This window comes from Apus apus, chromosome 4 (genome assembly GCF_020740795.1).
Source record: "Apus apus isolate bApuApu2 chromosome 4, bApuApu2.pri.cur, whole genome shotgun sequence".
Classification (NCBI taxonomy): Eukaryota; Metazoa; Chordata; class Aves; order Apodiformes; family Apodidae; genus Apus; species Apus apus.
Window position 1 is genome coordinate 38,157,724 of NC_067285.1, and position 535,013 is coordinate 38,692,736.

At 45.2% G+C, this 535,013-nt stretch overlaps 15 protein-coding genes across 46 annotated transcripts; 7 read left to right on the forward strand and 8 right to left on the reverse strand.

The window, feature by feature from the left end:
* Positions 1–27,365: 27,365 nt before the first annotated feature.
* Positions 27,366–161,747, forward strand: GC (GC vitamin D binding protein). 3 transcript variants are annotated; one of them, XM_051617749.1, is made up of 13 exons: positions 27,366–27,474; positions 28,576–28,645; positions 29,098–29,230; positions 29,329–29,540; positions 29,938–30,070; positions 30,212–30,306; positions 30,615–30,744; positions 30,887–31,089; positions 31,308–31,440; positions 31,557–31,654; positions 32,383–32,515; positions 32,601–32,662; positions 161,737–161,747. In XM_051617749.1, exons 1-12 carry the CDS (start codon positions 27,366–27,368, stop codon positions 32,655–32,657), a joined length of 1,506 nt encoding a protein of 501 aa, XP_051473709.1. In that variant the 3' UTR covers positions 32,658–32,662; positions 161,737–161,747. The 3 variants fall into 3 exon arrangements, with proteins under 3 accessions (XP_051473709.1, XP_051473708.1, XP_051473707.1); XM_051617748.1 differs by lacking the exon at positions 161,737–161,747 and adding an exon at positions 34,248–34,356; XM_051617747.1 differs by lacking the exon at positions 161,737–161,747 and adding an exon at positions 32,784–32,943.
* On the reverse strand, positions 36,859–241,843 carry SLC4A4 (solute carrier family 4 member 4). 8 transcript variants are annotated; one of them, XM_051617728.1, is made up of 26 exons: positions 241,732–241,843; positions 231,591–231,717; positions 177,173–177,246; positions 159,811–159,990; positions 114,784–114,919; positions 109,776–109,936; positions 106,937–107,116; positions 95,550–95,626; positions 86,925–87,082; positions 78,659–78,746; positions 76,975–77,129; positions 76,439–76,552; positions 74,732–74,906; positions 70,335–70,468; positions 65,865–66,136; positions 63,396–63,466; positions 62,489–62,677; positions 60,245–60,358; positions 59,456–59,617; positions 56,439–56,617; positions 55,173–55,245; positions 51,498–51,566; positions 49,667–49,840; positions 47,018–47,179; positions 41,116–41,195; positions 36,859–40,436 (listed from the first exon to the last, which is right to left on the reverse strand). In XM_051617728.1, exons 2-26 carry the CDS (start codon positions 231,599–231,601, stop codon positions 40,331–40,333), a joined length of 3,294 nt encoding a protein of 1,097 aa, XP_051473688.1. In that variant the 5' UTR covers positions 231,602–231,717; positions 241,732–241,843; the 3' UTR covers positions 36,859–40,330. The 8 variants fall into 8 exon arrangements, with proteins under 8 accessions (XP_051473688.1, XP_051473691.1, XP_051473689.1 ...); XM_051617734.1 differs by lacking the exons at positions 231,591–231,717; positions 241,732–241,843 and adding exons at positions 43,313–43,409; positions 213,257–213,273 and having other exon boundaries at positions 40,338–40,436; positions 106,964–107,116; XM_051617732.1 differs by lacking the exons at positions 231,591–231,717; positions 241,732–241,843 and adding exons at positions 43,313–43,409; positions 213,257–213,273 and having other exon boundaries at positions 40,338–40,436.
* A 4,023-nt stretch (positions 241,844–245,866) lies between these two features.
* DCK (deoxycytidine kinase) lies at positions 245,867–254,601 on the reverse strand. 2 transcript variants are annotated; one of them, XM_051617753.1, is made up of 7 exons: positions 254,406–254,601; positions 253,096–253,214; positions 252,527–252,720; positions 252,051–252,198; positions 250,657–250,772; positions 250,109–250,208; positions 245,867–247,159 (listed from the first exon to the last, which is right to left on the reverse strand). In XM_051617753.1, the coding sequence occupies exons 1-7, from the start codon at positions 254,473–254,475 to the stop codon at positions 247,133–247,135; spliced, it is 774 nt and encodes a 257-aa protein (XP_051473713.1). In that variant the 5' UTR covers positions 254,476–254,601; the 3' UTR covers positions 245,867–247,132. The 2 variants fall into 2 exon arrangements, with proteins under 2 accessions (XP_051473713.1, XP_051473714.1); XM_051617754.1 differs by lacking the exon at positions 245,867–247,159 and having other exon boundaries at positions 250,117–250,203.
* Positions 254,602–255,648: 1,047 nt separating this feature from the next.
* MOB1B (MOB kinase activator 1B) lies at positions 255,649–298,255 on the reverse strand. Its single transcript, XM_051617755.1, has 6 exons — positions 298,192–298,255; positions 275,299–275,465; positions 272,510–272,603; positions 263,825–263,958; positions 261,411–261,574; positions 255,649–260,858 (listed from the first exon to the last, which is right to left on the reverse strand). Exons 1-6 carry the CDS (start codon positions 298,203–298,205, stop codon positions 260,781–260,783), a joined length of 651 nt encoding a protein of 216 aa, XP_051473715.1. The 5' UTR covers positions 298,206–298,255; the 3' UTR covers positions 255,649–260,780.
* Positions 298,256–304,614: 6,359 nt separating this feature from the next.
* GRSF1 (G-rich RNA sequence binding factor 1) lies at positions 304,615–314,854 on the forward strand. Its single transcript, XM_051617750.1, has 10 exons — positions 304,615–304,816; positions 305,761–305,905; positions 306,790–306,945; positions 307,227–307,367; positions 308,833–308,962; positions 311,610–311,770; positions 311,903–312,027; positions 312,490–312,625; positions 312,843–312,927; positions 314,765–314,854. The coding sequence occupies exons 1-9, from the start codon at positions 304,652–304,654 to the stop codon at positions 312,890–312,892; spliced, it is 1,209 nt and encodes a 402-aa protein (XP_051473710.1). The 5' UTR covers positions 304,615–304,651; the 3' UTR covers positions 312,893–312,927; positions 314,765–314,854.
* A 297-nt stretch (positions 314,855–315,151) lies between these two features.
* Positions 315,152–362,627, reverse strand: RUFY3 (RUN and FYVE domain containing 3). 15 transcript variants are annotated; one of them, XM_051617735.1, is made up of 19 exons: positions 362,366–362,627; positions 344,209–344,262; positions 337,737–337,910; positions 336,624–336,741; positions 334,775–334,876; positions 333,652–333,775; positions 332,926–332,987; positions 332,583–332,648; positions 332,411–332,480; positions 330,332–330,424; positions 329,526–329,606; positions 328,925–329,092; positions 328,180–328,277; positions 324,643–324,762; positions 322,485–322,587; positions 320,701–320,765; positions 319,355–319,382; positions 318,369–318,443; positions 315,152–317,567 (listed from the first exon to the last, which is right to left on the reverse strand). In XM_051617735.1, exons 1-19 carry the CDS (start codon positions 362,610–362,612, stop codon positions 317,424–317,426), a joined length of 1,992 nt encoding a protein of 663 aa, XP_051473695.1. In that variant the 5' UTR covers positions 362,613–362,627; the 3' UTR covers positions 315,152–317,423. The 15 variants fall into 15 exon arrangements, 11 of the variants coding, with proteins under 11 accessions (XP_051473695.1, XP_051473697.1, XP_051473696.1 ...); XM_051617737.1 differs by lacking the exon at positions 362,366–362,627 and adding an exon at positions 355,069–356,289; XR_007889341.1 differs by having other exon boundaries at positions 317,543–317,567; positions 318,369–318,765.
* A 4,871-nt stretch (positions 362,628–367,498) lies between these two features.
* UTP3 (UTP3 small subunit processome component) lies at positions 367,499–369,144 on the reverse strand. Its single transcript, XM_051619786.1, has one exon. It carries the CDS (start codon positions 369,139–369,141, stop codon positions 367,570–367,572), a length of 1,572 nt encoding a protein of 523 aa, XP_051475746.1. The 5' UTR covers positions 369,142–369,144; the 3' UTR covers positions 367,499–367,569.
* Positions 369,145–373,382: 4,238 nt separating this feature from the next.
* On the forward strand, positions 373,383–378,862 carry JCHAIN (joining chain of multimeric IgA and IgM). Its single transcript, XM_051619806.1, has 4 exons — positions 373,383–373,493; positions 375,911–376,046; positions 376,855–376,935; positions 377,427–378,862. Exons 1-4 carry the CDS (start codon positions 373,430–373,432, stop codon positions 377,626–377,628), a joined length of 483 nt encoding a protein of 160 aa, XP_051475766.1. The 5' UTR covers positions 373,383–373,429; the 3' UTR covers positions 377,629–378,862.
* A 5,901-nt stretch (positions 378,863–384,763) lies between these two features.
* Positions 384,764–400,858, forward strand: SDAD1 (SDA1 domain containing 1). 2 transcript variants are annotated; one of them, XM_051618520.1, is made up of 22 exons: positions 384,764–384,898; positions 384,997–385,101; positions 385,234–385,332; positions 385,456–385,566; positions 386,038–386,109; positions 386,199–386,299; positions 387,518–387,575; positions 388,446–388,520; positions 389,267–389,368; positions 389,808–389,877; positions 390,616–390,719; positions 391,428–391,485; positions 392,036–392,094; positions 392,436–392,512; positions 393,286–393,383; positions 393,745–393,821; positions 394,202–394,316; positions 395,789–395,886; positions 396,340–396,533; positions 397,018–397,102; positions 397,494–397,655; positions 399,747–400,858. In XM_051618520.1, exons 1-22 carry the CDS (start codon positions 384,809–384,811, stop codon positions 399,795–399,797), a joined length of 2,061 nt encoding a protein of 686 aa, XP_051474480.1. In that variant the 5' UTR covers positions 384,764–384,808; the 3' UTR covers positions 399,798–400,858. The 2 variants fall into 2 exon arrangements, with proteins under 2 accessions (XP_051474480.1, XP_051474479.1); XM_051618519.1 differs by having other exon boundaries at positions 384,997–385,332.
* A 933-nt stretch (positions 400,859–401,791) lies between these two features.
* NAAA (N-acylethanolamine acid amidase) lies at positions 401,792–414,234 on the forward strand. Of its 2 annotated transcripts, XM_051619823.1 has the most exons (11): positions 401,792–402,022; positions 403,130–403,294; positions 405,052–405,178; positions 405,605–405,695; positions 408,392–408,468; positions 409,793–409,965; positions 410,786–410,848; positions 411,423–411,489; positions 412,016–412,044; positions 412,975–413,056; positions 413,881–414,234. In XM_051619823.1, exons 1-10 carry the CDS (start codon positions 401,829–401,831, stop codon positions 413,048–413,050), a joined length of 1,062 nt encoding a protein of 353 aa, XP_051475783.1. In that variant the 5' UTR covers positions 401,792–401,828; the 3' UTR covers positions 413,051–413,056; positions 413,881–414,234. The 2 variants fall into 2 exon arrangements, with proteins under 2 accessions (XP_051475783.1, XP_051475784.1); XM_051619824.1 differs by lacking the exon at positions 408,392–408,468 and having other exon boundaries at positions 409,878–409,965.
* Positions 414,235–414,340: 106 nt separating this feature from the next.
* On the forward strand, positions 414,341–434,790 carry PPEF2 (protein phosphatase with EF-hand domain 2). 3 transcript variants are annotated; one of them, XM_051619814.1, is made up of 17 exons: positions 414,341–414,806; positions 419,980–420,170; positions 423,463–423,590; positions 424,121–424,178; positions 425,219–425,394; positions 426,223–426,337; positions 427,293–427,339; positions 427,769–427,935; positions 428,018–428,054; positions 428,146–428,295; positions 429,032–429,367; positions 430,040–430,225; positions 430,912–431,054; positions 431,566–431,672; positions 432,738–432,901; positions 433,479–433,566; positions 434,166–434,790. In XM_051619814.1, exons 2-17 carry the CDS (start codon positions 420,110–420,112, stop codon positions 434,342–434,344), a joined length of 2,142 nt encoding a protein of 713 aa, XP_051475774.1. In that variant the 5' UTR covers positions 414,341–414,806; positions 419,980–420,109; the 3' UTR covers positions 434,345–434,790. The 3 variants fall into 3 exon arrangements, with proteins under 3 accessions (XP_051475774.1, XP_051475775.1, XP_051475776.1); XM_051619815.1 differs by lacking the exon at positions 423,463–423,590; XM_051619816.1 differs by lacking the exons at positions 425,219–425,394; positions 426,223–426,337.
* NUP54 (nucleoporin 54) lies at positions 434,785–449,473 on the reverse strand. Of its 3 annotated transcripts, none has more exons than XM_051619818.1 (13): positions 449,167–449,288; positions 447,367–447,528; positions 444,950–445,033; positions 444,685–444,819; positions 443,749–443,978; positions 440,725–440,912; positions 439,644–439,840; positions 438,083–438,137; positions 437,421–437,514; positions 436,800–436,907; positions 436,334–436,453; positions 435,922–436,032; positions 434,785–435,598 (listed from the first exon to the last, which is right to left on the reverse strand). In XM_051619818.1, exons 1-13 carry the CDS (start codon positions 449,213–449,215, stop codon positions 435,470–435,472), a joined length of 1,662 nt encoding a protein of 553 aa, XP_051475778.1. In that variant the 5' UTR covers positions 449,216–449,288; the 3' UTR covers positions 434,785–435,469. The 3 variants fall into 3 exon arrangements, with proteins under 3 accessions (XP_051475778.1, XP_051475777.1, XP_051475780.1); XM_051619817.1 differs by lacking the exon at positions 449,167–449,288 and adding an exon at positions 448,042–448,885; XM_051619820.1 differs by lacking the exon at positions 447,367–447,528 and having other exon boundaries at positions 449,167–449,473.
* A 672-nt stretch (positions 449,474–450,145) lies between these two features.
* Positions 450,146–470,821, reverse strand: SCARB2 (scavenger receptor class B member 2). 2 transcript variants are annotated; one of them, XM_051619822.1, is made up of 13 exons: positions 470,599–470,821; positions 463,853–464,010; positions 461,086–461,233; positions 459,346–459,534; positions 458,624–458,715; positions 457,877–457,996; positions 456,783–456,961; positions 456,134–456,252; positions 454,559–454,632; positions 453,533–453,584; positions 452,729–452,887; positions 452,522–452,592; positions 450,146–451,218 (listed from the first exon to the last, which is right to left on the reverse strand). In XM_051619822.1, exons 1-12 carry the CDS (start codon positions 470,713–470,715, stop codon positions 452,563–452,565), a joined length of 1,437 nt encoding a protein of 478 aa, XP_051475782.1. In that variant the 5' UTR covers positions 470,716–470,821; the 3' UTR covers positions 450,146–451,218; positions 452,522–452,562. The 2 variants fall into 2 exon arrangements, with proteins under 2 accessions (XP_051475782.1, XP_051475781.1); XM_051619821.1 differs by lacking the exon at positions 452,522–452,592.
* Positions 470,822–493,035: 22,214 nt separating this feature from the next.
* STBD1 (starch binding domain 1) lies at positions 493,036–494,705 on the forward strand. The gene is made up of 2 exons (XM_051619664.1): positions 493,036–493,325; positions 493,426–494,705. The coding sequence occupies exons 1-2, from the start codon at positions 493,115–493,117 to the stop codon at positions 494,232–494,234; spliced, it is 1,020 nt and encodes a 339-aa protein (XP_051475624.1). The 5' UTR covers positions 493,036–493,114; the 3' UTR covers positions 494,235–494,705.
* A 4,295-nt stretch (positions 494,706–499,000) lies between these two features.
* On the reverse strand, positions 499,001–528,665 carry CCDC158 (coiled-coil domain containing 158). Its single transcript, XM_051618258.1, is given in 23 exon segments — positions 499,001–500,023; positions 500,111–500,219; positions 501,380–501,481; positions 503,635–503,847; positions 505,319–505,386; positions 506,446–506,609; positions 506,919–506,923; positions 508,370–508,688; positions 510,038–510,130; positions 510,999–511,157; positions 511,930–512,042; positions 512,493–512,645; positions 513,429–513,618; positions 514,358–514,837; positions 515,419–515,616; positions 517,085–517,204; positions 519,325–519,439; positions 520,523–520,549; positions 520,551–520,631; positions 521,199–521,275; positions 521,608–521,932; positions 522,181–522,290; positions 528,594–528,665. Coding segments are annotated over 21 exon segments (3,120 nt in total). The 5' UTR covers positions 522,222–522,290; positions 528,594–528,665; the 3' UTR covers positions 499,001–500,023; positions 500,111–500,142.
* Positions 528,666–535,013: the final 6,348 nt, after the last annotated feature.

Here is a 535,013-nt window from a genome sequence, read left to right on the forward strand (position 1 = left end):
AATCTCTGCAATCTTCTTTAAGAGGGCATGCCCAGAAGGCATCCTTCAGATCTACTACACTATACCATTGATTATCGGGCCCTATTTGACTCAGGAGGGTGTGTGGATTCGCCACCACCGGGAATCTAGCTATTGTTCTCTGGTTAATTTCTCGTAAGTCATGTACTAACCTATATTTTCCATCCGGCTTTTTTACAGGTAGGATGGGAGTATTAAAAGGAGACATACACGGTTCTAGCAACCCCCTTTCAAGTAATCTTTGGATCTCAGGTTTCAAACCTAACCTCCCTTCTCTAGGAAGGGGGTATTGTTTTATCCTGACCGGTATTTCTGGGTTCCTTATTGTTACTGAAAAGGGTTCAATATCTAACTTACCCACTGTTTCCGGGGTGTACCAGACTTCAGGATTTATTTTCTCTTCATCTATTACTCGTAAGGGACACAGTTTAATTTTTAGTGTTTCATTTTTAGCTTCCAAACCAATTCCTAATTCGATCATCAAATCTCGCCCCAATAAATTATAGTCTGCTTCCGGCATGAGCAGCAGGGACCCAATCCCTACCTTAGAATGGGTTTCAAAAAACACATCTTTTATTACAGGTACTTCAAAAGGTTCTCCTTTTGCTCCAATGACCTGTATAGTCGCCGAGGATATTTTACATCCTTGGGGCAATTTTTGAACGGTAGATCTTTCTGCTCCCGAGTCCACTAGGAACTCAATTTCTTGTTGCTGGGGACCCACTTTTAATTTTATCAAGGGCTCTATCTTTTCTCGGGTTCCCAGCAAATAGAGCCCCTGACACCCCTAATCTTCTTTAAACATTTTCTCATCCATCTTTCTCTTTCTGCAGTCTTTTTTAACATGCCCTTTTCCTCCACAATAAAAACAAATCACAGTTCCCCGTTCTCTACCTCTTAAAGGTTCTCGAGTCTCCTGCCTTGTATGGCGAGCTTCAAACCCTTTTCCAGGGGTTGACATCCTTTGCCCTTCTCTGACTGCAGCTACCAACATTCTGGCTTGTTTCTTATGTATTTCCTCCTCCCTGCGGACATACACTTTCTGGGCTTCCCTTAACAATTCATCCAAACCCCGATCCTGCCAATCCTCCATTTTCTCCAGCTTCTTTCTGATGTCCGTCCATGATTTAGCTACAAATTGGGTTTTTAACAAGGCTTGTCCTACCGGTGTACTAGGGTCCAGCCCTGAATACAATTGGAGGTTCTTTCTCAATCTCTCTAACCATTCTGTAGGGGTCTCATCTTTCCTTTGATGTTCACTAAAGGCTTTGTTTATATTCTGTCCCCTAGGGACAGATTCCCTTATCCCCTGGACAATTATTGTCCTCAGATCTTGCATATGGCCTCTGTCTATTTCGTTTTGGTTATTCCAATTAGGTCTCTGAAGAGGCCATTTAATATCTGCCGCCGGACCCTGTTGGTGTTGTTGGTCCCAGATCCTCATCCCAGCTCTCCTGATCATTTCCCTTTCTTCTGCAGTGAACAAAATGCCCAATACGGCCTGCAGTTCTTCCCAGGTATAAATGTTGGGTCCTAAGAACTGATCTACCCATTCTGAAACTCCTAGGGGATCCTCTAACAAGTTTCCCATTTCTTTCTTAAACTCTCTAACGTCCCCGGAGTGCAGAGGAACAGAAACATATCCCATGCCAGGTTGCGCTCCCCCCATAGCAACTTCTCTCAGCGGATATAAGTTACTTTTATCCTCCCTCCTCCTAGTTTGACTTCGAGTTACTCGTCTAGTTTCAGGAGAACCAGAGGGAGAATCTGTATTGATAAAGTCTGGCGCTGTTGGGGGAGGTGAAGGCTGTGGCGGTGGTGCTGATGGTACATAAGAGGGGGGTGAGGTAGGGATTTCATCCTCGTTCCGGGTCTTTTTCCTACCCCCCTGTTTCTTCTCTCTCAAGGGATAAAGATTTACTCTAGTCTCTGACTTTATTCTTAAGTGTGCATATTCACCCTCCTCCAGGCTAAAGGGTTCCTTGGAATAAACATAAATATGTAAAGCCTGGCATATCCAATATTCAAAGGACCCAAAAACGGGCCAATACAGGTGGTCACCTCTAATTTGTTTCCCACCCCAAACTTCCATGCAATAATGTATCATTTTTGCTTTATCTTTACCCTGCCTAGAAGGGTAATCATTCCAATATTTAATCATTATTCCTAACGGACTGTCTGGCGGTATCTGGGGTAACCTAACCTTAGGCACCGACCCACCCATGGGATCAGAAGGCTTGCTTTTCTTCTGTCCCATCTTCCGGAGTGCCTTCACACACACACACACACAATCGCTTCCCCCTGTTTGTGGCCCAGTCCCTCACGGGAGATGGGAACCGCACTACTGAGGGGTCCGCACTTGCTTCGTCCTCAAGGGGACGTCTCACACAGGCACACTCCAGGATACCCAACCCCAACCGAACAGATCACCAGCCTATACTTACTCACTCCTGAGTCTTCGTTCGGGTCTTCGTGCACAAAGTTTACGGGGTTACCGGTTTTTATTTGTTTGCTGTCGAATTTCGAGTTCATCGGTAGAGGTTTTGGGTGTAAAAAACCCTCAACAGGGGCCGCTTACTCAGCGGGGCGCCTCCCCCGTGAGGTTTACAGCCAAATTGTCTCTATCCGAGTCACGGCACCAAATTTGTTATAAATTGAGGCCCAATAATTGACAGGAACCAGTCCTATTAATCAAATTAGTTTATTAAGCAAGCGGCAGCAAACAAAACAGCGCTGGGCGGCCGGGGGAGTCTTTGCTCCGCCAGCGGCGCGCACCCACTTCCCGAAAGTAGCTGATTATATACTCTTCTGGTTCCCGTATATGTGTCATCCCTGGTATATTCTGTGTCTGAGCGACGTGTTGCTAGGGGGTTGGTCTTATCCCACCTCCTGGTGGTCATGAGGCCGAAGGTTCCTCATCTTCATCGGTGTCCTATGGGTGACCCTTTACAGCTTATCGCACAACTTAACTCTTCCCTTTGAAGTGTTAAAGCACACCAGATATCTGTGATTCAGATAACATTGTAAGTTTTTACAAGCCTTTAAGAAAACCTGATTTGATTAACAAACTGGATTTTATTTATTACACGAGGGATGATGTTTAGGAACAATGCAGGTGTGAATGGCTACCAGGGATATCAATATGTATGTGGTAAGAAAGTGTCCTTTAGGGAGGCAATGCAAAGGAGCTTTTAAGGGAGAGGATTAAGGACCAAAGGGAGGAGGGAAGGAAACCCGACGCCGGTCCTCCTTAAGAGGTCGCGCTGAGTGTGCAAGTGTGAGGAGAGGAGTGTGTGTGTGTGTGTGTGTGTGTGTGTGCGTGTGCGCGCGCCCCTCCAGCGGCTTGTCCAGCGTTGTCGGTGGCCGGAAGGCAGGACGGCAGGTCCGTGGTGTCGGAGGGGCAGCCTCTCGGCAGCGGGTGCAGCGGCCGTTGGTTTCCCCTCCAGCGGCAGCAACACGGGGAGGGGGCTCCGGCCCCGACCCCAGGGCTCGGGACCCCAGCACGCTCGGCGCTGAGGCTCAGGCTGGACCCGGGGCAGGCAGGCAGGCAGGGTCCCAGCACCAGTGTCCGCAGCAGGGGGTGTCCCAGGCAGAAAGCGTCCGAACGGGCCTCAGGGAGGAGGGAAGGGCCCACCTGCTGCCCTCGCCCCTTTGATACCCCCTGACCCACCGGTCCAGTCAGTGTCACTGTGAGAGCCAATGAGCATCCATGAGCCCCACGTTAGGGCGGTGACACCAGGGGCACAGGATGGCTTGTCGTCCATCCTTTCTGTCCCGGGCCACAGCTGTTGTTTTGGGTTCAGTTGTCCTTGAGAAGCAAGTCTGTTTTAGTTCGTTAGCTGGGGATAATCAGGAGAGGCCTTCGCTGGCTTAAAAGGCATTTTGTTTAGACTTATGTGGGGAAGAAAAGAACAGTTTCCCACATCTCACCCTGTGGCTTTTAAGGCAGGAAGGTGTAAAGTGAAGTTTTATGTGCATTAATATATATTATGTCTGGATTTCTGCTCAAATCCTTCTCCTCCACATTTGATCCTTACCCTCCTTGGGTGTTAGCTGGAATATATATGTATGAACAAGGGAACAATTCCCATACAGTATAAGTATATACAATCACATGTCTAACAATCTAACATATCTTCAAACACTCCATGATCACTAATTATTACTAGTTTTAACAAATAAGTTATACACAGTATTAATAAAACATTGTAAACACTCAAATTTACCAATCATCTAGTCTAAACCACATTCTTACCAACATGTCAGACTCTTGTTATTTTTGACAGTCATTAGATTGCTCAATTGTTATTATTGAACCAGAAGAGAGCATTTATATTATCATTCACCCTTGGATCCCAGCTGCAGTATCAGACTTGATCAGTGGGAATCTTCAGTGAAGTCGTCTTGCTCGAGCACAGTTCATTCAGGAAGGACATAACGCTGGCTACACACAGATATAAGATTAGGAATAGAATAATTGTAATTATTATAACACAAACTCAGTTTCAATTCTATTGGAAAAAGAAAAGAAAAAATAGATTATTTAGGGAATTCCCAAATTTGAATCAAGTTCTTGCACTTCAGTGAGTTTTGTAATAATGTTCTGAATTATTTCCATCCAAGATAATATATTGCAAACAACAACTCAAAGGCAAGTATAGGAGGAGACAATGTTACACAGCACCTTGTTTAGGCCATGGGGTGATCAGTCCCACAGCGGTCACAAATTAACTCCTCTGGAGTCCAGTAGCAGGTTGATCAGGCCTGGTACTGTCACCAGGATGTCTCTGGCTCTTTGAGCTGTCATGCTTTGCAATATATTGATTAACATCATTAGACATAAATACACAGAGATACAAACATACACACAAAACTGAAACACCAATTTACTCGACATGAATTATCCTCCTTGTACTGATTTTGTGTTGTTTGTCATTTAAATCAGATGCAACCCACATATTTGAATTCAGCGGTGTTTGTAAGGTGAGCTTGACCTTACCAATGTGTCGCAAGCCGGTACCGGGGGCTCCCGGCTGTCAGGATACTTTTGCGACTCCCCCTCTCAATGTGGAGGGGTTTGTGAATGAGCCCGAGGGTCACACGCGGCGCTGCCTCTCACGGAGCAACGGCCACCGCGGGGCCGTATTTCAGGGGGGTAGCTAGAAAGCACCCCCACCCCACCACGCTCAGAAATTGCCTCTAAAGCCAAGATTTACTCCACAAGCTAATAGGTTTATTAAGGGTTAACACAAACCGAGGGATGATGTTTAGGGACAATGCAGGTGTGAATGGCTACCAGGGATATCAATATGTATGTGGTGAGAAAGTGTCCTTTAGGGAGGCAATGCAAAGGAGCTTTTAAGGGAGAGGATTAAGGACCAAAGGGAGGAGGGAGGAGGGAAGGAAACCCGACGCCGGTCCTCCTTAAGAGGTCGCGCTGTGTGTGCAAGTATGAGGAAAGGAATGTGTGTGTGTGTGTGTGTCCAGCGTCGGTCGGTGGCCGGAAGGCAGGACGGCAGGTCCGTGGTGTCGGAGGGGCAGCCTCTCGGCAGCGGGTGCAGCGCCCGTTGGTTTCCCCTCCAGCGGCAGCAACACGGGGAGGGAGCTCCGGCCCCGACCCCAGGGCTCGGGACCCCAGCACGCTCGGCGCTGAGGCTCAGGCTGGACCCGGGGCAGGCAGGCAGGCAGGGTCCCAGCACCAGTGTCCGCAGCAGGGGGTGTCCCAGGCAGAAAGCGTCCGAACGGGCCTCAGGGAGGGAAGGGCCCACCTGCTGCCCTCGCCCCTTTGATACCCCCTGACCCACCGGTCCAGTCAGTGTCACTGTGAGAGCCAATGAGCATCCATGAGCCCCACGTTAGGGCGGTGACACCAGGGGCACAGGGTGGCTTGTCGTCCATCCTTTCTGTCCCGGGCCACAGCTGTTGTTTTGGGTTCAGTTGTCCTTGAGAAGCAAGTCTGTTTTAGTTCGTTAGCTGGGGATAATCAGGAGAGACCTTTGCTGGCTTAAAAGACATTTTGTTTAGACTTATGTGGGGAAGAAAAGAACAGTTTCCCACACAATGTGTGGCAAATTTGCCAGGACAATTTGTCTATGATGGAGTGGAGTTTTAGATTACTTAAAAGACCTTTTATTTTTTCTGTAATCTTGAGTGGGTAACTCAGGGAAAAAGGCATTCAGGTGGGGGCACCCGTTCACCCCCCACCTATTGTTTATAGTAGTGACTGCACACCTTCATCTTTCATCCCATTTCGAGTCCTGTGGGCGAATAAGACTTTTAATGAACCCATCAGTGCGTTCCACTATTCCATTAGCTTGTGGGTAGTATGGAACATGAAATGTCCATTGAATACCTTCCCTCTTAGCCCATTGTTGTATAAGGTGTGAGGTGAAGTGAGTTCCATTGTCAGATTGGATATTTGTGGGTTTAGGTAGAATTCCAAAGACCTTTTCTAAGAAGCAAACCGTGTTTTCACCATTTGCCTTAGAAACAGCTTCGGCACAGGTCAATCCTGACACCTCTTCCACAATCACAATGACATATTGTTTGTTTCCTGATCTTCAGAAGGGACCGATGTGTTCCACCTGCCACGTGGACCACAAGGGTTTTCCTTCCCTGATATGCAGAGTGTCAGTTGTTAGGGGATGTTCCCCAAGTCTGATTTTGCAAAGATCACATGAGGAAATGACTGTTTTGCATTGCTCACGGGTGACAGGCCACCCACGAGCTTGTGCCTCTTTGTATAGATCAAAGATTCCTGAATGGCCCCTCTTACAGTAAAGCCATTCGAGCAATCTTTTCCATTCCTGATTTTCTCCTTCCATGATAGCTAATCGGATTTCCTTCACATCAATCCTAGCTAGCTCATCAACACTTCTATATTCTGGGGCTTCTTTGATAGGACTGGGAACTTTCTTTATCAAATCCTTTTCATTTGTAGATTCAATTTGTTCCTGGATTTTCAATTGTTTATCTGGGCCTTCTTCAAGTTGGAATAGTCCAGAATAGTACTCAATTTGACTATACCATTTTCTGATTGTACCCTTTTGAGATATTCCTTCTGGAGGGGCCTTTCCAGATAGTACTTGGTTAACTACCTTGAAAAGGCCTCAAAGAATTACTTTTTGTTTTTTTAATGATCTTGCTGAATTCTTTTAGTGCTGTACACACTGTTAGCAATCCCTTTTCCAGAATAGAATATCATTTTTCTGAATCCTTCAATGACTGAGAGTAAAAGCCAATTGGTCAAGTACTCCCAGTAGGTCCTGTTGCCAAAAATGATATGATAAGGCACTGGCTGCAAAACCTCCACTCTATTATTATTGGATCCTCCGGGTGAAGGGGCCCCAGAGTTTGGTATGTCTGTGCCTCCAATAATAACAGTTCAAGGGCCTCATCATGAGATTGATCCCATTCCCAGTGACAATTTTTCTTTAATAGATCAAAAAGAGGACGTGCTATGATGGATAGGTCTGGGATATGCTTTCTCCAATACTGAAAGGTTCCTAGTATTCCTTGTAATTCTTTCTTATTGGTGGGTGCCTTTATCTCTCCTAAGTAAGATAAAGTATCAGAAGGAATATTCCAGGTCCCCCCTTTCCATCTTATTCCCAGAAAATTTGCCTCTTGGGATGGGGGTTGCCTTTTCTCTTCAGGGATTTCTATTTGCTTATCAGTTAGATGCTTGATGATAGCATCATAAACTGCTTTTACCTCCCCCTCGCTCTGGCCCCCTACCAGCACATCATCTATGTATTGACAGACTTTTACCTTGGAATTATTTCTGATTTCTGGAATGTTTTCCAGTTCACACGCAAGCGCGTGATGAGCTAGTGTGGGCGAGTGTTTATATCCCTGGGGCAACCTTGTGAAAGTGTACTGCACCCCATCCCAAGTGAAGGCAAAATACTTCTGGTCCTCAGGATCAACAGGGATTTGGAAGAACATATCCTTTATGTCCACGGAGGCCAGCACTGGGTGTGCTGCTTCCTGGATCTCTAACACCAGATCAGCAATGTTAGGTACAGCAGCTGTGAGTGCATCTGTATTGGCATTCAATTTCCTGTAGTCGACTGTCATCCTCCATTTACCATTGGGTTTTCTTACAGGCCAAATTGGGGAGTTAAATGGTGAATGACAGGGCACAATAATGCCCTTTTGTTTTAAATCAGAAATGACTTCTCTGATGCCTTCCTTAGCAGCAACAGGAATGGAATATTGTTTAATATTTGTGATCCTGCTTTGTGGCAGACGGGGAGCACGTTGTAGCAACCTCAGCTTTAGTGTGGGTGTGCCAAAATTCCAGTAGTGACCGTTCTCATCTCTCCACACTTGGCCCAAGAGAACATCCATTCCTAACAAATTGTAAGGAATGTCACAAATAATCATTCCAGTCTGAATCAGTTCTTCCTCTCCTGGTAGATTTAAAGTGACTTTAGCTGTTTTTTGTAAAGCAGAAAACTTACATATATTGGCTTTTTAGCTGGTTTAATACCGCATTGTTCAGCTACATCAGCTTTTAGTGTGGAAATCTGTGCTCCTGTGTCTACCACAAATGTTACAGGATAGCGTCTTGGCCCAACAGCACAAGTAAGCTCCAAGTCCCCATTTTTGTTTTGAACTAATCGTAGTACATTCTGCCAATCTTTTGGAGGGCTGGAAGCTTTAGGGCCTGATTGTTTGTCATTTTCCTGTTGATCATTCTCATTTCCTGTGTCAAAATTTTGGTTTTCCTCTCCCCCCCCCCGTCTCTTTGTCTTTCTTTTTGATTTCTTTTTCTTGGCAGAAGGAGGGCTATTTAGTTTCCTGACTTGTTGGGTTTTTCCCTGGATCTCTCTCTTGAATTAGACCTTGAGCTGGGCCATGTAGCCCAACTTTCTACTAGGTCTTTCAGAAGCTGGTAAGAAAGATCTCAAGACAAAAGCTTCGATGGGACACCTATACGCCTGGCTTCCTCCTTAAGCTTAGCGTAGGGCCCTTTGTCATCACCCCGAGATGAAGCACTTTTGTTTTGAGGGTACTGGCTTTTATGGGTGCTGTTTGGCTTTCGTTGTTTTTAGATCTATCCACAACTGTCCAGTCACCCCATGATTTCTCCCGCTGCTTAGGAGGATCCCAGGGTGACCTGGCAGCCACATCAGCATAGGAGGGTCGAGTGTTTTGTCTGGCTGCAGAAGGCTTGGGAACATCTTCAGAATCAGATGTATCCTCATATTCCTTGCTGTAATCTACCAATTCTTTGGCCAAACCAGACCATGTAAATCCTCGCAGATCTCCATTTTCAAGTTTAAGTTTGATTTGCATGGCTACCTCTTTAAATGACAGAGGGAGCCCCCTGATTAAGGCCTTCATTCTTTCTGGATTCACTCGAAGATTCATAGGACTTTCTTGATCTGGTACTAAATCATAGTCATAAATCATTTGAATTACAGCAGCCTTTTGAACATTGTCCAAAAGGTTAGAATAGCCCCCCCGCAGGGTCCTCGGCTCTCCTCTGCTAAGGGGATCAGTCGAGCCAACAAAAAAAGCTGCTCGCTGGGTTAGGGACCAGTGGTGTCCCCTATCTCCAGTCATTAGAATAATTCCAGATCCCCAGAACCCTCTAGCTTCTTGTTCACTTAACATGATCTCGTCTCCTCCTGTGAGGGACACTCTCATTACATATTCAACTTCCGTCTCAGATGGGAGCCTGCTGTATTGTTTTCTAATCTGTGCCAATTCTAATGGTGTGTAAGCTACTTCCTTGACTACCTTATCTTTCTTCCTACCAGTATTTTCATCAAGAGAAAAAGAAGTCCTCACAACCGGGCGCAGTTGTTTATGCTCTGTTCTCTCCTCATCATCCTCAGAACCGGTATAGTGAGAAGGTAAATTAGTTGGGACGTTGTCCCTATTTGTGGAAAGTCGGTGGACATATTTTTCCAATTCACCTATCTTTTGAATGCTATTGTGAATATCCATCTCTAAATCACTAACCCTATTGTCCATAATCGTGGAAATTTTATGGACATTTATCTCCAAATTGCTAATTCTTTGAGTATTATCTGTCATGAAGTCCTTAACTGCCTCGTGTAATATCCTAAAATCTGCCCTTAGTCCCTCCTCCTGTTCCTTGGAGAGGGGGGGCTGCAGCTGCGCGGGGGCTTGCTGTTCTTGCGGCTGTGGCCCACAGCCTAAACCTAGACACTAGACCCTAGACCCTCAGCTCTTTACCCTAGATTCTAAACCCTAGACCCTAGACACAGGACCTTGACCCTGAACCATAAATAGTATACCCTAGAACCTAGACTCTGGGCACTTAATTCCAGACCTTAGACACGTAACTCTAGACCCTTAAGCCCACAGCATAAACCGAGACACTAGACCCTAGATCCTTAGCTCTTAACCCGAGATTCTGAACCCTAGACCCTAGAAACTGGACCCTCTACACTTAACCATAGATACTAAACCATAGACACTAGAGCCTAGACCCATGGGCACTTAAATCTACACCCTAGACCCGTAACTCTAGACTCTTAAGCCCACAGCCTAAACCCTAGACATTAAACCTATACCCTCAACTCTTTACCCTACATTCTAAAGCCTAGACCCAAGACCCTTGACCCTGGGCACTTAACTCCAGACCCTAGACCCCTAGCTCTAGACCTTTAAGACCACAGCCTACACCCTAGACACTAGATCGTAGACACTGGACCCTCCACCCTTAAACCTAGATACTAAATGGTAGACCCTTAAGCCTTAGACCCGGTGACTTAAATCCCGACCCAAGACCTGAAACTGTAGACCCTGAAGCCTACAGCCTAAACACTAGACACTGCACCCTAAAAAATGGACCCTAGACCATTGAGCCTTGACCCTGGGAACTTAGCTCTAGACCCTAGACCCATAACTCTAGACCCATAACTCTAGACCCTTAAGCACACATCCTCAACCCTATACACTAGACCCTTAACCCTAGGTACTAAACCCTAGAGCCTTGACCCTGGGCATGTAACTCCAGACCCTAATGCCTAGACACTTAAGCCCACAGCCTAAACCCAAGACACTAGGCCCTATAACACTAAAGTCTTTACCCTAGATTTTAAACCCTAGACCCCTGACCCTGGGCACTTAACTCCAGACCCGTGACACTAGACTTTTAAGCCCACAGACTAAACCCTAGACACTAGACCCTAGACACTGGACCCTCTACCTTTAACCCTAGGTACTAAACCCTAGACCCTTGACCATGCACACTTAAGTCCAGACCCTCTACCCGTAACTCTAGGCCCTTAATCCCACAGCCTAAACCTAGACACTAAACCCTAGACCCTCAGCTCTTTACCCTAGATTCTAAACCCTAGACCGTAGACACTGTACCCTAGACCCTTAACCATAGATACTAAAGCCTAGACCCTTGACCCTGGGCACTTAACTCCAGACCCTAGACCCGTGTGTCTAGACCCTTAAGCACACAGCCTAAACCCTAGACACTAGACCCTAGACACTGGACCCTCTGCCCTTAAACCTAGATACTAAACACTAGAACCTTGAGCCTTGACCCTGGTGACTTAAATCCAGACCCTAGACCCATAACTCTAGACCCTGAAGCCTACAGCCTAAACCCAAGGCACTAAACCCTATAACCTAAAGTCTTGTCCTAGATTCTAAAACCTAGACCCTTGACCCTGGGCACTTAACTCCAGACCCTAGACCTGTAACTCTAGACCCTTAAGCCCACAGCATAAACCCTAGACACTAAACCCTATAACCTCAACTCTTTACCCTAGATTCTAAACCCTAGACCCTTGACCATGGACACTTAAGTCCAGACCCTAGACCCGTTACTCTAGACCCTTAAGCCCACAGCCTAAACCCTAGATACTAGACCCGATAACCTCCAGTCTTTAACCTAGATTCTAAACCTTAGACTATAGAACCTAGACCCTTGACCATGGTCACTTAACTTCAGACTCTAGACCCTTAAGCCCACAGCCTAAACCCTAGACACTAGACCTTATAACCTCCAGTCTTTAACCTAGATTCTAAACCTTAGACTATAGAACCTAGACCCTTGACCATGGTCACTTAACTTCAGACACTAGAACCTTGACTCTAGACCCTTAAGCCCACAGCCTAAACCCTAGACACGTGGCCCTACAACCTCAAATCTTTACCCTAGATTCTAAAGCCTAGACCCTTGGGCCTTGACCCTAGGCACTTAACTCCAGACCCTAGACTCGTGAGTCTAGACCCTTAAGCCCGCGGCCTAAACCCTAGACACTAGACCCTAGACACTGGACCCTCTAACCTTAGCCCTAGATACTAAATGCTAGAATCTTGAGCCTTGACCATGGTGACTTAAGTCCAGACCCTAGACCCGTAACTCTAGACCCTTAAGCCCGCAGCTTAAACCCTAGACACTAGACCCTAGACCCTCAGCTCTTTACCTTAGATTCTAAAGCCTAGACCCTAGACACTGGACCCTAGACCCTTAACCATATATGCTACACCCTAGACCAAAGAGCCTAGACCTTGGGCACTTAACACCAGACCCTAGACCCTTAAGCCCATAGCCTAAACCCTAGACACTAGACCCAAGACACTCGAACCTCTACCCTTAACCCTAGATAATAAAGGCTAGACCCTTGAGCCTATACCATTCAGACTTAAATCCAAATCCTAGACCTGTAACTGTAGACCCTGAAGCCTACAGCTTAAACCCAAGAAAATGCATGGTATAAACTGGACGCTAGACCCTAGAGCCTTGACCCTGGTCACTTAAATCCAGACCCTAGACCTGTAACTCTGCACTCTTAAGCCCAAAGCCTAAACCCTAGACACTAGCTCCTAGACCCTCAGCACTTTACCTTAGATTCTAAACCCTAGACCCCAGACCCTTAACCATACATAGTACACCCTAGAGCCTAGACCCTGGGCACTTAACACCCTAGACCCGTAACACTAGACCCTTAAGCCCACAGCCTAAACCTAGACACTAGACCCTAGACCTTCAGATCTTTACCCTAGATTCCAAACCCTAGCCCCTAGACACTAGACCCTAGATCCTCAACTCTTTACCCTAGATTCTAAACCCTAGACCCTACACACTGTACTCTAGAACCTTAACCATAGATACTACACCCTAGACCCTAGATCCTAGACCATGGGCACTTGAGTCCACACCCTAGACCTGTAACTCTAGACCCTTAAGCCCACAGCCTAAACCCTAGACACTGCACCCTATAAACTGGATGCTAGACCCTAGAGCCTTGACACTGGTGACTTAAATCCAGACACTAGACCTGTAACTCTAGACCCTGAAGCCCACAGCCTAAACCCGAGACATTAGACCCTAGACCATCAGCAGTTTACCTTAGATTTTAAACCCTAGATGCTAGACACTGCACCCCAGACTCTTAACCATAGATACTATGCCCTAGACCCTAGAGCCAAGATCCTGGGCACTTAACTCCAGACCCTAGACCGTGTTTCTAGACCATTAAGCCCACAGCCTAAACCCTAGACAATAGACCCAAGACACCGAACCCTCTACCCTTCATTCTAGATAATAAAGGCTAGACCCTTCAGCCTTCACACTTCTGACATAAATCCAGACCCTAGATCTGTAACTGTAGACCCTGAAGCCCACAGCCTAAACCCTAGACACTAAACCCTATAACCTCAAGTCTTACCTTAGTTTCTAAATCCTTGACCCTAGACCCTTGACCCTGGGCACTTAACTCCAGACCCTAGACCCGTGTGTCTAGACCCTTAAGCACACAGCCTAAACCCTAGACACTAGACCCTAGACACTGGACCCTCTGCCCTTAAACCTAGATACTAAACACTAGAACCTTGAGCCTTGACCCTGGTGACTTAAATCCAGACCCTAGACCCATAACTCTAGACCCTGAAGCCTACAGCCTAAACCCAAGGCACTAAACCCTATAACCTAAAGTCTTGTCCTAGATTCTAAAACCTAGACCCTTGACCCTGGGCACTTAACTCCAGACCCTAGACCTGTAACTCTAGACCCTTAAGCCCACAGCATAAACCCTAGACACTAAACCCTATAACCTCAACTCTTTACCCTAGATTCTAAACCCTAGACCCTTGACCATGGACACTTAAGTCCAGACCCTAGACCCGTTACTCTAGACCCTGAAGCCCACAGCCTAAACTCTAGACATTAGACCCTATAACCTCAAGTCTTTACCCTAGATTCTAAACCCTAGACCCTTGACCCTGGGCACTTAACTCCACATCCTAGGCCCATAAGTCTAGACACTTAAGCCCACAGCCAAAACCGTAGACACTACATCCGAGACACTGGACCCTCTACTGTTAAACCTAGATACTAAATGCTAGACCCTTGAGCCTTGACCCTGGTGACTTAAATCCAGACCCTATACCTGTAACTGAAGACCCCAAAGCCTACAGCCTAAACCCTAGAAAACAAACACTAGACACTGCAATCTATAAACTGGACGCTAGACCCTAGAACCTTGACCCTGGGAAATTATCTCTAGACCCTAGACCAGTAACTGTAGACTCTTAAGCTCACATCCTAAACCCCATACACTAGATCCTTAACCCTAGGTACTAAACCCTAGACCCTGGAGGCTAGACCCTGGGCACTTAACACCAGACCCTAGACCCGTAACTATAGACCCTTAAGCCCACAGCCTAAACACTAGACACTAGACCCTAGACCCTCAGCTCTTTACACTAGAATCTAAACCCTACACCCTACACACTGGAACCTAGACCCTTAACCGTAGATACTAAACCATAGACCCTAGAGATTAGACCCTGGGCACGTAAATCCAGACCCTAGACCCATAAATCTAGATTCTCAAGCCCACAGCCTAGACACTAAACCCTATAACCTCAAGTCTTTACCCTAGATTCTAAACCCTAGACCCTAGACCCTTGACCCTGGGCACTTAAATCCAGACCCTAGACCCGTGACTCTAGACCCATAAACTGACAGCCTAAACCCTTGACACTAGACCCTATAACCTCAAGTCTTTAACCTAGATTATGAACCCTAGACCCTTGACCTGGGCTCTTAAACACAGACCCTAGACCCGTAACTCTAGACCCTTAAGCCCACAGCGTAAACCCAAGACACTAGACCCTAGACACTGGACCTTCTACCCTTAACCCTGCATACTAAACCCTAGACCCTAGAGCTTTGACCATGCGCACTTAACTCCAGACCCTAGACCCATAACTCTAGACCCTGAAGCCTACAGCCTAAACCACAGACACCAGACTCTAGACACTGTACACTAGACACTAGACCCTTAAACCTAGATGCTAAACCCTAGATGCTAGAACCTTGACCCTGGGCCCTTAAGTCCAGACCCCAGATGCCTAACTCTAGACCCTTAAGCCTACGGTCTAAACCCTAGACACTACACCCTAGACACTGGACCATAGACACTGGACCGTTGACCCTGCTCACTTCACTCCAGACTCGAAACCCTTAACCCTAGACCCTGAAACCTACATCATAGACCGTAGACACTGGACACTGGACCATTAATCCTAGATACTAAACCCTAGATGCTAGACGGTTGACCCTGGGCACTTAACTCCAGACCCTATTCCCTTAAGCCTACATCATAAACGCTAGACACTGGACCTTCTACCCTTAACCCTGGATACTAAACCCTAGACACTAGAGCCTTGACCATGCGCACTTAAGTGGACACTGGACCGTTGACCCTGGGCATTGAACTGCAGACCCGAGACCCTTAAGTCAAGACCCTTAAGACTATAACCTAAAACCTGGACACTAGACTCTAGATACTGGACACTAGACACTGGACCCTAGACCCTTAATCCTAGCTACTAAACCCCAGAAGCTAGACCCTTAAGCCTACATCATAAATCTGAGACACTAGACCCTAGACCCTCAGCTCTTTACCCTAGATTCTAAACCCTAGTCCCTAGACCCTTGAGCCTGGGCACTTAACTCCAGACCCTAGACTCGTGAATCTAGACCCTTAAGCCCACAGACTAAACCCTAGACATTAGATGCTAGACACTGTACCATCTATACTTAGCCCTAGATACTAAATGCTAGACCCTTTAGCCTTGACCCTAGTGACTTAAATCCAGACCCTATACCTGTAACTGAAGACCCTGAAGCCTACAGCCTAAACCCTACACACTAGACCCTAGACACTGCACCCTATAAACTGGATGCTAGACCCTAGAACCTTGACCCTGGGAACTTATCTCTAGACCCTAGACCAGTAACTCTAGACCCTTAAGCCCACAGCCTAAACCCTAGACACTAGACCCTAGACCCTCAGCTCTTTACTCTAGATTCTAAACCCTAGACACTAGAGCCTTGACCCTGGGCACTTAACTCCAGACCCAAACCTGTGTGTCTAGACCCTTAAGCCCACAGCCTAAACCCTAGACACTAGACCCTAGACACTGGACCCTCTACCCTTAACCCCTGGTACTAAACCCTAGACCCCAGACCCTTGAACCTGGCCACTTAACTCCAGACCCTGAGGAGCAGCTTCTGTCCCTTCATGTCCTTCCAGCAGGGGCCAGGTGTAGGGGGGTGGTGGTTTTGGTCTGGATCCGGGGAGGGGTAGGGGGTGTTTTAGGGGGACGCAACGGGTATATATGGGAGGCGTGTGGGTTGAAATTGGAGCTTTGCTGGGGGTTAAATGGGGAAGGGGTTTTCCAAGGGGGGTCTTGGTGAGGCCTGGCTGGCTTTGGAGGGGGCCTGAGCTTTAACTCGGGGGCTCCTTACTGGGGGGAGGGGTCCTGCAGGGGGGTGGGAGGGGGTGGGCTTTAATTGGGGGTTTCTGGGCTTTAATGGGGGGGTATCTTTAATGGGGAGGTCCTGGCCTTTAATGGGGGGGGGGTATTTTCTGACAAACCTCTCCCTCTCTCTTCCCCCCCCATACACAGCTGCTGTGGTTTAATAAACATGGGATGGGGGGGTGCCCCCTCCCCCCACACCTTTTGTCCCAGTGTCACTTTATTTCCCCTGCCCCCCCACAGTGCCCATCCCCCCCTTTCCAATTTAACGCCCCCAGGACCCCCAAAATCACCCTCAAAAACTCCCCTGACCCCCCCACCTTCCCAGTCCCAGTGCCCCCCATCCGCCATAGCCATCCCCCTCTTTTTAGTTTAATCAAAGTGGGGATTCCCCCTCATTTGGTTCTGCAGATGTCCCTTTATGTCCCCTCCATTCCCCCATATTCTGCCCTATTTTCTGCTCTCCCCATTTTCTGCTCCCCAACCACCCTAGAACCAACCCCCACCCCCCAATTTCCTTTTACAGACCCCTCCAAAACCACCAACTGACCCTCCCCCACTCTCCATCCCCCTCCACATATTTTTTTTTTCCTCCCTCTGCCCTGGGAGGAGGGAGGGGGCAAGGGGGTGTGACCACACTGGGGGAGTGGGCGGGACCACGGGAAGACACACACCCCCACACTAAACCACGCCCACAGCCCCCCCAGCATAAGAACCTAATGGGGCATATGGGGGTAATAAAAGAGGCTGGGCCCACGGTAGGACATGCCCCCCCTCCTGACAAAGTCCTTTCCACTGGGTGGGGAAAGCCCCTCCCCCTTTAAGCTCCACCCCCAAGCCCCTCCCCCTCAAGCCCCTCCCCCTTAGGTCCCACCCCTTTGGGCCCTGCCCACACCACATGATGCCCCCTGATCCCCAAGGGGGGGAGGGGGGTTGTTTGTTATCACTTGGCCCTCCCATGCCTCCTACCCCCTCCCTCTTGAGGCCTCAACCCCTTTGACTACCCCTCCCCCTCTGCCCTCTCTAAGCCACACCCCATTTGACCACACCTCCCTAGACCCCTCCCCTTGAGGCACCACCCCCTTTAAGCCCCATCCTCTTTGACCACTGCTCCTTACACCCCTCCCACGGAGGCCACTCCCCCTTGAAGCTCCGCCCATCCCCCCCCATTCCAGTCCATCCTCCCATAAACACCCCTTGAACCCCGCCTCCCAAGGCCCCCCCAATTTACCACGCCACTCCATTTGCCCCACCCATCAACTTCTGCCCCACAGCTTTGCCCCCTGCCCCCCATACACACACATTTACTCCCCTCCATCTCTCCTGAGTTGCACACTCTCCCTCCCCCCACGCGTCAGCTTCACCCCCAGGGCCACCATTTGCCTCCTCAGCCCCTTGCTTTGCCTGTTCACTGCGCAGAGCATCCAGGCTGGGGAGGAGCTCACCTTCGAGTACAAGATGCATCATCTGACCCACACCTGCCCCTCATCTGCCTGCCCTGCCCCACACCTGCTCTTGCCTGCCCCTCACCTTTCTACCCTGCCCCACAGCTCCCTGCTACCCCACACCCCAAAGCTGCAGGGTTGGGAGGAGGGGGTTGTAGCAGGGGGGAGGGAACACCCACAAAGTTTTTCCAGCCCCTAACACAACCCCTCCCCACCCACATTCCCCCTTCCCAATTGACCCAGTTAACTTGGTGAACACCAAGAGCTAGAACCTGCTGGAAGTTCCTGTTCTGAGAACAATCCCCCTCCCCATGAGCCAGGGCACAAATGTTTATTGACACACACACATCCAGCCAAAAAAAAAAGTATATGGGGGTTGAGGGTCTGTTGGTGGTTCGGGGGCAGGGGGTGGTGGTGTGTGTGTGTGAAGGGAAACTGGGGAAGGGGGATGGTTCTGGTGTGAGACGAGGGGAGCAGAAAATGGGGGGGAAGAGGGGGCAGAAAAAAGCGGGGGGGGGGGGGGGGGGGACACGGACAAAATGGGAAGAAAATGGGGGGGCATAAAATGAGAAGAAAATGGGGAGACAGATGGAAAATGGAGGGGCAGAAATTGGCAGGAGCATAATATGGGGGAAAGGGGGGGGGACACAGATAAAGGGACATTTGGGGGGGCTAAGGGGTGGAACCTCCACTTTGATTAAGCTAAAAAGGGGGGGGTCGTAGGGTGAGGGGCAGTGATGAGGGGACACAGGGACTGTGAATGGTCAGGAGTTTGGGGGTGATTATGGGGGTCTTGGGGGGGTAAAATGGGAAGGGGGCTGGGTTGGGGAGAGGGCACTATGTGGGGTAACTTTGGAGGTCTGAATGTGGGGTAAATGGGAAAGGAGGGGGGCTGGGAGTGATTAGGGGGTGCTGGGGGGGAGTTAAATGGGAAAGGGGGGTGGGGGCATAATTATGGGGGGGTGTGGGCACTGGGGGGGAATAAAGTGACATGGGGACAAAGGGTTTGTGTGTGGGGGCACCCCCAAATCCCACGTTTATTAAACCACAGCAGCTGTCTATGGGGGAGGGGAAGGGGGGGGTTGTTTCTGTCGCAGCTCATGTCGCTACATCCAGGCTGGTGTCAGTACCAGACAATGACGACGCCCGCGCTTTCACCCCAGGCCAGCAGCGACTCCTCGCACTTCAATGTGAGCCCCAGCACCACCCCCCGTGACCCCTCAGCAATTTCAGCACCCTCCCCCCACTCCCCCCCCCCGTCAAAGAAATGGATGCAGGAATCCTCACTGCCTCTCATTGCGTGGGGGGTGGGTGTGTGGGTGTGTCATAAAACACCCCCACCTCTTACAGACCCCCCCCCATTAAAGTACAGGAGCCCCCTCATTAAAGGCACCCCCTCCATTAAACACACAAACCCCCCCATTAAAGCCAGGATCCCCGATTAGTGACACCACCCCCATTAACGGCCCCCCCCCCCTCTCTGCAGGACCCCCCCTCCATTAAAGATCATCCCCAATTAAAGCCCAGGACTCCCCCAAACATCCCCAACCTGCCCCCTCCCCCCCAACCAAGAAAACAACTCTGGAAACAGAAGTCTCAAGAACGGAGCTGTAAGCAGTGCCCAGCTTGCCACCACAAGAGATGACCGCTCAGGAACAGCCAAGATACGACACATGCCAAAGAGATCCGCACCTTAAGCTGTAATTGTGAGATGCAAAGGGCTCAATAGGCTCTGTGCCAGTGAAGGGATGCATTCTGGACTCTTGGGAGCACTACCAAGATGCCTGCTGATCACCAAGACCTATTGAGGCATCAAGACCCAAGGAACACACAGTCTAAGACACAGAAAACAAACAACACGAAGTACACACCAGACACACAGCTTGGAGCTGCCCTGCCCTGTACACGCTGACACTGTGCTGAAGAGCAACCCACTCCCTTTACCTGCTCCAAGGGGACTGTGCCCTGTCAACCCTCCTTTAAAACCCCTCCTTGCAATCCCCTTGTCCCCTCCTCCCTCCTCCCAGCCCTTCAACTTAGCTTTCAGATGGCCAGGGGTCTGCAGCCATCCTTGACACAGCCATCACAACAGCTCACTGGGATGTTCCTGCAATCACCAGATCATCTGAAATAAACAAATCCACAATCAGTGCTGACAAGAAGTATCCCATCAGCCACTGCCAACCCCTTCAACATCCCCTGCTCGGAATCCTCATAAGGTTCTGCTCACCTGCTCATTCCAGAATTAGACACTGAGACTGTCCTTGCTTTTGGAACCTAAGATCCAAAACACCCACCACATTTTAACAAGCTAAGCACATTCTTTGAAATGAAACCCAAGATTTCATCCACAGGCCTTAAGCATTCACAGCACCTGAGAGCCGGACTAAACACCACTACTGTCGTCACAAGCACGGCAGAGCAGCGGCACCAAAGACACGGGGCAGAACAACGCTTCACTGCAGCTTGCAAAGGCCACCACCACTTGTACAGGACACAGAGCTCACAAGCTGCACTGAGAACTCTCTCTGCACCTCCAAAGCACAACACAGCACTGAAGGAAGCCCTGGCAGCACTGAGCCAACTAACCTAAAACGACTAACTCCAGCCAGGCTTGGAGAGCCCCACAGAGCAAGTTAAGCAGAAAATCCTACTAATATAAGGTCTTAGCCCCCTAAAAAGCACCCCACCTAAGCTCAGCACCTCTCCTCCTAAGTACTGCACATTCTGCACCAGGCAATTAAACATGCTCTATCCAATTAGCAAGATACAGTTTAATGAAGTGTTCAGAAAACACTCTGCCATGAGAGCAGTTCTAAACAACGTTCAGTGTGCTGATAAGCACTTCATGTAAACAAAAACAAGCTTATGAATATGGCTATAAGACATTTCAAAATAGATTTTCGAACACTGAACATCTTTATGTATTTTTTTTCGACAGTTAGTATTTAAACCACCTTCAGCGCAGCACACAAATTCTATTCCCTGTTCTGCTGCCAGACCTGTGGAAAAGCTTGGATATGATAAACCTTAGGAATGGTAAGACATTCTAATTTGTGTGATTACTACCACAGGTGAAGAAAGTTAAGTAATTAACACAATGAAAGCAATTATAACCTCTACTTCCCAAAAAACCTCTCTACCCACCAAATAAATCCCAAATCCTCTTTGTGATTAGCGTCCCATTCTGAAGAAAGAAAACTGAAGGACTTGACACACTCAGTCTACAAAAAAACCTTATCAAAGACATCGTTTCCCCAAAAAAGCAACTACACACAGCCAACAGCCTTCCTGAAAGAAGGACAATAGCCACACCTAACACCAGAGCTTTAAGACACCCATACAGAACTTCCATGTCTGGTTAAGACTTGATAACGAATCGTAAGTGGGAAACGACCCCAGCTAGGCCCCAAAGGGCCAAAACCTTAAATAATGAAAAAGCAAACACTCCTGACCTCATAAGCCTGCACCATGCTGATCACCTTGAAGACGAAACGCTGGAGCCTTCCTCCTGCAGATCCCCAGAAAGCAAACAGCCCCTCAGGCAGACCCGGCCCAGCTCTCCCCGGAGCTACCGGACACCTGCTGGTGACCACGCTATGCGCTCTAACACGGTTCAGAGCACGAAACCAAACAGAAAAACCCACTACAAGCTCCCGAGAGAACACGCAGACCGCAGGGGCCCCTCAGACCGCGGGCACAAACCGCCCCAGCGCCACGAGGCGCCTCCCCCCGCCAACCGCGCCTTTCTGCTCCCGCCCGTCTCCCCATTGGCGGGCCCCGCGTGACGTCTGCTGCGCTGATTGGACACTTCTAACTGGGCCCCCGCCCCCCCGCCCGCAGGTGGGCGGTGGCCCCTCCGAGGACCCAAAAGGCCGCGGGAGGGGCAGACGCCGGTGCAGTTCCTCCCGCTGTCGGCAGGGCGCGCCGCCGCGGGACCCGCCGCAGCCGGACGCCAAGGCAGGAGCAGGGACGGCCGGGCCGGGGGGCGCTGGGGCCTCTCTCCCCAGTGCGGGGGGGACACCTGCTGTGCCTGAGGTCCTTAGAGCCTGACTCCGGCCGACCTGGGAGCCCCGACGTGCCCCTGCAGAACCTCGGGCCTCGCCGCGGTAATAGGCAATAAACAAATTTATTTGAGGTAAGTGAGCAAACAGCGCTGGGCACGCCGGGAGTCACCGCTCCACCAAGACGCGCACTCGGGTCCTCGCGGGGTCCTTTCTTATAGAGCTCTTTTTCCCGCCCGTGCAAGGCTCCGCCTCTCCTTGGAAAATTCCATCCTCTGCCCGGTGACTGCCGCTCTTCAGGACATGCGCAGTCACTCAAAATGTTACATAACTTATGGTTTGATACGTGACAGGGTATAGCTTCCAACATTAACCCTCACATAACCGTAACATTCAATACTTTACAAACATGAACATAACTTCTAACACTTAACAACCAGCATTTAACATAATTTCCAACATACAGCAAACATAAATTCCAACATTTTAACAAACATTGCATTTTAACATTCAACCATATACATTCACATTTGATCAGCAAATTGATTTCATGATTCACCTATAACACCGCGGTAAGGCGGGACTGGGCCCAGGCAGGGCCATGAGCAAGGTTGGGCCCCGCTGCAGCCTCAGGCGGTTGTCCGGGCCTGAGCGGGGTCTGACGGGGCGGCCGGGGTGAGGGGCGTTTGTCCCCCCGGGTTAGACTGGTGGGCGTGCCAGGGCAGTGGGTTTGTGTGGACGCTGAGTAAAGGCTGGAAAGGAAGGGTGGAGTGGGGCTTTCCACCATCTGCCCCAGTTATGGCCCCTGTATCCCCGGCTGGGCTGGGGCCAGGGCCGGGCTGCAGGCACTGATCCCCCGGCCCACAGCCGAGGCCGACCCGGTTCGGCGGGTGAGCCCAGAAACAGCTGCTGGGCCCCCTCGGTGTCCCCAGACACACAGGGCTGGGGCTCTGCTCCAGCCCCCAAACACAAGACTTTGTTTCTAAGCACAAAGCTGGCCGAAGGAGCCCAGGTTTCAAGCCCCCAGAAACCACAGGACTTGGTCTCCTCAGCTCTGGAACTGCCCCAGTGAGCCTGACTGCATTTCGTAGAATGCAGGACTTGGTGTCTGTTCCTGAGCCCGCCGGACAACTCTGCTGTCATGCCTGTAGAATGCAGGACTTGGTCTCTCTTTGTGAGCCCAAAGCACTGACCACGGGACTCTGCTTTCAAGCCCCCAACAAGCAGGACTTAGTCTCTGTTTCTCGATTCTAGCACTAGCAACATGAGCCCCGTTTTGATTCCCAACCACGCAGGACTTAGTCTCTTTTTCTGAGGGACAGATGAGCTGGGTTTCAGGACTGCAAAATGCAGCCCCAGAGAGAGCGGACGGGGGTCCCAGGCTCCGACCCTCGGGTTTTATTCCCCGGCAGCCTGGAGAGAGAGAGAGACACACAAAAGAGCCGACCGGCTCCGCTCCGCGCCCGCCCCCCGGCCCCACACTCACCCCTCCGGGGCCGCCACTGCGCATCGACCCGCCGGGCCCGGCCCCGCCTCGGGGTAATTACAGAGACTGGGGGTAATGACAGAGTCGGCCTCGCCTGCGCCATTTATAGACTCGGCCCCGCCCTGCCAGAAACCGGTCCCGATGGGTTTGGTAGGTGTTTGGTGCGGGCCCCAGTGTTACAGCTGGTGAACATCCCCGCGTCTGCACACAGAGCCCGAGGAAGCTCCTCTGCTCCCGGGAAGAGTCACGGACGTGCCCCATCTTCCCTGGGGAGGTGTCAGCCCCTTCCCAGCTCGTGTCCCCAGCCAACCATCCCCCATCCTCACGTGCAGATACACATCCATCCAAACACCCAGTGACCTCAGCGCAGGGCTGACCCTATCCTGCCCGCTGGCCTGCGTGTCATTCCCACAGGCTCCATGACAAGCTGGGACACCGCAGCACCCCTAGAGACCAACCTGGTCCCCTCCTGGGGCCGAGGATGCTCAGGCTTCCCCGTGCCGGTGAGAGGGTGGCTGTCACCCGAGCCCCAGCGGTTGCTGCTGCTCCGACGCTTCCCCCGGTGCTTCCCGTGTCTCCCACCGGAGGCATGCCCTCCTGAGGAGCCGGGCCAGCCCTGCCCAGGGTCCCCGCGGTGCCCCACGGAGGGACCGAGCATCTCAGAGCCCCCTGGCAGGGACCTTGTGCCACACGGACCCCCCTCCAGCAGAAACACCCTACCCAGGTGGACTATGCGCAGCATCCCCGGGGGCTGCACAGCCCGGCATAGCTGGGCCGGAGCTCCAGCCCCCAGCGCGCCGAGGGGGTCCCCACGGCCAGCAGGGCGACCCCCAAAGCAGTCACTGGGGACCTGCCGCCCCGGGGATGGGCGCAGGCTCTGGCCACGACATCAAAAGGCACCTTCCTCTGTGCCCCTTCCCCGTGGGTCGGGGGAGGTCTCATCCGTCAGACGCTCTGTCCCCAGTGGTGCTGCTGCCCCAGCTCAGCCTGCAGCTGGTTCGGTTCTGGCTGGTCCCTTCCTCGGGGCAGCACCAGCGCTTGGCACTATCTGTACAGGGCACTTAAACCCTTGGAATGAGGGTTTATTTCATCCCCCTTCCCGGTCATAATAAAACAAAAATACCCCATCAGAACCAGTAAAGAACCCTGGGCTGATGACCAGGCAAGACGGGAGCGGTTCCAGGAGTTTATTGCAGGGCGGGGCGCTGTCCCCGGGCTCCCAAGGGACGGCGAGTCACCTCCCAGGGCAGGCGGCGGCCCCCGGCCGGGGCACGGAAGGATGCTGGCGGTGGAATTACGGTGCCCTTGCTCATCCTCCTCATCCTCTGCATCGGAGATCGGCGACCTGGGGGGTAACGAAGCCCCTGTGAGTCCCCCCGCCCTTTTCCCTCCTGCCTCGCCACCCCGCCACCAGCATCCCCAGGGTGTCTGGGGATCGTCCCCCCGTTGCCCCCCACCTCGGGCCCGTGTGCTGGGGCCGCGGGGCGGCTGCCGCCCCCGCCGGGTGCCGCGCTGCCCGGGCCGGCTGGGGCCGCGTCCCCTGCGGCGGCTGCTGGGGTGGGCGCTGCGGCTGCGCTGGTCCCGGGCCATGGCTGCTGCCTTCGGGGGGCCTGGGCCTTCTGGGGTCTGCCTTCTGTTCACCCTGGATACAGAAGGCGGGTGCGTGTGACGTGTGGTGACGTCACAGTGCTGGTGGTGATGCGAGGGGGCAGCCAGCAGCTGGGGGGGAAGAACGAGGGGAGTGTGGTGCCCACAAATCCCATTCTCACGCAGTTCCCCTACCTTGAGTTCACAAAACTCTCCCCCCTCTTCCTCCTCCAGGCCGCCTGACCACCCCTCCTCCCAAAGCCTGAGGCCCAAACCTGGCAGCTTCAGGGGCAGGAATTGAAACCAATGTTGTACAAGTTGAGATGGAACCCCTGGAGCTGAGCTTCCCAGGGGCTCATCAATACTGCCAACAATCATGGGATGGTTCCTTCAAGAACGACCATCTTCCATGCAAATATATAGCCTTTCCTAGCATTAAGCAAGTGTTTCTTTTTATGCTTGGGTATTTTCTGATGTGTTTCTCAATCTCACTTGATTTCCCCCTCTCTAATTATTGATTTCACCTGCCAAAGAAAAGGGACTAGAGAGAGGGAAAAATCTTGTCTGTGGGGGGGTGTCATCTGTGCATACCTTGCCTATGTACATCTCGTGTAACTGAACATCACATATACACCCCTTACAGAAGCATCTGAGCATTGCTTTACAGGGAGGCACCTTGCAGAACCCAAATTCCAGGGGAGTTTGGGCACAGCAGGATGGTGACAGCAGTTGCCAGTCCCACAGAGGCTGAATTTTAGAGAGGGTGTACAGGCAGGCAGAGGGCTGGCTGCTTTCAGCCTAGCACACCACCATTTTTCAGAATTTTTACCCATCCCCCTGGCTTGCAGTGATTTTACAAGTGATTATCTTCCATCTGTTTTAACCCATACTCAGATTTTTGTTCCAACAGTCTAAATAGATGGTGATTCAAAAGCACCTTTATGTCCCAGTAAAAGCAAGAAAACCCACTTCCAACACATCTGGATGTGTACACAGTGGCCAGCACCTCTTATTTTAACCCAGGACCACCTCTAGACCACACCTCTTTGCAGGCTTGTCCCAAGAAACGATCCCACTGCTGCAAGATTTGGAGCGGTGGCCCAAGACTAGCAGCAGCCAGCTCAAATGCCACTTGACCCAAACAGCTACAAACTCTCTGCATCCATGCCTTGAGATTTGGCTGTTGTAGTTGTGACTGAGCTCTTAAAATAAAAGAGGTGCTCAGGGTGGCACTTATCTGTCATCCCACAGGAAGTCACCTCAAAGGAGCTGGTTGCTTCAAGCCACCAACCCAGGGCGGAATTTGCTGGATATTTATTTTGCAGCAGCCTCAGGCCATGATCTCCTCTGTCTGTCTTCCTGAGGCTGAATAAATAGGCTGCTCCTGACGCCGGTGGCTGCCATCCCCCTTTCCCAGAGCCCAGACACCAGCCCAGCACCTTGCCAGTGCCATGTACCGCACCCACTGTCCCTTCTGCTGCAGCATGGGGGGACTCCAGGGCTCCACCACCAGCCCCAGGAGGGATCAAAGCAATGTGTGCTCAGACAGCAACAAACCTTTGGGCAGGGGTGACACCTGCCATCAGTCCTTTTGGGTAGGAGTCACCCTGGCACAGCACCAGCGCACCACTGTCACAGCAGAGCAGTGCACTGCATCATGCCACTGTCATCGCCTCCTGGAGGAGTTGTCCCCACCTAAGTACTGCCCCAGGAGATTTTGGTGTGCTTGCACCCCAAAATCACAGGCTAGTTCCTTGCAGGAGGCTGGTGGGACCTTTTGTTGACCCATCTACTCGTGGCTTTGCACTCCCAGAATGCTCTCCTTGGCACAGCTCTTCGTGTTCCTATTGCACCCATCACCTGTCACAGGCAGGAGGCCCCTGAGGTCCCACAGCGAAGCATCCGTGTTTTGCCAAGCTAATGATTAAAATGGGTTGGATTTTGGAGGTGCTGATACCCAGGCTGTGGCAGGCAGGCCAAAGACACTCGCCCTCCCCCATCGCCGGGATTAATCATTCACCTAACAGGCACTGCCTCCATATAAACGCTGGGATGGGTTTCCCAGCACTGCATTTTGGCAGGAGGAGGGAAACCAGCTCTGACATGAGGGCAGTTCTGGCCCTGCTGCTGCTTTTAGCTCTTGCATGTGCTGAGCACCGAGGTAAGAGCTCTATCAGGTGCCTGCGACTTTGCTTTCTCATGAGGGATGAGGGGGATGAGGCTGGGGTCTGACAGCTCTGGTGGTTTTTGGTGGCCTCTCCCCCAGCCTGCTGCCAAATCGCTGGGCAGAAACATGAGAGAGGAAAGGGAAGGTGTGGGATAATGTTTTGGGCCCCAGGATGTCCCTTTGGGGTGATGCCAGAACTGAGAGGGGACAAGGCTGGACTGGGGTCAAGGTGGAGGAGAGGCCAGTGTTGAGGGTCCAGCTTCTTCCATTTGCAAGGGGAAAATGTGATTTTTCTGACCCCTTTACAAGCACCCTTTTGGTGTAAAACCCACCCTTGGGTGGACATGATGCTCTGTGTTGCCCTGTGGTGCCTTCACAGCTCCCCAGGGAATCATCTGCCTGCTAGAACAGCCCCTGGGAACCTCCTTCTCCCACACCTTGCATGAAGATAAAAAGTGCAACAAGTTGGCACTTGGAGCAGGACCAACAGCTGCTGTTCCTGTGAGGAAGGAGAGCTGCCTTTACCCATGGCTTCCCCTTCTTTGCCAGGGCCCCCTTAATCTTTCTTTCCCACTGAAGCAACATGACCTTCCGTGTAACAGCACATACACAACCCTTCGGTTTCGGGGACATGACCCCACTCTGCACTATAACACCAGTAAATACTGGTATCAGTATTTATCCTGCTGGTACCAAAGTCTAACCTGTGTTGTTCCTAGCAAAAATTTATAGTGATTTTCCAGGGATGAGAGAGCTGTTGGAGATGTCTTCACTGGTTGGGTGCTCCTCACCTCCATGCTCCTGTTTCCAGAGCTCCCAGCCTTCTCCCCACAGGCGACTCAATTAAGCACAGCCACGCTGCTTTGTTTTGTTAGTTTGTGGGGATTTTTTTCTACAAGGAGAAGGGTTGCTGGAGATGAGCTCTAGTGCTCCCCAAAGAGAGGGGCACAGGAGCAGTACTGCAGGGATTAGCAAAACTGGGGCTTTCCCAACCCCCAGCTGATGCAGGCTCAGCAGGTCCTGGCTCCCCGGGAGCTCCTCAGTGAGCCAAGGCACAAATCCTGCTCACAAATCCTCCTTTTTCTGCTCTTACAGGGAGACCTTATGTCCGGGACAAAGTCTGCCAGGAGTTCAAGACCCTGGGGAAGGAGGACTTCCGAACGCTGTAGGTACCTCCGGACATGTTTGCCCTCCCAGAACACTCAGCACCTAAGCCAAGACCCCCCTGACCCCACCCCACCCCCCCCCCAAAAAAAAAAAAAAAAAAAAAAAATCTTAAAATCTTTATTCAGTATATGCAACTGATTGCTCTAAACAGGAGAAAAGTTTGCTTTATTGCTGAATTCCTCAATTAGGTTCCTAAATAACTAGGAATTTTAACAGAGCTGACATATGATCCCCTGGAAAGGGCAGCCCCCAGCCCAACACCTGCTCTGGGTCTTTCCTAGCTGTTTTCCAAGGAATACGCTGCCATTCTTCACTGCAGTGCTGCAGCTGCTCCTCCCGGGCTGACCGTGTTAAATCCTGTTCTGGCAGAACGAAGTTGCAGTGTGACCTCTTTTTTATTTAAGAGAAACATGCCACCAGCTCATCCTGTCCTTTGCTCCTTGCTCCCAGGACCCTCATTGCCAACAGCAGGAAATATTCCAATGCCACCTTTGAGGAGATCAGCCACCTCGTCCGTGAAATCGTCTCCCTGGCTGAAACCTGCTGTGCCGCAGGTGCCGACCCCTCCTGCTACGATGCCGGGGTGAGGCTGAGAGAAACCAGTCCCAAACCTGGGGGCGGGGGGACGGGATGGGCTGGTGTCCTCCCTACATGGCACGTAACTTCCTCTCCCTCCTGTAGTCCTCAGCCCTGTCGGCCAAATCCTGCAGGAGCGACTCTCCCTTCCCTCCTCACCCCGACACACCCGGCTGCTGCACACAGGAGGGGCTGGAGCAGAAGCTGTGCCTAGCTGCCCTGAGGCACCCTCCCCAGCAGCTGCCCCGCTATCTCCAGCCCTCCAATGAAGAGCTCTGCCAGGCCTTCAAGAAGGACCCCAAGGACTTTGCAAACAGGTCAGCTGGGCTGGTGACACCACTTTGTCTCACCAACATCTGCGTGGCCACCAAGCAAACCTCTCCCGGTCTTGCCCTTCTGCCATCATTACCATGGTTCTTGGTGGCCGTGGGACTACTGATGGCCTCAGAGGAAAAGGTCACGGTGTCCTGCATATGCACAAGCCCAGGAACCTTTTACCTTTACCAAAGGGTTGAGGGGTGCCATCGCTAGTGCGAGTGGCTGGAGAGGGGCCACCAGCCTGTTTGATGTCTTGGTGAAATAAGCCGGCAGCATGGGGTGGTACCTGGAGAGGGCTCCCATCCCCAGGCAGCCCTAACTCCTCCCAAATCCCGTATCTCCTGCACCTGAGTGCCCGATCCTGGGGTGCCAGGTCTCCGCCTGCCTCTGCTGCAGGTTTCTGCATGAATACGCCAGCAGCTACGGTGAGGCTCCTTTGCCTGTGCTCCTGGGCTCCACCAGGCACTTCCTCTCCATGGTCTCCACCTGCTGCATCTCCCTGACACCCACCCCTTGCTTCCTGAAGGAGGTGAGGCCCTTCGGATGGCTGGGCTCTCCCCCATCCTCATTCCCTGAGGAGCTGGGCAAGCACTGTGTCCATGTCCTGAGGAGAGGTGGCTGGGAAAGGCTGACATCTCCCTCAGAGGACACCCCCATCTTTCTGTGGCAGAAACTGGAAAGGAGAACCCTCTCCCTCCTCACCCTGATGTCCAACCGGGTTTGCTCCCGCTTCATGGCATATGGAAAGGACATGGTCACCCTCAGGTAAAAGGAGGAAATGGCCTTTTCTCTCCCTGAACTCAGGTCAGGCTGGGAGCACATTCCTGTTTCAAGCTGTGGATCCTGTTCACAAGCAGTGTTCACAAAGGCACATTGTAATTCAGGTGTCAAACCAAGTGTGCTGCAGCATCCCATGGGATGCTCTGTGCACAGCGGAAGCACAGGGCGAGCCCCATGGCTGCCCATCTTCTCCCTCCCCCACCTCGACCTGGCAAAACCTCTGCTTGGAGCTGTTAAGAGGGGTGGGGGGAGCTGAGCTCCCTCAGCCCACTGTGTGCCTTGTGTCACCCCAGCTACCTCACCTCACTGGCTCAGAAGATGCCTGGTGCTTCCTTCGAGGACCTCTTCCCCCTGGCAGAAGGTGCCGCCGAGGTGTTTTCCCAGTGCTGCGACTCAGCAGCTGAGGACTGCATGCAGAGGAAGGTAGGGGAGCCAGGAGCCCACCCCAGAACCTGCTCCCCAGTCACAGCGGGGGCTTCAGGAGTGAACTCCCTCCTGGGGTGGGGGTGTGCTGTGCCAGCCCTGGCAGGACGCTCCACACACCCCTCTGCTCTCTGCTTGGCAGCTGTCAGAGCATGTGGCCAAAGCCTGTGGTGCGCTGTCAGCCCGAGACCAAAGATTTGCCAAGTGCTGCAAGGGCAAAAACTTAATGGAAAACTATTTCTGCATCTCGGCCCTGCCTCCGGTGCCTGCCCCCAAACTGCCCGAGGTGCAGAGGCCAACCAACAAGCAACTGTGTGGTGAGGAGGGGGCTCGTCATGCCAAGAGGTGAGAGGTACCCATTGCGGCCGAGTTGCTCCCACCTCCTTCTCTCCTGGTCTTCATTATGTTTTGATTATGATGAGGATAACTGGGGGCAGCATCCTCTCTCCCCTCAGGGGGTCTTGCCCCGAGGGCTGCACAAAGCTGGATGCAAAGAGCAGCCCCCATCCCACCCTGAGAAGCAGAGGTAAAACTCATCCTGCACCTTGTTCTCCCCGCTCCAGGTACCTGTTTGAGCTGGCACGGAGACACACCAGCCTCCCTGATGCCTTCCTCACCAAGCTCTACGACGCCTCCAAGAAGGTCCGGGAGGAGTGCTGCTCTGCCAAAGATACCTCTGCTTGCCTGGACAGCAAGGTGAGTGGCAGGGACGGCTCCCTTGGCCCACCCGACTCCCATCCCCCAGGTCTGCACCCCCTAAGCCCCTGCAGAGGCTTTTCCCAGCCTATTTACAGCCACCCTCTGACACCCAGCGCCAGCAGGTGGGAGAGCTGCTGCCCACCTTCCTGGAAAAGGCCAACCAGCTCTGTGGGCAGTACAACAACTTAAACTTCCTCGACTTCAAGAAGAGGTGAGGCTTTGCCCCTCCGCAGAACTGCAGCAGGGCCACAAGGGCAATCCAAGGGCTGGAGCACCTCTCCTATGAGGACAGGCTGAGAGAGTTTGGGCTGGAAAATAGAAGGCTCTGGGGAGACCTTAGAGTACCTTCCAGTGCCTGAAGGAGCTCCAGAAAAGCTGTGGAGGGGCTTTTGACAAGGGCTTGTAGTGAGAGGACAAGGGGTAATGCATGAAAACTGGATGAAGGGAGATTCAGGTTAGACATGAGGAAGAAATTCTTTAGTGTGAGGGTGGTGAGACACTGGCACAGGTTGGCCAGGGAGGTTGTGGAAGCCCCATCCCTGGAAGTGTTCAAGGTCAGGTTGGATGGGGCTTGGAGCAACCTGGTCTAGTGGGAAGTGTCCCTGCCCATGCAGGGAGTTGCAACGAGATGATATTTAAGGTCCCTTCCAATCCAAACGATTCTGTGATTCTATGATTCTAAGAATGCAATTCAAATTTTGGCCAAAATTTTGAGGATGCACAAATGAAGCCAGTGGTTGTAGCCTAAATAGCAGCAAAACGTGGGGGAAGCACATAACACACCCCTGGCAGGGCACCACCACACCCCCCCTCCCCCCCCAACCCCCCACTGCTCCCACTGCCATCTGCACGTGCCCCCCCCAAAAAAAAAAAAAAAGCCCCGTGGCCATTGAATGCCCCAGGGTCCCCCACCCAAGCCCACCGGTCCCCATGCTGCAGGCTGCGGGAGAGCTTGATGCAGAGGATGCCAGAGGCCAGCCCTGAGCTGCTGGGGCGGCTAGTGGAGCAGCAAGCTGACTTCGCCTCCACCTGCTGCCCCCACAACTCGCCTCCCCTCTACTGCGCCTCCAAGGTAAAGCCATGGCCCCCCCTGCCCCATGCCAGAAGCCAGCCCTCCTGCCCAGTGCTGACCCTTGGCTCTATCCTCCCTTTTGCAGGTGAGCTCGGAGTTGGGAGAGGTGTGCGATGGGGACTCGTGCCTGCTGGGCCAGTAGCAAAGGTGAGTGGGCACTGGGGACCACTTCTGGGATTGTGCATGGTTGGAGGGGAGAGTTATGGGGTTGGGAAAGAGGGTAAAGGCCATGCAGGAGGTAAAGGGCTGAGCTCTGCGGGACACACAGGAAAGCAGGACATGGAAAGGCAGCTGGACGGAACAGGCTGGAGGACACCTGGCTGTGCCTTGTTCTGGGAGAGGAAGGTGCCACCAAGCCTGCGGGTCCCTGCTGAGCCCTAGCACCGTCAGCGTTTTCCTGCAGCCCCAATAAAGACGTTAAAGAAGCACCATGGCTGCTGCTGGAAAGGCTTCCTGCACCCCAGCGCGGTGGGGAGGGCTGGGAAAGGGCCCGTCCTCCCCAGGAGTATGTCCCAGCTCCAGTCCTGGGAGCTAACGGTCTTAAAAATCAAGCATGAACACCAAAACAACTCATCCAGCGCCCCCGAAAGGTGGGAACTGGGAAATTCAGTTGGCTGAAGACATTCACCTATCACCCAGGGTAGTGCCTCTGGGCACCCCTGCAACTTTCCCACTCTGTACCCCAAACCCCTCCCCTGTCCCGCAGCCTCCTTGCCCGCCTGCCAAACACTGCCTGAGTTTTGGGGGTGCTGTGGGTGAAGCAGCCCCATTTGGGAGGCAAACCCAGCCAGGAAAACAAAGGGAAAAATCCCCTGAGCCCCAGTTTGGCAGTTTTTATGCAGAGCAACAAGGTGTAAATATACCAAAGAAAGCAGATCACGATACTTTGGTGCACAGAGCTGTGGCATGCAAAGATACACCAAGAAAATGAAACAGCCTGTGCTGGAGAAAGAAAACGGGGACGAGCTGAAGCAGTGGTGCAAAGAAAGTGATAAATGGAATAAAAGGATATAAAAGGAGCACAGGCCTTGTCCATGGGACAGAGGGACTGCAGAACAAAGGGAAAACTCTGCAAGGGTCAGAGGATTCATAGGCAGAATTGAGGGAAATCAATTTTAAGCTAATTGAGAGGCTAGAGTAATGTTTGTGGACACCAGACCCAATCTTAAGCAACAACAAGAAGCAACCCCCAATGGTGTTGGTTCCTCTCTGTTCTGGAGAGCATCAGCCCACCCTCGGACAGAGGGGGATTGTGCCTCGGGTCACAGCCAGGTAGCCCCCCACCCCGCTCTCCCCCCCTCCCACCCTCCAGCAGCCACAACCCTGATAAGCTCATCTGTGAGAGATGGGAGGATCAGCACAGCCCACTCCTTCCCACCCCGCAGCCTGGGCGGACGCTCCGGAGCTGCCATCATTGTTTGTATCATCTCCTAGCAAACAGATCATCTGGGCTCCCCCTCTGACCCTCACTGACCTCAGGACCATGCAGCCCCTCAATGCGGGGGTGGCTGAGACCCCAAAACCTTGCTAGGAAGAGGGTGTGGCCAGGCCAGGGTGCTGCGAGCCTTTTGAGCTGGGCAGGGTTGGCAGCTGAGGACAAGGGGGGAGCCTGACCCCAAAGACGCTGCATGGGGTGGCAAGACCACTATTTTGGGGACAGAACTAGACAGAAAGGATAACTACTTTTTTTTTTTTTTTTTTTTTTTTTTTTTTTGCAACATTGCTGGGCAAGATAAGCACCCTTTCTCTCACAATGAAGTAAGCCAAGACCATCTCTGCTCTGCACCTGTTTCTGGGAAATGTGCTGATACATAGATACATAAAATAAGAAACTACAACAACAGAGCTTGTTCTTGCTGCAGCTTTCTGGGTGGGAAGTGCACAGGGCCATTCCCCAGGGGCATTTCCTGAGGCTGAAAGCCTGGGCATGCTGGAGGGAGCAGGAAGCCAAGCCCAGGCTCTGTCCAGAGCAGTCTGCATCACTCACCCCTTCACACCCACAGCACAAAACTTCTGGTAAGGGGTTTGCTATACAGGACATTTCGGAGTAGACATCACTGGCTGCTGGGGTGTCCTCTCCTCTTGGCTACCTGGAGCTTAAAGCAGCAGAAGCCCTGCTGGCAAGTGGCAGGTGAAGCCCAAGAAATGCTGCATTTTGAGTCTGTAAGTATGTGAGGAAATGCCACCTATCATGGCAGGAAGCTTTGGGCAGCCTGAAACAAGCTCTGCTCTCTATTTACCAAGTGTGTTTATTAGCACTGGTGCTAATGGGTGCTACAGCTAACAGGCTTGAGCTACCCTTAGCTTTAATTATGGAGTTCCCAGGGACAGGATGAGAGGCAACAGGCACAAGTTGGAACATGGGAAGTGCCATTGAAATCTGAGGAAAAACTTCTTTACAGTGAGGGTGACAGAGTCCTGGGATAGGCTGCCCAGGGAGGCTGTGAAGTCCCCTTCTTTGGAACCATTGGGTCAGGGCCAGTTTATGTCAGTGGTCAGCACCTCGTAGCATTAGAGGAAGAACGAGAATCAGATGATGGGGAAGAAAAGAACAGTTTCCCACAACCCCCTGGCTGCAGCCCTGTGGGATGTCCTCCGGGGGATCCTGCTTTAGCACAGGAGTTGGACTAGATGATCCCTAGAGGTCCCTTCCAACCCTGACAATTCCAAGATTCCATGGATGGAAGTGCCCAATTCTGCCACATCCTCCTCCCCACCAAACGACCAGGCAAATGATCACACCGAGCCATAAAGAAGATGGCCTCCATTATTAAGGATTTAACTTCAGCAACAGGCCACTGCTCTGCAGCAGCTCTGGAGACCTCCCCACGCACCCACACCCCCAGCTGACAGCCCTCTTCATCCCTGCCTGGCACAAAAGCAGTGTCCTGTTTGTTTTGCACCAGAAGCTGCCCCTGATGGGGGAAGCGCCCACCTTTTCAGACAGAGGAGCTTCATGTTGCACCACAGCAGCAGAGAAAAAATGCCATCAAGAAAACCCCCAAGCCCTGTCCCATTTGCTGACAGTGGCCTCTGCAGCACCTGGTGAGGGTTCCTGAGAGCCACCCATATTGCACGATGCAGATGCACCCTGTGACACCCAAGCCTCTGCCATTGGCATGTCGTGGGGGAAAAAAAAAAAAAAAAACAAACAAAAAAAACACCACAAACCAAAAAAAACCCCCATCTTTGTGGCTCTGAGCAACCCTTCCTGGCCCCTCTGCTCATCACCCAAACACTGGAGTGCCCAACAAACCACAGGCCACCTCCAGCACCACCCTGCAAGTGGAGAGGCTAGCAGAGGTGCAAGAAGGATGGATTCAAAAACCCCAAACCAAACAGACCTCTGTGCCAGGCAGACTCCCTTCCCAACACTGCCATCCCGAGCTGCTACTCACACTAACTAAAGGGCTGAGCCAGCTACCATTAAAGCCCTAAGGCATTGCAGGCTGGGAGGAACTTCACCAGAAGCTTCCAAGCAGGGAAGAGTGGGGCTGTGATGGGAAAAGCGCAAAGGGAACTGCTTGAGGCCTGGGAACTGCTGGGACCCACCTGGCTCCCAGCACCTCCTGTGCAGGTGCTCACAGCCTATCCTGTAAGGATCAGGCTCCTGCAGAGGGAAAAATCAATTAAGTGTCCATTTATTGACATATAGATGGGTGGGTTTTCCTACAAATGGGAAGCGATTTGCTCCCACAGAGCAGGTTAACCCAGAAGTAAATAAGCTGAGCAAATAACTTCTTTTAAATCAATTCCTAGATCCACAGCAGCATTAAAAAAAAAAAAGGTGAAAAGTATTAGTTGGACCTGCCTCCGGGGTTCTTTGCTTTCCCAGTGACCCCGTTCCCCAGCCATTCGGGCCAGAATTCACTCTTTTGGGCCAGCAGCACCCCTGCCATCACCTTCAACCACACAAAAGACCAGCAGGCAAATAGGCTCTTCCCTCCCTTTGGTTTTATTCCATTTTCCTTCCAAGCTGCACAAGGCACTTTCCTAAAGGAGCAGCGTGTGCCTCCCTCTTGGCTGGACACCCCGAGGGTCAGCAAAGATGGGCTCAGCAGAGATGGGCTCAGCAAAGGTTTCTGGCCAGCTGGCAGGAGATAAACAGCAATTTATGAGGGAGGGGGCCGGCTCACAGGTGATGGAGCAGGAGATGCCCCAGCATGGCTTGTTAAAGAGGCTTTCCCTGGATTTTCAAGATCTATTTGTGGGACTTTTCCTAAGGCTCCTGTCCCTCCGTCTGGCATCTTCCCTTGGAGATGGTGAGCACAGCAACAGTGACACTGGAAGCTCAAGTCAATCAAACCAGAGTATAGAATGAGAAAAAACAGGCCAGACTCCAATAAATGCATAAAGTTACTTTATTTTCAGTATACATTTAATTTTGAAAAATATAAATGCTAAAATATCTCATCTTCTTTTGATTCCATAAAAGTCACAATAGAAAGCTTCATAAAACTGTAAAATACTATAATGTTATAAGGAATTTAATGTCTTATATTACTGGAAAAAAATAATTTTAATATCTTGAAATGCTTTCTGTTTTTTTCCTTTTCATTCCACCATTTCATCCACTCATTTTATACTAAGGTTTTATTCTTTCCTCCAAAGCAAGTACAGACTTAACAGAATTAAAAACAATAATAAAAGTATCTGAAAGTGCATGTTGATTAAAAATAATAAAAAAAAAATTACAAAGATGTATCAGCCACGATGACAAGTGAGTATGGGCTGAAGAGGCAGAGGGGCCACCACATTCCTGGGGCTGGGACAAAGCTGCCTGCAGCTCGGCAGCTGTCACAGGGTCACATCAGGAGAATCCCCCAAAATGCTCACCTAGGCTTTTCCCACAAGATGCCCAGTTCTGATGGAGAACAAGTTTTGTTTCCAAAGGTCTGTGAAGTGCACGGCAACTCCCCCTGGGCTGCCTGCAGGCTCTGTCTCCTGCCTGCTGACTCCAGAAGAGCTCTCACTTGCTCTCTCTCTGTGCTGAGTTTTGCTTTGTTTCTAAAGGAAAACCCAACAAGAGAGACACCAGCCCTAATGAGCACTGGGGACAAGTGCCAGGAAAGGGAACACCTCCAGCTCCTGTCATCAGAGGTGGTGTGTTTTCCATGGAAAGCTACCAAAGCTTTTGTCCTGTCCCTTCAGCAACGCCACCCTCTGTGCAACAGCTCCCTCAGGTTACAAGAAAAAAACAAAAAAGGAGAGAGATCTAGATCAGCAGTCGATGCATTTCAAGTACATTTAACAGAGTTGGAAAGTGGAAGACCTCATTTTTGTGGAGACACATCGCCAGGGCCAGCAGGTGGAAAGCTAAAATGTGCAATCCCCAGCCACAGGGCCAACTGGGAGCAGGAAAGCAGCTTCTCTCCGTCCACCCACTTCCATCTTTCCTCTGTCAGCCACTGGGATTGTGACAAATCCAAGTTGTGGCCAAAACCAAAAAAGCTCCCATGAACTTTGCAGGTGATGATGGAAGCTGTTTCCCCACCAGGAGCCAGGACTTGTGTTCACCAGGGGCTGGAAAGCATTGGTTGAAGCTGCCATTATGCTTCCCAGGTTCCCCATCCTCCAGCTGGTGGGGCCTGGCAGCAGAAGGGACCACAGAGCTGCTCCTTGTCTGGCAGCTTCTGGCATCTCCCCAGCCTTCCCAACGGGGGTTTGGGCTGGTTTCCAGGGATGCTGATCAGAGCCAACACATGGCTCATGGAAGCTGAAAGGGAGACCCCTTAGGAGTGTGCGAGGAATGTTTGGAGGGAGGTGTGTGCAGGTGTGTGCTGTGTAGGCACCTCTGCAGCTCCAGCCACCTTCTGCAGCCACCACCATGCACAGCAGATCTAGCTCAAACCAGCATGGTCCCCATCAACTCATCCCTTAACCAACGTGCCGTAGGGACAGTGGGGTGGCCAGCACCTTCAACGGCCTATCTGGGACAGCACAGGCCTCTTCTGCACCTCTCCTTGCTGATACAGATACTACGAGTGAGTAGATAATAAAATTTGGCATATAAGGTCTCAGCACCATCATGAAATCCTCTTTACTGAACCAATATGGACTTTGGTTTCGCAAGGACAGAAGCAGCAGCAACGCCCCTGTCCTCCAGGGTGGGGTTTTCCTCCACTGGAGAATTGGCCCTTTACAGATGGGCTTTCTTCTTGTCTATTTTTTTATTTTTTAGCTGAAGCCTTTAGTGTGGTCCAGGCGATCCCCACAAAAGCAATGCCTGGGTGGAGCCAAACTTCCCAAATGCATGACACACAAGTACACACTCGGCCATGCTAGAGAGAGAGAGAGAGAGAGAGAGAGAGAGAGAGAGAGAGAGAGAGAGAGAGAAATCATCCCTCCCAAGGCGGTATTTGCTCACTTGGTGTCAAACAACAAGCCTGAGTGTGTCCCCACCTAGCCTGCATGGGGTCCACACCTCACCAGGGACCCACAGATGGGTTTAGGGCCAAGGAGTCAAGAATTAGGGTCAATTCTGTAGACGATGGTACAAGAGCTGTGGGATGCTACAGGATGCAGAAGTTGGTGAGCCTGGTGAACACAAGCATTGGGATGGACATCCCAGCAAGCCATCTTCAGCTGGCTTTCTCCTCCATGGTGCTGTCAGCCTGCCTGAAGCACACCTAGGGGCTTCTCACCTACACACACACATGCACACACCCGTGTTCCAAAAGCCTGGAATTTGCACCACCACTGTGTAGGAAACCAGCAAGGTGAGGAGCACAATCACCATCTGTCCACTGAGGCTGGTGGCTGCTCAGGAGCTTGCTGACCACCGTGACACGTAAGACTCTTCCAAGATCACCACAGATTTCAGTTACATCCTGTCTCCTTCAGAGTGAAGTCAGATTATTTAGAAAAACCAAAATAAAATCACACAACCCTAAGTAAAACAGATGCTTCAGAGTAGAAGGTGTTAATCAAACTGATTCAGCCCAATGCCATGTCCTGAAGATTGCGGTGGTATGGATTTGTTGCTTGTTTGTTGTGGGGTTTTTTTTGTAAAAATCACATTATACATGGTACAAGACTTTTTTTTTTTTTTTACAGAAAGCCTGGCATCTAGAAATAAGAGGTAGAACTACTCATAACTATATGCTTCCTGCTGCAGGAAAAATTCATTTTTCTTTACAGTAATTAAAAAAAGGTTAAAAAAATTGACAAAAAAAAAAAAAGTTGTAGGTTAGGCCCCCATAATTTAAACAAAATAATCTAGGAAAATAACACTCTTCAATGTACCTGACAGATTAAGTCCATTAAAGTGTTTCTTAAAACAAACAAAAAAAATTGCATAGGAAAGGGACATTTCAAAACACATGCTACAACGATGGCAATGGTTTCTCTGTGCTGGGAGTCAAGTACCTTTGCCTTTTCCTTCCCGTGGTAACTACAAGCACAGGGTTGAAGAGCAAGTTTCTGTTAGCAGCACTTTCCAGCATCTTCCAGCAGTGGAAGCAAGACATCAAATTAGCCTGGAGGTCAGTTTTGTTCTGCCAGAGGACAAACAGGACACAGGAACAAACACTGGTGCCCAGCAACAGTCATGCCAGCTCCTCTGCCAGCTCCCACGGGGATGAGATGGGATCCTTACTGCTTCTGCTCTCTGCTTGCCCACCAGAGAGACACAGGTGTGTGGAAGCAACAGAGAAGGCCAAACCAGTCTTGGTCAGCGGGGGGACACGGGGTGAGGAAGGGTGGGAGGAGATCCGGGGGACGGTGCATTTTCCTTTGCGGGTGGGGAGCAGAGAGCATTTTAATATTTGGCTAGTGGCAAAATAAATTCCAGAAAAGATTTAACAGACAGACAAATTACAAAGTAGTTTCTGTTCCCTTGCTCCTCCAGAAATAACCATTGTCTTCAGGCTCAAGTTCTATTCTAATTTGAGGCACAACTTTTACTGGAGTTCGTGGAGGGCTGCAAAGAAAAAGACAAGGTAAGAGTGAGGATTCCTGTGCTCAGGACTTCTGGAACAAAAAATAACCTGCAACTTGCAAGACAAAACCAGCATTTGACAAATCATTTAAAATATCACTTAAAATAATTACAATGAGTTGGTCTAAACACTGCTCATGTCAGGAGGTAAAGGCACTGATGTCATTTACTGAGGAGCTCCAAATACTCAGTTGCGGCAACACTCATAAACTGCCTTTGAAATCATCAGGTTATGGCCATTGAGATTAATCTCACACACTCTCTAACACCTGGAAGTGCAAATAATTCCTCAGTGTTTCAGAGGACCACTGCTGCCTCCTGGACTCCTGGTGCTGGGAGGACCAAGGGGGCCCCAAGGGGCTGAGCCATGACTGAGAAATTGTTATTTAACTCCTCCTTGCTACAATGTAAGTTTATTATTTACTCCATTTTCCACCACAGACAGGAAAATTGATTACTTCTGCTTTACAACAACCTGTGACATGACTGAAGGAAAACAAGGGCAATTTTTTGGCGGTTTTTTAATATATTTTTTTAAGGCGAAACAGACCAAATTCATTTCATTTCCCCTCTGTAGATGTGTTTTCTAGACTCCTCCCCAGCTGCTCGACATCCTTCTCCTGGTTCAGACCCCAAACCAGCCCATTTTTCAGGTGCTTACCTTGGCATGGTGTGTGACTGAAGGAAAGGAATTGCATCAGCATGACGTATGGCGTTCAAGGAATGTTGGTGATTTTTCTCCTGTCAGGGAGGGAAGAAAGTCTCGTTTGTCATTCCCGGCGGCACTGATGGCTTCTCCAGCCCAGCCTCAGTTTCTCCAGCCTACTCTCATCTACTTGACAATGCTTTTGTCCTGCTGTCTGCCTGCCAGGTGGATTTCACAGCCTAGACATAAAAATACTCCATTTCTTTCTCTCTCCTCCATGAGAAAAACTGCCCACATGACCAAAAGACTCATTTCCCAAGACTTCCACCACCTTTGGGTCTTGACACTTACCTTTTAGCTACACCTCTTTAGTGACCCTGTGCTCCTCTCTCTCACACCCAACTCCTTGTGAGAAAATAGGTGGCCCCTTGCCTGCAATGCCTTTCCTCTGCTGGAAATAATCCTGCTCTTGCCAGTGCTGAAGGAAAGCTGACCTCAGTAGTATTCTTAGAAATATACTTTGAATCCTCGAGTACAGGTACATTCCAGGACAATATCATGGTCTATCACAGAATCATAAAATGGTTTGGGTTGGAAGGGACCTTCAAGATCATGTAGTTCCAACCCCCTTGCATGGGCAGGGACACCTCCTGCTTGATCAGGTTGCTCAAGGCCCCATTCAACCTGGTCTTGAAGACCTCCAGGGAGGGGCAGCCACAACCTCCCTGGGCAACCTGTGCCAGTGTCTCACCACCCTTACAAGAAAGAACTTTTTCCTAATGTCCAACCTGAATCTCCCCTCTTTAAGCTTCAGATCATTGCCCTTTGTCCTCTCACTACACACCTGTGTAAAAAGCCCTACCCCAGCTTTCTTGTAGGCCCCCTTCAGATATGGGAAAGTTTTTAAAAGTCTAGATGGATTCCAGGTACTTTTTCTAGTCAAATGGTCTCTGGGGGTTTTGGTTTGGGGTTGGTTTTTTTTGTTAGTTTCTAATTAAAAAGCAGCCAATCAAATACTGGATTATAAAAATGTGCAAATACACAAATACACATGGGTGATCTAGTCCATGTTGTCTCAGGTTTGTGGCAGAATTGACTCTTCCTGCGCTATTTCAGTCTTCAATACATTGAAAGAGCGCAACTGGTCACAAGATCCTGGGCATACCACTTAGGATTCAGTTTGGTTTTAGCACATCAGGGCATTCTCAAAGAAAAACTAAGAGGACCTGTTTGGTTGCCTGAGGCTGATTTAGCTCCTTTTGATTATCAGCAAAACACTGAGAATGTCTAAATTCTCAGAAAAACATCCATTTTCCTATGGCTTTGCTCTGTAATGCCAATCCCTAAGTGTCCCCATATCTAAAAACCCCAGAGCAGCGCTTAAGATTGCCTGAGGTATCCAAAGACCTCAAGAACTGTGGGTGCAGATCCTACTCCTAGAAGCCTCATGAGCAGCATTGCAGCAGCACTAATTGATTCCTCTCATTCCTCCTCCTCCCCTCCCCATCTCATGACAAAAGTCTGTAATATGGAAAGTGAAAATGACCGAAAATGAAGATCAGAATAATCAATTCCAGGTATTAACAAAGGAAATAAAAGAGGAACAGAGTGGCACAAAAGCCAACCACCTAAGAAGGGAAAGAGGTTAATGGTCAGCTGATCCCTGCCTTGTTAGCTCAACGCAATGTGGATCAATGAGGTGCTTAATTCCTCATTAAAGTGCTGATTTTTGCCCTGCTTGGCACCTAAGGAAACAAATGGGAATGGGACAGCCATGCGGTTTAGACATGCTGCAAATCCAGACCACTAAGCTCAGAGGGGAAGAAAACCAGTAAAGAAAGAAATCACATCAGCGTTACCACAAAAGGGGAAAGGTCAGGAAAGAGAGGAGGAGAGACTGAGTGATCAAGAGGCCTGTTGGGAGCTGGATAGAAGCGCTTAAGCTGGAGGCACCAGAGGTAACAACATCAACTTTTGTAACCAGCAAAGAAAAAAAAGCTCAGAAAACCAAAATTGGTCATAAATCAGAGGCCTGGAAATTAAACGGGGGGGAAGGAAGGGGGGGGACAGAATAAAGAACAAGAAAAAGTGCTTCTCAAGTAATAGGAAAGTTGTTTGTTGTTTTTTTAAAAAAAATCACTCTATATAGATATATAATTTTTGTACTGCAAGTCAGAGTCAAGCAGACATGGAAGAGGTTAGTTCTACTCACTGTCAGCAGGTTTGCTATCACTTAGGAAAGGTTCCTGCTCCATGATGTCCATTGGTATTTTAATACTTGGGACTTTTTCTGAGTAGGGGCAGTCAGACTGTGAAAGAAACGTGTAAAAGTCTTAGAATATTTTCACTGCTCACTCTCGTATCGTCTCCCACAAATTATCACTACTCTTTATGCAGTTTCTGGAGGAATGAGGAAAAGAAGAAAAAAAATACCAAAGCATCGCCCAGCCTAGTTTCCTGCTGGTTTCCACTGGTGTCGCAAGCTGGTACTGTGGGCTACAGAACTGGCTCCCCACTGCACCCCACTTTCCCTCTTCCTTCACACTACCAAATTAAAACAGATCTAAAGAATCTTCTGGTGTCCTTGTTGTCTTCCCCTTTCCCCACCTCACCAGCTCCTTACAAGACACCATCCAGTTCCTCTTGGAGCTGGCTGAAGGAAACACAGATGGAAAATGCACCCATAGGCAGAAATCGCAGGCAACTGCCTTCTCTGAAAGCTCATAAAAATGTTTTATCCTGCTGTAGTTTCTCTAAAACCCCTTTTTTTCTTCCCAATTGCTCTAGAAGGATGCTGGCCAGACATAATACGGTGGAGGTTCCTTCAGCTGGACTGTCTCAACTCCCCCTTTAAGTGGAGTCAAACCCTGTTGCAATGACACCTCTGTTTACAGTAAGATGCTTCCTCAAATCCAGGGCCCCTGTAGGAATTCAGTTCTCCCAGCCAGGCAAGATAAAGAAGAGGCACAAGCATAGAGAAAAGCTGTACCCAGGGTCCCCCAGCCTGTGGGTAACAGGATTTACACCCCACTGGCTCCTGGTTAATGGAAGGTACTTGGAATTGATTTTGCTTTGTTAAAAATAAAAGCATCTTCTTGTAAGCAAGGAAAGGCTGATATTGCAGAACTTGGCAAAAAAAATAAAGTAATAATTTGCCAGGAAGGTTAACACATCCTTTTTTCTGGAGAAAACCAGACACAGCACCAAGTGTGATGCTGGGGTGGAGGGAGGGAGACTTCAGGGCAGGGCAGGAAAACATCACAGAGGCCAAAGCAGCTCTATCCCTGGATTATTTTATTTTTTTTACATTATTTTTTACCACAGCTGATATCCAGTGAAGTATTTCATACTCCAATAGCAACATGTTTCCTCAGGAGCATTTTTAGGAGGCGGAGGGATGAAGCGTAGCTCAAATCACAATGATTCTGCAGAAAAGCACTGAGACAACAAAGACAACCCCAAACCCCCATCCCTTTGGGGCCGTGCTGTGAGCAGAGCAAGAGAGCTGGGAAACCTCACCACCTATCGCCATCCCAGTGCTCAGGAATCACAGAATATGCTGAGTTGGAAGGGACCCATCAGGATCATCAAGTCCAATTCCTGTCCCTGTGTAGGGCACCCCAAGAATCACATCATGTCTACCTTAGGGTCTACCTTAAACTTCACCATCTCAAATGAACGGAGAGACAGAGAAATTATCAGCAATGGGTAAAAACGCCCCAAAGGGGAGAAGAGACAGTTGCACACCACCTCTGACTCTGAAACTAAATACAGGAGTCCAAGGTTCGTTGTGTTTTTTTTTTAAATATAGTCTGGCCTTTCTTGGATCATGCATTTTTTTGACATAAAATCAGAGAGGAAATCAAGGTGTTCAGCAGGGAGATGGAGGGGACATATTTCTGGAAAGGAAAGGGTGAAAAGAATCAAACTAATAATGCCAACATTCAGGAAGCTGGTAAAAGCAAGTGCTGAAAAAAAAACAACAAACCAAAGAAGAGTTAAGAACCAACATTTTGCATAAATTGTCTTGCCCATTAAATCAATTACTGTACCTGCAACTCATGAAAAGCCTGGGAAGAGAGGCGATTGCTTTGAAGATACTGGAGATACGGGAGCCATGACTAGGGATACAACACTGCTGGATTCAAATCAGCCAAGAGAAGGGGATGGAGTCAAACCTTTGCTGACTATTCCCTAAGGATGCAGGGTGTTTTCTCTCCCTCCAGTTTGCACAAAGTTACCTGCTGAAGGAAACCCTCACCCTCAGCCTCCCAGGAACTGGAGGAATGTCAGGAAAGGGGAGCTTGCTGTCTGAAATAAGAGCCAATCTTCCCAGTCGGGATTCAGCTGGATCTACCAAGGTGTGGATCCAGGCTGCCTCCTACAACCCTGCAGCCTCACCTAACAAAATTCCTACATGTTCTGCTTTAGACACCATAGATGTAAGGCCTTTTCTCATCGGAACAGCCTGACTTAGCTGCCTCTAACTCAACTCTGCAGAGGTTCTCACACAGCTTTCACATGAAGGACTCAGGCTCCAGCTTGTTCTTCACCAGGGCTGAGGTTACCTTTTCTCTCATCCCAACCTTGAGCAAGACCATGCATTGGGATGGTCTGGGGGAGCTCCTGGAGCTGCTGTTTTCCTCTTGAAGACACCAGATGTTATCTGAGCCACAAGCAGAGCTTATCTCGTAGATCTGCTCAATGCCAAAATGAAGGCAGCAGAAAACCCCCAGCCAAAGAGTGAGGCACAAGACCCACAGCACTTGTAACCCTTTGGTTTGGGGGTGGCTGCAGGTCAGAGACCTGGGCAGGAGCACTCAAGAAAAGGCCAGCTGGGTTTTCCTGCTGCCTGCCTCCTCCCAGCCTGCAATCCCTTCTCATTTGTTTCTTCTGCCACATTAAAATGGGATTTTCTTCCAGCTTCAGGTGACCTTACCTCTGCCTCCATCACAGGAAAAGCCTTTCTTCATGAATCCTGGATGGTTCCATGAGCAGAAAAAGTGACACTCTGCTTAGTACTCCCCATGCAGCCTAAAATTCGAGCCCAGCTCCCTTTTCACATTGCAAAAGGTGCTGCTGACCAAGGCAACCAGCTCTCCAAAGGCAGCTCCCACTTGCTCTATAAAGGGCTATATAACCAGCATGTTTAGCACTTTGAATTTCTAGGATTTGAGCTCACACTAGCCCTGGGTAGGAGAACATTTAAAGGCATGAGGACTACATTTCTTCTTATTATATATACAGTAAAAAATAGAGCAGTCTAAGGCACATGGAACTGGTCACTGCACATAGTAATGACCTCAGTAGCTACGGGTCTATTTTAGAGCATGCTGCAACCTGAGGAAGGACCAGAGTACACTGCAGAAGGGCACGTATGTTTTCAAAATATTTGGGTAGTGAGAATTACCAACAGAAAGCAGTCTCTCCTGCAGCAGGACAAGCCACACCCTTTTTTTTGCCCTTTTAAAAGTAATTTTAAAATATCAAAAAGAAAAATGGAATATATTGAGAAGTAACAGAGCTGCTGCTGAAAACCATTCTCCTCCTACAATGTAAAGGTCCGTGATGGGAAGAAAGGCAAAGGAGGGAAAGACAAATAAGGCAGGGTGATGGCAGGCATTCTAGTACAGGGCATGGCATCTCTGCAGACACCTAGTGGCCTTGTGAAGTGTGATTTCACTCTTGGCAATGCAAGTCCCACCTACCCCAGGCTGGTGACATATGGGAAAGGGAAGGAGATGTAGGAAAGATGTTGTGTTTGGGGCTGATTTGCTGCAGCAGCAAAAGACTGAGCTGGTTGGATTCACCACAGGCTGGGAAATGCCCAGCCTCAGAGCTGTGAAGGGGCAGGGATTGTCCCCTGGGATTTGCTAGCTAGAAGTGAGTCATTTGACAAGAGCAGAAAGCTCCTTACATCATCATTGTCACTGTCCATACTGCCCTTCTTCTTCTTCTTCTTCTTCTCGTCCTCTTTCTTTTTCTTGTCCTTTTCTGGAATGACGTCATCAAGGAAGCTTAAGTCATGTTGGGAGAAGAGGTAGTCCATGGCTTTTCTGACTGCTACAAGGGCCAGGATCTGAAAAGGCAGAGAGGGACTTCTCAGTCATGTGTTACTTTTAATTGGGAACACTCTGTGCATCCCTCTTCATGCTGCTTCTCAAACCCATACACTTTAACTCTGGTTGTACACAAACATAGGGAGAACAAGATGAACACCTGGGCTACCTCCATCAACTTCCAATTCTGAACTGTGACTGCTTCACGTCTGAATAAACAGGAGCAATGTGCAGAAACGCATGTGGAATCACTTAAAGACTCCTGGAAAGATCAAGGTGGTCTTTAAATTCTGACTGACAGGCATTAGGCAAAAGAGACAAAAAATGAGCATTTTAATTTGGTTTTGGATTCAGATAGCATATGGAGGTTCACAGGGGCAGCCTGAGTGATAAGATGTCTTAACTTTTTTCTCAACACTTCCCCAGATGTAAGAGCTCTTTAGAAAGACAAAGGCCATGCTATGTCCTCTTCTTCTGTTTGCAGAAGAAAGTTTCCTAGGGTTGAGGCTGCAGGGAACTGGGGGAAAAGCTTGTTCTGAGCAAGACTGCAGTCAACAGCACTGGAAAAAAACAGAAGGGATGTGTCTGAAAAGGGTGCTTACATTGACACTGGGTTTAACGCCACCACCAGATGTCTACCAAGATCATATCTACACTTCACCAAAGGGTTCAGTGACAGGCTGAAAGCTCGTCTTGGCTGCTATAAAATATAACCCATTCCTGACAACTGCAGACTGCCTCAAAGAGCTTGTTCTGAGCAACGATCATCAATGGCACAAACTATTCCTAGGAAAAGATCTCAAGCTTTGACTTGTGTAACTTAAGACATGATCACTGAGGACAGAAATTACTCAGGGGGTGGAAAGATGCCACGTAAACACCCGTGATTATCCCATTATTAATTATTTCTGTATTAGAAGTGCTTTTCCTTCAAATAAACAGAGGCTATTGGCTGGATCTTCACAAATTGGAAGCTTTTTTGTTTATGAGTGCAAATAATGGAGGTTTGTCAACAGATCCAGTGCATCTAAGCTGTGACTCACCTTCACTGAGCCTGCCCCATTAGAGACAACTTGAGAAGACGTCAGAGTTGCTCAGGGCCTCTTCTATTCTGTGCAAAGTCTAGTCTGTCTGTCTATTCATGCGTCTGAGATCTGAGATTCAGTTTCCAACAGCTGTACAACTCAGCCATGAAAATACAATGGACCGGCGTGTCAGTGGGAGCTGCTGATTTTAAACACCTTTCCATATGAACATGAGTCCCAGCAGGAACATTTGGAGGATGTTTTCACTTCCATCATCTTTTCTCATTTCACCAGCATAAGAGAACAAATGCTTGTCCTTGCTGTGTTTTCTGCTTTTATTCCTTCTCCCCCTTAAATAAACACTGCAGTGCAAAACTGCAGCCACAACTGAAACTCTACTTGTCCATAAGCCTGAAATTAGGTGACACTGGGCCAAGATTTCTTGAGGGAGTTTCATAAAGCTTTGACTTTGCAGCAGTCTGACCCATCTCCAAGCCAGGAGCAAGACTCAGCAGAATCTCTCTGCATGCAGCTCTGATTCCACAGGATCCACACTTGATCCATTTGGCTCTCCAGCCACCTTCCTCCCAGCTGTTCCAGTCCAGCTTGAGGTCAGGCACAGAGGTGGAGAAGAAATTACTCCACACCCCTTGCTTTAGCATTCATGGTCACAGGTTTTGATGCCTGAGGCAAAGTGTAAACACCGCTTAACACTTGTTTGGTTTTTACTGGGTGTGTGTGAATGTGTCTGTAGCTCTAGTGATAACCTAAGTGCACAGAAAGCTGTTTCGCTATTCACCTTCCTTGATGTAGAAAACCTGCATCAGATGGACTGCACAGCGTGTATTTAAGAAACACTTCTGTCTGATGAACATTTGATCTCTCTACATCCAACCTAAGTTTTAACCTGGCTCTGATAGGTGTTACCAGAAACAGGACATGCATCCCACAAACTGCCATATCACCCTCTGATGTGAAACACAATAATCAACATCATTGTCTTGTTACCAAAGCTCAAGGAAAAATACATTCTTTTTTTGTTCTTGACTTAGCCAATCCTTTCCCTCCATTTGGCACACCTCTTAGCAGTCAGCCTCATTCTTTCTTTTCCCAGTTTGTGCTACTTAAAAGCAAGGGAGACATTTTCTGTATGGTAATCAGTGTGGACTAAAAAGGGAAAAACTATGCACCTCTCATTCCTTCCTTAACCTCAGGCGCAAAGCACAGCAAGTCTAACCTTGGCAGCCAGGAAAGGTCAAAACTAACTACACCTTTCTGGAAAAAAATTAACTTTGCAGGCTTGTTTTCCTCCAGCGGATTTATGTAAAGGCAGCCACAGCAACACTGCCCTTGTACAGTCCTACATTGCTGCCATGAGTGAAGGCAGAGCCCTGAGGGAGGGGTTGAACAGGGAGAGGTTGAATTTGCCTGTTTCTGAGTGTGTGTGGAAGGCGCAGGTGGCAGAAGGGGAATGGCACTTACCATGACAGGGAATATGATAGCAGCCACAGTGGACTTGAGGATCCAGAGGAGAGCCAGGCACACCACCTGCAGGAAGGTGAAGAGATGGACCCTGCGCAGCGGGACATGGCGCAGGTAGATGAAGTCAGGCTGGTGTTTCAGAGGCATCAAGAGCAGCTTCAGACGGTCCATGAACTGGGAAAGGAAATGGACATTTAAATGAAACCCAGGACATGCACAAGAGAGGTACGAAAGCATTCTTGCACCACAAAGGGCAAGCATCAACTTGCTTTCCTGCCATAAAAGAAACCACGTAGAAAACCCAACACAGCTCCTCCATTCTGACTGACTTATGCTTAATGCAGGGTGGGCCAAACACGTTAACTCAGTTGTCTCAACTGAAGGCCCCAGGTCTAACCTATATTTGGCAACTAAACAGAGACATGGGAACAAAGCTTCTCTCAAAGCCAGGTCTTGAGGTGCTCTTGTTTCAAGGAGCAGGACTCCATGTGCTCTGGTGATGAGCATGTCAACCAAGGAATGAATGTTGGTCAAAACTGCTCCGCTGGCTTCCAAAGAATGGGCCTGATCTGCTGCGGCTGGTGGACACTGGGAATTCTCTCTTGAAGAGCATTCTTCATTACCCACAACATAGAGAAAACAAGATGAATGCCCAAACCACAGTTGGCATCAAACTCTGGGTCACTTCTGCCACCCTCCCCTGCCCCACTCCTGCCAAGGAAAGACATTCAGCATTTAAAAACACTGCTGCTTTTTTTTTTTTTTTCCAATAAATGGGGAGCAGAGGTGAGGGCAGACACCACATCACCAGAGAACAGAGAGACACCCAAGCAGAGAGTGGGCAGCTTTTCCGGCAGCCTCCCCTGCTCCACGCTGGACTTGGAGTACAACCAAAACTGGGATTTCTCATCGAGTGAAAAAACATCCTTGAGGAGGGGAAAACAAGCTGCCCAGTCCCCTGACCACCTGGGCTGGGAAGAAAGGGAAATCCCCCCTCCAGAAGAACCAACCCTAGGGCAAAGATTATAATACCCTCCTTGTCCCCTGCCCCAAAGCAGGCCTGCTGCCCACTGCTGAGACCAGACTGATCTCCCCCCAGTGAACGAAAACTGGGGTGAGAATCACGCCAAAGAATACCCCAGGAAATTCCCATGGTGCTCACAGGGACAGCCAGTCTTTTTCCTGTTAAAGCACGACCAAGTGCTAAAAAGAAAAGCCATGATTAGCAGGGTGCCAGAAAGCAAAAAAACCACTTCCAGCTTCCTAGAGCCAATTACTGCACTGTGAGAAAGGCTCCTTTCGCAATATTTCCTCAGCAATGAAGAAAAGGGGCCTGGCTCACCTTCACCAGTGAATAACCATGTTCCTGCTCCTTGACAACACGGGCTATTTCCTCAGCGACCAAGAAAGGGGGCCTGGCTCCCCCTCCCCAGTGAACAACAACGTTCCTGCTCCTTGACAATGTGGAATAACCTTGCTGTCATGAACCACCTCCCTTGTTTTCCTTCAGTCTGGGACAGACGTCCTGTTGGAGGACCTGAACCACCCCAGGAGTGAGTCATGGGCCTCCACAAGTCATGGGCAGCCCTCAGCTGGGGGCTGGGGAGAAAATGGTCCCTGGGGCCTTCAGAAAGCGCACCCCACCACTGACAGAGCCCAGGCTTGGCTGGTCTCCATCTCAGGACAGCCAGCCAGCTCCAGTGTTTGTCAATAGTTCCTACCCTCCTGGGGGCTTCTCAAGAAGGGAAAGGAGAGGGTGGAGGAGCAGGGCAACGCTAGGGGGAGGTTGTGAGAGAAAGCCCAAAGCACCTCCCAGCTGGGAAGGACTCACCTGCACGCCGTTGAGGGATGCGACGCCCATGTAGAGGAAGACGCCGTAGAGCACAGGCATGGGGATGAACTGTGGAGGGAAAATGGGAAGAAAGGGGGTGAGCAACCTCCCCACGCACAACCCACCACAAACCTGAGGGGATCCCAGCCTAGGATCAACTCAAACTACATCCAGGAGGGGAAAAGGCAGAGATTAAAGCAAGCAATCCTTCCGCTGTTTTCTGAGGGCTGTGAGGATGTCCCTGTACTCCCTGGAGGGCTGAGGAGCAGGTAAGGGGTCAAGGGAGCCCTGGCTCTCCTGCTTCATCATGACTTGGACCTCCCTCCAAGAGAGAAGGGGGGAAGGAAGCGGACGGAGGGGAAGGAAGCTAGCCAGCCAGAAAATTAAAAAGGCAGCAGTGTAAACATGTTCCAGTGAGCTTCAAACTGCTTTTCACCTCTTCAAACTGCTTCACCTCTAACGAATTTGGGAATGTCAGTGTGCAATTTCACTTTTTCTGGTAAGACTTGAAGCAGAAGGTAGAGAAGGAAAGGCAGCATGATCCTGTGGTATGTCTGGCTCAGTAAATCATGGAAATCCAACCAGAAAGGCTCTTCTCAAGTCCCCCTTCAGCGATGATAGTCAGGCCAATGCCATCTCTGACCACTTCATCTTTCACTTACATTAATCCCTAACTACTCAAAAATAGAGCACCCTGAGTTGCTTCCTTCGCTGCCATAAAACAGTTTCTGCCCAACATCAGTTTCTGCTCCCTTAAGTGCTAAGCGCTACCTGTTCCTTCATCACTTGGTGTGGTTTATTTGCACCCAAGGAGGACAGAGGGAGCCCTGCCACTGTCACCTGCGTGCAGTGACGGGCAGCTGCCACCGAAGGGCAGCCACAGCACGGCCCAGCTCCCAGGCACCCTGGGGCCAGCCCTGCTGCTGGGGAACCAGCTCTGCTTCCCGGCTGCCGCGTGGAACTCATTACAGAGGCAAATAACACCACATGTACTGGGTCAGAAACGTGGGGTCATGCGCCTGTCCCTGGAGGCCTTGATCCACACGTTTCACTAGGACATGAGCAGCAAAGTCACCGGGCCACTCAGGGTTCCCTGCCTACATTTTTCCATTCCCTCCTCTGAGACTCGTTCCTGAGCTTCCTGATTTCTAATCCATCCTTCTCTTGGATTGATTTCCTTCCTTGAGTGAGCTGCATTGATCCTTCAGATGAGAAGCCCAATGTTCTTTCTGCAGCCTGGGTTCAGCTGTCTGCCATCACTGTGTGCCACCATGGGGCACAAAGAGCCAGTGTGTGGTCCACAGAGCTGGGGGTGTCCAAGGGACTCAAAGCCCTCTCTGGATCTGAGGGATTAGATGGGACAAGATAATGGCTCCTCTGGCAAGTTGGGAAGGAGGCTTTCAGAGTTTAGCTTTCCAGTTCACTTACACTGCTCTCTTCCCCCCCTCATCTCCCTCCTTCTATTTCTTTCTGTTTAAAAAAAAAAAAAAAGTTCAAATATTATTTCACCATTCTGTGACAATTAATCCTGTAAATCATCCCTAGGTGAAACTTCAATACATTATCCCGCAGAGTAGCAGACAGCACTTTGACTCTGGAAGACTTTCTTTTTGGCAAAGTATTCCTGAACTCCGGGGTTGCTGGCTCTCCGAGCAAAGCTGCTGCCAGCCAACAGAGCTAAAAACATATTCATGGGAAAGTGCCTGTCATTCTAGCAGGGCTGAGGACTTTTCTGTGGAGCTCTGCCATAATGGAGCAGAAACATCAGCAACGTTCAAAACCAGCAAAGCCCACAAGAAACAAAGATGAGATTATCCCACAGGTTGCCTGATTTCTTGAATTTGGGGTCATTAGTGGTCAATCTGCCGCCAGCACGAGGAGTCTTCAATGTCCTGCAAATGCAGTTAGCAAAGCAGTTCTCTAGAAGACCCCGCCACCAGAGTTTGTGAAAGGTCCTGAACTGCTGCCAGGTCCTTCTGGCTGGCACGTGGGCGAGGAGCGTGCCGATTCATCCTCAGGCGTCCCCCCACCAGGAGCCTCCCCAAACGTGTTCGTAGAGGAGGCACAGACAAATAAATAATGAATGAAGCAATAACAGGGGAAATAATAGGCCCCCATGGAACAGAGGAAGAAGGATCTTGCAGGGAAAGGTCACATGAACTAACAAACAGAATTATTACAACCAGGCATTAAATTAAGGGGCCAGAAATGCCTGTTTGTGCAGAGGAGGAAACTGTTACCAAGGCACAAAGATCTGCTGGTTTTAAAAACAATCTTACAATTCAAGAATAGGAACACACTGATTTTGTAAAGCAGCTTTCTCCACTTGGTGCACAGGCAGCATCATTGCTTTCTGTCTGCCTCCTCCTCTTCAGGCACACATCTAACCATGCTTCACAGCCCCCATGGCCTCCGACCTCCTAATGACCAGAAAATCATTTGCCTCCTCCAGAAATGCTTCTTCAGACACCCATCTGCTCTGTCACAGCATGGTACAACGGCCTCAGGATGTATTTTACTGCTTGGACAGCCTCTGCTCTTCAAGCGGTCTATAGTACAGATCCATGGAGACAGGATTCTGCAGCTGACATCTCCTGTTGTGTGGCTGCACTCGGTGCCGCTCACCTCATCATCCTCAGAGAAGATAGCATCTTCCACAAGACATGGAGAAGTAGGTGTTCCAGTTCCGTTCTACAACCTGATGATCCACTAAGGATACATTTCTCTGTGGCTCTGTGCCAACAGATTTCAGGCCTTGGAAAATAGCTGCCTACGTAGATTAAATGGTGCAGCAGCAGCAGGACATCTGTACAGAGCCTGGGCTCAACTCACAAGAAAAAAAATGCAGGAGATCAAGAAATCCCATTTAATTGCACTGCTTCCTCCAGAAACATGTTCTCCACACTGCTGAGCTGGGTATCTCTTCTGAGCAACAAGGGCTGAAGATTTTCTTCAGGTATATGTGTTAAGATGTCCTCACACTCAAATAAATGCAACTGTTCTTTTAAAACTCTGTATTATAGAACCACAGAATTATGGAATATCTCAAGTTGGAAGGGACCCATAAGGATCATCAAGTCCAACTCCCTGTTCCTTGCAGGTCTACCTAAAACTAAACCATGTGACTAAGAGCATTGCCCAGACACTCCCTGATCAGCACCTCCCCTTCTGCTGCACCCCTTGAGGAAGCTGTAGACCTGTTAGCCAAAACTACATATCTACCTGTTAACCTGTGTCTTCCATGCAGCAACTCTTCTGCCCACCACCCTCCCATAATGCCACCAGCAGGCTCTCAAGCTTTACCCACCATGTATTTTCCATAAAACACAGGCACAGCAGAAGTATGAGAATGCAAAATAAAAGGAAGCTGAGCTTCATGGAAGCATGAGAGAAAAATCCTGAAATGAAAGGTATCACAGCCCCAGCCCTACCAGCCCTTAACTCTACCACTATTACTATCTAGCAGATGACAAAAATGTTATTTTTTTTCCTTCCAAAAGGTTTATATAGAAGCTTCCAGAAAACTGTAAAACTCCATCAATAATTCTCACTAATCTCCTTTGCTTCACTCCAAAGATGAGCTGTTTTAGCAGCATAAAAATGGCCTGAGGGTGGCTGTGGCCTTGCTTTGGCTGTGTGAGCAGCAGGGAGCAGCAAAGGTGATGATGCCCTTACCTTGAGGATGGGAGCCATAAAGACAGACACACCAGTCAGAATGAAAACGATAATTCCAGTGACCCTCTGCTCCCTGAAACAAAACCACTGGGTCAGCAGAATGGCTTCGGCTTTCACCCTGGTTTCATTCCCTCTCAGAGCACCCAAACCAACACAAAGCTTGACAACTCCTTTTTGCAGCCACATTTGCAAGGCGGACAGGCAGCTATAAGCCAACAGCATCAGGCAGGTGTCTTCATCCTGACTGAGCCTCATCCACCTCTATTTTTTTCAAACATCAGACCCCTTTTTGTATGCTGCCTTAGCTCCACTGTTTGTGGATCAACAGAGTGTTGCTCCTGAGCCCTTGGAGTGTGTTTACATGTTAAACATTAGAACCTGTAACTAGCAATTCCAATTCCTGGCACGGCCGTATTTATAGCATGCAAATAGGTAATAAATCATTAGCTCTCCACTCTTAGATTGGTAGCAGATTTTGAGCCCTGGTCATTGAACTCCAGCAGCTGGATAAATGGTCCAGGCCTTCTTGGGGTCCTGAACATCCAAAAATGCTTTTGCCAGCAATATTTCAGAGTACTGGAAGTTAGGCCGTTACACTTCTATTTAGCCACCTACAAAGTGGCCTGATTTCCAGAAAGTCAAGAGCACTTCACAGCACTTAATTAGGGCAGCCAAATACAGGAAAAAATTCTTAGGCTGAGCTGACTGCTCTAGGCATGACAGGTTTACATTTTTTGCCATTACATTTACTAACGAATGCCTGCCTAATTCCCATAGATAAAGGAACGTGCAGCAAATGTATCTCCTTTCTCAAACTCTGGATCTGATCTGGCTGAGTAACCTTCCGAGGAGTTACTCTGCAGTGTCTCATAAGAGCGTGCTCTGTGAAGCTTTAGGTATTCTGGAATAACTTCAACATGCGTGCTCAAAGCAGACCAAAAAATGGTCTAAGTTCCAGCGTGAAGTTTCCTCCCTTTCCTGCCACATGTTTGCACCTCATCTACAGGTACACAGTTTTGTTCCTGTTCAAGAAAGAGCTTTTGCAGAAAAGCTACATCACATAAACTTCTAACTGAATATATCCTCTGTGGACAAAAAAAAAAAGAAAAGCTGTAAGGAAGCCCAGCTGAGCTGAAGATTTACAGCAAAACTAAGAGCTGATCCCCCTCAACCTCTGCATATGTCCCACTTGAAGCAAGACTGATATAGAGCATACTGATCTCTGCAGGCAAGAAAGGCAATTAAGGCCTTTCTGGTGGGACATACCTCACTCCCAAAAACTTGGGCTGCTCTCCAGGGGCTGAAGTTTCCGTCTCCATCTTCAAGCTGTCAATATGAGCAATGGAGATCACGGTAGCAGCAACGTACCAGGGCAGACCCATAAAGGAGCATACGATCATCAGGATGGCCACCCAGAACAAATCCAGATGATACCCAGCACCTTTCTGTGAAAGGAAACAGAAAACTTTCAGCTTAATTATTCTAAACACCTATGGAAGGGCCATGGCTCTGGCCTGGGGGCAGAAGCACACCAAACAAGCAGCTTTTCTTCCTACAGCATCTTCCAGCCAAGAGAAATTGTCAGAAGAAACAGCAGAGTAGGACACACTGCTCCTTAAACAATGAACCTCCTTTGTCACCTCATGTCTCTGTAAGTGACAGCTTGGTTATGCACAGAGCTTTAAACATCCAAACTACCCTTTAAACCCAGCCCAAAGCCTAATTTTAGTTTTAAGCAGCTGTTGTAAAATAACTCCCAGTGTAATGACTGAATGAAGCTGATGTGAAAGCAACCTGACAGAAACTGGGTGTCTGCCCCTGTGCAGTCTGGGAGTGAGCCCTGAGCCCCCCAAGTTCAGAACAGGAACCAACTGCAGGACCTCAAAGGCAGGACCTCACAACCAGCTTGAGCCCCCATGATCCTGCCTGGTGCTTGAGGCATTTTCCTCAACACCCAGCCCTGGGCTCTCTTGGGGAGAGCAACAAGAAGAGCTATGGGGCTCTTACCCTCACTCTTTACTCCTTTTCGAAAACCTCTGATCTTCTATTCTTTAAATACTTTAATGAACTGACAGAGGAACTCCACTGGTCACAGGTGCCAAGAGAAGCGAAGAAACAAAAGAGCCACCAAAGAAAGGGATCTTGAGAAAAACACCAGACAAATCTCCAAGGTTTGCTATTTTAAAGAAGACTAACCTTTTTAAAATCCTGCTCAATTTGATTTTATTGGAAAGAAAAAATGATCTGGACCTTATTGGTGACCCCAGAGGGAAAGCAACCCAGCTTATCTTGAATAGTCCTCACTGTTTCCTCACATGTGTGCTGCTTACCTTGGCTGGCCTGCAGCACTGAGACAGGCCCTCAGTGATACCCTGCCAATACTTAACAAGGCACTAGCAGAAAAAAAACACACCCACCCATTCTTCTTTTGGCCTACTGGAGATTTTGTGTCCAGAGGTGGTTTACGGTGCAGAGCAGCAGGATCAGACACAGGAACCCCCCAGTGAAACACAAGTATGTGTTTGCAACCATAACAAAGGAAGCAGGAAGTATTTTTTTTTATTATTAAACAGTACTTTGCTGGAGTGTTTATACTTTGTTGCTAAAAAAGTACACCTTGTGTTGCTAGCAACACGTGTTCAGTGCCTAGAAGCTGAGGAGATGAGAGGCCTCTTCTTCATGGGGGAAGAACAGATTATCTTCCTGTGATCATGAAAATGCTGTATCTGCTTAATGAGGTGCAGGAGATGGACCTAAAATGGAAACCCTGCCAATTGTTAGCTTCTCCCTTGAAAAAGATGTGGGTGTAGTATTTATTGACTGTATCTGCCCTTTAAGACCAGCAGCCAGCCCTCATCACTGCCCACAACACACCTTTCTCAGTCCCTGTTACTCCTTCCCCTCCAGGTCAGGCTCAGGACTGTTTTAAATCACACATCAGTTGTCTAATGCCCACAGTGACCATATGAATCAAAACATTCTCCTCGTTTTCAAGCAAAACATCCATTCACATTCCCAACAGCTCTCAGTATAACTGATGGAGCAGGTAGCTAAGTAATGACTCAGCATTACCCATGTTTTGAAGGAGTCTTTACTCTCACAGGTTAGACCACTTGAAACATGTCCAGTGAGCAGGAAGGCAGAGTTTTCTTTGACAGGAATTTAATATTTTTCAATAGAACTAATGGTGCAGGGAAAGGTAAAACCCTACAGGCATTAAAAAGTGCATAGCACTGGTCTGGAAAGTTTATTTTAAAAACATTACTACATTCTAGGCTATGTCAGCAGATATAAAGCTCTTCTTTAAATAACATCCAGTTGTAGCTGTGCCCTTGGTATGTCCCAAATCTCTTCAGCTTATTGCTACTACTGTACAGCACTGGACTGCCAACACAGCTGTCATACTTGGGCCCTCTCTAGCCATACCTTCTCCCCAAGGTGGGGTCCTGCCACCTCAAAGCCTCCTTGGGGAGCAGGGATGGCCACCACACAAAAAAGCCCTTGTTCTGTTGGCTGGGAATGTCTGCCAGCGATCTTCTTACACCATAAACACAGCATGAGGGGCCTATGAGACCCACAGGAACTCTGCCTGTGGTGATAAGGTGAGAGAGATTTTGGCTTGGATGCAGTCACACAGTGCTGTGCAAATGAAAATACAGGTCCTGGGTCACGTTAAAGTAGAGTTCCTGAGAGAGGAGGCCCTTCCAAGCTCACCACCTCTCTCCACCACAAGCCTAAGCTCCCAAAACCAGGCACTTTCTGAGGATACTTGCATGAGCTGGTGGACCCACCCACCCACTCTCACTTTCCTTTTCATTGAGTACCTGCTTACAGCCTAAGACAGAAGTGCAGGAAGAAAACTGACCACAATCACAAAGCAGCTTTCCCTAAAATCATCAGCAGATGATGGGGAATCACCCTCCATCTTTGTGGGAGGAAGGTGGGAGGAGGCAAATTAGATGCTAAGAATCAGTTGATGCTAGAGAGATTTGAGTTAGCTGGACTGGGGTTTGGGACTAGTTCCTCTAAAGAACTAGAGCCTGTGGAGTGAAAGGCTCTTTGGAAGACCCAGCACTGCCACACCAGTGGTGAGGTAACAAGTGATCAGAGCCTTCTGCTGGCCCCAGTCAACTTCCCAAAATAATACAAGATAAATACTGTTGTGGCTGAGGTGGTATGTACATCCAACACTGCCATGGGCCCTCCTCCACTTCTGGCCCACAAAAAACACAGGGCAGCTCTCTGGTGCAGCCAGACACGTGCAGGACACTAAGCGCACCCACCTTGAGCTTGTGCTCCTTCCTGTTGACAATGACAGCTGTGATCTGCTGGTCCATGAAGATGAGGATGGTCACCAGCAGTGCAGGGATGGCTGCAGCTAGGTAGACCCACCATGGATTCCCTCCAAAAGGTGGGATAAACCAACCCCTCTCGGGACTGGTTGGCTTTTAAGGGCAAGGAAAAGAAAGTTTGCATTAGAGTCACACGTAGGAATGATGACATCCTAAATACACTTGTACTTCCAGCAGCAAGGGGACTACAGGGAGACACTTGAGGTTTTTCACAATTCTCCCCATTAAGAATAACAAAAGGTTCAAAGTAGGACAACAGGAAATGGCCTCAAGTTGCTCCAAGGGAGGTTAAGATTGGACATGAGGAAAAATTTCTTGACTGAGAGAGTGGACAAGCACTGGAACAGGCCACTCAGGGAGGTGGTGGAGTTACCATCCCTGGAGGTGTTCAAAAAACATGTAGACGTGGCACTTTGGGATATGGTTTAGCGGGCATGATGATGTTGGGTTGATGGTTGGACTTGATGATCTTAGAGGTCTTTTCCAATCTTAATGATTCCATGATTCCATAACTCTCTGATTCTAAGCATGGAGGCTGGATTTAAGAGATAAATCAGCCAACCAAAATTATGCCAATAGAAAGGGTCTCATCTGTGTAAAATGGTCCTTTCCAGACAGCTGACTACTCTCCTGTTCTGAGGGCAAGTCATTTTACACAGGGCAGAAGGACAGAAAAGGGAAGCTCTTCCAAAGGCCACCAAACAAGAAATAACAACATACCTTGAATTCACTTGGCACAATTAGTTTTGGTGTGTCCACACCTACCAGGGCATCTATTCCACAGAAAATCAAAATGGACAAGATAATGGCAAAGTCACTGATGAGCTTCCGGGCCTGAAACAGAAGTTGACATCATGACTGTAGTTAGCACTATGAGCTCTGTCACCCAGGCTGTAGTTTCTATGTGATATCCCTGCATTTAGTGGCAACACAAGCTCATGGTTTCTCCCTTCATAGAAATAAAGGTGTGCATTGTCCTGCCTGGAGACATTTGCCTACATGTGCCTTGGGACTTTGTGGCACTGTCCAAAAGCCACACAAGGAAGCCTAAATGGAAGTATGAAAAGAAGCCCATGGGAAAAGAAAACTGCTTTTGTGAAAAACTCCCAGAGGAATTTGTCAAGGCAGCCTCACTGATGTGACATCCGACAGGAGCCAACCACCACGGGTATGGAGACCTTGTTCCTCTGCAGCATTGTCCAAAGAGACTTTTCAGGATCAACTTCCAATATTAATAGATGTTGAACATTTACAAATAAAGCAAAAAACATTGTGACTTTTTTTGACATGTCACATTCTGATCAATATTGTCACATTCTGATCTCCTATTTTTAGGGCGCACATAGTCATGCTTTTCTCTGCTCTTTGAATGCTTTTGAACATGATTCAGCTTCTTGTTTTATCACAGGGTTCCTAAGGTATGTGGCTTTAACAAAAAGTACTGTGTTTATCCCCAGATTCCATTCCTTTAATATGACTGATTGTGCAAAGCAGATTTGAAAAAAAAAAAAAAACAGGGGAGGGAAGAAATGGTATTTTAGACCAGACAATGGAACCAGTCACAAACTTCCCTTTAGAAGATGGGAAGACCCAAACATCCACAGGAGATGAGATGTTCTTCGGGACTGGCAGAGATAATGTTTTCTGTTCAAGGACTAAATCAACCTAAACAGACAGACAGACAAACAAACAAGGCTTCTCCACTAAATCCTCAACATGCCCTAAGAGTGCAACTCTCCTGAAGTCACTGAAATAAGACAAGTTAAAGCTGCCACTGGTCAGACCCTGAGATGTAATAATTTACTGAGCAGGACCCACTGTGCTTGTCTGCAACTCTGTGATCTTTCCCGAGCTGTTGTTCCCTCCAGGTTTCCTGGGTTCACATGGTTACAAATAAATTGAGCTGCATTCCAGTCCAGATGGAATTTGTTTCCTTTTTATTAAAAACAATAGAAGTTCAATTGTAACACAGCAGAACAGTAAACATCCACACAGGATAAATCCCTCCGTGTCAGATTGCCAAAAATGAGGGGGTTAGGTCTCGGAGAGAAATCTGGCTTTGGTGCACAGGGAAAGCAGCAGCTCTCATGTCTGTTGTGGTTAAGTTTAACTGGGCAGACCACACAAGCAGATGCACCTGAGAGGTGCAGAGAAGCTGGCTGGAAGTCTGAGAAAATTCTTGTTTAAATCAAGGCAGAGATTCTTCCAGGTCATCCTTATTTTTGCATCTAATCCTCAGAGTAGAGAGGGAATTTCTGCTGTAGGTCCCTACCCTAACAGGTGGAGTGGACAAGGACTGTAGTGGATTTCAACATTTTTGCATTAATTTCTGAGTACTTCCTGTGTTACATGGTCACATCAAAGATGGGTCTCTGATCTCCTGTTCTGTTTGGACTGGTCATTTACCCAGCTCTACCTGGTGAGAGAGCCCAGGGCTCCTTTTGTTCTCCCCAAATACTCCCTTTGGCTAGAAAAAGGGAAGACCTCTTGACCCGATGAACAGCTCCTTTGGGTTGTCTGAGCTCTGTAGAATGCCATGTGTCCTGTCCCAGAGGCAGTAGAGCACATGAAGCTCTGTATCTGAGCCTGGAAATGGCAGCTGAAACTACACATGCCTGAAGGACTCTTCTGATTTCTTAAGGCTGAGAAACTCCATCATTGTATCTCAGCTTGGAAGTGTCAGCATCAGTACCTCTAAAGTCACTGCCACATCCCCATGGCAGATTATGCCGCATTTTAGCTCTTCTGCTGCCTTACCTGTGCTCTCCAAAAACACTAAGGGTGACAGGTAAACAATCCCCGACATACCTTGGTTAACTAGTACCACTTTTCTCAACCAACACAACCTGTCCTCTCTGCAAAGCGTTTCCCCTGCGTGCATGACAGCTGTACCAAAAGCAAGGCTGATCTTTGCACTCTGAAAGAATAAAAGAACAGACTGCGAGGGTGAAAGGAGACACTTACAGTGGTTGGAAAATAGCGACTGGTCTTGAATTTCTTCAGGGCCATGGAGCAGGTGTAAGTGCCAAAAAAGAGGATGAAAGACATGAGGGTGATGTCAGGAACAAATCCGCAGTTGTTGCCCACAAGTCGCCCTCCGTATTTCAAGCACTCCTTCGTTGTCAGAGATGACCAGTCAATGGTGGAGTTGTGCTGCAGACAGAAAGAGAACATATGCTCATGCAAATGCTGTGCAGCTCTAACTCTCTGAAACTCTAAGGCTTCCAAAAAGGGGTCTGGAAACAGAGCTAAGCTCAGGGACTGCAGCCAGCTGGCAGAGATGGGGCAGTGAAGAAGGCAGATGGGTTGGGTCTGTATTCTTCAGCAGAAAACTGCTCTGCTGGGTCTCATCTCACTTCCTCACATCAAACACAGATGTACCTGACCTCAGCAAGCTCAGTTTCTTTCTCCTCATCACCCACAGCTCACCACTGGAGTGTAATGTGCAAAAGCCAGAAGAAAAAAATCAAAGCAGAGAATGGAAAAAGGACCTTTCAAAGGAAGGGCTGGCCATAACACTCCATCCACTACAGTCCCAGACACTAGGATCTGACTAATCCCTTGCAAGAATCAATTCCATCCTGCCAACACACAGCAGGCTGCAAGAAAGTGGCCCCCATTAGCAAGTAATGTCTATTACCAAACTATGCACACAGTATTCCACATCCAGAACCACAAGGAAGGACCCTCGGAGGGTCACATGAGTGTGCCCAAAGGAGCAGCGTCACATTTTCACTGTGTCATGGGCAACAGGGCAGTGTCAGCCTGAGAGCTTTCTTCAGGACACCAGTTCCTAGTCTCTGGGCACAGCCCAGCCAAAACACATGGTGCTGACACACTTCCAGGATCCCCACTTCCCAAGGGCACTCACCATTCCAGCAGAGGAAGAGAACAGCTCATCAGCTGACGGCACCATCGTCCCATTAAATAACGAGCTATTAACTGCAAGAGAGGACAGCAGAAGGAACGCTGTGAGCGTGGTGCTGAAACAGCTAGGAAGAAAAGCCATTTTCAACTATTAAATTACCTGTTAACTCCATCAAACTACGTGCAATCTCTTTGCTCAAGGAAAGTGAACCAAATGTATTGTTTCTGAGCAACTTAAAAGCAGCCAACACAAAAAAAGGGAAGGAAAGGCTGGGGGAAACACAATTCAAACCTAACTGGGTCTTTTTGGAGTTGACACTTAAAAAATACCAGAAAGACAGACAGCAGAATATTTCATGGTTTTGCAATTTTTTTCCAATTATTCCTGGATTACAACAAATATCCACAGAACTAATTATTAATTGAAAATTAATGCACAACCTGAAAAATATCCAGAAAAGCAAAAGGCATTTCAGAAACCAGCACAGACATGTATTTTGAATTAAAAAACCAGAAGGTAAAGAGCAGCTGAAATCAATAGGATGGAGATGATTTCTCTGCAAAAAGGGGCGGCCCCCTTCTTTCTCCGGCCCTGCCGACCCCGCCTCCTTCTTTCTCACGTCCTGCTGCCCTGAATCCCTTCTTTCTATGGCCCTGGCACTCCCGGAGCCCTTCTTTCTCGGGTCATGGCGGCAGGACACGGGAGAAGAAATCATGTCTTTGAAATTTCACTTAGAAATGCAATCCTTCCTGAAGTTAGGCTCATCAAGCAGTGTCCTCATGTTTTATTTAGCTTTCGCATCTGCTTGCATGCCTGATAATAACAGGTAAGTTGTTTTAAAACATTGCACAGCTTGCATTTGTTTGGCTGGAGAAAGTGCATTTGCCTTTTCTACTACTGAAGTCATACTAGGGGCTAAATAAGTAGTAGGATATCTTTATACAGAGGTAATCTTGCCCGGGCTCTTGAGAAGTAGGATCTCACGACTCTTGCCAAGACATGGATTTGCTGTGCCTCGAGTCATCATTGCAGGTTTTGCCTCTGGCATCTTCCTTGCATGGTCAGTCAGGACCCATGGGCTGCAGGGAGCAGCTGCAAGCTTCTAGACCTCTGGTCTCCCCAGTGTGGCCACCGAGCCACTTCGGCACATGCTGCCTGGTGCTTGGCTTTGGGCTCAGCAGTTGCTAGGTGGGTGTGATAGCTGCTCAAATGGGGTGGAGCAGGGGTCTGGCTGCTGGGTTTGCCTTTGAACTTCTTGACCTACATTATAAAGCACTGTGTGTTAGCTCAGAGACACTGACTGGAGGTGCAAGAAAGTCCACGTGACGCAGAAGCCTCAAATTGTTTTTTTGAGCTTGTCCTGGACTGAGTTTAAATATGGGATCACTGTTAGCTGCTCCATTCCTGGACAGTTTGCTGTTTCCCATCTTCTCCCTCAACTTTGGCAGCTCCTGAAGCTGTGATGTATCCAAAGTGCCACCAAGGGATGCAGATGTGTGTAGGAGAGCTTGAGGTGGCTGGAGCCAAGTTCCAGAGGACTAGCTGGACAGACTGCTGTCAGCAACTCCAGCCTTTCAATTCAGCATGGACCATATCAAGAAAGACAAGACCCTGCTGCTCAAATGGAAGCAGAATTAGACCAACACCCATGTGCTTGCAGAGATCCTACACATAGTAACTAAGGTAAGCACAGAACTCCTGGGAATGCAGCTTTCCAATCCAAATCCCAACACCTTTTCCACAGACGTGGCAGCCAGAAGCTCTTCCTGTTTGACAGGTATGTTGAGATAAGTTTAAGTTTACTTGAGCCCAAACCAAGTTTCTTACTCACTCCTCATTGTTTGAAGGAGCCCGAGGAGTGGTCACAGCTTCCCTAATGGGACTCCTGTTTGTATTTGGGTTTTGTGACCTCTTGTTCCCAGTTGTGTTGCCAGATCTATGCATATGCTGGCTCCACCTGCCTTGCAGCCCACACTCCAGTGATAGGCTGAACTTCCCTTCTGCTCTAGCAAGGAACTGTTTGTGTTTTTCCACTTGTACACACAGCCAGGAGGTGGGAAACCACCCACATTTGGGCAATGCTCTGAATACATCCAGCTCCTGCACCTGGCTGAATACGACAGCAGATACCAGGAGTGACCTGGCTACCACTTCTGCCCTTTCACCCACTTCCCAAAGGAATGCCCTTCAGAATTAACAGTCACGGGGATGCAAGAAGACAAAAGTACAGAGACAGTTTCTCCCTTGGTAATGATGCTCACAGGAGAAGCCCCGGGATGGCTGGCTATAAAGACATTCCAGTTGGCATTCTGGGTGAAATTCAGCTTCAAAATACAGCTAAGATAGGATATCGGAAGACAACTGATAAAGAAGGATCTACCTGTTTACTGTCTGGACTGCAGCACAACAGAAAAAGAAAGCAAACACAATTTCCTATCTGCAAACTGGTGAGCTAATTAAACATTCTCTTACCTGGATCTAATGGTTCACAGGCACAAGAGTAATGCGTGATATAATCCACCTTGAACTCGGAGTTGATGGGGTAATGATCTGCCAGCTTGATCATTTTCTTGAAAGCATCATAAATGAAGATGAAGCTAATAAGGGAGGAAAAGCCTTCTTCAGTGAAGCGGGTGAAGTACTTGACCAGGAAGCTGGCGTCAGTAGCGACAAGGACGAGACACTGGAAGGCTGACCACAGGCCGATCCAGAGACGAAACTCCAGGTAGTCAAAATCATTGTCTCTGCAACAAGACAGGTGTGGCAGGAAGGGAAAATACCAGAGTTAGATAAACCCAGGCAGGATTGGGACTTCCCAGAGAGCAGTGGTGAAGGCACAGACTCTGGGACCTGGGCTCATTTAGACTCAAGGAGTGCATTCCCAGGGGCTAACTTCCTCCTTTTCCTCAAGGGGTCTTACAAGAAAGCCAGGGAGAAACTTTTTACAAGGGCTTGTAGTGAGAGGACAAGGGGTAATGGATTTAAACTGGAAGAGGGGAAATTTAGGTGAGACATCAGGAGGAAATTCCTTAGTGTGAGGGTGGTCAGACACTGGCACAGGTTGCCCAGGTAAGTTGTGGATGCCTCATCCCTCAAAGTGTTCCAAGGGCAGGTTGGATGGGGCCCTGAGCAACCTGGTCTAGCGGGAGGTGTCCCTGCCCATGCAGGAGGGTTGGAACTAGATGGTCTTGAAGGTCCATTTCAACCCAAACCATTCTATGACTCTATGATTTTCAGCCAGTCCACTCAGTAAATGTGTGTGGTGCAGTTTAACAGTCGAGGTGGCAGAAAAGCATGAAGAAAGCATTGCTTAGGCCTAGTAAACTTTTCCAGTAAACTGAAGCTCTTTCTGGGCTTCAAGTAAAAATCCTCCCTTGGCAAACATGCCCAGAGCTGTAAAGACCCAAATATCCAGCTGTCCCCACCAAGAGCAGCTCAACACTGACAGCCTTCCACCAACTGAAGACATGATGCAGTTTACAAACCTCCTTCAAAAAAGCAATTTCCTGCCAAGCCTCACGCTCAGGAGCCTGCGCCTCCACCTTTATGGCCCTTGCACTATCTGCAGAAATCAAAGCATTGGCTGGAGAAGGTCAAGAAGTACAAAGCAGAAGACGACAAACCCTGGTGCCAGGACGTGGCAGTCTGTGGAGAACAATGGAATCAACTCCACTGTCCCTTCTTGGGAAGTTTGTTGGCCCCTTTGCTGCTGGAGGCTGCCGTGCCCTGACGGCTCAGAGCCCCAAGGCAGGATCTGGGGGCTGAACAAACATGAAAAATGAACACCAGAGCAGGTGAGGCCCTGCCAGGAGGTAACCGCCTTGGGAAGCTGGGAGAAGGGGATGGGGCCCAGGAGTGAATCCCCTCCTTCCAGCTACACCAAGTGCTGTAAGAAAAACTGTCTCTCCCTGTGAGCCTGCCTTTAAATAAAAAGCATGAGTGCAGCCTGGTTGCCTTCAGAGCTGGCTACAGGCTGGTCCCACCATTCACGCCAGTCCCCACCGCCCATGGACTCCCTCAAACCTGCGCAGAGTTAAAAAAAACAAGTGTAAAAAATGTCCTTGCATCTCCCGTGTACCTGTTTTTATTTACAGGTAGACAGAGTGTGCTGTTACACACCTCTGCCCTTTGTCAGCATTCCCCCATGGCGGCAAACTTCAGGCAGTTTTGTACAGTGCATCCCAAGAACCTGCCCCCCCCCCAGCAGAAATCTTGGCCAATGGAGGGGTGTGAAGGGGATTTTCTAGTGTGTGGTAGAGAATAAAAGGGTAGTAGAGGATAAAGGAGCAGCTCAACTAGGGAATTGCAGCCTGTGACTGTGAAATGGCAGAAAAGGCTGCAGACCAGGCAGGGTGCCAGGTAAGGATCCTGGGTCACATGTCAGGTCGCCTCAGGTAGGGTTGGGAATCTGCACTCAAACCAAGCCCTTCAAGTGAGGCTTTCTCCTTATTGTAGACCCATATCTCAGGGAAGCCTGCAGCCTTCTCCCACTGACAGTCTGACCTGGATGAGGAGCAAGGAGGAAACAAAGTGACGATTTAGAAAAAGAGAAGAGGGGGGAAATAATAAGAGACCCCAGTGACAGCTCTCTGAAGTATCTGGAGTCAAGGCCTCAGTGTGGATAGGACAGCTGGCAGAGACCCACCTTGACTACACACCACTGAATAATTTCAAAAGGTTTTCAACTACTTGTTGGGTTTTTTTACCCCTCAAAGCCCTGCAGCACTTGTGAAGCTCACAGTGTAAATGGAAAAGCACAGGACACTTCACACACACAACACACCAGCCTAAGTACTTTTGCTGTGATTAATCTTCCTTTCTAGGTCTCTGGAGAGGAACCTCTCCCAGAAGCCCACTTTTGTGGTTGGAAGGCAGGAGGGCTGGGGTCCTGCTTTGCCAAGGAGCCCAGCACCTCGCTGCTCACTGCTGCCAGCTTGCAGACCCAGACCCGGGCACAGGAGAGACTCTGGATGGGCTCACCAGGCAGGCTTCGAGCTGAGCTGGGTGTCATGCAGCATCACCCCCCGCTGCCACTAACACAACCAATGTGCTCCTGCGGGCACCTGAGGCTTTTTGAGGTAACTCTCCATACACACACACAAACACAGACTCGAACTTCAAATGAATCAGTACATGGGAAGTCTTTCTAATTTTGCTACCAGCAGGGGAACAAACTTGTTGTGAATATGAACAACTGCAAATGCATTATTGAAAAATCACAGTACTTGATTCCAATTTCCTTGTGAGAAAGACTCCCTCAGAATATCCTGCCATTCTGCTCCAGCTGGGTGGCAGGACAATAGCTTTTATAACCACCTTGGGTTAAAAATAACCACTTTCTCCCTCCCCAAACTAGATAAGGTGTTTTTCCATCTTCCTTTTTTCCTTCTGCATCCTGCAACTGGGCTTTTACCTGCCAGCCAGATGCAAACAGTTACAGCCTGTCTACTCCTGATTTTATTCAGTTATTCCAGTCCAAGAAAAGAATGAAAGGTGCCCCCCTTCTTGCTCTGCTGCAGAGCTCTCACCTGGCAGCAGCTTCCAGACTCCCATCCTGGACTGGTCTGATTTTCTGTCCATTTTTTGGAGGCTCTCCCTATGCAGACATGGCTCACACTGCCACAAGTATTCTTGAGTGAGTTAAGTAACCAAATTAAATCATCTCACTCCAAATGAGTCCTGTGTAGCCATGCTACATGGGATCACACGGAAGGATACTGTCTGCCTTAGCAGAAGCCCTGGACCTCAAAAGACCTCTCCAACATGGAGGGTGTTCACAGGAAAGACACGATGACATGCTCCCAATTATGTCTGAGTAACAACCCACAGAGATTAAATATAATGAGGAAGGAGATACAATTAAACAAGCACACATATGCCATGTCTCCTGCCTTACTGCAACCTGCAGCCAAGCTCAGCTTAATAATTCAATAGGCCTTTTCTAAAAATAACCCCCAAAGGCTGCTCCCCATCACAGGCAACTGCTATTGAAAGAAAGCCTAGTGATAGCTTAACTCCAAAAGCTCCTCATTTGTGTCCTGGAACAGAAGTCTCTCACAACTGGCAATGACGGGAATGCTCCCTGATGGGGGAAGGGAGGGCTGCAAGTGATTTGGGGCATTCTGTATGTAACCTAAAGTGATCTCCTTACAAAACACTGTCCAAAGTATCAGCAGTCATACATGGCAAATTGCTAGCGAATATGCTGATTCCTTTAGGGATTCTCATTGTATTTTGCCAGCACTGTAGAAGTGGGAATAGGAAAATAGAACCCCTAACAAAATGAGCTTGCTATAGCTCTGGGTGTCACCTCTCATTCCTGCATCAACCTTAACATGGTGTGGAGGGAGCAGAACTTCTTGATACCAGTTTAAAAAAAAAACCCAAGATCATTTAGTGCTGCACAGTTCCACCGAGGAATTCCGGGAACAAACACGGATGGATTGCTGTTGCTATCAGAGGAACTTTCACTTCGATAAGCAACAGCCATTATTTCCAGTGAGTAATGCTCTGAGGACTCATTTTTGGTAACTGTGAGACCTGCAGGGTTTTGTTAGTGAAATCACAGAGAGTTGGATCCCTTTCTTTGCTCCTATGGGAAACACACAGGGAAAAGCCATGCAGCAGCTGGGGAAGAAGTGCACACTGGCTGTAACTTCTGCAGACTCCTCATCCAGGACATACTTGGCCAAGAACTTCCAAGAGGCCCCAAGGAGAGATGCCCCCACACAGCAGGCAGTGCTCTGGGCCACGCGTGCCTTTGAAAATCCCTGGTATGATTGCACTGCAACCACCACAAGGAACAAAGAGACGCTTCATTTCAGACACTAAATCCTCTCCTTCCCCACTGCCAGCCATCTCATTCCCTAGCTAGTATTTCATTAGTGTGAAACATTCCTCCCCTCCTCCCTCCTCTCCCCCCCCCCCTCCCTGGGTACTTACTTGCTGAAATTAAAGAGGAGCCGTTCAAAGACGAGCACAGGTCCCGTGCTGCTCAGGATCGTGAGAGGTTGACCAGCAAAAAGGCAAAATATGGCACCGGTGACAGCTGTGCCCAGAAAGCTCTCCAAGACACCCTAGGATAGGCATAGGAGAGAAGTGAGTTGGGCTGAATAACCCTTTCTGTCAGCCCTCTGGCAAGATAATGAGCAGTTACAGCAGCGAGTGGTCACATGCTGTTTCTTGGTATGTCCAAGACTAAGGGAAGACCATCTTCTGGCCTCTCCTGCCACTGCAAACAAAGATGTGCTCATGTTTATTTCTGAGGCCCAGAGCTTAGTAACACTATTAAGTATTTTATACTGGGGGGGATGGTGTTTGCAAAGACCCCTTGAAGGATCTGAGAACTCCTTGAACATCTCACACTATTAAATATTTTATATTGGGGGGGAAGGTGTTTTCAAAGACCACCTGAAGGATCTGAGATCTCCCTGAGTATCTCCCACATCTTGGACAGCAATGACAGGAATTTGCATGGCTCTTCAAACAGACCTGGCAGAGCATGGCTAGGGGACAGTGCTGACACCCTCCCGGACAATGCAGGGTGGGGTTTTATCTTTCACAAATCTTTCTAGATAAACAAGCCGCCTCTCAAGTAACTGTTTTAGTGAGACACAAACCAAACAAGGCTACTTCACCCAGTAGTCATGTGTTGAGACCCAAGTTCATCAGATGTCACCAGCAAGCAAAAAATTCCATATTTAACAGGCTCTAAATTACCTCTGGCACATGGGGCAAAACAGTTTTGCTGGAGAAGGATAGAAGAGCACACTTGGTGCATTCTTGGGTTTTCATGTCCATCTATAGCTGGACAACATCTACTTTTAAAATGCAAAATATGGACAAAATGTAAGTGGACATAAAAAGTTATTAGTGACTGCGCATGCAGCCTTCTACAAAAAAAGCAGAACTGGCTGGACCTTGCCTCCTTGCTCTAATGGAAATGAATCTGCTTACACTTGTATAAGTCACTTTTGTGACTTATCAGTGGTAACATGAAGAATTTAAATTACGTTTTGTGACTGTCTTTCTCGGAAAGACCCGAGTTTCTGCTTACACTGAGGGAAGTATATTCATACTGTCATATGTCAAATGAGTATGTTACTATGGAGAGCAGAAGGTTTTGTAAAAAATTCTACTAACTTACTAGCAGAACTTTCTCTAAAGGAATCATAAACTATTTTTCTGGCCAGAAACACGATCTCCAAATCCCAATGGTCAAGCAGTGCTATTGCTGGGTCACAAAAGTAGCAGCACGATAGCTGTGCAGAGAAGAAAAAGGGAAGGAAGGTTGAGAAGCCACCCGTTCCTGACAAACATTCTCTCACTCATCCACCTAGCCAGGCTGCTGCAGCATGGACAGAAACAACCTTGCCTTGGCAGGAGGTGACATCCTTGGTGCTTCCATTTCTAAGTGCTGTTGGTGATGCTCATCACTACCAGCCCCCACAGGGCTCAGTGCAAGGAAGCTGGGCTGGCTGGAAGGCCCTTCATACCAGGAGTGTGGAGGTTGTTAGAGGTGATATGGCCAGGAGCCCATGAGCCTTCTCTTGCTGCCTTTGGGGGACTTGTGGAGACGAGAGGGATGCCCTGGGGGCCAGGAACAGCATCCGCATGGCTCATTCCCTCCCCTCCTCCTGCATTACTCATGGAGAAGGTCTTCGCGGCCAGAGCATCTGGAATCTCTTTTCCCTGGAGCTAAGAATAGTGTCTTTTCTCAGAAACATAAAACTCTGAAGTAAGCTTTTAAAGAAACGTTGGCTATATCAGACTCTCTGGGGAAGGCAGCACAGGACGGGTGATTTTTAGTGCCTGACCCAGTGGCAGTCATGTAATTGTTTACAAGAAACTAGAACCATGAACCGTGATGTGGTAGACCCCAAAATACTGTTTTCTATAAGGACAAAATGTCTGAAGGGAAAATTTCAAGGTGCTGTAGAAGCTGGTGTAACCATTTCTGAGTATAAAGGTTTCGTGCAGCTCATGCACTGAGGCGTCTTACAGAAAACCATGCTTCCCAACTCCTTCCTGCTGCGGGAATGTATAACAGTTGACACACATGTGGGCTCTGATCCCACTGGGCAGCTCCCTGCAGGAACTACTTGAACAAGGCTCCTTGGGACACTTCCCTGTGGCTCTGATGATACAGTGGCATGAGAGCATAAAGCACACAAAGTTCTGCTCTTCTGTTGAAAACCTGCACTCAGAACCTTTCCAGGTGCCCACAGCAACCAAGAGACCTGATGTCTTCTCTAACAGGGATGGTGAATAAAGGTTTGTTGAAGGGAGATGGAAAAAAAGACAAGCCAGTTGTGCCCAAACTCTTTAAACCTCTGATCCACCAGTGAACTGTTCAGCTGGCACTTCAATTTTAAATCAGCGCAGAGACAAAAACCAGCAAATTCAACTGATTGCTGTATGTGAGAAGCAAGTAAATATTGAAGTGCACAAACCAGAAAATAATACACATTATTTGCATGCATTGAGCCTTGGCCATGTTAGAAACTGACTGCAGGGACTCAGTTTTTCTAGTAACTCGGTGATTTTCCAGCACTTCGCTCGACTTCTGCACATTGACATTTCATGGCCAAAAAAGCAATGAGGGGCACACCCCCAGCTCCCTCCTGACCAAGCACAAGCCCTCGAGGAGCAAGGGACAAAGCACTTGGCAGGGCTTGTTGTGTTGGTTCCTGCTGCTGCTCCTGGAGTTTTTGTTGTTAGTGGCTATGCTGTTCTTGTATTTGCTGCCAAGCTGCCCCCTTACCCAAGCAGTAATCTGAACTGCAGAGAATCAGTGCCTTCCCTTTTCAGCAGGAGGATAAACCACTGAGCTCAAAAAAGACTGCTCCTGCAGGTTTTGTCTTCCTAGGTTGTTTGTTGTTTTTTTTTTCTCTGAGCAATAGGAAAACTCAGACTGGGTTTTACCTACTGCAGAGAAAACTACAGGCTAAAGGCAACCTATGTCTTTGTTTCCTTCTGTCTTTCCCCCCTGTTGTGTCTTCCCTCCTGTGCAGCTCAGTCTCAGACAAACTTTGGTGAAATGAGTCTGTCATGTTCAACCGGTGAGCACCATTTTATATCAGTGGAAGGCTGCACACTCAGAATCCCGTTGAGAAGGGTCATGAGGCTCTTGGCAGAACCACCTCAGCCCAGCCTGAGAGGTATTTCACGCTCACACATTTGTTTTGAGGATGGTGAGACACTGGCTCAAGTTGCCCGGGGAAGTTGTGGAAGTCCCATCCCTGGAAGTGTTGAAGGCCAGGTTGGATGGGGCTTGGAGCAGCCTGGGCTGGTGGGAGGTGTCCCTGCCCATGCAGGGGGGTTCAAACTAGACAATCTTCAACTTCCAACCCAAACTATTCTACGATTCTACGATTGTTTGCACGACTGCTGCAGAGTGGTGTTTCAGAAGAGACAACTACATTTGTGCTGGGGAGAGAAACGGCAGTTTGGCACTCCACCAGCTACTGAATCTTATTCGAGCCTGTAATTTATCACAGACAAGTGCAGTACTCCGGACAGGTGCCCCTCTATTCTATGTTTGGTTTAATTAAACCTGAGTAAATTAATATTTCAGTCACTGTCACTATGAGCTTAATTATTGTTAGGAGATTCAATGGGGCTGCAAGAGCCTACCTAAATACAACTTCTTTAAAAAGCCAAAGGAATACTGAAGTGCACTCCCAGAGACCAGGTCCAACACAAAGGACCTACAGCAGTGTTAATACAGAATCCCTTTCCTTTAGACTTCGTCTCAAACTAAGCCACCCTTTAAAGCCTCCAGTTCCTCTTCACTGCTGATCACCCTGTCTGTGGCTGTGCAACACAGTTCTCAGGACCTCATCTGCCACTACTGCAAAATGCTAAAGAACTCACATTTTCTCCCTTGTCACACTTCCTGGTTTACTTGCTTGCTTACGAATCTCTGGATTCTCTTTTCAACAGATGCAGAAGCCTAAGGATTGTAGAGTCATGGAGAGGACACAGGGCTATGCTCTGATGGCACAGAAAGTCAGAATCAGACCTAGTAAACTCCACTGGACTGAACGGTACAACAGACACAAACACAGAGAGTAGATCTGGGCAACTTTTCTCTATAGGAGGAGCAAAGACCTTCTCTGTCTTCTGGCCATCTTTCCAACACCATTTAAGGTAACCGCTTGTTCAAAAAACAGCCACCCAACAGCAGAGAAAGCAAGCCAGAGAAAGAAAGTGGAAGCACAGGAAACCTCTATCAACTGTACCCAGAGTTCAAGCTTTGTCTGTGGCCAGACACCCCTCTGGCTGTAGACAGCAAAAGACAAATGCCAGATTTGTTGCTTTCAAAGGCCCATGCTAACCTGCATGTTTTCCGTAGCATCCCCAAGCAGTCCTCCAAACGTGATGGCATTGGTCACTGTGGCCAGGTAGATGAAGAGAATGGCTGAGAGGGCCTGGATATTTAAAGCGTCGTAGAAGTCACTGGCGAAGAACGGTGCTTTCCTCTTGATGTCTTTGATTAAGCCACCACAGAATCTGAAAAGACAAGCAAGAGAAGACTCAAACAAAATGTTTTACAGGCAAAGTCACCGAGATAAGTAATCAGAAATATTGCCAGACATGAAGTGTCTGAAAGGACTGCGCTCATCACATTACATAATAGTCTTACTGCAGCTGTGACGGGCCAGGGATAACGTTGTGAAGAAAGATACCATCTTGAACCTGTCATGCAGCTGAAAAGAGACAAATTTCAGGAACACAAGTCCTACTTCTGCTGAAACAGACCACTACAGTTTTCAGTTCAATTGGTTGGTTGTTGTCTGTTGGTTTCTTTCCAACTTATATTGGTCGATGTAATAAAATATATTAACTCTAGTCTAAACTGCTGCCTCAGCTTCTCCACATGGCAAACACAATGGTTGGGTGAGCCAAACCATCTGCTACACGGAAAAATGCTTCAAACTGTTAACCAGACAAAGAACTAGAAGTGAAAAAGCAAGTACGTAAAACCACCTTGGAGAACAAGAGAGCTCTGCTTGCAGACATATTCTTTTTGCACAATTCCAAACAAGACAGTATTTCACTCTCACAAACTTCGCTCTGACACTGGCAGCATGAAAATATTCCTGTTTTACCTCTTGTCGCCGTGTATCCAGTTCACCACTGAGGCCGGGGCTGGTCAGACACTCTGCACTCAGAGTGGTCCATGGCAGACTGGCACACTTCACTTTCTGACCCAGACTCAGGACTTAGTGACTGCCTTGTACACACCAATGTGCCATTCCAGCCTGTCAGATTTTTCTCTTAGAATTCAGATACTCAAGTGGGAATTGAAAAAATCTAGAGTAGGAGGGAGGGCACAATGCCACCGTGGAAACCTGTGTATTGAACCCTGAGATCACAGACTAGTTTGGATTGGAAAAGACCTTCCAGATCATCTAGTTCCAACCCCCCTGCATGAGTAGGGACACCTCCCACTAGACTAGGTTGTTCAAGGCCCTATCTAACCTGGACCTCCAGGGAGGGGGCAGATGCTGAGCATGCTGTTTTATGGTCACCTGAACAGCATTCCCACTCCAGTGGACTTTTTATGTGGCATGCAAACCGAGTAAGAAAGCAGAGAGCAAGGCTTTGGGCTCTGTGACCTTCTGTGTTTCTATCTCATGAAAGCCCTCTGTGCAATTTAGCTACAACAGGAATGTCTAGGAAAGGGAATCTCTCTGCTTTTGGCTAAAGCACTTCCAGCCATCTGAACAGAAACTGTCACTGCATTTGCCATGTTTATATCCCTCACAGTTCACCTGACACTTCACAGACCTTCGATAGTCAACACCGACCTAGGACATCCTTCCTTTTTGAGAGTCTCATGTAAGAGACTTTGTGGTTTGCCAAGGCTGGATGTTCAGAACCCTTCAGAAAGCACTAAAAACCCCAGGACACGTTTTGGGGTCACTGCTCAACCTATAACCAACGGTGGGCTGGGATGGAAAGTGGAAAGGGTGAAACAGTTCTGCAAGGGAAACGTTGCCACCTTGCTTGGATCACCACGGGTCCAACAGGTTACTGACCTGCCTGTTCGCTGCAGTTCTTCGCAGTCCCCGTGGCCCCCGCCGCCATGGCCTCCATCATGAGGTGTGTCTCCATTCATCTGGAGGTTCTCTCCACCAGAGTACATGTTTTTCCTATGCAAGAAGGCAGGCAGAACTGAGGGTCATGGCAGTGCACAAGACAGTGCACACACAATTCCCCCAAACCAGCGCTACACAGCCCTTCCTGAAGCCACCTGGTACAAAGGAGGCTAGAAGGCTGGCCTGCTGGCAGCCAGCAGAATGTTAGCAGAACCCCAAAGAGTCTGAATAACCACTAGGCATGTTATTAGATGCCTACATCACAACCCTGAAGGTTACAGAATTGTAAGAACTTCCTCCCTCCAGCTCTTATAATAAAAAGACCTCCAGTACTTTAAAAGTTCAGATGCAGGCCACTCATCAGCTGCTCAGTAAACCTGGTGTACCCAAAGCAGTGGCTCTTCCCATCACCTTTCCACAAGGGATGCACAGTCTCCTTCATCACAGAGCTAAACTTGCAGGTCTCCTGCTATTACCTTTTATCTGAAGAAGGAAGAGACTTGGGGGGCTCTATCCTAATGGCTGGGTCCCATTCCCCAGGAGGGAGCACTATGACTTCATCCAGAAACTCATCAATGCCAGCAATCAGGTCCTGCCGGTCCTTGGCTTTATAGGCAATGTCATGAAAAACCTGCAAGGAAAAGAGAGACTCCATACGGGAAAGGTTTGCATTTTCTGTAGCTCACACTCCAGAAGCAGCTACTGAGTTTGATTCTACAAGATCAACTGATTCACTCTTAAAAACTCATAAAGTATCAGGACACTTCAATCCTGTGACACAGAAACAATGACAATATTTCCTCAAAATTAATAACAAGAAGCACAAACTAGCTTCACTGAAAGGCCTGGCATTGCTCATGAAGTGCACATGACAGAAGAGAGGAAAAAGAGCATTAATGCTGAATTTTACTCGATTCTTTTGGGGTCTTCGGAGTGAAGGTGGATAAGAACATGTGACAGACTTAGTAAGAACAGCTGGTGGTAGGAAGGAGAACCTTGAGGCTATGGGAACTAGACCTTTGCTCCAAGCAGTGGAAAGAGAGAAAACCTAAGAACTGAGAGCAGGTAATTAAAGGAGCTGTATGACAGAAAACAACAGAAGGAGAAAGCAAGAAACAACCCTCATGTACATCAGCCCCAGACACGGGCAGCCTGGAGGACGCTGGCAGAAAGAAGCCGTAAATGAAGACTGGAAACCCAGTTGTGTTGTTGAGGCTGACTAGTGAGTAATCAGTACCTCCTGATGGATAATGTACGACCACTGCCTGAATGAAGAAGTGCTCTGGGATACAGAGCAACACCCAATGGCATGTGTCGGGGTGGGTCCGTTTCTAGAGTGGAGCGGAGCTGTAGGGACTGGGATCCTGGAATGTAGCACAAGGCTGATTCCAAGGTTAATTCCTGGTCTGTTTGAAAGCAATTGCTAGCTGGGAAATGCAGATTATGGACAAAACCTATAGTCATGCTTGTATAAAAGCATGAAGCCAGGTGATATAATTATGTAAACAGAAGGAATTAGAAGGTGACATCTGCTCTTGTGAGACCACATCTGGAATACTGTGTAGAGTGCTGGAGCCCTCAGCACAGGAGAGACATGGAGCTGTTGGAAAGAGTCCTGAGAAGGGCCATGAAGATGATCAAAGGGATGGAGCAGCTCTGCTATGGAGACAGGCTGAGGGAGTTGGGGCTGTTCAGCCTGGAGAAGAGAAGGCTTCAGGGAGACCTTAGAGCACCTTCCAGTACCTGAAGGGGCTCCAGGAAAGCTGGGGAGGGGCTTTTCATCAGAGAGGGCAGTGATAGGACAAGGGGTGATGGTTTTAAACTGAAAGAGGGGAGATGTAGGTTAGACATTAGGAAGAAATTCTTCACCATGAGGGTAGAAAGGTGTTGGAATAGGTTGCCCAGGGAAGCTGTGGATGCCTCATCCCTGGAGGTGTCCAAAGCCAGGTTGGATGAGGCTTGTGCATCCTGGTCTGGTGGGAGATGTCCCTGCTCATAGCAGGGAGGTTGGATCCTGATGATCTTGAAGGTCCCTTCCAACCTTAACCATTCTACGATTCTATGACATTTGGATACTTCAGTGTGACAGCAACCACCCTGGAGGAAAGGCCATCATCACCAGCTAATGAAGTGAAACCTGGGAGGTCTCAAGACACCCACCTCATCCGACATCAGAGTGGCGATAGCTCGGCCAATCTCATGATAGGACTTTGCTTTGCCCTTTGGTCCCAGGAGAATGAAGAGAAACCTGCCAAAAGAAAGAGATTGCTCCAATTTAGGACAGCCAAAGGGATCACTTGTTACTGAAACAAGCAGAGTCAGCATAGCAGCAGGCACAGAGGGACAATGCTATGAGATATCCATGTTTCCCACTGGAAGCTACACTGCTCCATCAAGCTATCAGGTAGTGCTCCATGTGCTTCTGAATGCTCTGCTGGGGCTGAGAGCTCTGCTGCAGCTCAGCACCCACATGTGGAAGGAAACCACCCATCTAAAAGAGGCCTTTAGCCATAAATAATTCAACCCAATTTGTATGCCCTGAGCATCCACTCTGAGGACACAGTACAGACCTATAAAACCATCTGATGGCTTCACAGTCCAAGCTTAATTCTTAAGCAAGCACCTTAAGGTGTGAACTTATTCCTCTGGTGAGAGCAACATCTACAAGGCATTAGGAGTTAGTTCCTTATGTGATCTCTTTGGGCAACAACTGTATCCAACTCACAGCTAATAAGTTTGAAAAACACTAAGATATGAAACCTTTGGAGACAGGAAAGTACTGCTCTTGACCTCTCCTGCCCTTGCTTTCATCAGTGTGAGCACACAGTGAATCAGGACTTGCCTACATTTAAAAGGACTGCCCACACAGCTGCTCCTACCAGCCATGGTTCACATCACAATCTGTTCTAATGACATTCCTTAATGGAAAAGGCCAGACATGGAAAACACATATTCCTGCCAATAAAACTGTCTAGTAGTTGTGCCAGAATAATAGGAAAGGTGGCTGAGTTTTCTGATGTCCTCACTGACACTCATTAGAAAAAGTTGTAAGTACAGCCTCAAGGTTGGTTCTTCAAAGGTACCTAGATCCTACTGGCCTGAAATGAAAAATTACTGGGGGGGAAGAGATATCACCATTCAAATAATACTTAATTCAGGAAAGATCTAAACCTTATCTTAGACATTCCCAGTCTTAAATGAATTTCCTATGCAAGATCAAGGTATCCAAGCTGAAAGGACAAAAGCCATTACCTCCTGTAGATACACTCTTCCTTTACAGCTGGTTTCGTGCTGCAGGTGGGTGCCAAGCTAGCAGCTCTCTCCTCACACAGCACCTAGGGCTTTGGCCCTAGAGACACAAGGTTCCTACAAATCCCTTCTTCAGAATTATCCCAGATAAGAAGATTTGGTTCGTGGTTAAGGTATGAAAATACATCTGTCTTGGTGCTCAGCTCTTTGCCTTGCCAACTGGCTCGTTAAAAAAGCTCTGTTACTCCTGATGGCCACCTCACATGATGGCCACCATTTGCTGGCCGGTGGGATTTCATTGGAGACCATCCTGCTGCTCAGATGGTGTAACTTCAGTCTGAGCTGGACTCCAAGTAGTGACCAGATAAAAGTCTATCTTTCTCACACATCAACTCATCCTTGCAATTAGCAACAAAAGAAGTCACATGGCAGGAGACCAACTTCTCCATTTCACCTAATTTAGCGAAGACTGGGAATTACTGGGGCAATTTTCAGCAAGCTCCATATCAGCCTGTGTTTCAAACAGAAACACTAATAGCTGCTCAAAACTACTTGAAAGCTTCCTGAATTAAGCCTTTTTCCAATTACAGCCCTACCTCTCCCTCAGTAATATGAAATAAACACACTAGAACCTTTGGTAAGTTGTCTCATCTAAAACTTCTTGTATAATTTCCTATGTGACTTTGGGTTAGCTTCAAGTTCCACTCATCAATTTCAGTGGTCTCTCATAGCCAGACTGAACAAGGTGTGGACAAGCATCGGAAGTCTCAGGAAATGTGGGAGCATGATGGGAAGAACTGGGATTATTGCTATGTGGTGCGAAATGACATGGCATGTGCTTCTAGGAAACCAGGTTCCAGTGGTTCCCGCACTCTGCACTGATGGAATTATCTGAAATACCCATGGATGGCTCCAGACCTTGACCTGCAACATCACCCAGACAAAACTGGTGTTGAGAACATGGCTCCTCCACCTGGGCTCTGTGTCCTAGAGGGAGAAGATGACATGGGGCCAAGTTCAAGCCCAGATGATTTGATTGCTCTGCTTCTGTTATTTGACAACCTTTACTATGTTAACTATACATCATCTCAAAAGCAGCTGACAAAATGTGAAGCACTACAGGGCTGGAAGATCCCACCTCACCAGAAGCAGTTCTCCCCTTACAAGCACTGTATTAAATATTATATTACATTCCTAAATCAAAACATCATGAGGCACTAAGTCAAATGTCTTAGAAGGTATCCAAATACTTTCTATTTTAAAAAAAATCTAGAGTACTATAAAAAAAATGCATCAAGTTAGTAGGCCAGGGTCCATAAATAGGTATTAATTGGCATGACTAACAGTAACACTTCCTAATCAAGCTGTTCATGAGGCTTTCAAGTGTTTTACGTAAGGATCACATGGAAGTGACTAAGCTATACACACCTAGATCATATCCTCTGCTCTCCTCCTATCTCCTGGAACCAAGTTATTCTAAAACAAGATTAAAGACAAACTGTTCCTCTGCCAACTCTTTAAAAACTCTAAGATGCAAATTATCCAAATATATGAAACTTAAAAAAAAAAAAAAAAGTTCCTCAGAAGCTGCTGCTCAGCCTTCTTCTGATTTTCCAGGGGAATGAGACATTTTCATAAGCAACTTCTGAAATAATTACATTGGCTGACTCCCTTCCAGTACCTAACAGAAGTGCCTGAATGCATTCCCTAAAACATTCTTGGAAACAAGCAGTTTGTAACACTACATTCTTTGTCCTGACTCAGAAGTGCCTTCAGCATGTAGAACAAGACCTTTTAAAAGGGCCAAATGCTCTAAACACAAAAAACATTAATGCATGTTAGTGGTTTGGGCTTGATTCTGTTGACATGCATTTAACATCATTTATTTATGAATGCTTCCACCTAAGAAAGCCTGCAGTTCTAGTCATGACACAACCCTCTTCCCAGATGAAAGCCAGCACAGAATTCTTCTCTGCTGCACCCAGTGCACACTGAGCTATCACATCCCTTCCATAGAATCACAGAATGGTTTGGGTTGGAAGGGACCTTAAAGATCATCCAGTTCCAACCCCCCTGCGTGGGCAGGGACACCTCCCACCAGACCAGGTTGCTCCACGCCCCATCCAACCTGCCCTTCAACACTTCCAGGGATGAGGCTTCCACAACTTCCCTGGGCAACCTGGGCCAGTGTCTCACCATCCTCACACTGAAGAATTTCCTCCTAATGTCTCACCTAAATCTCCCCTCTTCCAGTTTAAATCCATTTCCCCCTTCTCCTCTCACTCCATGCCCTTGTCAACAGTTCCCCCCTAAAAGTCTCTCCTCCCCATTCTGATACTTGAACATTGCTATGGGTGCTTCAACCCCAAGAAGGTGAGGTTTCACATCCTATCACTTAGCTCAGAATCTCTCTGAAGCAGGAACAACCTCATATGTTTCTCCCCAGTGCTCTGGGGCTTACTGACAGCCCTCTCATACCCTTAGGGACCTGGGGTGGATTGACAGCAAAGCCAAAGCACTCAAAATCCTTTGCTTCCAGGCAAATGTGCCGGAAACTCAGTCATTTATCATTCTGTTTCACCCAAAGCACCATTTCTCCTGCCTTTTTTGCATGCTTTATGCTCTTAAGCAGGAGACAACCACCAACTACATACAATTCACCTTTTAATCATGTGGACTATGCCATCAAACCTAACAAGAATAGCTTTATTCTCACAGATGAATAATTCCAATTCAAAATGGAAAAAAATGCCCTGGTCACCCCAGCCAATGCACCTAGAAGGTCTAAACACAGCACCACAGCAATACTGTATACAAGCCTAGGAACCTGGGGCTACAGACCTGACAACCTGCAGAACACAACGCTCCTGGACCTTGGGTTACCCCCACTCCACAAATAAAATAAAAAAAGAGAAAAAACAACTAAAATAAGATTCAAGTCCAACCTGCTCATCAAATCTATTTCCCAGATCTGGAGCAAGCAAGAGCAGCAACTCCAGAAGGGTTAAAGGCGCCTACACCAAGGAAACTCAGCAAGATCCTGGATAAAACGCTTTTATTTTTGAGAGGAGTGAGGGGAGGAATGTTGAACACCATGTGAGATGCCTGCAAAGCATCCAGCACCTTTAATTAAGATACAAGTTGGTGGACTTGAGAGCTGAAAGAACAACCTCTTGTGGCATTTTTCCAGCAGAACCTGTGGCTTGGACCGCTGCTGAAAGGAGCACAATTTGAGAATGCAGTAACCAAAGGAGATGCTGAAATGTTTGGTCCATCTTCTATTTCACACAGGTAATCCTTTGAGTTTTGGGCAATGTACCAACATTGCAGGCTTCTCACATGGTGTCCACCACATGAACACAGACAAGGACAGTTCCTTGCTGCCAGAGCTCCTACTTCCCAGAGCAAGTCCTGCTGCTGGAAAGGCTGCTGAAGGACACAGCCCTGGAAACCACTTCAATCCTGTGATTAATAAACAAGACACACATTTCATCCTCACCTACAAAGAAGAAAAGATGCCTCTGCAGTTCAAAACTCAAGTTAGGAGGTAAGGGAAGAGAACCTGCCTTCTGGTTCTGTCACATGCCTCCTTAGTGACCTTTGGGCAAGTTACCTCATTTCATTTGAGACTCGTAGACACTCGCTATTTCCCAGCACCACGTATTAGACTGTGCAAGTCTGTACAGCTTATCTCCAAAAAATATCTTTCCCTTGCTCATTCTTCATCTTTTTTTTTTTCCCCATGAGACCTGACCATGTAATTGCATGTTTCTTTTATGAAAATAAAAAGCTAGATCCATTGCATGGTCCCGATCAGAAGCAGCCATACCCAAACCATGGTGCAAGCAGAGTAGTTCAGTGCTTGCCAAAATGAGGAGCTCTTAGCACTGTGGAATCCAATTTAACATGGTAAAACTTAAGTCCTTAAGATGGTGGTTTTTCTTCAATCTGATCAGGAAAAAGAAGGCTCAACACAGTGAGAAGGCTGGGATCTTCCATAACCTTGATTTTTATTGCTAGGGCTGTATGAAAACACCCTGCTGAGGAACTTTTCCTGGAGAGTTCATCAGATCTTGCTGGTTTCTTTGAAGTAGGAATTTACTTTTAAACAAATGAAATAATTAAAATACTTAGCAAGGAAGTGTGAACGAAAAAATACACAGAAGATTTAAGTATCCAAGGAAGAGTCATTTCTACACAGGAATTCTTGTTCCTACCAGGCATCCAAAATTCTGTCACTTTCAACAAAACTCCAAGCCAAAAAACATGTGAAGGAAGGAAGGAAAAACAATCAGCAGAAATAAGCCACACATTTAACTGGAAGTCTACATGTTGAATACTGTCTACCTTCTGCACACACTCATTTTTCACTCTACAGTACTAGGTCAACATGAGTCAGTCAGACCAGGGCAGGGACCAGAGATACCATGAGCCTTTCACCTCTGTGGGGCTCAGGAGCATATTTGCTTCCACGTCACAAGATGGTGGCAATGCCTTTAACGTCCTGCTATAGGCTGTGGCTGATAGGCTAGTTTCCAGTTGGGCTAATGCAAGTGATTGCTGCCCTTTCCATGCAAACCCTGACCCATCAGTGCTTTAAAAAGCTAATCATTAAGATGGCTTCATGCATTTCTGCAAGCTGTGTGATACCATGTTATGCTTTCTTCTCCCTTCTCCTCGGGAGGGCTTTCCCCACCTCTGTGCCGGTGATCCACCAAGCCCTGCTCCCATCACCTTTGGAGGGCAAGGACATATTCAGCCTAACAGCATTTGCTGAAGAGGATGAGATGTTTACCTAACAGCACAGCAGGAACATGATCTGGACGGCTGTGCAAAGGCACCTCCAGCAGAGTGTGTCCCCATGGGAACATATGGCTCTGTGAAGGCCACCTCCCCTCTACCTTACAGATCAACATGTCCACAGCCCTGTGCCAAAACCTGGCTGTTCAACATCCCCTGCCCCCAACCTGCTGCTTTCTAAGGAGAGGGGCAGAGGCAGGTCCTGCTGTGGTTACTGAGTAGTCCTGGGTCACCATCCTCCCACAGCCACCATAGGTGGCGCTGAAACGTTAGCTCCTGTTGCTTAAAAAACCCCAGGTGGTTTTGCACTGCCTCGCTTTGATGACATGAGTTTGCCAGTTTTACCAGCAACTTGGGAACTTAACAAAATAAAAGGAGAACCCTCGAGGGAGAGAAGGTGGGGGCACCCACAGGCTCCAGCTCCAGTCTCTCATGGAGCCTGTGGGCTGTTAAGTGCCCTTCCCAACAGGAATGCCAGCCGCGCAAGATGGCCAAGGAGATGCTCCAGCATAACCCATCTGGGCCCTGATGGGATTTCCTTGATTGAATTTCACAGGATGCAGCCTTTGCAAATGGCTTTTCAGTACTCACCAAAGCCACCTAATGAACCACCTTGCTTTGATTAGGGCCAGCATTTGCTTTGGAGGACAGCAAATGGATAATTCTATTTCCTGGAAAAAATGCTGGCATGGAAGGACATGTTGTCTTGATAAATGCTATTGAGTAATGAGGTTGTTCAGCAATCCAAGATCTAACTTCCTGGCTCCCACTACCAAAACAAACAATACCTAATTTTACATCTGCTGAAAAGCATTTGAAGACGTGCTTTTTTTAAAAAAAAAGGAAGTGGGATTAGACTTCCAAGCTGAATACTGAGGTAGACAGAGCTCAGTAATGCTGAGCAATTAAGAAGAACCTTTTATAAAATGAAGCCACTTTAATCTCCCCATACTCCTACCAGAATATCCAGCATGTGCAAACAGCTGTTGACATGGTTACTGTAAGGAGCCACTTAATGAAACTCCAAGAAATACAAAAACAGCTGCATTACTAGAAAGAAATTAAACAGAAGCACCAGATCATCCTTTCCCTTGTCTTGTGCATGGAAATAAGGTCCAGATTATAACAATGACACAACTTTCATCCCACACAAGGGCTGTGATTTGTTCCAGTACCAGTAATGCACCAGCCACAGGCTTTTGTCATGGTGCTTCATCTTCTCTCACAAAATACTACTTGATAGTGCCTCAACCCCTCTAGGCATGATTCAAGTCACCATTTTCACTCTGTATTAAAAGTCCTCGGAACTGCTCACAGAAAATATGGATTTGCACATTAGTGACGTGAAAAGTGGAGTTTAAAGCCCATCATTACAAGCAACAGGCAAAGTAAACCCTTAGTAAGCTGCTACACAAAGCACGGCAGGTCTCCCATGCACAGCAGTGCCGAGGAATATGGCGCCGAGCTGCAAGGGGCTTCTGCACATCAGGGACAGGCTGGCCGCCCTGCCTTTCTCCTCCTCCTTACTGAACTCTGCCCCAGCCTTAGTGCACTTCGTTGCCATTTCACACTCTTTAATTTTTCCAGATCTTACCCTAGTGGGGTGGCCATTGCAGAAAGGAAGCAGATACACAACTGCACAAAGCTCCCACACAGCAGATGTTCTGGACATCTATACCAATGGTTTTTCTCTACTCTGCTACATGATAAATAATATGCAGTTGTATAACTCAGGGTGATACTGCTCAGGATTTTAAGAGGACCTGAGCTTTGCTACTCTAGTAGACACACTCACTGCACAGTTTTGCATATTCAAGCAGTGAATTCAAATATTGAAGAGCATAATATAGATTCGTATTTGTAAGACTCAGATCAATCTGCAACATGAGGCATGATAAATATTTATGACCTTTTCCCCTGAACCATTATCCATCACCAAGCAAAATACAGTGTGAACACCCTGATAGAATTCTATACCCCAGTTTACCTGACTCCTCTTTTCACCACAGCCAAGTCAGAATTGAATCCTTCATCTAACATGAGTTTTTAAGAGGAAAAATACATACTACAAAAATGTGCAGAGTGAATCTGAGCTATGAACAGTGTGTGTTGGGGGGGCAACCCTGAGGGGCAGGAGAAAAGCTCCTGTAGTGAGATATCACCTCAACAGTGTCCTTTACAGCCAAGTTGTTAGATCAGTGTGGCTGTGGAATGTTGGTGTCGTTTACAGCTTGTATCTTCTAACCAAATTCAGGACCTGAAATTACTAAGCAGCAATGAGTGAGTTTTGTTACTTTAAACCACTAATCCTGACCTGATGATGGTGGAAAGGCAGTTTCCAATTCTTGTTCCCTGCCTAAGGGCTGAATCCTCTTACCGGGTAGGTACAGGGACTTCGGTCAGAGCACCCAACATGACGGCCTGCTGCAGCCGGACGAAGGCAATGAAAGGGCCCTCCAGGAAGTCCACCTCCCCCACCAGCACGTTGGAGGCCTCAGCATCACGGGGCAACTTCTTCATGAATTTATTCTTCAGCTACATCAGTGAAAGAGGAGGGAAAAATAAAATTTAAGTCTTGTTAGGCATGCAAATAGGAATGTGCAAGACAATTTACTCAGCTTTCACCCACATTTCCTCCTTGGTCAGAATGTATCATCCCCACAGAGTCTGCTGAGACACAAGTGCTCCAGAAGAACAATGCTCATTTTAGTGCTTGGAGCCAAACAGATGCTGAGAAGATGATGCCTCTTGGAGCTGCTGCTTCACTTTACAGACCTAAGATGGTATCATTTTGGGGAAGAAGAGGTGTGCAGCCCTGAGGAAGAGCAGCAGACCAGGGCTGGGTTTCCGTACCTCACCACCTCACTGCCTGGCCCCCCACACGACGAGGCAGGGCAGGGCAGGCACTTCTCACCAGCCAAGTGCAACTCCACATCCTGCAGTCACTGGCCAGAAGCAACTGGCCAGAGCAAAGCTGCCCCTGAAGGATGGAGGCTAGGAGCTGGGCACCTGCATTTCACGGTGTATGTGTCCCTTCAAGTTCCAAAGACCCCAGCAGAATCCTTGACTTGAAATACGTGCTGCCAACTGTTCACCACTTGGTAACATATCTCTTGGAAGAACAAATCACTGGGACACATGATTTTAGGGACACACTCAGTAAAACCTGTCAATGAAATCTGGTGCTTGTTGATAGAGAGCTTCTCTGTAACAAGACTTTGCTGAGGCAAAGATTGTCTGTGGGGGGTGAGAAAGCACTTCAGTGTCCTCCCTACATGAGGGAGCATTGTGGTGGAAGAGGATGTTAACTTGGCCACGCTGGTGGGGGTCACCATTGCCCCCACCTTACAAGAACCTCTCTGTCTGACTTAGCACTCCAGCTGTGTCCTCATTGCCAGGAAGGGATTTCTGAGTGTCCTCAGATCCAAGACAGCTTTGTTTTTAACTTCAGCAGCAGCAGAATTAATTTGAAGTTGAAGGCTTTTGAAAACTCCTGCCCTGAGTTGGTTCCCAACCTCCTCCCCTCACCCTGGGTGATCTCTGGGGATGTGTTTGTCTGGCTAAGGGTGAATGGTAAGGGAGGATGTACTGCCAGAAACCCCAGCAGGGTGGGGGGGAACACTCAGCTGGGCTATGAATCCACAAGGAGCTTTGCCAGGACACTCAAGGTCGTAGAAAAATGGAAGACTAGAAAAATGGAAGACGTCTCATGAAAAGGCCATGGATTATTGATTGTGCAGGAAGAAAACTGCTGGAACAATCCTACTAGTACACACTTCAGTCAGGATTACCACCAGAAAAAACATTAACTAAGCATTAAAGAATTCTGTGGAGGAAGCCTGGAGAAGCACTACCAGTTCTTCCACACATACTGCTTTGGTGGGAAGCAGAGATCAACGAATAACAGGAAGGTGGCAAATCCATAAATGTTCAACTTAGCTGAACAGGTTGCTCAGGCACTTCCATGCGTTGCTGAACAAGTACAGGGCTGGCCCAAGCCCAGGCACCTTTCTGATCCAGCACATCAAAGCAGCATGACTGATTTTGAAGAGCTATCATCAGAGTAATTTTTTTGCTCCAAATGAGTTTTTGCAGCACCACTTTCTTAAATCTTTTATCAGACAGGTGATGGGAAGGGTGCAGTCAGCACTTAAGAGTCTATTTTGAACCGTTCCCCAAAGAAGCTTCAGAAAGCTTCAAGTCCTCAGCAGCACCCTGGGAAGGAGAGTGGGAGCCCAGGCAGCTGGAAGCACTCTATGCACTTTCCCTGCACTCTGTTAAATTGAGCATCACACCAACCCAATCACTAATGCTATGTTCAAGGCCACAGATCTCCAAAGCTGCACTGGCAGCCTGAAAATCACTATTTCCCTAAATGTGTTTTAACACTCTGATCAGCAGCATCGCTCCAGATTTCTCAGAAATTAAAGCAATTCCTAAGCACACACACAGCTTTTATTGCCTCCCTTAGTTTGCTCTCAGGCACCTTCCCATGCTGCAGACTGGCTGGCTTTGTCCTCTCCCAGATACCACCTCCCTTGCAGAGGGAACCACTGCCAGGGCAGCTCCCAACCATTGTAGTTTCCAGCCTGAAGTGCATCTAGATGTCAAGGAAAGGCAAGAGAACAGCTTACTGGCCTGGGAAGCAGGAAGGAGCAACTGCCATGACCAGGGTCAAGAGAGCACCTGCCTGTGGTATGTGCACCTGAACCAGGAAAATGTTCCACTCCTTCTTTATGCCCTTCATTATTTAACACATTCCCCTACCCTTCTTCCCCAGGCCACACTTCTCCAAACTGAAGATCCCTACATTCTATTTAAGGTCTCCAAATATGAGTCCACTCCAACATGCCCTTGTTCACTGTACCCCACACCTTAAGTTCACAACATTCAGCAGCCTCTAGCATTGTTAAAACCAGCCAGTGCTTCATGCGGGGAGGAATCCATGTGTGGGTCAGGGTATGATTTGGCAGCAGGCTCCAGCTCCTCCTTCACCCACAGTGCAGCAAAACTCAGACCCATGAAGTACAGCAAAACCTGAGCATTCAGAATAAACACTGATCACAGAGACTATCACCATGAGCCTAATGGTATCCATGGTGCTCTGTGGAAACAAAGGAAAGCTTAATGGTCCCTATTCACAGGGCAAAGGGACCCAGCTCCCCAAATTCCTGTTACACCAAAGCCAAGCACAACACAAAGATCTTCCAGCCTGGCAGGAGACCAGCCACAAAGACTCAGGGGAAGAAACCCCTCTGCAATATGGGGGGAAGAAGAGGTGAGGGCTTCATTATTTATCAGAGGCCATTTAAAAATTCACTGTGTCTTCTGCTTGCTCTGTGTAGGGGTATGTGTTTTCCCACCTCATCACAGCATCATATTTCACACATTTGAACTCTGACACACAGAGCTTTTGTACTGAAGGAAGGTCAATCCCCCCCCAGGAATTTGACTCTGTCTCTCTGTTTTTCCATATCTGTTCACATACACATTTAAGATTACCTTCCCATAAATGATCCCATGAATGCTGACCTCAGGGGATACCTTCCATGCTCTGTTTTGCCTATGCTCAGAACTCCATTACCTGGGAATGACACACTGTGCGGAGAAAGGATGCAAGCAAAACTGCTCTGTACATCAAGGAAAAAGGCCAAAGTAAATGAAATTCCAGTTAACTAAACTTCCCAGAAACTTTTCCTTTCCTTCAGAGAGGTGGCAGGGATCTCTACTGGAAAACAGTCATTTTCATTTGAGCTCCATGGTATGAAAGTAGGTCATCCAGGCTGACAGACCTAAAAATTAGGAATGTCTGCTTGAGACTGCAGGGACAAGGAGATGTTCCAACAGGAAAAGCAGCAAATCACTCCCACCATTGATCCTTGGACTTCATTCCAAACAGTGGGATCCTACCAGCCCCCTCCCCATCCATCAGTGCCCCAGGAAAGGCAGGAAGGTTTCACTCAACAAGGCCAATTTCTTTTTTAACTTGAGAGCTGCCTTTGGCACAGATCCCCTGTTGATATGGAAACAACAGTTTGAATAAACAGTGCACACACCACAACAAATAAGAAGGGTTTTGTGCCTCTCTCTGACTGACCATGCTCATTCAGAGCTGGTTTCTGCCCCATATACAAGCCCTTCAAAAGTGGAGATAACTCCAGGTCAGCAAACTCCCCTTATATAAACATATACATATATTATTTTCTACAGGCTGTTGCATCAGCTCAGTAGTAAGAGGTCCATGATAAAACAGACTGTTTTAAAATGTCCCTTTTATTTGACATCTTGTGCATTAAAGTAGTCATGGTGATTCAGCCATTCAGGGCTGCCAAGGACATGTTCACAGAGCACGACCAAAGGATTTCTCACGGGAGGAAGGACAGAAGTGGGAACTTCCCCAGCTTCCTATGGCCCACTACAGTAGCAAAGGGACTGGTAAAGGCTGCACTTTGAGTCTCCCCAATCCCACTCATTCCCCAATCAAGCTGAAAAAATAATTTCCAATATTTCAAATTATTAAGACTATATGAATCAAGAGCTAACTCACTGTCCCAGCTCTTAACACCATAAATTACACACTTTCCCTTGGGCATTACAAAGAGGATTAAAACCTCTTCCTCCCCACAAGTCCACTCAAATGGAAATAGATGTGGCTGCAGGCAAGGGGTGGTTTCAGATGTCTTGCATGGGGCAGGCAGGGTGAAATTCCAAGGAGAACTCAGCCCAAATACAGCTTAAGTGATGCTAAGTATAAGCAAGACCATGAATATTTCCACAGATTAATAATTTGGAGGTGCTTTTATGAAAGTTCTCCTGAAGCATTCGTGACTCGAACCATGCAACTGCAGGCACGGTTGGGAATTTGCTAGAAAGCTGAAAACCACCCAGAAAATCCCATCTTGATGTGTAGCAAAAAGAAGAGAGAATGGAAAAGTAACACTAGCAAATGCCCAGGCAGCACCTGGTTATATAAACCAGATATAACAACTGTATCTGGTTGAACACTCTACATGTACATACACGTGTGCATCCTCTTTCCCCAGGCCTGCTGGACAGCCCACCAGAAGCACCTGCTTCTTCTAGACCCATCTCTGCTGTGGATGAGGGTAAATGACAAGCTTCTCTTATTTTTGGCAGCTCAAGAAACCTCCATTAGGTCTTTCAGCTTGATGTTACTCAACATGGTGTTAGAGAAAAAGCTGAACAAACAGCTCAACCTTCAAGAGCTGAAGGAATTCTCCTACCAGGGGAAGTCCTGGTCTTGGACTAGATGATCTTTCAAGGTCCCTTCCAACCCCTAGGATTCTGTGATTCTGTGATTCAGACACTGCTCTGGTGCCACTGATGCATCTGGCAACAGAGCTCAGAGCCCAGGAGAGAGAAGGAAGCCTAGTGTTGATTTACTAACTGGAAAACAGAAAAGAAAAATTAACTGCCCCAAAGTGCTGCTGCCTCTGCTTGTCTATCTAGCTGCAACTGACCAGTACATTAACTGCAGCCAAGACCTCATAAAATCAGACAAAAGCAAAGGCAAATCACTTCTCTGTACTGCTACCTCTGAAGCAGTGTTCTGCCAGCACAAATACAATTAAAGGGAAAACACCTCTTCCCTAATTATCCTTATAAACCGCCAGCACATCAACCAAGCCCAAAGCAAAAACATGATACAACAGAAAAATCAAGACTCACTGGACATTACTGAAGCTATTTATCATCAGAGGGGGCTGAGTCAAGGCCCTGGTGCTTTCTGACAGGCTGCTGAACCAGTCCCTGGAAATCTCATGGGAATCAGTGCAGTGAATGAAGGTGTCATTCCCATGGCAGAGAGGAGCTGCTTACGCAAATCATCTGTCTTCAATAGTCAGAAATAAGGTCCTCCTCACCGGGCAGTCTGGAGGGCTCGGCACTGCTGACAGATACAATAGTGGCAAGAGGAAGGAACCAAAAGCCTTGGTTAGGCAAGGGGAGCAGGGGCAGCAAGGGAAGGCTTCCTTTGGAGCTCCTCTTTTTGTTCCTCAGCTGTTCCACCACCTGCAAGGCAGCATGTGTATCAAGCGCAGCAGCAAGAATGGGAATAAAAGCTTTCTTCCTCATGTAGACATCATTAAATATCCTGCCATGGCTTTTTATCCCAGAGCTCAGCTGGGAACCTGACAGGCAAAAAGTTTTGTAACATTTTGATGCTGTCCCCAGATCCCAATGCCCTGAATTACCAGCGCAAGAGGACGTGACCCAGCAAACCTGCCTTGCTGCTGCCCACCAGTGCTCCCTGCAGCCTGTTCAATGTTGTATTGCCACTGGCTGTAACCAATCTGGCACTATGAAAATCACCAATCAATCACTCCTGCATTTATTTCCCTTTCCAGAGACCACCAGAGGTGACAACCAGCCTACCCAGAGCTACCAAGGCAGGTGGGCAGGGAGTTTTGTCTGCCACAGGCACACGGGAACAAAATCAATACTATTGACAGGATTGGTGCAATGAGTAACCTGCAGTTAAAGATCTGCAAACTCCACATTCTGGTCCTTCCTCTGGCAGCTCCAGCTTTACAATCTTTTGCATTCCATCAACTAAAGAGGAAAAAGAGTAACATGACATTTATAGTTTCGCAGGCATCCTAACCTGACAAGTAACCCAGGACTTTATTACTTTCAGATTTCCACATCAATCTGTAATTTCAGTTGGGCTTACTCTGATGGCAAAATTATTCCACCCAGTCTCAACTATTGCGAATAAAATAACAAAGCCAATGAACATGTTCTAGTTCCCCCACTCTCCACTCTATAAAGAGCAAAGAGTATGAGAAAAACACAACAAAAGCAAGATCAAAGAAAATCCTAACTAAGCACAAACCCACCCCTTCCATATGGGTACAGGAACCAACCTCCCAACGCTCACTACAGGTAAACCCAAGTGACTATGACTTCCATAAAACCACATCTCTGTTATTTCCACTGGCTGTATTCTTGTCTGTGTGTCTTGGGACCACTGTAAATATTGTACCTTAACCTCAGCACTCAGCCCTGCTCAACAACATTACCAGGTTTTGTCACAACTTCACAAACTTTCTCAAGACAAGAGTTTCACTCCACCAGTACCAAAACCTGAGATCTAAGGTAATTTCCCAGGACAGCTTGGACAGGCATCCAGTACAAGGGTTCTGCTATGTGAAGTTCATCAGCAGGACACAGGCTAATTAAGAAGCAGCTTTTTGGAATTAGTTCAAGTATCAGTTTTCACTACAAACAGTCAGGCATGATCTACATTGGAAGTGATGCATTTTGGAGAACTTCGGGAGTGTTCAGCCTGGATAAGAGAAGGCTCCAGGGAGATCTTAGAGTACCTTCCTGTGCCTGAAGGGGCTCCAGGAAACCTGGGGAGGGACTTGAGACAACGGGGCAGGGAGTGAGAGGACAAGGGGGAATGGATCAAAACTGGAAGAGGGGAGATTTAGGTGAGACATTAGGAAGACATTCTTTAGTGTGAGGGTGGTGAGACACTGGTACAGGTTGCCCAGGGAGGCTGTGGAAGCTCCATCCCTGGAAGTGTTCAAGGCCAGGTTGGATGGGGCTTGGAGGAATCTGGTCTACTGGGAGGTGTCCCTGCCCATGCAAGGGTGTGGATGATCTTTAAGGTCCCTTCCAACTCAAACCATTCTGTGAGTCTATGACAAGGGAGACCATTGGCACTACTGAGCTCGTTGAAGCTAGCTGCAACATTCAGATCACATCTTCTGCTAGCCTACCTACAAGATCCCAATTAGAATAGGATTAAAAATATAAAACATTGCAGTCTCTCCAATGAAAAAAAAAAGCTATTTTACAATCCTACTCTTTCCCCAGGTGGTGCTGCATATCTCAAAATAAAGAGATATTTTGCAAAACCAGCCAACTAATACAAATTTATGCTACAACTCTGAAAGACACCGAGGTCAATCCGAGACACACTGCCTCTCTCCCTCCTCTTCCCATGAAAGGGTATTTATTTATATAAAGATTGATTATATTTCTTTTTAATATTTAATTATTCTGAACTCACTTTTCTACATTGATTATGTTGCTGTGTCCCTTTAAGGCAGAGTTGCCCTCAAAGAAGATAACAACCAGCCATCATGTGAAGGACAAGGGCAATTTTCAGCTGGCCAGCTCTTCTGCCTTACTCAAATCTTTTTCCAAAGTAACTCTCATTTGCATTCAGAATAATCATGGGACTAGAGAAGGCTGAAAGGCATGAAAGGAAGAAACAGTCAAGCTTTGAGAATAACCCACTTTTGGAACCAAGACAAAGGTTTTTTGAAATGTGCACAGGGACCTTATTCAGACACCAGTTTTCTAAGAGCTGAACTAAACTCACTCTTACGTTGCAGACTGCTCAACTCTCAGAAAGGACAAGGACACAAAGCCAGCCCATACGATGGACCATGAACCCTAGTCTAAGAAACTGATCGAACTCATGGAGATTTGGCATTAAAGGCCAATTTTAAATTTAATACTTATCTTTTGAAGCTGCTCTTCCATGGTTACCTGCTAGCAAGGCTGCACAGAATGAGGTAGAATCTTCTATTCCACCAGCAGCTGTAGCAGGGACACTTTCTCCTGAATGCTCCACATCTACCCCACAACTCTCACGAACAGATGCCCTGGCCTGCTGCAGGACCTTAGATGCTGCACAGACCCTTGCTGTAACCCCTGAAGACTCTCTTCTTAGCAGCAAGAGGATCCAAAATATATCAAGATTTGGATATTCTCCCTCCTTCTTGTGGGTATTAGCAAGATGCCATGCACATGGTGCCTCCTGCTTCTGACCCAGCAAGAGTTTAGCCTGCTCTTTTCAAGGGCTTGTGCTTAAAAAGTGGAGGATCCAGTCACAGGTCTTGGAAATACTCTACTCACCTTGTTCACCTTCTTCTTCTGCTTCAGTTTCATGGCAGGGAGCCTCCTTCCCCAACACCAGGCTCCTAACCATACACATTGCCAAGCAAGGGGTGAATTTGAAGCTTACCTGATCTTTCTCAGGCTTGTCAGAGATGTCATTCAGACTGGTGGAAGTCAGGTTTCTGTGAGTCATGGCTGGGCTGCCTGGAAGGACAATGTTGACACCAATTAAAGCACAAGTTTTAATCTAGTCATAAGAACACAGAGGCTCAGGCTACAGCAACACCTTTCCTCACACAGGGGAGGATGATGTGGGGAATTCAGGACCCTAACAGGCTGCTTTCTGTCACTCTACGTGGCACATGCGATGTTAAGATGCTAACACTTTGTCATTTCTGACCCACAGTGTCACCCTGACTCTTAGGACAGCAAAAGAGTTTCAGGACTTTCCTTAATTCCTGCCTGTGGGAGAGAAAGCAAAGCAGCAACAGGCTGCTGAGAGTGCTGCTGCTGGGTCACCCAGGACCCAGAGACAAACCTGTCCTCAAACAGGTATGGGACCCTCATGGTCACTCTGACCTGCAAACCTTAGCTCTGCTACGTAGATGGCACCTACCCTCCTCAGCTTGGGTGTGCAGCTCATGGTCCTTCCAAACAGCCAATACTAAAAATTTACCTTTCTTCAAGCAAGCTCACTAACTAAGCATGTTGATGGGCCGAAAAGCCACCATCCCCTGACACCAGATATCCCAGAGAGATGAAGAAAACCCTCAGGGACAAAGAGCTGAAGCAGTTCACTTCCATTTCTTTTTGAAAGACCAACTGCTCATCTGTAGACCTCATACACCTGCTAGTAAGGAGCTGCTTGCTCCCTTATGGACCTTACCTACCCTACTTACTCCTGTGGTCTCAGAGACCATCAGAACAGAAGGAAATAGTTCTAAAGAACACGGAATAAAGCTCCAGAAAATCCTCAAAAAGAAATGGTACTGAGGCACTTCCCATCTCAGCCTCAGCATTTCAAGCCAATATTGATTACACTTACTGTTTGACATTCCTACCAAAATCAAAGTCCAAGTTTTCAAGTGTCCATCAGCTCCCAGCACAAACAAGGTCTACAATAAATTGGCATAGTAAGAAAAAAAAAGAGGCAAGAAAAAGATCTGGACTCCCAGATCTCTTTGCAACATATTCAATGTATGTGGAGATTAGACTGAAAACATTTTTCTTATGAGCCACTTGGAATCACAATATACCTGTGGTGTTCTTGCTACAACCAGGAACACCAACCCAGCACCAGCCAAGCACAATTAAATTAGATATTAGAAAAGGGGATCTCCATCTTTTCCTCTTCCTGCTGCAGTGGAGAGCCAGATGGAAGACCCTACCTATCTCTACAAAGTTTTTACACATACGGTTACTCAGAGAGCAAGAAATGCTACTTGGAAGACTGGTTTAAGCTACAGATATGAGAAACCATTCTCCTAATTAATTATTAGTAAGCCATGTCTGCAAATTTTGACTGAATGTTTGATATAAATCTGTAGGTTGGAGAGCAACAAAACAGGAAAAAAGAGATCAGACTTGCTCATGTACGCTGTCTCTCTTACATGGTGTAGGCAACACTGTGTTCATTACACCTTCTGTGATACAACTACTGAATTAGCTTTTCTATTAGGTAAAAAGCAAAGTTGGATCAAAAAAAACCCTCCAAAATAAACCCATGTTATTTTAATCCTGAAGCCCATTATTGAAACCCAGGGCTCCTTTTTCTTGTACAGTGCAATTAATTATCTTTTACAGGATGCACAGACACTGCCAATTCTGGGAATGCTTTGACAAGTATATAATGTACCCATAAATTAAAATGGAAGATGGAAGCCTGACGCAGAGATACCCATGACTGCTTTGCACATTTGAGCCAATAAAGCCAAATAAAGGATCAGGGAAGCACTTTCTTCCAAATACAGTTTGTTGACACTGATAATTGCTGTCAGGCAGCTCAGTGAGTCACAGCAAAGCTTCTCTCAGGGCCCATCACCGAGTGCCACCAAATGCGAGCAACAAAACAAGAAAGTCTTCAGAAGAGTTAAATGGATCTGGAGACTCCAGCTGAGAAGGAAGCAAGTACGGCTTCCAAAAAGCGTTGAGCAAGGGTAGGAAACAATCCTGATTTTGTCATACACAGTTCTTTAATGCTGTTTCAGGGAATTTGATTCCAAAGAGCTGCACTGGGTGGCTGCTGTGAAAGGCATCTGCTGAAGGCACTTTGGAAGTACCATTCTCTGCTTCGGTAGTCTTCCAAATTTCTAGGTCCAGTTCTGGGGTAAACAGAATAAAATCTGGGCCCAAAGCTTTAATCTTAGGGCAACAAAAATGGGGAACTGGAGCATGTCCCTGATGCAGAAAGGCTGAGAGAGCTAGAACTGTACAGCCTGAAGAGGAGAAGGCTGAGGGGAGACCTTATCAATGCCTGTTAGTATCTGCAGGGTGGGTGCAGGGAGGATGGAGCCAGACTCTGCTCAGTAGTTCCCAGGGACAGAACGAGGGGCAATGGGCACAAATTGGAACATGGGAAGTGCCATTTAAATCTGAGGAAAATCTTATTTACAGTGAGGGTGACAGAGCCCTGGGACAGGCTGCCCAGGGAGGGTGTTCTCCGGAACCATTCCAGACCCGCCTGGATGCTGTCCTGTGGGATGTGCTTTGGCAGGGAGTTAGACTAGATGATTCCTAGAGGTCCCTTCCAACCCTGACAGCTCTGTGATTTTTCCAGATCACATCATTTGTTTGCTTTCTTCACTAGATGTCCAAGGCTGAATGTTCCTCAGGAGAGCATTACCCTTCTTTCTAGATGAAGTGGCTAATGTCTCCTTCACCTCTTGCTCCCAACACGACCAAGAGAACCACAGCAAAGCCACAGCAGGTCTTCTCAAGGCATCTCATACGCATTCTAGACCTGGACAGACCCATGTACCAAAATGCTTACCTGCCTTCTCCAGTTTTAGAACTACCACACTTTCCTGCAAACATGACCTTGACTGTACTCAAAATCCATCCCAGCAGCAGCAGCCTCACCACTGCCAGGCTCAACAAGGACAAGTACATGGAGCCTAGGCAGGAAGGACATCGGTCAAAAACCTATACAATAAGATGCATGAACCTCTAAGCAAAGGGCTCTTTGGAAACTCCTTCAGTCACAGTTAGAGCACTTTGGATGAGGAACATTTATCCCCCTGTGTGACAACACCACGGTTTCAGCCAGTGCCAGAGCTCCTACCAGGCAGAAGGACCTGAGCCCCAGAAGAAAGCAAGCCTGTACGTGAGCACCAAAGCTTTACAAGACACTTGATGTTTCTTGGAGGTAGAAAGCATCTCATAATCCCAAACTGAAGAGGGCGCTCTCAGGCTAAAATGATTCATATCTCCACGTCCTTGCAGGAAATTTTACACCTAATGCTGACAGGCAAAACCTCTTAAGCACATAATATGACTGTTCTCCCCTGAAGTTGGATGTCTGTGCATATCATCTGTTGCAGATGCCTTACAAGGTCCTCAAGTTCAGACTAGTCCCACTCAGTACTGCTTCTGAACACAGACTGGAAACCACAGGCTGCACCTTTTACCAGCTTTGCTGACCTAAGGAACATGACAGTTTACCAGCCTGCATCTCGAAGATTTCCCCAAATCCCTGATTTTGTCTTGACTACCAAGCAAAGCCACTAACAGGAAAATGCTGCTAGAAATGCCAGGTGTGCAATGTTGGACAAAAGCGATTTGGCTTTGTGGACAATGTGGCCCAAACCTGTATAGCCTGAAGCCCTTCTGACTCAAGTTCCTAATGGCTGTGCACCTTTCATAGAATCATAGAATGGTTGGCGTTGGAAGGGACCTTAAATCTTTATATAAATAAATATCCTTTCATGGGAAGAGGAGGGAGAGAGGCAGTGTGTCTTGGATTGACCTCGGTGTCTTTCAGAGTTGTAGCATAAATTTGTATTAGTTGGCTGGTTTTGCAAAATATCTCTTTATTTTGAGATATGCAGCACCACCTGGGGAAAGAGTAGGATTGTAAAATAGCTTTTTTTTTCATTGGAGAGACTGCTATGTTTTATATTTTTAATCCCATTCTAATTGGGATCTTGTAGGTAGGCTAGCAGAAGATGTGATCTGAATGTTGCAGCTAGCTTCAACGAGCTCAGTAGTGCCAATGGTCTCCCTTGTCATAGACTCACAGAATGGTTTGAGTTGGAAGGGACCTTAAAGATCATCCACACCCTTGCATGGGCAGGGACACCTCCCAGTAGACCAGATTCCTCCAAGCCCCATCCAACCTGGCCTTGAACACTTCCAGGGATGGAGCTTCCACAGCCTCCCTGGGCAACCTGTACCAGTGTCTCACCACCCTCACACTAAAGAATGTCTTCCTAATGTCTCACCTAAATCTCCCCTCTTCCAGTTTTGATCCATTCCCCCTTGTCCTCTCACTCCCTGCCCCGTTGTCTCAAGTCCCTCCCCAGGTTTCCTGGAGCCCCTTCAGGCACAGGAAGGTGCTCTAAGATCTCCCTGGAGCCTTCTCTTATCCAGGCTGAACACCCCAACTCGCTCAGCCTGTCTCCAGAGCAGAGCTGCTCCAGCCCTTGCATCATCTTCGTGGCCTCCTCTGGTCTCTCTCCAGGAGCTCCATATCCTTCTTATGTTGCAGGCTCCAGAATGGAACACAGTACTTCACAGGCCCAAAGCCAGGACGGACGTCTCCAATGCTCATTTTATAATGTTTGTATAAATAGCCTGCTCATAAGAGCAACACCACAGATGACTCAATCATGTGGAGGTGACATGGACACAAGGCAGTCTGAGCCTCTTGGCTAATACCACTTCTGAGAAAGAGCTGAAAGAGGGAGAAAAAACCCAACTTGAAAAACCTGGGAGTCCTCAGCTTCTCCGAATTGAGAGGAAACATGAGAGCTGAAGGAAGCAACAAGCCTCTCAGCCTACATGCTCTCAGAGCCCTGAGCAAAGCAGAAGAGTAAGAAGTTTCTACTGCTGAGACCTCAGCCAAAGTCTTGGGCACACGACGTTCATCATCATGTAGTTTGCTAATGAAAGAGAATTTCCTGATGTGGGCCCAATTTACATCACAGTCTCTCTGGCAAAGGTGATGTGAGCCTCTTCTTGGCTGTGCTCAGCCAAGGACTGGTCCAAGTAGCTACGGCAGGCAGCCCAAACCCCTCCATGGTATCATCTCATCCTACTAACAGGCTCTGGAGTAATCTTTCACAGGGAGCATGCTGAAATTCAGAGTTCTCTAGATTGCTATGGCCTATACAGAATGTCTCTGTGCCTCCCTGGGGGAACTGCACACTCCTCTGTGACCAGCAAGGCCTCTGGTGAGCAGTGGTCTACAAAGGAAAATCAGAGAGAAGAGGGGCCTGAGAAAAGCCCAGTTCATCACTGAGAGATAAAGCTGGTGTGTGACAAAGGGAGCCTATTTTTGCATCTTATTTCTGTGGAAACTAAAATATCCAAGAAATTCTTCACTGTGAGGGGGGGGCAAGACACTGGCCCAGGTTGCCCAGAGAAGCTGTGGCTGCCCCATCCCTGAAAGTGTTCAAGGGCAGGTTGGATGGGGCTGGGAGCAGCCTGGTCTAGTGGGAGGTGTCCCAGGGGGTTGGAACAAGATGGTCTTTAAGGCCCTTTCCAACCCAACCTGTTCTACAGTTCTATGAGTGAAGCTTATTGCATTTATAGTACTGCCTTTGTGGTAAAAATAATGAAGCCCTTTCAAGAGACAAAGGATACTTTTCGATAGCTCAAAGAAATATCACTAGGTGGCTTGGGAGGGAGCCCAGCCCCTGGAGGGCGGACTGACCTACCTGCTTCATCCCAGAGGCAACACAAAAGCAAACCAGAGTGAAACAGAGCAGCTGGGAGGGTGAGTGGAGAGAACATGGGCAGCCAGAGCAGCAACCATTCCAGCAGGAAAGCGCCTGCACTCTTCCCTCTGTAAAAGCAGCAGCGAGCGCCAGAAGCCGGGCTGGTGGCATCTCCCCTTGCTCCTCCGGGCCTCTCCCCGCCCTGGGCTGGGGCTGCGCTGCACCCGGGGGCACGGCCCGGTGTGCGGGGGCCAGCAAGGGCACCGAGCTCTGCAGCTGCAGGGGCTGCGAGCTCGGCCGTGCAAACAGGAGGCAGCAGCAGCGGAGAGGAAGAGGAGAGCCAAGTTGGAAAGTCCAAGGAAAAGAAAAACAAAACAAACAGAAAAACATGCAAGGAAAACGTTCAAGGAATTACAGAAGGAAGCCAGGTGGGGGGACAGAGTGCTCCACACACAAGGCACCTTTCTGCATCCTGTGGTGAGCAGAGGGGTAAGCCCACTCATTTGGAGCACATCTCCTCCACAGTTTCACCTTCCAGTGTTCAGTTGGCAGGTCTGGAGCCAGCTTTCTGTCCCTGGTATCTAAAATTCAGGCATCTTAGAAGCAGATTTCAAGGCTCTGAGGAAAGCAGTGCTGTGCTGAGTAGCCCCAAGCTGCAGGGCAATCATTCAGAATGGCAGACATACAGACAACAAACCAGGGCACATCCCTGTAGGAGCCAGCTTGGAGGATCCTGACCATGTATGTACCCTGGAACACCAATCTGGGCTTGGAAACACACACCTGTGTCTGCAATGCTTCAAACCATGCAAGCAGCCGAAATCTTCAGTGGGGTTTTCCAAGCATCCCTTGAAAACATCTCATTTCTGACTTAACCTCCTGGGCTGCTATTATTCCACTGACAACATCATTCAACTCTCTAAAGGGACTGAGGATGTAATTGGTATGAAAGACACTTCACTGAATAAAGCTGAACTTCAGATAAAAATTCTAGAGGAGGAAAGTTTTGCCCTGTTGCTAGCTCTCCATCTCTCAGAGCATAAGCCAACATGTTGCCAACGTCAGTTTTACTTTAACTCAACTGTTTCCAAACTACACTGTCAGCAAATAATGTTCAGGAGGTGTCTGGGCAGGACAGACACCATCCACATTGGCGATGGGCAACGTGCCATTATTTATGGTTGTTGAACACTCACACCTGAACACATCACAGTTGTCTACAGCCTCTGCCAGCTTGGTTTTAGTACAAGTCACCCACTTCTCTTCAAGGCTTTTGCCCAACAGGCTCTCCCAGGGGTAAAATTACACAAAATGCTGGCAGACAGGAAGCTTTTCAATGAAAATGTCAAATCCACGTGGCAAATGTCACCCCAAAAGGACTGGTAACCACTGATGAGATGGTCCCCAGGCACTTGCAGAACAGTGACCACAGTTCTCATTTTATAGAGTGGCAGGTCCATGTGTGCCAGCTGGCAAGGGCTGTGGGAAGACCACTAACCTCTGTGTTAGTGATCACAGGGCTTCAGGTCAAGTGCTGCACCCTGTGCCAGGTGAGGACACAAAGAACTCCTGAGAGCCAGGCAACAAAACAAGGAGCACAAAAAGACTGTTAAAAACCCCTGCAGGAGCTCCAATGAAATATAAAATCACAATGTCCTTAGTGAACACTTTGTACAGCTCAACCTTCTCGCAGTATGAGAATCTATAAAGGGTGGTGTCTTCAAAAAGTAACTGAGTAATTGGTCCAGCTTTGTCTGCTCATCTTTCTGATAACAATCTTCTTCCTGTTGAAGGGACAGCAAAGGAGTGCTTTGATTTCTCCTCCTCCACCTGATGTCACCCAGGAAACTACCATCTTTTGCCTGATTTCTTTCCCAAGAGCAAAAGGATTTCTGAGGAAACCTCGTCCCACAAGTACGATCAAAACATGAAGCTGCGTGACACAGAACTGAACTGAAGGCATTCAGCACACACCTTTGCTGCTCAGTGCTGTGCTCCTGCCAATGTGATTGCTGTTGAGTCTTATCTTCAAAAGGAGCCATGAAATTAAAGGAGGGGGTAGAGGATGACTCTGCTACCAGGGACCATGGAGCCATGGTCAACCCAGGTGAGCTGTATAGAGAAATTCCCAATACTACACAACGGAGTGAAAATACACTCCTTTTCACAGGCAAAATCTTTGCAACTTCTGCTCATTTACCTTTTTTCCTGCTTTATACATAAAGAATATCTTAGGACACATTCAGAAGTTTCAATTATAATCACATATAATATCAGAATGGGAGTTTCTACAAGCTTATAACAAAACAAGGAAAGGCACAGAAAATTTTAGAGCCTCTAAGATTTAGTTATTTCAGCACTCTGAAGTAAGACAGGCACCTCTGTATCTTTGAGAACCATTGCCCAGGAGACATTTCCAGATTTCAGATCTAACAAACACTCTTGAAGACATTTGGCACTATGTAATTTGGGTTTTAAGCCTAACTGCCCTGAACAAAAATAAAATAAGGAAAATCATGAGCAGGATCCATGCTAGTGACATTATGCTAAAGTGCTTCCTAAAGAAATGGTTTTGCAAGTAATTTAACAAAATTTGGTACCTATTAAAATCAGAGGTTGCAAATCAATTGCTACTGCCCAATGAGAGCCAGAACGTAATATTTTTACACATAACCTACAGCAGGGTCTGGTTCTTCTTCAGTAGAGAGTGTTTAATTAATGACCCTTAATGAACAAACAATACCTGGGTCCATTAAATGCTCAGGGAGCTTTGCCATTTATATTGATGAGTCTGATGGGTGAGTTAGAGATAAGTTCTCCCTTTCTCCAAGGGCAGTAACTGCCAGCCAAGCAGCTTCCCCAGTCCAGCAGCCTGCAAAGCTGGTGTGCAGAGTAAGTGATGCAGAGAGGGGCTGCTGCTCCTGCCAGCATCAATATTGGATGAAAGTCTCACTGATACTGAAACGAAAGGTAGACACTGAAAGGAAACACCTACCTGGAAAGAAACTCGAAGGAAGTTCATGAGCACTCAGGGCTGCTGGCACTTTCATTATTGTGATTAGCTGTGTTGAGACACAGCTCCTGTGGGCCTCATTAAACTTTCATCTCTCATCATCTCAGAGATGACTTTAGAAGCACACGAGAGGCCCTCACTGAACTCTGGGGCGTGTGGTATGACTCACTGAAATACAGTCTGGAGTTACTTTTTCATTAAATAATAAATAACAGTAAGAGCTATTCATGAAGTATTTTCCTTTGTATGTAAATCTCTCCCTCCTTAAGTCTCAAGTCACTTGGACTGTCATGGAATATGATGCATTCTACATTCTCACAAGACATAAATATCCCGGGTGGGAAAACAGAGGCAAACCAACATGAACACAGTGGCTGAAGGGCAGCCAGCAGGCTAACTAGAGCCAGGAAATAAGTTCTTTAGAATCAGTCCGACACTGGACCAGCACAGCCGCTTCAAACATGAAAAGGAAATGGATGAATGGATGAAAAACCAAGTCACCTAGGATTGAATAAAGGATGTGAAAAATAGGCAGGGACTGGAATGAGGATTTAGATGAATGCGCTTTGGAAGCACCCACCTTCCACGTCAAGAATTTTATATTTATCCAGCCCAAGCATTTTATATTTATCCAGCCCTGGAAGTCTAGCTCCAACTGTGAAGAGACCAGGGCTTACCATCCAGGGTGGAGTTCACTAATGCCCTGTGCATCATTTTACCTTCAGATCTCCTAAGCTTTAATTTGCCTTTAATACCCTGAGGTGTTGATGCCACCTTGAGGAATTGTGAAAAGGAAGAATTCAGCATTCACCAGCTGCTGAAAAAAGAGACGGCTGTTCCAAGCGCATGGTGCAGCAAAAATAGATGTAATACAGAGGTGGAAGATGAATGGTTTGACAACTTTAACCTCTTCACTTAGCCTCTGGGTGTGTCCGAAGGAGCCACCACTCAGAGCAATGCCACACAGTCAGTCCTAAAGGTTTCCTCACATTTCTCCTCCTTAGGATCCTTGAGACAGGTACTCAGAATGAAACGTTCAGCCTGATTACCTGTTCAACCACCAGATGGGAAGAAGCAGAGCACTGCCCAAACACCATGGGCAAGCCTGGAAAAACCTCTCCATGTCACCATAACCTCAGCACCCTGCCTACCTGCAGGAGAGGGCTTTGGGGCTGGAGCCCAGAATCAAGGGCATCCCCTTCACCACGCACAAGGTGACTGAAGCACCCAAGAGATGTGTCCTAAAGACACATCCATTTTATGTTTAGCCTCCCCTACAGCGTGGATACAGCCCAGGATCCTTCTCCTCAAGGCAAACCTGTTCACCTTTTCAAAGGTCCACAAAGAGTACCAGTCACAGAGGTAGCTGAGTTCAGAAGAAAAATGCCTGAGGCTAACAGGAAATGAGCAGAGAGTCTTGAGGAGCAGGACTTGAGCTCCTGAATGAGACCTCTCTTGGACCTGGCCAAGCACGGCCCCTCTCTTTGCTTCACTGGACTCCTGCAGGAATATTCACCATAAAGCTGTCCATCCAGAACAGTCCCTTCATTGCTGTTATTGCACCTTTTTGTTATTCACTGCATTATCACGGCACTCATAGGTGACAAGATGCATCACCAAGAGCAATACATATTCTTCACATGCACATACACACCTGTTGCAAAAGCAAACTATGATAAAAACCAGAAAATATTAATGAAGTATAGGAATAGGTTAGGGAGAAATGTTACGGTGAGTTTTAGAAGCAGAACACAGAAAGCTAGGAGGCCTTAAATGTAGGAAGAAGAATATAACTTCTTCCCTTTGCTCTGGCTATTTTCAAATACCAGCTTTTCAGCAAATTTCCAGGCTGCAACAGGAGGCAGGTGCCAGAAATCTGAGATGTGACAAAAGGCTGAAACCTCCTCTTTTCTGTCTACCATTGGTAAGGAGACAGCTGATCTCAATGTGTAAGTCCAGAGTGACTGGCCAGGCCTCTGTAGCTGCCTGCGTTGGGCGCACGCACACATTTACAGACACCATCATCAACACGACACTGCCTGTGAGGCTGTTTTCAGACAGAGAGAGACATGGTCACAATGTACACGACAACACCATTTTAGGATGAATAAAGCAAGATGGAAATCAGCTTTACCCACACTGGACGATGATTGCATGGCAATAAAATGCAGACTAGGTGTTACTGTCATGTCACTTTTGACCAGAGTGCCACCGATACCATCTGGTACAGAAATTGACCACGTACAAAAGCTGCCCAAACGTTCCAGATGATTGGCCTTTTAGGGTCAGGCATGGTGGGAGTTTTTGGTACATCTCTTCCCTATGGTTGTTCCTAAATCATCTCCTCTCATCCAGCTGCAAGAGCATGTCCCTGCCTCCTGCTGTGCCTGCCTGGCTGCCACCTCCCCTCCTCTGTCTGCCAGTCCAGTGAAGATAGGGTTAGAGCAATGTGCCACGGCCAAAGCAGCCTCCAGAGCCCACCACTGACATGCTGTCAGCACGGGTCTCGCTACACTAATCAGGGGTTAGAAAAGCTTTGTCAAAGCAACGCAGTTAGTTGTGGGCGGGCAGGTTTGGTGGGCTGCTTTAGAAAGGAAGGCTATAGCCAGTTAGCCTCTGCATTACCATTATCGGGGTTGGTAAACATCCTACTTGCACTGGAGACGGTCTTTCCAATGTCAGCCAGAGAACGCAGGTTGGACTTCTTGGTCTGGTGCCGGTGCTTCCTGAGCAGCGTGTAGGTGACTTTGTCCTTCAGTTCTGGTTTCAAAAGCCCCGTCTCAATCTGATTGTCAACAATCACTTCTGTCACATGCAAAGAAAGGGGTGAGGGAGAGGACAGTTAATTACAAAGCACCAAATTCAGCTCTACCAAGGAAGATAGATAACTTCCACCTCAAAACCAGATTTCACCATTTCATTTTGAATGAGAATCTCCTTTAGATATTGCTTTGGAAACAAAACATAAGCATTTTCATCCACCAAAACCCATCAGTCACCAGCACGTACCTATTGCACCAAGCCTCCCTTTTGTTATTTTCATAGACACCACTGAGCCTATTTGAAACCAAGTGTAATCAGGATGAGATGGTTCTTAGTTCAGGAGGGGAATCTCCTCTGACCCTGTATTTTTGTGAAGAAGCTACAACTACAGTCCAATTTCTGGTGTGCTCCCAAAAATAACACGGTAAAACTTTCATCAGATTCACCTGGGTTCACCTCACAGGCTCCCCCACAAAAACTAATCTAACGACAGGAAAAAGTCCTGGAGATGAGTAACTAATTAAATCGCTCACTCTGAGAGCTGCAGTAAAATGATGGCAACTACAAAAGGCAGAACTTGCTCCAATTGTCACAGGACGTATTACATGGCTTTGCCTTTAACTGAATCACCAGGAAAAAAGGCTCCCAGCACCCTGCAAAGGCTGCTCACTTTCCACCACTTCTCTACTTTCTGCTCCCCCATCCCAGAGCAGAAAGAAAAAAAAAAACAAACAGGAGTCAGATTCATTAAGAACCTCTATTGTGCATTAAATCTCACATTAAGTCATTCCCTTGATTACTTCAGTTAACAGGCTGTCCCCCAAGGGAAAGTGGCAGCTCTTATTTGTCTACCAGTAACTTTTATTTGTGCTAATAATAAGAGTTATGGAAAAGTGGAGGCAGAACATGCATCGCATTTGCTAACTCAGTGAGTCAGAAAGTCACCCTCTGTACTGCCCAAGAATTACTGCCTCTTCAAAGCACGAGCGAACAAGGTCTTGTTCTTCCACCCAAATTCAACAAAAGATGGCTACATGCACATAGGTAAGGTGACAAAATGTTGGCAAAAGGTTTATTTTTGTAAAGTTCTCTTTTTCTGGAAGCTTTTGTTGTTTGCATTTTTTTGTTGGGGATTTCTGAAGTACGTCCTTCAGAACAACATGTCTGTCTTAATCAAGTTTATCCTTCTCCAGTAGGCAAGGATTTCTTCCCTTCATGTTTCGGATGTAACACAAATCACCGAAGAGAGCTCTGAGTTTTTCTTTCCTGCATGTCACTGCTAGACACCAACCAAGTGATGATGATTAAATAATTCTGGAAACCAAGTCTGCAGGCTACTTGGACTTCCCTATCTATCTGATTAAGGACCTGGACCTGAAAACATGTCCTGCTCAGAACAGTGTTACAGCGACAGCAGGCCCTGATTTGTAATTTAGTCTCTCAGGAATTAGATTTAATTTGGGTGTTGAAGAAGGATATTGAAGGTGACATCTTGAAGTGACTTCAAAAAGAAATTTAATGTTTGAGGGTTGAAGTCTCGGACAACTGACATCAGCTGCTCTCATCTTTTGAAGTACACTCAGCTTCAGCAGAAAAACTTCAGAGTCTTTTGGTTGGCTGCTTGTTTGTTTTGTTTTTTTTTTCATTTTGCAAAGCTCTGTGTTTGGATACACAGAAAAAACCAAAGGAAGATAAATGCCACCATAAGCACTACGTTCAAAACTCTGTAGATGACAGCAGAGGCAGCTTTTGCAATTCTAAGTCTTACAAACTCGTGCAACAACCAATATTTGACAATCTTGTGCCTGGACAATTTTAAGCCTGCTCCCTGAGGTTATAATTCAGGGCACTGAGTTCTCTGGGGGTTTTATTTCATTTTTATCTTCTACAACTCTTCACCCAATGGCTTCTAAGCTCAGAGTTTTGGTTAAATGTACCTCCACTGGATGGCTCACTTTAAAAATTTATTTTCATGTGTCTTCTCAGGCGTCATTGGGAACATGCTATAGCTCTCAGCAATGTCACTAAGTGTCATCCCAGGCCACAGATATTTTGACTATCAAAAAAAAAGCTATCTCATTCAGCTGAGTGAAGCAGCTCAGTGAAGCAGCTGCTCCTTGCTCTCCTCTGCTGCAGGGGACCACCCCATCTGAAGCAGAGCCTCACCTGACTTCAGCAGCCCACCCTGGGACCTCATCCCATTGGATATTAGGAGAAAGTTCTTCACCAGGAGGGCTTTCAGGCCCTGGCACAGGCTGTCCTGGGAACTGTTGGAGCCACCACCCCTGGAGGGATTTCAAAGCTGTGTAGATGTGGTGCTGAGGGACAGGGTTTAGTGGTGGACTTGGCAGTGCTGGGTTAGTGGTTGGAACTGATGATCTTAAAGGTCCTTCCCACACAAAATGATTCTTTGATTCTATACAATCACCAAAAGCCAGTTCCTGGTAAGCACTAATTATCACTGAAGTGGATTTTTTTACATTTCTTCCTGAACTGAGAACTACTCCTCTTATTTATCTGTTATCCTTCTCCCTGTATTTTCTAGTGTCCCCTGTTATTCCTTAGAGGATTATTTCTTTATTTTCCTCCTTTATTTAAAAAGCAGTGCTTTTGCATTAAAACCATCAGTGACAGCATCATCAGGTTTAATTAAAAGTTCCAGAGAAGACTTGAGGGGAAGAGCCAAGGCAGCTTTACTTACCCACCACCTGTGGGAGAGAAGTGGCCTCTATATCCAGCATTATGGAACCTTTCTCCATACATGTCCTTAGCTCAAACAAGCTGTGCAGAGACAAGGTGGCCACGTGAGGTTTGCTCCATCGCTCTCCACCTTGTTCCACCTTCTCCTCAAACTTGATCCACCTACAAGAGGGCAGAGCAAGGAGATGGTGTCAGAGCTGCTGGCTCCTTGCAGACCCACATCTCTGCAGGACACGAGGCAGATGACCCCTTGTGGCATCCTGACAAGTGCACATGCATTTTCCAGCATCTCTCCAAGGCCACAAACCCACTATCAAGTGTCAAATACTTAATGAATTGGTATAGCTGAGCAGGGACAATGCTCTGTCTGCTTGTTGGCCACTGCATATGGGAGGTAAACCACGTTATTTTTAATAGCTTTCAGCATGACATAGACTAACACCCTGCAGCACAGAGGCAGCTTCAGCAACCCAGCTGAGACCTAGGCATCTCCTTCCCAGCTTGCACACCCAGTCCCTAACCTGACACAGCATCAAATCAACCACCACCACTTGATCACTACCTCCCCACACCCAATGGAGGGAGAGTCAGGTAATAATAAGCAAGTCACACTTAACTTATCCCAAGTGAGAAGGGCTGAGCACCACAGCTCCACAAAAAGGATGGGTGGTAGTGGTGGGGAAATCAGCATTTTTGTAAATAAGGTGACTTGTCTGCTTTTGAATACTCAAATACAATAAAACCTGAAAGTTTCAGACTGCCAAAACTCAGCAGCACCAAATAATGCTGCCCCATACCCACAGGCTGGCATAAGGCAAAGGAGGATGAGAGGAGAACATCCTAACCAAACCTCAGCAGAACAAGTGAGCCTCCAGAGGCAAAGGCCCAAATTAAGGGGCTCATTCTTTCCCTCCACTCTCTAGCTGTTGTTTAATGATTTATCAAAGCAGGTCTGAAAAAAACAGAAAGTTCACCTCTAGTTGAAGACTAGAGCAAAGGTTAAATCCTCTTCTGTGCAAAACACTCTTTCTATCCCTGAAACCGTAACCTAGCAGGGAAGCAGAAGGGTCCTCTCCCCACATGCCAGGCTGCAGCCCAGCTCCAGCTCCAGCCTTGCCTGGGGCTCCACAGCAGCGGGCAGCCCAGGATGGAGCTGGGCTGCTGAGATGGGAGGTCAGCTGGCTCCTACCTTCCCTGCACTGGGAAAAGGAAAAAAAAAAAAAACCACCGTTAACCTTTTGCCTTTGTTGCAGCACCCAGCCATGGCTTTGGTGGGAGTGCAGGCAAAGGAAGGTGATTTAACACCATCTCATTGCAAAGCAGAAGTGCCTTCTAGTCCTGTCGTGAGATATTATTTTAATAGATGTGGAAAATGAAAATTCCAGTGACTAAGGTAAGGGCATTGTTAAGACAAAAAAACACACATGTGAAGGTAAGGAAGTTCATAAACTGATGCAAAAGAATATTATTAACACCAAGTGAAATTATATTTAATCCTGAAAAATTTATTACTTGTGGATTAATCAATTATGCTTTTCAATTGCATTCATGTTGAGCCTTATTTTAATTTATTTTATTTTATTTGATCTCAAATTAATAAGGTTCTATTCAGGCCACAAAACCTAGATATTTCCTAGGACACAGAAGGGACCTGCACTGCCAGCCTGTGAATTTCAACGGCAGTATACTGTGTGTGACTGAGATATAGAGATACAGTTTGCCTTGCTACAGCACAAAGGCTGCAAACTACAAAGTGTTTTCCTTTTTGGTGTGAACATATTATCCAGGACAATCAATATTTGCTTTCTGTTTGCTTTTCTCACTACAACCCACAATACAAATACAATAAAACAACATTTCCCTGGCAAACCCACCTGAACTCCTGCTTGCTCTATTCAGGGCATTCAAACCATCTCCCTCTGCAAACCAGTGTTCAGCAAAGCTGTCCATGTGCCTCTCCCTATGTTTAACCCATGACTTGGTCTTGATGGGGTTTTTTCCCAAAATCTGCTTCTTCAGAACAACTTTTGCTCACAGGTTTTTTTGGGCTGAAAGCAGCACTGGCTGCAGCCTAGCACCAACACGCTGCTTCAGGGCAGAAATTCTCTCCACTGTTGATGGAGAAAACAATCAAATTCCCTTCCTCATTTCTATCCCGCTCTGCTCTTGACATCCACGTGTAGCTCCTGCTTGCCAGTTCTACTGCCCTTGCCATAATGAGTAACCATTCCCTGGCCACATCAGATGAGCAGTACGGTGTGACAAAGAGACCCATGGTCTGTTACACCTTGGGGGCCTTGGAAACTATGCCACAGCTTCAGAAAGGCTCTCCTGGCACTGGGGACTTGGGATTTCAGGTGCCTGTAAGATCGCTGGCTCCAAAGGGCTAAGACTTGGGAGAACAATTTGCCACCAGCACCCTCGGCTGCATCCAGAGTAGCTGCCTGTGGTTCTGAGGCCTGGCCAGGCTGTGAGCCCAGTTAGCACCTCTGCCAGCCCAGAGCAGGAGCCAACTTCTCTCTTTAAAGCCTCAAAACCAATCATGTAAAAGGTGCTTTAACATTACAAGACGTAAAGGGGTGAAGGATGAAGATGCACTGCCTGTCAGAGGGAATATAATAAAAAGAAGACCGTAATACAAGATTAAAAAGTAACGATCCACCAACCCACAGTCCTTTCATTCCTTTCTTTTGTAATTTCATGATCTTTCTGCTGTCTCCCTGCCTTGCAGAACGACAATGCCCACCCCGTGGTGGACACATCCTGGTCCCCAAATGTACTGTATTGAGCCCCTAAAATGGACTGGTGGCCTCCAGCTGCTGCAGATCTTTTCTTAGTTTGCTCTGTATCCTGTAACTACCACTGAAATGCAAACATTCACATGTTAGTGCAAGAACTTGTCCAACAAAATGAATGAGGAGCATCCAGTGACCCAGATCTTCAGTTTCCAACAGCAATAAACCTTCCCTTTTACTGCTCTATTTCTAATGCACTGACAGGGCTTTGCTGCAGAACCCTGTATAGAATAAGGATGTTCCTCCAAAGCAGCCATTTATCGTGACCCATGGCCCAACACTATGATGGGCTAACAGGCTAGGGGGCACAAAGAACACCCTTGAGTCCTGGTCATGGGCTGATCTTACCTACTGTCAGAAGTGTCATCACGTGCAGGGGGACAACTACCACCTGTTTATACTGGAGTTGCAACACAGACAGCTGAACTCACAGGAAACAAAAAACAGGGTGGGCAACTAAAGGTCATTTTTTGGAAAAGTTTTTTAATCAGTTCTTGCTAGAAATTTTCAGTGACATGTACCAGTTATTTTTCTGTTGACCAGAACAGCTCTGGAAGGGATGGTGTAATTCACAAAACCTTTTTAATATACTCTTTCCTAATAGCTTCCACACCTTGTCAAGTCTTAGACTGAAGAGCTGCAACATCTCTGCCCGATGAAGCACAGACCCAGCCAGCTTCAGCTGCTATGTCAGGGTTACAGACAGGGTTTGCTGTGCAAGATTAAGTCATCTCAGGAAGATACTAAAAAATCTAGAACAATCATACACTATGTAAGATCATTATCAACAAAAGAGGAGGCTGGGCCAAGTTTAAGAACTACCCAGTGCCTCCACAAGGTGCTTAGAGCAGGTAACGTATACATGTATCTTTAAAGAGAGAGAGTTGAATATATAGCTCCATACAGCACTTCTACCAAGAATGTGTGGAAAGACATAAAACCAGAAATCACTTGTCAGAGAAGAAATCAAAATCCCTTTTTCTCCACAGCCACCTGACAGCCTGAAGATATCCCTCATATCCCTCAAGAAATCGTGGTGCTTTGGAATCTGTCCTGCAGGACACAGGGCATCTTCCTTTAGATGGGTGGCAGTTGTGGAGTTAAGGAAAATAGCTTCCCAGTATTTTTGCTATAAAGGAGAGAGCAAAGTGACTGCTCCTCAAAAAAATACGACACTAAGGGCTAAATAATGGAAAAGCTTCATCCAACTGTCATTCAAACCCCTTCCCAAAGACCTGTGCACAGAGGAAAGCATAGTTTGCTGTAAAAAGGAGAGGTGGGCAGTGCAGGTGACAAAATGCAAGTGCTGAACTAATGGTAAGAGGAGAGAAGAGCAATAAAGGGAGAAAAGGATGACCAACATGTAAGGAGTTAGAGAGTAAAAGGTGAAAAGTCTTTAAATAGGCTCTCCAAGTGTCCAAAAAGTAAAAATAAAAGAAAGATAAGGGGGTAAAGAGGTAGGTGGTGGGTAAAGAACATTAAGGCAACCAAACAAGATGGGCTAAAGATGAACACGGTAGGGTGCCCTTAGGACTCGAAGGTGGGGAAAGAGCTTAGCCCAGCCACAATTAAGGAAAAGAAAAAGCCTCAAGTTAATGAGAGGGATCGGGAGGAGGGAAGGCAGAGCCCCAGAATGCTCTCTGGCTGGTAAGCACCTCTTTGTAGTGGGGTGGTTTAGGCCTTCACAGACTGCAATAAGGGGTTTACCTTTTAAGGCAAACCCAAGGAAAAGATTTTAATGGCTCTTTTGGTGGTGGCTCAGATGTAACTTGTGTCAAGCAGATAAGAAAACCCATGCTGGCTTTGTAGCATGGTTTTTTGACCAAGCCACAAGCAGCATCAAAGAAATAGGCAGAAAACCTAACCAAGAAACTCAAAGCAGGCAACTCCATCCAGCTTTTAACACACACCTTTAACAATTTCCTCAAAAGCAAAAAAACTGTGGCTTTTTTCCCATTTAAAATTCATTTCATCAGTAACTTGCTAGGAGAGGGACACAGTCAAAATCTCCCAACTTGTGGTGTGAGGTGGGATCAGGCTCAAATCTACTTTTGGGCAACAGAATTTTCAATTTGAACTGTGCAGGCTCCTTTCTGTGGATTCCCCAGCGATCCTGTCACACAAATATTACCCCACTGGAGCGTTAAAAAAGAATTCCCCATGGGGATCCTGTGCAGCTTCCCTTTCTTTCAGGGTAAAGGAAAACCAACCCACCTTGCAGTCTCCTTCCATTCCATCTCTTGTCCATCGATGGCGAGAAGTTCATCCAGCTCCGTGAAGAGCTGGGGGGGTGCTGGGCTGTCATCTTCCTCTCCGAGGATGAAGCGGATGCGTTCGGCCGCAGGGGAGACTGCAGAGGTGAAAATACTGCGGTTAACTGCCTGAGAGATGACCAGGGACACGCGGCTCCTCTCCTTCCCCTGCTCCCCCACGCCATTCAGCTGCTTCTCCAGGCTGTCTTTTCCATTTGACATCCTAGTCGCTGTGGACGGTGGGGCGTGAGCGAGGGTATGTCTACCTCCCTCTCTCTCCTTCCTTGCCTCTCACTTGACTTCTTAAAAGTTCGATCTGGGAGTAAAGTTCAGGAAAACTTGCTTCTTCCTACAGTCCTTAACTATGTAACAGCAATTTGCAGCCCTTGTAAAAAAAGAACTATCGACCTCAAAACCAATACGCTCTATGGTGCGTGCACAAGGACCTTCCGTACTCTGATCAGCTGAGATTCTTCACCTCGTTTTTTATATGAGGTACAACCAGTTTCAGCCAAACTCTTTTGGGGCTTGCTGTGACAGCATCCCATAGCTGGCTTTCCCCTCCCTGCCAACAAGGCTGGGGCTGCCATTGGCCTGCAAGGCAGGCTGGAACCTCCCCAGACCTACCACTGGAGCACAGAGGAATATTTAGCAGGAAGGTTGTCCCGTCTATACATGCAGAATGCGACCCGGTGCATTTAGTCAGGCACCAATGCACTGAGAATAAACAACTGCTTCCACTGGGGAAAGGCTGTCCATTTAGGCAAAAGAAACTATTCTCAACACATGCTCTTTGAACAGCTCAAGCCACATTTATTTGCATTATTACCTCAAGAAAAATTAGCAGAAAACCCTTCCTGGTTACGAAGTTGAAAATTAAAACCTGAGAGCATCACTGTCCCCATCCCAAGACCTAAGGGTATCTCCCCAAGGCAGCGGGAGCTCATGCCACAGGAGTCACCTTGCTGGAGGACACCTTGGGGTCTACATGTTTTTTCTGATCATATCACCTTAAAAGGAAGGTGTGATCATGTGAAATTTTAAGAGAGACATCCTTTCTGCTGGATGTTTACTAGCATTAAACAGCAGACTATGAACTTTGAACAGTTCTGCTAAAAACTCCCTTTTTTTCAAAAAATCAGCTGTCTGTTGCAAAATAATCAATTACACCATGTGTCCCATCATTGATTCTTCAAGGGTAAACAAATTTGTAAAGTGAAAAAAGCAACCTGCAAGAAACATGTCCTTTCCCCCTTGTTTTTGAAAAGAAACTTTCATCACATCCTTCTTCAACTACTCAGCAAAGGTGGATGCAAATTCACTTCTCCATCAGTTAGGTTCATGATGCTTTCATACTATAAACCAGATTACTATTCTACTGGAAGTGTATTTGCAGCCATAAATGCCCTTGCAGCTCCCCGGGCACCCAAGTACATGGCCCAGCATGGGCTCTGCAACAAGGGCAGGAGGGATAAGACCATACAGATGGTGTCCACAGTACAGGTTGATGAGCACCCTTGCACCTGACAGCCTTTTGGCTTTAAATGCTTGTAGAGGAGCCGTGTGTCCATTCTTTAACACCTCCACCCAGCCCCAGAGATGGCAACCTCTGAAGAGCTCTTCAGAGTACTGCATGTGCTGCTGCATGGGCTGGAAAGTGATTTCCTTCTCTTGCTTACACCAGAGCAGGGACGTTTACACACTCCTCCTTTCTCCTGTCATAAAGTCCTCAGCAGCATTGCCTTTCATCACAGAAACACCATCCCTTTAAGAAAATCCATAAAAACCCTGACCATCCCTTTGTATAGAGCCCCTCTACCTACCACTCCTCTCTGCAGTGCTGTGGAACGCAGTCCTTGCCAATCCCCAGCACAAACAACAACCTGCACATAGTCGCCCCTCCTTTCCCAAGCCCAGCATTCCAAGGGTACCGTCTTAGGATCACAGCTGCCTTCCCCACCACTGTCTCAGCCTGTGCTACAGCAGCCTTCCAACACAGACCAACCGGTCTGTGCCTCTGCCACATGTTGCCCATCACACAGTAAAATTCCCAAATACAAAGGTTTTGCATTTCCCATCAGTCCTCCCTTTGAGAAAACCCATCACTTCCTGCTTCCCCAAAAAGTTTCTCTTTCATACAATCCTATACAGAGAGAAAACTATTGCTAGGCTGAATTTAGAGACATTTTAGCTACAGAAAAATACACAAGAACCCTCTGGGTAATTAGCACCCTCTTATAACCACTAGTTCCTATACAGGTTTTCTTTTTTTCTCAGATATATTACTCAGAAGCTGAGGGGTGCATAATGAGGGATTATTTGACTTGGATGGAACAGGCGCACTTTGCACAACAGTTCCAAAATGTATCTGCAAATACATAACCTCATGCATGAAAACTGTCCTTGCAATTATAAAAGCAATTTGGACTAAAAATCGTCATCTAAAACACATTTAAAACAAACATTAGTATAAATAATTAAGATTATCGTATTCTGAAAAAGCAATTAGGCCTAACACTTCAGCTCATTTTTATCCAGTCAGCCGCTGCTGCCAGGAGCTTGTGCTGAAACCAATGCACGTAGACACATGGCCCCTGCAGCACACTGTATGGAGAATTAAAAGGTGATGCCTGGCCAAAGGAACCCAAACCAGTTCATTGCCTGAGCCCACAGACTTTCTCCTTTTCCCTGAACTGGTTTGAATTTAGCTGAAGCCCACCCCTATCACATGGTTGCCACTCTAGCTTTTGGAGGAAAGGGCCTGGGGAACGGAAGCTGGACCCCTGCAGCTCATGGCTGAGGGTGTCTGAACCCTGTATCATCCTTCAGATGTAGAGCAAGACCTGCTGGAACTGTACCCTGAACACACCTGTTCCAACATTTTCCCTCTCAATCTGCACTAATGACTCCTAATATAGTTTTATATTCTGAATAGGCCTTAAATATCACAACTAAAAAAGCAAGAAAACAAATTTACATCCTATTGCAAGTGGCCGGTGCATGGAACAGTCTGTGTGAGAAGTGGCTGCAGAGCTTTGAGGGCTGCTGAAGGCATTGACTGCAACCCATAGGAAAATTATTTCTTTTCAGACATTTCCTAGTGGTTTTATTACAGGGAAGTGTTAGCCTGATACTTGATTCCATCACACGATTATTCCACAACATTTCCCTCACTGAACTGCATCATGAGAGGAATTACAGAAATGTCCCCCCAAACCTGGATATGCATCCTACATCACCCCTTTTCTTTTGCCTTTGCTCATTTCCTATTAGTTGCATTTAGCACAGATGATAAGGTTCAAAATCTAATTAAGGAATTTGCTGGGTCACAGGTCTCCTATGGCTTGCTTTACCACATGTTCTTTATTGCAATTTTGTGGGTTAATGGGCCGTTTATGGGTTGTTTATGTGCTCTCTTTAGCAAGGAGAACATATTTTCAATCTTAATCTCTGGAGCGAACACTGTGTGCTCAGCGCGGGGTGGACAGCTGAGCATCAGGCTTAAGGACTGGAGAGCAATTAACCTGGGGGGTGAACCCTGCAGACCCCCCCCCGCACACCCGACCTTTGAGCACCAGCCCCACCAGCCCGCCCCAGCCTTGGCCATCACCTTCGCCTCTACCTAATCCATCTGGTTTAGGAGCTGCTGGAACCAGCACCGTTAACGGCAGGATCAGCTGCTGCTGCTGTTTGTTTATTGTTTTATTTGCTGTCTCGCTCAAGAAACAACCTGATGATCAACAGACATACGCAGCAGAGAAAATGCTAATCCAGGGATTTAGATGACTAGGATTATATTTTTTTTCCCCTAAATGGGAGAGGAATTAAGGTATTAATTGCAGATGGTAAAATGCTCCACCACAATGTTGAAATAGAGGTATTGCCATCTGCAAAGTGACACTTCTTACCTCCCCCTGCTCCCTTCCCAGGTCTCGCCTTCAGTCACAAGTGGTCTGCGAGGCAGCTTATAAAACACATCCCTTGCAGAAGAGCACCAACACATCAGCAGTTTCTCCTCGTTCAGCTCAGACCAATTACCAGCACAACTGTTAACCCTGGGTTCCCAAAAGCAATCACCATCAAGAGGGAGAACTCTCAGGGAGAGGAATGGGAGAGACACACTGTGTGCAGCACGCCAGGCTGTGAGCAGCCCCGCTCCTGCCAGTGCTGGCTGGGGTGGGCTGCCTCCCCCTGCTGCCCAGCCTGCCAGGACAGCGGGTACCAGGCACTGTGCCCACCATGCTCCTGGTGCCCAGGGCAGGCAGGGGGCTGCCTGTCACCTGCCAGTCTCCCAAAGGCACCTCCTGCTTCAGGGCCCTGCTACGAGTGCCTTTCTCCTCCCGGGTGGAGATGGGTACAGCCTGGCTCGCCAGGTGTCCAATACTGCCTTGGTACGGGAGGGCGGGAGGGACTTGCTGATGTACAAATCAGTCTCTTCACCAACCCACCAACAATTTTCCTTCTGTTTTTAGAGCTTGCTGCTACCAGTGGCACTTCTGAGCACCCGTAGGACCTGCATCTCAGTCAACAGCCTCCTCCATTCAAGGCCAAAGAGACCACCAGACACAAAGCTCTGCAGTCCTCTGAAGTACAGCAGCAGTTACAAAAATCCCCAAGAGACCTGGAGTAAATCCTTCTTCAAAGCCCATGGTAACACTATCAAGCAAAGCTATTTGTCAAATGCACTCTCCAAATATACTCATTAAACCAGGACATGATTATACTCCCCTTAATTTCTGGGCCTGCCCTCAGTCAGCTGACGCTCCGTTCAAACCCACCTGAAGCCAGAGCGAGCCAGTTAAGTGAAATACTGGTGCAGACACTTTTATCATATTTAAAGGCATTTTCTTTCTAGTTTAGCTGACTTCGCATCCAAAATTAATCCATCAACCAAAACAATTTTAATTGTATGTTAAATCTCTAGGCAAGACCTCAATTTCCCTTACGATTTACGCCTCTGATCAACTGCCATTTTCCTGACCCTTCCTGCATAGACAAGCCCCCAAGTCTGAGCATTTTCAGACGTGATTCAAGGCACTATCTGGGGGTAAGTTTCCACTAAGATAACTGATGACAAAACCCAGTCAGGATTACTAACGAGAGCAGCAAACCAGGCAGTTTTAAAGCTCTAATCCCATCAAAAAGACAACTCCTCCTCTACCCAGGCTTCCTGCCCAGCAAACAGGGAAACACAAGCTCACAGCACCACAAGCTCCAGACAGTGTAAAAACCTCTCCAAAGGATGGGAGACCCCAACAAAAATTGCAGCTCACTTTAATTTTGATTCTCCCTTCACACAACTTCCAGCTTCAGGGCAGACTATGGATACTGACTATCTTCTCCTGATCCCCTTTCACAACAGGGATGTCATCAGAAGCAGCAGCAATCTGGACCAGTGCTGATTACCCATCACTGATAAGCCCCAGAGTTCATGCTATCTTGATTCCACAGTAAGATCCTTGCTCTGCATCTACCTGCCTTGATGGTTCACTTACTACCTGCGAGCTAGTTCACTTACTCAGTTTGGCAAAACTGGGGAGAAAAGCTCTGAATTCAAATCAGGGTAAGATTTGACAGTGAGAATGTGAGACGAGACTCAAGAGCACCACCTCAAAACAAGCAGGGGAGGCTTCCACAGCTCCCAGTTTTACCAGCTTCCCGGAAAGACTACCCAAAAGAAGGAGTCACTACAAATCATTGTCATGGACATCTGCACTGGTTCAAGTACAGCACATGACACCGAGTCAAGGCCACAGCGTAAGGCCAAGAAGGCACTCCCAATTCACCAGCAATACTGTTCCACATCCCACTGCCCCGGCTCAAGCATGGCACACAGACTCCCCATGCTGCTCCAGCACCTCATGGGCAAGGACAGTTAGTCCCATTATGGTAGAGATAACAAATCAGAAAATACCAATTTCTGCAGAACAATCCAGGTGGGAACCAAGTTCCTGATTATCCAAGCTCTCCATCAAGTGAAAGCATCCTTGAGCACCACTGAAGAAGTCAACTATATGTGAAATCTGCTTGACAGAGGAGACCTCATCACTCTCTACAACTACCTGAAAGGACATTGTAGAAAGGTTGATGCTGGTTTCTTCTCACAGGCAATTAGTGATGGAACTAGAGGGAATGGCCTCAAGCTACAACAGGGTAGGTTTAAACTGGACATTAGGAAAAAAAATGTCACAGAAAGAGTGGAATAGGCTGGAATAGGCTGCCCAGGGAAGTGGTTGAGTCACTGTCCCTGGAAGTGTTTTAGGGTCGTTCAGATGTGGTGTTGGTGAATATGGTTTAGGGGAGAACTTTGTACAGTAGGGTTGATGGTTGGACTCGATGATTCCAAGGGTCTTTTCACAGAATCACAGAATCTGAGGGGTTGGAAGGGACCTCGAAAGATCATCCAGTCCAACCCCCCCTGCCAGAGCAGGATCACCTAGAGTACATCACACAGGAACGCGTCCAGGTGGGTTTGGAATGTCTCCAGCAAAGGAGACTCCACAACCTAATGGTTTTCCAACCCGAATGATTCTATGATTGACAGCTTGCACCTGGAAAGGGTGCCCAGGGTTCGCACCTCAGGCCTTTCCCAGGCTCCCACAGAACTCACCTCTGGATGATCAACTCTCCTGCTAATCACTCTAAGCAAGCCTGAGAATTTTTTTTTTTTTTTCTTATTTTGTTTCTCTTCTTATAGAGAAAAGCGATTACTTTTTGACCCTGCCCTCAGTGCTGGCTGGTAGTCAGGCAGATTAGACTTGTCCCCAGGCAGGACTTGGCAGCCTGCAGGGAACACTCACAGTGCTACCCAGATCCCATCCTCAGCCCTTCCTTCCACAACTACAGAGTGCAAAAGCAGAGAACGCTATTCAAGCTGCTTGATCCATCTTGAAGCAAATATCCCCCCATCCCTTGATCATGACCCTTTCCAGCACATAATGAATAGCACTGACTGTCTCTAGAATAATCCATTTTTTGCTGGACTATTGTACTGCATGACTACACGTTCTACTGTAAGCTCCTCTGCAGCATGTGGCATATATTAAGCCTTTGATCTGCAAAATATCTTCAGTATTAGACAAATGCTTACTAATAACATATTCTCCCAAGTGCCAGGAGAATGGCAGCTTTTATGTAACAATTTGCTGAGCAGTCTCAGCTCTCTTTGTCTTCAGTGCTGTTGAGAACCTGTACAAAAGTTCTGACTACCGGTATTCGATTCAAACACTCCTTGGAGACACAGAGACAGAAAAAAAGACCCTGCTTCCAAAAACATCTCAAATCAACACCTCTGTAGCAGACAGCTCAGGTGGACAAGGTGTGCAATGTGGACAGTTGGTCTAGGAAGCTTTTAACCCAAACCAACATCACGTAAGGAAACAGTCAGTCTTAAGATAAAAGGCACTGCCTAGAGAAGAAGAGAGACAGCTAATTCCAACCACACAGTTATCATAGAGACCACTGCATGCCACACCTCAAGTGTAGCATGAACTTTGTATTATGAACTTTTCCCAACACTGTTCCATTTGAAAGAGATTGTCAAAAACTGTCTTCAAAAACTTGGACTGCTTTTTTCAGCTGCAGACAACACCAATGTATGTAACACATCAGGAGCACAGGCAGCTACATATCCCAAATGGAACAGAACCGTAAAATATGTGGGGTTGGAAGGGACCTTCAAAGGTCATCTAGTCCAGGCCCCCCACAATGCACAGGGATCTTTTTGACAAGATCAGGTTGCTCAGAGCCTCCTCAAGCCTGACCTTGAATGTTTCCAGGGATGGGACCTCCACCACACCTCTGGGCAACCTGGTCCAGTGCTTCACCACCCTCATATCTTATTATAATAAGATGCCTTATTATATTCAACAACACTCAAGTTGAGCCAGACTAAATATTTGCTGAATTTAATGTATTAACAATGTGTGTCTCTGCCTGCTCAAATCAATGCAAGGTTCCATGGACTGCAAGGGCAGGGACCTGGGTGTGCTCAGACCACACAGCTCTCAGTGGATGTGCTGCAGCTAGATGCTGATGGCCAGTGACTAGCTTCCAAACTGCTAAAAAGCCAGGACATTTTTCTTCTTTTATCACTGTTTTAACATTTTCTAGGTTTGTCGAGTGCCATTATTATTACATCAAAGGCAGTGATGCCTTTGACACTTTTACTGAAAAACAAGCCCATGCTTCTGTACTGCAGCCTGTGGCCTGCAGCAAACCATCCTGCTTATAAGCCCTGGCATGATGAAAACTACATAACAAGCAAGTTGTTACAAAAATATGTATCATGGCAGTATTTTTGACCAGTCCTGGAGGTCAGCCATCTTCCTTCAAGTTGTGTGAAACTGCTACAGCAGCACATTTTTAAGGAGCTAATACTGAGCAGTTGCCAAAAAGACTTTAATGAAGAAAACGCAGCATCTCGAGAAGGTCTGGCTCTTTTCCGAGCTTTGTAACAATTCCCACTGTCACACAACTACGGGATGCTGTCTGGCACCACACCTTCCTTGGACTTGAGTAAGAGTCAAGTCTCCAGTTAAACCATTTAGCAGCCCACTGGCTGCCCTAAGTTAACAATGTTAAAAATTTTCTTCCTAATTCACAGCATTTTTCTTTTTCTTCGGCTTTTCTCTGCTTGCCTTTTCAAAGCATTTTGGTATTCACAGTCCCTTGCAGAGATGGGTGCTGTTTACCCCTCCAGAATTCTGCTGGGGTCCTATTCTAGTACCTTAAACATCATTCCATTGGTTATCGTGCACAACATCTCCCCCTGTACTTCCACCACTGTGGGCACAAAAGAACTGCTCCACAGAAGCTCCCTCAAGAGAAAATTCCTGTTTCTCTGGTGAGCAAAAAATAAAATAGACCATTTTCTTTTGCTGCACTGTAACATAACTCCCATAAAGACAATTTTTAAGCTATTTTAATGTGATGTAGTCCCGGAGTCAGTAGTGTCCTTTCCTTGCATCAGTACAAGCTCTCCTGACAAACTACTAATTCTTTCTTAAGTTTACCACCAATCATTGACCCGCACCTCTTTTTTAGGCAATAGTGTGAGTACAGTGACATTTCTAAGGACACAGCTACTACAACTTTGGGATCTTCTTCTTAATTTAAGCTTGCATACAGTGACAAGAAGAAACTTCCCTTCCCTCTCTGCACTTTCAAACCAGCCCTCTGGCTGCAACAGACAATTTTATGCCTATTAAGCTCTTCTCACAGCAGGGTTTCATCATTGTCCCGTTCAATCAACCTCCACATCAGCTCTGACCATTTCAGCACTTCAAGAAGCCTTCAGTGAGGTCTCAACAGAATAGACTGACCCACAGAGGAAGGAAGCTGAGCTCAAGCATGCAATGAATTTCAGGTCTTCCTCCTGCAGCTTCACTGTGTGCCGAGCCCTTCATCCCACTGGTTTCCAGCCAGTGTCTCTGGCAGAAATCGAGCCCATCTCTGTTGCCAGGCAGTACTTCCTGGAGTACTGAATGTCTCTGGCATCCAACACTTTGCTTTCAACTCTTTTCATTCTGCACCACCACCATCCCCTCCCCCCACCCCGTTTTCAGTGTTGCCAAATACCCTGCCTGCTTCAGGCACAGAGAGCAAAGCCCATTATTATTCCTCACAACCACTGCAGGAGACCAACTGGTGCCCCAGAGCAGCACACACGCCCAGAGAGGGTTCTGCAGGTTGGTACTTCTTTGTGATCACCTGCCCTGCTTCAAATGCCACAGAGCAGAGATGCCACAGGCTCCCGGCAGCCACAGGCTCAAATGTTGGGGGAGAGGAAGAAGGGAGAGCTAAATCAATCAGATCGGATTTTTCCATTGCCTTGCACACAGGACCATTATTTCTGCAGTGGGCCTCAATGGCTGGGTCCCATCCCATTCCCTTGGCAGGATGAGGTGCCAGGGGCCAGAGACTGAGGCTGGGTACCACAAACTTGGCAGAGCAACTGACCAGAGAAACCCTGCTAAGGTGAATCTCATTTCAAGGCTGACAAATACTTCTTCTCACTGGCAAGTGTAAAATCCTCCCCAAAGATCAATCCAAAGCTGAGCTCATTATCAGGCATCGTTTTGAAGAGCAATGAACACAGCTTTCCTGCTTGGGCTGAGTAAAGTAGACCAAAGAGGCCCTGCAACATTTCACAGGGGGACTATGAAGACACAAAGAGGTGTCTCTTACTGATATAACTAGAGCTGGTCTTCACCAGAGCTGGTGGATGTGGAAAGCACTCTCCTTCTCCATGTGACAGAGATGAGTGTTGGCTGTTCTGACCAATGCACATCTCTACTCCACAAGCATTAATGTGTGTATTCAGTAGCCCAAGTCCATTTGGAGGTCACCTCATCTCGAATATCAGGAGGAATAAGGTGCCAACTTTGAGATGCTTTGAAAATGCTCAGCTTTTTTTTCCCATCACCTCCTGAAAAGCTTCATTCAGTGACAAAGAGCCCTGTTGGCTCTCAAAGGTTAACAGCCACTTTATCTAAAAAGCTGCAAAGCCAGCGTGAGAATTCAGACAATGCCTTCATTGACTGGGAGAGCAGCAGGATTTGGCCTGACAGAGCAGTTATAAAACCAGTTATTTTCACATTTGGATGCTGGTTTTCCTTCTACTCCCCTGCTGCAGCAAAACAAGTTTGATCAAGTAGATCTATCTCTTCAGTCCTGCACTTTGAGTGACAGCATTTACTTGGTATTTTAAAGCCTGAAAAAAGTCCATCCTCAGCACTTCCCTCACTTGGTATTGTTGGACGTGTTCTATCATCCTGCAGAAATTGCCACCATCCATCAGTGGTGGGGCAAAGCAAAGTTTTGCTGAAGAAATCACTTCTTTCAGGGCTTTTTCTTTTTCTCTCTGAGTCAAAACAATTCAGAAAAGGGGTCTTGCAATGCCATTTCAGTGGCAGAAAGACCCTATTGAGATACAGACACAAGAACCAGTTTCATTCCTGCCTTTGAAAATTAACCACTGTTAACTTCAGGCTCAGAGTGGCTCCAGGCTGCCAGCAGCACACTCCTTCCAACTGGCTTCCCAGAAAAAAACTCCTGATTCAACTTGTTCTGAAACGCTCAGTGACATTTCTGCAGCTCTTGCTCTTCACTGGTTTCCCCTTGCAACAGCAAGTAGAGTCCAAGATTCTGCCTCCTTTTCACTCTTAGTTTCACAGACTTGGCCCCCACCTCCTACATAAATACTAAACTTCCACAGAACAGGATCATGCTGGACAGAAACAGGCTCATTGACTCACAGACAAGGTCTGCACAAAGGTTTGTGCCTTCAAATGTGTCCCACTGCTCAAACCCAGAGACATCAAGACCTGCAAACCCACCCCTCCAGATATGAAAAGCTCATTTGCTTGGTACCCATCACACAGTAAACCTGGAAGCCTGCAGAGTTAGACCAACCACTGACAAGAGGTGCACAGAGCCCTTGTTTTGAACCCTTTTTTTTAAGCTCCCAAATGGCAGGTGATCTCTCATGAGAGAGGAAGGGAGGTAAACTGGCAGGGTATCACACAGTAGGCAGTTTAGAAATGTCAACAGCAAACCCAAATGCTGGAAAAAGGAAAGGAAGCAACAAACCAAAAGCCACAACCAAGAGGAGGCCAATGCAATGCTCGTTTCAGGCTAACCATGCCTGTCCCTCCTTGGCTGCATGTCAACTGCCCAGATTTGGTGGTTAACTTTGGCACCTACTGTGCAAAAGAGGAAAGAGCTCTTCTCCTCTGGCTCAAAGCACCAGAAGGAAAACTTACACAGGCAAGGCAATAACCTCAGTGGCTTTGCTAAGGACTCACCTCCACTGGGAGGCAGTTTTCCCACTTTAAGCAAATTTCTGTAATTCAATCAACCAAATAAAAGCATAAAATAGTTCCACTTTTGGGAAAGCAGTACAACTGGGATCTATACTAATGAAATTGTGTGCAAAAAAAGTAATAGAGCATTATCCAATGTATTTATACAGTAAAACTCAGCACAGGCCAGCTTTCAGTGAGTGACTGTACTGTAATTAAGATCAATATGCTCAGGAAAAGTATCCAGCCAAAACTGAGAAGGAAGAAAGCTAGTTCGAACAAATCTAACTTTTTTTCCATGAAAAAATGAGAAATTTCATCTCTGGAAATGCATTTGAAGACTACTTAAGGAATGCAAAGTGAGCCACAGGGAGATATACTTTCACCGAAACAACAGAGGCTCAAAGCAGTAAAGAAGCACAAAGACAGGATCAGGAGGCAAAGCCCCACTTCACTGTACCACTAGGAACATGTTAGCCCAAAAGGAGGCCTGGTCAAAGCAAAACCAGGAAACACGAAACGTAAGGAAGATTTAACTCAAAACTGGATAACAAGTACACAAGGCATAGAAGGAAAATTAATTATTTAAGAACATTAGCAGCAGGAGCTTGAGAAGCAGTGGGTGAACTGGACCACCTCAGAGTGAGACCGCCAATTAAGGAGATTAAAGAGTTTGCAGCAAAGCAAACCAGCTTCTTGGTGTGACATTTCCCCACCTATGTGGGTGGAAGGACACTTCAACTTTTTCAAAGGCTAATGTGTGAGGCAGCTCGGACATGAAGGTGTCTGCAGAAAGAAGACAAAAAGATAGAGATGAACTCAACAAGTGGCCAAGATGTTGTCCAGCCCCAAAGTTTTACTGAGGTCTAGAACATTTTGTACATTCTGAAGCCAAAGAAACCAGCAACCAGTCCATCAAATCACCAGGAGCTGGTATCGAACTAACTGAAGACATTTCACCATGGGATACCACCTGCTGCAGCAGAAAGAAACTGACTATTTTACCCTATTTCCATCTCTTACTAGACTCCAGGCACTGCCCTTTGGAGGACTTTTACCACTGTTCAACCACCCTGGGGTTTCAAAAAGTGCACAAGGTTAGCCTGCCTTGTTGCTTTTTTTTCTACTGCTAAAACCACAGCAAATCTGGGCTGTCACAGCCTGTCCAGACTTACACAGACTGGGGTTGCTATAGTTAAAAACAAAACCATTAGCAGAGTTCTGGGAATTCAAGTGCTACTTAAGCAGGTTTGGGTTTGGTGTTTTTTTTCCCCTTTCTTTCAAGGTCCTAAATGCAACTTTAGCGATTATTGGTTTACATAATTGTCTAACATTTAATGTTTACAGCAACATTTTACAACTAATTTACATGTAGTTCACTAAATGCTTTAGGGTTAATTGGTCTTTTGTCGTGCATTAAGTAGCTTGTTAATTATTAGAGGGTTGGGAGGTAAAAACAAGTAGGAGGTCAGTTTGAGGGACTGAACAGAATGACTGCTCATAATAAGCAAAATGCATGGGGGGTGATTTGGGCCTATGCATTGACCTTCTAATGATCAACCCCACGTTGAGCCCCAATGCAGGCAGGCCACGAATGAACGGTAGATTTTACGGGATCTGTTGTCTCCTGTGTTCTACCTATGGAGAGGAGGATACAGCATTTCCTGATTTCATTGCTTCCAGCATGTGCCTGTGAGGGAAACATGAAACTATAGAATCGTTTTGGTTGGAAAAGACCTTTAAGATTATCAAGTCCAACCGTTAAACACAGAAGAGAGAGAGAAGACACAGTTCCTTGTGCCTGGCATGAAGTACGTCACAGGGAAAAGTCAACATTTTTAAACACACTCAGACAAATATTGTGGCATGAATAATTTTGTCCCACAGGTGCTAAAAGGGAGTTTCAGGACATCTAAATATCCTCTGCTGTGAGCACTCTCACCCCAGATGCACCCAGAAGAGATCAGAATTGTTTGAGAGAATAAAAATGTGTGCCTCCTTGGAGCTCTATTCCACCTGCACGTCTATCTAACAGAAGAGTGCTTTGGACATGATACTGTAACTCAGAAACCAACATTAATAACTTAATTACCAAGTTGGCCCTGCTTTGAGCAGAGGCTTGGACCAGATGACCTCCGTAAGAGCCTTCCAACCTAATTGATTCTATTCCATTAGTGAACTCCACATATAGCTAATCTCCACTCCTCTTATCACATCTGCTGCCCAAACGTGAGCGTTTTGCCAGGTTTTCAGAACAACTTTCTGTAATGAAGGGAGACTGGCAATCCCATGCTGGTTTTAATGATCTGCTTGGCATCATGGGCTGGAAGTTGAGATCAGAAACTCAAGTAACAAAAAGCCAACTCTGGATTTGCAACAACAACAACCCAACAAAAAAAGTATGTCCAACTTAAAAAATGTATGCACTGTCTTTCCTGTGCAAAGTGTTCCCATGGCTTCTTCCCATCAAATGCCCCAACTCCTTCAACTTTTAGTAAATGAAGCTATTATTAAGGATGTGTCCCGGGGCAGCCCAAAATCTTTCATTCAGGAGTCTGCACCTAAATTACTCTGGATTCTGCACAGGCCAAGTAGGCTGTCTCTCAAGACCAGCCAGAGGAAAACAGCAAAACAAGTCCAACACAACCCTGCTTCCTCTGTGTTCAGGCAATTGACCTTGACCAGCTCAACAAGGAGTTGAACTCTACCTGCACCTCTTAAATCCATCCCCAAGCACAAAAAAGTGGCCTCATCTGCAAAAGCACAGAGCACCCAGAAGCATAGTTGGCCTTAAGGATGTTGAGGATGTAAAGAAAAAAAAAACAAACAAGGAGGAAGGAAAAAAAAAAAAAGTGAGAACAAATCAGCCACATACTAATAACAACTTCGTAAACAATTTGGGATGGAAAAAACAAACCAGGAATGAGCAGTGTTTTCCAAGATGTATTCCATCAAAACAACATTTCCTCACATGTAAATTGTCTTACAAGTACTGATCTCCTCAGAGCCATTAAATGCTACTTTTATTTCTTTCTAATTCGTCCCACTGCATTTTAAATTGCTTTTTTGGAAGTATAGTAGAAGTATATAGACAGGATGTGTTGAAACACTCAACTATTAAAATCAGGGAATTAAATTTTAAAACTCTGTAGTTTCACTGTTGCTCAGACTTCATCATTGAGAAATAAGGGATGTACTTGGGTTTGGGGTTTTTTTTTAATAATTGATTATCAAGTAAAGTCCTAGTATGTGGCAAGTTCCTGCAAATCATGAATTATTTAACTCAGCAAGAGGGGGTGCTGCTTTCCTTCTCACCCCAGGAACACACCCTCTGGGTGGGTTTAAGAATAGTAATATGGAAACAACCCCCTTCCTGAGCTTTAACGCTTTCTTGCTTCCAGTGCTTCAGCCCTCTCCTGCTGGTCTGTGCTTGGACCAGTCCGTTCTGCACATTCAGCCACAAAACCAGTGAAATGGCTACAAAACCAGTTAGATGGCCACAAAAACAGACAGCAACAGCACCAGTCAGATGGCCACACTGTCAGTTAGATGGCCACGCCACCAGTCAGATGACCACAGTACCCATCAGATGTCCATGACATCAGTCAGATGGCCACACCACCAGCTGGATGGCCACAAGGGCAAGGGCCGGTGCTGCTGTTAGGAAGGCAGCAAGGCACTGAGGTGTGATGGGGTCTTTGGACAGGAGCCGTGCCCCCAGCAGAAAGGTGAAGGGCCAACGCACCCAGCAGATGCGCAGTGCTGTGAAGCCACCTCAGACAGCACTGACGGAAGTTCCCAGCCCAGCAGCTGGGCAGGGCTCAGTTCATCAAAGGACCCTGTCCCAGTGCCAAGCACACAGCTCGTATGACAAGGGTGGCTTTGTCTCACAGCCCCCTCCACCTCCCAGCACATGGGAAACTTCAGAAATTCCCTTGCTGAGGAGAACAACTAAGCTGAGTCACTTGGAATTACAGGCTTTCAAGGTTAGTTTGCTGCTGGAGCCAAGACATATTTCCAGCGCTTCTCAGGACTGAAAACAACCTTCTACTTTTAATGACTTTGCCTTTTATCTTTAATAAGGGATTAGGAGTTATTTTTCCAGCTAATACCTTAAAATCCAGATAATCATAAAAGCAATCAGTAATACCCAATATATGTTAATTACTCATTTTCTTCTCGGCTCTTGTTGGTGTGCTGTCACTCATGTACATTAATTTGTCTATAATAAGGCTGCAAATCAAAATCAACAAGAGGCTTCAAGTCCTCTGGAGAGTCACAGGTTTAGATCTGGGGGATTAACAACAGATTACATCTGTGACGACAGTGAAGAAAACAACATTATGGCCAAAGAAGGGCTGAACTATCTGACCAACCGTTTACCTGTGCCTGGACTTGCAAAATTCCCACAGGACTCAAACCAAGGCCAAGGCTGCTCTAAGATAAACTAACAAGTTGGAAAAACTTTTCAGCTAGACAGCAAGAAGAGCAGTCCAAGTCATGCTTGCCAAGCTATTCTCAGTGGTATGTGACCCTAAAATCATTTCAATTTTCCTTCACATGTCCTGGGCTGCATCAAAAGACCTATGGCCAGCAGGTCAAAGGAGCTGATCTTCCCCTTATACTTGGCTCTTGTGAGACCCCACCTGCAGTTCTGGAGCCCCCAACATAAGATGGACATGAAGCTCCTGGAGAAAGTCTAGAGGAGGGCCACAAAGATGAGCTGAAGGTTAGAGCGCCCCTCCTACAAATACAAGCTGAAGGAGTTGGGGATGTTCAGCCCATTAGTTCATTTTCAAGTAACCGTTTTCACTAGTCAGGCAATATCTATGTTGGAAGTGAAGCACTTTGGAGAACTTTGGGACTGTTCAGCCTGGAGAAGAGAAGGCTTCAGGGGGACCTTCCAGTGCCTGAAGGGGCTACAGGAAACCTGGGGAGAGAGACTTTTGACAAGGGCTTGTAGTGAGAGGACAAGGGGAAATGGATTAAAACTGGAGAAGGAGAGATTTAGGTGAGACAGAAGGAAGAAATTATTTAGTGTGAGGGTGGTGAGACACTGGCACAGGTTGCCCAGGGAAGTTGTGGAAGCTCCATCGCTGGAAGCGTTCAAGGGCAGGTTGGATGGGATCTGGAGCAACTTGGTCTGGTGGGAGGTGTCCCTGCCCATGCCCATGCACGGGGGTTGGAAATACATGATCTTTTAAGTTCTAACTCAATCCATTCTATGGTTGTATTAGTCTATGATTCATGGGCTTCCCTTTCCAAAGGGAATCTACAGGAATAGGAGGTGTAGAAGCTTCACATTCAAAGGTCAGATGGTGGCAGAGGGATAAGCTGAAGGTGCTGCAATAACAATGACCATCAGCCTGTTGTTCAGACAGGTAATACCTGTGACTGCAAAAGGTGTGAATGGATGGGATGTCAGTATAAGACAATGCTACGTCTTTCCTGTTGAGGACACGGAAATGCAAAAGACAAGTAACTTTTTCAAGTATATTGACATCCTGGCCACTTAATGCATAGAGAAAAATCAACCAGAGCACTGAAAGAAAGGGAGATGCTGATGAAGCTCTGGAGGAAGCTGATGTGTTCTTTCAGAGACTTGTGATTAACACACAATTTTGGAAGGAAGTGGACAGCAGGAGAGGTAAACTGGCCAAGATTACCCAGAGGGTTAGTGACAGGGAGCCAAAAATGCAACTTGGCTTGCCTGACCCCACTGCAGTGCCCTCTGCATTACAGTATATTGCTCCTTACAGAGCCATTGATCCCCTCCTCTAGCCTTGTCTTTTCCACAAAACAAGGAATGCTGCTTAGCACAGGAATTAATCTCTTGTTAAGGATGAGCAAAAGTGGAGTTAAGGATAAGCAAAAGCAGAATGTACAGGGGGCAGGAGAAGTAGTTGCAATTTTAAAAACCTTTTGGTTTGTCAACATCCTAGAGCTTGCTGGTAAGAATGCAAACTCATTATTTCCCTGTGTCCTCTTCTTGGAAGTTAATTACATCTTTAAGCAGAGCATGTGCTTTTAAGGACAGGTATGAAAAACAGAAGTGTTTTCACAGCACTGAAAAGATTACTGGACTTCTGACCTTCTCCTTTTGTTTCAAAGAACTGCAGGAAACCCCCAGAGAATGATCCACTCCAAGGGCTGCAGGATCAGACCACCCAATTCCAGCTCTGGGGACTCCCAGAGAGCCCAAGGCAAAGGGGGACCTCTGCAGCCATAAAGTATTCCTGCTCTTGCTATACAGGCCAGGCATTTCTCCACTGACTTCCCAGCCACTCATATGCCTTAGTTACCTTGGAAAATCACTTGTGAGGCCACAGGACTGGAGCACAACTTCTTCAAGACAGCGATACAAAATTTGTTCATTTTTTTTGTCCAATCATTTGCTTCTAAATACTTCCTTCATAAGAAAGAAAAGAAAATAAGACCCAAATGGTACCATAACTTACCAAGAACATGACACATAAAAAGACAGCAGTAACTAAAGAGTAGAAAGTACATGTGGTTCCAAAGATTAGGGCAAGTCAAACTGCTCAACCCAAGAGCATCGCTAATTAATCATCTCAACTGAGACGATGCAAATGTGCTCAACTGGTTTATGACAGTGGTACCTCCTGAAGTGCAGCAAGTGTTACTGTCAGCTTACTTTATTGAAGTATCCAACTTATTAAAGAAATTAAATGGGAGGTGACAAAACAGGAGAGATTATTTACTTCTTCTGAATTCCAAGACAAAAAGAAGGGGTAAGGGAGATGAGATCTAAGGAGAAGGGGGAAGTCCACTAGCTCACTAGCTCAGATAATACTTTCCTTGATTCCTAAAAGGATTTCATTTGGGGAAAAAAAAAAACAAACCCCAAAACCCTCCAGTAGTTGCACTTATACAAATAAATGCATCTGACCCTTTGAGGTTTTTTTCACTGAATTTCAATTTCCATCCACACAGAACTTGACCAAGACTATGTAAAAAGGTAGTCCTCTCCATCTCCAGCCAGATGCCAGTACCACCACCTGAAAGGGGCCATCCAAGGCAGCCTTTGCAGACAGCCACACAGAGATGCCTAAATTTAGATGTTCATGTTCTGTGTTCTGCCTCTAGTAAATAAAAAAATGCATCAGTTTTACTTTCTATTGCATAAAAATTAAGATGCTGAGTAACTGTATATTATATTACAGAATTTAAACAAATAATTCTAAGTGTGACTTGGCTGCCAAAATAGAATGAAAGATCCAGTGTGAAAGAAACATTAACATCAGATCAATCACTGAGAATCAACTTCCCTTTAGGAAATCATAAAAGTATATAGCCAGATTAAAATCCATTATTTAAATTAAAGTTTCTTACTTGCTGATTCAAATCACTGGTGACACCAAGATTTTTTTTTTAATTTATTTTCTTTTTTTAAGGCAAACCAGGCTCGAGAAACTGTCTCATACATTACTTCAGCTACTGACTTAAACTCTCCACAGTGAGATGCACAGTTTTGTGACTCCAGGAAAAAAAAGTACCATTATCCCAAACAAGAAGGGAAGGAATAGTCTGACAGTGAGGGGCAGCAGTGAAGCTGCAGAGTGGAAAGGAGTTCACTGAGACTGTGCACTACACCCCAAGACAGACTTGGCTGCATCTCAGCCATGTCAGATCATAGGATTGTAACAGTTCTATTTGTGTGTGCAAATACACACAGAGAGAACGGATTTAATATTTTTTTTAAAAGCTTGGCTTAAAGCCTGTTGAACTTTTTAAGAGACAGAAAAATTGTGTTAAGAAATATAGAGTTGATTTTTCATGGAAATAAAAGGCCTCTACTTCCTCTCTTCCCCAGTTCAAAGTATTTGCTTGAAGCTCCATGTAAAACCCAGCTGCTGCACAGAGAGAGAGGAATCTCATTTCCCCAGTCCTCTGCAATAAAGTTCTGGACAATCCTTGCCAGAGATACAGCTACAAGCAACACGAATGTCCCTGACATCACCTCTCCAGGAGTCGTGACACATACCTTGTTGTGTCACGCTGAAGAAGTTTTGAAGAAGGAACATAGAATTGCTTGGGGTCTTTATTTCTTTCAGAATGAGCAAAGCACCCAAGAGGAAAAGCAGCTGTTTGGTACAACAGACCCCTCTGCAGTTACTGAAAAAGCAGCCCAGGCTTTCAACTTGAAAACCACCTCCTGTGAAGGACCATGCTCATCTGTCCAGAGGAAACGTTACCAAGTCTCAGTTGCCTTCTGGTTTTAGAAGAATAGTGCCAAGAATCTTGAAAGGGCCTGGCCTCCAAGTGCACCAGAGGAGGTTTAGGTTGGGTATTAGGAAGCCCTTCATCATGGAGAAGGTGATTGAACATTGGAATGAACCACCCAGGGAGCAGACAGTCCCCTGGGATACCTGTTTCCTCAGCCACAAGCCAGTTCATCTGCTTGACTTTGAGGCGAAGCCAATTGTCTGCCAGCATCAACAGCCTGAAGATGGGAATAGTTCAATTCACTGCAGCTTCACAGAGAAAGGAGAACCTGGGCTAAATGAAAAAAAGCTTTTCTTCAAATCATGTTGATTTTTTTTATCCCCCAAAGAGACAGGAAATTGTGAGCAATAAACCTCAAGGATTCGTTTCCTAAGATTGCTTTGCATAACTGAAAGAAAATACATGACCTTGGCAGGAAGCAAAGTCTTTCTCACAAAACATTTACTCTTCCTTTTGCTACGTAAGATCTGTTCTTCCTAAATGAATGACAACAAACTCACATTATTTGAAAAAATTGTCACACTGTTTTTCATTGGAGACAGAAGTTTTTACAAGTTCAGCACTGACCTTAGGTTTCTGAAGCCATGGGCTTCCAACAACAGAGCATCTTCTCTTCTGCACCAAGTGCTGTCTTGGCTGCACAGGCACTGCCTCTCCAGTGTCAGGACAAAGGCACCTCTGCAGTTCTCTGAGCTCTCTACATCTCAGAAGAGAACAGTTGAGAATCACCAGCCAGACATGCAAGGGACCCTCTGGTTCACCATGTCAGCCATGGCCCTAGGACCTTAGGGAGGCCACCAGATACCCCAGCTCATCCCAGTCTGTTATTGCTTGCATGAGCAACATACCTACAGCAATACCAAGTTTGGCTTGAAATGAAGTTTGGCTAGAGGTGAAGGCTTCAGTGGCCCAACACAGAAGAACCACATGTCTACGTAAAGCTGAGCAATTCCTGTGTGACTGCAGCTAAAACCATGTGCAGGTCTTGGAAAATCTAGGACCACTCTGCCTCCATGTGCCAGGGGAAACAGCACTGCTCCCCACACAGCTCATCCTACATGTGGTCTGGTCTTCAGAGAAGTTAGGAAAGAGGACTTGCCATTCCAATTTCCTTGCCATCCATGGCACAGATACAGCCTGGGTTGAAATGTGGGGTTTTTTTAATACCACACTTCTCAGTGTCAAACCCAAAGTAGGCTGATAACCCTCCTAGATAGCACACAAGCAAGTATGCATGCTGGCCTACCTCTGGGCTATTTCCCAAGGTCAGAAATAGTGGTGGTAGGATTTGGTCTCCCAAGACACCACTTGTCAAACAGTGTTGCTCCCTCTCTCCTACAACATCCCATCCCCTTCCCAACAGGCAGGGCTTTGGATACCTCACCCAAAATTGCTGGCTCTTCTTTCCTCCCATAGACCAACCCCAGAGAGACCAGAAGCCCCTCTGAAGTCCTTCAGGAGGTGCACTACCACGCTTTTTCCCAAAGGCCCATGCTGACATCCAGAGCAGCTGGATGTCCTGCAGAAGCCATGTTGATGATGGGGAGAAAGGCAGGAGCTACAGGCATCTCGTCTTCCACAAATCTCTGGGGAGGATCCTCTTTCACAGACAGCACCATTTCTACATCAAAGGCATTCGGCAGTGCACCAATACCATCTAATGCTGTCCTCCACCCATCCAAAGGTCTCAAGCTCTCTTAAAACTCGTTTCTATGGCCTTTCCTCTTAATACCCAAAGATACAGTGTCCAAATGATCAGCCCCTGCCAGAAGCAAGTCATCAACCACAGTGTCTCCTCCTGTCCAAATGAAAGCTGACCAGGCAAAAACTTCCTGTCTTTCCATTTCTTACAAGCATGAAGTGACAATGCTTGCAAAAGCAAAAAAAGCCCAGCATCACCACCACTTCCAAACACTTCAGACAAGCCCAGACAACCAGTGAAACCACTTGCAATAAATACCATCAGCCTGACCCACACAGACCCAGAGCCAGAGAAGATGTGAAATTACAGAAGCTAATCAAAAGCAAGGCCTGTGGATACACATGCTGTGATCTCAGATGTAAACAGGCACCATTTCTGAACACACAGAACAGCTCATAAATGTTATCCTCACCAAGAAGGACTTAAAATAAAAAAAACACTTGCTGTGAAAACCAGGAGCTTTAAACACTTCTGAAAAGCTGCATTTGCTAATAAATATTTCACAAGGAGGACAACTTAGAGGCTCAATCAAAAGAAAAAGTGATGACAATAGGCATAAGACTTGAGTGATGTCATTGAGCAGATGATTTGACTCCTGCAGCGGCTCAGGCTCCCACCACCCCTCTCACTGAGAACACAGGTAAACCTAGCCCTTGGGCTTCCCAAGCTCATCCCTTGAGACCTCCTTTCCAAATGAAACCTCAGAGCAAATCAAAATACTTATTTCCAAAGTGGGCTGAAGGCTGGCAGGCTTCAGCCAAAAAGGAAATCCACTTCCCAAGTCTCCAAATTTCAAGGTAACACAAGAGTAAATACTGTACTTCTCCATTTAAAGTGGGAAAATAAATACAAATACCATTTCTGGTCAGTCTTAGCCTCCCAATCCAAAAGCTGTTGTAAAAGAATCATTACCCAGGGCTCAAAAATAAACAGCCAATATCAGCATGTGTCAATGGACCATTTACACACTTCATCTGAAGTACTACACAGTGTTCCCATATCTATAAACACACAATCCCTCTTCTCTCCCAGAAAGCAATTTTTTCTGTACCTCATTATATGTCCATATTAATATTACTTCATCTTCTGATAGTTCTATCTTCAAAGCCCTTCAATTTGATTAAAGCAGCCAAATTCCCCTCTGACAGCAAGAATGAACAAGTTCTTCCCCAAAGTGTTACACTTTCCACTTTTTTGCCCTGCTCACTTCTGTGCCAAATTCCTTGGCAAAAATGACTATAAACATAGGAACTTTGATCAATAGGTTTTTAGCCACTAAAAGGATGCAGTAACTGCTGCAGAATGATGAAGCAAATACCTCAGGATTTTTCAATTTTTCAAATTGTACACCATTATCTTAGCAAATGACAAAACAATGAGATTAGTCACAGTTTTGAAAAGAGTCAAGTCACAAACCTTGGATTAGCTGTAAAGAAATCAAACTAATCATTCTCCCCACCCCAAAAGAACATTCAGTAGCACCTGAGGAGTATCTAGAGTCTTCCAAAGCATTCAGAATTAGCCACAGAGAGAGAATTAAGTCTCCTAAAGGAAGACTCTGGTCTGCCTCTGGTGCAGAATGGCAGTTTTGGAAAAACCTAAGAAATAGATCCACCAGACTATTTTTTACTGTAAACAATATCCAGCCTCTTCTCCAGAAGGGCAAAGCAAAAACCCTTGGTTCGTTGACAGGTTGCACATCCACTTTCAGAAAATGAAGGGAAAGAAAAAACCTCCACAGCTTCCCAAGCACTGCCAAGTTTCAGCTATGAGCCTGCAGCTCCAACTGTTGTGAAATATGAGATGTCCTGAACATCGAGCCTTTCCATGGATGGTACCAGCTGCATGCTGTTAGCAGTGGTCAAGTCCTCAGCAGGACTTGGCTCCCCAGTCAGGAATTAATGAGGACACAGTTTGCTAACATCTATTTTGCTCTAGTGACTGAAGAACAACAACATGCTGGGTGACATGATCTTCTTCCTCAGCAAACTTACCCAGCTGCTGTCTTTACCAGCTTCTTGATATTTAACTCTCCAACAATTAAGAAGCATCTTTCACTCCATAAGTGCAAAAAATTATTTCTATTCTGCAGGCACTGATTTTGGACAAAAATCCACATGCTACCACTTTCACGTGGAAAAAAGTGTGTTTTGAGATTGGAAATGGAAACTCAACGAAAAGAGAACGTTTGCAGGAGCAGGATGAGCACAGTTGTCGGAGGCAGCCCTAGCTAACAGAGTCAGCATGGTGGCAGTGACCACCACCAGTTCTTGCTGGACATCTTCCACGTAAGACAGAACCAGCACACGACCTCCCAGCAGCAGGTGGGAAGAAGCCTATCTCACTTGGGACTCAGGGAGAAGGTTAGCAGCTGCATCACCGCTTCCAAGAGGAACTCTGAGCTGCTCATCACCTGACATCGTCTGACTCAAGAAAAGACCCCAGCTCATGGGGATCTGAGCACTAGGTTTCCCTTTTTCACAACAAGGAGGAAGCATGCAAACACCTTGCACAGCATTTAGTGACAGCGAACCTGGTGTTAAGACAATTAAAAATAATAGGGAAAATGAGAAGACTCCCAAGTAATGCTGGGAAATGAAAGCCCTTTTACATTACTCTGCTTAAAAAGGGATACCGAGGCAAGCTATACAGAGCACACTGGCAACTTCCCAGTCAAGAAATATCCCTGCTCATCCTCCCAGGATCAGCTGACAGCAAACTCTGGCAAAGGGGAAAAGCCCTCAGCAGAGCCACGCTCCTGGAAACTCACACAGCTCTAGGGTCATGCAGGGTGGTAGGGATGAGGCAGGGAAGTGACAGTCAAACTCCAGTCCCATTTGTTCCCCCTTTCTCCCACTTGTGACAAAAAAAAAATAATCAATTCTTCTTTGGTTCTAAAACCCTGTGGTCATTAGTGAGCAAAGGAAAAGGAGAGGACAGTGACAACCGATACCAGAACTAGCCATCTGGCAAAGCCATACTGCTTCCACCATTCCAGCACAGCAGAGCAGCCCGAAGCACTCCCTGAAATCTACCCTGCTCCTCGGCTCCCCCACATCCACAGAGCAGCTCCAGTTTGGCAAACTATTTATATCAGCAATCCACACAGCACTTCAACAGATGCTCAGCTTTAAATATGGGTTTAAATCATCTTGAAAACAGCCCAGCTAAATATACGCATTAGGTTAAATTGGTTCCTCAGTGCTGTCCTGAATCACAGCTCACTCTCTGCCTGTGCTGTTCCTATGGGTGCTGACAGAAGATCCTCAACTCGTTTGGGCTGGAAGGAACATTAAAGATCATCTAGTTCCAACCTCACTGCATGGGCAAGGACAGATGCAGTGGCACCCTGTCCCTGTACCACTGAAGTCCCTCCTATTTTCACAGCAAGGCACAACCAAACCCCAAGAGAAGGCAATGCTGGGATCTTAGCCCTCTTTCCATAACGAACAGTTCAAGAAACAACAAATGCTCACATTTAGCCCCAAATAGGGCTTTGTCTGCAGCTGGAAGCTTCTTATGTATTGCCAAAGCATTAAAAGAACCCACAAGACAGAGAGCAATCTCATTTTGATGGCAAACAATTAATTAAAAAATGCTGCCTGTTTTACACATACACACACGTATATTTTGAGTAGACCAGGTAAAAGGACTGGAAATCTTCCTTTTTCACCACTGAATAAAAGTCCCACTGACATGACTGGAATGAAAACCAGATTCAGCTCAGTAAAAAGCCTACAGCATCATTTATTTGTACCGACCCCAAGGCATGCTGTTCATCCCCTCCATCTCATACCCCCTGTTGCCATGCAGCACTTGGGAGGGCTGAAAGAAGCTGCAAACCCCTTGCAGCCAGGCCAAGGGAAAGCACTGAAACACCTCACTGAAATGGGACATTTCAGTGATGACTCTAAATTAGGAGTTCAGAGTGTGAACCTGATAATCTGAACAACACAGCTGGCAAAACTGAACTCTGCAAAAACATGTGAATCATTTAAATCAGCATATTCTGTGGTTACATGGCTGTTTCTTTCACCTCCAGTTAGCAAATGGTATTCTACAAGCCAGAACAGTCATTTATCCAAAACAGTCCATCCGCAAATACTCCCCACTTTTTGAAGCAGACACGAAACAACTGTTCTGGATGGCACTACTTTTCTGCCCCTAGGAATGCAGGGTATGTTTCAGCCCAGCTTTAATGCAAAGCCTAGATTAATCCCCCTAGAGAGCTTTAGCCAGGCTTTGCCAAAGGAACAATTGTTGCCATTAAATAAGTTTACACTGTTTGGTGGTGAGAGTGTTCTTTCTGCAGAGTGAGCTCTTATTCCCACAATGAAATGCATGCTGGAATGAAGTCACTTGACTACATTTCTTTTTTCTATAGACTCATCCTTCTGAAGTTTCCCATCCTAGGCAATTTACATAGGAACAGGCTGGAACAAGAAAACCATGATATACAAAGTAGGCAAAACAAGTCCCAGACAGATAAAGGGAAACCCAAATAAGAGCAAGTCCAACAAAACGGGGTCAGACATGTTCTCTAGGAATACCCAAAGCTCAAGGAAGAGGCAGTGCCCAGCTGAATATTCAAGTCAGCACTCTGCCTGCAAGCAAGGAGCAGGAAGCAGACTTCCTCTTCTCTGCACCATCTGGAGCCCCACAGATTTGCAAGATGCTCCAGAAAGCTTTGAGAGGCCCAAGGCCCAAAAGGCCAAAGTCACACATCAAAATCCTCCCACATCCATGAAACTCATTCCTAGCCCCAAAGTTTCCATGGCCTTCATGGATCTGAAACCATGCCATTTTGGGCAACTTCTATACGCACATCTCCTCACAGGGAGTAGATTTCCTCATCAAACCTAAGTGCCTCACCAAACAGGTCCTAAACCTTTGTGGATTTACCATGAAGTGTTTTACTCTGGAACACAAGGGTTCCCACAGGGCATGGTTACCACCCTCCCACTGAGTCATCACAGGCCACCCTGCTCTCACCTCTGTCAGTGTGAATCCAGGTGCAATGTCACTGCCAGGACACGTGTTTGCAGCACTGCCCATCCAGCACCTTCCAAGCCCATGTTTGTTTCAGAGAGGGAATTCACAGAGGCTCATCACCCTCCACTGCTGGACACTTCATAGAGAGAGACTCACTCATCTGGACCGCAGGCCACTGCAAAAACTTAATTTAGCTTCTCCCAGTCTGGGTGACACCTATCCCTGCCCAGATTTGCTGCAGCACACTTGAGAAATGTCTTGGTAGCCAAATCTTCTGGTTTCAAGATAGCTTTTCTGCCCTCTCTGCACAAAAAGGCAAGCACATAAAGTTTCACTGCCGACAACTAAAATCTCCTGATTGCTCTGCTGTGAGGGGTGCTATTTTGTGTGTGTCCTTCTTTTTTCCTGACTGATGATTCACACTGTTAGAGCTACTTATCCCTCACAAAAAACCCACAACAAAATCAAAAATAAAACCAAACCCCCAAACCCACAACACTATCAGTGCTGTACAGCTAAGGACCAAGTTGCCACCGTAGCACTGTGACCTTCTGGAATTACTTCCTGAACCATATACATAAAGTTGCTCTATGATCCGTATCCCCTAACGCTGCTGTCAGCCCATGTCTGCCCAGCTCCCATGGAGCCAGGAGCTCTGAGACAGTCTCCCACCATGATGGGTGGCTCTGGGGCTGAACATATAGCTGACTCACGGTGGAGCCCAGCTCTTCCCTTCCACCTAGGCTTTCTGCTTCCCTTCCACATTCCAGCATCCTTCCACTCACCACTGCCATTAGCTCAGGGAGACTGTGAGACTGCTTGGCTCCAAGGGAGCAAAAGCACAGATTCAACAGCCCCAGCCTTCTGCTGCCAATTCCAGCTTCCCTCACAGAATAAGGTACAAAATAAAGGCTACACTTCACCTAGCAAAAAAACCTCTCACGTAGCTGCAGATCACAGGAGTCAAGTTATTAATCAGAGCCTGAAATCCAAGCCTAGTAAGTTGTACTGTGATGAAGCCACTCTTGGAGCATGAGCACAACAGAGAGTAACCGCTGGAGATCCCCAAGATCAGGATGCTCAAAATACCTCTCCTTTCATGCACAGCCATGCAATTCCCAGGGTGTTACATACCCATAGCTCAGAGCTAAACCAAACACCCCTCCTCAGTTGCATGAACTCAGTTCCCATTACTATATTTAAATATCAAGGTCTCCAGTTGGAAGCAAGACTTGAACACAAGCCCAACACGACATTCAGGTTGAGACTAGTCCATTCATATGTTTCTTTACAAACAGAAGGAAAGGCTTTGCTGATTTATGCATACTTTCATTTCCATTTAACTGCTGAGGTCTACACTACTCTTCCAGAGAGTTTTCAAACCACAAGGCAAACTGCACCAAATGGGATCTGTCTTTCTCTAGACATAAATCCAGAGATACAAGTACAAACACATCCATAAAGAATTGCTTACATTTCAGTTAACATCTGCTTTCCTCTCCAGCTTTCAGGTGACCAAGCTTTTCTCTACACTTAATTTTGATGTACTTAATATCATAATTTTAAAGTTCACTCAGTGGGTAAGAAATCTGCAAATAAAGAAAGGAAATTATTTGCAATTATTACTGTACCAGGGCTGAGACCTTTTCCATTTAATCTTGTTTATTCCTCAGGTTTATGACACTGAAATTCCCATGTCATTCAATTTCCATTTCCTTTGGTGGTGGTTCTTTGGCTTCCAGACCTTCAGGTCACAGGAGAAACAGTTCATTTTGGTTTATCAGTAAGTCAAAGAGATAAAAGAGTCAGAAAAGATAAAAGAAAAGCAGTTCTTGCCTTTCGAGAAGTTGTTTTTTCTTCAAGGCACAAAAACTTTCACAACACAGCACCTGCCCCAGCACAACAGCAACTTCAAAGCAAGTTCCCCATCCCTAAAATAACCCTGGCAGATAGAGAAACCCAGGAGTGGGGCCTTGGACAAGACCCACAGCTGCAGAAGACTCAGCCTGAATGGAAGCCTTTCCCCAAAAGCATCTGTAAGAGTGTATGCAGCTTGGTTTTCCTGAAAGATGACAGAACTTCCTTTATTTTAGGCTTCATGCTTATACAAACTAAAGCTCCAGCAAAGCACACAGTGCAGCAATATTTTGTGGGGAGGCAGAAAGACCTCTGCTGTCAGCAGGTATTCTGCACACTATTGACTCACTTTTTATTAACACTCCCATTTTGTCAGACCAACCTACTGGCTTCTGAGTAAAACAGTTTTTTGGCCTCGAGATCTCTGGTTCACCCTCCACAGATTTCTTAGTCATCTAATTCCCTAACAGCTTCCTTGTGCAATCATAATTACTCACATTATCTTTGTGCCAGCCCAATCTGGAAGAAGAGATAAATATGGAGGGGTGCCAAGAGAAAAGGGGAAAGGGCCCAGAAACAACGGGTACTAGGGAGAAGGGAGCAGCACTGCAGTTCTACAGACATGCCTACATCACTCACCATGATTTTGCTAAAACATGTATTGGTTGGTGTCACTCATTAGCTCAGCAGCATCTGCTGCCATCCTGTGAGGTGCCATCTGTGCACTCATTTCCCACACCCACAATCCCACTGGAGTAGGTTAGCAGGTCAGAGACACGAGATGCAGATGACAGGACACTTGGCTCCATGCTGTGGAAAGTCCTTAGAGAGCCCCTCTTTACCCATCCCTACCCTCTAACACTTACTCTGCCAACTGGCATCATCTGCAACCAATATTACCAACCCTCCAAGAAGTGGCCAAACTGCCTGCTTGCTAGTGCAGAAGCAGGAGTGATAAGCAATCTACAATAAAAATAATAAAAAGGTGTCGTGGGTTTGGGCGCAACACGACAACAAAGAAACAGCCCCATGGCCACTCACTCAACTCCCCACTCACACACACACTCTGGGATGAGGAGGACAAAGCTCCCGCGTGGAGAGAAAGGACAAGGAGGTTTCTTCACTGATTAAGGTCCCAGGCAAAACAGACTCAACTTGGGGAAAAAATAGTAATTTAATTTCTCACTAATCAAACACACAAAGGACACAACACAAAAAGCACTGGTTGCATATGTTACCCCATCCCTCCCTTCTTCCCGGGCCCAAATCACTTTGTTCCTGGTTTCTCTCCCTCCTTCCCCCCAGCAGCACAGGGGGATAGGGATGGGGTTTAGAGTCAGTTCACAGGCTGGTGGTTCTTGCCACGCCATCCTCCTCGGGAAGAAGGATTCCTCACAGTCCTCCCCTGCTTCCCTACAGGGTCCCTCCTACGGCAGAGAGTCCTCCACAAACCTCCTTTATGAGTCCATTCCACGAGGTCCAGAGCAAGCTGCTCCAGCCTGGGCTTCTCACAGAGTCACAGGCTGCTTCGGGAACAAACTCTCTTGGCCCGAGCTCTTCCAAAGCTGTGCAGAGTCCACAGGCAGCAAATCCACTGGCCACAAAATCCAAGTCCACTGGCCAAGTTGATCCCTCCTGGTGCCTTCAGGGAATGTCCCACCACGTTCCTCCATGAGTGCAGGGGCACAGCTGCCATCTCTCATGGGTTGCAGGGAAAGGTGCTTAGGGCACCTTCTTCCCCTTCTTCCTCACCAACCACCAGCACCGTCCTCCTTCCCCAGCACCACTCTCCTGCAGCACAGCTCTTCTCTCCCCAAGTGCCTCTCTGCTCAGGCGTTACAGCAGTTATTTCGTATGTTAATCGCTGAGGTGCATCTATTGTCCCTCTAATGAATCTTTGGCTGGGTTTTAGAAGCAGGAGGAGCTTCTCAGCTTCTTACCGGAGACACTCCTGTGGCCCTTCCTCCGCTACCAAAAAACCCACCAAACTAAACCAGAAGAAAAGGACGCCAGCTTCAAGAATAACTCGACTGAAGATTAACATCTTAAATGGTCCCAACAGGAAGAGCTCAGTGCAATTCACAAGAGTCATCAGAACAAAAAAAAGGGAGGTTTAGGGAATAAAATCCAGATGTTGGTTATATTTACACAAGAGGATTTTGCACAGAAGCTGCATTAAAACTTCCCCGGAATGAAGTGATGATTTTCAGTCGTCCCAGGGAACAAGGTCTTTTCAGCTCACAGCTCCATTTTCAACATTCCCTGTGGTGAGAGATCCTGACCCTGCCTTGTGCCTCCCTCCATCTCAGGTTCAGCTCCAACAGCCATTAGAACTCCCTTTGGAAACCCAGCTACGTGGAGACTTTGTAACTTGCCTCCTCAGCCCGTACTCCAGCCAGTCACATCTCTGTCTGGGGTGATAATCATTGACCAGTGATAGCAGAGAACATCTAATAGACACCATCTCCACCAAGTTAGCAAAGATATCAATGACAGCTGTTTTTTCTCTGTTAATCAGTACAGTACTTGCCACGCAACAGCAATCCACTCCAAACAATATCCACACCATACACACCTGCAAGATCAATACCCAGAAGTGATGAGACACGGCTGCTGAGCCTTGTGCCTGTTGGTCAGTAAGGCTGAGCCTCAGATGAACGAAGCTGTGCTGAAAAAACCTGAGTCAGAAACACTCCCTGTATGAAATGGTGTATCCAAAACACCAGGGAAATGTTGGAATAGCTCCCAGGCTCAGCACTTATGCTGTGAAGTGCTTCAAACTCCTGTTTACACACACAGAGAAAGCCAGAGCTCTGGGTTTTTCCCACACTGTCCCATGAATTTGCAGAGAGTTTAATCCAAAACAGGCAGCTTGACAGTACCAACTATCACCTACACAATTCAGCCCTTCTCAGCTACAGAAATATCTTTGACTTGAAATCAAAATGCTTCTAAATGAGATTTCTTTTTCGCCCCACATGGTAAATTCCTTAGACTTTTCTGTCCCTTAGCAGTTTCACGTGAATGCAGGGAACAGCATTAGGCAAAGCATTAAGGTGGCTTAGCTAATTAGAGTGGCACATGCTATCAGTTCAAGACGGAAGATTAGCACAGTGAGCTGCCAGTTAAAGGAGGTCTTCCCCTCTACTGGGAAAGGAATTGGCCTCTTCTTTGTTCATCTATCTAAAACATGAACAGTGTGCCGTGTCAAAGTGGCAATATATCCTCATAAAAACTTCCCAGAAGCACTTTTTCTGGTACTTAAAAACTGAAGAAGTCTCAAGACAAAGTTGAAGTTAAATCCACAAAGTAGACAGCTACACAGTCTGTGGCTTCAAACCCAATGTTAAGCTGCTACTGAATTATTTTTCTCTACATTTAGCATGACTAAGTGGGACACCTTTGGCCAAGAGAGATTTCTAATAAAAACTGCCTGGTGAAGAAAAAAGCAGCCAAGACCATTCTTAATCAAGAATGGCTTACCCTGTAAAGCTGCAAGCAAACATGCAGTTAATAATGAACGAAATGAAATCATAAATGAAAATGCTTTTCATCACTTATACCTACCACAAAACAGAGGTGTTTGGAGACTGATTCATCACTTCATTTTTCCAGGTCGTTTTCTCTGTTCTGCCCAGATCACAATGCTCAATTATTATTTTTATATCTCAAACTTGGCAATAATTAATTCAATTTTAACCAGATAGGGTTTATCATTTTAACTCCCCTCTCAAGGTCAGGGTGTTAAAACCATTAAGGCCCGCTGAAACAATATTGCTTCTATATTTGTACTTAATATTCAAACTAATTTTGTAATTTCAGAGTCATGGGTTTTCTTCACTTTAAGTTGGCAATAACACCAGTGGAACTGCTCACCAGCTCTACCATCTATATGGGTGATACTACCATAGCAATTTTTGTGTTTTGTTTTTTTAATGATGAAAACAGTGGAGGCAAGTTTTTAAAAAATACCTGAAAAGATGACACTGTGCCTTTAAATGCACAGCTCCTAGAAATAATCCTCATCAAAAGCACATTATCATTTCTCTTGAGAAGAAAATAATCTCATGTATTCCCTCCTTCTTCCACTGCCGTGGCGGCTCCTTTCAGACACATCCAGAACTCCCTGAAAGCAGAATTCAGATCTGAACATGGCCTCTACATGGGTGGAAAATTCTCTTTTGTATATTCATGTTATTCCAGGCCCAGGCACTTGTGATGGTTTCACCCAGACACATTACAATGCTGATTTTTTTAAAACTCTTTCAAACTGGAATGGCCTCTCAGCACCAGTCTGACTGCATCCCCACCAAAGGAACACTGAAATCCTAGAAATACAAGATGCTTTCTAAAGTGTCTAAAGTCACTTCAATAAACCTCCATAAGCCAGCAAACGCCCTTGAAGCAACTTCTAGTCTCAATGCAGTTAAAAGGTGACTAACAGAAACATCAAATGACATCACCTATCTGAAACACAACACACCAGCAAGAAATAAGCGAAGCTTGAGCATGGGATTTCAGTCCATGCTGCTGATTTCTTTTGAGGAGTCAAGCAAAGACAGAGCTGGTTTTGGTTGCCTGGGCTGAACAGTCATCAATATCCTAACGAAAATCAAAGTTATTGATATTGGGAAAGCAAGAAGGAAGCAAGCTGAGATGTTCCATCAGGGAAAGAACTTGGTGCAGATACTGTGCTCACAGTAGCCTGCATAGTGCCCTCAGCACCCCTACTGCTTGTCCAGGACAAGAGGAAGCCCAAGACATGGGGCTTTCCTCCCCTTGGTTTTCAGCCCCTTGTCCTCAGACCCTGGTATCAAGTGGAAACCTGGTGGGATGAGAGAATGTAAAATTCCAGGAGTGGAGTTTGAAGACAGGGGCCTTTCTCAAAGCAAAGGACTTGCCAAGGCAAGATGCTAAACTGTGTCTATGAAGCGTGCCATCCAAAGAAGTTAAGGTGTGAAATGCTGCTACATTAGGATGAGATTTATTTTCACTCACACAAGGTCCCTGACATAACTGTCCCTTTGAAGACTTTCAACACCAGCTTTCAGGAATTGCCAAGGGCAGCCAAGGCAGCTGGTGGCAGAGCTCTAATGCATCCAAACAGGTCCTTCCTATGAGTACCCAACTGATCCCTGCATTTCATCAGCCCTAACATGCACATAATTTATTCAGGGACAACTCTTTCTTTTCTCCAACCCTGACTCTGAAAAACAACTTTAGAAATTACCCTAAAGAAAAATCACAACTACCATACCTTTCCAGCCAGGAAAAGAACTAATCCAGACACACTGAGTATTTGCTTAACAACCAGCAGGGCCAAGAAAAAAATCACTTTCTGGTGTTGTGCATGGGAGTCTCAGTACACACCTACTGTGAGAGGAACAGCTTAGCCCTACCTTTTATCAGACCCACCCAAAATCTGGACTTTGCTAGGGAATTAAAAAAAAAAAAAAACTTAGCTACTTTCCTAGCTGTCACAAGCAAGGAATTCACTAGCTTGGCAAAGATGCCAGAATTTTGCACTATGTCAGAATGAGATTTTAAAAACACACTTCAAGAACTATTTTAGAAAACATACAGAAGGCAAGAAAGGGGAAAACATAAAAATAAGGTGGATGTTACACATGAGGGAAATGCAGTGTTTTAAACAAACCTAACTGTTCATAAGGAGCCTTTACGTGATCAGTGTCTGTACAAGTCAAGAAAAAAAAAACAACAAAACACAACAACCCAACACTTCAATCAAGAGGTGCTGCAAAGAAAGCAAGTTTTTTAATTAACTGCCTGAGAAAAACCCCGTGCTCTCGCCAGGAAATAAAAAGAAAGCCTTTACCTAGGATGACAGGTCACATCTAGACCCAACCTTGTTTCACTGATGGCCTTCACCCTACCCAAGTCCCTGGGTGGGAGCTGGGAATATATGCAATTAGAATGGAGCCACAGGAACCAGAGAAATACCATCCAGACTATCTCCCAGGTTGGGTTTAGCTGCTGCTTGAGGTACCTCTCTTCTATGTGCATCTCTTCTCTGTCACTTCCACAACAATGACAATTCCTCCTATCTGACAGTCAACTGAGTCTTCAAGTAGCTTCTCCTCACTCTTCCTCTGCATTTTTTGAGGGCACAGGGTCTTCCCTGAACCCACCCACAAACCCCAGAATATCCACTTTGAAATGTAAGGCAATGCCAGGTTGGTTTGCCTCACTCAGAGCGACCTCTCACCACAGGAGGAGGCAACCTGCCAGGGATGAGAGGGGCCCTGCCTCCCAGGAGCCTGACCCACCAGAAGAAGGTCCCTAAGGAAAAATTCAGGGCTGGGACACAGTCAGCTTTACTTGAGGTACTTAGATGTCCAGCCCAGGTTATTTGTGGTCTCTCCCAGCATTATGCAAGCTCTCTTTGAAGGGCGAGAGCAGCCGGGAGGGCTGTGTCAGCAGCAGAGCCGCTTCCGGGCTCTGCTGGCACTGCTGACCTCCTTGCCTGCACTTTCCCAGCCCTCCTGCCCCTCAGCACCTTCCCATGCCCTTCCCCATTGACTCAGACACCTTGATGGGCCCCCAGCCCTGCAGAGGGCATGTAGGCAAGGGAAGCAGCAACCACTGCTGTGCTCAGCACTGCAGCTGCACGTGACCTCCAGCTGCTCCTAAGAATCATAGAATCACCCTGCTTGGGAAAGGATCCTGAAGGTCATCAAGTCCAACCATAACCTAAATCCCCCTACCATAACCTAATTCACCCATTCAGTGCTTAAATGATGTCACTAAGCACTATATCTACATTTCTTTTAAATACTTCCAAGGATGATGACTCCACCACCTCCCTGGGCAGCCTGTTCCACTGTTCAGACACTCTTTGGGTAAAGAAACTCTTTCTAATATCTTTCTAATATCCAGTCTAAACCTCCCCTGGTGCAGCTTCAGGCCACTTCCTCTCATCCTGCCATTATTCACTTGGGAGAAGAGCCCAAATCCTACCTCCCTACAATCTCCTTTCAGGTAGTTGTAGAGAGCAATGAGGTCTCCCCTCAGCATCCTCTTCTTCAAACTAAACAATGCCAGTTCCCTCAGCCTCTCCTCATAGGGCTTATTCTTCAGACCTTTCACCAGCTTATTAGCTCCTCTGGACCTGCTCCAGCACCTCAAGATCCTTCTTGCAGTGATGGGCCCAGAACTGCACACAGTACTCGAGGTGCAGCCTCACCAGTGCCCAACACGGGGAAAATCACCTCCCTTCTCCTGCTGGCCACACTATTCCTGATGCAGGTCAGGATGACACTCTCCTTCTTGGCCACCTGGGCACACTGCTGGCCCATGTTAAGCCAGCTGTCAACCAGCACCCCCAGGTCCTTCTCCACCATAGAACTTTCCAGCCACTCATCCCCAAGCCTGTAGCTTTGCATGGGGTTGTTGTGACCAAAGTGCAGGACCCTTGAGGCTCAGGGAATCGCAGGGGTACAGCAAGCCGTGCTCCAGCTCCCTCCAACACCTTGGACCAACCCATCAGCCTGGGGCAGGTCTTGAAGGCCAACACACCACAGATTCCCCTATATGTATGGAATAGTCTTCCTGACCATCTTCCCCTACATAAATTATTACTATTTAAAAATCGAGCTATATTGCCATCCTACCTGGCATTTTTAAAATGCTTTTGTGCTGGCCTGCTATTGCTCTAACTGTGATGAGCTGAAACTAAAATATTTTTTTAAATCCCTCCCCGTGTCTTGAAGAGCCAGGAAAGAAACTGGATTGCTGAAAAATCCAACGCCACTAATAGAAAGAGGACTCTTGGCACATCCTCTGGCTGGGCTGCATCTGCTCAGCTAAGTAGGTACATTTATTTCAATCCTGTAGCTGTCTCTTGCTATTTATAGCTGCTGGCTTAATGAACTTTCAGGGTAGACACCAAGCCTGAGCCTTCCTAAACTGATGTTTAAATATCCTTGTTGAATTAATTTGATCTCATTACGGATGGACTGTTCCACAGTTGGACTAGCAACTTCCACTCCTCACTGGAAATCAACTGGAATGTTCTCCACAACACAGGATCTTTTCAGACCTTGTGTAAGCAGACTGTTTACAAGCCCTGATACTGAGCAAAAGGGCAGACATGTATCAAAATATGATGGTTCTCAACAAACGTAAAGCGTGAGGTAAACAGATTGTAACAGCCACTATGGAATGGTTAGTGATCCAAAAAATACCTGCATGCATGCTCAGGTCTTAAAGATTGCAGCAGGAATGATGGATGTGATGATGCACTTGGAGAAGCAAGAGCACACAGGAATCAGTGGGCATTTCAGCCCTATGGTGGGCTTTCCTTTCTCATGAAGATCGTTTTGGGGAGGGAAAAAACACAGCAAAAAATCAGAGTAAACTGGCCTCTGAGGACACCTGGCTAGCACCAGTTAGAGGTGCTCTCTTATCTAGGCACTCAGACCTACCAGAAGGCCTGAAAAGAACCCAAAAGAATAAAAAACATATTTGTTATACAAGAAGCAAACCATTATGTAAAGAAAATCAAGGATACCAATGCCATCAAGGTTCAGGGTATCCCACAGCAACCAGAAGAGACAGACAAACTACTGTACTTGGATGAAAAATTAAAAAGCCTCCATTTAAACATATCACTGTGATGAATTCACACTATAAGATTACTCACCACAACATCTAGGCATCTCAATAAGGCAAGCAGGGATTAACCAGTTTGCAAAAAAACCCAAATAAAATAAAACAGTGCCACTGGTGTTGCAGGATCTGATAAGCTATTTGACATAGAGTTCTCTCTCCACGTCAGCTATCCTCCCAAACATGGCTTAAAAGTACTCACCAGCAAAGTCTTAGCACACATATTCAAAACACTTCAAGCAAGCAGGTTTCTCTACAGTTCCAGGTTTCCCAGCCTCATGTTCCACATAACTTACTCTTGAGAGAAGGCTGCATTTTAAACCAGAACTGTTAAAAGGTGCCTATGAAGCTGCAGTGAGGGGTGATGCCTGGCCATGGCTACAGCAGTTGCCTACAGAGGACATCTAATCCATCCAGACCAAACCTCACCACCACTGGCAGAGATGCACTCCATCCAGAATGACAGCACAAGCCTCAAACAGGACATTAATGAAATGACTCTGCTGCAGAAGTTTTCTCTTTCAGCAAAACACTCCTCCTAACCCACATCTGAGGGCACAAGAGGATTTTTTTTCTTAGTAAAACCTTCAAGAACTACTGCTGGTGGGTGGATGCAGAATTTCTCTGAGCAAACGGGAAACCTTCATAAACCTTTGATGGCACAACATATTCCCTTCCTTCTCACTTGCTGTACATTTCCTCTACAAGCCTCTCCAACAGACAGATCCAGATTTTCAACCTCTTTCCCCCATTTCTGGTTTTATGTCCTGTCAACAGGATCACACTTACACCCTTCAACCAGCAAAGAAAACCAACAGCTGCAGCAAAGAGTGTAAAATAAAACATGGCCTCAGTTCACAACTACTTATCCCTCCTTTAAGGGTTTCAAAAATTTAGATTCTGCAGTAACACTTACCCACCTCTCAACATTTTGACGCCTGCCAAAAATCAGGTTTTACTCTCTTCATGGGTGCAAGCACTAAGGAAATTCTATGACAACATGCAGTTTATTACTGTTGTGAACCCCTCATTACTGCTTGTTGCTTTTGGGCTGCAGATCCTTCCCAAACCCACTGCTAAAGAGAAGTTTCACAGTCACTACTGAAACCCAGCACTGCATGGGGCAGAGCACCCTGAATGCCCAGGAACACTGGATTTCCTTTCCTCCCCCTCCATTTTCTTAAGTGTTACACTGAGTTTGGACAAATCATTCACTTTGGCAACAACCATTTTTCAGCCCTACAGGTGGTTTTAACAAAAGCAATCAGTAAACCATAGAGTATTGCAGCAAGGCTCTACACCTCACAACTTGTGGGATAAAGCCTTTATACTTGGCCAATGGCAAGAAAATGTCATTAAAGGAAAAATCTAATCATAAAGGCCTTCAGCAAAGGCAACTCCCAAAGACTCCCTCTTGGTCCTTCAAGGCAGGGCATTTACATGTACAAAGATGTTCACGTATGCATGTCAAGTGCTGTACTTTGGATGAGGAAGAAAATACTCCATGTTTACCACTGGAGAGTAGTGTCAGCAGGCAGCTTAGCACCCCATCAAGCAAGTTCTTTATCCTATTCCCATGTAACAGTGTTCAAAATGAAAGTGGGAAGAGGCTATGAAAGAAGAAAGAGGCATGAACTCAGGGCACGTGCCCACACCTTCTCACCCTTACTCTTTAAAATGAGAAAAATTAAAAGCAAGTGATGCTTCAAGTTTAATTCCTGAAAATGTTATTTATGTTATTAATTTTAATGTATTAACAGAAACCACAGGCCATGCACAGATCAACTGAACAGAGATGAGAACTTCCATTGTCAAAGAATTATACATTTTTCTACTTCTGTCTCCTGTGACACAATAATCACTCAAGTCAGCCCAAGTCTGGACCCCATATTCCAAACACTTCTGTTCTAAACATGCCATCAGAGTTTCAAAATAGAGATTTGGATCTTCCTTAACGTGTACCTTCTGCACATGCTGCATATCTAAGGGGCACAGGGCTGGGCCAGCCCACAGACAACCCAAGCAAGTTCTGCACAAGCATCTTTATGGAGCACCTCTTACTGCTGTGTACATCAACATGGTGTCTGCATGCTACCTGCTACGACAGTGCCTTACCAACAGACACCATTTCATGGGGTTTGAGCCAGGGAGGTGAGCCAAGCTACCTTGGAGGGCAACCAGGTAATGAGAAGAAACCAATTCCCAAACCAAGCAGAGATGCACTTCCTCATGGGAAAATCTCCACATGTCTGTAGTAGAGAATGAGGAAGAGGGAAACAGATTCAGATCACAGCCTGTCCTGAAGACAAAACTTGTATCTGCCTTCCTTGTTCCTCCCTTGTCTCATTCCTTGCAAGTAAGAGCAAATTCAACCATCTGCTTCCGAAGGAGATAAGCAATTGGCCAAAGTGAGGAGGCAGAACCTGGCTCAACACCTCTACCCATGCCAGCTGACAAGCCTCCTGGGGCTTTCCACCAGCAGTTTTCTTTTCTGGCCAGCTCAGTCTCTCCTTCACCCCACAATTAAGTGGGGTGCATTAACCAGAGACCAACTGACTGTGCCCACGATCCTAGCAGGTCAATACTGCAGCCACTAGCAATGAGATAAGTAACCAAACTTTCCCTGTGAAAATCCCATTTTACCCATCATTTCTCAATATGCTTTCCTTCCCCATCTGCACCCTTCTGACAGCATCTATCTTCAGCTGGTTTCCAACTCTTACACGCGTTTTAGGCAGATGAGAAGAGGGTATTTAAAGCTCATTTATTAGTAACGCAATAATTTAATTTTTTTTAACCTAAAAAATATTTGTATGCCAGCTTCCTGGAGGGTGCAGAATAACTACTGCTAAAAAATATTTCCTACTCACTGGCTGTAAGTGGAAACCAGGGCCAGGCTGGTTAAAGGAGGTGCTATTAGAAAGAAGGTGCTGTTAGGAAGAAGGTGATGGTAGCTTTCACCTGGGACATGGGTTTGTAACAGTCTGCCAGCTCTGCTGTCAGCAGTGCTGCCTGGGAGTAAGGCTGGGAGCTCCAGTGGTTCTTTCCAAGCAGAGAGACAGCCCTGCAGGCCTGGAATATAGTGAAAGGGCTCTGCAGAGGGAAGGTTGCCTTCAAACCTCCTACTCAGTGTATCAGAGAATTGAGAAATCCTGTCTGGAGTTTTAAAGCAGGCATCTTTCCCAAGAAATAATATACTCAGAATAAAACATATTTGTACATGTTCAATTTCCCTGACTCTCTCCAGATGGGAGAGCTGAAGGTTGTTTATAAACTGCTATAGTTTGGCTTGTTTCACTGAACTAGACACAGATCAAAAAAAATTTAAAAAGGTTATATTTCCAGACTGCACCAATTTCTCACATATAGAAGTGCAGCTAGACTGGTTTTGAACAGGAACACAATGTTTCTAGGGAAGGTTTGCATTTCTGGACCTGCTGTCTCTCTTGCCTGCACCCACAGACGTGTCTCTTCAGGTGCATTTGTTGTGGGCCAAGCAGCCTGACCTGGTGAGTCAAATCCAGATTTGGTCAAAATCTGACTGCGCAATTCTCATCAAAGAAGCTGAGCAATCATCTTGAGGTAACATCCCTGGGTTTAGGCTACACGGTCCCTGGGGATAGATCACAAAATAGAAGTGATGTAAAGCATCACTGCTGGCTGAAGCTTTCTACTCAGTAAAAAACAAACAAACAAACAAACAAACCCACAACTCTCAGAATGGTGAAGGTTAGAAAGGGACTTTTGAGATCATCAGGATCCAACCTCCCTGCTACGAGCAGGGACACCTCCCACTAGACCAGGCTGCACAAGCCTCATCCAGCCTGGCTTTGAACACCTCCAGGGATGGGGCTTCCACTGCTTCCCCAGACAACCTATTCCAGCACCTTCCTACCCTCATGGTGAAGAATTTCTTCCTGATGTCTACCCCAAATCTCCCCTCTTTCAGTTTAAAACCATCACCCCTTGTCCTATCACTGCCCTCTCTGGTGAAAAGCCCTTCCCAGCTTTCCTGGAGCCCCTTCAGGTACTGGAAGGTCCTCCAAGGTCTCCCTGGAGCCTCTTCTTCTCCAGGCTGAACAACCAACCCCAACTCTCTCAACCTGTTGAGATGATGGAGACATCAAGTTATTCCCTAAACTTCTAGAAACTATTTAATATCTATGATATTACAGATTTTGCAAATCAAACTTTGTATGCTTGTCCTCACATTCAAACATGAAATAAACTACCAATTATGAAGAAGTTGAACTGGCAGTGTCTAATGCTTGGCCAAGTTAATAAATGAAAAAATGAACAAAGAGAGGAGCTCTGTAAATTCTCAGAGACTGTAACGCATTCTACCTTTCCTCAAGGTGTTTGGGGCTTCTTCATGTAAAAGTGAGTTTTGTTTGTTTTAAAATACAGTTAATAACCTGAATATACAAACCCAAAACCTTCCAATTCTAAGGAAAGGACTGAAATATCATCCGGTTCAGTCCTCCCTCTCACCATCAGCTACATAAACAGCATTTTCATTGTAATATGTCATGAAACTTGCACACATCACCTCCTCTGAAGCGTCCTGAAGGCAGTGTCCTACACTTGATATTCCCAACCCAGCATCCCTGGAGTTGCAGTCCCCAAGGGGTACCTGAAGCAGGGATGAACGTGACATGAGTTTGGAAGGGTAAGCAGAGTCCTCCCCTGCCGTTCAGCCACCACACCAAGTGGTGTTATGCAAAGGTCCTTAACAGAGCTGCTCCAGCAGCCTTAATCCTGGGAACTGCAACACCCTCGCTCTTCTATTCTTGGGTCTCATCACAGGAAAGGTAAAGCTGTGAAAGAGGGCACAGCAGGCTCAGGATTTCTTCTTCCCTTAGTGTTTAGCACTTATTTTTTTATCTCCTCTTCTGAGGCCCTGGAAACCCTGTGTTACCCCCATACACATCCAGCAAGGCCCTGCAGACCCAGCCTATCTCAGACAGAAGCCACCCCCTTGTAATCATCCCTGCAAAATGACCTCAAGCATGTCAGACTCTGCTCTGCTTGTTTCCACTCTCTGCATTTCACATCTTGCTCAGCTGCTATTTTTTCCCCCCTTCAAAGAAGAAAAGCAAAATCCCAGAGGCTCTCCTTTCCTGGCCACAATGCAGCCATGGAACAACAGGCAATCCTATTCCAGGTCAAACACCTTCATCCTGTCCCTCTGTGCTAAACCACACAGCCCTAACAGATATTTCAGCTTCTGATGCTGTCTCAAATACCTGTGAAGTATTTCATTTCAGCTTTCTCCCAACTCCATTAAAATTGCTGTTCAAAATTCCCCAGTTCTTTGTTTCTAATATTATTCTTCTTTTGAAACTGAATTTAAGCCACATATTCCTCATTCATTCATTATTAACAGAGGAAGATTTTTAAAAAATAAGGTTATAACTGACAGTTCCTGCCATGATTGCCAGTAATGAATATCAGACTAAGCTGGTAAGCTTTATCTGAAGACAACTGCCCTTTTCTCAGACACACTTGCCATGACTCAGAGTGAACACAGCACGTAAGCCATTCAGACCCTCAAAAAGCCTTCCTCAAAGTTCCAGCAGGAGACATCTAAAGCTGGAACAGTCTGACTATCCAACAACTACCTCAGATTGGCAAGAACCTAAAAGATAGAAAATTAAATGGAAATAAAGAGACACTTAGAAATGAAGGAGAGTGACAAGCGAAGAGCAGAAATTTCTGAAGGAAGCCAGGCATTACTACATGCACAAAACTAGAGAAGAAAGGCTCCTTAGCAAGCGAAAAAAAAGTGTAGGACACAAATCATTCAGGTCAGCTATGAAATACAAAAGTTTCAGAAGGCAAAAAAAAAAACACCTGGGGATATGAGGCAACATGTAATTCAATGTTTGGAAATTCAATACAGTAATCTGAACTACTCCTATCCTTTACAGTGTTCTAAATTAACTGTGCCAGCTCGTAAAAAGATCTGGCCACCAGTGCAAAGCAGCAAGTCTTTGCAGGAGCCTGGTGAAGTATCTGAATATATGAGCTGATGAACAACGCAGAAGAAGTTACAAACTATGTAGTATTAATGCTGTTGTATGGGAATATTCTTTATCTGGAATACTGTGTGGTATTTAAGTGATCCCACTCCAAAAATACATAGTGCAAAGAGGCCAGGGTAGAAGAGAATATGAGAAAATTCTCAGATAGAGAGTGATGAAAAGTCTGCACCTTTCTACATGGAAATACAGTGTAGACAAAAATATACTAACCTGTAGAAACTATCGAGGAAAAAATAACATTAACTCTTTCTCAAGTGACACAAAACAATGATGAACAAAACGAAAGGCAGAAAATCGAAACCTGGTGGAAGAAATAGGTTTTAACCATGGGCACAATTAGCCTATGGAAATTACTCCCCAAAGACACTGATACATCCAGAAGCTAAGAAGGAGTTTCTACAGATCTGGTCACCTGCATACCAAAAAACAACAGAGATGCAAATGTAAAAACTAAACTTCAAATATCTAGAGTACCTGAAGACAGATAATTCTGCCTTTTAGTGTAAAACCAACTCCTGGTTTCTGAGCATTGACAAGAAAACTTCCTTGGAACAAACAGAAAACTAGAGGTATGGAAGGGCAAGTGGACTTTGGGCTTGCCTTCCTTGCCAGTTGCTGTTCTTTGCAGTATCTGCACCACCAACAGTAACAGGTTCTGAGCTAAACACATGACTGATCTGATTCCATGGTAATGGCTTTATATGCAGTAACTGTCCAGCACCACAATTTGAAAACTAAAAATTCACCTATTTCTTCAATCAAAGACCAAGTCACATGATCCCTGCTTGCTCCTCTTTCTCCCACACACAAGGAAGCATCTTCCCACTTACAAACAAGTTCTTTAATGAAACTCCAACCATGTAGTCTCCATCATCTGAGCAGTATCAGTGGGCTGTTCTACATTCAAACCGTATTAGCAGGTTTGCTTTTTCACAGGCTGTCACCATCTCTCTTCCACTCCTATTGAAGCAGCCAGCCCCCAGAACAAGACTGTGGCCAAAAGAGAGGAAAACATGAGGAATGGGACTTAATGAAAACCTCCCATGATGGTACGGAAGAGCTGCATAGTGATGACACTAGAAAAAGAGCTCTCTCTTCTGGGTATCAGTTTCAGTACAAATGGAGGTTTAGGGCACTGAAATCAGACCTCATCTGCCTATCAAAATTCAGACATTCATCACCTAGAGATACTCAAACATACAATAATACTACATTTTTTCCTTCTTCGGTTTGCAAAACTTAAAACTGGTGAACTACTGAAGGGATAAGATTTCTTAGCACCACAAGTTACTGATACAACAAAGCCAAATCCCAAGCAGGTATGTTTCTGACAGCCTACAGCAGTGGTCTTGGTGCTGCTCATCAACCTGCTTCTAGGAGGCCATTTCTAGCTGAAACCATGGTGTGCTTGAACTGCAGACAGGATGCCTGTCCTGAGAGCCAGGGAAGAAGCTGCAACAGATCTGCCTAGGCATTCACTCAGCCTTTGCATTTCCTTGCTATCTCTTTACACAGGGTGTCAAATTGCTTTTTAAAATTTGGCCTGTTTCTGGCTGGCATTGGCTCAGGAGCAAACTTAGGTGATACAGTATTTTGACCCTGCAACCCGAGATGAATGTTTTGGGGGATCCAGTTTCCCCTTCCATGATCAGATCAGGAGCAGATCACTAGACAACAGACCATTGCAGTGAGGGACAACTGACACCAGCACTTACTGAGTGGTTTAAGGATGCTGCTGCTTGTCTCATCAGCGTTTTCTACATCTGATTTGTCGGAGTAGTTCTCAGAGATTTTCTCCTTTTCTTTCTTTTCTTTGTGCCCAGGTCTTCTTCTGTGACGCCTCCTTCTCCTATAGCTCTTTGGCACATGGACCCCAATGTAGATGGTGTGATGACCTGGGGAACACAAGCACAGCAAATATTAATTTCAACTGCCTAGAGTTTGTGCATCACCAGCCAGTACAGTCCATGCTGCATTTCTTTCCAATAGCAACCTGGTCTGACATGAACTAGTACTGTGCTTCTTGTCTCCAAACGTGAGCTAGGAGCTCTTTTGCTACCATTCGGAAGAGTATTTTTTGTACAATCATCTCCGAGAGTGACTGCATGCCAGTGCAGACCCTCTAATAATTATTCTGTCCTTGTGACTCATTTAAAAATAATAACAACCACAAAAGGCCACCATATTAATTTTGCAATATTGAATACAGTGCCCTACAAAAACATTTTACATTAATTTTTCCATTTATTTTACCAAATACATTGCCTGGACTTAACACGTACCTTGTGCAAACGGATCCAGCCTAAATGAGGAACTTAGAGCAACAAAATTTACACCACTTGACAGTGTAGCCCATTGATTACCAAGTGTCAAAGTACCATGAGGGTATTATTATAACAAAGCAGATGAAGAAGATCACTAGGGTAAGTTACTGTAAACTTTAAAGTGCTTGACACTTTCCAAAATAAAAACGAAGGAATAAAAAAAGTATGTATTTTCCTTTTCATAGAGACTTCATTTCAAACTGAAGCACTGAAACTACACTGGCCAATTGTTATGTCTTTTTGGTAAATTTGATGAAAATGTTTTATTTTCTGCACCTTATACCAAGCTGGGATAAATAATCTTTCCCTGTGCTTATAGAAGTATTTCCGTGTAATTTTCTGTGCCCAGATAATTCAGACATCTTCCTGTAATCTTTACAAAGAGCTCCTTCAGATGTAACTCTTGATAAATGACAGCTGCACTGTACACTTTTGACCAAATTTGGTTTCCCCATTCCTGTGCCATTGCAGCCAAGCAGAGAGGTTGGGATAAACAGACCCATTCTATTACTGACTAAAGTACATTTATCTGAGTGAATGAGCCACAAACACAAGTAAGAACAAATGCATTCATCAGCAGGCACAGTCATTTACTCCTGCTCACCACAGTCTGTTTGCAGAGCTGTCCTTCTGCGGAGCCACCATCTCGGTTCCCTCACCTCCCACTGTTCTTAGTGCACACTGAGGCCTTGCATGGTGTTAAACCACTTTGCTCTTGACACCACAGCAACCGCTACCAAACAGGTGGGCACCCGACAAGGGTGACAGACTCCAAAGCCAGAGGTGCTTCTGTGTACAAGGTTCCAGGTGAAATATCTATTGACAAGACACAAGAGGCTGCTCTGGAAATGCCAGCAAAAGAGGAAAGCCAGAGCCTGCAGCCAGCAGTTCGCTGCTAGACATGCATCTCCAACTCCTTGTTTTGAGAAAGTTCATCTTAGAGACTGAACAACTGAAAATTCAGGCACAAAGCTCCCAATTTCCATAACAAACTGAAATCCAATCTGCATTTGCCATTCCAAATTCTACACACTCTTGAGGCCAACTGCAAAGTCTGAAGAATCCCTCACCTTTGTGAATTTTCATACAACAGGACTCATGAGGTATACAGAGCTCCAGCAGTAGCTCCTTTGAAAAGTAAACACAGAGGAGAAGGTAAAAATGTTCACTGCATGCTGCTGTTGAGCTACTTAAGTATAAAATATCATCTGAAAAAGGATTCTTAAATCTGCATTCTTAAAAGTTCACCATCACATGTGCATGTCCTGCCACTGCCGAGGCCCACAGCTGTGCAGGCACTAGTAAGTTGTCATCTCAGGAAGCAGGACAAAAAAAGAAACAGAAATCCAGGGTCGTGCAAGGTCCAAAACCAGGCAGCACCACAGTGACAGAAGAAGAGGCATCTACATCTGCTGCCTGCAGCCCAGAGCGCCAGCTCTGCAACCTTTCAGAAACAGGCTGGCCCTGCAGAGGGAATGGCCAGAGCTGCAACGCCCACACTGGAGACATCTGCAGCAAGACCCCACAGATCCACACCTGGAGATAGGGTTTAGCTCTAGCATGTCAGGGAAAACTAGGAAAGCTATTCCAGCCACTGGAAACATCAGCTTTAACATGGCAGATGGCACAGGGACAGAGAAGGGGAAATCTTATCGGTGCACAAGCAGGAGGTGTCAGGTGGGGGAGGCCCCAGGACAGACAGGGTAGTGGTAGCCGATCCCAAGGGATTCTCACAGCCAAGTCTGCATCCAAGAGCCAGATGGAAAAGGATGGGGCAATGCTGGCATTTGAATCATCTTCATACTTCAGCATGCTGCCAACAGAACTGGACAATCTTTAATCTTTTGACCATGTGCACACCCTACAGATTTTGCTAATATGAAACTAAATTGTATTTACACAGGCAAACACCTGCATTACTTAGCTGCCTTTCCCTTTTCTGCAAGGGAGAGACTTCCTTCATGTTTGCTTTTTGTCTTTCCCCTGCCTCCCAGCATGTTCAGGGAGGCCAAGCAAGACATTTTCCTTTTCTGCATACTTGAAGTGCTTGGCATCTGTTTACATTGCTGCAAATGCTGAGATAAACTTCTAGGCTCCCTTCCCAAAGCGCCTGGAAGGAAACAACTGACACGTACTCTTAATGCCCTGGGTTTTTGAGACATTTCCTACTCACCGGGGTAACAGAGCCTTTCCCATGAGAACCACTGGTTACAAATGGTAATGCCTGATAAATTTAATGTGACATACATGCACCACACTGTTCTCTTGCAGGGGTTAGTGGAGGATGGGAAGCACAGAACCCAGTGCTCAACTTCTCCGGGTAATCTGGGTCCTGCTCAGGCCTAACTTTCCCTTTACACCCAACACAGGCTAACTGCTGGGTTCCTTCTGTGGCCCCTACTGCATTCCCAGCCTTTTCTGAGGCTACTCCCCTGGCTCTGCTGTGGGAAAATTATTAGCCTCTGTGTGTGTACCTCATTAATTTTTAGAGCTGTTATGCCTGACCAGAGGCATGTATTTCACAACACTAAAATCCTGAAGGGAAGATGCATGGCAAGACCTGTGGGTCAAAGTGGCACTGTGTCTATTCTAAAGGACAGCAGTGAGTTGTGGCCTCCTTGAACTTACACCTGCTGTAGCTAAAACTTTTGAAGTTAGCTGCTTCTGCCTGAGGAGAAACTTCACTGTGCACCAAATTCAGAGCAAAATCTTTTCATCTGATTATTAAGAGAGCAAGTAGTAGTTATCACCAGAGAGGTATTTTTCCCCTGGAAAAACATTGGTTGAAACCACATCTTTTGCTTTATTAAGAGCTAGTAAAGAATAGCAGCTCATGATTTAGAGTTTGGGCCCAGGAGACTCCCTGAGTCAGTTTTACTGGTGAAAACCCACTTGTGTATTAGCAATCTTAACTTCTGTAAACCGCAGCATTCCTTCCCTGCCTGCAAGAGTATCAGTTCATCTCATCTCCATCCTGGTCAAGCATGGTCTTGTTGACACCCTGGGAATGAAACTGCCTGAGTCTCAAGCCCTGCATGCCATACCAGCTCTCATGCTGAGCCCAGAGCTTTCTGACAGCATGCATAGGGGTCAGCAGCTCCAGACACCCTGCCACAATGCCAAAGAACCAGGACAAGCCTGGTGTTGGCAGAGGGGCATCCAGTTAAATGTCTGTGATGGAGACACCTTGGGATCTGCCTGCCTGAGAAGTGTGCTGGGAGCAGGGGAATTGCTCTCTGCAATTGTGTCAGCCCCAAATTGGACACCCCAAGGCCTGTGAAACACAAGCCATCTATATTGTTCAAAACATGTGGCTCCATCAATGCTATAATATAGGTGGCAAACAACAAAAAGTATCTACATAAAGAGAAATCCATAGTTCAAGTGTTGCTTCCCAAAGTAGTTCTGGAACCACACTTGCCTTAAAAGGGCAACCCAACCATGTCCTTGGAAGGAAACCAGTTCCTCCCAGAAGAATCATACAGAATAGACCTGATGAGTGACACATCTGTGAAGAGTTGTAGAGCTCCAGTTTCTCCAAAGTTTGAATTCAAATGGTTCTGGGGAGCTTCATCCTGCAACACGAGTGTTTCTGCAAAGCTTTTTGTACTGTATATTTCAGCACACACACACAAGTCATACATGACCAGCGCCCATGGTAGGAACCCAAACATAGCGCACCCAAAAATGTGTGCTACAGGAAATGCAAACTGGAATCGTAGCCTGAGCATGAGAAATTAAAAGGCAAATCAGCAGATATGGTTAGATAATCTAAGTGTGGTGATACTTCTTGTGCCTGAGATCTCTGCATTCTTTTGGACACTGAGCTGTGTCTACACCTTTCTGCAATCTTAGTGCAGGAGCAACTGCAGACTTTGAACCTCACACTGCCTACGACTGAAATACTATTTAATTCCAGGCACAACCAGCCAAATGAACAAGCAGAAAGGAATCACTTCAGGATCCTCTCCATTTCTATGCATTAAATCTTGTCAGAAAATGGTGACAGTGCAATGGCTTTTGCTTAGCAAAAACAAAAACTTGGCCACATGGAGAAAGGAGCCAAAAGTTACAGGATCAAAGGATGAAGTCTGCCTGGTGCATAATATCTGAGAAGGAATCCTTTCCACATGACCAGGGTCACTCAGACTTAGAGCCTGGTCAGGCTAGCCCATAAAGAATCTCAGACTGGCACCTTAGAAGGAAACACGATCAAAACTTAACATTAAAAGTTTCTAAAGCAATGAAGATGAACTGAGCATTAGCAATTTTCACTTGCCCCTGGTTTTTACTTTCAAGGCTCCCTTCCAAGAAGCGGGAGAGTCACGTTAAACCCGATCAGGCTTGGACAGGCTCATGTGGTTACAACTGGCATGTCTACACAGCCAATCTCTTCTCCACAAGCTCTGGCCACTCATGCCTCCCATGTGTGTACCCAAGCTCTCAGAGAAGACTGGGACAGAGATTCAAGAAGGATATTGTAGCAGGTCCAGAGGAGAGCAATGAGGCTGGTGACAGGACTAGAGGGAAAGTCTTAAAGGGATGGGCTGAAGGAGCTGGGGTTGTTTAGCCTGGAGAAGAGCAGACTCAGGGGGGACCTTCTCACTCTCTTCAACTACCTGAAGGGAGGTTGTGGTCAGGTGGGATCGGGCACTTTTTCCAGGCAACCAGCAACAAGACAAGAGGGTATGGCCTCAAGCTGCTCCAGGGGAGGTTTAGGTTTGATATCAGGAAGCACTTCCTCATGGAGAGGGTGATTAGACACTGGAATGGACTTCCCAGGAAAGCGGTGGAGGCACTGTCCCTGGATATGTTCAGGGAAAGGCTGGATGTGGCACTTAGTGCCCTGGTCTGGCTGATGTGGTGGTGTTGGTCATAGACTGGACCTGATGATCTCAAAGGTCTTTTCCAGCCTTGGTGATTCTGTGATTTCAAGCCACCCAAAGGGCTTGGTGTTTCCCTAGCCTTGCTATCAGTCTGCTACCTGGATGGAACCAGATCACAATACACCCTCGGGGTGGGGAAGCTTTACTTATTGATGTGGTTTCCAACACATCCCAGCAGCTCCCAAGTCACACAAGCTGGGAAGGGGAGGCAGCCTGCCATGTGCTTCATCAGCAGAAGACGGCACCTCCGTGGCCAGGACAAAGGTGTCAGTGTTGGGCCAAGCACATGGCGAGCCATGGCAGTAGCCACCAGGCCACTGGGATTGCAGCCAGGCTACAGCAGCTTTTAGCAGCTGCTTTTCTAACCCAGGGTGGGGAGATAGAAGGATGCATCTTGTTTTGTGTGAGAATAAAGGGAAATAAATGACACAGAACACTGATGGCCCAGAAGGACAAATAAATCAGAGGGATGATCTATTTTAAAGGAGAGATACTAAAAGTAGCACTAAGCAAGTCCCAAACTAAGCCCTGCTTAGTTTCAAATCAGCTCAAGAAATAAGAACAAAAGGCCACACCGTCACGTGCCAAGTGCCCTTAACTCTACCTGATTTTAAGGGGGTGACAGGTGCTGGCTGGGGGGGGAGGCACGGGCTGTCCCTCCTGGGATGGGACCCACAGCCAGCACAACCTCCTCCTGCAGGGAACTCTTCCCACCAGTGGAACAGAAACAACTCTCCCAGTCCCTCCTGCACAGCCATTAGAGTTCACCTAAAAATTTCCCAGGACTGATCAGAAAGAACATTCATTTCCACATAGATGAAAAAAACACAGGCCATAAAAACAATTAAATTGGGGAATATTTTCAGTGCTACCTTAGGAAGATATAAATTCTGGCTAATGAGAAATGGGAATTTACAACATGGCTGGTTCATGCAGTAGAGACAAGGAACATAATGATTCCCCAGTAGTGTCTAACAGTTAAGGGTTATAGCCTTTAACACATATGAACACAGACACTGAAGCTCAAATGAAAACAAAACCAAATCAAACCGTAACCAGCCCTTCTTTTGGGCTGACTCAGGCAATACTCCCAGGCCCACCCCACAGGGTTTTCAGAACATCCTGATATTCAAGAGACTGATTTTCCAGGTGAGTAGATGATCTTAAAGGTCTTTTCCAGCCAGAATGATTTTGTGATTCTGTACCAATGGGATAAACAGCAGCAAGATTCACTGAGCACTTTGTTGAAATCTGGATGAAATCTAAATAAGCTAACATACCAGTTGAAGATAAATCAGATCCAAATCCATCCTGTTCCCCACAGCAAAGTAGCTCCATCAAGCAGCAGAACGAGAGAAAAGACACATTTCCCTCCAAAGAGGGGACAGCCCACACAGCCGGAACAGACTTGGCTCTTTGTGTCCCAGAATTATTTTATTAGTGCAGAAACATGCAAGTATGTCTTCCAGTGGTGGCATGGTTGCCCAGGCACAAAATCACCTGTCTGCAAGAGGCTCCCATGAAGGGAACCCAAGGTCTTTTGAGGGACTTGAGCGCAGACTGTCACAGGATTAGTGACAGCAGGTGGATACCTGGGGTTGGACAAAGGATGCTGGGTAAGAGACTGGTGGGCAGAAGCAGAAGAAATCTTGCCTGTACAGAGAAGACTGGAATAAGGTAGCACAAGTCTGCAGCCAGGTAGCTGAAAAAAACTGAGCTCAGAACGTCCTTCAGGTGTGAGGGCTTCAAAAACAGTACTAGTAAGCAATAAACTACGGTATGTGGCAGTTGGCTAAAGAAAAGGGCCAGTGTGAACCCATCAGGTGATGGGACCAAGTACTTGGAAAAGGACAACCATGAAGCTGAGTAGAGGGTTCACACCTAACAAAAGCCATCAGGAGAACAATCTGCAATGAGCGAGATGCAGTAAAATCAAAAGAGACAACAGAGGCTACAAGAGAGACAAACCCCAAGCTACCATGCAACTGACAGATGAAACAGGAAGGGAGAAGATGAGAAGCAACAGGGCTCTGATATATTCTGCCAGCTCTGCCAAAAGAACGTTGAATTCATAGCTAGGATGAAAGCACTGAATACAGGACCCTATATCAACAATGAAGATGCAGTTACTTAGCCAAGCTTGTGCAAAAATCACTTTACGTATCTGTATTACTGGACTTGGTATTTCCATACACAGTTTAAAAAAAACAGTAAAATCACCTTTACTAAAATCACTACAAGGGGCAGGGCACTGAGCCATGTAAGGGAAAGACAGCATGGAAATGGGAGATTATTTTTCTTCTTTTATCACATCAGGCTTCTAGAACTTCAGTATCTTCAGAAGGTCAGTTTAATCTTTATATAAAGTCACCTCAGCAGTCATTTAAAGGTTCTCACGTAACAACATCATAGTTAATCAGAAGTCTTCCTAGCCCTCTGTCTGCAGCTTGCACTTCTCCGTTTTAAACCTGCGCTCGCTCACTGCCCATTCCTGACCTAGACTTGAACTGCCAGATTCCTAACAAGATCCAGAGGCTGCTCCAGTGAAACATGTTTAAAAGGTAAGCTAACACTGTGCCTTGAAGAACAGGATGGCTCTAAAAGACAGGTCTCATCTTAAGTCAAGAATATGTATACAGGAAAAGAAAACAAAACAAAAAAATGAAATAATGTTTTAATTTGACTTCTTCAAGATCCTACAAACCCTATTTGTTTAAAAGGAACAGACCAAGTCAGTCACCAAAAACTATGCTAGGAATTGCTAGGAAATGATCAGAATATGAAGCCCAGGAGAGACATGTTGATGACAAGAAAATGTAAGGAAGCTGGCAAGAAATCAACAGGTAGACATTGTTTAGACAGAACAATAAACGTGTTTGGGGTATTCTCACTGAGCTTTATGTAAGACATTGCGAGACTCTTACCCACAACTCCATAAGCTGCTTTTCTTCCTCTCTTCTTTGGAGCTGTGAGAGGTTACAGAAGCCACCAAACCTGTCCTGCTGTGATCTGATCTAATCTGGCCAGTACTGCTTGGATTCCACAGAAAGAAAAGGAAGACCTGAAAAAAGCACAGCTCTGAGGAACAGGGCAGAGGAGAGGAGTGATGATTTCAGTTTTAGGCTGAGCTTTTTGGAACCCTGGTTCCTTTGGATTTTCTGCCATCTGCCTTGAGCACCAACCACCATTCCTTTAAAATTTTGTCCCCTTTCAAAATGTCAATGATAAAAAAAAATAGCCCATCGTGGCTGAAAATCTTGGCCCCATTTTCCATATTTTCATCTTATTAATTACCAAGGCTGACTAAAAAAATACCAAGCTGTACTTGGCACTGTCAAGTCCATGGATGCAGGTAGGTTTTAGATAACCTTCCAATATAAGTATGAGCTCTGATATGACTAAGGCATCCAGGTGCTGCCCCCAACTCAGAGAAAGAACCTCAAATGGCTTTCTAGGTACCAGAGGTTGGCTGCTCTCTACTGCTTGTGCACACGCCACGGGAAGGCTGCTGAAATCTGCACTCTAAACTCTGAAGCACGCACCATGGTCCTTTCAGAGTGTGAACTCCTAATCATCAAGGACTGTGTGGAGCAGCATGCTGTCCAAAGCCTGAAGAATGAACTGCAAAGGCTGGGCACAGGTTAGCAATGGAACCAAGATCTAGAGCTGCAACGTGCCAGGCAGAGATGCACCTAAACCACCACCTTGTTTCCTTGGCTTTGCAAAGTGCCAGGCAGCTCCTGGGAAGTCCTTGTAACTGCCCAACTCTGCAGTGTCACATCACAAGCTAAGAAAAGCAGCCCTGCTGCAAGTGAACCTTGATTCCAAGGCTGCAGTTATCACTGAACAGATGGAGGCCCCAGCATGTTTTATGAAAGGCAGACTAACGCCGGAGCCAGGACTGCTTGAAGGCCCAGCTGCTGCCAGCAGGACATCAAGAAGGAAAGCAAACAACATGGTGCTCACCGGCAGGAGCCATGCTCACACAGAGGTCTCCAGCAGCACAAGGCTTCCTCCAAGGAAGTGCCTCAGTTTCCTATGTCCCTTCTCAGCCTCTTTTCACTGCTGAGGAAGTTCTCCCAACATTGTGCAACCAGGCTAGGAACATCATCCAAAGGAAAGGAAGGAACAGACCTTCACAAAGGCTGGGACGATGACCCAACTACAGCGCAGACTGCACTGATCCCAACAAGAAACAGAAACAGCCCTGGCAGCAGTTTCCAGATCAAGCCCAGCTCCATCAGTTCTGGGCAGGAAGGACACTCACTCCTCTGTTCCCCAGCTACATGAAGGCTGTGACTGTTGGACATGGCCAAGCTTGAAGGAACCCAACCCTGACAAGGGGTCAGGTGACTTCCACTTTCTGCCTCAGGATCTATCCATTTGCCAAGTGGGTTCTGTCTTTTACCTTCACTTCTCTCTGCCTTGATTTATGGCATGGAGTACATCTATTAAAAACATTCCCATTCAACATATGGGCAAAAACCATGAGAGAGTTTGCTAATTACAGCCAGATGGAGCAAACACTGGCACTGCACATTTTACAGCCATCAGTGGGCTTCCCAATACATTCTGGTTTACCTTTTAATTGTAAATGTCTCAGAAAAATTCAGGAATCAGCAAACCTAGGGCTGGCATCTAAAGCCTAAGCAAAGGCTGTATTGGTCTCCACCCTGATCTGCCATATCCAGTATTCTTGAACCTTTAAAATGCTGTTGGGCAGAGGGAGGTACATGCAATGGGTGGGAGAAGACAGTCAAAGAAGACTAGAGTTGAATCCTAACTGAAAGGTCCCAGGAGAGAAACAAACCATCATCTAACTGTGCACAGATACACCACCAGCATGCATGCTCACTGATGCTGGGCAGCACCTACAGAAACTGAAGCACAAAAGAAGAGAGGACCTTAAGTGTGACCTTTGCACGGTCATTACCATGAGCACAAAGAGACAAGGGAGGCCCGTGCCCCCTGGGCTGGACTGCTCTGCACTGTCCAAGAACCTGCCCTCTCCCCTTAGGGAGCAGCTTCAGGATGTTCCCAGTAAATGAAAACATCCACTCAGAAGTTACTCCCATCAAAGGCTGTGAGATGCCCTGCGAGGGCCACCTTTCTAATTAGCACGGCCCTCAGCAAGTCAGTTTCACTGCCAGATCAGAGAGTTGGCAATCGTTTCTAAACTCATCAGAGATGGAAAAAAGCCAGTCACTGTCAGAGCAGTATGGAAACACCTTCCTGCACTGCCACGTACCTTGTTCTCACAGCATGTGTCAGTGCAAAACTCTTCATAGCCTAAAGGAAAACACCTTTCCTTCACAAGGGGCAAAGCACATCATATATTGACTCAGCTGTTCTTACAACATTTTCTTGATTTCTCCTGCATTCACAGCCAACCTATCTTTCCCTTATGTAAAGGCAGTTTATCACCACCTGAACTTGGATTGCAGATTTTCTCACAGAGCTCAGAGTAGGCGGGCATCAACACCTTCTCACACAACCCAGCAACTTAATAGCTACTGCTGATCCCTGACACCAGATGAAATGACCAGAGCAATACCCCATGGAATAATGGGGCACAGAAGCACCTCCTGGAAATTGCCCATAATAAGCACCCTCATAGATTTACTAGGATCAAGCTAACAAATTACTCATAAAGTGATATTATCTTAATGAGAAACACTTCTGAACAAACCACTTCATGAGTGATTCACATTTTACAGACCTCAGAGCATTTGCACTATTGACTTAAATGATACACACACACTCTGGCAAGTGCTCCAGCCTCATCACAAAGGCCACAGCAGGTGAACACAGGGACTGCGAGAATGAAGCACCTCCCACTGCAGAAGAACAGGTTTGTGCCCATCTAAAGAACCTGAAGGTGCACAAGTCTGTGTGACCTGATGGGGTCCACCCACAGGTCCTGACGGAGCTGGTGGATGCAGTTGCTGATCCTCTGTCCATCACAGGTGAGAGGACATGGTGGTCTGGGGAGGTTTCTGCCAGTTGGAGCAAAGGGAACACAGCCCCTATTTTTAAAAAGAGGAAAAAGGAAGACCCGGGGAACTACAGGCCTGTCAGTCTTACCTCTGTGCCTGGCCAGGTCATGGAACAGATCCTCCTGGAAAATCTGCTAAGACACATGGAAAATAAGGAGGTGACTGGTGACAGCCAACATGGCTTCAGTAAAGCCAAATCATGTCTGACCAATTTAGTGGCCTCCTATGACAAGGCTACAGAGATGGTGGGTAGTGGCACAGCAACTGATGCCATCTACCTGGATTTGTGCAAGGTGTTTGACACTGTCCCACATGACATCCTGGTCTGCAAACTGACAAGACATGGATTTGACAGATAGAACACTCAGTGGACCAGTAACAGGCTGGATGGCCACACCCAGAGAGTGGCGGTCAATGGTTCAGTGTCCAAGTGGAGAGAAGTGACCAGTGGCATTCCTCAGGAGTCAGTATTGGGACCAGTGCTGTTCAACATCGTTGCTGGAGACATGGACAGTGGGATTTAGTGTCTCCTCAGGAAGTTTGCTGACAAAACCAAGTTGTGTGGTGTGGTTGACACCCTAGCGGGAAGGGATGCCATCCAGAGGGACCTTGACAGGCTGGAGAGGTGGGCCAATACCAACCTCATGAAGCTCAACAAGGTCCAGTGCAAGGTCCTGCACCTGAGTTGGCAAAATCCCAGGCAAAAGAAATACAGGCTGGGGGAAGAACGGCTGGAGAGCAGCCCTGAGGAAAAGGACTTGGGGATGGGAGGAGATGAGAAGTTCGACAGGAGCTGTCAGTGAGCGCTGGAGCCCAGAGGAGCAATTGTGTCCTGGGCTGCATCAAAAGAAGTGTGCCCAGCAGGGCCAGGGAGGGGATTCTGCCCCTCAGCTCTGCTCTGGTGAGACCCCACCTGGAGTGCTGTGTCCAGCTCTGGAGCCCTCAGCACAGGAGAGACATGGAGCTGTTGGAGAGAGTCCAGAGAAGGGCCATGAAGATGATCAAAGGGCTGGAGCAGCTCTGCTATGGATGAGGCTTTGTGCATTCTGGTCTAGTGAGAGGTGTCCCTGCCCATAGCAGGGAGGTTGGCTCCTGATGATCTTTAAGATCCCTTCCAACCTTCACCAGTCTATTTTAAAAAAATGAAACAAAAAACAAAACACCAAACAACGCCCCCCCAAAACAAACAAACAAACAAAAAAAAACAACCAAACGAAAACCAAACCAAAACCAAACAACAAAACAAAACAAGCAACAACAAAAAAACCAACACTCCCAACTTTTCCAAAGGGATTTAGCATATTAGCAAAGTCTGCAGTGAACTCATCCCACTAGATCTTTTCAGTTATGACAAACCATTTAACAGCACATTTCTGTATCCTGCAAAGTGTCATGAAGAATTAAACCTGGAGAGAAGCTCAACTGAAATCTTTCATAATCCGAAGCTAAGAACATCCAAACCACCTGTCTTGTTTTCACTGATGTGAAACAGGTCTGGTTATTTCTGAAAATAGAGAAGTCTGCCTACAGTCAGTGATCAAAAACTGAGGGTGGGGATGAGAGTGGAAAAAGAAAACAAAGTAAATGGGTAAATACAGCTCACTACTCCTGGCTTTTTCACTGTTATCTTTACTCTTTCAGCCTCTCTCCTCCTTGATCCAACAAGTAATAACAATCTGAGGCTTACACCATCACACAGCTTCCTACCAGCAAAGTGCAATGACACAACAGGATTGAGACCAGAAAGCAAGGAGGAAAGTGAGGGGGAGCAGTCAGCCAAAATGAATCAAGCAGTTCTGGGAAGTTGGTGCAAAATTCCTGTTTTAGGCTCTCTGTATAGCCAATCCCATAATGATAAGGGGATCTGTGAAAGTTTCCACTGCAGCAGCATTTTTTCCTGAATTGACTCCTACCACAGCAGTATCTAAGAGATGATCTTGAGTCCCTTACTTTGGAAATCATGTGAAATGCAGGACAAAACACCTGACAGCAGTGCTGGTCCCAGCCAGAGTGCTCCTGGGGCCTCTCAGTACCAGTGTTGTCAAACTTCCCATCAAGCATCCTTCTCCTCAACGTGAAGTCAGGGCAGCAGGGAGCCCAGGGGAAGTTACACTTCCAGAGCCAAGTGTACCTTATCTCAAAGGATAAGGTGGAGCTTTGCTTTTCCCCTCTTGCAAAGTTGGTTATTAAGTAATCTGTTTATGTCACACATACCAGCACTCCTTACAGTGGCACTACAGCAGTGTTCATTACCTTCAAGGAAAGGAACGTGCAGTGCTCTAAATGAATGGAAATGGTTTTCTCACACAGGAGGTTCAGCTTAGGGCAGAGCCTCTTCCTGATGTCCCTCAAGCAAGCCTACATTTTCCCACTTGCTCTCCTTCCGTGCTCTTAATCAGACATAGGCAGATCCCTCGTCTCGCCAAGTCACATTTCTGGGCACTTCTGTGCCATGTGAGTGATGGGCAGCAAAGCAGCTCTTCACCACTAACGTACGGAATCAATTTAGTCCTCCCACTGACAAAGACACTTAAGGAGAGCTGGAACAGAATAATTTCTGAATGTCAACAACTGATATCACTAATAAAACAGCAACACATTCCAGCAGAGGATCAGCCTGAGGTGTCCTCTTAGAGAAGCATTAAACACTCCCAGGAACCAGGCCAAAGGGACATACTTTTGTCAGGTATGTGTGGTTTCTGTTAACGTCACATTTACTCAGCAAGGGCATGACCGACAACTGCCCTGAGCTGAAAACCAATCAACATCCTACTGACCAGAAATGGCCATTTCTTCCCCCTTTCCTTCAAAAGCAAAGTCCTTCCTTCTCCCCCAACCTGCTACATAATCCAATTAGTAGTGATGTGGTAATTCAGAGTTGCTATCTCCATCTCATAGACATAATGCAAGGTCATCAGCTACCAATAAAATAATCCCACCCTGTTTCTCTCTTCTTGCAAAGAACATACAAAAGAGGGATGCTCACAATGATGACTTCAACATTCTGTCTTCACCTGTTTGAAATCAAATCAGTTCACAGGCAACAAAGGCAGCCTGCTTTCTGAGCATCTTATCATGTGTCCCAGTAGGGTCTGCCCCCTTCCCTCCTGCAAGCTCCTGTAGCTGGAGAATCCCCAAGTGCCCTAATACTGCACTGTCCACTCTCTTCTGATAAAGGCTACAAGTCCCCTTTCCCTAGCAGTGGGAAAACGGTCTCTCCTCTCTGCTCAGGTTTGGTTTTGGTTGGTTTTTTCCTATAAGTTCAGTGAAGTTAAGAGTAGCTTTAAAGCGTCTTCCTGGGAAACGTAACAAATATTGACTGCATTGACTGTTAGGTGCAAAAAATTATTGGGAGAGGAATGGAAAAAAGAGATAAGAGAGGCAAATAACTTTACAATATGCATATTGCTGCCTCATGAAAATAGGCTAAAAATAAAAACTCGCAGAAAAAATAAAATACACACAGAGGTAACAGCTCCAGTCGCTGCCACCTTCCTCCACAGCATGAAAGTGGCTAAAGTAATGGAGCGCACTTCAGAGACAACACTTTCAAGTCTCTAGACAAACGATCTCCTGTTCAAAACCACTCCACTTGCAGTGCAGAAATCACAAAGGGAGACTTAGAACCATCTGCATCAAGTGACAGCTGAAGGTCTTCACCCTGATGTTTTAGCCATTCCACTGGATCTTAAATTGGAAGAAGTTAGAATTAGATTAGACATCAGGAAGAAATTCTTTAGTGTGAGGCTGATCAGACGCTGGCACAGGTTGCCCAGGGAAGTTGTGGAAGCCCCATCCTTGGAAGCATTCAAGGGCAGGTTGGATGGGGCTTGGAGCAACCTGGTCTAGTGGAAGGTGTCCCTGCCCATGCAGGGGGGTTGGAACTAGATGATCTTTAATGTCCCTTCCAACCCAAACCAATCTGTGAGTCTACAGTTTATTCTGTACATGCAGACTATGACCATACACAGGGTACACACCCATGTACCAGATACACACATACAGTAACCGTACTTAACACACAGGGCACTTAACTGTGTGGGGAGTTAGAAGCAGCTGAGGCAAATAAGATCTCTCTATGAACTGAAGGCTGTCCTACCCTCGAAGAACCGACTAGCTGAGCTGCAGCTCTCCAGCTTCAGGGTGACACTGAGAGATGCCACTGGCCCTGCTACAGGGGGCAGCCCCTGTTGTGATTTAGCTGGGTCATCTGCAGAGGCCTGGTGAGAACCATGGCACTGCCTTTGGCACAAACACAGGAATTAGCTGGTTACACAGCTCCAAGTCTCTCTGGAGGCTCAGACAGGCAGCTACAGTTCTCAGAGGCCTGTCGTCTGCAATTAGAAATACTTGTTTCACCTCTTCTCCTTACCCCAGCGAGATAATCTGCAACTGGTCTGTTAGCCCAACTAAATCAAACGAGGATATCTACATGGAAACACATAGATAAACACACCCCAGCTACAAATATTGCTTAAGACGTTACCCACTACCTTTTCCATAGCACCTGCAGACGGTTAGGACACTTTTGCACTGCTCTTCACAAAAACTATTTGTATTATATTCCTTGTGTGTCACACATGGGCAATACACACCACAACAGCATGTGGCAACACTTAAGACAGTAAAACGTAAGAAATGTTCTCCCTCTCTCCCCTCTCTGATGTTTCTGCTGTGCCAAAGTATCAATTACTCTACAAGCAAGAGGCTAATACAAACTTCCTGTCACTCCAACCCTGCAGACAGCAAATGACCTAATTAAACCAAACATGATAACTTATAGCTGAAAACTTCCTGAAACTGAAGATTACTTTCTACAAGAGAGGAAGAAAAAACAGGCTTTTTCTAGTTTGATTTGCTGGAAGTGTTCTAATCTATCTTTTTGGAGATTATTTTCCTTCATACTGCTTGATCCTTTACTGTCCGTTAGCCCTGACAATGACATGGCTGTAACCTTATGCCTTTCAAAACATTTTAAACCAAAAAGCCACAGGCATTTCTTTGCAACTAAAGGAATTAGAATAAAATCCTATGTCTAAGTCAAGACGGGAAGGATAGCACTGTGAGGTGAAATGCTGGCCTCCTTTCCCATGTAGGTAGAGTGCATAGCCTATTATCCTTTACTCCTACTCCCCCACTAGTTTATCAAGCACAGCCAACCGATCCCCATAAAATAAGAAAAAGATAATTCTTTGCTGCAAAGAATTCATTCCTATCAGCTTAATAATTTTCCACAACCTTAAACTAAACTCCTTTGAATTCCTTTTACCTTTGGGATTTCACAACATTTTTTAAGAGGAAATAAAAACACTTACAAAGCAGTCTATTCCCTTCCTAAAAAGAAACTATTTGCTCTCTTAAAAAGTTCCTCTTCAAAGGAAAAAACCTCCCTCTTCATGCTTCCTAAGCTAAAAGGGCAACCCAGGCAAATGTCCACTTGCTGCCTCATGTCCAACATGACCCTCGGCACAAATTCTGCTGTTTTTCCCAGTTTGCTTCTCTATCTGCAACACACCTGCCCCCCCTATTCCAGCACCTCTAAGTGATATGCACTGCCACACTATATTCACGGAGGAAAGAAAAACAAAGAGCCCTGATATTTTCCAGGCACTATGCAAGCCACAGCAAACGTGATTTTGTGGGAATGTATGCCAGCAGCATGGAACAACATTCCCTCCTGAACTGAAAAAGAGGATTTATTTAAAAAGTCAGTTGCACCCCAACTGAGTGCTGGTGTTTCAGTCAATTTTAGGATTAACTACTGGGTAAAACAAAGGCTCCCTTTTTCTCTGCTAGCCAACTGTGCGGATCTAACACACAATCACAAACTGTGAAGGCACCCTTTCTCCCCAGCAGCTCGAGATCTCTTACCTTCCACTTCTTCTTCGTCACATACATGTTTAAGGAAGGAAGCCCCTCTATCCAGTACTGCCTCGTCCTCCATCCTATAGTAATAGAAAAGAAAAAAGGAATGCTCAGACTTCTCCTGGAGTGAGCTGTTTGAACCAGCCCAGGTCCTGGGCAGGTTAACTTGCAAGCTGTTGTTCATGTTTCTGTGGACACTGCTGTTCTCCTTCCAGTGCCGGCTGTTCCTTCATAGAGCTCCTTTCAAATGGCGTTTCGTTTAAGCTGGCCTCACGTAGCTTGAATTCTAACCTTGAGAGGACATCAGTGGTGACAGGTGTCAGAAAGGTAATCCCAGCTATAAGTCTTTGAGTTTGTTTCCTCCTTCTTTTTTCTCTTTTTTTTCTCAAAAGGACATATACACACAGAGGCAAGTTTGGGGCTGTGTGTGCAACAGCCAAGAGTTTGCAGAATTCCAGTATCCCTTTAAAGTTTTTCTCCAAGACCTGGGCTGCAGACCCACAGACACAAACAAGCACACAAACTACACAGACAGACACACACGTTGGAATGCACGGTGGGACACCAGCCTCTAGCCAGCCTCTTAATACCGGCAAAGCACACTTGTCTGTTGGGAGGCAAGCTGTGTGTCACATGTGCCTCACAGAAATCTGACATGAGGATTATCCACAGACCCAGCTACAGTCAGCCAGACCATCACAGCAGTCATTTATGCATGTCACCCATTCATTCATCCACCTGGGGATGGGTTTTAGTAGTTGCCTTCTTTCCCCTCCCCCTCTTATCTGCTCGTCTGCACCAAAAAGACTCCTAATTCTGTGCCTCCACCACAGAAGTCCTGCTTGGCACTGCCCAGAACTGGTGCTGCTACACTTCACCCACAAAATAAGATCCTGCAGGCTCTCCAAGGGCTCATCTGTAAACTCACTTTTGACAAGCAAATACAAAAATGCTCAAATAACACAGTAAAAAAAAAATAATAATGCAGCTATATTTAAATAATCTCCTTTCATACTGCCTAGGGGCTAAGCACACATTTGCTGCTCACTGCTGGACAGTCACTGTGGATGCTTTCTATCATAACACAACTGGAGACTGAGCTGCTAAGCTGTTTTCCTAGGGAGGAACAGGCATATGGGGGTAAGGAACAAGAAACATTACCTTTTCCTTATATTTCCTAGATGAAACAAGGATAGACTTGGAACAGAAAGAGATTAAGCCTTGAGAAGTTCTTTGCATCCCTGTTGCTTCCACTTGGGATCCCATGAGATCCTCCAAGTGCAGTAGCAGCAAACACTAATAATACACTTCTTTTAAAGGCACACTCAAATTCAAGGGAGTATAAAAACTGAACAGATGAATACCAAGAAATCAGAATTGCAGTGTCTTAGGATATTTACCTTGCATGTCAACACCTACTTGAGCCAAAAAAAAAAAAGAAGAATCAGCCACAGTAAGTGCCAGAGCCCTCATTTTCTGAATGCAGTTGCAGAGCAGGCAGTCTCCCACCTTTGCTGAGTTTTCCTGTACCTTAGCCCCCTTTGCACCACTGGCCTGACACTTAGCTCTTAGTCTGCAGATCAGCCCCCATGAACAAGTCTCAGATGTGTCATGGATAAAAAAGAACAAAGCAAAACAGGTCAGATTCAAAGCCAGTAACTCAGGATATGGAAATACATGGTTTTTTATTTGGGATTATTAGATGGTGGCAAAAACCACAGCATCACACCCAGAAACTAACATGAACATCAGCTCCAACATTTAGCTCCATTTCAGACCTTTGGAACCAGGCCACCCCCCCTTCACATGGGCTGTTTCTGCCCCCACTGTCTGCCAGAGAGCCAGGAGCCAGAGGGCTTGAAGAATATGTTTCTCTGACTGAAGAAAGGTACCATTTCCTGAGCAGCTGCTGCCTGTGCCAAGGGGTAGGATGTGCTTCCTGCTGACACAGCACACAAAGCCAGGACACAGAAGCCTCCCCTGACAACTCCAGCTCTTCATTAAATTATTCAAGAGCATTTATGCATCTTTTCTGAGGCAACAAAAGGGAACATGCTTCATGGTTGCTCTTGCTCGTTTGCAACAGTTGCAAAGGCACACCCCATTTTATTTTATTTTTTCCCCAGAGCAGCACAGTAGCTGCTTGCTATAAACACCAACTGAAAACATCTGGAACAGATGGGACTGGATTTCCAGGCCAAACAGAAACCACACTCATTTTATTACTCCATAAAGTCTGTTCTTATACTTTCACACAAAATGTGCCCTGGCATGTGCCTTCAGTCCCTGAGCACTGACACACTCAGGACCCCCAGTGTGTGTGTGTGCAATTACACCTGTGCATCCCATAGCTCCTGCTCCAACACCAGTTTCTCCCCACCGGCTTAGGCAGAATCAGTCCAGCCGTGCAGCACCTGAGAAGTAAGTCTCATGGTGGAGGGAGAGAGAGACAAACAGGGGGAAAGGAAGGAAAGGGGCATTTCCCACTGCCTGTAAGGAACACCATACTGAAAACTCACCAGGTGCCACCCACCTAGGAAATGTCTGCTCTAGTTCCACACCAGAGCAGCACATCCTGCCAGCACTGATCCAGGGCTGCCACACTTGCTGCAGAGCATCCCAGGGCAGCAGGGCCGGACCCCAAGCTCCCCCCCACCCTCCCAGTCACAGCACCTTTCCTCCCTTGGATCAGTTTATCCCATTTAATAGCTGTGCTTTCTAGCTGCAAAAGGCTGGAAGACTGCTGACAACACATTGCAACCCTGATGCTTTCCCCAGAATGCACAGAGCAGATACAAAGGAGCTGGGGGTGTTTAGAAGGCCAGGAATAGAGCCTGGGTCGCCTTGGCACAGCGCCCCGTCCCTAATCCACAGGAGTTTAGGGATTAGATTCCCAAGCACCACCTCCCTTGACTTGGTCTTTTCTGCCCTTCTCAGATTACTGTAGGATTTCTTCAGGTCAAAACCTAGCAAGAAAACATCCTTTACGAATTTGCACAGGGGAAGTATTTCAGCCCCCTGGAATTTTTCAACTAACATAAAATGAGAGATGCAGAATTAAAAAGTAATGTGAAACAACAGGAAAATCTTTACTTGTGTCTTCAGGGTACAGGACTATAATTGGAGGACATACAGGACTATCATAGGACTGGTAGAGTCCTATCACTGCGGCAAAAACAGGTATTTTCACCAACCCATGGAGGAGACATACATAGTGGATGGTGTGAAAGAAAGGTGAAAATGTAACAGTTGGACTCAAGGATCTTAAAGATCTTTTCCAACCAAAAGGATTCTATTATTCTAACTGAAATATGCCTTATTTTCAGCCTGATTTACCAGCTCCTTATAATAAGGTTAAAAAGCAAGGGACATTCAAAACATCTTTTACCTAGACCCATATCCCAACAATTGCTCCTGCAAGGTTTTGGAAACAAATCTAAAAAAGTTATTAAGAAAAATATTAGGTTTCTATTTTCAATGTCTCAATCTGAGCAAGTCATGTGCTCTGACACAATATACTCAAGTGAAAAACTATGAGTAATTGGAGTAATGCGTGAGTAGCTTGCCTCTCAGGATAGATCATTAGATTGGTATCAAACATTTTTATCAATGACGCTATGTGTCAATAGGAATTTAACAAGAGTCACACAGAGGACACAACTCACACCTAAATGTGCAGATACAGCTCACAGAAATACTTTGCCAAAGTACCTACAAAGAACAAGACTGGTTTAATACTGACAGGGATCCCAGACTTCAGACAGTAGAGAACAGTCAGTATAAAATGGGACAAAAGTGAAGAAAAGCAAATAGCACAAAGCAGAAAAGACAATGAAGTCTGTTCTCCAGCGAGCAGAACAGACCCTGAGAAATGATCAGGTATGTTTGCCTCTCTGCTCCGACTACACTCATCCTACAGTCTCTGTTTTGCTCATCATGTTATAAATTCCTCCTGCCGGTCTCTGTCACAGCACCCAACACTGGCAATACGCCTTCACAGCAGCGAGTAACCTCGGCTGTCCTGTCCCCGTCCTTACCCCAGCAGGGACCCGCAGCCAGCCCACCTGCCCCGTGATGGACCGATGGATGGAGGAATGGATGGAAGGGGGAGGGAGGGAGGGAGGGAGGGAGGGAGGGAGGGAGGGAGGGAGGGAGGCAGGCAGGCAGGCAGGCAGGCAGGCAGGCAGGCAGGACAACGGGCCAGGGGGCTGCCCACGGTGCGGGCCGGGGGAACCAGGGCCCGGGGAAGGGGCACGACCTGGAGGGTGTCCAGGGGTGGGAGCACGGCCCAGGGGCTACCCGGGGGCTGCGGCTCGGTCCGGAGCTGCCTCAAGAGCCACCGAGCGCTGGGCCCTTCCTGCTGACACCAGCGCTTTTTTCTAACTTTGTCGTTTATGAGAGAAGAGGGAAAGTAGTGTTTGGGGTAAAGAAAGCAGAAGGGCTGATGTGGCAACTGGAGCTGTTGTGCTGAGATACTCGCTCCAGTGAACAGACACGGAATGTAGCTGGGGAGCAAGAAACCACAGTTAGTTCTTGCTGATAAGCTTTTATGATTCTACCCCTTCCAAACTGCTTTTGCAATCAGGAAGAAACTTCAGCAAACTCTGGGCTAAACAAAGAAAAAAAAAAAAAAAAACAAACAAGCAGAGCTCTGTAACTGAAAGGGAGAGCATGATGCAGAGCCTCTGGGAAAGTCACATTTGAAGACTAATCCTTTTAATTGTATGCCAGCAATTGTGGGAAGAGTGAGGAGTGCCCAGGTGGGGTCACAGAGCAGTATGGCCCACTGTCCCTGCAGCAGCCACCCTAGCAGCAGGGCTCCCAGCCTGCTCACCACAGCTCTGGCTTCACAGCTCCCACAGGTGGGTGTGTGAAGCTGCCCACGTTTGTGGGAAAGGCAAGTGAAACAAGATCTACCTGAGCAGAGTCCACCACCCTTATCTGCTTCTCAAAGCCTGGCATCATTTACCCAGCTAGACTTCTTGCTCAGAAAACTGCTATCCATGAAGTGGAATGGGAGCACAATGGATGGGACTGCCAGGGGAGAAAATGAGACAAGGATGGCAGGACTGAGCCATGTCCTCCACCAGGACTAGTGACAAGCAACATCATCCCACAGCAGACAGAACAAGGCAACCATGGGCTAGCCCTGGAGGCTCACATGGACAGGATACACAGGGCCTGGACCTGAGCAGACAGAAGAGCCATCAAAGGCTCTTGCGCACATGTATCCCACAAAGACGAGCCAATAAACTGAACATGCATCTTCTGTCAATGGCTGCAGAGAGGCAGAGAACATAATTTCATTTCTCTGGAACCTGTGAAGCAGTCAGATAGTGTGACAATAGTGGCCAAGTCAACAGGAAACTAGAAAGAAGACTTGGTCCCCATTGATTCTCTCTCAGCCCATACACAAATACTTGAATAAACAAACGTGACGTGACCAATTCCTTTTTAGGGGCTTAGACGTGTTTTATTTTTCTCACATACCTTGCATATGGGCTCTGTCACACAGAAAAATGAGCTTGACTATATTCAGCACAGTCTGCTTGATGCACTTTTAGAACACACTGCCAAATCTATCTTGGATGCAATTTCTCCAGTCAGCTCTAAAGCAGAATTTATTTACCTGCTTTCTCAGCAAAAGGCTGTGCTCACCAGGAGCAGAGAAGGACAGAAACCTCTGCTTTCTGCACAAAGATCTTGCACTATAGTATTTTTTAATCCAAACATAAACCCAGCTTTATTTAAAATAACTCTCAAGGAACATCAGGGAACTACCACCTAAGGTGACTGTTTTGCACAACGCAATCTAGTAGAGCTGATGCAGACAGACTCATCTTTAAACACAAGAAAGGTGCCAAAGCGTTGTGTTTTCTGATAATGCAGGACACGTAGGAAAAAGGTTGGACCATACAACCTCTAAGGAGGCTGACAGTTAATGTGTTTTGGTCTGTACTTTTCCTTCCTGCAATACCAACTCCTGTTTTCTAGTTCCCATGAGCTACCAGCACACATTGGACAACGATGCACCTAAGAGTTGCTGATCGATGGCACACATGCTGAAGTGAAGGAGGAAGCAAAAAGTAAGAAAGCTTTGCAAATTTATCATCTTACTACCAACTGCACGTTCTGGATTACTTGTCTTTTCAAAGGGCATGTGAAAACTCAAAGGTTTGCTGGTGCTTGTGTTTCTGAAGCTTGACAGCGACCTACGCCTTTCGTTACTTGACAGTGAAACACACGTGGAGAAAGGAGAAGCAACACACAGGTGAGTATGCTCCTCAAGAGCCCAGGTAAGTCACTGAGCTTCCCATCTTCCCCCCCTCATGGTCCTCTCATGGAAGTCCACCTAGGTCTGAGTTTGGCCAAGGTGACACACACAGGAAACAACCCACAGGCCAAGCCAGCATGTTTTTGTACAGCATGCAAAAGCCAGGGCAGAGAGGCACAGCTCCTGTGTCACTGGTGTAGCTCTGTAAAGCAGCACCCGTCACTGTGCTCACACACTCTAGCATACAGCTGCAAGACAGCTTTTCAGATTTCATGTTATTTCACCTTTATTTTTGAAACCACCCTCACGCTCAGTATGTTCCTGAGAATAGACACATTCTCTCAGTGCTTCCCTGTCCCTCAGAAACCTTTCCCAGAGGCTGTCTCCCCATCAGCACTTCAGACAGTGCTTCCTGCAGGCAGCTGTTTGCCTCTGCATGGCAGCCTGTCTACTTGGTTCAAACATTTTCCTTATTGACACAGCCTTGTCAGCTGGGGATGAAAACCTAGAGGGAATCACAAGCCCATGGGTGCCTCTGATCAACCAGGCAGCATCAAGTGGCATACAAAGCTCTGGGGAGGTTATTTGCATGAAATGATGCAGTTACCTGGACTTCACTCCAGCAAATTTGCCCCTCCACTCAGCAGTACTGTGCCATGCTATTTGCATGACTAAAAGGGGTTTTAGTGTTAGTGACATTTGTGAAAACTGGGGGATGGGGAGATGCACATGGAGAGAAGGACTTTTATTAGTTTTGGTTTTTAAGACATTCCCAATTAAGTAATCTCATTGCTATGTGAAATATTTCAGTCTACAGAGGAGTTCTCAGGGAGTGAAATTAAGTCCCATTATAGGATTTAAGTATGAGTCTCAGTTCTTGACCAACTCTTGTTTTCAAAAACTCTTACTGACTGGAACATCAAGAACTCTAAAGGTTTATCTCAACTCACAGGGGAGGCCTGTGAGAGCACCTTCCTGAAACTAGGGTTTGAATTACTTCAATTTATTTGGCAAAGTAAGTAATGTCATGTGGATTTCAATTTACATCTCTGAAAACTTCTGAAATCTTGACCTTGGATACGTTCCAAAAATGAAATAACTACGAGAAAGTAGTGAGGAGTGAATGAAAATGAATCTTTCTCCTGCATCAACAAAGAAAATAACATTCTCAAAGCTCAGGGAAACACAAGGGGGAATATTGGCACTGGACTCTAGGTAGCAGTTGAAGCCATTGTTTTATTATGTTTGGATTGCTTACCATAAAATGACACAACTCTCTAAAAACCGATAAAAGTCAGCTGACTGTTTGTTTTCATTTCCTTCTCTTCAAGGAAACCATGGAGTTGTAACTGCAGACATACCAGCAAGGACAAGTCCACATTTCATTCAAGCTTGATTTGAAAATTGTAGCACCTCAGTTAAAAGATGAGATGAACCTCTACTGCTGAGCACCTGGTTCACAACCTCTTCCTCACACACATGGTGTATTTAATGTAGGTAGAGCCAGGAGAGGGAATGAATTCAAAATTGCACTTACGTGGGAGCTTTATGAGATGAGCCAACCACCAGGAAGAAGTGATTTCAGACTGCAAATATTATGAATATATCTGAGGCTAACATAAACCAGATATTTTTGTAGCTTAATTTTCTGCTAAGCATGAAACATAAATCACAAAAAAAACAGTTTTCTCTAGAGACAGAATGGTGTCAGGTTTAAAATCCACAAGCAGCAGTCGATTTTTCTTTAAAAATTATTATTTCAAGACAACTTGTGGGATCTCATTTTTTATTTCTGCCCTCTATGACTGTGACAATGTCATGCCCTGCAATATTTTTGTTACAGGTTTATGCCTTATAGGGAACTTTGTACTTGACCATGTTTTACACATCCAGTTGGCTATCTCTACAATATTTTTTTTTTTTTTCAGTTTTGCCTACTAACAGAAAAAAGAAGAGAGTTCAATTTTGGCATGAAAAAGTTCCTAAATCCCCCACCTGCTTCAAAACATGTGCTTGGCGAAAAAAGGGTCAGCAAATTCTTAGGAGTGGTTGAAAAATGAGGAAGTGGCAGGAGAAGAGAGCACAATTTCAGGAGCAGACTAAATCAGAAGGCTAAGGTGCAAAAATGACCGCAAGATATCCAGCTCGTGTTTGCCCCACTTGAAAATTAGGCAGCATACAACAGATCTGTAATTTAGTGCATGACTTGAAGCTCAATAAACCGTAGATGAAACTGCTCCCAAGGGCTGATTTATGAGAGCATTTTCGTGTGCTCTTAACCAAACCCACGTCTATTTAAAAACAATCCTGCTTTATAAAATAGTTGCTCTTTGTTCAAGCCTCATGTAAGAGCGCTCATGGAGAAATCTGTACCCAAGAGTCTTGTGTCATAAGATACAAACTCAGAACTGCCTGCAATATTACAAGTATGTATTTTCTATCAGCTCAGCACACAACTTTAAAATGGGTTCAAGACCTCAAAAATATGTAATAGACAGGGGATCTGTATACACCAAATATAACCATACGCAGATAAACAAACCTGGATAATAAAAGAGCAACCCTTCAGCATCTGCTGAAAATTGCCTACAGTCTCAAAAAGCAAGGCATGGGCAGCTTGGACCTGACACAGCATTTCCTCCCTAGAGACAAGGATGTTAAAGTGGGCACCTCGGTCTTGCCAGACTGCCTTTTAAAAGAAAAAGGTTATCTGAAATGGGAGTTCCTGGGTTTAAGTCCATTTCCCACTCAGCAGAAGAATAGGCAGTGTGTACAGTGCGGGGTGGGGCAGCACACCCAGTGCCACCATGAACCCAGATCTGGTTTTCTCCACGGAAAACAATCCAAAACTCAACCCTTCCCAGTAAGCAACTCCTGCACTTGTCCTCCCATGTCACTGTTCTGGGGGAAAGTCTCTTCACTGCAGCAATAATCCTCAGCACACAAAACACCCCTCATTAACACAAAATGTGTGACACAAAGGTCCAGCTTCATTCCATTTTTGTAATTACAATGTGGAGCTTATCCCTTCCTTCAGGCTTTCTACTTTCAAATGCACAACTCCTAGAGCTGCACCTCTTCCTCCCATCACCTTCCCAAGCACCCCTGAGACCCTGAAATCATCCTAAAAGCATCACAAAACACTGGACCATCAACATTAATATCAGGCCTGAGCCATGCAGTACAGAACGTATCCTGGCTTTCAGCTGGGAGGGGGACAGACAATACCTGATCCAGCACAAAGTCTGACTGGTAGGAAAAGAAAAACGTTTTGGACAACTCTGAAGCTGCCAAGGGAGGTAATGCACTTTCAGCACTTCAAAGAACACAGTGACAGCATTTCTGATCCAATACTCAGCATTCTGAAGTGATAAGCAGTTTCTCACCATGCTGGTTTCAAAAACATAATCCAGCATCAAGGACATTTTTAACAGGGATGAGTTCAATAATCTGCTTCAACACTCAACCTCATACACAGTCCATGGGGCATGACTGAGCAGCACAGAATGGTGTTATATGAGCAGGAACTTCTTGAGGTGTGCTTATCACCAGAATCCTCAGGCGAGTACAGTGTGTGGTGTACAACTAGAGTCTGAGACCTGGAGAAAGTACATGATCAAGGGTTTTAATTGATTTCTAAATAGTAGAGGCCTTGAGGTTAGGGGGAGAAGAGAACAAGAGGGAAAAAAAGAAAAAAATCAAGCTCTGCAAACTTTATCTGGTCACTAGAAAAGTCCCTGTAAGACCATGTAACTTCTCCAAGTTAGACACATTACTCCAAAGCAAGAAGGGATGTGACAGCATTTGAGATCACATCAAAAGGAGCGTGATCAGAGCACACAGCTGTTAAACTAACACAGAAGAAGCAAGTCACCCCAACCAAATGTCAGCATGCAGACAATCCAGTCAGAGGGAAGACAACTTCTCAAAAAATATTAAACAAAGAAGAAAACCAGTGGACTTCCAGAGACTAATGTGCTCCAAACTAACGATACTCTCAATTGAGTGAAAACCGCTTGTCCGGAAGACTTTGTATCGACTGTTCCCCAGGGAAGATGAGACAATATTTCTTCTGAAGAAGGTCACTGGCATTGGTCCCAATGCGTGTATCAAACGGTAATTTAATAAGAGTCAACCAAAACGAATGTAGACCTCATAGCTAGAAATGCAAACAGCCAGCTTTCAAACCTAATGTCCTTTCTGCCTCCATGAGCTGCAGTGGAAGAGGAAAAAAAAAAACAAAACAACACAAACTACTCCAAAATCCAACAACAATAAAAAAACCCAAAACACAGAAACACAAACTAGTGCAAGTTTACTGAAGATGAAGAAACAATATTTCCAGAGGGGAGAGAGGGGTGAAAAATGCAATACCGAGTCATTTTAAAGCCATCTGAGAATAAACCGAAATAAAAAACAATTTCATCACTTCCACCAATTTCAGCTCCCATCAGAACAGAATGAAGAGCCAGCCTAGAGCACCACGAGCTCTAGGAGTCCTTCTGTTTCTCAAGTGCTTAGCAAAACACTGACTTCTGCCAGCGCAACCCCCAGAACCCAAGGGATGTGGGTCTCTTACGGATGACACCCAGCAGAAATGTGACTGCAAGTGGCAGTTCCCTCCCATATCGTGCCAGCAGAGCTGTGGTCCTGCTCCAGGAGAGGAGACTGTTGTGTCTGCTGGGCTACGATCAGGTTGTTGAGACTAAATTCCCTGTTTTGGATTCCTGGCTATCACTAACCAGGCTGACACCCACATGCAAAAGCAGGTTTGTATGTGGTTTTGCCAAAATTATCAGACAAAGAAAATAGCTGTCATGGAGCACTGATGGCCATTGGGTTAAGAGAGTCCTAGAGAACCCCACCAATACGACCACTCATCTCACAAAGGAGTTCATCCATACACCCACTCCATTGGCAGCCCCTGCAAAGAAAGCAAACTGACATTTTGCACATTTCTCAATAGAACTCCCTGCAGCTGGCAACAGGGAGCAGGTCAGTGGGCCATGGAGCAAAGCCCTACCTGAGGACACCCCTTGCCCTTTGACATGCTCAGCTGATAGTGAGTCCAGTACTGCATCCCAGTGACCTACTGACTACCTCGACTTCAAAGCACGGTGCCACTGACAAGCACACCAAGCCCATGATCTTTAAACTCAGACCTGCAGACTATCAATCAGCCATTCCTAAGAGTTTGGCCCAGACGAGGTGGGGGCACATGATTATGCTTTTGCTGCATTAGTCACTGAACGACGCGACATGGGTTGCCACCAGGACACCAACTTAAACATGATGCAGCATAAAAACACAGGAGTATAAGCAGACAACGCATGATCCTGCATAAAGTCAATCCACTAGAAACGTTTAACTCACTTTACCAGCAAAATGAGTTTGCTACTGTGTTCACATTTTGCTTCATGGGAGAGTCATGCTCTTTAATTTGGTTCTAAGTGCCCCAAAGATGGATTTACTGTATCCTCCAACCACGGCCAAGAGCGCAGAACTAAACTGCTGAGCAGAAAACTCCCAAGTTTTAACAAGACTGTCCCCCTAGATGACATCTGTTTAAGGGGAGCCCAAAACAGACTTAATCATATCAGCCTAAAACAAGACTGAGAATAAATCACAGAATCATAGAATGGTGCAGGTTGGAAGGGACCATAAAGATCACCAGGTTCCAACCTCCCTGCTATGAGCAGGGACACCTCCCACTAGACCAGGTTGCTCAGAGCCCCATCCAACCTGGCCTGGAATACCTCCAGGGATGGGGCTTTTACAGCTTCCCTGGACAACCTATTCCAGTGCCTTCCTACCCTCATGGTGAAGAATTTCTTCCTGATGACTAACCTAAATTTCCCTTCTTCCCACTTAAAATCACCGTCCCTTGTCCTATCACTGCCCTCTCTGGTGAAAAGCCCCACCCCAGCTTTCCTGGAGCCCCTTCAGGCACTGGAAGGTGCTCTAAGGTCTCCCTGGAGCCTTCACTTCTCCAGGCTGAACAGCCCCAACTCTCTCAGCCTGTCTCTGCAGCAGAGCTGCTCCGGTCCTCAGATCATCTTCATGGCCCTTCTTTGGACCCTCTCCAAAGCTCTATGTCTCTCCTGTGCTGAGGGCTCCAGAGCTGGACACAGTAAACAATAACCAAAGAGCTGAAAAGTAGCCACTTGCCAGAGGGTGTTCATAGCTATTCCTTACAAACTCGTCTCTAGTGACCCATTGCCATGGAAGAACAATTTGGAGGAAACAGTGGTAGAAGCCTAGTGATGCTCATACACAGGACTGTTGCAGGAGGTCCTGGGTCCTCCAAAGTAACCTAAAAACTATTATAACTAACGAGTTCATCCAGAAGACCAAGCAGATTTCTGGAAGATAAAAAAGGATTTTAGTATCTGCCTAAAAAACTAGATGCAGCCATTCTTTGGGAAGAAACTTCAGAAAACAACTTCCTGTAACAGGCCTAAAACAGTTGTTTTGCTCTGATAACATATTAATAAAACACAAGAGGATAAAGCAACTTTTACACTCCTTTTTAGACTGGCAGGGTCAAAAAATCAAAAATGAAAGGCAGTTCTGCTGTCAGGCATATTAGGTGTGGCCGCAAAGCAAGGCAGTATGTCTGGAGCTGGAGAGGGCAGAGAAAGGGAACGTGTGTGGCCAGCAGCCACTGAGCATAACCTGCCTACTGCGGTCACCACCTGGCCTCTCCATAGCTGTTCCCACTCATCCCCAACTTCACAGAAATCCTTCTGACCAGTGTTCCTGGGCACTGTACTTACACAAGTTGATACCTGCAAATTTCACCAGCAGTCCTCTTTGACTAGAAAACTCCATTCCAGATGAGGGTATAACAGTGGCCAACTCCAGCTACTTTTCAGCGGAGTTTGGATACAAAGGTGCCTTTTGTCCTTCTGGAGATAAGGGCCTCAGTAAGCAAAAAAGATAAAAGGTGACTCTGGCTGAGTCATACACCTTCTAACCATCATCAACTGCAGGTACTTAAAATACAGGGCATTACCACCTGTCAGTGAACCCAGCTTGTAAACCTTCTCATAAACACAAATTTCTTGGAAACACCTGCTAACAAAGAACAGCTTTACACCCAGCACCTAATTGCAACATGGCTGTTTAAAGGTAAATGGAAAATACTCTACAGTAATATTACATTCTAGTTATCTGCAGCCATCATCTTGCATTTTTTTATTGCTAAGTGGAATGACTGGTCTGGGAACAGAGCCAGAAAAGTTGCGTTGATACCAGAGTTCAAGACTTTGCAGACATTACGGAGAATTTCAAATTAAGGGTCATATCCAGAAACGTACTGATCTCTTAATGAAAAACACTGAGTACCTTCACAGAGCTACAGACAAGCCTCTTCAGAAAAAACTAAGCTGTTTCTAACCCAAAGCATTATTGTACCAGGAATACCTAATGCAAAGGTGTCTTATTCAGCATTTGGAATGAAAATTGCAGAAACAGTTCAGGAAGCATGGCTTCGTGTGTAGAAAATCAATGACAGAAACTTTCAGAGTTCACCAGAATCTCTGTGCACTCCCACATTTCTGCACCACTGAAGGCTCAGAGGACTTTCAGGTTACTTACTGGGAGATATATTTTGAGCACGATGAGCTTAAGTTGGTTTTGCAATGCTTTTTAATAAATTCATTTTTACACCTAATATTCAGTGGACTGCACTGGCTCCAGGCTCTTCTAGCTTGATCTTTAATTTGAGTAATTATTTTAAAAGCCAGACACATGATCTCCCTTTATGCAGTGTCTGGAGAGGATTCTGACACTGCAAGATACAGTCGACGTTTCCACAGAGTTGTTTCGCAGCGTATTCCTTTCAACAAAAATTATACATTGCGTTTTTGGCACGGGGAAGAGATGGGTGATCCAAACAAAATTTACGAAATAAGAAGGTTTTTCTTCTGCAGCAATCCCTGCTGTTTTCAGTGCTTTATTCACAGGTCCAGTGTGACCATCCTGGGTTAAACTAAAGTATAATGATCATTAGCCCACTCCTTTAATTTATACTGTAAATAGGAATAAGTCATGAAACTGAGTAGTCAGAGCATCATGGCTGTAGGTCAGTGCCCACAACAGTCAAGGCAGGGTGCCTGGGCTTGCCTACATGAAGCACGGGCCCAAGCCTACACTCAAGCCCAGACTTGCTCACATTCTTTCCATGCTAGCAGGCTCTTCAGCTTGGCTTCAGAGCAAGGTGGAAAATTCAAGGCCTGCCATAAAGCCCAGCAGACCCACTTCTTGCCACCGGACACCCACAAGGTCCCACATAGAGGCAGTACTCTGGAGAGCAGCAGCAGGAGCCACAAGCCAGTCCCAGCGGCACAACACAGGGATGGTCCCTGCTGCCTGTGCAAACCACCACACCGGGAGCCAGGGAAGCTTCAAGCTGCTGGGCTGGGCACACCAAAGCCACCTTGCAGCCCTGTGCTTCACAGGAAACAGCCACCTTGCCAGGACACAAGAGCTTGGCAGAGCACTGAGCCCTCCTCTCCCATGCACTTGCACTGGCTCTGCCACATACTCAGTCACACGCCTCAGTGGCACAGGGTACTCAGCCTCCCCTTTGCATTCCAGGCTTAGCTAAATTTTCTTCAAATAATTTTTTTCTCCATATAACGCTCTCTTTTTAAATTTATCTGTTTTCCAATTAAATCTTTCACAAACCTTTATTTTAGTTCTTTAACAGTTTCACAAGCTATCTGTATTAAGCAGAGGGAAGCATCAGGCAGATTAATGTATTAATCAAACGAAGCCTTTTCCAATTTCAAAACAGAAAAGGCCCATATTCACCTTTCCCTCTAAGGTAACCAAAAGCCTGCTTCTGTCTGACATGAGATTCAGGACAATTATGTTCTCCCAACAAGGTGTCAAAAGCCTAGGCACAGTTCAGTATAACAGACCATCCACTGAAGGCCACAAAAGGCATTCTCAAAGCTTGTATGACATGGAAGGGATGCATTGTGGGACACAAGCTGCCTTTCTAAAATCCAGCTGTGGCTTTCCAATAGATAAACTGACCCATTATCATTCATAAAGAGGTAGAAAATGTCAAATCCTATTTTATGCCAAGTGAGAAGCATTTACAGTTACAGGAAAATCTTGGCTTATATCTCAGTCCTGTAGAAGCACTTCTCACTCTTCCGCAAAAATAATCTTGTCTTTCCAGGCACATTTTGGTGATGTGTCAGTAATACAACACAGACAGAAACTAACTCTGAAATGCAAAAGCATCTGAAGTTAACACTCTGCTAGCAACACCTTTTCATTCAAGATGTTTTTTCAACAAAATTAGTGATGGCATTTGACAGGGCTACAGGTGAACTGTGAGTGCAAACACAACCTGGGCAGTTGGATTAGATTATCACTGTAAATCCCTTCCAGCGTAAATATTCTACAACCTCCCTCTAACACCACCCTTCAAGTTTCCTATCAAAGATCCAAAGAAGACTTTGCACTGGTCTTCAACTGATTTCCAACCCCACCCCACAAGCAGCTTATGGCTGCAAGCTAGACTTTGTTCCTACACCCCTCCAACCCCGTTTGATCAGCTCGCTCCACTCACTCCACTATCTCACCTTGCATTTCTCCTGTTCATACCAGTGGAGCTACTCACACAGGACCTGACCCAGCACAGCACTTCAGCATGGCCTTAAAGGTCAGCTGAATTGCCTCAAGGCCAGAAATCACTTGAGGCGCAAGTGCTTTGGGGGCTTAAGGCAAGAGGCCCACAGAAATGCACCTGCCATGCATGGTAAGAAAGGAACGGGCAGCTGAGCCTGCCATGCTGTCAGCAGCGATGGATCCTGTGCTGCTGCACTCAAGCCACGGCTCCGGGTTCCCACATGCTCTCCGTGCACTGACACAGACGCTGACATGCTGAAACTCTGTTCCCCTCCGTGCCTTTTTCCAGCAGCATTTGGCACCTCTTTCTGTGGAACACCCCAGTCACACTTTGCCTGCAACACTGCCCCTCAAACTTGGTTATTACTCACAGACCCAAGCCTAACAGATCATGAGATGTTCAACACTATGTGGAGTGACTCTGGGGGCACTACACACTGCACTGCTGTGCCACTGAGGCTTTGGAACAAAGCTTTGCTGGGGACAGAAGAGAACAAAGTGTCCATCTATTTTTTCATTGCCATTATTGTTTCTGCCTAGAAAGACACACAGGCTGGTCTCTTGGACAGGGCCACTGTTCTTTAGCTGTGCCCTTTGTCTGCTGAAGGCAGGATCTGCCAGACCTGGAAGTGATATCAGACTATGCCCATTTAACAAGAATGTGAAGAAAATCCACTATCAGCAAATTTGCCAACTATGAGACCTAGGCAAAATGCCCACATATGGTTCCTGTATTTCATAGACTCATAGAATGGTGAAGGTTGGAAGGGACCTTACAGATCACCGGGTTTCAACCTCCCTGCTATGAGCAGGGACACCTCCACTAGGTGAGGTGAGATACACCTCCATTCAACTTGAGTGCAATGAGGCAGGTTTCATATGCTCTAAGGCTACTTTTTCTAGAGCCAATGAGCAGCTATTTCCCCACTTCATACTAACATAGAGGCTTCTCTTATTTAGCAACCTCAATGAAAGATCTTTACACTTACACAGAAGGGCTGACAATGCACCTGAAGTGTTATATAGTCACAGGTACAATAAAAGCAGTTAACCTTGAACAGAAGGTTGCAAAAGTTAAGAGTTGGAATTAGAGACTCAGATCAGTAAACCTTCAAGAGGTAATTCAAATTAAGTAAAAACTTAAAGTGAAAATAATCAAGTTGCACAGACCAGTGAAAAAGACAGGCAAGTTCTTTCTGCACCTCCTGTAAAAACAGAGAAAACAAACATTTTAATAAAGATCATTACCAGACTTGCAAGACTCCAGTCTTCTTCTTTGACTACAGGTTATACATCCACCCAGTAAGCAAAATCAGAAAGTTTGCGTGTTTTGCTCTGAAGACAGCAGCAGAAAAAGAATGTACCATAGGAGTCAAGTTGGAGTGAAAAAAGCCAAAAATGTGTCACACCCGCAAACCCACTGAGATTTCTTGCATAAGAACAGCTCACTGTGATAACTGGTAAAAGAAAATAAAATTTTAATTTAAATAAATAAAATTAAATCTCACTGAGGAACCATCACATAAAACTTTAGCCTGTCTCCTTAATTCCACAGTTTAGCAGCAGTCATCTTTCACAGGTTAAAAAAAGAGGTACCATTCCCACCATGGTGCCCATAGTTCCAAGCACAGTTTTCCACCCACAATGGTGTCCATAGCTGGGTGGATCATAGAAATATCCAAGCTGCAGATTTAGTTGCAGGAACACTCATATAAAAAAACAGAAGTCCAAAACCACCCTCAAAAAAAAAAAAAAAAAAAACAAAAAAAAACAAAAAAACAACACCAAAAAACAACCACCTGTAGCAAAGAAAACCATTGCTAATGGAAGTGAAAATACCAGCTGAGTAAGCTGAACAAGCAGTCCTTGAAATATGTCTGAAAAGGAGCACCATAGACAAGCTTCCTCCAATTTGTAAAGAAATACAACCTGGATCCAAGCTTTTGTCTTCTGAAACTCAGAAAATATTCACTACGGACCACACCTTGCAGGAATAATTTTTTTACAAGGTAAGGAAAATCATTATTCATCAAGCCAACATTTTGTGTTTTAGAATATTTGCTAATATTTTCATTTCTTATGGTAACTCTATAATTGAATTAAGTAATTTTTACAATTATCATTATTAATAAAGTTATTTTAGTAATCCTCAGTCTTAAAATAAGTAATTTGAACAGCTGCCACTACCATCAAGTTCAGTATTTCAAGACTCACTTTCCGATGCAAGATTTAGGGATCAGTACTTATGGAAGGACAATTAACGTTCATTTCCAGCCAGCTTTAACAGACTATTTAGCAGGCATATATTATATAGTAGCAAAACAAAAACGTGACCCTGTTCTCCTGTAAGTGTATTCGTATAATAAAGCTAGGATTTGAAATGCTATGACTTGAAAGATTCCCATCCCCCCTTTAAAGGATTTCCTTAGGTAGTAAATAGATACCCATATTCTCTCTCCACACACGTTTGTTTCTATACAGAAATAACAGACTCATTAAAAAAAAAAAATCTCCTTCAGTCTTTGGCTTTACTTTTGCAGCAGAATTAGCTTTGCACCAGTACACATTTCTGGAATTCAAACGCTGAAAGTTCATTTGAGCTGCAAATTGAAAGGATTCCAATTTTGGTGATGTCAAATAATCTCTTCGGATTTTTCTGGTGAGAAAACGTGTTAAAAACAGGGACATTTGCAGTATCCCCTTATGTACTCAGAAGGATCAGTCATTCTCACACCCTGTGGCTAACAGCTGACTACTTTATGCTCTAAGTACTGCTCTCTTTTTATTTACATGTAAATTTGGACAGAAATCCACAAGAAACCAAACAGAACTGAACTCCAAGAAGATCTGAAATGGAGGTTTCTGCTATTTCTCCCATAAGACTCATGCAAATTCCCCCCACTGATAGTCCTTGTTGCAACTTCAAGAGCAGCTTCTGTGAAAAAATAGTAACTGCAGGAGGGTAATTCAAAGACATTCCTACCTCTTCGGTTTGTGTCATCAGGCAACAGAAAAACAAGAGGACAAATGATACCACGGGGCTTCCCAGCCTGGCAGGTCACTGGGCAGCTGTTCAGGTTAGGAACACCCAACGCTGTGGCCAGCTTGCATCCTCATAGACCCCAAAAGGCTGGTGCACAGTCCTGTAATAAACACTTCTGTTCCATAGGAGGGATTTTCATCATAACTAGTATCACACACTGGTTTCCAAGGCTTAGCTCCACATCACAGAGCTCAAACTCCATGCAAGATTTTACCTGGAACACTATGGCTGCTTCTTGAAGCCACTATTCGATATTGAGCCATCAAGGTCTAGAGAGGATGGCAGAGATTGACCCCAAAGCAAGCACTCCAGCAGGCTGCAGTACAGATTTAATCAAGAGATTTTAAAGTTCTGTAACTTATTACATACACCACACACTGCTTTATCACCCAATTATGTGTGCCATAACTGCCTGCAAGACTGTCCAACAGCAATAAAAAGCATCCCTGCCAGAAACTGTGTACAACCCTGAGCAAACACAGTAGAAACAAGATGCTACAGCAACTCAAAGTTCAAAGGCAGGGGGCAGAAGCATTGCATTGAATGGTTGTAGGACTTCACTTTAACCTTGAAAATTTTATTGCTGTATTTTCAGTTCAAGCCACACAATCAGAGTTAAGAGAAAGACCTCTGCCTCCCCAGCCAAGTTCTGTTATTCAGAGGGAGCACAAAAGAGAAGCTTTCCTTTCCTCAGAAATAGCACAATGACACAGAGACACGCTCCTTTATCAATATTAACTGTAAACTGCTATTACTGGATTTCCAAAGAGCACTCCCTTTTGAGCCTTCTAAGTGGATTTGAAGCCAGAAGCAGCTAATTGACTTCAAACAAGAAAACCTGATAGTAGTTATCAGAGCCCTTTTAATTTGCTCAAAGCAAAAGTTCAAATTCTAAATCTAATGCACAAAGGAAATACGTGAAAGGCAAGTCACTGGAGCGTGACAAGGATGCTATCTCACTAAGGCAATGAAGTCATCTTTACCAGTGCCACAGAGGAAACAACCCCATGCCACAGATTCAGAGTTAGAACTTTGTGAATGTTCTTTTCAACGAGGCATCTTTAAACCCAGCCTAAATTCTTCTGGTGCTCCCAACCCATGAGGAGGAATTCAAGCACAAACCACTAAAAGCTATGCTATATTTGATAGGGACGCATATCACAACATAACCAACATAAAATGTAACCAATTCAGTAAAAAAAAAGGTAAAAATCAGAAGCCTGGCAAATCCACACTAACAGACTGGCACACAGGAGCATTGTTTTCTGAACCCACAGCAGTAAGTGCCTTCATGCATCCTTTCTCCTGAAGCAGCTATTCCAGCCAGTGGATCTTTGCTCAACCCAAGCAACACTTTGCATCTGCTCCTCCCTGGCAAGACAGCACCTCTGACTCTGCCTAAGAACTACTACCTGCAAGTAGCTGATTGCAGACCTACCAGCAAAAAAATAAATATAGGTTCTCTCCTTCCTCTCCTGCACAGCAATTTTCATTCACAACCTTGCACAAAACACCTTCCAGCTTGCTATTTATGATGGGTCTTTAAGGTGGCAGCACCAGGCAGAAAGACAAATGGCTTCTCCAGTGCTGCTGGAAGAACACTGGTGTATGTGAGCAAAGCGCCCTTGCTGATAAGTAGGTAGATCAGAAAACAAAAGGAGTTACAGGTTTTCCCTTCTCACAGGGATATTTTCCTTTCAAGTTTCTGCAGAATTTTAACCTTTTCTTATCAAGGTGAGACATCATTAACCGAAGCACTTGCCCTATACCCACAGTAGGACTGTGAAAGCACATTTTGAAAGCTCCTCTACAGAACTCCCTCTTAAAAACCTACTGTGAGGAATACCATAATACAACACCAGTACATCAGGGTGTTGTCTGACTGTGGAGGGATTTCAAGATTTAAAATTATTGCCTGGAAATTTAAAGGAAAAAAACTTCAGTTATGAGCTGCAGAAACCCTGCCGGACCTTGCTGGGAGCTAGATGGATATGGTTCAGCCTGAGGCTGTTACCTCGCTAGGAATGCCCTGTGCACATAAATGAAAACCTCATCCCTCCTCTGAACTGGGGGGTATGGGGGGAGCAGAAAGAGCCAATCCACAATTCCCTCTCACCCCACTTTTAAGTCTGGACAGCAGCAAGACACCTCACTGCCAGCTCCTCCTAGGCTATCCATCATTCCTCTCCAGCTGCTGGCCCTTTGAAGTCTTGGAAATGCAGGTTAAGAGCAGCCTCTTCCTTAAAGTACAGTCACTGCTTTTACAAATGTGAAATTCAAACTTAGCAGGACTGAAGGATAAGTTACAAACAAATCCTTCCCATGATATGTTTTCTGGAAACTTAAGGGTCTGGGACTACTTCATATTTGCATCTAACGGTGGGGAGAATGACTCACAGAAAAAGCATCACTGCAGATCACACTAACCTTCACCCTTCAGATCATACTGACACTCAGTAGGTGTCAGGTGAAGTTACTGAGAACTAAAATCACTAGCCAAAATAAATCAAGCCTTGCAAAACTGAACTCTACAATCCTCTGACATGACAGAAGTCATTAGGAAAGGTCTTTCAGCACTTGCTTGAGCACCGAGTGGCAAATCAGTTCACATACATGCAACTGTGTGAACAAGCACACACACAGATGCAAGCAATCCCTTTTAATAATTCTGCATATGACTGGAAACTAGTACAACAAAATTAAGTCTGTCATTCAATAGTTGCTGGGGTTTGGAAGCCTTCAGTTTGGGATTTTTTTGGTTGAGGAGGGTGTCTCTGTACCTCACTCTTAATGACAATTTTCCTTGGATTATCAATCAAAAAAAGAACCAGGCATGTTCCTGCAGACTATCACATCAGCAATTACTAAAGAACAAATTCTGTGTGCAACTACACATCCCTTTTTTTTTTTTAATGGAAAACATGTACATTTCAGGAATAACCAAAACAATTAAGCCCCTAAGTAGCTAGCAGCCTAAGCACAAAGTCATGTTTAGATGCACAGTAAACTGCACCTCCCTGGACCAAAAGAGAGCAAGTATCTATAGCGTACACAGAACAGTTCTCTGATGGAGCTGTTACTCTCAGGATCTGCCCTAGGGCACAACCTCGCTGCTACCCATGCACCTAGCTTCACATGGGAGCAGCTCCGGGGGAAGGATCAAGAAGTAGCAGACCAGCTCCTCTTGAATGTAAATACTAAAAGGATGCACTCCTAACGAAGGAGAAATCCACTGATAATTAACGTCGTTGTAAAAAAAAAAAACAATAAAAAAAACAAAAACAAACCCACAAACAAAAAACCCCCAACGACCATCACAAAGGTACGTGAACAAAAGGATGGTTAAATTCTCATTTCTATGTTGGCTCTTGAGCAGAGCAGCTCTGGGCTGCAATGCTTAGCAGGAAGCTCACAAAAGGGAAAAAGAGCAATAAGGAGCCTGTCTCAGCTAAGAAAATACTCCCATATGGCCACATACCATTTGGAACGCTAAAAACTTGAGAGGAAATACGATTTCCTTGAGCCAGCTGCTGCTGACAACTCAACTGAAGATAAACTGAAACTATACAAAAAGTTTTCAAACAGCATGGAGCGTTTCTCAAGTTCCCACCGGCTAACAAGTACCAGACGAGGACGTCTACAGACATAATCTCTCTAGGAAAGAACTCGAGGGGAGAGAAGCCCCCGAGCGCTCCCGCCCCAGCCCGCGCCCACCGCCCGTCACGGCGTGTCCGCGCGGCCCCGCTCCGGCCCAAAGAGCCGCGCAGGAGCCGAAAGCGGCCGCGCAGGCAGGTGCGCCGGACCCCGCCGAGCCCCCCCACGGGTCCCCGGGGCCGCGCTCACCTGCGGGGCTCGGGCTTGCGGCGCTCCTCCAGCTTGGCGGCGGGCGGGGGCTGCGGGGCAGCCGGGCGGGGAGCGGCAGGCGCGAGCGCGGCGGCGGGGCGGCTTCAGCAGGCGGTGCGGGGCATAGCTACGCACCGCGCGTGGAGAGAGACACAGATCTACACAGACATCTATACCTGTCTCTATGCCCGTACAGCCGCCTGCCTGCTTCGCTGGCTGCTCCGGCCCCGGGAGCGCAGGGGAAGGCCCCGCGGCGGGGCCAGCGGAGCGGCTGTGCTGGCGGCGCCCGCCCCGGCCCGCATTTAAAGCCGCCCGCAGACTCGGACGTCCCCTCGCCCGGTCCCATCCCGTCCCATCCCATCCCCCGCCGCTCGGCTGCCGCTCGGCGTCACGGGGCCCCGGGGCGGGGAGGCCGGAGGAGGAGCCTGCGGGGCCGGGGCTGCCGCTGCCCGGGCGGTGTCCCCGCCCCGGGGCAGGTGCTCCGCGGCTGCCCGCGCCGCCGTGGCAGGCGCGGTGTTTCCGCCGGACCCGCTGTCTCCATCGGAACTCCCCTAGGTCCATCGCGCTCCCTCTGCCAACACAGTCGTGTCCCCGAAAGCCGCCTCACGTCACTTTTTCCGTCAGTTCTTCACTTGCTGGCCGGCTTTTTATAGCTGCCCCTCCATCCACCGCCTGCCAAGCTGCCTGTCCACGGGCACCCCCTGCCTCAGCCCCAGGAGACGCCAGGCTGCCATCCCACAGGGCAAGGGGGGAATGGCACTGCCAAGAAAGAGCAGGAGGGTTCCCCACAACAGCAACCCTACCGCACCAAAAACACCCAACCAAGGAGGTAGCATCTTGGACAAAGGCACGTACCACTGAGGGTAAGAAAAAAACAAACAAACAAACAAACCCCCACAACACCACAGGGAAAATGTAGAAAACATCATTCAGTGAGTTTGTTATGAATTTGCAAGGAAATAAAGTAATATTTTACATGGTGCTTTTCCTTGGCTTGCAGCACAGTAAGACACACCCATCGCCAACCAGCCTTTGCTGCCCACAGGTGTAGTCTAAGTTCCCCTTCTCTCTCTTACACACACATTCTTCTGCTTAGATGAACTGCCCTTCAAAAAGTCCATTCCAGATTTTGGAAGAGAGCACTAACACAAATATGCTCGATCTTGTTCCATACACTCCTGTGCTCAGCTTTACTGTCTGGTCAAGGTGACAAGATCCATAACATCTATTTAAACAATGGGGCTCTGCAAAGGAACATGGCAGAACAGCAATCCATCTGTGGGAAGGACATGGACACTCAGAGGAACAAAGGACACTATTGTAGCTCTGTAAATTAAAAATTCCATTTCTGTAAGGTTTAGGATTACCACACAGCAACAGCCTCATCAGCTGCTCATCAACTACCAAGCTCCATTTTTTGTGACCCATTCAAATTCTGTATTAGGGAATCATATGCAACCCACTGGACAGGCAAAAAAGGCAGCAGGAACAGAAAGCACAGCACTTGCAGGCCCAAGTGAGAGCACTGCAAAAGCCACCTCCCTGCTGAACTCCCCCTCTCCCTTATGCTGCTGTCTCTGAAAACAGGTAATCCCCTTCACCCCTATTTTAATGTTTTCCTGAAAGATCTCAGGCCTGTGGTCTGCACATTAATTGGTCAGGACTTTAATAACTCTAATTCCTGAAGTAACTGTTGTTAATGGGTTTCCACTGGGTCACTGACAGCATAGGGGTGACTTTCATGGCTTGCAGGTGTATTTCATTTGAACTGATGTCCCTGTACTAATAACAGCAAAGCACTGAATCAGTTGAGAAGCTTTGTATACCCAAGACCTAACCCAAGTAACTACACGACTTCCCCCCTTCTAAGGCATAGGCAACAGCTCAGAATCGATGAATCCTCTGTTCATGCTTTACCTCCCTAGGGATATTACAATTAGTTTGTACATTCAACTTCACTGCTACTTATAAATTAACTGGGAAGCTTCTGAAGAAAAAAACACATTAGCTACTTCAGAAGATTGCTGTTGCTTCTTGCCACTTAGACAAGTAATGGGGGTTTTAGGATCCCTCCAAGTGTTTAGATCCCTCAGTGAAAGCACCTCCTGGATGGTTCTCAGCAGCTGCCTCTTAACTCCCTATTTCAGCAACAAATCCAAATAACTCCCATACTATTTCCATTTCCTCACAGTTCATTGTAACTTAAAACACTGTCATCTAAAACCCAGGCATTTAATTTTCTGCCTAAACAGAGTTTTTGACATTAGGATGCACAAGGTTAAATCAGTCTTTAAATATACCATCACTACATTTAACAATCTAAAACCCTACCAAAACCATTCCCAGGAGTCTTTAAATCAAGATCCAAGGCAATTACCTCAGCCAAGTTTGAGAATGAGCACCCTCTACATGTAGAGAAACACACAAGTAAAATGACCTAATAATCCTGTCACTGCGACAAACTGAAAAACCAGCTAGAGCCGACTTGTCCGATGCACTGTATGTATGCACCTCTTGGCGTCACTGACACACACTGGCTCGCATAGTCACTCTTAAAATTTACCCAGTCCTTTCCAATATGTTTTCTGTTTAATTTAATACACGGAGATAAGCTTGTCACTCAGAACTAAAGCCCGCTAACATTCCATTCACAGCACGGGCAAGGAAGGAACAGTTTTGTTTGAGAAGCCTGTGGCTGTTTAAACCTGCCTTTCAAGTCAGCTGGCTTCAACCCAGGACACAGAGACTTGGTGAAGACAAGATGTGCAGATGGTCTTCCATAAAGCCTGCCTCCTGCTCACAACCACGGCAATACTAACCTGCCTCAGGAACAGCACAGGACAGGATGCCACAGTCAACTAAACCTCTGCTGGTAGACAGAAATGTTTCTTCTGCCTTCTCATGCAGCGCTCTTTTCCTGTGAGGTTGCACAAGGTACCAGTGTCACTGCCAATGTTTCACATGTATATGGGCAGTGAGAAGAGGATGTAAAGATTAGAGAACATGTAAATGCACATGCGCAATAGAACTGGTAGGGTAAAACTCTCCCTGTGGGCAGGTTATTCCATAAATGCATCTTGCAGCATTTCTGGTGGATTCCTCATAAGCTGCTGATGCTGACCACAGCATTGTCAGTCAGAGATGCTGCTGAACTGGATGGGAACTGGCAGCTCCTGCATTTCCAGGGATTTGTGCCGACAACCAAGTGATAAAATATTTGCATTGGATTAAGTCAGCAGTAATTCCATCTAAGCCAGGAAGTTTCAGACCGTAAAACTATTTCAATAAGAAGAACTAGGTGCAGAGAGACCACAGTTGTACTGGGTCTAAGAGGCTTTGTATTGTCCTTTGTTGACAAATGGTCAGGTCCAAGTCATCATTTACGAAAGGAGGCTCAACCCTGAACACCTTTGTGCATGCAAGTATTCCTCTCTCCAGCAACAAAACAAATAATGCATGTTTTCAGGACTCAATCCTTGACCCTGGCTGTTCCTAAGGATCTCGATGTTTGGGGTTTTTTGTTTTGTTTTTTAAAAAGACACAGGTATGCAGCTCATTCTAGCTGTCAAACTCAACTTCCTGCATTACATTCCTTAGCATTACAGCTGAATTAGTCCAATAGCACTGATTTCTAAGGGCAACCATGAAAACCAATTCTGTAGCACACATATTTGTATTTCCCCTGTTTGTTCAAGTCACCAAGAATCAGTACTTGTCCATCCTTTCTATCCACTTCCCAGGAAATCTAGACAGAACTCAACATCTCAGCATTAGCTGATAGCTGGGTATTAAAGGTCTAAGGTAAGTAAACCTATTGGCTTTTGAACTTGATCAGCAGGTCCTGCATTTTCTAATAGTCCTGCCTCAATTAGCCGGGAAAACTTTTCAGACTCCATAAGAGTCCTAATTCAGCCTTCTGACTTGAGTGTCTGCCCAGTAACTGTGAAGCCACATGCAGGGCCCAAAGAAGGAAATGGCCAAATTCCCACTGACTTCCCCTGCACTAGCTCACACCTAAATCTTTCAAAGGTGGAGGAAGAAAACAGGAGATGCTGAAAGTTTTTCAGCTGAGATAAGACAAAAATCAAATGTTAGGGGCTCAAGGGTTTTTTTGTGATGTGAGCTTGATGTGGTTATCATTAATAATACATCATGTCTGCTTGAGAGCAATGAGCAATTCTGGATCGCTCTGGTAGCCATATAGGCCACGTGATCTCTTCACTCACATCAAAAGAAGAGAGCTGTGGGGATTACGTCGTCTGGGTCAATTGCTTCTGGTACCTTCCAATACTCCTGATAACTTCTGATAGCACAGCACAACAGTCTCAAAAGCTTTTTCAGTAGAACCTCTAGTTCAGGTTGGAAGGTTAAACACATGGAGATCAGAATATAGTAAGTGTTGTGCTCTGGGAAGCAACACAAACTTGTGCTTTTATGTTGCTATGTATCTGTATACACAGACCTGTATGCAAGACCGGCCAGTCACATACTGCTACTTCCAGGATTTCATTGTCTAAATCACTCCTATATTTCCTTGCAAAATCATCCCTGATCGTTCCAGCAGCAGCAAGTCCTCCCCACACAAAACGGCCGAACCTGTGGCACCCAGCAGCAGGAGGGCTGCCAGGAGCTCCCGGGCTGCTCGGGGCCAGCGGAGCAGCCGGCGGGCAGCGCGCCCGAGCCCGCAGCGCTGCGCGGGGGCCCTCTGCTGGAAAGCTGCACCCCCGGGCCCCGCCGCTGGCACCCCCAGCTCCAGCCCCCCGAGAGGGGCGAGCAGCGATTGTTCCCTTCGCAGGAAGCGAGCTGGGCTTCCTGCAGGGTAGGTCGAGCGCCCCAGCCTGGGGGAGCAGTGGAGAAAGGTGATTTCATCCGCCTGGAGTTGTGTCCTACTCCGTGCTCCGGGGCGTGAAGCCGAACCAGTCTCTGGTCTAAGAGCCAAAAAATAAAGACAGTGTATTTGTTTATATACCCACAAAAACCACCAGAGCATAAGGATGCTGAAACGCGCTTCCGCCACCTACAACTGCTGGGATACTGAAACAACAAATCTTCACCCCCCTCTAGACTGAGGAATGGCGAAGAGAGCTGAAGAAGAGCAGAGCAGCCCAGCTGTCTGAAGCACTTCTGTGATTTTCAACACATTGCCTCTCCTCTGTTTCACAGTGAGTTTGTGAGAAACGTCTGTCGTGCCAACGAACAGCCCCACACGGATCCTGCAGCCAAGCATAGTTTATTTACATTCTTGCAAGTATGGGTGACCTAAACAAGTAGGCACACCCATAGCAAGGTGAATAACGGTTTATATTCCCTATTCCCGTTGTAAAGTTCCCTCCCGTTTCCCCACTGGCTGGGCACTCCAGGGTTTACAGCCCATCTGACGCTTCTAATTATCCTATAAGTTTCCTGCCGCTGTTCACACATCCCATTCTAGCAGGTTACTTTTTACCTTTTAAGGTAAAATTCTGACCTTTCTTGCCCCCTTGGCTGTCTTCCCAATTACCAAAATGATCTATACCTATTGGTGTCATCCTACCTGGAGGACCAAGATAGAAGTGGCTTTGTTCGGCCTTATCTTGGCCATAAATCCTGCTCCATGTTCGGATCCCCCAGATGGAGCCCAAGTAAATCCCTCAGGTTATTGGACCGTAAACCACTCCAGGTGTCATTGGAATGTGCAGGTATCTCACTTCTCTTAAACTATTATATTCCTAACATAGGGTATATATAAAAAAAAAACAACAATATGCTTCTAACACTAAGGATGTGAAAACAACACTGAACCCAACACTATGCTTCTAACACTAGGATGCAAAAACAACACTACATTTCATTTCTAACAAGTTCATGCAGAGAGCAGATCAGAATGGACACAGATTTTTTTTCACGTCTCAGGACAGGAAAGAAATCCCAGGGTTAAAGTCAATCCTCTTTAGCACAAAGCTAATTGTATCTACATGAAAACAGGGTAGAACAGATATGGTGGGCTGCTAGTGAGAGGAACAGTATTTACATCACAAGGATTTATTCTTTTCCCAGTTTCTCCTCCCCCAGTGGTGATTCAGATGAGTTTCTCTTAAATTTCTCTTCCTCATTCCTCAGCTATTGGCACCCTGGACCAAAACAAACAAACAAACAAAACCCTCAGAGCCATAGGCCAACATGCCCTCCAGTCCTTTTGTATAGCTCCTCTACTGTGGTCCAGACCAATTCTTCTTCTGAGTACCAAATCTGCACGAAGTATTAACCATCATCATTATAAAAAATCTTCTCCCCATGCACCAGCTCAGGAAAACTTCTAATATTTTATCACTAGCTGAAAGGACATGGAGAATCTCACCCATTGTCAGTGGAAGGGCAAGTTCTCCAACATGACTGGCACAGAGAAAACCTGCAACTTACGGTCAAAAATCAGCAGCCTCCTCAACGGGCCTTCTTACCCTCTGGTTGAAGATACCTTCCAACAAGCAGGTGTTGACAGGCATTAGGGTTAGGACACAATGCACATCAGGGAAACAAACTCTCCCTGCTTCTCTAAAACTGAATCCTCTCCTATACTCAGAGCATCTCGTCTTGAGCACAGAATATCCTGCAGGAAAGAGTAGCTTGAACAGCTGGTTACAGTGATCCTTTTCACTCAAGACCACATCTTGTTATGATTAAAAAAAAATCCCAGCTGGATACATAACTGTGCCCAGGTGCCAAGCCTCCAAAAGATGGAAAACAGTAAGGTGACTCTGAAATTGAACTTTCCTTCCAATGCTAACAGGAGGTGGAGCATAACTCTAGGCTTAGCTAAGGGATTAAAATCCAACAGCTTTCCAGCTGGTAACATCCAAGATCAGATATTCCAGTCTTCCTCAAAAGGTGCCTTACATCTGACAGCCTCCATCCAAGATGAAATGTTATGCAGACACCTCCACAGGGCTTTGGAGATGCCAAATGGCAGCAGCAGGAAATCCAAAATACAGCATGCTACAGTAAAAAGCAGGTTCCTTGTGAATTCCCCCTTGTTGGGAAACACTCTCTTCACAAGGCAAACACCTCCAGACCAGGGTCTCCACAGGATCTGAAGGCTTTCCTTATGGCTGAATCTGATGAAACAAAATACCACTTTCTGGATGCTATAAGCCACAAACTGAATATTTATAGGAAATGCCTTTGATAAACACATCTGTCATCTCAAGAGTCTTTGAGGCCATAAGATAAGAGGGAGCGTGGCTCCCTCTTATTCTAAAAGTAGTATCAGTAGCACAGGTACTGTATTGATAAATTACCAACTTCTTTACCTAATCCAACAATTACAAACCTGAGTGTCTTGCTCAGGTGATATCTTGCGGTAAGATTTTGGGTGGGAAAAAAAAAAGAAGCAAGCTATAAAACTATCATAACAGGAAACTACCTCATGAAATCCATGGAGATTAATATTGCTTAGCTCTGGACAATTAATAATTAATTGATTTCCAGTTCTGTTTGGGTTTTTGTTCTTGGAACATTGCTTTTCCCTTACTTAGCCAATTTAAACAACATATATTAATCTAAATGTTTCTTCTTCTCAGTTCATCTCAGCTCTTTGCCTTTAACCATTTTCCTATTGTAATAATAGAGCCTCTTGACTCCCGGTGAACAAAAGCATTTCCAGTGCTCAGCCTTTGAAGTGTGACCTATTTCCCCCCATCGTGAAGGAGGGGGGGCAATGAGGGTGGGAGGGTGCTCTTTTGATATGGGGAAGAAGGCTACACAGGAGCAAGTGGTACTTGAAATAAAGTTCAAGTAACTCCATCCTATTTTCCTTCCTGTCATATAATTTCCAAACTCCAGGTCATTTTTTGCAGGGCACAATTTATAATGCTATGTACCAAAGGTTGGTTTGGTTTGTTGTGATTTTTTTTTCTCCTTTGGGAAGGACTTTGGTTTATTGTCCCATTGTCTGTTCTGGGCCATCAGAAAAGTTTGCTTTTCTTCTCAAACAATTAAACAGTGGCATTATCATTTGCTACTTGGGTTTTTTTTGGGTTTCATTCACTACATCTCTTGCTCTTCCTCTGTTCTTTTATATAAACATATCCAAAATATTTAAAACAAACATTGGCAGGTCATACTTAGCAAGAAATTTGTGCTCTATAAATAAAGCTTTGAGGAGATAATGATTTTTAAATTATTTGTTTGGTAATTCCAACAGAAACAAACTATTTTATAGCCAAGAGCAATTCCCCAGGAGCACATGTAACTCCAAGAGGACAGTTGGAAGAGCAAAGTGTCCTAGGAAAAAAGAAAAAAGCAGGTTGCAAGTGAAACTAGGGTTCATAAATGTGTTGTCCCAGCCAAAACAAGGTAAAAAAACCCTACCCACAAGACCTGTTGCTGAAACCACCTATTTAAATACCTCTCTGGTTACCTCCAGCAGCAGTCCCTACAGAAGGCTGCAGCAAACAGGCCACATCAGAGCAATCCCCTATCTCCTCTCCATGGGAAAGAGACAATTTGTCAAGCAGAAGCTCAAGGACAGGAACTGCCTGGTGCTCTGCAAGCAAGGGTGAGGGCAGCCAGTGGAGCCTTGCTGTAAAGCACCTCAGATGCACTCATCTGCAATAAAATCTTAGGGAATCAGGCTGCCCCATACAAGAGAGATGAGGTATGTGATTGGCCTTAGCTTCTACAGGCTGCCAGGAAGCAAAATTAAAAATCAAGGCATATCAGCTTAAGACTAATAGACATTAAGGCACAGTATGAAATAAAAATGCGCAGAAACAATATCTTCTGCCTTAAAAACCAATAAACTCAGGCTTCACCTCAACATTTACGTAGCAACAGGAGATGACTGTCTTGAGACAACATTCTGTTCTGTGTGCTTTATGGGACTCAGGGCATGACAGAGTATTGACAGATATGAACGGACAGCATGTTCTGGTGGAGCATTTTAAGAAAACAGTAGTGTTGTCAAAGGGCAAGCTTTCATTTTACGCTTACACAACACCAGAATAAAATATTTCCCTTGGAGAATCTCATGTATCATTTCATTAATACAAAAATATGAGGAGTAGCTCCATCTCTCGGAGCCTGGAACTTCTTGCCTGCGTTTTCTCCTCCACACTTGGACCCACCTCAAGGGTCCTATCCATCCCCACCAAGGTAGAGGACACCCTCAAGGCACCTACCAGGTATTCTAGAGCATTTTCTTACAAAGTTATTACCTATAGTGGAGCAGCAAAGAGTTGCCTTTCAAGGGCATGATTTTATCTTCATTTTCCACCTTGCTTTTGGTGGGAAGTACAGCCCAAGGCACCGAGATCCTTTGTTTCTTTACTGCAGCACAGGCACCATAATCCAGCTGAGCTGATCGCTGGGTTCAACTAGGAAAGCAGGGGAATGACACCCCATCAAGAAACTCTTGACTAATCTCTCCTGTCAGTGCACAGTTGCTTCCTGTTGCCCCTCAATAGGCATTTTACAATTCTCTGCCCAAACAAAACACAGACTGTCACTGGGGCCAGGCCAGGGCAGCCTCCTGATCCAGGATGGCATCAGAGGCAGCGAGGACAGCGATGCAGCAGAAGTCAGGGGAGACTGTATTCCCATCACTCAGGAGAACATCTTCTGGTCTTTTCTTTCTCCTTTGCTGCTTGTGAGCTTCACTTCCTTCTCACATCAAGACTTCTTACTGAGTTGATGGGGACATTCCAAGCAATATTAATTGTTGTTTGAAATCACTTCAAAGGACCTTTTTTCCCCTCTTGTATGAGTAGCCAGAATGAGGAAATTGGTTTGGGTTTCATACTTGCATCTGTTCCCCAAGTCTTTGCACATTTCAAAAACTCATCTTCAACCAAACCTGTTGTTATTAAAAGGCTCTTACTGCGCACAAGCACTCACACCCGTTCCTTTCCACTTCCACACGTATCTATAGCCCCAGGTTCCAACTGGCAGCCAGAGGTGCCAGAAATAACCACAAGAAAGGCTGCCATGAAATCTCCAGCCAAGTTTTGAAAATCCAATCGCTTTACACAAGCAACTATGCTTAGAGTACTTCATCTGAGGTCAACCCTGAACTCAGTTTTGTAAGATTTGCATATCACAGATCAAATATGAAAAAGTGTAAAGGCAATTACTTTTTTTTTCTTCCCCCTCCATAAAAAATGTGCAGGATAACAGTTGTTCCACAAGTTTGTTAGTGCATACTTGTACCAGTCTGCTGATGTTCCTGCCCCACTGGTACTAGCTAATGGCTGATTTTCATTCTTATGTGGTTCTCCAATCCCCCCCTAGCCCCTCCTTCTCCCAAGTCTATGCTACAGTGATTTTGGAAACTGGGTCAAAATGCAATTACTACATTCCCATGCTTTGGGGCAGGGAAAGAAAATAAAAGGAGGAAGAATGGCAAGAACAAATACCATTGGCTGAAAGCCAGGGCTATACTTCTTACCCGCTCACCTGTGCTGCAGCCCAGAGCAGCCCTGAGTGCTCCCACACCAAGCTGTTCTTTCCCAGCAAGTTGCTTCCCAGCAAAGGTGCCAGGGAAGAGCACGCTTTGTCCGAACGCAGGGTTTCCTGGCCAGACCCCAGCCACCCCTGCCCTCACATCTCTGCTGGAGGATGGGAGCAGGCACAAGATGCACCTAGTCACCAGGAAAGCCCCAACGAGTGGGGTAGCAGTTCCTGCAGAGGACAAACGAGGTTTTCTCAGCTGCCCTGTGACTCTCAGTCTCACCCGGGAAACTGTAGCAGCCTGCTCAGACCTCCAGAGCTCTCCCCAGCCTGCCATCCCCATCTTTTCCTGACCTCAATCCTCACTGAATTGCATTTTGCAAAGCCACCCACCTTCTTGTACCAGCAAATTCTATTACTTTCACAGAGGTAGCAATGTCCTCCCTGCATTTTTCCTCACCTGTAATTTTGCACATTTCCTTATGACAAGACATCAGCTTTACTAGAGGCATCTACTTTTGGTGTCATCATCTGCTGCTTTGGCTGACAAAACCTAAACTCTGCTTTCATGTGTAAACATTTTTCCACAGGAGAAGGAAAATATTTGCTGTGTGTTTAGACATACCCTTATTGTCACACTTCTAACACAATCCATCATACCTTATCAAATTGCACATCTTCAGCCTGCAGATGGTTTTTGACATGTTTAGGAGGCTTTCGAATATGGAAAAGGGAATGACTCAAAGACTTATTTATTCCACATCTCCTTAACTAGGTCTCAGTGAAAAACACACAGAACCCATTATATACATTCCCTGTCTTCCTCAATGTCTCACTGTTGCTTGTGTGTTATCACCTTTGCTGCTCCTCTCCCTGCCTTTGTTTTCCGCAAATCTCAGCATATCAGTTCCAACTCCACAGCATTTACTGGCTCGGCTCCCGTTTAATAATTGCAGGTTAGAGTAGGGTAGTTTATGGCTGCAGATTAAGGCCTAAAAAACATTCACTAGTTTCCGAGAGATACAGACATACAACCTTCCTTTTCATAACACAGTTTATCTTGCTATCACAACATTCCAGGGAGACGTTATGCCACTTAATGATTTAAACAGATCAAAAAATTGGCTCAGCAAGAGCATTTGCCACTGACAACAAACCACAAGCCTGATGTTATCCAAGAAGCAACTGTAATATGCTAGCACAGGCTAGACAGATCATACACAGGATAAAAATGAAGAATTTTAATGGAATCACTCTGTACTCATCCACATGTGTGGGGAACGGTTCATCTTCTCTCTCCCCACATAAGAATAAACCTTTCAAGCCCGCAAAGCCAGAGTGGTGTTTTTTTGCTGATTTAGCCAAGGACAGACTGGAACAGGCCTCTTGCTCTATCAGATAACTCCACAGCAAGGAAACAGCATAAGGGGTACGATAACTGGCAGAAAAATAGACAGTAGGTTAAAGATGCCTCTGACAGAGCACGTACCTGGCCAGCGCTAATTGGCTAATTTGAACAGAGGTACTTTCTCAAACAGTGATTTCTGATCTATAAAAGAAGACAAGATTTGCAGGACGGTGCTCTCTGCCTGACCGGGACGAGACCCTGCTGCAGCAGCAGAAGCCATGGGAACCTGCAGGAGACCCTGCTGCAGCAGCAGAAGCCATGGGAACCTGCAGGAGACCCTGCTGCAGCAGCAGAATCTGCCTGGAACGCCAGCCCCGCTGTCCGGAGGAGCCGAGAGGGAAGGGGGGGCTGCCCCGCGACCGCTGCCCGGAGGAGCGGAAAAGGGGGGGGGGGGGGCCGCCTGTGCCCGCTCCGTGGGGACCCTGCCTGCTCCGTGGGGATTCAAGCCCGCTCCCCAGGGATTGCTGCCTGCCCAGCCTAAACCAAACCGGACCGCAGTCGGAGCTTGCCCAGCCCGCCCTTGCCGCCTGCCCCAGGACTGGAGCCGTGCTTGCCGCAGCTGCTGCTGCTGGGAGGGGTCGCCCCGGTTCCCAGGAAGCCCCTCACGGATCTCCTGCCGAGCCTGCCAGCGCATCCCGGGAACCACGCGCTGCGGAAGGAGGGTAAACACACAGACACACACACTAACTTTCCTACCGGGCTCAACTCCTACCCTTTCACTCCATTGATTTTACACTCCTCCTCGGAGCGTGCATTTAAGAAGACCATAGTACCTTGGAATCCCTTTTCCGATATACACCTAGACAACCTCTCCTGAACCTTGATCCCTTAGTTTGTGTTGACCCTTAATAAACTGATTAATTCGTAAACTAAACGTTGGTCTCAGTAATTTGTGAGTGTGGTGGGAGGGTGTTCTAATCTACCCTCTAAGATACGGTCCCGCAGCGGCCGTTCCTCCGTGAGGGGCAGCGCCGCGTGTGACCCTCGGGCTCGTTCCCAAACCCCTCCACACTGCGGGGGGAAGTCGCGGAAACATCCTGACAGCCGGGAGCCCCCGATACAGGCCCGCGACAACACAGCATCAATGAAGCAAGCAATAACACGAGGCAAAATGGGCAGGTTTCCACTGGACGCTTGCATTCGTTCAAACGTGTCACAAGGCACAGGATGTCACACCCACTTGAAAAAACCTGAGAGCCTGCTTTCTGAGAACTCCCCAGCTCCCAAGACTGTCTGGAAAGCTCTCCTGCATTACAGTAACAGAATGTGGTGCAAAAGACCTTGCACTCGAAGAGGGTATTATACTGGTCATGTCCTATATCAACAGGAAAAACTGAAACACCAAGTCTGCCACAAAGGGAAAAGGACTCATTAGGATTTCAGACTGGAAGTCACTGCATCCCTCCTGAATTATTCTGCCTCTCAGTCCCAAACAAGGCTTCCCAGACCTACCTCCAGTCCCTCCACAGATCCAGCTGTTCCATCAGGTTCCTCTAGAGGAACAAGAAACAGTGGTTTGCAGCAGCTCACCTTCCACATTTGCTCCAGATCAAAGAGAGAGGCAGAGCTCAGCAAACATTATCCAAGCTCAGAGGAATCAGGTCTGTTACAAACCCCTTCTTCCCTCCCCTCTGCCCTTCCAGTGGAAGGGATCAAAATAGTTCCCTCCGTGTGACATTTTGCTCCATTTGACCAATGGGCTGAGGGAGCTTCTCTGTAGCCACCAGCAGCTGAGCACAGAAGTAGGGGAAACACTGTGCAGACCTAACCTTTCTGCTGCTGGCAAAGAGGGAACAGGGTCCAGAACAAACAGGAATATCCCACTATGACAATTTGCTTTGCATATGCCCAAGGTGTAAGCTGAGCCCTTCACTTAGTGACACTGTAACTAACAGGTGTCAGCTATCTGTCTGTGGTCCAAGCTGCCCATCTTGGGGCTGACTGAAGTTAGTCTGGCCTGCTCCCCTGCCTCTGGGAGGCTTTTCTCCAAGCACCTCACCCTTCACCCCACTCACCTCATTTAATCCCTTCCCTCACCTGTTCCTCCTGGCAGCACAGTCCCTCAACAAGCCAACTACACTTACTACTTATGCCCTAAGCCCTTCCCCACCACCCCACATCAGCAGGCACACATACACGTGAGGACACAGAGCACAATCACAGTCAGCTTCAGGCTGCCAAGGAGCATGAGCAATAACACATTTTTCCATGCTGAGAAAGGAGAGCTGCATCCAGCTCCAGATGAAGACCAGACCCCACCTGCCACCAAAAATTAAAGGGAACAGAGCAGAACTAGGACAGGGAGCCAGGAGAGTTGAGCTTGCTAGTCCCCTGGCTGAAAGAAGTGCCTTGGAGGTCAGTAATGGCAATCCCAGAGTAGACCTTACTTCCAGTTCTACCTAAATCCATCACATACCTCACTTAGCTATTACCTCTCCTGGTACACAAGCAAACAAGACCATATTTGCCTTCCTTTTCAAGGCAAGTGCATGATATGAAATACAAAACTCAAAAGTTGTTCCCAAAGAAATCCCTTCTCCCCTTCCATCTTGGACACTGCAAGTCTTCTGGAAAGGATTTTATTTCCAGCACGAATCAGCTCAGATCTCATATAGCTGAGGTACCTTTTTTTTCTTTTTCTTTTTTCTTTTTTTTTTTTTTAAGTTGTTGAAGCAAGCTAGCTGTGGTAACAGCTTTGACTATAGCATTTGGATATTTTTGCACAGAACTTGCCAGCACCCTGCTTTGACTGAGACCCCGCTGTGCTGTACAAAGACCCAGAGACAGCCTCTGCTCCAAAACATTTAGTATCTAAGTGGACCAGGCAAACAGAGGAGGTGCTGTCCTCTGTGATTTACAGATGGAGGTTCAAAGAAGAAGGGGCTTATTTATCTGCCATCTGCAGCACAGAGGGAACAAAACCAGCTTTAGCCCCCCTCCAGCACATTACCCATTTTCTCCTCCTCTCAACGTACCTCCCAGCAATGGAAACTCATTATGAGCCCCCAGTTAAGCCTCAGAAGAGATTTGCCTTCTATAATTAACTCTTTACAACATTTACTTTCTCTTGCTACCTTTTTGCTAGGACTTTTGGGAAAAAAGTTTTAAAACTTTTAAATACAATTTTCATTTAAAGGATAGTGATAAGTGACATATAACATTCAGACTGGCATGTAACTGTACACTGCAGAAAACTCTGCCTGTTTTTTGCTCCTGGAAGGTAACCAACTGATACTTTTTATAGGAAGATAAAAATTCAACAGGTCTTTTATTTACAAAGTTACCTAATACATAGCTCCCCTAAGCAGTGGTGGAATCAAACAAGGAGACAGCTTTTGTGCTTTCAGCTTCAAGTGTTTGTCAGACAGTACCTGACACGGAAGCTGTCCTTCTGAACCTCACAGGGTGACCCTACCTATCTCCAAGTCTATCACCTTCTGACCACCTTCTGTTACACTGGTCTTCTGCTGGTTCTCTTGTTTGCAGACAGTCCCAATCCTGATGCTGCCTCACTTCTGCCATTTGTTGCACCAGTCACCATCTGTCTTCTCCAATCCATTCCAGCTCCCCTTCCAGCCTGGATGTGCAGCTGAAGCCCCCCAGAAGTACTTCTCATCTCTCACAGCCTACTGACATAACACATTTGAACAGGGTCCTTACATCTATCACAAGTCTAATACAGCTCTTAACATGCATCCCCTTCTCTCAGGAAGGTTTCTCCCAGCCTCCTTGCTACATCTTCCTTGCTACTTGAGGCTCTCCAAGGAAACTGTGAAACCTCTCAATACAGGAGTAAATGAAGAATAGAACCAGCAAGCCTGGTTTTGGGAAGCATTGCAGAAGAACAAGGACTATGCAGCTCCACAGTACCAAGCACGAGGCTGCACAAGCTTATGATACTGATGCAAGATTTTCATCATTTTATGGAACAGTGTTTATGACTGGCTAGATCTAATCTATTCTGCCACAGCCAGCTCAGTTACCATCTACTCTAATGTATTCTGGTTTACAAAACAGAAACATGGCTGTGCTTTTATACCTGGTCCAAATGAAGTCAGTACTGCCAAACTATCTGACAGCACACAAGTCTGATACACCTGAACACGTCACCACAGCCTGATAACCAGCCCATCTGGTTATTCTGTTGGTTTTTACCTCTGGAAAGCTGGGATGGCACTCTTACATTAATGTGTACTTGGAACAAAGCCAAAGCAATACTGCTATCAGTCCAAGAACACCTAATAAAGAATTGAATTGTGTTAAATGCAAATGTATAAGAAAAGAAAAACACAGAAAAAAGAACACAGCAGCATATTCAACAGTTATCTCTCCTTTAAGACATTTTGTAAGCATTTCAGTACATTGGAAGCAACTTACTGTTGATGTCATTAAAACTTTCTTTGGAAGGGGTAATTTTCCCATATTCAGTGCACAGCCATCACAAAAACCAAGAGCATTTAAAATTCTTCGACTCCATGGAAATTAATACCAGGTGCTTGGGAGGGTGCTTGGAAACAAACAAAGCTATTTTTAACTGTGTATTAATATGTACATTTCTGGCTTCTACAGCTAGCACACTTTCCAGACAAGTAACAGGGCATAGTAAACCATACTGTGGCACTGAACGCTTGAGATGTGCCTTTAAAGATACATTGCAGAAGGGGATACAAAGGTTAAGTGAAAGCCAACTCCTTCCCTGGAGAGCTGCTTGGCAGCACAGGACATACAAAACCTGCCTCTGCTGAGGCAGGCACACACTGAGTGGCTGGGAATAGGTGTAAAGCTGCAGCAGGAATACATTCTGGAGGAGGCATTTGATGACAAAGATGCTTTTGGAACCCAAGGTAGAACTGCTTACATGGCAGTACGCCTGCTCTGCTGTAGGGAAGTTCAAGATGCTCCTACCAGTTCCTCCTTCTTACTGACGAGAAGCTGTACCAGGCACTCTGTTTCAGAGACACATTTGTAGGCTCCCCCAGCCCAACTGCCTGTGCTCAACAGCAGCAGATGCCAGCCTCTCTCTTGGCTACTCTGTTTGAGAATTGCTTCTTTCTACTCCTTTTAACATCAGCAGTCCATCACTCCCATCCTGCAGACTTGCCAAAGAAACTGGAAATGGGAGCAGGTTGTTCCTGCCCGGTCCCTAAGACCAAGCAGCAATGCTAGCCTCAAGTCCACACTTCATGCCCAGCTCTGTGCTCCCTTCTTCAAGGAGCTCTTTGGGAAGAAGTTGTTTGCACCACTCCATCTGGCCAAGCCTCTAGGCACCCTACCAGAGGGCTTCTATTTCACCTGTTTTAACTGTTGAGGTAGTATTGCAAACCTCTTTAAAATGCTCTATTACATCCCTATGTTATAAAATTACTATGTACCCCATCTACAAGTCTGAAGACTGTACCATGCACTTGCTGAACATTTTATGGATCTGATTTTTGGTCAGTATTATGGGAAGGATTGTCAAGAGGACCTGTCACTGTTCCTGCTGGGTCAGAGACAGGTACTTTAAAATTACTTCACACGATGAAGAGTTACGTTCTCAGAGATGACTCAGAGGCCCCAACTGAGTTTCACCACAGCAGCGGAAAAGATATGAAGGCAGGAGGAGAGAAACCAGGATATAAGGCCCCAAAACTAATACTGGTGAGAACAGGAGGGGAAAATGGTATTCAAAGAAATGGATAAACTAACATCTATTCTGCAAGTCATAGCTTCTGCTTGCCAAAGGAGGATGCATGTGCCAGCCCTCCAGAAATGACAAAATCCCTGTCAGCTACAGGGCTTGCGCTCGTTTCCATCAGGCTGGGCACCCGCGGTTTGTATTTCTAGCCCCGCACTGCCCTGTCTGGTGTTGCAGGCATCGCCTCCCCACGCCCCGGCTCGGGTTCCTTGCTGCGTGGGGAGCGTGGTGCCAGGAGCCCCTCCAGGCCTGGCAGCCATGACAGCTGAGTTTCCCTGTCTCTAGAATTAGGATCAAGATTCTAAACTCCTTTTATAATGCATTTTGAGAACCTCAGAAGAAAGGAATTAATTTATCTGTGTTATTAATACTAAAGAAATGCAGAAACCTGCTCCTCTCAGCTGTTTTGCCAGTGGGACTAGGATTTCAGTCAAAGGCCCCAACTTGAATTTCTGAAATCACTGCTGACTTGCCCAGACACCCTGGTCAACTTCCTTTAACTTCTCTGTGCTTTAATTTCTGTGCAGAAGAAGCAAGGAGAACGTTTTTTCTCAGAGCGTCTGAAAATCAATGAACACAAAAGCTCAGGGACCCTTAAGGGGAGGGAGGGTATTCCCAGCCATGCTCTGCAGTCAGTCTGGAAGGGAAGCTGCTCAGCCCTCAAGGGACAGGTTTATTTCCTGGAAAACTTGACATAATTGATCCATTTACCAGCTCAAGGCTTTCAAAATGAACCCTTTAAGACTTTCCTTGTTAACATTTTTTCCCCTCTTTGCTTTGTTTTTAGAATTCCTGAAGAGTCTAAGGCATCAAATAGTACTTTAAATGAAAGACTTGGGAGTATTTATATTTAACGTAACGCTGAGAAACTGACAGCAAAAAGCATTATACTTGTCAGCATGCTGTTGTCACTCCAGATTTCAAACAAGCTACAGTAGATAGCAGATAACAACTTGACAAACTTAATGCATCAAGTGAAAAATATCAAAACTCAGATTTGTAAAACCTTGGAGCTTTCCTTTTCAAAGGAAGAGGAAGGCACTGTTTGCAAGAGGTCAGCTACACTGGCACCGGGCTCCAGCCAGGGTGACAGCAAATGTGTTACCATCTTTTGTTGGTCTGAAGGACTGTCCCAGTTGAACTCACAGTCCTGTGGTGCCTTTGGTGGGAGAATCCCTGCCTTGAAGAGCTTATAGCCAAATTAAGTCTCAACAAGGAAATGACAGGAAAGAACCACAAAAACAAGGAGGGATAAAGCATCAGCTGTTCTCTAGAGATGAGATACCCTCATTTTTCTTCACTCAGTAATCTGTCCACGCCACCAAGTAACCAAGAAAATTCCTTTAATACTTGAAAGCACTTATTCATTTCTATTTCTCTTTGGGGATTTCTGTTTATCTTTTCTTGTTTACTCTCCTGACACATTGCAAACCATAGACTACAATGTGGTTTAACAACAACAAATCATCCTGTTATGTAATTACAAGATGTTTTTTTAAGCACTTCCTTTGAGAGAGACACTCGCAGATAGAAAGGAAGAGGAGACTTACAGCTAACCGTATTGCAGTACAGAACGTCCAAACCCTGCCTCTCACAGGACAGCACCACTTGCTCCTCTTGCTACTGTTTCAGGAGGCACGTACTGACATGGTGTTTAAACAGGTCATTTTGTGAGACCTTTTTACATGCCAGTTTTCTAACATTCAGGACCCAGCATGGCAACTTCAAATGGTTCACACTCCTGTGTGATCAGAAATCTTGTCAGAACTTCCTGAATGTTAGCTACTTTGTCAAGTTCCCAAATACCACAGAATACTTGCACGTCTATGTATTTCAACATTTCTTCATGCATAGCTTTGCCGTAGGGCATCATGGTTCGAGTACCAGATCTACCTCCTGTCTCTCGCAGAGACAGGTGGCATTTTGGGATTCAGTTGGAAAGCAGCCCCAAACTCACCCACCATGTGCATAATTCCCTTGAACCAGAGAGAAATCATCTACAGTCAGACTCACCACACACCCAAACCCTATTTAAATGCCTATTGATCGCTATCTCTACTTCAGCAGACCTTTCCTACCAAATATGGGAAAAAAAACCCCCAAAACCCAAGATGTGTGTTTGTAAGATAATAATACCTTTCCACCCATGCCATCCATCTTCTTCCATCTTCCCTCCACCAATAGCAAATGACCTGATCACTGCTTCAGCCACAATTTGTTTCACTCTATCCTTACTGCTATCATATTTTTTCATACCCTTAAAATTTATTACAGGACTTGCTGCATGATGTAATTAAAAGCGATTATAATTAGCTCTGTTCTATTTCTTCTCACACTTGACCATGAGTAATCAACTAAAGATGCCAAAACTCAAAACACAAGGGAAGTTATTTGTGATGCAAAGACATTTAAAAAGATGCTTCCTGCCTGAGCTGACACCCCGTTGTCACATTTGTAGAACTGTCAGTGGACCACTGTAAAATGTTACATGCCACAAATGTCACTGGCTGAAGTAGCTCAGCTTCAGAGAATAGGTTTTATTTTTCTGAAGCCAAGGAACTTGACCACTGCTACTTCCAGACCTGCTGTGCATTATTAAAAGGTCACCAGAAACAAGACCTGTAAAATGGCCTCTGCAGTTCTTTTTAACAGGATGTTTCTCATTCTTGTATTGAAAAGCAGTGAAGTTGAACTCAGTTTAGGAAGCATTATCTCCAAGTCTGAGCTGACACCCAGTGAAATAGGTGGGAGAATTAATTTATCCTGAAATCACTTGAAATTCTTTGCTAACTCAGACAAGTACCGGGTTGAAAACTCTGCCAACCAAAAAGTTTAAGATTACTCCCTCTTACTTCAGTTTGAGTAGCAAGACATTTTCAGTGGTGATTGAGCAGCTTCCTGGAAGATCCTCCCTCTTCTGTCAACCTGCCAGACTCTCAGTTTGTTGACCCCGAGAACGCAGCACAAAGCTAATCTGTTTACCAAAGCACTTTCCCTAGTGTAGGATGGAGTAAGGTGCGTCTGAAAGAGAATAAGAATAGGCAGTTAGGCAACGAGGGAGTGCTACTGCAGGCATGAATGGTTTATCTTCTGCTTGATCTCTTCTGCTAAAGGAAAACAAGAATGGATGTAATAAATCTACATAAATACATGAAAGAAACAAACAACTGTCACCAGTCTGGGGTGATTTGGGAAATGAAGATAACTCTGCTGTTAACTGGCTGCTCTGACACAGTGAAAAATTCACATTAAAAAAGTAGTCATCACAAAGAGGCATTAAGAGGCATCTAACTAAACAACAAGATGGCATAAAGTAAGAAAAAAATTTCAATTTTTTTTTTTAATCTCCCATAAAAAATTTTGTGGCAATATTTCCTGAAATATTTTTTTTCTGGAGCTCTCCAGGCTCCTTTGTATGGGAAGAAGAAATGTCTCTAAGATACATGGGATCAAAAAAAACCTGCCAGCTGCAGAGATTCCTACAAGAACTTTTGCCAGTATTTTAACTAGGATATCTGCTCCTTCCTGTCTACAGGGCTTTCATGCTAGCTTACCCTCTTTTCCTCTGCTGTCAAGGTTCTTAACTACCTCCATTTTGCTCCCTAGCACATGGTGTTTCTGAGACTGTTCTCCAATCCAGATCTCTGCTGCTCCCCAGATCTCTACCAAGGCCACAAGTACTTCTATCCCTTACCTATATACGTTACTGAATCTCTTTGATGAGTTACGCAATGTTTATTCATCATTTGATCTTCTCTGATTGTATCATAGCAACAGACAACAGTTTATGGAGGATACTGTGTGAACACTCTCCAGAAGAACACGTCTATGAGTCCTGCTGGTTTCTTGGGTAATGTTATGCTCTTCGGAACAATAACACTAGTCAACAAGTTATCTCAGCTTTATGCTAAAATTAGAGCAGTTGGACATTATTTATTTCAAGTCCACTGGTTTTACTGAATACCAGGAAGCTGTGAGAATGTATCACAGGCACTGCAACCCATAGAACTTCATCTATAACCATCATGCAATACACTTTGCCAATCTGAGCCATTGGAACAGAAAACACTACATGGCAATCACACAAAGTAAAATCTCAGTGCATCACCACGTTCTTTTGTCTAAATACATTTGTACAAGGGAGACCTAAAGCTTTTAGATTTGGGTTCAGAAGAGCTTCTCCGAGTCATAAATACAACCATGTTCAAACAAGGACCCCCTAAGTACTACAGGAAAACAAACAATCTTTTCTGTCCCTAGATAATTTGATTAAAACTACACCACCACCTAGATTGAGCTTTCATAGCTGCTGCTTGAGCTTTAGCCTGTCTCCCAGAACAGGCTGCATTCTAGCAGCAAGCAGAACAATTAAGACTTTTCTTGCCAAATCAGTCAGGCAGGTATAGTGCTCAAGTAATCTTTAGCATACACATTTATGTTGTGACCAAGCATTCCTGGAAGTGTTACGACAGCCTGCCTTTGGCACTTTCGGAGAAGTGCCTAAATTACAAACGTATCCAGATTTTGCAGTTTTCTAACCTTTGCTGGTGAAGTCCCATCAACTGCCAAGCAGTGTATTCCCTCGCCCTGGGCAACTGAACCATCTTGCTGGAAATCCTTGCAAGAGTCCCTGCTTACAGTAGTCTCAGTCTCTCTCCTGCAGGTTCTAAGAGAGATCGTGAACTTGGGCTTCAAAATCCAGTTCCTTCTCTCTTATTCTGTAAGGACATGCTTACACCTGGCCTCTCTTTACTGACTTCTCCTCTGCCTACCATGGGCAGGCATGATCTAGAAGAAAAAACCCATTGTTCTTTTCAGGGTTTAACCTTTTCCTGTGTGCCTTCATTTGGCCAGATCTGGACATTGCACCCAGTACTGCAGAAACACATTCTCATCCATTGTGTCTTGACTCCAATGGTACATTGTTCTGCTTGTCTGTCCTGCTCTTCTGATCTTAAACTCCGTCCTAAGAATACACCACTGACTCATCTTGACAGGTTGTGCCTGTTTAATTACTCCTCACACCATGACAGCAACATGCATTATAGCACAAGAGGAGGAAACTGAACAATTAAAAAGAAATTATATGCAGCATCCAATACAGCCTCTTGTCAGTAAACAGCAAATCCCTCCCCACTCCATTACTTTCCCAGTTAATACACTGATGGTGACTTAATGGAGCAAAAAGGAAAACAGATTTTCAACCTAGAAGAATAAGTTCCCCTCCAAAGAGCACTTTCAAGCTTCTACCATCACTGTGCACACCAACTCTGAGTTCTGCATGCAGGACTGGAAATCAGATCAGAAACTCACTCAGCCTGGGATGTGAGAAAGCACGTGGCATTCTGCTCTGCCATCCTGTCAGTAACACAGATAAGATTATCTCTGCAGCATAGGAGACAGAAAAGAAATGAACAAGTTGTTCATTCATTCTTGTAGTGGCTTTTCAAGAGTTCATATGGCCTTTCTCAGTGAGTAGGTAACAGTTTATTGCCTTGGTTCACAGTGTGACACAGCCCAGGGGGCAGCTGCAGTGACCAAAAATGTGTTGTAATAATGTCAGTAGAATGTAATTTATAATATTCTGAAAAATATCCATCAGTAGCCTCAGCTAATTTTCAACTCTCCTTCTGGTAAGGAGGAATCAACTTTATTAGCAGGAAAGAATTTTATTGCATTCATACATTCTGCCCCATGTTGTCTGAGCCCACTGAGGACAGAGGTAACCAAACCTACTGTATTTTATATTTTCAGCTGCACAGTCAGTTAAATAAAAAAAATGCAAAAGAAGAACAACCTAAATAATCTGAAATGAGAGACCTTTCCCAATTTACACCTCATTAGTAATTTTCTTATGCCCAACAGGAGAAGTGAAGGTTTTATAATAACAGGTTGCACTAGCATATTCGATTTCACTTTACTTGAATAGAATCATAGAATGGTTTGGGTCAGAAGGGACCTTAAAGATCACCTACATCCAACCCCCTGCACAGGGAACACCTCCCAATAGATCAGGTTGCTCAGCACCCTAAAGGCTCTCACTCACTTCTATACATATTGTCTATATTTCAAACCAAATATAGTGCTCTCAATTAACTTTCAAATTAGCTGTTAAGATTTTAAAAGAAGAGCCAAAATATACAAAATACCCAGGTATAGATACTTGCTTATCCATTTAATTTTTTCAATACACACTTTCTTGACAGCATAAGGCTATCCATGAGATTCTTGATTTCTTTGGTTGCCTTCCATATGGATTAGCACGCAATGCAAAAACGATTCTTCTGACCATTTTACAAATAGCTGGGTAGATTTCTATGTCCACTGCACCATCATGATATTTTATATCATGAAGTAATTTCCCAAAATATATTTTACAACACAAATAATTACAATTTTATTTGTTGTAAGGTAATGAAGTGCCCTCAAAAGCAATACAGCTTTGAATGTACTGGACCTTAGATTTGGTCACCCACCAAGAAAAATAATCTCTCTAAACAGTACTGAGGGCAGGAAAGAAAGTAAGGAGACCTCCAAGGCTCAGTCCCCACTTACTCTGCCTCCCCCACACAGCAGTGCAGTGGGGAAGGGGGTAGGAACCTGGTACTAGGGTCAGGGTCAAAATGTACTTTTTGAGAACAGTATAATCTTAAGTCAGGAACACACCATTCCCCTTCCATCTTTCTTACTAAGATCTCATGCCATCAGCATACAAAAGGGGAAGGAAAGGTACGGCGTGTTCAGATACATTAACTCCATTTTATGGGAGAAGCCGTTGAGTCTCAGACCATGTAAATTAATATCCGACTGTTATGGAAGAGCAAGGACCAGAAACAGGTTCACTGACACATTCTGGAAATAAACACGGCTGTTCCATCTCCGTTATCAGATGTACCTGATCTGAGTCTCAGCAGGGTCTGCTTTTCTAAGCAAGCAACATCATGTCTTGGGACGACAGAGCTCTCATGACCTTTATTGTTATTACTGTTATCAAGGATATCACCAAATAGTGTTCCTTGGAAGCTCAATTTGGGTTTGATTTTCTACTGGAGCAAGGATTCAGTTTTTCCTTTTAATCATTCATGTGTTCCTGTGTGATGTGCTCTAGGTGACCCTGCTCTGGCAGGGGGGTTGGACTAGATGATCTTTCGAGGTCCCTTCCAACCCCTAGGATTCTGTGATTATGTTGTAGGGATCAGCCCTGTTAAGATGCTTCATGTTATGACTTCTTACACAGAAAAAGATGCTGACTCACTGGAAGAAGACAAAAGATGAATGTGAAAACACTGCTGTTAGTACTACTAGCTAAGCCTGCACCACAGCCGTCTACAGATATGGAACCCTGAGCACTGGGAACACTTGTTTTTAATGTTCATAACCCCTTGCTTTCCACCTAATGGTTCTCCTGAACACATTTAGTCCTTCAAACTAATAGATACATAAATTAATAAACTAATAAATAAATAAATACATAAATACACAGAGACAAGGTTAATTTTCTTCTCCACTGCAAAAAGGTAAAGACTCGAAGGACAGAAATGCAGTTCCAGTGTTCAGGATATGCTACCTGCATTGTCCCTTCCAGTAGAAGACTTGACTCTAAACTCCCAAAGCAACTCTAGAGGTGCATTTTCTAAGCAAGTGATTTCTAAGCAATTGTGTATCTCCTCAAAATCTTTTAGAAAAACAGTTTTCTACACTGTGAGAATAAACAGCAACTATGTACCAAAGCTTCTGCATGTTTAAATAAGACCCACCAGGAAGGCATCACTTCTTGATAAACCACACTCCATTAGAAATCTCTGTTCAAGGATCTACCATCTGCTTGGCGAGGTCACCACACGTAGAAGGAAAGTGTATTCCCAGCGTGGCTCTGGGAGTTTAAAACATGTCACCAGAGAGAACAATGGTCCAGATAGGCTGACGACAGATATCTCAACTCCCAGTCAATCCCAGTCCCCCGCCCCAGTGGGAGAAAGCTATCCAAACCAAGCACCCAGGGGGCTGCTCAGCACTGCCCCTCATCTCTTCCCCTGCCCTTCAGCACCACAGCTCAGGTGAGCTGGAGGTCACTACCCAGCCCCCCTGTCACCAGGGAAGCCACTGCGAGCACAGGGATGGCCCATGGGGCGAGGAACAAAATGGTGGGCAGAGCTAAGATTGCTCGGGTCTCAGGCTCTTGCAGTGCTTCCATGTAAAATCAAACGCTATAGGTAACAATGCCAAGATGGTTTGTGTTGTCTTAAACCCTCATTTTCTGTAAGTAACAGATTTTCCCGATTGGTTTTAAGCTGTTTTCCTAGATCTGCCTTAAGTTATTTCCAACCTAACAGTACTAAAATTTGTTAAAGGTTGAATTGGATGTAAGAGGCTTTAAATATTTACAGGCTTCATATTTATTACAGGTCCTAGGCCTCCTATACATACGTGCCAGCATCTCCATTTAATGACAAACGTTATTGACATTCAGACAGAAAGAGTTTATACCTACCCTAGGTTAATAAATAAAAAATATCACTTTAAGCTATAGGTTTCTTTCCATTTGAATAATATTTTAGAACTTCATGCAAGGAAGGCAAGATTAATATTGCAAAGTTGGAGAGTTTATCTACCAGAGTCACTAAATACCATATTAGAAAGAGGTCACTCTTCAATGCAGTTGGCCATAAATTAAACACCACATTTACCATGAAATTCTAACAGTTTGGTGAGAACACTCTGCATGATGCTGACATAAATAGACTTAAGCATGTATTTAAACGCTAGTCTGATTCTCAGAAACAGTCAGTTAAGATACGTTCATCATGTAAGCAAACTGGAATTTAACTCTGGGCCGAGTTAAAAACAAAAAGCACAACTTGCCATTAGCAATTGAAGTCACTTTCACCACTGTATTTTTATATTCTTTGTCTACATTTCAGGCGGTAATTTCCTATTAGAAGATACCAGCTACTGACAAGCTTCAGCATAGTGCTTTGTCCTTCCTAAGCCCATCCTGCTGCTCATTCCCTGGAGAGCTTTCTCATCCTTCCTATTTGCTGTTGTCGCAGCCAAAGCTCAGCAAGAAAGCGGGAAGATGGGCAGAAGAATGGTCCTGCATGCAGCTTACACTGCAGAAATACCCACGTTAACCTTCCCAATGTTCCTCATATGCACTTAGGCATAGAAGAGTTGGATTCCCAGCTAAGTTATTTCTATTTATTCTTTGCCCAAGCACTTACTAATTTAGGAGAATAAGGTCAGCACTGGCAAAGATAGAGGAGTGCCTGTTCTGGGTAGCCACCAGGGCTGCAGACACCTGCCTGGCAACAATGCCTGTTCGGCATGGCTGGTGTCACGGCCCTTTCCCTACTCGGGATTAGCATGCAATTTGTCTGTGCATAAACTCTTCCTACTCCCTGTCTCCAGGCCAGTGGCTCTTCCCACCCACGAGGCAGATTGCTGCTGGGATGACTATCTAATGCTAGGCACTCAGAGTTAGCAAGCTGTTGGAATCCCACAACATAACTATAATAAGCACAGGGCATGACTAAACCTGAAGTGCTATCTGCTTTTCCAGTGGCATCATGCCATAACCCATATATGAGCAAGAATTAAAAAAAAAAAAAAAAGTGACCCACATCCTTTCCATTCCTTACCCCTCTACCAGCAACACCTCATCACCCACCCAGCTCCCTCCAGCCAGCAGGAAGATGTGTGTTGGGTGTCCCCCCTGTTGCAACAGGGAGACAGAAATGCATGGCACAGGAGCAGTGTATCATGATGCACACCCTGGCTGAGAAAGGAGAGGAGCAGGGCAAGGAAAGCAGATTGACTTTCTCAGCATTATCTTTCATGCACTAACTAAACGTGAGACAACTTGAAATTCCACCACTGGGAGCTAAAGAGAGCTCATTGCTATATACTTAATACTGCCCTTACGTGAAATTAGCATTTCTGCTTGGCTGAGCAGAATCTTTATCATCCCACTGCCATCCTGAGCATACCATATTGTTCCCACAGCAACTTCAAGGCACTCTCTCCTAGTTAGATATGCTGACTTCAGTTGCAAGGTCACAGGAGACACAGTAACAAGAACACGTGTAGCCTAAGTTTCTCATTTGAGAATGGAAAAAACAAAACTAGTCAGTAAGTAACACAACAATACCACTCATGCCACTAAGCACTGTTCTCTTGGAGAGGAATAAGCCACTTTTCATCCAACCCGCCCCCCCAAGAGGGAAAAATTTTTAATGAGGAATGCCAGGACTGTGAGCTGAAAAGGCAGTTAGCTCTTCACTGGATGACAGGAGCAAAACAGCCACAGGACGTCCTGGACAGCTTTTGCCAAGAAAACAAAGTGCTGGAAGCATCACTGCATCTGAAGCACTCCATATCAGGCAAACAGCTAGCCCCAAATTCCTGCAGTAAACAGCCCTCTCCTCAGCTTTCACAAAGACTCCTTGGATTCAAGTAATTTGCAAGTAGTTAGCCCAGACTCGTGGCCAAAAAAAGACACAAGAGAGTCCTTAAACTGATGCATTCTACCAATTACTTTACAACCCAGAGGTTGTAAAGTCAACAATAGTCAGTATCCTAAAATTTTGCAGGAAGTGGTGATGAAACATGCATGTACACAGACATAATGCAAAGATACATGCTCTTTTTATGAGAACAGCAACAAAATGAGGGAATCATTCTTTTCTTAAGTCAAACCCAGCTTATTAAACCTAGAGTTTGAAAGCAGTCCAGTTCTAATATTTTCTTCTGAGAGAACTCAGTGCCTTAAATATCTACAGTCTGTCATCATACTATTTAACTTTTTATTCTCCTAAGCAGATAGGCAACTAGCAACGGCCCTATTTTAAATGCATGGTAAAAGGCAGATAAAATGACATAAAGTGTCCTGTTTAAGCTCAACAAAGCCCAAAGGTCAAGTAACAAAATACACATAATTTGTTTTTGTTTTTATTTCAATAGATTTTGAATTATTGTCTTCCCTTTCACTTTCAGAAATAAAAAGACAGACCCTTTAAGCCATCTCAGACTGTGTGTCTGAAAGCAATGGCACTCGAAATCACTAATTGTATTTAAAAAAACCCTTGACCAACACCTTTGTCACAACACTAGAGCAAAATACATTTTGAGAATTTTCTGCTAAAAAGCACTTTTGTTCAGGACATGGCTCCAAAGCATCACCTAGAGCCAAAGATAATCATGGTCTTCTTGCTTTGAACCCTCACTACATGCAATTCCTGATCCTCAGAGTGTTTGCCTCAGCAGATCTGAGGCTCAGACTTTGCAATTCTGCTGCTCCAGGGCAACAAGGGGAATGAAGTAGGACCGTGCAAGTCTTCACAGAGCACGGAACCATGTTTCTCCAAAATGTGCCTGTTCCGCCATGGGTAGTTACATAAGCTACACATTCACTTAGCTTTTCTTCTGGACTTAGCACTTCCTCCTTACCTCTGGAAAAGTCTGTATGTAGACTCCCTCCTATGGTGCACAGATACACATGCTCCCTCATGTTCTCTAGGATAAATGACCTTCCTAAAAACTTACGACTTTGATTTTCAGGTAAGCATCTTATTTGAAATAAAAATTTACAACTTAGTGAAAGTTCAAAGGTTTAGACAAAATCTTTATCCACTGCCTTTCAGACTCAGGGTTTGTATCTAGAGTGGGGAGGTTGCTTTCTTGTTTGCTTACCATTCTATAACCTTTATGAACATGGTTTCCCAAATGCTCATGACTACCCATGCTACTTTAACTTCCCCTTCTTGATCAGGAGACATACATTTCTCATAAAATTATATGTTATTATACATCACCACCATGCTTGTAAGCCTTGAATCCCAGGCCCTTACCCCCTAAAAATACTAGTTTTCTAGTGGAATTCTTTAACGGTACAGGTCCCAGCTCTTCAGTAACCTGTTTTTATGCTGTCCAATCAGAAGACAACAGCACCATCCAGCGGCCCCTTCTTCAGCCGACGCTTTCAAGAGCTATGGATTAATTCTGAAGACCTCCCCAAGGGGTAGCACCTTCTGAGGCTGAGTATTTCCCATAGATACCAAGGCACTTGAACTCTCTTGGTTTCGATTGATCAGGTTATTTCCCTGAGAAAGTAGGACTTCATTTCTAGAGGAAAGGAAGCCCAACACCGCAGATAACCACCAAGGATGGTAATTTCTGAAATACTAGGAGTCTCTTGTTTTCAGACAGCACTGACATTGCTTTCCACAGATATCCACTGCACGTTTTTCTGTGGCTGAGAGCTTCAAACTATTACTCAATAGAGGTCATTCTAACAAAAAACTGCCTGTATCTAAGGGCAGGCAAGCTTCCTCAGCAGTCTCCAAACCAGAGTTCTGGAGAGAACCACATATGAGGTGTTTCATGTTCTTTGAAAAAAATGTAGTCAAATGCTTGTGAGCCACTTGCCATCAGTAGTGGGGCTGCATATTAACATGACTAGTTATTAAATAACATGTAAACAAAAAGAACAGCTCAAGTTTCATAGAATCCAGTGCTGACAAAGGACTGAAGTCCTAAAATGTACTTTCATGACAACTAGAAATTAAGTTAAGAAAAGAGCAAACCAGAAAGCTTCCAACAGCTCTGAGGTGTCAGCCAGTCCCTTCATCACTGAAGGCCACTGGTCTGAAACCTGTTGGTGACCAAGGGAGCTTCCACATTGAAAATTCCTCATTGAAGTGACCTTTAGCTCTTAACCAATCTGCTGGTCCCAGAGTGCTTCAGACCACAGACGATGTCAACCACTCTCATCTCAAGACAGACAGAGAGAAACCCACTAATTTTCAGATGACATTTCTAATGTTTGTGATACCAACTGTTTGTTTTTTAGCATGGAACAGCACTATCCCTGGAAATCAGTCTTGTTTGAGCATCCATTGAATTGCTTGGAAGCTGGGACCAAAAATCTAAGGAGTCTGTATCCAAGCTCTGGTCATTTATCTGCTGTTTGGATCATGAGCATTACAGCACATCTTAGCTGTTAACCAAAACTGTGTAGGAGAGGACATTTTAAACAGCAGCATTAAACAGCATTTTAAATAATTACTTTTGGAGCTATTACCCTTTCTACCTCACTACATGGTCTCTGGAGACCACCTACATTTAAGTAGAACCAGCCTACTTCTGGGACATTTTTAGAATCATAGGATCATTTAGGTTGGAAAAGACCTTTAGGATCACCAAGTCCAGTAGTATATCTAACACTGCCAAGTCCACCACTAAACCACATCCCTAAGTGCCACATCTATATGTCTTTTAGATACCTCCAGGGATGGTGACTCAATTTGTACTTGATCAGCAGGCCATCTCCTTCCTCCGAGAGCCAAGTCTCATTTGAGGGCATCCAGTTCTCTCCCTAGTGAACCCACACACTGTTTTTGCAAAATAGTTATTCCAGCTTACATAGGCTGCTCTACTTTCTATAATTCACCTAGGACAAAGGATTATGTCTCTGATCTTTTCATGGGTGACATAACAACATATTGAAGGAAGCTCACTACTAAATTCCTCCCAGGTGCCTTTTAATTATAAGGCAACAGTCACAGGGCTAGAGCAATAAAACAAGAGAGGTTAGCTTTAGTTATTTGAGCCAAAATACAATTTTTTAAAAAAACAACAACCAACAAAACACCAAACCCCAACATAAGCGGCAGTTGCATAAAAAGCAAGAATAAACATTGTACACCTTTGTTATGGAAAGAACTGGCATGATCTCATCTCAAAAAGGATTTAGGTGCTTAATTGCCCCTGCAATCAATTCAAACATTCAAAATTCCTGAGTCTGTGAGGGTAAGTGCAGATTTAATAATAAAATGTTCTTTTACCTACAAGAAAGACTGTTTGAAAAGTCAACTGTAATTAAATGCTGACAGGTCTCTAAGCTAAAACCTTTTGTAACAGTAGCATGGACACAGTGTCCCATTGTTAACTCAACATTTTACGCTCTGCAGGGACCAGTTTTCCTTTTCTTGTGTGGCGTTACTCAGGCATGGAACAACCTGAGAGTCTAATCCCCCTTTCCTTTAGGTTCACAGGACCGCAGAGTTTCTTTCCCACATGATATTAACCATGATTGTGGATTTCCACCATTACCTTTGATGCATTCCTGCTTTTTCTTTGTACTTCGACAATAAGTGACCTTTCAGTTTTACAGCCGCTTACGCTGGAGGATTTCAAGAGTCTCAGGTACTGCCAGCCATACCAGGAGCTGTACAGGTGCCTATGACAAAGAACAGAGATCATTTATCTTGTGCCCAGAGGCCTCTGAAAGGGCCCAGGGCCAAACTGCAGCCAAAAAACCAAACCAAAACAAAACAAAAAAAGGATTGTTAGTTGCCAGGTGAAACAGTCAGCATCTGCCTGAGCCAGGCTCCAGTTTAAAATTTTTCTCAATAAGCTGTGCTGGCCCCGGGGCTCTGTTGAAGGTGAATTCCCATCAGGACACCAGACCAGTATATTATCACACATCACCAAGGTTTGAGGTTGTTGTTTTTTTTTCCTCTGTGGCCAAGACAATCACTGTGGGACTTGACGAAGGCAGTTGGATTGTTATTATATGACACTGGCCTTCTGCTCCTAGTCATCCTTGCTTATTCGGCAAATGCCACACACGCACCCCCACACCCTGTTCTTAACAAGTAGGAAAAGGAGAAAGCACTGTCAAAGAGATGGATGAAATCGGGTGGTTTGTGCTGCTGTAATTCCAGGAGTGACCAGGGAGACCAAAGCTTGCCTGGCAAGCTCCAGGGACCTTGTTTTCTTTTCTGCTCTGTGTGTGAAGCCTCACAGCATGCAGAGTAGGGATAAAATGGGGGATGTGAGCATTTAACCATTATTGCAGAGTGCCCTCTTTGAACCAAAAAGATCACACACACCACTGTAGCTCACCAGAGAACAAAAATGCAAAGTGTATGGCAGCACTACCATGGAAACTAGCTGCAAACAGTCTGGCATTCAAAAAATCACAAGATTTGTACCTTGGGTTAGGACTGACCAAACAGGAACACACAGATCCAGCCTCACCTCCTTAGCTTGGAGAAACACAGGTCCAGAGCTTCATAATCTATTTACACAACAAGTGAATTAAGACATTGGTAGCCCCAACAGAAGTGCAGGGCAGTGGCAAAGGGCCCAGGGCACAACTGACACCTCCACAGTGGGCGCAGTTGAGAATGATGCAATACGCCGAGCACTCCCAAGGCTTTTGGCTCAGGGGACCTGGGTAAACAACTTAGCTTGCTTCCCATTTTTCCTTTTTACCTTGGGGTACCTCAAACTCTGTTTGGTAAACCCCAAAGCTCTAAACAACACTGGAATGACTCTTTACTTCAGCCATCTCCTGTTGCAATGGCCTGGGGAAAGAGCCATGCTTTTGCTACTATGCTGGCTACCTGAATTACCTCCACTCCACAACTAGAAGGTGAAACTGTCTCTACATAAGAGCTTTTTTCTCACCAGAGTGCCGGTAGAGCCAAGGGGGATATTTGATTCTTGGGCTACCTGTGCATGCATCATTGGTGCTGTTGAGAAGTCAGAGCAGCTTGCTGTCCCAGCAGGAGAGAAGCAGCAGATAAACAGACACACACAATGACACCTCTGCTCCTCAGCTACCCGGGACAACATTAATTGGCCAGACTTGTGTACAAAAAACTTTCAGAGTTTTTCTACATAAGAAAACCACAACCCAGATCCCATGTACTAAGAGATTACAGGAAAGGCAACCATGACACAGCAAAAACTGAAACCATAATTAGCTGTTGTGATTACCGAGTAGTAACTATGTTGTGTGTGGTTACAGAGCAATACTCCTGTCTGGAATCACTGACTAAAAACTCTGGCTAGATGCTGCAGGCACATATTTTTCCATCAACATTGCAATACCTAGAAGCTCCTACTAAAGACCATGCAGAATGTGGCACAATCTGTCAGGGACTTAACATGCACCACAGGCAGGAAGCATTTCTGAAAGCCCAGGCAACTTCACCTCATGCTCACACACAAGTTATGCTCCTGTGCAAATATAAGCATCACTGAGGAAACAGACCAACAGTTTACATAGAGAGGTGCCAGACAAGCTAGATGACATCCCCTGATGACAAAGGGGCACAGGATTAAGCCCAAAATCTGTGCTTAAGAGTAAAGAATGGTCTTGGACTGTGCAAGGTTCAGTAGAGTCAGAGAAAGAAATGAAATTAAGCATGTTAACACAGGCTGCATTTTTCTTGTAAGACAGATAAAGGGAGTGCTAGAGGGCTCTCAGCTGGGAAAAAATACAGTTGGCTTCAAAAAGTTGTGAAATCTTTGCCTACTTCCAACCAGCTGCCTCAGTGATGGGAAAGGATGAGCAAATGTTCCTGGACTGGGAGGAAAAAAAATAATCAGCTTTTCCAAACCTTTATGGAAAATAAACCCAGCAATAAGACACATAAAAACATGAGCTGCCCAACAAATCTCAAATGACATGATAAACTAAGAGAATCTCGTGGAAGAAGGAAGCCCTTTCTGCTACTTTCTAGCTGGTACCCAAATACGTAGCAGAGTTAATGGGGAGTTACCAGAGTCCTGATTACACCATTTTATCTGCAGCAGGTAAAAGGAAGAAAAATCTTTGGTAAGGATGGGCTCAGTGTGTCTCTTGCCAGAGTCCCCACTTGGGACCATCAAGCGTTTACATCCCAGAAGGCCAAATTTCATGAAGATGTCAAGAAAAGCCAACAAATGATGAAAAATTAAGAAAACGCTGAAGGATTCAGGAGGATGGAGTTGCAGAAACAGATTACAAAGGCTGCCTTTGCAACAAAAAAGGAAATCCTGAGCTTCTTAACAGATACAATTTATCTATAAACAGTAAATAAGTGTATGAGAAAACTAGTTCACTCAAGCCAATCTATGCTCAGGTCAAAATACTACTAGGAACTGTTTCCATGAAGCCTGTTCTATCAAAAGAAATCCACATTTCAGCAAAGCTGCTTCTAAGTTAAATTCTTAATGATTCTCTACTGCCTCTGAACTTATTCTTTCAGCCACTTGAAAAACATTTATCTAACTCACACAGCATTCAGCTTTAAAAAAACAAATAGATGAACACTGATAGACAATTTAATTAGAATATTGCTGCAAACCACGGGGATGGGAGTTGTGCAACATAATGCCAGGGGCAACAAGCACACTGCTGCAGCAAGCAATTTGTAACAGCAGTTAGGACAAGTGAAGAAATCAGAAGTGGGACTGGGGTAATTTTCACTAGGCTCTAGAAAGACACCCCTCTCTATGTGAATTGTAGTCAAATCCATTTAGCACAAGGAACTCATTCTCTTTTCTTAGTAGCATCTAACCACACCCAATTACCTACTGACAAAGGACAAGCAAAGAGCTCTGGGGTGAAAAGGATCTGTCAGTACTGCAGCAATGTGTATTTCAGAAACAAAGGCAATTTGTCTCCACTTTATTTATATCTGCAGTATATTTTTCACCTTGCTATCTCAACAATACTGTTTTCACAATCCTCAAGAATTTTGGTTTGGCAGCGGTAGGAGTCAGCCCAGTTCTGCCCCTCATGATGTCACTTCTGCTGAACATTGCTGCAGGAGGCAGAATCTTTCTCACAAAACAGAAGTTGAGACGTGCTCTCTTCAAGAGGCTGTGCTGTACATTAAACATCTCATTTCTCCATCTCCCATCAGTGACTTTTAAAAACTGAATACACTTCGTCTCAAAGCCAGCAGAATTAAAATACCTGAAAGGAAAAAAATGAGGAAAAACCACACAACTCGTATCCAAAGCACAATCTAAGTACTTCAAATTGTACAAGTGTCAGAGCAAACCACCACTCTAACTGCTTTCATTAAACATTTACAGAGAGCTCACCTGCATATCTCAATCTCAAGCAAACAAACCGAAGTTTGGAGTTGGATGTGTTTAGCTGGATTAGAGATCACTTTCCCTCTCACCCCACCAAATTAACGACACAAAACAGAGATAAGAGGGTCTCAAAAACAACGTCAAGTTTGAGATTGAAAATTACTCTTTTCCAAGTCCTTTCTGACCATGTTATCTCCTAACTGGGAGACGCTATTTAAAACTAAAAGTAACAAACAAAAAGACCACACACTAACTTGATGAGTTCTTTGACAATATACTACATAACAGGGGAAAAAAAGAACAAAAAAACCCAAAACAAAACACAAAAACAAACCAAAATCAAACAACAAGCCCTCATTCTCTTACAACATGTGCTTAACTAAGACCTAGTGCAAATAAATAGCTTTGCCCAGACCTTTACACTGAGGCCAGGTCTATGCTGTGAGCTGTCAGTACAGCTATATCTTGCCTTATAGCAGCAAAGAGTGAGCACAGCCTTGCCTGGCAAAAATGCTGTCTTGCTACCAGAGTTACTTGAGTCATCCCAGGCAAAACCTGCAAAAGAATTGTGCCAGCAGAAGACACAAGACAAAATAACCTGCCAGATTTGTCATGGCCTCCTTAATTTTTTAACCAATGCTTATTTGGCAGGGCAAAAATACCAGGAGATCCCCTTCAAAGCAGCTTCTATTCACTAACTCTGCCAGGGGTGTCAACGCCTGACCCTACCACCACCAGAGCATGTATCATAGAACGGTTTGCGTTGGAAGGGAGCCTAAAGACCATCTAGTTCTACTCCCCTGCATGGGCAGGGACACCTCCCACTAGACCAGGTTGCTCAGAGCCCCATCCAACCTGGCTTGAACACTTCGAGAGATGAGGCAGCCACAGCTTCCCTGGGCAACCTGGGCCAGTGTCTCACCACCCTCACACTAAAGAATTTCCTCCTCGTGTCTCACCTAAATCTCCCCTCTTCCAGTTTTAATCCATTCCCCTTGTCCTCTCACTCCCTGCCCTTGTCCAAAGTCCCTCCCCAGCTTTCCTGGAGCCCCTTCAGGCACTGGAAGGTGCTCTAAGGTCTCCCTGGAGCCTTCTCTTCTCTAGGCTGAACAGTCCCAATTCTCTCAGCCTGTGCCCGTAGGAGAGTGTTCCAGGCCTTGGATCATCTTTGTAGCCCTTCTCTGGACTTTCTTCAGGAGCTTCATGTCCTTCTTATACTGGGGGCTCCAGAACTGGACACAGTACTGCAGGTGGGGTCTCACGAGAGCCAAGTAGAGAGGGAGAATCACCTCCCTTGACCTGCAGGCCACGCTGCTTTTAATGCAGTCCAGGATACAGTTGGTTTCCGGGCTCCAGTTCACATTGCTGGCTCACGTTGAGCTTCTTGTCCACCATCACCCACAAGTCCTTCTCCTCAGGTTGGTTTTTGATCCATTCTCCACCCAATTCGTATTTTTGCTTGGGATTGCCCAGGTGCAGGACCTTGCACATGGCCTGGTTGAGCTTAATGCAGCTTGCATGAAGCTCATGCTCTCTCAAGCCTGAGAACGTCCCTCTGGATGGCATATCTTCCCTCCAGCATGTCAACCTCACCACACACTTTGGTGTCGTCAGCAAACTCATCGAGGGTACACTCAGAGCCACTGTCCATGTTGCTGACAAAGATGTTACACAGCACTGGTCCCAGTACAGACCCTTGGGAAACATCATTTGTCACAGGTCTCCATCTGGACATTGAGCCATTGATCACCAGTCTCTGGGTGCGACCATCCAGCCAGTTTCTTACCCAACAAATGGGCCATCCATACAATCTGTACAGTTCCAGTTTTGATACCCGGATGTCATGTGGGGACAGTGTTGAAGGCTTTGCACACATCAAGCTAGATTATGTCAGTTGCTCTTCCTTTGTCTACCAATGTAATCACCTTAAAACTGCTTCTTCCTCCTTACTTTGTCCTCCAGTGGCAACATTGTCCTAAAATCTTCAGTATCTAGGTATGGAATTGATATGGTCGAGCATGACCAGCTTTGTCACTGCAGTAGGCTTATCACAAGTCTCCTTAGCCCCATCAACCAACATCTACAAGGAGCAAAGCACCAAACTCTTTCCTTGGTAAATGACCAGAGCATACAAACCTTGTACACAGGCAGAGAAAGAAAAAAGCAAGGATATTCTGATTCTTAAGGGACTTGTGCTCCCCTTTAATTTTCCTCCTCCTATTGTTGCTCCCTCAGTTGTCTAGCACGCAGGAGCCAGAATGGAGGTTTTGCTGTGTCACTGGCAGGGCAGGAAGGCAGCACCCACCTTCTCTCTGAATGCTGAAGCTTTGGCAATTGCCCAAGGTAACAGAGGTCAGCAGCACTAATCATTCTGGCTGGAGCACCAGGATTACCTTAAACTGCACTCTGTCCCTGTTTCCTTCTACCACCTACAGGATGCCAACTTGATATATCGTAATAGCTCTTCAAGCACATCTTTAAGAGGCACTTTCCATTGATTTGTGTGGTTGCCATCTACAGAAAAGTACGTCAAGTTTTATCCTTCTTTTCTTTAGCAACAACAAACCTCACCGCTGACCAGGGCTTTCAGCATTGTACTTCCAAACCCACAAGTAAAATTCCATCAATCAATTTCCTTCTAACATCTGTAAACCAACTTGGTCTAGACCCTGCTCGAATTGTTCACTCAGTGTGTTACATGACATGTTCTGCTTTCTTCAGGTCACTTTCCATTCCCACCCTTCACTCAGTCATTTCAATAAGGAATACAGTATAGTCCAGTCCAAAATAGATTTTGTCTCATCTCTGACATCCAAGTTTGCACACCCACTCCACACAGTCTCAAGTTAGCCTTCTCTAAAAAAGAGTAATGCTATTTTTATTTGTCATGTTCTGTCACATTAGCAGATGGCAGTAACTCCTTAATTTAGGTTTCAAAAACACTTGATGTAGGTTTCAAAACCATTTGTCAAGCTTGGCTTTGTTACTGTAATAGAATATCATACACCCTTTACAAATATATTAAACATCTCCTAACTAGCATAATGCACATTTCACTGGTCATCTGGATAGGTAGCATGTAGGTGCTACACTTGGCTTACTTGGCCTGCACCATTTCACTGTTCCTTAGAACACCTCTAGGACATCAAAATAAGACATTCCTAAATAATTTACTTCCCCATTTCTGGTTTAAGGCTCACATAATTTTCCACATGAACAGTAAAAAGACCTACTAATTCCATCACTTTTGACCAAACTAGCTCTGTCCCGAGAAAACACAAAACTAAAAAAACTAAACAACTAAAAACTAAAAGCTATCCTACAGACACCTTGATCTCACCCTGGATTACAGCATGGCTGTTTCCTGTAAGGACAGAAAGCCTCTCCATCTCTATTTATGATCTCTGTGAAACCATTTTGAAATTAAGCTTCAAGACTGCGCATGAGCCAAAGACTTAGTCTGAGGTATCTAATTCTCTCTCATATTCTGCCAGAACAATAAAACTGTAAAAGCCAAATTAATAAGAGAATCAGCCCTACCATATGAGTATCTCCCTTTCCAGCATCTCCCTTCCTCTCCAGCTTGTGGTATCAAACAGGAGCACTTTTAGCAGGATCGGCCCTGGGCCATTCATGAGTCTGAGATATCAGTAAACAACTTGTTTCTCTTAGTCTACAGATTTTTAAACAGAAAATAATACATGAACTACCTGGCCTAGCACAATTAAGGCTGTACCTTAGAGGGTATGTGGGATTTGCTGAATACCATGGTGATAGTCTAGATTACAATTCATCAGGACAAAATCAGATTAATCGCAAAATATTCTAAACCTAGCATGTTTCTCACCTTATCTTGTTTAATTTCAGCCTGAGCCAGACTCATTTTCTGATTTATTCTTAGTGATAGCTAATACTGCAGACTAAAGGCTTTGTCTGCCTCTCACTCAGTTGTCTCTCACTCCATTCTTCTTGTTAAATGATTATCAGGCTTTATATTACCCACTCTGCTTCTGCTCCACCAAAATTCTTCAATGGCAGTTATGCTTCAACTCACCCATTCTTCATCTTTCCCTTTTTTGTGATGGGGTAGGTATTATCATCCACCAGGTATCAGTAGCCGACACGTCCGAATCACTAACTTTACAAACAGCCTACAGTCCCCTTAAAGACCCCAACAGAAGCACAGAATCTAAAGCACAGTATTTTCATTGTGTGCACACACTGAGGAAGCTACGCTGCAGGTGAGGTTTGCTGGTAAATAAGGAAAGCTGACTGCATTCTATACAGGGCCCTAACGCGTTATTCAGTGTATGATACACAAAATACACTGTCAGCTCAAGTCAATGGAATTCACAAAAACTGCCTTTGAGAAACACAGCAGAAAGGCAGGATGGCAGGAAGAACGTTGCTAGCAACATCAGCTTTCTTGCCTAGAAATCCACAGACTGAGTTAGTCACTGGAGATAAAATCTAAGAAATAAAGCCACCTTATATCTCAAATAAAAGGAGGAGAAAAAGACACACATTTTACATGGAGTAATGCTTGGAAAGAAAAATACTTGCCTCGTTCAATGAACACAGTGCTCCCTTAAACAGAGACTACAAAGACTTTTAGTAGGGCATACCCAGAAAAAAAAAAAAAAAAACCTACAAAATGTAGGAACCTGAAATCCAGAAGCAGGAGTGGAAATCAGTACTTACATTAAGAGGCTGAGAACTGTAGTATCTACACCTGATTTCAAGACCTTAAGTATTTCCTAGTGAAAGAGAAAACTGTTCAATGGACATACTATTCCAGCCAGCAGGAAGAGTTACAGGACAGATCTAATTCCCTACAAAAATGTCTTCCAAAATTGAAAGCAACTACAGCTACCCAAGACAAGGATCAGTAGGGTGACAGCCAGCCAGTGGTTTTGACAAAGTACCCAGGCTCAGACAGCAGGAGCTCAGGAGGTAAAATGAGAGAGCAGTGCAGGTATCACCATTCAACTGGAAGTCAACAAAATGCAAAAGGTAGCAGCGTGACAGATGTGGAAGGAAAATCACATTATGTTCCAGTGCTAGAGACAAGGAGAGCAGAAGAGCAGGCAAACAAAAACCCCCTCAAAGACAGCACAAGAAATGCGAAGACAGAGAAGATTCCTGACAAAAAGTAGAAGCAGAGCTCTGCAGAGGGCCTTGAACAGCTCCAGAGACATTGCCCATGCTCCACGGCAAGCAAGACATAGAATTGCTGCATCTTCAGCAATGCTTCCTGACCTACTGCCAATATGATTCCAGCTGGATTGTACAGGCAATTCCAGAAGCAATGCTACCTGCAGTATTTAAAGCCAAAAGTGCAATCAGACGCTGAAGATGTCCTCACTTGAGAGCAATGGGCAAGTACAGACCATCAATAAAACAAAAAAGTAAGATGTATTATCACTTTGAGTGTATCATGGGTGAACAACCTTGGGAGAAATGGAAATTTTCAGACAGAAAGAGTTAGTGGCTCATCTCTGGCATGGACAAATTCTACCAGCCCTACTGCATGCACAGACTAACTACAAGTCATTAAGAGGTACCATGGAAAACCACTACTTACATGAGCAAAGTAACTACAAATGTCATCAAGATTCTAGCTGTATCACACAAGTTTAAGCGTGCAATATAGCCATAAGACTTGGCAGATACAATTAGAAAGTATTTCTAGAGTGCATCATGCCATAGCATCTTAGCATTACCAAAGATCAGTCCTGCCCATACTAAAATGCTAAACAGGATGGGAAGCCACAAGCAGAACAATCATCCACTAAGCCACAAGTGTCACACTGTTCTCTGAGGAAAAGGCTAGTCTTGTGCATAAGCCATGATTATGTTCAAAGGGGATAGAGAGTAAATCTCAGAAGGTAAGAGCTGAAACTGAGACACCAATATGTACTTCACAGCTGAATGTCTAAGAATAGCAGGGCCGCTCATCAAACCCAATTTTAAGTGTACACACAATAGCACAGGGCATGCTGAAAATAGAGACTGCCTGAGAAAAGAAGGGCTCCCAGTCTCAAGGAATCTCAAGCAATCTCAATCTAAATTTCCAAGACCTGTAAGTGCTCACTTACACAAAATGGAGCTACATTGCTTTGCCACAATACCCAGCAAGTCTACCATTCAGAAACCAGAATGTTTAAAGCATGCTCTAGCAAGAACAGCTGTTAAAGCAGGCCATAAAAGCTACAGCATCCTATCATCTGACTGTGACCATGGCACACAGCAACAGAAACCCCACTTGAACAAGCTTTTTAGTCAGTTGACATGATGCCTGTCTCCTAAATAATAACAAAGCAAAAGCAGCAAAGAAACTGTTGACAAAGACAAGCACACACCAAATACCTACCCAACTATGCTGGGCCATTACAATTAACGCTCATAAAACAAGCGGCAGAGCAGACCAGGAAAAGACACCTAAAAAGTCAAGTCCTGCTTTCTATGACTGCAGGTCTTCTCCTCCCAAGGCACAGCACAGGCAGGACGCAGGCAGTCGACCCAGACCAGCAGTCCGCTGCAACAAAACAGTCAATGACCTGAGGCCACGGGACACAGCTGAGAGCACCAAGGCAAAGGCCGTGAGCCAGCCCCACAGAGGGGACAAAGCCAAAAACAGGGTGGAAACTTAGCAGAGAGCAATAGCAATCTATCACTTTAAGCAACTAGCAGAAGCAAAGCTGAACGTAAAATGTGCACTGTCAGCACACATCCAGTGATGGTGCTGAAGCCAGGAGGAACTAGGAAAAGCCCAAGCAATCAGGTGGGCTAACACAGGATAACTGCTTGAAAAGAGGACTAGAAAACCTAAGATACTGAACTGGAACAAAGGCAGAAGTCACACCCTCATGCAGGCTGCACACTAGTGAAATTCTGGCTTTAATGAGTCTGTTACTACTTGCACAAGATCATGGTTTTTGTAGTTAGTAAATGACAAGTTACAACAACTTACAAGGAAATTAGAGAGGAAAGCAAAAAAAACAGGACAGAAAAGTCTGGAGAAAGCACAAGCTGCAGTGGCCACATCTCTGTAAATAACTTCTCTGGAGCCACCTGCCTTTTTCTAAGTTGGCCAATACTATTAGCCATCAAATAGATGTGGTGCAAGCTGGACTACCTTGACATTCTGGAAATAAACATCTCCAATGCACAGCCTAAGACATTGGAAGAGCAGTCAGCAGAAATCCAAGAAATGGGCAATAGCCTACATTCTAATTGAGCATGCACTTCATTCTTACTTAAGGCACTGTCATAGTATTTATACCCATGGATTGAAAACTAGACCTAAGAAAAACAAGTCATAGAACCATAGAATGGTTTGGGTTGGAAGGGACCTTAAAGATCATCTAGTTCCAATTCCCTGCATGATCAGGGACACCTCCCACTAGACAAGGTTACTCACAGTCCCAGCCAACCCAGACTTGAACACTTCCAGAGATGGGGCTTCCACAACTTCCCTGGGCAACCTGTGCCAGCGTCTCACCACCCTCACCCTAAATTTCTTCATAATGTCTAAACTAACTCTCCCCTCTTCCAGTTTTAATCCATTCCCCCTTGTCCTCCCACTACAAGCCTTTGTAAACAGTCCCTCCCCAGCTTTCCTGTAGCCCCTTCAGCTTCTGGAAGGCTGCTATGAGGTCTCCCTGGTGCCTTCTCTTCTCCAGGCTGCTGCTTCTCTCCAACATGAGAGCCTAGACTTTTAGGATCTTCACATTACATTGATTTTACACCCCCACTGAATACCACTTACTCCCATTGTTGAATCCACACTCCTTGTCTCTATTGGATTTTAGTCAGAATTTCAGAGGATCCAGGCTTATATTGGCACGTAAAGCATGACTTCACATAGCCTGCCTACAGTTAGTAGAATTCATAATTGCTGTATTTTCCCAGCACACTCTCAGCATTAGTGCTGCTCCCTGTCTGCATCCAGGCCCGATGGCTCAGCACAAGACTTTTGTCACTCATTACACTTGGGGATTAGCATTATCCATGTGCTAATACTTCCTCACAGACACAAAGAGCTGGCAGCTGCACGCAAGACCTTCTGGTGTAAAAACCCCTCCCCATAGCTCAGCTTTTCTAGTCTTTTATTTAATCCAATGGGAACATGCTTCATTACCCTCCCTCCCAATCAAGATTTACCTCATTGAGTAGAATATTTATTAATCAGTTTAATGTTTTTGCTCTGGCAAAGGGAGCAAGAGACCTTTTCCTTCTTTCCCTTTTCCAAAGCCATTCACCATTAAAACACAAATGCTCCTCTCCTAGCCACCTCGGTGAGAACTGAGGACACGATGACCTCGTGTGGCAGATTCGGGGCCTAGCTATTCATTGCCACCAGCTACAGCAACCACAGCACAGTTGTTGCCATCAATTTTTATTTCAAGATGAAATCTGTAGTAAGTTTCCTTTCCTCATGAATGGTGACAGTTTTCAGTGGCCATGTTTTTCAGTTAACTATCTTCAACACAGCTGACCTTGCACTGGTGGCTTTTAGTATTTTTTAAAACAAATAATTTCTACTGGCCATGAATCTGTACCAGTGACCCCTTTCATAAGGGCATCAAAACATTCCAGTGAAAAAGCTAAAGCCAGGACTGCCTTCACTCTCAATTATTTAATAGAGCACTTTTCAGACCAACAAAACTGCCCATCATTATGAACTAATCCTCCCAGCATTCTGAAGACAGAGTTAGCACTATTTTAAAAAGACTGAGGCAAAGACTTATTTACTGGCCGCCATGCAATGAGGCTAAACAGGAACTGGGAAAACAGCCTTGGGGTCACAACACCTAGCTAAGCTGAGACCTCTTGGCAATGGCAATTGCACATGGTCTTTTCCTAAGATACAAATTAATTATTACTACATACATTCTTCCCTGATCTACACTTAACAGTTTATGGTGAATTTCTCCTGTGTCATATTTATCTCACAGGTTCCTGGAGTCTTTAACTACTGAAAAAATAACAGAACAACAGACTAATCACATTTTACATACAATTCCATTGTTATGAAATCTGCTTAAATAAACAGAACACAGTAGAAATAGGTAACTGGCATAAAGTTACAAAATACTAACTTCTATGTACAAAATCTGTTGCTGTTCTAAGAAGCATTTATATTAAGGAATGTAAAATTCACTATAAAGGAAACAACTATAAAGATTGAAAATAAAATATGGCAATATTACATCCACTGCTCATAAGTGTACTTGCACAGCAATTAAGAGACTACCAATCAATATTTGTATCTGGAGAACATTAAAAAAACCCACACAGATTCTGTTTCCCACTTGTGATGACGCTTGACTAAAACAAGCATTCATTTCTAGCCAGTTCCATCCAGTATCTCTTACCCAAGGGAAGAGAAACGGACACAGCACTCAAGGACTGAAAACACATCCTCACCAAAGAGTAGATATCAGTTCAGAAACCTTTTGTCTCTCTAATAGGCAAAAAAACCCCAACGCAGCACTCCTGTTTTGTGGCAGCCTGGCAACAGATTTAAGCAAAGAAAAGAATACTGACAAAGTTGCAGGTCGAAGGTGCTGTTAGAGCTGGGAGGTTCAAGCTGACCCACAGGCAGAAGAGTCTCAGGACATCTCTCTTCTGTTTATGCTGCGCCTGTCCTACATACGAAGAACTCCAGCTTCACCTACTTCAGCCCAGCTACTTTCAATGCCCCAGAAGCCCAGGGGCGGGTGGGGTGTCTTTTTTGTGTTTGTTGTTGGTTTGTTTTTTTCTCTCTCCACAACAATTAAAAACATTCTAATAATTGGTCATGACATTGCTCCTTCAAACCCAAACTTGGCAGTCAGAGGTTTTGTAAAGCTGCCTGGAACAGGATGCAGATAACCTGCCACAGAATTTCTGTATGCTCTGTAATGGGTTTAAAAAGAAGTCTTTATTAGAACTCAGACTTGTTTACTCCGTGCAACGAGCACTGTCATTCCAATTCCTGTAATTAAATCCACAATTTTGACAGCTGAAACTGTAGGAATAATTACACTGTTAGTCAAAATAAGTTGTTACTGTTCAGACTGTTGCCAAGAATGTTTTAAAGGCTTCTACTATGCGTTTCAAGAAAATTTGAACTAAAGCTTCATCCATTCCACCTCACTTCATTTCTGGAGCAAAGATGTTAAAATCTTTCCTTTTACTAGGCAACCTTGAAGTCCAAAACAATATTTTTCCACCATACTATTGCTGCATTCCACTATAATATGAATATTATACAAAACACCCCTCTGTTGATCAGTAAATTATAGATATGATACTTTTTTTATAATCCCATGTCTCTATTCCATAATCTCTTTTCCCACACATGAAAAAAATCTGGAGCCAGTCAGTGTGTCAGAAGTCTCAGAACTACACTGAGAATACAGAATCTTAAACTCATTGATTGTACTAGTATTACATATCAGCAATCTACAGTGTTCTTTCTTTCATGAGACAAGGGAGCCAACACTATTTAGCATTTTAAAACGTAATTCCAACCACTTTTATTTTTCAGCCAACGGTTAAAGAACTCCAGCATAATTCCAACCACCAAGGAAGAAATTTCATCTCAAATTTGCAAGTAACACAGGCGCCACAATAGACAATAAAATGCTTTACAAAACAATTTTGCAAAGGCCAACTGTGCAATCATTCAGAAATATATAAAGCAGAAGAAAGCAGCTCATACAACACAGCACTTGAGATGTGTACTCTGTGTAGTTTATATTTTCAGCACCTGAAACAAAGTGGCTCAGTTAATAAAATAAGATGCACCAGAACAACAGCTACTCCACAAAGGTTTTTCCCTTCTTACAAGAGGATCAGAAAGGGCAGCCTACTGCAAATACAAGCACCCAAAAATCCCAGCTATGAAATGGAGAAGCTGGAACAAAAGCGGGAAGCCACCTCTGACATCCAAAATGTGATTAAGGTTTAGAAACATGTCATTTACAGATGGAGGCCATTTGCAAAATTTTCTGCTTCCTTTTACAGTACCCATCAAGCACAAATACTTCTCTACAGGAACAGAGGACTTCCCAACAACAAAAGACAGCTGCTTTATCCACAGCTTTAAAAAACATCTGGGAAACCAAAATAGTAGAGAATGGAAAGCCTCTTAATATCCTAGTTTGCAATGCACCATGAAAACAGATATAAAACCTAATTTGACATCCACAGAATTTCAGCCATATTTGGATTTATTTCAATTCCGTGAAGAATTTCATATATCAAAATTGTCAGTCAATATTTTTTTTTATACCTTACAATATAAAACTCCAGGTTATATTAAAATTCCCTCATGAGCAAAAATGGGTTTTACTTTTCTCTTCCTCAGAACACTGAGACATTAATGACAAGTCAATTCCACTAAAAAAACCGCAAACACTCAAGATATCTAAAAATCACTACATTCTTGAAAATTAAATAGCTGAGTACCAAATAAATTTAAAAATACAAGAAAATACTCCAGAAGAACTTATTCATCAAATGAGAAACAGACACAATGTTTGGAAACTCTCAGAATTCTAGTATCTTCAGAATTTGTGTCACGCTTAATATAATACTGAGCAAACTTACTGATTTATTAAACAATTTCCCTATTCACAAAGTTTATTTGTTCCTCACAACTGAATCAACAGAATTGAGTCCTGCCTCTCCAGAGACCTTCTATAAAAGCAGAAGCTGTACTTCAGACTTTGATGGCACAGATGTTTGGAAGACTTTGACTATGCCTGCACTTCAAAAGAGGATCATAAGGTGCTCAAAAATTCTTTGACCTGCAAAAAGAAACAAATATTGTCACTCAAACAAAATATTTATCAACAGAAACATACAGCAACTACATTTACCTCTCCATTGCTTTATGCTTCACTACCACCTACAGAAAGTGGAAAAATAAACTTAGGCTCAGCTATGTTATTTCCTGTCCATTAAGAACTTTTTCAGCTACGGTACCTGTAATTCAGCAGGTGCGGAGCGAGACGCATTAGATTGGAACTCATTCCTCCCATGGTCCTAAACTACAGCTCTACATCACAAATCAATTACTTAGGTCTAACCTAAACATGACGAACATAATGAGCACCTCAAAAGACCTCTCATTTAGAAAACACCAAGTCACACCCACTACCAGAACATTGTTCTTAGTGTCAATGAACAACCCCAGCTCATGAGTATGTTCCTTGGAATTTGAGGTTGGCAAATAAATAATAAAAAAATATCTAGCAAATTCATAGTACTTGGAAAAATCTGATACTGTAGAAAAACACCATAAATATTTTACCTGCTGTTGAACTTCATTTCCATTTTTGAAGAGCAGCCCAAATGGCTACAGCTACTTAAAAATTAATAGTGAAGTTCTGGTCCATAGAATGCTATCTACAACCCCAAGTTGGAAGTTTGTGATCCCACAAAGAGCCCCAAGACCCAGTAGAATACATCAAATAATCCATACAGTTGCACAAAATCTGGATCCAAAACAGGCAGTGTGCCAAGCAACGGGCTAGCATTATGCTTTTAAGTGTGGTCACTACCAAAGGTTGCAGGAAGACAATGTGCTGAAAACACACCTCTTGCCACAGGTGTGTCTGCTGCCTTGTCGTGCCCCCTCCACAATAGTAAAGGAGCAATTACTCCCTCCCTTTAAAGCAAAGTGAGGGCCCGGACAGCATTTTTGAGACACCAGCCCAGCAGATACAAGACCCAAGGAATACAGGCTCTAGGCACACAGCTCCTGTCTCCCAGTTTCAAGAGCATCCCAGCACCTGCGCTGTGATACAGGCTGAATGGGAGCAGTTTCCTCTCGGTCCACTCAAGCTAGACTACTGCACAGAAAGGAACCAAAAATTCACTGGAGTATGGTGTTATTCTTTTGGCAGAAGCCCACATACACAGAGTGCATCTGTAATAGTTTTGTCCAAATTCTTAATGTGAAATGGAAACAGATCTTGGATCACATTCTCCAGCTGCGACTGTTCCCTTCCTATGTCAGGGCAGTGGAAACAAAACAGGTGGTCAAATCTCTTTACAGAGAAGGGAACACAGACCTGTGCCAATACTCATACTTGAAAGGTATCAGGAGCAAGCCACCCTCCACTTTATAAAGCAGCACCAGTGATACTGCACAGTCAGTCTTGTCACCATGAACACTCTAGGCAGTTTCAGCATCACAACAGAGGTGAGAAGGAAACATGCAGGGTTTGGGTCCCCACTGGACACAAGCATACCCTAAAGGCCAAAGCACCCAGCCTCATAATGGAGCAGTTCAGGGACCCCACTTAGGAACTGGCAAAAAATTAAGCCAACACTGGGCTGAGACTGTTTCTAGATAACCTGATAGCTACACAGGGGAAAACTCCTCCAAACCCCCTGTTTAGATGCCCGAGTTTGGCCTAGCTCAGGGAGCAGATGGGAAGCATATTCACTCCGCAGCTGCAACATCCAGTCATTCCAACACTACCAAGCCTTAAAAGAGCAAAGACCAGGAAGGCTGGTTTTAATCAGGTGAACAGTTCTGCTGCTCTGTGGATAAACTGAGATAAAAGGACAAAGCTGCTTTTCTTGTGAGGTAAACAATTTCTTTCCGAAGAGTGGAAAAATCTGCACATACCATTGCTAAGGTCTGGAACTCATTGCAACTATTCAAATAAAAGTCAGATTGTCCTCAGCTAAATCCCACCAAGATTCAAGTAGCAATACCTGAGCAGTTAAAACATTGATGGTTTGGACTAGCTTTAAAATATACATGACAATTTTCTGTGCTAAGGATTAGATCATCTTCATGCAAACAGAAACCCCGACTTCTTTTTATATATAATTGACATTTTTTTTCCATGCCTTCAAATAAATACTTCTGATATATATTTGGTATTCGCTCCTAAACAAAACTAAAAGCTACATTTTAAAAGCACTCCCTGAAGACTATTGCTTTTGAGCAGGATTTTGAGTAACATTTTAATAAACGCAACTGAAGGGAAAAACTGAAATGATAGTGCAAATTTTGTAGACAAGACTAAAAAGAAGGAACATTGCAGTAGGCTATAAGACTGCTGTCTTATATCCCTATTTGCATTAGCTGTACTGTCCATTGCTGTAACATGCCAACCAGAAAAGATGACAGCCCATACTTGCAAAACCTAAAATGGTTTTCCATTGGCTCACTGCTTTGGATCAGAATTCAGCTGCAGGTTCAGTAAACTCTTCCTTCAATTCTGTTATAATGGTTTTGTACTGTATTTTCAGAGTACCTGGCACTAAAGTTCTTTTAATAACTAGCACTGCAGGTTAGACAATGTCACACCTAATACAAATATGACTTTAGGACAGACATCCTACTTGGTTCTGTGTTCCCTTCCTCCTCTGTCCCTCAACAGCTCCAATCATCCTCTCCCACATCCGTCACATTTCTTAGGATTGCTGCACATTGTTAGAAGAAGGATATAGCAAATATCCCTCAACTGTTTGAAAGAACTGTTAATTAAATTAGAAATATTTGCAAACAAAGCTACTAGTGAAAATCTTCTCAAATAAGCCGGAATATTTCCTTCCCTTGTCCCTCAAACCCCATGGAAAATCTGTGTAAAAAACAACATGAAGAACCACAGGCTCTAAGTCTAGTCTGATTTCAAAGAACGCTACACTTTGAGATGCAAGAAGTATCCTGAATTCATCTTGATGCACTGGCAGTAAATCTAAATCATAAGTTTGTTCTGCTTGTGAAATTTTACCTTTTCAGTCATGTGATCATATCTGTCCTTTTTGCCTTTGAAGTCTTCGTTCACATCTAAGGTTAGAATAGGTATTTCTTGTAGATATTCAAAATCTGTTCTGCATTGATATAGGAACAAAGAAAATATTAATAGCTGAAAAAAGGATACATTATTTGAGTCTCTGTCAGCATATTCATTATTAAGAACCTCATGAAAAGAGCTGCGTATGTGACAGCCATGAATTCTGAATATAAAGCAGCTTGAATTTACAATGTGCCTCCCAGCATATATTAGGGATTTTTGAACATTCTGTTCCCCCAACACCTGAAGTTAAATTCAGCTGTGTATTAGAATGAGTTCAGCTGAACCCTCTGCTACTCAGAGCTCTATGTGAAGAGAACTAAAGGCACACTGCATGCCCTAGCAAAAATTAATACGCTTTAAGGCTAATACTACTCAGAAGGAATAGGCAGAAATATGCCTAGAGCTTCACTCATGAGAAAAGCATTATGGAACGTCCCTACAGAGATTCACCCATCTTTAACTAAACATTAAACAAACCCTACCGCAGTGTCCTATGCTGAAGCCAACTTTCGTGTTTGTAATGAAGCTTCTCCAGATATTCAATGGGAATTTCTTGCTCTTCATCTCTTCCACGTAAGTAAATCCTATTTAAACATTTCTAAAGGCAAAAGATATTAAAAAACCCATATATTAAAAAAAACCAACACGTTTGTTTTTTACAGAGGAAACCTAAAATGCTGAAGGCTTTGTTGGCCAACCCTTGCTCAATATGCCTCTCTTGCCAAAGATCCACCTTGCTAACTATCCAATGAGCACAGAAACATGCCACATTCGGCTGATGGAGCCCACAGACTGCACACAAGATCCAAGGAGGACCCAAGGAAAGGCATCAGATGTTTTCTCTGCTACAAGAAAAACCCTCACATGAGCTCCTTATTAAAAGAGGGGGTACCAGTGTGTTGCATCAAAAAAGCACAGAAATACTAATTTGACATTATGCACAGGCTTTCACAATCTCATTATGTATTTCTGGGTCTTAAGGAATCCAGTTTTCAAAAGCAGTCAATTGTTTGTTCCTGTCCTGAATACACCCAAAGCCTCAATAACAAGCCAATCAAAACTATTTAAAACTGTGGCACTTTGTAATTTAAATACATATTCTTCACTTAAAGGGAGAGAAAAAAAAAAAAGCCCTCACAGAAACTCTAGTATGCTACCTTACAACAAAGTCAAAAGCATGGAAGTAAGAAAGTATAAAAGTGGCTTGTGAGTTAATTATTGCACCTAGAGCTTTTCTAAACTCCTGTTTTTTCTTGTCTACTTAAGTTTCATACTCAAAGATATATTCATGATATTGTTCTTTTAAAAAAATATTAAGATGCCCAAAGAGTAAATCATTGTCCTAAAGCCTCACATACAGTAGGTGCATCATCTGGCTTAGCTCCATTGCTGCAGATGAAAGGGCTTCACCTCCCCAAATCAGCTGTGACATTAACTATTAATTGGTGTATCTATCACAGCAATGTGCCTATAGCTTTTTGTTGTTGTTCCAGTGGTAATTTCTGGTTTGCTTGAGTAATTTTTTTACTTTTTAAATTAGAAAATCATTATTGTGACATTGTGTTTAAAAATATACAGGCTACATTTGAAAGAATTTTTTCTAAAGTATTTCCAGGCTGTATTAGTCATAATTCACATATTACAGTCTCCAGGGAATACTACCATCTGAACCAAACTCTCATCATTAGGACTCTTACAGTGAAAAATTACATTTCAACAATTTCTCAGCAGTTCCTGAGACATCCAAAGCAATCCCTAAGACAAAGTTACACTGATATGCAATGACACACAATTGTGACCTTACTGGAATTGACTGCAAGGGTGTTCTCCTTATATCATAAAAAAAGGTCTACAGCCATAAATTTTTATTCCTTACCTCAGGAGTGGCTCTGAGATAAATTATCCCGTCCAGCGTTAAGCTTTGACCCAAATGTGTGTTCATCCAGTCATGCCAGTCTTGGTAAATAGTCCACTCCGTTTCATTCATGCAATCAGACTCATATAAATTAGCTGCAAAGATGTATCTGTGAACACAAAATAGTTCCAGTAACAAAAACCAGCTGGAACACAATTTTCACTTGGTTTGCCTGAGTAACTAGAAAACTAGAGAACTTGGTTTGCCCAGTAACTAGAGAAGAAGCTGAGCATAGTAATTCTGTAACTTCTCTGATGCATGCTTGGACTGGAAATAACCAGCTGGTGTCCCCATCCTGTAACTGCATCCATTGCAGCTCTTGTGATTCACCAGTATCAAAATTATAACAAAAGGAGACACCCTCTGCTTTGTATTTGTTAGGATAATTTTCACTTTGTATATGATATCTTCACTTTGAGGACTTCAGTCCAATATACCTGTCACTGTAGACAGACCGCTCGAAGAAGACCACAGGGTTCTCTGCCTCTCTCAGTTTGCCATTAAGGGCTCTGAGTTGAGCCCGGATCCTGCTGAGACAGGCATATGTCTGGAAAGTGAAGGACCACCTCTCTGGCTTCTCATACATCCTCTGAAGCACGTTCCCTCCGCTCCTCTGCGATGGGCTCAGCTCCTAGTTTTAGGCAGATACACACACTGAGAAGGTGAACAATTCAGGTAAAACTGAATTGCTTACTATGCTAATGCTGTTCAGCCTTTATTTCGAGTTTACAGCTGCACCATTTACTTCTCAACCCTATTTGTAATAGCAGGCATAAACATCAGTCATGTTATTCTTCCTGTAGTACAGAGCTGAATAAGCAACTCTCTCCAATCTACACTGTCAAAACGCTCAAGTACCAAAACACTTTGATCATTACATGCAAGCTTTAATAGAAGAACAACACCCCATCAGTGCAAAAAATCAACGACATTGTAGAAAAATCCATACTCTTTTTACTCTGGCAAGTGAGTTTAAAAACTCTCACCTCAGGTTCTTTCACCATACCTTGCAATCCTCTTCAGAGCTTTGCTGAACGTTGCACCACCGCGCTACAGGCTCGGGAACCACTTCCCATTCCTCATCAGCCTGTTTAAGAATATTCACAAACGTCGATTTCCCTGCAGCTGGATAAAAAGCAAAAAAAGCAAGGAAGAACAGTCAAAAAACAACAATAGTGTCATTATTTAGCTACTATACAACTCTTATTTTGAGTCCCACAAATTAGTTTCCCACACCCCTGTGCTTTTGACTTCCTGGCAAGCATGAATCAGAGACCATCGTGTACCTCGGGTCATCAATAAATTGAGCAACAGGGTTTTTCTTATTTTTTAACCACACAACATCAACAGTCAACTTAACAAAAATCGATCATGACAATAAGCCTCAGCCCCGATCAATTATCTAAATTCTAGAAAGTTACATATGAAATTAGAACACCAAGACTGATTTTTTTGTTAAGATACGTAATGGTGCAGTCTTAGGCATAACGTTTCAGTCTTCCAAAGTTATTTTACCAAGAAGGAAAAAATGACAAAAGAAACAAAAAGCAAAAGTTATGGCTTCTTAAAGGAAAATTAAAAGATGCATTACAGTTACTTCCCACAGCACAGAAATCGTTAATCTACCGCCAATTAGAGAGGAAAAAAAAAAGCTCAGGAAACTTTAAAAGAGATACCTAAACCTGACAGAGGCTGATCAGTTGTTTATCAACCACAGAAATATGTATGAAGCTGAAACTGACAGCCTAGCAACTACTACCCTCTTGCCAGAAAAAAAAAAAAAAAAAAAACAAAAAAACCTAAAAAACCTCCCCTCCAAATAAAAGACAAGAGCATCTCGTTACGAACAGCCCATAACTTTTTCTGCTCTTTACATCGGTAAAACAGACGTCTCTTGTTAATTAGTAGGACTATTGAACAGTACAAGTTTGACTTGACGGTCTGCATTTCCACAGGTGTTTTACAGTACAATAAAGTGTGTGAGGAGTCTTACCCGGGACTTTAACGCACCTTCTAAAAGGTGAATTAGTTAAAAACTGTAATATAAAGCCGTTTTCTTTTTCCCTCCTAAATCCCGCCACTTTAATAGCGTTAATTCCTAAGGTGCCAGCATAAAGTTTCCGAAGTTATTCACTGGTTTGTTCGCACAATTAACGACTCGCCCGGCGAAGTGACACCTCCTGCAAGCCTTTTTCTCAGGGAAAAGGCGAGAGAAGCCTTGCGGAGGCACCGACCCCCCCCCCCCCAGCCCCGCCGGGGACCCCCGGCCCCCTCAGCCTCCCCATCCCGCCCCAGGAGGCGGCAGAACCGACTCACCGATGTTGCCCTCCACGGCGACCTTCTTGATCCTGCCCTGCACCCGCCCGCGCTTGGGGGGAGTCGCCATGGCGGGGGGGAGGCGAGGCGAGGAGCGGGGAGACGGAAAGGGGAGCGCCGCCGCGCGCGCGAGCCCGCCAACGGCCGCCCGGGAAATAACCGCCGCCGCGCGAGCCCGCCTTCGAATTTGGCGCGCGGCGGGTTGGGCAGCCCGGCTGCTGACGTCACAGGGCGGCGGAGCGCGGGGGCCGGGAGGGGCGGGAGGGGCGGCAGCGACCGCGGCAGCGGCAGCAGGGGCCGAGGCAGCAGCAGCAGGGGCCGGCGGCGGGAGCAGGGGCGGCGGCAGCAGCAGCGGGGGCCGAGGCAGCAGCAGCGGCGGCCGGCGCCGCACCGGGCGTCCTTCCGGGCCCCGTCCCCGCTCTTAGGCCCGGCGCCGGTCGGGCGAGCGCCCCGCCCCGCCCCGCCCCGCCTGCCCGGGCAGCGCTTCGCCACGCCCCGAGGCGAAGCCTCCTAACACCCCAAGACAGGGGCACCCGCCGTCAGAGCAGGGAAAGGGCAGAAGAGTCACCGAGGGGGGTTTCACGTTTACCTTAAAAACCTTCCAGAAGTGCCTTAAAAGCGAGCGCGCGCTGGGGTTTAACCGGGGTCAGGGGCACCCGCCCCGGGCGCTGCGCTGCCCGAAGCACCGTCACAGCCCAGCACCGCCTGGGCTCGTTAAACGGGGAAGAACTCCCCGGGAGGGAGAACCTCCCCCGCGGTGCGGGGCCCGCCCGGCCTGGGGCACCAGCTGCTTCCCAGCACTGGGGGGACAGACGGGACGGTGCCTGGAGATAGAGGGGGCGGAGGGACCCGTAAGGGTCAGAGGAAGCTTTTAAGAGGAAAAAAAAAAAGGCGGGGGGAGGCAGTCGGGGGAGCCGAGTGCTGGCAGCCGAGACAAGACATCTTGCTCTTGGCTAAGCTCTCAAACCCACCCGTTACCGACGGGTTCCAGCTGGTATCAGCAATCCTACACAGCTCCGTCCGTCCCAGGTGAATTCGGGTCATGAAACAAGGGAATGACAAGGGTATCAGGTTGTTTTATTGCTGTTGTGTCTGCCTGCGATAGTCACAAATGCAGGCAGGGCAATTACAAAAATCTAATCTGCCCGGGTGATGTTTGTATGGGTACAATATACAGGGGGAAAAATCCACCTGCCAAGGAGAAGATGATTTAGAAACAAGTTCAAGAAGGAAATGAAGACAATCATGGTCAAACATAGCTATTTATTTTCTCTTATAAACAGCCTTCAGTTTCTTACTGAAAAAAATCTAGAATTTAAATATTCTGTCCCATCACATACAACAATCTGTATACATTATTTACAACTCTCAAATAAACATGTTGCAGATTTGCAGACATTCAACTTTTTTTTTTTTAATCAAAAGCTGTTATTTAAAACTAAAATATCCATCAGTGACTACAAACTGAAGAGAGATTGGCACAGTTAGCTTACAGTAAGGGTTCTCATCTTGCATTTTATATTTTACACCACATTTTCTCTCATATTTCAGAATTCTAAAGGAGGAAAGGTTAGTGTTGCTTTCTAATTTATTTATTTTTTTGCCTTCAAAAAATGGCCTTTTATCAAAAGCTCATTCAGTTTTATTGCATTCTTCTCTGTCTTCCCTTGCACATGGAGATGTGTGCTTCTAGGTACTACACAACACAACCACAGCAGAGCCAAGTAGTAAAACAGCCATGAAAATAAGTGTTCCCTCCATGACATGTCTCTGAAAAATGTCAGAAGTTGCAAACATACAAAAATAATGAGTATAGTTTAGTGGCTATAAAAATCAATCTCCCCTAAAAATACAATACTCTATGAACAGTTTAGGGAATTGGTTCTTCAAACAAAAAAAGGAGTTTGGTATTTATCTAGACTGTAATCCTAACCTGGCAAGAGGAAATGGTAAAAAAAGCAGGAATATAAGAAGGTTTAACACTTGTAAGTAACCAATGTTAGTCTCATCCTAGAAGCTATCCAGGAAAAGACATCAGGCCTCCATAAAAACTGCTAGTGGTTTTAGTAGTGCAGTTTGGAAAAAAGAGAACTGACCTCAGCAGTAAAGGAAAGAAGATTGAGGGTAACAAGGAAACTTTTTGTGAAAGAAAAACAAGGAGCCTTGTTTGTGCTGCAGCTTTTTAAATAGTCCAACTAAAAGGGAGTGGTTTATATACAGTAATACAGCACTCTGGCAGGTAGGAAGTGGGAAGAGGGCAGCAAGGGAAAGAACAACTATCCAAAAAGGAGGTGTTTATAGCAAAATTGTGTCTGGTGATTCAAGAGAATGGGATGAGGTGAGAAACAGAAAGGAACTATCTGAAAGGTAAGTAAAGTTCATAGCAGCAAATAGGTATCCTTACCTGTTAAATGAGTGTCAGGGAGACTGGGAGAGTGTTCAGTTCCTAAATACTGAATAAGGACAGTGCTCCTCTATGTCTTTGAAAGGAAAAGTTCAAAGCTCTACATTGCATAGTAAGCAGTAAAAGAAATTTTATACTTGCTGACGGGCCACCTGTCCCTTGAAAACCTGTTTTCTCCCTTCCTCTACCATTCAGCTACCTGCAACAGCAGAATGTGGCCTTCTCATTTTCTATTTGCAGATTCACTTGTATCCCTGACTTGAATTTGAAAGACTGGAACAATTATTTCTGTCAACATAATGTATCCACACCATCTAAACAGCATCCACACTGGGAACGGCAGCTGAACTTGTTGAACTTAGCAGTTTGCCCCATCCTGTCTCGAGGTAGATGACCTCCTGAAGTGACCACCCAAATCACTGATACAGTCTGATACACTGGTAGCTGAAAAGCACCCCAAAACATAGAATTTGAGGAGCCTTTTACACAGGAGGGCCACAGCCAGCACTAGCAGCCCAGCCTGCTTTAACCCCACCAGCACCTTCCACTCCCGATAACAAAGCTGAACATTTTTGCCCCAAATACTCACGACACAGAGTCCACCTGTAACGTAGGCCTAGAGCAGTACGGGTTTTTTTTCCTCTGGGTTTTATTTGGGGGGGTGAAGGGGTGTCCTCCCCCTTCCCCTCCCACCAAATACACTATTTCAGAAACACATTCATTTGATCCAGGTTCCATTGGTACAACGTGGCAAATTCTGCTTTGCACCTCGATGTGCCTCTACTCCAAGGGTGTAAACACACATCAGCTTCTGGTCCCACTTCTTTTTGAAGCAAAAACATTTAAAAGCTGCAAACATGAACAGCCTAGGGATATGAAATCCCAAACACCGCGTACTTATCTTTAATGTTGTTATTTTCAAGTGTTGTATAATTAAACAATGTGTTCATACAGCTGTCAGGCAAATCATGATCTCCAAGCTTTTATTACACGCCTAGAATCTATTCTGTTAAAGTGTTTAACTGCCAGATATTAAATAAAAAAATTACACTATCCATGTAAGACTAATTCTTGTTACATACTACATTATAATTCTGATTGGCTGAACTGCAGAAGATATCTCTGAATTTTTAGAATTGGCCATTTTACAAAAAACAACCAAAAAAAAACCAACCCCAACCTTCCAGAGTCTAAGTATGCCAAAAGTAAGAACTATTGCACTGGTATCACTTCAACCTAATCCTCACTTCTAAATGTTTTTCTTTTGAGTTTTTTTTGCTGTTACATGACATCAAGCCAATGAAAGGAGGAGGATCTATCTCCTCCTGAGCACCTTGGAACAGGCTTCTGCTGCTCTCCCTCTCCCAGCCCTGGTTAAAAGGCTTCTCTCCAGTCAGAGTTATCAGCACAGGGACTGTGCAAATGCAGCCTCCTGGGCAGCACTGACTCCTCTCACCACAGCAGTCTACCAGGGATAGTTTACAGATGTTTTCAGATCAAACTGCATCTGAAGCACTCTATGCACCTCTGTAGCTGGAAATTTTACATCACTGAATGCTCATCAGACAGAAGCATGCATAAAAGGCTGCATGTCCAAGATCACATTCTCAAATTCAGCTTGCTGCACAACTCCAGCCTGTTTAAAATGCTGCAGGTACAATTTGGGAGTTGGGCTACTTTTGAATAGTCAGGTGGGCAGTGACATCTCCCCTAACTCTGAAAAAAGATGATGGTCTTCTATATTATTCAGTCCTGAAGCAAGAGAGCCCTCTGACCCTGCACCCGAAGCTACCGCTGCTGTCCCACTGCTTCCAAACCAGGCTCCTGTGGTCACCTCCAGATGGGAGGTCAGGTAAAGAAACCCGGCAGCTCAGACCTCACAGATGATGCACATTGGCACTCAAGTACTGGATTCCCAGCTACCCAGTACAAAGAAGGGATGGTGCATACCAAAGGAATGGTTTTCTCCAACTGCTCAGCAAGCTGGTACTTGCCCACTCCAACACACGAGGTATTCTGCCCATGGCAGCTCCTCCCATCAGCCCATTACTCAACCGCAGATAGCAGCACTTAGGTGCTACAGCACTGACTGACCCTTCCACTGGCCAACAGAATTTCATGGGGAAATCTAGTGTTTGCCAGACCAGGTATGTCCTACAAACAGGAAGACTGACAAAACCAGTGAGGTGAATACTGCAGTCACAGGTGACTTGCCAAAGGAAAGAAAATTGTGCTCCTGCTTCTTCTTTCACTTTGCCTCTGATTTTCTCCTGCCTCATGCTTATTTTTCCAGCCCCCAACTTGCTGAAGAGGTGACAGACGTTGAGCATCTCCCCTCTTCTTCTCCCACATTTGTGTACACACATGGAAGAGTCAAGATCTTTACTGACTGAGAAGGGAGAAGACTCTACTCCACCATTTTAAACTAGGAGTTTGTTAAAGGGAGACACAGAAGAGGTAACAAAACATTTAAACAGACTAGGAAATGTAACTGCACTGAAGATAACATAGTTCTTAAAATAACCTACAGAAGCTTATGAAATACCTCTTTTTAGCTCAGAAGTAGTGATTACAGTCTCCCAAATGAGGGCATGTTTGTTACTATGCTTAGATGTTGATTAGCTGGCTATACTAATGCCACTTACATATATTTTGCAGGCTGCTGCACAGTATTTCCCACCTGACTCAGCACTGTAGATCACCTCAGAGGTTAACTTCTCATTTTTGGTCTGAGAAAAGGCAAGGCTAGAGAAGAGCAGACACTGACTCAGGGGGAGGAAGGCTATGTTTTGGTTCAGTTCTCTCAGAAGCAGAAGTTGCACTTACCAAATTACAAACCACTAACAATTCACCAGTATGTTCCTATTACTTTTCCCAAATGCTGCAGTAGTTCCTTGGAGACAGGCTGCAATTTTAAATGGGGGAAAACACCCTCACACTCATGCAAATCCAAAGTGGTCCACGGTGCTATATATCCTCCAGGATACGTTTCCTACCACCGGAAACACTGGCCACCAGAGCTCCTCCACACAACCAGGCTTTTTATTCCTAACATTTTGTTAGTTATTTTTCAAGCCAGACTTTTTCTTAGTATTACCCTAGTGCATTTTTTTTTAATATATTGAATAGTTTCCCTAACTCTATTTGTGCAAACTAATGGTTCATTTGGCAAATGCTAGGAAACTTAGTGACTGACCCAAGTTGATGATTCCCTGTTAAAAAAATGAAAGCAACCATGAAAAGCCAAAATCAATGGCAACAGACATGTACTAAGCACATGTTCTTTACTATTTTGACACAACCTTCATTGTTTCACTTTAGCCACTAGAACTTCATCAACTTATAAAAGAAATACCTACTTTGGAAAAAAAAAATCTATATTCATCTCTACAAAAATAAGACAAATATTGGTATTAAAAGCTGGAGATCATTGATTTCACTAAGTTATGGCTTTTTTTTTTAGTGTAAGCATATATATATTTTTTCTAAAAGAAGTATCACTAAGTGTCCTGGGTGTTAGTTCATATTTTCTGTTTCCAGCAATGCTCAGTATTGTATGTGCTTTGCACCTCAGAAGTGAGTTTGCCAAGGCACTTAAGAGAATGTAAGCAAGTCTTCCAGGGACTTCATGAGAATGGGCTACCACTGACACAACACAAGAACCCATCCACCAGCAGAGTCCGTCCCCCAACCAAGCATGTTTCTGGTATCAACACTCAGCACCTGCTAAAAATCCACAATGAGTAACTATACAAAAAACCAAACCAAAACAAACAAAAAAATGCTATTTACTGCATGTCACTAACAGATAAAAAGATTTCCCCTAATAAAAGCACAGGAAGTGGATCTTTGCTGTCATGAGTAACAGCACAGGTTTTCGTATTGGATTTAAAAAAAAAAGACACATGAACAAAAAACAATACCACACGCTTGCTTAAAGAAATAAGTAACTTCAAGAAATCCTATTCCTTTTATCTGTCCTTAGAGGTGAGTTTTTCAATCAGTTCTTGAAGTGGTGCAAGTTCTCTTCTATCAATAAGGTTGAATTCCTGTAACAAGGATGAAGAGAAAAACACAAATACTGGGTTTTATCTTTGCAGTTCAGGTGAGAAGTCTTATTCCAACAGAAGTTATTTGACAAAAGGCTCTTCCAGTCCAGGCTTAGCAGCATTTTCTGCCTGTTTGCTGCCAGCTGAACAGCAGTGCTTGACTGCCTAAAGCTTTTTGCCCCTACTAAAAGGAAGGAAAAGTATGAAAATGCCTTTTTTTTTTTTTCTTAGAGATAATGTAGCTTTGAGGCAAGCACACTCTTTTCAATCTAGTTTCCGATGCTGTCTTACCTACTTCTTTTGTTAAGAATTACTGTTCTTCTGAATTCTTTGGTAGGGTATTCATGTTTGTAGCAAGCAAACACTTTGTTGAATACTCTTCCCTTTCCTCGAATGCTTCTAGCAGTAAATATACATAAAAATGGAGTAAGATACTATCCTGGGGTCCTTAGACTCTCCTATAAACTTACTAGCTATTAAGAAATTTTTTGCCACATGACTTCCCAGAATATAAATGTAACCATAATACTCCTGCCTGAACAAAAAACTTACCTGAACAAAAAATATAAAGTGCTTGAAAGAAGTGTTAAGGTGTGCCTCTTCCTGTAGCTGGATTACTGGATCAAAGTGCTGGTGATAAATATGAGCATAAACTCTGAAGAGACGCTTTAAAATTGTCTTTGCCACTGACATGAAATTCTTTGGGAATGGTACACCTAGAAATAAGAAAACAGATGGCTTGTGTTTTTTTCAACGCCTATGCCATGTTCATATATTTTCAAAGCCATTGCAAATGAATCTTATCTCTTGCACAAGAACGGCTGTTCTGTTTTATTTAGCAATTCTGCCTGTAAATCACACAAAGTACTTTGGCTGAAGCAGGATGACGAACATGTTCAAGGACCAGAGGGGAACTTTTCCTCCCTTCAGACCAGTGGCTCATGAACTTTTTCCAAGCCAAAGCTGACTCAGTTTCTACACTGAACCCTCCTAGTTTCAGCTTCCAGCTACTAAATCTTATTACAGCTCAATACAGTTCCCTGAAGAGCCTTCTCTAACCAAGAATCCTCCTCCCATCTGGCAGGATTCAGCTAGCCAAATACAGGTATCTAATGAGCTTAGAGATGCCCTCTCAGTACCTGCCTGCTCTCTGACTGCCAGTGCAGAAAAAGGGAAGTCTCCTGCAGGCTCTGAGTCTCTGTGCATGTGTCCAGAATACCACAGGGTACTCCAGGGGACACTAGATGCTTTGTGCAGGTAACTGAAACCACCTCTGGTATCAGCCATGGAGTTTTACACTTCTCTCGGTTCAAGTGCAATCAGAAACAGGCTCTTATCCACCTGTCTTGTGCCCAGCAAAGTGACTCCTGCTTCCATCCTGCTCATCACATCCCTTAGCCAGAGGCTACTGCTTTCTTAACTGCCTGCTTAAGTACTCTGAAACCTGCTCCTTTCAGTCATTTCAGTGAAAATTATCCGGGACAGCCAAAATCAGTTTCAACAGCAGACCTTTGTCAGTGCACAACTTTTATTAAAATCGCTTAGAAAACAGCAACTGCCTACTGGGAGCAGTAATCTCTTTACTTGACACATCTGCAGGCTAAAAAAAGATACATATCAACCATTTAAAAGATTAAACCTGTCTAGCTTCTCATCACTTAGCAGTTTGCTCAGTAAGCTTAGCTCTTTGGCAGCCCTTCCCACTGCTGAAGTCCTGTCTGAAGGCCAGAGGCCCAAGCTGGGTGCTGTAAGGCCCATCGTGATCTCACCAATGCTTTAAAATCCAAGCAATAAGATTTTCATCCTCCTGCTGAAGTTTGCCCTGCTTACATGTACATTATCTTTCTTTCACTGGCTGCTGTACTGCATAGAAAGTTCATCTTTAATTGCTCATCCATTGTGGCTTTTAAGTGTCTTTCTGAATCACCACCTCTCAAAACTACATCCTATTAGGAGAAAAAAAGTCTTCAGCTGCAGTTAAAGAAAGATCAAGTCCTGATGTAGTCTTTTGAATACAACTTATTATTAACTGTAACTATTTAACATCATTCCTGCTACCAGTGGACTTCTACCCCAGCTCTGAAGTCTACCCTGCAACACTAAAACAAATGCCACAGTATGCAAGGAAGTCGTGCTCACATCTACTGAGCAGGGAACATTTAGCTTTTTGTCACTCTTCCCCAACTAACCAGCCTTCTCTGCACATCTGCTTAACAAATGTCACTTGGTTCTGACAGGTGGCCCTGTTTCCCTCAATAGGCTTATTGAAAATGTGTCAAATGCTTCTGAAGCTATTCACAAAAATAAAAGCAATTAAGAAACCTCCTTCCCTTTTTCCACGGGTAGTGGTGTACTGGAAAACTGCTAGTTAGGAGCTTTATAACAAACAGTCCTTCGTGCCTCTAGAAGCAGGGTTTTCTTTGTTATTGTTCCCAAACTGGTGGTTGTTCATTACTTTCTTCCTGCTTTTCTAGAAAGAAACCTCTTAAAAATGTACATCTTCCATCTTTGATTGAAAAGAATAACAATTAACGTCAAAGATGCAGTTCAGCTTTTTCGAAGGTAAGGCCTAGGAGAAGCTCCTGAAGCAAAAAGCTGCCAGGTTGTCCCAGTTGCTGGTTATAAGGCTTTGAGCTCCTCTGCCTTATTTCTAAAGGAAACCCACTGCTCAGAATGACAAAACATCAGATTTAATCAACACAGTCAGTTATTAAAGAAAAGCAGTAATTCCTGCATTCAGAATTGTGACAGATTTTTATTAGGAGTATTAACACATTGATCAAATTTCATGTACTACCACTTCACTTTTATCTGAAGAGACAAAAGTACCTTTACATGTATAATGTAACCTTTTAAAGTTGCCCTACTAGTCAGTCATTTAGGAGATCTCTTAATGCTAGAAGACTTGAATAATCCTGTACAATTATAACCCAAATACATTGTTCGATTTTACTTATTTACTTTACCTATTTTAGAAGGAAATAGCGTTTCATCATCCAGCTGATCCTGGACCCAAGTCATCAGGTAATCAATGTACTTTGGTGCAGAGCACTTAATTGGTTTCTTTATGTTTGTCCCATCTGCCCAGTGGTACTCATATCTGGGTTGGGACAACAACAACAAGACATTGCTTAACACAAGTGAATCATTCATGTCAAGGCCTGCAAGGCTGCTCATCCTGCTCTGCTCCCCATGCTCCCACACCCTTCCACAGCCCTTTCCAGAAATAAGGTCCAAATGCTCCCAAGTCATCTGCAGGTACTCTGTGCCCCATCTCCCCCCTGCGACTCTGTTGGAGCTGGACTGTCTTGACAGTCTGTGGAGTCTTCAAAACCTTCATCCTTCATAGTACAGCTCATTGCTCCTCGCTTGCAACGCTCCTGCCAGCCTGTGGTCCAACCTGCGCCCCTGCACATCACAAGGTGCTGTATGAGCAGGCTGCCAAACCCTGGGAAGGCCAATAGCTATTCTTTTTAAGAGCTTTTTATTGTTGATTTCCTCTCCAACACAAAAACATTACAGCCTATTGAAGTGAAACATCAGAAAGTTACTTAAGATTCTCATGCCAACAAAAGCTAAGCTCCAGGGCTCAAATCAGTGAAGGGTCCCAATTGATTTCTAATGACATTTCCCCCAATCAGGTAAAGCAGTGGGTTCCACTTCCACTCCACACCTTCAGCAGCTACCAGCCAGACACATTAGACCCATAAAATTTATAGAATTCTTTAGATTTGAAAATATTATTCTAGTTTTCACATAACTTTAGACCAAACTGCACTGGCTCTTGCCAAAAATCCAAAATTATTACTGTATTAGAGACATGAAACAGATTCATAACTAGGTTAAAACCAAGGAATACTACTGCAAAACTGGACACTGGTATAAGGTGCCTTTCAGCTAAGAAAAAAGCTTTGAACCCAAATAGTCCTCGTCAGAAAAGCGTCACATCTGAAGGTCTAGAGCTACCATGCAGCACATCAAGATTCAGAAAAATCTCAGTTTACAGTTATACCATTGATCCAGTTGATAGTTGCAGGCCAGTAACTCCCTTTTAGCTTCATTCTTCTACCCTTAGACAAGGTGGTATCACACCTTGACAACCACTGACCTAACTCAAACAGTCAAATGTGTGCTCTTTATCATTTTCCTTTCAAGGAGATAATTATCCTAACACCTTTTTATGTAGCACATTTAAGCAACTTGACACAAGCAGCCAGTGTGTGCAGGAGCACAGAAACCAACCACATCCTGGGCTGCATCAAAAGAGGCAGAGCCATCAGGGCCAGGGAAGGGGATTCTGCCCCTCTGCTCTGGTGAGACCCCACCTGGAGTGCTGTGTCCAGCTCTGGAGCCCTCAGCACAGGAGAGACATGGAGCTGTTGGAGAGGGTCCAGAAAAGGGCAGCAAAGATGATCAAAGGGCTGGAGCAGCTCTGCTCTGGAGACAGGCTGGGAGTGTTGGGGTGTTCAGCCTGGAGAAGAGAAGGCTCCAGGGAGACCTTAGAGCACCTTCCAGTGCCTGAAGGGGCTCCAGGAAAGCTGGGGAGGGGCTTTTCACCAGAGAGGGCAGTGATAGGACAAGGCGTGATGGTTTTAAACTGAAAGAGGGGAGATTTGGGGTAGACATCAGGAAGAAATTCTTCACCATGAGGGTAGGAAGGTGCTGGCCCAGGTTGCCCAGGGAAGCTGTGGAAGCCCCGTCCCTGGAGGTGTTCAAAGCCAGGTTGGATGAGGCTTGTGCAGCCTGGTCTGGTGGGAGGTGTCCATGCTCATAGCAGGGAGGTTGGAACCTGATGATCTTGAAGGTCCCTTCCAACCCAAACCAGCCCGGGGTTCTATGATTAATGAGACGATTCCAGTGTCATTAATTTTACAGTTACTGTTCTAACTTCAGGACTTTCATAAGCATGGAAAAATGAATCAGATAGGAACCATTTACATGTCTAATCAGACAGAAACAAGTCTTCATGAAATCAGAATGGAATAGGTATTTTGATTGGCTTGGGGAATACCACTGACACAAGTCATGGAATCACAGACTGTTCTGGGTTGGAAGGGACCTTCAAGATCAGCAGGTTCCAACCTCCCTGCTATAAGCAGGGACACCTCCCACTAGACCAGGTTGCTCAGAGCCCCATCCAACCTGCCCTTGAACACTTCCAGGGATGGGGCTTCCACAGCTTCTCTTGGCAACCTGAGCCAGTGTCTCACCACCCTCACACTAAACAGTTTCTTCGTAAATCTAACCTCAATCTCCCGCAGTCTAGTTTTAATCCGTTCCCCCTTGTCCTACCACTCCCTGCCCTTGTCCAAAGTCCCTCCCCAGCTTTCCTGGAGCCCCTTCAAGCACTGGAAGGCTGCTCTAAGGTCTCCCTGGAGCTTTCTCCTCTGCAGGCTGAGCAGCACCAACTCTCTCAAGTCCAGACACCAGAGAAAATGCCTAATCGTGGGAATACAGAGCTTAAAATAAAGAACAAACACTTATCACTGGGAGTCTGACAATATCAGCTTTCAAGCAAACCACTGTTTTTTTCCACATCTTGCTGAATACAAATGCATGTAGGTTGATCTTCCCTGCCAACCAGGAACATCTGAGCAGTTCCTGCTCCTCAGCACAGAGCCATGCATCTCTCTCTTTCAGATCCAAACACAGCTGAATTTTCCTCCGTGAGTTTGAAACCCCCAAGCCTTTCTCAGCCTCCACCACTGCTGTACAACAGCCCATGGGGCCAGCCTGCTGCAAGCCAGAGCAAAAAGGACTGCTGAGCTCTGAAATCCTCCCAGAGAAACCCACCAGGCATTCTTCAGACCAGATGCCACACTCCTCTTTTTAAAAAAAAAAAACATCTTTAGCAAACCCAAACACCAAAGCAAAACATACTAAGAGAGTGATGTCAGCTCAGTCATGCTTTCACAGGAAACACACCCACTTCACCTACAACTTTTATTTCAGGTCTTTTTAAAAGAATTGGAAGAAATGCTATTAATGGCTAACATTTCTTACTTTCATGGAGGACAGCATGCTCAATTGATTGCTACTTCTTAGTACATTGGTAGCACCACCTCCATGCCTGAGCTGCAGCCAGCACTGTGTGAACTCTCTCTTGCTGTCTCAAATTAGGACTGGGTGGACACTGGAGAAAAATCCTCTACTTTTAAGATCGTACCCATCAGTGTGTGCAAAGCTTAACTGTATCTGATCAGCCTTCCTTCTCATTTTAACAAATGCAGTTTTGTCAGAACAGAACTGGAAGAACATTTTCACAATAAACAAATTTTGTGAGTGATTCATAGAATCATAGAATGGTGAAGGTTGGAAAGGACCTTCAAGATCATCAGGTTCCAACCTCCCTGCTATGAGCAGGGACACCTCCCACCAGACCAGGCTGCACAAGCCTCATCCAACCTGGCTTTGAACACCTCCAGGGATGGGGCTTCCACAGCTTCCCTGGGCAATGTATTCCAGCACCTTCCTACCCTCATGGTGAAGAATTTCTTCCTGATGTCTACCCCAAATCTCCCCTCTTTCAGTTTAAAACCATCACCCCTTGTCCTATCACTGCCCTCTCTGGTGAAAAGCCCCTCCCCAGCTTTCCTGGAGCCCCTTCAGGCACTGGAAGGTGCTCTAAGGTCTCCCTGGAGCCTTCTCTTCTCCAGGCTGAACAGCCCCAACTCTCCCAGCCTGTCTCCAGAGCAGAGCTGCTCCAGCCCTTTCATCATCTTTGCTGCCCTTCTCTAGACCCTCTCCAACAGCTCCATGTCTCTCTTGTGCTGAGGGCTTCAGAGCTAGACACAGCACTCCTGATTGTGAGCATGCTGATCACAATGGTATTAAAATATTCCATTTTTCTAACAGCAAAAAATCCAAGAGGTCTGAAAGTATTTTAAAATTGTACCTCAGAACACATGCAAAAATTCCATATATGCTGAATGTACCACAACATGTCCGGATGTCTGGAAAACCAGTATTCCTCACCACTCATTATTAGCCTGATAGTGAGATTTAAGTGGTATTAATGTAGGACAAATAGCAACACTTAGCTGAGGTGCCAGGTTCAGTCTGGAGACAGAAGAAGACAACAAACTAAATTACATGCTAAAAATCTTACCCAAATAACATATATTCAATAAGAAGTCTTCCACCCTCCAATACTACAGGTTCATTATGCATTTTTTAGAAAGAAGGAATGCCATAGAATGACCCCTTACGTGACACAGCTCTGAAGAAACAGCAGATATATCCTGACAAAAATAAATATAAAGCATCTGAAATTATTCTGGCAAACACCTCATGCTGCACACAGTAGGTGTAATGTTCATGATTGTCCTAAGGTTGTCAACAGACTTGGGGCTCGCTAGGGAGGGGATAAATGAACTCTTAAAACTAAATTAAGATTAAGCACATCCCCAATAACCAATCAAGAACTCTAGTCCAAACTTCTAAACAGTAAAGAAAACAAAAACACAGACAAAAAATTCCCACATGAGAATCTTCTGAACTGCTACAGGACATGAAGGGTAAAAAAATCCCACATTCTAGTTCAAGCCTGTGAACAAAACATCTACAGCTCTGGTGACAGAAAAAAAATGAACATTCTCATGATAGGCAGCACCTCTACAGAAAATACATTTCTAGAAACCTCTGCAGCTTAGTAAGGTTTTTTAAGGGCAAAACAATATGTGAAGGATAGAGCAAAGAAACAGTTCACTTCAGCAAGCACACGGGAAAAGGACAGCTCCTCTACCCTGCAATTACATGCACATGGCCTAACAAACAAAAAGCCCAACAAAGCAACCCTAAATACAGCTTGACTAAAATTAAACCTGTTGCCTTGTCTAACAGCAATAAAATGCAGTGGCTCAGTACTGCCTTTTAAAAGGGTCTTGGGCATTTATTTGGACCTATCATCTCTAAACCTCAGCAGAAGTGTATTACATCAAGGCTACTGAAATATACTCTCTTGTCCCTCAGGCATCAAATGACACAGGTGCAGAATGGAAGCCACAATGGCAAAAGGACTAATATTGCTCAGAGTCACAGGGTATTTCAAGGCCTTGATTCCATTATTTATGCTGGTTTTTGCTGCAGACACACTGGACAGAAGGCAGCATGAGGATGTTCCCTTCCACCGTATTCAGCCCAGAGGGCCGATTGTGTCCTGGGCTGCATCAAAAGAAGAGAGGCCAGCAGGGCCAGGGAAGGGGATTCTGCCCCTCTGCTCTGGTGAGACCCCACCTGGAGTGCTGTGTCCAGCTCTGGAGCCCTCAGCACAAGAGAGACATGGAGCTGTTGGAGAGGGTCCAGAAAAGGGCAGCAAAGATGATCAAAGGGCTGGAGCAGCTCTGCTCTGGAGACAGGCTGGGAGAGTTGGGGCTGTTCAGCCTGGAGAAGAGAAGGCTCCAGGGAGACCTGAGAGCACCTTCCAGGGCCTGAAGGGGCTCCAGGAAAGCTGGGGAGGGGCTTTTCACCAGAGAGGGCAGTGATAGGACAAGGCGTGATGGTTTTAAACTGAAAGAGAGGAGATTTAGGGTAGACATCAGGAAGAAATTCTTCACCATGAGGGTAGGAAGGCACTGGAACAGGTTGCCCAGGGAAGCTGTGGAAGCCCCGTCCCTGGAGGTGTTCAAGACCAGGTTGGATGAGGCTTGTGCAGCCTGGTCTGGTGGGAGGTGTCCCTGCTCATAGCAGGGAGGTTGGAACCTGATGATCTTGAAGGTCCCTTCCAACCTTCACCATTCTATGATTCCATGACCAGCTAAACACAATTCTATGATTCTATTACACCCAGGATTTATGGGAGCTGGCCCCTTTGGAATGCACAGCTATTCCAGTTTGAGCATCTGAAGCCAGAAGCACTGCAGAGCAACAAATCTCAGGAAAATCAGAAGGATCTCACCATCCTTTAGAACAAGCTTAATGCGCTCACATAAATGCCTAAATAGGGATCTTAGGGGCCCAGTTCAGACATCCAGCTTTGAAAAATGCAGCAGACACATCCCTGCTTTGTGCTCTCATGGAAGACTTAGAACCAGGGAGGAAAACCAAGAAAAGTCCTCTCACCCAAGGCTGGTTATTATACTTCTGTGCAGGTGCTGAACTTATTATCATGCCTGTTACACAGATGGTAACGCTGCAACTGCTACAAGAACACCAAGCAAGGTGATAACCAAGTAGGGTTTGTTTGGGTAAGAAATGTCCTTTTCTGAAGGGAAAGAGAATGGAATGTTAAAATGAGTAATTGTTTTGGAACAAATTAAACCAACACTTTTTTCAAATTGTTAGGCTGTTGTGCAGCAGGAGAGGGAGACCTGTTCTTAGTCTTCACATCAATCGTTAACTAACTCAATACATTAACACCCTGATAAAAGCTAAGTCAGCAATTCTTCCAACAAAGCCACATCCAGAAGAAATGAAAGTGATCCCAGAGAACACAAAAATCTATCTGCCTCTGCTAAGCCCTCTAAGACACTACCAAAAAGAACCAGTGGGTTGGAGAAGCAAACATACAGCCCCAAGCCTGTGCTTAAAAGTAGCCCTAGAGAGAAGATAACCCTCCCTGTATCAAATATAAAACACAAAAAAACAGACACGAACTTAGGTGATCAGTTGGTTGGCAAGGGTCTTTTTTTTCTTTTTTAAAATTATTTTCTTTTAAAGGGGTTTTAAAGCCAGAACACCAGTCCTGCTCTGGTTACCCTCTCACTTCAGATTACCTGCTTTAATTTTTCTATAGATTGCTACCAGTTTGTCAGTGGTGCTGCGAAAATTATGACTGAACCACAAGAAGTTCTAACCTGTGCACCTGCACCTTCCAACCCTTTTTTAATACCTTGACCACAAGTATTTTCCCAGTCGGAACACAAAAAAAAAATTAAAAAAAAAAAAAATCAGACTTTGGAGCCACAGAGAACTTGCTGGCTAACCTGTTCCAAATGGCTTCATTTCAGTTGTTTCAGCTAACTCCTACTCTTCTCTGAATGAGGTAAGGATGCAATACTGGTGGCAGCTCAGCCATGGATGGGAGCAGACAGCAACCTGAAGCCTAGAAGCACTATTGAGCATCTGAGACTCAAGGCCTCTTCAACCAAATACCTTGAGCCAGAAGAGAACAGGAAACAGGTACGGTAAGAAACAGAAGAAAAAATAATCCATAAATATCACTGCTTTCATGCTGACAGATTTTCCAGCAGCACTTCCCTGAACAAGAATTCTGCAGACCACCTTTTAAGTGGAAGAGAGCCCCTTCTTTCAAACTAGAGAACATTTTACATGCTCTGCTCGCCTCACAGATCACTGATGCCTGGGCCTGCCTGGCCTCAGCCACTCACACACACATCTCTGATCCTTTCACAAAACCCATCCCAGAGCACAGGTAGCAGATGCAGAGTTTGGGGAATGCTCTACAAATCCTGCAAGATTACCACATTCAGAAAGCATCTTCTAGCCTCTAGCATCTCTTTCTACCCTGCTTCCTAACTCTGTGACATGTATTTCTGTCAATGGGTATCAGTCTCTTTGGAGAGAAATAAATACTTTAGTCCAGCAACCTGACAGCTTAACCCGATTAATCTCCACCTCCCAAATAATTGCTTCTCAGCAGACAAAAACTAAAGCACAGAAGTATTTTCATACTCTTATTGAAGAAACATGGGCCTGTTCTGCATGTCAAAGCACAAAGCAGACTATGAGCTGCGTTGCTGCACAACCTTATCCCCAAAGTTCTTTAGCACAATGGCAAACTTCTATTTTTTTTTCTATTCTCACCCTTCCTCGCTCTGCAGCAGCAGGCCTGCCTGCCCACACTGGATTTGGCATTCAGCAGTGTCCATTTTTAGTTCAAGAATGCAGGCCCAAAGCTTTTCTTGGTCCATCTGGCTGCTTCCGCTCCGCAGAACTCCTGCCCTCCCAGCTGTGCCCTTCTGCGTGTCCTCAGCTCTCCACCACGCTGCCTACAGCCCAGAACCACCAGCATCATCATCAAGCAGGAGAGGATTGGTTTTCTTAATCGTTTCCTTAAGATTTTACAGTCATTTCAATGGAAGCAGCGCCCTCCCTCGTCACTCACTCAGAAATGCAAGTACTTTCCTCTCTGGAAGACACTTAAGTAGCTGGAGAGGAAGAATGACCATAACCATTGGATGTCTGTAGAAAAGCATCAGCAAGAATCCAAGAAGCTAAAACTTCACTAAGCAACAGTGTAGGGAGTTCCTACCCAGACTACTCAGAACTGCAGCCAAGTTTAATTCTATTAATACCTATTCCAAGTGCCTAAAAGAAAGGGTTTTGGTATGCCCCAACTGAATGCTTGCATGTAAAAAAAAAAAAAAAATCTTAATTTAAGAAGCCCTCATTAATATTTCGGGGGGGGGGGAAAGGAAAAATAGCTTTGATAATCAGTTTACTTCTTAGCTAAAGAAAAAAAAAACAACAATCAACAACCAAAAAACCTTCAAAAAAACATCCCTCTGTTCCCTGCTCCTTTAATAAAGGTTACTTTTTTTTTTCCCTCCACAGATAACAAGAGAAGTCATCCTTTCTACCCACAGAAGTTACCTTATCTTTGGCACTCAACTGAGCTAGCCCCAAGCTTTCAAATGCAAAATCATCTCATAAAGTGCACGCTTACAACCATGAGTGAAAAATTCTCTTACTTTGGGCCAGCAGACATCACAGGGCAGCTCTCCTCTGTACAGAAGTCTGTAATGGTTCCATAAAGCATGTTGATCTGGTTGAAGAAGTCCACAGCTGTAAAACATTGAAGCCAACAATTAACACTCTGCAGAGTAGCAGCAACAGCAGCTTCCTACAGCCTCAGCTGTAAAACACATGCTGCTGAAGAGGGTCCTCGGGAGAAAGTTTTGCAGTTGTGAAATGGAGATTGATATCTGAAATGGAAGCACCAGCATATAAAACTTATTGTGAAAGCAACTGATGGCTGAAGGAAAGGGAGGGCTGAACACTGCAGCTCCCCTCACTGATTTTTCCAGAGAATACACAAAGATTACAAACATCATACCAGCAAGTTACAGTTACCATGAACAGTAGATGCAAGACAAGAGCTACAACTGTGTCACGCAACTTCCTGGGGTATTAAAAAAAAAAAAAGCAAGTAACAACTGGTGTGGCATACACCTAGTGCAGCTCACTTCCAGCAACAACATCTTTCCCCACCCTCTGGCTCAGCACTGCAAAATAACACTGGGAAAGGTTGATAAAAAAGGACTCCTAAAGCTTGTTTGGGCAGGGAGAGGAGGCAGTTAACACCAAAGGCAGCAAGAAGTCATTATATACAGCCCTTGTTTCTTAAGTGTACACAAGAACTGTTAATTAAGTTTCCATTCCCTGCTCCCAGTAGAAACCACAGCCCAATGTTTGCTTCAAGACAAGTGTGCTCAGAAAGCCCACACAGACTGCAACAAGATGGTTGGTTATTGTGAATCCCTCACTCCAAGTCTCAAAAGGCCATGAGACACACCATCCACCCCCCAAGCCAGCAGTGTGTGGGACAAAAGAAAAATGCAAGAACCTACTTTCCAACACGTGTACAGCTGTGTAGTGTCTTCCTATATTTTCATTTCCTCTTTTTACTTGTTCTTGAGTTTCAAGGTCAAGAAGTGGACATTGTCTAGTGTTCCACGACAAAGATTGGGGCAAGATGTACTTCTACAATTATTTTTTAGTATTTTCAAATCAAGGAGACTTCAAATGCAATTCGAAACATACACCTCTCACCTTTTTTATTTTGAAAACCTATTTGGAAAATCTGTATGTTCATCTGCTCACTACCATAAGACATCAGTAAGGCTAACAGGTGAGCAAGAAACAGAAGAGCAGAGCACATTTATTCCTGTGGTCTCATTATTGTGAAGGGCAAAACCAGTGACATTAAGTGACACATTTTATTCCCTCATTAGATATCTCCATCAACAGAAGCAGTTCACAGCTACCAGTAACTGGTACTAGGTGTGATAGATGGATGCTGTAAATGCAGGCAGCACTTACTCATTTAATCACTTCTAGCCAAAAAATATCAAACATGAGAACCTGCTTTGCTGCAGAAGACATGAAAGAGGACCATTTCACTACAGAAGGCAGCTGTCATCAAAAGGCAGCTCTCACTCTTTTGTCAAGTGCTTTTCTGCCTTTTGCCACCCAGGTAATTTAGCAGTTAAGTCATTTGGGAGGGGAAAAACATCACTGCCACACAGGAAAGGAGTGGAGCAACCACATGGAGTGGAGCAACCACCAAAAGGGAAGGATGCCAGCAACACATGAAGCATCTTTAGTAGTAATGCTTACTCATAAAATTGGGCTGGCTTTTTGTCCAGACAGTTTTGCAATACAGTATGAATAAACTTTTTTAAAGAATGCTGTCAGCAATTTCAACATTCCCTGGATGCAGTTCCAAGTCTTACACCAGAGTACCGAGTGGCTAACTAAGAACCAGAAGGTTGAAGTCAGCAGGACAGTTTCACCTCCCCAACATGTCAAAGAGCAAGAAGAAACAGTCTGAAGGACATAAGAAATTAGAAGACATTTATCTTGAGCACAATTGATACTGCAGTGCATGATCAGTACCATGCAACCATGGAAACATGCCAAGCCAAAGACATAAAGGATGAGGAAATACCTGGATGGGGAACAAAGCTTGTGGCAGCCAAAACTCTGCAGGGGCTACAGAGCATGACAGGACTTGGGTTAATACATTCTTTAAGAGCAGAAGGTGAGCAGCAAATTCATGCAGCAGGAGAGGAAGGAGGAGGAAACATGGTCAAGCAATCAGAAACCACTAATTTGGGCATCATTGTTTGGCCTGACCTAGAGTGAGAGGAAAGAGCTGGGACAAAGAGCTTTAGAGGAAGCGAAAATAATGACATCAGAGACTTACCAGAGCAATGGCTCAAGACTTGAGAGAAACAAAACAAAGTAACTAACTTGGGAAAACCGCAAAGATGGATCTGTTTGCTGCAGGCAATACTTGGGACCAGAGTATTTAACATGGTTTAGACCTTCCCTCACGCTTAATTAACGAGGGTTTTACACTCAGGATGTGGATGCTTGACTACACTACGAGCTGAGAAAGAGCTAGGTTAAACATATTAAGATGGCACTGACAGGCTACTTCCTAAAAACAGCAGTGACATTTCTCCTTCAGCACTTGCTTGTGATCAAGCACTCAGACTTGAACGACTAAGAATAAGCATTAGTTTGTTAACAGGAACATTTTTTTGGCACAAGATTAAGGAGCTTTTGTCTCAGTGAGTTGCTCTGCATCTGTCAGCTCAAACCAATATGACATTCACCTCTCCCAACCACAGCAGAGTGGTGTGTGCAGGACCAGAGCCTGCCCTGCTAGAAAGGAGCACACAGTTGTCCTCCCACAAGTGTCAGCCCACATTCAACACCCCCTTGCCAAAAAGAAAAAAAGGTTAGCACTTACTGTTAACCGCAACCCATTCATTTAAGTCTTCACCCTCTGGAAGCATGACAGCCATCCGGAGATTACCGCTTCCAAGCGTGGCTTCGGCATGTTTTAGCAGCTCATACTGGTGAGACCCCTCTGGAATATTCTTCTTTGGTTTGAAGGTTTTGGAAGAGCGACTGCCACTGTGAGAGGGAGATGAAACATTTAGAGAAGTTGTGGAAAGGGAAGAGAAAAAGAAAGGAGTAGACAAGTCACACATAAACCCAGTATTAATGTTACATACTTCTCCACTCCCGTACTTTCAGGTCAAAAAAGGATGTTTAAAAGAACTTGGGATACAAAAGTAACAAGTGTTTTAACTTGTTGTTTTAAACAAATTATTCCTCACTATCCTTTCTTCTCACCTGCCCATCCTACTGTTAAGCCTGCTAGGCAACTGGGAAGACTCAGACTCCCTTCTCTCTCTCAGCAAGTTGGATCATGGGCAAGATGATACAAAAAAATACTGCCTGCACCAAAACATGGACAGCTGCATATGAAGGGTCCCAGCCCAGCCAAACAGAAACCTTTACTCTGAACAGTTGTGAAGCTTGTCATGGTCATTGAAGATACTACTCAACAGAAAAATAAATAAATTAAAAAAATTGTTCATTTTCTAACACCCACCTTCATGAGACATGCAATGTCATCACACCTGCACAAGGTAATCAGAAGGTAGGGACAGCCTGTTAGGATCCCTGTCTTTTCAAATCAGGTATCATGTTTTCAGGATTTACTACTACTTTCTGAAAAACAAGCTGCTTTCTGCAGACCTAGCTCATTCAGAATATTATCCTTGCTACCAACAGAGAATCACTTTCCAGTATCTGCTACTGTTTAGAAACTTCTTTTTTAAGATGCATACATGAACACTTTAGCTGAAGACTGATACGATTCCACATTTTCCACAAACTTCCAGTCATTTTCCCCTGGTTTCACAGCAACAGAGCTTTCACTCCACCAGTTAGGCAAGAAATAAGGATGATAACTTTTACAACTTGCACATAAATCCTTTTCTTACTAATAATTTTGTTTGAAAAACATGGACTGACTTAGAAAAAAATTCAGAGATTTGACAAATTATGGCAGTGAGCCTGGGTCACACATTAACCCCTAACATGCCAGAAACATGACACCTAAAATCAAGTATTTGCAGAAAAGTGTCAAATAAGTCAATATTTGTGAATGTTCTGGTGTATGAGCCGAGAAAAGGTTTCTGTGAGAAGAGGAAAACTCAGCTCTGAAGTCCAAATATATGGAACCCAGACAGCAGAATTTTCATTACAAACATTATCCAGTTCTTTCTTTATATCTTGGCCAGTTTTTCACCATCTCCCTACAGGACCAAACAGAAACTGTTGTTAGTGCGGTGTCATGGCTCTCCTTGGCTCACTGAATATTTAAACTGCGAGTTTGAACACACAAAGGGTGTAGTTTATCTTCGGGGTGAAGCTATTGTGGCTACACTGTCCCCCAGAAGCACTCTCAAACTTAAATCCGCATCTTATTTTTCTCACCTCACCACGCTACAGCCATCAACAGCAAACTAATGAAGAACATCACCCATTTCTACACTCCTGAACACCAACAGCTCTAACAGAGACTCAGTGAGCACCAAAGGATGCAATAAAAATTGTTCTTTCCAAAACACACAATGACAGGTAATTGAGAACATGTCATTTCCCAAGCACATGATAAACTGCCTCACAGTTTTTTAGGGCCCTGTTTAGACCTGAACAAGGTCTAAACAGAGCAAGGGAAGAAGAAAACATTCTGGAAGTGGAGAGAATGAGCTCTCCAAACTGTTTTGGGCAGGTAACAACACCTTCGGGTATTGAACAGATCCCACAGGTCCAGCTGGTTAAAGATTTACATGGTCCTGGTCCTGTGCTGGCACTCCCTTGCGACAGAGGAGCAGCAGCATCCCTCCCCCTCTCACAGGCCTCCACAGTAATCCTGTTTTCTAACCCTCATGAAGCAGCACTTGGCTGGACTAACAGGGATCATGGGATGATCCAGGTGAACAAGCCATGCAGATTCACACAGACACCAGAACAATACCAATGCAGTCAGCTACTAACTGCAACTCAGAGCCAGAAATGGCTCCCACACACTCTGTTACAGGACACTTTTAACATGCACCCAGTCATTTGCATTTCACCCTAAGCAAGGATACCGGATTCAAATCTTAAATAATTGCCTCCCAGTGGGAGGGAGAAGCTTTTATGGCTCAGGGAGTTGCCTCGGCCTCCCAGCCCTCCAGCCACCTGCATTTGTTGCCAGGCCAGGTTCAAACCAACTGCAAAGAAAAAGCGACTTAAAAAACTACACCAAACAAAACCAAATACTTTAACTGACAATTTAAGAGCCCCAAGCTTTTTTCTTCAGGAACATACACAATTTATAGCTGCTGGGACAACGGAGGGGGTAAAAAAAGACAACTTAAAACATCTGGCAATGGTTCTGGTGTCTGGCTTCACGGACAGGGCTGAGGCAAGGCAGCATTCACAGCTGAAGAGCGAGAGAGACTGGTATTGTCATCTTTCCATGCATGGCTGTGTAAGCAGAAGGAAACCAGCACATGCTAAACACAAGCTCCCTACCTAATTTGCTCACAAGATTTTGTTCTCACTCCATTGTACCAAGATGATGACGGAAACCAACTCCCAGTACTTTCATGAAAAGGAACCCAAAGGTTTCCTTCCACAGCCTTACCCCCACTCCAAAGCTCTGGTCATTCATTCATCATAAATGAGAAAGCAATATTATGAGACTCCCGCTGCTGCTTACATAGAATCCCCGATTTCTGGAAGTTCAGTCCTCCTTTCACCATGTTTCAAAACCTGACATGCATCAGCTCCTCTTCTGCAATACTGCCGTTCTCATACAGTGATGCAGACTGGAAAACTGAACTGCTGTACCTGGTCTGGAGCAGTCACCCAAGTCAAGATCTACAAGCTCACTCTGGAGACTGCTACTGGGTGTGTGAAGCTCCCTGAGCACAAGGAGGAAAGTTCTACCCAGACAGGGAGAACCTACCAAGAGGATCCAGCCTGCGAAGAGCAGCACCCCATTTAAGAGTTTCAGCAGAAAATCTTTGCTCAGGAGGAGATGGTATAGAAACATGCAAAGCAGTAACTGGAAAATTGTTATGAACCAACTAAACCAAGAAACTGTTTGGATTTTAGCAAAAAGGGTAAGCCAACCAAAGGCATGAGGATTCAAGAACAAGGCGCAAGGAAAGCATGGTGAAGCAGCTCTCTAGATAAAATAGTTTATTTTCAGAAAACTCTGGATAGGAATTCACACTGTATCCACCCCAGATCATGAGCTGGCCAGATGACAAACCAAGTCACTGCAGATCTGTCAAATACCCAGCAGAGATCTTCTATAGTCAAAGGAGAGAACGCACAGCACAGTGGCAAGTCACTAGGTGTCAATCCCTGCAACCCTCTTCCCAGAAACAGGGGGTTTCCTTCTGTAAGCCAGCAAAAGCTGTAACAACAGAACAAAAGATTATTTAGTCTCTTCAGCTATTCCACATCAGCCATTTCATATATGCCTCCACCACCTTTCTGATCACTGCTTCTCAAATTCAGAGCAACCACCCTAAGATGGCAGGAAATGGTCTCATACAAAAGGCAGGCAGGCAAGCAAAGGGAAAAGTAATTAGGATAAAAGCAGGCTGCTAGCTGTCGTATGCTATGGAAATATCTGCAATTTTGGCAATAAATTATCGGTATTCCATGCATTTATGCAGGTCACCGTACAGGAAGCCAGTTAACTGCATGCATGGTCATACACTCCTTGATACAAAAAGGTTCAGGGACATCACAAGCTAACACAGTTTCTCTAAGCCAAAACCCTTGCTGGGCACATTTGCTTTTATGAAGTCTAGTTGTAAATGCTGCTGCAAACATTATTCCAACTACCTCATTAGTTCAAACCCTCTCCTAATATTTAACCAAAAAACATCCTCATTTATGCCATAGCACTATCAATTAACCACCACTTAAAACGGATCCTGCTTCCTCCCTAAACCCTGACCACAGCAGCATCTTATCCCTGCTGTCCTATATTATCAGGCCCAACACTGAGCTAAAAGCATCTCAAAAAGAAAAGCTATAATTATTTTTGCCTTTTATGTCAGCCTGTTAACATGTGACATATTTAGAAAGTCTTCCTGCTTCCACTTCCTCAACTCCTTGAGCACTCAGTAGAAAAACTAACATGGAAGAGTTGTCTGGTGGCCAACAGTACACACAGTAATAGATGTCCTGATCAAGAATTATATTTTCATCACATTCCGTGACAAAATCAGATAGATATTTGAGCCATTTCTTCTGAGATTTTAAAATGCTCCGAGCTAGTAGACAGCACCTGCCTTTCCCTGTTAAGAGCCTCTACACTCTCCCTCAATTTCAAAACATCCCATTAATGCAGAAGTGAAAGGGGACAGAGAAACCCTCAGAAAAGCCACACTGAAGATCCCATTTTCCTTGGACATAGAAAGGTCATGAAACCAGGAACATGTTGCATTATTCCCACTATTTGTCACAACCCACTTCTACTCTTCCAAGAAGAACTCATTTCACAAAAAATTCTGCCAATTCCAAGGACGTTTTGCTCCCTTCAATCCCCCATCCAACCTTTCTAGCAAATTAGGACCTTCTATTTTTTATAGATAAGTACAGCTACAGCAATGCCAGATGCAGTTCGACCTAGCACCAAATCAGGAGATGTGTTTAAAGTGATTGACTCAGTGAGCTGGGATGAGTCTGGAAGCCTGGAGGAGCACACACCTCTGAGCCACAAGAAGGGCCTCCCACTGTGAGAAGCCCACATGGCACTTGGCCTCACAAAAACATCACAACTTGCTTGCAAGCAAGAACAACAAATTTCCTCCAAAGCCGTAATTTTATCCAGTCATCTGATGACAGGGAGAGGTTTTAATGGTGTGGATTCTGCAGGCTGTTCTGTCTTATTCTGGCATGATTATGTTTCCAGAAGAAAAGAGAATTTTCAGGCAGGCTGCTCAGACCACTCGGCTTCCAAGGCAGCATTGGCCCATCTTCCACAATCACAGCAGCTCAACATTCAGCTTAAACTCTTAATACGCTTCTTGGTAACTTCAGGAAAGCAGCACACTTTAACCTTGGCACTCCAAAAAGAAGCACGTTGGCTGGCCCAGCTTAGACCTTACACCCAACTCTTTGGGCACTGGAGTCTTTCAATGGAGCTTTTTATCCATTTCTATGAAGTCTGCAGCAAATCCAGGGAAACTTGAATTGAAACAGAAAAGTTCAGGCTCCTTATACATAGAACTTAAGAATTCACAGCTTGTTCTTACCACTGCACTAATCTCAAGCTCTCACCTTCTGTGGTGTCTAGCAGAGCTCAAACTGACAAGCAAAGCCCCTTGCCCTGAATCCAGCATGCTTTACAATCAAACATTGGGATGCAGATCAAAACCCAAATCCTGCCTCCATCCAGGCTGCCAACCTCTCCATTTTGCGGCACCAGCACAACCTAAACCACTAGAATACTGACAGTGCTCCAAAGTCTTCCTCAAATTCCTCAAGTGAGCAAAACCAGGCCAAGTTATCCCATAAGTCATGCAGTTTATTACAGGATCTTAAACTAATGCAAGGCTTATAAAGCATGTGATTAGTATGCCATTGGCAACATGGAAGAAGGAGACACCACTCTGAAGATGTGAGAATCAGAAAACTTTTTTTCCCCCTGCACACCAAACTGACATGTTTTACAAGAAAATGAGATCTTAAAATATCACAGGCATTCAAGCTTCATGGAAAGCATAGGGAGCACTGCTCGTCCCATGTGTTTCTGGCTACTTTGTAGGCTCAAGAACACAGTGCTTCAATTCCCATGAATCATTTCATACAGGGCTCATCAGTAGACTGGTTTATCAAACACTGGAAAGGACAGAAAATTGCCCTGGGGAAAAATAAACACAAAATGCAGCAGTGGCACCATTTGCAGTGTATACCTGCCACCTATATTCGTCTAACTGGTATATAATGATGAGGCTGTGGGCTATCATCATTTTTCCTTTCTTTCCTTGGGGGAACATGCAAGCAACCAACTTCTTTCTTCAATTACTCTCACAAAAGCATTGCCCAACTGAAATAAACCCTTGAAAATATTTGAAAGCGCTCAAATATTACAGAATCAAGAGATTCTGAAAAAGCCAAATTCAAGACAGTACACAGAACATTTACCTGGGGCATGGAAACTTTTCATACTTCAACTCCTGCTGTTTCATCTTCCAAGGCCTTTGCAAGCATTAATTAATCTTCACAAAGTATCTTTGAAGCAGGCATCTTTAATGCCTTGTTAGAGACAGGGAATCTGAGGCAGCAACTCATGGCCAAAGGCCAGTGCGTAAATTTATCAGAGAAGTCCTCAAGTTTTAGTTCTGTACCTCCTTGTCTCCTTTCTCCTGCTGTCCTCTTTTTAAAACCTGATTTACAGAAACACTGTAAGGCAAGAACCACATTCCAGAAAAGCAAACATTTCAAGCCTTCAAACAATAATATGGGGCTTAAATGACAACATCCTACCAAGAACAGACACATCAGAGTACAATCATGTTAGCTTCCAATAGCCAACATGTTAACATAGAAATTAAAATAAAAGGTCAAGCTACTTTTTTGGAAACCAAATCAATAGTTGCAGCATTTGAATGCTTTTTCCCTTCAACAATTAGAACATCAGAAGGACAGCAAGTAAAATGAAGGTGTACAAGTCCAAAATCTGCACTGACAAGCTTTAACTTGAGCATTTCTGTTTATAAAACTGAGTAGACACAACATTTCTGTTCTGAAAAGTGACAGTGTATAAGCCAGGCATTACTTTCTTCATCTCTTACCATACCAAAAAGTCCATTATTTTCCATTTAAATTCCCATTCATTAAAATAAGTTTGTCTTAGTCAGCTCACTTCAACCTGGAGGTAACAAAGCCAACATAAGAATTTGGGAAACAAGCTTTTCACAACCTTGTGTTCCTTCGATGCATCATGCAGCAGGTCTGAAGACAAAGTAACCACCAACTTAGCACAGAGAAAGACGGCCAAGTAAGCTTCAATCTCATGCTCAGAGGTTAGAGGTGCAATGGGCAAGAGAAATGAGCACAGAATGAGAGACTCCAGGGCCAGCTATTCAATAGCTGCAGACAATTTTGCAAACGGTGGTCTACTCCCTGATACTACTTCCCATGAAGATGACCATGAGACCCCTTGAACAGAGCAGGCTAATGGTTTGAAATGAGTCAGGGTGCCATCAATCCAGCCAACTCAAATTCACAAGACTGAATTCTGAAGTGCTCTGGCATAGTACAATGCTGGGCTACAACTCAACACTAAGAGGTATTTGAAGGCTGCTCACCACAGTCCAAGAGTTAAAAATTCAACAACCAAATGGGTAAGTAGGGACGCTAGGAGCACAAGCTGATAGCTCTCACCCTGGAAAAAGTTTCTCTGTAAATTCTTCAGATGCAGTCACTATGTTATTCTGAACACTAATAAAAGCACCATGCTTCTAAAGAGCACACCCATCAAACAACAATAACTTTTACAAACATTAAGCTGCAAGAAGCGTAATTCTCTGCACATGGAGAGAAACACAGACTCTACCAAGATCTCAAAGCAAATCCAAACAGCTCATCTGGGCAAGAGTGAAGAGCTGCTATCTCCTCACACAACACAGCTGCTCTCCCAAAAGGTACAGCAGCAGGCGGAAAAGCAATTCCAGGCCCAGGGGGTTTGTTTTGCTTTGTTTCTTTGTGGGTTTTTGTTGTGGTTTTTTTTTAGGAAAGAATCAGTGGCACTGACTGGAAAATGTTCCACAGAAACATGGTCATTCCTACAGAAACAGAATAAATACTGTTTACTATTTATACACCCTACTGTAGGAAACAGTAAGTGAAAATACTTAGATCAATGGCACAGAGCTGAAGTTGCCCTATGATGCTAGTAGTATGAGACACAAGAATAACCTCAATTGTCTTCTACACCTCGAGTAAAGCACTGAAATCAGAAAACTGGAAGGTTAAAAGGGTGAAAGTTTAAAAGGGTTCCTAAGAAATTATTCTTCCCAAAGCTAACACTGCACTTGGTAACCAGGAGGCCTCTACTTTATAAGGAATAGTGTGTGTGATTAACTCACCTACTTCCTGCCCAAGCCACAGCCAGTTGCCAAGACTACACAAGGCCAGTGCCAGGCTTTATAGCCCTGCATTACAATCCAAGGAGTCCGAGCCAAGTGACTTCTTTCCAGATTTCAGCACACTTTCTCTGCAGCCCCACTGTTAGGAAAGCTGTGAGGAGCATCTTCAGGAGTAAATACTCCATTCTGCCAAAGTGACAGGCTTCCAGACATTCCCGTGCAAACCCATCCGTATCATACCCCCACAGGGACTTCTGCTCACTTCTTTCAGAAGAGGAAGGAAGAAGAAAGCTTAGTTTCAAGTACCATTTTTTTTAAAGTACTGAACATCACGCTTAAAAAAAAAAAGCCCCAAATAAACATGACTCTGAAAATTTCCTCATCTTAAAAAAGAAAAGTATCACAGACCAGGAGAATTTAAAACAATCTCTGTATCTTTCAGCACATGGAATTGACAATGATGGCAATACAACACAGATTATTCCTAACAGGAGAGATGTCTCCCTCTCCAAAAGTGCTGACAGTGAAATAGGTATTTTTATGACATTCTTAATTCTCTACCCATCAAGACAGGGAATAGAATCTGGCTTCCCCTTCTCAGACAAATAGCTGTCCTCACAGACTGAAGTCTCACATTCAATGGTATTGAGAGGGGGCCGATTAAAAAGTCACCAAGAACTCTTAAAAAAATACAGGTAACATTATGTGCAAGACCCGACACGTTAAAAGAGCACAAGTTTATCAGATGATTCATATCCAGTTAAGGAGAAAGTTATTTAAGGTAGCCTTAAGGAATGGCTTTTTCCTTTTTTTCCTTTTGCTTGTCCTAACCCTCACCACCCAGTGTTGAAAGCTGTCATAATACATACACATCCACATTCTTAAAATGTTTTTTTTTCCTCTACACATACACACTTTAGTCAGGGACATCAAGCAAATGCAGAATTCATCCAGCAACAGTCAGATGCTCTTATGTGCACCAGAACATAGTGAAGACAAACTTGCTGGCTAAGCAACATCCATGGGACAGGCAACTGGCCCTTGGAAACGGGCCATTTAACTCCTCCCTCTGACACTCACCCTGCAGCAGCACAATTGGTGCCAAACCCACAGGGATGCAAGGTGGCTACAGCCCATTTCTTATGGGCACCTATGCTTCTCAGGTCTCTCCACCTCCGTTTTTCTGTCTGGAAGCTCAGAATGTGCCTGTTAACAAGAGGGAGGTGTTGGTGTTGCTGCTGTTTACCCAGTTGGATTGCAACTCTTCTCCCAAGTAATCACAATTCCTAATGCAATGAACAAGCAAGGGTCCAGAACACCATCCCATAACCAGGAAATGACCATTAGTTTGCTGTGCTCACACAAAAGAAATTCCCTTGTTTCATTAAAATCTTTACTTAGTACCCTTTCATTTCCTGGAAAATCCTCAAAATATACAAAGCAAGTCCCAGTTGCCCTCACTGTATACTGGTGAAACTGTGCACTCAGAAACACAATTAAACTAATTCCCAGAGCAGCCAACAGCTGGGGAAGTGACTCAGCTTCTCAAGCTTTGTCCTCTGTGGAACTAACAGCACTGCTGAGCAATGCACGGAGAGGGACAGGCCACAGACACTACCAGATGCACACTAGGGAAAAACACACCAGCAAAGAGCTTGCATGACAAAAGCAAGCAGCACCCATACAGCCAGCTGAGCTGCAGAGACAGGCAGGCAGTAGAGGAACTGGAACATGTCTCTGGTATAAATCTGCAGCCTCCCAAAGGGCTCACTCTGCATGTTTTATGCATGTCACTGCACTTCTGCTCCCAAGTTTCTCCACAGACTGTTTCACGAGTTTTCAGACCACCAAACATCACTTGAGACAAGTTTTCACGCCAATTTGCAAGAAGATGCTTTCAGCAGACACAAGCTCTTCTCCAACATCCATTTGAAATCTGTTATATGAGAGGAATCACAATTACCCAGAATGTTTTGCTGCATGCTCCCAGGTATCCACTGATAACCTTGGGGCAAACAAAACACTGTCTTCACTCACAGAATTTCTGTCTTATTACAAACAGAAATTAGATTTTTAAGAAAGCTGGGGTCTTTCTTGGCTGTCTGGTTGGGTTCTTTCAAGCAGATCCAGTTTTCTGGACTATTTTTAATACTAACATTTACTCTGTACATACACACATCGTGGAACCACAGGGGCATAATGAAAACCAGAATTATTTCTGCAGATCCTAATATCCAAATATTCATGTACTATTTCTTTAACAGAGCAGGCTACTAGCAGTATGGAGAAGGTAAACACAAAGTATTCCTTCCTCTCCAACTGCTTTTTTTCCTAGAGAACACTGATATTAAGTCCAGGATCTTTACCATGTCAGTCACTCTCAGCAAACTAAATAGCACTATTTTCTCACTAATGTTCCCCTCTTTTCTCAGGAAATCTGTATTTCTGTCAATTAGCATTAGCTCACTTAAAAGGGAGGGCACAGCATGAATTCAAACAGGAGTTAGAACTTCACCCAGTTACTCTTCCAAGTTTAGTTTCCAGAGGTTCAAACTTCAGTTTACTGCATGAACATACCTAGTAAATTATTCAGTAGTTGTAACTACACTTCTTTTGTAAAACCTACCCTTTCCCATACATAAAACTTGGCACTAAAAAGCCATTTGAACTTTTTTTTTCTGTTGCACATGAGTGCACAGAGCATTTTCCTTTGAGGAAAAGGGACTCAATCAAGCTGTAAATAGTAACTACTGAAAGAAGCTGAAAGGTTGCTGAAAAGGATGCCATGGGTACCCTGCAGCAAGGACTGCTGCAGAACTCCTGCAACAGAGGATGCAGCTCTGCCCTGTGGCAGAAAAAACAGTCAGATGTCTGTGACAGAGTATAAAGTAACATTTGTTTTAAAAAAAGTACACCTACGTGCTCCATACCCATCAAAACCTGCAGGGAGACTCAGCCCCATGGAACCTACAGTCCAGACCACCTCAGACACTCCCCCTCTAACTTGTTACATGCATAATGAAGACACAAACCCCACAACAATTGCAAGAAGAGTATCTGCGTATTTCTGAGAAATTCTTCAAACCTGCCACTGGGATGTTTCCAAGAAAATGTTATCTTCTAAAGGAAAACAATGACACAGAGGGGAAAATGCTTGGTAATGTGGGAGCGAGGGTGACACAGCACATGTTACACAGACGCACAGAAACATGAAAAGCAGCATTAGAAAACTCAAACATCATGCTGAACACAAGGGAATGGAACAATTTTTATTATTTATTTATAAGAGAGAAGCAGTAACATTCAAGTCCTGGCCTGGCAGTCCAAGTAAATATCAACAAGAGAGGGAAACAAATCAACATCAGCACACACATGATCAGAAATCAAGACTAGAAAGTACCGCTATGGATGCACCTAAACAAATCATACAAGAAATATAAGGAAATAAATAAAGCTATAAGTCTGAGTTACTTCTTTCAGTAACACATCTGTGTTTAAAGATAAGATACTAGAAACATTAATAAAGACAGAAGGTTTACTAAACCATTTATGTAGGCATGGAGGAGTTCAAGATCTTTCAACAAGTAACTGAAAACATGGTGAAATGCCCTGAAGAGCCCCAGCGTGCCTGGATTCTGCCAGTCTTGTAAAGCAACATCCTGCTCGGGATGGGCAGGAACAAAAGAGGGGAGTGTGGTGTGTCACATCAGTCAGGCAAGTGATTAAAAGTAGTTATCCACCTATGATTTAACATAGTAATTTTCCCATTTGGTAAAATAGGGGTGAAAGTGACCTCTACAAAAGCCATACGCTAGTTTCCGTAGCAAACTGTTCTGCTTGTTACAGAGATTTCCTTATACTCAGCTAAATTCTCTTCATGTCTTTACATTACTAATTCCCTCTGCATCCTAAGCCCTCCCTGCTGGGAACAGTCACACCCTTTAAATACATTTTTAAAAGCAGGAAGAAGAGCTTTTCAGAAAGCGATCTACAAGATGCTGAGGATGATAAATTGCAGCAATAAAAGCTTGGCTCTAGTATCAAATTAGATCCTTACTTACACACCAAATATAGTGCTTGGAGAACGTGCCTCAGAACATGGCTGGCTTCCCAAAATGCTGATGGGTGCTTTTGAAAGCCAATGCTTTATGAATGACTAAAACAAATCGAGTCATACAACCTAAGAAATCACAGCACGGCATCTAAAAAAAAAACAACCAAAAACCTAACTCAGTTTAAAACAGTCTTCAGGCCTTTCAAACAATAAAAAGGACAATTTGTTAATGTGCTTAGGAAAACGACAAAGATAAAAAAGGAGAAACTTAACTAAATTTTAGTGGGGGAGGAGTCACTTTAGCACTTGATAAAAGACTGTCTTTTATTGTAACCCAGATGAAAAACAGGCTGATGAGATAAATCTGGAAATGAGAAATACTCAGCAACTTCCCAACAGAAAGCCTCAAAGTTTATACATGGAAGAATACACTTATAAAACAGGGTGTGAGTTCAGGAAATAACAGCACATTAGAGGCAAGAAATAATGCAGAGAACAGGAAGAAGACAGGGACAGCAGGCAGGAACGAATAATCTAACAGCTTTCCAAAAATACCCTGCATTATCTCATTACCAAGCATTTCTTACACATCCCCTGTATCTAAACCAATCTTGGATGTGCTGTGTGTAAATATCTTTATTAAAATTTGCTTATGTTTTGCAAAGTATCTTATCATGAAAATCCACCTGCCTGCACCATCTGAAAGGAAACAGTAGCTCCTACATCCACAGGAGAACATTTCTTTAGAAATGACTGAAACTTGTGCATTTGACAGTTGACTCCACAGGCAGTTTAGCTGTTCTGTAGTGAAATTTCAATATACAGATTTCTCCTCCTTTCCACTCACACTGCAGTAAGGAATTTTAAGTGCAGCTGTCAACTACAGAAGTTAATAACACAAAATTAGAGACACTTGATTTTTTGTAAAAGTTACACTTCAGCATTAGAAAAAAAGAAAGTATTTTGTTGCCACAAATTATGACAACACACAGTAATGCCATTTGGGTTCCTGGATCTAGAGCACTCAGCAAGTCCCTAACACAACTGCTCCATTCAAGCAGGACTGTGCTACTGAAACTGGCAGAAACACAACTAGAATACCAGCTTGCAAAACAAAAGTATGGGTTATTTTATTAAGGTCAACATAGGAACCCCACACAATCATTCCTTGGGTTGAAATTATTTCCTATCAAAAATCAGATGTCTCAATTTTTAGCAAAAGAGGAATTTCCCAAAGCTTACTTAAGCTGATTTATTCCCTTTGTCATAAAAAAAGGAGTTAGATTTATGACAAAGACAAGAAATCCAGGCATTATGAGATCTTAATCTGCAAGACGTTCTTCACTGAGAAAGGGATTAAGACTTTCTACGTCACAAACGCTCACATCTCTCAGTGCAATTAACTCGGGAGGTAATCTACCAAATGTAAAGAGCAATGGCAGATTAAAAAAAAGCAAACAAGTATGTGGAAAAGAAGAAAACTTCAAATAAAACTCAACTGACATATGGGTAGGATCCCAGGAGGTATGCAAGAATAACAGAAGGAATGGATTCCTGCCAAGAACAGCTGTGAACTGGAGAAGGAAGAGAGGAGAGGGTGAGCAAGATGGAGGTGTCTTCACAAAAAAAAACAACCAAACAAACAAAAAAAAAAACAACCACCACCCCAAAACAAACAAAACACACACACACTGAAGAAAAGCTGGGACAAGCTAAGGCCACAGTTGGATTTCAAAATTACTAGGAAAAGACAGAACAAAGGAAGAAAGACCATCTACATTGGCAAGTTACATCAGAGCAACCCAACTCAATGTTTTGAAGGGAAAGGCCTGAACAGACCAAAAGGCTGCACCTTATCCTTTCTCCTGAAGAAAAACAGAAAACAAACAAAAGTGTGAAAACAGTGAATGAATTCCCTTCCAAGTCCTGCTTTTCAAAGTTCCAAAATTTAATTGCAAGTTAAGAACAACTGTTACCTTCATGAATTCACAGTGGGGGACAATCTTTTTATTAGCACAAAGTTGCCATCTGACAGGCATTAATTTAATGCCTACTGACTCATGCTATGTATTTGAAATAGGAAGCAAAGCTGTGACTTCAACAGAACAGGTCTGAGACACACAGCACATTGTACTACACTGCACAACACTGGCTATCAGGTCATGGAAGGCAAGCATCCACGAAGCCAACTAAGAAATAAGAAGCTATTCCAAACTTCAAATCAAATAAACAATTTAAGTTGCGTGGATACATGCCTTTCCAATTGTCAGGACATTCTCCAGCTCTCATTCCCTTCTTTAAAATCCCTCTCTCAAAATATTGACCCAGGCAGCAGTCCCTTGGGAAAGCATCCCACAGATCCACATGCAGATTCACCACCACACTGGCTCTGGGAAATCATTTGAAAAATGATAAAGTGGATTTTGTGGTTACTTCAGTATGATCTGCTTTAAATTGATCCAGAAAACCGGCACACACATGGTTTTAGATAAACTAGTATGAATGTACTGTAACTCTGAAGGAAAATGTATAGCACCCTGCTCAGTTGTAAAATTCAGTGTATTTCCTTCCAGAAGTGGTAAATGAACAGATCACTTCCTCTGGAAGAGAGCCCTCTGAAAAACAATTTTCTTGCCCTTTGTTGTCTCATATAGACTCCAAATACGTAAAGGGTGAGTGTCAAGAAGATGGAGTTAAGCTTTTTTCAGTGATGACCAGTGACAGAGCAAGGAGTAATGGATACAAATTGGAGCATAGGAGGTTTAAGGTGCATATCAGAAAAAATTTTTTTACTGTGAGAGTGACAGAGCACTGGAACAGGCTGCCCAGAGAGGTCGTGGATTCTTCACTGGAGACATTCAAAACCCACCTGGACGCCTTCCTGTGTGATGTACTCTAGGTGACCCTGCTCTGGCGGGGGGGTTGGACTAGATGATCTTTCGAGGTCCCTTCCAACCCCTAGGATTCTATGATTCCAAAAAGGACCTTTCCAGATTTCTCCTCACAAATGCTTTCCACTTCTCTCACCTACGTTAGCTGTGACTCTGAGCAACTTGGTCTAGTGGGAGGTGTCCCTGCCCATGCATGGGGGGGTGGATCTAGATAATCTTGAAGGTCCCTTCCAACTCCAACCATTCTGTGATTCCCACAGCACAGCATGGTCCGCCACACCAGGACAAACACACCCATAACAACCTCTCTTCAGTAACTTTCACATATCATGCAGCAGGTGAAGTGGCAATACTGACAGCCAGCATGACACCAGTGCCACAGAAGTGCTATCAAAGGGAAGGAATTGCCACGTTTAAAAAAGCAACACACACAGATAACAAAGCAAAGCACTGGATCCTGACAATCCTACGTCATTAAATTTACAGGCTAGAAAAAGGTTAAGAAGTTTGAAAAGCAATTATGTTATATTCAGTTACAGCTGAAAACAGATTATACAGCACTCAAATAAACAGCTCCGATTTCCCCCTGGACTTAAGAAAAAAAAAGAAGACAAAAACCAAACAGCAAGTTCATTGTAGCTGAACTCTAATAGGAAGTGGCTTGGTTTACAAATGCTAAAAGCAATGTGAAGGACATCCCACGGCTTAGGTTGACTTGTTGGTCAAAGGCTTATTGAGAGCTTTGGCAGCAATATTTTTCTTATTGCTTGTTATGGAACATCTGAAGTGGCATAATTAAATGCAGCTATTTACTTTTATACGAAAAAAAAGCAGCTTCATTCTGTCACCCTTGGGCACGAAAACATGTTATCACACTAGCAACTCCTAAGCCAGCCCTTGGCAGACAAATGCTTCTAATATTTTATCCTTTTTCAAACAAGATAAAAAAAGGACTATTTATCTCTCAGGACACACACAGCATAAGATATAACTGTAACCCCTGAACTGTCCTTACCACGGTTTTCTGCTGCCACAAAGGGGCCCCAAGTCCAAAGGCCTGAGAGAAAACGATCAAATGCTTTTTGCATCTTTTCAAGATTAAAAGCCAAGCCACTTCACACAGAGTGCACAAATCCTGCCCTAAAACTGATCCTTGTTCCACCACTATTCTCCTCTAACTAATGTAAATAGCTAATTGCATAGGTTCACTTGCACTGCAAACACAAAGAGAGGAGGACAAACAAGGAAAAACAATTGTGGCCTAAAAGCAAACAACTAGAAAGCAATTAAGACTGAACATCACTGCCATGTAGTAAACACAACTTTCACACTGAACATTGCCCTTCCTCCTATGTTGGTTATGGGGTGTTTTTCCAAACTAATGCTTCTATACAAAGAAGAAAGCATCTAAGAGCATTTAGAAGTGCCAGTCACTCACTTAGACTCATAGAATACACTGAGTTAGAAAAGGACCCATTGGGATCAGAGTCCAACTCCTGTCCCTGTGTAGAGCATCCCAAGAATCACACCATGTGCCTCAGAGCATCACCCAAACACTTCTTGAACTCAGGCAGGCTCAGTGCTGTGACCACTGCCCTGGGGAGCTTGTTCCAGTGCTCAACCACCCTCTGGGTGAAAAACCTTTTCCTGATATCCAAAGTAAACCTCCCCTGATTCAGCTTCCTGCTATTTCCCCCAGCCCTGTCACTGGTCACAGGAGTGAAGAGATCAGGACCTGCCCCATCTCTTCCCCTGGTGAGGAACCATAGACTGCAATGAGGTCACCCCTCAGCCTCCTCTTCTTCAAGCTGAATAATCCAAGTGACCTCAGCCTCCCTCCTCGTGAGACATCTTAGCCAGACCCTTCCCCATCCTCGTGGCTCTTCTTTGGACGGTCTCCAATAGAATCATAGAATCATAGAATCTTAGGGGTTGGAAGGGACCTCGAAAGATCATCTAGTCCAACCCCCCCTGCTAGAGCAGGGTCACCTAGAGCACATCACACAAGAACGCATCCAGGTGGGTTTTGAATGTCTCCAGTGAAGGAGACTCCACAACCTCCCTGGGCAGCCTGTTCCAGTGCTCTGTCACTCTCACAGTAAAAAAATTTTTTCGTATATTCACCTTGAACCTCCTATGCTCCAATTTCCACCCATTACCCCTTGTCCTATCACTGGTCATCACTGAGAAAAGCCTAACTCCATCTCCCTGACACTCAGCCCTTACGTATTTGTAAACATTAATGAGGTCACCCCTCAGTCTCCTTTTCTCCAAGCTAAAGAGACCCAGCTCCCTCAGCCTCTCCTCATAAGGGAGATGTTCTACTCCCTTAATCATCTTTGTAGCTCTGCGCTGGACTCTCTCAAGCAGATCCCTGTCCTTCTTGAACTGAGGGGCCCAGAACTGGACACAATAGCTTGATGTGCTTTTGATACTGTGGTGCCCAAAACTGCAGGCAGTGCTCCAGGTGAGGCCACACCAGTGCAGAGCAGAGCAGAGCAGGACGATCATCTCCCTCCACCGCCTGGCAACGCTCTGCTTGATGCACCCCAGGACATGAGTGGCCCTCCTGGCTGCCAGGGCACACTGCTGGCTCATACTCATATGTTCCCCAAACCAGAGTATTAGTGGCAGAAGTGTGATTTTTTTCAAATACAATTCCAAGCTTGAACATCTTACAGCCTGAACTGGCCTGTGCACAGCTCTGTTCTTTCTGAAACAAAAAGCATGGCAATGAACTCAACTGTCTGAACAGGTAGTCACACACAAAGCCACATGAAGTTTAAGGAGTGGGTTGGTGATCCAGCTCAGCTTACTCCATTGCCAGTTTGCACAGAAAAAAGTGGGAGCCTCCTCCTCCCAGCCTTTTGCCACATCCAGACACTCTCCTGCTGTTTCCATTATTCTGACACCATCCCTCACATCACTACAGCATGACACCAAGCAACTAAATTACCAAAATGCTAATCCCACCAAAAAGGCATTAACAGTTTTCTGCTGGTTTAGCTCATTAGAAGGACTAGAAGTGCCTCAATGAGGTTATCCCTAGCAGCAAACTGCACCTGAACTGTTCTGGGGTCTCCAGGGAGGATCAATTAGGAATTAAGCAGAGCAACAAGCACTGTAAAAGGTCTTTTGATTTCAAGAGAGTTTGACAATTGTAAGATGAACTGTACCACAGGCAGTGCAAGGGGCAACATGAACATCTTTGGGTAAGTTTCTCATTGCCATGGTTTTCATTAAGCTTTCTGCTCCTTGGTGCTCTCCCTGTGAGAGCAGATGCCAGCCAAGGGGTACTTCTCTTGACAGCAGGCATTTCAAACCAGAATTAAACAGAGTTAACACAGTGAGCGAAGCAACACGCTTCAACAATGTTCAGCAGAAATTTCAGGTAAAAGCATAGATTTCTACAGCAAATCACTCAATGACTTATAGAACCACTTAAGTTAGAAAAGACCCTGAAGATCATTCAGCCCAACCACTAACTTAACACTACAGAAGAAAGCTGTAAGCAGCTAAAAAAAAGTATTTTACTTTGTGAAGTCCACTGTCAGAGATTATTTTATATCAACTCTATAATGAATCCTTTAGCTTTCCTCAAAATTTCCTAATATTAGTTGCCAGGAGTTAAAAAAATAATCTTTTAAAAGTTGCCAGTTCTCTCTGCAATTTACTCTGCCAAACTCAAGACACTTGACATTTCTGGTACTCTTTTAAACAAACAACAACAACAACAACAAAAACACACAAAACAAACAAAAAAAGAAAAAAGGAAGGAAAAAAAAAAAACAACAGCATCACTTGTAGTAGTGGTTAAACAAGAGATTTTTGCAGCAATGGGACACATTCATGTGTCAAGAGTCCTGATCTCTGCTCTAGGAACACAGCCTGCACTCATTACACTCACCAGGCCAAAATTGAAGAAAACCAGGATATTAAAACACAGGGAGAAAAACATATGAATGCTCAACAAGCATGTATTTCCTATTTCCAACAGTTCATAAATGCCTACATGTTGATTTTCAACGACAGAAATTCCGGTTTAGAAGTGCTTAGCAGTCTTCTGTGCACGTCCCTGATAAAGAGAAGATAAATACCACATCTCCAGCTCTTAACTACAGAAGGAGCATCCGGTTGCTCTCCTGCTAGAGTAAGCTGAAAAGCACTTCAGTAATGGCTTTCATTCGGTAAGTAACATCTAGGAAAGCTGAAGAAGGGGAAACAGCAAAGAGCCATGATGTTCTTCAAGAGCAGACTGGGAAGTCAGGAAGGCCAACAGTGCTTGTCAATCTGGAAGCAAACACATCAGCTCTGACTTTAGTATTACTCGGGAAGAGATGCAAGGGGGAAAAAAAAAGTCTCACTCCACCTTCTGTACATACATATACACACAAACTATGATTTTAATTGAATTTTTTATAAAAGCTAACCCACATGCACCATCAAAAGCAACTCCTAGGCTCTGCTGTGTAACAAGACAGAAAAGCACACCTTTCCCTCAGTTTCATTTACAACTTAAATTTCTACTGATTCATAAACATAAGCACCTAAACAGCAGCTACTCATCCTCACCCTTCCCTGCTGTTTCTACCAGCTCCTAGTCTTTCAAAGCCTCATCAGTTGCCACCATCTACATGAAAGTCATTGTTAAAAAAACCCTATATGCTGGAATTTTCTGAGAGGAATTTACTAATATGTAGATGGTTTGGATTTTTTTTTTTTAAGAAAAGACAACGTCAAAACTTGCATAATTCAAGCTGAATCCTTTTAAAAATAAATGGTTTTATCTCACTTCTTTTTTACGTAAGCTTTGCCAGCGTAGGATAACACAAGCATGTCACCATATGGCACGCCTACCAGAACTATCTTTAATTTTTTTTCCTTGGAGATGTAAGATGAAGTACCTGCAACTATGCTGTAATTTCCTTTCAGAGAGAACTTAGGAAGCTACATTTTTCAGGACCTGAAGACATTTTCTAGTCCAATTCCCATTTTAAAAATTTTGTTAAAGCTTCAGGATAATCTGTTCAACCATTGGAAAGGTTTATCAAGTCTTTTCAGAAAGGAAGAAATAGATTGGGAAAATAAAATAGTGGCACTGAAAATAACAATTGCTGTCAAAACCGAGTTGTATTAATTCAGTGACTCGCCTCACAAGACAGTCTTTTTATAATGTTACCCATAACAAGAGAAGACAATGGTTTCCCTTGATTCCCCCCTCTCTCTGGGTAGCTTTCTATGTCACTGGCGCTAGCAACAGCAAAGAATAGCAGTGGATTTGTCAGCAGACAAGGACTGCACAACCAGGGGGGCCCCGCACTCTGTGTTATCCAAGCATAATCGCCCTGTTATTTGACAACAAGCAAGTCTGCCAGCACAACACGGCTTTTGGTATCACCCTTGGGTGTCAAACTGACAAACCACAGCCCGGTCACTGATGATAAACCTGTGTGACAGGTTCACTGCAATTTAGAAAAACGTTTCCAGTTGAAGGGCGCAGGGACAATCTTCATCTGCCACAACCTTATTAAAGAGTTCAAAAGTGTTAGTTCTCAAGGAGAAAACAGTATTGCTGATACAGGGAAAATAGCATGGACAAGCCATTAGTTTTGCTACCTCTGTACCAAGGAAACTGTCAGTGAAAAAGGGGGTGAAAACATGGCGGGAAAAACTACATAAGAAGTACTGTGAAAAGATGGGGGCTTTGCAGCTCAACATATGAGTTGGTACCACTAAATCTGGAGAAGTGTAAAGATAGCCCATCACAATGAATAATTCTATCAAGTTAACATGAAACTCAAGTTTGAAAAAAGAAAATGTTAACTTTCTGAACACTCAAACCCCCCTAAAAAAAAAAAAAAAAAAAAAACCACACACACAAAAAAAACCACAAAAAACAAAACAAACTACTTGCCAGTAACAGCAAGTTTCCCTGGCCTCCCTGAGGCCTACAAGGCATATTTTAAAATCACTTTTTAAAAAATCCATTTTTAGACTGCAGAAGAGCAAATTAGGTGCCGTCTATAACACCCCACCAACAACAGCTCTGCCACGCAATAACTTCATTTTCCATTTCTATATTTCATCCAGCAGGAGCACCTGAAACAATGGAGGTGGGGGCAGAAGGTTGCTCCCCTAGGTTTCAGGAGGGTCTGGAAAAAAAAGCCAGTATCTCATTACTGCCTGTGACAGAAGGTGGAGGGTTCCACGCTTTTCCATTACCAGATAGCCAAATGGCAGGGAGAGGGAGGCTCTCTAATTTGCAATCCAGACTCCCAGGACACCACTGTCCTCGAAATCCTGTGTTCCCCCCCACCTTACTCTATTGCAGCAGCTGAGAATTATGAAGGAGGGGGACAGCTGGGCTTCTCACTAGGTGCATGGAGTGTCATCTGTACCCACCTCCCTGTGCAGCTTCCACCCTGCAGCTGAAAGGTGTTTTTCACAACCCCTCCTGGGATATGGCAGCACAAGCACAACGACAGCCAAGATGGTTTGGGACAGCAAAGTCAAAAGATAAACGCAATGGAGAGATTTAGAAGGCAGCCAGGGGTGGGTGTTACTTGTCTCCATGAGAACACCACTAACCAGAACGCTCCAGATCCCAACATAAAGGATCTTCTCTAAAAGCAGGCTACATCTGCATCTGCTGGTTACCACTATAAGCCTTGACCAACTGTCAGACATGGTGGCAACGGTCCCACCAAGCGCTGGCGTGTAACTCCGGGGGGAAAGGCCTTAATGGAGCTCGGCTCTGCAAGGGCACCTTTTTCAGCTGTGTGGATTTCCCCTCCTTCCCTAGAGCACATCTTCACTTTTAATTAATAGGTCACTGAACCGGTTTATGTTAATTGTCAGAAGTACCTCGTCTTTGTTCCCAAGGGGAGGGACCAAAGTTCATTCAGCTGTTGTCTACGAAGCAAAACTGCAAAACGTAAGGGTTTTGCACACACCTAAATGGCCACAAATTCCTAAGGGAGGCTTTTTTTTTTTTTTTTTCCCCAGCAGTAAACAATCGCCTTCTCATTAGCAACGTGCATCGTGCCGGCGACCCCGGCCGCGCCCGCGCTCCTGCCGGGGCAGCCTCCGCAGCCGCGCAGCCCTCACCTGGGCCGGGAATTAACTTTTCACAACCCGGCTGCTCCCGGCCCCGCGTCCCACACCAGCCCCCTTCAACCCGTCCGCCGCGGGTGACGCTGCGGGCAGTCACTTCTGCCCACACCGCACTTGCTACGAGTGAAAAAAAAATAATTTATATAGATATAATATTTATACAGATAGATTGAAAACGGGAATCTACTCGCCCCGCGCGGCTGCTTTTAAAATTCGCCTCCCCGCTGCTCGGAGAGGCTGAAGAAGGTCGCAACCCCCGTCCCGGGCGAACGGCCGCCCTCCCGGCCCCGCTCCCGCTCCCGTTACAGCCCCCGGCGCGGCCGGGCCCTCCTCGGGGGCCCGGAGCACAAAAGGAGGGAGAGACGGGGCCAGGGCGCTGCTGGGCGGGACGGGGGAGATGCGGGAAGGGAGGCCAGGCCGGCGGGGCGGTCGCTCCCTCCGGGCGGCGGGCAAGGGGGGGCGGGCGGTGGCCGCGTCGCGGGCTGCCCTGCCCGGAGGGACGGGTCAGAGGAAGGGACCCTTCTCCTTCCTCAGGCAGGAGCAGGGGCAGGGGCAGCCCCCTCCTCCTCCTCCTCCCCCTCCCCCTCCCCGCGCGCCGCCGTGCCCCCCCCGCGGCTACTCACAACAAGAAGCTCATGGCGATGGCGGCGGAGCGGGGCCGGCAGCTGCCTGGGCTGGGCTGGGCTGGGCTGGGCTGGGCTCCCGGCGGCAGCCGCGGCGGCGCGGGGCGGGGGCGCGCGGGGCGAGCGAGCGCCGCGGGGCGGGGACACGGCTCCGCCGGCCGCCATCGCCCCCAGCGGGCGCCGCCGCCGCTCCTCCCGCCGCTCCTCCCGCCTGTCCCCGGCCGCGCCCCGCGGGGCTCCCCGCGGGCCGCCCTTTAAGGTCCCCTGGGCCCCCGGACACCCCCGAAACAGACCAGCCCCGTCCCTCCGATTATCGCCCCCAGACACCCCGGCATTGTGCGGCGCGGGCTGAACACCAACACCTCCCACAGCCTTTCGGAAGCCCTGGCAGCGAAATCCCTGTGGTTGCCCACCCAGCCCGCGAGTGCGGCCGGGGAAGCGAGGAAAGCGCCCGAGCTCGGGCTGCCAGCGTTCATCCCTCTTCCACCCCTGCCCGCGAGGCAAGGGATTACAACATTTCGAGTGAGCTTACTAAACATTCAGTGAACTCGCTAAATTTTAAGTGAACTCAAACAGTTCACTTTGCTTTAGCATGTCATGCTGGGGACTCGAAACACAATTTCATTATTCATGCTGCAGTTTTTCTTGGGCACTCTGGCCTTGTTCTTCAGGTGTGTGACACGGGCTCAGGCACCCGACCCACCGATAACCACCACAGTCATGAAAAGAATAAGGAGATCTTAACCTCAGCATTTCTACTCTCCTCACTCAACAGCCTGACCCTTTTTAAAAAGAAATATGTCAAAATGGCTTCCAATATTTCCACACAAATCTGTTATTTGTGAGCAGTTTTTAACGCAGCTGGGTCGGGCCTGCAGTCAGCTGAGTAAGGACACGCTGTAGAAGTGAAGATAGGGGCAAACCACAGAGGTAAAAATCCACTTTTCTTAAAAACCCTCTGGCAAGTCCTTCACTTCACCTCTGCCCTGACCCACCTCAACCCGTGTGAGCGTGGATCAAACCTGCACGTCCTCCCATTTGGGGAAATTAAATGTACAGCGTAGTCAGGGCGTCATTTTGGCATAAATTTTCAAAGAAACACAGTCCTGTCCTTGCTGGCAACAGTTCTCACATGGTGTGCTCCTTCCTGGGCACGAGGGCTGCTCCCGAGGGTGCACAGGTCTCACCAAGGATGCCCAGCAGCTCGTTCAACACCAGAAGACAGCTGCAGGCTGCCTTTTTGGGGCTCTGGGAACCGCGTAAGGGACTCCTTACCTTCTGTTCCCAAATGACAAGCAATGCTCTTAATTCTGGGGTTTTTCTCCATCTGTTTATATGTTCCAGGGGAAACCGAGATAGACAACAACACCCAGAATGCTTCAAAATAAAATATTAATATGAGACAAGGGCCACACATTCCACTGGAGGCTTAGCTACATCCAAGCACGCACCACCTCTTTATGGCAGAAATTACAATCCCAGAGTGTAATTTCATGTGAAAATCTACCTCTGTTGAGGTCAATAAGAAGCCAGCTGGATTTCAGAGAGGGAAGAGGACAGGCAGCATGACTTCCAGAGATTCCCTCCCGCCCCAAGAGGACTCCACAAGCCCATGCTGCCGCAGGTGGGCCAGAGGTAAACCCCGTCACTTTCTGGTGCGTTATCAAGTGCATTCAGTACGTTGAAACATGCTACAGTCCCACACTGCATGAGGTTTCTGCACGGCACAGAAGGGGTGTCAGCTCTCGTGCCTTACGTGGCAACACTGACAGCCGTCTGCTTCTCTCATGTTTTTAAATGCTGAAACTGCATTTTCTGCTTTTCTGGCTCCATCCTTCAGACCATGCCAGAATGCCAGGTCAGTGCATTTCTAAGTAAATTAACATTACACTACTGGTTTTCAGACATTTTTTAAATGGAGTGTTCTCATGGGCAGCAAAGGCGTAATTAAAAAGCATGTAATGACTCTTGCAACTTTTCTGTTGGCTGTCTTGGTAAAAGCAGGCATGAAATGGGTCTCGCGGTACTTTTTAACAGGTGCTGTCACACAAAGTTGGCCACATAAATCAAACTCAGAAAAACATTGCTGATCTTTCTGACACATTCATGCACGAATAGTCTCTGTTCCCACCCATACACTTCCTTCTACCCACAGAATGTTTTATTTTAGTGGCAAGTTGAATTTAAATGTCTGTTACTGCAGCAGTGAGTAGGAAACACTTGGCCTGGGCGACTGTCAGGAGAAAAGGGTTACTTAGTGTGTACATTTTTATGTCTCAGAAGAAGGCTCACATGACTTGCTTGAGCTGCTGCTGATGCCAGGGACTGGCAGCAGGCCAGGAAAGGCACAGTGGCCTCATGTCTGTCGTGTTGGTTTAGCCATTCTACCAGAGATCTTAAAGAATTACTCTGAAAGGGCCCTCAAGCTGACAAAGTGCTTTGCTCCTGAACTGAAGTTGCCAGCTTTTGCAGCACAGCTTGGTAAACATGAAATGTTCCAGCTGAAAAAAAGTTCAAAAATTAAAATTACAAAACTTAGTATGTATGCTACTGGGAATACAAAAAACAGAGGAAACAAAATTTTTATTTGATATGTAAATAATTCAGTATGAAAATACTAAGCGCTGGAAACATTCTCCCCATTCTATATTAAAATGGTAGCGTGCATAATTTTTTTAATTGGATATCTGTGCATTAAGGTAAGGGACTTGATTTGTGCTAAAGCAATACCTAGACAACTAATGATGCAAATGTAGTGAAGTATTTAAGTATAAATATCACATCAAACCTGTGATGTTTACTTCTAATTATTCTCTACAAAAAATGCCCCACATGAAGAAATTATAGGAACTGTGAGTGGCCCAGAGAGTCACCATAATTCTAGAGCTGGGATAACACAACTCACCTTCAGCACTGTTGCAGGGCTCAGATATATGTCATTCCTCCTACAATGTTCATACACTTATTAATAATGTCTCAGAAAGAAATGATTTCTATAGGAACTGCTCCACAAATCTCAACAGTATTTATAGTGTGGACACCATCTACAGGGAGGTTCATGATACCTATCTTTCCCCATGCAAAATACACTCTCCTTGCTGTTTTCCAGAGTCTGTATGCTTATCCATGCCCACCATCTCCTGCTGTTGCCAAGATAGTTGCAGATGAGCAATTGTGTAACAAGCTCATCTTCCATAGAAAATGCTGGAAGCCGCAGTGCTCGAGTAACTTACAGCTAAATGAATAATTTCAGAAAACACCACAAGAGAATATAAGGTCATTTTTTTCTTCATGACACAGCATTAAATAATTTTTCCCAGTATAAGACAAGCATTTTCCTTTAGTATCAACTCAGGAACTTTTCCTTTTTCCTCTGATCAAACTAAAGAATAGTTGGTGTTAGTTATTCTTAGCAATAACCTTTTTATGATGGAGTATTGAAAAAGGCATCTTCCAAGGCAGATAAATTTAACTCCTTTTTCTACAGCAGTATGGAGGGGCATCTCCCAACTCTTGTTATTTTTACTTACAGTAACAAATTTCTTCTCATAAGTAGACTTCATTCAACCCCAGTTCTATTAAGTGAATAAAAGCAAATCCTGTTGTCCTAGGATGATTTATCATAGGTACAGAAGCTTTATTCCCTCCCATTTGTTAAGGAAGCTCTGAGCTTCCTAGGAAACTTCAGTGCCAAGAGATGACCAACAAAATGGTGCCCTCTAAAGGTAATTCTCACACACTGACAAGCTACAAAATAAATAGCAGTGAGATACAGAATCATAGAATCATTAAGGTTGGAAGGGACCTTAAAGATCATAAAGTTCCAACCCCCCTGCCATAAGCAGGGAACCCAACCACTAGGTCAGGTTGCACAAAACCTCTTCCAACCTGGCCTTGGACACCTCCAGGGAGGGGGCATCCAATGGGCAACCCATTCCAGTTCCTCACCACCCTTAGAGTGAAGAATTTCTTCCTAATATCTAACCTAAATCTCCCCTCTCTGTTTAAAACCATCACCCCTTGTCCTATCACTATCTTCTCTGATGAAAAGCCCCTCCCCAGCTTTCCTGTAGGCCCTTTCAAGCACTGGAAGGTGCTCTAGGGTCTCCCTGGAGCCTTCTCTTCTCCAGCCCCAATCCTCTCAGCCTGTCTTCATAGCAGAGCTGCTCCACGCCTTGATCATCTTGGTGGCCCTTCTCTGGACCCTCTCCTGATGAGACGATCCTGCCTGAAAAGGAGCCGGTCTCTGTCACTCTCCAACAGGTCTGTATCTTTCTCGTGCTGAGGGCCCCAGAACTGTACACAGTATTCCAGGTGGGGTCTCACCAGAGCAGAGCAGAGGGGCAGAATCCCCTCCCTGGCCACACTTCTTTTGATGCAGACCAGGATGGGTTGGTCTCTGGGCTCCAGCGCTCACTGGTGGCTCATGTCGAGCTTCTCATCTTCTCCCACCCCCAAGTCCTTCTCCTCAGGGCTGCTCTCCAGCCATTCTCCCCCCAGCCTGCATTTGTGCCTGGGGTTGCACCAACCCAGGTGCAGGACCCTGCACTTGCCCCTGTTGAACTTCATGAGGTTGGCACTGGCCCACTTCTCCAGCCTGTTAGGGTCCCTCTGGATGGTGTCCCTTCCCTCTTGGGTGTCAACCACACCTCATGGCTTGGTTTTGTCAGCAAACTTGCTGAGACCCGTGGGTGAATCCCATCAGGTTCTTTAGATGGTCACAAACCTGCTCTGCACCTACGGTGGGGGGTAATTCGTTCTCCCAGTCCCTGTTTTCACCTTATTTGGCCTTATATATACATATATATTTTATTATTATTTTTTTACTGTTCTTGGAAAGCTGTATTGTACTTCATATATATTCAAGGAAAAACAGGTGCAAGATGTGCATCTCTTAAACTCCTCCTTGCACCCTGCTTGGTTCACAACAGCGGAATGGACATAACATTCCCTTGGCCTGTAAGATCCAGGGATCTGCTTATTCAGTTATACTTAAAGCATGAAAGGCAATCTAGATAAAGATAAGTACTCAAGAGGAATTCCTATAGTGATCTTAATGTTTTGCTCCTATGAAATGTGCTTCCTTGTTTAGAGAAGGTTTTGAAGAGAAACGCAACTCGTAGACTATGAAAAACTGGAATGGGAACCACTTGAGCACTGAGGTCAACATTCCTTTGAAAATATGATTTACCTTGGAAGTTCAAAAGGGTTTGACAGAGTTACTGTCAAGAGACTGTGCTATTATCAAGGTAAGTCTGTCATATGAAAGTTTGTTGCATGGAGTTTATAAAAGCAAAAGGTGGCAATGAGATCATAGAATGTTAGGGCTTGGAAGAGACCTCTGGAGATCATGATCTGGAGTTCAAACCCTTTGCTGCAGCAGGAACACATCCAGCAGGTGCTGAAAATCTCCAGAGGAGACTCCACAATCTCTCTGGGCAGTCTCTTCCAGTGCTCCATCACGCTCACAATAAAGTTGTTTCTCCTCATGTTGAAGTAGAACTTCTATGTTCTAGCTTACACCCACTGTCCCTGGTCTTATCACAGTGCATCACTGAAAAGAAATGGCCTTTTCTTCTTGACACCCACCTCTCAGATATTTATCAACATCAATAAGATCCTCTTTCAGCCTTCTCAAGACTAAACAGCCCCAGGTCTCTCAGCCTTTCTTCATAGGAGAGATGTTCAAGTCCCTTAATCATCCTCTACTCTCTCTCTACTTGACCCTAGTGAGACCACATCTGGAGTGTTGTGTCCAGTTCTGGGCTCCCCAGTTCCAGAGGGACAGGGATCCAGAGTCCAACGGAGGCTACGAGGATGATGAAGGAACTAGAACATCTGTCTGATGAGGAAAGGCTGAGAGACCTGGGGCTGCTAAGAAAGGGGAAGACCGAGGGGGGATCTAATTCATGTCTATCAATACATGAGGGCAGCAAGAAGGCAGGACAAGCTCTTGTCACTTGTGCCCTGTGATAGGACGAGGGGCAAAGGGTTCAAACTGGAGCACGGGAGATTGCACCTCAACATGAGGAAGAACTTCTTCGCTGTGAGGGTGACAGAGCCCTGGGCCAGGCTGCCCAGAGAGGCTGTGGAGTCTCCTTCTCTGGAGACTTTCCAGACCCGTCTGGATGCCTTTCTGAGTGACTACCCTAGTGTTGGTCCTGCTCTGGCAGGGGGGCTGGACTGGATGATCCCGGAGGTCCCTTCCAACCCCTGACGTGCCGTGATGAGCCGGTGACCGCTCGAAGCGCACCTCCCTGCCCGCCGGGCCCGCCACCCTCGCCCTCCCGCAGCGCCCGGGAGCCGGCCCCGCCAGCCCCCCGCCCCGCCGCGGGCATCGGCCGGCCCTTCCCGCCGCGGCTGCGGGCCGCTTCCCGGGGCCGGGCCGCTTCCCGCTTCCCGGGGCCGCCCCGCGCCTGCTGGGAAGGGGAGGCGGAGCCCCCAGCCCCGCCCGTCGCCCATGGCCGTGGCGGCCGCAGCCCGCCGGGGCCTGCTGGCCCTGCCGCTCGGCCTGCGGCTGCGGCTGCCCCGCCCGAGCCCGCCGCCCGCCCGCAGCCTGCCCCTCGTCGCCCCCGGGCCCCGCGCCGCCGCTCCGCTCCGCGCGGCCCTGCGCAGCTACAGCCAGGTAGGGGCCCTGGGAAGCCGGCCCAAGATGGCGGCGGCGCGGGGGGCCCGGGGGACGCGCGGGGACTGAAGGTCCCTTCCCGCCCAACCATCCTACGAGGAGGAGCAAGGGCGCGCACATGGCGCTGCCCGCAGCCGGGGAGCCCTGCCCGCCTAGACCCTTAACCCTCGACCTGCGTGGGCAGGGACACCTCCCACCAGCCCAGGCTGCTCCCAGCCCCATCCAACCTGCCCTTGAAGATGCCCAAGACCGCAGACCCTAGACCCTTTACCCTAGACCCTTAGCCCTAGACCGCGGACCCCAGACCCTAGACCCTTAACACTAGACACTTAACGCTAGACTGCTGACCCTTGACCCTAGACCCTTAGCCCTAGACCGTGGACCATAGACCGTGGACCCTAGATGCTTAACCCTAGACCCTTATCCTCAGACAGCAGACCCTAAACCATTAAACCTGGACCCTTAATCCTAAATCTCAGACCCTAGACCCTTAAACTTAGATCCCTAAAACTGACCACAGACCCTAGACCTGGAACCCTAGACCCTTAAGCCTAGACCTTTAACCCTAGACCGCGGACCCTAGACCCTTGAAGATGCCCAAGGAAGGGGCAGCCACCTTGAAGACCATCTAGATGATCCACTAGATGTTCCCATCCAACCGAAACTGTCCGTGATCTAAAGAACTTCCAGTCTCAGCCACGGGCAGGGACACCTCCCACCAGCCCAGGCTGCTCCAAGCCCCATCCAACCTGCCCTTCAACACTGCCAGGGATGGGGCAGCCACAGCTTCCCTGGGCAGCCTGGGCCAGGGTCTTGCCCCCACGCCAGGCACCTACCAAAGAAGCTGCGCATAGCTGAGTGTCTCTTCTGGAAGCTTCTCCCCTCCACTTTTTAATTTGTGCTTGTTTTTGGTTTTTTTTTTGTGCGTGTCTTTTTGGTGACAGGTTACAGATGTGCCGTCCCAGGAAGGTCACCTCTCAGACCAGGAACCAGAATCATCTAAGGCAGAAAATGAGAGTGTCTTTCTCATCAGGGCGCAAGGATTCCCCTTCTCGTGCACGGAAGAAGATGTGCTTACCTTTTTTGATAGTATGGAAGTTAATTTTCTCTTCGTAGCTCTTCAGTGTGGTGTGGTTTTGAACCCAGTAGTTACTGATTAGTTAACAGAAATAAAATGTAAACACTGTTAGCCAAGGAAGGATGAGCTTTTAATTAAGTAATGGAGAATCATTCACAATTTACACATAAAAATCAAAATAACCAAACTGCTGGACAATGACTAGAAACTCATCCTGATGGCATTTGATATTTAATTGTGCAAGTCTTTCCCTTCTAAGCCAGGTGTCTACACAGAAAAGGCAATCCAGATCCAGTTCAAAGTGGTTCCTTTGGTTTCCTCCAAGACAGTCATGGTTGGCTTTTTCCCCCAACTCCCCTCTTTTAAACTTTTTACTTACTATTTTAAACTTCAGTGTTGCTTTCTGTACTTAATTAATAAGCTTGTGCCTACTTTTACAGGGCTGATTTCTCCATACTGTAATATTAAGATGCAGCCTTCCAGAGTAGACTAGTTGGTCAGATCCGAATTTTTACATGGTTTAATAACCCAAACAAAATTAAATCAGTTTGAAGTCCTAGGGGAAAGGAACATAGAGCAGGCAGAGTGTAGCTAAAGGTCTGAAAGACTGTAGCATTAGTTCTTGATGTCAAATAACCAAGAAACAATTAAGTTTACCAATAGCCTGGTTACATAGCTGGGGAAGCTGTTGGATATCAAATCAGTCTCTTACCTGTGATAAACATTGTGAGTTAAGGTTAGAAACAGGAGTTTCCTGTCCTTTGTTTCAAGATAGCATTTTGCACTACTGAGGGGGGTAGCTCTATGCAGAAAGTTCCCTTTTCCCCTGCAACTGCAAGACCCCAATGTTTGATGCAGTGCCATGTTTCTGTATCCCACGTTCCTTGCTTTCTAGGCTGCAGGATTCGGAACGGGGAGAACGGCGTGCACTTCCTGCTCAACAGGGATGGCAGGCGCAGGGGGGACGCCTTGATCGAGCTGGAGTCCAAAGCTGATGTCCAGAGAGCCTTGGAGAAGAACCTGAGGTACATGGGCCCACGCTACGTGAAAGGTGGGTTTGCAAAGACACACATTACATGGGAAGGATGAAGCTTGGCTGCTGAGGAGAAGTGCAGGGGGTGGAACAGCAGCACATCAGCCAAAGCTTCCCAGGCTGGGCAGGAAGAGCAGAGTGCTTTATGCAGTGAGGGGGCACCACTGCAGGATAGAGTGTGGGTTGGGGGTAGAAATGAAGTTTTGTAGGGTGGAGAAGTTGCCTTTAGGGAAGCCTGTGGAGTGTCACCTTCTGAGTACCTGGAGGGAAGACATGTTTTGTGCCTGTCTTCCTTGCAGTTTTTGAAGTACATGACAGTGATGTAGAGGGCTTGCTGCAAAGCCTGCGGGATGAGTCACAAGCCATTAATGATGGAGTGGTGCTACTCAGAGGCCTTCCCTTCAGCTCCACTGAGGAGGATATTGCAGATTTCTTCTCAGGTAAGCCAGCCTCATTTTGTGCTCTTCGCTTACCAGGCATCTGCTTCTGCCGGTTGAAGCTTAGCTAGGCTGTTGTTGCTCCTAAGTGGGCAAAGCAAAAGCACACACAGCCTCTGAACACCTTCAACAGGATAAGGAGCTGCTGTTCCTCTGCAGCTGGAAGTAACTACAGCTTTCTGAGCAAGCTTTTGGCTGCAGGGCTTTCTTACACCTGTGACTTTCTGCAGGTCTAACCTAGGATGGGGACTTGTAGCACCCTGTTCTGGGCATGGGGGAAGGAAGAGAAGAGGAACCTCAATCCTATTATCTACAGTTGGATTGCTACCAGTGCATAATTTGGCAAAGTTGAGGAGGGAAAATGCCTGTATGATAGTTCAAGTACAAGTGAATGCAGCATGGATATGCATGGATGTATAACCGTAACAGATGATGGGTGCCACTTAAAATGCTAATAGCAATACATTATTTGTTCTTTCTGGCTTATTAGTGGTTGTGAAAAGTTAACTGCAGCAGTTCTCAACTGAGAAAGTATTGCACAGGGTGTGTGTGCACACTCATGTCCCACACTCAGTGCTGGAGTACTCCAGGTGGTTGCTGCATTTGTTGGGAAATAAACCCTTAAGGCTTATAATAACCACCAGCATGCTAGAAGCAAACAGCACTGATAGCAACATTTTCAGCCCACAACCAGTACCTGAACATGTTTGAGGGCATCTAGCAGTTACAATGAGATGACACGGGCAGCATTTTGGAGCAAGTATTTCCATTTCTTTAGGAGCTTGGGGAAAGCCTTGGAGAAGGCAGCAGATGCCACGAGGTACACAAAAAAGGCATTCCTGAAAAAACAAGTGTAGGAGCTCAACCTAGTGAGCATTCTGTATCATGTGAGATACAGCTGCTCAATGGGTCATGGGCTCCCCACAAATCACAGAATGCCAGGTTGGAAGGGACCTCAAGGATCATCTGGTCCAACCTTTCCAGCTACTAATATAATTTATATCAGATGGCTCGGCACCCTAAGATAAAATACAACACAAAAATGAAAACTCACTGAATTTCACTTTGTTTTTGAAGAGATGGGGGGAAAATTGCCATAATAAAGGAATATTTCAAGAAGGTTGCCATAATAATAAGGGAAAGTTTCAAGAACGTGTGTTCTGGTCTTCCTCGTTGCCTAGAACTTGGATTCACTTGTTGTTTTCAGTCAGTTGAAGACTCAAGTTGATTCATTATTTGCAATTAAGCCTTGTTTCAAACTAACTTGAACAAATCCAGCTAATTGGAGTTAAAAGCTTTTTTAAAGGTAAAAAGGTATGTAGGCCAGTATGAGCAGATGTTTCAGAACTATTGAACTGCCTGATTAGCTTGTGAAAAACCAGAAAATTAAGGGAAGAAATGTCTCTCTGAGCTATATGGCACAAGCTCCTGACCATGTAAATGCCTTTTTCTCCTCACCCTTCCATAGGTTTGAAAATAACTGACATTGTTTTCGTTTACCGGGGAGAAAGGAAAACAGGAGAAGCTTTCGTGCAGTTTGCAGCTCCTGAAATGGCAGCTAAAGCCCTGTTACGACACAGGGAATATATGGGAAGTAGGTAGGTGCTTCAAGGGGGTCCATGAGGGTAGAAGAGCATGGTCTGAAGCTTTCTGTGCCTCTTAGAGCTTGTGTCTTACCAGGGGACAACAGCTGGTCTTAGTCTGTCCCATACTCACTTATTATTAAGGAAGCTTCTGCCTTTATTACCTTTAAAGCCTAGAACTTGGATTTTAGATTAAAATATCAATAGAAATCACAGGTAAATCTTTTTCATACTGGTGACAGACTTAGTTGGTGGCTTAAAATATTTTTTTTTAATCAAACCTTTTTTTTTTGGTCCTCTGGCAGGGGGCTTGAGCTTTGATCTTTGGAGGTCCCTTCCAACCCCTGGTATTCTGTGATACCATCTGAAATACTCAGTGTAACCCAAGTGTTACCTCCTCTGGTGATGTTTTCTTTAGAACCTTAAAAAAACCTGGAAAAGATGAAGCCTTTTCAGGCTTCTGTGCGCTGCAGAGGCACCTGCAGTGCTCCTAGCTTGGGGGAATTTGGGTCTCTCTGATCAAGTCTCAGTTCTTTTTAAGCATTCCTGAAGGCAGTCTCATCCCAACAGAAATGGAGTGATAGGATTCAGAGCAGGGAATGCTGGATAGACAATACCTGCCCAGTCACAAATACACGAGGATCCTTCCCTTCGTAAAAGACATTTGCCCCACACCAAATTTCCACCAGATTTCCTGGTGCTTCCCCCATTTGTGGCAGCCCTTCAGCCCAGTCCCAGGCACAGCACTTCCAGTTGGAGAGAACACTGTACAAAGAACAGCTTAGCACTCACTTCTGGCTCAAATTAATTCCCTACCTTGTCTGCTGGCTGAGCCCACACCACCATTTGTCTCTTTGGTGACCACAGCCACTTGGGCTGTTCTCCTTCCTCAGGAATCCATGGTTTCTTCCAGAGCACTGAGCCCTGTGCCCCACATTTCTCCCACCAGAGCCTCTCTTCCTTCAGCAGAAGACTGTATCACTTTTTCCCAGAATCCTGAATTGTCCTCAGGGGGCAAAAAATCCCCAAACCTTAAGATTTCTTTTAACCTGCTGAGGTTTCTGACTTTTAACAACCCACTAAGCTGCTTTCTGAAAGCCAGGAAGCTAGTCCTCTCCACACCTTTCTACTTCTCCTACAGAGCATCTTTGTTACTTTTATTTCCTGTTCCTAGTCTGCATTTCCTGTGTTTGTCCCCCCACCCATACTAAAGGAAAACAGCTTCTCTCTAGGTGCTAAATAACTGAATTAACTGATACACTCCCCTACCCTACAACAGAGATTGTCTTTTGTTCTCAATCTGCCGTGAATTTTTCCTTCATCACAATCAAACAAGAGCTGATCTGACTCACCTGCCACAGCCCATTAACCCTCTGATTCTGCCTGATTAGCCAAGAAACTGAGTGGTTTCCAAAACTATCAACTTGTTCTTCATTCTTCCATTTTATCCAGAAATGGCCTTCAGCTGTGCACAGCACATGGGGCTGAGCTGTCAGCCCCCTCAGCCTGGACATGGTGTTTCCCAGGTTGTAGGAAGGGATGAAAGGTTATTCCTTCAAGAATCACCTGGTGTAACACTGCCCATTGAATTTCATAGAATCATAAAATGGTTTGGGTTGGAAGGGACCTTCAAGATCATCTAGTTCCAACCCCCCTGCATGGGCAGGGATGCCTCCTGCTAGATCAGGTTGCTCAAGGCCCCATCCAGCCTGGTCTTGAATACCTCCAGGGATGGGGCAGCCACAGCCTCCCTGGGCAACTAGTTCCCAGCATCTCACCACCCTTACAGGAAAGAACTTTTTCCTAATGTCCAACCTGAATCTCCCCTCTTTTAAGTTTCAGACCATTGCCCCTTGTCCTCTCACTACACATTCATGTAAAAAAATATGGGTGAGGCCCTGATGGTGCTGCTGTCAGTTCTCTGAAAGGTTAACACAGGCAGCTCCAAGTTGAGGGGTTCTGGGGTGTGTAGGTAGAAATACAAAATATGATAATATTGTGCTTTGGCTAAACCTGCAAATAAGGGTTCGCTTGGGTTTTTTTGTCTTTCTGCAAGGTCTAGAGTCCCTTCATGTTGCATTATTTACTGTACCCACAGCTTTCACACACACGCCCCCTTGCATTTTATCCCATGAATTTCAGACCAATATGTAAAAAAAAATCTGATTTCATGTGACCCTGTGCAACTTCTGTGCCTGCTTGTTTCACTGATGTGTTGTGGAGCGGTTTTTGATTTGGAGTTGGTAGGGGCAATGAGGGGAAAACAGCCTCATGTTCAGGGCTGCTCGTAAGGGTAGGAAACATTATTCAGAGCAAGTACATCTGTGTTTCTGTGACAAAACAGAATTTTGGCTTGTAAGCCATTAGCTTGAGGTGAGGTTAGAAGCAGTAGTGCTTCTGCAGAAACTGAGGGTAAGGCTGAAGCCTTTGTCCAGGCCAAACTGGTAAGCAGCCTGTCTCACCATATGGGGGTCCATGCAGGAGAGTGGCTGTCACTGCAGCCACTTCCCTAATGTGTCTCTGCCACTTCCAGGAATTAATCCTCCCAACTGGGCTCTCCCCCAGTTCAGGAGCAGTGCTGGGGCAGGAGAAACCCCTGGAAGGCACTGCCTGAAAACCTTGAGTTTCTGCCAGGTGTGCCATATCACCTTTTCCTTTCCAGATACATAGAGGTGTATGTAAGTAGAAAGCATCAAATGCAAAGGCACATGCCTTACGACAGGCAGATGGTGGGATACCCCAGAGTGAGAAGAGAACACGAACCTGCTCCTGAAGAAAGGGGATTGGGCACCATGCCAGGCTCTGATTCTGAACAGGAAAACCGTGAGTCCCTCCCCATCTTTGTGTCATCTTGATTGGTTGCTGGGAGCTTGACCCTGCATGTCTACAGCTTTCCCATGAAGGAGGTGATAATTGCAACCGTTAATGGTGGTGGTTTTTTTCTCCTTTCCATAGAATCATCCAGGGAAAGAACAGAAAGCTCTGGGCCTGTTTTAGAGTCTGGGAACATCTCATCATCACTGCACTTTGTCCACATGAGGGGTTTCCCCACCCAGGCTAGTGCCCTAGACATAATAAATGTGAGTAACAGTAAAACCAGAATGAAGTAAGAATGGATTAAAGCTTGCAGGGCTGTGTTAATAGCTATCACTTAGATTTGAGCAGCCATCTGTAACCTTAGCTAATTTTTAGAGTAGTTGGTGGTACACAAATTAATTTAACAGTCTTTTCAGTATCAATTTTACTTCATTTTAATAGTATACAGCATCAGAGAGTGAATGTGCCTGCACTTCCTGACTTTGGTGTGTACAGAACTATGTGAGGATTGTTGTTCATGTCAAGAATTACTCTGCCAGGAGCTTACTGAGGGTGGGAGGCTGCCCTCCATGGGCTAGGTGACTTGGAGGGGCCTTTTGCTACTCAAGAGCTCAAATTTCCCCAGAGCTGGGCAGGCTTTCTGACTAAAAATACCACTTCTCAGTGCTAGGGTGTCTTGTTGTTGTGTTGTTTCTGTCTTCCCCCCAACTCTTCTTCCTTTTCAGTTTTTTGCTCCACTGAAGCCCATGAGGGTCATGGTGGAATACAACTCCCATGGAGAAGCCACAGGAGGAGCAGATGTGCACTTCAGTAGCCAAGAGGACGCGGTCGCTGCCATGGCTAAAGAGGGGTCCCAGCTACGTAAGTCAAGAGGAGGGGGATTGTACAGCCCCAAAACTCAGACCCTTGGGTAGCTGGGCACAGCTTGTCAAGCTGCAGTTAACACTCTCTGCAAAAGGACTGTCTTAGATGTTGAGTTCCAGATTACCCTGTAATGTCACACTGGCTTTGTGCAAAAAAAGCAAGTAACACATACAAGTCACTGACCACAGGCTGTCTCTCTCCAATTGCTCCGCAGAGTGCAGTGCCATAGAATTATTCCTGAATAAACATCCAAAGGCAAAATAAGACTGTTGAGTGACAGTGACACGGGCTCAGATTTGGTAAGTGCATCCTTCATACTTGATCTTATTCCATTTTTAGCACCGTACAACATAAGGATGTTCTGAGTCTTGGGCTTTCAGCTTGCTTAAAGGCTAAAATTTAGAGTGGCTGAAGGGGATCACCACAGCCCAGTTGAGGACAAGCAGCAAACCTGGACCCTCTGGCCTGCAAATACAGGTTCCACAGGATCAAAGTCCTGTGGCAGCAGCTCCATTCTGCCAGAGGTGGCAGGGGTTGCTGGGCTGCCCAGACAGGGCAGAACTGCAGCAGCCCCTGCACTGTAGCAGCCTGCAGCAGAGCTGCTGCTTTTCTCCTCCCCAGAGGGCTCTGCTGGGGGGGATTGGTGGAAGGTGCTGATGGGCTTTTATTGCCTGGCCATGGAAGAGGAAACGTGGCTGAATATGATCCAGGGCATGAATTGACAGTGACTGCTCTTCTGGCTGGGAGGGGAATAATGTTTACCATTGACTACTGCACTTATCTGGGCCACTGGTCTGCTTTTGAGTGGATGAAGTAAGAAAGGGCATGGCTCTGCATGTGCATCTCTGTGTGTATGTGTCTCCATGTGTGTATGTCTCCATGCACGTCTCTGGGTGCATGTGTATCTCTGTATGTGCATCACAGTGTGCGCATCTCCATGTGTGCGTGTCTCCATGTCCATCTCTGTGTGGCCATGTGCCTGTGTGTCTCCATGTGTGTGGTCCGCATGTGTGCACGTGCATCTCCATACGTGTGTGCTTGTCTCCATCTGCATGTGTGTCTCAGCGTCTGTGTGCATCTCCCCGTGTGTCTCCCTCCACTTGCATCTCCCCACGTGGGAATCTGTCTTCATGCATGTGTCTACGTACCTGTGTCTCTCTCCGTGTCCATGTGCCTGTCTCTGTGTGCGTCTCCCTCCCTGTGCATCTGTGCTTCTCTCCATGTGTTTCTCCTTCTGTGCGTGCATCTCTGTCTCCATGTGCTCATGCCTGTGTCTGCATGTGTTTCCGTGTGCACCTCTATGTGTGCATCTCCGTGTACACACCTCCATATGCCGGTGTGCACATCTCCGTGTTTCCATGTGGCTCCCCACATACGTCTTTCCATGTCTGTGTGTCTCTCTGCATGTCCAGTGTGGGCATGTCTCCATGTGCATGTGCGCCTTCGTGTGCACGTGCATCTCTCTGTATCTCCGTGTGTATGCGCATCTCAGTCTCTCTCTCCCCATGTGCACGTCTCCATTTGTTCCCCGTGTGTGTCTCCATGTGTGCATCTGTGTGCGTACACGCCTCCGTGTGCGTCTGTCTCCATGTGCGCATGCGTCTGCGTGCATGTACGCATCTCTGTCTCTCCGCCTGTGTCTGTCTCCACGTGTATCCGTATACATCTGTGTCCATGTGTGTTTCTCCATCTCAGTCTGTCTGCACATGCCTGTGTCTGTCCCTGTGCGCCAGCAGCTCTCCCTGTGTCCATCTACCTGTGCATGTCTCCGTGTGTGCATGTGCGTCTTTCCATACATGTCCACGTGCCAGTGCCTCTGTGTGTGTGTCTGTGAGTTTCTCCGTGTGTGTCCATGTGCCTGTGCATGTGTCCGCCTGTGTGTTCGTGAGCCTGTGCATCTCTCTCTGTGTGTGTCTCCGTGTGCCTGTGTCTGCCCGTGGCTCCAGGCAGGTTGGTGTCTCTCCACGTTCACATCTGTGTCTGCATGTGTATGTGTGCACCCCTAAATGTTGTACCTCTCCCCTGTTTTGTGCATCACCTCCCCTCTGTTGGTGGCATTTTTCAGGATTGCCAAACCCTATCGTTCAGCTGCAGCAAGGTCAGGATTTCTGATCTTCCTCTTCCTTTCTTTTCTAGGCTGAAGTGGCGCTGCTCCGTGACAAGGAGACACTGTATAAACCCCAGTTTAGCATGGTGTAACAGCATCTAATAAATGGTGTTGCTCTACTTTGGAAAGACTCTTCTATTCCAGAAGCAGCTCTACCAAGAAGTGGCAAGTGCTGCAGGATGGAGCAGCTCTTGTCTCCAGCTGCATGACAGTCTTTTGATAAAACCCCCAGTGCGGGCAGTTAACAACAGCTGAGGGATTTAAGGTCCTCACACCCGAGGCAGCAGGCACTGTATGTCATGGCCAGGCCCTTCACCCCTCCTGCCACCCTGCTCTCCATCTACCACCCCTTCCTGGCTTTCAACTACTGTAACACACAGCCAAAGCAGAGCGTAAGGGAAAGACCACTCAGGATGTGGGATACACATGAACAAGGGGGTTCTTTTATTGCATGAAACAATCACCATCAGAAAACCACCCTCTGCTCCTCCCCCCAGTCCAAGCATCCAGGTGTCAGCCCACACACCAGCATTCCAAGTAGTACCTGAGCAAACGTGCCTGCAACACCTGCAGCATCACCAAGTGCAACAACCACAACTTGCAGGCAGTCACTAGAGCCTGAGACAGCAGGAAAGGGGCAAGGGCTGATGCAGCTGGCAGCAAGCACAGTCCTGCTCTGACCTTTCCAAATGCCAGCTTCCAGAGCTGGATTCCAAGGGTTTTCAGCCACCTCCCTGCTCCATCAGAGAGATCTCATGTCACTTCAGAGGACCAGTTCAGGAGCTGTCCTCTGTCACGTGAACAGGCACAGCCTTCACTTGGAGCAGCTGCTCCTGCCAGGACAGTGGGAAGCTAGGGACAGGTCACAAAGAAGCTGTCACTTACCAGCTGCAAAAGGCTGGATAGCCCAGCATTAACTATTTACACTAAGTGCCCAGGTTCCAGTTTAATCCTCCAAGATGGAAATTGCTTGGGGGATGAGTCACTCTAGGTTTGGATGCAGGAAGTTGAATCCTGGTCAATGTGTACACACAACTGCTCACCCTGCATCATCCACCTCCACCAGTGCCTCTGCCCTGCAGAACACTGCCCACACTGGAGTTCTGGGCCTTTTGCATTTCAACTCTGTTCACAACTTAACTACTGATCTACTTCAAGAGACAGCAGCAAGGACATTTACCTGGTAACCACCATGAAGGGGGGAAAAAAAGAGCAGAGACAGAAAATCTCTTCAAAGTTGCCCCCCTAGGAAGTGTGGTGGCTCTGAAGGGCACTAAGAGGTGGAGAACTCAGGTGGTTTTAACATGCCTAGAGGGATCTACAAGAGTAATTCCTGGCACAAACTAGCACCAACCATCTAAATAACCTCAGCTCCGCCACGCTTCTTAATGCCCTTCCAGCCAGTCTGATGGAACAGAAAATCCCCTCCAGGGAATTAAACCACTAACTCCTAGTAAGATTTGTACAAAACCAAATGGATTTGTCACATACAAATACACTAAGTTTTCTGTGGGCTACAAAACATTCTGTGGTCTTAAAGACTGAAGTAAGCTTCCAGTATAAACCAGACCTATGATACACTACGTGCTTCATGAAGAAGCCACCCCTGCTTTCCGGAGGTAACAGCAACAAAGAATGATGTGAACTAGGAAACAAACCTCTATAAACTGTTTCAAATTAGCATTCCTAGTAGGTGAAAAGCATTCCTGTTTCTTCTCACCTTCATTTTGCTCTAACAAAATAAATGAAATGCCAGATTTATTACATTTTTCATGTGCACAAGGGAGGGAGGTGGATCAAAGTGGCCCTAAATCCTCTGTGTCATGATGAGGATTTGGTCAATACTGGGGAAACCAATTTCTCCAGCTGTCACACCAAGACAGGTGGTACAGTTACATCCTTAGCTTTGACGACCATTTTGTAGTCACCAAGTCACAGTGAGGGGCTCCGAGAGGAAGGTCAGAGATGCCTTAAGGCACGTCCATGCCAGATCAGTGCAAGGTGTCAGTTCTAACATAGTGCACGCCTCAAAACCACTTACACCCCCAGCCCCTAAATATACAGGAAAGCTTTCACAGCTTGCTATATGTATGCACTCATTTGCATAGCCAGCCCATGGCCAGAGGGCTGAGCCAAAGAAATAAAGCTAGGAAGTGTTTACTGGCCTCTTCCCTGGCCCTCTGACACCTGGCACTGGAGCAGCACGGTTGAGCCAGATTGTCAAAGGCAACCAGGAAAGGGGTATTTGAAGTGCAGCCAGAGAAGAGGATGAAGAAGGCTCTGCTGTGAGTGAGCCCCTGCTGGGCAGCAGCACCTGTCCCCACCACACGGCCTAGGATGAGGCTGCTCCTGCCTTGCACACACACATACACACACACACACACACACACTCAGATCTGTTTTGGGGAGGGCTCTGTTCTCTCTGCACCCCCAGGCTGCTGGGCACACCTTGGAGATAACCATGTGACATTGTCAAATCATTCTCCCCAGCTCAGGGCTGAGAACAGGCAGATTTTTGTACAGGGAAGGCTCTGACTTGTTTTAGTCTCTAGAGACTGTAAAACACCATGAAGCTGCTTCCCCAAAGAAAACAGGCAAGTGTCTTCTCTTCACATTCCCCCCAAAGCAACTCCAGAAACCATCATCAGCTACAAGCATTTTTGGTCAACTCCCTCTTCCAGCCATCCCCTACAAGGGGCTGAAGGAATACTGCTGGATGAGCTGCTCATGACACGGATTGCAGACACGCTCAGGGTTAATGCTGGACGGGAGGGGCAGCTCATTTGCTGAACAGGCTTCACAGAAGGTGCCACCACAGTTCTTGCAGATGTTCTGAAATGCAGGAAGAAGACAGAAACATCCTAAGTAGATGCTCAAGACACAAGTGACACAAAGACTTCTCTCATTCCATCACTCCATCAGCCTAAATCCTCCACTGGGCTAGGGAAGGATGCTCCAAAACTCCACTCTTGTCCCCTCTGAAGACCTGGAGTTTGCTCCTGTGCTCAGGACCAGTTTACAGCAAAGCTTCTCAGGTCAGACAAGAGTAAGTGAAGGCTCATAAGCAAAGGAAGTAAGAGTTACCAATAATGAACCATTTGAGCTTTAATTGACTGACTCCGCTGGAGCATTTTGTCACAAGAGAGGCACATGCATTTTATAGACATATCAACATACCGGAATGAGAAGCCTTGCCTAAGAGAAGTATTTAAATGTGCACACGCATTTGGAAAGGTATCAAAGTCACATATAAAGCTGTGGCATTGGCTTGGCTTTTAGCTCACATGTTTTCTCAAGATGAACAGAGGGGAAAGGGAAAGATTAGAAATTCTAAACAGAGTTCCCACAGGTTTAACGGGATGCTTGCTTCTGATTCATCCTAGAAAAAAAACCAAAGCACTTAGCTTAAAAGGGGAGAAGCTGGTAAGAGGAAGGAAAACCAAACCACTGAACAGGGGGCAAAGTGGGGAATCCTCAAGCACTCACTGGTTAACAAGTTTACTGTAAAGGGAGACTTCAGAAAAGGACTCTGTTCTTTATTCTGTGTCACCAGTAGGACATCTGTGCTATTTGGAAATGAAAGTCAGAGGAAATGCAGACACTGGAGATGACAATCTAAGTCCTCAGAGTTACCTTTTTCTTGCTTCTGCTACTTTCTTCCTGGCAGAGCTGGCAGATCTCAGCATGTCCACGTCCTGGCAGATGTTCCTAAAGGCCGGGTGAGAAACAAGACATTCTGCTTGACACACTTCTTCCCACAGCACCTGTATTAGAGCTCTGACCCACCTCTTCAAACAGGGAGGAAGACTTGACATGCTTGTATTTCCAGCCCCTCTCTGCTCACATTGTGTGTTTTGCAGGATGATCCAGAGCTGCGCTGGCTACAGCACAGGGCAGCCAGGGAAGCTCCATGAACCAAAGACTACACAGCTCCATTTCCAGGCTGAGCTCAAAGCTGCTGGCCTAGCAACAAGGCAGGAGCTAAACATCTTTTTCCCTGTGAAAGTGAGCTGCCACATGCAGAAATTCCCTGTGGAGAGGACACAACGTGAGTGCTCTAGCATCCCACTGACAGGGAATGGTCTAGCCATGCTTTGCCAGGCACCCAAGGAAATAAAAAGGGATTCAGGTCAATTTGACAAACATGGAAAACAACAAAAAACAAACAACCAAAACACCCCTTCCCTCTAGCCTACAGAGCAACTGGCAAATCCCCAGCCTAGACCGAGAAAGTTAAACACCACGATTTTCACAAGCACTGAATTCTACCAGGCTTTCCTTGTTGCTCTTAGTCACACCAACCCAGGAAGGGGGTGGGGCAAGGGAATGATAAAAGGGGTTATTATTAGTTTAAAAAACAACATGTTTGTGCTGAAGAGGCAAAATGGACTCATGCAGGTGCAGCCCCACCACCTAAAAGCCTTTCTCATGGGATAAGCAGCACTTTTCCTTTAGGGAACCATTACTGCTACAGACTTTACAGACAAATTCTCAGCACGGCAAGACCTGAAGGACAAAATTCAAGGGATTTGGGCAGGGAAGATGCTGCAGCAACTCAGGAGCTCCCTCCGTACCTTTGCACCCTTCAGTGTTTCAATGCAAGAAAAAGAATCACCAACCTGCTCTTCCTGGGTGCCCCTTAGGAACCTATGGAAGAAGAACACTTGTCACTTGCAGCTGGCTTTTCAGTCACTGCTACATTCCAAAAAAACATGTGGACTATCAGAAAATTCCCTCATCCTGTTTATTTATGTAATCTCATATACATTTATTTTTCCTTCAAAACCACACTGCCCAGTTGGCTCCTGTGAGGGCTGAGGTGTTCACCTGCCCCGCCAAGCAGCCAAGCAAAGAGGCAGGATGTGACCAGTGCTGTTCGGACATGCAGCACTCCCAGCTAAATGGGAAGAGCAGGAGGAAAAACTTGCACAAGACCTTTAGAAGAGCAGAGGAAAGGGAGCATGAACATAGAAAAGACTGTTTAGATGGTACAAACACAGTTTAAAACTAGCTTTAAACACCTCACTGCCACATGTTTGATCCCCTAACAAGGTCTGAGAACAAGCAGCCACAAGGTGTTCTGATGCCTTCCAGATCAGCCTGACACTCAACCTGCCTAAACACTCAAGGTGAAACAGTGGTAAAAAGCCTCTAAGGGCTGGAAGGTTTTTAAATATCTGGTAAAGCAGATTTGAATTGAGGCTATGCTATTTTTAAGACAATACCTTCCTGATTAACTTGGTATTGGCGTTCAGCACCCTGTGCCAGGGCACTGCACATCTTCACTGACATTCAGAGTACTTCAAACAGGCTTTTACCATCTCCCAGCACAGGCCTCAGGACAGAGCTGTTCCCTGGAGCTTTTAAAACATCTTTCCACAAGGAAAACCAAATCTGAAACTAAGCTTTCAAATACTGCACAAATCCTACAACAATCCCCCACTGTAAGGAGGAGGACTGAGATTAGAAACATGCTCCCTGAGCTACATTTTTCTCCAGCCATCTCCTTGAAATACTGTTTCAAGCTTCCCTTCTACAACAGCTTTTATTCTTGTCCAGAAGCCACTGGTTATTGGCTCCAAATGCCATTGATCCACCAACCCCTTTTTTCTTCACCAACAAAGGTACCAAAGGCCCAGGTCTCTGCAGCATTTGGTTTATGAAGGTTCTTTAAGGAAGAAAAATTAGTAAACAGCAGATTTACACAGAAACAAGTGCAAAGGTAAATGGGAGAGAGACAGAGCTTTTCAGTTCCAGAAATGTTGATGGGAAGCAGTACAACATTTCCTTCTTCCCTTTGGGAGCTATGAAAGAACAGCAGAGACACCTCAACAAAGGGCATGAGTTTGAATTTCTGTCTTAGGAAGGGTAGTTGCACTATTCCAAACTTCCCATCAGCAAAGAAACCAGAGAAGAAGAAGCAGGACTCAGAAAAGGAGAAGGCAAACTAAGTTTTCTTCCATACTTGTGTGGCAGGACACTGTTCTCCTCTCTTAGTGGCTTTTCATCCTGGCTCTTGAGCTTCCCATCCTGCCAAAAGGGAACATTCACCCATCAGTGGCACTACACCCAGACTCCAGCTTCACCCCTGCCACGCTACACTGGGAGATGTTCCATTTCTATTTCAGGAACACTGCTCTGTCCCTCTGTGGCACAGAGCTGTACTGGGCACATGGAAGTGCCCCAACACCAGCCCCCCCCCCCCCACCCAGGAGCAGCTCTACAGGCTTTCCTGTTGCTGTGAACAAACAAGGTGACTTCACATTTTAGAGATGGACTCTTAACCATGTCCAGTGACCTCCTTTCACCAGAAGGTATGAGAATCTTCACAGGCACCATTTTTTATTTGAACAGCAGAGGCTGAACAGGCTTTTTAAAGACTGATGAATGAGACAAATCCTCTCTGCCAGGAAAGGAAACAAGTCCTCCCTGGGTCACAGCCTCAGCCATGTACCCACACCCAGCACACTGGAACACAGCTGCCAAACAGCAGGCACTTGCCAGCACAGGGAGTGCTGGCAGAGCCACCCACACCTGCATCCCTCTCAAGTTGCAACCGCAACATCAGTGGAGCCATCCCATTTCTGCAACTGCAAACTGCCACCACATCAAGCACCACCAACCAGTTTTGTGGCAAAAGAGAAGGTTGTTCTGAAACGGCTTTTTTGCAGGTTGGCCCCTTCCTCCCTCGTGGGAACACCCCCTTGGTGCTACAGCACCAGGTGAAGGGCCATAGCCCCCCCACAGGAACCTGCTCTCAAACCAGGACAGGCAGCAGAGAAGAGCAGCTTTCCTGCCTGCCAGAGAGCTCAACAACTTCTGCTTTCAAGATCAGACTACCTAGTTTTGGGGCTGGGGGTTTCCTGTTTTAATTCCTACTGGCCAACTGCATTGCACTTAGTTCCTGATTCCTTTTGCTCAATCGTGGCTGTTCTGCTACAGCAAACATCACCTTTTTGATAAATGAGTCATGATGCGTAAGTAACTTAACTAAAATGATGTGTAATTTTGGTAAAAAAAGGAAAACCAGAACAGTTCAAACAGCCCAGGGGAGCCCAGTGAAGGCAACTCTCAAGTGCAGCAGCACATGTGACAATGGCAGAAACAGCCTCCATTACTTTGCAGTTCTCACAGCTGCAAGTTTTGCTCTTCCAGAGCCAATTCCCAGCAAAAGAACATGCTTTGTTTTACAGAAAAAGCTGCAGAGCAGGTTTTCCCATTTTCAAAGGCAAATTCATTGCTAAAAAGAGAGTTTCACTTGGGGACTGAGAGTTTTACACTCACTGGGTTTTGCTTAAAAAATACCACTGAATTCACTAATGTTCACTGAGAACAAAGTGATTGATGATGCCCTCAAAAAAGAATTTTGTCTTCCAGGTTTTACTATTTACCACTCCAGGGGGAATTTCCCTTATTACAATGCAATAAAAATAAAACCAAGTGGGTCTGTGGTTCCTACAAAGCAGTGAGTCCAGTTTCTCTCTCCTGCTGTATTTTATTAAACAAGTGAAGGGAAACAACAATCACTGTCAAGATTTTGTCAGGCAATGCAGTGAAGAGCAATGCTTGCAGTATTTTTGTGATGTAAAAAACTTGCCAAAGCTCATTTTGTTTTGGCAGATCCATAATGCCTACTTTTGCCTAATAAGGAAAGACAAATTGCAAAAACCAAATTTGCCACTCAGGAAAAACAAATAAGCAAAATGAAACCACACTTCAAACACAAGCCAAGAATAGAAGACACATTACCTGTTTTAGCCAGTTCTTTGCACCTTTTTTGTGTTGCTGGCTGAGGTGGTGACTGTGTGACCATCTGTCCCTTTCCCTCTTCAGCTCTAGTTCAAGTTGGCTCCTAGAACATGGAATTGTGAGTAGACTGTGGGTTTGTAACACCCAACATCAAGAGCAAAGTAACTGTTTCACCCTCTATTTACACTACAGCAACTGAATCCCAATTCAAGAGCTGAAAACTGCCTGTTTGAGTAAAACGTTAAGGCATAATATGTCCTGAGGGAAAAATGTAAAAGCTCCTTTAATTTCAGCACAAGTTTTGCAGGAAATAAACCTGTTGACTAAGCCTGCAAGTCCTTAAAAAAACAGGTATTCATCTATTAGAGAACTGTTGATCAGGGCCCCATTCAAAAAGACACACTTCAATTTGTCAACTGTTACAGAACAGGCTCTGGAACCCAAGTCAACATCCTTGACCTTTTACCAAAGCCATCCACAGGGGATGGATGGACTGTGCCTCCCTGAGAGCTGTGACAATTCTCCTGACACCTCACCTGAAAGTGGGGCTTGGTGCTCGTGGAGCATCTGAGGGCTCCTCCCTGGGAGTGCTTTGCAGCCTGCTCTGCTCCTGACCTTGGCTGAGCAATAGCATGTGAACAAGTCAGGACGGGGGCCAAAGCAGGAGAGGTGAGCCCAGTGGGCTGCAGGCAGGATGGATGGGCTGTTTCACAGACCCCAAAAGCCCTGGTCTGCCCTGTTAGAAGGGATGACACATGCTCCTCCCAGGCTGCTAAGCAGGGGTGTCAGCCCCAGGGAGGGCTGCCTACCAACCACTGCAGCACCCTCTAGTAGCTCCCTGCTTTAGAAACTCAGTGAAATAAAGGAGTACAGCCTCCCAGTAAAGGAGGCCAAATCATTTTGATGCTGTCATCTGAAAGGTCCAACTGATGCAAAAAACAGACCAATGTGCAAATGCCCTTCCTGGGCAGCTACACAGCAAGTTCAACTGACTCAGTATAAGGTGCACACATGGAGAGGATACATTCCCCCTTTTTCCCCAGAACCCTGCTAAGCTCACCCATGTACTCCCAGGCCCTGGTAAGAATTTCTGACAAGAGCCATTTGCTGGTTTTATGGGCACCCTGGGTAACTTTCTGAAAAAGGAAACAAAAAGCTGTGCCAGGAAGGGAGGAGGGGACATAAAACCCCCGTATCCAGCAGTGTTTCCACCCAATTAATTCAAGTGACCTTGCAACAAATTGAAGCTGCCTCATGGCTGCAGAAGGGGAGATGCTCTTCTATTTAAAGGTAAGAAGATATCTCTGCTTTCCTGACACTGGTAACCTGATGACACTGCAGGGGAAAATATGATAGCCCTCACCAAGTTCTTTACGTTTGGGTTCGAGCTTTTTGGTTGCCTCCCAGCAAAACTGAGATCAGTTTCAGCAGTCAGATTGACAACCAGGACTGACAAGCCCTGCTCCAAACTCTCCAGTGTTACCTTTAAGGGAAGACTTAACTGCAAATGGTTTGCTTTTACTGTTACCTTTAGATTCCAAATTGTTATTTTACAGTGGAAAGTCTGATGCAAGGGTAGACTTTGGAGGGGTCTATGTTGCTGTCAGAGACCTGGCTGGGCATTGAGGCACACACCAGTGAACCTTCATTCCCTCCAGCAGGCTAACCCACAACGCGGCCTCAGTGCAGGCTGAGCATCTCCCCAGCACCTCCAACAGCTTTGTGCTGACCTCTGTCCTGTCTTCTCCCTGGTTATCGCCCCAACAAATCTCCCCACAGTGCAGAAAGCCCCCATGGACATTTCTGTGGTCAGAAAAATGCCCTGACCTTTCACTGCCACCCAAGGGAAGCCCTGCAATCTGCTTCTGACGTTCCATTGCCACACAAGGTTCGTATTTTTGCTAGTGGTGTCTGCTGACCAAGCAGTTCTTTTGCATCTTCTTCTGATCTGATTTATCCCAAGTTGTAACTTCAACCACACACCTATGAAAAGATTTGCCATCTCCCAAAGCATCCCACCTCCCCCAGAGGCATCAACAAATCCCACTTGTCTCTCTCCACCTCCAACCCCCTGAACTCCTCTGCGACCACCCTGCCCGCTTCCTGCTGGACCCAGTAAAACCAGCTCAGCAAACAGATCAGAACAAGATCTCTTCACCGCTGCCTGGAGAGCTCTTCCACCTCGAGCTGGAGGCTGTTGATTTTGTCCCCAAACTCCTGCTTGAAGAGCCGGTTGTCCTGCTGGGCCAGCTGACGGTCCTTCTCTGCCTGCCGCAATCTGGATTGGAGCCACATGAACTTGTGATAAAAAACAAAAGCCACGGTGGGGAGGAAGACTGAGTTCAACCAACAAACTTAAAAAAAACAAACCAACCAAGTGAAAAGGTAAAGAAAAGAAAAAAATAAAAGGAATGGTAAAAACAATGGAAAGGAGAAAAAGCTCTTAAAGAAAAGCAGGATGTAGGTGAACCAGGCAGAAGCTCTGATTTTCAATGGTTTTTATTCTATTACTACAGTTTACAGCCATTAGATGGAAAACATAAAACATCACTTTTATCCAGATTCAAAGCAAACCTCAGGTACACAGGATTTTAAGTCGGGTTTGATTTTAAATGTACGTTACATTTCAGCTTTACACGTGTAACTGGAACTTGCAACATAGGTTAGCTACTATACTGGGAATTAGTGCATTTTCCTGGTCTCTTCCACGGGCTGCCAGGTTGGCTCCCACACCCAGGCAGTGGCACCCCAAGGCATCTCTGCTTGGGGCCTGACATCAGAAACAGCCAGGTCCTCATTCTGCCTTGTTTCAGCCTTACTGTGACACCAAACAAAACCAGCCCAATCCCCTCTTCCTACAGCAGAAATCTGGGGAGGGGCAGGGTTGGTTATCTGCTCTAACTAGCGGTTTGGATACCTTGGTGAAAGCTTCCAGCTTCTTATTATTGTTTTTCTCCAGGTAGTTCAAATGCGTCTCCAGTAAAAGGTGAAGTTTATACTCCCAAGCGTGCTACTTGGGCATGGCCCAGAGATTTACAACAGGTCCCCAAGGCTGCCTAGAAGCCCCTGAAATGCCTCAGGTGGTGGCACATGCCTGGGCACCCAGTTGGGCTGAGCCTCACAGGGTTTTCAACCTACCTAGTGAGACTCACCCGGTGTTCTTTCCCCAGTTACTGCCCCGAGGAGCACTATCCCACGGGACAAAGCAAGAACTGGCACCCAAGAATTCTACAGGCATCTCACCAGAGCAGAAAAGCCCCTGTGCAACACAGCAACCCCCCCAGCTGCGATCTTCTTGAAGTAAAAAAGATCTCTAGGAGCACTTCCAACCTGAAGCCTGTGACAGGCCAGCACTGTGCACTTGGGCAGCCAGAGGGAAGAGGATATTGGTTTATAATAGTCCAAGCTACAGTTACTTTAAGTTTTTGCACTGGAGTGTTAAATTGGCAATTATTTCTCCTGCTGAGAGAGCTTTTTCCAAGCTTTAGCTGTTACCTTTCAGTAGCAAATTCCACTTGCACTGAGAAACCCAGAGGCAAACGAAGGAAGTGCAATAATAAAAGGCAACTCTCCCTTTTCAACCACTAACTACTCAGGCAAGGAATGGTCAAGTACCAAATTACCATTTCCACCCCACACCACACTGCACATCTGATTCCTCTCCCTTTTGCATCTTTTTGTTGAAGCATTAGAGGATAAAGATCAGATTATTTATTGTAAAATGTGTAACTTCCCTTTCCTGGAAGAGGACAGACCTACCAACACACTTCTCAGCTTCCTTCTGTCAGGCAGAACTGCAGTGTCTAAGAGGGATTCATGGCAGAGGTAGAAGGCAATGCAAAGGTAAGGAGGTTTCCACTGAACTTACCACTCTATCATGTTACTCTAAGACATCTAGCTACTAATTCTGGACACATGAAGTTTAAAGGAATAAGGGTAAGTCCCACCCTCCCACCAAGGGAGTTGGGAGCAGCCTGGGTGACAGCAGGGTTGGCCTTCCCCATGACGTGCCGAGTCGCGCCCCTTCGCCCGGCACCTGGGGCTGAGCCCACCCAGCACAAGTCAGCGGGGAACGGCTTCGGGGGACGCACACAAACTACTTTCAACAACTTCCAGGGATGCATTTTTTTTTTATGCCTACTTCACAAAAAGGGGAACACAGAAAACTAGCTGACTTGCCAGAGCTGGCCAATCTGATATTGGCTGGACCAATGCACCCGTGCATTGCAATCCACAACTGCTGAAGATAGGGAATGCATCGCCGGGATGTACGGAGCCAACCATCTCCCAGTCCTTATGTTGTGTTTTTATTGGCCAACTCCTTGGTTCTTTAACACAGCTTAAAGGGCAAAGTTAGGGATTTTCACACCCAACCCTAAATCTCTGAAGAAAAAAAAAAACCTCACTGGTTTTAAAAATTCAGCAAATTCCAAATCAACTTTAGGTGACAATTAACATTTTAACAGTTGCTTTTAGCAATTCTCAAGTTCTCCCCTCATAAATGAGTTCTGATGTCAGGAGCTGTGATGTGACCAGACATAAAAATGTCTAATGATGCTTCTGGATCAGTTTGTTTGCTGCACTATTTAAGGTTTTTGCCTGTTTCACCAAATCCTTTTCACTGTATAAATGAGAATGAGGATGATAAGAAAATGGAAAAAAAATAAGAACAGCAAGAGAAAGAGAGCAAATCAATTAGCCAAGTAGATGTAATAAAATATTTTCAAATACACATTTTCTATAAATAAAACAACCTTTTTAAAAAAGAATCATTCAGAATATAAGCCCTAAAATGAGAGCATTAATTTAGTACATTGACTTACTCATTAAACAAGTCCCAGCCACATTGCTGAGAGCTACTGCTTTCCCCTGGTTTTCTCAGAGCTAGCAAGAGTCAAGGCAATTTCCTGAGACTGAAGTTCTGAACCTTTGGCCAAACCACCAGAGAGCCTGGCTTCAAGAACAAGACAAAAGGGGAAAAGGAGCACTGCTCCTTCTCAAATCCATCAGACTTGGATGCTGAGGCCCTCCTACTTCCATGAGAGTTAGTAACAGGAGAGCAAGACAGTCATTGGGATGGAACTTGGCCCAGTCCGAATGGATATTTAGCCTATGGGCTACCTCTGCCAACCTCTAGAGGCAGCCAGGCTGCCCTCATCTCCCTCTATTTACTGTCACAGGAGGATGTTTTTCAAGCTTATCTCCCTCAGAAAGTACCAGGCTGTTCATAAAAGAGAATGGTTCAATTAAGGGTGCCTTTTTCCAAGAGATCTGGAATAACCAAGCATCTCTGAGTCCAGCCTCTGCTGCACACTTGTCCTTCCTCCTCCCACTGAAATCCTGTCCTAAACATTCAAGCACTTCTCTCAAATCATATCTCTATTTTTTTTATCAGTGCTGATGGAGACAGTGAATGACTTGTGATGACTGGTTAACATCCAAAAGTGCAGCTGATGTAGTTAAACAAAGCTGCTGTGTTAATTACTGGTTTAGTAGCATATTCTTTTTCAATTGAAAGCCCTCCTGCAAAATCCTTCCAACAGCACCTCAAAAATCACAGCTCTCCCATGTGGCTCAGTTTAGCAGTGGCTAAGCCAAGCACTCAGACCCTCACCTGGTTCCTTCAGGGTCTGTGGGACACCAACACTACAGCACATAAGTGATTTTATAATTGCACAAGTTTCCATTTTTTTACCTTTGTTCCAGCTGTTTGATGGTGGCAGCCATCTGATTTGTTTTTTCTTCCAAACGACTGTTTAATTCACTCTTCTGTTTCGCTCCCATGTCTGAACTCTGGAAAAAGGAGTGTGGTGGGTTTTTTACAAGCAGCAGCAAAACCAAAACCAACCATGTAGCATGTGAGGCAGACGGGGCAGCAGAGAGGCAGGGAAAGGTGCTTAAAAAGGCCAGGTCAATATTGCAAGGACATTTAGCCATACAGGTGCAGGCTACAGCTGCACAACACCATAAATGGTGCATAAAGCATGGTAATGCAGTACCTGCTAATACCGTGCAACTGTTTTGCACACAATGATTGGCCAAGGATAGCAGAAGAAACTCTTGCCTGTTCTAAAGTTTATTTTCATATTTCTTGGAGCATTTTGTCTTGCTCTTTGCCTTAAGTCTGCTTTGTCATCACACAGTGTTGTATGGAATTATACCCTGTGCCTTCCAATATTAGGTTGCACTGGAACAGAAGCTCAGCTTTTGTACCACAGAACAGGAGGTGGTTTCCACATTTCCAGATCTGCCTACAGAGGAAGTGTGTTTTCCTTTGACCTTCAACATGTTCCACTGCTCAGGTACTTGCAGCAAGACAGAAGCAGACTGTACAGCCCGTAACCCTTGCACACCTACCACCTTTTCAATAGGTAGTGGGGAAAAAAAAACAAGAGCCATCGCTTTTCTCTGGAATTCACTGCATTTGATTATTTCCCTACCTGCAGCTTGAAGGACAGTTCATGCTTTAGGGCCCTAAGATCATCCAGTTGCTGTCTGAGTGCCACCAGCGTATCTTGCTTCTCACAAACATCCTTCTCCAGCATCTTCATGGCCAGCTCCATCTCCTGTCGCATCCCAATCTGCACCTCCAGCTCTTTCTCCACATCCTGGAACACATGGGTCAGTCAGCATTTACCAGGCAGCTTTCCTCACCATCCATGAGAAAAGCACCCTCAACTGGTGCTCCTGCCAGCACCGTCACTACCCTAGGAGCACGCTGCTGTTTCCTGAGAACCTTCTGCTCAGGCACTTTTCTCCCCACCAGCTGAACACAGTTCAGATAGTGGCAATACCCTTATCTGCAAGGGGGATGTGTCAGACTAGTACACTGCTCATTCTGAGAAAGAGCCCTCAAACTGACCAACACAGACACAAAATCAACATTGCTTCTCACCAGACTGTCTCAGATCCAGCTGAAGCAGGCAGACAAGAATCAGAGATAAGTCCCCTGGCCCACCATTTTCAAAAGTGATTGCCCAGCATGGAGCTATTATGTGAATAAGCCCTTTGTGGTGAGCTCCAAGCTCATGCAGTTCTTACCAGCCGCAGCTGAGTCTCCTCCTTTAACTGTTTTCGTGCCTCAGTCAGTGCATGTCCATCAGCAGTTCTGTCTTTAGCGACCTAAGTTAATTAAGACACCAAATTAGCTTGCCACTATAGTGCATTAACCTCACATTTGCTGACCATTTTCCCCACCCCTTTGGAAACAAATTCAGCAACTATCAAAACTCAGTGCTTTGTTCAGTAAAGGCAACATTGCAGCTCCCCTGGCAAAAATCTTCTTCCCTGTTCCCAAGGTGCTCAGGTCACGTCCAGGGACAGGAATTAAATGCACAGACTGCCTGTTTTCAGGACTTGCATGGTACACTAAGTACAGTTACAACACCTCAGAAAAGGATCTGATGGGTTTTAAAACTGAAACCAGGTTCTGCCATAGTCACTGACACTTTCAATAAAGCAACAAAACAAGAGGACAGAACCTACCCCCATTTCCAAAAAGGGTAGCACTGCAGGCCAAAAAAGCAGAATTCCTACGTCCACATTTTCCTGCCACCCCCTCAGTAAATCACCCCTGCTCCTCCTGTTCCATCTGACACCTCTATGCAGCAGGCCAGAACACACTGCAGCAGCTCTGAGCATGCTCACAGTCTCATCAGCAACAGCCAGGCAGGATTTACTGTGGCAAGGGCCCATCTGCTACCTCTGTGGAGGATCCACCTGGAGCTGCTCTTCTCTACAGCAGCTTAGTGTGACATACATATGGAAATAGTCTCTTCCAAGCACTTCTAAGTCAAATTTGGGCTGGGACTGCCCAAAAGGTGCCATGATCGTTCATACACACCAACCTTACGATTGGACTCTAAGAGGTATGAACCTTCTTCTTTGACCCGTTCCATCTCTTCTTGCAGTGTAATAATCCTGTTGTTGGCAACGGCAAGCTGTGGACAAAACAGTAACATATAAAAAACATACTTGACCATTTTTCCCCCCTCTTCAGACATCTTCTGTACTCTTTTAAACTCCAAGTGAAAAAAAAATATTTGGAGTCACAAGAAAGACAGTTCAGCCTGTACCATGGCGAAAGACCATCTGAAAAAGCATCAGTTAGTGTGATGGATTTCCAGTATCAGCTAAAACAAACTTCCCAACCTATTTTGGTTGCTATCTTTCACTAAAGTTATTGGCTCCTTCAGGTCCTACCTCCTAGACTGCATAGCAAGGTTAGCACAGCCTGGCAGAAATCCTCATTCCACTCCTCTTCCCAAAGATAACAAGAAATAACATGAGCACATGGCAGCTAAGTTTTGTTAACTTTTAGCAATTGAAATCTATTACCAGGAAATAAATACTTGTGTGGGTTTGCTAAAGCTTCAGTAGTTTGGGCACACTGCTAGTCAGAGCACCTGAGATATAAGATTCATCTGGGCAGGAGAAGCTCGATGAGAACCTCATCAGAGAAGGAGGATTTGGGTGGACATGGGGGATCAGTGGCACACACCACCCTTAGCAGACAGAACATCTGCCTCAGAGTGTGTGGCTGAAGGCCAAACCAACTTTAGAAAACTCCTTCTGGCTTTGTAAACCCTACCTACGGTAAAGCCTGGCAGGCCAGAAAAGCTCAGTGAGGTTCCACAACATCAGAAAGGTTAGGTGACAAACTGAAACAGAAATTACCCTGATAAAACTGAATCTTTGCTACAGCTCAAGCCAAACCCACAAATTGATGCCAACACGTGACACAGTTCATTTACTACACCCTGCAAACAGCCCTGGTCAGCACAGCATCTTCTGTTGTCACGTACAGTCTTGCTTTGAACTACTTGTAATTTTCACTAAGACATAAACAAGGAAATTATTAAAAATAAAAAACTACTTCAGTCAATGTTGCAATTAATCTCCTGGGTACCATGTCTAATGGGCACCGCACTTGTGCTCTGCAGGTAATAAATCAAAAGCCACTTACTACAGAAGAACTGAGAAAGGGAGCCTCTACTGCAGACCATCTTTTAATCAATAAAAACAATGAATTGCAAAAAACATTTCTTACTCCTTAATTACAGGAGTGCATACACTAGCTTCCATCACTACAGCTTCTCATCATTTGAAATACATCCATCAGAGTAAGTGTTAAACAACCAGACACACAGACTTCCTGTAATGAGGGTGAACAAGCAAAAAATAACTCTTCTTTCACATTGGTTCTGCCAAAGCACTGAGACATCCCAAACAAAACTATCCTGCTGAGCCAAGTGACACGAGGATACAGACACTGGAAAACAGTCTGGATGAGACCTAACACCCACTTGTCAGGAAGCTGACCCCAAAGCATTTTGTGACATTGATGCCAACACTAATGAACTGCAAGGCCAACTTAAAAACACAGGTTACACCTGTGACTCCCGTAACAACCCTTTTTCATGCTCAGACTGAACAACATTTAATTGAATAAAATCTAATAATTTTTTTTCTTTACTTCTTGCAAACTGTGACAGACAGTGAAGTCATTCAAACATTTCAATTACCATCTTTACACTGCTGTAAACTTCTGCACCTGTCCAAATAAACAGATATTTAAACATTTGTCATGTCTGGACATCTCATAACCTACATCAGCTGCAGGGCATTCCAAACCATACCTACCCTATGTATTCTAAGATGTTTTCCAAAAATCAGAAAGCACTCCAAGGATTCAGAGGAATGAAGTGTATTCAGCAGCTTTTGGTTTTTAACAGAAACATTCAGCCATTCTTCCACCTCAGTTAGTAGCACCAGCTGGTGTAACTCCTTGGCAGGTCAGTTATTCCAGTTCCATCATTAAACACTCATCATTACATACACCAGCAATATGCCAATAACTCCTCCCTTACCTTTTAATCCCCAATTCCCAAAGGCCAAAACATCAGATGATTTTCCATTACACTTACCTCCTCAGTCAGTTTAGTGTTGGATTTTTCTAAAGCATCCACCTTGGCCTGTAGGTTGTTTACTGTAGCACTGTTCAAGAGAAAAAAATCCTACAGTAATTCCTTTTTTTTAAAAGCCAGGGTATTTTTTATTTTGCTAAACTATATACTAAATAAATAAATAATGCCTTACCTTAAGTGTCTATTGAGTTCTTCTACATAGTTTTTCTGGTCCAAAATTGCAGTTATCTGACCATCTCTGGAAAAACAGAAATAAGGCTCTAAAGAACAGAAGACCTAACTCAGCAGAGGGTTACTTTTAAAATATTTTTATCTTCAAGTAAGAACACAATTTCTGGGAGATTTTCCTTTTCCCTTGCCTCCTCCCAATACTTTCAGTATCTTATTTATATATTATGGGGTACCATAGAATAGCAATTCAGTCTGAATAGCTTTTTAATTAAAAAGGTAACAGCTTCAAAATACCTGAATACAAGTTTCCAAGAGATAAGGAGGACAGTCCTGTGTGAGCTTACCCTTCATTGCCCTTTGTGCTGTTTCCATCTTTCAAATACATTGAGAAATCAATAACTCCAACCTAGAAAGGAAAAATTTACATTTTATATTAAACACTTTTTCTAAGACCAAGCACAGTCTCTAGCCTTGAAAATTTAGAGTCATTCAGTTAATCCATTTTGTATTACAGCATGGCTTCATTATGCCAGTAATCTATCAAAAATTAATGACAACGTGGCATATTTCAAGCAAAAATAGACTCAGAGAAGCAGCAAGTTGGCAAGCAAGTCTTAGGACATAAGGACAAAACATGACCATCACCATATCTGTATACACAGTGCTTATGCAAGGTGGAATGTAGGTGCCTCCAGGCTCATTTTCTTTTAACAGCTACAATGATCTCATCCCACACAGCATGAGTGGATTAACAGTTCTGCCCATTCCTCCCCTAGTTTTGGCCAAGTCCTTCCCTGGTTTTGCCTCCTTCTTCCTTCCCTACATTTAACTGAACAGTGAGTTGTATGTAGACCACAGCAAACCATGAACAGCAACGAGCAAACCAAAACCCTGAGTCTCTGCTCTCAGAGCTGCCAGCTAACCAACAACCTCAATCCTAGTAACAAGCTGCTAGTAGTCTTCTATCACACATAGTCATCAACTTGTACCTCAGTTGATGAAGGTCCTCTACAATAAGTTCTCACAATTTAAATGAGCAGGAAAAAACACATTAACTGAATACCCAGTACCTGTGAGTCCAGGTCTTCTCCTTTCATGCAGAAGTTAGCATCGATGACATTCAGACCTACTAGAAGGCCAGCAATGATGGCACCTTCTTCTTCCATCATCAGTGCATTGGGCTCATAAAATTCACTGCAGGATGCAGGGCAAGAAGGAGACAAGTACTGCATCATTAGAACTCAACCAAAATGATGTCAGCTAGCACAGGATCCCTGCTGTTCCTTATGACAAAATGCAAGCCCAGCCTCAACACAAAGGCAGGCAGCAGCAGACTGTCCTCTCTCCTACGTCCTGCCAAGGTACTTCTGCTCTGCCTGAACACATCCTTCTTAGCACAGGGAGTCTTGAGGGGAGGGAAAGACTGAACAGGGAGGAGACCTGGTCCCTCAGCTGCTGAGAGGGGATAGAAAGTCAAGCACGATACCTGAGTAATGATGGAGCACATTGATACTAAGCCCTAGTCTTAAATCTTCAGAGTTTTTAAAGTCTGATACTTCTGTTGCTCTATCACACACTAGTAGTAATACAAGCCACTCCCACATTTTCCAGTGGACAACACCAAGTTATCTTTTCTCACTCCAAGTCAGCCATGGATTTGCATGGACAGCCAACAAAAAATCTACTTGTTTGAATAAAGAAACACCAACATTTTTATTAAATCAAACTGCTTTACACAGCCACCATAGTTCAAGTCCATGGACTTTCAATTAAACTACAGAATTATTGCTGGTTTGTGAGTGGGAAGCAGAGATACAGAGAAGTAAAACTACTTGTTCCAAGTCAAATAATAATGAAGTGACGAGGTCAGAAATAAATCCAGGGTCAAGATTTTGGAGACAGAGAATGCTGTATCCCCTCTGTTCAAATATTTAACCCAAATCATCTCATTGGACCAACATTTGTGCTTATGCTAATGGGTATTACAGACAAAGTGGAGAAATAACAGCTTTTGAATTAAGAAAGATAGCAACGTATTTTTAATCCCTCAGAGGAAACTCTGCCTTTCACAAATATGATATTTTCTCAAAAAAGTACCCACGTACTTTACCATTTGGGTGTAAAAGACTGTAGAGTTCTCATAAGAGGGCAGAGGTGAACCTAACCTAACATGAGAGGGAGCACAGCACTCACCTGAGAAGATCCTTTCTGTTAATCAAGGCTTTCATGTACTCTGAAAGTTTCTTCTGCATTAGAGCCAGGCGCAGCCACGCTCTTCCTCTCCCCACAGGTGTCCTGCAGAGGCCAGGAACAAGAGTTACAGGCAGACTGCAAGGCACATTTGCCAGCAGCTTTTAAAACCCCATTCTATCTCAAATCTCTGCATCTGAAAGACAGAGCTGACACTGATGAAAACAGGGAAATACAAAGTATTGAAGTGCAAACAGTTAGAAATGAGTTTATCTAAGCAATCATTGCTTCTCTCATAAACTAATTATATATTTGTTGTTATATTAAAAATAATGCCAACTTTACTCATGCTGGATGCTACTACATAGACAGCAATCAGTGGCTTCAGCACATCATCTTGCTAATTCAAAATCAGTTTTGCCTAAGGGCAAATCAGAATAAGATGGATACTTCAGCCCAGATGCCCAAGCATCACTCTTTCTAGCAGGTGTTAAGCTGGGTGAGAATCCACAAACAACTGAAAACACCAGTTCAGTTTTGCCCTCTTCAACTCCTTTGCTCATTAGCCCACTTGCAGGATGCAACAGGTTACAGCCAGAGTCCTTCCCCCTGGGTTTCTCCTGACCATCTGAAGCACACAGCTTTCCAAACACCATCACTGACATGCTGCATCAGAGCTTTGGCTCTTCTACCCTGGCGTGCTGGCCAGGAGCCAGGACCAGATGCTCCAAAGGAAGGTGTAAATCTCCCGAGCTAAGCAGCATTCTGATTAGAAAGACATTTAATTTCCATCTCCAGCAGTCAGCTGTCTCCTGCCAAAGAGCACGCGGAGAACTGCATCTTCTAACCTTAACTAGTATAAGGCAGCAACCGCCTATGAAAGTCATCTTCACTACTGCCCATTCTTGACCTTGCTAATACATGACAAGACATTTTCCAAGGGTCAGTATGAATGCAAGGCTGAGGTTTAGAAACTTCTCCTAAAACTGTTCTTTATTTTAATTTATTTCATGTTTCAATTCTTTTACAACAGGAACAGGTACCAGGAGCAACAAGGTACCAGCACAACACTTGCTGGTACTCCACACTGGCCCTGTAAGCTGTTCCAGGAGTCCTCCTGCACAGATCACCAGTAAAAGCACTTGTCCATATGTACCTTAACACTGGCCTAAAAGAAACTGTTACTGAAACTGTTCACCCCTTCTTTCAGCAAAGAAGGTTTAATCCTTAGTCCTGCTACTCATACAAAAGCTGCCTTACAACTTTTTCTGTTCTCTAGGCTGAAAGCCTTTTAGTTTCTTATCATGGAATAAGCAAACCTGAGTGTGATGTCTGAAATGACTATGAAATTTTAAAAGTTATGTTACTTAAAGTGGTTTCCCCCCACCCCCGCTTCTTTAAAATAAGCTAGTATCTTCTCCAGTTTTGTGACTGAGCCTCCCTTTACACAAACTTTTTGTTTGCCTGAATTTATGTAAGAGAAAAATTACCTCTATCAGCCTCAAAACTATTCAACCTGTAACGACCTTCTTCCCAAATTCCCTTCCCCTTCAGTCTGAATTCAGAAAGTGTCAGTAAAGGTTGTTCCTACCCCTGAGCACATGGTCAGTTGGTTAGTGCCAGCAATAAATGTGCTCTTGTCCATAACACCCCATGTGCTTAACAGAGAATCAATATATCTTCTCCTGGAGTTCCCTGATTAAGAGAGTAACCATCCATTTTTATCAGCAGAAGGTGACAGATGTATTACTGAAGGTTATGTTTTCCCTCTCTTCTCTTCTTCAGGATCCTTCTTACAATTAAAAAAAAAACAAACATATAATGTACTTGTGCAGTAAAAGACTCTACTTACTTCAGCCCTGGGAGATCCTTAACACTTGCTGTGATTTCTGCAGCTTCAGGAACAAGTTTTTCTACTAGTTCTAGAGGTCCCCAAAATGACTTGTTTTGTCCAAGAAAAGTCTTTTTGGCTAGAAAAGAAAATGAACAGTAGACAAAAATTGCCATAAAGATTCTTCTGAGACTGCTGCTGGGCAAGTATGAAAAATGACTTTTGACACCCAAGTGTGGCAACTACTGGTGTCATTCAAAGAAGGCAACAGGAGTTGAGACAGATGCCAGAAAATATTCCATACATTCCCAAATGCCAAAACAATATCTGGTGATAACCAGCCACTTCAGTTCTCCGGCAGAGGTTAACATTTCCCCTAGGATGCTGTCCTTGTCCCTGAGTTACACTTTATGGATAAGCAAGGAAGTTGAATATGAACACTTCTCCCTTGCACAACGTTACTTGAAACAGCACAGGAATCCCTTCTTCTTCCAGGCAGAATGCTGACCATGACTACTCCAGCAGTCCTGCAGAATGTGCACAAGGGTGCTGAGCAGGCATTTAACACTGTCTGCTTTTCATTTCAAGCTACTATCATGCAAGTGCAGCACGTCAAGGGAAGCAGCCTCATACTTGGCAATTTCAGTTGTGACTCTGTATTATAGTTAAATATATGCTCTGATTGCTATTTGAGAAAGCAGCTTATAAGACATGAGCTGCACAAAGACCAACTCTTCAGTTTTGACAGAACTATTGAGAAAGCATCTCTGTCTTGCAGTTCCTCTTCCAGCAAGAGGACTTGTTATGTCCCTAAAGCACAAGGAAGTGCAGAAAAAAAGGGAATCACGAGTTTGCTGAGGAGCTACTTTTATCACTGACTGCTTATGTTATCCTCGAGTCATCTGAATAGCTGCTTTTAAAATGGCAACCACCATGAGCCTTTCACCTTCAGCAGACTTTTTTCCCCTTCTTGTGGCCTGCCAAGTCAACTGTGATCACAGCAGTGAACCTGCTCAGCCTCTCCTTCGTCTACTCTAGATGGCAAAACTATCTTGTAAAAACAAGATGGCTCTTTCTCAGCCCTGCACTGACAACAGCCTGGGAGGAGCGAGGACTTCTCTCAAGCCAGGTTACCTTTCAAGCCATGCTTAAGGCAATGTTCCATCACAACGAAGAACTGCTGAAGAGGTGCATAGTCAGAGTCCAGCGTCCTGCCCAGATTGAGTGCTGATTCGATCAACCCCTTGATACTCAGTTTCGCCATGTTCATCAGGTTCATGCGTTCATTAGCCATGAGATAATCAGGGTCTATTAAAAAAAAGGAAGAAAAACACTGTTGAGTAACAAAAGCTATTTTTAATACAATAAGATACCCCATCTCTCTTTGACCCTTAGCTTTGGAAGACCTTTTTAGGGCCAATGACAGTTTCACATGAAGTATTATCTTCAGGGCTTTTGTTGAGAAAAATAAAAATTAACTAGCATTTGATGACATGGGAATCAGGTGATCCATCACATTAAGGGGGCAGGCAGCTGTTAATAGTGTGCTTTATATCTTGACAACATGTGACCGAATGCTGCGGCCATCACTTGATCCAACTGAAATCCCCAGCTATGACCAGCAACTACAAACCTGTCAGAATTCCCCACTTGTGATTTGCTCTCCTGTCTATAAAGACAAATCCCCTCACACTTAATCCATATGTGTGTCTCTCTATCCAATCTTAGATTTCTTCCTTCTCATTATTCTTTATTTCTAAACTTGGATGTAACACACACAGCCAATTCCCACCTCTCTCTCCCTTTCATCAACACTAATATTTTTTACCACCACCACCACCAAGGAGCTGATCTTCATGGCTCTTCTGACAGTTCATTCTAAGTCCCAACATACAAAGAACTTCCAAGGCTTTATTCATCCTCTACCATATTTTTAATATGGTATTAACATTTCCAACAGCTGAACTTCACAACAGCCCTGTAGCTGGAGTGATTATTTGGGCCTGGAGATACAGAGCAATAGAAATTCTGGCTAGTAAAATGGTTTCGCATCAGTTGCAAGATTTCTGTTTGTGTCCTGCAATCCCACACACAATTTTTTAGCTAGAATTCTGTGTAGCAAAGAGTTTAATCCCTGAAAGGCATGCTTATTCTAGGGCTGCTGTAAATTACCATGGACCCCTAAACCCATTTGCCACCTTTGCAAGTGAATTTGCTACCCCTAGCAGCAGAACCATGAGCAGAGGACATCTAAGACTACATACCTAAGCAGAGAGAACACATTCTATCTGCTATACTGACAAAGAATGCTTTGCATTAGCAACCATGTAAAGCAAATATATATCAGAGACTGAAAACCTTCCATTAGAACAAAAGGACACCTATTTCTGATTAAAACACCTCCAAGGCACTCTTTTTCTCTCCAACATACAGACATCTCCTAGGTTCCTAGGTCTCTCTTTGAAACATCTCTCACAGTGGAGAAGGAGGGGAAGATGCAACTTCAGCAGATCCAGCCCCTAAGTGAAGTCTTGCAGAAGTTTGGGGTTGCATTCAGCAGGTTTGCCACTGAGTCATCATCAAACCTCTACAAGGCAGGTAGACTTGAGCTGTCTGGATTGTTCAGTTCTCATCCTCTTGTCAAAACAACCGTGAAGAACTATTTCTTGCAAATTAAAATGCAGCAAGAGGCCATGGGGTACATTCTTCTGAGGCTTCTGCAGTTTCCTATAGGTCTTGTCCTGCTGCTGCAAGATCATCCTGCTACATCATAATGCTGACACTGACTAGTACAGTTGCTCTAATACAAGCTCCTTGTCAACTCAAAGTCACTGGACTGCCATGAGGCACCTTGTCAGCATGCACCAGCCAAAAAGAGAGCAAGGAGCAAAACTTGAGAGAAATATAAAATCTTTAAAAGTCACATTGGTCTCACTCCCAACCTCAGGTATCTCCTGTGAGTTGAAAAGCACTGTAGGCTCAGCAGATGTAGCTGACAGGACAAAGATTTTTATTTCCGTAACCTATGGCTGAATCCAAAACAGGCAAGAAGAGGAACAACTACTACCATGCAATTGAGACTCCTTATGCCAGACTGAAGGAGTCTGCCCTTCTCAAAGGCACCTGCAGGCTGGGAGATGAAAAGCAAATACTGAAGCGGAGAAACAAAGATCCTAAATCAAAGAACCTGAGAAATTGTGAAAGGGAATCACAAGACAGCATTTGCAAAACCTGGAAGCAGAGGCAGACTCGCTGAATCTGCCTCTGAAGCACACCAGGGCCAGGTTCTCACAGCTCCTCGTCTGGTGAGGTCTCATTACTGTTGTTTTGTTTGGGGTGGCCTGTCTGCCAGACAACAGGGATGCTGCTGCTGACTCCAAGTCACACTCAGACACAGTGCTGTGACAAACAGCCATCACAGCTGCCCTTGAAGAGTACCTGAACATGACTACAGCATTTGCTTCTACCTCAGGCAGCTACTGTCACAAAACTGTGCTTTGTTTTGCTACCATGATTCAAAATCTGCTCAGAACAAGCTTACCTGCTGAAATCACCGTCAACTCCCGCCAGTACTTCTGCTAACACAACTCCACCTATAACATATATCAACACTTCTGACCAGGACAGATAACTAGCAGAAATCTAGTAGGTTTGAGTTATCTGAGGCATTTTGTATGTACCCTCAAAAGAGTATGGTGCTGTGGTAAGAGAAACAAATAGACTTCCTTTTTTCTAGTTTAAATACACTTTGAAGTCTTGATTGAACATGATTATTTGCCTCGCCAGTCTTTGAAGACAAACTCCTCTGCATGCGTACCCCATGCACACTGATCTCAGCTGATCATGACTGAACTGGATTTGGATCCCACTACAACAGGGTAAAACCATTAAGTCATCTTACTGCTTCCTTAAAACACTGAACTTCCAGGTTTCTAAAGAGGTAAAACTGTGCTACAATCATCCACATGCTGACAGCATGAAAAGCCAAGGGCTCCTGAGAAGCTTACACACAGACAACGTTTTCAAAAGCAACCAAGAATCTCAGGAACTCTGTTATTTGTTTAAAAAGTGAGATGCCCCTAGGAACCTAAAAGTCAAAGGAAGAGTCATTACAATACCAGACCTCTAAGGGTTCAGCTACCACTGTGGTCTGAGTACTTCCCACATGATGACACTAAATGTTACCGCTCCTCATATTAAATTATCGTAAAAGGATTGAGAAGAAACTAAAATAAAGCTAGAAATGTAATCAAATACAGGAGTAATGAAAAACTGTAGAGGTGAACAGATCTGCTCAAAGTAATATGAATTAATTAGTCTTTCAGCCAGGTTCTCCATGGACTGAATCCATAGTAAATAAAAAATGCAAACTTCGAGCAACCTGGCATGTAGAAAGGCTGCTCCTGCATATGGAAGAGAAATGGCATCTTGCAAGCACAGCTCCTACTGTATTCAGGTTACCTGAGGTACCTTCCATGGTGAAACTCTTGCTTTCAAAACACACCAGACAGCCACAGTGCACCGAGTTTCAGCCAGGCCAATTCACTGTAGGGGAGACATTATTCCCAGCTGATCTGCTATGAGATCATGAACACATACATCATGTAAAATAAATGTGGAAAGCAAACCCCAGATAAATTAAGGCCTTTCATCCTTTGAACGGGAGCTCACCATAATTATATATTTTTTATGTTCCTTAATGCAGCTTTTCTGACATTCCCTTACATTCCAGTGCCTTCCAGCAATGCAAGCCTCCAGCTGCCATCTCCAGATGAGGTGATACATATTTTGCCTATCATGCAAACACTCTCTAAAAGGAAAGCAATGTTGAAAACAAAAACATGACTATTCACAAGTGAAAAACAGAGGCCTGCCTGTTTCTACAGAAAGATGTTTTGTTCTACTAGGTTTTTTGCTTCTATACTCAAAATTCAACCTGTATACTCTGAGAGACTGTGGATAAACCAGAAAGCAGCTGGACTCATGCCATCTTACAAAATGAAACTGGATCTCCTTAGAGAAGAAACATTTTCAGAGTTTAAAAGGTTGCTTCATTTGCTCTTGCTATTATATCCTTAATGTCGACTTCTGAGGGAGAAAGCACTCTCCACATCAAGCATCCATCGGTCTCTGATCGATGGCTGGGGACATTTTTCCCAACACACCAGGCAAGTAAGAGTTCCAAAACAACAGAACAGGGTGGTGGACATGGAAAACAAAGATACAAGTGCAAGCAGACAAGACACACATGCCAAATACATCCGACACCAACAAAATGGATGCAAAATATCTGTACAGGGATTAATGAAAAATAAAGTCTCAACCCCTTCTTTTTCCCCCTTAACAAGCAGCTTGGATATGCCTTTGGCTGGAGCTGCTGGGGAAGCAGAATTAGGTGTCATGCCAGGAGAGAAAACATCTCCCTTGGCTGATAACAAGTGTACTAAGTTTATGAGGCCACCAGCAGAAGCCCAGGCACATAACCAAGCCCAGCAGTCAAGGAAGGCACCATCCACAGAAGATGACCAGCCAGACACCTGTGTATGTTCTGTATCTAAACTGATTTTTGTGCACAAGTCCTTAAAAAGCTTTATACCATCCGAGTTTCCAAGAAGAAACACAAGTAAATTTTGCTTCGTCATGGTTGACTCTGATTTTCTGCCAGAAACATACTTGCTACAATTTGCACTGGAAGGCTTTTCCTGAGTCCCAAATGCAGCTGCATTAATTATTCTAGTAATTATTGCAGCTATGTGTTTTAAGACAGATGTATCCTTCACAGTACTGCTCATACTTTGCTCTCTATTTGTAACCCTGAGTCCATAACAAACACACAAAAATTCACTTAGTTTTCACCTGAGAGGGCAGTGACAGGTCAAGGGGTGATGGTTTTAAACTGAAAGAGGGGAGATTTAGGGTAGACATCAGGAAGAAATTATTCACCATGAGGGTAGGAAGGTGTTGGAATAGGTTGCCCAGGGACGCTGTGGAAGCCCCATCCCTGGAGGTGTTCAAAGCCAGGTTGGATGAGGTTTGTGCAGCTTGTTCTAGTGGAAGGTGTCCCTGCTCGTAGCAGGGAGGTTGGAACCTGATGATCTTGAAGGTCCCTTCCAACCTTCACCATTCTGTGATTCTATGGATTCCACCATTTTGCTTTAATCAAGTTCCATGTTTAGATGGCTTTTCTGTTCTCTAAACAAGCGCTGCTTTTGGGCTAACACCCTACCAGGGAGAATCAGACCAAAACAAAACACTGGTAGGAAAACAGCCTCTGTGGGATCTGTAATCCCCAGCTCCTCTCAAAACACTCAATGCACAAATGGGCAAAGAGAGATAAACTGCATCTGCTGACCTTACTCCTTTGGGATTAGCAGCATGATAGTAACCATCCTTCTACATTGAAATCTATATTCTTCCTAATGATGAGCACTTAAACTTTTCATCCACAAAAGGATAATTCCCTTTCCATTCCCTTCCCTCCAAAAGGTGTATTATTTTTATCCCAAGTATGAACAGCTGCAATTAGTCATCAAATTACAAATTTACTTGAATCACAGAATGGTTTGGGTTGGAAGAGATCTTCAAGGTCATCAGGTTCCAACCCCCCTGCATGGGCAGAGACACCTCCCACTAGACCAGGTTGCTCCAAGCCCCATCCAACCTGCCCTTCAACACTGCCAGGGATGGGGCAGCCACAGCTTCCCTGGGCAACCTGGGCCACCTGGGCCAGGGTCTCACCACCCTCACACTACAGAATTTCCTCCTCATGTCTCACCTACATCTCCCCCCTTCCAGTTTTGATCCATTATCCCTTGCCAACTATTTCATACTTGCACCATGTTTAAGAACCACTTCAGAAGCACCAGGAAAAAAAAAATTATAAAAAAATCAACATTTAGTATTTCACAAGTTTTAATCGAAACTTGCAACACAAGTTTTAGAATCACTTTTGCAAAGTCTCAACTTGATAAAAAGAAATACTATAGTAAATTTGAAGCTTCAGGGTGATTTCTGAACTATTTTTTAAATTTAGCTTCCATATATTATTTCAAACTTTTGAGTTGTGTTTGTATGATACAGGAAAATAAATGCCTCAGAAAGTATTTAGTATAAATAAACTAAGCCCTTGTTGACTCACTTCTTCTACCTCCACTTGAAGTGAAAATAACCAAAAAATGTTAAAACAATTTTTTCAGCAACAATATACACCCATGTTTAAAAAAAAAAAAAGAAAGATGAATAATAATTTAGAAACCAAAACTGATCACATGGAACCCATGAAGGGGCTGATAAAAATTAGAAGAAAAGCCTCCACAATGACCATTTAAAATGTATATCAGTACAATTACAAGAGCAATACATGCACTTGAGTGATCAAAGCCATTGTCTTTAACACACTAACAGCAGAAGCCAAACATTCACACAGAGGACAGCTGGTACAGCACTCCTGGCTGCCAATCTGGTTCAACCGGACAAGCACATTCAGAAAGCCACAGATATTTGCACAGGAAAGGAAAGCTGTATTTTGCACTCAGACTCAAAATAAGAAGTCAAAAGCCAATCATTAGTGGAAATAATAGCTGAAAGATGTTGGTGTGGCACGCACCTTCAGTATCATCACGCAATTGCTCCACCACATCTGTCAAATCCTCCCAAGAGTCTTTGCAAACAGCCAAAAGAAAGGAAAAGAAAGAAAAAACGTCATGCAAGCCATGATCTAAAGGAAAGATTCAAAATCAAGGTATAAGAAAAGGATAACTGAAAGGGAAATTTGCATCATACAAGACTTCATTCATAGAGGGAAGAGATTTGCAAGTCAAAACAGTTTATTAGTCTGCACAAAGCAACACAGCAAAGCGGGTTTTTTCCTTGACAGTCAAATTTAGGTAGGCTTCAATAAAGTTTTAGAAGCTTTGCTTCTTTCTGCCTTAAGACAAGCAATGTTTTTGTAAAGCACACCCTAAAAAGGAAAGCAAGAAAAGCATTATTTTGTTTGCAAGATCAAAGCACTACACTTTTTATAGTTATGCAATGTCAGCCTTTGCTTCAAGTTCCTCCTACCCAGCCCCAAAAAGAACCCCCTAACAGGGAAATACAGCCACACATGAAAAGCAAACACATTTCAGGAAAAGCAGATACTGAGAAGATTGTAAATAAGGTTACACAGAGCTTTGACTCCATTCCAACCATGCCCCCAAGGTGATCTGACCCCAGCCTGGACATGGGGCACAGGTTTTATGCCGTCATTCTGGGATGGTTCACTAAGGCCCCCATGGGGCAAGCATTCCTTGCTGGGAGCCTGCAGATGGCTGACAGGCACTGGGAGGAGCTAGGTGTCCTGGGAGAGAAGCAGGCAGGACAAGGAAAACACGTTTCAGCACACCCACTAACTCCCCAGTTCCAACCCCAGCCAACAAAGCCAGAGGAAGCTGCAGAGGGTCTGATCCCTGCAGGATCTGCAGCTCCCTACTTACATGCCTTCTCTCCTCAGCGCTAACTTCCAACTGCTGAACCTCCAAAGCACAAGAAAGGCTCTATTCCCCTTTCCAAGCCAACTGTGCCAAAGTCCTGAGCAAAGTACACAGAACACCAGGACCTGCTCCCTCCCACAGAAGAGCTCTCAGCATCCTCTTCCTGCTGCAGGAGCCAGTGCTGGCTAGCAAACACAACAGTCAGTCACTGCATTTATGGAAAAAAATGAAGTCTAAATACCTGTAGGTTCAGGAGACTTTCCTTAGCTCACAAGGCAGTGGTAGACATGTCTCTGATGCTTTCTTGGATCCTACTGCACTCTTACCTTGGAGTGCTACAACAAGAACTCATGACTCATGGGCCACTTCCACTCCTTTCACCTTTTTTTTTTTTTTTAAGGACTTCAAATGCAGATGTTAGTGCAATGGAGAAAGTCAGTATCTGCAGAAAATCCTTAGTGTAAAAACACTACATAAACAAGCTAACACAACCAGTATTCTCTAGCTGGATTTCAAGGATGTCTGACAGTGAATTAGTTGAGAACCTTGCTGCACAGGCAATTATTTAACATCAGTTTCCATCACATGCAAAGATCAGACCCAGATTCTGATCATCCCAGAATCCCTACCTGTGTACGGAGATTGAAGCCAGACACCATCTCTAAATTGTCTTTTATCTAACAATGAGATTGGGATTTTTCCTTAATCTAAAATGTAAACAGTGAAGAACACCTCATAACCAAACACAGATTTACCATTAGCTTGGTAACAGGGACACAGAAAATTGCCAGGCTTCACTTGATCTTTCTTGCTTTCATTTTGTCTCTGCAAGCCCCTCCCACATAGCTTCCAGCTCTCTACTCCTCTAAGCCTTTCTTTGCTCAGCTCCATATCCAAACCCACCCAAAACCTCCAACCAACTATGCCAGCTGTTAATAACAGGTAACGAGGCTTATACAAAGAACATCTGTTGTTTTCTCATCGCTTGGATTTTTTTATTTTATATATATTTTAAAATCAACATAGGAAAGCACTTCACTGCATTAGGCCAGCACAATCCAAGCAGTGCAATACCCCACAGCACAGAACTTCTGGGCTACATTTCACTGCAAGGTGCAAGAACCCTCACATGACTCTGTTGGCTGTATCTGGACAACTGCTACCCACTTCACATTAAAAAGCAAGCTTTAATTATTGAAAAAAGCTAACAACAAAACAAACCCTTAGCAAGTGAGTCCTGTAACTCTCACAGACAAGTGTCCACTGGAGTCACAAATATTTTCTTCTCTTATATCCTTACATGCAATAATCTGATCCTCCTTCTAGCAAGAAATGCTTGCAAGAATTTATATTGGCACAAAGGCACTGTGGGATTCGTAGAGAGTTAGCAGCAAATACACACAGCTAGTTAGCACTTTCCTTCATGGTTTCCTTTATTTCTTCATCTAACTGCAGTTTGCATACACTTCATTTCTTCTTTTACACTGTACAGTTTCCCCCACTTGTCTGGAATTTCCAGTGAACAGCAGTGAGGAAAGAAACCTTAACACACAAATAAATAAAAAATAAATCACAAAAAACATGCAGCTTGATAGTTTCCCCAATACACACCATTGATTTTCTGTTCATGTTCTCTCTTTCTCTTCCCCCACCCCCCCAGAAAATACCTTCTGAGTCCAACTAGGACAGAATGCTCCAAAGGTCTTGCATAGCTGTGGCATTTTTTCATGTGTAAACAAAGACACTCAGAACAAAGCAATCAAACCACTCATCCTTTTAATAGTGTCCAAGCATGGTATGAGAAATCAAGTTCCTCCAAAGACAGACTTAATAGGGCAGGATCTGGTTGGGCTGGGGTTTTGTTGGATTTTTTTTTTTTTTTCAAGAAAGGAAGTTCTTATCAAATGCATATGGAGAGCTGAGAAGTCAGAAAAAAAAAAATATATATCAAAAACCCAGCATCAATTCTGGGAAGTGAAAAGGCAGCCTGGTCCAGAAAGCACTCAACACCAGTGAGATGTCAGTTATGCTGCTTCTGAAAGGCTTGGGACCAACCTGCTCCTTTTGATCCAGAGGCTTACAGAAAACATTAACTCAGCTGAAGAACTATAAACAAAAACCTAACAAGACCAGGGTCCCCATGTTCTGTTTACTGATAAGGACAGGGGTTATTTTTTTAAGCTTGCCCTCAACAGAAGCAGAGATAAACACTAAACTCATTAGCAGCTAAAAGTCAATCCCAGGAAAAGACAACCAGGCTGCCTTCAGGCAGCACAGTCGTGTTAAATCTGCTAGCTCCTGCCTGGGGATTTGCGGTGATTGAACCACCTTCTGAGGAAAGAAGAAAAAACGACTGACACCGTTAAAATAGGACCTAAAAAAGCTCTGGCAAGTTACTTACGACTGAAAAACAAACACAGGAACTGGGATGATGATCAAGTGAACCAACCCAATCAGCTAAGCAACAAGAGGGGGTTTTCTCCCACCCCCTGTTTTTACTCAACATCTTACTTTTATCTAAGCCCTATATTCAAAGCACTCCAGGAACTCTTTTTTCCTGCAGAAAGGAAAGAGAAGCTTGCTTCTCCATGCCTCATTCCCATGATGCCAGGAGTTATAGCAGCACTTCTCACAGTCATTCAAAGGCACTTCAAAGTTTTAAGTGAAATTCCACAGCAACCATCAGTATCAGCATAACTGATCATTTCCCTATCAGCTATGCTTCACTATGCCCTAAAGAGAAAACATACTGCCCTTGTTCAAAAGAGGGATGATAGAAGAAATGCTGACATGTGTGATCTTTAGAAGGTTAATCATAGGATTGTCTGATTTTAACTTTTAAGATTCCTGTTCTTTTTTGGGCCAGAGTATCCCACAACACCAGGGAAAGCAGAGGAGCCTACTGAGAAAAATTGAATATGCAGGATAAATTGCATTCTTGGCATTTCTCTCATGAAGGCTAGAATGCTGCTTTTTGTATGGACAAATATTAGTTCTGTCATGAAACTGAATTATATAGGCACATTATTATATTTATTTAGAATCACAGAATCACTAAGGTTGGAAGGGACTTTAAAGATCATGAGTTCCAACCCCCCTGCCATGAGCAGAGAACCCCACCACTAGATCAGGTTGCACAAAACCTCTTCCAACCTGGAAGACCTTGGACACCTCCAGGGAGGGGGCATCAATAACCTCCATGGGCAACCCATTCCAGTTCCTCACCACCCTTAGAGTGAGTAATTTCTTCCTAATATCTAACCTAAATCTCCCCTCTCTGTTTAAAACCATCACCCCTTGTCCTATCACTGTCTTCTCTGATGAAAAGCCCCTCCCCAGCTTTCCTGTAGGCCCTTTCAAGCACTGGAAGGTGCTGTAGGGTCTCCCTAGAGCCTTCTCTTCTCCAGGCTGAACAGCCCCAACTCTTCAGCCTGTCTCCAGAGCAGAGCTGCTGCCTTTGATCATTTTTGTGGCCCTTCTCTGGACCCTCTCCAACAGGTCTGTATCTTTCTCGTGCTGAGGGCCCCAGAACTGTACACAGTATTCCAGGTGGGGTCTCACTGGAGCAGAGCAGAAGGGCAGAATCCCCTCCCTGGCCACACTTCTTTTGATGCAGACCAGGATGGGTTGGTCTCTGGGCTCCAGCGCTCACTGGTGGCTCATGTCGAGCTTCTCATCTTCTCCCACCCCCAAGTCCTTCTCCTCAGGGCTGCTCTCCAGCCATTCTCCCCCCAGCCTGCATTTGTGCCTGGGGTTGCACCAACCCAGGTGCAGGACCCTGCACTTGCCCCTGTTGAACTTCACGAGGTTGGCACTGGCCCACTTCTCCAGCCTGTCAGGGTCCCTCTGGATGGTGTCCCTTCCCTCTTGGATGTCAACCACACCTCATGGCTTGGTTTTGTCAGCAAACTTGCTGAGGAGACACTCCATCCCACTGTCCATGTCTCCAACAAAGATGTTGAACAGCACTGGTCCCAGTACTGACCCCTGAGGGACACCACTCCTCACCTGCCTCCATTTGGACATTGAGCCATTGACCACAACTCTCTGGGTGGGGCAATCCAGCCAACTTCTTATCCCCCGAGTGGTCCATCTGTCAAATCCATGCCTTGTCAGTTTGGAGGCCAGGATGTCACGTGGGACAGTGTCAAACACCTCACACAAATCCAGGTAGATGATGTCAGCTGCTCTGCCAGCATCCACCATCTCTGCAGCCTTGTTGTAGAAGGCCACCAGATTGGTCAGGCATGACTTGCCCTTAGTGAAGCCATGTTGGCTGTCACCAATCACCTCTTTATTTTCTGTGTGCCTTAGCAGACTTTCCAGGAGGATCTGCTCCATGACCTGGCCAGGCACAAAGGTAAGACTGACCAGCCTGTAGTTCCCTGGGTCTTCCTTTTTCCCCTTTTTAAAAATAGGGGCTGTGTTCCCTTGCTTCCAATCAGTGGGAACCTCACCAGACTGCCATGACCTCTCAAATATGATGGACAGAGGCTTAGCAATTTCATCCATCAGCTCCCTCAAGGCCCCGTGGGTGAACGCCATCAGGTCCCATCGATTTATGCACCTTCAGGTCATGAACCTGCTCTACACCTACGGTGGGGGGTAATTCATTCTCCCAGTCCCTGCTTTCACCTTCTGTGGCCTTTGTGTTGAGGTTGGAGCACTTGCCAGAGAAGACTGAAGCAAAGAAGTCATTGAGGATCTCAGCCTTCTCAATATCCTGTGTTGCTACCTCACCTGCTTCCTTCAGGAGAGGGTCCTACACTCTCCTTGGATGTCCTTTTCTCCCCAACATACATTCCACTACCTCACATTTGTTATCTTAGGAATGATAAATGATACAAGTATCTAGTAATACAGATATTTAATAATTAAAGCAGTCTAGCAAGAAAATTAAGTAGATGCTGTTAATATCACTGCATGTATGTAATTAATTTTTTCAGATTAGATTTGCAAATCAGATGGCTCAAGAAGTGCTGACAAAGAAAAGTGACCAGCAAAGAGTTTCAGCATTGTGTTCCTACCATCTCTGTCCTCTCAGATCACCCATCCTTACCCAGCATCCCATTGCCCAGAACTGCTTTGCCTGACATCACAGGGCCAACAGCCTGGGCTCTTCTTACTCATGTAACAATTGATTGCAGTATTTTTAGTTAAAACTGTTAGAATCATAGAATGAATCATACAAGGGTGAAGGTTGGATGGGGCTTGAAGCAACATAGTCTAGCAGAAGGTGTCCCTGCTTATAGCAGGAAGGTTGGAACCTGATGATCTTCAAGGTCCCTTCCAACCTTCACCCTTGTATGATTCATTCTATGATTCTAACACCTCCTTAAACACCTCCAGGGAGGGGGAGCCACAATCTCCCTGGGCAACCTATTCCAGTGTCTGCCTATCCCCTCAACCTCGTAACCTGTTATGAGGTCACTTTCTTTCAAGGCCACTGTCATTCCTCTTGTTTTAACACATGCTACTCCTCACCTGGCAGCATCAGGCTCACACACTGACATAACCATTTTTTCTACCCCGAGGACATTTTGCCTCAAGTTAAGGCTTGCACTGCACTAACTGAAATAGCAATGTGGATCTTCAGCAAACTGGGAGGAGATAAAAAGGAAGAAAAAAAAAAACACAACATACAGGGGATTTGGGATTTCCAGGAGCACTTTCCATCACGTGTATTGGACAAGAGCTAATGTACATCACATTAACAGTGTAATCCCAACCTAAGCTTTACTCCTTGTCCTTGTACTGGGGGGCTACTCCTGTTCCCACATCAGGCATTTCTGTGTTGCAACCATGTGGAGTTACATGGAATATTTCTCCACAACCAGCCTCTCTCCTGAGGGAAGTATGTAACTGCTGTGGGAAATTTCTCATTTTATTTTGGTACATGCACACGGGTGTGCTACAGAAACACAACCAATACGTTTTTCACACCTCAGTCCCTAGAGGTGCCTCAATGATCAATATACCTACTGCAAACAAACAAGAGCTTAAAAGCCACCAGGGTCACATCTCATTCTGTGATGCCTGTACAGCCCAGTAAAGTTCCAGTTATCTAATAAGAAGCACTGTTCAAGAAAATCTCCTTTTCCAAGACAAGCAGATTTATAGTACATAGCAGCTTATTTTCATACTCACAGAACTGTTCCAAACAGTTGAAAATTAGTGGCTTTTATTGTTAAATTCAGTCTCCATGTTACATGCTATATTGAATACACAGAGTTGCAAGAAACTGAGTAACTAAACACTTCTGCTACATGCTGCTCCCAATCTGAATAAAATTTAAGATTTGCTCAGAGTTACAATCAGAAACTCTAACTCTGTGGCACGGATGGAATTACTCCAAGTTTACATTGTTTCAATCTCAGATCAGAATGTGTTTCCCAAAGTATTTTGCCTTTGGCTTAAGAAGTAGCAGAATTTGGCCAGGTTTTATTAGAAACCAGCACCACCAAAGGAGGATGCCTGTGGTTTTCAAACATCAATGAGCTAGACTGCAACTGCTATTATGCTCCCTCCCTGTCCCTCCAGCTCCTATCACAAAATTGGCCTCCAATGGGATTATTCCAGAGAAGGCTCTGGCAAAGAGCATCCTGAGGAATGGGCTAACAGCAAGCCTGGCCTTAGAAAGAATAAGCATCACCTGCAGTTTCTGCCTCTCTGCTTGGGGAGTCCTTGGGTCACCATCAGAAAGCACAGCAATCTGCCTCTTTCTCCCCTTCACTTCCCAGCTCTAAAATCTGGCACCCTTGGAACTCTTCTTCTCATGCCCCTCTCTCATTGGAATTAAAACAGTGTTCTGCTGAGGGATATCAAACCTGAGTAGGTAATAACAACTTACTTGAGCCTCCTCCTGTGAATTTAAACTGTCATTTCTAAGTAATGTGCTTTAAAAAACAAATCAACAAAAAGGAGAAATAATAAAACTAACCCCTATTAACAAACCCTTAATTAAAAAATTAACAAAATTTTACTTCCATTGGAAAGAAAAAAATGTACTGCAGATTTAGCAGCAATTCGGTTTTCTCAGATATTTTACCTTTTTGCCCTATCCTTGATATAACTGCAAGGAAAAAAAACAAAGCAACTTTAAAAACAGCGAAGTGGAAACTCCCACCACAGCCAACCGTATGAAGCAAAGCATGAAGGTGTAAGGCCTGTAAGACAACTCAGCTGCAAAAGCTGGGAACCCACCAGAGGAGAAGCTCAGGATTGCCTGTTTCCCACACAATTAACAACCAAGTTCTCCTAGGGCACTGCACCAGAGCAGCCCAGCAGCATGGCATGGCAGTCACAAGCCTCGAGAATCAAAACCTTATTTCCACATTGCATTTTAAACCTTCTCCATCCGGCGTGCTGTTCTGTTCTTGGCCCTTTGTCTTCTCTTCTTACTTCCTCACTGCCCAGAACTGCTGCCTTCCTCTCCTTGTTATGACACCACAGGCTGGCTGGCAGCTCTGGGACACAAGGATGGGTACAGACATCTACAAGGCAAGGCTGGGAACACAGTTTCTGTTCATCCTTAGGACAAAGGGTGCATGGAGAGAAGGAAGAAGGCAGGAAGGCAGCTTGTGGGCTGGACGCACAGCACATCATGGAGCAAGAGAGACCAGGGGCAAACACAACTCTCCAAAAGCAGCAAGAACTGTGGGATAGCAACTGGAAGCTTCAAATCCTCCTTTGAACTGTTGGATTTGCTACTTCAATTTATTAATTTTTACATGTCTTCAATTATAAGGAAAAAAAAAGCAACCTTTTGTTATGCCTGTGGCAGAACTCTAGAGCCTTTTTTGTCTGGTGGTTGTTTTTTATTTCTTCACAGTCCCTAGCTTTCTGCATCAGTTTTGTCGAGACGTTACAAGACAGGCCCTGAGCCACCTGCTTTTCCTCTCAGACAAGGACTCGGTGCCTGTAAGCCCCACCATTCTGTGCTCTCAGCCCATGCTCACAGGCACAGCAGCAGTGCAGATGCAGTAGCACCACTAGGGATAAAGCTGTGTCAGCTTTCCTATTATGAACACTCTTTCCTGACCTTATAGCTGGCAAAAACACAACTCAGGCTCAAGCCCTCACCCAGAACAACCTTAATTTATGAGTGTATGAACTTCTCCATACAGGTTGGTATGATACAGCTCCTTTTTTTTTTAAACTCATTTTTGACACAAGTTGAACAACATGGCAATGAAACCAGCAAATAGTATTTTCTAATCCTTTCTGATACTTGAGTAAAAGAGAGTGGGTGTAATTACAGCTTTATTCCTCTAGCTTTGCAGAAGGGTTAGTATAGTGTTAGTGTTTGACTTGTTTACTTAGGCATACAAGAGTGTCATTTGTACACTGTGAGGACATATTCAACATATTTGAGAAAGGCAACCTAGAAAAGCTGTATGACAGACACTACATTCATCCAAGCCTGCCTTCTCCTTGAGCTTGCTCAGAGCAAGAAGGTGAACAGAGAAGAGAGACTTACAAAAATAAGGATCTAATGAACTGAATCATGGTGTGACTGAAGAGATTTTCCAGGCTACACTAGGAGATGATGAACCCTAGTATGCTCAGAAGGTCATTTACTAACTACATGACCAGTCAAAAGAGTTACCATTTATGAGGGAAAGTGATGGAGATAATATATTTAAAAAAAAAAATAATAAAAAAAATCAATCCACCTACACTAGGACATACTGTTAAAATAACCATCAAAGTCCAAAAACATGCAAGATCAAGCAAGGTCTGGGCAAGCCTGTGCCACATTTAAGAACACAGGAATTGGACGTCAGCTGAATTACTGCACCCTTGGCTTACCCTTTACTCACCACTCTGGTTCTGCTTTCCCAAGCCTGCAACACCACCCTGGGACATGCTTCAGAGGGAGCACTGGTATCTGCTTTTGAAACCTCTATCTAGTAACCCACTGCGTGACTAAGTATTTGGCAAGCAAGTCCAAACCCAAGGGCTGCTACCACTGAAAGCAGCTGGCAAATGGAAATTAAATTATCACCTGGGAATTAATTGTGAAGCTCAAATCCTCACCACGCCTTGTCTCATCCAGCAAGATGACAATATACTGACAATAAACATTACCGACTTGACAAGCCAGACTCCAACAGGTCAAGCAAGACTACCTGGTAGAACCTCACTTCAGCAGTTATGGGAAAAGGGCCAGGTGTGAAAAGATGGAGCCCCCCTTGCTCTAAGACCAAAAGATGCTCAGCATCCAGCAAAGGCCACTCAGAGCCTGGCAATGTTGGGTGACCAGAGGAGCACTGCCTACTCTGTAAAATTCCTGCAGAAATTCTTCATATCTCCCCACTTTTTCTATTGGTAGAACAATGCATGGATGTCCTCTTGTGCTCTTAGTTCTCACAAAGCTTTCAATCCTCATTTTACATGACCTGATATTAAACTGTTTTCACCATCAACCCAGATCACAAATCCTTTTTCAAGAAGAAAGAGGTGTTGCCCCTCCACTTTTCAGGTTTCCAAGCCACTATAAACAGCACACTCAAGAGAAGCGAGCTGGAAGACCTGGGATGGTACCAGCACCTGACAACAGGCGTAACTGGGTAATCACTTGGGGCTTTCCAAAAACTCCCCACTGACCCTACACAGCCAAAGGCCTGCGTTTTCCCAGTATGCTCCATTTGTAGAAGCTGACAGCTGATCAACAGAGCTACAACCCCCTTTTCAGAGTCAAATCATGATTAAATGTATCACTAAGCAGACATTCCTGAGATGCACAAACCTGATCTTTCCAGACGCATCTTAGAAAATAACTATTAAGCACAAACCTGTCTCAAAGGGGTGGAGTGCAGAAGACCCACCAAACCCTCGGGCAATGTGAACCACCAGTTTGACTTTTTCTATTATGTCAGGTTCTGCAGGCAGGACCAGAGCAGCTTGTCCTAGAGACACCCCCTCCCAACTCATGCAGCAGTTCTAACAACGCGCCAGCTGCAGGGATCCCGAGGCAGGGAACTGGACTGTACCTTCATGGGTTGGCTCTGGGTCGGGTGTCAGTGAGATGTCGTCCAGCTCGCGCAAGCAGAGCCATTCTCCATCCATCGACACTCGGAATTTGCAAAGATAGATGGTCTCCATGGCAGCCTGAGTGATCTTGTCTGTGGTGGGGGTTGGCATGTCGCTTTGAGGCGTCAGAGCCGACATGATGACTCAGCTGGTACAACAACAACGGGGGGGTAAGGGGGTAAAAAAAAAAAAAAGAAGTAAAAAGAAAAGCTTTCTGAAGAAGAAAATCAGAAATATCTCGCTGGTATGTTCAGGATAGCCCAGACTGCTCTGGCCTTTTCATATATCAAGCAAGGTAGAAACGCTGCTCCTTCACGCTCGTCTCTTCCTCCCTTCCTTTCCACCAACAGTTGTTGTTGTCTTCAGCTGGGCTAGAGGCTATTGATCCTAAGCAACCACAGAAAACCTGGCTTCTGCATCCAAGACAGGAGGCAAAGTAAAAAAAAGGCAAAAATCTTTTTATAAAAAAAATATAACTAAAAAAAAAGCAGAAGGAATAAAAAGAACAGCTTCCTCTGATGATTACCCAAGCAAAAAGAGAGGAAGACTGCAGAGAGAGATATCCAGGTCTTCTGAAATCCAAGTGCTGGTCCCTTTCTTCCCAGGCGAGCCAGGGCAGCCAGTGCTGCCAGGATTGGCTGTGCGCAGTGAGCAGGGTGTTGACCAAAATGGCTGACTAATGAAGAGAGCTGAGCATGCAGGCTCATGTGATCAGCTGCTGGGAGCCTCGGGCAGGCAGCTCCCAGGATGCTTCCTCACGCTGCTGGTGCAGGGATGGCAATAATCAGGCTCTCCTCATCCCCAGCATCTTCTCAGGCTGTGCCGGTCCATTTGGGAGCAAGGACCACTCAGGTTTCTCACCCACCCTCTCCATACCACAGAGGAACACAGAGTAGCAGTGCCGGGAATACAAAGCCACATTTGTATTCCTTTCACATGCCGGGATGTCAGGACGTGAATCAAAGGAACACCTTTGTTTTCACAGCAGGTCTGCAAGTTGCAGTTTGTGTTTTATTTGCTGTGCGACCCTCTCAACGGGTACCTTTGCACTAAGATTTCCACATGAAAAAAAAAAATTGTTAGGATGGATTTATTCTTCTGGAATAAATGAGCTCTGGAATTCCTCTGCAATAAATGGATGGATTCCCCTCTCAGGGAAAGAAGGAAAAAAGGGCCTGGCTCTGAGCATTCAGCAAAGAGGATTAAGCCTCTTTGCTTTTTGGAGGGCACATGAACAGGGAAGAACAATGAGGGACACCACCACAAACACACATAGCTACCCGAGTGAATCTTACACTTTAAAAGCCTGATCTGAAAACTGCTACTGCTCAGATGAGGCTGACAAAGCCATATTACATCTCAGCAGGCAGAGAAACAGGCTTCCAGTCTCTCCAGAAAAAGACAACAGCACTGTGCTGCCCTGTCCCTTCCAGGCTGGCTGCATCTCCTCTGTGTCCCCAGCCCACTCAGCCCCACCTCTTGGGGACAAGAGGTCCCAGTTCACTGACATCCTTCTTATTCCCAAGGTCATTATTTAACCAGGGCACGGGACATGATACCTCCACCCACTTCAACGATGATACGAGGCAACAACACCCTAGCTCATCTTTATTCCTCTGTGGCTCCAGTGCATTTGTGGAGAGCAGAAGTGTAGCATCCAACTGAAAGGGATGCCTAGGCCCTTCCTGTGTAGATTCAGAGCATGCTGACCATTCACCAAAAAAGTGAACATATAAATTGTTAGCGCGCAGGGCCTCAATTACTCTGTACTTTTTCTTCCCTAGAGAAAGACTCAAAAGGATGAGTGCTTATTTCTTAGGGATGTGAAATCCAAACACTAATCACTCCATGCAGAACTATGTCGACGCACATAGCTTTTTGAAAATAAGCATCCATTATGTTAAAAACCTCATAAAACAAAACAAAAAAAAAGTTAAGAGCTGTTATTTCTAACAGGGAAGAGGAAGCAGTTGCTTTCAGTGAAAACTTCCTGCTTGGTGCATATCATTTTGACTCAGCAATTCTTTCCCCCCACCGGACTAAAACAAAGAGCCATGCAGAATATTATTCCAGTGATGCAAAGGAGAATTATTTCACAGACTACAACAGTTGCTATTGTTCCTTCTCCCTAAACATGCTGACAGCATTTTAACTCCTATGATATTTATTCATCCTTTCCACAATGACAACCTCCAGTTTTTGCATTCCTATTGTAGCACTCCTAAAACCAGTGAAAGCTGCAATATATAAGCAGCTACCACAGAACAGCTGCTCACTCCTCTCTTGCTACTCTTTTGCAACATCCAAACGAACAGCAAATAATCCAAGTAAGCCCTTTAGAATCAACAAACTATTATAAGCTATTGTGCAAGCTATTATCACACCTAATTAACAGTTTAAGGTTTTTTTTGCTTTGAAACAATGAGAAGTACAAACAGCATGAGGTGTGACCCTCACAGTGGATGGTCAATGGATCACAGTGGAGTTTTGGCAAAAAATTAAAGTCACTGTTCAACTGGTTCTTTAATGCCACTTTGCTGCTTCTTACCATGAAGAAAGAAAACAAGCCAGTCTCCCCCTTCCAGCTCCATTGTATTTTCAAGTTCCTTTATGCAATGTTCCTGCTCCAAATATTCCAAATTGAAAGTACTTAAAAAATATTTGTCAGCTTTCATTAATTTCAGTTTATTAGTATGTTTTGCCCAAAAGAAAGCTTTAGACACAAGCTACACCCAAGAGATTTTGAACAACTGCCACCTTAAAACAAACTACTTCACCTCTGTAAAACTGTAACTTTTATTCCTCTACAAAGCAAAAATTATATGAAGTATGCATACACCTAGAGACACTGATGAATTATAGTTGATGTTTCTAAAACAATGGCAAGTTCAGAACTTACTTTTCAAGCTGACTTGCTTTTTCTTGCAGAGTTTAGATATGGGTATCTGAAGACCTAAGAACTCTTACACTGTGCAGAGGAGATTATAATCTCCAGGCTCCTGTACATGGCTGAATTCACAACTCTACTCAGAAAATAAAAACAAAAAAGCCCCAAACAGAAACTATCCTATCACTTCCTGACCCATGAGCGTTTTATCACCACGTGGAAAAGAAAACCGTCCCCTATCCCATGCTCAAGGCAACACAGCATCTTATAAAGACACAAAAGAAAGACATCCTGTTTGTATCTGTAAAAAAGCTACCGTGCAAGTGACAAAGCTCCACCATGATTCAAGTAGTCAAAGGACAAAAGACAACTAAGTGTAGGTATAAATGAAGAGGAGGTTCTTAATGAAGAACCACTTTCTCAATCTCAAATGAGTCAGCCAGCCTTGACTGGTCTAACAGAATCCTCACATTAGCAGCACTTTGGCAGAAGCCAGTAGAGGCTCTGGCTACATTACAGAACAAGGCAGGGTTTTTTTGCAATAATCTTTCCAAGATAAAAGAATTAGAAATTGACCAAGTTGGAAATTTAAGACTAACCACCTGAAAGCAAAGCACTCCATCAGCCACTAGTATTTGAAACCTCAGCTGTACTGGAAATTATTTTTACTTTCAAAGCTGAACATACCGGAATAATCCAAGGAATAAATCCCAAACAAATTCTGAAACAACCTGCTGGACTACGGAGGCAACCTTTGGGTGGAGTTTTACTTCCAGTGCCAGCAAGCCAAGTTCCAATAGTTAGGAAAAAGCTTTTCCCCATCACTGTTCAGAGATGGCAAATTGACCAAGTTGGCAGATGAGATTATTGCTTCAGATGATTGAGCTGCTTCTGGTTATTTAAAAATCACCAGAGACCATAGAACCATAAAAAAAGCCCCTCACACTATACAAATGGAGGAAACTGTCTGATGGTAACAGATGAGCTCCAAAATAGCTGCTCAGAGCCTCTGAGGAAGACTACAATGCCAGAGGTAACTGCATGCAAACAGGGTAAGAATTATGAAGAAACACAGGCCTTTATATCACAGTCTAAGACAAGTGTGAATTGTGAGCAATTCAGGTTCTTGCAAGATCTTCTAAAGCCTGGAACCTGTTTGTGGCTGCTGCATCAGAGCAGGCAGCCTGACAGCCTGGTAAGGCAGCTATCATGTTTTGAAGTGAAACAATTCTGATCTTCCTCTTTTCTGCCCAGGCTCTTGTCCAACATGTGAAAGCTTCTAACCAACAAACCTACCAACAGGACTTTTGCTCTCATGCCCTCTCTTTCACTTGAGCTTCAACTTCAGCAACATGTCGTCCAGCTACCCGTAAGACCTCTCAAGAGCTGTACCACTTCTTATGATTAGAAGAACAGTATCAGGGTTATGCTCAGTTCCAGAACCAACAGAGCTGCCATTCCACAAAGCACATGGTCACATTCCTCCAGTAGCCTCTCTCCAAGCCATCTCTCATTCTACGATTCTATGATTCTAACCAAAAGGGAAAAAATGAGTAAGAAAGCATCTACGTTTCAAAGTCTATTTCTGACTCTTCTGCCAGCACAGCTATGTAACACTACCTCAAACAACAGTGGCACTTTGAACTCTGCATACTAAGAATATGAGTGGGCAAAAGAAACTTTGAAAGACCCAAAAACCAACTGCACAGTTTCTTAATTCCTGGAGTAGGTGACAAATAGGGTGTTTGTTTTTTTTTTAATCTGCTGTCAAATATACAGATATTATTTACAGATTCAAGTGAGGCAAAACCTCTCTCAAAAGAACAGTTTGATTTTATAGTAACAGGGGAAAAAAAAAAAGACACTTCAAATAAACTTCTAAAATATTCTGAAATATTGACTTTTTGGTATATTGGTCCCTGCCTTCACTATAACACAGAAGTTTCAATACAGAGTTATTATTTTCATTACCATTCATGCAAAGGACAGCCTTCAGGCACTGAATGGAAGAGCTCATGATCCAGCAGCAAACACTCTTCACTTTAATCACTGCTTTCAGTTTACAGCTACATAGGGACAGATTAGCATTCATAGAGTGTATCACTTTTTTATAAATACATGCACAGGATGCAAAAATAGCTTTCTTCATGCTCCTTGATTTATCTTCACTCTAAAAATAACTCCAGCACTGAAGAACTGAGGGAAGCAGACATGAATAATCACATCAGGTACTACCACAGAACAAGGAGAAGCATAACAAGAATAGTCCATGCTGAGCTCTCTTACAGGATGACAACTTGAAGTAATGATACTTGAGAAGAGTCTATGAAACTGGGCTCCACAGGCCACCCATGGCTCTCCTCAGTCACACCAATGCAGGCAGGACAATATTTATAAGACAGACCATGATTAAGGCCACCACACCTCAGTGCTGCACAGAATAATTGCCATTGGGAGGAGATGCAAGAAGTGACAACACCTGCAAGGCCTCCTACTCTACAGGGAGTGAGGACCAAGTTCAGCAGTTAAACACACAGCATCCTTTCTGAGCCAGAGTGAAGACCTACCCACTGCTTTAAGGGCTATCCAAGGCAGCCAGTGAACAAGTGGAACTTCACAGCAAGATCCACTGATTCTGCTGGTTAATGATGAACAAATTAAAACTGCTTTTTCAGATATCAGAACTGAAAAAAAAAAAAAAAACCATAACAAAAACCAACCAAAACCAACCAAACAAAAACCAACCAAAACCAACCAAACCAGGGATGATGAAAAAAGTTACTTGAAGACAGTTTGCCCACGAGAAACGGAGTCCAAGACACCATGCAAATAGGTTATGACTGCTGCTCCCTTCAGACACTGCTATCACTGCTTTGACAGACAACACTGCACAGGCAGCTACTACCTCTGAGACTGAAAAGAACAAGGGAACTTTTGGAAGGCTTTTTCAGAAAGTTTATGTGAACAGCCACTGCTGAGTAAAGCTAACAAACGGAATAAAGCACTGCTCAACCAAGGAGTTTTTACACTAACTCCTTGTAAACAAACAGGCTGCTCACCTCGATGTCTCAGTTTCTCCACACCTACACAGAAACCTTCTCACAACCAAGTTTGAATGGTAAAAACATGATGGGTAAGACTAAATACTTTTCTTAAAGGTTTCTTTCTATCAGAAATAGCTCTCGCACACACACCACAGGATTGCAGTGGGTAAAGATTTCCTGGTTAGGAAAAAAATCATGTAAAAATGAAGGTTTTGACCTGAAGCTATCAGTTTAAATGACAACTCAAGGCAGAGGGAGTTTTGTATTGTGGACAAAAGTTTGCGGTCAGAGACAGCCCTTTGTATTGCTCAAAACAAAGGCAGGTCATTTCATCTGCTCTTGGAGTTACAGGAATTGACTTCTTACCTCACTGGTTACAGCTCTGCTGAGTAATGGCTTAAATAAAGTACTCAGCTGCAAAAGGAATGGGGAAAAAAAAATCACCCAGCCCAAAACAATCAGCTAATGTGTAAGTGAATACACACCTGGGACACAGACAAAAGGAGACAAAGCAAAGGTAAAAAGCTGGCTTGGCCCAAGCCCAGAAGATGAGGCCACTGGTTATTTTCAAGACAGATAGACAAGAGAAGATCTCTTCTATACGCAACCACACACATACTTTGTTTTAAAGCAGGCACAACAACTATCTCACAGTACTCCAGGTCACCTAATACACCACAAGAAGGTGAGACACTTAGGGAGCAGAAGACTGCTTCCCACCCAACACAGCCCACCCGAGCACAGGTAGCACAGCTCTCCCCCTGGCCCGGCAGCCAGCACACAGCGCCCTCGCCTCCCGCCTGCTCTCTGCACCAGCACAACAAGGAACCCCAGGCGGGTGTTAAGGACAACTGCTAGCAAAGAGCCAGCACAAACTCCACAGGGAAAGGGCCCAGGGAGGGGGAAAGTATCTGCAGGTGTTGCTGAGCTTGCAGGCCAGCACTGCTCACAAGCCCACACATAAACTACCTCCACCCAGAGCAGTCCCTGTCCCTTTCCTGGTCAGCTCACACGCACGCCGGGGGAGCAGCCAGGCCAGCACCTCACCCCGGCAGACCCCTGCAGACCCCTGCCTCCTCGGGGGCAGTGCTGGGGAGGGCCCCCCCGTTGCCAGCAGCCCGGGCGCGCCGCTAACTCACCCCGCACCCACAAGCTGCGCCCAAAGCCCGGGGGGCAGCGCCCGCTGCCCGGGGAGCCCGGCAGGGCCGCGCAGAGCGCCCCTCCCTCCCCACACCCCCCGGGCGCCAGGGCAGGCCCGGCGCCCCGTCACCCCGCCTCGGGGGAAGCTCCGGCCGCCGCCCGGGGAGGGGCCCCGCAGCTACTCACTGCCGCCGAGGCTGCCGGCTCCGTCCGGGCCCGGGTAGCTCAGCAGCAGCACGGGCAGGCCGGCCCCGCCGCGGGGCGCCGGGGGTCTCCACAGGCCGGGCGGCGCGGCGGCGGCTCCATGGCCCGGGTAGAGGAGGAAGAAAGGAGCCGAGGCAGGCGGCGCCTCGTCCTCCTCTTCCTCCTCCTCCTCTGCCGCGGCTGCCACCGCCTCCTCCTCCTCCTCCCCAGGCTCGACCTGCCGCTCCATGGCGGGGGGCAGCTCCGCGCCGGCCCCGTCCCGGGAACTTCCCGCCAGCGGCGGCAGGAGAGGCGGCCGCTCCGCCTCCGCCATCGCCGCCCCGGCCCCGCCCCGGCCGGGCCGCAGGGCCGCCCTCCCCCCGCGGCGGGGCGGGACGGTGTCCGCTTCTCCCGCGGCCCGTTTCCCTGCCCCAAGCCCCGCCACGGCCTGCCCGGGGGGCAGCGGGCCCTGCCCGCGGGGCTGGGTCACGGGAGCGGGACCCAAGGCCGCTCCCGTTCGGTGCGGGGGCCGCGGGCGGTGGGGAGAAGACCTCGCTTCCACTCCTCTTCTGAGAGGGCTTTTTAACCCTGAACGTTTTCTTCTTCATCGCTGCCGATTCGTCTCACACTTCAAGGAAAAACAAACAACAAAGCAAGCTGAAGACAAGCTCAGCGAGCCTCCGAACAGCCCTCGCAGCCCCGCTCCCAGCACCACCGGGGAGGCGGGTCGGCACCAGCCCCGCGCCATCGGGGGGTCCCGTTCGACACCGAGCCACAAAGGCGGAGCCAGCCCCCCCGCACGGGAACACAGGTGTTTTACCTTAAAAAAAACACCACACCTACATCCAGCAACGGGGATGTCCAGCTGCCACGCCCCTGAACTGCCATGAGGTGAAGCTGTTCCCCCAGCTCCTGCCCCTGCGCGGGGCACATCTCGTGGGCAGCGGTGTTTGCACGTCCTAGGACAACACCAGATCCAAATATATTCCTATTGAAAATACCAAGTAATAGGCCATACCAGTGGGAATTTCACTTAAGGCATGGCTTTTCTCAAGCCAGTAAGAAAGACTCATCATTCAGGGAGCTCAATCACCATTGTCAACAGGCAGGGAGAAAGAGCATAAATCTGCTCGTTTGTAAAGAATATCCTCCAGTCAGTGCCCTGAGGTTAAGCTGAAAGGTGTTGCTACTTTCTTTTTACATCTCACGTGAAAATTGCAGAAGCAAAGCTGTAAAGACAACCGATTTCTGGAGACTTCTCCCAGTGCTGCCCCAAGCCATGCAGTATGTTGCAACTCATTTAACAGAGGCTTTAATTAATGTTAGAAATCCAAGCATTCAGCTTTGAGGTTTGTATTTGTCAGTGCTACCAAGTGTGAAAAAGTAACATCCAGACTGTCACTGATAGAATATTATGGAAGACAACTAGGAAAGCCTTTGCAAAATTTAAGGCAGCAGCCGATATTTCCATGTGTGTTATTTTATGTATTTTCCTTGCCCTTTATATAAACATGCATTTCAAGGTCGTGTCACAGAAAGCATTGTCCACCCCTCTGCCACTCTACATGTTCTGCCCAAGCTTCCAAAGACAAGCCAGGCTTAACTCTGGAGGCATATCACCCCCCAAGAGTTGTTTTCCAGCTGTAGAAGGACAACAGAGCAGCTCATATCTCTCTTTAGAGCTTTCTACACGCTGCCTGTGTGTTTCTGAAATTTTTATGTGCAAGTGCACATAGGACTGTCTCTTGAATTTGTGTGCTCCAAGAGAGCAGATGGAAAGGAGACAAGAGTAGGTATCTCCATGGCCATGCAGGGCCACCTGGGCGAGAAGAGAGCTGTTGCCTGAGCATACAAGTTCTCACCTGTGTTAGGTGCTGCTGAGGCAGGGCCCACCACCAGTGCTTTCTGAGCAGGGCAGCTGGCTCTTGCTCAGCAGGATGATTGCCATCCCACAGCGGCAGGTAGTGTCAGCCCCTTCTCCAGAAACACTATTGGAAGAAAGAAAACAAACCCCAGCATTAACACTCCCCTTGCTTCACTTCTCCTGACCATAATCTGTGGTCCCTCCCCTATTTCACACATCTGTTTTCACAGGCATCTTCAAAACCTTTTTACCATCAGGGATTTCCCTTCAGCATAAAACATCCCCTTAAGAAGTATTTGAGCAACACCACAGTGTCCCCTCTCCCATGGACTTTATAACCATGGCCTTCCCATGATGACTCGTACATAAAACCATACAGGAATTAAATATTTCTGGCTTTGCCCAATCCCTGAGCTAAACAGCTGAAGGTAAAGCTGTGTTTATCTTCCTTAGAACCTTTGGGTGCAGCAGGCAAGGGAGACGTGGCTGTGCAATCTGCCTGCACAGGCCCTGCTGACATCCTGCCTTCAGCCTTCACCCCAATGCTTTTGGAGATGCCCTCTGTACCAGCACCCTCATTTATTTCCCTTATTTATTGTTCAGATGGAAGTTGCCAGACTTTTGCTTGCCAGCTGCCTCAAGCTTTTCAAGGGAACACACAGCTGCCTTGGATCTGCTCACCTGCAGATCTACAAAAGATGGTCAGCCCTTCATTTTGCACCAGGTGTGACACACACGAGTACGTACTGCAGTAATGAGATCACTTAGCATCTCCACTGGATATTTTCTGCATCCCATGTGACACCTGTTATGTGTCACATCTGGGGACATCACTGTCCCCAGAAAAAGCACTTAAGCTCCTTTTTTTCCCCAGCATGCTGCCTTTCAATGACCACTTTGCAAAGCCTCAGGAGCATAGTTCAGCATCATCAGTGGCAGCCTCTGACCTCAGCACAAAGTTAATAAAGGTGTGGTCTTAAGTAAAGCTCCAGTTCCCTCCTTGGCAAGGCTGGGACCCCCTAAAAGCCATGCCTTCCTCACTGGGAAGAGCAAGCGGCTGACAGTTGATTGCTGCTGACAGGAATAGAGTGTGAGCAAGCACAGGTGAAGAACAGCTCTAGTCCCACAGGTTATGGGTTACTCATCTCACCTGAAGCCATCAGGTTATAGAGAATATCACTCAAAGGAGAGGACACACGCAGTGACCTTGTCAAGCAAGTCTCACTATTGCCCTAGTGACCCTCTGGCAGAAGGAGGCAGCCCCAACTTCCCCAGAACAGCAGGGCTCCAGACTGCAAATTTCATCTCAAAGCAGCTGCTGCCAGGAAACTTCATGTTTCAAATGCTCTCTGGCTTTTGACCTCATCTAAGAGCCAGGCTCCCCTTTGCTATAAGCTGAAGGGCTGCATTAATTGCTGTATCCCAGGAGGTCCCTTTGATCATAACACCCTTCCTCTCCTCTGCAAGGATTTCACCACACAAAAAGCATATATAGGTTCATCCCAAACACATCAGTGTGAATTAACCCCTACTCCTGCACTTACCTGTGACCCTCCCTGTTCCCAGACAGTTGCAGCCAGCTCAGGCACCAAGTCCCAACACTGACCTGAAACACCAGGTTTTTACTCTGCTGCCATCAACACTCCTCCAGCCCTTACAGTAGTTTCCATTACCCCTTCTCATGTAAAATGCTATGGCTCTACAGCCAAAGACCTCTCAAGCAATTTCACAGAGGTCATCAATTCTCAATGCTTTGCAGTCTGTATCCGTGGAGCAATTTTTTTTTTTTAACTTACTATGCAACGTTTAACTGCTGTTTGGTCTCAAATCAGCAGGGGGCAAACAAACGCAGGGCCATTAAAGTCAACAGAACTTGTCATTTCACTATTTTGTCCTATCTACCAGAACAAAAGCCCCTTAGAAATCACCATGCATAGCTCCACACCCCACAGATCTGGGACACATGAGGATTACAAAAAGTTTCCTTACTTCTGGTTCCCATCTGTCCACCTTAAGTTTATTGTTTTTCTCTCTCTCTCTCTGTACCAATCAGCTCTGAAAATTAAATACTCACCAGTCAGCAACTAACAGCATGTTTCTGGCAGAAACAGAAAAGGTTTACATCGAAACCTATGGAAGCACATTTCACTTGCAGCAAATGAGCAAGATTTCATGTCTGAATTGCAGCATCTAGCCTGTCAGTTTTAAAAAAACACTAACTCTCATATTTTGGCTTCCCCAAAGACTATCACACACACCAAAAACCCCCAAAGCAAACCCCCTAGGTATACTAGTGCTTCCATAACATGAAATAGCATTTAATGACAAGACCATTATTCCCTTTAAGTGATTTCATGGGAAACAGCACCTTTCCGATGCTACTGGCACACAAATCAAGGCATGGGCTTCTAAAACCTGTCCCAGACACAAGTGCAGGTCTTGCCTGAGACAGCATCTGTTAAACTTTTAAGAAAAATTAATCAGTCATTCCTCCTTTACAGCCTGAAGTGGAACTGGTGACTCCCAGACAGCTCCCAGCAAGAACTTCAGTATAGGATTAAGTGTGTTTTCCCACCAGAAAACAAGAAAGTAACAGATTTTGAAAGCTGACCTTCAAAGTGAAGATGTGTAATCCTTTGTCCTGTATGTTATGTTACACCTGTAACAGCAGGTGTCAGTTAACATTTATCGTAGACAAAGTTAACATATTTATCACAGATAAATAGCTATGAAATCCAGAAATGTCCTTGCTTTGCAGAAAGAGTGGAAACAGTATCTCAGGCCACATAGTTTTTAAGTCATAATCGCCTGCTCAAAGGAGATTTAAAGATATGAGACCTTAAAAGTAGCGGATTCTTAAGTGTATGATCGTTGCTAATCAGAACAAGAATTAGAGGAAATACCATCACTGCATGTATCTCATCCTGCAGCTCAACACAAAAAGGATGGACCAGAACAAGAGAGTAAAAAAGAGAAAGCAGGACAGCTGCCCCAACCCACCCTTGGGAGGACCCTCCATCCCATCCCGGTCAGTCCCACACAGCCCATTTCATTCCCTCTGCTTGACACATCCCTCACAGCCTTTCAAAGCCAGTATTTACAGTATGAAAGACAACAGCATCAATAATCAAGGAAAACTACCCTGACACACAGGCCAGGTGAAGAAAGGCCCCTGTGCTGCTTTAAAAGCTGGCACCCGCTGAAAAGCATCCTCTGAAAGCACAAGATCCAAATGCCACCTCCCCACGTCTTCTTAAGGATAAACACCACAACACCTTTTACAAAGCATTTATTGGACTCAGGATTGTTACTGGCAGCTCTCAGACAGAGAGCAAAGTACGGATCATTGCAGCTTCCTGCTTTTCTTGACTCCTGCACGAATGCCAGAGAGTTCCCCATCGTATCTGTGCAATTCCCTCCGCACCTCCCGGACCTGGCCCTTGCGGCGAATCTTGGCTCGCCGGAACTTCTCCCGATGCTTGACCCTGGGGTTCCGGTCGATCTTCTTCCTTTTGGGTGTGAGGCCTTTGTTCTTGATCATCTGGTAGGTCACGCCTCTCTTTTTCTCTGCATCCTCTCCTTCCAACACTGCTTCTTCTTCAAGCACGTCTCGGTCTTCAGTTCTCTTCCTCTTGAGTTTCAACTTCTCCTCCATCATTTTATAGTATTTTAGGGCCTCCTCTTCATCCAGGTCCGACTCGTCTGACGATTCATCAGCAGCAGTCCAGCCATTAGCATGTGCAGGAGCACGTTTTGGTTTGCTCTTCTTGACATCCAGTGGGAGAAACACTGCAAACTTCTTCTCCTTCCGTAGCTTATCTTCCTTCTTATCGTAGTAGTTTTTCAAAAGCATTCGAACTTGCGAGGATAACCTTTGATCTACAACAGCCAGGTCATTTATTATATTTCTGTAGGCAACCAGCCGTTCGATAACGGGGTGACTATGAACTGGCATCCTCTTGGACTTCAAAACCAAATAGAAACTTATATTGGCACAGTAATTCAAGTAGAGATGATACTTGGTCTGCAAATAGCGGCTGCCTTTCCCTTGCAGGATAGTGCCATTTTTGACCATTTGCAGCAAGGGGTGCAGCTCATCCTTGAGCTCCATCAGCTTGACTTCAAAGTCCTCAATCAGCTGCAGGAGCTCAGGGGACTCCTGCTTCAGTAGCTTCAGCTGCTCCTTCTTGGGAAGGGCTTGCAAATCCTTGTCAATCTTCTGCCCTTTACTATCATGGGTTTTCTGCTGCTCAGCCAGATAGCCCTGGATCACATCTAGGCCATAATCATCTTCCCCTAAGTCCTGCACCAGCCGCCTCTGGATGACTTGAGCCTCCTGCTCCTCCTCCTCTTCCTCAGCATCAACTTCTTGCTGGCGACGCTTGCCCTTCACCTGGGCGTCGCTCCCATAGTCCGTGTCGTAGTAGAGCTGCTTGCGCTGGCCCCAGGAGAGCTCGTGGGGGAGCTTGGTGTCCTCACGGCGCCCCTCCAAGTCGCTTCCCATGGACAGGTCCCCATCTTCATCTTCCTCCTCCTCTTCACCTTCTCCATCCTCACCGTCCTCCACTCCATCCTCATCCTCCTCCCCTCCATCCTCTTCTGCACTATGGTCTATGTAAAGATTCAGCGCCTGCATCTCCTCCTCTTCTTCCTCACCGGGCCCATCCTCCTCCTCCTCCTCCTCGCTGTCCTCCTCGGGCAGCTGCAGCCCCAGCACTTCCTCCTCCTCCTCCTCCTCCTCGCTGTCCTCGGCCTCCTCCCCGCTCTCCAGGGCCGCCATCACCTGCTGAAACTGCGCCTCCTGCAAGTCTTCCTCCACCTCCTCCGCCAGCCGCGCGGGGCCGGCCTCCCCGCCATCCTCCTCCTCCTCCGGGCCGGGCCGCCGCCGCAGGACGGTGCCGCGCCGGGTCCGCATGGCTGCTCGGCCCCGGTTCTTCCGCCGCTGCTCCTTCCGCTTCCGGCCGTGCCCGCTGCCCCCGCCTCCGGTTCCGCCCCCTCCGCGGCCCTTCCCGCTGCCCCGCGCTCCCCCTGCGCGTCCCGGTGCCGGCAGGTCCCGGCAGGTCCCGGTGCCCGCAGGTCCCGGTTCCCGCAGGTCCCGCTGCCCGCAGGTCCCGGCAGGTCCCGGTGCCGGCAGGTCCCGGTTCCCGCAGGTCCCGGTGCCGGCAGGTCCCGCTGCCCGCAGGTCCCGCTGCCCGCAGGTGCCGGCAGGTCCCGGTCCCGGCAGGTCCCGGTGCCCGCAGGTCCCGGTCCCGGCAGGTCCCGGTGCCCGCAGGTCCCGGCAGGTCCCGGTGCCGGCAGGTCCCGGTGCCGGCAGGTCCCGGCAGGTCCCGCTGCCCGCAGGTCCCGCTGCCCGCAGGTGCCGGCAGGTCCCGGTTCCCGCAGGTCCCGGTGCCGGCAGGTCCCGCTGCCCGCAGGTCCCGGTTCCCGCCGGTCCCGCTGCCCGCAGGTCCCGGTGCCCGCAGGTGCCGGCAGGTCCCGCTGCCCGCAGGTCCCGGTTCCCGCAGGTCCCGGTGCCGGCAGGTCCCGCTCCGCTCCGAACATCCCGCACCGCTCTGCTGCGGGTGGAGCCGCGGGTGCCCAGCGGAGCATCCCGCTTCCAGAGCAGCTCACTTCCTTCTGGCAGGAATTCGGAGCGGCGGGAGCTGCCCCAGCCGGGCGGACACCGGGCACGGGTGTTTTTCCAGCCGCGGCAGGTTCCAGCAACGAGTCGCGCCACGTCGTTCCTTCCCCCCCTCCCCCTCCCCTTTCTCCGGGGTTTTTCACCTAAAAGCACCGACACATTCGACCCGTCTTTGACGAGTAATCTTAGAACAGCAAGAGGAAGGGAAAAAAGCCAAGACAGAAGCACACCTGGCAGCTGCCCCCTCGTAACCGAAACTTCTTGTGACTCGGTTCCCCGCAACCAGACCGAAGTTTCAGAGAAAACCTCTCTGGATGCTTCTGCAGGACACAGATCAGCTCTCCCGAGCCCTTCCCATCACCAAACTGTCTCTTCCCAGGGATACAGGCATGGATGCTCCAGCTCCTTCAGGCTGCATTGGAAAGGCTGCACAGCTGGGAGGCTGCTGCTTCCCTCTCCTCTCTGCTCCCTGGATCCCAGTTTAGCTCAAGCTCAGAAACCCAGAGCCTGATAAATTAAATCAGACCCATGTCCCAACAACTAGAGTTCTGAACTGCAGGTGCTTTTTTCTCAGCGCAGGACAGGTGCAGTTTTATTTACAGATACTCCTGTCCACCTTCTTGTGTCAAGCAAATATTGAAGTTAACTAAAACAAGAGAGGGAGTGCATAACTTCACTGAGTCTTTGGTGATTCATTTGGGTTCTGGCGGGCCTGATGGCAGACAAGACTCACTTCGGAGCTTTTTTTTTCTGACACACTCAGGTTCTCCACAGAGTCACCTCTGGGTCAAATTTTCCACATATGGTCTAGGAGCAAAGATACCTTTTGCCTCAGACTATGGCACCATTTCCAAAGGCAAATGAGTTTTGAAACTCTGAGCCTTAACAACTGACCAACTTCCACTTGGACTCTCACGGATTGAAAACGGAATGGACATGTTGTCTCTCAACCCAAGGTTCATTTCTAAGAGCAGGAAAGAATTAGCATCTCCAGACATTTAAACCTCCTCCACTTCTGGAGAAGCTGGAGATGACCTCCAATGCGTGTTAATCAATCCAGTTATCAGGATCTGCTGACACCAGTTTGCTGTAAGCATCAGTGGCATTGCCGCTACCAAACCATCATCAGTGACCACTCCATCCACCATTTTCTTTGCTTCTGAGTGAGAAATGAAGAGAAGAGAAGGCCACAGACCAGACAGACTGCTAGTGCATGGGGTGTTCTCTGGAGATACCCTGTGCCCTGGTACAGCTGTCCTCTCCACTCACTCAGCATAGCAAGGACACAAAGGCACCACTATTTTGACCCACTTCACCCAGGCACCTCCATCCCCAGCTTTTTAATTGGAAATTCCCAGTTCAGCATGTCCAGGGCCAACTGGAGGCACAACACAAGTGAAGACACTGGGATTATGAGGCTGGTTCCTGTTTCTTTTCAAATTTTAAATTATTCCTCCCGTAGCCTCTGCCTCACAGTGAGGTTGGGAGTCTAGCTCCTCACTCAGCTCAGAATTTGAGCCTATGGGGAGGGTCTACCAGCCCCTTGCCAAACTACCACAGCTCTTTAACACCCACTCCCCCAGGAAATTTTCTGGTAATTCAAAAAGTCACACAGAAAAGGATAGTCCATAAAACAAACCTTCCAAAGAACTTGCAAGCTTGTTAGAAACCCCCAGAGACATGCAGGTGGCTGAATGGGACTAAAAATAGCTCTCCCACCCCCCCCTACAGACTGTGTGCAGACATGCAGATTTAGCAACTGAAATTCAGATGTGCTTAGCTCCAGCAGCCAGGGAAAACCACCGAAATCAGCCTCATGCAGAACAGAATTCTGCTCAGTTTCTCCCTTGCAGTTTGAAAATACTCATGAGTGCCTGTGCTTGGATTTCACTAGCGCTGTATTTCTATCAAAGCAGTTTGGCAAAACAGACCAGAACTTGCCTCTTTTTTTTCTGCTGCCTGCATCCCCTCGTCTTGTGTATTTCTAAAAAAATATCCTAGTAGTGTTTTAGATAGAAGCCCCTACCCGCCCCCCTTCCCTGCCCCATGGTTAGCCAGGTATAGTTTTAACCTTCTGCAGAAGGTGAGGCACAGGGAACATCTTGCAGCTGCTTCAGGAAAGACCTCCACATAAAACTGTTTGCAATACTTTCTGGGGAAGGGGGAGAGGAAACAAAACCAAATTTTGCCCTCCTAAAGATGGAGCCCTAGTGAGAGAAAAAGGTTTGTAAAGGAGAATCATGACATAACCTGATGCCCTGTGAGGAGCTGGGCTTGTACTCATCTTCCCCCACCACCTCCCAGGGGAAACCTTGATCTTGAGCACTGCTGATGTAACGCAAAAGCTCATTGCATCATGCAACTGCCAGATGATATGTTTGTCCTGAGACAAAAAGCTGAGGACACAGGTCTAACAGCTCTAGCATTAGGGACCCAGCCAGCCGGGTCTGAAGACAGTCTGAAAGGTGACAGGCTGCCTTTCTAGGACTGGGATGCCTGGCAGGGTTTGTCTAATTACTTTGGTCTCCGGAGAGCCTGGCAAGAGCAACCAACTCTAGGTTGTGTGAAAAGTCTTTATCGGGTCACAGAGCTGCTGCCCTCCTGTGCAGGGAAAAGCTGGAGCACACAGTGAGATTCACCAAGTGTTGATTGAAAGAAACAGACATGGCAGGTAGCAGAAATTCAGGAAACACTGATGCAATAACCCTGGCTAAGAATGGGCCTGTCAGGATCATACTTTGCTCTGCCTCCTCTTTTGGCCCCTAATGCAGGTGTTTGGAGGCCCTTGCTAAGATTGGGCTTCTCTGACGTGGCCTTTTCTATGCAAGACACACACACACTTCAGAGACACCTCTAGTCACTGCTGGTTACATCGCAGCATTTGTTTTTCAGAGTCACACAAGTGATCCCAAATCTGGAACAAAAATATCCCAGATTGTCTCCAGTAGTCCCCTCCTTCAGAAAAGGCCTGCTCACCCGATACCTCAGAGCTTGGCTGGGACCTGACTTGTATACCACAAATCCCAAGGAGTCCCTTTTCCATTGATAAGGAAAGAAACTCTTTGATGCAGTGAGCATTGCTGAAGAGCTCAGCTTTGCCACACATCTGCTGTTGCTTTACCTCCTCTCTCATCTTGTCTGCTGTGACTGCCAGCTCTTTGGAGGCAGGTTGAGCCCTTCTTATGTGTTTGTACAGAATCTGGCACAAAGAGGATTCTGCTCTTGAAGCCTGAAATATATTTCTCTGAGTAATGTGATCTCTAGGTCTGAATTCTCAAAACTAGGACCCGAGGACCAGGGTGGTTGTGCACTCCCTTGCACTTAGCAGCTTCATTGCTTGTTGGTGATGAACAGAACAAAATTCACAGTAATACTGCAACCCCCTGCCCCCCTTTACCTTTGAAAGCCAGAGGTCTTGGTGCATTGAACAGGCCTGGTTTCAGTCCCCAGCCACGTTTTCCACAGTCAGTGCTAGACGGCTGGGCTGTTTATTTTAGGAAACAAACAGCTGTATCATTTGCACACGCCCTTATAGGCAGACACAGGATCTCCACTTGTGTTCTTCAAAAGAAGGGAAGGCAAGATGAAGAGCTCTTTGTTGCTGTGTGTGGCCTTGGCTGTCTCCTTGGGGGTCATCCTTGTAGCAGGTAGGTGGAAAATTAAGATCATGGAAAGCTGTGCCTTAGGTAACAGTGACAGGTTTTGTGTGACGGGTCAATAATTTTAAGTAAAAAATCAGACCTCAAAGCCTTCTCAAGCAGTCTTGCTTCAGTGGTGCCTGGAGACCCCAGTGTCTTTCTGCACCACAGAGCCATTTTTAATAACTGCCTTGAGGCTAACAAGCTGATGACTAGCTGCAAATTTAAGGCTATGATTGACCATTTTTGATCGGGTTTCTGAAGCAACAAACCGCAAACACGCATGCTTGCTTTTCTGCAGTGCTAGGCAGCTTGCAAGGCATCTACCTGCTAGATTCAAAGCTTCTAAAATCTTCCTGGTAATCCTGTTACATGGCTACAGCCAACTTGTTTCCCATTAAACTGTAGTTTATCATGTAACTCCACTGAATTCCTTAAAGACTCTCAATTGAAACTGAGCTCAGACTGATCCCAGCACACTCCCCAGTGTGGTTCATGGGTGGGTGACTGTACTGATGCCAGAGCTTCATGTGACACTCTAAAGTCATCCTTGTCCTCATGGTGGATCTGGCCTGCAGGATTCAGTCCATGCTGAAGGATGACCACACCAACAGGACAGAGGGCATCATCCCTTTATTTCCTCCAGCTTTTGGGAAAGGGCATCTTACTGCTTACCCAGGCAGGTCCTTGGAAAGTACTGCTTCCTGGGACAAGTGTCCAGATGTGTAACCCAGTAGCTGGAAAGGCAGAAAACCAACACTGTGTTGGTTCAATGCAGAGTCCAGTCTGTTTTTTCCTGTTCATATAGGTAGCTTAGAGGGGAAGTAATATTTGAGTTACATGCACCTACAAGACTGCTGGTTTTATTACTTATGTAGAAATTAATGTATTTTGGGGCCCGGTGAGGCTCTTCCCTACACTATTACAGCAGCCACTTGCACCCACAGCAGAGCATGAACAGACACTTTTTGAATGCATTTTGTTCTTCACTATGCTGCAGCTGGATTCTCCTGGGCTTCACAGTGTATTACTGGATGACCCAATATTGGAGGGTGAACAATTTTGTCAAAATAATCTCTGCCTGAGTGTTGAGAAGGAGAGGGACACAATACTGCAGTAAATAATGCACCAGAAAACCCAGCCTGCAGGTAGTCAGAAGGGCATTGAGAAATTTTATATTTAACTACCTTCTCCTTTATGAATGATACATGGAAATATTGTTGATAAAACTATCTTTCATGCAGCTTTGGAATTTTACTTTAAAAAAAAAGACAAAAAACAACACGTGGAGTAGTAGCAATTTCTACAGTTACTGAAGCCAAGAGCATTACAGAATAAATTAATTCAGAACAATATTTTTAGAGTGCAAATACCACCCCCTCCCTGCGCCCCCCCCCCCCCCCCCCCCATATTTATAAAAGAGTATATTAATATCATTTTAGAAGATTATTTAAAACCTACTCCCAAATATTTTGGGACAACTTTCAAAGCTAATAGGATCTGGCTTGAGTATTTGCTTGGGATTAAGGGCTTAGAATTGCACAATGTTATATATAACAGAGTGGCAGACAGAGGGAGAACTACCTGAAGGACAAGAAGCCAGAAACTTTCTATAAGATGAAAGAAAGGCCAAGATTCAAGGAGGCAGACACTAAAGGGGCTGGACTGCCACTGTGTGCACATCTGTACAGCTAGCCAGTTGTGCTGCGTGTTCTGCAGGAAAAGGCTAAAAGCCAGCCTGAAGGGCTCAGTGGGCACATGCTGCAGAGGGAAATAGAAAACTGTGAGACCAGCAGGAAGGGCAACATCTACATGCCTTGTTCTACTGGCCAAAGCAAGGAAGCAAAGTCCTTTTCTTCCTAATGGAGAAACTGCCTTCTTGCTGGGTCCTGTAGTGCTTTTTGGCATCTGTTCCCTCAGGGACATGAAGGACAACACACCCCTCAAGGAAAGCTGAGACATCTGCCAGCTTGGCAAGGTCAGAGACCCTTAGTTAGAGGCCAGGTCCAAACTAGGGCTTGGGCTGCTAGAAAAGTCCTGGTGCTCAATAGAGGAACTGGGTAACCTCCCCCATTGGGGAAAAAGCAGCACTTCAGCTGCCAGGTATAGCTGGAGGCTTGCAAGAGGACTTGCTTCCCCTCTAATGAGAAACCCCTGAATGTTTGCCTCCCACCAGTCACACAGGTTCATCGTTTTCTCTGTCCCAGTCTCGTCACCTCCACACACGGCAGCATCCTGCAGACCCAGCAGGGAAGAGAGGTTAATTCAGCTTTGCCAAGAAGCTTATTTGCAACTGTTGCAACCTGGACTTTAATCAACCCTGCTAGAATGGTGCAGTTCTGGCGTTCTGATCACTTGGCTCTCTGCTAGAGCAGGTGTCAAGGTTTTTCTTCTTGACTCTAGGATTGTGTATCCTGTGCTTCCAGGTTATCCATGGGAACCGGAGGACAAGGATTATGTGCTAGTCAATAACAAGTGTCAGTGTGTAACAGTCACCTCAAAGCTCATCCCCTCCAAAGAGAATCCTAATGAAGAAATTGTGGAGAGAAACATACGCATCCTGTAAGTGGCAGAACATCTGTAACACTCAATCTCCTATCTGTGTATCAGGAATTCCCTGTTCTTTGCATTGTTTCCCATGTGCTGGCATCAATGAAGTGAACTGGCTTTCCCATGGACTGCTTCAGAGTATTCTGGAATATTTCCCTTTGCTTTGTGTTTTTCTAGCTCACAGGAGCTATCTGGTGTTTATCCCTTCAGATACAAAAAGCATCTCCATGTTGTAAGCAGTGCAGTGGTAGCTTTACAAAATAGGCTGGGGAAGTCGAGTTGATATAATCTGAAACCAAATTTGGCCCCTGACTCTTTTATAGATCTGACAGCAAGTCTGCTATTTTATAGACTGGGAAAGCTAGTTAATACCTAAATTATGAGAAAAGGTTAACCCCATGAGTCAGATCTCAGTTCAAGAGTAGGATTTTGTCCTCTTTATTCACACAGACCTCACAGAAGTGTGTATGCCTCTTGGAAACATGGACTGAGTTCAGGCTCAGAGCTGCAGGAGTTCTGGTAGAGCTCACAACAGGAGAAAGACTAATTAAACCTCTGTCTCTGTCCTCCAAGTTTCCTAGGCATTTTCCAGTTCAGAGTCAAAAAAATATTATGAGCACTCTCAAATTGACTCTTTCAGAAATTGCTGCCTCTGAGGGCACAGAAGGGCCAAGATCTGCCTTTCCTGGGCTTAGCTATGGAGAAGGGTTGGAATGGAAATAACCTAAAGAACAAGATGAGACCTGAGAATTGTTCACAGCAGAGTAGTGCCCTGCTTAGTAAGCAGTCTTCATGAGTGATTCTCTTCCCTCCTTTGCAGAGTCCCCCTGAAGGCTCGAGAAAACATCTCTGACCCCACATCCCCACTCAGAACCAATTTTGTCTACCGCATGACTGATCTGTAAGTAATTTTATTTACTAAGCTCCTTTCCCAAGACTTAACCTCCCTTGCAGCATTGCTCACAGCAGCTCAAAACTATGCTTTAAGGCCAGTAAAGAAGGCAAGGCAGGGTGACAGAGGGAAGGTTTCCCCATAGAGCCTAGCTTTCATAGTCTGTTGTAAGACAAGAAATTGTTCTCTCTGTGATTAATTCACATTAAAAGGTCTCACATTTACAGGGACCATTGCATTCTTACTGCTGTTCATCTTGCATGTTTTAAATATCAGTAAATTACATACTGCCTGTTTAAGGCTCCCTTTTAGGAATCAGTCTTGCCAATAGCAATTTGACAACACTAAAAGCTTCTGGCTGAGATTTCCAGCTGTGTAAAACCTAGCAAGGCCATGGCACCCTCCTAGGCACACCTGCAGATCAGCAAGATTTGGGTTTCACCAGGCAATACCTTATCATCACAACTCATAACACCTGTTCTCTTCTCCATCTCTTCCAGCTGCAAAAACTGTGAGCCTGTAGAAACTGAGCTGGGTGGTAAGATATACCAGGCCCAGCAGGGCAACTCCTGCAATGAACCTGAGACCTGCTACACCTACAACCGGGACAAGTGCTACACCACAACCCTCCCCTTCCTCCACCGCGGGGAGATTCAAAAGGTGCCAGTAGCTCTGACACCAACATCCTGCTATGCTGATTAGCTCAACCCACTGCTCCACTAGTGCCTTGTCACACACAGTGTTCCTTTCCAAAATACATGTAGAGCATCCTTAGTACTTGGGCAACAGTGTCTAAAATACCAGCTCCCAGAGTAATGCCAACCTGCCTCTCCATCTGGTTTTCAACATCAGATCAGTGCCTCCTCCCCAGAGCAGCTACTGGTTGTTACAGATTGTTCTCATATCCCTGGCACATTCCTGACATGTCATGATTACGTCTCAGATGTTATCACCAGATCCTCATCAGATGTAAATCAGTAATTACCTTGAAGTAATGGGAATGACATCATTTACATCACTGAGCAACCTGTCTTTTCAGCTGTCTTCCATCAGTCTCCATATGAGCAAGGCTACCATGGACATCAGTAGGAATGTCCATGTGTTTCCCTCCCTGACCAACCTGAAGCAAACCTCTGCACCACCTTTAAACAACACCCTTTGATTACATCAGCAGAATTTGTGCCATTAGTAGAAGGCTGTTGTACAATCACATTGGAGTGACAAGATGAGGGATGGGACCAGGAATTCAGATTTCCAAGTTACTTTACAATTGGGCATTCTAGCCCTTTCCAGCACTTCAACAATTGCAAGCTTCTCATTTTCACATACATTTAGAGAAGATCAAAAGACATCACTACCCTGAAGTGCTTTGCAAGGTTGCCAGGACCTCAGCTGTGCCAGGACTAGTAAGTACCCCTAGGACAAGTTAGGTATTTCACTTTCCATGCTTATTTAGTAATACTGCTGCCTTCTTCCACCCCTGTTCTCAGTTCATTTGATAAAAGCCTCACAATTTAGCTCAGGTTTCTTTTCTTGTTCCTCATTTTGCATTTAAAGCTTCAGTAAATTCTATGAAGGTGCCTCAGTTGCTAGCCTAGGACCCTAGTCAGGGATTCCTTCTTTCTTTCACACCAGTAGTCTTTTCTTCTTCATACAATAAACCCTCATCAAATAAAGGAGCTAATTCTGTATTGCACCTTACCTTATTTAAGGTTTACACTCAGGGTTGCCCACAGAGACATCATGTATATGAGTAAGGTGTTATGTTTGGGATGGCTGGTATCTTTCTCACTGTTGTCAGAAGTTGATTGTAAAGCCTTAGGCTGTTCTGAAAATCTGGCTACATACATCATTGGAATTAATAAAACAGTAAAAACCTTATTCCCATAATTGTAGCTTTGTTAGTAAAAAATGAAATAAACTTCTTTCTGCAGCAGTCTGTGTGTTATATTCCAGTTGAAGAAAAACTCATCAGAAAAAGCCAAATCTATAATCATATTATTTCTTCCTTTACAATGAAGCAAGAAGCTTTCCCTAAATAACTGATTATTCTTACAGCCAAAGCCTCCTGAAATCCTGCAGTAGAAATATTATGGTGCACTTGCTGAAACCATGACAGATTGAGTCTGAGCTGGTTTATGATTCTGGGATCAGCTCTGCATCACTGAGCTGCTTCAAGGCCCTGTGAGTCAGGGCAAGCTCAGAGTTTAAAAACCCAAGCATCACCTAAATCACTCTTGAAATTGAATTCTGCAGATCAGAACTGTGCCTCAGCACTGGAAAACGGGCCTTTAAGATGGAAATGTCAGTGGTGTCTGTCCTAAAGAAAAAAAAAACAGTCTTGTGGGGGCCAAATTAATTTTGTCTCAGACTTGTAAGTTCTTTCATCTCACTGATTACTTCTAGACTTAATTCTCCCCAGGTCTTTCCTCCTGGTCTAAATACTCTTCTGTTGCTTATGCAAAGTTGAGTTAAAGAGGGATTTCTCATGAGTTTTTGTTAGAACTGACTTTTAAAGCATGGACATTTATCATCATAATCGTGTTTCCAGTTGGACCAAAAAGTTTAACTAGCAGCAGAAACCACAGTACATATCAAAGCTGAATGAAACAAATCCTGGAGCCCAAAGACACTGTTTCACTGTAGGGAATACAGCAAAGAAACCAGCTATGATCATAACAGTCTAACCTCACAAACAGGCCAAAGTGCTGTAGAACAGTCCTGGTTTTGTGGGTTTGTTAGTTTGTGTTTGTTTGGTTGGTTTTTTGTAGATCCCAGCCAGTTATACCTTAGAGAGATCAGAGATCACTTTTATATTCTGTAAAGCAGTAGGCACAATGTGGGTGCTTAAAAACAGTGAATTGCTGGAGGGCCAGGGTCTGTGACCAAGCCACCATTACAGCACAAGCCATCCTCATCCTTCTAGCCCAGGCTCAGCACTGCTAAGCTGGCCAGGAGGTTTGTGGGCATTGAAAGGCTGAAATCTGGTTTGTACCCACAGTTAACACACAGTACTGGCTTCTGCACATGCTGGTGGCACATGAGAACTTCAGCCTGGCAAGCTGCAAAGCTCAGAGTCCCAGGTGTGCACCCAAATACTTGTTCCCTTGCTCCCAGGATACCACTTCGTGCTGGTCCTTCATGCTAAGCCTGGGCAGGGGATCCCAGCACCAACTAAAGACCCCCTGCTGAACTGAGCCCCAGCTGCCTTCTGAAGCCCCCTTTGCAATTACACCAGTTTCTCCTCCCAAAATCTACAACCCAGAAGAGAGAAGATCTGGAGGTCCCTGTCCTAGGTGGTTTTACAACCAGGACCTTGGCAAAACACAACAATAGCCACAAGCACATCATCATGGGGATGCAGACAAACCTCAGCAGATTCTCATGACTTGCCCAAGGCTTTCTGTAACCCTTGCTTTCCAGAAATTCCTTAGAGAGCTGTGTGCTGTGAAGCTGTGCAACTTCCATCTGCTGAATTATTTTCCGCAGTAGATTAAAATTAAACATTCAAACTTTATTTTAAAGTATGGGTTCCACATGCCTAAAGAAACCTCACAGTGCATATCTGTCCAGATTTCATGACAACTTATCAATCAATCAATATTTTAACTGCTAACAGCTCTAGCTAGTTCAGATTTCATAATTTCTTTTCAAAGAAATCAGGTAGCTTTGTGACTATGACACTGCCTTTAACAAACTATAACCTAATATCCTGCAATCCAATGTCCTCTGCTACCAAAGTAATTTCTCCCAGTACCTTTGTAAGGAAGGTAGGAAGAATTATTTGTCATTATCTACCTTTGTGTTCTTCTGAGCTCAGCTGTTCCCAGATATCACCTCTGCAAAATGTACTCCTTTGACTTACAGTGTTTCTTCATAAAACAGAAATTACATTTATTCAGCTCACCAGCCCTTTGCACGAGGCAGGATTTTAGTCCCACGGAACTCCTCGGTTTTGCCTTCGGAAGGACTGCCCTCTAGAGCAGGAACCATGTCTGTTCTCTTTTGTCTAGGCATTGAGTGTGGAGATGATTATATTTTTGTTTAATACCCTAAGGCTGTAATGGAACACAAACCTTAGAGGCTATAACTTTTACTCTTTTGGCAACTCTTGAATCTAAATTAACTCCACAGAACCAAGACAGACTAAAACTGCTCCAGGGGTTACCAGACATGGCCCTCAGGATGGAGGTCTTAGCAAGCTTTTCCAGCCCTTGCTGGAAAATTCCAGCCCACGCTGAATGTACTTTCTTTACAGCTCTCATGTTTGCATCACTCAAGGGCTTGAGAGGTGTGGAAGACCACTGAAAACAGGCAGGATTTGCAATTGCTTGGCTACAACTCGGAAACTTCTAACTTCAGCTCTATTTACCCTGCCAGGCTCATTTTTGGCAATGCTTTTGTAAATCAAAGATTTAAAACTCAGCTATAAAATCTAAAGAGTTAGAGTTGTTACACTTTTACTCTGTCATCCTCATAAAACACTAGAAAGGACTCATTTGAAGATGATACTTTTGGGGTGTTTAAGCACCCTTTAGAAAACCCATTTGCCATTTCAAACAAGCCTTGGCTATTTGGTTACTCCTCAGCACATACAGGTTTTGCCCTTTACAAACTGATTTGCAAAAAGCCACACTCCCTTCAGCTGGTTCAATACAGACAGAGGTTTGTGCTCCGAGCAAAGGGATGCCACTGGATGCAAAGCTCAGACTGACAGCCCTGTGGTGCTGCTTGACATCAACCAGGATTGTTGTTTTCCCACTAGAGCTGCTGCAAATGACTGGGCTTTTTTCAAGGCTGTTGCTGTATCACCTCATGAGTGTAGAACATTCCTTATGAGATTTAAGAGGGCATATTAAGATAGAATTAAGCTTAGTGGAAATCTATTGGAATGATGAATCTGCTCTGTAGAATTCACTGAGCTAGCTAAAATAGACTATTGTATATTTCTTGAGCTAGCTGAACAGGTTATTGTGTTGTACATTTAGTAGAAAGATACTGGCTTGAAATTATGGTTTATGAAACCCACCTTCTTGGGTACATGGTTAGCTACAAATCTACCAGTCAGCAACACAGGAGCACCCTGTAGATAGAGGTAACAGCCTAACCTTAAGAACACCTCTTCAGCAACCACAGGGGGCCCTGAGAGACCACCAAAACCCCTGAGGAAGCCCCTCAGCCACCTGTTGTGCACATGTAGTAAAGACAGGAACACTGGAATTAGTTCAAGGAAACATTACAAATATATATAACTTCCAAGCAAGGATGATCAACAGGCATGGTGCAGGTGTATAGAAGCTGAATGCTGTTAAGTAACTGAAAAGGAGAAAAATTGTAAACTTATAAAAAATTAGATTTTTACAGATACTTAATAAAATTTATTGTTAAAGGGGTGTGGAGTTACATTCCATGGAAGACACTAGGAAAGCTTTCATTATATGTTAGCTGCTGATGAATAAATGTTTTCTTATATGAAAAACAGTTGAGGTATGGATACATTTTTTTTAGTAACCTGCTTTGTAGTTGAATTAAGTTTATGTCTTACTTTTCAACTGAAAAAATACAGATTTCTTCTTATAGTTCTTACAGGCTTGGAGCTGTTGCTTTTGTGGAAACAGAAGTCATAATGCTGTTTTCACAGAGATGTTGAAGGGGAAGAAAACAAAGGGTTTCACCTGTGAATGTCTGGTGTGAGTAAAGCTTCTTGTTTCTAACAGTATAGTTGCTTCTCAGCTTTACTGAAAGTGTTACCTTTTAGTAAGTCAGTGACTTATTCCTGTGTTTGAGCAGTTTAGTCTTAACTTTACTTAGTTTTTTTTATTATTGGGTGCAAGAACACCTGTGCAGTTCTACTCTGCTTTTCAAAAGCAAAGATATGAATTGAAGAGGCTGAGATGAGGATTTACTGGTGAAAGTAAATGCAGGATTGAGTTACTTGGTTTGTTCATTTAATTGCTATGCTGAAGTCTGCAAGAGAGCAAAGATGCCTGAAAGCAAAGGCTAAGCATGGCAAGATGCTAACGAAAAAGCTAATTGATAAATGGTAAGACAAATATGTGACATATTGCAGTGCCTTTTTTTAATAGCAGAAAGCTTTTGTCCTAGTGAGTTGATCCACATCCAGGATCAGCTCTGAAAGCAGCAGTCACTCCAGACTCAAACAGAAACAAAAAACAAAGTCTTGATAGCTGTGCAAGGTGCAAGAGATGATCTGCTCTATATGCATTAGCTGCTCTATATGCACACAGTGTAACCTACTATCATGGCTTAGACTCTACCTTTCGAAGTCAGCTCCGTTGAATTGTTTTGGAAGAAGAGCAGTAGGTTCAGGCTGCCTCTGGTAACCTGTCAGCAAACATGAGCTTAGGTGGTTACACCTGGCTGTGATATCCCTACCATCATAACGAGAAGCCTTTTAGAGAGGAAAGCTTTGGCTCACTTCAAATGAGAAGCAAGACCAATAATTTAGGCCCCCAACACTGCTGTGTTGAAGCTTTAATTTTGCTTTGCTACTCAATATCTGGATGTATAAGACAAATTATTATACAAAGTTATTTAGTAATAATGTCACAGTATGCTACACAAAATAAATAACTTCAGTGTTGTGAGAAAGGTTTGTGGTGCCAATGAACAGCCCCAGACGGATCCTGCAGCCAAGCACAGTTTATTTACATTCTTGCCAGAATGGGTGACCTAAACAAGCAGGCACACCCACAGTCAGGGGAATAAGGGTTTATGTTCCCTATTCCCAAAGTTCCCTCCCCTGTTTCCCCCCTGGCTGGGCACTCCAGGGTTTACAGCCTCCCCGATGCTTCTAATTATCCTATAAGTTTCCTGCCCCTGTTCACACATCCCATTCTAGCAGGTTACTTTTTACCTTTTAAGGCAAAATTTTGACCTTTCTTGCCCCCTTGGCTGTCTTCCCAATTACCAAAGTGATCTATACCCACTGGTGCCATCCTGCCCTGAGGAGCAAGACAGAAGTGGCTTCGTTGGGTCTGATCTTGGGCCATAAATCCTGCTCCATGTTCAGATCCCCCAGATGGAGCCCAATTAAGTCTCTCAGGTTATTGGACCGTAAACCACTCCAGGTGTCATTGGAATGTGCAGGTATCTCACTTATCTCAAACAAACGATTATATTCCTAACACTAGAGTATATATGTATGTATATATATATATGAACCAAACCCAACACTATGTTTTTAACACTCGAATGCAAAATCAACACTACATTTCACTTCTAACAGTGTGAACAAGCAGTTACCTCAAGGAAATATTAGAAGCTCTATGATGTTACATACATACATACATAGCTCTTAGAGCTAAGCTTTCCACGTCTTTGTTTTAAAGATAAACTAATACACTTGAAAGTGTTTTTTTTGTGTGAAGGCTTCACCTCTGCTGCTGACCGTGTCTGTTCGCCTGTTCGAGATGTGAAATAACTTCCTTGAAAACAGGAGGCGGGAGGGAGGCTCATTTCTGGCGTGCTTTGGATACTGTGCTGCATCGCCGGAGCAAGGGTCTGTCCTCCCGTTCCCGGGAACATAAAGCCCTGGGGGAAAGAAGATGCAGCTGCTGGTGAGACGGGGAGGCAGGGGAAGCGCGGAGCTGTCGGCAGCTCCGTGCCGGGGTGCCTGGGAGTCCTTGCCGGTGCATCCTGCGTCAGGCAGACGAAGAGGAAACAAGCCAAAGCGCTGCGCTCTTTCAGCGGGGTGCGGTGGGGTGGGGTGGGGGTCGGTGCTGCCGGGGGCCCCCTCGGGGCCGCCGCCGGCCCGCGCCGCCGCCTCGCAGAAGTTTGTCCCTCGGCGGCGTCGGTGGGAGAGGGGCGGGCCAAGATGGCGGCGCCCAGGGGGCGGCGCGGCCGGGGCCCGTGAGCCGCCATGTCGGGCCGGCAGGGCAACAAGCTGCCCAGCAACCTGCCCCAGCTGCAGAACCTGATCAAGCGGGACCCGGCCTCCTACACCGAGGAGGTAGGAGCCGAGGGGGGCGGGGGGGCTGGGCGGCGGGGTTGGGGGGAGGGAGTTTCGGGGGGGCCGCGCTCACCCGCGCCCGCCCGGGCCTTGCTCAGTTCCTCCAGCAGCTCCACCACTACCAGTCCCATGTGGAGATCTTCACCTTCCAGCCGGACAAGCCCAGCAAGGAGCTGGCAGAGCTGGTGATGTTCCTGGCGCAGGTGAGCCCTGGCCTGCCCGCGGGGAGCTCCCCGGGCCTGGCCCGCTCCTCGCGCCGGTCGCTTTTCCAGCCGCCTCCGTCGGGTGACCCGAGGTTTTCGCTGGAGGTTTCAGCGGGGTCTGTCTCTGCCCAGGTTGCCCACTGCTACCCCCAGCACGTGGCCAGCTTCCCCCAGCAGCTGAAGGACCTGCTCTCCTACCACCACACGGTGCTGGACGCCGACCTGCGCCTGGTGAGACCCGCGCCCGGGGGCCCTCGGGGCAGAGGGATGAGAGCCTCGGGCTGGCGTTGTAACCCGGGTGGAAGGTCGTATTTTGTGGAACGCTGGTTCTGACTCCCTGTTTCTCTCTCGCAGACCTTCTGTAAGGCTTTGATCTTGCTAAGGAACAAGAACCTCATCACCCCCACGAGTTTGCTGGAGCTCTTCTTTCAGCTGCTGCGCTGTCACGACAAGCTGCTGCGGAAAGTAAGCCCTGCTTCCCAAAACCAGTCCTGTTTTCCAGCAGGCGTTGGCTGCCTTGCCAGAAGAACTGCAGCACTGGCAAGGCAGCTGTTCTCCGTGGTAACAGGAAGAAGGTTCCATATTTCAGGTTATCTGCCCTGAAAGTGAAGATAATGTGCTTCCTGTCCCCAGAGTTACAAGGGTGGTCTGTGGTACAGGCTGGGCTTGCTAAAGCTGTGTTTCATTTTCCTGCCTTGCTGTTGGTGCTGGAAATGAAGCACTTTTGGCAAATGCAGAAATGAAGAGTAGGTGAGACTTCCCAGGATAACTTCATGCTGTTTTGCCAGCTGTAATTTAAAGGGGAATTGGTATTAGCTGTGAGTGGTTTGGTCCCTCATCTTAGTACTTGGAGGCTGTGTGTGGGAGCAGTGATGCAGCTGCCTTGTTCTCTGCACGGCTTCCAGGGGTTCCTCCCTGTCATCTCTCCATTTACAGACTTTGTACACTCACATCGTGTCAGACATCAAGAATGTCAATGCCAAGCACAAAAACAACAAAGTGAACACAGTAAGTATTTCAGCCTTTGGATATTCTGCCATCTAACCTCTTGATGTGCTGAAAGACCCAGAATAACTGTGCCCGTGCTCCTTCCTCAGACGCTGCAGAACTTCATGTATACTATGCTGAGAGACAGCAACCCTACTGCTGCCAAGATATCTCTGGATGTGATGATTGAGCTTTACATGAGGAATATCTGGTAGGTCTGGCTGGTTCCACTTTCATTGTGGGGCAGCTCTCCTGACATCATGAGTGGCACATAGTGCATCATGTCAGACTGAAGGGCTGGGCCTCCTTTTTTCCTTTTTTGTGTTCCAGTTGATCTGTGTTTCATGGGATGTGGCTTAGCTGGGAAGAAACACTGTTGTGCATTGTCCCAGAGCTGTTGAGGTTGAGGCTTTGATATGTTAGTTGAGAACAGTATGGAAATGGTGTTGCATTTGAAACAGAAGCTGTGTGCAGCTTGCTTTTTTGAGCTTTTGCACTTAAAACCTGCTAATATTGGCACACAGCCTGTCTTGTACAGTGGGAGGAGCAATTTCCATGTAGCTTTTTGGTTTTTTTCTTTTTTTCTGAAGACTTAAATTCATTCTGGAAGACTGATCTACTAGGTACTTTGACTTCAGGGCTTTTTTAATGAGGCTGTAATATGGTTCCTATTTTTAGCAATAGCCTGAGAAATTGTTGCCTAGAGGTAAGTATTGAAAGGAGTAAAAGCCTCCTGCTTGCTCCTTGACTATAAAACATCTTAAGACTTATAAGCCCTTCAGTATGTAACTCCTGTGCTGCTCTTGGTTCTTGCACAGAAATGAAACTGTATAGAGATAAAAATGCAACAAGTGGCAGTTCTGGGGAGCAGATGAAAATAGATCAGTAGAAGGCAGAGAACACAGGGGCTGCTGAAAAGTGTTGCTGGAAGGTAAAGACCTCTGCAATCTTAGGGAGTCAATTTTTAAGTAAGAGCAACTTGGTATGAAACCAAATTTTTTCGTGGAGCTTTGTTACTAATTTTGATTTTTAAAGCATAGTTTATTTCAACTATCGTGTTGATTTTCTAATGAAAGTTAGAATTCTGCACTGACCTTTTTTACCTGGTGGGAGCTTATCTTCTTTTATCGGAGGAAAAAGTGGAGTAATCTGTCTTCAGTTATCTTACTGGAGGTTGTTCTTTCTGCCCCTTCAGTCACAGCATGAACTAGGTGGAGCACAAGTGTATTTGCTTATTTATATGAAGCTACTGTGATGTTGGAAGAAAATAAAATTATAGAAGCTTAATTTCTCAGCACATCTGCTTTGAGAGACTTGATTTTAATGAGGCTTCCTAATTACTAGGAGTCACATTTTGTGAGGCTTTATTTTCTTTGAGGCTTTATTACTTGAAATGGCTAAACTTGCAAGGTAATGTACTGTTTTCCAGGAATGATGCCAAGACAGTCAATGTTATCACAACTGCCTGTTTTTCCAAAGTGACAAAGGTGAGAACAGAAATCACTTGATGTTACCTGAGCTATGTTTTTCCTGTGGATGCAGCTTTTTATTTGGGTACTGTAATTGCTAGCAAGCTTCACTGGTGATTTGTGTTATGCTTGTTTTCTTTGCAAAATGCTGCTCATGTTGTGGGAGGAGGTGGCATTTGGCTCCTGTGCAGAGCAGCAGAATTGGAAGCAGGCTGGTGTGGGAAAGGTGTGTGTACGTGCCACTTCTGCTCAGCAGAGGCTGCCAGAATATTGCTTCTTTCTAATGAGCACTGTAAGGCTTTCATTTCTTACATGTGAAGAGTGCTGTTGTCCTGCCTGGGGGCTTGAGTACATATTAGGTCTTTTGTCATCCGTGTCAGTTCTGCTTTGCTGTGGGTTTTCAAAGCTGTTATGATTTGAGGCAAGTTTTTCAGCTATGAAGGTCCAAAAGCTGTTCCATTCAATAAAAATGAACTAGTCAAGACTAACAAAAAACCTGAGCAACGCTTTTAACCTAATAAATGTTTGGACTTTTGAGCACTGTCTCGGGTATCAGCTGTGCAGGAGTTCCTGATAAGGTTCATGTGGAGCAATTGGATTGAAATGGCTTTGCGGAATGATAGGAAGAGAATCTGCGTCTTTAAGCTTGCTCCAGGCATTGTGGAAGCTCAGCTGCTTATTGACTCTATGTGTGGCTCTGACTGTTGAGACTGGGCAGCAAAAATGGACTAAGTGTCTGTAAAACACCTGCAGATTTCAGTCTGATTTGTTTTGCTTTCTGTTAATACTCATGCCTGTAAAAAAACTGGGTAAACTAAGATGTAGATGTATGTCTGTTGCAAGTCCTCTTGTCAGTTTGTCCTAGCTTACATTAACTTTGCTTTTCAGGTGTTAGTTGCTAGTTTGAAGTTCTTTCTTGGGAGAGATGAAGATGAAAAACAAGATAGTGACTCAGAATCTGAGGTGGGTGTTGTGAATTGATTCTTCCCTTCTCTGTTCTTCAAGCTGGTAGATCTGCCCTCCTTGTGACCCTAGCTCTATCAGTCTGTCTGTTACTTATTTTTCAATCTTGTTTCCTACAGATGTTTCTGTGCCTCACAAAGTTCAGTGTGCTTGGCAGGTGGCCATGGAGATAGGAGGATGCCTTTGCTGTCTGTCTCTAAAGCTTATAGCTCCTTTGCTTTCCTATTGTTGTGATAGAAGCAGTTCACTTTGAAGACCTAAACAGGGGCGGGTCAGCCTAGTTCACAGGAGATGATTTGCTAGATGTGCAATGCAGAGTTGTGGGAAGAGGCTTTTCACTGTAGTGGGTGCTTGTTTAAGTTTCTAGCTGTCTGCTTTGTTTTCCCTTTTGTGCTCCACTTCCTATTTATGTCCAAATTAACATAATCCAGTTATCTTGAGAAGGCTAATAACCTGTGAAGAATGAGTGAACATTGTGTTCAGCAATGAGGTGAACAATGAGTGAACAGTGCTCTCTGACCAGATGTATAAACTACTGTATTGATGATCAAGTCTCTGGTCTCCCTTGCATGTAGGTATGTGGTGAGTTTTGTGGCATCAGTATTATAAATGCTACTGTATCTGTATGATATTTAGCAAGACGGAGAGATTTCCAGTACAGGACGGGATCCTGATTCTTTGAGTTTCTCTGATTCCCATGTGAAGCCTGGTGTCACCTGAGCCTTGTTTTCCATTGCCTTCTGCAGGATGATGTTCCCACAGCCAGGGATCTGATGATGCGATACGCAACTAACAAGAAGAACACCAAGCGCAAGAAGAAACTGGAGAAAGCCATGAAGGTTCTCAAGGTGAGGGACGTCTGACCTGCCAGGGTTGGAACTTGATCCTTCACATACAGAGAGCTTGCTGCCCCTGGTGACTTGGCTACCTTTTGTCACCTCCTCTGGGTCAATGTCCTCAACTGTTCCAGCACCCATTGCCCAGGCATGTGCCATGTTTGTGTGGAAGAGCCATTTTTTGAAACAGTTTTAGAGCCTAAGTTGTGGATGAGTTCTACTCTGGGTACCTATTGTGTGGTCCCCTACGTCTAAGTGTGTGGTGTCTCAATAAGTAACTTTTAATGCAGCTCCTGTGAGGTGGCAGGAAACCCTGTGCAGTTGAAAAGCGTGATAGTTTACTTGTTAAAGCACCTCTTTGAAGAGAAGAATGATAAATAGAAGCTTTTAACAGCAGCCTGGAACTGAAGCAATTGCAGCTTTTTCAAATGTCTCTCTCTTTGCCATGCAGAAACAGAAGAAGAAGAGCAGGCCAGAAGTGTTCAACTTCTCTGCTATTCACTTGATTCATGATCCCCAAGGTAAGCATGCACTATTTTGTCTTTTTTTTCAAGTTGTGTGTTATCCCAGACACTGAGGCTAGGACACAACTCTGCAAGGAGAAAGGCAGTGACAAGTAAATAGAAATGGGCCGTGTGATACTTGCAGTGTGCTTTATCTTACAGTTTCAGAGCACTGCAGAAGAGTGGTGTCAATCCTATTGTGCTTGATGTAGCACAACAGGTTCAGACAAGGAAGAAGCAACGTTAAATCATCTACTTGATGTTGCTGCAAATCAGGATGTGGCTGTCTACCTTTCTTTTATCTGTGAAGGCCATAACTCGTGTGAATAAGGAGTAGTTTATGATAGCTTCTTTGGCTTACCCCCTTCAAAAATATACTTCTATTATTATTTTCATGTTTCTCCAATATCACTTCATCTTAGTCTGATCTAGTGAACCTCCACAGATTGTTTTTCAGATGAACCCAAAACATATCTATAACAAATCTAGCTTTAAATACTGAGTTTGTGCTTCTTATGTAGTGGAACTTGTTCTAGTGTTCCTCTCTGGACCTGTGGACAACTTCAGACCATGTAGTAGGCATGTGAGAATAAATGCAAGCCATTGGGAGAAGTGCTCTGGCCTCCTTGAATTTCTTCTGTGCCAAGGGCACTGGGCTTAAAAAACCAAACCAAACTGCCTTTTTAACCTTTATCCCAACAGAGTTCTGTATTGTGCTGTTTAAGTAAGCCATCAATTTCTTACTGCTTCTTCCAGACTTTGCAGAGAAACTGCTGAAGCAGCTGGAGAACTGTAAGGAACGATTTGAAGTGAAGATGATGCTCATGGACTTGATATCTAGGCTAGTTGGAATACACGAGGTACATGCTCTGGTAACTTTATAATGATCTGATGGTAGCCAGCCTGGTTTGGATGCTGGCATGCCCTGGCCTTGTGCCTCTGGAAAACAGGGTTCAATTTGGCATGTTGAGAAGTGCAGATGTCTACTCAGGTAGCTGCCAGTGGGTCTCGTGGCATGGTACAGTGGTGTAGACTTGTGTGGTACTAAATGAGCTCTGCTAGAGAAACCTGTTGGCCTGGAGAATAGCTGAGCTGTCTCTAATAAACAGAATTTCCAATACTTGTGTGCTCCTGGGAGGCTTTTCAAAGGAGGAAGACTATTCAAAGGAGCTGGGTAATTGCCCACGACTGGCAGTCTCTAAGATACAGCTGAAGTGTTCTCAAAACTGCTGGAGAGTTTCTGTGTGGGAGAGAGAAATGTGTCCCTGAGGCAGAGGGGGAAGTGTCATACTGTAGGGTTTTGCTGCAGAGCACCCTAATTTAAATTCTGTGCAGTTTTAATAAGAACCACTCTGTGTTTCACAGAGCTTGGGGTTGAGCCTTATTTTTCCTTTGTAAAAATCACTTCCTCAGCTCTATATATGTCAAACTCAAGAGGAGAATGTGTCATGTAATAAAATCCAAGGCATTTGGAGAGCAAACTGTATAGAATTCTTGATTTTTCTATGTCATATGAGGCTATGATGCTGATCTCAAGTTGTTAATCTGTTACAACTTCTTTCTTGCAGCTTTTTCTTTTTAATTTCTACCCCTTCATTCAGAGATTCCTGCAGCCCCATCAGAGAGGTAAGTAGCTACCAGCAGACAACACTGCTGGCCCATCGTGTCACATGCACAGTCAGTTCTTAGGTGGCAGTAGCTTAGAAGGAAGTAATAGTCCAGAGGGTGTGGATCAAGGAAGTAAAGGCCTTGATTACCAGAAGTGTGAAGGGCTTTGGACTTTTACAGAAGCTGTGTGCACTCAGTGCTCCTTACCTGAGTACTTGAGGAACTCCAGCAATAGCATAAAACAAATCTGCTGAGTCCCTACTTCCCTGCAAAGCATGACTGCCTTTTGCTGCTTTATTTTACTGGTGTTACACTCTAATTCTAGAGCATTTCTTTTTCTCTCCTGGCTGTTAAAGGAGGGACTGCACTGCTGCTGGGATGGAGAGCAGAGGAGTTCCTAATGCTTGGTGGGAGAGGAATGATGTTTGTCCTAAATAACTGCAGACTGAAATGGCTTTGAGACTTAGACTGAGCAGCTTGTTGAGTTAGCTATTTTGGTGGATGCATTTATTGGTCAGACTAAGCTGCAGCGATATAAGTTGGTGTCTTCTTCCCCCTTTTCTCCCAGAAGTGACAAAAATTCTTCTGTTTGCTGCTCAAGCTTCACATCAGCTAGTACCACCTGAGGTCAGTACTTCACCTGCCTTTCATGATGTTCGAACTTGAGTGGAATTGTGGGATGGCGGTAGAAAAGGGAATCTGGTCAGACCCTTTGTTTTTAAAAGCTTATAGTAACTTTAGATGCTTCTGCAAGTTACAAGGGATTGTTTTTTATAAAGGGAATAAAAACCACCCATGTCTGTCTTGATTTCTGTGAGGTAACTTGTCCAGAAAATATTTGCTGGCTGTAGTGAAAAGTCCTGAGCTCCATAATTCTGTGAAAAGGCCTCAGTCTGTTAATATGAACTCACTTTGACACTTTCATTAAATAACATCAAGTTTTATTTAACCTTTTTCCTTACTTGCAGATTATCCAGTCAGTGTTAATGACCATTGCCAACAACTTTGTCACTGACAAGAATTCTGGGGAGGTCATGACTGTAGGGTAGGTACAGAATCTTACAAGAACTGTGAAAACTCTTTGTGGAAAAACTTTTATTTCTGAAGCCACCTGAAAATTATTCCTGTCATTGATATTATGCCTTCAAGAATCTGCTTGAACAAAAAAGTTAGAATGGTATCTTAGCAGAAACTTTTCTTATTTTTCTTGGCACTGTTTTAAATTCCATGGAAAGATGGGTTTCTGTGCAACTCCAGGAATGGTGACTCCACCAATTTTTTGGGCAGATCTATTCAATCTATTTGTATATACTCAGTGAGTGGCTAGCAGCATAGCTCAGGACTCTTTGTGAATTAAATTTTGATACTATGGATTAAATGTTGCTCTTAGTGAAAGTGTTATGTACTTTGGTCAAGAAGTATTTAATGTGTGAAGATGGTTTAAAATGGAATTTTTGTGAGCACATAGGCTTGTTATACTGTTCTTAGCCTGCTCACAGTTGACTCCAGAATGGTTTCTTGACTTTTTTTCCTTGGCCTGGGGATTGTTTGCTTCTCCTGTCTGCCTGGACCCAGACTTCACTTGCAGAATTTTGGTGTCTAGGTTCAGGCAACATAATAGCTGGAGGGTAGAGTATAGGCCAAAGATGGAGGATTTGGAAGAACCTTTGTACAGAGCTCCTTGTGATGTTCTTACACTAAATGTTGTATAAGTGCTTTACAGGGTTCTTCAACTGCCAAATAATTAAGTCTATTATTGGGCCCGTGGGAGTTACTTCCAACTGCATTGTTAAGAATATAACTCTTCCAACTTTTTAGAATCAATGCAATAAAAGAAATCACTGCGAGATGTCCCTTAGCCATGACCGAAGATCTGCTCCAAGACCTTGTTCAGTACAAGACTCATAAAAATAAAAGTAAGTGTATTTGCATGAGTAGAATTTATAATTTTTTCTCCTGTATAATAAGGTCCTCCATTGCTAAGCCTTTCGTAATAGTGATGTCTCAATTGTTTTTCTGTGGGTTGAGAGGTATCATTTTCAGGATGTCTGAGTTTCTCTATTTTCAGAATATATAGATAGGAGACAGAACAGTCAGGGGTGGTTTAGAGCAGGAGACCCAAAACTGAAGGGAAACTGCTTGCTGGAAAATATTGGACCTTATGGATGAGCTGGACCCTGCATTGGAGAAATCAGAGCTGTAACTTCAGAACAGGCATGAGCAGTTTTCTCAGAGTTCTGCTTTTCTAGACTTTTGATTCTCTTTATTTCTGGGTAGATGTGATGATGTCTGCAAGAACTTTGATACACCTTTTCCGTTCCCTGAATCCAGAGATGCTGCAGAAGAAATTCAGGGTGAGTGTTTTTATGTGTGTTGTGTTCAGCATCAATGTAGGCTTGTGCTCAGAAATGATTGCTCAAAAACTTCTCTCAAAGCCTCTTCAGAATGAGCTGGAATCAGGCCTGTGTTCTTTCCTTGCTGCATTTTTATGTGATGCATTCTTATTTCAACGTTTCCTTAGTTCAGATTTATCAGACTCATTGGCAAGATAGTGTTACAGAAGCTTGACTGTCTTCCTAGAATTGGCTCAAGTTTTTAATAATTCAGGATCTTCTCTTACTTGATCAGGCATAATTTATCTTTTCTCCTGAATCTTCTTCTCCCCCAGCTTATTTCATAGATTTGTGGGCAATAACACAGCAGACTGCTTAGCATGTGTTTTGTTAACTTGCAGGGCAAGCCTACTGAGGCCTCCTTGGAAGCTAGGATTCATGAATATGGTGAACTGGATGCCAAAGATTATATTCCAGGAGCAGAAGTACTGGATGTTGAAGGAACCAAAGAGGAAGGTTGGCCTTCTCTTCACTACTTCTATTTTGAGCATCACTATCACAAACGTTTTTATTTGGACTTAAAACTGGGCATTTGTGCATTTCATTTGCTGCTATTACATGCTGTGTGGGTTAGATGCCTGTTGTCCATTCAGAGGCACTGATACTATCACTGAGTAAGTGCAGTTTATCCAGTGCTGTTTGCTACTGTGTTGTGTTGTCTTACACTGAGGGATAGAAAAGCATTGTACAGCTATGGACCTTCATGTGTTTAGCTCTGCTTAAAGCAAAGTTTTTATATGAAGCAAGGCAATGGGACTTAAATATAGTGTTTGACATCTTTAATTCATTTCCTGTGTAGATGCTCCATACAACCTGGAATCCCTGCCTGAATCAGGGGCAAAAAGATGGGGAGGGACTGAAAAATTAAGCTGCAAGTTGGGTAAATGATGCTTGAGGGCACTGGGATAGTGCAGTGGAGGTGTATTGGAGGAATGAACACCCTGATATTTCAGGTTTCTTAGAGATGTGAATTGGGTGGTAAGTATAACAATCTTTGCTTTGGTTTGTGAAGCTGGCAACTAGCACATTTGTCAGTTTGAACAACAGTAAAGAGCAATGCAAACACTGCAGAAAGGAACGTGGGTATAAATAGCTGTGCTTCCCTCCTTGGTTTGGATTGCAGGGAGCAGGGAACACCATTACTAGCAGCGTAATAAGGACTGGCATCTGTACAGTTTCTTCAGAGACTGTCCCCATTTTGTTTTGAGGTTGTTTAACTTCAGATGCGAGTTAAGCTTGGCAAAGCATAGCTCTGTGGGACAGCTTGCTGGGACACTGAGTGTGCTAGCTGTTGTGGGTATTTTCTGAGGCTGGTTTGGTCTTGGGTGAACAGATGTACGTAAACCCATTTTATGTCAAGGCTCTGATCACCATTGCTCCAGGTTTGTTGAAAGCTCATGGTAAATGTGTTAAAGCACCTGCAGGTCACGGTAATGAGAAAATACCCCAGCTGCTTTTGGGGTGCATGTATATATTTTCAAAGCCTTTGCACTGCCATATGCAGTTATCACTAACAACTGGTATCCATAACTGACTGTGCACGTGATGTGGATGTACTAAGAAATCAAAGCTGAGGTTTTTTTGCACAGCTCTGAATCATTTGCAAGCCAGATGGAATTTGATAGCTGAATGTGCCAGTGGGAAAGCATGGGAGCTGCTGGTCTGTTCAGCTGTGGATGTCTTCTGAAAAACACTAACAAACAGCAATTGAATGTGTCAAGTATCTTATATCTTGGTAACGTCTAGGTAGTTTTAAGGCTGGAATGCTGAGACCTAACAGCTTGCCTTGTTTGGTGAGCATGTCCCTGGGCATAAATGCATTAGGTGATAATTAATCAAAGGTGGTGGGAGCTTTTGATCTGATCTGAAACTTTCAAACTCTTAACAGTTAAGTTAGATCTGTACTGTGCACTTGTTCTCCTGAGCAGATGGATGGGAAAGTGCTAGTCTGAGTGAGGAAGAAGATAATGAAGATGGAGAATGGATTGATGTGCATCACTCCTCAGATGAGGAGCACCAAGAAGTAGTGAGTTCTAAATGTCTTCTACCCCAAGTACAAACAGGTCTTGTTAATAGCAGACCAAATTATGTTGCTCTGTGCCTTCACATGGCTACTCATAAATAATTATACAGGGCTTGACCAGAATCAGGGAGGTTGAAGTACTACTTGGCACCTGTGCTGAATTGTGCATTTCCTTAGGGTGGGAAGGAGAGATGGGGGAATTCTGTCCTAGTGCTAAATTCTTTCAAAGCTATTCACATGACTGCTCTTACTTGCTCTGACATACAGAGTGGATGTCCTTGTCTATACTAATACTACATGTTAGGTATAAAACTGAAGAATCCTAACAACTGGTTGTAGCATTTCCCAACAATATTGCCCCTACGTTGGTATTTGGGAGGCAAGGATCATGGATGAACTGGCACAGAAATGGTTTGCAGAGCCTCTGGATGATTATTTTTGCACTTTCTCCAAAAGGCAGAGAAGGTGAAAAGCATGCCTGTGGAGGAGCGAAAAGCCAAAGCTGCAGCAGTCAGTACCAGCAGGCTGCTAACCCAAGAAGAGTTCCACAAAATACGCCTTGCTCAGCTCTCCAAAGAACTTAATTCAGCACCTGGCAAAGCTGCCAAAAGGAAACATATTGAAATAGATGATGAAGAGGAGCAGGGCAGGTAGGATATGGACTATCAAAGAGTGCTTTCTTTTCCCTACAGTCTGATGATAGAGCTTTTAATTGTGGCAGGACACAGAGCTTTCCTGTTGGTCAGTACCCCCTGCTGAGACCCATACAGCCTAGAAGGGCTCCTGGCTGGGGTGATTGATTTATCCCTGGAAGAAGAGACAAGAGAGGCTAATGGAAACCATGTTTTGCTTGTTAGACCAGTAGGCACATGTGGCTGTTTTGGTAGTTGCATGGTTATATCTCCACAGTTTCTTAAACTATGTAAAGCAGGACTTGCAAAACATTCATGAGAGACCTTTGTAAGGTTGTCACGAGAATGAGGGGCAAGAATTAGCTTGAGACAGAACAAGAAGTGCTTGAGTGAAAGTTAATATGAAAACAATGGTGTAAGAGATTGCTGAGATACAAAGGTCTTGTTTTCCTTGCCAGATAAAGGTTAGTTTGTGATGGCCTTTTGTTGGATTTTTGTGTAGGGGAGAGTTGCTTTCACTCAGAGATATTGAACATCTGCATAAGAAGCCTAAATCGGACAAGGAGACCAGACTAGCAACTGCTATGGTGAGGAACTGGGCATTTCATGTCATCTGCCTTTCTAGATACGGCTTTGTGCTTTTGTCTCCTGCAGAAGGTGGTGGGATTGCATCTGTAAGACAAGTCCACAGCTGCTGTCTGCTTTTTGAGAAATATTTCTGAGGTGGTTTGCTGTTGCACCTTGGCTGTAACAAATAAACAGCCTCTTGGTGGTCCCAGGTGACAATGAAAATAGACACCCCCAGTGTTCACTGTGACTTAAGAAATAGAGCCAGCATGGAAGGATTGCAAGGCATCTACAAAGTCATACTGAGCCTGGGTTTATTGTCCCTGCTTTGGAATCTGTCACCCTAGCAGCTGATGTTACCTGTATGGAATGGAAAATGACCCCCTGTTCTGTTAAACTGTCTTATTGCAGGCTGGAAAAACAGACAGAAAAGAATTTGTGAGAAAGAAAACAAAAATTAACCCCTTTGCCAGCTCTTCCAACAAAGAAAAGAAGAAGCACAAGAACTTCATGATGATGAGATACAGCCATAGTGTCCGGACAAAAAACAAGCGTTCTTTCAGGGAAAAACAGGTAATGTTTCATGTTGAAAACAGAGAGGGCAGCCTGAGCAGTAAAGTTTATGCATATGATGTGGTGTCTATGCTGTGCCATTAGTCTTTGTTGTTGACTTGAAGGTTTAATTGCTGGAAGGGACTGTGGGCTGGGTGGCTTCCCTTGAATCCTACCCCAGAGGAGATAGATCAGAATTGGTGGTGGTAAAGAATGCTTTTGTCAGTCTCTTCTCTTTAATATGCATCAAGGACCAAGCCCTGTTGCACAGTTAGGTTAGAAAGGCAATAATAATGTGGCTTGTTCTCCTTTCTAGAAGTTCAAAATTATCATACTAGAACCCTGACTACAATCCTGTGATAGAAATGTTTTCCTGATATGGAGTAGTTGTTTTTCAGGACAGTCTTCAACAGTTTTTGCACTCTCCATATTTTACCTTTCTCCTGTTACTGTCATATTATGGACTTGCCTGTCCTGGCCTTGAGGGTCATCTGAGAGCTTGTCAAAAGTGTCCTTAAAGCACAGGCATAAATGTTACTTATTACCTGTTTGAAACTGTTTAGAAAGATGTTTCAGTTTAGCTCTGCTTCCTGCAAGCCTGTCCACAGAGTTGATATAGGATTCAAGACAGCCCTTGTGAAAGGATAAACAAGGTACAAATGTATTTGGCAATCCAGTTAATCCATGTTCCTGCAGGCAGCTGTGCCAAGGGTAGCTGAAGGAATGCCTCCAAGGCAAGCCAGAAACCTTGGGGGATGACAGTGCTGCTGAATGCCTTGAGCAGGGATCCCCTATATCTCCCCCAGATGTCTGGGGTTAGATGAGCTGCAAAGGAGGGTGGACAGGGAGTCCCCCTGCTCTTGTGGTGCACCTCAGCTGGGGTAATGCCTGGTGTGTGGCTGCTGGTGGTGTAGGCACATTGCCTTGCCCTGCAGTGTTTCGCCTTGGCAGAGTAAGTCTGTGCTAACCACAAAACTCTGGCTTTAAAATCCTTTTCTCTAAACTGGCTGATGGGGAGTTTAGGCTTCTGCTGGGTGTTAGAAATTGAACTCCTTTTGAGGATGTTCCAAAAATAACTTATAGAATAATGAAATTATGCAGGGGTCTGGTTTTATAGACTCAATAGGGAGAAGCATGTTAAGTGTTTGTATTAAATGGGAAGACTTGCACTAATTCTCTGTAGTCTTCTTATTTTCTGTCATTCTGCCTCACCTCAAATAAGGCTGACCACATTAACCCAGCTCTCAAAACACATAAAAAAAGTTGCAAGCAAACAATCCAAGTACTTCTTTCCAACAAGTCTTCTGGAATGGTTTTATTCCGTTCTCCCAGTGGATGTTTTGTGTTTAAATGTAATGGCTAAATAGTGAATTTCTGCATACTTGTTTAATCAGAGTTAGGCCGCAGCATCAGTTCTGTGGACCATGATTTGGAAAGACTAGTTAAGTGGGTTTAAGTACTGAAATTGTAGGGTACTGTGCTCTGCTGCTGCTTTTAGTGGTAGAATAAAATGACTATACCCTAAAGCTAAACCCCCTCAGCAAGTAAAACACGCCTGAAATACACTACAAAGTCTCCTTAGAGTGATATGGCACATGAAAAAATTCTAGCATCCCTCCTTCCCCTCCTTTAAAAGGACTTTGTAATATTATTTCAAAAAAACACTCATCCAACTTACCTCTCAGCTGAACTGAAATCTTTTCTTGACCTGTTAGTTCACAGTATCACAGAATCATTCTGGTTGGAAGAGACCTTCAAGATCACAGAGTCCAACCACTACCCTAACTCTGCAGTGTCCACCACTAAACCCTGGCACCACATGTGTCTTCTTAGATGTCTGAAACAGTTTGTTACTGTAATATTTTTCACGATACAGGATCTGCTTATGTATTGAAACATTTTTTTTAAGCCCAACTTGTTAACAGGACTATAGACTTTAGATCATAACCAGTGTAGTTGTTGGCATTTGCCAGTTACTGCATCCAGTTTTAGGTGATAAGCTATTAATGTTTTTTCTCTGAGACTGAAGAAGCTGAGAAGTGTTGATGTGATAGTGTTGTTATCTTAATACTCTTCTTACCTGACTCTCTTCCACTCTTGTTTCACGTTTAGCTGGCTCTTCGAGATGCACTTCTGAAAAAGAGGAAACGGCTGCTAAAGTAACACGTGGGAATGGAGAGGAGTACTTGATCACCTGTGAAGAAACAGCCCTAGAAATGCTTGTTTCCACACACCACGGCTCCACAGGAAAAAAAAAAAAAAAGGGACTGAAATGCCCTATGGGTTTTTCTGCTTTCTTCAGAAACATAAATTGCACGCTTCCAAGTTGTTGGATAGTGAACCTGCAGGACTGACAGAAAAGACCTTCATCCTTGCAGGATTTGAACTTTTTTAAAGCATTCTAGGGAAGAAAGCAGTTGTCTTTGATTGAATAGAACTTACTTACAGCTGGTTTTGTATCTGTAAGTGTTAAAACCTAAAACCTTATTGTAAAAAGTGTTTTACTTGAAGCAACTAATGAATTGGAAGGGAAAAAAATGTCCTCAGCGTCCGTGCCTGTCTTAGTGATCTGATTTTACAGACTGAGTAACCTATTTACTAAGCAGCTGTTTTTATCCATTTAGTAACAAAACCAAGTTCTTGTGATACAAGTAAGTTCAATTGAGCAGTGAGGGGGAAGAACACTTTGATCAAGTGACCGGTGAGGGGAAACAGTTTCATTATGGTTTGAAGAAAATAAGAAAAATTGGTATATGTGAGAGGGTTTTCATATTGCCATTTAAATAGAAAGGTAGGGTCACATGCAGGAGAACAAAGGAATCTTATTTTTCTATATCAATGTATCTTGTGGTGGGACTTGACTAGCGACTGATTTTTGAAGTACAAGGGAGAACAACGTGGACCTGTGGATTCTTCATACCCAAGACTGAACTCTTGCTTCAGCCTTTACCTCTGCTGGGACCATTGTGTTTGTACCTTACCCACCCACCTGTTTTAATGGAACCTTGAGGGAGTTATTTGTACTTCCCTTGGTCAAATTCTGTTTTGAAGTGGATTTCCTTGTGGGGCAGGCAGAGGTGCCACATGCTCAGATTAATAGAAAAGCAGTTGGTGAGGTATTTTTCTCCTGTTTTCTTAGGAAACCAGGTTAATGTTTATATCCTACATAGGAGTTCACTTACCTGAGGTATGTTATGTTGAATACACAGTTGTATTCACCTGAATTCCTATTTGTTGTGTTTGTTTTCTTGGCACATCTTGCTGTTTAAAGCAAAAAAGCTTATAGAGGCTTCAGGGAGATAAGAGAATTGTGGCTTTGAATGTTATGTTCAAATTGAATGTTCCTGCTTAGGGAATTCAGAGATTGCTACCTGGGAATGCTGGCAGTGAGCTGGCCAAGTAGAGTTTATGGAGCTGGGAGCTGGAGAGGTAAATGGATGCAGAGGAGCTTTAGTGGTTTGAGGATGGAGGGTGGAGCAGGGGGCTGAAGAGACAACAGTAAGGGGAGGAGCTGGGGAGCACAAAAGACACTTGTGTAAAACCCCCTTTCAGTTTTATCCCTGTTATGTGCATGTGTCAAAAAAAAACAACTTCTGAGGCTGAAAGGGGGATGCAATTTTTTTTTTTGTTCGAGCTTTAGGACTATTGCAGAGTCTCCTCCCCTTGTTTATGACCTCGTGGTGGGGCTGAGCAAGGTGGTTGTGTGTGGCTGTGTCTTGTGCCCTGCTTCTAAAACGTGAGAGTGTCGGGCTGCCCTTCTTACTCTCTTCGCCAACATGAAGCATAAAACGGAAAAAAGAAAAAAAAGGGGGGGCGGGGGGGAGGGAACCAGGGCTTTAACATCTCTTGGTGCGCCTGTCGTGTCCTGCCTCTCCTCAGGAGCGGGCGGGAGGGCCCGTCACCGCGGGGGACCGGGAGGAAAAGAGGCCCCTGCGGCAGCTCGAGCCCCAAGTCCGGGCAGAGCCCCCCCCCCCAACTCCGGGCAGAGCCCCCAAAGTCCAGGCAGAGCCCCCCCACTCCAGGCAGAGCCCCCAGCTCCAGGCAGAGCCCCCCCCGCGGCCCGGCCGGGCTGGGCCGCCCTCCCTGAGGCGATGACGGGAGGACCGCGAAGGCCTCAGGGCGGGCGCCTGAGGAGCGCGGTTCCCGCCTCCCCGGGCGGGGAGGTCAGGGCTGGGTCTGCCCGGACCCGGCGCCATGGGCCGCGGGCTCTGGGGGCTGCGGGGGCTGCTGCTGCTGCTGTGCGGGGCGGGAGCGGCTGCCCCGGCCGTCCCCGCCGCCCCGCTGCGGTGTAACGTGAGCCTGGACAGCCCCGCCGAGCAGCGCTGGCTGCCCGTGCTGCGGCGCTTCGACCCCGCCTTTCTGCGCGCCGCTGTCGCACGGGTCATCGAGTGAGTGCGGGAGGGAGTCAGGGAGGGAGCGGGGCCCGCGGTCACCGGGCCGGGCCGGGCCGGGCTGGGCGGGAGGCGGGAGCCGCACGGGACCCGCTGGCCCCCCAGGCAGCCCCTCCCCCCCAGGCAGCCCCTTCCCCCCCGTGCAGCCCCTTCCCCTTCCCCCCGGTGCAGCCCCTTCCCCCCGGTGCAGCCCCTTCCCCCCCAGGCAGCCCCTTCCCCCCGGTGCAGCCCCTTCCCCTTCCCCCCGGTGCAGCCCCTTCCCCCCAGTGCAGCCCCTTCCCCCCCAGGCAGCCCCTTCCCCCCCGTGCAGCCCCTTCCCCTTCCCCCCGGTGCAGCCCCTTCCCCCCAGGCAGCCCCTTCCCCTTCAGGCAGCCCCTTCCCCCTCAGGCAGCCCCTTCCCCTCCAGGCAGCCCCTTCCCCCCGGTGCAGCCCCTTCCCCCTCAGGCAGCCCCTTCCCCCTCAGGCAGCCCCTTCCCCTTCCCCCCCAGGCAGCTCCTTCCCCTTCCCCCCCAGGCAGCCCCTTCCCTCTCAGGCAGCCCCTTCCCCCCGGTGCAGCCCCTTCCCCCCCAGGCAGCCCCTTCCCCCCCGGTGCAGCCCCTTCCCCCTCAGGCAGCCCCTTCCCCTTCCCCCTCAGGCAGCCCCTTCCCCCCCGTGCAGCCCCTTCCCCCTCAGGCAGCCCCTTCCCCTTCCCCCTCAGGCAGCCCCTTCCCCTTCCCCCTCAGGCAGCCCCTTCCCCTTCCCCCTCAGGCAGCCCCTTCCCCGCGGTGCAGCCCCTTCCCCCCTGTGCAGCGGCCTGAGGGGCAGGACCCGGCCGGGCTGGGCTCCTGCTCCCCCTTGCCCTGCAGCCCTGGCCGGCTCCGCTCAGAGCTGCTGCTGCGGGGCCTGAAGGAGGAGGGCGAAGGGAATGCTGTGGGGCTGCTTAACTCCCCTCAACACGAAAACTCAGGGTTAACCCAGCATGCTGCTGTGTTATGTGTACCCTCCAGCCTGTCCTCTGACAGGTTCCTGGGAGATTCCCCGGGAGGAAGGATCCTGGCTGCTCTAGGAATAGGTTGCAAACCTTTTAATCTCTTTCTCAGCTAATGCCTTGGGTGTGTTTTGCAGTGTGACTGTACCAAAATGGGTCCACCAGGTTATTCGGCCGATAGCAGCAGAATTGGAGCTCTTTATGCCGCAGCCCTTTGCGGGGGAAATTCTGGGGATGTGCAGAGCCCTGGGAATAAGCCTTGGAGATGGAGTCCTGCTGAACTTTGCCTATGAATCTACTGCGTAAGTGGTTTGTACTTACGGTGGAAATGGCTGTGGAGGTTCATTTTAGTTCAGTATGGGAGGATGCACCAGAAAGCAGGTGTCTGTTCTCATACAGTCTCATCTGTCCAGCTGGGAGGTTTCACTCTTATCAGGCAGTTTGTATCCTGAATTGAAAAAGAAACACAGTATTAATGAAGGTCAGGTGTCACTGCAGTGCTTTTGTTTATGTACATCCGTATAAAGGTGTAAAAATAGTTTCTGTTAATAAGGAAGGGCTACCTGTCAAGTATTTAGGTTCATTTATCTTTGAAGATCATGTCATGTACTCATATGTTGTTCAAACTGTAGTTCACCATAAAGGAAATCAGAAGGATTAGATGTAATCTAATTGTTTTAACCATCTGTCAGAGAGAGATAAAATTTGCTTCTAAACACTTCTCTAGGTTTGTGTGTTCTGTGACTGTGTAAGGTAGTTGATTTTTAAATTTTTATTTTATTTTTACAATGGAAAATCAGTATCTTTATGACAGCAAGCAAAACCTTAGTGGAGAAAGTACTCTTGTTTTATTATTGTCTTTTGCCCTAGAAGCATGTGCAGGAGAGTAATAAACACATAGTGTTGCCTGTAAGGATCCTAAAAATAGTTCTGTGTAGGTTTAAAAAAAAAACAGGTACGTACAGCTACTTGACTTAATATTTTTCTTTATGTGTGGTATTTGGTTCAAGTGATTTTTTAAAATAAGGATTAATATCAGATATTGTCACTTAAATGTTGGCTTTCTTAGTATTTCACAGAGAACACTTTCTGGATGCTGGTAAAGCCCTTGAAGTTTCAAGTTTCTCAGCTTTGATGACACTAAATAAGAAACATCAAGCTGGAATAAACTACTTGTCTGCAAAACTTTTTTAAGTTTTGAAAGACATTGCTATACATCACTAGAATGACCAGCTCATAACTCTCAAGAAATGTTTAATTCCCGGCAAATTCAGCGTAGTTCATAAAAAAGCCTGTTTTAATGAAACTGAAACTGATATTAAAAAGGCAGTCTCAGCACACTTCCTGTAATACAGATTAGACTATTATTGAAATGGCTGATACTTTAACAACTAGTGTTTTCAATTTGAGGGGACTTTTGAGCTTCTTACTTAATTGTGATTAAAAATATAAACAGGTCCAAATTGAAATGAAATAATCTGTAATAATCAAAATTAAATTCAGAGAGTTTCAGACCGATACTTTGTGGAGGATTTTAGGCATCAGCTTTTCACCTCTTATTTAAAAGTAAAATGGAATAATGACTTTTTCCCCAGCGGAAATGCTGCTTTCTGCTTGGTCTGTAATACTGCCCTGATGCTGACAGGTGTGTGGGCTTTGACTGAGTTGAGTGGGGCTTGAGAAGTTAAGTATTCTGCAATTTTGTATGCTAGACTCTGTGAGGAAGGACTTTCCCTCATTGGATACTGTGCATCAGTCATATAGACCATTGTGTAGTGCAGTTGTGCAGAGCTGTAGTCAAACTATTCTGTCCTTTTTTCCAGTTTGTAATTAAAACCTAGAAGAAATCTTATCAAAAGGTCCAGGATGAGCCTGTTCTCTCAGGTGGAAAAGTATAAGTGCTACTGATATGATGCAAACTCCTGTTTTTATGCTTGCATTAGTAAAATACAGAAGACAAACTCAGTTATTCTTTGTGAAACGTTGAACTAGTCTAACTAGACTGTAATACTGTTGTAGTTTTTTCTTAAATAGTTCTTTCTCATTTTTGTTTTGGCAGGTTCTGCACTAGTATTGTTGCTCAGGATGACAGAGGAAACATTTACCATGGTCGGAACCTGGATTATGATTTTGTTGACATATTAAGCAAGATCACCATTGATGTGCAGTTTATAAGAAGTGGGCAGGTATGGTGGGTGGTTGCCATGGCTGGGCGGTGTCCTGGGAAGGAACAGCCCGTGGTCATAGAGCTGTGTAGGCAGTTGTGGTGGCAAATGTGTGTTAGATGGAAATTATTTTCTTAATATTCATTAGTCTGTTTTGCAAATGGGGATTTTTTGTTTGTTTGTTTGGCTTACCTACTAACTTAGGCAATATTTTTGTAGCAGTTAGTGATAGTTAACAAATGAAATGCAGTGAATTTTGGTCCTTGGAGTCTTTGTATCGTTTACTTTGCATGTCTAACTGTCACATACAGCCAAGTGTTCTGTAGCAACATATGTATGGAAGTCACAGAAAAAAAAAAGCACAGGATGCTACTTTAGAACGTTGCTTGTATTTTAAGTAGTGTTCTATTCCAAAATCCTAAAATACTTCATGTTTCCTGGTTTCAGATAGCATATCAAGGCACCACATTTCTTGGCTATGTAGGATTATGGACCGGACAAAGTCCGCACAAGTTCACAATCTCTGGTGATGAACGAGGTAAAATAAATTTGTCCTCACATGATGTTCTGTGCATGATTTTAGCTGATTGTTGTTTGCTCTGGCCCTTCTCTCACATTATCCCAGAGGGAAAACACACTCGGGGCTGCCAGGAAGAAGCTGAAAGTGCATGACTTCTCTGGCCCTTAGGAGCTGAAAGCACATGTTGCCAGTTTTTGGTTGCTGCAGAGGAGAGAGGCATTTGTTTGTCAGCACAGTGTCATCCAAGCTTGCAACGTGTCAAAGAAGGCAGAACCTTGGAAATTAACACAGTCTGTTCAAGATATACAATTGGAGATGGCAGAGAAGGTGTTGAGAGAAAAAAAAAAAGGAGTTAGGTATAGCAAATAGCTGCTTTCCTAGTTCTCTGTCCCCATAAGGCAGCTTTAAAGAGCGTGGGAGGAGAAACCTAAGGCTGAGACATCTAGGGGAAAGGCAGCAGGGCTTCAGAGACTGCGTGGAGGTACTGGAAAGGCAGCTGAGGAATGATCCAGTAGTAGAGGGGAGTTGAGATGTCATTATTGAGAACTAACACTGGAGAACAGGAGGGCGTGGAACAGTCAAGAAGGCAGGGGAAGGGTCATTTCCGTCAGTGCTTCAGTTTCACAGATCTGAATAGGTATATCCAACTCTGGCCTTGGATTTGCCTCTTCTGTTTCCTTCCCCTCCTTTATTTTAATTGTCTTTTTAAGAAGCAGACACTTTCTGCTTTTATTAGCTGTTTATTAGAACTGGAAACAATGTTGTCTGAATTAGAACCAGAATCTAAAATAACTTTGTTTTTTCACCTGAGATTGCAGTTAGCAATTTTTTCTTTCTTTTAGTTATACAGTCTTCTTCTGTTTACACATTTTTTTTAGTTATAATGCAAACACTAGTCAGTGTGTGGTATACATACTAATTATCTCTTAAGTAGGAATTTTTGTTAATACTGCCCTCGTGCATTCACTGGATTCTTTCCATAGTTGGCACTCATTTCTTTAAGAGCCTGCTTCTGATGCAAGGATAGTTATTTAATCCTTCCAAAACTGGAGGCTGATACTGAGATGCAAACTGCTTTTCATACTAAGAGCAGCTTGGAAATAGTCTTAAGTGAATTGAGCCTTTGCAAAAGGCTTGATTTAGAAAACCTTGTGGACCAGAGTCCTTTGTCTGAATGGGCACCATCTGGGAACAGCTAGTGCTGTCCTGTTCTCCCTGCTGTTCCTCAGTGTGCCTCAACCCCAAGCATGAGGATCGCTGGAGACAACACTGAGGTGGTTTAGTGCCTGCACAAACCCAATTCTGATACAGGGATCCAGTTCTGCAGACTTCTGGGTGCAATAGTCCCTCTTGTCCATCAGGAGCTGGTGTGCTGTCACTCATCTGTGCCTTGACTTCAACTACAGCCAACAGGAATTCACTAAACACATGCTGTGCACCTGGAAATCAGTTTTGCTGGCTGCTTGATGCTTTGTCTGTCACTGTGTAACTTAATTTAGATAAGCAAGCATGTGAACTGTAGCTGGGAAGGGGGATGACTTTAAATTAGGGTGAAGGTTTTTCAAGTGACAAGCATATTGTTTCTGCTGACTTTCTGGTTTGGGCAATTATAAACTTCTGTTTTTCTTAGTTCTCCTAATTTTATTTTTAACTCTTTTGTGATTTCAACATAATTTTCCCTGTTGTAGTATTTCACTAAGATGAGGTGATTAATGCTAATATTTGAACTGTCAAATGTAGACTATTATATCATATGAATAGACCTGCAGTCCTTTTGGAAATATGTCTTACAAAGTGATGTTAGTCACCGTTGCCTCTTCACTCCTTATCATCCAGATATGAATAAAAAAGGTTTAAAAACAAGCAGGTAAGAATTTGCCAATGCTGGAAGAAATTCAATAGATGGAAATTGCTTGCACTGCCAAGCTCTGAGAAATACTGTGCATTCTCTACAGTGCTGAACACTCATCTTTATTGTCCGTTGCACCTGAGACTCCCTGCTGCTTTGTGGCACCGTCTTCTAGCACTGCTCACAGGAAAATGGTACCTTTCAGAAGACACCAAAAAGCCAAGATAATTGCTTCTGTTATTATGGGTCTGAGGTGCTTTCTGGAAAGCAGAAGTATTAATGCAGCTGCCCTGGGGGAATTGGAGTTGGGATTATGTTGTCTGTATTGCACCCCTGAATACTATGCTCCTTGTTAACACCCCTCTCCTGAAAGGTTGCTGGTTTATGCTGGTACTTGGCTGCCCTGGTTCATGGAGGATTTAGGTTTCTGTGGGACTACAATTATCCAAATCTGATGATAGAGAAAACTGAGTATTTGAAAGACAAATGAGGGCTTCCCAGGGTGTTAGCCTGGTTATGCAGCACATCCTGTGTATTTTATGTATAGGTATCAGTAGAAATACAGAAAAAAAGGAGCATTATCAGTGTTAATAACCAATGTTAATAAGCTCAAGATGGTACAGAGGCTCTGACTGCTTTCAGGTGCTGTGTGCTTTGTCAGTTCACTATAAACTGCCTAATTTAGATGGCTTGATAGAGGTGTAGTTAGAGAATGAAATAATCTGTCGCACCACTGTTTTGTAATGTGGTCGAGGGAAAGGTTGCAGAGCTAGAGATGGGAGATGGAGAAGAAAGAAAGGTGGGAGGATAGATTTCACAGAGCATAGGTAACATGCCCATGGAATAATTTCTTTTGTTTTGCTAGCTGGTGGTAGATGGTGGGAAAACGCAGTAGCTGCTTTTCTGAATCGGAACTATCCTGTCAGCTGGCTTGTCCGAGATGTAAGTGCACAGGGGTATTTTCTTATATTTCACTGTCATGTCATTTGTACTTCAGAAACTCCTGGTAAATCTGATGATCCAACTTCTTGTTTCACAGAAAATTCAGTAAATTGACAACTAGGTGCCTCTCCTAAGAGGGGATAGGTACTGTCCCCACATGGTCAGTGGTGTGTATGAGAAGCAATGCCAGTCCTTCTTGGGGGCAATCTCTGATCGATACTGAAAGTCTTTGAGAAGCTGTGCAGACTTCCTCCCAGGGAGGGTGTTTCAGGTAGCAATCATCTGTAATTCAACTCACTGGGGCAACTGCACTCTTAGGTGGCTAGCATCTGACCCGGGATTTTACACTGCATTGGATATGTTCCCATATAAAAATGCAGATCTCACTGGTGAGGGGCAGGAGTATAGCACATTTATTTCCTGAATACTGTCAGGGTACTACTGAGATAAAACAGGTCTGCTGTTTCTTGCATTCATGAATCAAACATGAACAGTAGGGTTTGTAGGTTAATTCCCTGTAGAACTACAGACTTTATGGTTTGTCTGTTTTGAGTTTGAGATGTGACTTGAGGCTGTGACTCAAAACTATGAGCTGCAGTGTTGCTGTTAGAAATAATTGTCCTCCAAGGCTTTGCCCATCTTTCTGAACAATTTTGTGTGTTGTCTGTATTTGTTTTCAGTTGCTGCACATCATTTATCTGCAAAAATGTACTTCAGTAGGTTGTGGCCCTGTGCCTGAAGCCATTGGCTTCATTGGCTTTGGTGAACTGTTGGTTTATGTGAAATTTGTAAGCTGGTTATGGCAGGAGAAGCCAGGCTGGCTGTGAGCAATGCCTCTGCCTTCCTCACCATTGTTACCTAAGTCCTCTTAAACCACTGGCAAGACCAAGATGTGGAGTAGGTTTTTCCCCTTCAATCCAGTTTCATCTATCCCATTGTTCCCACAGAAAGATCTTGCTGAGGATTGCATGTGCAGAGTGTGGCTATGCCTCTGTCTCTTGAAGGGCAGATGACTCAGCTTTTTTCACTTTCCACCACAGGCATGTGTACACAGCTGTATATGTATAAATTAACTGTTTTATTTGAGTATTTGTAACGCTGGGATTAATTAATTCATTTCCTAGTCATATGCATTTCATATCCACATGCTCATCAGTTTGGAATACTATTTCTGGATAAATAATTTCAAGTAACACTTGCAGTCAGTAGCCTATTTTCAAAAAAGCTGGACCCTTTTCTTCTTTTCAAAATGTCCCAGTGCTTGTTTTTGTGCTTGACTATTCTCTGTGATCTTGATTTCACTGTGATCTCCTTTTTGCATCAGACCCTGAGCAGAGCAGAGGACTTTCAGTCAGCTGTTCTCAGACTAGCGGGGATTCCCATCATTGCTGAAGTTTACTATATTGTAGGAGGTGTCTCACCCAAAGAAGGCATGGTCATAACCAGGAACAGAAGAGGGCCAGCAGACCTCTGGCCTCTCGATCCTTTAGGTGGAGCGTAAGTAGAAAAAAAAAAATGGCTGATTTTGTGTTATCATCTATTCCCTGCTGAGTGAGAGGCAGGGTTAGAGACACAACTCTCTGGAGACACAGGCTCAACTCTTACCAATGTGTAGAGCTTCACAGGGAGAACTTGAAAGCCTCAGAAGGGAACCCTAGTCCCTTCTCTTAGGGGAGGAATCACACCACCTTGTCAGGCTGGGGCAGTCCAGAGAGCCAAGGGTGGAAAAAGCATCTGTGTGTTCATCCTTTAAGATTCCAAAGGAGACAAGGCTTGAGGGCTTTTCCTGTCTGCCAAGTATTGCACCAGTCAATTCAGCACTTGCAAATTAGTCCTGACCCCATGTGGTAGAAAGGCTGAAGGCTCAAAAATAACTATTCCTATCAATTTTTGAAGTCAGCAGCTTAATACATGAAGAAGATGCTAAATAGCTGCCCTGTGGTGGAAAATGGCTCTTCATGCCTACAGTCAGCCAGTGAATATTGGCTTGGCAACAGCGAGTTGGCCTGTTGGTGTACTCCAAACTGAATGCTGCAGGCTGTGTCCATCTATGTGTTCTCTGATCATCTCTAAAGGTCTGACCTTGGCTTTATTGTAGTCAGTAGCTTTATCACTGGTGCCAGCAGGGGTTCAGAGGTCGCTGGCATGTTTTGTGCTTTATGGTGAAGGTTGCCATGTGGATCACAGTAGGATCCCCTGGGCTTGCAAGAGACACAGGAAAGGGGCTTTTGAGGCAATGCAGAGATACTGATTCTTGGTCTTTATTAATTACCTGCTGAGGTGCCTTTTGTTTGCTTATGTATTTGTGGTGTTGCAGATGGTTTCGTGTAGAGACCAACTATGACCACTGGACTACCCCTCCTCCCTTTGATGATCGAAGGTAACTTCAGAGCTCTGGGGTGAGGTAACACTTTTATTCTGGAGAAGCTGAGAGTCTTGGGTATCTTCTTCTCTGAGCAGGTGCTAGTTCATTGAGCTGGCAGCATGTTCAGTTTCTGTCATGGGTAACAGGGAAAGGGAACAGATAAGGTAAGGAGTGATATTCACATATGCTAGAGGAAAGCATGTGGCTTTGAATGGCATAAAAGATAGGAAATCACAAGGATAAGGCACGTGGCAACAATTTCCTTGTAAAGCAAAATATTTAGTAGAAGTTAAAGGAGTTAGATATACAGCAAAAAAGTAGTTGATGGCACTAGGTGCTTGCAGACATCATACCATCCTTAGGCTGTATGGGATGCAAAAAGCTGCTGACAGGTGCCCTGTTTGTCCCCCCTCAATGGTGTAGTAATCGAGTAGCTTCAGCCATGTGAGACTAGGTTGCCTCACACCTCTGGGTTATTTGAGGCCAAAAGTATTTGCATACTAAGGCATTTAGTGAGACACTGTTCACACTGGGGCTTTGTAGCCTTTGGAACACTCAAGTGTGTTTAATGACACTTGTTTTCCTGCAGAACTGCTGCCATCAGAGCTCTCAATGCTACTGGACAGCAGAACATCAATTTTGATACACTCTTTAAGGTATGCCTTAAAATTCTGTCTTGTGGCATGTAGACTTTGACTTAAAATTAATCTTCAAAGCAAAAGTGCAGTTGCATTTTTGTCAGGGATGGAAAAGGTATGAAAGGAAGGCATAGTGGAAAAGGGGTACTGCACAGCCAGGTCTGTGGAGTTTAAGACTGAGTTTGTTAAACTGTTTCTGAACTCCCTTACACCACATTTCATAATAGTCTGCCAGTCCAAGTGGAAAGTGAATCCCACGACCATCATCTTTGTGCAGGTCCTTATTTCAAGTACAGTTAAAAAGATTACAGCAGACAGTGTTAGACATGAGTTACCTTTACCATCTAGTTTTGGAAACTTAAATATTGTGTATTTCAGAAGGCTTTTCAAGTATTTTTGTAAAATGGTCTTACACTTAGAAAACCAGAAAGATCTTTGACTTTGTGTAACTCCATTGCACAACTTCATTCCACTGCTGTTTCTAAATAGCCTTTTAATTCCTCTTCATTGACCAAAATCACAACTCTTCAAACTTTCTGTACAGGTGTTGTCAGTGAAGCCAGTCTTAAACAAGTAAGTATTAAATTCAGATAAGTTAATTAGTTTCTCCTGCTGTGCCTCCAGCCACTTAAAAGCCAGTCACAAGCTTCCTTAAGGTCTTCCCATGTATCTGGCTGAAGATCTTGTGGATTCCCAGCTTAGACTTCCACTTGTGCACTTGGCACCCTGTTTTTCACTCCTGCAGCACCCTTCCTCTTTGGTCTGACACTCTAGCCAAGACACGACACTTTTTTTTTAGGCTCAGCCTAGTAATGGGAAGTTCCTCTGTAGTAGGGAAACAAATCACTGCTTAGAGCAGCTGGACTTTCTGATGAGTCATTTGTTTCTTTGGAACCTTTGGATTTAACAATGCAAATGGCTTTCTCTGGAGTTGGTGAGCTCTGCTTGCTGTGTAAAACTGGAAGAAAAACAAATAGCAAATGGGGACTTAGATTTTTAGGTACTGGATTTTTGAGACTGATTTCAGGATACCATCATTTTTCTGCTTTGTTTCCCAATGGCACCTTTGCAAGTTATACTGTTTAGATTTACTTTTATATGGAGCTCAGTATAGTCTCTGGATCAGTCATTTGCATTAGATCTTGGCAATGGTTTATTTTCAAGTTAAAACCAGGACATCCTCTCCTCTTAAAATGTGAGGAAATGTGTAAGGGAGAAGATTCTATCTGGATGACTGCTGAGATTAAAAAATACCTATTTTTTAATACAGTGATCAAATGGATGCTGAGGTAGTTCCTTTGCTGTACTAAGTGAGGCAAAAATATTAAACATTTGTGCCAGCAGCCTTAATTTTTTAGTCTCTTTCCCACTTTTTCTAATGCTTCTGCACCTAGGAACTGCTTGTTTCCACTAAAATTTGTTCTGCTGCCTTTTGCTAGTTTAATAAAGAAATCTTGTCTTTGGAATGTCACTCACTCAACTGTTTTCCTCTTTCCCTACCAGTAACACTGTGTATACCACAGTAATGAGCGCTGCACTTCCAGATAAGTACCAGACATGGATCAGAAGGGAGAAGTAAGGAGGTGTAAGTAGCCTGCTGGTGCTCCTGGCTGCTTGTACTGCTGTAAAAAATTCAGCTGAAGAGTCATTGAGGGACAAAATCCTGCAGTGGTGCTCAAGTGACTAGTCTGAATGCCTCATTCTCTCCTTGGTTTGCTTGTTGACCTTGGGTAAATACTTTCCCGTGTTGATGTGGGGATAAGAGTTAAGTATTGACTTTCTTGGCAAAACTCCTAGATGGTATCTTAGGGTAAGTGCTTTATCAGTGAGGAAAGGGGTGGGTAGTCGTGTAACCCAAAGGTAGAGGTTCCTTCTGTGGATGTTTTAGCTGCCATTTTCACCAGTCCACCACTGCAATACCTCTGGTGTGTCTCCAGGTGGTTGACTATGGCAGGAAGCCCCACCAGAGTGAAATGAATCTCAGCAGGGAGGGGCTGGTGCTCTTGGCACCCAGAAAGGTTGAGCTTAATTTGTGATAGTGTTCACAATCCTCTGAACATTAGAGCCCTTTGAGGGTTTTGTCTTGGGAGCTTGCTTAAAAAGTCCAAGTGTTTGAAGTTGCAAGGTGTCTCATGTGGTATCTTTAATGTGTTCAGAGAAATATATTAAGTATGTTTTTCTATTCCAAAAAACTCTGGTTATGTGGTATTGCCAGGAGCACAAGAAGCTGCATCCCAGTTTGAATAGGTCTTTTACACTTTTATTGGTATTATATTTGTAGCATTTATATTGGATGCTTGATTTTAGCAAGAGTAATTCCTTGTAGAGTTTCGGATGAGTTTGCTTCTTATCTCTCTACAAATCTTTGTGCTCTCATTTATTTATTTATCTATCTTTCTATTTCAACAGATAAACTGAGTGAAATGCTGAAGCTTTCCAAGACTGCCTATGCTTTTAAAGACACTTTCACAAGCAGTACAGTTGTTTTGGGTTATTAATTATGTGAACCCTTCAGGAAATAACTTGTTAATTCTTTGAAATATTGCAGATTATACTATTAATTAACTGTAATGGAAGTGTGATTTTTATTGTAATTACACTGATGTTCTAGTAGATGTTGATGTTTTAAAAATTGCTTTTACTGCTTTTGGAAAGAGTCGTGCGACTTGAATGTACTTTAATGTGCTGATTAAAAAAAAGTTGTTGGTGGTCTGCAGGTCTGAATATAATTAAATAAAAATATGTAGATGATTGATTTATGAAGACCTGTGGTGGTGTTAATGTTGTCATGCCTTTCTCTGACCTGTGAGAGGCTTAAGATGCTGAGGGTCAGATGATACGCTCAGGAAGAACTGGACTGGGGGAGCAGGCAGACCAAGAAGAGTTCTGAAGAACAGGGTCCTCACAGGTTCTGGTACTGTTTGAAGCCTTTGATCCACATCAGTTTGGCCATCCTGTCCTGTGGGAATGTGAACTCCACTGCAAGCAGGCTCTCCCTTTCCCCTGAGGCTCTCTGGTGCACAGCTGTTCTTAGCAGGCTGATGAAGGGTGACACTATATAGAATATTTCAGCTGGGAAGTACCTACAATGCTCACCTCCTGGAACTGCCTGTTAAGGGCATAGTCTAAATCTATGCCTCTCAAAGGCTGCCAGGCTTGGAGCATCAACCACCTCTCTCTTCCAGGGTCTGACCACTGTTGCCTGCAGTATTTGTGCAGCAGTTATGCAAACTGTTCCTGAGAGAGCTTTCTGGAGGTGTGGGCCCTTGATCTCCTTGTGCTGAGTCTGGCTAAGTGTGGTAACCTACTTCCCTGCATCCTCTGCTTTTGCCTGGGTAAGTGCGCTGTGAGCTTTGCCTTGACCCAGCTTGTACAATGGTGTTGGCAGCCATGTGCCAGAGGGAGAAACTTGAACAGCAGAGTTCCTGGAGGAAGATATAAATAGCAGTTACATCAAATCCAGCCAGATATACCCACAAGTAAAGGGAGAGGGATCCTTATAGGTGTCATTTTGCATAGTGGTGTAAGGCTGATGATCTTCTGCCAGAGGTGTGCCCAGCTTTTCAGTGGCATATACTTGTAATCAAATGGTTTTGTTTCAATGCATACCAACACAGCTGGAGTGTATCAATATTAGGTACAATCAGGGAACAATTGTGTTCTCTTTTTGTCTCATTACCTGTTCAGAACTTGCTCAGGCCCAAATACAAAGCAGATTATTACAATATGGTTTTTTTGGGGTTTTTTTTTGAGTTTTAAACAACAAAGGAAACTAGATTTGAAGAAGTCTAATGTTATTTTGCTTTTGTGCTTTTATTTTCTTTAGAAAGTCTTGCTTCTGAAAATGTTTATAAACAGACATCCTGATTGCTAACAAAATAAAGCCTATCTGCCAACTTGAATACTGTTTTTTTTGCTAACTGGAAGGATCTGTAACTTTCTGGTCTTAAGTTTGATGACATGCTAAAAATATAAACACCGAGAAAGTGGTAAATTACAGGTCTTACAAACTAGATGATTGAACCTATGAAATATGAACTACTTTTAAGTAAGAATTGAAATTTGATAGAAATAGAGAAACAGGATTGTTAATACTTTAAATAAAACTAATAAAACTATCTTAATGCTGGAAACATTTAAATGTAGGGCTGATTGGTTTTGGAGGGTTTGGGTGTTTTGTGGCATTTTGTTTGTTTGTTTTTTAAAAAGGAGGATCATTTGTAGCTTTTTGAATTGCTTGCTGATCATCCTTCTGTTTGAGATTTCATCTGCTTTGTGTGTCTACTTTTCAGGAACTAAGAAGTGAAATAGCTTTTCTGCTTTCTCAAGCCCAGTCAGATTAATGATTTGGAATTGTTAAGTAATTAGAATTAAGTGAAATACATTCTCCTTGCTGCTTCCATCCCTTTGTTTCCAACAGATTCCAGCCCAACACAAGGAACAGGTGAAACCTTTAATTCCTTTTCCTTCACACATTAGCAAGAGGCAACTTTAAAGTGTGTAAGAGCTGACTCTGAAGATGAGTGAAGTCCAACATACTGTACTTCTCCTTTGTAATCTCCTTCAGTAATCCTAATCCATTTCAGCCCTATAGCCTTTCTTAAGCATCACATGAGAGAAGATTCTTAAAGCTGCTCAGACCCCCTGTGCAGTAGCTAAATGGAAGGGTCTGCTTTTGTTGAAGGCCAGCACATACATTGTACCCTGCAGGTGCTGAAAAGACGTGGCAGGCCCGAGGGAACAGCCTACTTGATTATTTAGATTCTGAGGAGTTTCTGAATCTGTAATCAAGCAAATCCCTTCAGACACTATTGATCCCTTTGGGTACTGTATAGAAACAAAAAAGTGGAGAGCTTCTGTTGTGTTTGTCTTAATCCATAAATTAGAAAGCGGTGGCAAGGTAAGTTGCATTTGTTTTTACATCTTTTTTGGATTCAGAAATAGTTACTTGGCACCCACAGTTTGAGGGGAAGGATCCTTTTTATGCATCAAGCCTTATAAAACTGTTGTTAGGAGTTTTCTGTCTGAAATTCTCCTTTTTGGCACTGCGGTAGTTGTGTAGCTGCAGAGGTCGGTGCTTGTGTAAAATAAAACAAGCTTCACCATATTGTTTCCAGGTGTGAGAGATGCCAAGTCTGATGTACATGTGAGACATACATGGGTAAGGCAGGATCATCACTTTCCCTGGTGCTACCTAGTATTTTTCTTCCTGGGAGAAGAATATTAATTATTATTATTCTTTTAATTAATCTGTAGCTCTTAAGCTGTTGTTCTTTTAGCAGAACTGAAATTTTCTGTTTCCCTCAGATTTTTCGTGGTGGACTTCCAGTAAGTCTGTTGTATTTTCTCATAGCTGTCCAGATTCTGCTCATCAGCTCCCTCAGTTTCCCAAATGTCCATAAAATTGCCAAGTTAGTGGGGATTCAGATGCACAGCTGATAAGTGAAGTATGTGCTCTTTTCTAGGAGCCCAGTTTTATTTGGAGATAGCTTTGGGTTAGTTTTAGTGTTCCTTGCCTTTGAATCACATGGGTGGAGCACCACATTCTGCCCAGACCTGTAATGTGGACAAGCTCAGTGATGTGACAGAGTGTGTAGGATTTGAATCAAAATGCTTTGGTTTTGAAGGAATTAATATTTATCTAAGCCAGGAAATTTACCTGGGCTTTTGCTGTTCTTGCTTTGGGTTAGCTGACACAAATGGATTTGTGCAAGGCTTCCTTTAATGAGTTTTCTATGGTATTATTAAAGGAGTCAGCAGCTTGTGTTTTAAGAGTTGCCAAACTGCATATCTTATCCATTGGCTTCCTGTTCCCAAGAAGATAAATAGGTAGGTGCTGCTGCCTGTGCTTGCTCTCTGCAGGTGTTCCTAGGGCACACTGTGGATGGCCAATGTTGGTGTTTAAAGTAGGGCTGTCCAAATAACAAATGCTTGCTTGTTTTGCAGGGGAGGAGGGAAATGAGGAGAAGTTTTATCCTGTGTCTCCAAAGGTGCTCTCATATCCAGGGTCCTATGTTGTCAAAACAGATAGGGAGTACCCCTGAATGCATCCTAAGCCAGCAAAGTACCTAACTCTGTACTTGAAAGCTTGCTTCAAATTTATTCTCCATTTTTTAAAAGGCTACCAGGAAGTGGTTTAGTTCCTGAAAAAGGATTATTCCCCCTCCCCCCCCTTCCTGTTTGCATTTTTTAAAGTATCTTCCTTTAAAGCTGGTACTGCCAGGTTCCTAAGCAGCACTGAGGAGAGAGCTGGGCACACACAAGCTCTGTTGACCTCCAGTGTGGAGGAACAGTTGTGTACACTGACCAGGGTTTTCTCTTGGGACTGGCTTCAGTCTGGTCCTGTGGACTGAGCTCCTGTGGGTAGCTGCAGTGTGTCTTCTGGTGTAACTTCATCGGAAAGGAACGTGTGTCCTGCTGTTTCCAGCTGCCCTGCCAGGTCACAACCAGAAGGCAGTAAGTGGAGGTGCTTGGGGATGACTCTTCCCAAAGCAAGCTCCCGATACAGAGCGAAACATTTGAATAATTGTTTCTCTGGATAGCAAATGCTGAAATCTCAGATCTGCATCTTTGAATGGAAATGTTTGGATAGCCAAGATGGGAGTTACAACTCTATGTGGAGAAGTGATGAGATTGAAAGTCTGTTTTTCTTGAAATGTGATTTCCCTTGTACAGGAGGTTACAAATAAGAGACTTAAATGCCAGGTATTTTTATTTTTGTGTGTAATTGTCCATTCAAGCAGCTAATAATCTAAAAGTTGTCAGAGTACCTGCATTATTTGAATACCACAGCTGTAAAGCACCGGATGTAATCGAGCACAATTCAGGAGTGATTTCAGACTACTTTGTGACAGTGATGTGAAATAACATTAGAATAAAACTCAAGTGACTGATACTTTGTTGAGATGTTGCTACATACCCTCCTGTGGTGCCCTCATAGCTACTGTGAAGATGCCCTTGTGCAATTTCAGCATCGTGGGCACACTGCACACATGCACCTCGTACAACACTAGACATGTTTCTTCAATTAGTGTTTGTGCAGATCTGAGGCTATTTTCAGAGGACAGAAGTGGGATAGGTGGAAAGATACTGAAGGAAACAAAAGAATTGCAGGAAGTAATAAAAGGAGAAGGACTTGTCCCTCTACTGGGGAAGAGGTGCCTCTGTAGTCACACTATCTTGATACTTCAAAATCATTTGAGCTGTGGGCTCCTGCCAGCACCAGTGTTAACATTTTTTTACAGGTGTTTATTTCCTTTCCTTCTTTTCTCCTCCCCCACTTCTGGATGAGAATAAAAATCCATATCATTCTTACACAGTACAGCCTGGGACTGCTTTGGCTGTGGTCCCTGGAGTTTTGCTTTTCCTACATGATTGGTTTTTTTCAGAGAAAATATGTCTGACTGTGACCAACATTCTGGTTGTCCTCGAAGTGTGAAATTTCAGAATTTGACTGATCTTGAAATAGGACCAGTTTGCTCTGTGCAGCAGCCATGTTACCAAAGTCTGTCTGTCCTGTCCTTGCCAGGATCTGAGCAATTGAAGGTGCAGTATGCTCCCACCCTTGAGTGGTTCCACAAGGTGAAGAGAAGCAGTGTTTAACAAAGCTGATTATTTTCTTATGATAGCTGATTGTTTAGACTTATCTCACCTCTAGCTGTGGAGCTGCAAATAGATTTAAATACCGTATGTGTGTTCATCTGCCGTAATGAGAGCTGCCCTTCACAGATGGCTACATGCGTGAATATTGGTCTGCATATATTGCTTGTTAATTAATTAACTTGATGACTTTTATAGTTCCAGAGCAGTACTGGAAAACTGCCTCTCCTACATGCAATCACAATTAGAATTTTAGCACCTTTCTCTGGGTGCTTCCTCTGTGCGTGAGGAAGGGAGGAGGTAGCATGAGGACTCGCAGGTGTCATCTGCTCTCAGAGCTCTATCAAGATTGGTTGATTATAGCATCTGAAACAAAGGCTCAGGTGAAACCTGCCATATTGCTAAGAGGTTGGAGCCTAAAATTGGGCATGTGAAGCGTTGTGTGAAACTTCTTTACTGTGAGGGGGACAAAGCACTGGGACAGGCTGCCCAGGGAGGGTGTGGAGCCCCCTTCTCTGGAGATATTCAAGACCTTCCTGGATGCAGCCCTGTGGGATGTGCTCTGAGCCATCCTACTTTAGCAGGGGAGTTGGACTAGATGATCTCTAGAGGTTCCTTCCAACTCTGACAATTCCATGATTCTGTGAGACTACATGAATGCCTGGTTTATACATCTACCATGCTATTACAGTACCTGCATTCTCTGCTACTTTTAAACAATTAGGAAAGGTGCTGAAATTATTTCTATTTAGGTAGCTGACTTGAAATTTGAAACAGTGAGACAGAAATCCTCATCTCAGATTGTGTAGAAGACAACGAAGTAGCTTGGAAAAACCTGATAGAGTTGTACTAGGGCACAAGACAGGCCATCTGCTGGTTGATTTTAAGTATTAATATATTTAATTATAGATTCTCAGTACTGTGGTGGGACATGTTTCAGCTGCTTTGATTCTGACCGAATGGTCTTTCCTGCATCTCCTTCGTGGTTTTGGTGACACTGGGCCAGTCTGCAACGTTCTAGGAGCATTGGTTGGAGAACATGGGATCTAGTAGTTCTGTAAATGCCAACTACAAGTACTCCCTGCAGAAGTCTGAAAATGGTGAGTGATACTTTGAAAAGTAATATTTCCTGTTGCTCCTGCACATGTCATTGGGAGGTTGCAGTGGATGTATTTGTTTTCTGAGTTGCCTGGTTTTCTGGATAGTACTGAGGTAAGGTTATGTCTTTCAGTATACCTGTGACAAGGAGTCCCAGCTGTCAGACAGAAGAACAACTGGCTTGAGAAAATAACATCTATTTAGACCAGAATTAGATTAAAATCTGGTGGATTCTGTTTTTAAAGGCTGTCAGTGGCACAGAACTGATAAAGCATTAGCAAAGGCAAATTAAGTCTGGTTCTAAAGAAGGCAATATAGTGTGGCTAAGAAAAGCTGAGAAGCAAAAAAGTGTGCTTTTTTCCTAATTACATCACTGTAATGTGTTTCATCTCTGATAATAATCTGGACTTTTTTATGGCTCTCCAAGATGTCATGATTTATTTTTATGAAACCCTCTGTTTGTTAGTATCAGTTTTCTGGGGATGTGCTTAGATCTGCTATGGAACAAAGGGAGTTTATGAGTGAGACTTTACACTGAAAGAGTGTAAAAAAATTAAACAGATTACTTTGTTGTTTGACTCATTCAGTCATCAGCATTGGCAGAAAGGCAGACAGTGCAAACTGTTTGCAAATGCTCTGAAAAGAAAAACACTGATTGTGTTTTGTCTACAACAAAGTGTAACATAAAACTTACTTGAAACTGTTGACTTGATACCTCATCAACAGTTTCCCGTGACAGTAAAAACTCTCTGAATTTCTTGAATCTGGTTCTCAAGATCCTTCAGATCTGCTTACCTGCAGATGTGGAATTGCTTAGGATTTTCCACCCAAGCATAACACTCCAGGTGCTGTCCCATCTCCCTTACCCAGGCCAGAGGCTGTTCCCTATGGGAAGTGTAGCCAGCAGAGCTCTGCTAAACTGGCCCTGCACTTGAGTGAAGAAGGGGATGTGGAGTCTCAGTGAGGGGGCAGAGTGCCTTGTGGAAGCTGATTTGTGAACTGTACTGCCAGCATGAACAGGCAGGTTTCAGTCCAGGTGCTGCCACTTCTGCTGCCAGGTCCTCTCCATAGCTTATACAATGATGTATGATTCAGTTTACTGCTTGGATCCTCATAAAATGTGGATAAATATCTTTCTCTTTTTTTATTATTTCTTTTTTCTAAACTAGTACAAACACTGCCAGATGAAAGTCATCCAGGTAAGCTAGTAAATTTGAATACCTGGCTTTCCCAGTTGCAGAGTCAGTGTCTGAATAAGTAGCATAAAAATACCCAATGCCTTGCCCACCTGGAGCTCAAAGTGCTGTGGATGGTGGAATTCACGCTCACTGTGCACTTGATAATGAGTCTTTTAATCTGCTTTTCATGTTTCAAAGGATCTAGTTTGCTTTGGCACATGTGGAGTCCTAACTGTGAATTTCTGCTGGGGATTCAGTTGAAATACATCAAACTCATATTGTAGTACTTGGGCATTTACCCACTGTTTGGGGAATGGAAGATATTTTGCTGTTGTTTGTTTTAGAGAGTGATTGTGACTGTGAATCTGGTTACCAGCCAGCCAAATTACTGTACAGGGAGTAAGGCAGCTGGTGTCTGGTCTGTTCTAAACGAGGCTCAGGAGCATCAAACTGCAGAAAAATGTCACCCTTTTTTATTTTTTCACAGCCCAGCAGATCAGTAGGCTTTTTCTCAACAGCATATAAGGTTCAGGCAAGGAATACATAAACTATTCTTGAACTAAGGCTAGCTAAGCCTTACCATTCAGCCCATGGCTTCACTGTGATTTGGTTCCTCAGCTGCACAACAGCAATAGCTCTTCCCTTTCTGTGCTCTGCAGCTCCAACAATAACATAATTCAGAAGGATTATTATTTTCAATACATAAGCAATCCGTTTATCTTCTTTAGGTAAAGGTCAATGTTTCTTGCTGAAGTACATGGAAGGTGGTTTATGTTAAATAACTAATGCAAGCTAACTGAATTAATGTTTTCTCTTTGTCTCTGGGGGGATTTCCTTCTTTTTAACAAAGTTTTTCCACCCCACACCCCTCATTGCTCTCTCTGTTGCAGTGAACAGGGCAGTGCTCTTACACAAACGAGATGCCAAGGGAATACAAGGCTTCTATGCCAGGGCTAACTCTGTAACTATGTCATCTCCATTTGATTTTGGGGCCAGCCTGTAGCTAGAGCAGTCATTCCTCCTTCTCTCAGCTAAAGATGACACGGAGCAGCATTGCTCGAAATTGTTTTAAGCGTAGGGTTCCAGGGTAGGACTCCAGAAATAAACAGGAAGGGACACAAAGTGTAATCAAAGGAGAGATGCCAAGTAACAGAGCTGTTTGGCAAGGTGCTGTAAAGTCCCCAGGAGGTCCACATAGGTTCAAGACCAGCTAAGGAGGATGAAAAAGTTTTTCAAGGTATATAAAGTTCTGTGGCAGAACTTGATAAAGGAAAGGCCCCCATGTTCTCTACCTTAAATATGCACACACCTCATCCGAAATAATCTTTTGATGAAAAACACTGGAAATGGGGAAATGCAGAGGAATGTTTTAAAGATCAGGGCAAACAGCCATTATTTGGAGGGAAGAGCCTAGTGCCAGTGCTGGCTGTGGATTGAACCACGACCAGACACCTGGAAATTCTTGGCATTTTATTCCTTCTGTGTCATTAAGTGGCCAAAGATCTATCTTTCCTCTTTGCCCTGTGGCTGTTAATTTTGTCTTTATTCCAAGGTAATGGTATGTTAACATTTCTGCTAGAATAGATCTCTTCTGAAATTTGTCTAGAACTGCAAAAGCTGAGGTATGTGTTTGGCTTAAAGGAAGGTGGACAAGCCCCATATTTTTAAGACTCTAGAAGGGGACTCAGGGTCCTGTTTTCCCCCAACTCCTTGTGTTGCCTCAGCGGAATCTCTGGTTTCCTGAAGCTGCAGTACCTAGACTGTAAGATGGACATGAAAGTGATCAAGGTAGATAGAAAGGAAGGAAATTGTCTATTAAAACTGAATAACGTGATTGGATCCTGAGGCCCCGATAAGTTGTTAAGGCTGGTGCTGCAGAGCCAGCAGCAATGGCTAGAATTGCTTCAGAGGTTTCTGGCCAGACAGTCTTTTGCAATATGGAGAAGTGGGTGTTTTATTACCCTTAGCATTTAGGCATCAGAACACCTTTCATGAAAACTTACTCCTGAGAAAGAAAGGTCCCTCTTAAATTTTCAGGGTCAGGAGAGGAGCAGTAGCAAGGTACCTCAGCTGCAGCCATTGCAGCTCAGCAGGCTGGCTCTGGTTTGTCCCCCAGCTTTCAAGGCAGCTGTCCTGATCCAGCGGTGGTATCGGCGCCACGTTGCTCGGCTGGAAATGCGCCGGCGTTGCACCTGGAGAATCTTCCAGTCCATTGAGTATGCCTGCGAGCAGGATCAGATCAAGGTAGGGTGCCAGGAAAAAGAGTACAGGAAAATACACAGGAGGGTGGTTTCTCTGCCAGACTTGCTTCTTTCTGGCTACTGTCAGTAACCCTGTAAGTGCCTCAGTGGGCCGAGGACTGGGTTTCCTGTCCCTTTCTAGCTGATTTCCTGACTGCTTGTCTGATGAAACCCTGAGTAATGAGTCTTGAAAGTTAGCTGTAAGGATGACTAAACATTGCTTTTACTGAATCTGAACCCTAATTGGTTTGTTGTACTTCAACTTAGACTAATAATCTCTTATATGGTTGCCTTCCTGTCGGGCAGGGAGAGGAAGGAATGATAGGTGTCCTTCTGCCTGCATGGCTGAAGGTAAAGCTCCTTTTTTGATTTCATCCCAAGATATTCAAAACTAGAATTGGTATAGTGTGATTTGTTATATGTACCAGACAACACGAGGAGGACATGGATACTTCCAGAATGATCATGTTAAGTTGCCACTTGGCAGAATTTCATTCCAGGGTGATTGATGATGGGCTCTCTCTCTTCTTGCAGCTTCATAACTTCTTCAGTTACCTCATGGACCACTTCACGCCAAGCAGCAGTAAAGAGAGTAAGTTTGTATGTGCTGTTTGTAGATTTGGCACCAGCAGCTCAGAAGGTTGTACCCTGTAATGGCCCTTCAGGATAGCAAAGGGGGGCACAAGAGAGTCTAAAGAGGACAGGATTTTGGATAAGGAGTGAATTACCTGGACACTGCCCGAGCTGTGCGAGGGATGTGGGGCAATTCTTGCTCCTTAGGAGGGAATAAAAGCTCAGTATGCTTTCTAAGAGCAGTATTAGAAATCTGCCTTTTTCAGGGCTTTGCAGAGTACATTTCTGAAGCAATTGAATCCATTGTTAGGGACCTGTGCTTGAGGACATAAACTTTTTATTTAGTGTCCCCTAGAATTGGGGCAGAGGGGAAGTGCTGTGGGAACCAACACAGCATCTTCCTGAATTCGCAGAGTTATTTCTTAGTGCTTAGCTCTGAATCCTGATGGTAGTTAAGTAAAATTAACTATTTAATTTGCTGGCCATAACCTGCTGAAGTCCTCTCTCCTTCCTTTCAAACTGCCACCCTTTTCCTCACAACTACCTCACATATTTTAGAGCAAAGCATCGTTTTTCACCGTCTGTATAAAACAGAACAATAATGTCCCGTTCCTTGAGTTGGGCTCTGAGCTGCTACAGCAAAAAGAAAGTGTGTTTGTACAAATTCTGTGCAATGCTGAGAATGTAGGTACAAGCTTAGAAAAAACAGTGGGATATAGGAGACAGTTCCATGATGCAGTTTGCTTTTGCATTTCAATTAGCCATGGCAACCAACATCCACCTGGCGCTACCAGAGCTGTGCAGAAATGAGCGTGGCTGCAGCGCTGCCTGACAAGTAGCAGATGGAAACTTGTCCCTGCAGCCTTTTCCCCACTGCCAATTCTGTAGTGGTGACCAACTAGGAGCTACCCTCTGCAGCTGCCATTGCTCATGAGCTCTAGCATAAACCAGCAGCTTTTCTTCAGCAAACTACTAGCACGGTGTATTGAGCCAACTTACCCTTTTCTTGTCCCTTTCCCTTTTTATAAAAACAATCAAACGGACCAACCTACCTTCTAGGGGATTTCATCAGTCGCATGTTCATAACTGGGGAAAGCTTCAAAGAGGCAGAGCTGGAAAAATACTGTGACTATGAATCAATGGAGGTGCCAGACTCGTACACTGGACCCCATCTCTCCTTCCCACTCCTTCCTGACCATGCGACTGCCTTGCTGGAAGCTTTCAAACAGAAACAAGTAAGGATCCCCAGACAAGCCACACTTTCCCCTTCTCTGTGCAGAGGTCATTGGGTTTTATCTCATCTGACAAGTTAAGCTGATTGGAGTATAATGAGCTGTCAAGGCTGTTAAGCAAAGGGGGCTGGAAATGATACTGTATTTCCCCCTGCCATAGGAACTTCTGATGTTTCTGAAAATGCAGTTCTGACAAAATTGAGAACTCTTAATATTAACCTGAATTTCGTTTTTAAAGGATAAAAAATAGCAACCCATAACAGTCCATGTTGAAACATTCTGTCACTTTTTGTTGCTATTCATCAATTTTAAAAAATGTATAGGATGGCCCAGATGGAAACAGCTGATTAAAATGTTTTGTGCCATGCAACTTTGACTCATATTTAAAATGTAAACCGTGAAGGTTTTGATGAGGAAGGCCAATGCCAATTCAGTAGCACTAAGACGACCAATCCTCATGCAATCGTGGTGTTGTGCTGCCATCTGTCAGCCAAGACCCTAAACTGCATAAAACCGAGCCGACCTTCTCCAAATAAAATTACTTCTAAAACAAAGGCCTCTAGTGTCTAGAGTAATATTAAACGCCTACACCCTGGCTTTCAGTGAACATATTTCTGCAGGACAGACGCAGCTTCATGTGGAGAAGGCTAAGAAGGATCTAGAGGAGTAGCTTCTTCCCTGTGATACTGGGCTGGGATTTCTGCTGTTCTAGTGAGAGTTCCTGCCATCCAGGCTGTGGTGGCGGGTCCTTGAGGCCTTTGCAGACAGAGCTACATTGCTGCTCAGAGGTCACTGATTTCCTGCTTTAATCCCTTGGCTTTCTCCTAGTAGCAGCTCCATGCTCGCTACGTCTTAAACCTGCTGAGTGAGACCAGGAAGCACCTCAAGCAGTTGCCAAACATCAGTCATGTCTCCACTTGCTATAGCGAGGAGGTCACCGTGTGCGGTACGTCTGGGCGGGAAGGTGCTGGGGCAAGAACACCCATGTGAAATGGGTGGGAAAGGTGTAAAATGGCAGCATGAGCATGATGCCCTCCTCTGTACTGAGTGTGGAATACAAATACAGGCTGTAAGCAAAGTGTGTGTACTGAGAGGCAACAGGGGCTGCCTAAAATATGCAGGTTTACCCCTGATGCTCTATTTGAGCTGGTACAAAGACTAGCCTGAAGACTGGATGGAGCAAGTCTGCATCATGGTGCTATTTCTGCTTGGTCTGGAATGGGATGGGGGTGCTGAGGGAAGGTGCTGTTCCTATTTGTAGTTGGTGTTTGGGATCCATAATTACCTGCCCAGAGATGGCAGCATTCAGCTTGGCACTGCCTGCTGTGGTGGAGGTGCTGTCAGGGTGACTGTAAAACTGCAAGAGGAGGAGGAGTTATGAATGGAGAAAATAAGGACATATATTTGTATAAGGGAAGATGAAAGGTGATAGTGAAGGCTTGTGGCTCTTGAAATTCTTGTGTGTTACAGTAAAGATTTAAGGAAATTTTCAACTGGATTCAAAATGGTCTTTGTTCTGTCACCCCAAAATTGAAGTCCTTTGATTAAACCACAGAAACCTCACCCAGTTGAGGACTGGACTCAAAACTCGCAGCATTTTTTGTCTGCATTTTCTGCAACCAGAGATTATTTAAACAACAAAGTCCTGAAACTGTTTTGGCTGGGTCTTCATTAGCAGCAGTGTATGCATTCAGATACAGAATAATACTGCTTTGATCCTGTCAAGCACATTTGAAAGAGGCAAAGCTTTTCACCATTATTTTCCTACTCTAGGATTAATGGTTAAACTTTGAGTTACTTCTGAAAAATAAGTACTTAGCACAGACTTCTGCATGCTTCTGGAAAACAAACCTGTCCCTCCAACATCAACATACTGTCACTTGTCTTTTTGTGCCTGTTAGGAGACTTGCACGGACAGCTGGATGACTTGTTCCTCATATTTTACAAGGTAGGCACAGTTATTTGGAGAGGGAGGCTGGCTGGGTATTGTGAGAGGTATTGCATGGGTCATGCTGAGAAGTGTTTGCAAAACTGGGCCCTTGGCGAGCCATTCTCCAGGTCAATTTGATTGGTTTTAAATGGCTTCAGAAAGCAGCAGCTTATTCCCTTGCTGGCTTGGAAATCTGATATACACGTACAATTGGAAGTGCCAATGGACATATTTGTAAGTGCTGATACCAATGGCAACCCTTCCTGAGTGCCAGCTTTCACTTTTCAGTGCATTTGCCACTGGGAGCCTACAGGATAAAGTAAGAGTCAGGATCTATTGTATAAGGTAACCTAGGACAGAATGAGAGAATGTGCAGCTGGGGTGTGGATGTAAATGCAGATTGTGGAGATGTCTCTCTTGTAAACATCCTCTTCCTTGCTTTAACAGAATGGCCTTCCTTCCCCTTCCAAGTCCTATGTGTTCAATGGGGACTTTGTAGACAGAGGCAAACAGTCCCTCGAGATCCTCATCATCCTCTTTACCTTCCTCTTGATCTATCCAAAGGAGGTTCATCTCAACCGCGGGAACCATGAGGACCACATGGTCAACTTACGGTACGGGCTCTGTGTGGGGCTGGTCACCATCTCAAGGGTGTTGCTCCCCAGTCCCACTGAATCCTTTCTCCTGTTCCTTTAGCTATGGTTTCACCAAGGAAGTAATGCAGAAATACAAGGTAGGCATATGTTTGTGTCTCCTTTACCATGTGAGATGAGGACTTTGAAGGCTTGATGGTTTATATTTTCCTTTCTGACCTGTCCTCCAAGGTGCATGGAAAGAAAATCTTGAAGATGATTCATAATGTCTTCTGCTGGCTACCCCTTGCCACCCTGATTGATCAGAAAGTCCTCATTATACACGGGGGCATCTCTGACACCACTGACCTGGACATGCTTGAGAAAATTAAAAGGAACAAAGTAGGTTTTATTTCCTAGACAGTGCGAGACGATAGTGTTGCTGACTTGTGGTGAGGAGCTCATTTCTACATGTCAATTTGGCTGTTGACGAGACAAATCTAGAGGATGGTCTTTCTAGACAAACTGTTTCGATACAGGCTTGGAGTGGATTGCTTTGATTTAATACTGGGTGGACAGGAGGTATGAAGGGAAGAAGCATTCTTGGCTTCTGGAAGATGTAAGGAACACAGACAAGGAAGTGGTGGGTTATTGGCATAGGTAATCAGATGCTGGTGCTGACTATAAAAACACAGTGATGATGGGACTTTGTCCCAGTTTCTTAGCCTATATTTTCCTCTAGAATTCCAGAAGGATTTTGGTAAGTTGTTTACCTTTACTTCCCTTCTCCAAATGTAAAGACAAGCACTTGCATTAGTCATTAGTCCTTCCTTCAACCTGCTGCCTAGTTCCCATTGCACATTAAATCCATCTACTCTACCTTTTGGGAAATGTCTGAGCAGCATAAAGTCAATGAAGAAGAGGTAGATTTGTAGTCAGGATGGATGTGGGGCCCCAGTGGTACACCAAGGGCAGCAAATCTGAGAGGATGACACTAGTAATCTCCCACAATTAATCAGCAGTAAAAGGAATTGAGGTTTGGGTCACTTGACAGTTTGTCAATGGAAGATGTTAAGAGCTGGAGATGTAGGTTTCCAAGCGGTGTAACCACCTCTCTTTCCTTTCTTATCTCTTTCAGTTTATTTCTGTATTAAGAGGAAAGGCAAGAAAGGAGTCAAATACAAATGTGGAAATACAGGAAATAAATGGGGAGAGCAAAGTAGAGGCTGAGCCAGCAGCAAATGAGGCAGAGACCAGTTTACCTCTGCAGCCCCGGCCATCCCAGGCTCCCAGCACGGCCAACAAGCTGGAGTTCTCCAGGTGGGTCCGGCAGACAGTGCAGGAGCAGATCGAGTGGTGCCGCCGACTGGTGGACATCAGCGAGTCAGAGGAGGATGAGCCCACCTATTCCAGCATGGTCTCCTTGACGGATCTGGATGGGCCATGCTGGACTCGCCAGGAGGAGTGGAAGCAGGTGAGCAGCCTAAGCAGAGCCCTGTCCTTGGCGGGCTGGTGGCACCTCCTGCAGCTTTTTCTCCATTATGAGGAATCTCAATACAAAATTCGTGGGTCAGGGCACAGACAGACCTCTCTGCGTGGTTATCCTGGCATTGCGCCCCTTGCCAGCACCAACTTATACATTGAGGTCAGGGTTAAAGACATTAAACTTCAATCCAAATAGTGGTTACTGTGTCAGCACTCACTGGAGGCTGTGGAATGTCCTGGCTAGAATGCAAAGGAGTTTAATATTAAGCCTGCTCATGGCCTTAGGATCTACTGGGTGTTGTGCCCCAGGACCTGTGTTTTGGGATGGAAAACAAGCAAGGCTCTTTGAAAACTTGGAGGCAGCAAAGGAAAGTTTTTATCAGACCCTATGGACACTCTTTTTCCCCCAGGCACTTTGGGTGTGCCTGTAGCTCCAGGCCAACAGTCATCACATCTCTGTGATGGACCAGGTCTGTGACAATCCTGTGGGACAGTAAGATGGTTTGGCTGGGATGCAGCTATCATCTCTCTTTCCTTGCTCTGTGATAATAGCAGCAGTCCAGGGAGGGACCCAAAGATAGAGCTGTATTTGCTCAGTAAACTTTGATGGGTGAAATCTGCTGGGTACACTTCATTCAGTGAACCTTTCCAATCCTTCCAGATTTTAGACATTCTCTGGAGTGACCCGATGCCTCAGGAGGGCTGCACAGTAAATACAGTGCGAGGTGGTGGCTGCTACTTTGGGCCTGACGTGACAGGGAAGATCCTTGAGAAGTACAACCTGCAGTTCCTCATCCGCTCCCACGAGTGCAAGCAAGAGGGCTACGAGTTCTGCCACAACCGGAAGGTCAGTGAGGGGCATGGGGTGAAGGATGTTTGGGTTTCCATCCTGCCAGGGTGGAGTTTCTGTGGTGGCTTGTCTCAGCTCTGTATTTCTTCTAATGAGGTTTTAGTTACACACATAAGAAATTGTTGAACAGCCTTACTGGGAGTTGCGGAAGTGTGTTGCCAGCTGAGGTCTTAGTTCAGGACAGTCTGAAGTCACCCCCTCTGCTGGGGGCATCTGCTGTGCAGGCAAAGCACATCCTTGTGCGTGGTAGCTGAGAAAAGGTCTGAACCTGTTTGTGCCATTGTCCCCACTTAACGCAGCCGTTTCTAAAGATGACCTACCGAAGGGTGTTACTAAGCTGCTGCAGCAGAGTTCTGCTCTCAGAAGATTCAGTTCATTTCAGTGACTTCAACAGGGGCACTTCTGACTCCACTCACTACAGCGGAGAGTGGAAGTTTGTCAGAAGAGCACAGGGAAGTCGTAGAAGCCCAGTGTGTGGCCAGATCCACCTGACACCAGTGCTGCCCTCAAGGAACTGGGAAGGCTTCCAGGCCAGCTGCCACCTTGCTCTTCCTTTTCCATGGAAAACGTTGCCTTCAGTGTCTGTTGACCCCAGACAGGATCAGCTGTGTTGTTTTCACGGATGCAAGTACACATAATAGAGATGTATGTACTGACATTAAATGCCTCTCTTTTGGGCTTAGGTGCTGACCATATTTTCAGCCTCGAACTACTATGAGATTGGCAGCAACAGGGGAGCCTATGTGAAGCTGGGACCAGACCTTGTCCCCCATTTTGTTCAGTACCAGGCGAACAAGACAGCCCATACTCTCACTATGACACAAAGGCAAGGATTTACTGTTGCTCTGTATTCACCAGGTCAAAATTCCAAAAGGGAAAACTCTGGCAGCTTTGAGAAAGTTTGACACTGGAGCTGAACAAGCTGAACAGCTTGATTTACTAAGTAATAGACCTGGAGGAGGGTTCAAGCTTTGTACAGAAAAGAGGCTAAAGGGTTGACAAGGGAGCGTTACAAGGTCAGAAGGGAACTCTTTTTTTACAGACTGCTTATTTTCTGCCTTCTCTGCTCCATGTCCAGTTTTAACTTTTGACTCTTGCTGAGGTTCCCTTCTGCTTTGTTGCTTTGCAAATCAATGCAAGGATTCACTGCATCAGCAGAGGGGAACTGTGGTCCAGGCATGCCCTGTCACAAGCATTGCAATGCAGCTGTAGCTGTGCAGAGGGCTGAGTGAGGGCCTGGGCAATCCATGGACAGGCCAGAGGATGGGGAAGGTGCAGCTTCTCTTCTGCTTTGTGGCAAGTTCTTCATGTGCTTTTCTCTTTTCTGCATCCTCCAGAATCAGCAGAGTAGAGGAGTCAGCCTTTCGAGCCTTGCGGGAAAAGCTCTTTGCTCACACCTCAGCACTCATCAGCACGTTCAAGACCTATGATAAGGACAATACAGGTAAATCTGAGCTGAGGGACACATGGGTTAACTCCCTGGTAGGACAAGGTTGACATGGCCAAGTCAAGCGTGTGGCTGGTTGGGAGATTCCTCACTATAGTTTTCAGTGGCTGTTGCACAGAGAGGCTGTGTTGGACCTTGTCAGAGTGTTGGTCCTGTTTGCTGTTATTGTCTCTGTTGGCAACAGAGTGGCTGAGTGTGGTGTTATAATTGAAGGGGCCTTGGAGAAGCAAGAGGTGAGTAGCTTGGTACTAGGAGAACCCTTTGGAACTGAAGTATTGCTGAAGCACTGGAAAAGACAACCTGGAACATGTCTGTTGTGTCACTTGGGTGGTGTCTAGAGCCCCTTCGTCCCTGGAGTCTAAAAATCACTGAGAAGAAGAAAGTGAGGGATGTCTTCGGTGGGAGCTGCCTCTGTCAGAGCCTTAAGGAAGGAGCTAAGAGTTCATCCTCTGGCTGCCAGGAATGCTCTGCTGGTGCAGTGACCAAGACGTGTTGCTGAGATCTCTCCATTTGTGGGCTGGGGGAGAAAAGGGACACAACAGCTGGTGGAACAGCTTTCTTGTGGGTGGAACTGCTTTTCACTTTCTTCCCTGGCAGCAAAATTGTTCACAAAAGTCCAGTGCAGCTGTTATAGCAGCTGCTAAACTAGGTGCTTTTCCATGTTCCTGGGTCACTGAGGAGTGCAGTTGTGTATGCCATGATCTGCAGGGCAACACTGGCTGTGGGCCACAACTGATAATGAAATATCCAAGGTTAATGTCTTCCTGTTGTTCAGATGTTTGCAGCTCTGTGGCCCAGATTTACTGTGCTGACCAAAAGCTTGCTGAGGCTGGGGGGAGCAGCAAGTGCACTTGTGCCTGCAGTGGCTGATGTTGGTACAGCCATGTAGGGTTTTTTTTCCTGTGCCAAAGTGCTCAAGTGTACTGTGGAAAAATGAGGCTGTTGCTGTCGGCAGCACAGCAGACTGGGCACGTGGACGGCTCCAGACTTTTTTCTTTGCCTTTGTGTGCTTTCAGCTGCCTGTCTCCCAGAGGTTTCTGTGGCTTTCCCTTTTTCTTTCAGGAAGGATCACACTGAGCAACTGGGCAACAGCAGTGGAGTCAGTCTTGCAGCTGGGGCTGCCCTGGCGAATGCTGAGGCCGCAGCTGGTGCGCAGCACGGTGGACGGCACGCTGGAGTACAAGGGCTGGCTCGACGACTTGGCCCTGGAACAGCGGAGCCAAGAGGTAAGGACTCGCCCCCTTCCATCAAAACACAATGCAGGGCAGCTCACAAGACCCCCAGGTGGGGAACCAAGGATGGTATGAAAGGAGAGTGGATGGTTCCAGTTCCTGTATAATCCAAAATCAAGTCCATGGAAAAGCTTGCGTGAATTCAAGTTGTCCAGAGGCGCTCAGTCCATTGGAGAAATAACTGATGCACGTGCACTAAAACTTAAGTTTTGGATGCAGGTTTTTTTATGTAGGAGAACTATACTCTATTCTGAGTTGATCCTTCTTAATTACACCCAGCAAAACCAGCTCTGCAGTGGTTCAAAAATGTAGCCCAAGTCAGTGTCTCCTCTGCTAGCCTGGGAGAGGTCTGTATGGAAGTCACAGGCTGCTGACACGCTGTAGTGCAGAGGTGCACGGAGGGTCCAGTCACCACAAACCTGTTGCATGAGCCACAGACACTGAAGTGCATTGATGGCAAACTCTTGAGAGCAGTATCTATTTTTATTTATGGGAAGGTCTGCAGTAACTGCTCAGAGAAAGCTGGGAGCTGTCAGAAGGGTAGAAGGCATGTGACCATGTTGTCTTTCAGCACATCCAGTCAAGCTTGCTGGAAGTCATTTATCGAAACAGATCCAACTTGGAGACCATATTCAGGATCATAGACAGAGATCATTCAGGTAAGCAGGTGTGCAAGAGGTGTTGGTCACTGCATTGTATTCCATTCTACTTTTAGTATGGATGAAGGTGTTTTTATTTAATGATTTAAAGCTTGGGTATTTCTCCTCCCTCAGTTGGGATTACTGTCTGAAGAGCTTCTGAAATGTCATTGCACGTTTCCACAAACTTGATGCATTTTGAAGGATGGCATGCAGTCCAGGTAGAGAGCTAATGAGCTGTTCTGGAGGGGGTGACGAAAGCCATGACAGTAAGGCAGCATGCTTGGGATTTTGAGAGTTACCTGCTTTCAAGGAGTCACTTCCACCAAATCACTTTGGGAAAATCACTTTGGGAAAGTGAAAATAAAACAGCTTTTGCCTTCTTTTGCTCTCCCAAATTACACTATGTCTCTTCACTGCTTTAAGTTGTATTTTAGCCCACGTTCTTAACACTAGGAAATTCAGTTGCAGCACATGAAATGTAGATTGTTTTCTTCCCTGAGGTGGACAAGAGATCAAACCTGAGCAGGGGTCCCTCCTTGCATGCCGAGCAGGGACTGACTGGCAGCAGTGCCTATGGTGACCTTGTGCTGAGGTGGCTGTGCCTTTCTTCTCCACAGGTCTCATCTCATTCGAGGAGTTCCACCAAACCTGGAAGCTGTTCAGCTCCCACATGAACATTGAACTCACAGATGATGGCATCAACGACCTAGTTTGCAGCATTGATTTCAATAAGGATGGAAACATCGACTTCAACGAGTTCCTCGAAGCCTTCCGCCTTGTCAGGCAGTCACAGTAGGGAGAACCTGAGAAGGGTTGCCATACAGGCTCTAGGATCTTTTTCTATCTTTCACATGTTATGAATGGAATTTTATTTTTTTTTTGGGGGGGTGGGCTAATGAACAAAGTTATTCTGCCTGGATGGTGTTTGAGTTGTTTCTGCTGTACAAACTCCTACTGCAGAGAATCCTGTATCTTTGTTTCAGTGATTTTTGTCATGAGGAAAAATGGCAGCTCTCTCTCCACTGCATGTAATAGCCAGCTGCTCTGCAGTACTTGGTACCAGCTGGATTTAAGGGAAGTGACCTTTTAGTTTAGTTTGGGGACTGAGGCAGCTAAGCAGCTCTGTAGCGTTGGGTTTGATAGCCTGTTACCTGCAGTGCCTGGAGGAGAGTGGAGTTGTTGGCAGTTCCCTTGCTTTGATGATGAAGCTAAGAAAGAGCCAACACTGTGCAGAAGTTATTACAAAGTCAGACTGTATTTATTATTCCCTGGCAATTAAAAAAAGGCAAAAGACAACGTCTGGACATTCAGTTGTTATTTGAGGGGCAGCAAAGCTTTAACTCACATATGTAAAGCGACAAAACCGTAACCTTCAGCTCCTTGCAGTCCAAAGGAAGGAAAGAAACTGGAAACACAAACTTCCTGCAGCTTGCCCCAGTAAACTACTGGTACTGCAGAGACTGACACAGTTACAGCAACATATATATCTGTCATGACTTAAATCAGCTGTTTACATAATGATGTTACTTGGCTCTTTTGACAAAAAAGCAGACGGGGGCTAAGCTTTCCACAAACCAAGTGGAACAGAGTTCCCTTGGCACTGCATTTCTAGGACAATGCTGTTGTAAAAAAAAAAAAAGGGAAAAAAGAAAAAATGTACAATAGTACATATAGTTTTATCGTAAAATGGTACCTGAACAGATTCAGTTTTCCTTCTGTTGTTAAAGCATATACAGCTTTACAAAATAGAAACCTTCCAAAGGTCAAGTTCAAAAGCTTAGAAGAGCCTTTGCTAATTCTAAAGATAACAACCAAAATACCACTGCTCCTAGAAGGTACATGTTTTATTTTACCTCAACAGTTTTAGCCTTGGAAGGTGAACCATGAATTTGAGCAACGTTCTGTGTAAGCCCAGCACCAGTCAACTGAAGACTCCTCCTCTGATGGGAAGACTCTCGTTCAGCCCATGCTCTATAAGTTTGATGTCCTCCAGGTCATCCTTTATGATGCTAATTAGGTGACTCAGGCCCTCCTGCTGCTGCTTCAGATGCTGCAGATAGTTTAAAAAATCAGCATGAGCATAGTTCAACTTCACAGATTTTAAGTATTATTTCCCAAAGCTGGCATGTCTGGTGGCCTTGGCACATTGAATAACCTGGCATAATTTCTTGGGAAGAAGGAAAAACAGCCTAACTGCATAGAGTGGTTTTGTCCAATACCTTGATGCACTGTCAGTGAGAAAAATAGTAAGGACTTAATTATCAAACAGTTATAAAACCACAACATTTTCTATATATTTCCCAAGTCAGTCTGTAGCTGGCTTAAATTACAAACTTCAGGGAGTATCTCAGGATGCTACCCAGCAATACTTACTTGCTTGATTTCCCTTAAGAGGTCTGCATCTATGTAATAGCGCTCTTCAGCACGCACTGCTCCAAAGTGGTTTTGCATCCTGATTTGGGACATGAGCTCATTCAGTCTGCCCTGGGAAGAGAAACAGGCTTACATCAGACATAAGTCTTCTACTTCTGTCAGAGCTGCAGCAGGTACCACTTGGAGTCATTAAGACATTCAAAGGGCAAGCAACTCCAACACTTCTAAGAACTCAAAAATACTTAATCGCTGAACAGTGATGCAGCAAAGAGACTGACACTACAAGCTAGCAACCAGCTGGACTTCTCTTCTGAAAACTTTCCACAATAAATACATATGCATGGTTTGGAAAGCTTACATTCTTTTGTGAGACAAAAACAGAGGTGTTGGCAAAATTCTATTACCTACTCACCTTGAACTGCGTAGGTGCGTTAAGTTCACACTGAATGGTGTCTAACTGTACACGAAGCTGCTCTTCCTCTGCTTGAATTGCATAGCCACTTTTCCTCTGGATCTCCTGCTTTATTAACACCTACAAAAGAAGCCTTTGAGGTTCACTAGAAAAGACTTTGCACATCTCTTCCCCATCCATATGTCTCTTTGCCCTTCCTCCAGCACATCTTTCATCAGATTTGTTCTGTCATTTATTCTGCTGCTCCAGGACCTCAGAGCAGTCCCATGGCTTCTAAGGAGGAGAGAAGGTTCCCAAAGCAGTAAGAGACACTGCACACCTGACAGCTCTGCCTGGTACTTAAAGCAATACCATTTCAATGCAGTCAGAATTTCATTTTCAACACTGGCCCTGGACAGGTCATCCTGCCCCCTCTCAGTTTGCCTTCTGGCACCAGGCTGTGTGTAAGTTATTTAGACCATGTTACCTGTAATGTTCTGTGAGAAAGTGCCATCAGTTTCCTTTTATACTGTGCAATCTTTGCCATAGTTGTTGTTTGGTTTTTCTGCAGCTCACTGATATCTTCTGATATTATCTGCAGAGAAGATGGGAGTCAGTTGGAAGTCATAAGCAATTTCTGATAACAGAACACACTAGTCCACATTTGAAACCAATAGATTCAAAACAGTCTTCAATCCAAGCATCCTCTCCAAGATGCTTTCAGAAAGCTTTTTGCTAGACTGCTGCTGTTCTGGTTTCTATTTATTTTCATATGCAACTGGGATTTTCCAAAGGCATCAGAAAACTGGGTACACAAATAAAGTCTGTGACACAGCAATTTAATTCAGCTGGTTTGAATCAGCCTATAACCACACCACAGGCTTGAACCTGAAGAAAAATAAAAGAAAGCAAGCCAAAACATACTGCTCCTTTTCTGGCCACAAGATGTAATTACTGAATGTATTAAGAAATAATGATAAAGAGTCACAACGTCACATATGTGGTTCCAGTTTAGATTTTCAACACACAGGAGGCACAGGGGGAGGCTGATTTCATAGCATATCCTTTTTCAACTGTAAGCAGTCATGATAGAGATGAAACACCTTACATCTAATCGAGTTTGATGCTGTTTGGTCATCTGATCTTGGACTTTCAATCTTCTCAACAGTTCCTTGAAACCCACCATTGGTACAGGAATAAGCCTACAAGAATACAAATATGTCTTTCAACATGTCTTGGATTAGACATGTGGTATGGATTAATAATTCTGAGTTTAATCTAAAGTTACAGATTACATTACCGATGGCCTATCATAAATTAAAATAATACACAAAATATACCTTGTTTTGGTAAGTTCTACAGTTCTTACTATTCCTAACCGCCTGTTCCTTTTCATAATTAAATCAGCATAAGTTACCTGTAATGACTGAAAGGTACAAGGGTACATCACTTTCAGCTGGAGGATTAAAGAAAAAAAAATCATAATGGTTGCAAAAAAAAAAATAAGGTCACAATAAGTAGCCCATATAATGTAGGACACCATAACTTGAAGTAATGCAAGTGAGGCTCTTTATCCTGACAACCCCTAGCAACCTAATGGATAAAGGGATTAGACAAGCATTTCTAGTAATCCTCACTGCTTCAAACGAGATCAGCACTTGACAAAGTTATTCTCTAATTTACGAGCTGCCTGAAGGGTACTACACAATGTTATACATTTCTCCCCTTTCCAAGTCTTCTTTTAATACTTGGACAGATTATTAGACTTACTTGTCAGGATCAGGATTATCAACTTTGGCTTGTTCCCATATAATAGGATCAACACCTTAAAACAAACAAACAAATTTTTTAATATGGATATATCTGAAGAAATATCACATCTTACAGCTGCTAAGTGGGAAAAATACTAGGAAATACAAAAACCCTACGAACTATGCCAATCTGAATGACAGTTACTATAAATTAAGGTTAATTAAACAAGGGTAGTTCTTAAAAATCTTAGTCCTTTACTGTAGCAGTAAGTTCAGTCCAAAAGGCTGTCAAGTACTTCTACTGGTATGAAAGCATGAGGGAGGAACAACCCACAGGTGACCAGACAATCCATACTTCAAAGGGAAAACTCCTATCATTTTCATTGTATGCTACATTTGGGTCATCTTTCCTCTTCAAGTTGCTTATTGTTGTTTTTTTTTAATAATTAAAAATACCAGTAATTAAGTAATCAAAGCACCAAACCAATTGGCAAAATAATCCCAGTAGGAATCACAATGATTCCTAACAGGATTTGTCTAATGATTTTATCTGTTGACAGAAAGAACAGCTGCTTGTTTTGCCATGAACTCCTTTATCAGATAAATACATAAAAGCAGCCTAATTGTGCATGTACATCAACTTCATGATGACAGTTATTACATTTTCCAAACCTCCCTGCAAACCAAATCAGTGTATAAAATCCGTACGTAACATTCTTCACTGCACAACACCCCTCATAGAACATACTATCTTTGTATCAAGATTTATCTCTCAAGCTGTGGCTGCTTCTCTTGAGCTAAACACTGACACCTCTTCTTGCACATCTTACTGGTTGAGTAGCCAGCCTACAAATACCAGCTTTTGTCTCAGCCAAGGACTGAAAAGCTAACCTCAAACACTGTTACGCGGGCCTTGTGATACACCTCCAGTACTAAAAAAAGCCACCTTACACAGAGCAACTACTTCTCCCTGACGTTGCAGCAGTTGGAAGACACTGCTGCTTGTCTCTGATTTTTCTGCAAGAGTAGGCCAGGCTTTTTGCAATCCTTTGCTGTGTTTTTAAACATTGTGATCTTGCTGAATACACGACATATTGTCTGCTGGAAAGCACAGGCTGCTTTCCCTGACCCACTGCAAGGTCTCACTGCAAGCACTACATGCGATTCTGTGGAGACACAGAGAATAAGATACAATTATCCTACAAAATGGCATAAACAGCACTTAACTACTCTAAAACAAAGCTGTGTATGTGCTCCCTGTGGCCACAGATACAGGCTAAGTGACATCTCCCCCCTCAAAAACTAGGAAGTGAATACAGAACATGATTATTCTGATCTTCAGCCTTTTTTTTTCTCCATTGGACAAGTTTGAGCATATGGTACTGTGCGATGTATTACTGATAAATGCTACCTGTCTTGGTGCTACAGTTAAAACTGTACAACATGCCAGAATGCCCTGGAAACTCCTGTACTTTTATAAGGTGTTTTCCAGTGGGCCAGCACCTGCGTTTTTCCCAGAGACCCAAAAAGGCTGCAGCAGAGAGGCCCAGTGTGTCCCTGTGCAGCCATGGACCTCATACCAGCAGGAGGGTTCTGCAGCAGCTGTTTGACTTGTGCAGGGGAAAGCTCTGTTCTGGCCATGGAGAGGCTGACCCCCAGCTGCTGCAGGGAGGACTTTATGTTGGCTTGTTCAAAGTGGGCGTAGAGGGTCGTTGCGGGGACTCTCCTCGAAGTGCCGTTGGGTGAGCGCTCAACGACGTAAATGATCACTTCTGTCCTGAGCAAGACAAAACGTGTGCTGTCAGAAACAGGCCAGCAGTGTACAGGAACTAACACAATAAAGAACCACCCTAAATCCAAGTTACCACTCCTCTCAGCTGACTGATTACTTCCTTTAGCAGCTGAGATATGAAGTACAGTAAATCTAGGGTTTAACACAGCAAAGCAGAAAGAGGAAAGCTGTAAATATCCTATAAAATTACATGATCCCCCTGCAGTTTTAACAACTGTATTACATATTGATATTGGTACTACACATAAGAACAACTTTTGGTCTTTAAAAAAGAAGGAACAATGTGTGGGTAAGTCAGAAGCAGAAATGTCAGTGTGCTGCAGTACTTCAGGCAGACCAGCCTGAGGCCCCCAAACAAGTCCAAGCAGCCAGTGCTCTAACACAGCACACGCAGAATCCGACAGCTCAACTAGCCTCAAACAGCTTCCCACTGAAACAAGCATTTGTTATGTGAAACACTGGGAAGACCCTACTACCACACACCTCAGTGCCCCTCCACTCTATCCATGACCAAGTGAAGAACACCTCATGAAGAACACCTGGCTTCTCAAATACTGTTTATCTCACTCTTGTGGTTAGCATCCTCATCTCCAATTTTTGCTGCTGAGCAGGGGCCAGAGAAACATCTGTTTCCTGACCTGAGGCCCTCAGCTGTGCACTCCAGCAAAAAAGCAAGTAACATACATAGGAAAAGATACTGCACTGAACACCTTAAGGAAAAGCAACATGAAGGAATAAGAGACACAAAATCAAACTCAGGATGAACAGATGTAAAATCAAAGAGAAAGGAAGACAGAATAGACTAAGCACCAACCCTTTATAATGTGCAATACCAGACAAAAAGGCAAAACCACATAAAGATCACATACTGGTCATCTGGCATTGTTTTAACCCCTTCTACGTTGACAGTGAGGGTCTGGTTTCCTCCCAGAATTTTGTGTAGTGATTCTACGAGCTGCTGCTGCTGGCTTCGAATATCTGCTTCTTTTCTGTTAAAGACCAAGACCACAAGGCCATCTTCATCTTTGTTGTTGGGCATTAAACTGTAACCCACAGCCTGCAAATAAACAAATAAAAATTGGTGATACATTACTTAGCAAAGCATACCTGTGTGGCATGAAGGAGAGGGGCTAAACCCCTTAAGTTTTAGAGCAACTGGTTAAAAATTTAAGTTACAAGATATTCAGAGATGCAGAAGCATAAAAATCAAGCCCTCTTTAAAATGCTCACAAGGCCACCAGTATAGCAGCTTTTAAAACAGTGCACTCTCCCTCTTAAAAAAACCAACAAACTAGGGACTGGGAGATACCAGCTCAGCAGGGTATTTATGCTACTTCAGAGCTGATATCAATCAGAAACATTTTACAAGTTTACACTTTTTTTAAGTGACAAAGTGAAATAGAGAAGTAGACTTTAATACACAAAAGCTACTAGAGTTCCAGCAGAGTTTTACAACATCCCATTTTCAGATGTCTGTAGGAAAAGTAGTTACTGACATAACCTTGTTGAAAGATAAGCCAACTACAAATATGGAATTCTTAGCATTTTCCTACTGTAGGTCTGAACAGTTTGACTGCCAGCACAAGTCAAAATATGGACATACAGTATTTCTACTAGCTAAGATATGCATCAAGTAAAGTTATCACACAAGAATTTGGGACAGCCAACTTTCCTTGTGTTAGCAAGTGTCATGGTTTCTTTGTACAATTGCTATGCAGCAAGGTTAGATGTTTAATTCAATATTATCTATTATATCAACACTATAATCTAACCCTGTGCTAAGTGCTTTGCCTGCTAAAAAAAACAACACTCTGTCAGCTCCAGGGTAAACTCCATGTGACTTGTAAGAAAGACTTAAACTGCTCATTACAAGCAAAAGCAGCATGGCAGTTTTCATCTTGTCTTGCCTATGAACTGGTGACATGTTGGACAGTGGGTGCTTTTTAAGGCCCTGACACTGCATGTGGGTAACTTGCACCTTTCCCCTTGTGCAAGTTTAGCTGAAGAGAGAAATGAGCTGGGGATGTGCCCCAGAGCCTGGTCTGTGTCAGCAGAGGGTGACTCCTCACGATGGTGAGCCCTGCAGAACCATCAGCTGGGCCATCCTGTCCCAGAGTAACAGAGTGACAGCTAAGGAAGAATCCAGTTCTGTAAGGACAGAGCCTGAAGGAAACCTCATGTTTTTAAGGAAGGACTTCTAAGTTACTGGTATCACACATGTCCCTGATTTAAGCTACCTGCTCCTTCTGAGGCCTCAGAAGAAAAACACAAATCAAAAAAACCCCAAACAAACCCACCTTCAAACAATCACCTACTGTTTTTAAGCACATTCCTTTTACCTTCCCAGCTGCGAAAGAGGCTCCCCCGTGTGGGAAAAGACCTGCGAAGACTTGGAAGACTAAACTGCATTATGTGTGAAGCAGTTCTCAGACCACACATACATGAGTACTCTGGCATTTATATTTAGACAAAATAGATACATATTTCACCATTTCTTTATGAAATTCAGTATTTTCAAACTGTAACAGATTTTTTACTTTGTTTACTTCCTATACCTCAGAAGTACACTTTTCTTGGTTCTGGATGCTTCTCATTTGTTCCAGAGCTGAAACTGTGTACAAGTGGGTTCCTTGAATATCAATTAAATCCTTCGGGTTCATTCTTATCACATGTCTGATGCTTACAGAGGCAATAGACCAAACTAGTTTATGATGCGTTGCTGCGATACCTGTGCTAACAACTTCTCCACTGTTTTCTTTAGGCATCCACCTTTGCCAGCATACACGGGACTTTCCAATATTTCACTTAGCTAAGCGAGTTCATAATGGCATCAGTTAGACTCAAGGCATAGGGACAAAAACCTAGTCGATAGCATCGACTGACTTGAGAGGAAATCTTCTCCTTTTGAGACATGAAACTCTAAAATTATTGATTTTGCAGCATACAACTTATACTTGCCCATTTTTCAAACCCCAGAAAACTCTAGAGCCATTCCAGGCAACAAGAAAGTAAGATTTCAGGTGCATAATCTACAAAATATTCAAGGTAACACCTAAAAAGGTTATGCAACAGAAGCCAAACATTTGCTATGCAAGCACTTGGTCACTGCAAAGATTTCATAGAAGTGTCACAATGTGCAAAATCAAAACTGGTCTTAATTAGGTATTAACCTACATTCGGGTTAGAAAGTTTTAACTTCAAAGAATCAGCATGGGAAAGGAGGGTATCACCATGCCTGACCCAAATCCACTTCCAGGTCTGAAGCTTAGCAAGAAAGTCAGCAGCGGCAAGATTTGTGGAGGATGAAGATCTACATACTCTTTGTTGACAGGAGAAGCAAGAGCTGGAACTGCTGATGATACTATACAAGGAAAGGAGTCAGCTTTAGTACTGGCAAGGATAAAGGCAGATGAAGGCTGGAGTATTTATAATGGTTTGCAGGGGCCAGGATCACAGAGGGTTTTAGTAATGTAGGCAAAGTAATAAAAGACACCCTGATGTTCTTATTTCAGATGTTAACAGTTTCTTTCAGATATGAAGGTTATTTTAAATAGTTTCTCTAATATAGTAACCTAATCAAATACACATTAAAATTCATTTCCAGAAATCTGCTCCAACCACACACACACTAAGCTGAATATCATAGCTGAATTTATCATAGAAAAAGATTAGTTTCATGATCCACTCATCATCTCCACAACACCCAGATTTCCAACATCTATACCTCTTCAAACCTTTTAATTAGCATGCTTCGGAACTGTGTATGTTACCTGGAAAAATACTGTTTCAGAATGCTCTTATCAGTAACAAAATCTGATTTAATGCTACTGAGACACTCAGCAAGCAGAGCAACTGCTTCAAAACTGTTTGTGGGCAGCTGGACAATTCCATACCTTAAACCTGCAAAAGGGGTTTTCCTGCGTGAACTCCACTGGAGCGATGTTATTGTTGAAGTACCCTTTGCCTGTTCCCCAGAAGGCCTGAAGCTGGTTCCATTTTGCCAAAATAGCATCTCTCTCATCCCCTAAGAGTGTGGGAGCTGAGAGGGCACTGGCTGTATTGATGAGCTGGTTCGACTGGGCAGGTGTCTGAGCAGGCTGGCTGAAGAAGCCGCCTCCTAGTGCTGTATTGGATGAAGAAAAACAAATTAACTCCTTTACCAACCAAGAGAGACTCATTTCTAACACGTACCATCTGCACATCCCTGGTATCACATCTTTCCACATTTTGAAAAGCAAAATAAATGAACAAATAAATCAAACTGTTGTTGCTTTCTAAACGTCTTTTTACACTCAGCCTTCATCAGTAACAGAAGTTCCTGAAGACCAAGTTAGAAGATTATTTTATTTCTTTTAAAACGACAACTATAATAACCCATGACATGATCTAGCATCTTTGGTATCTCAACCTGAAGGGCAGATTTGTTATTATAAATTCAACGGACCCACAGGCTGCAGCTGGTCATTATCCAGCTCATATTTAAACTAAAATCAACACTTTTTTTCTCCCCTTTACAGTAATGCCATGACTGCTGACATTAGTCTAAAAACTACTCTCTCTACCACTGCCAAACCAGAAGGGTGAATATTGTTGTTGGAAACTCAAAGAGTAAATAAAGCTCAGAAGCTTGCTGGAGGTCCAGTTTAAGAAAAAGACAAGGATTGCAAACGTAGGCACTTCAAAAGCCGTGTTTCTGGGAAGTCTCCATCAATCATTAGGTGTAACAGCCTCCTTTTATAATTTACTTTTGTTCCACTACTTGTTCTCCTGTTACAGCCTCATGCTTTGGTTGCTAATGAAGGGGTAAATCAAGAGAAGGCCATACTTACTGGTCTGTTGCTGCTGGGTACCAAAGCCTCCAAAGCCTAGCCCAGTTCCCAACCCACTACCCAAGCCAGTTCCAGTTCCCGTGCCAAAACTAGTACCAAATCCAAAGCCTTTGTTCTGGGTAGCACCAAAGAGTCCTGGGGAAATAAGCAAGAATTAGTGAGAAAAAGAGGAGAATAGTACCTGTGAAATGCAAATCATTACTGATAATGGGCTGAGTCCCTGCTGGTCATTCTAAAGCAAACACTTTCAGACTTGTGCTCTTACCGCTGGTGCCTGTGTTGGTGGGAGCAGAAAAACTAAAGGCTGGTGCTCCAGTGGTGGTCGTTGTCCCAAATCCTCCAAATGCACCTAACAAACAAAGTTTGCAAGTCAGTCAGAGGCACACTGTGAGTTGCAGCTGTACACAACGTGACAATAAACTGCACGCTTCGAGGGGTGTTAGGAGGAAAGATGTTGACAGATGGATGTCTTATGTCACAAGCGGGTAGTTTACATGATCATGGCTATCGAGTTTGCTGGCTGAGGAAATGGGTGAGGAAACATGAACTAGAAAGCCAAAACACCTATGATGTGTCAAGAAAGCAAATAAAAAAGCAGCAGTTAATGAACATCCTGTTCCTTTACCAGCACAGTGTGCTTTCCTTAAGGACAGACACCACTAATGACTAGTATTTCTTAGATTCACTCTCAGGAATACTTCTAGTCAACGTTGCTGCTAAATGTTTAATAAATTATCTGATGTTTTGTGAACTTACTCAACATTCCTAACCTCTTCAAAGCAAAACCAGAAACAAATCAAGCAAAGCCTGAAGCTAGCATGGCACACAATTACTGTGCCTACACAGGAATGCTGTCACAGCAACATTTTTTTCCACACACAGGTAAAATTCTACAAGGGTTCCTTTTTTAAGCCTAACTTCCCTGTCATCCTCCCCATTAAATCTCATTTTGAGGTTCCACCACTATCAGAGAAGGTGAATGCAAAAGCAATCAGCTTCTGCAGATTTTCAGGAAAACCTGAAACCTGGCTAGCAGGTGGAGACCTGAGTGAGTGCCTGAGCTCCACCCTGCCAGAGAGAGCCTCAAGAAACCCATCTTCACATCTGCCCCTTTGGAAGAGCTGCCCCAATACAGGGCAGCTGTGCCAAGACAGGTGCATGAGGCTGTAGAGGTGCTGGATGCCACCACACCATTGCTTTGCTACAGTGGTATCAATGCACCACAGGCTCAAGGTACAGCTTGTGGACATCTGACTAGCCCTTAAGAACCAAGTCAGTCTGTTTCAAACTGGTTTTGCATGCATTCAAATTAAGAAAGGCAAACTGCTAAAAGGGATTTGTCCGAATGATGCTGCCACTGCTAACTCATGTCAATAAAAAAAGTCTCTTTAACCTACTGCACTTACCACCCTCTAGTATAGAAACAAAATAAAAAGCTTAAATCAAGTTAACATGCAATCACATTTTATTTTCATTCAGCAAACATCTTAGTGGAGTGGATATAAGAAGTCGTGCCCTGTAATGTTCAAGTTTCAGTCCTACCAGCGAGTGAGAAACTCTAGTGGGGGTACCATCAGGTGACACAATTTTTAGGTAGCTTTGTACAACTTAGCTATCCTTTCTTGAAAAAGGATCTCAGAGTGCAAACCGCCAAACAAAATTAAGCATCCAAGTACTCTCCTGGAGTAGCTAAAATTCAGTTTAAGAATTACAGTTCAATAGCGTTCATAAAAAAAACAACAAACCAAACAAAAAACAAACCAAAATCAGATGCCTCAAGTGCACAGAAGAAGTTAAGAGTACATGTACACAGGGAGCAATGACACTGTGGAATGAATGTAATTCCTATACGAGCAGCGGCAACAAGACCCCATGGGCTAATTCTACAGGAGTGAAGCATTATAAATCCATACAGTTAAGCATTTTTCTATGAAATGGAAAAGATTTAACTTGAAATTATACCAGCTGATTACTCAGAACTGATGGATCTACACGGGGCCATGAACGGTTTTCTTAAACCGATACCCAGCACACACACCATGCAGATGGCCCTCCCAGGAGCCCAGGGAAACTCTTCAGGAGCACCTGGGATGGGTGCTGCTTCAGGGTGCAGAATGGCATTTAGGAAACAGAGACCACAGCCAGGGCTGCTCATTTTGTGCTGATCGTATACAATTTGTTTCTCCACAGAAACTGTTTGATGTGTAGTGTGTTCATGAGAGCCAAGGGAAGGCCAATGAAGAGACACGGGGGAAGGTGAAAAACATGACTGCAGTAGTCCAAGAATCTCATGTTGGGAAACGGGGCGTTAGGGACCAGCTCTGCAATTGCTCATGATTGCCTGGATCTGAAGGGAGAACTGATGTTGCCCTTTTGCTGGCTAATCAAGGCTCAATTTTAGACTGGGTCAGACTGACAGGTTACCACAACTCATTTCCATTTCAGAGACTGAGTATTTGGTATGTGGTTATTTTTCCCCAACAGCTATTTCTTGAGAATTTAATAGGCAAAACCCCTGACAGGCCCATAGTTTTCAAACCCATTCCACTTCCAGAGCTTTTATCTCCAGTCTTCACTGGATACAAAGATTAGTACTTAACACAAGATTCTCAGTCAGGAATGTAATTCTTGGACCCCTGCTATTAACATTTATTACAGAACAAGTATTTATGTATGATCTACCTGCACTTGCCAGACTGTTACCAAAATTGAATGGTGGAGTTGAGGTAGTAGAAACACCGAAATTCCCAATATTAAAATTCACTGCAGGATTAGCAGTTAATCCGAAACCCCCAAAATTAAACCCACTGGCAGTGGAGTTTGTAGTTTCAAGCCCACCAAATCCTGACGAGCGGGAAGCAGAAAAAGAGCAAGGTAACATTAGTTGTAAGTAAGAGGTAGGTTCAGGAAAGAAAAGCTGAAATATTTTTCCATCACCACAGACAAGACAGGAATAGTTAAAAACAAAAGTAAGATATTAAATGGCATTAAACATTATTTTCTGAACACAAGGAGGTCAGTTAAAGCTGTCTGTTTAACCCACTCTCCCTACATCACTGCTGTGTGTTACTCTTCAACTACACTCCATATAAAGCAGGTAACATTTTTCCCATCTTATTTCAAAGCTATACATGAAAATATCCATGTGACTGAACACTGCTTTTAAGAGTAATTTTCAACTGCCAAAGACTGCTTGATACAGCTGCATCTGTACCAGTTTAACTAACAGTAGCATAATTATTTCATAAGCTATCAGGAAGGCAAGAATACACCAATGCAGCAATACCAGAACAACCACAAAATACAACTCTAGCAGCTGAGGCACCACATGCCTCAAATACTCCAGGGCTGACTTACTCAAGTTCTGTTTTTCAACATCTGTCCACTTCAGCACTTGCTGGTGTCTTACCTGATGCATCCAGGTCTTCCAGTGCTAAGAAAAAATGGGCTAATACAGAAGATCCCAGATTCCCTCCCCAGGAGCAGCTGAGAACAGGTTCATGCTAGACAGACAGATACTGCAAAGTCCTGGGGTATGATCCCAGAATTCCCTCTTACACTGTTCTGCAAGCACAATAAATCTTTTAACAGTGTATGAGCAGTACAAGGTCATGTTTTACTTTAAGATGGAGTCAGAAAGTTTAAACAGTCAGAGCAAAAGCCCACCCAGAATAGCTGAGGCTAATTGCACTGGGGATACTCCCTGTCCAAAGGACTTAATTCAGTGTCCACTCTTAAAAGCCAAAAAAGAACTATTTCACCAAGTGAGAGTAAGGAAGGCCCTGGCCTGCGTTTCACCAAGACTGATAGTCAACAGACAACAGTAAGAGGAAAACAAAAAAAACCTTCCTCCAAGTTAACCACTGTCTTTTACGCTGCTCAAAAATGAAAGAGCACCTCATCCACCGAGGGCCACTACCGCAGTCTGAAGCGACCATGCGTCCCTGCCCATGCAGGGGGTTGGAACCAGCTGATCCTGAAGGTCCCTTCCAGCTCAAACCTCTCTGTGATTCCACGACTCTGTGACCCAGGCGAGCTGGCGCCGTTCCCCCGGCACCTCGGTGCCTCACCCCGCCACCGGCGCCCCACGGCCGGAGAGGCCTGTGTTTTGGGCAGGATCGAGCCCGGGAAAACTCTCGCCGCGGACCCGCCCGCGCTACGCGGGCGCTGTTCACTCGGGACAAGCAAAAAACAAACAAACAAACAACAACCGAGCAAAAAACCGCTGGGACACCCCGTTTGACCGCGGGAAGGACGCAGCGCGGGGGGGGGGGGGGGGGGAAAGGGGGTCCCACACCTCACCGGCCCCGCCGAGAGCGGCGCGGACAAACGCACCCGCTGCTGCCGAACCCCGCCCGGGGCCGGGCCCAGCGCAGGGCCCGGGGCCGCGGGGCTGGGCGGACAGAAAAGGGCTTCTGCTTCTACTCCTCCTCCCCCTCCTCCCCCTCCTCCTCTTCTTCCTCCCCCCCTGCCCGCGCTCACCGGCCGGGTTTGCGGCCCCGGCGCCCGCCGCCCCGAAGCTGAAGGCCATGAGGGGGCCGCGCTCCGGCCCGCCCTGCCTTCCCGCCTTCCCGCCGCCGGGCACTTCCGGGCGGCGCCGGCTGCTTCCGGCGGCCGCTTCCGGCGGCGGGGCGGGCGGGCCGGGCCCGCGGGCCGCACCGGGGGTGGGACGGCAGACGGGAGGGGGGGAGGGAGGGAGACCCCTCCGCCCCAGCCGCACCCCGGGGACACGGGCCGCACCGGGGATGAAGCACCAGACGTGAGGGAGGGAGACGCCTCCGCCCCAGCCGCACCCCGGGCCCGCGGAGCCGCCTCAGCCTGCGACCAGCACCTTGAGGCCTCCCCCGAGCCCCGCGCTTGCCGGGCCCGGCCGCAGCGGAGAGGGGAGAAGAAGCCGCTGGACCCGCCCTGGGAGGCAGGTTCCGCCCGGCGATGGGCACGGGCGGGTTGCTGGTCGTTCCGGCAGCGTCTGTGGCGCCCAGAAGGGCGGCAAGAGCAACATCTGGGCACAGAGAGAGAGCAAAGACGCTTCCCGAAGTGCTTTTCCTGAGGCGCTGCTTCCAGCCTAGCCACCCAGAGAGCGACGTTCCGGGGGGTCCTGGAGAAGAGGTGACAGCTTCAGACCCTGATGTGGAATAGGGAGGTAGCTCCAGAACAGCTCCGGTGCCAGGACCGACTGGAGAAACCTGTGATGAGCTTCTCCTTCCCTGGGCTTGCAGTTCTCAAGGCGACAGGCAGGCAAATGTCCAACCAGAGACCTCCTGCCCCGGTGCAGACCAGCTCTACCCTTCTGAAGAAGGCAAAGCTGCAACTGCAACACTGTGGCAGATGCTTTCAGCTAATACAGATCATAAATCACTGCAATCGCCATGAAACTTTCTGGTTAGAGCTGGCTCCAGATGAACAGAACTGTAGAAGAAATCACCAGCTAGGAAAAAAAACCAAACCCAAACCAAAGCAATGCAAAAACCAACGCCTCTATTTAGAAGACAGTAATACATTTTAAAAATAGGTTTCACTCTCTAGACCCAATGGAAACACTTCTCAAGGAGAATATTCTTTTAATTGGGGGAAAAAAATACTTCTGTGATTTTTATAACAAGTTTCTACTTGACAAGTAAAAAAAGTGTTATGACTTCCCATGGCCCCGTTCACACCGTGACATGGAGGTTGTGCTTCCAACTCACACAGGCACAGCCAAGTCTGGACTCACACTGAACCGTTTTGTACCCTCCACCACCAAGAACAATGCTGGGTTGTGTTTTGTTTTTTAAGCTGAAGAAAAAAACCCCAAACCTTAAGGACAAACGCACTGCTAACATGCAATGGGGATGCTGTGCAGAGTTAGAACAGTCAAGACGTCTGTAAGGAAAAGCATTTCAAATCGTGGGCTTCTTTTTACCTGGTAACTACAGATGCTTAAAGTTTCACTCAGTGCTTTGGGTTAGTTGTACCAATCAGTGCTGTGAAACGACCAAGGGCATCACTAAGGAGCAGTCAGTGCACACTGGTAAGAAGGAGAGGACAATGCTGGGCAGAAAAGCCAACACCAGGCCTACAGCAAAGCTGCCCATTGTTCCTGGGCCATGCAGGAGCCTGCTGGGCTTCCAGAAGGTGCTTCACAGCCCACACTCCTGAAGGCCACTTCCAAATCTGACCCGTTGTCCTTCCTGCAGGGAATCAGGCCGCTTCCTTGCCGCCGGTATCGTGGTTATGAACATCTAGGGCTGTCAGTGCAGGTGCAAAGAGAGTGCAGGGTTGGAAAAAGCAGCATCTCAAGCAGCTTTAAACTGTAGTTTTGAAGTTGTAACTTAGCTGGTAAGAAAAGTCTCCTCCTGTGGTGACAGTGGAGATTCTCTTCCATCTCTACACCACCAAAAGTTACGCTTGGCACGATTGTTTCTCCACAGTGGACAACGCTGGGTAGTGGTAGTTGGTATTAGGTCAGCTCTACTAGGTTATTCTCCAAGCTCACATGTTAAAGAAAATCTACTAAGATGTCCTGATGAGTGGGGATCTTTCATCTTCAGTACCCTGAAAGAAATCACAACACCCTCAAGTTACATGAGGCACATCGGGGAGGTTCCACAGCAGGGAAGCTGGGTTGACCAGACTCCAATCAGGAAAGGAAAAAGCTACTGGCTCCTACTTCCAAGTACAATTTTCTGTCAGAGAACCAGCACTGCACTAAAATAGTGCCAGAGGGTGGATGGCAGCATGGGCAGGGACCTCAGGCTCACTGTGGGACCTTACAGATGATGGAAGGCCACAACCCCCTTGGTGGGAGGGGGATCACAAGGGGAGCAGTAACTGCTGAACTGCTTTTGTCTGCAGGAAAAGCAACAAAAGCAATGCAGAGAAAACATGGAATGCAGGTGACCCTTTGTCATTTGAATCCCTGTGCAGTGTTGAGGAAGATCCAGGAGAGCTGGTATGAAGCTACACATGTAGGGTGGGGCAGGAATGCTGGGGACAGGGGCCTCAGGCAATGGGGCAGTTCAGGCTGCCTAGCTGGCAATAACACAAGCAGGCTCCAGAGCTTCAGGGAAGAAGCACCAGGCTCTCCTGTAGAGGAACCTTAAGTACAGTCTTGAGAGCATCTGCTCATGAAAGGCTTCCTGGGTGGGAACCCAGCGAGAAAACGAAGAGTGAAGCCAAGAGGGCCAAGTACAGGCTGCCCAAAGCCAGAGCTGGGGGAAAGGAGGCTGCAGACCTCCCCACCAGTGCCACTGCTGCTGCCACCCCTGTCAGTCCCACTGGAGATGTGACAGCAATGGGTCTCACTGAGACAAAGCACACGCAGGGTGTGGCTGGGTGCTCTGGAGGTAGGTGTAAGGGTCCTTGCTCACACTGTTAGAAGGGACTCAGGAAAGACCACACAAGCAAGACCACACTAAGACCACTGCAACTACAAGGAGAACACAGCCTACTAGAGAACCCAGACCATTTCTCTAACCACAGGATCTGTAGTCTGTCTCATCTGGACCCAACTGCCTTGCCTATTAGAGTGACATTTTGGCATCAGCTCTCAAGGTGATAAGCAACCTTAAAATGCCAGAAGTCATTTTGTGACAGAACTTTCCAGAAATAGACATAGAAACTAGTCCTGTCTGGATGAAACTCCTGCAGGCTGTTGTCTGTAAAATTCAGCTGATCTTTGGTCATAAATTTTTATTAGGATTCTGTGAGGTAATCAACTGGCACAGGACAATTGTTCCTACTGAGAACACTGTCAGATTGTCTCTGTCCATCAAATAAGGTGGACTTCTGCATCTTATCCTGCAGGGTTCTCTAGCCAGGCAAGGGAATTAGGCACAGAAGATGCAACCTGTCTTACCATGTTTCTTATATGAGCTCCATTCCTTTGTTTTGGTGCGTTTATTCTGAGTCTATTAAAACTTCCCCTCCCTAGAAAGGTCATTTTAAACAAAAACAACAAATAAAAATGTGTGCAGAAAGACACTGAACAGGTAAAAATCAACAAGAAGAAAATCAAATACAGGCAGGTGCACAGTAAGCAAGGTCAAAGTCACTTGCTGTTTACCTCTTCACTTATCCCTCGGGACCTGCACACGAGCACAACAAAAATAATCCCAGAAACAATTCCTAGAGCCATGATTATGAAGGGGATTCCAGTCACAACACTGGCTTCCAGCAGGACATGTTTGAGTTTGCTGGCAGATACTTCATCAATCAGAACACTCTGGAGAAGAGAGAGATTGAAAAAAACAAGTTTATTTCTGTTTTTCCTTTATATTAGGACTGCTTTACTTTTGGCAAGGGAAGGGGAGGAAAACAACCCTCCTACAACTGCCCACCTCTGCTTCACTGCTTTTTGATACACTTTCCCTCTAAGAACTTTTAGCTCTCCTTGTGTGGCCAGAGGGATCATCTACTCTGCATATCAAAAGAAAGCAGTGATTTTTAACTCTGGAATAATATAAGCCTGGAATAATGGTGTACATCATTGAAACTAGTTCCCTAGTCTCCTCCCTCCTGAACCCAACAAATTCAGTGATCCAACTCCAGCCTAGGAATATTCACAAAAGACTACTAAAAAAAAAAGAGATGTGATCTGGTGAACTCTTGCCTCCTCATCTGAGCAGCTCTATTCCTCATGGCCAATACCTCTGAAATCCAAAGCAGTGTCTGGTGGAGAGTGTTTTGCAGGGCTGTAATGCTACAGTCAACACGCCACAGAAGGACGTTAGTTAAGAAAAAGCAACAGCTTCCTACCTATCACTGTATAAACCAAGAAAAACAGCATTTTCTTTTCTGGTTAGCTCAAAGACAGTATTTCTGCAAGCACAAACATAGCACAATGCTGCAAATAAATAAAAACATTTACCTCGTTTATATACATCACTGGGAAAACCAGTGTTCGGATGTTGCCTGTTTCACTGTGCAAAAAAAAAACAATTAAAAATTACAGTTTTGTAACTTTTAAACCTCCTGAGAGTTTTGAAGACATTATAATAGTACAATGAATGAGCAGAGTGTCCCTAAAAAACCTCTGGGCTGTTCCTTCTTACTGTGCATTTTCACTTCTCTACTGAAGTAGAGCAATCTCCAAGATGAAGATGAAATTCTGTTTTGGGACTTGGTGGGGAGAGAAAGAGAGGGATCCATAGCAAGCTCATTAATAACTGACTGAAGGATAGATTTGTGCCAGTCAGCAGGAATGCTAAGCTAAGCTGATGTTGAAGGTTACTCATATTTGTAAAACATAGAAGCTATTGTCCAAGCAACATGCGTGAAGCAGCGAAAACCCCTCAGCTTTTGGCCCAAATGAAGTAACAGCTTAGTCATAAGTTGTGCTACTGTAACAGCTGCTAGGCACTAGGAAACAAGGTGGTGCTACTCTGAAGAAACATCACCAGCTCTCTCTTGAGGACTGGGGAGGGAAAATACATTTTCAGTTGCAATACAAAGCAAAGTGGTGCCAATACACATCAGCTCAACAGCTGAGGAGGAAGAAGCAATGAGTAAATCAACGTGCCAGAAAGACCCAAGATGAAGGGAATGGTATTTCTGCACAACTGAGCTGCAGTTTGGGGACATCCCCCTCAAACTGCAACACCCAGAAAGCCAGGGAGAATCCACTTGCAGCAAAGAAGAAATGGGGCGTTTTACTTCCACGTCACTTGGGTTTGTACACTGTTCCCATTTGTAGGGCTGTGCTGACTGCCAAAGTTGCAGTACAAAGATTTATCATACCAAGGCAGTCACAGGCAAGGCACTTCCCTCCAGCTGATGAAATGTGCCCTCCCTCCTTGCTCTCTCCACCCAATGTTCCATCTGAACACTGCAGACAAATTAATTTGGAGTATCAAATCGGGTATGAGAGGTCTGAGGGGCAGCAGAGAACACTTACAAAAATTCTGGCAACTTTCTGACATGAACGTTGATTTGCATCCGCTTGGCTGCCTGCAGGACAAGCCCTGTCAGCTGGGGAATAAAATAAATCAGTGTCAAAACAACAAAGAGTAAACATGAAACAAAGGGAACTGGGAGAATAAAACCTAAGATTTACACTGGTGTGGACTTCACAAGGCAAGACAAGATCGAATTATTGTTGTTATTTATTTTGCTTCACCAAGATACTCCCGTAACTCACACACTTACATTCCAGTGGGCCTCTTACTTAAGGAGATGTGAGGAGGCTGTGACAGAGAGGAGGGTGCCACATGCTGTGCTGCACAAACCTACACCTGGGCTCCACAGAGATTCCCTTTCTTCCAGATCCAGCTGTACTTCTGGAAAAGGCCACCACCTACAGCTGTTTGCTCTGCTTTGTCTGTGGCAGAAACTCAGCAATCTCAGCCACAAGAGAAACCTGTCTTGCTAAAGGCTGAAAGGCAGGTGCTGAGCACAGGCCATGGGAATGTGTGGCCAGAGAGATAACGAGCACAAGAAATGACAATTCTTCCACTGTCATGCCAGCACTACGGTAGGAGCTGCAATTGGATGCACAGGAATGTTTTCCTCGTTCCAGTAGCAAAATTTAGTCTGGAGAGTTGGCGGGAGGGGGGGAAGTGCAGAGCCCATTTTATAGTAGTACCAAAAAAAATGGGTAAGTAGGAGCAGGGGAAGAACCTGGCACCAAACCAGGTACCAAGAGGTATCTGCACTAGACCTTAAGAGAGGCATGATGCCACTGCCTCCTGCTTTAGCTACACATACCAGCTTGGTGAGTCAGAGTTCCATAAACTGGGCAGGTCATGGCTTTGCTCTTTCCCTTGACCACATGTGTAGATGTAGAGATCAGTGCTGTATTGTTTTTTTGCTGGGATAGAATAATTTTCTCCAGAGTAGCTGGTATCAGGCTACCTTTTGGAACTGTGATGAAAACAGTGCTGGTAACACACTGATGTTTTAACTGTTGCTGAGCAGTGCTTGCACAGCCTAAGGCTGCTTCTCACACTGCCCTGCCAGGGAGTGGGCTGGGGGGTGGGAGGGGACACAGACAGGGCAGCTGACTCAGACTGGCCAAAGGGATATCCCATACCATGTGGCATCATGCTCAGCCATGAAAAACTAAGGGGGAAGTCTACCAGGGCTGCTGCTGCTGGAGGACTGGGAATTGTTTCTATCACTTGCTTTTCTTAGGTTTTGTTTCTCGTAGTTTCTTTTTCTCGTGTTTGTTTTTTTTTTACTCATTAAAGCATCTTTATCAACCTGAGGTTTTTTTGTTAACCTGACATTTTTTGTGGTGCTTTGCTGCCTACTGGGGTAAAACCACAAGTGCAAAACCACTGATCATCAGCTGCAAGTTCCCTTTATTTCTGCCATTCCATGGTGCGAATCCCAGCAACTCTGTACATTTCCATGAAAGCCACAATTCCCAGGCTCCTGAATCTCTCCCCTCATGGCTCCATGCTATCTAAACCGAGTCCAGCATCCTCTGAATCTTTATTGATTTGCTGTCTTTAAAAAAGGCTGCACTTACAGGATTGATGTCCAAAAACGTCTCATGATATTCCTTTTTTGGATGCATGCCTTCTATGTCCTCTATAAACTTTGGATCTGCTTGGTAAAAATGTGGAGCTGATATGAATATTGGAGCACCTGGAATGTGAAAACATAACAAGTCACCACTTGAAAAATGCAGAGCAGGATTTGAGGAAGTCTTTGAGGACCTCAAAATTCTTCTCAGTGTGCCATTTACAGTGAAAGGAAAAGTCCATTCTGGAGCTACAGAATCAACATTCTGACTCTCTGTCTCTCCAGAACAAGCAAATTCTCCCTGTGCAGCATCAGCATGGCTTCATGTCACAGGCTGGCATGCTTGCACTGCTTTGATTCAGCTGCTCAGGTGCAACAGATGCCTGGATAAGTGCAGAGGATCAAGGCCCAAGCTGTTCAGGATGGATCCTGGTACTTCCCTCTGATTCCTTGATTTAAATCACAGCTGGAGCAGACAGCACCTGACAGGATCATCCCATCAACAACTGCTGCATTTTACAACCAGATGTTGGCAGTCAATTTCACTGAGCCCAGTTGTAACCCTGCAGGCCTTAAACTCTCCTCATGTATTTCAGACAGAAAGGAGAAACGTGTTCTCCACTGATGCCTGTTCCCTCTGCCTGGTAACATACCCTGCTTGCAGATGCTGACGTTGAGGACTCCAGTGCCAGGGCAGTTCCCAGGGGGCACGCAGAACCCGGCGTTGTCGGGGTTGACCGTGGTGTTGGCAAACACCATAGCAGAGGGCACGAAGCGGTAGGTTGGGATGTCTGCAACAGTTCCTGAGCTGTCATACACCAAGTAGAGAGATCTGCAAGGCAGAAAAGCCAGGCCTGGATTTGTTTGGCTGGAGTACACACCAACACCTGCAGCAGGTGCCTCTTTGCTGATGCCTGTTTGAGTTTACAGCCAGCTAGGGGCTTGGTTTAAGCTCACTCCAACAATCTTCTGTGTGTAATTTAATAGGCTTTTGATCAGCAGATATAACATCTCATCATTCTGCTGCTGCACCAAATAGATGATTGTGTGCCAGCTGTGTTGCTGCAGGGACCCTGATGCTGGCCTTCGGCACTTCAGGGTGTCACTCTGGCCCCCATGTTGCTCTTGCATGTTGAGTGAGACAGAGCTGGTACATATGGAGAGGGTCAAGAGAAGGAACACAGTAATGGGAGACACAACTATCCAGCAAGTCCTAAATGTAGTGTAAAACACATCTGTACTGATTTAAATAGAGAATTTCAGATCAGTTTTGTTCTTGACAGACAGTGAAACAGGCAGGGGAGGAGACAAGGTGGAACATAAAGAAGGAAACACAAAGAATTTCTGCATCTTGTTGCATTTCAAACAGCATTTGTCAAGTCATGAATCTCTGAGGAGGGCAATCCGGGTTCTCTAAACAGAAGGGCACAGAAATAAGCTTCAGGCAAGGTTTATATAAAACCTTCCATTCCCCCCATCACTAGTTTTGCAGGACAGTCTTTCTCCCTTTCCAGTCAGCTTCCAAATTTTTCACTTTATTTTGAAACACCACACCCTCAACTTGATACAGATTGAGTTGTGGGGGTTTTTTGGTGTAATGCCCTGATACTTCATTCCATGAATAAGTGCAGACCACTCATGCTACGTAAAATCACAGGAGGAAAAACACCAGCCTAGCATGAAACCTCAAGAGGAATGGACATACATGCTGTGCTTTACAGTTTGAGCGATGTTTTCCGCTCCTTACCTGCAGAAATCAGAAGAAAAGATGTAAATGTTCTCATCTTTGCTAATCAGTGGGTGAAAGGATGTCCCATCTGTTCCATTGATCATGTTACATGTCTCTGTTGTCCACCAGCTCAAAGACCTGAAGAAAACCAAGCAAAGAGAGTGAGGGAGCAGTGGTTGGGTGATGCCAGCTCATGGTCTAAGCAAATGAGCATCAGAACTGTAGAGTACCAAGTCCTCTTTGCCTTGGCTCCACCAACAAAAAAAAGGGGATTAAAATGGGTTTAAATTGCATCTGTGGTCTCTTTAAACTGGCGCCAGGCAAACTGCAATATGTCTGCAGGAGTTCCTCCCATTTATGTAATTGCTGACAGATGTTTTGTTTAATGGGAGAGGGATGCTTCAGGTAGTTCACCAGGCACAAGATGTCCCAGCCTTGGCTCTGGGTGCAGAGCAGCACAGAAGGGTGGTATCTGGGAACACTGGCTGTGTAGATGTGGGAATACTGGCCCCTCAGGTGGCTGGGATGGCTGTCCTAGAGGAGGAAGTGGAGAGAGGGTCACCCCTGTGGAGGGGCAGTCAGGGATTCAGAGTTGAGGATTCCCACCAGTCTGCTTCTTCCTTTCATAGTTATGTGACAAAGAGCAACATTCTAAGGGGGTTGCTGCTAAAAAGCTGCTGCCACCCTTTTTTGGTAAACAATGCTCATCCAAGATGTGAAAAGGGGCAGATTTTGACAAAGGCCACAGCATAGTGAAATACTTACTCTTTTCCTTTCCATTCCACAATCCTTGTGAAGTTAAGGTAGTCTGTGTCGCCACTTAGGAAAACATACTCTCCATCATCAGTTCCATTCATCTGCAAACAGATCCATGAATTTTTAATCACTCCACTCATTCTCTAATGACCAGCTGGTAGCTACAACAGGGTGGCAGGAGGTTAAGCTGTCATCACTTCAAATCCACCCGAGGAGATGGACTCCTCCTGAGGTAAGTGCAATTCATTAAACTCCACCTTGAATACAAATGAGGTGGAAGTGACTGGGCTAGATTCTCCAGGAAAGGAGTCCCCACAGCTCCAAATGACATGCAACCAGAAACACTGTGGGAGTCAGTGGTGGCTCCAGCACAGCCATAATGTGCAATTTCAATCAATTACTGAGGAAACTGGTCAGGAAATTTGTCTAGTGGTCTGCACAAGTGGACTCAACAAGCCCATGTTATTCAAGTGAGCCCAGGCAATAGCAGAGTGGTTTACATAGCTGAGAAAGGGAAGTCAGATAAAACACTCACAACTGTGCTACCAGCCAGTGCCTAGGTACAGCCAAACTGAAGAGGGAACATCCTAGGAAAATCCTATCCCTGCAGCCTACCTGCTGGCCTCAGTCCCAGCCCATCCTCCTCACCTGGCTGCCAACGACAGCCCAAACCCTGCAGCAGTGTCATCCTTCCCCACCTGAAGCATCAGGAAGCCCTGCATGCCAGTTACCTTATTAAAGAAGCCAAACACTGGGTCTATCTCCGGATGCAGGAGATGAATGGTTGACAGGAGCTTGTCTTTGTAGCCCCACAGCAACTCATGAACGGTGTGAACAGTGAAGAGGGATTCTTGGAACAGAAGGAGCAGCACCTCGGTGGCAAACTGAAGAGAGGTTGACCTGGTCCACTCCATCGCAGTCTGCCAGGGATTGGGGTAAGGGAGCAACAGTCAGATTTACTGTAGAATAAACAATACCAGCTGCAGACAAACAGACCCATCTCAGCTCTGCACAGCCAGACCATGGCACTAAGTGCCACATCCAGCCTTTCCTTGAACACATGCAGGGACAGTGCCTCCACCACTTCCCTAGAAAGTCCATTCCTATGTCTGAACACCCTCTCCATGAGGAAGTGCTTCCTGATATCCACCCTAAACGTCCCCTGAAGCAGCTTGAGGCCATGCAAAAATCACTTTCTGAACAGTCCGAATTTCTCAAGCATATTACAGCTATGAATTCCACCCTCTGGAAGTTGTGGTTTAGGTTTTTAAAAGAGAGCCAAAATTTCTCCAAAATGCAAACAATTTCACACTTTTACTTCACTGCCAGCTGACAAGTGATTTTACAACATGGGGTGCCCTACACAGGGACAGGAGTTGGACTCAATGATCCTCATGGGTCCATTCCAATTCAGAATATTCTATGAGAAAAACAAAAATAAGGGAACATTCCTTGGGTGAACCAAGCTGTAGTTCTTCTAGTACTGCCTGTTACAGTATATCACAGTCAAAAATCTGGACAAGAGATAATATTTACCATCACTCAAATGCCCAGGAGGAATTGTAAATACTGTGACTATATGATTTGCAACTTGTAGTAAGCTGAATCCTATCTACTACTCTGTACAGTGTATTTGTATTATGTATTCATTCATAAAACCAGACAGTGCTTTGTGAAAATACTTGGGGGAGAGCAGAAATTAATGTACCCTGTAATTACAGTCAGTTAAACTAGAACAGGGAGTAGAGGCTCAGATACACAGCAAACAAGTTTTTTAGTACAGTCTAATTTCCTTTGGAAGGTGTGACAGCTTTAGATCTGCTTGTTCTCCCATTATCCCTGTCTGAGACCAAAAATAATGGTCTGCCTCTAACCACCAAAGTGACACCTCTGCAGAGCACTTTCACCTAACACAGTTTGGGGGGGTGCGTGTTTTAACTTTAATTTTCTTCTGAAAGCACCTTTTCATTCAGATGTAGCTATATGTATTTTTTCTCTAGTTTGAGATGCAGCCTTGGAGGCAGTTTCTGCAATTTTGACACAAACAACCCCAAGCATTCCAAACCTCCTCCATTCAAAAGTCAGAGTTCCTCCTGTGCATTTGAGATCACTAATTCCCTACTTTCACTTACTCACAGAGGCCCAACAAGCCTTTTGTCTGCTCATCTCTGAACTGTGTGTCAGCTCTCAGCTCAAGAGGGAGGCACTAAGGCTACAGAGGCACAGGGAGGCTGGAACCTGATGATCTTTAAAGTCCCTTCCAACCTTAACCATTCTATGACTCTATAATCAAAAAACCCCACAACAATCCAAACCAAAACTGAAGGTGGTATCTGCTCCAGACAAAAGCTGCCTCTCTCATTCTTCAATCATATTTATCTACCACAAGGGGACAGAGAGTCTGAAGCAACGAGCTGCTAGTAATGAAGTGTGTTAGGATGATTTCCAGGCAGCAATGGAAGAGAACTCACCACTGCAGGGATATTAACTGTCCTAATCCGGTCCACTTCAGGGTCTCCAACTGATTTCTGACGTTCAAACACATAAGTCTTTGGATTCAGAGCAGACACTTTGGTACCATTGTCCAAAAACTGAATGTGCACTCTTGGCCTGTATTCTCTGAAAAACGAGAGAGTTTGTTCTCTAATCAAGTTAAACAATTACACATAACATTAATTGCAATTCACTTCTGGCTATTCTACTGCTTTAAGCATATAAAGGGTGGGATGTACAGTTCATTAGGAGTAGATCCATTTTTGCTACTGATATTGTCAGCAGCAGAACCCCCCTTTGTGTCAGTGTACACTGAACCAGACACCACAGGGTGCTTCCAAAAATTACACCCCACATGTTAATTACACTTAATATTTTTTTGCCTCATTTTTAAAAACCTTGAAGGAAAGAGAACAATTTCAGACAGAACAGGAGGATTTAGTAACTATATATGGGATTGTCCTTTAATGCAATTTGGAAATGAAACTTTTGCCTCTTTGCTGCTGGAAAAATTCACTCCCAGGCAGAACAAGACGTAGGTTTCATGTAAGTCTCATTAACCTAGCCTGAAAACCTACCAGAATCTTTCTGCTGGCTTCAAAGTACTTTGCACTCAAGACTTCTGGGCTTACATGTGGCAGGACCACACAAAAGCCTCATTTTAGCTCTTCCCCTTTAATTCTCAGGCAGGAATTCTGGACACAATGGAAATTCAACTGAATTTTTGCAGTGAACCCCTCATGGCTTGGGAGGTTGCTTCTGTTACTGTCTAAGCAGTCACACACAAGCAGCATAAAACTCAGGATTACTGATAAACAAGTGCAATGGGGGCAAGAAACATCAAATGCCACCTGATGAGGAAGTCAGGCCTTAATGGTCCTGAAACACATCTAGGTGTTCTGCCACGTGCCAAACTGAGTCTTTAATGCTTTGCTACACAGGGTCTGTGAGACAGACTTAGTATTTATTTTCTGGCTCCAGCATGCAGTATGTCTACAACATACCTCCCTTCTCCCTCTCCTCCCAGATGCTTCTTTTCCCCCACCCACTGCTGACAGTCTGGTACAGTCGGCCGTGATAGCTCAGCAAGGATTAAAGAACCTGCTGGGAAACTTTCTAACTCCTCTTCCTGCTATCAGAGCGCAGCCCACATAATCCTGTTCAGATCTGTCAAGATCAGGCTCACCAAACAAGGCAGAAGCCACTGGAAGATGCAGCACTGAAGGCACAGCCTCCCTCCCTGGCACCACCAGAAACAGCTCTGGCAGAGCCTGGGTGGCTGGTGGCTCAGCTCCCTCCCAGCCAGCCCCAGGCTGGGCCAGCCCTCCAGCCCAGCCCAAGCCAACCAGCCACACCACCAGCCCTCTCCATCCCACCCAGCTCTTCCATGGACAAGGTGCAGCTTCACACACCAGGCTGTGTGCAACACCCGAAAGACACTCAGAGCTAAGAAAAGGGGGAAAAAAAAGAGATGTCCAAGGGGATTGAGTCAGGAGGCAGAAAAGCATGGTCCAGTGTGGTTTCATGGAGCCCTTTTACACCTAGAGCTGGCCCTTTTTATCTTCCTGACAGAGAGCACGCACTGCTTATATCAGCATTATACCACAGAGCCCTAAAGAGAAGCGAGGGAGCTTGGAAGCACAGCTGTCTGTTCTCCAGCTCTCCTGGCTTATCTTCCACCAAGTATTTTGCCAAAACACCACGTGTGGTCTGCCAGAGCTGAGCAGACACAGCACAGAAATACAGAGGAGACTGGGAAAAGACTAATGGCAGAGAGTGAAGCAATGCTGAGACCAAGGCTACCACAAAAGCTCTACATTTATGGCACAGTATTTTTTTCAAACACTAACAACCAGATTCTGATCACTTTGCAGCTGAGGGACAGACAACTCCTGCAGGCACTGGGCCACTGTGACCAGAAGTGAAACTGACAATGAGAAATCAACCTTTTTGCCATGGTTCGCATACCTCCGTGACTTCGAAGACTGTCATGCTTCCTGGCACAGGACTGCTTCTGGTTTACACTGCTGCACACAGCAGAGCAGAATGAAGCTCTAAAGGAAAAGCCATTTCTAAGGGGAACTTAAAATCTCTCCATGTGCAGCAGACTCAGCCTGTTCAGTGTGTAGCCATGTCATGCTGAAGGAGAGTTAAAGAGGCTGGCTAAGCTCCAACACTGCACGTGGCCTTAGGAAGCTGGCTGTCTGCAAAAATGGTAAGCATGTCTGAATCTAAGTAGATTTATAGTGAGGGTTGGATGAGGAAGGTCCCTGTAGTAACCTCCTCTAACTGGTTTTCTGGGTACATTCTTACTGATGTGAACTGTGCAACTTCAGCTGGGAACTAATTTCTGAGGGAACATGAATCATGCTTTTATGCAACACTCCTCGCCCCAGACTCTCAAACATCACCCAACCAGTCACTGTTTTTTTTTCTCTCACAAGGCAGTAGGCCAGGATGCAAACAACCTCCTCTGTGTTCAGCAGCTGATAAACAGCAGCACACAAGCAAAATCTTGCCCCAAATCTGCTAGAAGTCACTGGCTTAATCTGAAACTGACTGCAGGTTCTCCAGGTGTCACTCTAGTTGTGCTGCCTGGGTGGTGCAGGACCATGCACCAAACTTTTACTCACACATTAACAGCTAGTTGTTTTTTTCTAGAATGGGCTCCCAAGTGTTCTGGATTCCACTTTTTGGCTTCCTCACACATAACAGTGAAAGCTGAAGATAGTGAAAGGGTCCTACCGGTAGGTGTATGGCCCTATCTCCTCTACCAGAGGAGTAGCACCTTGAAGCACTTCCAAAGGATTTGTCACATTAAAAAAGTAGAACTGCATGTAGACTGGTGGAGGAGGATCCTCCCAGGCTTCAAAGGTTTCTGTGCCATTTTTCAATACTGTTCCCTGAAACAAGAGAAAGACAGATCAGCTGTTAATGAGAGATGCTGTGCAATATTTATAGGAAAGAGAGGAATTCTGTACCCTTCAAACAAGAAGAGGCAATGGAGTTTGAGCCCTCACGTCTACAGGTGTTTGTAGGAATTTTTTACTTGGAAGCATCTCATTAAATATCAACAAGAACAGACACGTTACAATGACTTGCAGATGAGGGGCCAGCGTTTGTTGGGTTCTTTCCACACACCCTTTCTGCCTGACATTGTTCAGAATTCCTCAGCAATCCTGCTGTGTCAGCAAAATCCTCACCTGGTGTAAGATACCACGAAACATGCCAACACTGGAGATAAAAGCAGAACTCAACAATGGGAAGCCAAGAGGTCCCTAGAAAGACCTCTCAGGACTAACAAGGCCAGAAAAGAAGCTTAGAGCCCTTGTCTTTACCATTTCTTTGTCTAAGAATGTCAAGACTCCAGGACAGCTGTGAGACTCTTTCTCCAAAAGAATTAGGCTTTGTTTTTCAGTGGCCTGTGAGGAAAACATGCAAGTGACAGAAAGTTCTCTCACATAGGCATACTGGGATCTGTACCTTTCTGAGGTCTCTGACTAAAGAATCTTCATCACCTGTCTTTATTTTCCTACAGCAATGAGAGCACATGCATCTCTAGATCCGTGGACTGTCAGTCCATTTTGTAACCAATAAAACATGGACCTAGCAAAGAAAAGCTATAAATCATTATTTTATGACAGAAGCACTTAAGTAATGAGTCAGTAATTCCACAACCTACCAGCATCAACACATTAGAAGGGAAGTCACAACCATACCTGTATGTAGCTGCATTAGAAACATAGAATATAGGTCTCAACCCCTCATTTTATTACCATTCTATTTTTAGGTAAAATTCACCCCAACTGTAAAAGCATCACCACCAACACCACCAAAATCAAGGCTTTTCATATAGTTATAACACTGGTACCACTACTGTGAGAGTAAAGAGAAATCTGGCTTGCCAACTGGCATTTTCAGGAAAAAGCACAAAGAAAACTATCTTTGAAAACCCTGTCACCTGTAGGTAGGGGAGGGGGGAAATAATTTGCAACTAAATGGGTCTCATCTACACTTGCTCTTTTTATTCTTCTGAGAAAACAAGTCAAATATTGTAAGTGCAAGCTCAAAAGCAGGGCAGACTGGACAGCTGCCATTTCTTGGGTACTGTTCATGGTGTCTTAACTTTAGCAGCCACAGTTGTCTTCGGACTCACTCTTGGCCTTCCCAGCCAGGAGCTGTTTTCTCTCCCTGTAGATTGTAATTTTGAATGATTAGATAAAGGGAAGACTGTTTCAAAGAAAAACTTATTGGCAGGAGCTTGGAATGGCAGCAGCACTGCTGAATAGCAATGAAAGCCAACCCAGCTGGGAGCACTTTGCAGAATTTCAAACCCCATATTCTGGTCACATCACAAAAAATCATCTGTTTTGGACATGCTTCAGGAGCTTGGTGCATTTCTTTGGAACCACCAGCACCTCGCAGGTACCATTTCAGATGCAGCCCAATACTTTTGATCCTGTTTTCTTGTCATCTATGCCAAGGAGGCTGATCCCTGCATTCAGGCAGAGCCCTCCTGAAGTTGGGTTTGTAGGATCAGAAACAGAAAATCTCCCTGAGTCAGGCATACCTTTTCACTGAGGCCATCATAAAGGGCTGGGAGTGAGACAGCAGTGCATTTAGGACACCTACAGGTGACCATGACAGCTCTTCTCCATATGCAATTAACCACAATACAAAGTCAAATTATTTCAGAGGAGGTGATGTAGTGCACTATTGATGTCTGCTCCCTTCCTAAGACATATAAAACTCACATCTCTGACATGCAAGAAACACAGTAAGTGCAAGCTTGACACTGATAAACAGCTTAACCATTGCCTGTCTTGACCTTAACCATCCATACCTAGGGATCTGAACTGCTCCCTAACAACTACTAAGCCTTTTCAGTACACCTATCTCTTGCTCAAATACCTCTCATATTCAGGGCAACTCAGTCTAAGTGTGCAATGTTCAAAAAAAAGCAAATGCACTGTGGTCATATTCATGCCAGTTTCAGGCTCCAGTCCCTCCTTTCTGACAGAGGGATCACCTCTACGATATGTCATGTCCCCTGTCTCCCTCTCCTGAGCTAAACAAAATGAGGAAGCTCCCAAATTTGATGCAGTGTTGCTAGACATAACACAGGTTTCTACCACACTCTCTATATACACATTTGCACCAAATTACAGGCGAAGATTAACAAAAAAGAAATTAAGGAGCTTTGTTCAGGCAGGTTGGTTTATGTACAGGCCCTTGAGACTTTGAAAATGGGCTAGAGAGCAAAAGGGTAGTGAAACCAAGTCATCTGGTGACTTTTTTTCCTGGACCTGCATGACACCATTTGTATTTCCCATAGAAATTACATGTCTATTTATAGCTCTGTGCAGTGACAGCACCAGTTGTAAACCCAGATTAATTAACTTCTGCACTGGATTTAGACAGACTCCCGTGAAACTCTCAAATAACAGAATACAGTTAAGTTCTTTTCTTCTCTTTTTCACCAAATGTTACCAGGGATATTTGGGTCTCTCACATGATATTACACAGCCTGGACCTGAGAGAAAAATATAAGCAGGTATTTTTTGAGCAAAACATATGTCCATGTCCCTCAGCTGATGGTATTCAAGTTTAGCTCTGATGACCTTCTCCTTCACCAGAGCAGGACCTGACATTACATGACTGGGACTGCTTGGTTTGTTGCCAGAGCTTGTGTCCCCTCCTAGGTTGGGCGGGCTTTGAGATATTAGCTCATTGCACTGCTCTTTAATCTAAGCTATGTGAAAGATACAGCTCCACTCAGTTATTGCTGCTGCACTGGGTAAGGCCAGAGAATGAGACCTTTCCTCTTGATACATTTACATGCAAGAACAAGAGACACAACTTCAACTCCTCAGAAAACACCTGTCAGACTCTAGTCCTGCAGGCTGCAGCCTAGAGAGGCCTCAAGCTCAGAGATCCTGTCTCAGAGATGCAAGGTTGCAACTCCTGCAAGATCCCAGCCTCAAACCAGTGAACAACGTGATCTGTCTTCACGCAGCAGCAGAGCAAGGGTTCTCCTTCCCATGTGGAGTCCACACCCATTTCAAGTGTACCAAAGCATACCTCCCACTGACTTTATCATGCCAGTCCTGCCTTTGCAGCTGTCTCACTCTTTACTGTTTTCTTGCCTTGACCACACTTCACACAAAGGAAATGAAATGTAACTGTTTCTGGCAGTGATGGTGGCGGTGGGAAATGCTACTGAGCATTTTTGGAATCTGCACAGAAAATTAAATTTCTTTTTCTTCCTCAGAAGCTGCAAAATGTTCTAATTCCAAGACAGTTTTATGTGTTCATCTGTGAACTTCGCAACTTTTAAGACAAGTGATAGGGTAGGCTTTCAGCCCAACATGAGCAGACTTCTCTGACCCTGCCCCTTGGGAATGGTCTGCTCAAATGGAGCATCTCAACTGATATTTCACCTAAACCCTCCCACAAAACTGTGTTGAGAGCTCTAAGTGTTCCACAACAACAACAAAAGATCAAGACATAAATTAAGTGAAGGAACAAAATATCTTCCCTGTCCTTTAGGGTCCTAAACACTCCAGTCAATCCAGCTCTAGAGATGGCTGGCAACAGAAGTCCAGTGAAATTTCAAGGGGTTATGAATTTTCTAAAATTACCACTGTAAGGAAGGGGGCATAAAGAAAACACTTGAGGGAGAGGATTGATTGCCCAAATTTGGAATTAGGTGCATAGATCAAGGGCTGCTTTTTCATAAACTGCATGCTTATGGCAATAAAATACATAACCACACAGCCAACACACAGCGTGAGGTGAACACTGCCAGCAGCTTGGAACACCTCTCTCCTGTGGGCAGCTAATTTTTTCTTCTCCATTGCAGTTTTTTTGCCCTTATTGGATGGAGCTTCAGGTGCTTGACCCTGACAACAAACAGGTACTGAGTGAGTTAGACAGTCTGATCAGGCATGGCATGTTAATTCACACAAAGCCAGTAAGTCTGGGAAATAAGACGGAGAGTAAGTTGACAGGATATGAACACTTTCCAGGAAAGGTGCATCTATGGTCCTTGTCCCTACAACATCTGCCTGCTGATTTTCAAGGGGATGTGAAGTCTCCAGCCTGGAGTTCTCCCAGGCCTGCTGCATTCCCCACTCTTCCCACACACCCTCTGTATCCAAGAACCCTGCCTTTGGCTTGCAAGGATGCAGCCTTCCCACTGAAAGCCATCCTCAGTGGTTCACAGGTCCGAGTTTGGACATACAGGTGCTTCAGATGCACCAAAATGCAGCCTTTCATTTCAGCTGTATCTGATACTGCAAAGACAGCTCTTCACTGCAAGGCAACCCTGTTTCAGGCCTGCTGCAAAGTCCTCAAAGGAGCATGAACTACCTGTCTTAAGGGCGACCTCCTGCCCCTTCTGTAGCTCTTCCAGTGACAGCGAGGTTGAGGAGGTTAAAGAAGGGCCAGAGCACAGAGACACTTCATGTCAAATGCCCTGGACCACAGAGAGCTGGAAAAGCTCTAGTCTTGCCACATTCCAAAGGCAAATTGAAATTTGACTATTTGCACAAGATATTCTAAGCTGCATCCATGGTTACACAAGAGGGGAGCAACTTTCTAGACTACACACAAATGAGAAGAAGCTCACATGGGACCAAGCACGTGTGGAAAGCAGCTGAATCAGCAGAGTGAATGGGAGTACACTGCTCTGGAGCCAAAAGCTGTCCTTCCACAGTTGGTGCATGTGGCTCCTGGAGAAGGCCAGGAGAGAGCCAATGGCTGGCACGGGGAGCAGGACCCTTGATGCTGTGCCATCTAGATGTGCAGCAGCACGAGCTGAGGAGCAGTAAGCAGGAAAAGACAGCCCTGGAAACCTTATCCTGCTTGAGGGAATACCAACTCACTCTTACATAATGACCCATGAAGGTAAGGAGCATGTAGCTAAGAGATAATAGGATCACACCTAATTCCTGACAATCCTAACTCTCCCACCAAGCCATTTTTTTTTTTTTTTACGTTACTGCTCTTTTGATAAGGGCACGAGGTAGACTTGAAACTAGCCCCTGTGCTGTGATGTAGAGGATGAGAGACTCCTCTCCAGGGAGACGTGAGATCGGGGTAGATGGAACTGCACATGCCAATGCACTGTACTAGCTTGCTTTGCATGCAACTTTGCATACGTGAACACTCACAACACAACACACCTGGCTGTCAGACTGCCTCCAAAAGGTATGAGCTGGCCATCAAATGACTTCAGGACAAACCATCCTGCACCCCAGTGTAGCAGAGGCATGTACCTGAGAGCACACGCTGCCAGAGTAGCTCTACCAGCAGCTCCTGAAGAGCAGCTGACACACTGGCAGGCTGCACCTCAGCTGGTCCTATGGCAGCCTTTTATTTTTTTTTTGGCTGTCCCCTGGAGTTTACAGGCACACCTCACAGTGCCACAACTTGCTTTAAGCTAATTGCCACCTGAAAATTGTGCTCACTAAGCCAAACTGATTTAAGTGAAGACAATACAGCTGCTATGTCAGGAAATGCTCTCTGTCAATACCCCAAAGAAAAGAACAGTACACTGGTTTGGGATCATCACAGGGCATCAGCAGACTTTGGCCACCAGTTAAGAAAACAGCCGTGGTCAAGTCACTTCACTTGTTAGCACTCTTGGCCTCTCTGTCAGAACAACAGAGAGGGTGATATTCCTCAGACTAGGTAGATAAATAATTATTCATTTACACATTTCACAGACGTTTTCATAAGGCAAACAGCTGGTGAGCAGTTGTTTCTCTGGTTATGTGTGGGAGTTACTAACACGAACGCAGTTGACCTTTCTCACTGGACCTCTGGATAAAGGCAAAGAGCCAGCATGAGAGAGGAACAAAGGCTTAGGCAGGCCATGAACAGGCAAAACATTCATAGCAGTGCCAGGATGGGTCTCCACGAAGGATGCTACAAGCAGCCTTTAACAACAGGGTGCAATAACTCGCTGTCATCGCCCAGGCTGAGAAACCACCACGTGTTTCATCCCCAGAGCACCTCTGGCTGTGCTCCAGAGGCGGCAGCAGCAAATGGAGCAGCAGAACACGCTGCTGCCTGAAAGCTGCAAGGAATCGGTGCTAGGGATGGCAAAACAGAAGGGCTGCATTAGGTGCCCCTGCCTCACCTCCTGCGCTGCTGCTCTGGAGAGGGCTCCCAACCGCAGCTCCTACTGCAGCATCAGTAAAGCTGCCTCGAGAGAACTCCTTTTCACTCCTATTTCCTCGATTTCCATCCAGTCCAGGCCCCGTGCAGCCTGAGCTCCATCCTGAGCCCCAGCCCCGCTGGCTGGTGCAGGGCAGGGGGTTTCACTGCCCTGGGATTCTCCAGCCCTCCCCCGGCTGCAGCTGGCACCAGGAGGGAGCCAGAAAGCACCGCCCGCCAACCCCTTCCCTCCCGGCCTTGTTTTGAGAGGGAATAAACCGGTCGGGGGGGATCGGGAAGGGGCGTGGGAATCTTGCCCGTGCTCTCACCTGCTTCACCTGGAGGTCCACCACTGTCTGGAAGACGTGTGCCACCAGCAAGGAGATGCTGGCGATGAGCAGCGTCATGGCCAGGACCCCCGCGGTGACGAGGCACAGCGACTTCATGGCTATGGCTGCTGCTGCTGCTGCTGCTGCTGCTGCTGGGAAGGGCCGGACCAGGCAGCGCCACGGCCGCCAGCAGCCTCGGGGCCGGGCTCCGCGGGCGGGCGGGCGAGCCCTTCTCCCCGCCCAGGGGCCGGGAGGAGCCGGGAGGAGCCGGGAGGAAGCGGGAGGAGCCGGGAGGAAGCGGGAGGAGCCGGGAGGAGCCGGGAATAGCGGGGAGGAGCCGCCGTCGGGCAGGGAGGAGTCGCCTCCCGCCTCGCCTCGCTGCGGAACCGGCTCTCTCGGCAGCCCGGAGGCAGCGCGGCTCTCCCGGGGCAGGGAGGGCTTGTCAGCCCGGCCCTTGCTCCGTGCAGCGGGCTGGGACCGTGCACTGCCCCGGGAGAGGGGACGGTGCGCTGCCAGACGGTCGCTGAGTGGCACCACCCAATTTATTGCGGGCTCTAGCGTTTGCTGAATGTACAAAAAGACTCCCTGGGGAGCCGATGCCCTGTATCAAGCGTTAAACCGGAACACAGTGGCCAGGAGTTTACAGCCTGCCGTAAAACAGGGCTCCCAACCGTGTGAGGGATGCCTACGGAATAATCCCAATACGACCCATCAGGTGAAATTAGGGGCAACGGGGAAAGGGAATCATCCTGGGCAACGCTGGCAAATTGGTTGTTGTGAACTCCCTAGAAAAGGGGGTTTCAATATTTATTGGTAATGACCAATACCTTCCCAGGCTGGCCAGAGGCTGTCCCATGCAGAATAAATAAGGCAAGAGAGGTAGTCAAACTTAGGAAATAACACCTCGTTTGGGGGTACCAGCTGCAATATCCTTTGATAGAGAATCTCATTTTTGTGCAAGAGCAGTTCAACCCGTCAGCAACATTTTGGGCGTTGACTGGCAATTACACACCTGACGCAGGCCCCGAGGAAGAAGACAAGTAGAGAAGAGGAATCCTCTGATTAAACAACAGATTGTAGAATTGGGCCAAGAGGCCAGGCTGTCCTGGCCTCAACCCTTGCCATCGCCAGCATCTCCTTGCTGGTGGCACACGTCTTCCAGACAGTGGTGGACCTGCAGGTGAAGCAGGTGAGAGCACGGGCAAGATTCCCACGCCCCTTCCCGATCCCCCCCGACCGGTTTATTCCCTCTCAAAACAAGGCCGGGAGGGAAGGGGTTGGTGGGCGGTGCTTTCTGGCTCCCTCCTGGTGCCAGCTGCAGCCGGGGGAGGGCTGGAGAATCCCAGGGCAGTGAAGCCCCCTGCCCTGCACCAGCCAGCGGGGCTGGGGCTCAGGATGGAGCTCAGGCTGCACGAGGCCTGGACTGGATGGAAATCGAGTAAATAGGAGTGAAAAGGAGTTCTCTTGAGGCAGCTTTACTGGGGGTTTGTTCCTGCTTGCAAGGAGAAGTCAGAGATCTCACCCATCAGCTGTGGATGGATCTGACAGAGCGTGTCTCTTCAGGCAGCAGGCATCTTGAAAAGGCTTTCTGGAAAAGAAGCAAAAAAGGCAGCAAGATGATTAGGGGAACCTTGCAGGGAACACAGGCTGTCTTGAGACTGAATGAAGCTTCCCAGGGATCAGATGCCACCATAATTCGATACAGTTCAGCTTAGAGGAGATATTAGGAAGGAAATCTTCACTGCAAGGGTGGTGAGACACCAACACACCCTCAGGGTGGGGAGGCTGACAGGAAAGCTGGGGAGGGACTTTGGACAAGGGCTTGTAGTGAGAGGATGAGGGGGAATGGAATAAAACTGGAAGAGAGGAGATTTAGGTGAGACTTGAGGAGGAGCGTGTGAGGGTGGTGAGACCCTGGCCCAGGTTGCCCAGGGAAGCTGTGGCTGCCCCATCCCTGGCAGTGTTGAAGGGCAGGTTGGATGGGGCTTGGAGCAACCTGGGCTGGTGGGAGGTGTCCCTGCCCATGAAGGGGGTTGGAACCAGATGATCTTTAAGGTGCTTCCAACCCACACCAGTGACTCTGTGGTTCCACTAACACAGTTAAGCCACTCCTCAGAAGGACATTGGTGAACCCATTTCTGCTCTAAGACCGTGGGCACTATTTGTCCAAATTCCCACCCATAATCACCTCCTGGGGTCACTGCTAGCAGGAGAGAAAGACAGCCCCTGCAAGGGGCTTTCCCAGCAATGATCTCATGCTGATTGCTTTCCAGCACGACCTTCCCGTTGCAAAAAGGGAAGGAAAGCCCCCTGCCACACAGGCCTCCTGTCCCATAACCCTAACCAAGCTGCGAGCGGCACTAGTGTTCTGAAAGTCAGCAGTCAGTTCCCTCCCCTGCTGCCCTTCCCAAACCACAGGGCTGGCAGCATTGCCATCATCAGCCTGATCCAAATAATGCCTTCCCTACAGGAAAGCAAGCAGAACATCAGGTGGATTTCCTGCTAAAATGGAGTGATTTCCTGGAATTGTAATGGCTGTAACAGTGTTATGGTACTATGTGCCTTTTATTTTTTCCCCTTTTGCTATGAGGCCACATTTCACAGCTGTTTGGAAAACTAAAATCCTTGTGGTTCCACCCATGCAGTAAAAAAAATAAAAAGCAATGGTTGTGCTGGCAGCTTGTTTCCATTTAGATTCCCTCTCCAAAGTGGTGCTCTTAGATCTGTTTCATCATCATCTCTCCAAAAAGCAAGCAGCAGAGTAAATAACCAGAATCCATTTTTGAAGAATCCCTAATTTAACTACAGGAAGAGAATTCTCCCCCTCGGAAAAAATCATCCATAGGGATTCTCTCTCTCTCAAATCACAAATCTTCTCTAAAACCATAAAATACTGGCCTTTGGTGGGGACCAGCTGTAGTGACAATTTGTACAAGCAAATGTCTCCTCCTGCAGCCTATTAAATATCTTTTCCATGGCTGAAGCAGTGGAATAGAGACCTCTTCTCTTTCTTCAAATTCTCACCTGAAGTAGTTTAACTGCTCTGTAGCTTGGGATTTTTTCCTGAGGATATCCCAATCCACGCACTCCAATGTCAGGAAGAAGCTGACCAGGTTAATTTTCTCTAAATGAGACATAAATACAGGAGATCAAGAATAGACAGAGACCCTCTAGCTATGCAAAGTCACGTTTATCGTAGCGACTTTTCACAGCCATGAAGGATTTCTTATTAATGATGTTACAGAACGTGCTGTTTTATCTGAGCCCTGAGACCCTGGAAAATCAAAAGAAACACAGGAATATTTCAGGGATTCCAGCAATTGGAGGTTATCTTACAGGGGAGGTACATTTTAATTTTTTTTTCCAAAGACTAAATTTGTTTTGCTACCACAACAGACAAAGGATTCTTGCAGCCCACAAGACCACTGAAATTCTTTTAGCTGAGTCCTGGCATGAATATTAATAGATTAAGCAATGATTTCTGCATAATTTATTATTTATTCTTCATTGAATGTTTTCGTTTGTTTGTTTGTTTTTTCATAAAAAAACACCCTTGTGATGCTCAGAGCCACATTGTTTCTCCCTACAGATTTTTTAGATTCTCACTGGGAATTATTTTCTCTTTTTTTTTTTTTCTTGGCAAATTAATTTACCTGTGGTAATCAAGAAGCTGCTTCCTAGCGAGGATCTCTTTAAAACATTCCAGTGCAAAGTGACTCCACCTCTCAAGTGCAGCATGGGAATGCAGTGGGTGCACTGCTGGCTCCAGGCACTGCACTGTGTCATAACTCCCAATCCCTGAAGCAAGCAGAGGCATATCTTCCCATTGCAAAATCCCACTGGCATTACAAGGGGAGAAGGCAGATAAGGCCCACATTCAGGAAAACATGGAAATGTCTTTACCAAACAAGTCTTCGTGTCCTCATTCTTTGTCTTTTCTTACTCCTTTCTATTAAATCTTCCCTATCTCCACACCTTTCACTTTTTTACTATTTTATTTGCCATTGCTAACAACCTCTGTCACAAGTATTTGCAGAAGTTCATGGCAGTTACTCTGCTCATGTGCTACATTGTTGTCTTATCTCTTTATTTGTGGTGCTCTTTACTTCCATCTCCATCACCATGTTTCTGAATCCTACCCGTGTTTTCCTCTGGGATATACAACAGAAGAAATCAAGAGGTAAATATTACAGGGACTGGCATCATCTAGCTATCAGGAATGGTTGCTTTTATGAAGGTGGACAGCCCTCTCTTTTGCATGCTGTCAGGAATTAAACCCCTGGCTGCCATTCAACTCAGCCCAGTTTATGAACAGATGAGAACTTGCAGGTCCTTAACAGGTGCCAGCTCCCATGCTGGGCCCTCAGTGACCACCATGTAGCAAAAAAGCAAAGGGAAAATTGATACCTGGAGTAGATTGTCCCTTCCCTGTCAATGGCCATTCCTTGATGGCCTGCAAGGACAATATTGGGTCCTGTAGGAGACAAGGACATTAAAATGGATGCATGTTGCCAGCAGGATCCCTTTGAAATGTAAAGTTGCAAGGGGTGTGGAGGGCAGGTAAATCAGAGAGCGCTGAGTTATTAAGGTCTGGAGAAACCCAAGTGTGGGAGAACATGCCAAGCAAGCCATGGAGTCTGCCACAGAAAGCTGCTCTCTCTTGCTCTGCCCCCTACACCCACATATACTGGTGGGCTCCCCTGAACTTTGCAAGCTTGGGCAAGCTTGATGATCTTATAGGTCTTTTCCAACCAAAATGATTCTATGATTCTAAGCTTCATGCTCCCAGGGGAATAGTTTGGGGCCTTTCCTGATGATTTCTGCATGGTAAAATGATTTGAGAACCCTTCCTTAAAAACTAAACCATGGATTAAGCAGTCCTGTCCCATGCACTGGGAAAATCTTGAGGAAATATCAAGTTACTCCTTGCTGACATTGTCAACATGGCTTCCTCTGCTTCTGTAACACCAGTTACTTGGCTCCTTACGATATATGTAAGGAAGGAAAAGAGTTGTCAGGGAAGGAATTAGGAAACCATACAGCACAGTTCAGCCAAATCAGAACTGATCCTAGAAATCCTTAATCCTACTCCTGTACTTTAGTAACTATTAGTCCTTTCTTTAGCAAATGTTTTAGGTTGGCTACAATAGAGGGGTGGAAACAGCAGGTAGGATGGGTAGGATATTGTTCATGGTCTCTTTGTGTGCATTCATGTTACTTTATGGATTTCTGGTCTTTGACACACAAGACAGGAATCTTGCTTGTTCTTACTTCAGACTTTGGTGCTACAATCATCTGTCTCTGTTGACAGACCTGTTCACACCAGGTCTAACTGGATCCAGACCTTGTGTTGCTTCCTTTAGGAGCTGTGACCTAAAGGCATGAAAGAACATTTCGGGTTTCCTGACAGCTCACCACAAAGCACCTCTGCTGGCTGGCTGCTTCCCAGCAGCTTGACATGCAGCACAAGCCCAGTACTGGAGGAGCAGCTTTTGGGAAACACCTTTTGGCAATATAGAAGGACGATGTTTTCAGAGACTTTGTTCTTCTGCCTTTCATGCCCAGCATGACACAAGGATGACACATCCTTGTCATCAATGAATTGACACATACTACGTATGTTTTTAGTACTGTGTGCATCATTAATAAAATAATCAACTGATCATAAGAATTGAGACATTTCTGAAAGGCATGTTAAGTGGAGAGTGACCTTCACTCAAGCTTTAATTTATTCTTCACTTCACTCAAGCTTTAATTTATTATTCTCATACAGTAGAAATGAACTGCTGGCAGGAAAGTAGTTCACTGTAGGGAAGAGCTACTCTGCAGTTACTCCTTCAACAGTGACCTCAGAAAGGTCTCTGAACAAAGCTGCTGCCTGTCCAACAGCAGCCTTTGCCCTGGGGATGCACATAAGGTAAGTGCATCTGCCAGGACAGGCTGGGATTTGCCTTTCCAGCACTGTTTTGACTTCTAGATTTGGGACAGTGACTTTTTAGGAGATGAGAGATTTGTCTTCAGCACTTGGTTTTGCTTTGGAGGAAATGAATATTTACAGCTGTTAAGAAAACAGCAGCAAAAATGCTCTTCCTTCTGAAATTTAGTCCTGCTTGACTCTCATGTTTCTGACATTCTCTTGTTAAATAGCCACAGTCCTCAGGAATTGTAATCCACACATATACACACATGCCTGCTGCAATTATGATAATGATCATATAGTACATTTTAAATTACACACACACGAACTTACTCCTGATAATCTGAGCTGTACCAAAATTAGCAAGTGAAGCAACTCACCCATCAGCTACTTCTGGTTTGGTTTGTTGCTTCCCTGACTCATCAGCTGCTTCTGGGTGTAGAGCCTCATGACTCCGAGATGGCAAACTGTGCCACAAGTGTGGGAGGATGGCATTGCTTCAGGCCACCTTCTCCTCACTGTTCTTTTCATCCAGCCTTCTCTCCTCACCCAGATTTCACTCTTGGACCTAATCAGCCCCCATCCCCTTCTCCCCATCCCTTCAAGCACCAACCCACACCACCTCTTCACTCAGCTGCACATCTGGTTCTCAGTCCAGCCACAGAACAGTGCTACAGCCCTCACTGCTGAGATAGGCATCCTCAAGTAATGTGGCCAAAGACCCAAGCTAGGGGATGGAGGAAACAGGTTGTGGGGTGGGATATGGTCCCTAGTGGCTGTGTAAGAGAGGCTGTAACTTGTGCTGAGCTGTAAAACATCGATCTTGCTAGGAAAGGAAGGAGAGGAAGCTGCAGATCATGCACTGGGATATGTGGGAGACTCTGGAATCTGACCCTGGCTGGATAACCTCAACAGTGTAACAGGTTTGCTGAGGACCTGGCTCACAGTGCCAAGCCCATTTAATCAGTGAATCTCCTACTGCCCAAGTTTTACTACCTTAAATCAAGTTATAGCTGCCAGACTCCACATTCCTCCAACACAGATTCTAACAGTCAGCAAGCAAGTGCTTGATCTTGTGCATTAAGTCTTACTCTGCATCTGCTTTCTTCTCCAACACCTCAGGTCATGGGAGGAGCCCTTATGGTTAGGCAGCTGGAGCCCAGAGAGACAGAACTTGTCCAAACCCTCACTTTTCTCTACAGTCCTAAAGGAGCTCCAGGATCAGCCAGGTTTGCTTGTTCTGTTGCTGATTGGCACTGCAAACAGACCTGGACTACTGGGAACACCAAGGGACAAGCACAAGTGCAGGAGTGCCCAGGGAGGAGCCAAGAACACAGCGGAGCACAGGAGACCCTGGCTGTGCCAACAGAGGAGTAGAACAACCATAATTCAGCTCAGCTTTCTTATCTGCATCAGCCATGAAGGCAATGTGTCACCTGGCAGGGCTTCTGGCAGACCTGGCCAGCATGGGTGCAGGCAAGAGGAGTGTGTGGAGCCCATGTCCCAAGGACAGGGCAGAGAAAACAGACAGAGCCTGGAGTTGAGTTAGGTGACTGAGAGCCTGGTTTCTTAATAAAAGGCAAGTCAGTCTTAAAACTCACTTCTTTATAAAGCCAGTGTTCCCTGCACTAACTAGAGGGGATTGGTTGGAGGCACAAGGAAAAGCTGTCATCAAGATGCCTGCCAGCATGCAGCACCAAACAGAGGTTATAGAATTTGGTTAATGGCCAGCAATGGGGGTTCTTAAAAAGTGGCCTGGATGATTTCAGAAATGCCTGCCCTCCTCCATGTGGCAACACCATCACCTGTGGCCCAAAAGGGCTTTCACTCATCTTGCTATGGAGTAGAACCCACCTGGCCCAACAAAAGGCACAGAAAACATCTGGTAAACCCAGCTGCAAGCTCAGATCAAAGAAGGAAGCCCAGAAGGATTTCACAAAGGAGATGGACCTCCACCTAAGCCACCACGCTCAGTTATTTCACTCTGATCTGAAAGACAGCCTCGTTCCAAAGGTAAAGACAACATAGTTGTTGCTGTTCTTCCTTGGAGTGAACATCCAGAACATAAAATGCAAAACCAGTCCAGGATTGTGTTCCCTCTTGCTGTAAAACCCCCCTACCCCTCCTTATTGGTTACAAACAGGTAGTCAACAAAGCCTGAATCACCATAAAAATATATGTCTGATCTTATTATAGGGAAAGTTATAAGGATCTGACAGGTTTCTGAGACACCTTGCTAACATGGTTGTATTAGTCACACAGGTTGGTTACTAACCAGTCTCACACTTTCCCATCAACATAAAGACACTGGAGAGTAGAGGCTTTACCCTCCAGCCTTGAAAACATCTCCTGATAACCCTAAATAGGCCAGAAATAGTAAAGAATCTCATTCAAACAGAACAAATGATGATCCTAGACTTTTTTCCCTGTATTAGGACACATACACCTCTTTAAAAAGTGAGGATTGCAGTCTACACCTGTCAGTGGGACTTCAAGGTCCAAGTCCCATGGCAGTGGATGAAAGCTCTGGCCCCTGACCCAAACCCTCTGATTTGACAGGAGGTTTGTGGATCGTGCCAAAGTACAGAGCAAATCACAAGTCAGTTGATTCTGCAGTGCTGCCAAGTGCATCTGTTCTCTTCAGCAGCTGCTGGCAGGAAGGGAGGGGACAGGGAGAGGGGCCTGGTGTGTTTCATTGCTTTATTTTGGGTTTGGCCTGACTGAGCACCTTTGCAACAACCCATCCCTAGTTTCAAGTGCAGTGTGCTGCAGAGGACACAATTAAAAGGAGCAAACCAATGGCACATGTTTCACTGCCTCCTGAGTCCTTATTCCACATGAACACTGCTCTGACATTAGAAAGGTGAAGGATGCTCCACTGGGAGATGACAGGCCAGGCCCTGGGGAAGCAGAGTTTGAACACGACCTGCATGGATGAACAAGGAGCTGCTGAAAAAGGCCACATGGAAGAAAGAAGATCCCAGTGTGTGGAAAAAGGGACTGGTCACTTGGGAGAATTAAAGGAACATTGCCAGGGTATGCAGGAAGCCAACAAGGAAGGCCAAAGCCCTCTTAGAATGAAATCTGGCAAAGGAGGTAAAAGAGATTCAAACAGCTGCCCAGAGAGGCTGTGGAGTCTCCTTCTCTGGAGACTTTCAAGACCCAGCTGGACACGTTCCTCTGTGACCTGCCCTGGGTGTTCCTGCTGCAGCAGGGGGGCTGGACTCAATGATCTCCAGAGGTCCCTTCCAACCATTCAATGATTCTATGATTCTGTGATGATTCTGTTCTCAGCCCTCCACATTGTTCTTTTTTGGAAGTCAAACTCAAAGTTTTTATCTACTTCTGAGGTTACTCAGTACTTTGAAAATCTCACTGCAATGCTCTAGGAGTCTTGTTTTTTTATTTTGTTAGCCTATGCTCAACTTGTTATTGATCTGAAACAATTTAAGATTCTGGAGCTTAAAATGTGTGCTGCTGCCCTAAAACCTGGATGGCCATTACCTTTACATCCTGTTTTGCTGGGGAGAAGTGGAAGTCTTGCATAGTAAGAAAGGGATTTTTATAGTCTCTGCTAACTCCAGTTGACTGTGCCTGTGCACTGGAGCCAAAGTGCAGACCTACAATCAGCATCTGCTTTGCTTTGAGCCTGCCTTCTGTCACAGGCTGGTATCTTCCCTCGCTCCTGAAATAAACATTGAAGGCTGCAATTAGATTAGTTTGCTAGCTTGCATGACATTATTGTTTACTCAGGTGATCAACTGACTCTCATTAAAATCCTGAAATGTAGGTGTCTTTTAGCAGGCAAGTATCAGTGGGGTGAGAGCAGCATAACTGAGCTCTCTGGAGTCTCAGCATGCACAGATCCTGCAGTCTCAGTCCTTAAATGTATCACACTTATTGGCACAGATGAGGAAAGAGACCAAAAAGGCTTCCATTGGGAGTCTCTTCCTGATTCCCAATGTCTGTTGCACTTAACTGCACACTTGGTAGGCCCAGAAATAAAGCCAGAATGAGACATTCTTAGCTCCCAGCCACATTCCCAGCTAGTCAGTGGTAGCTTTAGCAAACAAATGCTTTTATGTCAGCCCTGATACAAATAGCTTGTGTCTACCAGCTACTACAATGAGACTGTGTGTGTGACAGCCCTTGGCTCCTGTCCCAGGGCAGGGCAACACCAGATAAAGGCATGACAGGCACTATGCTAGATGGCAGAGGTCTTATGTGACCAGTGCAAGGGAAGGATGGAGGAAACCGTGCGTAAAGAGCCCAGGTTGAGGAGTTAAAGAAACCAGACTGGTTCCCTTAGGAGATGCTGGGACAAACTGTCCCCTTCAGCCGTTGCAGTCCATCTCCCAGCCCCACCTGAGGAGGGGCTTAGATGCCACAGGAGGTCAGCAGCTCAGAATCCCTGCCCTTCAGACCACCTGCTGGATGCAAAGCTTTGGCACCATGATGTGGAGAGCCCCAGTGCCAAGCAGAATTTTATTCTGGTAGAGTAAACAAAGTTCACCAAACTTTGGGATGGGCAGGTCGCCAGCCTCCCTCTAGGAGGACAACTGCTTGCAGCTGTCCATGGCAATGCTCTGTTCAATTTTCTGCACCATTTTTACAGCACAAAAGGAGCACTGAGAAAAAAAACACTGGCTGTGGAGGGGAGAGCAAATGCTGCTGGAAAACCTTCTGCACTGCCTGCCCACCTCCCCCTTCCTCAGGAGGGCAAACAAACCAACACACTTGGGTTATTTCTAGGTCCGTGCCCCTTGCAGAATCTAGTTCATCTGTCCTCATTCCTTGCCAGGCTGCAGGCACCAGCCCCAGTGCAATGCTGCATGTTGTTGTGCCTCAATCTGGAGTGCTAGATGTCTAGTGGCCAAAAGCAATGCTGGTCCCTATGGTGAGAACCATTTAAGCAGTGCAGTCTGGAATACTTTCTGTATGGATCCCTTGACAGGGTGAGGGCAAAGCAGGAAATACTTTGGGGAAGCAAAACCAATAAGAATCACCCCCTTGGTTGGTTCTAGCATGTGACCTGGGTCTCAGGATGGAGTCACTGCACCAAGTACTGGCTTGTTAAGCACAAATTACTGGCTCATGTCTTGCCTTTTCCTCTGACATGAGTGGGTGGGAAGGGACTTGATGCTTTCTCCTGTCATCAGCACATGACTAAGTGACCAATGGATGACATCTTATTTCAAGCATTTAAGGAACTCAAATGTAAGGAACTTGCAGGAATGGTTTCAGAATAGGGCAGGCAAGTTTGATGTCAGCAAAACTGCATTTCAAGGCAAAGGAAAGATTCCTGTTGCTGCCTTTTTTCTACCCCATACTCTTTTATTTCACGGAGGAGAAATATGTAACATCAATGAAGATGCCCCCATGCAGCTCTGTGATACCCAATCTGTAATGTTTGCAGCTTTCAGGAAAGCATCATCTAAACCAACAGGGCATGAACGCCCATATTCAGAAATTCTATAAAGGTTTGGTCTGAGTCATCTGCTGAAGATTATCTTAACCCCCTGAGAATGAAATGCTTGCCTTCTGTGGTTCACAAATTAAAATGAAATATAGTCAGGCTGAGGGGGAGAAAAGCTCTGATCAACAGAAGGTAAGCTCACCTTGGGCCCTCTGTGACTAATTTCTGCTCTCCTCCTCTCCATGGCCTTGGCTCATGTGATACTTCATTGTATCTGTGAACATTGAACATTGAACTGTGCCCAGTTCTGGAGCCTTCAACACAGGAAGGACATAGAGCTCTTGGAGAAAGTCCAGAGGAGGGCTGAGGGCTGGAACAGCTCTGCAATGAATACAGGCTGAGAGAGTTTGGGCTGTCCTTAGAGCACCTTGCAGTACCTGAAGGGGCTCCAGGAAAGCTGGGGAAGGGCTTGGGACAAGGGAAGGGAGTGAGAGGATGAGGGGGAATGGATTAAAACTGGAAGAGGGAGATTTAGGTGAGACATGAGGAGGAAATTCTTTAGTGTGAGGGTGATGAGACACTGGCCCAGGCTGCCCAGGGAAGCTGTGGGAGCTCCATCCCTGGCAGTGTTGAAGGGCAGGTTGGATGGGGCTTGGAGCAACCTGGGCTGGTGGGAGGTGTCCCTGCCCATGCAGGGGGGTTGGAACTGGATGATCTTTAAGGCCTCTTCCAACTCAAACCACTCTGTGATTCTATGATTTAGATAAACTTCAGACAAAGCTCAACAAAATCCTTCCTGAGAAAGGCAGATTGTTCTTCCTGGCACTGAATCCAAGCAAATATTCCAGATGATATAAAAGCCATATTTCTGTGAGCCTGGTGAGATGGCTCCAAGTCCACACTTCAGTGATGACAAAAAGATTCATTTCACAGTAAATATACTTCACAGCTGGGCTAAGAAGAAATTTTCACTGCTATTTGCTCAGAATCAACTGTTTTATCTCTCCAGCTTAGAAGATTGTACCTGTCAGCTACAAACACAGGTGTCCTTTTTCTTTAACCACACAACTCAAGCTTGTATTTGTTTGCTCAGTGCTGTTCAGACTTTGGACTTTGATAAATTTCTGTGTTAAAAGTTGTTGGAAAATAAATATTTGGATCTCTTTTATGCTGCATTTTTCTATGGGCCTGACAATGCAAAGAATCTACATGGAAGTCAAAGCATAATGTCTCCAGGATGTTAGTTAACCTTGAGAGTCTATCAGCATGAATTTGCTGGAACACTTTATTTATGATTGATTATCTAAGAGCTACTGAACAATTTCACTGAACCCTGAGATAAGCTTGAGACACTTAATATTTCCCAGAATTTAGCCAAATGTGTTATACTGTGTTTTATGCTTTTGGGTCTTTACCTCTCTCCATTACTGGGAAAACAATATAATGTAACTGAATATTATATTCTTGTTTCAGTCTGTTCATGGAATCATGGAATTGTCAGGGTTGGAAGGGACCACTAGGGATCATCTAGTCCAACTCCCCTGCTAAAACAGGATTTGGTGCAACCCCAGGCATAAATCCAAGCTGAGGGCAGGATGGCTGAGGAGCAGCCCTGAGGAAAAGGACTTGGGGGTGGCAGGAGATGAGAAGCTGGACATGAGCCACCAGTGAGCACTGGAACCCAGAGGGGCAGTTGTGTCCTGGGCTGCATCCAAAGAAGTGTGGCCAGCAGGGCCAGGGAGGGGATTCTGCCCCTCAGCTCTGCTCTGGTGAGACCCCACCTGGAGTGCTGTGTCCAGCTCTGGAGCCCTCAGAACAGGAGAGACATGGAGCTGTTGGAGACCTCAGAGCACCATCCAGTGCCTGAAGGGGCTCCAGGAAAGCTGGGGAGGGGCTTTTCACCAGAGAGGGCAGTGATAGGACAAGGGGTGATGGTTATAAACCAAAAGAGGGGAGGTTTAGGTGAGATGTCATGAAGAAATTCTTCACCTTAAGAGCAGTAAGGCACTGGAACAGGTTGCCCAGGGAGGTTGTGGAAGCCCCCTCCCTGGAGGTGTTCAAGACCAGGTTGGATGAGGCTTGTGAAGCCTGGTCTGGTGGGAGGTGTCCCTGCTCATAGCAGGGAGGTTGGAACCTGGTGATCTTGACGGTCCCTTCCAAGCTTCACCATTCTGAGGTTCTGTGATTCTGTGATCATCCTGATGGCTCAGGTTTATCCCTCTTTCAAGAGCAGCTCACATCGTGTTGTCTCAGGGCAGGAGGGTAAACCAGACCAGCACTTACTGTTAAGATAACAAGGTTTTTTAAGAGAAGCCACAGACCTTCTTGCATTTTAAAATTATTTTGGTGTCTATGAAGAACAAACACCTTGAGATATAGCTAAGCTTTACTATGTTACAATACTTTGATTTTACTCCTAGAATTACAATCATTGGGATTTGTAACTGGCAGTAGTTGGGAACCTGTGCCTGCTGACAGGCAGAAACATTTGCCATCCATGTGCGTGGTGGAGGGGAGGAGGTTAAATACATTCATGGTGACCTCCAGGCCACCAGCAGCCTGCAAACACCAGCCCTAAACTGGAGTCCTGAGGTCCCTTTCAGCCTGTTGCCTTTAATTCATGGGACACGAGGAAAGGCTCTAGGGGTGCCTGGCTTTCCTTCGTCATGACTGCAAGCCACACAGACACACATCCTGATTATGAGAAACAGCTTTTCCTCTCTCTTCACTGGCTGCCTTCCAGTTTGTCATGGCTATTTAAGGTAAAGCTGGTCTAGATCTGGGGTATCCTCAGTTCCAACCACGCTGAAGCCAGTTGAGAGGATGGAACTCCCGCCAGTTCTAACCTGCCTGCTCCTCTGCTCTCCCTTCATCCTTCAGTGTCTTACTGCAGAAAGCAACTTCTTGGTCAGCAGTCTAGGACAGAAGGTATGGAAAACGTTACTCTTGCAAAGCTAATAGCAACCGAGGGAAACCACCTCTGCTGTCTGGGAAGGAAGGGCTTTCACCGTCAGCCACACTCCTCATGTGCCACCTGCCGGCTCCTCTGAAATGCTGCACGAAGAGGGCCCCGCTGCTCGCCCAGGATGCTGGCGATTGGTGTGGGAAAGGATGGCACAGGAAGACAGTCAGGGGCACGGCTTCTTCCCGGAGTGTGATGCAGGTCCAAAGTATATGAGTACTTTGCTCTTCCCACTTCCCTACCTGGTTGGGTGGACATCCAACATAGAAAGAGTCCGGCAACTGCCAAGAAAACCTCCATGGCAGCAGAGTCCTGAATTCTAGATTTTCATCTGGCTTCCAAGGAAAGCTACTTAAGACTAAGCTTTATGAGCTATGGTTAAGATATGACGATTTCCTTTTCCAATCACCTTTTAGCTCTGCCTTTGGGTACCCCTTCTCACTGGGGAGAGGAAGAAGAGCTGAAAAAAAAAACCTTACTTAATTCCACAACTCTATCTGTGCTTCTCCCTTCTCACTACACTCCCTACTTGCCTTCCTCCACTCTGCTGTGCCTCCTCTTTTACCACAGAGGTATATTCCCAAGCAAATCTCACCATTTCTATGTCTACTCCTTTGGCTTCAAAGAAAAAACAGCTCCTTAGCAAATGACTGGGTTAGAAAACTTCACAGGACAGAAGTCTTCTGTCAGGTGTTCTTTACCCTAAAAGAGTCAACGGTGCTGAACATGATTATGCTTGATTTACTCCTGCTTACTTGCTGCTGCAAGGCGTAACTACCAAAGCACCCCACTAGCAGTTGTCACCTGCTCTATCAACAGGAAATACGATCAAGAAAGTTACTACATGTTGTTCTATATTTTTCGAGAATCATGCCAGTCCAAAATTGTTAAGAGTAGAATGATGCCTGGTCCCTTGACCCTAAAACATGGACAAAAGCAAAACGTGGATGACTCTTTAATGGATCTGAAAGAAACAGGCCATGGTGCTCACAATTTTACACCACCACCCTTTAAGAAGGTAGCATAGCCCTGTGTACCACTGGCCCTGAGCCCAGCAGAGTTCAGGACTGCAGGGCGTGAGGGCTGTGGGAATGTGCCTGGGCACCACATGCAGTGAGGATGTGAGACATGCCCCTTAATCTTTACCTGACAATGACTACTTGGTTTTCACTCAGTGACAGTGAGAATCCATAGTGTAAGGCCTGGCAATGAGAAACACCAACAGCTCTTAATATTAGAAAGCTGCTACCTGCTTCCAGCCTCACCTGTGACCTGTTCTCCTTTCCCTCCTCAACAGAGCTTAATAAAAGCACCACTGGGTTTTTGCTATCCTCCACAAAGCGTCCTGTGCCAAACTCTCCTTCTCAAGGTATCTGTGGAACTTCCAGGTGCCCCAACAGTACAGCCACAGGGAATAACAGGGCTCCTTAATTTGTATTGGTTTTATACTTGTTTAGGTTTAGGGAAGAACTTTGTAGAGGAGGGATGATGGTTGGACTTGGTGATCCCAAGGGACTTTTCCAACCTGAATGGGTCTGTGATTCTATGTTGCCATTTTGTTCTATTGTAAAAGTAAAACTGGAAGAAGCACCTCACACACACAAGGCTTGTCTAAGAGCAGTACTCTCCAACAGTAACTGTGGATACCAGGGGATCAGGCACTGGCCAGGCTCAAAAAGTGCTCCCTAAATAGCACCCCGGATTGCCACAGTTGGAGCCAGACCAGAGGGACAGATGCAGCACAGCTCTGATTCAGCTGGGCACTCCTCACTGCCTCTTCAGCTACAGCTGAGATTCCCTGTCACCACACTAGATGGCACAGCTTACAGACTAAAATTCAGAGAGTTCATTTGAGATCGTGCACGTGGGCCAGTATTTCCACAGCTGTGGCTGCAGAGCTGTTCATAAGATTGTAACAGTAAATATCCACTCGATGGTTTTGGTTTTGAAAGGTGACAAAGTGGCACGTCTGAGGCTCCTGGTCTTAGGCCAGTCAGCTGGCTGGTAATTCTGCTGAGTCCCATGTAGCTTTTCAAAATATGGTCCAGCAACTGCTGCCAGGTTTATTGAATAAACAATGGTGCAATGAAGCCTCACACAACACTAACTTCCGAACTCACGCCACATCAGAAAGGCTTGCATGAACAAACTAAAATGGAATGGATTAGTGTCCCTGAGACTCTGAGAAACTATCTCCTTGCCCCTTTATTGTCCTGTTGCTTTTTTTGGATCCAATGAAAGCTTTTAAAAAAAACCAGTCTTGGAGCAGGAGGCAGTGGCAGGAGCAGGGAGAGGCGCGAGGGCACGCGGAGAGTGGCGCGAGGGCAGGCGCGGAGCAGAGAACACCGGTTGCTTTCTCTAGCTAGACAGACACATCAGCCAGATGGATCACGGTCACCCCGTGTCCAAAAGCTGCAGTGAAAAAGAGTGTGGGCACTCTGAGCTTCCGAGCAGACACGGGGCCGTGCAGGCCTCTGGTTGCAGCGAGTGCCTGAGCCTGGCACTGGTACCGGAGGGAGCCGGTGGCACCGCGTGTGAGCGGTGTGAGCGAGTAAGTGATCTCCTCGGGCAGGTGGTTAGACTGACGGAGCAGATAGAAAGGCTAAGAAGTATCAGAGAATGCGAAAGCAAAATAGATCAGTGGAGCTACATCCTGAGGCAAGGGCAGATGGAAGAGGTTGAGCAAGTGATGGATCCCCCCCCACTCCTGCCATCAGGCAGAAGGAGAGGACTCAAGAGACAGGGAGGAATGGAGGGAGGTCCGTCCTTGGAGAGGTAAGCGAAAACCCTCCCAACCCTCTCCACCCTCCCAATTGCCCTTGAATAATAGGTATGAGGCCTTGGAACTTCAGGGAGAGGTAAATGAAGATGGAGGGGTAGATCTAGTCACCTAGGGCTTGTCAGTCACCCCCACACCTTAGGACTTCTTCAATTAAGAAGAAAAGGAGAGTAATCGTGGTGGGTGACTCCCTTCTGAGGGGAACAGAAGGGCCCATTTGTCGACCAGACCCATCCTACAGGGAAGTCTGCTGCCTCCCTGGGGCTCAGATTAGAGGTGTTAAAAGGAAACTCTCTGATCTGGTGCAGTCCTCTGACTACTACCCACTGCTGGTTTTGCAGGTTGGCAGTGATGAAATTATTACAAGCAGTGCAAGGGCAATGAAGACAGACTTCAGAGCCCTGGGATGGCTGGTTAGGGGGTCTGGAGCACAAGTAGTGTTTGCCTCCATACCTGCTGCAAGAAAGGATGTAGAGATGAACAGGAGGAGTCTGCAGATCAGTGCATGGCTACGTGACTGGTGCCAAAGGCAGGGCTTTGGGTTTTTTGATCATGGGCTGCTATATGAGACACTTGGCCTGCTGGTGACAGGTGGGATGCACCTGTCCCAGAGGGGGAAAAGGCTTTTGGGGCAGAAGTTAGCAGGGCTCATTGACAGGGCTTTAAACTAGATATGAAGGGGAAGGGGAGATAACTGGGCCTGTTAGGGACAAGCCTGAGAGAAACATGCCAGGGCTTGAAGGATGGTGGACTAGGGAGAATTTTCAACCTGCTGTTTAATTGAAGGAAAAGGATATATGTTTAGACCCTGTACTGCAGGGGAGGAAGGGTACTAGGGCAAGAGTTAGCAGGGCTCATTCACGGAGCTTTAGGCTAGATTCAAAGTGGGAGGGGGTTGTATCTAGGCTTGAACTAGTGGTGCATTGCTCTAGTATTAATGAAGACCAGAAGGCCTCCTGCCTCTCAAGGGTCCCACCAGTGTGCTCTGTTCGCTTCCTGAAATGCCTGTGCACCAATGCACACAGCATGGGGAATAAACAGGAGGAGCTGGAGGTCTGTGTGCGGTCTAAAGGTTATGATCTGGTGGCAATTACAGAGACATGGTGGGACAGCTCACATGACTGGAATGTGGCCATGGATGGCTGTCTTAGGAAAGACAGGTCAGTGAAGCGAGGTGGAGGAGTTGCTCTTTATGTGAGAAAGCAACTAGAATGTACGGAGTTCTGTCCAGGGGCTGATGAGGAGCAAGTGGAAAGTCTGTGGGTATGAATTAAGGGGCAGGCTGGCATGGGTGATACAGTTGTGGGGTCTATTACAGACCTCCTGATCAGGACAAAGGAGTTGATGAGACTTTCTACAGGCAGCTGAAAGCAGCCTCACAACTACAGGCCTTGGTCCCCATGGGGGATTTTAACTACCCCGATATTTGCTGGAAGGCCTACACAGCCATTCGCAGTCTAGGAGGTTCCTCCAGTGCGTTGACAATAACTTCTTAATGCAAGTGCTGGACAAACCGACTAGGAGAGGAGCTGCTGGATCTTGTGCTCACCAACAAGGAGGGTCCAGTTGAAGCAGTGGTGGTCAATGGCAGCCTTGGCTGCAGTGATCACGAGATGGTGGAGTTCAGGATCCTGTGTGGGAGGAATAGAATACCTAGCAAGACCACAACCCTGGACTTCCGCAGGGCCTACTTTGGCCTCCTCAATCAATCGTTAAGGGAAGTCTCATGGGAAAGGGTACTAGGTGGTAAAGGGGCTCAAGACAGTTGGTCAATGTTCAAGGACCACCTCTTGCAAGCACAGAATCAGAGCATCCCAATGGGTAGGAAATCAGGTGAGGGAGCGAAGAGACTCAAATGGTTAAACAAGGAACTGCTGGGCAAACTCAAATGGAAAAAGAGAATCTATGGATCATGGAAGGAGGGGCTGGCCACTTGGGAGGAATATAGGACAGTTGTCAGAGGATGTAGGGAGGCAATTAGGAAAGCTAAGGCCTCCTTGGAACTTAATCTTGCAAGTCAGGCCAAGGACAATAGAAAGGGCTTCTTCAAATACATTGCAGATAAAACTAACACCAGAGGCAATCTAGGCCCACTGCTGAATGAGGTGGGTGCCCTGGTGACAGAGGATATAAAGAAGTCAGAGGTGCTGAATGCCTTCTTTGCCTCTGTCTTTACTCCTGCGGACTCTCCCCAGGGGCCCCAGATCCCTATAGCCCCAGGAGAAGACAGGATAAAGGAAGAGTTTGCTTTGGAAGATGAGGTTTGGGTTAGGGATCAGTTGAGCAATCTGGACATCCTTAAATCAATGGGTCTGGATGGAATGCAGCCAAGGGTGCTGAGGGAGCTGGCGGAGGTCATTGCTGGGCCACTCTCCATCATCTTCGGTAAGTCATGGGTAACAGGAGAGGTGCCTGAGGACTGGAGGACAAGTGTCCCTCCAGTCTAAAAAGAAGGGCAAGAAGGAGCACCTGGGTAACTATAGACCGGTCAGCCTCACCTCCATCCCTGGAAAGGTGATGGAACAACTTGTTCTTGGCACTATCTCTAGGCATATCAAGGATGAGGGGGTCATCAAGAGCAGTCAACATGGTTTTACCAAGGGTAAGTCATGTTTGACCAACCTTATAGCCTTCTATGAGGAAGTAACTAGGTGGATAGATGATGGTAGAGCAGTAGATGTGGTTTATCTCGATTTCAGTAAAGCACTTGACACTGTCTCCCACAGCATCCTTGTAGATAAGCTGAAGAAGTATGGGCTTGATGATCAGGTAGTGAGGTGGATCAAGAACTGGTTGAAAGGAAGAAGTCAGAGAGTTGTAGTCAATGGGACAGAATCTAGTTGGAGGTCTGTGACTAATGGAGGAGTCCCTCAGGGGTCAGTACTGGGACTGGTGTTGTTCTACATCTTCATCAAGGATCTGGATGAGGGAACAGAGTGTGCCCTCAGCAAGTTTGCTTGTCCCTCTGGAATTTCAGCCTTGGTATTGTCCAAGAACCCGTTTTTTTAAAAAAAAGAAATAGAAAACTACCTCTTCACCTGTGCTGAGGGCTGGCAGAAGGATGCTCTCTTAGTGTAATAATTAGTGATTTTTGTCTGCTCTGCTTCAGGAAGATGCCTAGGAATCATAAAATGCAGCACACAAATCCTACCTCAAGAACAGTAGTATGTAGGTGTCCTAGCTGATAATCCCAGCTGAGCAAGGTGGTGTACAAAGACAGAGCATGGGACTGTCTCTGTTTTGAAGGCTAGGAAAATGGAATATAAGTAAGCTGAGAAAACATAATCTCCTTCAGTAGCTCTTACAACTCATTACAGTCAAGTGTCTGTTTTAAGCAGCAAGGCTAAGCCACACCTTGAAGCACCAACAGTGCTAAAAGAGAGTGCACCCAAAACCACAGTCACTGAGAAAGTGCTCAGGCAGGTCCTGACTTTTCAGCTCTTTCATTGTATTATTGAGCAGAATATCTGAGCAGTGCATGTTTAGCACATGCCTGAATGCATCCCACACATCAAAGCACCAAAATAGATAGTTTTACTTTGGCAGAAGCTCAGCACTTGGTTGGAGGAGGGCTTCAGAGGAGGTGCCTTAGCTACTGTGGTAAGCAAAGGAAAAAATATTTAGATTATGAATTCTGTGCATTTGCACAGGCCAGCATATACCATGTCAAACAGGGAACTTCCCTGTGAAGACTGCACACTTGTGCTTCTATAAATTCGAATGACATTTACTGTCCTGTTAAGCTGAGCTAGCACTGCTCTGAATGACACTGAAAGATTAGGAAGTTCACACACTGGAAAAAGACTTACTGGGACATCCACTTAGCCATTCTCTTTTCTAAATGAGATAGGGGATACAATCTCATCAGCAGCTTTTAGAAATCATGTAATGGCAACCCCTTTGTACAGATGATGGGTTTAAATCAGGCAGCAGTCAAAACTGAACGGAACTGCCTCCCCTGACTCCTCTGGTGTTAATCTTTGCTGTTAACACTCTGCACTAGTAAACATTTTTACAGCTTGTCGCTTCAGAATTCCCAATTCAAAATACAAAGTCGTAAGTTTCTTCGTTCCCTAGTAAGATTTATCTGTTATAACCTTTTATGTTTGAAGTAAAAATTTGACATCATGACTTCAAGAGGAAAATCGGGTACTAAAATGGAGGTAAATTAAAGATCAAATATCCTCTGCACTAATGGACTCTGAATCCCTGGCAGTCCAAACCAAGCTTCCCGAGCATAGTTTGGAAGACAGGAGAGAAGGACAATGTTAAGAAATCCAGCTGTAGTCGTTACAGCATGATGCAGAAGTTAAAAAATTAGTAGTGAATTCATCTCACTTCTCAGGGATAGGAGGGAAAGCCTGGATTGTCATCAGGACACCCCTGAAAAGTACAACTGAAGCAGTCAGCCTCAGCACGACCCCCGCAGAGCATGTAACTCCAAGCCCACCGGCACTGCTAGGATCAAACTTCACAAACTCCTGCACTTGGTTCAGCTGCTGTGCTTTCTTCCGTGCAAAAGCAGCGAGGAAACTCGGGCATTCAGTCCTCAGCTTTTTTGCCTTCATCTCCCTTAATTTTCGCAGCATCTGCCGTTTACAACACTTGCGGCCTGGCAGCCTCGCACGGAGTGCCTGCCTAGAAAGAATGAGAAGAAGGAAAAAAAAGGGAGAGATGTTGAAGAATGGCTTGAGCAGCAGGGCCATGGGCCCCTGCTATCTCCTCGAGAGGCCTTGAGAGTGTAACACAAATAGCAGCTGTACAAGCGATCTCTTTTTTTTAGCCTAACACAAGTATAAACAATCTCTCTGTTAGCTTAAACTAACTCAAGGACAAGGTAGAGAAGTAGAATAATAGAAAACAAGGAAGAACCCTGGAACTCAGATGTGTGTTACTATCCAGTGAAATCACTGCAAGTAGTTACTGTCCAGTGAAATCACTACAAGTAGTTACTATCCAATGAATTCACTACATGTAGGTTATGAAAAGGGTATAAAAGTAACACTGTGTATTCAATAAATCGGAGCTTGCTTTATCAATCCCATTGATTCTGGACTGCTCGCTTCCCTCGCCGCCGGCAGAGAGAGCAGAAAGGCGGCGAGGAGCTGGGGGTCGGGGGAGTAAGAAGGTTTTTTGGTCCCTCTCCGGCAGGGGGGCTGGACTCGATGATCTTCGAAGGTCCCTCCCAACCTCTGACGTTCTGCCGTTCTGTGAAGAAGCTGAACCTTTCCACTTTTTTTTTTCCCACCTAGCTTCTGCCTTTTTTGTTTTTTTTCCATCCCGCGCTGCCTCTTCCCTCCCTCCCTCCGCCCAAGGGGGGAGCCTCGCCGGGCTCCCGAGGGGACCCGCCCCCCGCGGCTCCTCCCCGGCACCCGAGCGGGGCTTTAAAGCGGCTGCGGGGTCCGTGCGGGGGGTGCCGGTTCCCGCTGCCTTCGCCCGGCCATGGCCCGGGACCCCGGCCCGCCCGTGCGGCCGCTGCCCGCAGCGCTGCCCGCCGAGCCCCGCGGCTGGGGCTGGCCGGGAGCGGGGCTGTGGCCGGCGCTGGTGGTGGGGCTGCTGGCCGCGCTGCTGGCCTGGCTCTGGTACGGCGGAGGGGACGGGAGCGGCCAGGGGAGCGGCCAGGAGGGGTCCCGGCGGGAGGCGGCGGCCACAGGTAGCGAGGCGTGGGGAGCCGGGCTGCTGCGAGCGGGGCTGCTGTGCCCGGACCTCTCCGGTGGTGATGAAATGCCGTGGTTTTATTTTTTTTTTTTTAGGTCATCTGTCGAGCGGCGGGCAAGGGCAGGCGGAGGGCAAGGCTGCCGCCCTGCGCAGCCCTGGGAAGGCAAGGGAGGACGTGGTGGCTGGAGCCAGGGCAGAGCTGAACCACGTTGCCGGCGGCGGAGTTCCAGGCGAAGCGCTGGAGGTGGAGCGGCTGGTCCCGAAGCAGGGCAGCGCCGGTGCCAGGGAGCATCCAGCTGACCGGCAAGGCAGCCAGGCAGGCCAGCCGAGACCCCAGGTGGGGCAGGCAAGTGATGGATGGTGTGTGATGGACCTGGCAGGAGCTCCCAAGGATGGTTACAAGGAGAGAAGTGAGGAGCAGCTGGGTCAGCCAGCTGAGAGTAGGGACTTGGACCACGAAGAGTGGGAAGTTGTTTCTGAGCACCTGGCCTGGGAGGAGGCTGGCAAGAATGGCAGTGTGGAAGACTCTGACAGCAAGGAGTGGGAACAAGGAGACTGCCCTGATGGGGACTCCAAAGCAAAGAGGATTGCAGCTGTGCCCCCCATGCTTCAAAATATCCACGTGACTTTCCGTGTCCACTACATCACACACTCTGATGCTCAGCAGCTTGGTGTTACTGGTGACCACGACTGTCTGGGCCAGTGGCACAGCTACGTTCCTCTCAAATATGACAAGGATGGCTTCTGGTCTGCAGCCATTGTTCTGCCAGCAGACACCAAAGTAGAGTGGAAATTTATCTTGGTGGAGAATGGGAAGGTGAGACGTTGGGAAGAATGCAGTAATAGGACCCTAGTGACTGAACAAGAAGATCAAATTGTTCATCAGTGGTGGGGGCACAATTAATGGCATTTTGGAAGCTAATTATTGAATGGCAAACTTGCTTAGATGACTCACAGAGCCCCTAAACTTTACCCATTCTTCAGTAGAAGACCTTTTCAAGTGCAGAGCTTTCTAAATCCCCTATCAAACCTGGTTAAACTGTGTGAGCAGCAGATCTTTGCCATCTCCTTGAGGACATCATTTGGCAAGCTGAAAAATCGCCTTCAAATGCGTTCTGAAGATGTGCAAGGTAGGCTACGAAGGCATGAGCAGTATTGCCAAGCAGCTGCCCCCCCAGGGAAATCTGGGCCCTGAACTTGAGTTTGTGTTGCTTTGAGCTGGGGCTATGGGATGGATGATCTTTGTACCGATGGCTTAGGGCTTTTGAAGCATACTAGGGGGTGTGGTTACCTACACTGTAGTAGGAACTTAAGTGTTTTAACTTATGTAATGTATCAAGTGAACAATAAACTTTCAGATTGACAGTCTGTTACAGCTTGACCACTGAACTGACTCATTTTAGTAACTTTGATAGAAGTGAGTTACTTGACCTGTAATCTTAGTGCTAAAGAATTCCTGAGAAGTGGCTGGCACTCCTTGGAGTAACAAAGGCTTAACCCCCAAGTGCTTCATTCTCTACCCCCTACTCCCCAGGAACCACCTCAGCTCAAAGGAAGGCTTGGCAGGCAGGTCCCTTTTACTCAGATCATCCTGCTGAGAGGAGAGCAAAGGTCAGAAAGGACTGTCTGGGCTTAATGAATTACTTTGTCAGGGTGGGAGCAGGCTTTAAAAAAAAAAAACCCGGACTGCTGTGATGGACAGGGAATGGGGTTCTTTCTGGTCTAAGAGTTAGGTGGCATATTCTGCCTACTTAGGAAAAATTCCACAGTATTACAGCAACTACTTAGCTTAAACTTGTATGTTTTTTTCAAGAATAGGCTTTTGAACAAGAATTTGTTCAAAGTTGTGGCTTTCTAGTGGCCATTGCTCTGTGAGAGGCAGCGCCGCGTGTGACCCTCGGGCTCATTCACAAACCCCTCCACATTGAGAGGGGGAGTCGCAAAAGTATCCTGACAGCCGGGAGCCCCCAGTACCGGCTTGTGACAGTCAGATTATGTACTTCCAGCTTCAACCAGTTCCTATTTTTTATTTTTTACATGACAGCTGCTCTGTTTGCCTGCTTCTTGTATTTTTGGTTACAGACACTTGATGGCACTTGAGCAAGCTTCTCTTTTCATAATGAGGAACCTAGCTTCCCTGCAGTGAACTTGGTCTGTAGAGTATAGTTTTACAGGAGATCTGCAAGTGCATAAATTAGCACTTTGGTTTGGAACATTTACTTCAAAGGCACATGGATCTAAATTGCCTGTGCTAACTCTTTTCTGCTTTGCATGGTAAAGCAGTCTGAATATGTAAACCAGAATGGATTACAGGTGAGCTTCAGTAGTTTGCCTCCTGCATCTAATGATTAATGGACATCCAGTTGGTGGGTCAGTATTTAAGCTGCTAGGAAGAACAAGTGTCTGAAATGTTACTGAGACTTCAGTACCAGCAGTTTCATGAAACTAATCCACTGAGAGTGGATAATAGCTAAAGAAAATCTTGGGGTACATTGAGGGCAGGGTGAAGAGGGAGAGAGAGTAAGGGAGTTGAACAACTGCATTGGCAAGTTGGAGTTCTCATGGTCTCCTGTAAAACAAGGCCCTCCCAGCTGATGCTCCATGACAGAGCAACGTGGTCTGTGGGTCAGTTACTTCAGCAACCTAAAGATTCATGTGGGTAAGTTTCATTTCCAGACCTGTAGCAGAGAACAAGGTAGGGAATGGGGGTGGGAGCTAAACTCAAGACTGACTGCAAACTTTTTTTAACTGCTTGTCCAGGATGAAAAGTTATCCCTGTAACTACTTCTGTGTGGGAAGTACTGCAGGTCTCAGAAGAAAGTGGCATAATCTGTGGCAGCTGACTCAAATGGGAGAGGATGGAGCTGGAAATTTGGCAGGTGGTCGATGCTGCTCCAGTGATCTTCAGCACATGCACATGACCACACACTAGTCCTCAACTCTCTCAACAGAAAACTAATATGGGACTTAAGTTCCTTTTAAATTCAGGTAGGAAGTAAAACAGGACATAGTATGTCTTGGGTTGAAAAAGAAGTATTAACATGAGGCTCAGCTCCTTCTAGGGGCTCCTGCTTCACTGTAACAAGTATTTCTACTGTTTAATTCTGACTATGCACTGTGTTATAAACAAGAAGCTCTTCACTTTTGTCCCTGTGCACCACCACTGAGGACACAAAACATTTGTCTGGGTTTCAGTCTGTAACTCAGTAAGTAAAATTGTGCTGGAACTAATGGCTTGTTACCTTAATTGCATTTTTTTTGCACTTAGCTTTTCTAACAATAAATTTAAGTGAGCAATATATCTACTCTACAGAGGTACAGTTGAAACAGCAGCTGATCTTCAGAAATCACTGAAGTCAAAGCAGAATACAGTATTTCAAGATGTTTGCCACTCTTTTTGCCCACTAATGCAACTTGAAAAGCACTTGTCCAACAGCCACTGCCATTTGAGTGTATTTATACATACATTTGAGACTTGTCTGAGAAGATTAACTGTGGTATTAGATTAAGATATTCACTAGAAAGCCACTTAACCTAAACTAGAATAGATTGTCTAATGCAATAATGGACATGTTTCAAACAGTCTAACCCTGAGAAGTGTCTCAAATTGAGAACAATTTTTCTTTTTAATTAAACACTCTGCACTTTGATCCCACAGACAATGCACAGAGTCCCCATGATTGCATCTCCTTGCTGGATGATCAAGCAAGGTTTCTACAAAGACCTGCACTGCACTTTTACTACAATGTCTAAATTATTATGCCATTCACATCATTGCTTGCCCAGCAAAATGTAAATTAAATGTTATGTGTATGGCGAGAGTAACTCTGGATTTCACTAGTATTGGACTGAACTAATTAGTTATTTTTTCCAAGTTTACAGAGGTGATTTCTCATTATTAAGCAATCTGTTCACTCAAGTGTGAGGGCAGAGTTAGACAAAGTTGCCTTGCTTCATAAAAATGGTTATGCTACAATGGACTGACACGTCATAGGGTGTCCTGGCTGTGAGACTAGTGAAGCTACATGAGAGAAACAAGTTCGTGTTGATGTTCCTCTGTGGAGGTGACAGCCTAGCAGCCAGCAGCTGAGGGTACTGGGCAGAAACCAGTGTCAAGTCACATATGGAAACTTGCATTGCAACTAGTTTGCTTCCTAGTCACTCTACAGGTGCCTCTGCAAAAAGCTGCCCATCCCCCATTCTCTCTGGGAGTTAAACTTACTGTTTGGAGTCTCTCCAAATGATCCCTTCAAATATATTAATTAGACTGGCATTAGGCTTTCTCTCTAGGAGGTTGGCTGCCATCTGTGGTGTCCTGCTGTGGGGTCAAGATTTGCTTAACAGTCCTCCTGTCATCCACCGGTGTGACAGGGAATAACAAAGTGCTGTTCATGCTGCCAAGTCCAGGTTGAATGTAGCTGCTCTTGGGCCCACAACCCTGTCACCTCCCCAGGACAATTCTCTCCCTCCTGCCAGTTGCCCAGTCCTGTTCCCAAATCTGTTGGATTCCAGCACAAGGATGTTAAGCTGCCTTTTTGCTTGGCAGATCTCCCTTCTGGCTATTTGTACCTCTCCACCTGCTCCCTTCCTTTCTCCTAGGGTTGCAGTCTTCTGAAACTCTTTTTAGCTTGGCTCCTTGAACACAGCTGAGAATGCACTTTTCATTGACCCTTTCCAACCTGCTGGACTAGGGGGTGAATACATGTTCAAATTCTCTACATCTCACCTTTTTTTTTACAACAGATTTGGTAGATCAGTCAAATAGGTGTAGAAAGTCCAAACTGTGACACACAAGCCACCTAAAATGATCTTTTCATTTTCAATGGAACCAATTCCTAGGAAAGGGGAAAGAGCCTTAATTAACATTTTGACAAAGCTTGCACCACTGTTGCAAAAAATGACAATCAGTGGGAAAAAATCAATTAGGAAATACAGAAAATTACCTGAATGAAATCAAAATACTGTTGACAGTCACTGAGGACAGCTTAGGAACAACTCACTGATCTCTTCTTCCCACACTTAAACTAAAAAAAAACCTCAGAGATTTGATCTACTCTGAATATAGTTCTGTAGCTTTAAAGCCAACAAAACCAAGCTTGGAGCTGCATGGCTTGTGCTCATGGAGCTACTTGTGCTGAGCTGTACCTACAAGTCGTTTCATTTGGACAAAATCACAGGGTAAGCTCCTTGAATTCAAGCATGGCATTCCAGGCTGCCCCAAATCCAAGGCAATAATTGCTTAACAGAAAGCAGGTGATGAGGAAAAACACTATGCTAGTGAAGCAGCCCCACTGGCAGCTCCTGCTGGCTCTGGGGATGATCCACTTTTCTGTGCGTGGGGACTGATCTGTTGCAGAGGGACATCTCACCCCTGGTTTTGTTAGAACTGTTTGTTGCAAGGACTCTCCTTGCTCCAGGCCAGCAGCTTCCATGACCAACTCCTCAGCCAGCCCTGCTAGGCTCTGAAGGGGCACCACTATTCATCTGCTCTTCACCAACAGTCCCCAACAAATCAAATGGCAAAGTCAGGAAAAGTACTAAATTTGGGATGAGTACAGAGCTCTTCCTCTCCTGTCTTTTTTTCAACAACTATCTTGTTCCCTGAGATATTGTCAAACTTTAAACATCAACCTGATACTTCAACTGATCTGTTCATGTTATTACTGTGAATAGTTTTTAGCATTGGACAGTCTTACCTTTTTAAAATCCACTAGGCTGCAAAATACTCGCATGTCAGAAAACATAAGAGGTTTACAAAGAAATACATGAATGCCAGTGCTCAATGTGCTTTTCTGTTCACTTATCTTACACTAAGAATGGCCTTTGAAAACCTAGGCACTGATATTAAGGGAAGGTCAGCCACAGGTGTGTGGTTCAATGCTTTATTTCAACATTCACAGGAGCTTTGGGCAAGTTTCCTGCTTTTTTTTTTTTTTTTGAAATAGTTGGTGGTATTTCAAAGCTAGCTTTCTCAACAAGAGGACCTGAAATGGTGTGCATCCAAAACACATGGAAAATACTGGAACCTGAAGCAGTCAGCAGTGCCCTGTGGCCAGTGTCACAGCACAGACCTACTGAAAATATGTGGCAGTGAAAGAGGCTGTAGCTGTATTTCTACTCATCTGTACTTCCCACTCTTTTAAAAGTAAGAACTGTAAAGAGTGAATCACAGAATCACAGCATGTCAGGGGTTGGAAGGGACCTCGGAAGATCATCGGGTCCAACCCCCCTGCCAGAGCAGAACCAAAAAAAAAAATAGGGCAGATCACTCAGGAAGGTATCCAGAGAGGTCTTGAAAGTCTCCAGAGAAGGAGACTCCAGAACTCCTCTGGGGAGCCTGTCCCAGGGCTCTGTCACCCTCACAGTGAAGAAGTTCTTCCTCATGTTGAGGTGCAACCTCCTGTGCTCCAGTTTGAACCCTTTGCCCCTCGTCCTATCACAGGGCACAAGTGACGAGCTTGTCCCTGCCTTCTTGCTGCCCTCATGTATTGATAGACATTAACTAGATCCCCCCTCGGTCTTCCCCTTTCTAAACAGCCCCAGGTCTCTCAGCCTTTCCTCTTAAGGCAGGTGTTCCAGCCCCTTCATCATCCTTGTAGCCTCTGTTGGACTCTCTCCAGTAGATCCCTGTCCTTCTTGAACTGGGGAGCCCAGAACTGGAGACAATACTCCAAGTGAAGTCTCACCAGGCTCCTGATTCAAGGCAAGAATTACAGAACTGTAAGAACTTTTATTACTAATCTTTAAAAATGTCATGTATTTCAAACACAATGTACCTACGTGAAAGTAATCACTGATCTCATCCAAAATCTTCACTCTGACAGCTTCTTCTCTTCGTCCTTTGCTTTCTCTGTCTCCATTTCCTGAGTTCTGACCATTGATGACATGGCTGGAAGGAGCAGCAAGAATGGATTACCTGAACACCACCTATGCTAAAATGATTGAGGCCTCAGGTGCAGGCACCTGAAGCTTTGTAATACCCTCCTGCATGTTACACTGTACTTATTAAGCCCTTAGAAATGCACCTTCAGTTTGCACTTCTTTAGATGCATGCCCTTAACAGAAAAGATAAACCCAGTTATAAACAGGCAACACCTTTGTGAACCCAAAGCATCAATGCTGCAGTAGTGGTGAAATGCTATTGATTCCAGACTCTCTCTTATGGGATGGTGTGAAATCAATCCCTTTGGTCTAATGCTCATTGAAACAGGTTTACTTAGTGTGTGCATAAAATACTTCACCCTCCTTTATATAGCAACTCTTGATACATTACAGGCACGAAGAGAATATTTTTATGTGAATACAGAAAACAAACGGAAGATGTTAGCAGATGGCACAGAATAAAAATTGGTAACCTTATACTTAGCTTAAATAATCTGTTTAGTTTTACCTCAGTCAGGTCACTTGTATGGCCCTGACACGTGTGCACTGTATGATGTGGGGAAACAATTCCCAGTGAGACTTAAAGGGGCAAAGGGGAAGCAACCGGAATGTGCAAAAAGAACTGCAGAGAAAAGAAACTCCATCTCACTGGTCAACCTGTCATCATAGGAGTTCATGAGCATTTAACAGTGACTTCAAAGAACCTGAAAAGTTCTCCATAGGCACTGTGGTCACCTCAAGTTCTACAACATGTTGAGGAGGAAAGGAGGCCACTTTTGAGGCCACTGCTGGGAAACGATGTTTCTGGAGTCAACTGCTGTCAGAGCATCTTTCAGCTTCCATGAAAGAGTCATCAGCTTGTGAAAATTTCATGCAATTGGACACGACAGAGCACGAGGCCACTCCTGACCAGCTGCCATGATTGAAATGTTAAGGATCTTGAAGCTTCTTAGAGCTAAGGGTCTGAGCAACAGCGTATGTGGGCTTAACCTAATCACTCTCCTAGGAGCAGGATCATGTAGAAGTTGGGTACTGCTACTAAAAGAGGCACAGCTAAACTGACCTCATACAAAAACAGAGGTAGTGCTTTGCCATACAACAAACACATTTTCTGGAGTGTGGAGGGACTTTAAATAAAATAGGAGTATTTTTGGTAAAGTCTGATACCTTGGCTTTTTCTTTGGAATGATTCCACCAGGTTTTGTTGGCTTCTCATCTTTTTCTGTAGCCTCCTAGGTGTCTTCTCACTAGTTTCCATGAGCTGAGAAGCTAGTGAGAAAATTATTCATCCATATGTTATTACAGATTAAAAAAAAAAAAGCCCTTATAAATTATTTAAACATTCCACCTAAAGTGAGGCTCTTACAAAATAAAGTTTCAAACAACAAACCTTCCAGTAGCAAAGAAGATGAGCAAGAAGGTTAATAATAGAAATTTATACTTGACAGACTTTCTGTTCAAGTGAAAATACAGCCATATACCTATTTTGCCTATAAATTACCCCATTTGGAGAAGGACTTTATCTTACTAAAATAGTATTTATGCCCACAACTTTTAAGTCCCTCTTTGCCAGCAGAACTGCAAAGGCTGGACAAAGGAAAGCAGCAGCATCAGTTGCATTTTACAGATGGAAAAGTAAGGTACAGGAAGATGTAACTTACTAAAGCCAGGAACAAACTCAGAAATTACAACTCTTTGAAGATCTAGAGCAGTGCAGAATTCAAGAGGCGCAGTGCCTGTCTGACTGAACAACACCCAGACTGACAGGTTCATGCCAGTACTTCACAATTACAGTCTCTTGAAGCCTCTTCTGACCAGAACTTGGGCTGTTCCATTTTTGCTAACATCATCAATCCTTTCATAAAAAGAGGCCAAAAAAAAAGGAAAAAGAGACAGAGATGGAGGTAACTGCCTGACCAAATTAGCAAAGCAAAAAAACCAGCCAGATGGGTGCCTGGATGGGGAAGTGCCACACACATCTGTGCTCGGTGTGTGAACAGGCACTTCATGCATTAAAAATGCAGATTAGCTGACAAATATGCTCTTCATCTGTGTCCAGCCAGCTGGGGGGAAAAGGAAGGGTCAGTGAGTACATTTCTGTTCTAGTCAAGATGATTGGTCAGCCCAGCTGTTTTAGGTACCCCTCTGCATAAAGAGAAGAACCTGATGTTTCTAAAATGCAACAGATAAAGCGCTTGAGGGTAAGTCTCTGTGACTAAAATAAAGCACAATACAGACATGCTAAAGTAAGGTTGAAATGAATTTTAAAAAGCCCACCCGAGAAGCAGCAAACATTAGTCCTTTAGACAGCCTTGGAGCTGTGGTTCAATTTTGGGCTGTACCAGAGCTAGCTTAGAGCTGGGTGTGCAACATCACCATTACACTCCTACCTGCAGTGCTTACGTTCCTTTTAAGAGATATGATATTTTCAGACCTTGCAAAATAGAGAGATGTAATGCTTAAAAATGGTATTTGATAAGTATTACTTGAAAAATTAGTTCCTTATCTCGCTTTCCTGTTGTGTCTGCTCATTTTGGGGTCTTTCTGCCACTTTAAATGTAATAAAGCATTCCTGACAGCCTGGCTCACTACCAAGTAGTTAATAGATTACCTTGAAAATGTTCATCATCCTCACATATATTTTGTGATGCATTTATCACTTAAGAGTTACACAGACACAGCCAGACATCAATATTTTCAGTAAACCCCAGAACTTTTCTAAATGTGTTACAGGAACCCCAACAATTATTACAAATATTAATATTAGGCAACAGTGTTGCCAGTTACTGCAAATATCAATATTAAGCATCCCCTACAGTCTATTTACCTGAATAAAGCAATTCACCAGTTCTGAAATGTAGTGGTGTATGGACTTCATCTTCTCTTTGTGTAATACATTAATTAGCTGCTACATTTTACTCACAATGAATTTATCACAGAAAAAAACCCCTTCTACTCAAACAGAATTGTGACAGGGTGAAGGTAGCCTGATGGAAGCAAGAACAGGTCATTTTTAGGTAACTGGGCCAGAAGGCCTAGAGTGCTTTAAAACAAAGCATCAGTAAATTACATTTCAATAAATTTGCAGGGTGTCATTGCACTTGCTGGAACCAGAAATGGAAGATCAATCCCATGTCAGGCCTGTACATTTAAGAGCTGCTGGTGTTTACATTCAGCAACATGAACAGATTTTGTAAGCAACAAATGGCAAAGGTACCTAGCAAAATACATGCAATATGAAGTGCAGGTACCACAGTCATCAGCTCTCAAGGATTGTATCAGTGAACGATGCTGGGACTCCACTGGTCTCTACAGAACTGCTGAATGGCTGAATTTAACCTACAGTGTGTAACTCACTCATTGTACTGGCTGGGAAGAGACCCAGCCAAGCTCTTTGGATCAGTAAATGGGACTGGACTTACTTATCTGAGGGACTGTGGCTGCACCCTTTGGAAAACCAACTGTCCTTGCCCACGGTCTGTGCTCTGGTGACGTGCTGGGGCCAGCTGTAAGGTCATCAGGTGGAGAAGTTAACAGCAAGTGCACTGGAGATCTTTCTCTGTGTCTCTGCTCCTGAGAGGCCTTCTTGGAGGAGGATCTATAATGAGGAGCTGCTGAGAAGATAGATTTACCTCCTAGGAGGTATGCAAGCAAAGAACAGTGAGCAGACACCTGAAGAGAAACCCTCATCCCAGCTTTGAGGTTATCTCAGCAACAGTTAGAGGATTGGGTCCCCTTCCTTGCCCTCTTCCCCCCGGTCATTCCTCAGTAGTAGCCAAGGGAGCAGGAGACTGCAGCCTCTTGGCAAAACATGCTTGCTTCTGTTCAAGTGATTGTCACGCAAAGAGTGGCCAGAAAACCTGCCCAGGAGAAAGCAGGGCCTGCTTTTTCTGCTGACTACTCACTTCATGCATACTTCCCAAACAGTCTGATGGGTAGATCATAGCTGCTGACCACCCAAGGCTCCCTGTACATTCCTGCTGCCTTGAAGCTCATTACTCTTTATTGTAAGAAGCAGACCTGCTTACACAGGTCTGCCATTCCCCTCCTTTCCAGTAGCTGATTGATATGCTTTGAATTCCTGGTAGAAAGAGAGTCACATGGAAAAGAGGCAAGATATGTATAGAAATGTTAAATCAACTGATTAAGAAAGGTGTTTTCTTAAGCATGGTACCCAGTGTGTGTATGCAGCCAATGAGGGGAGGATTTACTAGGATTCTTCTCTTGTTCTTCCCACAAACTGTTTCCTTACTCCTAACACCCCTCCTGGGATGTCTTGAAAATAACTAAAGCCCCTTGTTCAACTAATTCTCGAGTCTTCTATGTAAAAAAACCTATTTGCAGCTATTTTGGAAGCTAGGAAAAGTCCCTGGATATTGCAGGAGGTTTGCTACAAGGCAAACTTAACTACCCAGGAGATTTTCTTTAATACTCAGAAATATAAAGAGAGGATCCATGGTAGTTACTCCTCAGGACAAACAGGAGTTCTGGTCTATCTCTGAAGCACAGATGCTTAAATGCTCATCAAGAACAATTAAATATATCAGCACCTGCAGGTAGTTTTCACAGAAAATACACAGAATGGATAATCTAAGGGCATGAAAACAGAAGGTGGCTAAGACTAGTATCTTCAATCCCTGATGCTCAAGTCCACATCCTTGTATTTCTGCTTCGGTTATTAAATTCATGTCACTGTCATTTAAAAGGTACTGACCATGCAGTATGTGGAAGGAAATCAACAGAATGTGCAATGACCTGATTCCTCTCAAAAGCACATCCATACTTAGATGTCTGAATACAGGATCCAAGAGCCTAGTTAAGTACCAAAAATTTGACAATATTATCCACAAGACTATCAGTGTTCATAAATAGCTACCAAGGAAGATACCCATTTTAGCTCTGCTGGTATCAGCCTCCATGTAGCTAGTTTGCAACAAGATACAGATTTTGCATAAAGGCTTCATAACAGCACCTGCTAAGAGGTACCTGAGTAAATGACCTAAGAAAATGTATTTGGACTATATTTTTTTTGGTAATAGTCTGTAATGGTCCAGTTCAACATTGATCTGGCACATTCATCCTCTATCTTGAGTAGTGAAAACTTACCAAGGGGTGTAAAGGGCAGGGTAACATCTTGGGACTGGAGACCTGCAGTAGGTAAGCATGAAGGATCCCTGCAAGCAAAACGATGGCAAAACTTGCATTTGGGAAGTGTTATGCTAAGTTATGGCAATATTAACTAGCCTCCACAGTGAGAATGTGAAGCGCACATATGTAATCTCCAGGTCTTATACATGTAAATTAAAAGCAAACAATTTTAAAAAGTCCCAGAGCTTGCTTTTAGAGAGATGGAAGCAGCATCTCAGCTTTGGTTTGCAATTCCCAGCAAGCTTTCAGCATTATGAATAAAACAACACAAACAAGCTCAGGACTGATGCTGTATTTAAAAAGCCTTAGAAAGCAAATCTCAAATGAGTACTTTAAGAAGCAGGTTACTCAGCTAAGTAAAAGCACTTCTCACTGTCCTGAAGTATCCATGATGCCTTCAGTGGCAGAGTCTCTAGCTGCAGTCTCCCTGCATGGGAAAACATAGCACTGCCACCAATCCCAGCAAAAGCTGAGCCAGGAGGATTGCTCCATTTCCCAGTTTGACCAAGTAAGCTTGAGAGCAATGGCATCCACAGTCCAACAGTGAAGAAAAGGCACTGCCAAATCCTTATACAACTTCACAAAAAAAAAAATATCTGAGTGATTTTTAGACCACCAAAGTAATGGATTTTTTTTGAAATAAAGGACTAGATTTGTTATCATGAAGATGGAAAATATGAAGATTAAGGTAATAATGAAGATGGAAAAAAGACACTAAACTTCTGCTTTAGTGGAAAAAGCCATTGCAGTCTTCCTTCTGGTGACTCACAGTGCTTCTATTTAGCTTCTTTTCAGACCAGGTTCCAGTTATTAGGTGCTTTTTAGCCCATATTTCAGCTAACAGCAACAGATGACTGATGATCCTTAAGATCCCTTCCAACCTTAACCACTCGATGATTCTGTGACTAGCATAACACAAATTCTTGCCTTTTCCAGGTTTGTCTTTTTTCAGGCACTATAAATTCTTAGAGTACAGTGGTATTTGATGAGAGAATGGAAATGGATCATTAACTAACTTCCAAAAAACAGCTAGACCCATTTTAACTACGAGGGACACACAGCATAAACATCAGTATTATTCTTACACTCTATTCCTCATGACTGCTAAAGGTGATTTTCTCCCACCACTGCTGTCATCTCTGCCAAGATCCGCAATGGTAATGTCATTGTCTAAGCTTGTTAATTCTTGAACAATCCTCTTTAGCTCCTGCAGTGGTTCCTCCTTCCACATGCCTAGCTTGGGAGGCATCTGAAATAAAATCATTAAACATTTTTAGAAAGGCACTCTCTTTTTCAATTTGTACCTTTACACATCCCAAGTCACTTGTCTTTCTCCCTTCTACTCCTGTTTTACAAGTTAGAAAGGGTGGGTTTTTTGTAGTTTTAGTTAAGAATTAGTGGGGGCTTGAGCATGGTAACTTGAAGACTGGCAAAATACTCTATGATTCCACTCTTTATCTGGACAGTTATCTGACAGAAACGTGTAAAACACCTAAATATGGTTGAGGGAGAACACAGGTGATGTCTGTGTTCTGAATCAACATTGTAAAAAGGTTACAACTGCTGTTTCAAGGTCAAAAACATTAAAATAAGCCTTTAATTCTGAAAGCTTCCTCCCCACCCAGTACTACCATTACCTTTTTAAGCACTCAGAACTAATGATCTGCTTATATGACAACTCTCTTTTCTCCTTTTTAACCTGTGATCCCAGGCATTATGACACAATAAACAAGCTCAGCTGTGAAGACAGAAATACTAGAATATCAGGGTGTTTTCTCTTCTGTAAAGGCTGAGTTGTCTGCAACTATAAACCACTTTATTATCACAGCCATACCCTGAGATGAAGTGCAATATTTTTCTCATTTTACTGATCAAGACTTGAGGCAAAGGCTTGGTTCAAAGAATAATTCCTTCTGTGAAGCAGTGGATTTTTCAGACTAGTTAGCACTTCCTCCATTTTCAAAGCACTGCCCCTTCTGACCTACTCTCCACTTATGGATGGAACTGGCTAGAAAAATCTTGCTGACATGCAAAAAATAGAAAAATAGAAAAATAAAGTCATATCCAATGGACACTCACTAATTTCAGCAGAGTTTGTATGGAGAACAAGTCCCCAGCTTGGTAATGGGTCAATGTGATACTGAGTCAGACCAAATCCCTCCTTCCTACATTCTGGCTAAGAAACAAGGCTGTTGACTAGGTAGGGTCACCACCTCAAGTGCTGGAGCTGCTTCATTTTGCACAGTTAACTAGTCATGCAGGAACCAAGAAGATTCCAGTAGACCTTGAATCAAGTTGTCCTACAACCTGTGAAATCCTTACCATGGTATTACATTAAAAATAAGTCATTTTTCCTTCTCTGTCCTCAGAAGTATAAATTGATTAACTCAAATAAAAGAGAATGGGAGTGCCTGATGCTGCAGGGATTTCACATAATTAACTAGCCTTTGTTCCTTCATGTAAATTTCTGTCACCACCTCAAAAAGTAAACCTGAAAATATTACTGAAAAATATCTGCACTAACTTGCAGTCTCCCACAGATTTTGAGGTAAAAATAAGACCTCTGCCAATTTCTGTGGGAGATACATCAGTTCTGTTTTGGAGAACTATACAAAATACATACAGAAAATACCAAAAGCTTTTTTTTGTCACAGAGATTCGAGTTGATGTTTTTTGTGATGAAAAACTAGACCAACATTAGCATCTAATTTACATCTATATGTAGATGTAGAAAAAACGAAGGAAGGAAGGACAATGATGTGTCTTTTAGGATAAAACTGGTCAAAATCAAGGAAGGCCAGCTTAGAGAATAGGTGTAAGTAGGAAACATTACCACAGGTCAATCAGATGATTCAATTTATCAGGAACTATGTACAAGTTTATTTTCCCTGTCAAACATAAGCAACTTATAGTAAGTAAGAAACTGGGAAAAATACCCCAAAAGTTAAAACCGAACTGTTTGCAGATCAATACCTTAAATTTTAATAGCTTATAAATGTTATAGGTGACAGAGGCAAGATATAAAAAAAAAAGGAAATCTGAAAGAGTATAATGGATGAGAAGCTACAGAAAATAATTTCACCTCTGGTGGCAAGAATTCACACTTGGATATTACTAAACGAGATGCTCTCCCATTTAAAAATTCCATGTTATTTTTCATCTCTGGAACATCCCTGTTGCCTGTGCAGCTTCCCATTCTGAGGCAGGTACTCACATGAGATGCACAGCTGGCCCAGGTGAGGGAAGGTGGCAGGACAGCAGAGTGCAGGGAGGGAAGAGGCACCACGTGCAGCTGCCTGCCTAAAGCAGAGCCTGGGACCTGCAGCTCCTGAGGAGAAACATCAGCCAAGCTGAGTAAGCAAGAACAGCTAAGGAGAATAAATGGGTAGACAGCATGCCCTCTGTGACAGGGCATCTCTTTTAGTCAAATCTTTTATCATAAGCAGCACTCAATTCTCAAAACACTTCTCAGTACTTATTAGGTGTGCTCAGACATCCCCCTTTGAGTGACTGAACTGGATGCAAGAGCGGCAATTTCATATATTTTCAGAATTTTAACATGTGCTCTGGAAGCATTCAAGTGGAAGACATCTCAGGGCCACCACAAATGAAAAATTAAACTGTCTCACTGCTCTTGCAACTTTTTTTCCCCACTTGGATGTACGTTTCTTTCACTGGAAGACAAGATTCCCCCACCTTTGCTGTTGTTCACACCAAGTACTTTTTGTTTTGCTTCTGTAGATTTGTATTTTGGATGTCACATTTTGTTTCTCACCGAAAGCTAGCAGCTGGGATGGGTTGCTAATACTAGTGATAACTTCTAACAACTACTCCTTCAAGTGTACCATACAGTAGTAGTTTCACTGCAGCCATAATAGTCTATGGTTATAAATAAGGCAAAGACAAATCATATCCTCTAATAAACACATTAGTAAGTTAGAGATTGGACTAAATCTATTGGGCAATACAAACTGTGGGCTCTATAACAAGATACTGGCTTTATATTACTCCATGATTTTCCCTATGCCCTGTCTTTCACTAATGCATTCACAGATGTCAATTACAGGCCTTCCTTTTTCTGCTGCAAATGCCTGATGACAATAGCTCCTTTCCCCTTGCTAACACCTCTTTGCTTCTTAAAAATCAGTCATCTTTTATAATGCTGCCTAACCAATCAGCATAATCAAATTAAACTCAGAGCCCTTGTTTCCAGCCTGTAAGTAGATTTAAGACTGCTGGTTTTATTTGAGTTCCAGGTAAGGATATGGGTGCCCAAAAGCTTGTTAGTGTTTTCTCTCTCTTAACAGTGACATTAATAAAAGACATTCCTACAGACCTTGTCCCTTTAAATTCATTTTTCATAATCACATTTCTTGCTTTTATTTGCCTAGAGCTGCAAGAAAATGCTGAAGTGTCACTGAAACCAAACCTTAGCTGGAGTATATGGTCCAATATTTCTGTAGCTGTTTCTAATTTTTCTGTTGCACTTACTGTGAACAGCAGTTCCAAACAACTGAAATTACGGACACGACTTGTGCAGCAATGAGGTACTCCACATAAAAAAGGGCTTCAGCACAAACTTGTGAGAGAATTTGCAGTAAGTACAGTTACACCTGAAGTTAGACCACCAAGTAGCCTAACTAGCTCTATACCTTTGCTTCTCAGTCATGCACTTACTTTTACATCTAAGGCATGCTGCAGCCTGAAGTGCAGAGCTTCTTGTTCCTGACACTGGATGATGCACTGATATTCTGCAAACTGCATGGATGCCTGTAAGAGAGGACAGAAGAGGATTAAATTAATTTTGCTAACTTTCTGTGGATTACACTTTGGTGTGGTTTCTTTCCAGTAAAGAAACAACAAGGAACACATACAGATGCTGTACTTACCCACTGCTACCAGTACAGAAATCCTGCCAGCTGACTCTTCTTGACAGGCTTACAAAAGCAACTGACTGGTTATATGATGCTAGTAGACATAATATGCACGTTTACATCCTGAAAAGCTAGAATCCTGAGCAACTGCAAAGGACTCCTCTTTTTGTAAGAGCAGCAGCTTACCTGTAGGGCACCTGAGACTGATATGCTAGTCAGACCAAAACGTAGAACCCACCCTTAAGAGTCAGGTGTGTCAGCAACAGAAACCTCAGCTAAAAAAGGCAAATGAAACAACACGATGTTCTTAAAAATGTCCCTAACCCTGAGGAACCCACACCTGGCCAACTAAAGCCCCAGAAAGGGGCTGAGCATGGACAAGTGTGCTGAGTCAGTGTGTCCACTCTGGGTTCCAGTACAGCCCTTGTTGTACTGACTAACAGTCTCTCTGGCTAGGGAAGGAAGCTGTGCCAAGAGCCAGGGTAAAGTCTGGAAGGTCCATCTGCCTTAAATTCCCTGCAGTTTGTCTTTCCCTGAACCAGTAAGAAGTCAAGAATTCTCTTAATGAAAATAGAAGCCTTTTACCATTAAAAACAGAAGACAGTCTTAACTACAGACATCTCTTCAGGCAATTATCTTAGACTCCATGTGAACAGCACGTGCCAAACACAACCTAGGTCAGACATCAGACACATTCTCTTCCCAGGTGACTGTAAAGGAGAGCACCCCAAAGTCTCACTGAACTGAAAGTTACCTAAAATTACCTTATCAAGGGCTGTCTCCATCTTAGATATTTTTTCTTTCAGGCGTTTGTCTTGTGATCTCAAGATTTCCAGTTTCCCAGCAATCTTGGTGTTTTCTGCTGTAATACAGCTCAATTCTTCACTTAGTTTACTATTTTCTTCTCTGAGGTAATGCTTCTCCTGTAAGGACAACAAAGTGCAATGTCAAGAATTTGTAACTATGTACATTTTACACACTTGTTTTCTGCTGATTTTTTTCTCTGAAAGATCTCAACCCTTTCAGAAGCTGAGCTACTGCATCTTGCAGAAAGATGTGGTCTTTCAACAAGCAGACAGGTTTTACCAAAAAAGGTGCAATTTTACTGGTCCTGATGAAGTAACATGTCAGATTTTAGATCTATTTTGAAACTGGAATTTTAACCTTCAGGATGCAAAGCCAATAAAGGAGGATGGGTTATAGTGAATGGATATAAATGACCATTCAGCAAGCTCCAGCTATTGGTAACTGAGTGATTTGTCACAGAAAAAGCCAGAAAGACCTCAAGAGGCTAGACAGACCTTGACATACAGAGTTTACAACCACAAGAGTAAAAAAACTGCCTCAGAACACGAAGTGGGGAAGCAATGTGGGACAAATTCAGAAGGATACAGAACACATTAGTTGATATTTTTCAAAAGAACTGATATGTTAGACCTTGATTCTCATTGGATCTAGTACTGTTCTTTCACAGAGCACAGATACAAATTGAAACCTGCCTCCAAGGAGAAGGCTGATTTATGTGGAGGAGACACTGGCTGCTACATGCTAGCAGGACAACAGGGAAGGCGCCTGTTATAACAAGTAAAATTCTCTTTCATCCTTCTTGGGCCAGTTGTCCTCTTGGTCATGCATTTCTCCAAAGAAAAATTGCTCTAGATACAGCTAAATACTTTTACAAGGAGCTCTTGTGACCTTAGCTGCATTTGTCATTGCCTCTTCCAAGAATTTTATCTTGCTCTGTAATGCATCTATCTGTCCTCTCTTGGCTGTGATCTTCTTCTGCATTCCCACTGCAACTTTCAGAGCTGTAAAAGACAAGGTTAATTCTCAATAAACAACATTGGTTCTGCATTCTGAGTTCCAACAAAAGACTCTGGAAGTCAGTTAATCAGCAATATGTCAGACGAAGTAAGTTGAACCAAGATCCCATGGTCACTCATGTGTGCAAACTACCCATTAGAAGCAGCTGGTTTTGTCCAGGGCAGTGGCACCAGACCCACCACACACAAGACAAGGAAAACAGCATTCCCTGGAAATCTGCATAAAGATCACCTAAGAAAATTCCATTGACAGTTTAAGTTTTGCAGTATGTAGTAAACAGCAAAATAAAAGTACATTGTCATCTACAATACTGTTTATTCATCTCAGAAAATGCAACATTATTACAACATCTGCTGAGGGAACAATACTTACAAAAATTCTCTTATAAAAAAGACAAATGCACGTGATTTTTGGGAAGTTCAATCCATATTTACCATGGCCATCAGATCCCTCCATAGTCTTTAGAGCAGTCCTGGTTTGTTCCAGTTCTCCTTGGGCACATTTCAACTGCATTTTCAACCTGTTTGCAGTATTTTCCATCTCCTTGATTTTACCCTGGTAATCCCTCTCCAAATCTTCAAATCCCTCTGGTGAGAGTAAGTAAAGATTGAAATTCTAGTGACAAAAAACATCATTCTTCTGGACTAAGACTACTGATCTGTTGCCTACCCTCTTTAAATCACATCTCTTTGTTGATATCACAGTATCTCTTTCATTGCTACAAAATTTAATGAGTTTAGAATTATAGCTGAGTTGTGAAGAAATAAATGTTACCAATGGATATTTTATGAGAGCACAGGGGTGTGCACAGAGCCAGGCACATTAACAGTATGATCTGGCTGGCTGCAGTGCAGATTTCAGAGGATCTCTCTGAATTTTGGTGGTTGCCTCGGGTCCAGCTCCTTATTTTTAAGTATTACCTCGACCAGCTTCCCCACACATCAGCTGTGAAAATAGTGATGGAGTTAAGAGTATAAACTTTTAAATAACATTGTAGCAAAGCTGCAACAAAACAGAAACACAAGTTCCACTGTAATTTGACCACAGATGGTCTTTAGTAACGCTCAGGAAGGAGCGGACAAGTTTCTATTTTGTGATGTTCTAGATCTGATCCTTTGGTCTCCAGAGTCAGAAGGTTCATGTGTTTTTGCTCAGAGTAGTTAGCCATACAGATTTTAGTCTCACCAGTCTGTGCCAGAATTCCTAACCGTGACTGAGCTTTCAGAAGCAATCTGACCATCACATGCTGGCAAGGCACCTCCTGCTGCACCAGCAGCCATCTTTGGATTCAGCAAGCAAGCTGCTCTTCTATTTTTAACATCAGCCCAATTTAGCAGCTATCAGGGCTGAGTTCAGTTGAGGCTCCCTACCTGCCAGGCCAGCTAACTCACTCCGACCTGCCTGCAGGTCCTTCATTAGCTGGGCTTTTTCCAGTTTCATTTCATGAAGTGCATGGAGCCTCTTGCTGCAGGTGTTTACCAGTTTAACCTTTTCCAGTTCCAGCTCATTCAGCCTGGCTTCCATTTCATGTATTCTGGCTTCTTTCTCATCCTTTGCAATCTATTTACATTTTTAAAAAAGCCACAAAAGGAATTACGTGTAATATACATAATTATACAAAATAACCACAAAGATGTGCAGACATCATGATTACTTTGTATCTCAGTTGTTGGAGAACAGGGCAGGGAAGAAAAACAGACAAATTACTTTCTGTGAAAATTGCTAATCCAGGCCAAGAGTGCAAGAAAATCTGATGTGATGCCTTCACAGTAGGTTTAACCTTTCTAGGTGTGTATGAAAATTATTTCTATCCTCCTGTCCACCTCTATATTCACTTCTAATGCTCAACTCTCACAGAAGAGGATGAAATTCCCTATCTGGAGTGATTTTTTTCTGGAGATGCTGACCTGCATGAGACTATCATATCCTGTAATGCTTGCCTGAGAAATAACCAGTTCCTAAGTGGTCAGCTGGGAATTCTGAGTGCTCACTGCCTGTTATTTCTCAGTAACTTTGTATTTCTGCTTCTGTTACTGACGTGGACAACTGTATCACTGAGGACAGCACGTTATTTTCCAGCTTTCACAAATGTTTTGGCAACTGCTTTGCACCAATTAATAACTCATTTTGGTGGTAATGTGGCAATATTACTCTTCTCTGCCCACTAACTCTCCTAGGTCTCTTGGGATTCAAGGTGCATTGTCTGACCTGCTTTAAAACCACAGTATTTGCACACTGAGGTACAGATTTAAAACCAGAAAACATTTAATGTCCTACAGAATCCTTAGTACAGCATTACCTTAAGTCCTTCTGCTTTAAGCTTCCACTCATTGATTTCTTTTATAAGCTGAGATTTCTCAACTTCCATTGCTCCAGCAGTTTGGCTGTGATGGCCCACAATCTGGGTCATCTCACCTATTTGCTTCCGGAAGATCTCAATAACCTTTTCCTTTTCCAGCAGCTGCAGCTTCAGTGTTTCACACTCTGACTGCACACCGTGTAAACCATCCTCTTCAGTCTGTAGGTGCTGAAGCTCCTGCACCCTACTGCCAAGCTGGGAATGCAGCTTCTTGGTTTCCTTACCAGTCACCTCAAGGGTTCTCTCTTTCCCCTGCAGACAGGCTGCCAGGTTTGACACTGTTTTCTCAGCAGTCTCCAAATCCATCTGTTTGGCTGCAAGGTCTTTAACTCTACGGAGTGTTTCCTTGGCTGACTCCAGTTGGACAGTCAAGGAGGAGATTCTTCCAATGCTTTCACTTCTTTGCTGAATTGCAGCCACCTGAATAATAACAATTCAGTGATGGACCAAGGTAAACATTTATTCCTACCTGTAGTATTTTTCGGTCACGTTTCTGGTATTCTACAGTTCAACTTAAGTATCTTAGGTTTATAAAGAAACTAGGTCAGCATGGTCTAGTTTACAATGACTGTGATTATCCTGGTTTTCCTTCCTCTTCCTCCACCTTAAATAAAGTAAGTATTGCTTAGAGTACTGCCTTTTTAACCATAGAAAAGAAAAAAAAGTTAAACCAAAGTAAAAAAAAAAGAATAAATCGACAACGTTTGTATAACATCGAGTAGTTTGGTCTAAAGAACATTCAGTGCTAAAATTCAACTGACTGCACCGTAAGTTAGGGAAAAAAATGTACATGAATAATTTATTATTGATTTCATTCCTGCAGGCACCAATGTGCACCCCATAAAGCACCGAATACTGTGACTCAGGATCTTGATGCATAATGCCAAGTTGGTCACCTCGTTCCAGCTCATTTTTGAAGGGCTGAAATCTTGAAGAAAGGGGAGTGTACTACCAGTCACTTCTCTGCCCTGAATTCCATCCTGCTGCAGTTGCTCACCCACCTGGTGCTCCCTTGCTCCGTGCCATGCAGTCCTGGTTGCTTTCACTGTGTTTTCCACTTGCTGCAGCTGCATGGCTTTGTTGTCCAGTTCCCTCCTCAGGGGAGCAATGGTGATGCTGTTGCCTGTGTGCCCATCCCAAAATCGCTTGTTCTGCTCTTTTTCTAGACTTGGCTCTCTCTCTTTTTCATGAAGTTCAGTCTAGAAGAAATGAAAGTCACCTCCCTCCTTGAACCCCATTTGGGCTTTATTTGTTCTTTCTCTTAACATCAGCAACATTCAGTTACATGGTTACATATCTTAATGTGGCCTGTGGCCTGGATTTACACTTGGCAGAAGATGGGAATATTGGCTGGGACAGTTTGACACCCCCTACACATTTTGCTCCAAGAAAAGCAGTAACTTTCATACTGCTGCTAGAATTATTTTGAAGCACGTAACACCTCAAAGCTGAAGTCTTTAATGTCATTTATATCTATCCAAAATCAGTATAAGCTACAAAACGACAATATCGTCATATCAAAGCATTACATTACATGTCAATGAAAGCTGCTCTTCACAAATACCCATGTTGCCACTAAGAATTGTTCATTGCTTGTTTCATTTCAAGCAGTAATTTATCACGTTTGTCAGAGCTTAAACCTTTTCCACCTCAGACACAATCCTAAAACTATGTAATTAAAATGACGCACGATAAATTGAAATGTCAAATAATATTAAAAACACTGACATACACATTTCAGAGCTACTAATTTCAAAAATTGTAAATGTAAACTGAGTGATCAATAGGCATTTCTGCTCATCATACCTTTTGCTATTGTTAACTATCTGCAGACTATTAAAGCTGAAGAAGAGAACTAAGTAGGAAGCTCAGAGAATGACTGATTATAAACATGGGCTGAAGACACCAAAACAAAAGGAATCCTAAAATTAGATTCCTCCCTTTCAATTATGCAATAATTATTCTGACTCCACTCTTCTGTGTGGCTATGTACAATCTCTGGGAAAAGATTTACACCCAACATATTCTAGACTAGGAAAACATCACACAGAATGTCACCATTTCAACACCTCCTTCAGAAGCACTGTGACACTAACGGGCAACAAACCTAATGAAACCACACAAACTAATATCCCAAAATTCAGTCATTAAGGAATAATATTCTGTAAGAAGAAAAGCAAAGCTAATTATATTAGATGAAGCCAGCTGTGATGAAACCAACCCTATGTGGCATAATATTTTTTCCTGTATGTTCAGTTGGTGAATATTCTCAATCAGTTACAAAGGAATGTTTAGTGCTGGCAGGAAAATCCCAAATGTGTCTGGCAAAATATCTGACATGGCACCAAGGTTCCTTCACAGAGAGATCTAAACTGTGAGGTTTAAGTGAAGGTGGCTAAGCATCTTTCATATGATTTGCATAGGATTCAAGGACTTTGAATTTATGATGAAGTTAATTTTAATTCTGAATGTCCTGCCTTGCTAATGGAATAGGCCTTTGGGAAACTTCCTTCACAGCTAATTCCAATTCCTAGTAAAAAATAATCCTCAAACCTCATTATAAGGAGGCTGCTGCACTTGGGAAACAAGCAATGTGCAAATCTGAACACCATCAGGAGGGACGGGCTTTTATAAAGCAAGATTTTTTTTCAAATCACTTGTTTTTACCATCAATTGATGAATCCGGTTAATCAGATCTCCAGATTCCTGGCTGTGTTGATCCTCATCTGTCTCAGCCTCTGCTATCTCAGAACGAGCTAGGTGCAACTGATTCTCAAGATCTTTGACCTAGAATGAAGACAAATATTCATTAAAAATTATGTTAATGTATTTTATTTTAAATAGTACATTGGATTTCTTCTAGTTTTCTCCCAGGTCCTACTCAAAAGAAGTCCAAGTGTCACCTTCTGGCTCAGGGTTACTCCCTAAGTATACTCAGAATTGTATCTACATAGGCATACCCAAACAGAGCACTTAGGTGTTTACATTTATATCCACTAGGTTGAGCATCAGATTTTCTGACTGCTGAAACTACCTCATATCAACAACTTCCACTGGCTTAATTTTCACATACTCCCTTGAAAATTTTCATTGCTAGGATGTTTCTCTACCAGAGAAGCTGCAGAGAAATGCTTGTTGGAGAAAAGAAGCATACAGTAAAAGCTTTATTTAGATTCTCTGTCACACCTTCCCAGGAATGACTCCACATAACAGCCTGAGATCAAATGATCTCCAGCTATCAACTTGTCTCTCACTGAAGTCAACCTTGGCAACTCTGTGTATTACACTTCCCATTGAAAAGCAATTTTTATTGGACCAAATACTATATTCTTTTACATATATAGAAACCCAGCATTTTCTGTAGTTGGTAGTCTGTGAAAATAGCCTTAAACTGACTCCCAGTTTCCAGTTTAACACCTGTTATGAGGTAAACATTATGAAAGGGAATATATCCTACAGTTACAGCTGTGTGTGTGATATGACCTTATGCTGTGCACTGCATCATAGAAATAAAAATAATTCAGGTAAATAGACCTAAGATGAAAAGCATCCTACATATTGTACTCTTCCTTAAGGATGAAATACAGTAATGGAGATTAATTTACAAACTCTCCATAGTTGTTAGCATGCTGGGAAAAGTCACTTCTGGAGCTGAACAGTGTAAGTTTTGATACGTCCAATGGACTCAATAAAAGGGGAAACCTACAGAAAAGATGAAGCATGCTGTTCTTCCTACTCTGCTTTTTACAGAGCAAGTACACATACACCATGGCTCCCCAGGCTTGGGCTGCACATCACTGCCATTCCATCCTCAGACCTTTTTGGGATCAGAGACTATCAGCTCTGCCAAACTTCATGGCACTTCTGTGACTTGAACTTTCCAACAGTATGTAGGAGAGGGATGCCTAAATCCTCATGACTTGTAATCTAAGATGGATTTGGAACCATCAGGCATTTCAGGATGGGTCAGCTCCACTGATTTTTAAAGTCAGCGGACAGCAGCTGTTTTCTAAGGAAAATATTAATTATCACCAAAAAGAAGAAATCATGGAAAGATTTTCAATTTGTTTATAAACCTGGAATTCAAACCAGTGAAGGAAGTGAAAGATACAGCAGGCATGATACAGAAACAGAATATAAAATGCTCAGTTAGTGACACAGCAGAGGTTCTGTGGTACAACCATGAGATGTTCTCTCCATTTGTCTGCAGTAATTCCCTGCTGTCATACCTGAAAAAAAACCTGGTCTTTGGGAAAAGGGAGGTTAAAAAAAGTTTGCCAAGACTTATGCTTTCTAATGGATTAAGAAATGAACTGAATACACAGGTGCTGCCCAGCCTGTCTTTTTTGCCTATTATATCCTGCTGATAAGAAGCTAAAGAAATTAAAGAGTCTTAACTCGCCACAGGGCATGTCTGAGCACCTGAATGCTTCTCAAACACTGCTCTAATCTCTATTTTCTTCCACTTGCCAAGGTTAGCAAAATTAGCAAAGCCTTTTTCTGGGCAGTAATGACTTAAACAAGAAGCTACTTTTTTGCTGATACATTCTCTAGTGGTATAGTGAAACAAGGTTCTCGTCCTACATGTGCAAGTGATGTTTGTAGAACAGAATAATTTTATGTATTTCCAGAAGGCATCACTTATGGTATGCTCTCAACACATCCAGCAAAACTGGTTTGTGTTCACTAAGTTACACATAGCTATTTTGTCTTGCAGGAAGATAACTTGTTCTTAAAAATAATACAAACAAATAAAAGTTAAGGATAATGTAATTTATCTTATTGTCCACACAGTTTTCCTGAAGCATTCCCTTGGCAAAAGACTTTCCTCATGTATCCAGGACATTTCAGATACCCACATATCCAGTTTCACTGGCATTAACGCTAACACACAAATCCATACACACCTTGTCTTCATACCTCCTCTTAGCTTCATGTGACTCAGAATGCAGCTGAGAAGCTGTAGATTCCACGTGACTAAGTTGATGTGCACACACTGAATTTTGGTTTCTTGTTTGTTCTCTAAGAAAAGTTTTAGGTGGAGAAATTAGAAACTGTAAGAACCATGAAAGCACGAAACATTTGCGGTTGTTTTCAGCACAGTGAATGTGTATGACACTGAAGTGTACTATCATTTGCAGTGGGATCACATAAATATTACAGCTTCTTACTGGTTACATTTGCTTTCTGATATCTAGCTCACACAATATGATGTAACTCGAAATCTTGATGCTTTTTATTCCTGATGATAACTCATTTATTCCCAAGCAAGTTCCAAGAAAGCCAAGTCTGCCTTCAAATGCACCCCAACTATTCTACAAGCAGAAGTGAGAAGCATTTTGCTATCAGATATTTGGTCTTGACTAATTCAGTCAGATATTAATGCACAATGGTATTTAAATCTCCTCTTTAATTTTGCAACACTGCATGCTATGTCCTCCCTTTTTAAACTGAGCACTGATTTCTGACACACCAGGTGGCTGGGAAGAATTAGTATCTTTTTATTCTCACTATTGTTGCCAAAGTCAACCATACCGACATACCTGTTTATTCCAAAGGAAAATTGCCCTTTAAAATTACCGTTCATTACTATTTGTAAATAACCCAACTGTTTGCCTGTTCTTGTTTGGGATTCAACTGATAATGCTGCTGGAAATTAATTTTATATCCACCTACAACAGCTCTCAGCTCACACCCTCTTGCATCCTGTAGCTCTAGCCATGGAGCTGTTCACAACTCAGATGACAGATTCATCATTCCAGAAGCTGGTGGCAAGAACTGAGCTGAAGGCTCGAGCCAGTTGGAACTTCCACAGACTCTGGTGGCCTCTACATCAGCCTGAGAACCAGCCCGAGGCTCCCACCTCTCAGTCTGCCTCATGCATGGCTATTTTGCCTCCCCTCCATACAGCTTGGTCTTATGTTTGTCTTTTCCTTTTTTTTTTTTCTGCATTCCATAATTTATGCAAGGACTGCTCAACTCTTTAAACAAAGACACTAAGAAACCAAAAGCACTGGGCAGAGAGCAGTGTACATTAGCAGGATAAGCTTTATCTCAAATTAAGGTTATTCTTAACATTTTCTATACTACAATCAAAAAACATACTGAATTATCTCCAACTGGCTTTGGAAAATTTGCACAGCTGTGTGCACTGTCAGCTTTATCAGTTAGTGCTGCCACCTCCTGTTCATGCTCACCCATTAACTACTCAATCCTGTTTCAAAAAGAAAAGACTACCTATAATTTCAGTCTTGGCAAACAATTCCTTCTCCACTGGGGAGGTATGTTTCAGTATTCAGAAATGTAATCATGCTGATGTTCTATTATGTAAGTAGTTACTGACCCTTTTATTTAGAAGACGTTACTGCATAATTCAGGTGAAATTAAGGCTTGTTGAGCAAGGGAGGACAAAGCTTGTAGTGAAATTAGTAATAAAAAGCTGATGTGACCACTAAAGGGATTACTTCCAATCTTTTAATGGTGGAACTAGTCTCCCAACAAATTCCAGAATTCCACTTTAAGTGACCAATCACACTTCACAGAAGTAAAGTGTACAGATTCTTCCAAATAATATTTTTTAAGGCAGCGAATAAAACAGGCAATTGTCAGCATCTAAGGAAAAGAGTAAAGAGCAAATGAATGCCTGGAATGGAACAATTAAGCCCTCAAAAACATTGCTTGCTGCCCCCCAACCACTTCCACCTCCCTAATGTCATCAACGTATCTGTGGCATGTGAAAAAACATCTATTTTTTATTAATAAATAAATGGAGAAGAGGTACCTATTTTGATGTTGCTGAAGCAGAAGTTCTTTTTGGGTCCATGAATCATTTTTAAATGACTCAAGTTCTTCTTCCACCTATTGCAAACAGATGACAGTGCTAACCCGTAAAGAAAAGAAGGTCTGAACAGTGGTTTTCAAAGTGTCATTTCCTCCCTTCTACCTCCCACCTTGAACTGTGAACATGTGCATAATACAGTTTAAATCCCAGCAATAAACCCCATCTTAAGCTGTGGACAGTGTAAAACGCTGGCACCCCAGCACCTTAACTGCAGAGTAGCATTTGTACTTCTTTATGCTACACCCGTTTCCTCAGGCCAGTTGAGACGGGAGCTCACGGAGTTTTCAAAAATACTCTTTGAAAAGCAGAACCCAGTGTTGGAAGGAAAAGTAGCACTTTCTTCACATACCACGACAACCCTCTCTTTAAGGTTTGACACCTCTGAGTCTAAACCCTGCAGGATGTCAGCGAATGCTGTGCTCAGGCTGTGGATGTGCAGCCTAGTCCTGTTCTCATGCTCATGCTCACAGCCTGTGCTGTCTTTGTAGTCCAGCAGGATGCCACGTAGTCCCAGAAGTACTCCCTCATGGTTGTGTACCACCTTTTTCAGATGCTCAGTTTGGCTGTCAGCCTCCCTCAGCATCTCCTCCCGCAGCTGGTTGGCAGCTTCCAGCTCCTGAATGGTATTTTGTAGCTGTATTTTTACATTCTCTTGTCCCTGGGATTCCTTTTGCCTGAATGTGGAAACCAAAGGGATCATTTAAAAACCAGGATTCACAACACGGATTTTTACCCTGACTAATAGGTGTAATACTTAGATTGATTAACTGCTGGTTTTTACAACTAAATAAGCAGTTTTCTAAACCAAGGTGCCACCGTCTCACTGTCTCCATTCCTGAAGGCAAGTTTTTCAGGAGATCTGGTGTGCTTCTCAAAGCCCAGATACACACTCTCCATAAGACATCTGTCTTGGCCTTCATACCTGGTATCCTGAAGTGCATCTTTTTCCAACTGCACTTCCATCAGTTTGGTCTGCAAATCAGCAATGATCAGTCTTAACTTGTTTTTCTGTTGCTCACGTAGCTCAGTGGTCTAAAGGAGAAATAAGCAAAAAAACAAGCTAAACCAACCAAAATGTTAAATACATAAGTTAAAAAATCCGAGCCTGAGAGCAGCATGGGTATGGGAAATAAGAGGTTGGGTTTGTTTCTTTTATATATATATTTTTTTAAAATTTTTCTCAGTTAACTGGCTAGTCACACTGTTCTGCAGTGGACTGACTATGCATGGAACATGGTTACAGGGATCGTGCCAACATTATCACCTACTGCCTATTTCTGTCTGTCAGTGACACATGGGAATCATGACAACCAAGGACAATGTAAAGCAGCCAAGAGAGACTGCTCGAAATAGCTCTGGGGAAACTGTCCAGAGCCTCAGCAAAGACAAAGTCAACAAAAGCTCATCCATACTTAGGAAGCTGCCCCAAATTTGCAACTCACTTCATTCAGCCTCTTCTGCACATCTCCACCTTTCTGCAAGTGTTCTTCCAGAACCTTTTCCGTGTGTCCTTTGCCTACACCACTCATGGCTGTTTTTTTTTCTTCTCAGAATCAGTTTGTATTTTACATTTGGAACAGAAGACACTATTGGGTGGCCTGCTACTAGAAGAGGCTGAGTTTTCCACTGCTGTGCTGAGAATGGAAGCAGCTAAAACATTCTGGTTGCTGAGAAATGGGCTAGCAGCACCTGAAAGGCAGATAAATTTAAATGCTGAGAATAAAGTCACCTGGACAAAATGAGTAATAATGCCTCTCAGTCCCTATCTATTGACAGTCAAACCTAGGAATCATCTTTTCTAAGAAAAACAAATCCAGCCAGTTCTTGGGGTTGCATGCTGGGTGGGGTAGACCACAGTGTTCAGAGAACATGACCACGAGATCAGCAAGGAGAGCAGCTCCCTGACATTTTGCATCAGCACGGTTGTGTGTGCACAGCAGGAGCCTGACATTCACCAGGGACCCGACCACAGCACACACTGTTGATTTTTGTCCACACAGCACTTTTTTCCCACAATGCAACAAGCCCCTGTGCCTGTGCACTGCACTTGTTATGCTGCCCCTCTACATTGGTATTAATCACAGCATCACCAAGGCTGGAAAAGACCTTTAAGGTCATCAAGTCCAGCCTATGACCAACACCACCACATCAGCCAGACCATGTCTATTCCATTCCATGTCCATTCCAATATTTAATCACCCTCTCCATGAGGAAGTGTTTCCTAATATCTAACCTAAACCACCCCTGGAGCAGCTTCAGGCCAGGCCCTCTCGTCCTGTCACTAGATACCTGGAAAAAGAGCCCAACCCCACCTGACCACAGCCTCCCTTCAGGTAGTTGAAGAGAGTGAGAAGGTCCCCCCTGAGTCTCCTCTTCTCCAGGCTAAACAGCCCCAGCTCCCTCAGCCCATCCCTATAAGACTTTCCCTCTAGTCCCTTCACCAGCCACGTTGTCTCCTCTGGACCTGCTCCAGCACCTCAAGGTCCTTCTTGCAGTGAGGGGCCCAGAACTGGACACAGTGCTCGAGGTGGAGCCTCCCCAGTGCTGAGCACAGGGAGAATCACATCCTTGCTCCTGCTGGCCACACCATTCCTGATACAGCCCAGGATGCCATTGGCCTCCCAGGCCACCTGGGCACACTGCTGGCTCATGTCCAACCAGTTGCCAACCAGTGCTCCCAGGTCCCTCTCTGCTGGGCTGCTCTCCAGCCACTCTTCTCTCAGCCTGCAAACCTAGGTTTTAATTCTGTAACATCACTGACAAAAAAGATTGAGGCACAGATGGAAGCAGAGCTGCAGAGAATGGGGAAAGGCACCCTGAGGTGCGTGCTACCCTGGAGAAAGTGGGAATATAAAGGGCATCAGCTACAGGCAAGGGTGGAGATTTTATCAACACTGCCCTGTTATTGTAGAGTAGAACCTAAATGCATGACAGGTTAAAATTACTACTTGGCAAATCCCCAGAACTAATAAATTTGACAGCTGGGAGAGATACTCAGATTCAGTAAGTCTTTACATTCTAATCTCCTTAACACTGAGGGATACACTAACCAAAAATATCACTTTTTCCCAACCATTTATCTATGCATCTGTGAGTACCCACTGCTGGAATAAGCACAGTGGTGAGGTGACACTTTGGTTTGATCCCTGGGAGTCTGAGTGAAACAGTAAATCAAAGATTTAGAAAGAAAAATACCATCCCCATTCTTCTCAATTAGCCATTGATTTTCAAACTCATTAATTAGTCTTCTTTGGGAGAAACTTTCAAATATTAGATTCACAATTATATAAAAAATAACTAAATCCAAGCATTACCTTCTGGGAAAACAAAACACAACAAACCAACAACCAACCAAATTCACCCAAAACAATAAAATCACTGAGTTTCACAAGTACCACTTTTCCACTGATGAATGATTCTGAATCTAATGATAAGCAGTATCCTGGACCACTGCGACTTCATTACCAAAGGTCAGTACTATATTCTGTTATTTGTGTAGGAATTCCATTGCCAGCTGGAAGAACTCATTGCCACCGTGGACAAAGATGTAGCTTTTATCCTGGCATCAAATTACCCTGAGCTTATTTACCTTACCCTGAGCAAATTACCCTTAACTGCAGAGTGCTTTTAGCACCCATCTCCTTAATTTTTGTGTTCACATCTTTCCTGTCCCATCAGTACAACACACTACATCTTAGGAATCTGTTGGCTTCCATATTCAGTTGAATGTGTTGTTTAGCAACAGAGAGTAGGTACAGAAATTTCTTTAATCACAAATAAAACCTCTGTGCTACCTAAATTCCTGGATATTCTCCCTGATTGTCACAGCACCTGTGAAGAAAAACATCTGTCCTTATTTACTTGTATGTGAAGAATCAACTTTATGTAATAAGATATGACTTTTGCCCATCTAATCTTAATACTGCAGGAGAAACTGAAAGATATCGAGGGAGAATTTCTTTACTTTTTAAAGTCTTACGCTGTTTTTATAAGCAATTGCTCACATCACCTGTGACATTTTTGTGGCAAACAATAAATCATACACACCACCACTTTCCTACGATGCCTCCAGATCCAGCATTTTTCTACAAGAAACACTGAAGATGAGATTTATACTGTCTGCCTTGATCTCATCTACAAATGTTGTCTATCCCAATCTGCTTGATTAAAAATGGACTTCTTCCTCTCAAAAGCACTTTAGAAGGTATGCTCAAAAAGAAAAGAAAAATGCAGCCTGGGATGAGCCCAAGGTGGGCAAGTCTAGACTTATGTGTCTTGAGTTTTGAGAATGAGATTGTTGTTGATAGTCTGTGAACCTTTTCCTCAGGGAAACAACAAAGGAAAAAGGATAAGCTTTGAGCCAGATGGTCTGTGATGGGGTTCGATTTTGCCTTACTTGGGTCTTCCCAGATGACATGAGAGCCAAGAGCAGCTTACCTTACCACGGAAAATTTGACACCTTCAAATGTTTAAATGGAAAAGACCACGGCGGGTGCTTCCCAAGGGCATGGAAGGGCGAAAAGTGGAGGCCTTCATCCCAGACCCCAGCTACCAGAAACGCTTCCTCAGGGTGAATACGCTGCCCCCAGCCTCACATCACGACCTCCGGAAAGGTTCTGCCGAGACCAGACGGCAGGACGTGCCCCCTGCCCGGGGCCACCCCTGCCCGCCAAGCCCCCGGGTCCCCCCGGGGCTGCGGGCCCGGCCAAGCGCCCACAAAACACCCGCTGCCCTGCGGCTGTGAGAAACAGCCCCACACGGATCCTGCAGCCAAGCACAGGTTATTTACATTCTTGCCAGAATGGGTGACCTAAACAAGCAGGCACACCCACAGTCAGGGGAATAACGGTTTATGTTCCCTATTCCCAAAGTTCCCTCCCCTGTTTCCCCACTGGCTGGGCACTCCAGGGTTTACAGCCCCTCCGACGCTTCTAATTATCCTATAAGTTTCCTGCCCCTGTTCACACATCCCATTCTAGCAGGTTACTTATTACCTTTTAAAGTAAAATTTTCACCTTTCTTGCCCCCTTGGCTGTCTTCCCAATTACCAAAGTGATCTATACCCACTGGTGCCATCCTGCCCCGAGGAGCATGATAGAGGTGGCTTCGTTGGGTCTGATCTTGGGCCATAAATCCTGCTCCATGTTCAGATCCCCCAGATGGAGCCCAGTTCAGCCCCTCAGTTTCTTGGGCCGTAAACCGCTCTTACTGTAATTGGAATGTGCAGAGATCTCACTTATCTCAAGCAAACTATTTATTCCTGACACTAGAGTGTATATGAACCAAACCCGACACTACGTTTCTAACACCTAGAATGCCAAATCAACACTACATTTCATTTCCAACACGACCACCGCCCTTCCCCTGCCACGAGGGAGCTCCTGCGTGCCCCGACCGGCCTCTCCCGCTGCACGGGTCTGCCACCGAGTCCCTCTAGCCTCCACAAACCCCTCCACACCTCGGGTCCGAGGGGCTTTTGCCCATGAGGGTGCGCACCTGCCTCCCCAGAGAGCCTCATGGCGCAGCGAACGGCCTCGCCCCTTCCCCGGCCGCCTCGCCCCGGACGGGGCCCTCCCGCGGCTGCAACCCGACCCTACGGGAGCAGCCCGCTTCATCCCGGCCTCGGGAAAGCTCTGAGGGGAAAGACAGTGGCCACGCAGACCCTGCTCTCGTCCCCCGCTGGCGCGCAGCCCCTCCGCCCCAAAATGGCCACTGAGCTGGGCCCCCTTGGGGGCGGCGGGCGTGGGAGGAGGGAAGGTGGCCTCCCGACCTCTGCGTTTTGTGATGGCAGGTGGTTTGGTGATGCCGTGCTTGAGACTGGAGGCGAAAATCCTCTCCTGCGGGGGTAGGGGAAGGCGTGGGGAGGGGTGACCATGAGCTGACTGAAGCCAGAAGCTGGGGTGAGGAAGCTGCCTCCCGCCACAGGGCGCAAACTGTCCTCCCAAAAATCCTGCTCAGAAATGAAAATATTTGGGTTTTTACAGCAACCTCTTCAGAGTTGAAATGTTTTTTGAAGTCCCAAAGGTGACTGCCAGGCTTACGTTTTGAATTCTCAGTGAGACGAAACTGTTGCTTTACTTCAGCAAGGAAAATGGTGGGGCTGACAGTCCCGTTTCGGATCTATATTTCAGCAGCAAACACACAGCTGTCAACAGGCTGTCCCTCTTTTTCACGTCATTCAAAATAACAGCCAATAGCTTGTGATAAATGACTCGTTCCCAAGTGGGATCTTTATTCAAATTAGTAATTTATTAAGCAAACGGAAGCAAATAGCGCTGGGCGCGCCGGGAGTCTCCGCTCCACCAAGACGTGCCCCAAACAGTTTCATCTCTCAGTTTTTATCCTTTTTGACTAATACATATGCATTACTATTTCGAGAAAAGGGTCGGCTTATGTTAACTATTTCCAAGAATATGTTTTATACTATTCTCATTGGTTTACAACAAAGCTGGTCTATGCTAAAAAATAACTTTTAAGATGTTTGCCCAATGTCTGCTACGTAATACAAAAATCTCTCTCATGCAATGCAAGCAGAAGATACACAATACAAGAGCAATATGCAATGCAAGCAGAAGACACAAATTTTGTTACACTATACAAAAGCAGGCAGCATGAGCAAAGACACTATATACAAAGGATTATTCTTCATTCTATGACTCTAACATTGTTCCATAAAGGATTATTCTTCACCCTGTGATTTTCCATTTTAACATGAACCAGGTGAACACATCTCACAAGCTTATCCCAGACATCCCATGTTACGAGTTTCCAGGAACTGGGCCCAAAACAAAATCAGCAGAGCTGGGGAGCTTAAGTCAAGGCAAACTCAGGAGACTGACATATGTGTTTATATATTAAATGCCCAACTAAGAAAAAAAAAAACCCACATAACTGTTCCTTAATGGAGAACACACCATTTTAATTTATAAGAGAAAAAACCCTCATCATTTACCTAGAAGACAAACCTAAAGACAAAGGAAGAAAAGTGTTTTTAAGTAGACTACTTCAGACTGAGGGAAGAAAAGCTGTAAGTAACCAGCTGAAAACAGATCTCTGGTCTGCACTGTTCTAACCGCATCACACTCCAGAGTTGTCAGCAGCAAAAATCACATGCAGAGGATGGGAAACAGCTCCAGGAAAGGACTATTTATTGCACCTCCTGGAAAAAGAGGCAGCACCAAAAATACACGATTTTCTTCTACCCACAGAGAAAAGAGGCTAAGGAGTTTATAGGTAAACATGCAGTACCATCTCCTGAAGCCAGATTTCAGTACTCAAACAGTCTCAGGTGTTAAGAAAGCATAAAAGTGCATCCAGGAGCAGACCCGCACCTACCTCTGACAGACACTGGTGAGGTTTGTTTCTCCTGTGTTTTGAGCGGTGCACTGAGGTTTTGTTCCTTGCTGTGGGCCTGGCAGAAGAAGGGGACACAGATCATCTGGGATACGTTCCTGTTTTTGGTGCTCGGGGCGGCATAGCCAGCTCCCAAACACTCCAGGGCCACTGGGAGCCACCTGCTCATTACCCGTGTCCGACTTGGTAGCCGTGGGAACAAACTCCTCCTCTGGAGCTGATCATGTGTGGGAAGGAGAGCCAATAAACGCTGCATCCAGCGCTTGGTTTCTCCGCAAAGTGTCGTTCAGAGGGAAACTTGATAGCTTTTCCCCACCAGGGTGTTTTCTATGGAGCGTTATCTCTCTTCTTTTGTCTGGTGTTTCGAGGGAGCCGAGGTCCTGAGCACCCCAGCCTCTTTGCTGCTTCACCCCCCACCGCTCCTGAAACACCAGTTACACCAGTTACTGCTCCTATCTGGGAAATATCTCTGGGAAGACAAATCTAAGAATCACCACAGGTTTGCTAGTGATATGCTAATATAACCCTCTTGTGTTTTAATTATTCAGTTCCTCCCACAGAGAAAATTACGAGCTGTGTAGGGGATATAACTTCAGAGGATGGTAATGGCATAATTTATACAAGCTGAGGCTCTGCTTCTAAAATAACTTGGCCATATCTGCCAGCCATTTTAATTTGCTTAAAGGCAATAATAATGGCTTTAAATGTTAAGTAATCATTTTTAGGGAAAAAAACCAAACCAAAACAACAAACAAACAGGAAATTAGTCTCTCCGAGCCTCCCTATTTCTTCATACACCACATATCAAACTTAAATATCTACAGAATGTACCCAGCTTTTTTTAGGATGAGCTCAGACATGAGGTTGCATTACCACAGCTTGCTGTGATGTCTGGCCTTACAGTAAGAGCATGATGCCTCAGGTGACTTTAGCTGTAAACCATCTTGCAAGAAACAATTGCAAGAATTAGCTTGGCACAGAAACCTCTGGTCTCAGGAGATGGGTATATCTAAAAGCTGTCCAATCCTGTACACAGCCTGCTAAGATAAATACTACACAACTGTGTAGTTAAAAGAAGGTGATGGTGCCCTAAGCATTTTGTGCTTCCCTCTATTTTTTGAAGTGTGTAACTGAGTCTTATCCAGGGAATCTTCCTCAGCTATTGCATAATACCTGGGGATAGTTCCAGAGAATCGTGGAAACTTTTATTAATTTAGTTATAGAATAAGGACTTACCTTTGATGTTCCTGATTTTGTGCATTCTGAGTGCAAAAGGGCCATTTCTCTGGAAGGGTTTACAGTAAGATATAGAAAAATCAAGGATTGTTGTTGCTGCCTCAATGTTGTTGCAGTTAAAATGCTTGCATAACAACCTGTATGCTGCATGGTTTTGCTGATGTACTGTGATGACTTGTGATTCCTGGTTCCTGACCTGAACTCTTGTTTCAGTAGGATGATTCTCTGTGCATTACAGATAGGCGAAAATCCAGAAGCAGAGAGAAAATCTGCAATTCTGAATTCAGATCCCTCCTTCAGTTGTAACAGCACGTGTGCCCTCCTTAGAGGGGCCCATCTGTTCCTCACATTGGCTTGTTGCTTTTGTGTAACTGAGGGACCCAGAGCTATTCTGTGCCAGAGGCAATATTATATAGACAGGCTTTTGTATGTTCACCAAAGAAAATTCTTTATTTTCAGTCTTTATCAACAAGTGCCTTTTCCATCACAAAAAGGATGCAGGTGTATGGATTTTGCAGCTTGCTTCTGTTTCTCAGCTTTGTTCTTTCCTTTCACTCGCAGATCTCTGCCTTTGCCTTTCTCTGTCTGATTTTTCTTATTTTACCTAAGGCCTGTCCAGAAAAGCAAGCTTATTTTGTGGCCTGGAAGACCACAGAATTCCAGCCTGGAATAAGAGCAGAACTTCCCCATGCAGCCCTAGGAATGTCTCTCTAGAAACAAATTTTGAGCATTGGTAGTAGATTGCAGTCCCTTTCAGGCCATACAGAGTCTTAACATGTCTTCCTTCCTGGAATTTCTTCTTTTAGATGCAAGACTGACATTTTACAGAGTTGAGTGTATGAATATGTTATAGTTGTATGAGTATAGTGTATGAATATGTTACAGTCAGCTCAAGCAGATTGGAGGCAAGTATAGAAAAGCCATCTTTTCTATTTACTAGTTTCTAATTTTTAAAATATAAATACATTCAAGGGAATTGTTACCCCAAGAAGGGAGGATTCTCTTGTTAAGGGATCCTGGGCTGATTCAGGAGGGTTATGTCTTTTGGCATGAGTGTTTTGTCCCATCCTACTGCAGATTTAGGTTAATGGCTTTAAGACTCAGGAGGAGAGGAAGAAGCTGGGCCAGGCACTGGTGCTTGAAGGCCATCTATTCTTTAAAATTCCTAACCTCTTCAGCTTATACAGAGCCCTGCCTGGAAGAAAAAGAGTTGTTCTGTGATAAAACCAGTGAGCTAGGAAAAAGAAGCCTTTTTTGGCTTTGTATATGACCATGAGCAGGTCACCCATTCCCTCTGTTTTTATCTGTCCCTTTTGTCTGCCTTAAACTTTAAAATTTAAATAGAAAAGATAAATTTTCTGAAGTCTTTTCCTCACTCAGAAGCAGTTTGTGCACAACCAGAAAAAACCACAACCACAAAAGCAGGAGTGAATATGAGATGGTCAGTGCCCTCCTCCCCATCTTCAGCTCTTTGTCAGCCTGCTTGTAGTAACAATTTTCTGCCAAACATGACATAGTGGGTAATCAGTTACTTTTCTGCTCTTCTAGTGTCCAACTCTGAGCCCTTTGGGTATGTTACTCCTCTTCAGAAGTTCCTTCAGTCCACATGAGAACTGCTTTATATTATATAACTTCTCTTTAGAAGTAAGTTGTGAGTTTGCTTCTTCTGAACTTCCACGATATAACTAAAGAACAAGTAGATTTGAACTAAGCATAATGTTTAATTCCCTGGCCAAAAAGATGTGGTGACAGATGTGTACAAAATGTGGGAGCTGGTTTTCCTTGCTTTGATTTCTAGGTTTACCTTTCATCTGATCTAGTGACTTGCCAGCTCAGGAGCCCAGCTAGGATCCATAATACCACTCTAAATATTTAGTAAAGATTCTGCTTCTTCTCTGAACTAAACTGTATGATGTTTACATTTAAATCAGGTCATCTTGAACTGTGAGAACTGATACTGCCAGCAGAGGGGGGCAGTATCGTTCTGATGAACTTGATTTACGAAAGAAGACAGCAGCCGCCAGCGAGGAGGCAGTGCCTTAATTGATGATAAATGTAGGGTTTGATTGTGAACTCTGAAAAGTGAAATCAACGGTAATTTCTCCTGCTTAGCAGGAGCAACGTGACAATTGAGGGAAAGGATTCTGACATGACTCTATTCCAAATTGATTTTGCCTTACACTGAAACAATGCCAATTTTTAGCTCAAATGTGTTCTTCTGTGTGGTCAGCACATTTCTGAGCCTAGGTCTCTTCTACTGCTCCCCAACAGAGTCTTTGAGCTCTCTCCTGAGTGGAGCTCCTTTCTTGTAGCAAACAATGCTGAAATACTTGTGCTATTTGAGGTTCTTGCCTCAGGCAAGATGAGAACAAAAGGTTTGTATATAATACTTTGATATCTTTATATGTAGGTGAATGGTGAATATTGCTCTAGTTGTATTCAGCACCAAAATCTGTTCTTGGATGAACTGGTTTTCAGCTTAATCACAACAATGCTCATTTGTATGTTGTTAATCCCAGTTTCTTCATAGAATCATGGAATATGCTGAGTTAGGAAGGGACCCATTTGGATCATCGAGTCCAACTCCTGTCCCTGTGTAGAGCACCCCCAGAATCACTCCCTGTGCCTCAGAGCATCATCCAAACACCTTTGGAACTCGGGCAGGCTCGGTGCTGTGACCACTGCCCTGGGGAGCTTGTTCCAGTGCTCAACCACCCTCTGGGTGAAAAATCTTTTCCTGATACCCAACCTAAACCTCCCCTGATTCAGCTTCCTGCCATTTCCCCCAGCCCTGTCACTGGTCACAGGAGTGAAGAGATCAGGACCTGCCCCATCTCTTCCCCTGCTGAGGAACCATAGACTGCAATGAGGTCACCCCTCAGCCTCCTCTTCTTCAAGCTGAATAATCCAAGTGACCTCAGCCACTCCTCATGAGACATCTTAGCCAGACCCTTCCCCATCCTCGTGGCTCTCCTTTGGACGGTCTCCAATAGCTTGATGTCCTTTTGATACTGTGGTCTCCTTTTTATATTGTAGTTGCTGTATGTTATTTCGTTATCTCACACTGGTTTTGTTTGCACTGAGTCTGGCAGGAAGTTAAATCCCATGTGTGTGGACTGGAGTTGCTGCTATCTCCAGTATTCCAAAAATCCTTTGATTGCTTTGAGCATGGCCCAGACAGATTTCTCAATGAGAAATGTAGGAGTAACCCTGATGGGAACTGGGTTCTCTGAGCACCTGACAGATTTCTAAGTCTTGTGTGGACTAAGAGCCTGCTGAGAAAGCAGCAGAGCATCTGACGGTCCTTTTTGGGGATTGATGAAACCTTTTTCCTTAGCTGGTCTTGGGTCTCTGATATATGCAAGCACCTGTATGTGACCTTTTTAGAGCTGAATTAACAGTGTGAAGGACTAGCAAATCTGTAGGTAGTAGGGGGAGGAAATTATGTGCTTGCAATGACGACAAATTTGATGGGATTACTGGCAAAAAAGAAGTTTGGTTTAGTAACTGAAATGAACTGCAGTGCTGGAGTAGAAGAAAAACTGTACCTCAGGAATTATGTTGATAACTTTTAATCATCAGCCACTGTAAGCACCAGGAGCTTTTACTGAGATTCTGGGTGTCTGCAGATATTAGATGTAGTGACCAACATTTTGTATTGGAAATGGACATAATCCACAGAAATATCTTTGGCTTGTTAAGAGACCAGCATGCTCCTACAGTCTGAAATAGTCCTGGTGGCTATGGATAGGAGGATGTGTGACCCCAAGAGACAGCTCTCAGAGCCTTAGCCTGTCTCTAGAAGGCCTGTGGAAGGACAGAAATTAATTGCTCTGTGGTTACTTGAAATGAGGGGTTTTACAGTGAAATGCTAGCAGTGTAAAATTATAGAAACCTGATTTGAGTCAGGTTGAAGGGTGAGATCTGGATAAAAGCAATCTGTGAACCTGACCAGGATGTAAAGCTAATGAAAACTCAGCCCCTGGGAGGGGAGCAGAGGGGACAAAGCTTGATATTAGCAACGATTGAGGATCATCTACCATGAAAAACAGAGGGACAGGCCACTTTTCTGCATTCCTCTTCATGGCTATTGGGAATGAGAGCTGGGACACAGGGGCAAATAAAAGGCTCTGGGGCAACTGTAGCGTGTTAAGGGGTATGGGAACGGAGCAGCACGGAGGGCATGAACAAAAGCAAAGATTTCTGGTTTTAGAGTTGCTGCTCCAAAGCTTTTCCCCCGTGGTTCATTATGGGTTTGTTAACACAAGATCTTCACAACTTTCAAAGCCTGGAGGAGAAGTAATGCATATCCCTGGAACCATAAGATCAGAAGTGTGAGCACCCTAGAGGCATAGGCACTACTAGGCACTCCTCAGCTCTGCCAGCAGGAAAGGGCTGTGGGCTGTGTTCTCTATCATCTTCTTCAAGGACTGATAAAAAACAGAAAAAATTTTAAAGCTTTCAGTGATATATGCTGTCAACACCTGCTCAAGCTCATCGAGCTCAAGCTCAATGCCTCAGCCTACGTGCATATATGCAAGAACAGATGCACCCATATCTCCAAGTTCTACAGTAGCCATTGGCAACTACCTACTTTAATAAAAGTATCTTTGGTTCATATTGTTATTTCTTATTTCATATATTGGGAAAGAATTGACCTTTTCTGAAAATGTAGATGTGGGACAGAAATATGTCCAGGGAAGCTAGTAGGTTCCACATGCAGGAAAAGCACTTTATGAGAGCAAAATGATTAGCAGGGCTCCACTGTGCTGATTTGGAACAGGTCCATTGTATTTTCAGTAACTGGCAGTTTTGATTGTTACAATTCCTTGGCAAGTACAATGGAAAGATGGTGGTTTCTGGGGGCATAGTAGAAGGGCAAGCCCCAGATTTTGCACACTGCATTTTATAATTGCATGCTCGATGTGCACAATGGGGCAGCACTGCCTTAATCCATCTCTCTAACTCTCTCTCACTTCCTCACCCTCCTTCACAGCAGCAGTAGCTGCTGCAGCTTTGGCAGATCATCGGGGAGAGCACAGAAAAGGAAAAGAGATCAGCTACCCTCTTAACATTTCTCCCAAAGGATTAATTTCACCTGCTTCTCCAGTTTTCCTGACAGACTTTTTTGCGCTTTTTAATCCAGTAAGTATGGAATTATTTCAC

What these genes read in the sequence shown, in the direction of transcription:
- GC (XM_051617749.1), top strand. Translation starts at nt 27,366, where the DNA reads ATGGGTTTCCCAGCACTGCATTTTGGCAGGAGGAGGGAAACCAGCTCT. An exon ending in CCCAAGGACTTTGCAAACAG is followed by an intron (nt 29,541 to 29,937) that starts GTCAGCTGGGCT and finishes CCTCTGCTGCAG; the next exon opens with GTTTCTGCATGAATACGCCA. An exon ending in GGGGCTCGTCATGCCAAGAG is followed by an intron (nt 31,090 to 31,307) that starts GTGAGAGGTACC and finishes TCCCCGCTCCAG; the next exon opens with GTACCTGTTTGAGCTGGCAC.
- SLC4A4 (XM_051617728.1), bottom strand. An exon ending in TTCTCTCCCACAGGTGGTGG is followed by an intron (nt 107,117 to 109,775) that starts GTAAGTAAAGCT and finishes TGCATGTGACAG; the next exon opens with AAGTGATTGTTGACAATCAG. An exon ending in TCTCTTCCTCTGCTGGAATG is followed by an intron (nt 62,678 to 63,395) that starts GTGAGTGCCCTT and finishes TTCTGTCTGCAG; the next exon opens with CACAACTCCACCATTGACTG.
- DCK (XM_051617753.1), bottom strand. Translation starts at nt 254,475, where the DNA reads ATGGCGACTCCCCCCAAGCGCGGGCGGGTGCAGGGCAGGATCAAGAAG. An exon ending in CGCCGTGGAGGGCAACATCG is followed by an intron (nt 253,215 to 254,405) that starts GTGAGTCGGTTC and finishes CTTTTTATCCAG; the next exon opens with CTGCAGGGAAATCGACGTTT. An exon ending in ATGATCACATGACTGAAAAG is followed by an intron (nt 247,160 to 250,108) that starts GTAAAATTTCAC and finishes TTCTTTTTGCAG; the next exon opens with GTCAAAGAATTTTTGAGCAC.
- MOB1B (XM_051617755.1), bottom strand. An exon ending in GCTATTTCCTTCTAAAATAG is followed by an intron (nt 261,575 to 263,824) that starts GTAAAGTAAATA and finishes TCTTATTTCTAG; the next exon opens with GTGTACCATTCCCAAAGAAT. An exon ending in ACTTTATATTTTTTGTTCAG is followed by an intron (nt 260,859 to 261,410) that starts GTAAGTTTTTTG and finishes TCCTTGTTACAG; the next exon opens with GAATTCAACCTTATTGATAG.
- GRSF1 (XM_051617750.1), top strand. Translation starts at nt 304,652, where the DNA reads ATGGCCGTGGCGGCCGCAGCCCGCCGGGGCCTGCTGGCCCTGCCGCTC. An exon ending in TGATTCTGAACAGGAAAACC is followed by an intron (nt 311,771 to 311,902) that starts GTGAGTCCCTCC and finishes TCCTTTCCATAG; the next exon opens with AATCATCCAGGGAAAGAACA. An exon ending in GTGCCCTAGACATAATAAAT is followed by an intron (nt 312,028 to 312,489) that starts GTGAGTAACAGT and finishes CTTCCTTTTCAG; the next exon opens with TTTTTTGCTCCACTGAAGCC.
- RUFY3 (XM_051617735.1), bottom strand. Translation starts at nt 362,612, where the DNA reads ATGGAGCGGCAGGTCGAGCCTGGGGAGGAGGAGGAGGAGGCGGTGGCA. An exon ending in ATTGCGTGATGATACTGAAG is followed by an intron (nt 337,911 to 344,208) that starts GTGCGTGCCACA and finishes TTTTTTTAATAG; the next exon opens with ACCCTGATTATCTCATGGCT. An exon ending in CAAAGAACTGGCTAAAACAG is followed by an intron (nt 320,766 to 322,484) that starts GTAATGTGTCTT and finishes CCCTTTTGGCAG; the next exon opens with GATGGGAAGCTCAAGAGCCA.
- UTP3 (XM_051619786.1), bottom strand. Translation starts at nt 369,141, where the DNA reads ATGCGGACCCGGCGCGGCACCGTCCTGCGGCGGCGGCCCGGCCCGGAG.
- JCHAIN (XM_051619806.1), top strand. Translation starts at nt 373,430, where the DNA reads ATGAAGAGCTCTTTGTTGCTGTGTGTGGCCTTGGCTGTCTCCTTGGGG. An exon ending in GGGGGTCATCCTTGTAGCAG is followed by an intron (nt 373,494 to 375,910) that starts GTAGGTGGAAAA and finishes CTGTGCTTCCAG; the next exon opens with GTTATCCATGGGAACCGGAG. An exon ending in GTCTACCGCATGACTGATCT is followed by an intron (nt 376,936 to 377,426) that starts GTAAGTAATTTT and finishes CATCTCTTCCAG; the next exon opens with CTGCAAAAACTGTGAGCCTG.
- SDAD1 (XM_051618519.1), top strand. Translation starts at nt 384,809, where the DNA reads ATGTCGGGCCGGCAGGGCAACAAGCTGCCCAGCAACCTGCCCCAGCTG. An exon ending in CTTTACATGAGGAATATCTG is followed by an intron (nt 386,300 to 387,517) that starts GTAGGTCTGGCT and finishes ACTGTTTTCCAG; the next exon opens with GAATGATGCCAAGACAGTCA. An exon ending in ATCAGCTAGTACCACCTGAG is followed by an intron (nt 392,095 to 392,435) that starts GTCAGTACTTCA and finishes CCTTACTTGCAG; the next exon opens with ATTATCCAGTCAGTGTTAAT.
- NAAA (XM_051619823.1), top strand. Translation starts at nt 401,829, where the DNA reads ATGGGCCGCGGGCTCTGGGGGCTGCGGGGGCTGCTGCTGCTGCTGTGC. An exon ending in AATCTCTGGTGATGAACGAG is followed by an intron (nt 405,696 to 408,391) that starts GTAAAATAAATT and finishes TTGTTTTGCTAG; the next exon opens with CTGGTGGTAGATGGTGGGAA. An exon ending in CTCGATCCTTTAGGTGGAGC is followed by an intron (nt 409,966 to 410,785) that starts GTAAGTAGAAAA and finishes GTGGTGTTGCAG; the next exon opens with ATGGTTTCGTGTAGAGACCA.
- PPEF2 (XM_051619814.1), top strand. Translation starts at nt 420,110, where the DNA reads ATGGGATCTAGTAGTTCTGTAAATGCCAACTACAAGTACTCCCTGCAG. An exon ending in GCCAAGCAGCAGTAAAGAGA is followed by an intron (nt 424,179 to 425,218) that starts GTAAGTTTGTAT and finishes CCTACCTTCTAG; the next exon opens with GGGATTTCATCAGTCGCATG. An exon ending in CGAGGAGGTCACCGTGTGCG is followed by an intron (nt 426,338 to 427,292) that starts GTACGTCTGGGC and finishes TGTGCCTGTTAG; the next exon opens with GAGACTTGCACGGACAGCTG.
- NUP54 (XM_051619817.1), bottom strand. Translation starts at nt 448,102, where the DNA reads ATGCATCAGGTAAGACACCAGCAAGTGCTGAAGTGGACAGATGTTGAA. An exon ending in GCTGCAGAACCCTCCTGCTG is followed by an intron (nt 438,138 to 439,643) that starts GTATGAGGTCCA and finishes GTTTGTTTTAAG; the next exon opens with GTGTTGATCCTATTATATGG. An exon ending in AGCATCAAACTCGATTAGAT is followed by an intron (nt 436,908 to 437,420) that starts GTAAGGTGTTTC and finishes TCTTCTCTGCAG; the next exon opens with ATAATATCAGAAGATATCAG.
- SCARB2 (XM_051619821.1), bottom strand. Translation starts at nt 470,715, where the DNA reads ATGAAGTCGCTGTGCCTCGTCACCGCGGGGGTCCTGGCCATGACGCTG. An exon ending in ATAGGGCCATACACCTACCG is followed by an intron (nt 461,234 to 463,852) that starts GTAGGACCCTTT and finishes CTCGTTTTTCAG; the next exon opens with AGAATACAGGCCAAGAGTGC. An exon ending in CGTTTTTGGACATCAATCCT is followed by an intron (nt 454,633 to 456,133) that starts GTAAGTGCAGCC and finishes TTTATTCCCCAG; the next exon opens with CTGACAGGGCTTGTCCTGCA.
- STBD1 (XM_051619664.1), top strand. Translation starts at nt 493,115, where the DNA reads ATGGCCCGGGACCCCGGCCCGCCCGTGCGGCCGCTGCCCGCAGCGCTG. An exon ending in GCGGGAGGCGGCGGCCACAG is followed by an intron (nt 493,326 to 493,425) that starts GTAGCGAGGCGT and finishes TTTTTTTTTTAG; the next exon opens with GTCATCTGTCGAGCGGCGGG.